The 503,404-nt window shown below is 51.4% G+C and overlaps 4 protein-coding genes and 4 long non-coding RNA genes across 48 annotated transcripts; 4 read left to right on the top strand and 4 right to left on the bottom strand.

The window, feature by feature from the left end:
• Positions 1 to 57,708: 57,708 nt before the first annotated feature.
• Positions 57,709 to 71,723, bottom strand: LOC123775442 (uncharacterized). Of its 2 annotated transcripts, none has more exons than XR_015726184.1 (4): positions 71,559 to 71,723; positions 68,335 to 71,443; positions 59,335 to 63,942; positions 57,709 to 58,331 (listed from the first exon to the last, which is right to left on the bottom strand). It is a non-coding gene; the product is annotated as an uncharacterized LOC123775442 (long non-coding RNA). The 2 variants fall into 2 exon arrangements; XR_015726185.1 differs by having other exon boundaries at positions 68,335 to 68,533; positions 71,014 to 71,722.
• DACT2 (dishevelled binding antagonist of beta catenin 2) lies at positions 70,226 to 79,611 on the top strand. Its single transcript, XM_045770607.2, has 4 exons — positions 70,226 to 70,489; positions 75,783 to 75,915; positions 76,274 to 76,516; positions 77,120 to 79,611. Exons 1-4 carry the CDS (start codon positions 70,226 to 70,228, stop codon positions 78,733 to 78,735), a joined length of 2,256 nt encoding a protein of 751 aa, XP_045626563.2. The 3' UTR covers positions 78,736 to 79,611.
• Positions 79,612 to 98,300: 18,689 nt separating this feature from the next.
• LOC148109305 (uncharacterized) lies at positions 98,301 to 105,771 on the top strand. Its single transcript, XR_015726183.1, has 3 exons — positions 98,301 to 104,124; positions 104,216 to 104,373; positions 104,991 to 105,771. It is a non-coding gene; the product is annotated as an uncharacterized LOC148109305 (long non-coding RNA).
• Positions 105,772 to 182,074: 76,303 nt separating this feature from the next.
• On the top strand, positions 182,075 to 217,593 carry FRMD1 (FERM domain containing 1). 6 transcript variants are annotated; one of them, XM_087865688.1, is made up of 13 exons: positions 182,075 to 182,367; positions 199,045 to 199,180; positions 203,825 to 203,915; positions 207,831 to 207,910; positions 208,178 to 208,254; positions 209,359 to 209,545; positions 209,679 to 209,834; positions 210,377 to 210,442; positions 210,657 to 210,725; positions 211,396 to 211,570; positions 212,143 to 212,514; positions 213,836 to 213,915; positions 215,180 to 217,593. In XM_087865688.1, exons 2-13 carry the CDS (start codon positions 199,112 to 199,114, stop codon positions 215,309 to 215,311), a joined length of 1,554 nt encoding a protein of 517 aa, XP_087721814.1. In that variant the 5' UTR covers positions 182,075 to 182,367; positions 199,045 to 199,111; the 3' UTR covers positions 215,312 to 217,593. The 6 variants fall into 6 exon arrangements, 4 of the variants coding, with proteins under 4 accessions (XP_087721814.1, XP_045626584.1, XP_087721815.1 ...); XM_045770628.2 differs by lacking the exon at positions 182,075 to 182,367 and adding an exon at positions 198,799 to 198,890; XR_006775078.2 differs by lacking the exons at positions 182,075 to 182,367; positions 199,045 to 199,180 and adding an exon at positions 203,301 to 203,372 and having other exon boundaries at positions 215,180 to 216,360; positions 216,885 to 217,593.
• LOC148109304 (uncharacterized) lies at positions 196,044 to 205,222 on the bottom strand. 2 transcript variants are annotated; one of them, XR_015726177.1, is made up of 7 exons: positions 205,000 to 205,222; positions 204,600 to 204,794; positions 204,126 to 204,311; positions 201,639 to 203,899; positions 200,460 to 201,276; positions 198,324 to 198,634; positions 196,044 to 198,118 (listed from the first exon to the last, which is right to left on the bottom strand). It is a non-coding gene; the product is annotated as an uncharacterized LOC148109304 (long non-coding RNA). The 2 variants fall into 2 exon arrangements; XR_015726176.1 differs by having other exon boundaries at positions 196,044 to 197,966.
• Positions 217,594 to 222,613: 5,020 nt separating the features above from the next.
• Positions 222,614 to 272,652, bottom strand: KIF25 (kinesin family member 25). Of its 3 annotated transcripts, XM_087865687.1 has the most exons (15): positions 269,747 to 272,652; positions 263,631 to 263,696; positions 259,346 to 259,473; positions 257,694 to 257,839; positions 256,841 to 256,944; positions 253,549 to 253,637; positions 251,668 to 251,704; positions 241,154 to 241,221; positions 234,778 to 234,852; positions 232,321 to 232,470; positions 227,628 to 227,804; positions 226,512 to 226,663; positions 225,152 to 225,295; positions 224,638 to 224,793; positions 222,614 to 223,681 (listed from the first exon to the last, which is right to left on the bottom strand). In XM_087865687.1, exons 1-15 carry the CDS (start codon positions 269,816 to 269,818, stop codon positions 223,527 to 223,529), a joined length of 1,719 nt encoding a protein of 572 aa, XP_087721813.1. In that variant the 5' UTR covers positions 269,819 to 272,652; the 3' UTR covers positions 222,614 to 223,526. The 3 variants fall into 3 exon arrangements, with proteins under 3 accessions (XP_087721813.1, XP_045626582.1, XP_087721812.1); XM_045770626.2 differs by lacking the exons at positions 259,346 to 259,473; positions 263,631 to 263,696; positions 269,747 to 272,652 and adding an exon at positions 257,996 to 258,369 and having other exon boundaries at positions 222,614 to 223,391; positions 223,531 to 223,681; positions 257,694 to 257,908; XM_087865686.1 differs by lacking the exons at positions 259,346 to 259,473; positions 263,631 to 263,696; positions 269,747 to 272,652 and adding an exon at positions 257,996 to 258,385 and having other exon boundaries at positions 223,600 to 224,793; positions 257,694 to 257,908.
• Positions 272,653 to 272,729: 77 nt separating this feature from the next.
• AFDN (afadin, adherens junction formation factor) lies at positions 272,730 to 417,296 on the bottom strand. 28 transcript variants are annotated; one of them, XM_087865657.1, is made up of 35 exons: positions 416,967 to 417,296; positions 377,919 to 378,114; positions 374,549 to 374,664; positions 372,484 to 372,644; positions 369,412 to 369,572; positions 365,156 to 365,313; positions 351,326 to 351,437; positions 350,023 to 350,190; positions 346,999 to 347,043; positions 342,336 to 342,430; positions 341,025 to 341,287; positions 335,566 to 335,635; positions 331,030 to 331,148; positions 327,200 to 327,261; positions 326,874 to 327,079; positions 324,937 to 324,957; positions 324,062 to 324,207; positions 323,680 to 323,774; positions 323,008 to 323,273; positions 321,624 to 321,767; positions 319,998 to 320,196; positions 315,844 to 315,947; positions 313,622 to 313,708; positions 299,061 to 299,126; positions 298,808 to 298,881; positions 298,247 to 298,365; positions 296,599 to 296,793; positions 295,690 to 295,781; positions 295,176 to 295,361; positions 290,855 to 291,853; positions 288,738 to 288,773; positions 282,152 to 282,286; positions 278,672 to 279,197; positions 275,524 to 275,608; positions 272,730 to 274,719 (listed from the first exon to the last, which is right to left on the bottom strand). In XM_087865657.1, the coding sequence occupies exons 1-35, from the start codon at positions 417,069 to 417,071 to the stop codon at positions 274,566 to 274,568; spliced, it is 5,766 nt and encodes a 1,921-aa protein (XP_087721783.1). In that variant the 5' UTR covers positions 417,072 to 417,296; the 3' UTR covers positions 272,730 to 274,565. The 28 variants fall into 28 exon arrangements, with proteins under 28 accessions (XP_087721783.1, XP_087721782.1, XP_087721781.1 ...); XM_087865656.1 differs by having other exon boundaries at positions 372,484 to 372,647; positions 374,549 to 374,661; XM_087865655.1 differs by having other exon boundaries at positions 372,484 to 372,647; positions 416,967 to 417,295.
• A 169-nt stretch (positions 417,297 to 417,465) lies between these two features.
• On the top strand, positions 417,466 to 443,290 carry LOC148109303 (uncharacterized). Of its 5 annotated transcripts, none has more exons than XR_015726182.1 (4): positions 417,466 to 421,507; positions 438,149 to 438,417; positions 438,619 to 438,848; positions 439,513 to 443,290. It is a non-coding gene; the product is annotated as an uncharacterized LOC148109303 (long non-coding RNA). The 5 variants fall into 5 exon arrangements; XR_015726180.1 differs by having other exon boundaries at positions 439,482 to 443,290; XR_015726181.1 differs by having other exon boundaries at positions 438,619 to 439,609; positions 441,845 to 443,290.
• Positions 443,291 to 503,404: the final 60,114 nt, after the last annotated feature.

Here is a 503,404-nt window from a genome sequence, read left to right as displayed (position 1 = left end):
ACTCATAGGGGATATATTGGTACTGAAACCTCAATAAGTCACACACCCCAGTCTGGCTTGACGTAAAATTTGGCCCCTGACACTGATGGGGACAAGCGGGTCATCACCATCAACACACTGTTATGAAGTAACTGGAGGGTCACAGGCCCATGCAGGGGCAGACGGAGGGGAGGGCACACTCAGGGCAGCACTGTGTCGGGTACAGAGGAAGTCGGGGAGGGGTTGGGGGGACCCCTCCAGGACAAGCACCTGCAGCAGCGGGTCTCAGGGGAAGCGATGCCCCTGCCCCGGGCTTCTAAGCAAATGGAAGTGAATCCAAGCACCTAAGCCGGAGAGCCGTGTACCCACACCCCATCCCTGCTTGGACCAAACACCCCGTTCCTAAGACACAGAAGACCAAGGAAAGAAATGCTCTCCAGACCATGAACACAGTGCCACCATTAACAAGCCCCCCAGCTGCTGGCACACTCCACAGACCGTCCTGCAGGCGGGCCTTCCCTGCAGCCGCTCGGCCCAAACCCCGGGGAGGGCTCATTGAAGACTTCCACTTTCCCCCGCACGCACAGCCGGCAGCTGCCAGGGCCCCTCACGACCCCGAGGGCCAGCAGGGCCTCCGCACAGCCTGATCTCAAGGCGAAACCTGCCCTTTCTGGGCTCTCCACTCATCCAGAGCCCATGCCTGGGTCCAGACACCCTGGACGGAGGGCATCCCCACCAAGACCCCCAATCATGGGCATCAAAATCAGTTCTCCTGGAGGCCACCTACCTAGCACAGAGAAAACTCCCGACAAAATATCTCCAGAACATTCCCAAACGGGGACAATATGTTTCGAGACTGAACGGGCCTCCAGTGCTCAGAAAAATGAAGGAAAATAGTGTAAACTCCAGCATGTCCTCAGGAGCCAGCAGGACAGGACAGCAAAGACAACCCTCCAAATAGCCCCGGGGAAAGGAGACGTTTATCCACAAGAACAGGAATCAGGGGGGTCTCAGCCTCCCCCTGCAGGAGAGATGGGGGATAGAATTCCACACGCACATACCTAGCGCACACACGCACACATATGAGTGCCCACACGTGCACATACACATCTATGTGTGTACACACGAGTATACATGTACACAGACACAGTCACACATGCGCACACATGTGTACACATGTGCACATACATGTGTGCGTGCACAGCACCACACGCACACATATGTGCGCATGTATGTACTTTGCACGCATGTGCACAAACACGCTTGTGCCCCTGCAGCACACATGTGTACACATATGTACGTGCATGTGTGCACATGCACACGTGTACACATGCAAACAAGCATGCATGTGCATTCACATACACCTGTGTGTGCATGCACCCATGAGTGCAAACACGTGTGCACACAAACACACGTGTGCATACACATACACACGTGTATACACATGCACATGTGCACGCAGACGCATGCACACATGCATGTAGACACATACACACCTGCACACATGCACATATGGATGCAAGCACATACATACCCTCCAAATTCCTTTCAACTCAATCATCTGAGAAAGTCCTGTGGCCAGTGTGCTGGGCTCCACCCCAGCGTGGCTGTCCCCCTGTGTCTGGCCAGGGACGGCCCCCACCCCGCAGCTCCCCTGTCATATACACCACCTGCACAGGACCCAGGAAAGCAAACATAAGAGGGGTCCATCTCTCTGGTCACAAGTTTCAGGAAAAAAACAAAGTTTTAAATAATTTTCCACAGAATTATGTGCACAGTGGAGAGCAGCCGGCTCAAAACAGAGAGGGGCCGACGTTTGGTGCAGAATGAAATCAGTCAGTCCTCTGCAGGGGAGAGGCGAGGAGAGGAACACAGGGGTCCCAGCGGGATTAACATGTGACATTGTGCTGCAGCTCCCTCACCCCCAGGCTCGCAGGGCACTCCCCTTCTTTCCCAGCACCAGTCTCCCTTCCTACAGCCCCAAGGCACTGCTCACGTCCTTGAAAGGTTGCTCGTGTTTGTGAATGGACTTCCTCTGCCCCCCTGAAGGGCCACGAGGAAGAGCAGGGTGCGGTCTGTCCTGTGAAGCCCCCAGCCCCTCTCTGGGGTGTCATCCTGGTCCTACACCAGGCACCCTGCTCGCCGGGGCTCGGTGCATAGGCCTCGGGAGGGCACCGCAGCCAGCAGGCAGGAGGGAGAGGCAGGGCGAGTGATCTGTCGCTGAGATAAGCCCTCAGTACAATCTCCCTGGCAGTTTGGCACACGTATAGAATTTAAACTTCCCTCCGGCGCTTGGGCTTCTGGCCCTCAAGTTCTTGTCTGCACCCAGCTCGAAAGGATGGGCCTTCTTGCTGATGTCCAGTATTCTCCCTGCTTGCTCACCTCCACTCCTCAGCCAACTCTGGCTCTGGGAAAAGGGTCCTTTGCCCCCCCAGGCCAAAGACCACACTGTTTGTTGTTGAGTTGTCTGGGCAGTCATCGAACTCGAGACCTGGCTGGGTTTCTCCAGAATTTGGCTCCCTGAACGTCTCTGACTAACACGTCTGCTATGCGCGTTCCTTAAGCTGGTCCCATGAATCTACTGGCACGGATGGAGCCCCCACCCGCGGGGGCAACACATCTTTTCACCTCCTCCCACCTGCTGCTGGGCCAGACCTTGTTATGACAAGTGTGACTCTGCCGCCCCGCTTGCTCCCGTCCCGGGGTCGCCGGTGCGGGGCGCGCGCCCTGGGACACGTGCTCTCGGGCAATGGCGACCAAACTAGAACTGGAGCGCTGGGAAGCGCTGGGAGTTCCTGGGGCTTGAGTCAGATGTAATCGCAGAGGACGTGGGGCTTCGACAGACTCTCAAAAGACAGGTTTTCAACAGGAAAAGGGAACTGGAGGCTCTCCCTCTGCAGGAAGACGGCTCCTGTGGGCACAACCGGAACATGGTGCCACGAGAAGAGGCGTGCGAGCAGAACAGACATGCTCGTGTGGAGGAGTGGCTGCTGGGTGTCAGCTCAGACCCCACTGTGGGGAGTCTGCTACCGCCAGGAAGATTCTGGTTTCACGGCAAGCAGTAGAGAGTGGCTGTATTAGTCAGGGTTCTCCAGAGAAGCAGACCCATCTATCTATCATCTGTCTCTCTATCTAGAGAGAGAGGTTGTGGGCGCCTGGGGGCTCAGTCAGTTAAGCGTCTGCCTTCAGCTCGAGTCAGGATCTCAGGGTCCTGGGATCAAGCCCCACATCGGGATCCCTGCTTCTCCCTCTACCTACCCACTCCCCCACCCCCTCATGCTCTGGCATACTCTCTCTCTTGCAAAAATAAATAAATAGTTTTAAAAAATTTTTTTTAAAGGGAGAGAGGTTGACTGTAGGGACTTGGCCCATCTGAAATCTACTGGGCAGGCCGGTGGCTGCAGCCCCAGGGAGAGAGACACTGCAGCTTGAGTAAGGCTGTCTGCAGGAGAACCTTCTTCCGCGGGGGACCTCAGGCCTTTCTCTTCAGGCCTTCAAGCAGTTGGACGAGGCCCACCACATTATGGAAGGTCACCTGCCTGACTCAGAGTCGACCGATTTAAATGCCAGGCTCATCTAGGACTAGCTTCACTGCAACATCTGCAGGGCTGTTTGGCTGAACACCCGGGCACGTGGTCTGGCCGAGTGGACCGGTGCGGTCAGCCAGCTCAGTCACTGTGTGTTCCTGAGGTGGCAGTGACATCCCCAGCATGTCAGAGCAGAGGCACAGCTGCAGTGGCTCTCAGTGGGCAGCGTCTGGTGCCACACGAGGTCCTTGCTGGGCCGGGGAGCCTGCCTTCGAGGGAAGAGAAGGCAGACAAGATACAGTCGGGACAAGCGGGAGAGGACAGCTCACTTGGAAAATCGTCCTTATGCTTTGCTTTGTCCTCTCCTGATATCTCCTGCCCCCCAGGAGCTTGGAGGACGGAGGACAGAGAGTAAAAGGGCTTCACGAAGACGGCAGCACGGCGGGTCCTCTCTGGACGTCCAGCGATGAGCCTGACCAGAACTTAAATGAGGTCATTATTGACTTTCGCACCTGCTCTCCAGCTTGCGTCCTTCGGTAACACATCGGTAAGTGTGGCCATAGCAGCAAAAAACAGAGAACCCAAGTACTAGCATACGTTGTTTCAAGTGCATGAAGATCCAGGCCATGAAGCTACACTGTGTCACGTGAGGACACATTTAGAGAAGAACAAGGCAGTGCTAACCATCGACGTCAGAGCCATGCCTGCTCCCAGGGACAGGGAAGGAGTGGGACGGGATGTGGCTCTCGGGGCCGGGACTCGGTGTTTCCTCCCCTGGACGCTGCTTGTGCACATGCTCGCTTCACTCCCAGCTGTGCGTCCGTGCTCATGCTGACCTGCTGCCTCACACTTAACCCCCCCGCCCCCCGGTTTTGGGCTCCTGGCCCCGTAAAACCCGGGCATCGTGCGAAAGCCTCCGTGTGCACAAGCTACAGCCAACGTGAGGCTTTTACACCAGAGCGTCACGGGTGGACCGTTTCAGAGAGCCACATTGTGCGGATGACATTCCCAAGGACGCTTAGTCACTCATTTCCATTTACCAACCGAAATTTTGTTGAGTATTTGAGGGTTTTCTTTTGAAACGTATAGTGAACAGGGTATTGCCCTGGTGACGAATCACCAGGGAGCATAATAAAATTACACCGACCCCCAAAATATCTAGAGATGGTGTATCTGACAAAGGAAAGGGCTTATAACCAGAATACACAAAGAACTTGCTAAACTTGACAGTTAAAAAAAAATCCAATTAAAAAAGGGCAAAATACATGCATAGATATTTCACCAAAGAAGATACACCCATGCAAATAAGCATATGACGAGGTGTCCAGCGTCACGAGCCACAGGAGAAATGCCACCTAACACCACAGGCAGCCATCAGGGCACCATCAGAAAGGATGAAAAGTCCACGGTGGCGGTGACAAGGGCTGGAGGAGCTGGACCTCTCGGTGCAGGCAGTCCCCAGACCAGTGTCACCATGGCAGCCACGACCTTCTCATCTCCCCACCGGAGCTCTGCAGGGCACAGGGACCGAACCTGAAATTCCTGTCTCCTGAGCATCTTGAATGATCCCTTCATCAGGTTCTACTCAGCACGACCTCGTAGTCCTCGATGGTCTGTGCTCCCACAGGTCGGCGCGTGGAAACCCAGCTCCCTCCCCGCACTCTGGTTTCCTCTGACTTGTCCTCTTTGGGCTCACTACTCGTATGTACCCCACTTGGCCGGGATCGTCTGCACCAGCGCCCACACTGTGCCCACTGCCTGGTGCTCCCTTCTCTGAGCCTGGCCACCTCTCCCCCACCGAGGCACCAGTCCAGTGCCTGCAGGCGCCACAGCCCTGGAGCGAGCCTGGCGGCGCCGCTTCACATGCTTCACACGCCGCGTCCGTCACACTACTGGAAAGAGCCTCGTTTCCAGTTTACCTACTGTGCCTCTTTCATACCGGGTACATCGTTTTCTATTTGAAAATAGAAATCAATGAATTTTACATCCAACTGCAATGCAAGAGTCAGAGATCTTCCTGTTCAAACGTTTCCTGAGGACTACAGACTTTTTGACTCAGCTTGCTTGGCTGGCAGGTTTCCTTGCCCTCTGATTGGCCCGCTTGCCCCCTGCTGCCCCCAGCCCTGCACGTTTAAGGCCCCAGCTGCCCAGGCAACAACCAAGACCCAGTCCTGTCCGTGGCTGTGTTTGGAAGGCCTCGGGTTCGCGTGGGGTCCTGTCACGTGGACACATGGCGTAGGCTGAGGGCTGCAGGAAGGTGACAGGGTTCCTAGACTGATGGTAGTTTTGTCGGAAATTATGAAATCAAGTACTTCCATTTCCCCAAAGGTCACATGAGAAAAGTGTGTGCTGCTTTTAATATCATACTGGCCGCTGTGAAGGACCCGTGTCCCCAGTATTCATCCTGAAATCCTGCGGGAGGTGATGAGGTCATGGGGTGGAGCCCCATGCATGGGATCCGCACCCATAGGAGACCCCAGAGAGCCCCAGGGCCCCTCCCCGATGAAGGCGCGGGAGCAGACGGTGTCTGTGGAGGGAGAAGCAGATTCTCACCAGACACGGACCTGCCGCGCCCTGGTCTTGGCCGCCGGCCTCAGAACCGTGAGAAGGAACGTCTGCTCCTCGAGCCGCCTGACGGGAGGTGTGTCTGTGTCAGCGGCCAGCCCCACTTCCTGCGCGCTAACTGTCCTGCCTGATGACCCAGCGAACCGTGGCCGCTTCCTGTCCTGTGTCTGGTGCTTCCAGGGGCTCATTTGCAACCCCGCGCCATCCCCAGGCCCCGGGAGTTTGTTGGGAAGGGGAGAATGCCGGCAAGTCCCCTTCTGTCCGTCTGCTCGCCGTCAGCCGCTCCTTAACCAAGTCCATCTCGCACCCGCGCAGAGCAAATACCGAGTTCCTCCCCCACGCCCTAGGTCCCTGTTGACGACCTCCCGCTGCGTCCTTGTCATCATCCTCTAGAGCAGCCCTGGGGTGCCTCGGATGCCGTAGGAGCTGCCCCACTTGAGGGGTGGAGGGTGACATTTTCAGGAATTTTCAGGGGCTCCTTGTCAAACACAAGGCAGGATATCTTCCTCCAGCCCCCGAGCCTCAAGGAAATGTCACCTCTAACACAGGCCACAGCAGAGCTCCCAGTAACTCAGGGAGCTGATGCCTGAACACGCAGGCCCCTTCCCTGCCAACTGGGCTTCTGGTGGAGACCTTGCATCTCCCAGGCCACCAGGCCTCCCGTGCTTTCCCTTCCCCCGCGGCTTGCTGCCCCGCTGGGCCTCCCCTGCCTGCGGTCGAGCTCTCAGGACACTCAAGTGCACTTCTTGGCTGGAGACGACAAAAGACTTCAGAAGATGTTTACTCCTTCCTAAAATATTAGCCATCTCATCAGAATCCGAGCACAGGCCCGTGGGGACCAGTGCCTTCAGCCCGGGCTCGGAGCACGTCCAGGGAAAGTGGAAACAAGGTCTGGGCAGCCAGAGTGAATAGCATTTCTGTTTGAGCCCAGCAGAGCCAAAGCGCTCCGAGGAAGGCCCGAGAAAACCATCTCCTCGCTGGCTCGGCCACACAGAGAACGCCAGGTGGGTAATTTTACCTTTCATCAACAAACAAAAATTCTTGGCTCCTTTTACACCAATTCTGTGTCTTCTTTGGCCCACCTGGGACGTGTACAGCTTTTGACATGTCTTAAAGAAAGTTTGCTTTGCAACACTGATGGGAATTCAGGAGGAGAAACACGGGATTCATGAGAGCTCGTTATGTGCCCGGAGCTCCCAGGTCTGTCCACACAGCTGAACTCAGAGGCTGGAACCACTCCAGGCCTGCTGTCTCCACTGTGGGGGCCTCTACGTGGGCACAAGGGTTCTAGAATGTTCCGACGTGAGCCTTTGATTCTGCACCATGTGAGGGCACAGCCATGGTGCCCCGGCAGCCGGAATCTCTAACGGAGGCCTCAAGGAATTTTGCTCAGCGCCTTTGGCAACACCTAGTCTCCCTGTTTTCATAGTGCTGTTCAGAAAGAAATGTTGAATTATCCCCCAGCATTGGGTAACATCTCCCTCTAAAGATAGGTAGATAAGCTGCGTGTGTGTGTGAGAGAGAGAGAGAGAAAGAGAAAGAAAGAGGCAAAATGGGAAAATCTACTTAAATGCTAGAACTGCATTTCAATGCATCTAATTCACGTCCACACTTGGCTGTTATTTTTGCTGAATTATTTGGCATGTGACACTGGATTGGGTCCTTGCTGCTAGAGAGGGTCCCACACACGCGTGGGGACACACGCTGAGCCCACGCTCTTGCAGCCAGGGGTGAGTCTGGATGCACCTGAGGCCGGCCCACGGACACCTGTGTCCATACCACAGCCCCCACAGGACCCCCGCGCCTGGGGGAAGCGAAGACGTGTCCGCCAGGGAGACCGTGCGTGGGTGTCAGCCGGTTGCCGGCCACAAGAGAAATCGGGGCAAGTCATCCCAACTGCCTCCAAAGTTCTTTCTTGCATCTGGCGGTGAGGAAACTTCGTGGGAAATCGTGTGTTGCTTCAAGCCAACTTTAAAATATCTGATAAATATCTAATGAAGAGTTCGTGTGCCAGAGAAACGTTTGTATTTTCATTATAAAGACGCATTTCTGCTTCAATAGGAGCTCGGAGCCTGGTTCCGAACCCGGGTTCTGACGCGTGCACCCTATAGGTGCCAGGTGGTCTGCCAGAAACGGCGCCGGGGCCAGAAACTGCCCCAAACGCAGGGAGGACGTCAGGGCCAGACGCTCAGTCAGTGCAGGGAGGAAGGCAAGGGGCAGAAGGGGCGAGGCGGCCCGTGGGGGCTCGCTGACGGGAAGGGCCTGCAGTGTGTGCGTGGAGCCACACGGCCACATGGCTGCCACTGCCGGCCTCCACCCCCCACCCCCGGGATGGACAAGGGGGAGAGCCCGCCTCAGCCTCAGAGGGTCGGGCTGGAGCGTGGATGAGTAGGGAGGTCCCCGTGAAGGGCGGGCAGCGCGGTGCGGAAGTTTGATGCAGGTTCGATGCTTGCTGTGAGCAAGCCGAGACTCGATTTCCCGCATAGAATTAGGATGCGCGCAGGTATCCGGAGGGTCCTGGTAGGATGACTCGAGATCCGGGAAGTCTCGGGCACGTGGTCGCCACTCAGTAAATCCTTGCTTCCCCAATGAGCGTGCATCTCCCCCCAGCACTGGGCCCTTGCCCTTTGGGGAGGTGGCGTCTGGCTCTGGCTCCCCACCCTCTTCTCTGCTGTCCCCTCGTAGCTGCGCTCTCACGGAAAAGCTGGGGAGCCACCACTCAGAGAACCCGACACGAGTCAGACCCACATGCAATGATGGGCCAAACCCTCGGGGAAAGGACAGAGAGCGTGGCCAAGGGCGGAAGCCTCACTGGACGTCCCGCTTGTGGGCATCGCTCACCGTAGGGCTTGTCCCATCCCGCGCACAGAAGCAGCATTCCCTGACCTTTGCTTGGCGACTCACATCCTTGTGCGTGGGACCCTTCTCAGGGCGTTACCCTCAGAGCCCTTGACCCAGCCCCGATGCTCCCTGTCCTCCCGGGAGGAGCAGACTGGGGTCCCTCACATGGTCCGCCTGGCTCACCGGAGGGACATCCTGAGGACGCAGTTTTCCCTCTTTGGTTGCAGACACTTTGCTGTCACCGGTGCTGGACTCTCTGCGGCCAGCAGCCACAGGGTGTCCCTCCTGAGCTCCTGCCAGGGGGGCTTGCTGCGAGATCGCAGACGCTCTGTGCCCGCAGAGTACCCTCACCCGCAGCTGGCCGAGTCTGTTAGAAAATCCAGCGGCCCACGTGCCTACCCAGCAGGGCAGCGACACCGGCACTGGGGAGAGGGACACAGAGACGCCACAGAGAAGTCTGCGTGGTGAGTGTTCTCATGACACTGTGTCGTCAGCTGCAAAACGCTGCAGTGAGAAACCGAACGTAGCCCCCCGACTGTGGGGGGCACGAAGGGGTGCGGGCGAGGGTTAACATGGGAAGGCTGGGGAAGGAGCTGCATTTCGAACGGGCCTTCAAGCGCAGACACCAGTCGGCAAAGCCAGGAGGAGCGTGCAGGACGGGCCAAGGTAAATATGACCCCTGCACAGTGGGTTCACAGTACCTCCAGCCTCCCCGCTTGTGCGACTCCCGCACACAGAGGAGACGACTGTGCTTTACCTCGTCTGCTCACAGACCCTCGTTATAACCCATATTCGGTGACTCATAACTCTCTGAAAACTTTTTGGCTGAGACTATGTAGTCCTGTTTTTTTTCTCCCAAAGAGGTGATTTTGTGTGAATGTTTAAGACGGAACAAAATTGTGTTTTATTTTTGAGTCATGAGAGAGAATGTTTAAAAAAAGTCTTCTTTGCTGTCCGACGTAATTTCTAAGCGGTGGGGCCAAATTGTGCAGATTCTGTGTGCTGCTGAGGGGTGTCTGGGCTGCTCTTGCTGCGGCCCAGTGTCCTCGTGGGCACGGCCTTCCCTGTGTCCACCCACGGGGCGCAGGCTCAGCACATCTTGCCCCCAGACACGGATGTTCCTCAGATGTCCCAGGCTTTGGAGTTCACGGCTGGACATGGACGTTCTCGTGTAGAAGTCCTTTCCCGAGGGGCCGCTGCCTGCCCGAGGGTGTCCTCGGACGTTTCTGCAGGCTGCAGTGGAATCTGACGTCCCTGGTCTCCCCAGCGAGCACGGGGAGGAGTGACCCTCATGAAGAGACAGCAGCGGTCGGGACCGAGTCCCTTGTGCGCCTGACAGTGGAACAGCCACGTTGGGGACCACGGAGGAGAGTGGAGGCGGGACCCCCATGAACCAAGAGACCACCAGAGAGGGGCCAGTTTGGGCCTGATGGGTGGCAGGACCCAGGCCTGGGCTCCTCTCTCCAGGACCAGGGTTTAGGGCTTGAGAAGACGGCTGCTGTAACCGCTGCTCTCCACAAGCGCCTGTGCTCGTTTGGAAAGGGGGTGCGTGGATTCACGACGAAATCGGAATCGCACACTTAAAGATGGTTGAGATGGTGAATTTCATGTTGCGGGTTTTTTGTTTTTTACCGTAATTAAAAAAAAAAAAAGGGAAAGGAAACAGAGCCCCTAGAAGACACCAGGACTCAGAAGAGCCATGGCTGTCCCCACGGTCAGGAAAGGGAAACGGGGACATGGCTTCGAATATGCGGTGGAGAATGGTTTCCCACCTGGAAGCCTGTACGGGACAGAATGAGTATCCACGGCAAAGGTACAAGAAGTTATTAGGTGTCTAAGATCCCCAAACACTACTTTCTTTGGGTGATTTCTCGGGTGACCCTCCATCCACCCAGACTAGGGAACCAGTCAAGAAGGAGGCGACAGGGCTCAGGTGTGGGCAGGGGAGGGGAGGGAGGAGGAAGGGAGGGCAGGGGGGAGGAGGGAAGGGGAGAGGGGAGTGGAGGGAATCAAGGAGGGGGAGAGGAAGGGAAGGGAACAAAGGGGAAGGGGAAAAGGAAGGAGAGGGGATGGGAGGGGAGGGGAGGGGGGAAAGGATGGAGAGGGGAGAGGAGGGGAGGGAGCCCAAGGATCAGGCCTCCTGGGGGACAGGGCCCCACCCACAGCATGTCATCCACACAGTCCACTGGGCAGGCTGGGCTGGATCACTTGCGACCCCATCTGGCAAAAATGAGGACATCATTTCAGCCTAATGCCCTTGTCATGGACCATATTGTATCCCCAAAATTTCCACACTGAAGCCCTGACCCCCAACGAGACTGGAGATGGGGCCTTGAAGGAGGCGGGAAGGTTAGGTGAGGTCGCGAGGTGGGCCCTGCTGGTGTCCCTTCTCTCCACGCGCACCACACTGAGGAACAGGGCATCTGCAGGCCAGGGGACAGCGGTCACCAGACAGCAGCCTCCAGGCCTGGGAGAGAATAAGTCATACTGTTGAAGCCACGGTCTGCGGTCTGGGGAGCATGGTGGGGGTGAGCTGACGTGCTGGAACCACAGACTAGCTCACCTCTCTCTGACCACGTTTCTGCCAGATTGTCTGCTACCTGACTCAGGGTCGAGCCTGAAGGTGCCCTGCATTTTCCAGATTCGTAAATGCCCTGACCTCAAATGCTCTGCAAGACCTCGCCGGCACTCTGGTGCCGGAAACTACAGCAGGACCGGGACCCGATCTAGGGCCTCTCGCCTGGGAGGCGCCAGGAGCACAGGACAGGCAGCCTGCCCCTTGCCCAGCAGGGCCCGGGCTGGCTCCTCCGTTCTCATGGGAATCAGCCCTCACACCCAGGCATTTCCAAATGAGGAGCGGTAAAATCATAAGATATGTGGTTATAAAGAAGAGAGATTGTTCAGGAATCACTTATCTGGGAAGATGCCCTCTTTCTGTCAAAATCCAGGGAAGTGGTAAAACCACATCTCACTACGTACAACGTATCAGAAAGCACTTTAAAACAGACCTTTCCCAAAGAGAAAGTACTCTCTATGTAACACGTACAAAGACAAAAATAACTGAAGATAGAGAAATGCCGTCTGTGATAGGACAGGCACCTCCCGGTCTGACCTGCGCCCAGCCCCAGCCACAGGATTCCCTGTGAGCACCTCCTCCGGTCTCATGGGAGGAAGGGCAGCACCGCGGGGCCCGGGGGTCTGGGGGCTTCCCACCCCGGGAGACACACAAGCATGTCAGCTGCTGCGCAGCCCCCGGGGCGAGAGGGACATTTCTCCGGGCACCCTCCTGGCCAACGAACAGAACCACACTCTAGCAACGAGCATACTTTTAGCTTTTCTCATAAATACTTGAATTAAACCTTTATTAAATTGCATATGATTCATTCCATAATTATGGTTCCGTACGTCTTTGTGAGTTGTTTAGTGTTTAATAGCTTCAGGATCTAGAAGAGAACTCTCAGGTGTCACCAGGAGCCATCCCTGAAATAGAGAGACCCAGTCCAGCCCTTGAAATCACTCTTCTCACCCCCGGCGGGACAGACCATTCACCTTGTCACCTTGCACAGTGCCTGGTGAGCGCCCCCCTCCCCGTGGCTGCCCACCTGCTCTTCTGCATTGCAAGCCCTGACCTCCCCCTGCTGTCCCCCCCAGGGCCACTGTTGTCCTTCTGCAGCTCACTGGGTGACACCTTTTACTACAAAAACCAAAAGGAAAAGTTAGGGGGATTACGGGTTTTCTTCCAGTTCCAGAGTTTGCTCCCCAGTGACCCCGTTTCAGACGAGCCGCTGCTACCAGTTCCTGGGCCGACTCGGAGCACACAGGCCTTGAGATGGACGCACACTTCAGGGAGAGCAGGCGTGGCCTCAGCGCCCCCCCCCCCCCCCCGTGCGAGGAAGACCCCTGAAGGGGTGGAAGGCGGTGCCCTGGCCACAGGCACGCCCACCCGGGCTCCGGGACCAGGAAGGTGCCCCCGTGGCCGCTGACCAACAGCCGTCTCACCGCGCCTATTCTGTGACCGGGCCTCTCTTTCCACCCCCGTGCGAGTGGAGGAATCAGTGGGCTCCCACTCGGTCCGACACCACGCCGGCCTTCTGAACCCCCGATGCCCGTCGCCGCGGACAGCAGACCTGAGCCCTTTGTATGCATCAAAATTCACTTCATTCTCGGAAACGAATCACTACAAATGAATCCCGTGCTTCTCGCGTTAGGGATGACAACACGCTTGCCCAGCTCACGGAGAGATTCGAACGCAGGCCCTCCAGCTGCACAGGTCACAGGCTCGGCCACCTCAGCGACGCTCCGCATGTCACCTGAGGAGCCGTGAGACCCACCTTGGCTGTGGGACCGCTTGGCGAAGGCAGTCTGGAGCGTCTGCAGGAAGGGAAGAAGCTGGGAGGGCCCAGGAGTGCTTTGTGCTGCCGAGTGCAGGAGGGGACATTCCGGTGAGGAGCCAGCGACCTGGCCGCGACCGCCCACGTCTGCCAAGGACTTTTCCCCTAGGCGTGGCAGGCTGTCCTCCGAGGGCCTGAAGAAACCCTGCCTTTCACAGAGCGTCCGCACTCCTGTCAGCCTCCATAAACACTGGCTCCCAAGGGCTTTGGAGCCCCACGTCCGAGGAAACGTGCAGGTGACCGTCTGTGGGGCGGGCAGGGCCACCCCCTTCCCGAGCATAAACACGGCCTCACTCTGGGGCGACGTGGGGCTGGGTCTGCTAAGCAGTCAGCCACAAGATCGTTTTCTTTGAAGGAAATAAACAATTTTTCTGTTGGGTACAACTGAAAATACACCACTTAATTCTAGTCTGATTCACTCTGTGAGCAAACCTACTCCCCACAGGGGCCTCGCCTCTTAGGGAGGGAAGTGAGGGCATGTCCTCCCCCGAAGGACCCAGGGAGGCTCGGAGAAGTCCCCGGCATCCATAACCCCGGGCCGTGCCCCTGAGGCCCACGTGCAGGGCGGGCCGCTTCCTGGGCCCCACAGAGGAGTCTCTGAACCCTGAGGCTGGTCCCCAGCCTGCTCAGCGCCCCCTGGCTGCTCTTGGTCTACGGTCCTCACGTCGCTTTCCTGAGTTCTCTCTGAAAGCACCACAGAGGCAGAGCTCTGCACACAGTAGGTCTTCAGTGAGGGATCTTGGGTCACGGGAATAGGTTACACGACCCAGAAGACCAGTGTTGTATTAGCCTTGTTCTTTTGAATCTCTGGTTTTGTGAATTAAGAAAGCACTTATAAAGGCAATAATGAGCTGAGCACACATCAAGACAGCTTCGGTGAGCCGGGAAGGCGCCAAAGGGAAGGAAGGCCGTGCCTCTCTCCCTCGGCTGCAGGCCCAGGGTCTTCGACCTCCTTCACTGCAAACAGCTCTCAGCGTCACGAATATGCATTTGCCAGTAACTTCTGCTTCATTCACTCACGGGTGGTATGTCAGCACATCTTAAAGGCCGGGTTATTTGTGCATACACTGTAAGCCTTTCCCTCCTACCGTGAACCCACCACCGGCCCCCACCCCCACAGGTAAGCATGCCTCGGGGTCCTTTGCGTGTCTTTCCAGAGTTTCTCTATGCACAAATAGACAAATGCACATGTGGATTCTTATTTCCAGCCTTTTTTTATATGAAAAATACTGTAGTGTATACACTGTTCATGACCTTGTCTTTTTACTGAACAATTGGCCTTACAAAATTCTCCATATCGGTCCCTGGAAGCAACCCTCCTGTTTTACAATTCCATAGCATGCCACTGCCTGGTTGTACTGGGATTTACCTGGCCAGCCCCGGCTACTGGAGTCCGGGTTCCTGCAGATGCTGTCTGCACGTCATAGCACGTGACATAGAGACGCGGGGTAAGTTCCACAAGGTGGGATTATCAGGTGGAGACCACGGACACGCGCCTGTGGCTTTGCTGGGTGGTGCTCTAAATGCATCTGCTTCCTGACGTATCCACTTGACCCAGCTGCCCGCGGACTTAGGAAAGTTAAGGAATTTAACACATTTACGTTGTACACCCATTTCCTCTTAGTCATCACTTAGCAGTTTTCAATAATTTCTATGCCTGATGCCGTGAACATAGACTCTGTTGATCGATTCCCCACCTTTGAATCAGGATCTGGACTCCCCACCTTTCCTCCCCTCCCACCTTCCAGCCCCTGTTGCTTCTACCCTTTCTGCTATATGATCAGGTTGTAATCATGACAGCCTTTTCTATGCCCGAATGATTATAAACATTGAAAAATAGAAGTCTTCTGTAGTTTATCATTTTATACAAGTTATTCACTATAGGATCCAGCAGCTTGACTCCAGTAACGAGACTGCTTACAGGTAAATGCTTCTGCCGTCAAGGCTAAACGGGCATCCCTCCCTTATGCTCTCATTACTGCACAAACCAGCTGAACAGCAGCTTGCTTTATGCACTCAACACGTATTCCATGAGCCTTTTCAATGAGCCAGAGCTGGGTGTGCTGGAAGAACAGATACAACACCCCCTTGGAGCTTGTACTTCAGTTGGGATACACAGACCACACGTAGCAGTCAGGTGGAGGGAAGTGTGGAGCTGCCCATGGACAATGGATCTGCCCAAGGATGAAAGATCTGTCCATGGACAATGGATCTGTCCATGGACGATGTACCTGTGCATGGACAACAGAGCTGCCCAAGGATGATGATCCTGCCCATGGATGGTAGATTTCCCCATGAATAATGGAGCTGAAAGGATGACGGAGCTGCTCATGGATGATGGAGCTGAAAGGATGATGGAGCTGCTCATGGATGATGGAGCTGAAAGGATGATGGAGCTGCTCATGGATGATGGAGATGAAAGGATGGTGGAGCTGCTCATGGATGATGGAGCTGAAAGGATGACGGAGCTGCTCATGGATGATGGAGCTAAAAGGATGATGGAGCTGCTCATGGATGATGGAGCTGAAAGGATGATGGAGCTGCTCATGGATGATGGAGATGAAAGGATGGTGGAGCTGCTCATGGATGATGGAGCTGCTCATGGATGATGGAGCTGAAAGGATGATGGAGCTGCTCATGGATGATGGAGCTGAAAGGATGATGGAGCTGCTCATGGATGATGGAGATGTCCACTGAAGGCGTAGGTTAGCCCATGGGAGGAGCAGCATGCAGGGTGAAGGGGGTCATGGGTTTGGCCTACTAGACATGTAAGAAGAAATGTTGAGCAATCAGTTGAATATAAGAATTTGTAATTCAGAACTGAGTGAGGCCTGGGCTAGAAATATAAATTTGGGAGTTTTCACATCCAGGGATATTTAAAGCCAAGAGGCTGGATGAAGTCACTGTAATGGTTAATTTTATGAGTCAACTTGGCGCGGTCACAGGGAGCCCAGATATTTGGTCAGACATTCTGAGTGTATCTGCGAGGATGTTTTAATGAGAGTAACGTCTGAATTGGTACACTGAATAACATAGACTGTCCTCCTGATGTGGGTGGGCCCCATCCAATCAGCTGAAGGCCTGAATAAAACAAAAAGCCGGACAGTCCCTCAAGTAAGACAGAAGCCCACCTACCGGACTGCTTTGACCTGGGATAGCAATCTTTCCTGCTTCAGACCCGAACTGAAACATCAGCTCTCCTGGGTCCCCAGCTGCCACCCCAGACCTTGGGACTTTTCTGCCTCTGCTGTCACATGAGCTGTCTCTGCCTCCCTCTCTCTCTCTCTCTCTGTCTCTCTCTCTTATCCCCCTTCCTCCCGCCTTGAGTTTTCTAATTATACTGACAGAAATCCAGGGAACACATGGGATGGGGAGGAAAGAACATAAAGTTGGATCCGGCCAAATTCATGGATGTGAGTTCACGGAGCAGAGATGACAATTAATGCTGCAGCTCGGAGAGCTGGAAAGGACTCTAACAGCTTGACTGCTCAGTTGGCTAAAACATAAAGAAAAGGTGGCCCAGAGTGAACGAATTAGAAAGCCACATGTTGGTTTAATCTAGAGAAAGGGATTCAAAGGCTGGAGGCGTGAGTGTCTTGCCTTCTCTCTGGAAATGCGCATTGCGGCGTTCCACAGAAAGCTTGTCAGTCTGCTCCTCGGTTAAAGTATAAAACTGAGTATTCGCTGTTATGAGCAGGCAAATCAGCATGTCCTCATTTCCTGCAACATCTTGAACGCATTGTGAAGAATGGATGGGTTCCCTCTGTTCCCCAGCTGACACTTCTGACCCCAATCAGTCACCTGGAAAATGCACTTTCCTGATCGTAAGAGACATAAGTTGGGGAAGTAAAGATGGATTAATTTATCTGTTTCTGCTGCTGGACAAACCCAGGAGGCTCACAGCAGTCGGAAGTCGAATCCGCGGCATAACTAGAGTTACTGGCGGGCAGAGTTACAATTCTTTCGGGCCAATACATATTCCATCGCCCAGGCTACCGACATCAGGCAAATGCCCTAAAAACGCCTCGCAGGGAGCGGTGCGTCGGGAGCTGTACGGACAGTGGCATCCACGGCGGCATGGCCGTGCTTGACCTCCCTCAGTCCGAAATTCCATCTCGTCAGAGATGCAGCCTTCAGAGAATTCGTTATCAGCTTCAAAAACGTCTTTTGTTTGCTCTGACTAAATCACTAGCACATCCCAGGGTTTTTATTTAACAGGAAATATGCAGTGCCTGACCTCAATGGGACGGGATAAAAAGTCACTTGGAAATTTTCCCACGCCGACGCGCTGCAAACTCTGCCTGCAGGACCTTTAAAGGTGCCATTTACAAAAGAATGTCTGTTTGCCTTCTCTGGCTCGTCACACACCTCTGTCGTTCAAAATACCCACCTCTGTGTCATGACGCACGTGTCCCCTCCAATCTATTTATCCTCACACAGAGTCCTAGCCCGTGATTAAATTTTTATGTCCATGACTGTACTGTCTGGGAATAATTACATTGTCAGGAGTTTTTTACGCAGAAATCCCCCGAGGAGGACACGGAGAGTCCAGTGTGTGGACATTAAATTAAAGGAGTTTCTCCGAGTTCATTTCTGCTCTCAGCGTGATCGGGCATCGGGGCCTTAGCATTGGGTCTTCGTGGTAGAAATTCAGGCTCGCGGCCTCCGCCGCTCTGCGCTGAGAAGCACACACCCGATCTGAGCGTGTCTCTGAGAAAACAGCTAATATTCCTGGTGTTCAGAACAGAATTAAGCACTTTATGGCCATTATCTAATTAAATGCTTATAACAATCGAATGAGTTAGAGACGGTCACTTAGACTTTCAGAGGAGGACGTGGAGAATTCGAGGTGTTGTGGGTTGAACTCTGACCCCCCATAAGATGCACTGGAGTCCTGACCCGCGTGTCTCCTCCCGAATGTGACCTTATTTGGAGACAGGGCCTTTAAAAAGGTGATCAGGTGACCACGAGGCCATTGGAGGCCCTGCCCCATACGACAGAATGCTCGTACAAACGTGGGGGGTACATCTTGTGGAGAGAGGAGGGGCTGGGCCACGAGCGGAGCTCAGGCCATGGACTGAGGCCCCGGACGTCCCTCCCTGAGCCTGCGGGGAGTGTGGCCCTGCCCACCTGGACCGCACACTTGCAGCCTCCGGAACAGTGAGGGGATGAATCTCCGGCCTTCATTCTATGGTGTTTCGTCACATTTGACCAAGCAGACGCGTCCAAGAGGTCACTTCCTACGGCCCTGCACTGTGGAGAGGCAGAGTGGGATCATGGCTCAAGCGTGCTCACTCTGCCTGGTCACCTTCCTGGGACGATGATGTGGGCTGCTGGCCGTCTCCTACGTCCTTCCACCCATGCCTCATGGGGAACGGTCGCCCACGCTGCTCTGGGGGAGGGCCCCCCACCCCGATGGCAAGAGCTGCTGGTCCCTGGGGGGCACACCGTCCAGGCCCATACGAGGCTTTCTGGCTGGTGGTCTAGACTTCCTGGGCCTCGCTCTGGCTCTGGAGTTCCCCACCCCACATGCGGACGTGTCTGCCTATTCTCCAAAGTGGGAGCAGAGTGGGCCGTTGAGCTGACGGAGAGGGGAGGCCCTCCAGGGCTGTGCCCAGGGGCTGGGGGGCTGCTCCCTGTGCCTGCCTCAGTTGCCCTAGGTTGAAGCTGTGCGAATGTTGCCCTCCCTCCTCACTGCAGGTCTTGAGAGCACGCAGGCTTCAGGGTACGAGGGAGCCCAAGACGGGAGGCAGGGCTGGGCCCCCACAAGTCACTTGCTCCAGACTTCCGAGACGAGTGCCTCACCAGCATTGGTGAACTGGTGGAGAGGACCACACCAGAACCGCTCCTGCCTGAATGCTCCCACTCCCACGCTTGCTTCTGGCACAGCTCAAAGGGAGACTCGTTTGAAGCCAGCAAGAAAGAGCTCAGAGAGAGAGGGAGAGCCCTGTGCCCCTTGCTTGGAAAGTTGGGGTTTTACCCTGGGCCTCCCAGCCAAGCTACCATGTCCCTGGTTTGCAGGGCAGCACTCAAACCACAGAGGGTGAGCGGAGCATGGAGCTTTGGAAATAGATGGCATGCCCCAATGTGACAGATGAGAAAGTAGGCCAGGAAGGGTTAAATTTTCTCAGAGCAAGATGCCAAAGAGTGGAGGAGATGGGAGAGAATCCTTCACACCAACCTCCTTCCCTGCGGCACCCTGTCTTTTCCCTCGCAGACCGCCTAAGCGTGCATTGGGAGGGTAGGAAATGCCTCCATGTCTGCAAATGTCGGCCTCTCTAAGCTAGTAAAACTTGAAATCTTAGTTTATTTTTTAAGTTAAGGTTTTATTTCTATGATGCCTCTAGATGAAATAAAACTGTATCAAAGAATCATTTAGGATTTTGTTTGGCTGCATAGAACAAGACGGCCTTACTCTCCTCCGAAGAAAAAGAGATAAGATACAAGTGTATTTCTCTCTCTCTCTCTCTCTCTCTCTCTCACACACACACACACACACACACATATTAAAGCAGGCAATCCATGCTGTCTCCTCCCTTAGGATTTTTGTCCATCCTCAAGGTGTCTCATGGTCCAGGATGGCTGCTGAAACTCCAACCATCACATCTGTGTTTCAGGTTTAAAGCAAGAAGAAATTGGCAAAGGGTAGAGTCCTGACAGTCCACACAACACCGTGCTCACATCTGATTCATTGGCGCTTAGTTGCATGACTGGACTGGCTGCGGGGGGATGCCAAGCAAGGCTGCAGGTCAAGTGGACATACTGCCCAAGGCTCTGTTCCTGCAGAAGACGAGGTGGGCAGATGAAGGGGGTGAGCCACCAACACTGTGGGTCAGAGCATCAGGGCCTTTCCAGGCTGGCTTCCTATGAGTGTAGGGTCTTGGACTTAAAAGGACCTCAAAACCTGCCTAGTGTTTGTGCTGCCCAAGGAGGCTTGCCCGCAGTGTCCTGCAACGGCGTGTCCTCCAGCAGCCCCCGGGTGTTTCCGGTAAAGGGGACGGTGGAGGGTTTGGACAAAGCCATAGCTGGGTGCTCCTGACATGGGTCCGACACTGCTGGCTTGTCTGCCCCTGGTCCCACAGACTGCCAGCCTGCCGCTGTCCTTTGGGTCTTCTGTTACAAAGCGTGACCTGTTCAGACCCCATTTTCCAAGGATATTGCTATTTGTCGGTACCCTAGTTAAAATGCTGCCTTCCTGGCGTGGTCACACCAGCCCCACCACTGCCTGACCCAAATCTGTCGCGTGAGCGAGGCCAGCGCCACGGCAGAGGGAGGACCTCCTCGGTTTATGTAGGGAGAGTGGAGAGCTTGGGCACCGGTGGGAAGCAAGGGATGAGGGGCATGTGGCCAAGGTGGGGGCAGAGCAGAGGCTCCAGACCAGACAGCGCTGCTGCCTACCCTCCCCCTCGCGCCTGCACAGAACCGCCTGCAGGATCCGGGGGTCCCGCCCCCAACCCTGTGGAGAGGCGGCTGCCTTCAGCTTAGATGGGGTTTGGCCCCACCCGCCATCCTGGTTGTGAAAGCATTTTAACAGCTTGACTTAGATGACAGGATTTGAGCAGGAGGTGAACCTGGCGGGATGAGGAGACCGTGAGGACAGGTGACTAGGCAGGCGAGGGGCGGGGGGCCTGGGGTGCGGGGCAGGTGAGGGGCGGGGGTCCGTTGGTCGCTGGACACTTGAGAACTGTTGTCGATTCTGCCCTTCATTCAGTCAAACAAACTGCATGGTGTGGACACCGTGTGGGCCCGGGTGTGGTGGGAAACCAAGGCGGGCACAGCGAGCCCCACCGTCGGGTAAGGCCATCTGCGGCACGAGGACAGCACCCGCAAACAGGACGGGTGTCACTCCCGTGGTTAGGTCTGATTGGGTGAATCAGACAAAAAAAAAAATGTCCTGGGTGGGCCTGACGTCCTCAGACTAGCTCAAGTCCTCAAGGGCTCGAAGACTTTTGGGAGCCCCACACGTCCTCGCCTCCTCGGGCCCAGAGCTGCCCCTAAAACAAGCACCCTTTAGGGCAGCAGCTCTTAAACTTGATTGGGTCTGTCTCCCAAGAAACCTGTTTCAGATGGTGTTTCTGGGACCCCCACCTCCAGGCTCTGAGAGCGGGCGGGGGGCTGGCAGGGCCCTCTGACGAAGCCCCCAGGTGGTGTGGGGCCCACTCTCTGAGCAGCCCGGACCAGGACTCCAAGATTGGGGACCCGTGACCCGGTAGTGGCTGCCTTACCGTCCGAGATCAGCCTTCTGCCTAAAATCTGTCATGTTTTTTAAAAAACTAACTTCTGAAGTCGTATTATGAACTAGGAACATTCAAAGAAAAAGTGTTCAATCTGGTCCCAAACTGAAAATCTCATTTCCCTGAGGAGAGGGCTGACGGCCTCGCGCGGGGACGACGATGTGGCAGAGGCCGGGCTGCGCGAGGCGGGAGGGCTGCTTGGGCTCCGCAGAGGTGGGCGGGTCGCAGCCCCAGAGCCACATACCGAATACACCGTGCGGCCCTGCAGAGAACAGGCATCAGTGAGAACGGCGACCGTGTCTCACCTGGATCAGGAATGGGGTAAATTCTGATTTTCCTCGGTGGACTCGATGCCCCCGCAGGCATCCTGCTGTATGCTCCGCCCTTAAACGTTGAAAATGGCAGATGTGATCGAAGCCTCGCATCTGATTCTGATTTATTTGCGTTTACCTCCTTGAAATATTAAAGATCTTTAAGGTCAACGAGGGTGCTTAACGGCCTTTTAATACTTCTGTCTTAAAAGCAGAAGCTTGTGATGTGCCTGGTATGAACAAACACAAAATATCAAAAAATCCACGTTTGGCTCTAAACCAAAAGTCTGCAATGATCGGGGGAGATTACAAATGCGGCAAGTGCGTTCCCGGTTCCAGTTTCCCACCCACGCCTGTGGGGTGCAGGACACACACAGTCCTGGCTGCTCACCTTGCTGAGAACCAGCCGGCCCTCCTGACGTGCAGAGCTCACCACAGACGCTCACGTGCTCACACATGCACACACTAGGGCGCACACTCACGTGCTCACACGCACACACATGGGCACACTCACATGTTCACACGAGCGCCTGCACATGCACACTCTCGTGCACACACCTAGGTCCACAAACATGCTCACACACACAGTCAACGCATGTACTCACATGCACGCATGCCCATGTTTACATGTGCACACACAGGCACACACTCACACATGCTCACACTCACAGGCACATAGAGACACATGCACACGGAAAAACACACTAAATTCGGTTTCAAAGCCAACGGGGTGGCTGCTCTGCTGTTTGCTCCCTGCCCGTCTGGAAGCTCAGCTCAGGGAAGCTGCCTCCTCTTGTCCCTCAGCTTGTCTTCGGCTTCCCATCGCCCTCCCAGGATTCACAAGACCCCTGCACCTGCTGGACAGGGGGGCGGCTGACAGAGGGACAGGACAGCAGGGGTGGGGAAGGTGTGTGGTTGGCACGTCCTCCCCAGAGCGGCAGGGAGATGCAGGGACGTGGCCGCCTCCTGAAGCTCACGGGACCACGCGCGTCTGCACTCCACCTCCCGGGCCACACCACGCAGCTGCCACACGGCAGGTGTGAACGAGCGCCTGAGGAAGTCGCCAGAGAATGCCCCGTGGCTCACTAGGAGGACCGCCACAGAAGCTCGGCACTCGCTCACCAGAGGAAATGGAGAAGCTGCCCCAACGTCGGGGATTCCTTAAAGAAACCCCCGGGCAAGTGGCACAGAGAACCTTCCAAAACACAGTGACAAGAAGAAGGGTGGTCTCCATGCGGTTTTGTGGGGTGAACACACCTGCATGTGAGCACAGACCCCCTGCAGCCCCCCCACTTTCCTTACACTTCTGATCTCAGGACGCACTGGGGTCTTACTATTAATTCCACCCCATCTTCAGAGCGAGCCACGGAGCCATAAAGTGCACTTCACTCCCAGCCTTCAGTTCAGCCTCTGTGACCGTGAGATGCGTGTGAGGTGCCTCTCTAGCCGCTCCTGCACTGGTGTGTGCGCGTGAGTGCGTGTGTGCACGTGTGGTAGCAAATGGTGTCAGAATTACCGAAGAGCCTCCCTGCCTCCCTCCTCCCTTCCTTCCTCCCTCCTCCCTGCCTTCCTCCTCCTTGCCTCCCTCCCTCTTCCCTCCTCCCTGCCTCCTTCCTCCCTCCTTCCTGCCTCCCTCCTCCCTCCTCCTTGCCTCCCTCCCTCTCCCTTCCTCTTCTATCCTCCCTTCCTGCCTCTCTCCTCCCTGCCTCCCTCCTCCCTGCGTTCCTCCTCCCTCCTCCTTGCCTCCCTCCCTCTCCCTCCCTCTTCTGTCCTCCCTTCCTGCCTCTCTCCTCCCTGCCTCCCTCCTCCCTGCCTTCCTCCTCCCTCCTCCTTGCCTCCCTCCCTCTCCCTCCCTCTTCTGTCCTCCCTTCCTGCCTCCCTCCTCCCTGCCTCCCTCCTCCCTGCCTCCCTCCTTACTTTCTTTTTTCTCTCTTTCCTTCCTTCCCTCCTTCCTGCCTGTGTTAACTTCTCCTTTTCTTACAGAAACACACATTGCTTTCGTCATCAGACACAAGGTCAGTTCTCAAAGGAAGGCTGACGATGGTCTTTAATTTCTGGCCCTGCAGGGAGGAAGCCTGGTTGGGCCAGGAGGGGAGTGGTCCCTGCCTGGCTCCTGCATCCAGGCGCATTAGCTCAGACCTTGTCGTAGAGAATTCCATGGGAATTCTCTCTGTGTCAGCACAGAGATTTGGGTTCTCTCGCCGACCCTGTGAGCATTGAGGTATCTGCCCCAGAAGCAAGGGATGAAGGCTGCCAGGAGCACGGCTCCCGTAGGTCAGGTGAGGGGGCTGCAGACACATCCTGAAATCCCGGAGCTGCTGACAGTGGCTGGCCTCTCATCCCACTGAGAAGCATCAGAGCACGAGCCCCAGGGGCCCGCTGCCCTCCACGGCTCAGCTGGACGCATCCCGTGACGACACACTGCTCTGGAACCCACTCTGAAGGGGGGCAGGCATCTTCAGCCCCGTGAGCAGGGCCTGGGGGCGGCCTCCGCAGCAGAGGCTGACTTTGTCCCCACGCTGGGCTCACCCGTGCACGCAACGGAAGGCTCCGTGTTCACTCGGCTTTCCAAGCCTACATGTCTTAGTTTAGTTTGCTAGAAGTAGACCCAGAAACAAGGGTTTGGGGACAAGCGGTTAACTTGGGAGTTGGTGCAGGGAAACACTCGCAGGGGTGCGGGGTGAACACACCCGCAAGGTGAGAAGGGGTGTGATGCTGGGGACTCTGGGTGCAGGATGAAAGGTGCCCCGAGAACTACCCCACGCAGGGCACGGACGGGGATTCACAGACCTCCGCCTGCCTCTTGGCCATTCCCAGGGCCTGTGTCCAGCTGGGGGAGCAGCCTCCCAGGCGGTGCCCCCCCGGGATGGTGCCCCCGCCCCCCGACACTGCTGCTGCAGGGCAGCCCGTAAGCAAGTGCACGCAGCAGCGAGGAGTCCCCACGAAGAAGGCTACCGTGTACTAGCCGCTGGCAATGACTTGCTTTTCAGATGTTCCCAGGGTAGGAGATCAAATACTTGGAAGAACAGAATAGTATTTGAATCTATCTTGTTTTGAGGGCAGGGACCAAACCTGTTTTTGGTTTGTGCTGCCACCAGAGCTTGAATGTGAGGGGTGTTCTTTAAAAAGTGGGTTAGTCGTATATGCCAGGACCTCGCTTATCCCTGGATGTGGTTCCGGCATGTTCTGTCTATCGCATCTCAGATTTACATTGGCCTTGCAACTTGGGTTTCCCAGCTCAGAAGGCACTTCCTGGGCAGCGTCCCCGAGGCCACACTGGGCCGTCCCACCGGCCCCGCTGCGTGACCACTAGCTCCCAGCAGGCCAGCAGCTGTCAGGGGACACAGCGGTCAGTTGACGTGTGTGCCGCTGAGACACAACAGGGCAAGCAGCGTCTATTTTAGCGCAGTAAGTACACGGCAGGCAGCCGAAGCTAAAGTAGGGGTTTCCAGACATTGCGTTAGCCTCAGATTCAGATCGCTTTCTTCAAAAGAAATCTCACCCAGAAATGTAAACACATGGAACAGAGCAAGTGGGACTGTCTCTCGCGGTAGTGCAGGAGGCCTGGCTCCCGGATGCTCTCCCCAAGGATGTCCAGGGCTCGGAGGGGCCGTGGGGGTGCAGACACAGGCTCGGAGAGCCTCTGCTGGGACAAACCGGCCCGGAAACCACCTCCTCCTGGGGCATCCTGTCCTCCGTGGCCACCCGCCCGCCAGCTGCCACTACTGCCCACTGCCTGTGAGCCACCGAGAACAGAAAAGGGAAGGTGCCTGATATTCGCATGCATTTCTGTCCCCTGTAGCTCTGGGAGGGCAGGGAGCTGTCCTTTCCGCTCTCCCATCAACAGCTGGCAGCAGGACACCGTCATGCCTCGGGTGCTTACCGACAACTTGAGGATTAAAGAAGGCATGCTCGGGACCGGCCCGCCTTTGTACCAGGCCACTGTTACGTGACGCGCGTTTAAAACCCATTGAAATTCATGCTGCAGAGCCTGGGAACCTTCCGGAATGTGCTGGTGGCGGAGCCAGGAGGGTCTGGCGGGGAGAGAGGGCATGGGTGGGAGACCCAGCAGAGGCCTCGGCCCGGCTCATGCCCAGCCCTGACTCCACCCGTGCGCAGAGTTAAGGTCAGTGGGAGGCGAGGACCCTCGTTTGCAAAGAACCTCTGACAAGTTAAAACTAGACAGGGAATGCCTGAGGCTGAGCTGCTCGGTGAGGCCTGCGGGGTCGGGCATCAAGCCCTCCGTTAGACACAACAGTGGAGCCGTTCTAAGAGGGCGGAGGGTGGCTTGGGGTCTGTCTCTGTGCCCCCTTTTCTCTTGGTTTGGCTCAATTATGTGTTTGTATCTGTGGAACCACTTTTGGATTCTGGGAATCAAAGAAATGCAGAAAGTTCACCTGGTTTTAAATCAAACCCGTCTTTTCTCCTGGCCTCACCCTCCCTAAAACACAGAGGGAAACCGTGGCCCCAGCGTGCTTCCCATCGCGGCCGTCAATCCGCCCAGGTGTGCTCCCAGGCCCGCCAGCCCTCGCGCGGGCTGCCAGGCGGAGGCGGAGGCTCCCTCACAGGCTTGCGCCTGGCGGACCAGCCTCCGAGGACGCCTGAGCGAGGGCTAGGAATCTGCCAGCAAACCGGGGCCAAACGTTAGCCGGCAGCCCCACGAGCAGCAGCCAAGTCTGGGGTCCTTTATAACCTGAAACGAAGAACTCCACTGGTTTCTGAGAGGACACGTGTGCCCTGCCTCCACTTTCACACACGTGTGCTGACACGGCGTCTCCCACAGAATCCCACTGCCCTCTGCTCGGGAGCGGGTGAGTCCCCGGTTCCGGAGCCGGGGGCCCTGCACCCCGTGGGTTTCCAGCAGGGCGGGAACACCAGCACGAGGGCGGGGCCGGACGCGCCGCACACCTGGCCTGGCACGCCGCCTCACCCTCACGCTCGCCTGGGGGGCCCATCCCCCCACCTCCCGGTCGAGCTACAGTTAGAGCTGTTTCCTGCTGCTGGAGGGTGGGTTTAAATGATCTTCCCATAAGAAGGGTTCTTATCTCTCCGAACCTGAATCCAGAGACTTGTCTGGCTTTCCCTGGGGTGGTGCCAGGGCTGCAAACAGTCGGGCCCGCAGTGGTCGCAGGAGATGCAGCCCAGGCCTGGTGTGGGCTTTGCTTGCAAGAACCACCTGGGGGTCGTGCCCCAGCCCTTCCCGCAGCGCCTGGGGCAGCACGGCCCCAGGGTTTCCCCACACTCTGCTGTGCGTCCAAGGACAAATTTGGTGCATGTGCTCCGAGGTGTCCATTCCTTGTGGGCAGCCTTTCCGCGGCCATTCTAGCGCTCTTCCACCTGCGGGGTGGGGTGCGTGGTGATCCCCAGGTCCCGGGATGAGCTCTGTCCGCCGCGAGCGCGCCAGTGATCTCTGGGGCTACAGAAGGGTTGTTCGGGGCCTCTCTGAAGAGGGAGAACAGGGAAAAACAACCGCTTTTGTTATGGGTATGTTTATTTCCGATTTAGAATTATCAACTTGTCTCTGCTGCTTCAGGGCGAGGCCCCAGGGCCGGGGCAGCTCAGGCCCGAGCCCGCCGCCTCCCGGAGCCCTGGGGCACCCAGGGGGATGCAGACCTTCCGCGGCTCCTCTGTGGCCTCTGCTCCTCAAGTATTTCGCATGTTTTTCACATAACTTCGGTTTGATTAAAACCCCAGATGTATTTGGCCAACCGCGTTTCCCTCTAATTTTTTAGCGTATATTTATTTTAAGGGAAATATAAGCCCTGCATTTCTGATTCACTCATTGTTCATCCGCGCGGGCTGCCGGTGGTTGGGGGTTTCTGCGGGTGCCCGGGGCTGGCCCTGGGTCCTTAAAGTGACACGGCTGCCCCACCCGGGGCACTGGGGGGACACTCGGGCAGCCGTCCTGCCCAGGGCCCACTGACCACGCAGAGAGGCCAGAGGACGTGCAGGGCAAACCCGTCTCCCAAATCTGAACAGGACTGAACTGTTGTTGTTGTAACTCAGAACCCATGATTTTCGAGTGGTTTCGCCTTGGAAAAGCATGTTTTCTCCACCCTGACGGACAGGAAGCTCAGATCTGACAGAAGCATGTGGGGAGGCATGTGCCCCCCCGCACCCCCTGCCCCCCCCCATGGAGGTGTCTCCTCGGGTAACACCTGCTCTCGGGCAAGAAGAAGGAGGCGGATGTTACTGAAAATGCTCAGGGTCGTGGGACGCCTCACCAGCCGCAGGGAGAGGGTTTTGTGCTGTGGGAGCGATGTGTCCTCTCCCTCGAGGCCGTGGCTGCGGCCGACGCAGGGCGTGCTGCCAGGGTCCCCAGTCCATTGCAGTTGGCTCCATCACCCCTTGTCCTTTGCAGTTGGCTCTCCTTCAAGGTGAAGTCAGGGCCAGCAAATCCCCAGACGGTGAAGGGGCTGAGTCAGCGTCCAGGCCTCCGGGGAGCCCGCGCTGAGAGCTCCTGACGAGGGGGTCACCCCGTTCCCCAAGAGGGGCCCCCACTTCCACACTCACAGCCGTCTCGTCCTGTGGCCTGGCCTTCCTACAGCCTTCCTCCCGGACGGCTGGAGTTACCGCCCAGGCTTCTGACCGGCATGTCCCCCGGTTCCCCGGAGAATCTGCTGCCCTTATCCGAACGCGGGCATGTTGCCGGCAGTGATTGCATTGTTGCGGCCGGCCACGGTCTGGGGTTTGTAGCGGTCTGTCCCGTTGTGCCCACGCAGACTTCACCTAGGTGTCCCACTGCTGCCAGGATTCCAGCGTCTGAACGCCACCTGCTGGGTCATTTCTTGTCCTGAGAGGCAAGTATTTGGTTCAATCCCAGAGGAACCCCCCGGGTGCCGTTCCTGGACAGCTCGGCTCCGGGGCTGGGGCCCTCTGTCCTCCAACACACTGACCTTCCCCTCAAGGGACGCGCCCCCACCTGGCTGCCAGGGGACGGCCATCAGCACAGGCTGGCGGCAGAGGGGCAGGGGGCAGGGAAGCTGTAAAGTGCAGCGGGGTAGGCTACTGTGGCATTTTCAGAGGGGCCAGGCCCGCTCAGATGGACATTGGCCCCGGCCACACACAGCGAGCTGAGGAAGAGGGAGGCTGGGGCTGGGGCAGACCTGGCCTTGAACCCCACCACAGGACTCTCAGGTTTGTGGCACCCAACACGTCCCTTATGTGCTATAAAGTGTCTCTCTTCATTTGTAAACCAGGGTCCGTGACACCTACTCACAACTCTTAATTATTAAATTCAGCAGCATAATGAATGCAGGGTAGACGACAGGGTCCCTGGTATCCAGTGGTGCCCACTCTATGTGGATTGTGGCCTCTGTCTCCTAAAGCCTCCCTCCCACCAGTGCTCGGTGCCCTGTTTCTGCATGCCTGCCTGACAGTCCCCACGGGGCACATCCGAGGAGACATCAGGCTTGTCCGGACCTGCCACCCCCACAGAGGGGCCTCCCGCAGCTGCAGGGCACATGGTCCGCGGGATGGAGGCAGTTCGCACACGGGTGAGTCCACGGACCTCGGGTGAACTCCTTCTAGAATTGTGTCCTCCATTTTACTATCACACACCCACTTGGCAGGCTTGCGGACTTCGACCTTTACTCACAGCTTTGGGGGTAAAGTAATCCTGAGACTGGTTTGCAGATTCATTCTTGGAGGCAGAGAAACGTGGGTGGGGAGCCATGGAAGCCCGTCTCCTGCCCCACATGTCCCCATTAGCCGAGAACTTAGGATAGAAAGTCGTGCCATTCCATTCTAGTATCAGATTTCTCTTCCTTCGTACTTAGTGTGTTAACAGAAGTTTTGCTCCAAAAGCTAATGGCAACCATACGCGTCTATGCACATACATGCCCATGTGCACACACACACGGAGAATGCAGGCTGAGCGTCAAACTTCACTGAGCCTCTGATCGAGGCACCTGCTTGCTCTTGCATCCGTTCCTCCCTGTCTGCTCCAGAAGCACCCACCCAACGTCTGCTGTGGCCAGGAATGCTCTGGGCCCGGGGTTATGGGAAAACTAAGACATGTTTCTCCTTCAGGGAGCTGCCAGTGGGGCTGAGATGCACAAGGAAATGTGCCCTGAAATGTGCTGTCCGACCAGTGGATGGGGAAACAAGTGAGGTGTTCTGAAATCTAGCAGGACGGAGCAGACACATCTGGGGGAGGACTACTGGACGAGGACAGGAGAAAAACGCCATAACCGAGATTCTGGGCGGGCGTCTCCTCTCACAGACCCATTTATTCAATCCACCTTCACCGAATGCTTCTTGGGAGCCAGGCGCCGGCTCTGGGGCTGCCAAGGGGAGAAGTCACTGCACTCTCAGAGGGCACCGTCTGTGGAGGCTCGTGATGAGTGGTATTTGCGGGACTCAGAGACATGCGCAGAGGGAGGTGAGACTTTCCCTGAGCCTGAGGCACCGTGAGACATCGTCCGGGTGAAGGGTGCCCAAGGCAGCACCTGGGAACCACTCCGAGGACCAGAGTGCTGGCAGACCACTGACAGCCCTGAGTCGGGCTGAAGGAGCCTTCCTGCTGATGGGGAGGGAGCAATCGAGAGTCTTTAAGAGCAGAAGCTCCTTGGAGGATGGACAGAACTGGTCACAATTCTGAGAGAAGAACAACACCATCAAAAATAACTGGGCAGCAAAGTCCCCATGGAAAGCTCGGAGGCCCGACATGGCCAGGTCCTGACACAGGCCCCCAGGCTGGAGTAAGATCTCCAAACAGTACTTTTAAGCATCTACAGTAATCCTTGGAGACATTACCTAACAAAGTGTTGGAAATTAGTAACATCATAAAGCAAGTGCATGCAGCCCAGGACGATGGGACCCAAACAGACAGAGGAGATTGGGGGCCACTTCTAATTCATCTGTTTCACAGGGGACTTCCACTCAACCTTGCATCAGACATCATTTTTGTCCAGCTCCAAATTTAAAATAAAAAAAAGGTTAGAGGCCCATCGTCATCCTGTGCAGGCACGATCTATCTATGTATCTGCAGGTCACGCGAACTCCCTCGGTAGTAATCAGGCTGCATGCCCATGAAGATTCCAGAAGGAAACAGTCGGGACACTTACTAGTGGTGTTATATATGAGCTCACTTCCTGCTCAACAGCCCACCTGTTTACAGAAGGATGTCTGGTGCCCATGTGACCACAGCAAGTGACTCATGGCTCCTTTATTTCTTTCATTTCCTTCCAGTGAATATCACTCACTGTCATGCTAAGTGCTCCCAGTCTAAACCTTGGAGGTGGGTAACTTTCTAAATAAGAATCCTCAATCTGGCTTATTTCCCTTAGCATGATACCCTCTAGATCATTGCATGTTGTCACAGATGGCAGGACCTCAACCTTTTTTGTGGCTGAATAATATTCCTGTGTATATATGTGTGTGGGTCTGCACCATATCTTCCTTATCCATCTGTGTGTCGTGGGCACTTGGGCTGCTTCCATATTTTGGTAGTTATAAATAATACTGCAATAAAGCGAATGGACAAACAGAAAGCAGAAGCAGACCCATAAATACAGAGAACAAACGGATGGTTTCTGGAGGGGACAGGGGTGGAGGGAGTGGTAGGCACAGCTTCCAGTTAACGAGTGAGTAGGTCACGGGGATGAAAGGCACAGCACGAGTAATATTGTGTCATGTGGAGACCGATGGGAGCCATACTCGTGGTGAGCTCAGCATAATGCAGACGTGTCCAATCACTACCGTACCCCTGCAACTAATCTAGCATTGCATGTTAACTATACTCAAAAAGTAAAATTAAAATCAAATACAGATGCTCAAGCTTGGCTGGAGGCACCAGAGCAGGAAGGCCAGGCTTTGGAAAGGTGACAATGGCTGGGAAGACCCTGCTGGAACCTCAGTGTGTGCGGATGTCAACGCGGAAGGTTTTTGACTGGATGTTTTCAGCTTTGCAGAACCTCAACATAAACACTGAGGCAGTAGCTTACCCCGGGGGGGCAGATGGAATCATGACCGCCCACGGTGTCCACGCCCTGATCCCAGAAACCTGTGAATATGTTACCCTACATGGCAGAAGGGACTTCAAAGCTGAGGCTGGGTTAAGGATCCTGGGGTGGGGACATTATCCTGGACTTCCCTGCAGGTCCTAACTGAGACATCGGGGTCCTCACGGGAGAGAAGCAGAGGGAGATGTGGTCACACCATGGAGGATGAAGGGATGCACTTTGCAGAGGGAGGAAGGGCCACACACTTCCAGAGGCAGGAAGGGTAGAGACGCTCCCCTGGAACTTCCTGAAGGAGCTGCCCCCATGCCTTCCTTGTAGCCCAGGAGGTGTTCACAAATGGCTGACCTCCAGGACTGTAAGGGAACACGTCTGTGCTGTTCTGTTCCAGCAGAAGCCGGAGAGTCATATGCCCTACATTGCAAGACGTGCAGGCAGGAGGGGCCTATGTGGCTCAGACAGCGCTTCCCTTGGTTTACCTGGATTTGCCCCATTCCCGAGTCTGTCAGGCCAGCGTGCCATTGCATGAAATTAGACAAAATTCAGGGGACAGAGGGAAAATCTCCCTGTATATTTTTTTCTGAGAGCAAAAAATCTCAGACACTCCCCAGCAAACTTTTGTCACATGTCATTGCCTGGCACGGGTCACGGGCACGTTCGGAAAGGTCTCGTCATGGTCGGCTTGGATGGGCCTCTCAGCTGGGGTCCATGCTGCCCCCAGGGGCACTGCAAAGCCTGGAGACTGGGGGAGGGGTGGTTCCGGCACTAAAGGGTAGACGGGCCAGGGGTGCCGCTGAGCAAGCTATGGACCACAGCCCACGCCCCACAAGGAGGACTTCCTGCTCGCAAGCTCATGTTGCCTCGGGCTAGTCTGGAGCTGGGTCAGCTTCCTCTGAGAGACACGCTTGTATTCCAGGGCTGTCTGAGCAAATCCCGCATCCTGTCAGGGCGGAGATATTGGGATGGGTGTGGAGCAGGCGGCCTGCAGGCCTGTCACAGAACATGGCTCCCCCCTTGGCGGTTGGCTCTGGTTCCCGTGCCGGTGTGCCAGGCGGGGGGAAGCGGACGTGCCTAAGAGGATGCATGGCGGTTCCCGTGGCCCTGGGGGGCCAGCGGGTGTCCTCGTCCTCACCCTCGGGAAAACAGAGGCACCTGGGGTCCATGGAGGGCCAAGGGTCACAGATGGAGCAGAATGTCCTCGAGGAGGTGGCCCAGCTGCCCGAGTCCCAGCAGGATTTGGCAACTCTGGCCAGCCGAGCATGGACAGGCGCATCTCAAGGACGAAAGAAAGTCTGGAGGACATGCTCGTTGGGCTGGACAGCTGGGCAGAGAATGCTCACCCCTCTGTCCACGGAATGCAAGCCCACAGCCTGGCCGACAAGGTACAGGCCCCACGTGCTTCAGGGGACCCTCTCCACCAATGGGACATTCCAGCCGCGTGGCCTGGGGGAGGCGTTCTCAGGGGTGAAAACCATGCAGACACAGGCTCTGCTAGCTGAACCCAGCCTGCAGATGAGGCTTTGCGGCGTTTGCCCAAGGTGGCCTGGAAGTGAGGAGTGTCAGAAAGACCATCTCAGCCGCACCAGCCCAGGGCAGGCACCGCAGGGTCTCAGTGGTGGAATTCCAGAGCATACAAAGGCATTGTTAAATGGATACACAAATGTCATATTTAAGAACTCACCGATTTCTTCCTCTTCAATTTGCAGCTGAAGTTTGGCAGAAAAAAACAGAAAATACTCAGGACAAACAGTGGAGTAATCCCACGTGTTCCGAGGAACCTTGACTTGTCTGCCTCCATCCCTCCTGGAACACGGGGCTTCCTGGCCATCAGGAGCCAGGAGCCGTGTTGCTGTGTCTTCCAGACATGGCACCAGGAGCTCACCACTGTCCCCACTCCCCAGGGAAGGGCAGAGAGCCGGGGCGGGGGGCGTCTTCATTCCTAATTCAGTCCACGCCAGTGCTGCTTTTTACGCGAGCCCTTTGAGAGCTTTCTTTGGGGCTTAAATGGGTACTTTACTAAATTCAACAGATTACTTAGCATCTTGTGGTATGAAAACATAAACCCAACAACAACAGAGAACCCTGAGAGACGCCATTATTTTGCAAAAATGCATTGAACCATCTGCACACACAGCAGAGCCACCTTGGTGACACCAGACTTTCCTGATAAATTGTAACCACAGGAAGATTATAAACATCAGATTTGATGAGGCTGCAGGAAAAAGATAGATTAGCTTAGATATCCTACATCATCAGAGCACAGACGCGATTACTTGATAAACAGAAGACGTTTACAAACAGACATGGAGAGTAGGATTTTTAAAAGGGAAAACCACTTGTTTCAATTGCTTCAATGACGCTGACCTGCTTATAGCACCAGAGACGGGCCAAGAGTTGGGATGTGGCAACAAACCTTCCACGTGGCCCCTGAACTCAGGGCGATAGACATTCACCTGCTCCGCTGTGTTGGGATGATGCCACGTAGCAGAGAGAACCAGTCACGCTTGCGGGCCGGGTGAGGCAGGCGAGTCCACAGCAGGTGAGACCCAGACGCCTGGGTCCCCTCTGGGTCACCCCACCCCAGGACAGCTCCTCCTGGACAATTTTAAAAGGCAGCTCACAATGAAATGTGGTTAGCCTGGCTTTGAAGATGCAAAACCGGACTCACGACTGACTCTTATCAGTAAATGTCCACAGGACATTTTCAACCGGAGTCCTTGCTCTTGCCCTGAGGATGGAGGCACAATGTCCGGCTGGAGGAGTCACCCTGGCTTCTCTATCACCTCTCCGCACACAAGCTCCTGTGTCGATGCAAGATGACGCCACGGCTGCCATGCTACCATGGACGCTTCCTGCCACGATGGCTTTTCCCTAGGCTCAGTGTTGAGTGGAGAGGCTGTGACTCCCGTCACCCCGACTCCCCCGTGCCTGCCAGCCTCGGCGCAAACACAGGTGGCCTGAGTCCAGGACGTAGGGGAGGGCAGCAGGAAGGGGGCAGGGGCTGCACGGTGGCCCCTCCAGGGCTGTGACTGCTCCGGGGCCCCCTTCAGGAGACTGAGCAGGGAAGCAGGCTCAAGGCTTCCTGAGCTGGGGCCCCAGGGGCCGCGGACAGCTGGCAGGTATAACCCTTATCACCCCCAGCACCTGCGAGGTGTTTAGGGAAACTCATTCTCTCTAATCTGCACAACTCTGTGAAGGACCCACTATTACGTGCAGTCCGCAGATAAGAAAACTGAACATCCACAGGTCAGGAGACTGTCGAAGTTCTCGAAACTGTAAAGCAACAGCACCATGATCCACCTGGTTTGAGCCCGCACCTGAGCGCCATCCCCTAGCCCAGTGACCCGTGCGGGACGGTGGCTTTGACCAATAGCTTGGGCTTGGGGAGGGTCTGAGGCCCTGTCTGCTCTCCCTGGGAAACTGGTGGGTTTGCCCTGCTGGCTGAAGGGCCGTCTGGGACTCCTTCCTGCCCCAGGGTTCTGCGGATGGGCGACAGGCTTTCCTATGATGCAAAAGCCCTTCAACCCATAGCTCACGGGCTCCCAGCACCAGAGCCTTTAGGTAAACATTATTCTTTGAAATCCCCAAAATAAAACAGGAAGGGGCAGAGAGATCTTGGGGTGCACAGGTCTGGTTGGGGGCATGGCCAGACCTCTTCCAAGGGCCCCACCCTGAGCCACTTTGGGAAATCCAGGAGTTCAGAGGGACGCAGCTTGAAAATTCCCGCCCTGGAGCTCGAACGGCCGTTGTGGCCTCTCTGCAGCTTCCGGGGGGGTGTGGATTTGGCGTGTGGTCCAGAGCAGGACAGAGGAGGGACATGCCCAGATTTCTGTGTTCACACCTGGCCTGAGGAGACACGTGCCCTACGTCCCGAGCAAGAGTGAAGGAGGAGCTTCTCCCGCAGGCAACTCCAGTCCCACCCCGAGCCTGGGGGAGCTGGGGACACGGGGGCCCTTCAGCAACTGCGGGCTCCAGAAGGACCCCTTTTCCACAAAATCCCTCTCTGCTTCAGCCTCTGGAAGAGGAGGGTGAAGACGTCCACTCCCTGTGGGCATTCCAGGGCCTGGAGTCCCCCTTGGAGGCTCTGTCCCCTGGCTCCGTGTGCCACACCCTGGTCATCACGTGTCTGCCCAGCTGTGCTGGACCTGAGCCCCGTCCCAGAGGCCACAGGAAGTGGGATGCAGGGCAGCTCATGCAGCTGGAAGGACAGGGCAGCCCGTGGGAAGGAGTCGAGTTTCTCTCGAATTCCACTTATCTGGAGCACACCCTGCTCTCAAGGCTTCAGGCGTGGGTTCAAGCCCGCGGCTCCTTCACCCCTTCTGTCTGGGCGGAGCGGCTTCTGGGGAAGAGGCGGTGAAAGTACATCGGCAAACACTGTGTGTCCCGGGGCTGGAACCACCGGAGGGAGTGATCGCGGGATGAGCCGAGAACCATCGCCCTCTGTGTCTCGTTCCCACATGGCCCATGTCCGGTGCCCGCTGATCCAGGCCTGGTGGTGACACAGGTCCAGACAGGTGGACCTCCGTGGCTCTGTCCCCGGCCCTCCCTTGCAGTCAACGCTGATGTCCCGTGACTCAGCCATGGGCGGCTCTGTCCCTTCCTCCCTGCAGACCACCCCGAATCACCACGGAAAGCCACATCCTCTCTGAACTCGAATGAGTGTGTGAGAAAGAACAACTTAAACCACTTCTATAAAAACATTCTCCTAATTTACTGTCAGAGATGGTTTAGAAGCATCGAGTTTCTGTTGTTTCCATTCTTAGCAGGGGTTAAATTTACTCAAAGAGTATATTAACAGAAATAAGAAGTGCTCAGTTGGCCAACTGGTCGTGTGTCCTCCTCACAGGCAGGAGAGGCCCAGGGCCGTGCGCAGACTTTGTGTCACGAGGGCAGACAGAGGCACCCACGGCGCAGGTGCGAGTCTCCATACGGACACGCACAGGAGACCCCAAGCTGCACCCCCACCCCTTCCTCCAGGGCTCTGAACCACGACAGCTGCACGAAGCCACAACCAAAGCCGTTTCCCTTGAAGGGCACCTTCTTCCACGTTCCTAAATTAAAAAGGAAAAAACAAGAGTTATCTTCTTTTGATGCTGTCAGTTTTCTGATGAAAGGGGAGCTGCAGATACCAGTCTTTCTGGAAGGATGCGCGCTCCGTGGGGAACAAGTCAACACAGGTGCACTGTGACTGTGGGAGGCAGGTGGGGCCGAGCCAGCCCTCCCTTCCCGCACAGCTCCCTCCAGCCGGCCCGAAGCCGCCTGGCCGCCCAGGAAGCGCCGGGCCCTCGCTGGTGTTAAGTCTCCTTATCAACAACCGCCCGCCCTGCCCGCCTTATCCGGCCCGGGCACCTGGAAAGCAATAAACTGTGGGAAGCGCCGCCATCCGCGCCCTCGGCCCTCGGCCCGCCAGACCGTTGCTCAAGATCAACAGCGTCCGCTCCGAGGAGCAAACATTCACATCAAAGTGGCTGCTTCCTCCAGGAAGCCGCGTGTCTGCCATAAAAGTGACATGAGGGGGTGAATGGGGCTTTGTTACCTGTCCGGCGGCCTGTGTCGGACGCGAACTTTCGGCGGCCGCTCTGAGAAAGGGGCTGACACACGCCAGCCGGTGGGGCCGGAGAGTTCCAGAACTGCCCGCCACAGACACAACTGCCAGGCCTCCTGCCACCTCCATGTCCCACGGCCCTGGGGCCGGTCCACACTGTGGTGTGCCCCAGACCAGGATGGTCCACACTGTAGTGTGCCCCAGACAGTCCACACTGTGGTGTGCCTCAGACCAGGACGGTCCACACTGTGGTGTGCCTCAGACCAGGACGGTCCACACTGTGGAGTGTCTCAGACCAGGACGGTCCACACTCTAGTGTGCCTCAGACCAGGACGGTCCACACTGTGGTGTGCCTCAGACCAGGACGGTCCACACTGTAGAGTGCCCCAGACAGTCCACACTGTGGTGTGCCTCAGACCAGGATGGTCCACACTGTGGTGTGCCTCAGACCAGGATGGTCCACACTGTGGTGTGCCTCAGACCAGGACGGTCCACACTGTGGTGTGCCTCAGACCAGGACGGTCCACACTGTAGAGTGCCTCAGACCAGGACGGTCCACACTGTAGTGTGCCTCAGACCAGGACGGTCCACACTGTAGAGTGCCTCAGACCAGGACGGTCCACACTGTAGAGTGCCTCAGACCAGGACGGTCCACATTATAGTGTGCCACAGACCATCCACACTGTGGTGTGCCTCAGACAGTCCACACTGTGGTCTGCCAAGAGCAAAGATGGTCCATACTGTAGTGTACCCCTGGTTGGGGTCCTCTCCCGAGGCACGCACCATGCACGTGTGTGTGTGTGCACACGTGTGTGCATGAGTGCAGTTGTCCATCTCTATGGCACCTGTGTGTCTCCGGACTCCAGGGCTTCTGTGTCTTCAGAGCCGGTCGTCTTCTGCAGCCTGGTCCCTGCCGCTCTGACCCGGGCTGCTCCTGGGGACCGGACGTCTCCTTGCACCCTTGCCGGCCCACTTGCTCAGTGAGCTGATGGCGGCACGACCCTTGGTCCCTTCTCCCAGCGCCCCAAAGCGTCGGGCGCAAGCGGGCACGGGGCCTGCACGGAGTCTCGGCGGTCACCCCTGGGCCCCTCCGAGCTGACGGGGGGGAGGTGGGCCTTTGGGCCACCAGCCAGCAGCTGGAAGCTGAGGTCGGCGGGAGGTGGGCAGTGCAGCTAGCTGGGGGCCCGTTTCCCCCAGAGGAGGGCAGGGCAGGCCCTGGTGCACACCTGCCACACAACCCCGGACAACAGTGCCATCTGGTGGCGACTCCCCTGTGGGGCTTCCCCAGGGTCTGACCCTAAAACCTAGCCTGAGCAGAGTGCCGCCCTGGGGTGGCGGAGGGACGCACACGTCAGCTTCCAGGGTCCACACAGCCCCTCGTCTTGTTACCAGAAGAACAGTGTCCCCAGAGAGAGGTGCCCAAGTCCCAGCACAGTGCCCTTTATTTGTAAATAACAATGTGACTTTATTTGTGCAGATGCTACCAAGTGAAGACGGGGCCGTCGTAGAGGAGGGTGGACCCTAATCCAGTGACCACTGTCCCTCCAGGAAAGGCGGAGACAGACACACCCGGGAGAGGCCCCATGAGAGACAAGGGATGCGGCCACAAGCCCAGGGACCCTGGGGCCACACAGGGCTGCAGGCAGCAGAAGGGACCCTCCCTGGAGCCCCCGCAGGAGCACAGCCCCGTCCCCCCAGATGCCGGCCTCCACCTCCAGAGCCTGGAGGCTGCACTTCTGCACTCAGGGGCTCTACGCTCTTGGGCAGGAAGCTTGTCCCGGGGAAGAGGAGGTACCCCAGTGGGGGCGTGTGTGCAGAGAAGGGAGGACGAGGCCCCAGGCTGTGCGGGGGAACTGGCCCCGGGAACCCCGCAGGTGAATGGTGGACAGCGGGGGGGGGGGGGGGCACCACCACTCACAGCGCAGTGGCCTGGGGCACCGTGCGAGTAAGGACCAAAGCAATGCCACTGACATGGTGCCCTGGGGACGTCACGCTGCCAGTGAGCGTGACCCATCCACAGCCCGGGAGCAGCCCCACCTCCAGCAGCAGAGCCTCCGGACATCGGGTTCTGCATCTCCCTGGGAGTGTTTCACCGCCCTGCAAGGTGGGTGCCTGGGAGGACGCCAGCTCTGCTTCCATCCATTGTTCCAAAGAAGGAACGGTTTTTGAACAAAAACAGCCCCACGCAGAGCCTGGACCAGGCCGAGGAGAGTGGGGCACAGTCCTCAGGATGGAGGACGCTTAAAACTGTGTCGCGAACAGTCGGAACTGACGCGGAAATCCCTGCTGAGCGAGACACCAAAAGTCAACCCAGGATCGGGATGACTGGTTTCTCTGTCTCGGGTGGCCCTGCGGCTCCAGCCCCACATCAATTTAGGAACAAATGGTGCCACTCTTCTTGGCACTCAGAAATGGCAAGCTGAATCAGTTGGGGGGGGGCGTCATGGCCCTTGTGGTCAGTGACCAAACCTGTCCGCTCGAGGCCACCACACTGCCCACAGAGGCCAGTCCCCGTGCCCTGCCAGCAGCGAGCGCACTCCTGGGCACCCCGGGGGCTGCGGCTGCACGGGGTCTGTGCAGGACTTCTTGGCCAACCAGGGGCCCAGCAGACACCCACCGGGAAATGTCCGTGGTCTGCCACCCCACAGTTCCTGTGTGGCTCCCGTGTCCAGGTCCATACTTCATGGAGCTCCGGGAAAGTGTGTATGTAGCATCTTTGGGCGTGGGAGTAACATCATCTCCTGTGACCCCTTTGTCCACTTCAGATCAAATTAGATCACAGTAGACTTTGGGGCAGACGGAACACGGACACTTACACGGTAGTTTGCTGAGGGCCAGCTTCCAGCTAGAGTCAGAGGACTCTGCAGGGAGGGTCAACCACAGTTCCTCACGCGGGTCTCAGCCCTCGGTCTGAGGCTGCCCCCTGGTGGCTGGCTGCGGCTCTGCATGACCCGGCTCATGAATTCTGCAGCTTTTAAAAACTTGGGCGTCGTTGACACAGGATGTGACATTAGTTTTGGGTGTAGACACAGGGACTCGAGACGTTTCTATGTGATTGCGTGCTCACCGCAGGTGTGTCTGCCACCTGTCCCCATACCCGCTGCTGCAGTACCCTCGTCTACACCCCCATGCTGTGCCTTGTTCTCTCCATAGACCAGAAGCCTGTTGCCCCCGCTCCCCTCCACCCATGTTCCCTCATCCCCCACCCCCTTCCCTCTGGCAACCATCCATTTGTTCTGTGTCTTTACAGGTCTGATTCCGGTTTTGGTTTATTCACTTGTTTTGTTTTATAGATTTCACATGTAAGTGGACTCACATGGTCTCTGTCTTTCTCGGTCTGAGGGATCTCATTTGGCCTCTAGTTCCATCCGTGCTGTTGTAAATGGCACAGTCTCATCCCTTGTGTGGCTACACGATGTTCCCTTGTGTACACCACACCTTACTTATCCAGTCTTCTGCGGATGGGCACTTGGGCTGTTTCCACACCTCGGCTACTGTGACAAATGCTGCAGTAAGCAGAGGGGTGCATGTATCTTTTCAAAACAACTCAACACCAAAACGAACAAACAATCCAATGAAAAAAATGGGCAGAGGACCTGAGTAGACATTTTTCCAAAGAAGGCATATAGACGGCCAACAGACACCTAAAAATATGCTCAGCGTCACTCATCACCAGGGAAATGCAATCAAAACCACAGTGAGATACCACCTCACACCTGTAGAAAGACACGCACAGTCTCTGGGCCTTTGCAAGGGCAAACGACAGCCCCACTAAACACTTCTCCTAGTGTAAATCCCCAAGGAGGCCAATATGAACTGAGCTAAAGGGGCAGATTCGTCTAAGGAAGAACCTGGGTGTCTCACGGGCTGGGCTGTTCCAGGCACAGGGGGACGGTGAGGGACAGACAGCCGGGCCTCTCCTCCTGCACAGTGTTGGGCGGGACTGGAGCCATGGGTAGCCTCCAGGGGGCAGGGCGGGGGTCTGGGCAGAGTGGGCAGGCGGCCACCCTGCTGGACGGCAGGAGAAGGCACCTCCATGGTGGCAGAGGGACCGGCGGGCCAGGAAGAGCCAGTGTTGCAAGTGGGGAGACGGTGCCCGGCACAGGCAGCAGCGAGGTGCTTCTGGAAGCGCAGGGTAGACCCGGCGTGGCTTCACTGCGTGGCCAGGGCAGAAGGCCCACAGAAGCCAGCTCTGGCCGCAGAGGAACGACCCTCCCTGGGTCCCCCCACCCCCACAGCATTGTAGGGAGAGCAATGGAGGCAGCCCAAAATGGGGGTGGTGGACAGAGGCTCTCCCAGGCAGCCTGCACAATACGATTTTCTTGGCTTCATGCTACTTGGTGCCCTGGGAATTAAAGATCTATGCAAGGTGGTCTCGGTCCAGAATTTCATCTGACAGGTGGCAGGTTCCTGTCTTCTGCTGCTCTTCCCTTTTTTATTTTTTTAAGATTTTATTTATTTATTTGACAGAGAGAGAGACAGGCAGCGAGAGAGGGAACACAGGCAGGGGGAGTGGGAGAGGAAGAAGCAGGCTCCCAGCGGAGGAGCCTGATGTGGGGCTCGATCCCAGAACGCCGGGATCACGCCCTGAGCCGAAGGCAGCCGCTTAACAACCGAGCCACTCAGGTGACCCTGCTGCTCTTACCTTTGCCGAGTTTGGGTTCTGACCCAGAAATCCAAGTGGATCCATAAAAAGGGAGCAGACCCTTCCCCCCAAAAGGGAGATGCTTCTAGTGTGTGTCTCCAAGCACCTTCCAGGGAGCCCCTCTGCTCCCTCCACTGCCCCCAACAAGAGCCCCTGAACGGACCCTGGGGAAGGCGTGCAGCCCCGCCAGCTTGAACAAAGAAACATGGGGCCTTTGCTTTCCTTCAACACTGACAGCTTCCGTGGCTCCTGGTGCCCAACAGCGGGGGCCAGAAGTGACCTCCGTCCTCCTGAAGCCCCTGCTGGAGAGACACCAGGCAGCCCAACCACACTTCTCCCGCCTGCAGCAACGCTAGGCCGCTCTGCGGGAAAGCAGCGCTTTGTGCACTGAGAATAAAAACGCTTGAAGGAGTCCTGTTTCCCCAACTGTCCTTTGAAGTTCAAAAGGAGATAGAAAAGACAAATGGGGGCACCTTGGTGGCGCAGCGGTTAAGCGTCTGCCTTGGGCTCAGGGCGTGATCCCGGCGTTGTGGGATCGAGCCCCACATCAGGCTCCTCTGCTATGAGCCTGCTTCTTCCTCTCCCACTCCCCCTGCTTGTGTTCCCTCTCTCGCTGGCTGTCTCTACTGTCAAATAAATAAATAAAATCTTAAAAAAAAAAAAAGACAAATGGATAACAAATTCTTCTTCCAAGATGGAAGGAGCGCTCAGGCTCAATCACCAGTAACCGACAGATACCCCCAGTTTTCTGCATCCAGGTCTCAGAGCCTCTCTTGCAAAACACTGGTCACTCCAACCCCACACTCCCTCCTCGTTTGCGTGGCAGTGGCCGGAAGCCTGCCCCCAAAAATAAATAAGTAAAGCAGAATATTGCGAAATACTTGGAGATTCACTGTGAGCCAGCGAGTCTGCAAATAATTTTCAAGATGAAAAATGAAAATAGTATTAGTTTGAGTCGGGATGGGGTGTGACTTCAGCACGATCTTGGTAAGGCCCACTTTGCTCAGAGGCTCAGACAAAGAGCAGAATTTTAATTTGCAGTGTTGGGTTCATCTTGAACCCTTAACCACATACACCTGGTAAACGGTGTTAATAACCTGAGCGAGTTCTTTCCAGTTTCGGAGGCCACGTTCATACCCGTCATCTTCACGGGGGCTCCCTGCACTCCTGGGTGGGAGGCATGGCGTTCAAAGGCACCAAGATCCATCGAACAGGCGGCTGAACGGAAGGAGTGAGACCGTCTGCCCCATGCTCAGGAGCCGTGCCAAACCGGAACATGAATCCTGCTCCCGTCTCCAGTCTCCCACTGAGCAGCCGCACTTCCCGGCCCACCTCCTGCACCGAGCATGGCTCCCTGAGACCCGGGCCAGGGGCTACATAAGCCCCAGCAGCCAGGCTTGGGGGGGAGTGGGGACCAAGCACCACAGCTCCCGCTGGCAGCCCACCAGCTTGTGAGCACGCAGAGACTCCCAGGTCCCAGAGCCCCCAGATGCTTCCTGGCGCGTGTGAGGTTGTCAGCCCCAGGCGTGCTCCTGCACGGGGCGCCTTCGGGGAGGCCTTCTGAGGCAGGTGGGAGGGTGTCCCCAAACAGGACTCGTACATCAGCCTCCCTCCTGCTTCCCACTCCCCTCAGATCGGGAGCGGGGCACTTTTCCTAAAACAATGTTCAGGGGAGCAGGGCTCTAATGTATCTTAAACGTTAAAGGAATTTTGTTTCTTGTCCATGTACAAAGTATGTGTGTGTGTTTTACAACAAATACAGTCCATAGAGAAAGTGTAAAGGAAAGGGGGAAACATCCCAAAGCCCCACAATGCGGCCAAGTCTATTACTACACACTTTTCCACCCAAATCAGATGATAATATACATGCTTTTCCTGGCAGCTTGACCCACCTGAGGACGCTCCCCACAGGCGAGTCCCATGCCCTTGAGTGGCTGCTTGCGGGCTGGGTGATGAGGTCTGTAACCAGTCCCTTGTGTCCTGGGTGAGTGTCTCCATCCTCAGAACACGGACAGAAGGGAGGAGGAAGGCCACCAGGTGTGGCCAGCAAGGTGCCACTGCTCTCTGTCCTTCCAAATCTCATCTGAGACACTGAGACTCACAGGCCGTTTGGGGTGCAGCAAACGCAGGTGGCGCGAGGCATGCCCTGTGTGGGCGGTGGTGGGCGTGGGGACTGTCAGAATGCACCAGATTTGGGGAGGACCCTCACCCTCTGAGTGCAGGACCACCCCCAGGACCACCCTCCAGGACCACCCCCCAAGATCACCCCCCAGGACCACCCCCCAGGACCACCCCCAGGACCACCCCCAGGACCACCCCCAGATAGTCATTTCTCAGGAGGGACCACATTTCAAGGGTCCTTTCTGTTTCCCGTGTATCTTCAGTCAGTTGTTTCCAATGAAGGATGGAGGTGGTCGTGCCGTTTCTGGCACTGGTCATGGTTAGCGCTGCGGTGGACGCCTTGTACAGTAGCCATTACTGCCTCCCGTTCCTCCCTGCGGAGTCCGCGAACGTGTCTTCTGATTCACCCCGACTCGTCGGTCATGTTGCAAAGACGACCGTGGTGGAAGGTGCTGGGACCCCTCTCCTTGCCCTATGGAGACCCCATGCCCCTCGAGACGGTCTTGCCCGGCCAGCTCCCCTGCCAGCCTGCGCGAAGCACCCCCTTCCCGCCTCTCTGTCCAGGCCAAGGCCGCTCTGCCCGCTATGGCCCAGTGCTTCGCCAGAAGCCAGACTGCTTTTCAACACCACTAACCTCGTTCAAGAAAGCTCGATTTCACATGCAGGATATGCCTGACAAACAAAAGATATTTCTATCATACAAATAAAGAGCGTGTTCAAGAAAGTGTCAGGCCTGCCATCACCAACGCCTGGATCCCATTTCCAATATTGGCTAAAATTTGAACCATCAACTTTGTAAATAAAAAAAGCTTTATTTTTTTTCACCTTGGGGAGTGGGGTGGTTCTTGATTGTCCTCAAAGAATGTCTTTTAATATTATGCACATTTAGAAACACACTTCGAAAGCGTGGGTCTTACGCAATACAGCCCTCTCTGAAAGCACATGAGGACGTGCTGAACTCTCGCGCACACGATGTGACGTGAGGCCACGCGGGCGCTGCGCCGTCCCACTGGGCTCACGTGAGGGACGTGAGGAGAAAGCTCTGAGATGGCTCACTGGCTCTTCTCACTGGCAACGTCTGTCATTTCTTAAAGGAGTCCAGGGACACATGGGCCACTCCGGGCAAACACCAGCTCTCCTGACACTCGTGGACAGGAACGTGCCCGAAGTGCGATGATGGATGTTTTCCTTTAGGGAAGGGAATTCGTTCTCCTCGCCTCCCATCCTCCCAGGCCGCCGGCACAGAGCCCCGACGGGGGAGCCTCAAAGCCCCGCAGTGGACACAGGGGCACACGGTGCAGACGGGGTCCCACTGAGGGAGACAGTACTGAAGGACCAGTCACTGGGGGCTGGGAGCCCCCCAGGAGCGGCCGCACGGGACACAAACGATCTCGGGTTGAAGGCCACCGAGTTGGCAAAGGGGTCTTGGAATCGGTGGAGGCCGAGCCCGGTTTCTGGGGGGTGTCTTCACACCCCTGGGTCTGGAGCCAACCCTGCTGTGTGACGGGTTCAGCCAGGGGAAGAACATCAGTCTCTGTGCTCCCAAAGCAGGCAGACAAGCTGAGCCTGGGGTCCCGGGGAGACGCCAACTTAACAGCACCTTATAAACCCTAGCCTGCTCCACCCGCCATAATGGGGACCAGCACCAGGACCAGAGGCGCAGGCTCCAGGAAGACGGCCCCGCCGACCACTGCCCTGCTCAGGACAGGGAGAGGGGGCACTGTGAGTCTGTGTGTGTGTGTGTGTGTGTGCACGCACATGCATGTGGACACACACTCACTATTCGTTCCAAAAAGAATCAATGGGGGAAAAAAGAACAGCAAAATTGGATATCATTTATTAGATATTAATAAAATCATTTAATAAATTTTAAAAAAGAATCAATGGGAAAATAAATGGAAACTTTATTTAAGAGAAAGAAAGTTCCCTTTAGGTTCAGGGAAGGAGCCTGGCAGAAGTGGGCCTTTTGAGTGTTCCCTGCTTATGGTTCCCGTATAGACGTTTGTATATATAACATGGAATCCAACACTAGCCGTTCTCAAAGCTGAGAAGGAAACTGACCGTAGTCCATGTTGGGAGCATAAATATTACCGCAGGGAACTTCATTTCACAGCTTTACTGAGGTACGACTGACATACTATAAGCGGCATATTTGAAGTGTACAATTCGGTGAGTTTGGATGCATGGACCCACGCGTGAAGCCATCGACGCGGTCAAGAGAGCCAACACGTGCCACCTGAGAGCTCCCGCTGTCCCTTGGGGCTCCCCCAGCAGGACGGCCCTGCCGTGTCTCACCCAAGAGCAGCTGGCGTTCTCTGGACTTCATCGCCACGGTCGTGCCGTCAGTGCTCTGACTGGGTCTGGCTCCTTTCGCTCAGCGTGGTTATTCTGAGGTCCGTCCCTGTTGGTTCTCGGACTGATGGTTTCATGGATTGCTGATAGTATCCCATTTTTCAACATTCCACAATTTGCTTTTTATCCACTCACCTCCTTATAAGGATGCGGGACGTTTCCCGTTGTTCGCCGTTACACATCAGGCTGCGGCACTCTCTGTGTCCTGTCTTGGCATAGATAACCTGCTCCTTTTCTCTCAGGTGAGTACTAAGGAACGGAATCGCTAAGTCGTGCGGCAGGTCTTTAACTTTGAGAAAAACCACGTTCTGTGGCTGCACCGTCCCGCACCCCACCAGCGTGTGCGAGTCCCAGCCCTTCCACATCCTCGGCGCTGGGTGTGGTCGTTCTTGCTGGTTTCAGCCTCTCTACTAGGCGTGTCGTGGTGTGTCCTTGTGGTTTCCATTCGCCTTCCCTAACCATCAGTGACGGGGAGCACCTTTTTACGTGCTTCCTTGCAGTCCATATATCTTCTTTGGAGGAGGGTCTGCTCACAATTTTTGCCCGGTTTTTCATCAGGTTGTTTGTTTTCTTCTGAGCATCGAGATTCCCTTAAATACTCTTGAGATTCAAGTCCATTACCAGGTACAAGATTTGCAAATATTTCCTTCTCCCAACAGCATCTTCCAAAGAGCAGAAGTTTCTTATTTTAAAGTAGTTCGGTTTATCAACCTGAGTGTGGTGTGTGTGTGTGTGTGTGTGTGTGTGTGTGTTTTATTTTGTTCTGTTTGAGATCACGCTCTCATGCCCTAAGAAACCTGTGCTTACCCGGACAGCACAGGGATCCTCTTCCATTTTCCTCCTGGAGTTTGTAGTATCAGTTTTTCCATTTCTCTCTCTGATCCCTTTGGAGTTAATTTTTGTATGAGGTGCAAGACATGGATCAAAGATTTCTTGTTTGTTTGTTTGTTTTTGGCATATGGGTATACAATTTTTCCAGCACTATTTTGAAAAGATTCTTATTCCACTGAATGGCCTTTAAACACTTTTCAAACATCCATTGTCCTTATATGCATGGATCTGCCACCACATTCTTGACTCTGTCCTGCTGACCCGTCTGTCCTGCTGACCCGTCCGCCCGCCTCTCCGGCCGTAGCATTGCGCCCTGCTCACTGTAACTTCGTAACAAGTCTTGAAATCAGGTAGCGTTTGTTCTCGGTTTTGTTTTTTTTTTTTTCAAATTTGTTTTGTTGTTCAAGATCCCTTGCATTTCCAAATGAATTTTAAGGTCAGCTTGTCTATTTCTACCAAAAAACGACCTGCAGAGGTTTTCACTGGAATTGCATTAAAGCCATAGGTAATTTGGAGAGTTGACATTTTAATAATACTGAGTCTTCTGACCCAGGAACAAGATCCAGCTCTCCGTTCATTCAGATTGTCTTTGATTTCCCTCAGCGATGTTTGATAGCTTTAATTGTGCAGGTTTTCACATGATCCATCATATTTATCCCTGAGTATTTTGTTTAAACTCACTCAGTAACCCTATGCTAGAAAATTATTGGTATTGTCATTTTGAAACAAATATAGGACTATCGTAAGATAAAATAAAATGTAATCCTGTTCATCTTATTAGAAACCAACATTTTTGCACAAGAAAAGAGATATACAAATATAAATAGCAAAGGAGAGAAGTAAAAATCCTAGGTCCTTTTTTTTTTTACTTCGTGAACATCTAAGTTACTAACTAGTTGCAAACAGGAACGGAGAAAGTTTCCAGAGAGAACCTGGCTGACAGCAGCGTCATCAAGTGATAAAAGGAAACCGCATCGGTGGTGAGACGGGAAATCGTGTGCCCCTGACAGGGCGCGGCAGGAACGGGCATCGCGCTCCTACCCTGAGGCCTGCGCCCAGCCTGGACTTAGGAGCACGGATGGTATGGTCCTCACAGGCGCCAAAGTCGGAAATCAAAGACAGAGCCATCCCAGACCGAAGGAGAGACTCGGGAAGCGACAAGCCAACCCGAGGCCGCTCAGGCCTGGATCCCTCTGCTGGAAAAGACATTCCAGAGGCAGCAGGCGGAGTTTCTCCCGGGTCCATGGCTCAGGGGGTGGCGATCGCTGGGTGCCGGCCTCTGCCTGGTGGTTACAGGAATCACGGCAACACGGGAGTGCGTCCCGGATGACGAGAAATGCCCGTGAACGTCTGGCTGGGGTCGGGCTAGCAACTCACTCCTTTTTGTTTTCAGGAACGAACAGTTCTTTCTAATGTATTTCCAACTTTCCTCTAAGTTTGTCATTATTTGAAAAACAAATGTGGTTTTTAAAAAACCAGTTTATTCTATTCTTCCAAAAGGCTGGGATTTCTGAGTGCAACTCCCTTCTGTTCTAGAAGACAGCCTGTCAGCAATCTTGTCCGGAAACAGAGGAAAGAAGGGCATCTCTGTGGGTTCTCGCGTATGCTGACCACCCCTCTCCAACGCTCCAGAGCCTCACGTGCTCAACCCCAGCGCACACCCTGGTTAAACTGTCGTCATTCCTCTTGTCTCAAGTCCTGATGTCCAGGAGCAGGTGAATAGTAATTCCTCTTTCCTATTATGGGCTGGCTCCTTCCAAAGTCCCCTGGGCAGGACGCCTGGGTGACTCTGTCGTTGAAGCGTCTGCCTTCAGCTCAGGTCACAATCCCAGGGTTATGGAATCGAGTCCCGCATCGGGCTCCCTGCTCCATGGGGAGTCTGCTTCCCCCTCTGCTGCTCCCCCTGCTTGTGCTCTCTCTGTCTCTCTGACAAATAAATAAATAAAATCTTTAAAAATAAATTAATAAAATCTAAAAAAAATACAATGAAGTCCTCCGGACACAAGGGATGCACTGAGAGCCCCCCTCTGACACGGAGGGCATTGTGGGACCATGGAGGGCGGGCATGAGTGCACGCGCCCAGACAGAAGTCCTTGCTCAGGGCAGCTGGGACATTACGTGGAAGTCACTGAAAGGCCCCCTGTGAGCATTAAAAAAAAACAGCTATTTTTAAAATGTAGTTATCTGCCCTAAGGCGCCATCAGCCACCCCAGACCTCATGGTGAGCGGTTTAACCGTAACCCCAGCCGCCCCGTGAATGCACAGAGGAGAAGGGTCCGTTCACCAGTCGCTCAGGCTGGAAACGCCCGCCGATGGGAATGCTGCTCCACGAATCAGATGCTCTCCCACCTGCGGCTCCCACCAGCTTTGCAATCAAAGGCGCCTCTTCAAATTGTGCACGAGAAATAATTTTGTAGAGTAGACAACTAGTATCATGAGGGAGAGATCTGTTTTCATTACTACTATGGTACTTGCTGTCTCGAATACATAAGCAACTCCGTAGCAATAACAACCATTTAAAAACTAGATTTGAAAAAGAGAGAGCACACGTATCTGTGGTGACCCGATTGTATAAGGAGGCGAACTGCAGTGGGCGATTCAGGCAGCACTGAACAGCATCACCACGCTCTCCCTCTGCGTAAACCGCTGGCATCGGCTTCGAGCACACTGGCCGTTGATACCGAGTTACTAGGCCGTTGCTGTTTTTATGCTGGAACAGACGCAGACGCCTAGAAAACGCCACATCATGCGAGCGCGGATGTGACACCTGTGATCTGCTTGGAGCTTTGCCATTTTCCACGTGCGTTCTCACGCGGCGCACACTTCACGCAGACGACGGGGAGCGTGTCAGACAGCCGCGTCCGGTGATCGAAGCGGCCGTTAGAAGCGCCTTGAAGAAGGCGCGGCTGCCGGGAGGGCATGAGCTGCGCGGGCGGTGGGGCCAGGCCCCTGTCCCACCAGCTTCCTAGACGTGCTTGGTGGTCAAGCATCCCCGGGGGTGAAGACTCTATCCAGATTTCAGTAGGATGTGGGCCAAAGGTAAAACTGAGATTTTTTGAAATACGACTGTGTGTTCAGAAAGGAACAACAAGCCACCGAGAGCTCCCCAGTCCCAGCTCCCGACCCCCAGCCTGTCTCTGCCGGTGACTTGCCTCACAGGTGAGGAGCAGGAAGCTAGAGGCTCTGAAGTAACCTGTCCAAAGTCGGGGGGAAGTTCTTGTTGGGCCTGAGCTTGAGTCCGGGTCCCAACCTACAGGGGGAAGGAGGGAGTGGAGGCAGACAGGGAAGGGAGGCCAGGGCCGGACAGGGCAGCAGGAGAGGACAGCAGGCAGGTGCGGTGGGCAGGTGGCTTCTCCAGGGGCGCCATCAGGAGCCCGCAGGGAAGGACTGCGTCTGGCTGCACAAGGAGGTGGTGTTCTTTAGAATTCTCCGGATCCCTCCTCCCTGTGGAGCAGGCGCCCTGCAGCCTCCTGCGTGCTCACCAGGGGGCGCCGTGCCCACGCTGAGAGGAGCTGGCCCGGCAGGGACAGTCATCTGAAGGAACGGCACTGGGTGTAATATGCGAGTAATACATCATGGAACTTAAAAAAATAATAATTAATTAATTAATTTTTTTAAAAAAGGGGGAAAAAATGAAGGAACGGCAGGAACCACAGCCTACCCAGAAGAGAATTTCTGCCTGATTCCAAAGCATGCACAGTTTCGGCATGCTCTGGTTTTCACAACGAGCCTGTCTGGGGGTCTGTCCCAAGTCTGAGATTAGAACCAGCAGCTGCTGCAGGATCCGGGGGCGAGCTCCCCCCAGGAAGGAGCAGAAGGCCCTTCCAGATGGGAAGAGATGGTCCCCGGCTTTGGGGGAGGGCGCAGCCCCAAGGGTCACCCTCGAGAGACATCCCTGGTCGGTCTCTGCTCTGACTCGGGCCTTTTATTAAAACCCAACATTGCAAATCAAGCAAGAAAGACAGAGGTTCATGCAGAACATCTCAGTCTCGCATTAGGAAAGTGCTGGGAAAACCCGCAGAATGCTCTATGGGCCGGGCCTCAGCCAAGCTGCCGTTCTCGGCCCTGACAGTCTGAGGTCAGCGCTTGCTCGGCTGGTTTCAGAAAGCGGCCTGGCCTGACGGGATGCCTGACCATCCTGTCTGAGGACCCCAAGCCAGGGAAAAGTCCTACCCGGAACAATCAGGACATTTGCATGGGTTTCTGCATCTGTAAAGTGGGGGCGAGAACTCTTCGCGGGGCTTCGCGGGGCTCTGTAAAGCTTTCAGTGAAATGATTCATGTTAACGCTCTCCTGTAAACAATCTACCAGAGAATTTCACAAGCAGTGGGTGTGAGGACATTTTCCCCTCCGGGGGACAAGTACTGACTCATTTATCCACCAGGCATTTCTTCGTCTCATCACACACACTGAGCATCAGGCAGCGAGCATGCACTGGGGACAGGATGCCGGATGCAGCCCGTTTCTCCCCCAAAGCCTTTTACACGGTCCAGGGGACTGCCCAGTTTTGATTCAGCCCTGCTACGTTTTTTAACCACGGTTTGCAACAACAACAACAAAAATTTAGAATAATTTACTTACAAAGACAATTTATTTATAAACAAGAATTACTGAAGGTGAAAGTTGATGGGGTGCAGACCCACAGCCATGGGCCGCGGGGGGCACAGAGCTCCGTGCAGGGGTCAGCAGCCTTCAGAGCCCGTGCGCCCAGCCCTGTGCACGTTCGCCCTGCAGACACTCCCCTGCACCTGCTAGTCGGGCCACGGTCAGCAGCCCACGGCCTGTGGGCCACGGCGAGAGCTCCGAACGGCTCTTAGCCCTCGTAGACAGAATGAAGAACAATCAAAGAGAAACGCTGTGTCATGACGTCCGAAACGATGCGAACTTCGAGCACCCCCACCCCTGTGGGAGTTCGCTGTCCCTCCAGCCGTCGGGGGACCTACAGGACACCCTCAGTTCTGTCTCCTGTCGTCCGCCCAGAGGACAGGACGTGTGCTCTGACTCGTCACCAATGAGTTTGCCCCCACCCGTCCGTGTAGGTGCGGAGCTGCCCCACACCCCGGGGCTGCTCCCTTCCCCCGGGGGGTCCTCCGGCAGGAAGACCACAGCCGCAGTGGTGGAGACAGGTTGGCTGTTCTCACTGTGGTCTGTCAGTGGCAGGAGCCAGTGCCCGCGATGCTGAGCCCCCGTGCCAGCCCTGCTCCCCCCCCGCCCCTCACCCCACGCTGTGAGGGAGCCGCTCCCTCGCTCTCTCGAGGGCCGTGCTGCTCTCAAGGAGCCCAGGAGCCACGGGGCGGGCAGGACACGGGCTGGACAGGCTGGGTGTGGGCGGCTGGCTGCAGAAAGCAAGCCGATGGACACGGAGTAAGCTGCTGTCCTCGTGTCACAGATGCATTTTCCTCCAACACTGGGCAGAAGCCAGTGATGATTTGGTGCCACTCTGGGGTCACATTCTTTCAAACAGAATGAGATACTGTGATAAAATCTAATAATGATGCTGTTTTGTTTTGTTGTTTCCAGTTGTCAGGAGAAGGAAGAATTGTCTCAACTTGAATTTTTTCTCCCACCGCTTTTTCCATCGATGCTGGGCATGCGCTGTCACCGTCCCCTTGGAGGCCCTCCTTCTAAAGTGGGGACCACAGCAGGGGGCTGGCAGGAAGCCCACCCCCGCGGGGGACCCTGACTGCTGCCACAGCCCAGATGAGCAGGCAGGCACGGAGCTGGCGCAGGAGGCAAGAAGGCCTCTGTCTGCCCTGGGGCCCCTGTGAGCGGGAGCACCCCGCGCTCTGAGAATGCATCCTTCCTGCGGGCCTGGCCTGAGGGCAGCTGGTGCCCTGGAGACACCCCAGCCCATGCCATCGCCTTGGTAGTTTCTTCCCTCACTTCCCTCCTGTCTTCAGCGTGCCCTCACCTGGCAGCTGGCTAACATCACAGGGAAAGGTGTGCCGTTCCACCCATGACCCCACACCCTCCGTGCCCAGATGTCACTTAACACTCGGCCGGAAACAGACACCACACCCGAGCTCCCTCCTCCCTTCAAGTGAGCTCCCGCCCACACCTCCCTGTTCACACCTGCCTGCCCGGCAGGTCGTCCTTCCAGACTGAGCACCTGCTGGGAAGAGTCAGGACCACCTCCTCCTCTCCGAGCTCCCGTGCGTGCAGATCCTGCAGCTGGGCGTTCGCGCCTGTGCGGTCTGGGCTCCCCACGCCCGCTGACGGCGCGTCTGCGGACTGGCGCGGAGCAAACCCTCGAATGACTGTGGCTGTTTCTCCCACCACCTGGAACTTAAACGTCGCACAGACAAGGCCATTCTCTCCTCTCCCAACCCTGCTAAAGACCAGGACCGGCGAATATCTGGCGGGTGCTTGCGACCTGCTATGCTTTGTTGTCAGGACGTCCTGTTTTAAGTCACCTCCTCTTCACACCCACTCCAGTGGGGGCCAGTTTGCAGACGCAAAAACTGTACCACTGAGGGCCTGACATCCCCCAACTCTAACGTGAGCTGAGACCTTAACCCAATTAGTGCTTCTGGCTGGTTTGTGACAACGGCTGTGCACTCAGTCCTCTGTGGATCTTAAACCAATGTCTTCATATTCTTGGAGACGGAGGAGTCAGCTTATCATGATTTATAATAACCCGAACGAACCTGAAGACTTCTCAGCCTGAAGGGCGGTCCCTGCGTGCAGCTTTATATGGCGGCCCAGGAATTCAAACTGTCCCATAAGTGGCAAGCAGGGTGCCAAGGCGGCAGGGCCAAGAGCGGTCAAACCCAGAACGCTCTGTCTCTGCTGTCTTCTGTTCGCAAAGGCAGGCCCGACATTCAGTCAGCAGCTTCACAACGAAGCCGAGCCCTGAGCCAGGATTACGGGAAACACCCTCTGAAGGGAACCTGCCCCAATCTGAACACGTTGTTGGATGAATAAGGTAACACTCCCTTTGCTAGAAAGCCTCTGCCGTGCGCACGACACTTTCAGAACAAAACAAAGACGTACGTTGGCAGTTTAAGGACCACTCGGTGTGCCGCCGAAGGAGCTAAACACGTCTCCAAGCACAAGTCCTCCACACCTGTCGGCGACATGCAGAGTCACCGTGAGCAGAAAAAGGTCACGAGGGCACCTTCATGGGCAAACACAGATCCTGTCCCACGGCCAGAGTCCGTGGCGCTCCCCAAGCCGGAGCCAGCCCACGGGTCAGGGGCGCAGGGCACCAAGGGCCGCCCGCATGCTGGGCTCCGCTCCTGAGGACAGTGCATCGGGGACTCGGCCACGGCTCCCCCTGCAGCCAGCTGCCCGCCACGCGGCAGGAATCCCGCTTTTCCACCTGTGTCAGCGACAGCTGAGCTTCCTCACAAGGTGCCCCCTTGTGCACCTGCCGCTCCCAGGGCGATGGAAAGCGCATCCTTCCCCTGCCGCTCCCACCTACGAGACTATCTCTTCTGTGGAAGGAGCAGGGTTTTGTGAGGCGTCAGCACCCGGAGAGGCGTGGGACCCCGGCGTCCTCGGAGGAAGTCACCAGCCTGTGAACCAAGCCCAGCGCTCCATCAGAAAGCGGCTGCCTTTCCCCCACTCTGTATAAAATGAAAGCGGTGGGAGCAGCCCCCAGAGAAACAGAAGGAGCCCTGGGTCCCTGCTGGGGCGGCTGGGGCGGCTGTGGCGCGTGACAAAGGCTTGGACCACAACCGTGGGCAGGCTCTCTGCTTGCTCACCTGCAGCACAGGACCACATCTGAAGGTGCGCGACGGGGGCAGGCTGCGGGGCCCAGGAAGGGGAGGCTTTGGGCTTTCCCTGGAGATGTCAGCGGGTGTGGCCCAGTGGACACCGTGTCCGGATCCCACCAGGCACCCGGGGCGGCCTGCAGACCACCTGCAAAGTGGGGAAAGCTTTCCCTCACCGCGAATCTCAGGGGGATCAGCCCAGGAGGTCCACGCAAATCCTACTCGCCGTTTCTTGGTGAAAAATGGAATTACCAGGTTTGGTCACCAGGGATTCTCAGCTGGGAGGTATGACCTCAAAGACCATTATCTCCTGCCTTGCGCTGGCCTCCGTCAGACACACGTGGGCTCTGAGTCCGTCTGGTTCCCACCTGCAGCACCTCCACAGTGTGACGAGGACTAGCGTGGGGGCAGCGCGTGCAGGGAGCGGTCAACAGGCTACCGCTTCTCCAACACAGTGCTTGGGCTCGAGCGGACGCGCCTTCGGAGAAAACCGTAGCCCCAAACTTAAGAGATTCTGCATAGACCTTGATTTCTTTTAATCCCTTGCTTTTCAGGATTATCGAATTAATGATTTAATATTTATATTTAGTTGACTTTATTAAGTTCTAATTTTTTTAATTAATGTAAATTTTGAAAGTAAGAATATTCAGTTTAGCAAGGTTGTGTGACAGCAGCCACGTCCCCATGCAGCCAGAGAAAGTCACAATGAGCAGACTTCCTGAGGGGCAGCTTTTCGCATGTTTATGGAAAGACGTGGGGGTGCAGATGGGCCAACAGGGAGCAGCAGGTGTCTGGCAGAAATCACACCCGGGGAGGGACAGAGGGTTGGATGGAAGGAACTGTTAGCTACGTATGAAGAGGAGAAGCTGTCCCCAGGCCCTGGGACGCGCTGAGGCAGCAGCTGCAGAAAGAAAGTGGCCCCGGAAGTGGGGGGATGAGCTCACAGGGGCCATGGGGGGCCCGGTGGGGCCAGGGGCTGCCGACGGAGCCGGGGCTGGCACCTGGCTGGGAAGAGGGTGTGCTGGGACGGGCGCCCACATGGGGTCCCCGCTCCTCTGGACCCAGGGTGCTGACGGGCTGCTGGGGAGATGCAGAGGGAGGCACAGAGCCAGAGAGCATCCCTCATCTGCCCCGATACCAGCCAGGGCCTCGCTGGAGAAGAGACCAGGGGCGCAGGTGGGCAAGACACAGATACAATCACTGGCAACCAGCACAAAGAGTGCTGGGTCGTAACTGAGTCCAAGTCAGGATTCGTAAATAAAATGCCTTGTCTACACAAAGAACACTGAACATGAGGGGCCCCTGCGGGGCTTGGTCGGTGAAGCATCTGCCTTCGGCTCAGGTCATGATCCCAGGGTCCTGGGATCGAGTCCTACATCGGGCTCCCTGCTAAGCGGGGAGTCTGCTTCTCCCTCTCCCCTTGCCCCTCCCCCTGCTTGTGCACGCTCTCTCTCTCTCAAATAAATACAATCTTAAAAAACAAATACTGAACACACATAAAACTAAATGGTGGTGAAAGGTCCAGAACACCAAGCAGACAGATGTGCTGTTTGCACCACCTGACTGCATTTTAACATAAAATATAAGCCCCCAGAAAAGATCATAGAAATCAGACCAAACATGGTCGTGGCAGTTACACTCTGGGAGTTGAGATTTGGGAATTTTTTCTCTTTTCTCCTTCTTTTGCTTGTCAGCATTTTCCAAATGTTTCATAATAAACATGTATTACTTTTATAATAACAAGAAAACAATAAAACATTTTAAAACTAAGTGACAAATGCATGGGAAACAAGCAGACCTCACTGTGGTTGCCGTTGGGATCCGGTGGCTCCAGGCCCCGGGGGGACCATGGCAGGACTGCCCACAGCCGGCTTACCCGTCCCAGGGGTCTCTGCAGCCGCACAACCCTGAGGCCCTGGGAACGCACAGAATGCTGGCGACAGTGAATCAGTAAGTGCATTCAGAAGGTGCTCACTACAGACACCCTTAACTATGATTTATCATCTTAATGAAGTGTCTGGATTTCCTTCTTCCTTTCGTTTCCTGGGAAAGGTCTGTGGTTCCTCCCCGCGTACGACCTAGTTAGTAATTCCTTGGTTTATTTAAGCCCCACCTTGCCGGACAGGACACTTCACAAGGCTCACGCTGACACGTGCGTACTGGATACGATACAGCAACAGGACATGGTCAAGAGCCAGCCTTCCTCCCTTGAAGGAAAACCAGCAACTCACAGGGTTCAACCCAGTAGACAGCGCGACTCGATCTTGGAACAAAGGTCTGAGAACTTACGTGATTTTAGTTTCACTCGGCTTACCCCCGGCTGGGGGTTCACGTGTACCATGCAGAATCTACATGACCTTGACGCTGACTTACATGAAGCACTTGGAGGTCACGGCTGCCTGCAACAGCTGAGTATTTCTGCTAAATTAGTGCTTTTCTTCCTGCCCCTCCCCAAACCTGTAGATGATTCTGAAATGCTTTCTTTCCACTCGAAAACACTCTACACTCATTCATTTATACTCTATTTACATGCTCCAGATAGGGTCATTCACCAAATGTATCAAAATGTTTCCTTAATCTTGTAAATATTTATCATACAAAATAACCATATATGTACACAATATAATAAAGAAGGGAAAAGACTCCTATTTCTTTTAAAAATTTTAATTTTTTTAAAAAATCTATTTCCAAAAACATTCTTGTGTGATTTTAATACCCTTTCCTTAAATAAAATGTGTTCAGATCATTTGCGTTACTATCTCATCGTGTACTGAACGGTTATCTTTGGATAGTCTTCTATGTCTCAGAGTTTTAAGTACTGGGTTCATAACTGCAAACCTTCTCATGTCTCTCTGCGCTTCTGGAATTCCTTCTGGAACATACTTGAATCTCCTCTCCCGTTCACCCTTGTGATCAGCAGACCGAACTTCTCATGTGAGTGATGACCACAGGGTGTGTCTTCAGCTCCACTCCGTGGGACGCATGCCAATAGCTCCACCGCTAGCATCACCTGTGCACCTGCTGGCTGCCCAACACCGTTCTGACTGCTCCATTGCTGGCTCTTTGCTTCCTTACGACTGGTTTGTAGTAACTACTGTTACAACCCTTATTGCACAAATAATGAAGCCGATGCTTGGAGAGACCAAGCTGAAGGTCACATGGAGTCTTGGAGTCTTTGAGCTTGTCAGGTCACATGGAGAAAAGGCAACGCCAATGTCAGAAATGTCCATGAGGATGCGAACTTCGGCATGAGCAGCTCCGGTGCAGGGAATCGTGGTGGCCGTTTGGACCCAGAGCTCCACACATGTCCCCCTAAAATAGAAAATGACAAGGACTTAGCCACTCACTTCGTGGTGTAACTACGGGTCCCTTCATCTTCACCATCTCCCATCCTCAGTCAGAGCTCAGGGCTTCCTGTGGGCTGAATGCACAAGCCAGGCTTGGCCTCCGGACGTCCGGGGAGGAGGGGCACGGCGAGCAGCCCCTCGGGGTCCACGAGAGCCACATGCAGCAGCCCGCTCACGGACAGCAGCCGGATGCACCTGGGAACAGGGTCTTGGGAGCCGAGACGCCCATGACTCTAAGCCAAACCTCCTTCTAAGTCACTTCATTTGCAGGTAGAAAGAATTGGCTCTCACTGCTTCCTGCAATTACTTGAACTAAAGCGCAGGAGAGTCATCAGCAAACCATGTCTCTGCCCACAATTAAACAATCACTTAATTTAATCTAATGCAAAATGGTTTCACAAACATGTCAGATACAGAAACTTACCCATAAGTTTCCTATTTCTCAAAGATTAAAGAGTGTCCTCACCTTTAAGTGTTTGATTGTGGATGATGTAGTAGTTTCTAGAAAATAGTAACTGTGGACGTGTGTGCGGCACTTTTTGGGACTCCCAAGCGGGGGGTGTGTGTCTGGAAAGGAGTGATAGATGCGAACACACAGCCGGGAGGCAGGTGTCATCCTGGCCAGAGCACTAACACCCGATTGTGTTTTCAATAATTTCAATAAGGTTCTTTCTAAAATACGTAATTACCACTTAAAGAAAACAGCTACTATAATGAATTGCCTCTCAATCAGTTAGGGTCCTATGCTGAACAATTTTTTATTGTTTTTATTGTGTTACCAATGTGTTCCACACATTACTGAGCTGTCGTCTACATTAAGTGGTCCCAGATTTCTCCCATTTTACAGTATTTTTGACAACATCTCCTCATATCTCTAATATAGAGCTCTAACACACCCATAATAAATATCCCAATTAAATTTTTGACAAAAGATTTGAACAAGGAAGACATACAAATATTTTACATACATCAGAAAAGATGTTTGAGGGGTGCCTGGGTGGCTCAGTCGGTGAAGCGTCTGCCTTCGGCTCAGGTCATGATCCCCGGGTCCTGGGATCGAGTCCCACATCAGTCTCCCTGCTCAGTGGGGAGCCTGTTTCTCCCTCTGCTCCTTCCACTGCTCATGCATGCTCTCTCTCTCAAATAAACAAATAAAATCTTGTTAAAAAATGACCATGACTCGACTATGAACACAGTGCAGCTTTTCGGTTTTTAGCAGGGGACACACACACACAAATACATGATACTTTGCCGTACACGTCTACACTACCATGTGCTGATGTAAGGACACAGACGTCCAGCGACTTTATCACAGATTATCTACCATCTCAACAATCCTGGGGCAGGAAACTAACCCAGCAGGAGGTCATCAGGAAAGGAATTCAGAAAAAAGTGTTACTGAAATGATACTCTAAATTCATGCACGCACAGACAGAAAACAATGAAGAAATAAAAGGCATTAAGATGTGACTTCATTTTTAATAACTAGGAACACTACTGGCCGTACGTCAGCCCGTTTACTCGGCTACCTGGTACCTACCTGCTTCCCAGGTTGAAGAAATTCCCTGTGACTTTGCAAATCAAGCCCAATCAAGTCAAAACGCCTGCGTCTGAAAGACTGCTGTCATTTTGTGAGGTTTATAGTGCCTTTAGGCAAAGTACAACAGGGAAATTGCAGTTGTGACAGCGCTTCCTTCCCTAGTCCAACCTACTCCAACACGCACAGCAGCACCTTCTCTGTGTTTGCCCCCAGGGGGCCCTCGCTAGGGGAAAAGCTTCTCCAAAGTTCTGTGGAGCTTCCTGCCTTTGCACTGCCCATCGAGACACAAGGACGGCCGGCATTGCTTCCAAATAACCCAGTTTACGTGCAAAAGCCAAACACAGAGATTTCTTAAGGCACCTCATGAATGTCAAGAAAACTGAAAACTTATTCGAATGTGAATTCAGACTTAGCAAATCATCTTTTCAGTTTCTCGAAACCACAGAAGCCTCATCACACAACAAACCCATTACCACGAACGTGAGCCTCGTCAGACAACTGCCATCCCCCGCGGCGCACTGGGACAGAAGCCCAATGTTGACCGCGTCCCTCCTGCACCCAGGGCCACGGGGCCGTCTCTGCATGTCTGCGTGGCCCGCTGACAGAACGCTGCCTCGTCGGGGTACCGCCATTCCCCTTCTTAAGCAGACAGGATGGTTCGAGTTGGGGTTACAGCCCTGCTGGCAACCTGCCCTGGCCCCGCAGGCGGGAGGCTCCCATCTCTGCACGCAACGGGGCTCCCTGCCCAGGAGCTGCAGGGATGTGGAAGCGGTCCCCGAGCCGCAGACACACGCGAGCCCCACCCGCAAGTCTGGTCGGGGCGACATCACCAGGTTCCAACCATTTCTTAGGAGATTATTTTATAGATAAAGAAAAATCTATCTGCTGACCGATGCACTTAAGCAGCACCCGACTGCATCATCCCCACTTGCCTTTGGCAAGAGTGTGATTATTAATTTAATACGGTTGGTTTGAATGCATAGAAGCCAGTGTGTATTTGCTACAACTTTATTAATGTGCCATTCCCTTCAATCAAAATAAAGCTGTTACAGTCTTTATTGAGCACTAGCTGAGGAATATCTGTAACTGCCTTCACTTTAAAAATTTCCTTTGACTACTGTACAAATGTGGTCCTATCACAGCTAGAGAGGCTTGAAGACAAAATTCAGCTGCTATCTTTCATTTTATAAGTCACAGAGAGCCCCTAAATTTTTAACATTTTTATTTAGTTACACAGGTAATGCTTGTAGAAAAATAAAAATGGGTGGTGTCTTACTCTTGATTTCAGCTCAGGTCATGATCTCAGGGTTGTGAGATCAAGCCCCGTGTCGGGCTCTGCACTCAGCGTGGAGTCTGCTTGAGATTCTCTCTCCCTCTACTTCTGTCTCTGCCCCTTCTCTTTCTCTAAAATAAATAAATAAATCTTAAAAAAAAAAGAAAGACTAAAGTTTGCCAAAATAGTGACTTCAAGTTGAAATAAGAAAGAATTTTTCAAGTAAGACAATAATCATAAAAGACATCATAAAAGGAAAAAAAAAGAAGAACATATTAAGTACTGATATGTTGAGAATACCATAAAGTTGGAGAAAAACAGTAGATTGGGTGGGGGGGAGGACGTGACCAACACCCACAACAAAGAACAGCCAGAACACACAGAAAGTTCCTACCAAACAGTAAGATGAAGACAAACAGTGAAGATATGAGCAAACAGGCCCAGTGGTAAGACGTAAAAGCTCTTAACAGATACCCGAAGGGGTGGTCGCACTCACTAGGAGTCGCAGTGTGTTCACCGGAGAAACGCGGACATACTACATTTTTACCACTCAAAGTTTTCAAGAGGAAGACATTCGGTATCGGCAATGACGTGGGTCTGGAGTTTGCACTAACATACTGCTGGCCATTGCTATGATCTCTCTGAAAGAAAATCTTGCAATGTTAAGATAAAAACACAGATGCTCTCAGACATCAGAAATTCCACTCCTGAGAACACAGACTACAGAAATAAAAGCAACAATAACAAGGCCACATGTATGAGAATGCTTTCTGCGGTACTGCTATGGCAGAAAGAAAGGGAGCAACCAAACGTGCATCAACGAAGTAAGATTCAGTGTGTCCACGTAGTGAAACAGGCTTTATCTGCTAAGAGATGGATGCTGATGGAGCTACAGAGTAATGTGTGTAGTGTAAGAACTGAAGGGATGCAGCAGGTGATGGAGGGCAGAGGGAGGGAGACGTGGACAGACAGTAGAGAGATCACAGACAGAAGATAAATGGGAGAAAGAAAGAAGAAAGAAAGAGAAAGAAAGAACAAGAAATGAAGGAAAAGGATGGATGGATGATGGATGGATGGATAAGTGGGTGGATGGGTGAGTGGGTGAGTGGGTGTGTGGATAGCTGGATGGATGGATGGATAGACTGGCAGACAGGTGACAGACAGAGATGAAGTCATCAAGGTGGGAAGCGTCAGGTGTGAGCATGTGCACGCCCGTCAGTAGGGTGCATGACACGAGCACAGCATCACTTCTGCAATCTTCCCACCTCAGATGCATAACCTGCACCAGGAGGAAACCTTAACAAAATGAAAGCAAGGAGCATCCTTCACAATAACTGGCCCATAATCTTCAAAAGTACAGTCATAAGTCAAGAACGGTTTGAGCCCCTGCTCCGGCCTGACTGAGACCAGCAGGATGGGACAGGTAAATGCACTGGTCTGGATGGAATTGCTCTGACCCGAAGGACTTTGATGGGATAATTGGTGAAATCTGAATTGAACATTAGGTGGTGATTATGAATCAACATCAATTTCCTGAATTTAATTACTAAAATCAATGATTAATTATTAATTACTTTAATTAATTGATTATTTTAATTATCGCCGACTTAGGATAATGCCCTTGTGTGTAGGAAATACACACTAAGCCGTTAAGGTATTCATGGTGATAGGGCAACAGGTCATCAACGCATTCTCAACGGGTCTGGGAAAAGGAGAAAGTTCTTTATACCGAACATATGACTTTTTCATAAGCTTGAGACTTGCAAAAACTGTTGAACGGCAAACATTTCTGGTGTATTGTCATATAAAATAGTGCATGGAGCACATGTGTTCCTACCAATACCAGATGAAAATGGTAGTAAACACACAAACAAAAGCAAAGTATCCCTCCACCTACAATCTGTGTAAATGAACACACCCCCGCGGGGGGCGCGGCGCCGGTTCCACAAACACGGCCCCTCACGTCTGACGCTGGGGTGTGCACAGCACCCAGCCGGCTCTGTACTCTCTCACTCTGCCACGAAACCAAACTCAAGTACCACGTACAGTTCCCTATTGCCTCACAGGTGAACGGCATCCAGGCACCCTCAGTCACAACAGGAAAGAGAGTCAAAGGGAAACAGAAAAGCTGACACCATACAGAACAGAGGTGATGAAAAACAAAACAGAAAGTTTGTATCCAGAGAGAGATTCAAGAAGCTACTGTATCCACAAAATAAAAATGATGTGACATAAAAATGATCTGGAATAGGGGCGCCTGGGTGGCTCAGTCGTTAAGCGTCTGCCTTCGGCTCAGGGCGTGATCCCGGCGTTCTGGGATCGAGTCCCACGTCAGGCTCCTCCGCTGTGAGCCTGCTTCTTCCTCTCCCACTCCCCCTGCTTGTGTTCCCTCTCTCGCTGGCTGTCTCTATCTCTGTCTAATAAATAAATAAATTCTTAAAAAAAAATGATCTGGAATAAGGTCCATTGACTTTCTTAATTGGACGGATACATAGCTTTACAGCGCGGTATGCAAACACTAATAGTTCAGACAATGTGGTTAGGAAGAGATGAGAAAAGGCTAAAACTCAAAAGTGCTCCTTCTTCTCAGACCTTCTGTGTCCTTATGTAACAAAATCCGGAGGCTGGTGATGATGTAGTGAACAGTACAGGTAACAGGAGATTTGCTGTTTGGGAATCAGAGGCATTGGCCCAGGAGGCCGGACTCCTGACTTGCACACCCAGGTTCTGGCCGGCTCTCCAGGGCCCAGGAAATGGCATTCTCTGTGGGTGTAAACAAAGAAAGATAAAGTGCCTCAGAAATGGACAAGAATTCCAAGTTCATGGAAAATAAAGGATAGGACCAATGAAGCAGGAATGAGACGAAGGGTGGGAAAGCTGGAGAAAATACTGCAAGGGAGCCTGGGGCCTTGGTACAAATCCACTTCCCTGCTGGGGGCCTGAAACTGTTCTCTGGCCTCAAACCCATTCTCGGGGCACTTGTGATAGGGGAAACCACTTTCATCTTGTGTGTGTGAGAGGGAGAGAGAGCAGAGTCCACTGCTGTCGTGATTTAACAATGAGCAATGGGGAGAGGGTTGCCTTAGACAAGAGAAAGCTTACTTTTCTGGACCCCCTTTCCGCCTCTGACACTAGGGACAGGAGACAACGGCAGAAGAAAGAAGTACAAGATATTGAAATTCCTTTTATTTCTCACATTCTAAGACAACCTGAGATTCCATGCCTGACTTTTCCTCCCTAACGCCGTTCCACGTGACAGCTGTCCTCACTGTCCTCTGCAGAAAAGCTCCAAATTCAGACGTAGGCCAAGCAGGCGAGGTGAACCCACAATCTGTTCTTAAGGTCAAGACTATGAACGCAATCTAAGATGGGGCAGGACCCAGCATTTTCCCAGTAACAAGTTCTTGTCCACTGCAAATGAGGTCTGAGCAATGCCAACTGGAGGAAGGAGAGGCCAATGAGTGAAGAATCCATTTCAAGAAATTAGAAAAGGTAATCTAGTAAATTATACCCAGAGTAAACAGACTGAAGCAAATACTGAGGAAAATAGACTGATGGATGAGAAAACAAACAAAAACGGGACCAGCAAAGTCAAAAGTTGGCGCTTTGAGAAAACTGATAAAATCGCTACACTATTGCTAAGGCTGATCAAGGGGGCCGGGCGGGGGAGGGGAGGAGGAGAGAAAGCGCAAGTAGCCAAATGATCGGAAAACAGCTGGGCAGGGAGTACACATATTTGATACATCTTTGTAGACAATATTATAGAACACTTATGTCAACGCAATTGAAAATATGGACACAATGACAAACGATCTGGAACAATACACCTGTAACAAACTGATGAGGAAGAAACAGAAAGTCTGAGTAATTACAGTTATTCAAGGACTTTGGGTCATAATTTAAAACTTTTACACCAAAAAAACCCAGGTGTAGATGGCTTCGTTAATGTTCTACCAAACATTTAGGAATAAAATTATCTTAATCCTACACAAACCCTCGCACTGAATATCAAGAAGGAGTATTTTCACTCGGTCTGTAAGGCCAGCATGGCGCTGATTCTGGAAACCTGAGAAAAAATACACAAGAGAAAAGGAGGGCCTGACCTCACTCATGAAAACGGATGGAGAACTCTAACACAAAATACTACCAAACTAAATCCAGCAATATATAAATGGGGAAAATACGTCATGACCAAATTGGTTTATCCAGAAATGCAAGGTTAGCTTTTTATTTGTAAATCAATTAACATAATTCATATTAATAAAAAAAGAAAAAGTAGTATAATCATTTCAATAGTAGAAAATACAGTTGGTAAAATTAAATATCCATTCTAAAAAAGAAGATAACTTCCTTAATCTGATAAACAGATTTACAAAACACATTCAGTAAACGTCATTTTTAATGGTGAAATGTACAAAACCTTCCCACTGCCCTTGGAAATGAACATGAATGCTTGGCATCATCACTGTTTTGACATTGTACTGAAGGTCCTAGCCATGGTAATAAAGCCAAATAAATAGATAGATGGTAGCGAGATAGATAGGTAGGTAGGTAGATAGATAGATAGATAGATAGATAGATAGATAGATAGATAGATGGTATAAGGATGAAAAGAAAAAATTAAAACTTCCATTAGTCACAGATGATATGAATGTATATGGAAAAAACCTTAAAAAACCTAAAGATAAATTATTCAAGGGAATAAATGAGTTTAGCAAAATTGTTAGAGACCTTCCTGGTATTTCTGTATATCATCAACAAAAATAAAATAAATTTTTAAAAGGTAACATCAACAATAGTATAAGGAAAAAAAAACACTCAGAAAGAAGGGATAAACCTTGTGAAAGATGTGCAAGATCTCTACACACAAAATTATAAAATATTATTTAGAGACATTGAAAAAATCTTTATAAATAGTGGGGTATTTCATGTCCATGGATTAAAAGAAGTATTATAAAGAGACCATTCCTTTCCAAATGTAACTACAGAGTTAACGTGATCCCCATCGAAATACCAACAGGCTTTTTGTAGAGATCTAGCTGCTGATTCTAAAGTTTACATAATATTGTCAAGTACCAAGAATACTGAAGGCACCCTTGAAGAAAAAGGGGGGTGAACATGCTTTACTGGGTATCACACATCATAAAAAGCCACAATAATTAGGACAAGTGCCAGGATAGGCAAACTAATCAAATAGAAAAGGGAAACCAGAACAGACCTAAATATATTTATGACAAAGGTGGCAGTGCACCACAGCTCAAAGAGGACTGGTTTTTTGGTTTTTTTTCACCAAATACTGCACTAGGATATGTGTTTGACAAAAATAGTGATTCCGCCTACCTCATACAATACATAACCACTGTAGGTGGATTGTAGCTCTAAATGGAAAAAGTGAAATAATACAGCTTCTAGAAGCAGCATTAAATAATATCTTGAAGTGCTTGGATGAGCAAAAATTTATTTAAAATGGCACAAAAGGGGTCAATAATAAATAAGAATACAGAAAAATGAAGAGTTTCTATTCTCCAAAAGACACCACAAAGAGAGTCCACAGATGGGAAGAAGACAGATAACAAGGGCTCATATCCAGTCTAACCCTCTCTCTGTCTCTCTTTGCAGAAGAAAATGTAAAGGAAGAATCATGAATTTATCTATAAAGAAAATCTAGCATCTGGGACCTTCTTCACTACACTCATTATAGAGCTGAGAAAACTGGAGGCAAGGGGTCTTGGAGCTGAGGTCTCATAAGTTCCAGCCTAATGCTCTTTCTCCACTACTACACAAGATAAGCACACAGAACCAAGAAAACAACAACAGCAAAAAATCATAGGATATCCTGGAAAACTCAACAATACAAATGCTCAAGAAACTACGAATCAAAGGGAATTTTCTCTTCCTGATAAAAAGGCATCTAAGAAAAACCTGCAGCTAACATCAGACTCAATGGTAAAAGACTGAACATCTTCTCAAAAATCAGCAACAAGACAAGGATACCTGTTCACAGCACTTCTGTATGACATTATTGGAAGTTCCAGACAGAGCAATAAGGCAAGAAAAAGAAATTAAAAGCATCCAAATATGAAAGGAAAAAAGTGAAACTATTTCTATTTCCAGACAACATGATCTTGTAAACTGAAAAAATGAAAGGAATCCACTAAATATCTACTAGAACTAATAAATAATTCAGCAAGTTTACTGGGATCTGTACACCAAATTCAACTGCTCATTTCTATAAACTAGCAATGAACATTCTGAAAATTAAATTAGAAAACATTTCCATTTACAATAGTATCAAGAAGAACTTTGTAAATATTTTTATTTAGAAATAAATTTAGCAAAGGAAATACAAGACTTGTACACTGAAAACTACAGAACACTGTTGAAAGAAATTAAAGACATAAATATATGGAAAGACATCACATGTTCATGGTTCAGAAGACTTAACCTTAAGGTAGCAATACTTCTTCAATCGATCAACAGATTCCATGCCATCTCCATCAAAATCCCAGCCAACTTCTTTGCAGAAATTGACCAGCCAATCCTAAAATCCATATGGAAATGCAAGGGACCCAGAATAGCCAAAAGAATCTTGAAAAAGAACAAAGTTGGATGACTTACACTTTCGGACTTTAAACCTTACTACAGAGCTGTGGTATTCAGAGCACTGTGGAATTGGCATAAGAAGGACACATACACCAGTGTAACAGAACAGAGAATCCAAAAATTGATTTTCTGGACCAACTGATTATCAACAAGAGTCTCAAGACAATTTAATGGGGAAAATGGTGGCAGGACAACTGCACATCCACATGCAAAAGAATGGACTTGGATGCCTACCTCATAACATGCATAAAAAACAACTCAAAATGGATTAAAGACTTAAATATAAGCACTAAAACCATAAAAATTCTTAGAAAAAAGCACAGATGTGATCTCTGACGTCTGGTTGGACAATGGTGTCTTAGGGCACCCAGAGCACAGGCAACAAAAGAAAAAATTAATAAATTGGACTGCATCAAAATTAAAAACAATTTTGCTGCAAAAAGTGTACTTTTTATACACTCTCAAGTGTATTACTCCACAAAAGGGAAAAGATCATTGTAAATCATACATCTGATAATGAAATTGTGTCTAGAATGCATAAAGAATACTTACATCTCAATAATTAAAACCCAATTTTAAAAATGGGTAAAGGGGGGCGCCTGGGTGGCGCAGTCATTAAGTGTCTGCCTTCGGCTCAGGGCGTGATCCCGGCGTTCTGGGATCAAGCCCCACATCAGGCTCCTCCGCTATGAGACTGCTTCTTCCTCTCCCACTCCCCTTGCTTGTGTTCCCTCTCTCGCTGGCTGTCTCTCTGTCAAATAAATAAATAAAATCTTAAAAAAAAATGGGCAAAGGATCTGAATATACATCTGTCCAAAGAAGATACACAAGTGGCCAATACATACATGAAAATATGCTCCTCGTCACTAGTCACATGGAGATAAAATCAGAATCACAGGGAGATACCACTTCACACTTACTGAGATGGTTATAAGCAGAAGGACGAATGCTGGCATGGGCGTGGGGATACTGGTCCTCCATTTGGTGCTGCTGAGAATATAAGAGCCTGTCCATAGTGTGGCTATTGTGGACATTGCGGCTATAAACATTGGGGTGTAGGTGCCCCTTCAGATCACTGTGTTTGTATCCTTTGGATAAATACCCAGTAGTACAATTGCTGGGTCACAGGATGGCTCTATTTTTAACTTTTTGGGAACCCTCCATACTGTTCTCCAGAGTGGCTGCACCAGTTTGCATTCCCGCCAACAGTGTAAGAAACGTCCATCGACAGATGAATGGATAAAGAAGATTAGGTACATTTATACAGTGGAATACTACTCAGCAATCAGAAAGAATGAAATCTTGCCATTTGCAAGGATATGGATGGATCTAGAGGGTATTATGCTAAGCAGAATAAGTCAGTTAGTGAAAGACAAATACCATATGAAACCAAACAGAGGAACACAGGGGAAGGGAAGGAAAAATAAAATAAGACGAAAACAGGGAGAGAGGCAAATCATAAGAGACTCAACTACAGGGAACAAACTGAGGGAGGCTGGAGGGCAGGTGGGGGGGGCTGGGGTAACTGGGTGATGGACGTTAAGGAGAGCACTTGATGTAATGAGCGCTGGGCGTTATATACAACTGATGAATCACTAAATTCTACCCCTGAAACTAATAAAAATAAACAAACAAACAAATAAATAAAAGCAGTCTGTTAGACCTTCAAAAGATCTACCACAGTAGTTCCCTACTCAGACGTCTACACCCAAGGGAAGTAAAAATATACAGCTAAAAGTTAGCACGTGACTTTCTACAGCAGGTTAGCCGTTGTAGCCAGAAAGTGGAACCTTGTGATGGCTGTGAATACAGGAGGAACCACTGAACTGGACACTTTAAATAGGTGAATTATAATGATACGTGCATTGCATCTCAGTAAAGCTATTATTACCAAAAAATAAATAAATAAATTGGGGGGATTCCAACTGCAGATACACATTAGGAAAAGTGGATAATATGTTTTTCAAATCTATAACAAGCTTAAAATGGTAACATGGTCCTTACAATGTGGTACTGTCCCAAGAATTTATCTTAAATTTAAAAAAAAAAAAAAAAGCTTAACCTTTCACCGCGTTTGTTCCCCTTTCGGCCCTTTCCGGCTTTCCTGCTGCGGTCCTCCTTCTCCTCTGGTCCCCTCTAGACTCACCGCAGGGCTTGGGTCCCAGGGCCCCCAAGGGCGCGGGGCTCCGACGACTGGGCGGGCCCGGGGGCGGCCGCTGTGACCTCGGGGCGTGTGCAAACACCGCCCTCCGCGGCCACCGATAGGTCCCACCCCACCTTGGAGACCTGCGGGGCGGGGGCGGGGAGAAGCGGCGCAGGAGGCCGCGCGCGCGGCCGGGAGGCTCCGAGGAGGCTCCGGGAGGCCGCAGAGGCCGGGCGGGCTCCGAGGAGGCCACGCAGGCTCGGGGGAGGCCAGGCAGGCTCGAGGGAGGCCAGGCGCGGGATGTGGGCGCCGAGCGGCCCGCCGGGGCCCGCGGGCTGGGACCGCCGCAGGGTGGGCGCCCGGCTACGCGCGGCGCTCGCGGGGCTGCACGAGCTGCAGGGGCTGCGCGTCACGCAGCAGGCGCGCGTGCGGGGTGCCCTGGCCATGCAGCCCTCGCCGGGACCCGCCGCCCCCCGCGGCCCCGAGCACCCCGAGCACCCCCGCGGCCCCCGCGCGCACGAACTGCGGCTGGAGGCGGCGCTGGCGGCGCTGCAGGAGCAGCTGGTAAGGAGCGCGGGGCCCCGGGGGTGCTGGGGCGCGCGGGGCGGCGGGGAGCCGTGCCACCTGGTGCGGGCAGCGCGGCGGCTGGGCCGTCCCACTGATTGAAGGGCACCCTTTGGGATTTCAGGGGACGCGATTCGGGTCCAATGAGAGGGTCGCGGAGGCCGGAGGCATAGGGATCAGGATCCTGATCCTGAAAGGCGCCCTGGGGCTGCACCCTGGCGCTGCTTCCCTCCCCGCGCAGAGGGGCTTTCCGCGTGCTTTCCTGTTCGACTTCCGGGGCTGTTCTGATAAGAGCGCCTGAAGTCCGTTCGTCCTGGTGGGCGCTGCTTGGGATCCTGGTGTCAGGGCCCGGATACAGGTGTCCCTGCTGCGCAGGCTCGGGAACAAAAGTGCCTGCGTGCAGGACGCAGCCCGAGTTGTCCCCGCAACGTGCTCAGGTTAAATGGGGTCCTGTCATTGCAACAAAATGTTGAGGAAAGCAGGTATCGCGTGAAAGCTTCTTCAACTTTAAACTGTAACCTGACCTGTAAAATGAGGCGTGTCCTCTGAATCCCACAGGCGGTGGAACCGGGAACCTCTTAACACTGCTTTACCTTCGTGTCTCCAAATGCCAGCTCCTCTTTATAGCATTGAAGACACTCAGATTGTCGCTCCTCCCGTGTTTAATCTGCTGTAGGCTCTCTCTCCTCACGAGCTTTTCCAGTACTGCAGTATGCTTTAAAGGAGAGATGAAAGGGCAGTATAGAACGATTCCTATCTGATGGCGTTAATCCTGGTACTCCTAAGTGGAATTTTTTAAATTCGGAATGTTTGAAAGATGCGGCTGTCTTCACAAAGCAGCCCGGATGGTTCTGCAGCCTTGTGATCAGCTCGGCTCCGAACGTTACCGGCTTATTAGGTGTTCCTGGATTCCGGAATCTGGAGGACGCCTCCCCGGACTCTGGTCGTCTTCCCCTGTTGCAAAGGACAGGCGGAAGGTGGAGGGAGTACAGCCTGGGCCCTGCCCGTGTAGCCTCCCCTCTGCCTGTGACTGAGCCGCTCTGGAGCAGGACCGTCTGCCTTGTTTTACCCGCCCTTAGTGGTCTGTCCGGGCTCCGCGCTGTCGGCACCCAGAGCTCCGAGGCCACAGCAGCTCACGGAGATGCATGGCTCCCGGGGACGAACGGGGAGCTGCCCAGATGCTGCCCTGATGCTGGCCGGTAGGGCAGGGGCACAGCTGATGATTAACTTGACTTAAGTAATACACAAATCAGACTTGTGAGTCGTCAGCCTCTAATTACAAGTAGCCTTTGGAAGAGATCAAACAGGTTTTTTTGTTTAATTTTTTTTTTTTTTATGTGGGAACCAGAAGGAACACGTAGACTTTTCTTCAAACTTTGTTCTTGGCATGGATTACATGATCAAAAGAGAAGAATAATTGAATTTGTGTGACATCAGCTAGGGCTTAACACTTTTACATTTTCTTGCAGGGAAAAAAATAGGAGTAATATTAGTTCTGTGATGAAGAGTATAGTCAAAGCCTTTCGTCCCCAGCACACGGTCGCAGACCTCACAGCCCCGCTCCTCACCCCCACACTGGCGTGGACCGGGCGTCACCGTTCAGGTGTGAAGACAGGAAGGACTCGCAGCCACCCCTCGGCAGCTTGTGCTGCAGGAGCTCCCCAGTGGGCATGAGTGTGAGCGTTTCGGGGATTTAAACTGCAATTAGGAACTTAGCACAGTTTGCACGTTAACAGTTACAGACGGGCCGCACCTGAAGGGCCGAAGGAGCATGCAGTAGGTGCTTAGCAAGTATTTGGTGAGCAAATAAGGGAGCGACTTCCGTTGCTCTCACAGAAGAGAACATTTACTGTCTCCCTGTGCTAGATTTCTGAGCTAGTGATGCTCCTGTGACCCCCGAGCAGGGCGCCTGCACCTCTCTGGCCAGTCCTGTGCTTATCCGTTGATCACTTCAGGGAGATCTGTCCTTCCCTCACAAGTGGCTCCCGTCCAGGTTTCATAGGAGTTAGGTGCCTGGCACACTGACGTCGCCTGGGATGCCCCGGAGGAGGCAGGAAGCCCCACCTTCCAGCAGAGGGCGCTGCCAGCGTCGGTGGGACAGGTGCAGATAGCTGCAAGTGAAGAAAGGTTCTGGGGACCCTGCAGTGAAATCTTATCCTGAAGAATTTCCCAGGAGTTGACTTTGCTGGTCGTGACTTGTCCTCAGAGTGGCAGCATGCAGTGCTTCCTTTCCACTGGCAGGTTGTGGCATTAAGTACTCAGGGGCGGGCTGCTCTGCAGCGTGAGCCTGAGGACCCGGACCGGCCATGCTCCCCTCGTGAGCTCACAGGGGCGTGAACTCGCTCGAGGTCACCGGTGAGGGCAGGGCATCCCCAGGACTGTGCCAGGCCTCTGTCCGGTACCTGCGAGGCTGATCTGTGCCCCTGGGGCCTTTGCTACTGATTGATGGGCCTCTTTTCCAGCCTGGCGGTCATGTTTACCCGCCAGCGAGGCCCAGGGGGCAGACACGGAATTCACGTTTCTGTTTGCTTTGCATACTCTCGGCTTTTGAGGAAAGAACAAAGGTGTTTCAGACGCCATGGGTGTACCCTGAACTTGAGGGCATTTGTTTTTTCCTTTTTGTGCTTTGACTCTGCCGTAGAGGTTCGAGGAGACCAGAATGCTGGGTCGTGGGTGGAAACCGAAGACAAGCAAGTGGAAATCAGACGGTTCTCTTATGGTCCCTAAAGTAAACATTTCAGAGAAAGGGATAAGCTGAATCTGTTTTTCATGGCGTTCCCCGGATTGCAGTTCTCAAGCTTCCTGGGATCGTAGGAAACCTTTGCGTTGCCTGGGAAGCTTGTCCAGATGCAGGTTCCTGGTGTGGCCAGGATCCTAGGAACCTGCGTTTACGCTCAGGTGATCCCACCTCCTGGGGAACTGCGGAGTGCGCTCCCTTCCCCCTCGGCCCCTTACACAGGTTGGGGGGTTCTGACACCATACGCTGCGCTGACAGCCGGAATGCTGGGGACAGAGGTGGGGAGGAGGTGGCCCCCAAGCTCACTGGCTGCTCTGACGGGGATCCACGTGACTGCCACGGTCCCGTTCCCCCAGCGCTGACATGTCTGCAGGCTTTTCTCTGCAGAAGAAATACATGGAGAGAGAGACTCTGTGGCTGGGTTGCCGTAGGTCATGCTGTCCTGGTCACAGACCGAACTCAGAACTATTAGCACGAAGTTAGATGCCGAGAAGGAGTTAATGAAAAGCAGACAAAGAAACCCCAGGTGAGGGATGGGGGAGGGTGAATGAGAAGGGCGTAAATCCTGGATGGCCAAGCCCCACGGACTAGCAGGGGTCCTGAGGATGGTCTGTCATCTGCGAATCCCCGAGAGCCTGTATGTCCGCGGCTTCTCGGCATTAATCAGAAACCACCCGCCGAAGGGCTGGCGGGCCAAACATTAATCACAGAGCAATTAATCTCAGCACAAGCACACAGAGGTGACTTTTTTGGGGGGAGGAAGAGGATCAGAGGGAGGAAGGACGTGAACTGGGACATCCAGAGGTGCCCTCCTCCTTCAGAAGGTCCAGACCATCATGATTTGGAAGCGAAGAGGCCGGATCGGTTTCTAAGTGTCGGGTCGTGTGTGACCTAACAGAGGAACCTACTATTCTGTTGGCGCTGTGGCCCGACTTCATGACAGGAAAAGAAAAGTCATTTACAATAAAAACACACACTGGCCCCTTTGCCTGAATTTCGTGTTCTTTATGGGGAGGGTAGTTGGCCGGAGCCCATCTTTGCATACCCCCTGGCTCTCTCCGCCACTGCTCTTCACCTGGGTAGCGTTTTCCTTTGTAAAAATATTCAGAGTAAGAAGCCAGGTGTTTAGGTTGGACGGGATGGTTCGGGGATTATGAAGTTTTTATTAAATTCAGGACTGGTTTTTGCTGTGAGCTGTTTACAGATAGTATTATGGCTGCGAGACTCCGTTGCTGTAACCCGTGGAGCTTGCTCTCAGAGCTCTGGATGGGGTCCTGGAGCAACGGGGAGTTGGGCACGGTGGCCCGGGCATGGTGGCCCAGGGAAGGTGGCCCACTTGTGGTGGCCTGGGCGTGGTGGTCTGGCGAGCAGTAGGCGCTGTGTCTGGCCCTGGGCTTCTCACCCAGCTCAGCTCACCTGGGCTGGTGTCCGAATGCTGTGCCCACGTGACTCTCTCATAAAAATCGGAAATTACTGCCGCCTGCTTCCCTCTTGGACCGCATCCTCATAGACCGAAATTACTGAAATAATTATGGGGCTCAGGGGAATTCCTCGCTTTCTGCATTAAATCTGAAACACAATTAATCATTTTCTTAAACAGGGTGAACCACATAATTACATTCATTCATTACTTGCCTTAAATTTAATTGTTGATGAAAATAAGAAATTTATGCAGCAGACCTTGAGGACGGTGTTGTCTTACAACCGAAAGAAGGAAGTCGGCGTTTGTGACGCTGTCCGTGCTCATTCTACATTGTTTACGTGTGGGAACGTGTGCAAATACGTGTGATGGGCGTTCACCGCATACACATATTATGTATGTTATATGATTACAGGCACACACGTTCGGCTGATGCTCGTAATAACCCATTTACGGCTGAGGGCTGCGGAGGACAGCGCCTCAGGGCAGAGCTAGGATGTGACCCTCCAAACCCAGAAGATTCTCGGGCAGATTTTGAGGCGCGCTGAGTCAGGCCCTGCCCCCTCCTGCCACACCCCCGCCCTGTCCCCGAGGGCTCGAGGGCTCCACAAGGCCTGAAGAGCCACCTGCAAAGGGGGGGTACACAGAAGGGGGCCTTTTTCTCTCCTGGGACTTTCCTAGGCCCTTGGAAAGTCTGGGGTCACCCAGGGCCGGCTGAGTGAGAGAACATGGCACGTGAGCGTGGGAAAGTAGGTTCTTACATAAGCTCCGGGAGCAGCCGCTGAACAGTCGTCTGCGCCTCGTGCGAGAAGAGGTGCTGCTTCCGATCCCGCGGTTACGCTCCGAGGCTCCATCAGCCTCCTCTTAAAGGAACACCTAGTTGGGAATTGCTGATTTGTTTAAAAGTCTGCACTTGCGGGTGGGAAACGGTTGGCGGGGGAGGGCCGGGGGCTGTTTTCCTCTGGTGACCAGAGGGCAGGGGAATTGTCCCGGGGAGTAGAGAGGAGCTGTCGGCTTAAGGAGCTGGAGCCGTGGAGTTTGGAGGTTACACTGTGTGCCGGGCGCCGAGGTACCGTGGGGCGCCGAGCTTGCTTTCTGCCTCCGACGGCTTTGTTTCTCACACTTGCCCTTCCTAGAACCGCTTACGACGCCAGGATGTCGGCCTGAAAACCCACTTGGAGCAGCTGGACCGGCAGATCAGTGAGCTGCAGCTGGACGTGCGGCGGCCCTGCAGCGAGGTGGCCGACAGTGACAGCAGGCCCAGCTCAGGTAGCCCACGTGCGGGGGCTGGTGCTGCAGGGGCCCTGCCTGGACTGGAGGCCCCAGTGTGCTGTCCCTCCTCTGACTACCAAAGGCACCAGGGAGGGAGGGAGAAGGATGCCGAGGCCTGGCCACGTAGGGAGAGGGAAGCCACTTGCCCAGGAAGGGGGCAAGGCGGGGGGGCACGGGCGAAGGGGGCTTCCACGGACCGTGTTCATGGGGCGACAGTGGACAGGAATGGGGGGTCCCCGGCCAACTTCCCCAGTGCCCGCCTTGCTGAGATCCTGAGACCCCTTAGCACAAGGGCCCTGTTCAGGCAGGAAAGGGGCTGTTGTGCCGAGGTGGCTGACCGCCGCTCACCCCCTAGGCTTCTATGAGCTGAGCGACGTCGGCTCCTGCTCCCTGTCCGCCTCCTGCACATCCGTGTGTAGTGACCGCATGTACTCCTCCTTGGGCACTTTGCTGCCGGCTGACCCCGCGGCCAGGGCCGACGCGGGGGACTGCCGGCCCCGGTCAGCCGACGAGACCACCGTGCACGGAGCGCCCCTGCCCGCCTGGAGACCCCCGGCCACGGAGGAGGGCATGTCCCGGCCCAGGCCAGTGTCCACAGGTAAAGGAGAGCCGGGAAGGGGGGGAGGTCCCATGCCAGGTGGTGGGGGCGGCCGAGCACAGAGCAGGGAAGCCCTGTGTACGTTTGGTGCTAATCCACGGTAATAGTCCAGATTTTCTATAGGCTTGTTTTGGTATTTGGATAGAGACAGGAATACTTCTGTTCGTTATAGCAAGTCTGTTATGATAAAAAGCATTTTTTTCTTTTGATTTAAGTGGACATCAGAATGTAATTTTAAAAACCCTTCCAGAACTCTTACACACTTGACTGGCACCTGTCTGTCATTGGAATGGACACAGCAGCCAGAGCGACGCAAACCTTGGGTGAATGAGGCGTGGATATGACAGTTTCCGAGTCCAGGCTTTACCTCGCCAGCTGTGGCGGGGAGGGAGACCAGAGTGGGTGCTGGGGGTGGCGTGCAAGCAAGCCCTTTCTGCAGGCTCATGTCCCGGCATCGGTGTGCACCGTGGGCTGCTGCTCCTGCCGGCCTCCCGCCCACACCTGCACAGGGCACCGCACGGTCATGGCGCTGCGCGGGAAGTGACACTAGGATTGTACTGGGGTCTCTCCTTTCACCTGTTTGCTCATTTTTCTCCTTCCCAGGTGATCTTGAAAGAGGCCTGCCATCCGAGATGGTGTTCCTGAAAGCCAGTGCAGACCCCAAGGCCACTTCCTTTCTCTGCCACGGGATGGACCTCCCAGCCCCCGTGCTGGACCCCAAGTACCAGCGTGACCTGGTGTCCAAGGGCGGCAGGGAGGTGTACCCGTACCCCAGTCCCCTGCACGCCGTGGCTCTGCAGAGCCCTCTCTTTGCTCTACACAAGGAGGCCCTGCAGAGTCATGGCCACTCGCCCCCTAGGGAGCCCCTTCCAAGCCCCACGGCCCTGGGCTCCATGCAGACTAGACCTGTCCTTGAGGCTGGCCCAGCTGCAGCCTATATAGACAGGCTGCTGAGTCTGCGGGGCCGAGGGACCCCCCCAAGGGGCAGTGTGGGTGAGCAGGGACCCCCAAGACACGAGGCGCCCCCGTGCCCACAGGTGCTTGGTGGCCAGAGAGCAAACAGTGACGGTAGCCTGGAGAAGCTGGTGTGCGCCCCAGGGAGAGCAGGAACAGGTGGCATGCCTCAGGGGGGGGACACCAGCAGGGAGAGCTTTGAGCAGCAGGGACCTGCACTCCTCCCAGCCACCCCACACCCCAGCAGCCTTCCAGAGGAGGGACCCAAACCCCCAAGGAGCTGTGTCCGTGGGGAGACCATGGTGGGCTCCCCTGAGTCGGGGCATGGGCGAGCCCCCTCTGCCCACCCCCAGGCCCAGCAGCCGGCTCTCAGTTTCCAGGAGAGCCCCGTCCTGTTGCCCAGCAGGAAGGGGGGCAGGGAGAGCCCCACTCTGGCCCCAGGGTGCTGTGTCCACCCCCCGTTTGCTGACAGTGGAGCTTCCCTCCTGGGGCTGAAAACAGGCCACCTCAAGACAAAGGCTGTGAAGATCAAGAGAGGGGCCAGTGACAAGGTGCTGCGGTTTGGGGGGCAGCCATCCCCCGGGGGCACCCTCGCAGTCCCCCAGTTGCCCCCCAAGTTGGGGGAGGGTCTCAGGAGGAGGCCCACCCTGGTGGGAGTGGCACCCAGCCGGTCCTGCTCTGAGCCCAGACTCTACCCCATGCCCGTCCTGGTGCCCCTGCTGGTGGCCCGACGGGAGGGTCGCCGGGCCCCTGCCCCGGCCTTGTTCCCCTTGGAAGCGGCTGCTCTGGGGGCCGGTGGGGAGGCGCAGAAGAAGCAGCGCAAGTGGCTGTCCTCCGTGGAGATCTCAGGCAGCCTGGGGCCCCACAGGCCAGCGGCCAGCAGAGCGGGGGGCCCGCGGCTGGTGTGTGCCCGGGCCAGGCCCAAGCTGCCCCGCCAGGATGCCCGGGTCAGGAGTGAGTCAGAGGGCTCTGAGCAGTCGGCCGAGGGCACCTCCCTGCTCCACTCCACTGTGGCCGAGACCAGTGAGGACGGGGCGAGCGACCATACCGCCAGCCACTTTGGGGACAGGGAGTCCAGCAGCAGTGACTCAGAGGCTGGGGCCTGGCCTCGGGCGTGTGCCCCGCAGCCCCCGAGGGCCCCAGGCGCCCGCAGGCCACCCCTGCCCCCAGTACCCAAACTGTGCCGCATCAAGGCCTCCAAGGCCCTGAAGAGAAAGATCCGAAGGTTCCAGCCGGCGGCACTCAGGGTCATGACGATGGTGTGAGGCCCACGGCAGTCGGCTGAGAGCCTCCCGGGCCGCACAAGGACCGGGGGTGCCAAGGGAAGCCGTCCTCCTGAGGACCCGCAGATGAGCATACGGCCAGCGCGGCAGGCCCTTTCCTGGCCAAGGACCAGGCTCTGGCTTTGTTGGCTGTTCAGGGTGTGGCTGCGGTTTGTGTCGTCTTTGCCGATATGGTTTCTCTCTGGAGTCACTCAGAAGAGGCTCGCCCCGTGGACCACGGTGGCTCTGGGGAGCGTTTCCCCGCCTCAGTGCAGACTGGTGAGACTGCCTCTGTGTCAGCGTCTTCCTGGGGTGGACATGCCCCCCGGTCCCTCGGCCCCCCAGCCCTGTTCTGCGTGGGCTGGGCGGCGTGGTCACCCCCAGTCCTTCTAACCCAGGACTCCCAAAAAAGCATTCTCCTAAAGGGCCGGTTGTAGGGCAGTACTCGAGAAATCAGGGTGTGACTCTCACCGGAAGCCCTCACCGTGAATAAACACGCTATTTCGCCAGCCCATCTCCTGGCGAGCTGCCTGCTGCTTCCTACTGGCACGCGGTCGAGCCTGACTCCCCACCGCGGGGGCGCCCTCACCTGCGGTGGGACAATGCATTTCCCATGCTTGCAGCCCAAGCTGTGCTTCCAACCCACAGAACTGAGCATGAAAGTGTTTTTGAAGGGGTGCCCAGCTGGCTCAGTCCATGGACCATGTGACTCTCGATCTCGGGGTTGAGTTCAAGCCCTGCAGTGGGTGTGGAGATTACTTAAAAATAAAATCTTTTAAAAAAAAGTGTTTTTGAAAAAATAACCTTTTTTGGTGTTTATTTTTCAAAGAAACTGCCCCTCAACTTTTCCAGGATTTTCAGGGAAGCTGCCTGCTGAGTATTGCAACATTTTTAATTCCTAAAGCAGCTGTATCTTGAATCCCTCCCAGCTGCCCCAAGTGCTTCCCTGGGCCTGGGGCCAAAAGAATGAGTTGGGGGACGTCTACACTGTGGAGCCTAGGGGTGGCTGGGGACCTCAGCCCCTCCCCCGGGGCTAAATGCACGGTTGGCCAGAACTTGGGAAGGAGAGACAGTAAGAAAACCAGCCAAAATATTTGTAGGTTTATGGACATTCATGTAACGAGCAGCTGGTTTCAGGATGCAGTTTGAAGAGCTAAACATTTCAAAAAGCAGGCGGTGTTTTAGAGCAAAGAGGCGGGCCCGTTGGGGTGATGACGCGGAGCAGGACGCAGGGGCTGCGTTGTGCGGACCCTGGAGGACCCAGCCGCTTCAGGAAGACCGAAACCAGGCGTTCCCCGAGTCTGGGTGGAATTCCCACTAGCGCTTCATGGGATCTGCCTACGAACAGGAGAGAGGGTCTTCCTAAGCTTTTTAAAAACTGCTTCTGCAGTTAAGTCAAACCCACCCCGATGGGATGTTATGCAAGACATTTCCTAAGAGCATCTAATTCTTGGCTGCGTGGCACACGAGGGGATGGGAGCACGGGGCTCTGGAGACAGGGTTCCCTCCATCCCCGCGGTGTGCCCGGGCATCTGCGCAGGCCGTTCTGGAGAGACGGCCGTGGGCTTCTGTCTGTGGGGCGCCCTCTGCTCCCCGACGTCATCCCTGGCGTGGCTGGAGCTTTGCACACCCGGGGGCCTTCCAATGCAGCCGTTGGCGACTGCAGACTTCTGTCCTCTGCGGTCCCAGCCGTCCCGGCACCATGGGACAGGACCACCAGGCCATGTGTCTCCCACCGGGACGCCTGGACTCCACACTGACGGGGACACCGTGGACCCCTGGGGCTGCCAACCCAAGACAGGAGGCGAAACTGAAGAGAACAAAGGCCTTTATTTGGGGTGTCACGTGGCAGCTCGGGGAGCACAGGTCCAGAGTGCCCAGAAACGCATCCCACTCACGTGGGGACAACAAGGGATTTTAATGAGAAAGCAGGAAGGGGTAATTCTGTGATTTCAGTGATGAAGAGAAAACCACTGATTTGGTGTCTCTCCCGCTGCTGGTGGCCATCTGGTCCTAACGGGCTCCAAACACCCTGTAGCCGTGGCCTCAGCGGCACAGCGGGTCCTCGTGGTCATAGTTCAGTCTCTCTCTGCTCCCTCTCTCCCTCTGTCTCTCCCTCTCTCTGTGTCTCCTTCTCTCACCTGTAGAGACGCAGACACACACTTCAGTCTGCCCAGGGCCACAAGCTACCTGCTTGCTGGCATGTTTACATTTACTCTCAGGCAGGTTTGGAGCAAAGAGACCTAATTCTAGATGCCTCGTCTTCCTGGGATCCAGACGCCTTGACTTCCCCGGGAACAAAGCCGATGGACACGGCCCTGCTGCTCCTTTAGCGGCTGCAGGCCTTAGCTGTCTTCATGACCTCCCTGGGTTTGCTTCCTCCTTAATCCTTGGGGTTCAGCTTGAGGAGTATATCAACATGTTGAAAAGGGGCCTGGCCAGTGAGCTCACCACGCCGGGGTGCTGTCTGCAGAGCTGCCCCACAGCTGGGCGGTCAGGAGGAGGCTTGGGGCCAGCAGAGCGCACAGCAGGTGCCTCCCTCCAGGGCAAGGAGCCTACCTGGTCTCCAGCCGCTTCCGCGAGCGTCACCCCGGCACCGCCCGCAGGACTGGGCTCTGCCGCGTGGCAGAACCAGGGGACACGGCGCGCTGGGGAAATACTTTAAAATACGGTTACCGTTCAGAAGGTCGGTGATAAGGAGCCAGTGTGAGCCGCTGCCACTGAGCCTACATTCTAAGCAGAGAATCTACAAGTTCAGAGAAGGGCGCTCAACGGAGGCAGATGGTCCAGGGCACTGTGCGCAGACCCGAGGACACCCTGGGATGTGCCGTAGCAGACCACCCGCCTGCCTGGCGGTGTGTGTTTCTAGCAGATGCGGTTCCAACTGCTCAGGGAGGGGACGTGAAGCAGGAGACCCCTGCAAAGAGCTGGCCTGCAGCACCCGGAGGTGTTACGGGGGGGCTGCAGCACCCGGGGGTGTTACGGGAGGGCTGCAGCACCTGGAGGTGTTACGGGGGGGGCTGCAGCATCTGGAGGTGTTACGGGGGGGCTGCAGCATCTGGGGGCATTTCAGGGGGGGCTGCAGCACCTTGAGGTGTTACGGGGGGCTGCAGCATCTGGGGGCGTTTTGGGGGGGGCTGTAGCACCCGGGGGTGTTACGGGGGAGCTGCAGCATCTGGGGGCGTTTCAGGGGGGTCATGGGCATTTGAAGACAGATGAGCTACTTCCCCTTCCCTAAAGCATTTCTTAAAAAGGACAATTTACAGTTTGACATTTGGGATCATTAGAAATCATTTGTAACTTCTCCCATGATTAAAATACAAATACTTTAGCCAAAAACAAAAAAGAACAAACTAAGTTCTAAGGACCAAAGCCAAGCTAAGGTAGAAATTGAATATGTAAGAGTCATTAATTTATAAAAATGTCCCCCTGTATTTTAGCATATTGTGTCATTTGAGGAAACAGAAGGTTTGCCTTTTATTACCGACTGGATGTCTGTCCCACGGTGTGCCCCAGCTTGGAGGGGGCCTCGGGGAGACACGGGCTGGGGGGAGGAGGTCAGGCGAGGGTGCCCCGAGGTAGCAGCACCTGCCACCTGGAGAAACCAGCCCACAGCCCCTGGAACAGGACCCACGGCCTCAGAGTCTGCGTGTCTGTGTGTCCGTGTGTCCTCAGAGCCGCCCCTCTGCTCGCTCGGGCAGAAAGCACAGGAGCCGAGAGAGCACTTAGCCCTCCCTGCAGGCAAGAAACACGTGCATATCCCAAATATTTCTCTTGTGGTCAGGAGGGTAGCAGGGACCAACCAGAGTCTGAGTCTTCAGTCAGCCAGCCAAGCGCATTTAAGGAGCACCTACTGTATAAAGGAACTTCGCTGGCTGCTGTGTGTGGGGAGGGGGAGGACCACTCTGGGAGCTGTGTCTCCTTGGGGAAAACAGGCACGACTTAAGGACTCCCAGGGACGGACAAGGGGATGGTGCACTCACAGGCTTCCCTGGGCTGGGCAATGGCCGCTGGGGCTGGGCAGCGTGGAGGGCACGGGAGGCAGAGCAGAGATTTACTCCGCAGAGAGATGGAGCTGGGGGGAAGGGAGGCTGGGCAGGCACCGGGGGGACCCTCAGGGTGGTCCAGCATGCAGAGAGGACCCTGAGGTGGGGAAATGAAGGAGGACCAGCCAGTGAGAGCAGGCAGAGGCCGCTCCCTGGCGCTGTAACAGAAAGGGGTCCTGGGGCAAAGACCGAGGGCAGGCAGGGCAGTGGGGGGCCCCCCAGTGCAGAAGGGGCTCAGCAGGGAGGCCACGGGCCTGGGGAAGCGAAGCTAGAAGGGGGCTCCCCTGTGATTGGGGTGGGGAGCACCTGTGGGTTTGTCTGGTTGGCTCTGATGGGACAGCAGGGACAGAAAGTAGGGCAGCTGCCATTGGGGTGGATTGTTACAGAAACCACTCCAGCCTCCCAAACAGTCACTGCAGACAGCAGTCCACTTCCCGCTGGTCTGACGAGGCAGCTGGCCTCGTGGGCTGGTTTCCTGGCCGGCCGCTGCAGGCCGCGGGGCAGAGCTCTGTCCGGAAGCAAGGCCGTGCCACCGTCCACGTATATGTCCAGTCGGTCGGGAGCAGCGGAGAACATAACTAGGCTTGCGTCCGGAAAGGCCCACTATCGGGCTGCACTGACCTGAGGCCAAGAAGGGGCCCACGAGGAGGCGGAGGGCCAGGGCCGGTGCCAAGGGAAGAGGTGTCTCAGAGGTGTGCGCGTGCGTGAGGATTCGCACAACAGGTGGCGGGTCTGTGGCTGGGAGCGCTGTCTCCCGCAGAAGCCGCCACACAACAGTGACACAGAAATAGACCAGGAACATGTCCAGTGTCACTCACTCGTCCCCAGGGGGAACTCGGAATTCTTGCTGAAGCCGGAACGTGTCTGTCCTTCCAGAAATAAGAACGTTCTAACTGGCATTTCTGTTTCCATTTTAAGATTTCTTTTATCCTTTTATTTCATTTTTTTATTCCATGTTGTTTTCATTTTTACGTTTCTTGCAGCCGTGAGCTCCTAACCGAGGATAAAACTCACCACAGACGAAACCGAGGATAAAACTCACCACTTACTTTAGGGAGCTTCAACCACACCTTCCTTGATGACTTTCCTCCATCTCCACCTCTTGTCCCATTTGGGGGTCACACAGTACGCTGCAGACTTCGGTCCCTGCACCACGCTCCCCCCTGGGGACAGGCAGTGGTGGCTGCATCCATTGCGGCCACGATCTTGGGGTCCCCGACCCCAGGTTCATCCCAGAGCGGGCCCGCGCGGATGGACACTCATGCTGAAGAGAAGGGGGACGGCGTCTGCCGTGGGATCTGGACCAGCAGCAGCGCGGAAGTGTGCGGGCAGTTGGCGGGTAGCCCACGGAGCCCCGGCGCTCTGCAGAAGGATCTTCTTTCTGCTGATCCTGATGAATCACGGAGAGTTCTGTAGGCTGTCCGTGAGCAGTCAAGCCATCTTTAATCCCTCCGTGATGCTTGGCTCTGCACGGCTGATCCCGCTTGTTAAGTGCGAGGCACTCAGGCTGATCCTTCGCGGCTGCGAGGATTTCCGCCCTCGCTTGAACAGGTCTGGCTCCGACTGGCCGTCCAGGAGAAGGAAGCAGACAGTCAGCAGTTCTCAGAAAGCCTGGCGCTCCCAGGGTGTGGGCTTTGGAAAACACACCTGACAGCCGCTCTGGGGTTTCCGGCTGGGGACAGCGGCCAGCCCTCTGGATCCTGCAACTGGAAGCATTTGCCCCCACCACGAATTACCCCAGAGCCATCCTAAAAGTCCTGGGAGCTGGCCCGTCCTGCACCGGTCTCCACTGCCAGTCTTTGAAGCGGGTTGGTGCCATGGGGACGTCCTTCAATGGCAGGCCTGTGTCTCTCGTAGAAACAAACTATTGTAAAACCTTCAAAACAGTCTTCAGGACGCGTATGACATCAGAGCCTATAGTCAGCGCCTGGCGGGGGCTGCCCTGCTGTGTCTGGGGGTTGCCCGTGTTTGGAGTCAACTCACTGGGGAAGCATCCAGAAACATCCACAGGCTGATTGATCGGTCTTAGTGGTTTGCTCAAGTCCGTAGCCAGAGAGGTCCTGCTTGGCGGGGACGCGTGCCCGGCTTTGGGGGAAGCACCTCACCTCACGCGACAGGAGCCGCGGTCGCCACGGGATGAAAACAGTAGTTCCTGTAGTTAAACTTCATTTAAATTTTATTTGTATTTGTTTATTTCCTGTCAAATATCTTTTTAATTTGCCGCAGTTCAAACTGTTCGAGCTGTGGACGTTTTAGGACCTGGAGTCAGGCAGATCCGCAGTGTGTCTGTCTTCACACCTGGGAGTAAGGCGCCCTTGTAGGTGCATCTCAGAAAGACCGTAGGTGTGAGTGGGAGTCCCGACGGCGACATGGAAAAGGAGCGCCCCTTCTTCGCACACACACGTCTGCAGGACAAATCACGCTGGGCCGCGGAAATCCACACCAGCCACCTGATGGGCTGAACAACCTGAGAAAATGTTAGAAACCCATTTAATATGAAGATTGTACTTTTACACGTAATTTCGGCAAAAAGATCATTTATCAAAGATTGTCAGAGGCCCACGGTGGAGAGGATGTCAACTCTTTGGGTTAAGAGAGGTATTAATTAACTTTGAGATTTACGGGGTAGTTGGCAATGGCTGACATTTATTATCTACTATTTATTTTTAACAAGAATCTATGATTAATGGTTAACGTTCACTTAGCACGTCTTACAAGTGCTCCCCCAGAAATCTGATGCTCGGGACAATTCCTCGACGTAGATAAGGACACAGTTGTCTGCAGTCTGTACTTGAGAGCTAAAGACACTGCAGGAAAATTAACAGGTGGATTGCTGGTGTAGGGACTCGCCTGAGCTGATGGGGGGTGGGGGGCTCGTGACGGCAAACCAGCCCTTGTTGTTGGCGGTCACAGCTCAGAGCCACCACGTGAACTCCGGGCCTCATTCACGTCAGCGGCCTCCACAGCGGCCCTGGAGCTCCGTGAGCAAGCGGAAGGCTCTCGTTTCTGGAGGAAGCTCGGTCCCGGGGCTCAATCAGCCTGCGGAGCGGAGCCACGAGGCATGAGGCTGGCCCCAGGCTCTGGCCTCCTGAATGGATTTCAGTCCCACCACAGCCCTTAGAGCTTTCCCTGGCTGTTAAAATAAACCCGGCGGCTGTCGGGATCAGACCTTTTGCTACCACCACACTCTGAACGACCGATGCCAGGAGCGTGCACTGTATCTCTCGGTTTCCGTTGGTTTGTTGCCTTTTTCTTATTTAAAAACATTTTCTATTTTGAAGTGTTTCAAACCTGCAAATAATGCAGAAGTCCTGTACCGGTCCCTCGTGCGCACACCGTCTGGATCCAACACAGGTTAAGCCGCCGCGGTGTCTCCTTCCCACTCCCTCACTGACGCTGAGACCAGAGACCATCACCACGGAGAGCTCCGTGCAAACCTCCAGGCACTTCTAGACACGCAGGGGGCACAGCCGCCCCCAGCAGCTGCGACCCCAAGCCAGTCTTGCCTGTGCTGCTGACCAGGCCCAAACTGCTTAGACCACCCCACCCCCCATAATGGTGGGCATTGGGTTGTGCCAATGGGCCACCCAGTGGGCAAGAGCCACATAAGCACGTTTCCATCTTCCTGTCCAAGTGAGCAAGCATTTCTCTCTACAGGTATCGCCGTGTCTCTCCCAGGGGGGCCACGAGCGTCTTCTCCTGGCTGCAGCAAGTCCACGCAGATTTATCATCTTACTGTTAGGAAGGTTGGAGTCCACAGTGGGTCTCACTGGGCTCAACGCAGGTGTCAGCAGGGCAGGCTCCTTCCGGTGGCCCCAGGGGAGGACTGTCCCCTTGCTTCCAGCTTCTCGAGGCTGCAGGCAGTCCCTGCTTCAGCCCTGTCCTCTGTGCGCGGAGCCAGCACAGGCTGAGTCTTTCTCTCTGCCTTTGTCTAGTTTTCTCTCTTGGGCCCCTTCTTCCACACGTGTACATCCCTGTGATGACCTTGCCCCCCCCCCCCCCCCCGTAATCCAGGATAATCTCCCCATCTCAGGTCAGCTGACTAGCAGCCCTAACTTCCTCTGCAAACAGTAACTCCCCCTTTGCCAGGTAAGGCGCACTTCCCATTTCCTGCTCAGAGCTCCTGAAACCCTTGGAATTTCCTAAATGCTGAGGGTGACAGACGCATCTTTTGTAGTGTTAACGAGGTGACTTTTGGAAAGCCCCTAAGGGTGGGGGCAGGTTGCCAGGGGAAACAGTCACATGATTAGAGGCTCTGAAGTTTCAGTCCCACCCCCTGACCTTGGGGGGATGGGAGGGGCTGGAGGTTGGGGTCAATCACCAATGGTCATGATTTCATCAATCAGGCCTGTGCAATGAAGCCTCCATGAAAACCCGCAAGTACGGGGTTTGGAGAGCTTCTGGTCTGTGAACATGTGGGGATTTGAGGAGAGTGGCACCCCTGGAGAGGGTGTGGACCCTCCTTCCCCATACCTGCCCTGCATGTGTCTCCGTGGGGCTGTTCCTGAGTCACGTTCTTTCATAAGGAACCAGGGGCTTCTCTGAGTTCTGTGAGCCACTCTAGCAAATTGAACCCAAGAAGGAGGTTGTGGGAACGTGCCATCTGTAGCTGATGGGGTCAGAGGCACAGGTGGCTTGAGATCGGCACCTCCAGTGGGGGACAGTCCAGTGGGACGGAGCCACTAGCTTGCGGAGCCTGACGGTCTCTCAGGGTAGTAATGTCAGAACTGAGTTGTAGTCAATCTTTAAAAGTTATTTTAGTAGCAAAATGAGTTTATTCAGGAATAGCAGAGGATTCAGGACAAGCAAACTATGGCGGACCACAGGCAAGTCCAAAGAGACAAAGGGAAGGTCGGCTTTCTTTAGGTTTTAGGAGGACATGGGGGAAGGTTGTTTTATAGAAAATTTCACCAGAGAAGAGCAAGAGTCTGAGGTTGTGGTGGTTCCTCGGGGGCCGCTGGTGGTAGTAAGTGCGTTGTTGCTCAGGAAGAGACCTTCTTCTGTTGTCTCAGAAGTGGAGATACATTCCTGGGTGAAAAGCAAACTCCCTCGCCAAGGTAAGATTACCTTCCGTCTGCCTGCGGTTTGGAGGCCCCTGCGACTGGCCCGGCGTGAGAGCCCCCCCCCCCCCCCGGAGCTTTAGGTAAAGTGTCCTTCACTCACTTTCGCACGTTGACTCCTCGACTCAGGATGCCCAGCTGGGATCTGGGGAATGGCTTGTCAGTGGCACGGGGCCCCCACACCAGAACCTAAGTAGTTAACATTTTCACAGCCTCTGGGAATCCCCAGGGGAGTCATGAGAGCCGCCAGGAGTGAGCGCTGGAGAGGAAGGCTGGCCTCTCGGGGGAGGGATGCCAGCACCCCCTTTCCTGGGCCGGAGACGGTTACCCTGAACTCCCACCTCCGCGGGCACCCAGATCCTGTGTGCCCTCCGTGCGAAGGGGGAGGCCAGGAGCAGAGTAGACACACGGGAGCCCCCTCTGTCCACACACGCTCCACGGCCCCGTGGACTGAGCACGAGGCCACGGACAGGACTGTGAAGCATCCCAGCACAACAGTGGAGCGCTGAGCCACCTGGACAGGCCATGTGCCTGTGAGGGGTGTCCTGGCTCTGGCCTCACCCGTTACCTCTGTGACAGCCTCCCCAAGCAGGGCTGGGCCTGGGGCCACAAAGGGGTATGAAGAAAGGAGCATTAGGTAACAGAGTTTTTGCTGTGTGGAAGGAAAGGTTTCTGGGGGGAATTGGAGAAAAAGTTGACGTAAAAGAGAAAAGGTGTCTCCCTAACATTTAAATACTGAGTACAAATCCTAATCTTGCATTTGGGGTGTGTTTTCCCAGCATCACTGCACTTTCTGGGAGCCCCAGGGCCATAAAAACAGCAACCAGACACAGAGCCAAGAGGTCAGGGAGCACTCGTGTTCCATTTCAAAGAAAGTCCTGACGACTCACAATTGTTGAGTAACTTTTGGTAGATATGCTATTTTTAAGTTAAAAAAATATTCTATTCTCACTTGCATATACACACATGCTACTGCAAAATGGTGTGAAATTTTAATATTTTTTGAGATCCTTGTTTTACTCTAATTTAATCTGTGAATATGACGAAATCACAACAATAACGTGTCGGCGGCTAAACCAAGCACACGTTCATGGAACGAACAGTATTGGTGATGAAGGTTTTTCAAGTTCACACTTTAAACCTTTTTACTGTGGAAAGTTTTAGGCATAAAACTTCTGAAATGCCCATCCCAGAGTTTCAAACCGTGTCAGTTCACGACCCTCCACTCCTCTGCCTGACCCTCATTCCCACCACCACCCAGAGCAGGGGTTTTTGCAAAGTACAGACATGAAATTGTTACGATTTCTTTAATGCATTGCTGGAATCAGGTTGCTAATATTCTATTTAGGGTTGTATCTTGTGTTCATAAAAGAGATCGGTCTGTAAAATTATCTCCTTAAACAGGCATATTTGGCTTTCTTACCGAAGCTCTGCCAGCTCATAGAAGGTGCTACGAAGGTTTCCGCCTTGTTAGATTCTGATACCCAAGTGTGAGCGTCAGGAATCACCTGTTCGTTCAAGGTTCGGTAGACCTACCGTGTAACTGTCTGGGAGGTTTTGTGGACTGTGCACATTTATTCCTTGCTTGTAAGTCTCATCGTATTCCCATAACTTATGAGCCATTTGCCAATCTGTACTCTGCTAGGACCTTTCCCTTTTCCCCTGAGTTTTAAAGCGTGGTCACAGAAATCTGCTCCTGGTTTCCCCGTACGCGTTGAGCTATCAGTGCCGTGCGCATGGCTGCATTGTTTCATTCGTGTTACGATTTCCTCCCGCTCTCCCCGGGTTCTATCCCTGGTCTGCTTGCTGGAAGTGTAGCTGCATTACTCATGTTACCAAATACAGTTTCTCTTTCTAACGTTGTTGTCTGGCCAATGTCCCCGGAGGTCCATTAATATGATCCAGCTTTCCAGCACTGTGCTCCCGATGTCCCTCTTACCCCACTTCACCCACGCCTACTCTCAGGTCTGCTCTCCCCTTCCTTGTGTCTCCTTCAGGGTCAAGCCGTGGCCGCGAGTGGTGTGCTGGGCGGACAGGCTCTCAGTCGCACGACCACACTAGTGAAGGCCTTCCGCCTGGATCTGCAGAGTTCCGCGGGCGCTAAGAGGTGAATGTTCGCTGTCTCCAGTGTTCTTTCTGCTCCGACTTGTCAGTGATTTTAGTCTGTCTGTAGAAACTTCCAAACAGAAGGGGGTCTTGTGAGTTGTCTCTTAGTTGTTCATTCCTGATTCACTGCGAGGTCGGAGGACCTAGACGACGTGTTGACAATTCTTTTGGTCTTGCCGTTCGTGCTTCCTGTTTGTTTAGATTCATCACGCCCTCCTGGGGTCAGTTTTTGGGTGCTTGTCGTTGCCGGCAGGGCTGCACCTGTGTCCGCGAAGAAGTGGGACCTCCGAATCCTCTGTGCCACATTATCGGCCTCGGTCTCCGACAGAGCCGTGTCGGGAGGTCTCGCGCAGGGCAGACGGGGTTTGCCGACCCGTCGTGTGGATCTTGCTGCCGTGTGCGGCTGAAGACCGACGTGTCAGGTCTACACGTCTGGGCGCTTTGCTTTCCTGGTGGGTGGTTCTCTGCGGCATCACTCGCGGGCCGCCTGCGTCCCCGGTGACACCTCTTTCTATACGATCTGTGGGGCCCATCGTGCGTCACAAGCCCAGTGTGCCTCGCGTTTTCCTCCCAGATCTGTTTATGTCCTTCGCTTTCCACCCGTCTCTGATAATGAATTTTAGGTGCTTTCTCGTCCTCACATTGCGATGGCAAGTTAGACTCATTTACAGTTATTGAGCTTGTTTGAATTTGTTTCCAATATCTTACTTTATGTTTGCTATTTACTATACTTTTTGTTTTAGCCCATAATAGTGCGATTTTACTTTTCAAAATTTCCTTTCATTCTGTGCACTAGTTGGAAGGCATAGATTTTAAAATACAATTTTTCTTATCTCGGTGGTCGTTCTTCATACTCTGCTGCAGAGAAGGACGTCTGAATCCACCAACTACTCCGTCCTGCCCTGTGATGCAGGACCACGGAACGCGCTCGCCCCGTGCACTGCGACCAGCTGGCAACGTGCTCCGTCCCCTGCGTAGCTCCAGCTTGTCGAGCCCCTCGGCCAGCGTCACGACGGCCGCGTGTCCTTCGCGGTCGTCTCTGGAACCGCATTTACAACTGGGACCAACGTCTCTCCTGCAACTCTCTCTTTTCTTTTAGTTTCATTTTTTTTTTCTTCCTAAAGAACAACTTTTAGAAGTTCTTCCGGGTGGGCTGATGGTCTTGTGCTGTGCCTGAAATTATCTTTATTTTGCGGTCACCCTGAAATGGTGCCTCGCCTGGGAAGAGCCTTGGGCAGACGACGGCATCCGTGAGACACTGGCCGCCATCTCCCGGGCTCCTGGTTTCCATGGCCCCAGCTCATTAGTCTTATGTTACAGGTGAACATGTCTTCCAATCAAAAGCATCTTATAATTGTGTAAAATAATAACACTCCTCAGCCTTAATGAAATGTGGCTTTCCTGACCGACACTCTGTCTGGCCTACCTTTCTGTCGTAGGGAATCTCTCCCTCCCTCTCTCACCCTCCGTCTCTCTCATCTTTGTAAAGATTTCTTTCCTTTTCCTTCCTTCCTTCCTTCCTTCCTTCCTTCCTTCCTTCCTTCCTTCCTTTCATTCTTCTCACAATTCATATTTTCCTAAGACCTCTGCTATATATTTAAGTCTATAAAATGTTTTCCTCCAGAAATCCTATGTGTTTTCAGCAGCTCATTCTGCCTTTGCAAGAGCGTTACCATGTTCAGCCAGCCACATGTCTCAGCTTTGGCACGGATGACATTTGGGGCTGCACGATTCTCTGCGGGCAGGACCGTCTTGTGCATTTCGGGATATCCCGCCGCATCCCTGGCTCCACTCCCAGATGCCACTGCCCTCCCACAGCTGGCCCTTCCCAGGGTGCGGACTCACCCGGAGGTCCACGGCACTAGACCATGGCCGCGTTTGTGCTTGTGGAGGCAGGGCACGTGTGCCGGGATGGAGTCCACGTCCTGTGTGGGGACTCCTGGGAGTACATTGCTGTCCCGTCACGGGTGCTTACTTAGTGCGCGTTCTCCGGCGCTGACGCGGGCCGTACTCATGTGCAAGAATCCATTTGTGGGAAGAGCATTTCCAGAGACCGAGCTTCCCTTGGCTTTTGGCATCCCTGCCTTCTGCTCGTGACCAGCGGTTTCCAGTTTCCAAAAACGGAGTGAGAAGTCAAAGTAAAATGCACTTTCAAATGTCTTCTTCCACCCTAATTCCTATGAGAAAATTCTCCCACTTGTAACAAGGACTTTGTGGGGCGACTGTCCTGGTTGTGCTGTTAGGTTTCCTCCTTCTTCGTCCACGTTTGAACCTCGGCCGCACCACCAACAGGGTCATACTCTGAGATGCAGGACCTCGGAGAGCCTCCGCCCAGCCGTCAGCCTCCACAGAAGAGGTGTGGAGGGCCAGATGCAGCCATGGCCACGGAGTGGAGCAGAAGCACCAGCCGGCCCTCCCAGCTCCCAGGCCAGGGCCGCCCCTGCCACACGCCGGCGTGAGCCAGGGCTCAGTGCAGGTGGACCGGCTTTCTGGAGGTCAGCCTCGCTGGTCTGCAGGCTGGCATTTTCAATCTGCAAACAGGGAAAGGCACTTACTTTCGGACGTACCAGATGCATCCAAATCAAGGATATGATATGCAGAAATTGGTTCAGGATGAAAAAACACGTTATAACCAAAATCCAGAAGGAAACAAACACAATGGAAATCAAGTCTGAAGGCAGTTATTATCTCTACCTGTGTCTCTCCATGAGTCTGTCTCTAACCACCTCAATCAGGAAGGCCAGAGTGTTGGGGCGCCTGGGTGGCTCAGTGGTTAAGCGTCTGCCTTCGGCTCAGGGCGTGATCCCGGCGTTCTGGGATCGAGCCCCGCATCAGGCTCTTCCACTGGGAGCCTGCTTCTTCCTCTCCCACTCCCCCTGCTTGTGTTCCCTCTCTCGCTGGCTGTCTCTCTATCGAATGAATAAATAAAATCTTAAAAAAAAAAAAAAAGGAAGGCCAGAATGTTGAGACTTCACTTGAGACCCTCCCTGAGGTCAGCCCGTGCCCCTCAGTTCAAAGGTCACCGTCAGCAAGGCTGGACTCCCTCACCACATGCGTTTCCAGGGAGGCTGTGTTTATGGCAAACAGAGGATGGGAACTGGGGATGATGGATGTGTTTACTCACCACCCCATCCTCTCCTGCCCTGCGGGTGGAGGTCACAGCTGCGAAGCGGATTTCATTACGGCCCCTCCCTGTGGTGACCATCCCGTCCCTACGCTCCCTTCCCACCCACCCAAGTCACGTCCTGGCACCATTTGTCCTGGGAGCCCTCCTGGGCGAGCCGTGTGGGAAGGCCAGGATTCGGACGCCTGTCTGTGATCCTCGGGCCTCAGGTTGGAAGACACAAAGGTGTCCTCCTCCCATCGGATGCTGACCTGGGGCCAGGCAGCAAGCAGCACTGAATTGACCCTCTTCAGGAAGAAATGTCCCTGCATCAGGTAGGGCGTAGGGGACAAGAGGAGGGGGAAGGACTGGGCACCAGGGTCGGGTGGCGGCTGGGCCACACGGCGGGGTCCGGGGTCATCTCTGGGCTGTTCTCAAACAGCCAGGAACGGCTCCAGTGGCCGACAGCTGTGTGCAAGTCTACGCCAGGGACCCACCCACGGCACTTACAAAAACAAGTTTGTTAAGCCAAATGCATGATGTTTTAAGAAAACCATCTCCTGGCGGCGATTATCTGCCCGGTAAGACTCCTGACAGGCGTACTGCGGTGCTGACGGCCCCCGTGCTCCCGCGCGTTCTTCCCCCCGCCTTCTCCCGCACCAGCCTCGCCCTGGGCAGCGGCTTTGCTTGTAACTTCCAAAGCAGGATTTGAAAATTTGGGGTGGGACAGAGGTTATCAGAGGTGGGCTGTGTCTCGGAGACAGAGCCTCAGGGAGGAGGGGGCCAGAACTCAGCTCGTGCGTGTGACCCCCGCCCGCGAGGGACGGGCAGGTGGACCCCACACAGGACGGGGTCGAAGAGAAGCGGGACCACCAGCGCGGACGGTGCCCTGGGAGCTGGGCGGTGCTGATAGAACCGTGAAAAGACAGCGGGTCTGCCGTCCAGGAATGATGAGCGTTATCCCGCACCCTGGCCACCCCCTCCCCCCGGGTCCACGCATACAAGCGTGTTGCCGGGTATTTATCATTTGTACAACGAAAACAACAACACGCTTGCAGGACAGTTTAGCCTCCACAACAAAGAAGGTTTCCAGTGTTGCGTCAAAGACGAGGTTTTAGAAGCCCGGCCTCGTCCTTCGGATCAATCAACAGGGAGGTGCCTGCTGTAAGCAGAGGCGCCCTTGCCTGTGCCTCACACTGAGGGCCCCAAGGGCCCTGCGGGGGCTGCCGCTGTCATGGTCCCTGCAGGGAGCTTTGAAGTGGCAGCCGCGTCTGAAAGGCCCACCTGTGTTCTGCCTGGTTGTTTTCAGAGCCGGCTGGGCAAGAGATCCGTCTAGATACAGCGCCAAGATCGGTAGGCATGCCTGCTTCACTTCCTAAGTAATTCAAAACAGTCGGGAGGCACGGTTTCGGCTGGGGGAGGCTCTGAAGGACACGAGACGCTAACACCAGCCAAGCAGCTTGCTTTCACTCTCCGTCCATAGCGCCTGCTCCTTGAGGACGGACGTCACCTGCCTCCACAAAACACAACATTTCTTACGTGTGAGGAGCCCACCCTTCGGGACGTTCTCTCATCCAGGGAGGACCCAGCAAACTGCATCCTATGCTTAGTTCACATTTCTGCACGTGGCCCAAGCGGTGTTGGAGCTCTGGAACTTTCTCCACAGACACTGAACGGTCCCATCCAGTCGGCGGAGACCTCAGTTCCTTGTCAGAAGAGCTCCTCCTGTCCGTTCTCAGGCCCCGGGCAGGGGGCTCTGCGATGGACATCTGTCCCTTTCCTGGTCATCCTGCATCTTCCCCACTGCGCACTCTGGGGACCCCACTGGGGTGGGGGTGTTAACGGGCGGTACCATCTCCTGTGACGAGGACAGAGGGGCTGGACACATGACCCGGGTGTGGCTGGTCACATGGGCCTCCCCAGGACATGGGCCCCCAGCAAGCAACCCCACACCAGGTGTGGCCGGGACAAGAGGCGTTCTGTTCTGTCATCTCTGATTCGTGGGCCTTATGAAGAAAAAGGAACTTAGCAAGATGAGAATCAGCACACATTTCAGCCAAAGTTATGCAACATTAGGAATGTCAATTAATAACATAGAGACCAGTGAAATGTGCCCCAGATGTCCGTGTAACCGACAAGTTAACAGGCTTGGCCTCAGTGTGGCATGGACACTCAGACAGATGATTCAGACACTACAAAGTTAATTCAGCTAGGACAGCAAAGGTGAGCCAAGCAAATACAAGAAATAACAGTAAAACAGAGAGTCACCTGCCAAAACCCAGCAGTAACTAGATAGAAGCTTCATTTCTTTACACAGCTCCTATTCATGGTTTCAAAAGCAAAGTCTAAAGTTATTTTGAAAGCGTCTGGAGGACATAACATGACACAGATCTTTGGAGATTGTGCTGACATTCAAGGGTGGAGAAAAGCCAGAGTGAACGGTCAGTTGAGGAGCTCGATTCACTGATGGGTTTACTTCATGGTAATCTGTCAAATGTGCCTTAACCCTGACTGCATGGCCTTTCAAATTAGGGGCTCATGATATCCTGATAAAAAAGCTTGGAAATGTTTCCAAATTTTCTGCCATTTGGACACGGGAAAGCCCCCACTAACCTTGACCCATGTCATCCCTTCATGTCACGTGCCCACTGACTTCACATCCCCTTGTTATCCCGGCCCTGGAGGCTCTCGGAATGGAAGGAAAACACCCAGCAGTTCTTCCTACAGTGACCCCTAGGGTCTAACCATAGTCACAGAGAGCAAGAAGGGGCCCCGGGGATTGTGTCATAGGGGCCCCAGGGACGGCGGGGCCCCCAGGACGGGAGCAGCTGTGAAAGCCCCTCATCCTTTGGAGTGTTTGCACTTAAAACCACACCGTAAGGAGAAGAAAGGTCACGCATGATGCCAGCCATCAGACTCAGCTTCGCAGCAAGTGGCTGTCTGCAGCATCGCCCGTCCTTGTGTCCCAGGCACGCTGCCCCTCCCCCACGCGCGGTGGCCTGCTCCCACAGTAGAGATGGTTCCGGGCACCTGTGGTGTAAATGCAGCTGGGCGGGTCTGAGGCAGAGTCGGCTGCTGTAGAAGTAACATGTGGGACGGGGGCTTCAGCTCGGGGTCCCCAGACCTAGTGTCCTGCCCCTGTTTGCAGGCCCTGCCTGATTTTGACTCTTGCAGAGATTAAGATTTCCAAAGGTAACAGTCGATTAAGCAGGATCGGGTTTACCCATTATATAGGTTAAAGATTAAACCAGACCCAGCAGGACAAACATTCTGTACAGGAGTCATTGGCCACACAGTGGGGGGGTCTTCACATGCTTCCAGCAGGGTGCCTGCACACTGCTGGCCATCCTGTCCACTCCCAGAAGACAGGGAAAGGAACAGGCCTGTCTTCTTCACCCTTGATGTCAGGGAGGGCAGTGGCACTCTCCCAGGAGAGCCGTGTTGGTGGGGCTTTTGATGTGAGAGTGTCCTTGTTCTCTGCTCTGCATGGAGCTCAGCCATCAGAGCCGGGAGGGCTGACCTGCCCTGTGCCCAGACCAGACTCCTTCACCCACCCGGGATGCTGGCTGGGAGACGGCAAGAGCTGAGAGAGCTCCTGGAGAGCCCACCCCCAAAGGGCCTCCCCCACTGCCCAGGACCAGGGTGCGGAGCCAAGACCGTCACGGAGGGGAGAGAGAGGAATCCAGTCCGGCGCTTCTTCTCCCTTTGGACTCACAGAGACGGTTGGAGGAAAACAAAATCCGAGAGAACGAGTTCCAAGCTGAAGGACACACAGAAAGGGGGAAGGGCAGCAGCAGGGGCCCCAGGGCCAGGCTCCCAGGGCTGTGACCCCCGCCGCATCCGATGCCCCACTCAACCGGGGCCGAGGCCTGGGGACACTGAGTGGGGACCCCTGCATGCCCACCCAGCAGCCCCTTGTCTGGTGCATCAAAGAAGAAAACTTTTACTCCTGTTTTTCATGGGAGAACAAAAAGCAATCCAAGTTACAGAATGCACACGGACTGAACCATTGGAGAAGCAGCAGTGGGACGTCCTTATTCCAGATCCAAGGTGGGGGGTCCCCCAGCCCCAGGCACAGGCCCGGGCATCCGCCCAGGGCAGCTCAGCAGGGCACAGCACCTTGAAAGCGGTTCCAGCCTCCCCTTTTATGGTTCCAAAATCCGTCCCCAGGGAGTATTCGTTCAGGCAAAAGACGGTGGATATTGGCTCAATAGTTTGGGGGAAAGATGAGAACAAATAGAGCCAATGTCCTGGGAATCGCACACCGCATTCAGCGGTTGCAGGCAGGCCCCCGGAGAAAGGAGTTGTAATTGCAAAAATGTCTGAACTGTTATTATATAAATAAGGGATTTCCAGGAACTATCTTCTTCCTCTTAAGAAGCTGCACAGACTTGCTAATTTGACAGAGAAGCCTCGTCTGGAGGCTTATTACACACTTCTTAAGGGGCTGCAGCTTTTCCAGAAATTCAACCTGAAATTTCTCATCACCCTACTCCAGTCGGCATGTAATAAATACCAAATTTCACCCGAGACACTAAGACGAGTGAAGTTAAGCTTTGTGCGCAGGGAGTTCTAATAACACGTGCACACAATCGATGGGACATTTTTGTGGCAGAAAGGGCTGAGGGCACTGGCCACACGCACTCTCGCCCTGACCTCGGGGCCCATCCCCGCCGCAGGTAGGTGCTGTCCCCGTGACAGAGGGTGTGCGTTTCAGCAGCAAGCACAGCGGTTCTTTGTAGCTGGGCCTCTTACCCAGGCAAGGACGCACCTTCTCTGGAATGGCGCATGTCCAGCAAGGAAGACCACTGGTGGCTTCCAAAGGAGAGCAGAGCATCTCAGAGCCGCGCCCCGGAGGGCGACTCACACGCACTCACCCCCGCGCGGCCCTAAGAAGGTTTTAGCACGAGAATCCTCACGTGGAGACGGCCACTGCGGCCAAGCACGGGGGCTGAAGAGCAGAAATGCAGGCATTTGGTCACTCACCCTCAACCGGCAGCCCCTGCAGGCGCTCCTGGTGTCACCCTCTGCCCCCGCCCCACGTGCGCCCACCGCCTGCCCACCGCCCGGACTCCCCAGCCATCCTCTTGCCTGTCCTTCCACAGGGTCTCGCATGCGTCTGCAGAGACACAGCAGTGTGGGGACAGGCCCCCTCACCCCAACTCCAGTCCACACCCCTTTCCGGCTCGAGCGCGGGGCCCCCAGGGCGCTCCCATCGGCTGTGCTCCAGATGGCGGGTGGGTCCACAGCTTGGCCAACGCTACCATGGGTCCTTCTACTGTCAGACACGCTGGTGGGTGTGAAGGGCCCTCTTGTTCGGTTTCAGTTTGCATCTCCTGAATGATCAATCAAGTCGGGTGCTTTTTCCTGTGTATTGGCTGTTGGGACGCTCTCCGATGGTAGCACCCAAGGCTTTCCTGAGGGCAGGCCGCGGCCAGCACTTTCTCAGGTCTGTACAGTCATCCACGAAGGAGCCAGCAGCTGCGGCCAACGCCCCTCCCACAACACAGGGACCCGAGACTCCCATGCCGCGCCACAGCCCCCGACCCGATGCGCTCCCGCCGTGGCTCCTGCGGCCGAAGGCGCTAGTGTGTCAGGACGTGAGGACCCTTCCAGAGTCCCAACTAATGAGCATTTGCTGCCCCCAACAAAAAGACGGAAAAGCAACAAAGCCCAGAACAGTTTTCCTTAAAGTGCAGGGAAGCCGTGGGTGTTTAACAGAGGAGATACTTGGGAAAGAATGTGGGCCCGATATTTGCCTTTCCTCCATTTGCTGTCACTCGAGGAGGGACACAGGGCTCACCACCGGGGCCTGGCCTGGCTCGGATAAGCCTGTGTCCAGGAGGCGCCCTGGGGGGAAGAACGCAGGCCTTCCTGATTCTTCCCATCCCATGGCATTTGGGGAAACCTAGCAGGCCTGGCAGCTAACAGATCTACCAGGGCCTGAGTAAGCTGGGAGGGCATAGTAACTGGGAAAATTAAGACAAAAAACCCAAACTGCCTCATCATGTTGGATTACTTTCCCATTCACTTGAGGTGGCAAGTTCTAGATGGTTTCCACAGACAAGTTCCTACAGGCCTCACCTTCTACGCGTTGGAATCGAGAGGCTTCCGACACTGGGGATGCTTAACGCAACCCATGGAGAGCCACGTCTGATCTCCCTGTGTGTCCCCGAAACCGTGGACGGGTGGAGATAATATCCAGAAGAGGAAAACATGCCAGTCCCAACGTTGTCCGACTCCTGCGTGGGCGCGGCTGGTGTGTGCTGTCCCGACAGTCTGTCCACTTCTGGTTCACTCCTCACCGCGCCCCCAGCGTTTTTAAACCCGCATCTTCCTTCCCTGTCATCCTGGGCGAGGGGCTCGCATTTGCATTCCCTCTGGGCTGTGGACGCAGAAGCTTCCAGTAACTCACAGCAGGAGACCCTCCTTCCCAGCCCCAGAGAGTGGAGGGAGCCTGAGTCCTCACGCCCGCGGGAGCTGTGGGAGAACCACAGAGCTGCTAATCCAAGAATCTGGATGATTAAGTTAAATCAAAAGGAATGTTGGGGAAGATGTTTTTATCTGAAGTTGCCTTGTTTTCTCACGTTGGCAGTTTCGGAGCCCCACGTCTTTCCTTTACAAAGTGGATTTAGCTTCTGTGTAATAAAACTTACCGACGGGATTGGATAAAGAATCCAGAAAAGTACAGTCACCCACTCAGTGGAATATTTCACGGGGTTATGATCGTTGCTCGAAGGGACTTAGAGGGTCACACGCACACCACCTGGACAATAGAAGTGTGCTCCCGTCCTCGGGGCGTGACTCAGAGGACCCGTCCCTTGTCCAAACGACAGGAGAATTCCCAGATCCCTCAGGGTCTGTCCGCAGAAGAGAGAAGGGCTGTTTCTAAAGTTGAGAACGGGGTCAGGGGGCCAGTGGGAAGTTCCAGTTTCTGAAGCTAAACAAACATTGGTTTTGGAACAAGAGATGCAAGTAGATGAGTTTATATATTAGGCTTTCTTCTTAATGTTGGCAGAGACGTACTCGGTTTTCCATTACAAGCCCTGGAGTGGCAGCAGCCTCGGAGAGCGGACACGTTGCTCCGGACATACCATACTCCCCCAGACGCAAGCATTTGGGTCCTGGTGCCCGTGAGCGAGCTTCGTCCTGGGGCGTTCGTGCCCTCCAACCAGGGGTTCCCTGTGCTGGAGGGGTCCCTGTGCTGGGGGTTTCCCTGTGCTCGGGGGTGGGGGCTGAAGGCCCCAGGGCTCTGCACACGGAGCTCGTGCCGGACCCAGAACTGCCCCTGCAGCCCCACCTGGCTCCCTGTCGTGTGCGACTCGAGATGGACCTTCACGGGGGCTGCGTGATGTCGGTCGGGCCCCAAAGCCTGAGCCGTAAGGACCAAAGACGGGAACACAGCGTCCGGACGATGCTGGCACAACTCGGCTTTAACAACAGGAACTTCCGTTGCCTGGGAAGCCAGGAGAGCTCAGCATCTGGGCTATTTCTCCCGTGTTTGTAGCCCAGGCCTGTGCGTTCCTGAAATGTTTCCAGTGCAAGGAAATGGCGGGCCCACATCACAGCACCGTAATTTGCTCAAGACATTTCTTAACAGATTTCTCTTTTTACCTTATACCTCACGGAACACACGTGCAACTTCAGGAGTTTACATAACCGCGGCATCCACGCACGAGCTGGCGTTAGGCACTGACAAGGCGCTGTGTTTACTCACCCCCAGAGGCCTCTTGGGAGGAACTAATAAGCCGGTACTCAGAAATATGAGGAAGTGCCGTGGGGGCTACAAGATGTTAGTATGTCTCAGGGACGGCAGAGAGCTTGCTGCCACCTGGTGACAGCAGACCTGTGACTCGCTAGCCCACGTGGCCCACAAAGCAGGGGGCTCGGCAGGGCATACCCTGCTGCACTGGGCCCAGGTTAATTTTTAAGACTTGTGTGAACTCTTACAGACTCCCGAGTAATAAATAAAATCTTGAGTTTTAATCATCCCCTGGGAGGGAGGTCACTGAAGGTCAAGAGGAATCAGGGAAAAGCCCTTCATGGGCCTGCAAATGTTTGTTCTAAATAAATATTTTAAAAGTCAAAGATCCTGAAAGCAGCAGTATGCCTCCATCTGGGGACCAATCAGCCTTTCCTTGTAAGGTTTATTAGGTGGGACGGGGACCGCTCCAGACTTCATCAAGGCGGGGAGACGGCAGCTAACGAGCCGGTCCCGGCGACAGACCACATGTGGTCGCACCGACTGCTTTCTCGAGAGTGAATTTCCTTGAAGAATATAGAAAAGGAGAATTTTCAGAAGGAAGCTTGACTTTTTAGGGGAGATGTTTTTGAGCTCGAGAAGGACTCCCAATTGTAGGGAAATTTATTTGAATTCGGCCTTGCGTCCTATGTTAGAGGACATTAACTTCGTGTTTGAACTGCCTTGTGCTGTGGGGGCAGTGGGGGTTTCTAAGTGCCCCCAGGCCTCCCGCCCCGCCTCCCGCGAGCCGTGAGATGATTCAGCCCTCGGCCTCGTCTGAGGACATCCTCGGCGTGGCGTCACGTGGCAGCAACTTCACCGTGGCCCGTGGCCCGTCCCGTCGTCTCCGCCTGTCCCACCACGGCAGCCGTGGTCCAGAAGCTCCAGGCAGGAAGGGAGCTCACCGTCGCCCATCGCCGGCTCCGATGGAGCGGCCGTCCTGACCTGCCCCGGCGCGAAGGCAGCCGTTCCCGGACCAGAGAGCCTGCTCCCCGGTGACCTGACGTTCCAGGTGCTGACCCGCAAAGCTCCGTGGTCCGAGCCATGTTCACGCTTCCTGCGGAGCTCCTCAGACCCAGGAGGAGAAACAGCAACTTTCTTCAAACACTTCCCCTGTTTTTGGAGTTTTACTACCGTAAATTAGAGCCGTCGGCCCTTCTAGCCGAGATCTCAATGTGTCTTTATAAACGTCCCCAAGAACATGAAGTTGTTGAGTATTTTTTAGTATAAGTGGAAACAGTGAAACGAAATTTCTAGTGAAGGTCAGTTTTGCATAACAAGAAGATGCAATCTGTATCTACGTGGGGACCAAGAGCAGACAAGGTGACGATGGTCACAGATGGGTCCGTGGACGGGGAAGCCCCCGCTGAGCTCACGGCCACTCGTAGCAACTTTCAGCAACGCGGTGCTCACGGCAATGAGAGCAGCAGCCCCGGGCGCAGAGAGCCCCCGGCCCCTCCGGGGTAACCGGCCACGCCAGGACCTGCTCCTGCTGGCACCCCGTCTCCTCCAGCCCCAGCACGCCCCCGGCACAGGCTCAGGTGACAGGCCTGGCCCCCCTCGCTGAGGGGTCTTCCAGGCTGGGGGGGATGCCCCAAGCCAGTGGCCGTCTAGCTGGAGTGGGAGAGACTCGAGGCAAGGGCTGGGCCCGAGAGCCAGGTCCTGATGTCTGTCTAACCCGTCAGAGCACAGGCCCATCCAGAGCGAAGGGGAAGGAGAGGGTCTGTCAGGACAGGCGACGGGCTCCCACTGGGGGAAAGACCCCCGGGAAGAAGCACCAGCCCCCCAGGCATGGGGGCAGGGAACAGAGGCTGCTCCCCCTGCTCAGCTGCACGGTCTCCCCTGCGATGACGGCGTCTCCCCTTCCTGCCCCCTCTGCCCCTTGCCCACGACAGCACCGGCAGCCACCTCTCAACACGACCTAACAAGTGTGCCATGCGCCCACTGGGAGCTTTCCTGTGCCGCCCGGGGCAGAACCTCCAGAGGGAAGCTGGCTGGCCCGGTCAGCGTCCAGCCCTGAGATGAGTGACAGGCAGGTGGGCAGTCTGGGTGGAAGGACCTCACTCCATCTCATCGAGTTAGTGGGCAAGAAGCGTCTCATGCTATTGGACATGGCTGTTTGGGGCAAGAAACTCTGGGGAAAGTATCACACAAATATTGAAATATCAGACAAAATAGAGGCATTGGTAGGATGTTATTAGTTATTAATCTTGTTTAGAATAGAGGAGTAACTTAAAATGTGTCAAATTCTTATAAGATAGAGTCCCAGCCTGGTGAGGCTAGGTGAGAAGTTAATGGTCTGAGCCAACCACCCGTGGTCCCCTGAGACAGCACCACAGCGGACGTGCCTCAGACCCGGGAGGGAGCCTCGTCCTCTGGATGGACAGCCCAGCGGGCTGCACTCCATGCCCACAGCCGGCCTGCAGGAACCAAAAGGCTTCCAACATTCCGGTGGGTTGTGCATTTGGGACTTCTTGGCTGAAAATCACATTTCAGTTTATCGTTCTTGAATCACCAACGTTGAAAGGTAAGAAAGTACCACTATGGAGTTGTGATGGGTGATGTTGGGTCAAATTGTCTGAGCCAGTGGATGCCCAGATGGCCAGTAAGGACTGGGAGGCTTTGTGAGGGTGTTTCCAGAAAAGATTAGCACTGGAATGGAAGATACATCCGTGTCTGTGGACCTCGTCCAATCCTTTGAGGGGCTGAATAGAACAAAAGACAGAGGAGGGGGGAAGTCTCTCCACTTGAGCTGAGACGTCCACTTCTCCTGACCACGGACATCAGTGCTCTGACCACCTGGCCTCCCGACAGACCAGGCCTGACACCGTGCTGCCCCCGTTCTCGGGCTCTGGGGCTCAGACTGGATCCCACCACGGGCAGAGGGCAGATCATGGTTCTTCTCAGCCTCCATAACCGTGAGCCAATTCCTATAACAAGTCTCCTCATGTGTCTGCTTACGTACATCTCTCTGGAAAATACAAGAAGAGCTCCATGTTGCCCATAAACCTACGAAGTGTAAACGTATAAATAACAATGTGTTAGTCCAAAGAACATTTTGGGAGCAGATATAATTAAATGGTTGTTCATGACTTTACAGTTGTCATCATCGCATGTTGCTTCTGTTCTTGTGTTTCTCTGGGTCTGTCACTAAATCCTCTCTTCTTCGCAGCAGAAAAGCAGTTCCAGAATGCGGGGAGGAGTCTCCAATCTTAGCACTGCTGGCGGTACGTGAGCGCGCTGCCTAATTGTGAGTGGGGTTCGCGCCATAACCGCCGCGAGGATTGACGTGTCGAGCAAAAGCGTCGAAACCCCGGCGTGTGCGGGCTGTGCTCGGTGCGTGGGGAACGCTCACTGCGCGATGGCTGCTGTTACTTTGTGTTTAGAAAGTGTGGCCTGAGGATGACAAGATTTCTCTGCTGTGTAGGATCCCCTTACCTTCCACCTACCGCCTGTGAGCATCCGATGACGTCGTGCGCGCACTTGCACCATGACCTCGGAGAATCAAAGAGCTCCCGCGCTGAGGCCTGGAACTCTTTAACCTGAATTCATCTGAATGGCCCTTGCCACGGAGGTGCCCCACCTGTAAGTATTTGTTGGTACTCCCGGTGCTCCGAGGGACTTGATCTGTGACGGCTCCAGGGGATCCTTCTCTCCATCACTCCTGCTGCCCCCTCCCACCACCCCGACATCACTCATGGCCTCCCAAAGTGCCCTCCTGCCTGGTGCGGGGCTTAGGTCACCATCCAGACACGGCCGGGAACTCTTTTCTAGAGAAGCGCTCAGGGTGGAATGCTGTCGCTGCCAGTGGGCCCGCCTGGAGAGGCGCAAAGGACAGCCTCGTGCCAGGGGGATTCCCGGCAGGCCTGCAGTGATGTTCTGCCTGGTGGACGATTTCCAGCCCGAGAGGCCACGTTCTTTGATTCAAACATACTCCAGAAAATTGGAGCTAGTAGGTGACAAAAAGACATGTGTTTGTGATGTATTTCAGAGCATTTTTGTTCATTTTCCAAATCCCTGACCCTGTCACATCAGGCAATGGGAAATAATCGAACCCAGGGTGATCGGTGGTGAGATACCCTCCTAGGAGGAGACTGGACAAAACGGAAAGCATAGAAATATGTTTTAGGTGAACCAGGAAGAGCTGGGGTTTGTCTGGTCTGTAGGGGCGGCTGTGATGTCTGATCTTCCTTTTCGATCAGGTCAGGACCCTCTAAACCTCGACTGACCAAACGAAGAGCCCTGGGCACCTGCATTCAACGGTACTTATCTGCAGCACTTTAAGTCCCTCACGATGGTTCAGAGCAACCAGGTAGCCCCGAAACCTAACAGAGGCAGACATTTCTTTCAACAAAGCGTCTTTCGCTGGGAGCAGGCACGGCCCCCGCGGTCTCCTGGGGGTGACTCTGTGGCCGCTCGGGTCAGGGATTCCTGAACAGAGCCCCGTGTCCTGGGCAAGCTGTGGGTCTGTGGTCAGAGGTCCGGGAGGGCGGGCGGTGCAGCCTGGTCCGGGCGCGAACACCCGGCTCACCTGGTGATGGAGAGCCCTGGGTTTGCACCCGGGACTGGGAGGGCGGCACGGGCACGTCCTCCCGCTGCTGCCGCGTTGATCTTCACCCGCGCAGTGCAGTTTATCCCCTCCTTGCTAGACCTGAAAACCCCCAACCATGTGTTGCCATGTTCTGGCCGTGAAACGGACTTGTTTCTAGACTCACACATCTTTTGCCTCTAAAACAGAGTCTGTGTTTCCATTCGCCGAAGCGCCCAAGGGACTTGTCCTGTGCGGCAGGGAATGAGCTCGTGCGGGGTCGGGGGACAGCTGCGGCAGGCAGGTCCCCCTCACCCTGCCCACGGCTGCTCACTGGTCGGCCTCCTTCCCCCCTGGGTTGCCCGAAGGGACAGGGGCACTTACTGAATGAAGCTATGACCCATTAAAGGCTTTAAAAGCACCAACCCCACTCTTGCCGATGGTTCTTTCCCTCAACCGCCAAGACTGTGAACCAGCCCAGACGTCTTCCTAATCTCTGTCCCAAAGTGTGCGTCTACCGTGAGCCTGACAACCTCCCCGAGCAGTACAGAGCATGTGGGTGGGGCAGGTTCTGGGAAGAAAATAAACCCTATTCCCTCAGTGTTGGGGGACGGCAGGCACCCCGCTGGCCCTGCCCCGGGGGCACATGTCCCTCTGGAGAGAGCCCCCGAGAGCTGGGGGCTGGGATAGCTTTGCTCTCCCCTCGCCCCATGTGGGTAAGCTTCACAAACAGAAGTGTTGGTCATGGTCACCGCTATTTCCACAGCAACACCCCATGATGTCTGCGACAGTCGACTTCCTAACCTCTACACTGGGTGACGTAAGACTCCTCGTTTCTGACTCCTGCTCAAAACTAAAAATGCAAAAGCAGGTACGTCTTTGCAGCTGTGTGTCATTTAATCCATTTGTTTATTCATTAAAGTCACTTACCCTGAAATGCATAATATGCTTCATTAGCCTAACCCAGCAGACCTGACCAAACCTCCTGTCAGCTTCCAGGTGCAGAATATGACGCAGGCAGCTGGGAACAGGGAGAGTGGAGTGACCAGGCCTCAGCATGGCAGAGGGCCCCACACCTGCAGACCTGACACATGGGACCTGCACCGTCCTGCAGCATCAGTGTCACCATGAGAATGCAGACTCTCTGTGGGCAGAGCCATATCCTCAACAGCACACCTGCCCCCCCAGCACACACCTGCCTCCCCAGCACACACCTACCCCCTAACACACACCTGCGCCTCAGCACACAGCTGCCCCCAGCACACACCTGCCCCCCAACACACCTGCCCCAAGCACACACCTGCCACCCCAGCACACACCTGCCCCATCTAACACACACCTGCCCCCCAACATACACCTGCGCCTTGGCACACACCTGCCCCCAGCACACACCTGCCCCCCCCAGCACACACCTGCCCCCAACACACCTGCCCCCAGCACACCTGCCCCCAACACACACCTGCCTCCCCAGCATACACCTGCCCCCAGCACACACCTGCCTCTTTAGCACACACCTGCCCCCAACACACCTGCCCCCAGCACACCTGCCCCCAACACACACCTGCCTCCCCAGCACACACCTGCCCCAGCACACACCTGCCTCTCTAGCACACACCTGCCCCCAACACACCTGCCTCCGTAGCACACGCCTGCCTCCCTAGCACACACCTGCCTCTCTAGCACACACCTGGCCTGTGGCAGACAACTGATGGGTACTTATGGAACACATGGATTAATAAGATAATGAGATTACGTACAAACATGTGTAGTAACTCAATAAACAACCAGGCAGGTTAGCGTCTGAGCGGTAACGAGCCAGCTCAGTCTGCACAGCGATATCTGTGCATTCTTTTCCTGACACAGACTTTGCCTAAGGAGAAAACAATGTTAAAACCCTTCTCCAGAAAGTCAATAACCAGCCCTCTGAAAATCACCACAGAGCCTCAGGCAAAGCTGCCTCTTATCGAAGAAGCTAGTTGGAAATCACTAAGCTCGGAAGGGCAGGGCAGGGCCAGGCACACGGTCCTCAGCGTGTGCTGATGAGACAAGGTCAGCAGGGCTGGAGGGCTACTGAGAACAGGGGACCGTCGTCCACAGACAGACACCGGGTGGCACGGTCGATGACCACAGGGCCATTGACAGTCTGCAAACGCCGGGCCGCTGCCCGACTCAAGTTCTCACTCGGCTCTGTGCTGGCCAGACTTCCAAGTAGGTTTGTTTGAGTTCTTTCAAAGAAAAAGCTAATGATCATTTCTACCCAAGCCCCAGACCCTGTGAGACCTGCTTCCAAGAATAACACATGAGGGTTCCAGCCCAGAAATCATTTAGAGATTCATGACCTATGCCCTACATGCGAATGTTTCTATTTGCTGCTTCATTATTTCCCAAATAGCGTTAACATTTTTCAAACTTTATATTTTTAACACAAAATATACTCAACACACTTTATTTGCCGTATTTACTGACATGACCATGAAATAGCAGGGGCATGCAGGCGTCAGAGGGGGCAGGGAGTTGCTTCTCAGGCCAGCACTTAGGGCTGCGGGCCTTACGTGTCTGTGGTCCTCGGACGGCACTGAGCCAGGATGCGGAAGCACGCGGACGGAGGGCTCTGAATCCCACCTGCCGCCCTAGGGGTCTCTGCGAGGCACGGTAGTGCCCACGCTTAACGGTGATCTCATCACCCGCCTTAACAACAACGGCTCCGCCAGGCCTGCGGCATTCTCGAATGCACTATAACTTGTTTTTGAAACGTGACAGCCGCGGGCGGGCAGTGACTCCGGCTCGGATGTGAACTGAATAAAGCCGCGGCCCCTGAGTTAACTTCCTGACCTTACCCAGAAGCGAGCCACGCACGAACTGCTTCACCTCCTGCCCCCGTCCCTCCATTTGCTGTGGGAGACCAGGACCTCTCCTTCCTCTGAGAGCCATTACGGTGGATCAGACTAATTGCAGAGCCCGTCATAAATCCAGCATGTAAGGTAAACAATACAGGAGACCCCCCATTAAACAAACGACCCAGAGAACTTTCACGGACCGGTGGGTAGGAAACGGAGACCAGTCTTTCCAGCGCCATGTCCTCGACCTCCGCACGAAGTTACAGCTCTGACCACGGTAACAGAAGTGATTGCTGTTTCAAGCATGTCTACTGTCTTGGTAAAAGAAGGAATCGAAAACTGACCCAGGTTGGTACCTGCCGGAGGTCTTTGCTTTTCAGACCAGCACCAACATTCCAGGGATCGATCATTTTCCCAGGGACACTTTCAGATTCACTAGAATATTTGGCCCCTTCGGTGACATTTTTTTCCCACGAATGAATGACAAAATGTCAGTGTCTATTAACAGACCTCATCGCCCGGAATGCCTTACTCTACTTACACTCACTCTGAAAGATGTCACAGTACCCGTCACACTCCACACACGCGGCCCCAGGCTCGAGGTACGGCTGCAGGGACGTTCGACATACACCTGTCCCCCCGTCATGCTGACGTGCAAGTTCCTACACATTAGCTTCTGTGGTCCTTGCACACGGAAGTGATGGCGTCGGAAAGACTGTCCAGTTGGCATGAGAACGGTCATCTCCCCCACAGTGGATTAGTTTCACTGGGAGATAACCCAGACTTCGCCAGCGTCCGGTCGTGGACTCGGGCCTGCGTCACCGGGACTCCCTGAATCTCGGCTTTCCCCTCTGTGAAGCCTGCACTGGGGACCGCACTTGACCAGCGCGTCGCAGGAGACAGGAAGCTGCTCCCCCCACAAGGGCGGCATCCTTGTTCTCAGGCTTGCGGATGGTGCCTAACTATGGCCTGCCCGCGGCTGGTGCTTGCTTCCCGCAACCGCCCTTGCCGCGTGAATGCACGCTCCACGGAGGGGCGCGCCCACGTCTGCGGGCACGCGGAGCTGACAGGCCGCACGCTGGGGTCCGCCGTCGGGTGCAGCTCTGCGGGCCGCAGGAGGCCCTCCCCACGCCTGCGAGTCTGCGACGGCGTTCAGCCCCGGGGCGCGGGATGCCATCTCCCTCGCGGCTGCGTGTCCCACCCCCCACTCACGGTGCGGTTACAGACAAGAGCAGCTTGTGGCACAGTGGACTCAATCCCTGGGACGAGTAGTAAAAGTTCCGTCCACTTCCAACCATGCGGTTTTTTAAAAAGTGCTCTGCCGGCCCCTTCAGGGTTACTTCAGTAACCCGCCAGCCTGAGCCCCGCCTTCCGCATCGCTGAGAAAGCACTGGCAGGCCTCATGCAGCTGAGTCCCGCCGCCAGCTGCCTTCCGGTTTGGGCTTTTTTGTGTGAACTGGGTTAGTGCTATCCTTTCATGAGTCCTGCGTTTCTGCTCGAAGCCTTGCAGCTTTGAAGGGCCCCGAGTTCCTCAGCCCCGGAGCCAGCATTGTTCAAGCTCGGATGCGTACAACAGGCACAATTTTGTTTTCAAGCTTGACTGGGTTTTTCAGGCAACGCAAACCACTCTCAGTGCCCGAGCTGCTGTTTCCGTGTCAGGAACCCCGCAGGCCTGGAGAGGCAGGACAGCCCCGCCTGCACCTGAGAAGCTCACGGAATTGCGGGCCTGGGCTCAGGATGAGGACCAGCTGAAGGATGGCAAGAATGGGCCTGTGCTCGTCCTCTGCGCCCTCCCCTCCGGGGCGAGGCTTTGAGGGACGTGAATGGGGTGACCACTTATTCATCAGGAAGCCACCCCAACACGCCAGCTCTGCTGAGTGTTACACGTGCGGGCTGTCACCGTTCCCATAGCTCTGTTAGTCTTGCAACGAGGCGAGAGGCGCTGGCACCGCGAGCCGCCCTGGGCCCCGGGGCAGTGGGGGTCTCTGAGCCAGGGTCGCCGTCCACAGGGTCTCTGCAAAGTTACACGAGGAAAAGCGGCTTTAAGCTGTGGCTGTATTTGCCTGCGTGTCAACCACCCCATATCAGAAGTACAACCTATTCCCTTAGAACACATGTTGCCTCCACAATCGGAAATAAGGCTGCAGGTGCCTCAGTGCAGACAGTGTCCTGCACTCACTTCTTTCCCGAAAATCCCTCCAAACTTGAAATTAACTAAGTCCTTCTCCCATTCTCACTCAGCCAAGCAATGTAAGCTTTTGCCCAAAATCGACCTCGGGGGACATAGTCACAATAACGGGGCTGTTTGTGTTGATGGGGGCATGATGGGGTAGAAACAGGACACGGTGGCAGTGCTGGGGGGGAGCAGGTGTCCCCCTCCTTGGGGGCGGGGACGAGGGCCCAGCCGGGGCCGCACCTGCTTTCAGGTGAGGGGGGACTTCGTTGGGGAGGTGAAGGGGTTAGACTCCCAGCTTCACCTTCCAGAGGCTGGGGAAGCTCCGATGGGGGTGACCACCCACTGCCTCGTGGGAAGACTCTCGCGTTTCCACGGTTTCTGCCCTTTTCATTAATGCCACTGGTCTTCGTGGTTTGCTTCTAGGCGTTAATGCGGACAGAGGGTAAGGCTGGGCCAAGGAAGGTGCAGGAAACTCCCTCCTGATGAAGCGTCTGCTCCGGGCAGGGAGTGAGAGGGGCCGTGGTTGGTGGCCATCCTTGGGGAAGTGAGGGCCTTTCCCATCTCCCTCCCATCCTCGTCCGCCCTGCTCTCACTCCTCTCCTGTTTCCGTTTTCCTTCGTGCCTGCCACTCAGTCCTCTGGGTGATTCCTTCGTGCTCCCGTGGCTGTTCCCACAGCCGTGGTTTGCATCTGGCAGCGGTGCTGAGGGCCCTCAGCTGGGACAGCACTCAGGCCCCGGCTCCCAGGCAGGAGAGGAACGTGACCTTGTGACCTGCGGGCGGAGGCAGGTCTAACAGCCAGTTCTGCGTGTGGCCAGGAAAGGCAGCCGTTCACCCAGCATTGTTCCCCTGATAGGGTTTCCAGGGCTCTCTGCAAGAGCTGGGGCACGACAACCTTGACCTTCTCGCTCCACAATCTGGGGCAGCATTTCACCCTGGACTGCTCCAGGATGCAGGGGTGGAGCTGGGGGCCCGGGGGAGGCCAGCCTGCATGGTAGGTGGAGGGAGAGGAAGGCCACTGGTGTAACGAGGGCTGCCTCACTCCACCAGACAGGGGGAGAATCAGGGCTCCACAGCAGGAGGGGTCTGGGGACCTTAAGCCAGCCCTGGCTGATGGCCCTGCCCCGGGCACTACACGGGGGACCATCCCAGACTTCCTCCAACTGCCTGCTCCCCACACGCAAGGGATGGACCACTGGGCCTCACATCCACCCTCTAGGCTGAACTCCCACACCCAGGAACTGGGAACTCCTGCAAAAATGGCCCCGGATGCCATGCTTGAGACAGCCTATCCAGCTGCTAAGGCCTCCCTGCTGTTCACCACCCCCTTCTGGTCACAGCCCCCTGCTGGTCACAGCCCCTCTGCTGGTCACAGACCCCCTGCTTGTCACAACCCCCTGCTGGTCACAGCCCCCTGCTGGTCACAGCCCCTCTGCTGGTCACAGCCCCCCCTGCTTGTCACAACCCCCTGCTGGTCACAGCCCCCTCTGCTGGTCACAGCCCCCCTGCTGGTCACCACCCCCTGCTGGTCACAGCCCCCCCGCCTGCTGGTCACAACCCTCCTTGCTGGTCACCACCCCCTGCTGGTCACAGCTTCCTGCTGGTCACCACCCTCTGTGCACGGCCCCTGCCAGCTCATGAGGATCCTGCCCCAAGCAGTTTACTTGGTGTTTCCTGGTCTTCTTCTCCCTGACGCTAGGGCCAAGGACAGGACCCCTGGTGGCCCCTGAGCCTACAGGCCCAGAGGAGCTGAGGAGGCCAGGAGGGATGCTGGGCTCCTCCAGGACTGCCCAGACCTCTCAGCCTCCTCAGTCCCACTGGGCCCGGCTGGAGCAGGGCTGTTGCGGCTTCAGCTGCCCTCAGCTAGCTCTGCTCCCCCTGCTGCCTTGGCTTCTGTCCCTTTCTTTGTCCAGTTTTTCCTAGGACTTGGGCGGGGGCATCTGTGGTCCAGCCCCTCTCCCCTCAGTGCAGGCACCTTCATGGAAAAACACTTTGTAACCTTGATCTTTTCAAAATCTCTATAAAATGTGACTCCTAGGAGCCACGTGGAAAAGTGGGACATGGTCCGTGTGTTTGTGCACGCCAGTCCCCCGGGCTCTGCGGCTCCTCGCCGGGGTCGGGAGGAAGCGTCCCTTCTGTCTGCTGTGCTGTGGGTGTGAGCTAGTGGGGCTCTGAGAAGTGGAGGGAAAGGGGCAGGAGCGGCCTCATCCCTGGGTCCCTGCACGTCCCCGTCTGCAACAGAGGGTCAGCACTGGGCCTGCGGCAGAGACGTGAGCCCCCCTCCCCCGCCCTGCCGGGGTCGGGAAGCAGGTGGAAGGTGCTTCACCCACCATTCCTTGCCCTGCCAGCCCCCCTGCCGCATGCCCTTGACGAGAGCCTCTTCCTGCACCCATGGCGAAGGGGGGTGCTGGTGAGTCCCTTAGGAAAGGGACCCGCCCCCTCCATGGTGTCTCTTCCTGATGTGCCTCCAGGGAAAGTCTAATAAAATGAGTCCCATCTACAATTCTAAGTCAGCGGTGCCCAGATCCCCTGAGACGCAGCCACCTGCCCGACGAACTGCCCAGTGCACTCCTGTCCGCTCTCAGTGAGGAAGGGGATTCTCCTGCCACAGGTCCTGGGTCCCTCATAGCTGGTGGTAGTTTACCCCTTGTAGGGGTAGATTACCAGCTTTCCAGAAGGCAGTGTGCAGAATGGCCGGTGGGCAGCAGGGCAGGGTGGGGGCACTGGACACAGCTTGGTCAGTAGAGCGCCACCCGCCACCCGCCACCCACCACCTGCTACTCGCCACCCGCCACAGATGGGGGCCATTTAACTGGTGTCTATTAATTTGGAAACAAGGGATCTGTATCCAGATTTCAAGAGCATTCTCTGGTTCACTTTTTTCCTATTGTCTTGTGTTTTGAGTGTCTAAGAAATTACTGATCCAACTAATATTACGTACATGTAAGATCTGTGCTGAAGGTCAAACGTTAATGGCTAAGATTAAAAACTCAGGCTGCAGATTTAGTGGCTTGTAGGACCAATGCAGTAGGCCATTGTGTATGGATCGGTCTCACGTGTTAAATAGAAAATAGTGTCAATAAGAAGGCTTCGGGAGTTGATACTTACTATTAGCTTTGGGGGGGAAATGCAATTACCTTTAAATGCCATTCGCATCCTGCCCAGACTTCTATTACAAGCACATCTTTGTTGTTTAGATTTTAAAGTCCAATTCCATCTAAAGGCTTTGGAATATTGTTTCTGTTGACTCAGTCCCTGAATAGGAGGTGACAGACACGGCATCGGTGAGAATGCCCTCCAAGTCCCACACAAAATTCACACCCGTTGGTGTGCCAGGTTCTTGGACATTAACCGGAAGCCCTGAATAGGTCAGGGTATTAGGGACCACAGGACTCAAAGCTGTGATTTGTCCTGGGAAACATAAGCCTCTCAGAGATTCTGCTTTTCCGGATGTGAGTGAAATCAACCTGCTTGTGAAATTGGTTTTTGTTTCAAGGACGACACGCTAGCCTGGTCCTCAGGTCGACAGGAGAAAAGCAGACTTAACTCCCTCTTGATAGATGCCAGTTTCTAGAATATTCACTCATATAAACCCATTTCTTAACTCTCTGGATACTTGAAACCAATACAGATGCGAGGGAAGAGTAATGAATTTGGAAAAATAAAACTACTCCGATGCTATGTGCGAAATCTTCCATGTCTGGGCTTGACGGCTTCTTCCTCCGTCATCACACTGAAGATACTCAAACACGGGCGTGCCGCTGGGGGCGGGGGAGGGGCTCCGCTGTGTGGGGGTGCCGTGCTGGTTCTCGCCAGACAGACACCCGGGAAGCAGCCCCCAGGGGCACCTCAGGGACACATCAGCCACCGAGAGAGGAGCCTGGAATGGCGTTGAGGGCGGAGCACTGCCGGGGGCGGGGGGGGGAACCTTCCCCGCTTCCATCTGTGACAGCAAATGCCTCCGTGTGAGGCCCGGAAGCTCCGGGCCCATGAACCCACGGCGGGACCCACGTTCAGCTGAACACAGCTGGGAGTGAATTCACCATCCTGTCAGCTGACGACACTCCACGTCTTACAAAGAACCTTACAGAGGCGGCTTTCCACACTGATGCGCGAGGAGAGTCACAGGGATCCTACGAGAGCATTTGTGTGTGGTTATGGTGACATGCTCCTGCCACGGACGAGTGCCATGGGAAGGCGGACATTCCAATGACCACAGGCACAGGCAGCCCGCGTCGGGAGAGGCGGCAAGGGGCCAGCCCCTTCTGTGGCTTCTGTGTCTGCCGTCTTCTCCCTGCCGGTCCAGCGCTGGTTCGTGGCCATCCCGCAAGCCTTCTCCGTTCCACCCTCTCAAGAACTCTTTTAAAACCAGGTGCTTAAATGGAGAATTGGAGAGGACCAGGTGTGAACGTGCCTTTCTTTCTGCTCTGAAGACCAAGCTCAACGTGCGGAATCGGGAGGGAGGCAGAGAGTTCGGGCAGTGTGGGACATAGGAGTCCGGGACTCGGCCTGGGCTTCCCAGAGCTCACCTTCCAGAAAGAAACACACCTGCAGGGCTCTCCCGCTGGGCTGTCTCCTGCAGGGTATTTCAGCTCATGACCAAAAATTAGCAACAGTCCCTAATCTCTACCCATTCTAAGGTTTTACTAGAATACCAGATAAGCCAAACGTCTCCTCCTTTAACCCAATACATTAACGGGTACCCATCTGCACTTTCTGGAATGAGGATGCTCTGTGAGGGCTCCCGTGTCATAAGTCACTGTTTAAATGGGGACGCTCAGGTGGTCAGAAGTTCCTCTCAGCTTCACTGAGTGCACGTGAGTCGGCCTTGCATGTGGCTTGCGTGGGCAGGGGGAGGAAACCAGGGCATGGAATCCTCCAGAAAGTGCTGGCTGGGCAGAGTTCTGCTAGTGCTAAAGGTTAACCCCAGAGCCGATCTGTCCGCCTCCCGATCACCTTGCAGAGCTCACCCTGCGCTTTCTGAGATGCCGTCCAAACAGACGAACTTCTGCTTTCTCCTTCCTCTGTCACACGTCTCGGGTGCCTCCTATGGGATTTTGGGCATGTTTTATTGAGGTGTAATTGATATAGAAAGCTATGTTAGCTCCAAGTGTGCACAGCAATGGTCGATACATGTACCTATTACAGAACTGTCCCCACTGAGAGGTTTAGCTACCGTCTCTCACCACACACAGCGATAAATACTCATTTCTTTTCTACACACACAAAAAATACAAACCAAAAATCGAAGAGAAGTATTTCCAGCCTAAAGCTGTGTGCGAACTGTTGGGACACTTTGCCACCCTGGGAGGTCAGGGTGGCAGGTTCAAGTCGTCACTCACCGGCTCCTCGGTCTGCTGGGTAGACTGTGGGGTCCCCGAGCCCCGCAGGGCATCCGTGGGGGCAGGACGTTTCCATCACGGCACTGTGACGTTTCCTGACCATGTGGACCATCACTGGTGAGCAGCACTGGGTAACACCACCAGCTCCTCGCCCAAGTCAGGGCAGGCAGCAGCGCCAGCCCCGTGCTGTCTGTCCCCACCTCTTGCAGGAAACATAAAAACCGACTCCACTTAAGAATGTCCTTCCTGATGGAGTGAAAATTAGGTTCATTCCATCCCTGGTGTGCACGTTGTTAACATCCCGCGTGATGAGAGGAAGTGTTGCCTCGGCTTTGGCCGCACGTCGCAGTGACCGACTTCAGGACGAGCTCCCACCTACCCTTGGAGTCAGGACCTGAACTGCCTCCTTTGGTTTGGTTTTAATGGACACAGTTTTAACCTGATGAACAACTGAGACCGATTATGCTGCTCAACCTGAGTATTGGCCGTCAGTCCAAGGAAAAGAACCCATAGTACGGCTGATGATCAGACTGGATTTTTTAGGTAAAAACTAGAATTTTGAAACACTTTTATCCACCACTGTGAACTTGACAGTTTCACAATATTTAGAAACTTTCTGGTGACACGGGTAGCGATAAACAAGTGTGGGTTTTTTTGGAGATCATAACATGAAAGTGGAAATTAATGCAGACCACCCAACTGAGAAGGACGGCAGAATTCATTCTGAGCTCGCGATAGCAAGGGGGTCAGCCGCCAGCACTCAGGCCGTGGTGGAGACGCAGAGGCAGGTGGAGGACAGGACGGCCCACGTGTGCTGCGGGGGAGACCTGGGCCTGGGAAAGCCGGTGGGGTTACTAGGAATGGGAGTCCCATGTGGTCGGGCAGGGGACACATTGGGCTTTCTCTGATCGCTCCTAAGTTGGAAAGGTGGGGGCAGAAACGAGGGCTGCTGTCGTCATTCACCAAGTCTGGCTATGTGGGGTCGACTGTTCCCAGGACCACATTTGACCTCCTGGATTGTCATTGGAGATGGGAGTCTGGCTTCCTACACGTCTGATCTGCAGCAGGACCGCTGCCCTGGCCACTCGCTGTCGGCTCTGCGTGGGCGTCCGGGTGGGCTGCCGGGGGCTGTGGCTCAGCCCGACGTCTGTACGAGGTCTGGCCACCGGCCATTTCTATACTTCCTCTCTCAAAAGTAGCAACATGGAGAAAACCCAATAAACCAATATTTTCCAAAGACTAATGCATGAGATTGTGAAATCGGACATGGATAGATGATGTGGTCAGAGGACAAGACGCACGAATGATGTTCAACGTGAGGAAGCCTGAAAAGTTCACTGATAAAGTTTCAGATTCGACACTTCCACTCATCTTTAAGAAACTACAACTTGTCAAGTTTTTGTGTGGATTAAAAGAAGAACACCTATAATAATCTGAAAGGTCATTAGCATGTCCCTCCCACCTCCCACTACACATGCGTGTGCGTGCACGTGTGCGTGCCTGACCTCTCCCCGCGTCCCGCAGACAGCCCGCCGGGACAGACAGGGTGCAGAAGCCACAGGAGACCCCGGCCGCGCTCTGTTAAGCCAGACAGAGCTTCACACGAATGTGCATTTGCTCCTCTTCTCACTGGTTTCTCTTCTCTTTTGGAAAACATGGTTAGCTTTAATAAAAATATTCTACTTACGGTAACACATACGCATTTATTATTTTTAAATGAATTAAATACATATTATAGATTTCTGTTTTAACGTGTGATATGGTAAACCCGGACATCAACTTCACAAACACTGAAGTTCCTCGGGCCGCTCGATAAGGTCGACGCTCCCCGGGTGATTTTCGGTGCACAGCCAGGGCAACGAACGCGGCCCTAGGGCACGTTAGTGCAAGTGGGCGGGGGCTGTGGTCCAGGCAGCAGAATCGAGGGGCGTCAGGCACATGTGGAGGTGTCCACCTCCCCAGGCATTCCTGAGTGCAAGCAGTTTGAGAAGCTCTTGGCCCTGGGTGACTCGTGGGCTCCGCGGCCCCAGCGGGTCAAACAAGCTCATGTCAAGACCCACAGGCTGGGCCCGCCGTGAGCTGCCGCCTCGTCCGCCCCGGGAAGGATCTGGCAGACCCTGGAGATGCTGGCTGGAGGCAGGAGTGTGGTCCTGGGTGAGATGAGAGCAGCGCTGAGGGAGGGCTCCCGACGTGGACCTGGGTGACTGGTCTGCACATCGCTCGGTGATTTGTGCCCGGCTACCACGTGGACCCGAGACACCGGCTCTGGGCCCCAGAGCCACAGCGCTGATGCTTCACACGGGTCCTGCATTCCGCCCCCCCACAGTTTGGCATGTTGTGTCACCTGAGGCGTTAGGGTCCGTTTCGACTTCTGTATGCTTCAAATGTTTCCGGGGATAAATTCATGAAAACACGGATACGCCGATTTGTTTGAATGTTTGTTTGGGAACACCCCCGTTGCTGGCCGTGGTTCCCAGTGCAGTGCGAAGAGCCACGTGTGGCTCTTTGAATTCAACTTTAAATTAAATGAAAGTAAATACAATAAAAAAAAATCCAGTGCCTCAATCACCCGTGCTCCGTCTCCAGGTCCCGCAGTGCCCGTGGCGCATGGATTCCTCGTGGAACAGTCCCGCACCGCGTGACTCTTGCAGATGGGCAGATGGGAGTCTAACAAATGAAATGCTTAAGATTAAGTGAAACGGGGACAACGACAGCAAACATCTATGAAGGCAGACTGCCGGGTCAGCCGATGCTCTCGAAAGCGGAATAATAATAACAAGAGATGGTGTGCAAGTCCTGGGCTGGTCGTCATTGCTGTCCTCGGGTGTGCACGCCCTCTGTCTCCCTTCCTGTACAAACCTCCTTGTTACAAGAGCACGAACACACCATGCACACACCCATGCGGGCACACGCGCGTGCACACACCCACACACACGCTGCTGCCTTGTCTCAACCTCACAGCACTAGACAAAATCTTGAACTTCCATCCAGCTCCAGCTCCGCGACTCTTACTGAAGACCCCACAGGGCGGAGCGTGGCGTGGGAAGCACTCCACTTGGGGTCACGCAGAGCTGTGCTCAAATCCTTGCCCTCTTTAGCCGGGACCGCGCCCCAGCGGCTTTGCGAGAGCAGGTCTCAGTGCGTCCGTAACGGCGGCCGCGGCAGATTTAAGCGGGATCGCGTGGCCGAAGCCGCACGAGAAACTCACCGGTGAACAGGGTTGAGCCAAGTTACTGAGGAAGACGAGACTCTGCTCTGGCGGCGAGGCCTGATTTCTGTCTGCTGGAGATCGCCTCTTCCAGGCAGCACGGGCTTGGCTGGTTTGCCGACGCCTCTTCCAGGCAGCATGGGCTTGGCTGGTTTGCCGACGCCTCTTCCAGGCAGCACGGGCTTGGCTGGTTTGCCGACGTCCACGTGCTTTCCTTGTAGCTGTGGTCACGGAGCCCGCGTTCCTCTTCTGGCTCCCACCAGAGCCGACAGCAGCTACAGCAGCTGGCCTGTGAAGTCCGTGAAACTGTTTGAACCCCAGAGATCTTGAGGATCTTGAGCAGCACGCCAGGGCCTTGCTGCGTAGACGCACAGGAGTGAGAGGTGAGGAAGAAGCAAATGGGCTTGGTGACCAAAACTGTTCAGGCTCCTGCAAGCTCGCCAGGCGGCCAGAACCCTCCTGAACCAATGCTTTGCCTCGGACAGGAAACCGTCAGGCGAACGTTTACTAGCCTTCTTGGTTCAGCTTCACTAATTGAGGAAAAGGACATCATGGGTCCCTCATGTGGGCTTGCCGGGGGCAGAGGCCCTGATGGCCTCCACTCTGGGCAACATCGCTGGGACCAGCAATGCCCAGCAGGACGCAGGGCAATACACTGAGGCTCCCTGTCTGCTCCCGGAGCGCCCCCCACCCCCAGCCGCAGGTGCCAAGTGCAGGGTTTGGGGCGCCACCCCCCCTTCCCAAGGCTGGACTCGGAACCCCAGCACCCTCTCACTTCTCACTCACCGCCTACCCCTGCCAGTGTTTGGTGGGACGGGGTGTGGGGAGGACAGGAGAAGAAGGCTTTGAAGTCCCGGCCCTGTAAGATCGGCAGCTGGAAAACTCATCTCCCCAAAGCAAGAGCCAGCAGGTTGAAATCACTTGACATGCTTGTGGTTCTCCTCGCCCAGGCTGGAGCGAGCTCAGGTGTGTGTGTACAGAGGACAGTTCACGATTTTATTTGTTTTACATGTAAGGACTTGGAAACTGCAGAATCTGGAATTCAAACTGATGCCAAAACATGATGGAAAGAAATCCACTGGGCCAAAAACTCCGTGGCAGCAGCGAGAGCAGACCGTGCCAGGGCCGCAGGGGAGGGTGGGGTCGGGGCGAGGGGGCGCGAGGTGGTGAGCAGGGCGACACCTGACCATGACAGCTCTCGTGTGTCGGGCACGGTCTGCGGGACAGGCGCTGGCGGCTGCTCATGGCCAGAGCCACCTGTGCGCCAGGGGCGCCGTGGGTGCCTGCAGCGAGGGGTGTCCCGGCACCGGCAGCCAGAGACGCTGGCCCGGGGCTGACGCTGCGCCGGGGTGCTGCTGTGTTTGCGTCTTGGCTCCAAGTTGCCATGGTAATAACAAACACTTCCCTGTTCCGCCTTTTTGTTTTAGGATGGGTTACAGAAATATTTGCCAAGATACCGTTTTGGCATGTTGTGAAGAGCAGTGGTTCTGTGATTATGACCCACCCCTCCGCTGGGTCACAGAGGCCTTCTGATGCTCGTGGACTGATAAAAATATTTTCTTTCACTTTATGGGCAAATATTAGTCTGTAAACTTCACTTTTTACAAGTAAGGGCTATGCACTAATAACTTTTAAATGATGATTAAGGTTTAATAAAACTGGTACAAGGAATAGTTTCATAAAATACAACCACATCCAGTGTTCAGGTGCTTATTTCATAAAGTAGAGAAGGAGGAGAGTTATATCCAGTACTGCTCTCCGTTTCATTGTTTCCCAGCGTTTCAAGCACAGGCACACTCACACATGCACTCATGAACACACGCCACACACGTCCTCACACGCATGTGCACACACACGCATGCACACCGCACATGTACACACACATGCACACACTTTCCAGAGGCAAATGCAGGCTCTCCCCGCTGTGGTGACACGTGAGGCTTCAGAACCATCGGGAAAACCAGAAGAGAGCTGGGCTCTCGGGCTGGCCAGCCGAAGGCAGAGTGCACTGCCCTGAGGATCCAGCTCGCAGCTCCCAGTCTTCAACCCATCCCTTTGCAGCCTGGCTTGGGTCGCACACCATGGGGGCTTCTGCAACCTGCAGTCCACCTTGTCCACTGCCCTGCTAGCTGTCACATCTTGGCCTGGGCCAGGAGTCACCCTGGCAGTGCACCCAAGCGGGCCGAGGGCCTTGCCCCTGAAAATCCCCATCGAATCCATCAACGGTCATTTCTTCCCCGGTTTCTCCTCGCCGTGTTCACTACCTCTGAGAAGATGCAGGCAATGAACAGTGTAGATAAAGCTGCTGCCGACTGACCCTGCACACGGCTACACCCGACATCTTTAACAGGTGTGTGTGTGCCTGAAACGTGGACGTGTCCGCCTGTGCGGTTCATACATCTGTGCGTGCACCACACGTAAACACTTCTCTCAGATTTTGTTCCTCTTTCTGTGACATAGACACCTGCCTGTGTTTGTGACGAGTATCAATTATCCACCCCTCCTGATATTACAGAACCCGGCTGGCTGGTTCCCCTTTATCTTTATAATTCATTGCTGCAAAGCCAGCTAAGCAATTGGGTTTTAATAATCATTCTAACACTATGTAGGCTGTATTATTATTTTCATCAGAAAAGCAACGAAAGCACCACTCAAGCAATGACCGCTTAGCAAGAACAAAGGTGTCCGCGACTGAGCTCCTGCCTCGTTCAGCAGCTCCCCAGCTCCTACCCCCGGGCAGGGGCCAGCTCTGCCTTCTGGCCAGGGCTGCTTCTTCTATGACATCAGGCTCAGACTGGGACCCCAGACGAGAACCCTCTTTGCGTTCTCAGGACCGTACCTCCCTTCTCAAATTGGGTCCTCTCTGGGAGGATGCTGCTCCCCCCCCATGGGTCCTTGGGCCCCCCACCTGCTCACTGTCTTTCCCTGGGGTTGGGTGTGTGCTCCTGGGCAAAGGGGAACCCAAAGAAGATGAGCAGGTGACCAGGGTTGTCGTGTTGGAGCACACACATAATGGGAACGGGGCTGGAATCCCAGGCGAAATGCTGGGGACAGGATAGGCATGGGGACGGCTGGCGCCCTATTGCGTGAGCTTCCCCTCCTCCCTCGCGGTGACAGGCAGCTGGTCCATCAGCCATTGGCCACACCCAGAAGACTGTTTTCCACTCCTTTGCATAGGGGTCACTCCTGGGCTCACACTGCCGGGAGCTCAGCCAGAACACACAGCGGACACCAGGGGAGGGTGCTCATGAGGGAAGCATTTGGGGTGCCCTTTGACCCCATCCCACACAGCAAAGACTCTCCCAGCTCAGCTCTCGAGTGCGGTCTAGGGGGTTCTGAGCCACCAGCAGCCTTGATGTTCACATGCGTATGCCCGACCCCCTCTCTCTCCCTCCAAGCCCCAGTGCCTGATATTCCAGCATGATGGCATTTTATTCATTAAATGAACAAACATCAGATTACTTCTTGTTTTAAGGATTTGTTGGGAATCCCAGGACGGTATTTACTGAGAGATGGTGTGGGTGCTGCCACATGAACTTTGGGCCATTCTCTGGCCATGAGGGTCTAGCGGTTACTAAGGAAGGGGGTGGACGCCAAAAGAGCCGCTCTTGTCACCTACGGCCATCTCATCGAGGACAGCAAGACTCTCCTTCGAGGTCAAGATCGGGAGGTCGTGTCCTTAGTCATCACTGATGAAATCAGAACACAGCACAAACGCTTGCTAGAGAGACACGAAAGCGCTCGCTCGGTTACTAGCAGGAGGCCTCCGTGTTCTGAGCACCAACCATGACGAACGATGTGGATGCATAACTCACATGGCGGAATCCGGCCACTCACTCCCCACGACTAGTCTGTGAAACCATAATTACTCATATGGTCTTCTTTTTACAAATAAGAAAACTGACTCCCTCGTTGTTTGTGGTGACGAGTAAATCGAGTCAATGTATTTAGCACAGGAGCGCACATTTCCAGGAAGAGCATCAAAATGTCCGGCTCGTTTGCAGACTTGCAGAGAAGATGCGAGCGGGAGCCCTCTGAGCCTTCGGCTTTATCACCACCAGCTCCCGGTGAATCGTGAAGCATCACAGACAGTGTGTCACCAACATCCCGGTCGTTCCCGCTAGCTGGACTGCCCTAATCTGGGCTGATTGGGTCTGGACGCCTGCAAAGACAGGTGCTTCCTTGTGAGCCCCCGAGAGCAGGGGACTGCTTTCTGTGCACCTCTCCATCCCCCCACAGTGTCCACTCAGGGCAGGCCGAGAATGCCACCGTGCAACCAGCCGCGCCCTCTGAATTTAGAGATCTAATATTACCTACAGAAATACCCAGCTGACACCAGAAAGTCTCGTTCGCCAATTTGAAGCATAGATTTCACCCTCCCCATGTTTCAAAGATTATAGATTGATCTTCATTTTAAGAAAAGGAATTGAACAATTGGCCAAGAATTTCTGTCATTTTATTAGTGAACTTCCAAAAGGTTTAGAACAGGACTTGAAGAATACAAATATGATTTCCACAATTTTATTTCAGGAATGTGTCTATTTGGGGAAGTAGAAGACACCTGGCTATAACTGAGGGCAAGAGGGAGAAGTATAATGGTCTCAACTGACTTGGTAGGTCAATATTTTAATCAATCCTCCAGATAGCTCTGGCTGTGATGAGATGGGACGGTGGACCAGCATCTGTCCTGGGAGGCGCCACTCAGTGGCGGTGGGCGGTAGCCACATTCCAGCGGAGATGTGGGGCTTGAAGAGGCACTGGGGCTGACCAGGCGCTCATGTAAGCCGGGACAGGATTCTGAGCAAAGGGCAAGCTGGAGCCCTGGGGTCATCCAGCCTGGGGAAGAGGAGCACGGGGCTGGGGGGGTTGGGGGGAGAACAGTGAGCATCCGTGAGGGTGGAGGACAGACCCTCGTCCCTGGAGGTCATCCCCAGTTCTGCTGTACCGTGCAAGCTGCTTTGCCCTTGTGCTTGGACAACACGAGAGTGGAGTTTGTTGTGAAACCCTTTTCACCTACAGGGCTCCCGGGGTGGGTCTCTGTTCTTGCAACAAAAAGAGTCCTGTGAAATAGGAGTGTTAGAGGTTTCCTGTAACGACAGCTTTCACACTGAATGCTCGCTCTTCACACAGGCTTTGGAAGGCAAGTGAGCGTGGGGCACAGGCATGGGCACGCTCAGGACTAAGAAAAGCAGGGTGCTGGGCGCTCTATGTTACAGCCCACAGGGGAGGGACCTTGAACCGGCGTGAGCATCTGTAACTCACTCTTCCCTGTTTGCAGATAAAACTGACACTTCCGACTCCACTTTGTTCTGCGAGGGTCGTAATGGAACGTGATCACAGTCTGTGATCTGAGCCCTGGAAACCAGCTGCCATCACAGAGCTATTGTTGGACCCGCGCATGTGGGAGCAGACAGATAGCCCTGCCAGCCATGCTGTCAAGGTGGGGATGCAAGGCAACCAGCGATAGCCGGACGTCCACACCGGGGTCACCGGGGGGCTGATGGCATGCCGTCTCTCATGATGGAAGCCAGCAGAGTCTCACCGAGCACAGTCATCTCCATCCGGGACCAGAGAGGTTTTCCCGAGAGGCACCTTTCCTTGCCTGATTCTCTTGCCTATGACCACCCCCTTCTTTCATTTCCTGTTTGGGGTTTGGAGCATGGGAGCCCAGAACTGAGAGCGTAATGTTTGTCTTTGCCAGGAGTCCTATAGTCCCGTGAATGGTGGTCATAGGATCCACTCGAAAGGAGGAAAAGAATGAAAGTGTATTTTAAGTTCGGTCTCCTAGGAAGCCCAGGCGGTGCTGCTGGCCAGCTGTGGGGACAGAGAGGGAAGTGAGGGCCCCTCCACGCCCGGGCTCAAGGGCAACTTGTACCCACATGGCAGCTGTTGATTCCCATTGATAAATGCTTCACGGGAAACAGCCTCGTCCCCCTGGAGCAACATTGCCGCGGCGTCAGGAACGTCTTCCCAGTGCTGACCGCTGGCGGATGTTTCTGTGATGGGTTCAGAAATTGTCACCGAAGCACTGTCACAGCTTGAGTGTAGAAGGTCTCGCTGATGACCCAAGACGTGTCTCCAACGTCCTGGTCACTGATGGACATGCTCACTGCTGAAGCCATTATGTTAAGATTGTCATGATCGGTCATACTTACCAGTCACATGGCTCTTATGTGTCAGGGCATATATATTTGTATAATCCTTGGGTATCTTCTTTTACCTAATATTTTGAAAGGCTATTCTGGGCCAGGTGCCCACGTGTCTTATTTCTGGCCCCGTTTTAGGAGTCATGCCGTTACATTTTGATTATCTTTCTTTTTTAAGGAAGAGACTTTTGAGTCTACATTTGGGACAACATCTCACACAGACCAACATGAGTTAGAAAACAAACGTTTTATATTTATCTGGAATGTTGACCGAAGTCCCCACTGCAAACTGAGAAAAACAGTGGTGTGTCTACAAGCAGGTGTTCCAGAGCCTGTGCCCGCCCTGAGCGTACCGCTGCACCTGCGAGCCCCCGGGCACAAGCCCCCCCACCCCCTGAGTGCACCCCTGCACCTGCAACCCCCGGGCACAAGCCCCCCCACCCCCTGAGTGCACCCCTGCACCTGCAAACTGAGTGCCGACACCCCGGCTCCCTCTGCACTGGTGATCTTTAGGCCGCGTCGGATTTACAGCTGCAGGAAAGATTCCCTGCAACGTGGACCATTGCAGATGTGCAGCCGTCCGTTCCACATACTTCTGGGGGGGCGGGGCGCTCCAGTTGTACTAAGTGTAAATAAAGGACAGGAAAAAGAAAAAGAAGGGAAGAAGGAAAGAAGGAAGGGAGGGAGGGAGGGAGGGAGGGAGGGAGGGAGGGAGGGAGGGAGGGAGATATGCTTTTATTTTTTTTATAGACATATCTGGTCCGTGGGAAGGGTTTAAATCCTGAATTAAGAAAAAAAAATGTCTGCCAGGTGAAGAAATGATTAGGGCTACTTTTGGCCTGAAACCTAATACGTGGGATTTTTGTTAAACCCTGTTAAATGGATTCTGGACCGAATTTCAACATGGGGGTGGGCCTCCCCTCACAGCAAGCAATTCGGCACCAGCGGGAGTGGCGGGTCGTACAACCCAGTTCTGACACCGTCGGCCTGGAGAGAGCACAGCCCCCACAGGCCCACAGATGGCCTCTCACTTCAGATGCCAAAACCAAGTCCAGCCTGTCACCTGTGCTTGGACCGGCTGGCTCTAACTCAGAGGTTTCCACGGCCCCCTCCTTGGGCTCGACGAGTTTGCAAGAGTGGCTCACAGATCTCAGGAAACCAGTTTAGTCACTAAATTACCGGTTTATTACAAAGAATATTAAAGGATAGGAATGAACAGCCAGATGAAGAGATACATGGGGCGAGGTCCTGAACAAAGGAGCTTCTGTCCCCGTGAAGTGTGGGGGCCACTTGGTGCCCGTGAACACTCCCTGGTTCTTCAGCCTGGACGTTCTCTGCACCCTGTCCGGTTGGGTCCCATGGAAGCTGCTTGCATTCGAAGGATTGGCTAAATCATTCACCACGGGCTGATTCAACCTCCAGCCCCTGTCCCCTCCCCTCCCCCAGGTCAGGCTCACTTCCCGTTCCCGGTAACCGGTAACCGGCGCCCTGCCCCATTAACACAAGCCCTGCTGTGGAGGAAAGGGCTGGATTCCAAGAACAAGACACTCACTCCACCTTCATGACGACATGGCCACTTCAGGAACTGAGGACAGGACACCACATGATAGGACAAAAACGCTCCCCTGTCCTATCGCCCAGACTATCCCAGGGTTCGGGAGCTGGGAGTCAGGAGCTGTTGGTGAACTAGACGGACATGGACCAAACAGATCGGAGGAGCAGACTTGGGCCACCTGAACGACAAAGGCATATTTCTTCTAAGTTACAAGATGCTACGTGTCCTAGCTGGGCGCGGTCACGGGCGAGTCGCTCTGACTTACAGCTGTGCCCTCAGAAGCACAGTCCGGTGGGAACGACACCATGGACGATTCTGACCTCGATCTATCAGGACAAACTTTCTGGATGAGCCCACGGAAGGGCACGAGGACCGAGATGCGCTCCCGGCCCCAAAGCCTCGCCCGGCACCCAGGACGGGGCCACAGCGCCCGACAGGTGCAGCGCCCTGGGGGCTCTGCTTTCCGAGTTCTCGCTGCAGGGACCCAGATGAGCCACTGTCCATCGCTCCAACTCCTGAAAGTGCTCACTCCTGCCGCGGCCGGTGCCCACGCGGCCTGCGGCCGTTTGTTGTGTGTTTAATAAGTAGCTTCACGGTGCGTGTGCTGGCCCGAGGGTCTCGTCCTACGTGGGCGGCAGTGGGGACGGCGATCCTGCCCAAGGGCCTTGATCGGGTCACAGGAAGCAGCTCTTGAGTTATTGGTGAAACCCCCAAAGGTGCTTGATTAATTGCCCTGGAAATTAAATTCCTTCCTTGCTCCCCTCCCCCAAAGAAGGCAAGTTCCCTGCTCCTGGTAATTTCCCCTTGACCTCCAAGCAGCAGTGGAACATTAATCACCTTCAGGCCTGGACCCCCGCCAAGGCACCAGGGAGGCTCGGCTGTGGGTCTGTCTGGTCAGAAGCTCTCTGAGGCCTTTCCCAAGGAGCTTGAAGCCGCACAGCCTCCTTCCAGGCGTCCGGAGATGCACTTTGGGGCAGCGTGACGGCAGGGAGCCCACCCGCAGCCTTGCTTTTCACGTGAATCTGCGAAAGCCTGTGGCTGCCACTCTCCATGCAGGGATTGCCCCATCGCCCTGCCACCCTCTCCCCATCACTCGGGCGGGACCCAGGGGCTCAGGCCCAGTCGGACACATAAACGTGGCTCGCGTGGGGCGTCAATGATGCATTGGGCACTAATTGGTGTCTGTTCGCATCTTCCTTCTCTGTCACTCTGATGGAGAAATGGGGGTGTCCTTCTTCTGCCCCTCCCAGGGCGTGTTCTCTCCTCCCCCAGTGGCTATGTCATCACTAAACTATTTTAAGTCTCAGCACTGGCAACAGCCTCGACAGCTTTGGACGCAGGACAGAGCCGGACAGGCGTCTGGACGATGAAGCACGGGTAAAACCCACCAAATCCATTCCACCGCGGCCGCTGCACGCCCAGCGCAGGCCTGCGGGCTGTGGGGAGTTCTCATCCCTCGTCAGGCACGTCAGTCCACAGACATTCACGGCAACCGCACCAGAAACCCTTCCTTTCACCCCAGTTTACAGCAGGAGCCAGACTCAGAAAGGTTATGCACCCGCCCCAGGCCACACAGCAGAGGGGGCGGAGCCGAGGTCCAACCAGGGCCCACCTGACTCCAGACCCTTGTTCTTGGGGCACACCCACCGTGGTGTGGTGAGTGTGTGCGTGTGTGCGCACACGCGTGTGGTGTGAAATTATATGCCAGGAGGAAAGGAAATCCACGATCCTGGCTTAATACTTCAAAGAGGAAAGGAGGCATATTTGAAGCCCTAATAAACCATATGTGTAAACAATAAATTTATTTTACCTTAAGGGTCTTCAGCATCACAAAAATAAAGGAAAATAGAGTTAGAAATACCTTAATGTAGTTGAATTCAATAGCGTGTAACCCTGAGATCATGAAAGGTGATGCATGGATACCTTGTTTCTAAGTCATTTTACATTTTGGCTCTTTGTGTTAAATATCTTTCCATCAAACTCTCCCAGCCTTGTAGTTGGAACAATTCTGAAGGCTCAACTACACTGCGGAGGGATCTTGGAAAGGCTGTGCCGTGTGTTCTGTGCTCGGCTGGACAGGACGACAGGGGGAACGGCCCGCTGTTCGCAGAGCCACGCGCCAAGTCCCAGACACCAGGGGCTGCACGGCTCACATTTGCCTCAGGTCACCGTCCTTCCATCCACACCCCAAGCGAAGCGGTGTTTTCTGAAATACAGGAATGCTGTGGCACATCAGCGTGTGTGTGCGTGTGTGTGTGCACGTGTGCACGTGCTGGGCTGTTTTCTTCATTCTCTGGCCGGCTGAGAGGAGGAGAGGATGACCCCTTGGGTCCCCGGAAAACACAGCTCTATCATCCAGAAGACGACTTCGGACGGGATTCTGACTTTCTGCTCGAGAATGAGCCCATCCAGGGGGGTCATTTCCTGCTGGCCGTCCTGCCTCTCGGGCTGTCCTCGCTCCTGCAGGGGCAACGGGCAGCACCTTGGTCACGGAGCCCAGCGAGGGCAGCCAGCCCTGTGTGAGCTCCGTTGCATTTCACGGGAACAGAAGAAAGTTGGTCTTGAGAGGTAAAGAGCTCGAAAGTGTTGGGCCTCCGGGCTGAGCTCTGGTCAATAACATTGAAGACAGAGGGAAATACAAGGAGAGGGGACCATTTATAGCACTCCGGGCCGTGAGGTCGGTCTCTGGGCGTGAGGAGTTTTACCTTTCTCAATATCATGTCCATTCACACAGGGATGGAACGACTGGACACAGTAAAATCCTGTGTTTATGATGATTATCTCTAAAAAGAGTTTAATTTTATTTTGTGACAAAGTCAGTGAATATTCCCCATAAAAGTTGTAAGACACTGAAAACCATGAGCAAAGTAATATTACCCGCGATGCCATCACGGGGACACATTTACAGAACGGTAACCTCTTGGTGTAAGTAGAGCGTGCACACATGTGTGTGAGTGATGGACAGGTGCACAGACTTTCACGGAAACGTGAGAATGGACCCATGCCGTGTGTGTGCGTGTGTGTGCGTGTGTGCGTGCAGCCTGGCGTCCTGAAGAACGCCCTCACACTGTGGCTTTAGCTGCTGTGTGTATTCCGCCACACCTGCCACAGATGGAATCGTAGGTGTGATTCCGGGCCTTAGGCTGGTCGGTATTACAGAGGACCCTGAAGCACTTCCTTATCATAGAGCATAAATTCCTTACAAGAATTACTGTGGTAACAGTTATATTTGTTAAGAGCCGAATTTCCTGCGTTCAGGAAATTTGTTGCAGGCTAGAAGAACCTGAAAACTGTGTCTGGCACAAAGGCCTCAACTCTGAGGTTTTCCAGTTACCGTCTCTCAGCGCTCCGAACTTCCTGGCGTCATGCTCAGTGCGCAGAGTTATTAAATCTGTTCACCACTTTCCTGTTACAGGGGTTAAGGGTGCTGACCCCCTGCCTCGTCAAAAATCCACATATTCCTTTAACTCCCCCCAAGTTCAACTACTAACACCCTAGTGTTGACCGAAAGACTCACCAATAACATAAACGGTAGACTCACACATATTTTGTAAGACATGTGTATTATACACTGTATTCTTACAATACAGTAAGCTAGAGAAAAGAACATGTTATTGAGGAAGCATCAGGAAAAGAAAATAATTTACAGTACTGTGCTGGATTTACCAAAAAAATATTCCACGTACAAGCGGACCCACGCAATTCAAGCCCGTGCTGTTCAAGGGTCAGCCGTGCACCGCCAGCCGCACGAGGTCAGGAACCACGGGCAGCTTCTTCTCTGCTCTATCTCAGCGTCTATGACAGAGAAACGGATGAACAAATGTTTAATTCACACATGTGCTGTCGCTGCTGATGTGGCACGTGCACAGAAGAGCTGCATCCCATCAAGCTGGGAGAGAGAACACACACGCACACACAGGTGTGTATCCGCATGTGCACACACATGCACCGTGTTGGTGCTACGACGAAAGACTAGCATAGCAAGGGGTGGGCGGCGGCAGGAGCTGCGGTGGAAAGACCTAGAGACCACGGTACATGGAAGGAGGCTCTGTGTTCGTCAGCTGGACACGCACTATTATAAAGATGACAATATTGTCCAAAATGAACTACAATCGACCAAATGATTCTATATTTGCAGAAATGGAGAAGTCAGACCTGAAATTCGTATGGGATTTGAAGAGACCCCCAAAGCGGAAATAGTCCTAAAAGTGAAAAACAAACTTGGAGGACTCATATTTCCCAAGTTCAAAACATAGTACAATGTTACAGTAACAAAGACAGCGTGGTATTGGAGAAAGACATATAAATCAGTATAAATGTAACTAATACAAATAATGGCATATAAATGAGTGGAAGAGAAGTGAGAGTGACCTCAATGGCCAACTGACTTTCATCAAGGTGCTACGACCGTTCAGTGGGAAACCAACAGCCCATAGGACACATGGTGCTGGGGCCGTGGACGCCCACGCTCGCAAGAGTGCCATTGTGTCCTTGTCCCCACCGTGTACAGCTCTCACTCAAGATGGGTCAGACCTGGGCCGCCTGGGGGGGCAGTTGGTTGAGCGTCTGCCTGTTGATCTCAGCTCAGGTCGTGATCTCAGGGTCCTGGGATTGAGCCTCACCTTGGGCTCCAAGCTCAGCGGGATGTGGGCTTGATGATTCTCTCTCTCCCTCCGCCCCTCCCTCCACCACCCCCACTCGTTCTCTCTCTCTCTCAAATTAACAAATAAATAAAATCTTTAACACAAATGGCAAAATTTTAAAGTGGGCAAAAGACATGAATGGACATTTCTACATTTCTCCAAAGACGACACAGAGATGGCCAACAGGCACATGAAAAGACACTCAGCACCGTTCACCCTTAGGGAAATGCCCATCAAACCACAGTGAGACACCGTGTTATACCCACTAGGATGGCCTCCATCAGGAAACGAGAAATAACAAGTGTTGGTGAGGGGGTGGAGCAACGGGAACCCCCGTCCATGACGGTGGAACCACTTTCAAAACTAGTTAGATGGCTCCTCAGGTTAAATATAGAATCACCATATGACCCAGCAAGTCATCTCCTAGGTGTCCACCCCAAAGACTGGAAAACAGGTCATTCGAACCCCTGCCTGTACATGAATGCCAACAACGCCACAACTCACAACAGGCAGGAGTAGTGGACAGCAGGTGTCCTTCCTCAATCATGCACGCCTGTGTTGTACCCATACAGCAGAATATCACTCGGCCACGAGAAGACGAAACCTGATACGTGCTACCTGGGTCAACCCTGAAAACATCGTGCCTCGCGAAAAACCAGACACACAAGTCACATATTGTGTGATTCCTTTCGTGTGGAACCGGCAGAATGGGGAATCCATAGGGTCAGAAGGCAGAGCAGAGGTGGCAAGGGGCTGGGTAGGGGGGAATGGACAGGGGCTGTTTGACGGATGGGCACGGAGGGGCGTTAGGGGACGTGAACGTGTCTGGGAATAAGAAAAAGGCGATGGTCACACAACATTTGAATGGGCTGAATGTCACTGAAGTGTTCACTCTACAATGGTTAATGGTTCATTTACACTACATGCACTCTCCAGTTTTTAAGGAAACATGGACGTGAGCTGCGTGGAAGTCTGCACGTGGCGGGGGACTGGCAGGGGGCTGGCGGGACATGAGTGCATTCCAGGAGGAAGGAGTGACATCTTCAAGTCCTCACCAGCTATGCTAGTGAATCATGTTAAAGGGATAGCAAGGGGTCTGAGCTAGAGCCCGGGGGCTGTGGGGCCCATGTCAGGAAGATTCTGGAAACTCAGGGAGGGGGCTGTGAAGAGCTTCCCACAGCATGCTATAAATTTTGCGCCACGGGCAAGGAGCCGCTGAAGGTGGTGGTGTTCCTGGAGGCCCTGTGTTAGGAGTGTGGCTCTGGGTGTGTGTGGAGGGAAGTCTGGGAGGAGGAGGACGGCGCAGAGGCCGGGGAGGAGGCAGGACCAGTCCAGCAGGACCGACCAAGGAGCCATGGGAGCAGCAAGGGCATGGATCCGAGCAATGGTCAGGAATCAGAGCCTGCTTCACGGGCCGTGGAGCGTGGGGGCTCGTGGCAGATTCCAGCGCAGCCGAGCGCCTGGGTTTCATCATCTGGAGCACGTGCCGGACCGCAGGCCCCTCCCGCCTGACACGCGCAGTCAGTGCTCGGTGGGCGCTGGCCATCGCTGAAGTAGACGGGCTCACACACGAGGGAGGACGGCGGAAGCCGCTCTGGTCGGCTTGTCCTCTGGAGGAACGGCAACACGGTGGGTGAAATCTCATTCTTCCTCACACTTCTGGAGGCTTCCGTTCCGGGAACACAGGTTTGGAGACGAAGTAAGTCGAATCTGTCACAGAGATGGTTTATAAGGAGAGAGGAGGATGGGGACAAGGGTCCACTTGACGGTGTGACTTGCTGGGACACTGCTGACCCCCACGTTGTCCCCAGAGCCGGTGGCACGCTCAGGAATGCACGCACATTACGTCCGCAGGCGCTGATACGTCCCTCGGTCCCTGCACTGAGCAGGTGGGCAGCAGCCTCTGGACCCTCCCTCCGCCTTCCCTGCTCCCAGCAGCCCTGCCCAGGGAGTGGCCTCTCGTGACAGATATCAGGGTGGGGTCTGGGTGGCACACAGGTCAGCCGCTCAGACCACGGGCAGGGATAGAGTAAACGTCACGCTTGTCCCCTGTGACTGTCCGTGTCTTTCTCCCGTGTCTCCACCCCCAGGGACGGTGCCGAGGAGCAGCTTCGGTGCAGTCCCTCCACGCAGGCCAGTAGAATCTGCTAGACCTGTTTCGGTAACACAGGGTCTTCAGGTAAACGCTCAGCCTTGCTGAGTACCATCCCTCTCTGGTCCTCCCCGCCACACACACCACAGCAGGCTCTGCACAGCTGGGGAAGGGGCTCGCGGAAGGAAGAGGGGCCACCATAGACCCGCACGCATCTTGTGTCCCTCTGATGCCTCTGGACTCCTGGCCCTGCTGCCTGCCATTGGGACACCAGAGCCCGCTCCCCCTCCAGCCCGGGCCCGCCGGACACCATCCCTCCTCGGCCCTCACTCCAGCCTCCGCCCCCTTACAGTTACTCTTTCTCCAGCGAACCTTCCCCAGCACGCATCACCCGGTCCCCATCTGCACTAAACCTCATGGGACAAACTCAGGATTGGCCCCCAGGATTGAGTTTCCAGGGTGGTTCTAGTCCTGACTTTTTTAAAAGCCTGTTCATTTTCAGTATTTGAATTTTACTAATTCTGAGTTCCTAAGCATCTGGTTGACAATTAGACCAGGCAGGGGGAGTCCCGCATTCAGAGGAGGGGTGGGTTGGTTATACCTGCTCAGTCATGGCCGTGGAACTAATCTGGAGAAGCAGACAGCTTTCCTCTCAGTGGGGAAGTTTTCCGGCAGCAAAGTTTGTGGCATATTGTTCTTTGTATTATAACACAATGGAAAGTCTAGTATTTTTTTTTTTACCAACTAAAAACTTGCATTGTGATATTGTAAGTTGATCTCTTGGCTCTGGTTCTGGCTTTTATCTGGGATGACTGCTGAGGAAGTTAACAGGCAAGCTTTGATTCTTTGTGCTGGGTAAACTCACGGTTATTTACATTGGCACCTTGCAACCTCACCTGTCCCAACTCCCAGGTAACCGAAAGCCCTCTGGGTCTTCTGGGCAGAATGAGCCATTGAGCTGAAACTCCACATGATAGCACGTCCTGTCTCTGCAGAAAGAAAACCTTTGGAGATCTGAATGCGCAGGCACGTGTTATGTAAGCCTGGTGTGATGGTTGTCTGCCCGAAACGACAGGGGCAGGTTGGGGCCGTTCAGGGGCAGCAGCACGGGAACCCACTGAAAAAATCATAGTGAAGAGTTTAAGGAAACAAGTAACATTTTTACACTAAAGAATTAGTAACAGGCTTTTATGAGAACGTTTCCATCGCATGACTGTATTTCTGTGTCTGTCAGCACCAGGTACTGTGGGGGCACAAGGAAGGCATGAGAACACTCAGAATACGTGGATTTCAGCCTCACCCTCATGGAGCATCTGGGCCTGGGGAGAGGGGTCATGACCTGGCTCAAAGTCCCCCACAGGCTCAGAATCTACAAGGAACTCGGTGAGTGCCTCCTTTTCGAGGTTTTCGAAAGTGGTGGCAACCAACAGTCAGCATGTGTGCTGGGCTCGTGGGAGCCTCCGAGCAGCAGCCCCCAACCTGGGGACCAGACTGAGAATCTGATGAAATCACCAGACTCTGTTTCCAGGAAAGAAAACAATGAAGCACACACACAAGGACGTACACACGCATGCACACACGCACACACACTCACATATACACAGACACACTTGCACACGCACACACTGGGACACACATATACACACGGATGCACACAATGCACACACAGACACACTCACATATGCACACCGACACATGTGCACAACTGCACACACATGCACACGGATACATGTGCACACACACAAACATATGCACACCGACACATGTGCACAACTGCACACACATGCACACGGATACATGTGCACACGCACAAACATATGCACACCGACACATGTGCACAACTGCACACACATGCACACGGATACATGTGCACACGCACACACATATGCACACAGACACGTGCACACATACATACTCACATGTGCACACACCCATGTGCACACACACGCACACTGACACATGTGCACATACACATATGCACACAGACACATTCACATATGCACGCACACATGTGCACGCAGGCACACAGACACATGTGCACACATACACACTCACATATGCACACAGACACATGTGCACACACATGCACACAGACACACTCACATATGCACAGACACATGTGCTCACATACACACTCACATGTGCACACACATGTGCACACAGACACACTCACATATGCACACAGACACATGTGCACATGCACACACATATGTACACAGACACGCATGCACACACATGTGCACACAGACACACTCACATATGCACACAGACCTACATGCAGATGCATGTGGATGCACCAAATCAAGTTTGGTCCTAAGAGAAGAAACTGGGGTGAGGCGTTGGTGTCTTCCCTGTAAGGAAAGAAGTCTGGGGATCACACAGCGCCCCCAGTGCAGGGAAAGGGATGTGGACAGGCTTCAGTGCTTAAAAACAGGTTTCCAGTTGGATGATCACCTGAGCCCACCCAACAAAAGGTTTGCTCCTAGAGGGATCTGGCGGGGAAGAGAAAACCGTCGCGACTCACCCACGCCGCGGCCAGGGGGCACGGGCAGTGGAGTTCCCGCTGCCGGATGCCTGACTGAAGCAGCATGGGGTGTGGAGCTGATGGAGGGGTGCTGGAGATCTAAACACGTTCAGGGTTTAAAAAGAGAAGGCGGGGAGTCACTCACGGCGGTGCCCAGAAGCCCTGGATCGCCCTGCTCTTTGGGGGCCGGTGCAGTTGGGTGGCCCACGTCAATACCTGTGTCAACACCCGTGGACACTGGATTCTGGGGGCCTGCGGCATGACCAGCCTCGGGGCTCCCTCTGCACCTTGGAGACCTGGCCTGCTCAGAATCTGCATTTAGATTTGAGGATGGTTCAGTGGAAAAGAGAGCAAGTGTGTATTTTATTCTAAAAAAAAAAAAGAACAAGAAAGAAAAAGCAGGGCCACACCCTTCTGAAAGGTTAGTGACAAGGACAGCTGGGAAACTTCAAAGGGCAGATTCCCACCACGGAGGGAAGGCTTTGGGGCGTGCGAGGTGTGAGCCCGGAACACACACCCTGCAGGCCCCGCCGCACGCGCCCCTGGCGGGACGGTGCAGCTCCACCCGCACGACAGGCAGGGCCTGGCCATTAGGTCCCCCACTTGGAGGAAGCCCTTCGGTAGGAAAATGCCTAATTCTAGCTCATCCTCACATCCTTTGCCGCCCCCCCCCCCACCCCAGCCTTGCTTCCTGCAGACTCCGAATGCTCTGGAGAATCAGGCCGCTCGCTCCGCGCGCACTCACTCCCTCCAGGGACCCAGAGCGGAAACTACAAAGCCGTTCAAGGGTCCCTGAGGAGCTGGTTTGTCGAGGTCGAGGTCGACAGGCTGGAGCGCTGGGCCCCTGTCCGCTGAGCAGTCAGCTCCCTGCCCCCCACCTGAGGGGTGGGTTCGGGCACAACACAGGACGTTTGCAGGACGTCAGCGGGTTTTAACACCAGCACCATAGACGAAACCATTTACACAGCGCTCGCCCTACTTGCGTTCTCCCCCCAACAGGCCCTCGGCTGCCCTGCTCCAGCAGCCAGCGGGACGGACAGGGGGCGTGGCTTGGGGATTCTGCCGGTGTGGCCCAAGTCAGGCCATTTGAAGCTGGGGCTTGGAGTGGTCGCTCATGTCTCTGAGCCTCCGTCTCTTCCTGTAGAGCAAGGGAGTTCTAATCACAACCCCCGTCTCACGCTGACCGCGGCATTCGGTGAGATAAGGCACAGAAAGCCCTGGAGAGCACCAAGCAAATACCAGCACTCAATAAATATTAGCAGTTCTATTCTTGGCATGTACTGAGCGCCTACTGCTGAGCAGATACCAAGACCCAGCTCAAACATCACCTCCAAATTGAAACCTTTTATAACATGACCTCCCAGACGCCCAGCAGCCTGGCCCTGTCTCCCTACCCCCATCCCTTCAGTTCCCCTTCCTGATGGACAGTTTTCTATTGCCAACCTGCCGTGATGCCTCCAAACCTGGAAACTCCGTGTCTACACCCGACCCATTTCCTGTGCCATTGAACTCATGCTTACTGAGCACCGACCACATGCTCATACCACACTGGGAGCTGAATGTCCAGAGACAAATGCAGCCCAGGCCCAGCCCTCAAGTAGGACATAGGAAGAACGGGCATCCAGCAAATATCAATCAGCGTAACACAGGAGAAACACAACAGCAGACACATCAGGGCTCGACTGTAGGATGCAAAGTCCTGAGATGGCTCGGGGGGAGGGGCAGGGTTGAGCAAGGGGACCCAGAGTCAGCAGGTGGCCGTGTAACCTGGAACTCAGGTGCCCCTGGAAGAGGATCTGGAAACAGTCTCGTTTGAGCCAGTGTGAGTGCTGGGTGGCCGCCAGCCTCCTGAACCACGGTGCTTCCCCGCAGTTCCCGTGCACGTCGGTAGGTCCGCAGGATGGGGGCCATCTGGGTTCATGGGCAGTGTTCCAACCCCATCCTGGGCCCCTAACCCAGAACATGGTCCCTGCCCCCACGTTCCCAGCAGCTGACCAGATCCGATGCAGACAGACAGCAAAGCCCCTCCTCCTGACATCATGGTTCTCTCTCCCTGAGACCCCTGTCTGTAGCATCACATCCTCTCCATGGCCACACTGCCCGGGGCAAGGTCAAGATCAAGGTCACTGTGTCCTTCACACATGTGACTTCCCCACTCCAGCCAACCAGGTTCTCACTTTCTTGCTTTTCTCCGGAGATCTGCTGCTATAGTCCACGCATCGCCCCCAGCACCACTCGGTTCACACTGCACTTCGATGTCCGTCTCCGCTCGGTTGTGAGAGGCCTGAGCAGACATCGGTCCCGACACCTGACACGGCCCCACCACCAGACACAAGGACATGCTCCATCAGTGTGTCCAGAGACCGACTGAGGGCACCCTGCAGCCAGCAGCCCCAGGGCTCCCCCGTGGAATTACCCTGTCGAGGGCAGGGGCCTCTGTCGAGGGCAGGGGCCTCTGTTGGGTGGTCATTTGGCTGGGGGTGATCAAAGCCAGACTTACTGAGTTCACCGTGAAGGAGCAGAAACCCGAGTCAGGTCTCCCCTCCACGTGGCTCCCTTTATCCGTGAGAGAGAAGTCTGGCGGATGGGGTCACAGATCACAGACAGTCAGAGGGAATGGTGGGCCCAGCAGGGGCGAGGGCTGGGGCAGGACACGGGTGTCAGGTCAAAGCCCCTGAGATTTTGGTTTACGAGCTGGTGCTAACAGCTGGGGACCTGAAAACCGTGTGGGCAGAGCTGTGCAACACACATAGACCAGACAAGTCTTTAATAGGCAGAATTTGACTAGCCCCACTGTGTAAATCTTGAACTTTTTGTATGTTCCCCAAATTACATCATTTAGTCCTTCAACTCATCAGGCCATCCTCCCACCAGGAAAGTGCCTGATATTTTCCTTGCTGGAATCAGTTCTGTTATGGAAGACCTGATCTCCTGAATTAACACATCACTGACCACAGCACAGCACCCTGGGAACGGTTACCCTGAGCTGTTTCCAGCCGCTTCTGGGCCTGTCACTGTTACTTTACAAAAAAGCTGGGTAACTCCCCCCAGCATGACCCCGTGAGCTGGCAGAGTCACGGGGGCCCCGCAGGGACAGTGCAGGATGAGCCCCCCAAGTCCGAAAGACTAAATCTGCTGCTGAATGTGTTATCTCGACTCTGGAGTATTTCCTGTGCCTCCTCGCACTTTATTGCTCTCCCCTCTTCTGTCGTGAGTCCATCCTCCCCTACCAAGCCCACCCAACCCACCAACGGCCATCCCTTCCTCAGGCCAGTCACATGCCTTTCCCACCCAGCCCCTTTTGCGGCTGGAATGCTCTGACCCCCGAGGGAGGCTGTGCTCCAGGCGGCACACCAGCTGGGAGAGGAGGGGGCCTTCGGCAGAGGTGGGCTCCGCGCCTCAGCGCCCAGGCACACACACCTGGCATGCAGCAGGTGCACAGTGAGAGTTGTGCATGAATTCAGTTTAAAATGTGTTAAGAGTGATGTAACATTCAATAAATCCTAAAAACAGATACTTCGAAATAAGCAATAATGTCGTCAGCTAATAATAGCTATTATCATTTTTGCAGGTTAATTTAGAACCTTAATATGTATAAATATGCATAACACACAAATACGTATTTTTTACATAGCTAACATCCCTTTGTACAGGAAAGCTAGCGATACATAGCTCTTTACAGGAAGTTGGACAAAAAACAAAAGAGATTTCCTCCAAAGATTTTCATTTGAGGAATAAAAACAATAAGATATGAAATAATAAGGAAATTATAAAAAGCCAAATAGCCAATTTCCTTGGCAAAAAAACAAGAAGCGTTGTTCCATGCAATCGTTTGTCCCCTATCTCCTTGCTGCTTCACAGACAGCAAAATGAACATGTCTCATCTCTTCCCCAGTCTCACTTGGAAATCCATGAGTACATTGGAAATGCAGGACTGACTTCTGGAAATGAAATGCATCCTAGGTAAAGGGGGCCCATCCCCCCAGGTGCATGGTGGTCACACAGGTCGGGGCCCTTGCTGCTGCAGGGGAGGGGCCGGCGGGATCGCCCGCTAATTGGCTCTGCGTGAACGGGCTGCCTGGACCAGAGGCGTGGTAGCGCGGCCAGTGAGGGAACCGCTCAGTTGAATAGAGCGCCCATATAAAAAGCAGACGCTGTCTGCCCCACGAAAGGGAGCTCTCCCTTGCGGGCTGGGAGGGCACCTGGGAGCAGCGCAGAGGGGAATTTGGTAATGCATACTGGAGCAATTAATATAAATGCCACTTCCTCATCCGCGTGTCTGTGCAGACTGCTCGGTGAACATCAGTCACCATGATTAAGAGGGCTGAAGCCAGAAAATCGTCCCACATGTTTTATGGTATGTTGAAGGGAACTGCCAACAAGATGTTTGCATGCAGGCCTCATGGGTTCCCTGGAGAATTCCCCTGGCCAGGGGCTGGTTCCCCGCAGAGACAGACGCACGTTAGCCTTGTGCTCGAGCTGGGGTGACAACCCCACCCCAGATGACCCATCGACCTCCTGAGAGACGACACTGAAGGCCGGCTGTGGCAGTGCTGCACCGAGCCCAGGCACCGTCAGAGCTGGCGGAAAGTTATGTGACTTAAATGTTTAGAAATAAGAAACAAGTCCCCATGGGGCACATGCATACACACCCTGATTCCAAAGTTCCCAGCTAGAGCAGTTCCTGGGACGGGGACCTCAAACCAGGCCGTGTGTATCCAGAGTGCCGGGGTCCCCAACACGCACCCTGTGAGCAGTGGCTGCCCCCCTCCCACCTGCCCTTTCCCACAGGGAGCAGCAGGGGTGCCGTCACTGGTGCCCCTAGCCACGCTCATTCCCAAGCTTCCCATTTTCTTTTTGTGCCTGGGACAGGAGGATGCACGGGGATTTGAACTGAGGACGGAGAACACGAACAGAATGATTCCCCACATAGGAGGCAGGGGACAGAATCCTGGATGCAGGCCCAGAGATTGTCCTGACGCACATGGACCCGGGGCGCCTCTTCCATTACCACAAGGTCAACGCATTGTAGGTGCAGGTGCATGGCAGGTGTGTGAGTCCAACATCTCGCTCAGGGATGGTGTCAGTTTCCCTTCCATTTAAAATGCCTTGGGACATTTGGAGGATTAATAAAACATTTGAAAGACAAAATTACTGTTGGGAAAGACATTAAACGGATACTTTATTGCTAATGAGAGGCTGGATCCACTCTCGGAGCAATCTGTCTCCCACGTGGAGCGCTGTCGCCCTGCCTCAGAGTGGGGGTGGACGGAGCTGGTTCCAAAGGCCCCGTTAGTGTCCTCTGAAGGGAAAACCACTCCTGTACAGACGTCTGTCACTTGTCACCACCTGATGCTGGTGTTAACAGATCACTTCCTGAGTCCAAGTGGCTGATTCCAGACTTGCTCTACTCGAGCCTCTGAACTCGTGAGGCTTGTGACAGAGACACCTCTGTGTTCAGAGATGTTGTCCCATTGCCAGGACATGGGGATTGGATTAATGGAGGAAACTCCAGGGCACTCTAAGTAGTTCAACAGGAGAACACAAAGATAAAGCTGTCGGCAGGGTGCGATCTGTCACATTTGGCCCTCCGCTCCTGGGGCATTGGGGCAAGGCAGAGGGGACAAGGAACCGGCTGAGACCAGATGGCAGGGGCTCCATGGGAGAAGCAGGTGCGTGGGGAAGGAGGGGACACACAGGAGAAGGGATTGGGAGTCCGCGCTCGAAGAGACAGAGCTGTAATCTTTCCTGCTAGGACACCTCCAGCCACGCCAAACATGGTATAGGAGGAAATAGGGCTTTGCAGTCAGAAAATCTCTATTTAAGACCTAGCTCCCACTGTCTGTGGGGTCACAGACCAGTTTCCCAGCCTCTCAGAGTCTCAGCTGCCTTGTCTGGAATAAAACTGCAGGCTGGTAGTTAGGATTTAGATGGATCCAATGAACCTAATAACATAATTCCTTAGCTTCAAAAAGGCCCTTTCTCCCAAGCCCGTGCCTTAACTCTGATGTGGGATCAGAGCTGAGGCTGAGGGCGTCTCCGCGTTTGGCCCCGGGGACGCTGCTCAGAGGAGGGAAGAGCCCACACCGTGTGCTGCAGGCGTCCCTGGGCAGCTCCCTCCTCACAGGGCGAGGCCTCCCGAGGGTCCTTCATCCCAGTGACCGGGAGGGGACACACGCTTGTCCACTGTCAGGAACAGTCTTGCCTCCTGGAAGCTGGTATCCCTTGCAAGGACCTGGCAGGGGGCAGGAGCCCACAGGAAACCCACGATGGCAGCGATGAGGGCCTGGCGGGGCTGCAGTGCGGAGGCAAGAGAAGGGCAGGACCAGGGACGCAGGCAGGGAGGACCTCGATGACTTGGGGACTCACCGGATGCGAAGGAGACGGTCCCACTAATATGGAAACTGAGCCTTTGGCCACATGGGAGAATTATGTCTGTTGTCAAGGTATCAACCATAGAGAGAGAAGCAGGGTTAGTGGGGGATGGGGACGTAGTAAGAGAGGACGGCAAAGAGTAGTCTCCAATTTCAGCGGGCAGGGTCCGACCGGCTCAGAGAACATCCAGGCGCAGAGGCACGGAGACAGCTGCTTGTAGTGGGCGTGGGGCTGGGCTGGGGAAACGCGGCGGTTCTGCGGACTGACAGACACTTCCCGTGTACGCGGCTGACGCGGGAGATGCCACAGTAGACGAGGGGACGTGCTTCCGGCTGGAGGGGGACTAGGCACAGCCAGGATACTGGGCAGGACGATTCGGCTATGGCATTCCGGGCACCATGCCCAGCGCATCGTCTCCAGTGACCCTCACAAGAGCCACCCGAGGTCGGACCCATTCTCCGGACAAGGAGACAGACTTTTGGGGTGAGCTGTCCAGACCACACAGTTTGTAAAGGGGGGAAAGAAAGGGGGCCTTGATCTCTAACCCCAGAGACTGGCCGAGAGCTGTGGTCAGGGCTGCTAACTGGGACAGCAGAGTCTGAGAGACATAGACTGCAGCCTCCTGACCTCAGCCGGAGGGGTCGGCAGTGGTGGGACCCGGGCCAGAGCAGGGCCAGGACACAGTGTGATGCCCAGAGGACCATGACAGTGCTGAGCTGGGGGTGGGGGGTGGGGGGGCCTGCTCCCCACACTCAGAGCTGCTCCTCGCACAGGCTCATCGGCTCCCCTGAGCAGGAACTCCCCTCTGCACCCCTGGCGTCTGTGGCCCATAGGAAGGGCTTGGTCTGCGTCTGGGTGGCTGTGTGTGAGCCTGACTCGGTGTGGTCAGCGCCCCTAGGGCCAGGCAGGAGACAATGAGGACACGAACAACACGACTCCGACCCTGACCACCAGATGGTCAAGCCCATGCTGGCGGCCAGGAGCGCAGCGCGACTGCTTTGCGACTCACCCTGGGCGTAATGGCGGTGTCCAGCCCGAGCGGCGTCCTCTGGGGCGATGAGACTGCCCCTGTGTCTCCTCCCAGGCTGCGTCTACATAGGAGAAGGAATAGAGCATGACGTGTGGGCTCAGGCTGTGGGCCGTCCATGACCCCTTACCCGAACAAGTTTCTCCTTCAACCGTTCCAAGGTCACGTCTCCATCGGGCTGGACAGACGCGTCCAGGTAGAGCCAGTCTGACAGAGCAGCAGGGGGGGAGAGGCTGCGGTAGGCTGCTCACACTCCCTCGCTGGCCGGGGTGCGCGGTCCCACGAAGGAGCACTGCATGACCCCCAAGATGCCAGGGTGGAGCTAGGCAGACAGAAAGCGCTAGAATGGCGGCTCCCTGCAGACACAGGGGCTACTCGGGACAGACACCACAGCCCAAGCGACTCGCACAAGGACATCTACTCTCTCTCAGTCTGGGGACTAGATGTCCAGCGTCCAGGTGTCCCCAGGGCTGCTTCTTCCTGAGACCCCTCTCCTTGGCTTGTAGATGGCCACCTCTCCTTTCCACGTCTCTGTCCAAACTTCCCTTTTAAACAGGGCACTAGTCATATTGGACAAGGGCCACCCTATTGACCTCACTTACCTTGATCACCCCTGCAAAGACCCAATCTTCAAATAAGATCATCATTCTAAGGTCCTGGGGTTAGGACTCCAACATGGGAATTTGAGGGGTCACAGTTCAACCCCTACAAGGTAGACACAACAGCAATATTAGGGACCAGTTGGAGGACCTGGATAGATGAAATAGATCATTAACCCTGTCTCAGTTTCCCCTTCTGTGCAATGGGTGTAATTCCATCTTTTCTACACGGTTGCAAAGACTGTCATAAACATTGCAAAAATGTTTTGCACTGTTTTTAACGCCCTCTGCAGCTCTATTATTCACATTATATTTACATTTTTCTGGTTCCTGGTCTGCCCCATCCCGGACTTGGAATGTAGCGGCACCCACGGGGAGCCTGAACCACACGCTCGGTCTGTACTCAGAGACGAAACTCCTGGCCCACGTCCCCCAGCCTGAGGGCACCCACGTTCAGAGTGGCCTCTGGAACCCAGAAGCCCTCCTTGCCCGTACCCCACCATGCCTCTCCATCCTTGATTCTTTGACCGAATTACACCAAAATGAAAGGAAACTTATTGCCCGTTTGGGGAGCAACCCATCAGACAATTTCCAGTAGACTGTTAGTTGTGGATTTACTTTTACCTAATTATTGCTATGGGGATAGATCAAAGGACACGGTTATCAGAAGCAGCCAGCACAAGAGTGAGACAAAACCCAGGCAAAATGATCAAAATTTAATAACAGAGACTGCCTTCTACTCGGACTTCTTATTTGATCTTTGCTGGCACCAAGTGAGCTCAAAAACTTATTATTAGTCACAAAGGACAGCATATCGTGATTCCATTTCAAGGAAATATCCAGAAAACGCAGACCCATAAACGCACGAGTGGACTGAGGCTGCCTAGCGTCGGAGGACAGGGCTGAGCGCGGCCCCACGGGGTTCAGGCTTTCTCTCGGGGTGTCAAAAATACTCTACAACTTGCCGTGGTGATGGCCGCACAACGCTGTGAACACACAAAATCCGCCGGCTTGTACACTTAATCTGGATGAGGGGTACGGCCCCTGAATTCCATCTCAGCGAAACTGATTCTTAGCGCAAACTTTTCCCGTAGCAGCCGCCTAAGACCTCGCCTCACACTTCCCGAGGGGCCTGTGTGCAGGCCTCCTACAGCAGGGACCTGCCATCCTGGGGACAGCCCCGCCCACAGGCATGAACCCCAACCGCATAAGGAGACTGAGGAATTCGGGGGTTTGCCCTGAGCCACAGAACCTGCGAGTGGGAGACTCAAACATTTGAGTGTTTCTGCTGTCTTCACTCATGCGCCAAGCCCCTCCCCCACCTCCCCTGCTGCCCCTCCCCCACCTCCCCTGCTCTCCCTCCCCCTCCCTGACTCTCCCCCACCGCCCCTGCTGCCTCTCCCAACCTGCACCGTGCCGCCTTCAGGGTGCCCCCCACCCAGGCAACGAGGAAAAACAAGAATTTCGGAAACATTTCCTCTTGATACTTTCTCAAAGTCAGCTTTATACGTAGTGGTGGGGGGAACTTTCTTGATTCTCTTTGGGGAGGTTTTCCATATTTGGCCTGTTTTCATATGTGGGCCTTGTTTTTCAAAAATTCTAGTTTTAAAAAGTAAAAGGCAGTCTGGGGAAAGTCTCTCTCTTCGGTAAAAACAGAGAACAGAAAATCCTCGGAAAAACGGGTTTCGTCTCCGTAAGCCCCTTTCCTGCGAAGGATCCACCTGCGAAAGCTGCGGGTACTCAGCCCGTGAGCTGGTGTGTTGGGCGGGCACAGCGCGCCGCCCGGAGGACAGTGTGTCCAGGACTTTCTGTCGCCTGGGGAAGGGGGCCCACCGCTGCGGCTCCTCGTCGTGTCCGACCTCTGCCTCCCCCGCTGTGTGTTCACTGGAGACCAGAAGGATAATTAGAGGCCCCACAGTGGCCTTGGTGCTGGCCAGCTGGGTCTGGCATCGTCCGGTCCACACCCACTCCAGGCGACCTCCCCAGGCCCTCAGCTCCCGGATCTGTAGCTCCCGGACCCCAAACTCCTGCCTCTGCCCGGTCAGAGGGCTCAGACACTGCCCACTGAGCACATCTCTGCAGCCTGACTGCAGTGCCCCACCGCCAAGGGCGAAGCCTCCGCCCGCTCCTACCTGCCCTCTCTCACCCCATCCAAGACATGGGCAGCTCTGGCTGGCCTGCCCCCAGTCCCACCTGCCCCCACCCCTTCACCTGGACAAGTCCCACGTCACGCGCAGGCTCATGTCCTGCCCCCTGCCAGCTGGTCCGCAGCCAAGTCTCCGCCCTCCCTCCTCCGCTCTCCTTTAGAGAAGGAGAGCATGGAGCCCTGGGTGTTACGCGCAAACAATGGCTCCTGGAACACGACATCAAGAGCTAATGATGTGCTGTATGGCAATTCCTTTCTTAAACCACAAACACTACGTGTCTGCGAGCGATCTAATGTGTTCCAAGCGTGTCCCCCTTCACCTGTCACCTTGCTGCCGACCGTGCGCAAACACACTGGCCACGTTCATTCTGCGGTAAGTGTCCATCAACGCTGGGGAGAGAGATCAGTGAAATAAAGATACAAACCAGTTCGGATCAAGAAGTGATCCAGTTTCAACCAACACCAAACTGAGGTAAGATGTGTGTCTATGAAGGCTGTCCCTTCTCCTCACGGTTCACGTGGTCCCCAGACACAGGCACAGCTGCCCTCAGAGATCTCAGGGGACACGGAGAAGCCTTTCCTCCTACTTTGCCCACGCACTGAAAGGGAATGGCAGCACCACCAGCCTCGTGGCCGCCCCTCGCCCGGAATACGCTCCATGAGTGCAAATCAGTGTTCACACGTCAGGTGCCCGGAAGTAGACCCTTGTATTTAAACTTTCCGAAAGAGATTTGCGAATGTTTTTCATTTATAGATGAGGGTGTTCCTAGCTCCAGACTCTGTTGGCAGCCGCGTCGTGTCTCCAGGAGAAAGGAGAGTGGAATCACCTCACTTTCAAGTCGAACCACAATGAAGAAGCGAAGTCTCACGTCCTAATTGACCGTCACTAAGAAGTGCTGGCGGGGCACCTGGCCGGCTCAGCCGGGGGTGACTCTCGATCTCGGGGCATGAGTTTGAGCCCCGCACTGGGCGTGGAGTTTACTTAAAAATATATAAATAAATAAAAATAAGGAAAGAAATGCTAGAGATTGAAGGAGGGGCCGGGGAGCCCTAAAGGGTGGGCGCACCTGTGACCTCACCGATCTCCCGGGGTTTCTCCTTAGAGCTCCCGACTTAGCAGGGCACTGATTCCTCACCCGTTTTGTTGAAAAACAGATGTGTCTCGAGCCAGTCGTGAGCATTGACGTGCAGCCCAGGAACGCTCTCAGCCCATCTTACGTAATCGTCAAGGGGTCACCAGCCCTTGGCTGCTCTGTCTACTGCCCTGCATCTTCACAGAGAGAATTAAACCAAGAGACCTCGTCGTTTCCTTGAGTGAGGCTTCTGTTGGTTTTACAACTGTGTTCTGGACCTTTTAGAAAGGCCACAGGAAAACAACCAAATTCTTTCTGTTCCACAGCCTCAGTGTGTCACGCGATCTTGCACAGCCCGGGGTCCTTGAGCTCGGGGCTGTTGCAGGGAACATTGCTGGGAGACGCCTGTCCTCGGTGAGACACATCCTTGTGAATGCAGGTCTGCTGACGATCTGGGATTATGAGAGCAGCGAAGGAATCAGTAGAGAAGTAGAACCTTCTGGTCCTGCTGCTGTCAGTGCTTCTTGGAGAGACACTTGACGGTGTTCTCGCGTGGAGCCACGTCGTGCAGTAGCTTGAAATCCACCCATTGCAACCTTCCCATCAACCGTCTTTTGTCAGATGAATGGGAACATCTGGAGGAAGGGTCGCCTTTTTAGTCACGTGAAGGCATCCTTCGGGCTAATGGTGGCGCTCGATATGAGGAGGAAGACAGGATTATAAAGTGTTCCCGCTGACGGCGACCAGAGACCGTGTCATCTTCCCCTCTGTCCCTCACGTGACAGGGGAGAAAGTAAGGCCCAGAGAGAGTAGATGCCAGAGCTGTTAGTTGGGAGCGGTGCACACAACTGCCCAGACTCTCCTTCCCACCCACGTTAGGGGAAGATGCAGATTGCTGTAGGCTGAGCTGCGAAAACAGAAGGAGAATAGTTGAGCCACATAATTACAGCCTCCCAGAATTAACTCATGCTAAACTAAGGCCAAATCACTTTTATTCAAGTACCTTAAATGTTTCCTAAATGCCTGTTTTCTTTTCTTTTCTTTTCTTTTTTCCTTCTGGAAACCACCACAGCACATCCAGAACATTCCAACACCCTAGAACAAAAAATGCTGACACAGCTCTCTACGCAAACAACAGCCCAAGAGGGCGCCTGCGTGTGTCCTCATATGACACTTCTACGTCCCCCAAGTGTTCAGAGCCATTCTCCAACTTCTCCTTCCAAATATGATGTGTGGTGGAGTGCACCCCACCCAGGGAGGAGGACAGCTTCAACCGTGAGGTCAGGTCTCAGGGCAGATGGCGTCAAGGCCAGGCCATTCCCACAGGCGCGGCAAGAGCGCGTGATGATGGAGATGGAACAAAGTGCACAAAGAGAAGGTGAAGTCAGGCAGTTCCGTGGCCCTCGCGGCTTCAGAGGCGTAAGCTCCTTCCATTCTTCAGCACGCGCTGGGAGTCCTATCCTACGCAGCCCACCATTTAACTGGGCGTTGCTACGCAGACGGCCTTGTTAGCAAGCATGACAGTAGGCTGAAGGTGGAAAAATAATTAGTAGAAAGTCGATGCTTCCAGCCGTGCACAGGTGCAACCGGAAAATAAAAATGCAATACCACTTCCATGTGCATCGGCCCCCAAAACAACTCAGGTGTGAGGTTAACAAAACATGCACAAGGTCTGTGTGAGGAGGACAAAACTCTGATGAGAGAAATCAAATATCACTAAATGGAGAGGCGTTCCTTGTTCGTGGAGGGCAAGACTCAGTGCTGTCAAGATACCCGTTCTTCCCAACTTGATCTATGGATTCAGTGCAGCCCCAATCAGACCCTGGCAGGTTACTTTACGGATATTGGCAAGCTGAGCCCGAAGCTTTACGCGGAGGCCAAAGTCCCAGAAAGTTGGTGTTTCCGCACTCACCAGATAAGAGCGCACGTAGACACAGAACCTTTCACACCAGTCACACGCAAGGTTGTGGAGCCCGTTGGCCTTGGGGAGAGAAAGACAGAGAACACAGGTACTCTCTGCTGGGTCTGAGAACGTAAGACCAAATCCTCAAAATGCCACGTCCTCTTTAGCACCCATAACAAAACTGCTCGATTGCTGCCTCAGCCATCAAAATGCACCCCGATTAATTTTCCCAGTTCCGTTGTTGTACGTGTCGCCCCAGACTCTGGAGAGCCTGCGTGTGAACGTTCCCTCCTTCAGGCAATCACTGAAATCACTGTGGTGCGCCAGGTACCACAGACACCGAGGGACAGACGCCGTTCCAGGCGCAGGACGTTCGAGTCGTGAGAATTTCTGCTATGTTAATGGAGCAGCTGGGTGTGCCCACTGCCCGGCTTCACCCTCGACGCAGCCGCTTCCCGGGTGCATTCTCTGTGCCTCAGTTTCTACATCTGTAAGCAGAGATAATAATAGTATCCCGTTGCGAGTACGTGAGTTCATACTTGGAACGATGCGCGATACTTGGTGAGTACTTGGAGCGTATTAACAGTGTTATAACCATCATTTCCATTTGTTTTCCATTGTTACCACCCCGGTCATCATATGCGAGGGAGTTAAAAAACATACAGAAAGAAAAGCTATACTAAGACGGCTGAACAGACAAATTTCAAGTACTTCCTTAAAGAAAAGCTACGTGCCTTTTTAAAAATTGGTCCACTTTTATTTATCCAATGATTTGTAATTTAATTTTGATGGCTCACTTTTCTTATGAATAAGATTAACAATACCTACTTTAGAAAGCAATTGTAAAATATTTGGTTAAAAGTTCAAATGTCACCAAATCGTCTAGGACGCACCCCCCCTCACCCCCCCCCCCGCCCCCAGTGGGATGAGCACACGTGCAGTTTCCATCCTCCACGCGGGACCAAGGAAAGCCCATCTCCGTCCCCAAGCCACATGTGAGCGGTAAGTGACCAGCCAAGTGAGGACATGTGATGGGTTTCCTGTCTCTGTGAACACAGACGGCGCTGCTCCCTGGACACATGAAGCAGTATCAGTGATAGGAGGCAAACACACCTAGAATTGAGGACCTTGGGGTTACTGGCCCTGGCGCGAAGGCGTTGGTTGAGCCCAACGCAGCCATTTGGGGCCCAGATCCACGGCCGCTCAGCGACTTGCGTGGATCATGGCCGGCAGCCCCCTTGCCGAGTGACACAAGGTGGCCCCACCGGTCCCTCGAGAGCCTAAAACTATTCCAAATTCCTTAGCAAAAAGAGGACAGGGTCTGGTCACATTCTCAAAGCTCGAGACTGGCGGTTTTAATCCCCTTTCTGATGTTTTTACAGGGTGAACAGGAAAGCAACTGGAGAACCCCCACACAGCTTACATGAAGCTGTTATGTTCTTGTCAGCGTGGCTCAGGGGCTGCTGTCCCCTCAGAACCTGTTTGTGCAGCCAGAGCGCCAGCCCAGACTGGGAACCCGGCCGCTGCAGGTCCGCTGGCCAGACCCTCCGACAGGCAATTCCAGAGAGCTGGCACTTTGGGGAAGTCGAAAGCCACTCCGCCATGACTTAGCCTGCCCCCGTCCCCACGTTGGCACATGGAGCCCTCTCCTTGCTCCGAACACCACCAGCGGCGTCGGCCCTCTGCATGTCGGGAACATCTGCCGGGTGAGCTAGGTTTTCACACCGACGCTGTCCTCCCACCGTGTGAGACCCTGAGCACAGGGCCCAGATTTTATTCATCGTTCTGCCCTCTTCTGTGTGGAACAGAAGACCTCAGGTCAGTAAGTGTTGGTTGATGCAATTTGTACTTAGAAAAAAAAAAAGGAGTCCACTGGGCCGACTCTTGCTTGACCCAAGGTCAGCCCACTTCATGCCTCTGTGGCTCCAACATGCCACTGGACGTCTCTGTGCTGCTCAGCTCCTCCAGAAAACAGAGACACAGAGAGAAACCCAACCTCAAAAATGACCAGATGTGTGTCTGAGCCGGCATTTCTGCAAAAGGAAGTCGGAAAACATCTAATACAACCAAGTTGAAGAAAAAATCACTCTTTTTCTTCCTGTGGGTGAAAACGCCAATCTCCCCCCTCGTTGGCAGTGCAGCCCTGGGCACGGGTCAGGCTGTAAACACATCAGAGCCCGGGTACTCACCCCACCTCGTTCCGTCTAGAAACTGGATTTGAAGCCTTGCACAACATTCTGGGAGGGCTCTATTCTTGCTTTTCTTATTAAACAAATATGAATGACAGCAGGCAAAAATCTTCTGTCATGACATAATAGATATTGCTTTAGGAAGAAATAAACGTTGTAGGGGGGCGTCATCACATCCAAATTTTTTAAATAAGATTTGGTAAAACTGTGAGAATGATCTAAGTGTCCCTCCACCCACTCGGGAGCTCGGGAGATGGTTCGTCTTCTGGAGCAGACAGGGCGCAGGTCCTCCACCCCATGGACAGACGGACGGACAGACGGACGGCACCACGATCTGTGGGGAGGCCACCAGGCTGACGGCTCCATGTGTACGGTGGAGACTGCTTCCTCTCAGGCACAGCTGTGGGGTGAGGCATGGATCATTTTGTGGGACCGTCCCACTCATTGCAGAAAGTTACTGTCCGAGCCCCTTCGGGCTGCTCTAACAAGCACCACAAACGAGGGGGTTTGCAAACATCTGTTTCTCATGGTTCCGGAGGCCGGGCGTCCGAGGTCAAGGCAGACTCAGTCCCTGGTGAGGACCCACTTCCCGGTTCACAGAAGGGCATCTTCTCTCTACAGCCCCAGGTGGCGGAAGGGGCAAGGGAGCTATCTGACGTACCGTTATAAGGACATGAATTCCACTTGTGAGGCCCACCTCCTAACGCATCACATTGGGGGTTAGGATTCCAACATATGAGTTTGGAGAGGACGCAGACATTCAGTCCATAGCATTTAGCATCCGTCATCCGTACCCACTAAACAACTGTGGTGACGTGCCAACCAGAAGTGACCCTACATCGCAAGCCAGCCCTGGATGTGGGCAGCGCCTCTCAGACTGGGAACCACTGATAATAGGACCTGGTCAGGTTAGCTCGTGACTCAGGACCTCAGATAGCACGTTGGGCTATCCAGACAGTCATGAACCCACATAAACCAGTGAATGCTCCTGACGTAACTTTGGAGCAGACGGGCCCCAGACCCCCATCTGCCCAAGGCTGAGACAGATCGACTCCAGGGAGAGGAGCCCCGCGGCGCGCACACAGCCCCCACTCGGAGCTGAGTGCGTGAGAGAGCCCTCAGAGACGGTCCCTGGAGATGCCCTCCTCTCCAGAGCGCGCCTGGGGACCGACGGGGGTCCAGTCCTGCCTGGCCTAACTCTTGCACAGTTAGGGGAATCTGATGGTAAAAATGTAGATACTAAGGTAAATTTGGGTTAGAATGAGAAAAGCAGTCATGCAAATTACTGGGAACTAGGGAACTGTGGTCCCTTTCTTCTGAGATCTTTTTAGGTAAGCTACCCAAAGTGTCTCCTGATTGCACCTGCCTCCCACCCACCTAGAATCCTAGACAACCCTAGACGATCCAGCATTCATGGGCCTGAGCCTTAAGCTTCCTTAGTTCATGGGCTGGGAGGCAGCGCCGGGTCAGAGCAGCACCGTCCACATCCCCTTCCTCCCATCCCCACGGGACAGTGGGCGCTGCGGTTCCTGGCAGGTAGACAACGGGTCCCTGTCACACGATGCTGTCAGGGACACTTCTGCCAAAGTGCCCAAGGGGACCTCAGCGCTGGGGGATCCTCCAGGGCCTGGGAACGAGCCAGGAAGGAAGCGGACGTGGGGACACTCCACCCCCCCACCCCTCCCCGTGGTTGGTGCCCAAGCCGGGGCAGCGGGCTATCCCATGAGGAGCTCAGGTGTGTGTGCCTCAGGGACCAATGCCTGGAAATGTTAGGCAGACTCTACTCTGACTTAGCAAAGGACCTCGGCAAAGAAGGTGGGGCCTGGGGTCCCCTCACTAGCTCTGTGACTCGAGCCAGGTACTTAGCCGTGTGGTGGCATCTGAGGGAACGGCCGCCTGCCTGTACCTGGCAGATGAGATACGCGTGTCCTGCCGACTCCCACGCTTCAACCATGTCGACCTGGGCACGTGCGAATTTTCAGCTCAGGCTGCCCGAGCTCTGCTGTAGCAGCTGCCCGCCAGTGCTGCCTGGGGGGTCGGTCACCTCCCCTGCGTCTGGGTGACCGAGGCAGACAAGACCAGTGTCCTGCTGTGTTCAGCCTGGTTACTCTCCTTGGTCCTCGTGTTTCCATGACCGAGTCAAGCTGACACCTTGGTTGATGGCGTGAACGTGTTAAGAAGTATCTGCTACAGGTTAAAATGCCCCAGAGATCATAACCCAATGACCGCTGCACCTGGAAAGGTTTCCTGCGTGTAACTGGTCAACGCGCAGTCCTCCCCGCACGGCAAGGGGGGCTCATCCGCAGGGAGGAAACACAGAAGCCATCATTGAGAGCGCCATGCGTGCATGTGGCGGAGGGATGCGGGGTTCACATGCTAATAACATGAGTGCAACGTCAGAAGTGACGTCACCAGGATGAGGAGGACATGTGAAGACGCGGTTCAGAGATCTTCGAAAATGAAATCACTCGTCACCATTATTCAAGTAACTGAAGCCCCCTTTACTTTCGTTGTCAGCGTTCCCAGCGGGGCTGTTATGCACACAAAAGGCAATCTAACTAGAAATACTGAAGCATCTTCCCTAAGATTAAGGTGTGGGCACAGTTGTCGGAGCAGAGCCAAGACAAGACAAGGGGGCATAGAGGTGCCCGGAAACAGGTCTTCTCCCCGTCACCACCAGGGCCCTTCAGGTCAGGTGGGTCATGGGACCGTGTCAGAGGGGGTGCGGGGAGGAGCCAGGAAGGGAGCAGGGACTGGGTCTCCCCTGCCTCGTCGCACGTGAACTTGGCGATGCACTGTCCCTTCCAGCGCACAGGGGGCTCGGCCTGCGGGGGAAGGGACCTCACCACAAAGCCCATGAGGGGAACTTCCCGCAGATCGGGGCGAAGACACAGACATGGGCTAAGTGCCAGTGACCCGAGGGGGGAGGCATGCTCAGGCCACTTCCGGAGGGCGTAACACTTGGCATTCAGAGCTCTGCGTCTGGAGCTCTGAGTAAGGCGAGCCGTATTATTCCCGTCACTCCATAACCAGACGGCTGCCATCCCTCGGGTTTCAGCCAGTAACCCTCAGAAGGTTCGGTTGAATACAAACATGAGGCCCGATTTTCGCTGAAAACAGGGCCCACCATCTGGTAAGATCAAGGACACGCCGTCAGCACTGGAAGAGTGGGTGTGCGGGCTGGAGAGGAGGCCTGTGGGACCCCAGCCCCCAGGACACAGAGATGACACCGTGAAGACACCACTCCTCATGACGGGGGACCAGCCATTGGCTTGCCAGGGCACCCCGATTTAGCACCAGAATCCCAACCACGCCAGGGGGGTGAGGGGCCAGTCACTGAGGACCAAGGACAGAAACGGGGCCTCGAAAAACCTACGTGTTTAATTTGCCCTTTCCTTGTTACGTATTCACAAGAGCGACCTGTGACACCATTTGCCTGAATCGGTCTGAAATAACATCAAAAATCTCTAAGTGGTAAGAAAGGTTTGATTCCGAGATGAAGCGGCATCACTTTTTTGGTAACAAACCAGAAACAATGGTGTCCCTCTTTCTTCTGGGGTTTCTTGGGTTCAGACGATAGTGTGATGGGCTCACTCCAGGGACCCAAGCAATTTAGGGCTTAGGGAATAGCGGACTCAGCCTTTTCAGATTTTCCAAATCCTACCACTTTCCCTAAATATCCTCTCAGAGAAGAGGTGCCCATTAAAATCACAAGGGTGGAAATGGAAGACAGGTGGAGAGTCTGAAGCAAACACACATCCCTTATCATAAGAACGCCCAGCACTGACAGAGCCGAGGGGGTGCCAGCGACCCCTGTGCTGTTCCAGACGAGGACGCGCACCCACAGGGGCGTCAGTCACATGGTCAGAGTGACAGAGTGGATGCGATGCCCTCACGTCCAGGGGCAGAGCCAGGGCCCTGGAAGCAGACCTCCACCCTCACAGCCCAGAAGCAGGTGCTCTCCCGCAGGTCCTGGGGGACCACAGAGCCCCTCTCCTCAGGCACCTCCCAATCGAGTGGCCAGCGCTCCGACCCACTCGCGGCAGGAGGGGAAGGAGAGAGGCAAGCACCTGCTCGCTGTTGGGCACCGAGAGCTTTGCCGACATCACGCTGAGCCTCACAACCACGGAAAGCAGGAGGCGACGCTTTGCTTTTGCCGTGAGCTCTGCATCTGAAAGACATTCTCATTTTCAAAGCGCAGAGTTGCCTTCCCCGACCACATTGCTCCGAGCAGGCCCCACGGGCAGGGGTTCCTACACAGCTCCGGTGGAAGAAGGAGCTCGCCACACCTGCGGCTCCCGAGCAGCGGGGCGTTCACCCTGGCGGCCGAGCAAAGGGAAAGGCTGACACTCCGTGCCGTTCACGGCATTTCATCTCTTGACGGTCGCGCTTCATGTGCACCCTTTCCAGCGACTCCCTTTGCCACGCGAGGCTCGGCTGGGACACAAGAGGATTAGCTGCCTTTGTCGGAGACGGTCTGGTTCATCAGGAGTAAAGACAAGTCCAGTACTGAATCATTTTGCATCTTGCTGGGCGGGAAAATCTGTCACACACCGATGCCAATTTATTTTCCCCAGAGGGCAAAAATGTCCCCTTCCAAAGGGCTGGGACTCAGCTTGGCCGTTGCTTTCCCCTCCCGTCCAACACTGGGCCCCACTCCTCCCAGCTCCGCGGGAAGGGTGCTGTTTTAGCTGCAGACGCTGTGGCTGCTTTAATCCGTCCCTAACATCCCCTGGCATGAGCGGCAGCACCCCTGCGGGTCCTGGGGACTCGGCTCCGTGACCAGCTCACTCCCTCTCCGGCTCACACTGCTTCTCGAGCAGGAGTGTTTCACAAGTTGGCAAGTTTCAGGTGTCTCGATGGCTTGCAGAAGACGGGGGGGGCGGGGAGGTAGCCCACTTATAGACATGACGTTACAGTGAGGGGCTTTATAAAATTTCAATTAAATTAAAAAATGCCCAGGGGAGGGCCCATTAATTTGGAAATCAGATCCTTTCTTTCCAGGTTCACCCAGACTCCTTCAGCCACAGACACATATTTTCGTAAATATACCCTGCCATCTGCCTTTAAGAAAGACCTCTTTCTGGAATTTTCTAGCAGCTTTGATTCTAGATAATTACAATGTGCGATACTGTTGGCAATCTTTAGTTTTCCTTGCTTATCTGTCCAAGAGGGAGAGGGAGATGGGAACGCAGCTTGATGGGAATGTGGGCAAATCTGTAAGCACAGAAAGGATGACAGGACAAATGCATCCCCGGGTCCCTGGGGAAGACCCGACGCTCTCCTGGGATGCTCCTGGGCTGCTGTGCCCTGCAGGTGAGGGCCAGGCACCAGAGGGCGGGAGGGGAACCGCCCTGCTCTGGGGGAAGTGACAGCAGCCCCACCCCACCAGTGATTTGTTAAATGCCAATCAGCACAAAGGCATAAAGGAGAGCTTAGACGTCTGACAGCGAAGCTGGAACTGAACTCTGGGATTCAGGAGGACGTGCTGAGAACGGTGAGTAATGCGGACAAGTCTGCTCCTCTGAGTCAGGAGGACTGACCTGAAGGGAACCAGAGTTCACACACGCAAGCGAAGGGATTAGCAAGCAACGGTGGGGATCGGCCCAGCACTCCCCGCCACACCACTGTGCCCAGAAACCAGTGCGCGAGGGACCTTGGCCTGCCAGCTTTCCTCCTGGCCTCCTACCAGAAAACATCACTAATTTAAACAATCCAGCCGGAACGCGGCCCGAGCAAGGGACGCAGGCAGAGCCCAGGGAAAATCAGGCTGGCGCGGCAAGCGTGCGATCAACCAGATCCTCCATGGTCTGCACTTCAGGTGGGCCGGCTTTACCAACACCAAGCTCGGCATCCTGTTTTCCCGTGAATTATGATTGAATTCCAATGACATAAATCACTATATAATCAACTTTTTATTTTGAAAATGATGTTTATCTTGAAAGGAAAGGAGCCAAGATCCCAAATAGAGAATATCACCAGGTAAGGAGGTGCTTGACCCTTCCTTTAAAACCGTGAAGAATACGTACGTGTCTAAACGCTGGAAGACGTTCACCCCACCTCATGACTATTCGAGAGCTTCTAATGCAATGTGACCAGTCTGCTACAGTTGAAATATCTTTTACAGATGGCAAAGCCAGCACCTTGATCTGTTTTATTCTTAATGGCACGGTTCATATGCTCAGTTCAAGTCAACGGAAAGCATGACGATGTTCTTACGTGACTAGATCACCTGCGTGAGTGTCTGTGTGGGGGCCTCCGACTTCCCTGCTCTGCAGTGGAGCTGGGCCGGCTTCCAGCCAGAGGCACTGGGGACACAGAACGGGGCTGTGAGGTAGGACGCCTGGGGGCGGGGAGGCCCCGGATCCCCTTGTCTCTGTCTCTGACACCTTCCTCTCTGCCTCTCTGCCTAGTTTCTCCGTCTTCTAGGTGGGGAAGGGTCACCTTGGGCTCATGAGAGTTCAGGAGGAAGTCCCCAGTGTTCTGGGGACCAGAGGATTCAGCTTCCTTACCTGCTGTCAGGAGGACGGACTGATGGACTTTTACAGCCAATCCGAGTTCGTGTCTGCCTCGTGCTGCTGTCTGGGGGGTGATTCCGCAGCTCCTGCTGCTCCGTGGAGATGGCAGGTTCAGTCCTCGGTCTCATTTAACCTCACTGGGCTTCAAGCTCTTTGTGTGGAGAACCAAGGAGCCGTTGACAAGGTTTGTGAGATCCCTTCCAGAGCAATCCTCTACAGACTTAAAATTCCATTCAAGAAAATGCAACTGAATGGACCAGAGGTAGGGATTGGTCAAGACCCGGAGCCCCGGGACCTGGGTGAAGCCTGCAGGTGTGTCCTGGCACAGAGCTGACCTTGTGAGCCCAGCTTCCAGCTGCAAGAAGAGATTTCAGGAAGGAGGACAGAGAGAAGCAAATTCTCCGTGTATCCGCCCCTGCTCTGGGGGCTTCTGCAGATTGGACAGAGGACATTGCTCCTGGCAGCATCTGGGATGCTCGCTGAGAGAACCCAAGAACCTCATCGAGTCATCAACTCTTGGCCAAGAAAACCACACATAAGAGAAAACAGCCCCCAGGACACCGGTGCAGCCCTAAGACCCTCCAGAAATACATTAGAAGTCTTGCAGCTTGTGGCCCCCACGTGCTGGGAACACACTGCCTTGTCATGCTTCCTACCTGAAGTCCTCAGGTCCCAGGATGAAAATCACCGCTCTTACCAATGGCTGAGCCGTGAGGGTGTGGAATTCAGCAGGGTGCAAACGTCTGCCCCTCCCCTAAACCTGGGGGGCAGGACAGATATGTATCATCGTTAGCACTTGGCCCACTCCAAGGGCTCGGGACGTATTAGGTCTCTTCCAGGCTGGCCCGCACGTGGCTTTGTGGGTTCCGGCCACGCTGGTAGCTGGAGCCCAGAGAGGGTCAGTGGCCGGGGCGTTCTAGTGAAAGGAAGCTGCCCACTGTTACCTTTCATGGTCCAGACCCCAAAGTACGGGTCCTGTTCACGACTCACCCCCATTGTGGTGTGTGCTGGAGCTCTCGCCAAAGAAACAGGGCAGGGGAGAGGCGACACCCTGCCTCCACTTCTCCCTCTGCAGAGAAGGAGGCAGCCCCCTGACTGACTTCCCCGGTCCGCAACCCTGAGAGTCCAGCCCTGAGAAGTGACCTTAGAAGTAGCTGCCATTTGTCATCGTTTTCCATCGGCCCAAACAGTGTGCCGATTATTCTGTGTGCGCTAGCCTGGCTGTTTCCGCAAAAGCAGCCTTATAGCCCCCATGGGACAGCTGGAGAAAGAGGGGTAGAAAACATTTGGGGTTCCCAGGGAGGCACCGCTAGGAAGGGGCGGAGCAGAGATCAAACCAGGGCGAACTGCAAAGACCAAAGAAACGAGCCCTCCGCGCTCTCGACCCCCCGCCTGTTCTCGGGGTGTCCCTGCTGTGGAGAGACTCAGAACGCGCTGCTTGCAAAGTGTAGAACAGAAGCAAATGGATGGTATCCTAACACCCAACAAAAACAAGAGAGTTTCCAGCTGACTTGAAGAGCCAGTGTGGACGGCAGAAGAGAAACAGAGGCCCGTTGGAATGGGGGTCCCTGCTGCAGGAGAGGTGCACCACGATTTCAGATGGGTCCCTCGTAACTACAGTTACAAGTTTCGTATGTCTCCTTCCAGATGGTGGATCTCCTTCTGCACATGTGAACATATAAAATCTACACGTATGCTCACAGGCAAGCACACGTGCACACGTATATGCATGTGTATCACTCACGTCCTGTGTGGCGACTTATCATTTAAATAAATCTGGGATTCTATACACATCTGCACAAATACAGCATTCCTATTATTTTTAATGGCATACGGAATGCTGAAATCCCCTATTTTACTTAGCCAATTTTATTCAATTCGGAACGTGTGGGTTTCTTAACACTTTGCTGTTATTTCGGACAAGTTCTGCAGTAAACAGGCTCACACTGAGGCTGAGTTTCTGGCCGACGAGCAGAAGCATTTATAATTTCAACAGATACTGCCACTCGACCTCCGAAAAGTAGGCCAGTCTACTGTCCACCAAGGTCGATGGGAACCCCTGTTTGCACGGCCACGGCTCCGGGTCTCGCGGATTGCTGAGTGAACACAGACACGGCCGCCCGTTGGGGAGCAGCCTTGGTCGCATGGGCCTCAGCGTGGGTCCTGCGGTTTACCGGCCATCGGTGCTTTCCCTTGGGAAAGACCTCTTCATATCTTTTGCATATTCTTCAGCGTTTTGTCCCCCACAGGTATGTGTGTGCATTAGAATCACAAGCCTTTTGTCACAGGAGCGGGAAATAGCCCCTGTGATGCTTGTGTTTGACTTTGTCCCAGTGCTTCTTCCTGCTCTGAAGTTTTTATTTTTACCAGCACCTGCTGTCCGTTTTTGTCCTTCGTGTCTTTTGGGACTTGGGCCGTGCCCCCTCTGCCCCAACATTATAAATACATTTTCCCTTTTCCCCTAGGATGCTATGGTTTCGGTGTTCGAGGTAGCCTGGGAGCTAGCTGGGCTTCTCGGCCGGTGCCAGGAGCGAGCGGTGTCTTCAAACCTACTGTGGGCGCTCCCTGCAGCATTAGACAGTCAGGAGAGACGCACGGTTTTAAACACCGAAGCTCCAGATTTTATACCGTCGTAGATTTTCCCTCATAACCAACTCGGAAAACCCAGTGAACAGTTCCACCCTTCTGCTGAAGGAGAATCCCACCTACAAACCGTCCCAGGAACCATACGCACATTAGAGGACCCGCCCGCCTCGGGGGCCTGGCTCCTCAAACCCTGGTCCCCACATACCCGGGAAGCTCAGCCCGCATCCCGCCGTAGCAACAGGCTCAGATTGCCACCTGCTGGATATACAGACAAAAAAAAAAAAAAAAAAGCAAAAAACCGGCTTCGCCAAGAGAAGGACCTTTTACTGTAGGCAGAAATAATAAGCACCTTTTGATTTTGGAAACCTACCATGTGTGGGAGCCATGGCAGAAACTCTCACAACAGCCGCGAGGTGGGTCAGACGGGGGATCCCGGCTCAGAGCTCAGATGCTTTTCAAAACCCTGTCATTTCACATAACACCGTGTCAAAGGACCCAGGGATCCCCCTGGAAAATCAAAATATTGATGAGAAAATTGATGTTCGAACAAACCTTGTCAGCTAGGGAGATGCCATCATATACGTACAGAATAATCTACAACCTTCCTGGCAAGCCTCCCCCTCTACCTGAGACTGCGTCCATGGAAGTGACAGAGAGGGTGACAATGACGGTGCTGGGGATGGTGGTGCCAACCAGCGGACACACGTTACCGCCTCTAACCGTCTCAAGACGCCGAGGAGGAGGTGGTCCTAGGCTTGTCCTCACTGTACGGACGAGGACGGTGGTGTAACGGACCTGAGACGCTTGCAGGGTCACAGGCTGACATGGGCTCTCCGCTCTTGTAAAATTTCACCCTGGGACCGTGCATACTTTCTACAGGCGCATGAACCACAGAATAATGGATGTTTCAAACTCGGCCCAACTAGCATATTTCGGAAGCTGCTTTGTCAAAGGGAGAAAAATTGCAAAATGTATCCCCAACCAAATACACAAGACGTCTACACTTCTGCAGCTCAGCACCAGAAACAGGTCGTTCTCCATCAGGGAAGTCACGCCTGGGCCCCACCTCCCCACCTCAAAGCACTGCCCGCGACTGCTCCCTCCCAGCGTGTGAGGTTTGCGGGTCCGTAGCCCACGCAGTAAGCCGCTGGGTCTGCTCGCTGTGAGCCGAAGCGTGCGCTGCTCTGTCCCCAGCCAGGGCAGACTCACACTCCAGACGGGCCAGAGCCCCGGCTCTGTGTGCGGCCCCCGCTCTCGCCAGCACAAGGTGCACCAGGCCACGACCGCGCCAGCCGCCCTCACCCGTCCTCTGCTTCAAGACGCAGCGGTCCTTGACTGGGAAAGAAACAGGGTGCTCTGGGCCGGGGCGAGAGGCGCCCGTCACGGGAGTCTGAGTTCAGCACTTCGGCCACTATCACATCACTAACAACGTATTTTGTCTCCGTTTCTCTCTCCTTCTGTGAGACATGAGACTCCTGAGGGTAGGACTGTGGTGAGCTCGTCCTTCTCTTCCTGGCCTGGCTCACGGGAGGCCTCCGCAAACACCGGTCCATCAGCAAACACTAGCGGAGGGTCTCGGCGCAGCGGGGCTGGAGGGACGGGCTCCAGGGACTCTGTGCGCTGCTCGGGAGTCTGCCCCCGTCTCTGTGAGCCTCTGGTAGACAATACGGAGAGGAGACAATTCGATGCAGCGCTTTCCTGCCTGCGGTCAGCAGAGCGTCCGTCCAGCCCACCAGACAGGCGGCCCGGTCCCCCGGGGCGAGCACCACGTGGGCTTCCAGAGAGCACGGGCATTTCTGCTGCCCCACGCGCCCTGTGGCCTGACCCCCTCGAGCTCCCAGAACCGTGCTCTGCTCTCCAGATTGCCGAGGAGTGATTAGTGAGGCCGCCTCCCAAAAGGCTCCCCAAAATATGCCAAACAGTTCTCTGTGCACTTGGTTTAGAGTGGGAGGAATTAGGTGAACCCCCTTTGATATTTTCACATAGTCTTCAAAGCTATCACAATATTATCAGATTATTTCCAAGACCACTCCGTGGCCCTTCTATTGAATCCAAGCAATCTAATTAATTGAAGGGTTTAGGCTAGTTTACGGACGGCCATAAGCTGAGCCATTCAATCAGCAAATGGAAGCTACTGGATACACCTCATGGGAGCCACACCCTGGGAAAGTTCCTGTCTTCTCATTTCCAAGGCAGGAACTGTAAGTCATGCTTGACATTTAAACTAGACAGCAGTCTGACCTTGAGTTGACATTTTTGCATTTCCCAACAAAATATTTGATACCCACTTGGCAGCCACATTGGGACCTTCGTACAGAATCCAGCCACTGAGATCCAGCTCGGTGTCCCCCACCGTCAGTCCTGAGCAACACGGCGAAACCGCCACGACAGCCCCACGGACAGCCCCGCCCGACGCCCCACCAGCCTTCTCCTGCAGCCACTGCAAACTTCCCGTCCATTCCCAGGTTATGGTGAGAGCTCTGGGTCTGAGAGGACACGGGGGCAGCGTGGGGACCCAAGCAATGTCCACAGGCTCAAGGTCGTGTGCTGCCTGGCTGCCCCAGGAGTCATGCCCTCACGCAGCACACACTCACAGGTGCGCGCCAGGTGCTGAACGCTCGCGGGCACATGGCGCCGCGGTCCTGCCCCGGGAGCGGTCGTGTCCGCAGGGACAGACAGAAAATAATAGATGTAATAAGTGGATAAATGAGAACTTACCGGAAAACAGACAAAGAGAAGTGATTTTCCTGCCTTTTGTGAACAATTTACACCTCAGAGTAACCCTGATTGTGAGCCTCTGACCCTAACTGATGATTACTTTTTAATTCCGGAAAACACTGTGAAGGGACGGCAGGAATAGAAAACGGGGACTCAGTCAAAGTCGCTTTCTCCGTGGATGTCGGCTGGATGAGGAGCCTGCCCTGGAGGGTCCGGGGCCATGCTTGAGCCCAGCGGCGGCAGCGCGGCCACGGAGGCCACGTCCGGGTGCAGAGGAGCCCAGCCCCACCCGGAACCGCGCTTGTCTGGCGTCTACAGACCTGCCGCCCAGAGACGGGGGCAGAGGAACAAGTCCAGTGACACCAAAAAGGGAGCAAACAGAATGGGAACGTGGGGCCTTCCCCAGGACGGACGGCTGCTCAGCCTTCCGCACGCGCCGGCCGCAGAGGGAGGAGAGGGGTGTGGGGCAGCGGCGCTGGACGAAGGGGGGCCGAGATTTCAGAGCAGAGCAACCCGTGGTCGGCCGCTGTCCTTCCCCGAAGGACCACCCGACACACCTCTGGCCGGACCAGCAGGGTTCACTACGTGCAAAGGCGAGGGCTAGGGGGTGCCCTCGGGTCAGGGGGTGCAAGTCAGCAGCCGCTGCAGCCTCCACACCCTTGCCCCCCACCGCCCCGGCAGCCCCTGGGTGCAGGCTCCATAACTCTCTCTGGGCACGGAGGGGACACATTCTGGCCAGCACGAGGACCCCGTGAGGCCTCCACCTACCGGGAATTTCACCGTTGGCCCCCCTTGGCCCTGACTGCCCCCCCCCCAGGCCCTCCCTGGCCACGCCGAGGCCTCATCCACAGAGGGCTGTTGGAAGCCTCGAGCCCCCAGTGCGGCCGCTGGGTGAGAACACGCTGCTCGGTGCCTACACCTGCCCAGGGGGCCGGAGCCGGGGTGAGGACAGCACCTCCACCCTGAAGAGCAGCCCCTCCGTTCCTGTGTCCAGGGGCCGCGTCTGGGTCTGAGAAGTGGCTCCCACTCCTGTTTCAAAGGCAGAGTCTCTGGAGGATCCCTCCCTCCAGCTTGTCAACGCGGCCAAGAGTGTGCAATGCTGGAGACACACTCTCTCTCTCAAGTTTTAGTAGGGTCCCCAAGGTCAGTATCGTGACCCCAGTGGGTCAGGCAGGAAACGAGGAGCACCCAGTGGAGGTGTGGGATGCTGGGGCCCTTGGGGCTGCCCCCTGAGGCTGTCTGCAGGCCTCGCTGTTCTCCCCCCTCCCCCTCCCCCCCCTCCTCTCCTGCTCCTTCCCGCCTCCTCCTCCTCCTCCCCTTCTCTTCCCCTCCCTCCCCCCTCCTCCCTTCCCTCTCCTCCTCCTTCCCTCCCTCCCCTTCCTTCAAAGAGAAACTCCACATGGAGCTCTCCATTTCATGACAGAGCCTGCCATCTGCTCACAAAATGAAATGCAGTCGTTCTGCAGGGGAGACCACGGGTGAGACCAGAACCGTCCACTGTTTCTTCGTCTTGCAGCTGGAAGCTTCAGTCCTAAGGGCTCCCCGCAGGCTAACGGGCAGGTTGTTGACGTGCGGGGGGCAAGCAGGATTGTTCCACACGTGAAAGGAGAGCCTGGAAATCATAGAGTCCTCCAGGAAGGACGGAGTGACAAGTGTGATCATGGAACGAATGGGAAGGGGCCCCCCAGAGCATCCCCAATGCCCCATCTCCAGAAACTCGACTCAACTACAGCAAGTACTGGGGTGGGCTCCCCAGAGCCCAAGGTCGCCTGGACGTGGCCCCTCCTGACCGGGCCCAGGAGGCCCCCGTGACCTTCACAGCCAGGTCACCGAGGATGAGGGACCCCTGACGACATCTGCACCCTGTGTGTCTCACCCTTAAACAAAACGCCCCAATCCTTGCTCTTCCTCACCTGCAGACCATCACTAGGAAACAGTCTTGGTTCTTTCCTGATGTGTTTGAAAATGAGCGTTCTGTGACACCCTCTCTGGGCCTCAGTGTTTCCATCTGTGAAAGGGGTGGAGCACCTGGTGTGCCCCCAAGTTCTTCCAAAACTATCCCACCATTACCCCCTCCTCCTTTTGCCCTGAGTGGTCCCTGAGTGCCCAGCAGCACCTCCGCCAGTGGCCAGGACGCGGGTGTGTTTCAGACAGAGGGTCACTGGGGCTGGCCCCCCGCCCCTGCATCCAGCAGAGGAGGGCCTGGACCCCCTGACTAAGGAAAGCTGGGCTCTCAGGGGCCCTGCCTGCCCTGAGTGACCACTGGACTTCAGAGGGCCATTTGCTGGCCAGGGGAGGGACTGGGTAAGAGTGTCCCTCAGGCCCCACGTACTGCTGTGCAAGAGGCAGCACTTAACACCCCACTTCAGTCTCACTCTTCTCAAGGGCTGAGGGATTCATCCTTAAAAATCAGTCACGGAATTGCAGCCACTCTAACACAGTACCGCAGACTGGGGGACGTGTAGACAAGACACTTATTTCTCACGGTTCTGGAGGCCGGAACACAAGACCACTGACTCTGACACCAGCAGAGTCAAAGTCTGCTGAGGACCCACTTTCTGGTCCATAAACACTGTCTTCTCTCCGTGTCCTCACATAAGGGAGAGGACAAGGGGGTTTTCTGGGGTCTCCCATGTAAGGGCACTCATCCCACTCCTGAGGGCTCCACCCATGACCGGATCCCCACCCAACGGCCCCACCTCCTAATACTCACATTGGGGGGTGTAGGTTTCAGTGTATGAATTTGGGGGGAGAGAAACCTTGAGACCACAGCAGTTGGGGTGAAAGGTGTATGGAGATGAGCTGGAGATAGCTTAAAAGGGGACAGACGAGGCAGGTGCCAGGCTGGGGGCTAGAGCCTTATCCAGAAAGCAGGCTCCCAAGAGCCCTACTGCCATCAGAGTCTCATCAGTTATTCTGAGACGAGTGGGGCTACTGTTTCCGTGGAGTGCATTTTGCATACTGATGGTGCATAAAATGGGTCTGTGGAGCAGGTGCTCAGTGCAGCCCTCGTTACTGGTCCACTACCATGGCTAACTCCCCGGGTGCTCTCTAGCCTTTGAGACTCAGAGCCCTGGAGTCTGATCCCTGCTGGCAAGACTCGGATTTCACCCAGGATGGGACCGTGCGTGGATCGTCTTCATTTCCCGGTGCACAGGCGTCCGGAACGGGACACAAGCTCCGCAGCCGTTTGGGGAGTGAGTGAAGGCAGACAGCGTGGATAGAGCCCCATGGGGGGCTCTCTGCCCAGGGCGAGGCCCACCGTGGAAAGTTCCCACCAGGGAACAGGGTGACCACAGCATGGCCAGAAGAGCCAGGGGGCCGTGGGGGTCCCACCAGAGCAAGCCCCTCACTGCCTCTCCCCCCAGCAACCCCTTGTGCAGACGTTTACCCAGGAATTAATGATTTCGGGTCCGTGAAGGTGTTGGAGTTGAAACATGGTGAGCATGTGGACTGACTGCTCTGGAGCAGAGTTTTCTAAGCCTGGTTGTAATCTCAGCTGCGATCATCCCCCGATGGCAGGATAAAGCACTCCAGGGCTCCTGGGAGGGGAAGCCAGCTCTGGGGCCAGAAGAGAAAGGGAAGCTGTGCCCATGCCAGCATCTGCTTGCCTTTGGCAGATGAGGGGGATACACATTTCCCTCCAGTTCAGGTCCATTGCATCAACGTCACTGGGGCACACCCAACCAAGATGGTGGCCATCTATGGCAACAGTCACTGGGAGTCAATGTAACAAATGGTTGCCAGTGGGTGGTCTTTCCATGGTTAGATCATTCTCCCCCTGCACTTAACAGAAACTAAGTTATTTACTGAATAAATACACACTATTTCATAGAGGGTTGAGCAAACACATCACTGTGGTCCACAAAGCAACATTTATTGGGTGCATATTAGGTGCCATGCAAAGCCTTTTATATACATCAGACTGTGTTATCCACACAAAACCTTCATTATCTCCAATTTATAGATGAAGAAACTGAGTCAGATAAAGTGAACGCATGAGCAAGAATGTACTTTCTGGAGTCACTGTCAGAGTTCAAATCCAAACTCCACCACTCATCACATTTTGACTTTAGAGAGAGTAGTTTGTGTGTCAGTGATGATGATGATAATGCACTGATGATGGTGTTGATGATGGTGATGATGGTGGTGGTGATAGTGATGATGGTGATGATATTATGGAGATGATGATGGTGATAATGATGATGGTGGAGATGGTGGAGATGGTGATGATGGTGAGATTGGAGATGGCAGGGATGGTAATGAAGATGGTGATGATGGTGGGGATGATGGTGATGATGGTTGTGGTGATGTTGATGATGGTGATGATGGTTGTGGCGATGATGGTGATGATGGTGAGGATGATGGTTGTGGTGATGATGGTGATGACGGTGATGATGATGATGGTGATGATATCATGTCAATGATGATGGTGATGGTGGTGATGGTGATGATGGTGGTGATGATGGTGTTGATGATGGTGATGATGGTGGTGATGATTGTGGTGATGATGGTGACGATGATGATGGTGGAGATGGTGATGATGGTGAGAGTGGGGATGGCAGGGATGGTAATGATGATGGTGATGATGGTTGTGATGATGGTGATGGTGGTGGCGATGGTTGTGGTGATGATGGTGATGATGATGATGATGGTGATGATATGATGTCAATAATGATGGTGATGATGGTGGTGACGGTGATGATGGTGTTGATGGTGATGATGATGGTGATGATGGTGGTGTTGATGGTGATGATGGTTGTGATGATAGTGATGATGGTAGTGATGATTGTGGTGATGATGGTGATGATGGTGATGATGATGGTGATGGTGATGATGGTAGTGATGATTGTGGTGATGATGGTGATGATGATGATGGTGGAGATGGTGGAGATGGTGATGATGGTGAGAGTGGGGATGGCAGGGATGGTAATGATGATGGTGATGACGGTGGTGACAATTTCGAAGTAGAAGCTGGTGGCTGCCGTAAGACACTCTGCACCAGTAGGTAAACTGTCTGTCCAGCAGCATGAGAACAATACTGAACTTTTCCACAAAAATGAAATATTAAGAGAGAAAATATCTGGACCAAGAAGCAGAGCTCTGTCCATCAGCTTGAATGTAAAGTTGCCTACACAGTGATAAGCTTGGTAAACAAAACAAAGAGCTCTTGTGGAATTTCTGAACACTTGGCATTGCCGGTGAGAAACAGCCCAGACAGACGCCTCCCACACAGCAGAATGTTTATCCTGCCATCTCAGGTACAGCCAGCGGGCTGGGTGCATCTGAAGGGCCACTCGAATTGGGTAGGACAATTTTCTTGACTTTGAACAGTGTAGATCAAGATAGCATGCACCTGGATCTTCTCAGGCAGGCTTTTGATGGGGATGGGAGCATTCCCAGGTAGACACCAAGCCTCACTGGCAAAGCCACAAGACTGTAGAATAGTGTGCGAATCACCAGGCCTGAGAATATTGGAGGTGACTGTTGACGCACACTCCCAGTAACTGGATGTAGAGATGTGGTTTCAGTCCTAAGCTAATGCACAGATACCTACTTAATATGCCAGGCAATTATAAGTGGAAACTGATGTCACAGCAGTGTTAGTATTGAAACGAGGGAAGAATATAGATAGCGAAATGGTCACTTATTTTGCAGGGTAGGAAAGGAATCGGGTGTGCTGAGATGAGCTCTAAGAGACGGGACAACGCGGAGGGACATGGGTGTCTGGAGGCTGCCGGGTCTCAGCACGTTGACTTGGTGTAGCTCATTGCTTTTCGAAGCAATTTTCCCTTCTCTTGGCTCAGGCATTCTGCTCGAGAGGATGTGGGGTACTCATAGCCAAAAGAATGTTACTGCCCAGCAGGAAACGGCCCAAGTATGAGCTGTGGAGAGGAGGAAGAGGGCTCTTAGCACAGGGCCTCCACTCAAGAGGGAAGTCGGAAACATACAACGGACAGCTCCATATGCTGCCACCAGATGGCGCCACAAACCTGCCCCGCGTGGTGGGTCTGGGGAACCTCGCAAAATTAAAGTATAATCATTTTGTGTGACTGGCTATTTACAACATAGTTGTTTCCAACTCGATAGAACACAAGTTTGTATTAAAATCCCATAATTCCACAAGGTAGAGCTGACTTTTTAAAAACACATTTATAACGTTAGATCAAAATACACTTGACCTTGTCAATCTAATTTTCAGCCAATTGCAATCAGTGTTTTATTTCCAGTCATTCTCTCTCAGACCCTCAACCTGTCTTCATTTCAAGTCAACAAAATACATTTTGGTTCCATGTTCTGCCCTTGGACATTCCTCTGTGTTGAGTGTTTTCTGTCGTACCGTAGCCTGTGGTCGTAAAAACCAGACAAGCGTCAGTGATGGGGGTAGGGGTGAGGCTGTCACCTTCCTCGCTTACTCATACAGGGGACCTCTGCCCTTTCGGAGGAGGGAATGGCTTCTGCACGTGGTTCGGACCGACCTCCACCCTCCCTTCACCAATCCCACGGGAAACAGGATGTGAAACCGGCCGCGCTCCCAGACAGGCTGGCAGAGCGGGAGGGCATGCCCTGAGGCCGCCGGCTGGCCGCCTTCCCAGGCTTGTCATCCCAGCCCGCGCACAGACCAGTCCTGCCAGGCACCTGGCTGCCACCCACACGCTAGCACGAGATGCTATAGGAGGAAGGGAAAGGCAGAGAAAGCCTCTCTCCATGTGCTGGCGGCTCGAGAGCAGAATGCAAAGTGTGACTCCCATGGGCCACGCGAGGCAGGCAGTGATGGGGACAAACGGTCCTCACTGATTTCACATTTGTGTGTGCTTTCCACGGCCACTCAGCTCTGGCTTACCAGCTGCCCATGGCCACCACCGCCATGCCTGACTTGCTCCAGGGGGCGTGTCACCGTTTCTGCAAGCACCTCGTGGAGAAGGCACGCTGCACCCCGAGGTCCCAGGTCTCAGACCTCCCGGTGGTGTGAGTTCAGGCCAGTGGTGTATCGTCCACGGTGAAAGCCCGAGAACCAGGAGCGAGAGCTAGTGTCAGGGTATGACCTGGATGTGTGCGTGGTAAGTTCCGAGCCACACCCTATGCTGATAAATGACCGGGCTTCGCGCCTGTGCGAGCTAGCTCTCACTTCCTAGCAAAACAGCCCAAAGAGGAGACGTAAGGGCTGTAGGGCAGCATTTCCGTCCACGTCCTGGGGAAGCCCTTCTCAGTCTCCTCTCAGGGCAGGCTCACGGGGCTCACGGGGCTGGAGGCCCAAGATAGCTTCATCCTCACCTGTTGGGGCCCGGTGCCCCTCCACAAGGCCTCCTTCTCAGCACAGAGCCTGGGCCTGGGGGTGGGCACGGATGCTGCTGGGAGGGACATGCAGCAGTGAGGCAAGCCCACCCAGCCCGGGGAGGCCTGGGGAGGCACCAGGGTGGGAGAACTGCTGGGGCACCCGACGGACCTGCCGTGTGGACACTGACTATGAAAGTCACAGTTTCCCCAGAGCTCATTCCTGACGGGTGCCCCCCACACCAGCCTCACTGCCCCTCGGGAGGCGGGCGTCCGGCCAGCACGGGGGTCCCGGTGCCATGTTTCACCTGCAGGCCTGAGGGCCTGAATGAGCTGGGGTCAAGGAAGTGTCGTGTGTCCTAGAATTTGTTTTCTGGGCATCGTGTCAGTGCTGAGGAGAGAACAGAAATCTCTTGAGACTGTTCTTAGGCCAAAATACAAACTCCGACCACACACACGCACGCACGCACGCGCCCACACGGGGCAGGTGTCAGGGTCAGCGCTGAGGTCAGCGTGGTGGTCAGCGCGGGCCCAGCCCAGTTTGCCGCGTGCATGGTCAACTGGAGGAGCCTGCAGACAACGGACCCACACACCTGCCAGTCCGGCCCAAAGCACGGGGGCCACCTTTGCTGTCCAGAGAGCCCAGCTAGACCCCCGGACACCCCGTGTGCCAGGGGCTTGCTCGGAGGGACTCGAAACGGGAAGAAGCTATGCTTTATGAAAACATCAGCTTCTGCAAAGTTTACAAAGTGTTGACAACACCGTAGGCTGGCATGCGCCCCCTTCCAGCGGGAGCTCCCTCTCTTCAGGAGGCATCTCCCCCCACAACCCCCCAAACTCGGTGAGTGAGCCGCCTCTGTGGGAAGGGCAACCCCTTGGGGGACCCCCGCCCGAGGGCTTCCCTGGGGGCCAAAACCGCCAGGCCCCTGTGCACCCAGGGCCCCTCCTCCCACCCGCTGCAAGCTCGCAGTGCAATGGGCAGCCGCTCCGGGAGCAGGGTGGATGGACACGCCCGGCCGCAGAGGCAAGAGTGCCCCCGACGTGTCCCGAAGCTCCACCTGCCAGTGACCAACAGTCACACTGAAGCGAGAACGTTCAGGCTTTTTAGGGAGTTCAGAGACTTGCACCTGTTGGCGGAGATCGTATAGAATTACACCTATCTGATATCGCCGAGGAGGTGAGAGACTGCAAGGCGGCAGGACGGGCCAGTCCAGAAATACGTGTGAAAACTCTGAAGACCCAGAAATGCAGCTTCCAGCCATACAGCCCGAGAAACGGGAGCTCAGGGTCTCGGTGGCCCGGACTTAAACGCAAGGATGTTCAAACCGTTGCTCAGGATGGAGGAAGATCAGACATCACCTCCGCATCCTATAGCGGAGAACCAGTTCACTAAATCGTAGGATACACCGAAAATGGGACACTTTGTGTCCACTCTAATGACGTCATTACTCTATATTTGCTAACGAGAAGGCGTTCGCAATTTATGCTAAGTGAGGAGGTAAGCTGTATATTACCCGATCCCGCCCGCTCTTGAAACAAAATCACATACATGTGCATACGTGTGCATTTGCATACGTGTGCATGTGACCGTGAAGAGAGCCAGAAGGTTCTACGAGCTCCAGCAGCAGGCAGTGCTGGGTGGGCTACAGACAAGGTTCTTTTCTTATTGTGCTTTTTTAATATGGTCAATGGGCAATTGTGCCTAAAGATATTGTCCAGATCTGAGGATCCAATGCACACGGCACACACACACGGCACACGCACACGGCACACACCCACAGCAAATGCACACAGGACACGCACACGCACACAATAAATACAAATTCCTGCGAAGTAAGCAATAACAATTTCAAAAGTTTGCATGAAAGGGCTAAGCTTTCTTGATTTTGGAGTTCTTTCTGTTTTGAGCACATTGTTGCAAATCTGAGAGTTTGAAGAAAAAAGACATCTTTGTGAAAATCCATATGGACCAACGTCATGTACAAGCTTCTCATCTGATTCTCCGCCCACCCTGTGTCCTCCTGGGGTGCAGCCCAGGTCTGGGAGTGTCCCCGACGCAAGGCGATGGGGGGGCAGCAGCCAGTCCCTCCAGGAAATCCCTGGAGGGAGCAAGAGAGATCCCTGAGGAGCACTGTTCCCTCAGCTTTTTCCTCTCCTTTAAAGAAATATTTTCACATATTAAAACTTTTTTAAACTAAAAAGAAATTTTGACAAAAAGTAAAGCTGCAACATTTTCAAAAATTATTATTCAGCTTTGGACACTTTAGATATTTTTTCTCCTCTACAAATTTCTCACATGATTCTAACAATAAAGAGGTAAGTGCAGAATTTGGACTTGCCCATTTCTCTGGCCGTCTCCTTATAAATAATTTTCATACGGTAACATGCCGTGACTGTCTAGCCTGCCTGTTTCCACGGTTATAAATCTAACCACTTCCCTCTGAGAAATGTACATCTGCCGAGCCTCTCTGTATAGGTCATGTTTTACGGCGTGTACCTGACGTGGAACATTGTGTAAATTCAAGGTGTGCAAGGGCTACGTGGATGACGTACTGTTCTGTGCTGAACTAGGACTGTCGGTGTGGCCATCCTTAGCGTCCCTGCTGGTGGCTTAGTCACCCTTTCTCTGCGGCGGCTGGGAGAACTACGTCTCAGACCGTGCGCGGCTCGATGGTTGTGGTACAACACAGCTGTCTGTACTCACTGTCCTGGGCGCTGGGTCTCTGTGGTGTCTGGACCCTTAGACGCCACCCGTCTCTTCCCCAGAACCCTCAGCCCTGGTAACCACCGTGCGACCCAGGCCGATATTTCAGGTTCGCGTGTGAGGTCACGCAGTGCTTGCCTGTCTCTCACTTAGCCTAGCATGCCCAAGGCCCACCCACGCTGTCACAAACGGCTGACCCTCGGGTAACATACTACAGCTTCTTTCCCACTGCATGCGTGGGTGGGCGTGTAGGTTGTCGCCACGTCTTGGGTCGTGTGAAACATGCTGTGATACCCTAAGGAAGGGGAGTGCGTCTGTCCTTTCTAGAAGTTTATTTCCTTGGGTAAGCAGCCCGGGGTTGGGTGGGCATGAGAAGTGTGGACATTCGGAGGCTCTTTGCAGCAGCCAAGTGGTCTCAGCCAGGACCGCGGTAGTCAGCTCCGGCCGCCATGACAAACCACGACCTGGCAGCTTGAACAGCAGACCTCTGTTCTCTCCCGGTCCTGGAGGCGAGGCGGGAGGTCGGCACCCACGTGTGGGCAGGCTGCTGTCTGCTGAGGCCCCGCTCCTGGGCAGCCATCTTCTCCCATGTCCCCATACGGTCCTCCTCTGTGCACATCTTGTCCCTCTCTCCTCTTCTTGTAAGGACACCAGGCATTGCGGATCAGAGCCTGCACCCCGGTCTCTCAGCTGGGTGGCTCCCTGAGCTGGAGATGCCCTCCCCCCCCCCCCCCCCCCCCGCAGCTGACAGGGCCCTGAGGGCAGAGGTCTACTGGGCTGGAGCCTCCAGGCGGAGGAAAAGAGCCTGCAGCGGGCTGGGTGGGCTGGTATGGAAATGACTCCGCAGGACCGCAGCCCCGCACCTGCCATGCCCTGCCCTCGAAAAGGCTGCCCTGCCTGCCCTAGGCTGCCCTGCCTGCCCTAGGCTGCCCCCAGGAGACCCCTCTGGTGCCTCCCTTCCCTCTGGCTTAGCCCTGGGGCTGCCAAGCTGGGGCCACTCAGCTTTTTCTTCCCCCAGTAGTTGTCCTGTTTCTTCAGGATCTTTCTGGGATTCCTGTAACCTGGCACTGAGAGGTTAGTGTAACTGGCATTTCCAGTTTAACCCCTGCTGTCCCTGACTTTTCTGTAGACTTTTCTTCCTTCTTTCCTGCAGACTCCTGGCGGTTCCCTCCGTCGGATGCCCCACGTCCTCGATCTATCCTGTACGTATCCGCCGGCGATGCTGTGACTTAAGATAAGAACCAGAGAGAGAGAGTCTCTGTCCCGACTCCCAGCACAAAGCACCTAAAACCCTTGGAATTTCCCAAGTGCTGAGTGAAAAACGGGTCTTTTGTTGTGTTAAGGAGGTGACTTTTGAAAAGCCCCCCGAGCGTGGGGGCAGGTTGCCAGGGGAACCGATCACAAGACTAGAGTCTGGCACTTTCAGTCCCACCCCCTGCCCTGGGGGAGGGCAGGGGCTGGAGGTTGGGCTCAATCACCAATGGTCAATGAGTTCATCAAACAGGCCTGTGTAATAAAGCCTCCATGAAAACCCCAGTGAAGGGTTTGGAGAGCTTCCGGGTTGGCGAACAGGTGGGAACTGGGGGAGGGTGGGGCCCTGGAGAGGTTGTAGAGGCCCGAACCCTTCCCGAGTCCCTGCCCTTCGTGTGTCTCTCACATCGGGCCATTCCTGTCCTGTTCCATCCAAAACAGTGGAGATTTGGGAGTTTCCTGAGTTTAACTGGTCGAAGCACTTTAACTGGTTGACCGAGTCCTGTGAGCCACTCTTAAATTAATCAAACCCAAAGAGGGGTTTCTGGAAACCTCCGATTTATAGTCTGTGGGTCAGGAGCACAGCTGACCATCTGGAGGGGACAGCGTGTGTAGATCTGATTCCCTAACCTGTGGGGTCTGACTCTGTCCAGGTAGATGGGGTCAGAACTGAACTGGATTGTAGGACCCTTAGCTGCTGTCCCGTGTTGCTGAGTGGGGGATAGCCTCGCCCTCCACACACACACCCCGGCACGCACACACACCCACCCACACGCGCACGCACACCCAGGGAGCACACACACACGCACCCACACGCACACAAGCACACACCACAATCTCTGTATCCACCATCCATCGCTGGACACTTGGGTTGTTTCCACGTCTTGGGTATTGTGAACAATGCCGCAGTGACTGTGGGGGTGCAGGTGTTTCTGGGTTCGCGTCCGTTTGCTCTCACGCTAGCTCAGGGGCCCCTGGGTGTCTTGGTTGGTTGAGTGTCTGACTCGTGATTTCAGCTCAGGGTTGTGATCTCAGGATCCTGGGACTGGCTCCCCGCTCAGTGAGGAATCTGCGTGGGGTTCTCTCTCCATCCCTTCGCTCCCCCCACCTCCGGCCTCGCTGCACAAGGACATACGCTTCTCACACTCTCTCTCAAATCCATAAACAAAATCTTTAAGGATGAAATAGTGTGCGAGTTCAGTCCTGAACAGATTCAGCGAACAGTGAGTTAAATCGTGTAGCTTTGTGGGGGTTGTGGCGTCTGCATGGTCACTAAGGTCTGTGAATGTCCAAAGGGGCGTGAGCTGCCTCTAGTTCAGTCCTGGGACGTCCGCAAGTGTCCTAACAAGGACATCCCGCAGCGAGCTCCGATGGCCGCCTCCCCTCCTCCTCCCATGCCCGCACTGCACCCTTAGTGGTGCGGGACTCTGGCCTCTGTGGGGAGGCTGCGTGGCCGCGGGGCTGCTGGAGGCCAGCTGGGAGAAAATGCCAGGCTCTGAGGTCCTCTGACAGAACAGCCCCCGGGACCCACGAATGGACTCAGTAAGGCTGGGAACTCATTCTCCGAAACAAATCCAAGCAGGTCTGTCCTGGATCCTACTGTTCTCACGCCGTAACGCTCTGTGAGGCGCTAGGTTCGCCATCTCCTGCCCACCTGCCCTGCTGGGTACTTGCCGGGTGCCCAGCCCGTCTGCCCAGCGCGTTGCCCCTTCCCCTGGGGCACTGGGGCCAACAGTGAGTGCTCAGGAGCTACTCTGGATCGGGTTAATCTGACGCGGGATCTGAGTGGAAGGCACTGAAAATCACCCTAACTTCCATCCTGTGTTCTCTCCTGTTGGCAGGAACAACACACACAACCTGCTTTACTAAATACAATGGTGTCTTTCTGCCAGAAAATCACTGATAAACTCAGCTGCCCAAACCACAACCAAGAACTGAGAGACCACGAAGTTCTCTGTGAGTGACTTCAAGAAAACCCCCAAGTCTAGGTACTGGGGCGCTCGCTGTGCTCACCTAAGAATATCTGGGCTATTTCCGCGGGGCCAACGCATGGGGATCCAGGGCCTGATTCTCACCCTCTTCAGCCAAATGGCCGCACGATCGCACATCAGAGAAGGGAAATGAAGGGGTGACAGGAGACAGACTGATTACACAAGAAGCAATAGGACGCATTATAACAGAGAGACAGAAAAGCTAGAACAGATAAAATGATTCGGGGAGGGGTGAGGAGGGACAAAGGGAGAGCGAGAGGTTCTCAAGCAGACTCCCCATTGAGCACGGAGCCTGAAGTGGGGTTTGATGTCACAACCCTGAGATCATGACCTGAGCTGAAACCAAGAGTTTGACCTCACTCACTGAGCCACCCGGACACCCAGTGCAAAAACAAAATCCAGAGTGATGTGTCCGCCCTGGGCCCCTGGAGCAGGTGCGGTCTGTGCCCCATGCCTTAGTCATCCCTGAAGACATCACGGTGCAGCATGGCAAATGCATGAAAAATTAGCCACATTAATAAAAAAAAGTTACCAGGTGGTGAGTCTGTGATTTAGGTAGGCAGGAAGGTCCTAGCCTGTGTTTCACTAGCATACCCAGCTATAACAAGTAGCGTTTTTAAAGTCCCGTGTTCAGTACTGAGTACGTGTGGGCATCTCTCCCTCGGGGACTCGTTTCCCAGGGACGCGGCGTGTGACCTAAGCTCTAGCTAGAAGGGTAGAGGCAGGATGCCGCTGGTCTGTTTTCTGAGTTCAGCAAAACCTCGGACTCTGGTCCCAACAGAACATCCCTCTTTGTTTCAAGACAAGACAATAGAATGGGTCCCTCCGTCCTTTCTGTCATCTCCACTCTGGACATGGCAAAGGCGTGGCTTCTTGTTCTGAATGTGGTTACTTGAATTTCACTTCGAAGTCCTTCCCCTGGGCCACTAACATGCACTGGTGTCTGATGGCATCGATAGTCTCGCTTCATCTCTGAGCCGCACCCAGGGCTCCTGGTGGGCCCGTGAGAGGCCAGATCCCTCACCACTAATGCAGTGGGTAGCCGGGGGACTCCTCCTGGGGACAAGAGTCCTCACTGGCAATGACATCTCCCTGCTCAGCTCCCGGGCCAGCTGGGTCAGAAGCCAGATCTCTTCCTACAAAATACCACCAATTCTTCTAGAAGAAACAACTGCACCTCGGTCCTGGTATTACTGTGGCCAACGTCCACTTTAAGCCTGAAAATAGAGACTAAGCCACATCTCTGGGGAAGCAGCTTTTATTGTGGTCCCCTGAACCCTGGTCCAGGTGAGAACAGCTCCTGGTCACGAGAGGCAGAATTAAAGGAGGGATGGGGGTTGCTTTGGTTGCATATGAGGGGTTAAATAGTGTCCCTTCTCTTGTTGATGTCCGAACCCTCAGGACCCCAGACTGGGCCGGGATTTGGAATAAGGTGGTTGCAGATTGTAATTAGTTACAATGAGCTCACCCTGGAGCAGGGTGGGCCCTGTCCCAACATGACTGGTGTCCTTATAGGAGGAGGACAAGAGAGAACATGGCCCTGTGGGGATGAAGAAGAGATCAGAGTGGGGCATCTACAAGCCAAGGGATGCCCAGCATTGGTGCAAGACCACAGCTGGGAGTGGCAGGGAGCACAGCACCTGGATCTTGTACCTCTCACCTCCGGGACTGTGCAGAATCAGCTCTTGTGGGTTTAAGCCACCCCGTTTCTTTTTTTTTTTAATGATTTTTTATTATATTATGTTAGTCACCATACAGTACATCCCTGGTTTCTGATGTAAAGTTCAATGATTCATTAGTTGCGTATAACACCCAGTGCACCATGCAATACGTGCCCTCCTTACTACCCATCACCAGCCTATCCCATTCCCCCCTCCCCCCTCCCCTCTGAGGCCCTCAGTTTGTTTCTCAGAGTCCATAGTCTCTCATGTTTCATTCCCCCTTTTGATTACCCCCCCTTTCTTTATCCCTTTCTTCCCCTACCGATCTTCCTAGTTCTTATGTTCCATAGATGAGAGAAATCATATGATAGTTGTCTTTCTCTGCTTGACTTATTTCACTTAGCATTATCTCCTTCAGTGCCGTCCATGTTGTAGCAAATGTTGAGAACTTGTTCTTTCTGATAGCTGAGTAATATTCCATTGTATATATGGACCACAACTTCTTAATCCAGTCATCTGTTGAAGGGCATCTCGGTTCCTTCCACGATTTAGCTATTGTGGACAATGCTGCTATGAACATTGGGGTGCATATGGCCCTTCTCTTCACTACGTCTGTATCTTTGGGGTAAACACCCAGTAGTGCAATGGCTGGATCATAGGGAAGCTCATTTTTTAACTTTTTAAGGGACCTTCACACTGTTTTCCAGAGTGGCTGTACCAACTTGCATTCCCACCAACAATGTAGGAGGGATCCCCTTTCTCCACATCCTCTCCAACAATTGTTTCTTGCCTTGTCTATTTTTGCCATTCTAACTGGTGTAAGGTGGTATCTCAGTGTGGTTTTGATTTGAATTTCCTTGATAGCTAATGATTTTGAACACTTTTTCATGTGTCTGTTAGCCATTTGTATGTCTTCATTGGAAAAGTGTCTGTTCATATCTTCTGCCCATTTTTTGATTTGTTTATTTGTTTCTCATGTATTGAGTTTGAGAAGTTCTTTGTAGATCTTGGATACCAGTTCTTTATCTGTAGTGTCATTTGCAAATATCTTCTCCCATTCCGTGGGCTGCCTCTTAGTTTTTCTGACTGTTTCCTTGGCTGTGCAGAAACTTTTAATCTTGATGAAGTCCCATAAATTCATTTTATCTTTTGTTTCTCTTGCCTTTGGGGATGTATCATGAAAAAGGTTTAAGCCACCCCGTTTCTGATGCTTTGTTCCAGCAGCCCTGGGAAACTCATGTCAAGTACACCCGGCTGCATCTTTCAAGGGAAAAGCACACGCTTCCAACACGGAAGGCCAAGCGTCTCCCTGCACAGCCATGTGAAGGATGGGAAGCTAGAAACAGGAACTACTTCCTTCTCACTTGAAACCACGCCCTAACCCCATCCTTCTTGTGCCCCGTCCTGGCACAAAAATTTCAGAAAATGGGATACATGGATTCCTGTTTGGCTCAGTTTGCAAATACCCCGGAGGCAGCTGAATCCAGCATTTCAGCGCTGATGCCGCGTCCACACGAACATGCCGCGGAGCCACCCAGACCTGGGCCGTGTTCAGCCAGAGCCCGGGCCACGGACCACGGCCACGGGCAACATCGTGTCTGTGTTAGCTTCCTGGGGCCGACGTCACACAGGAGCCCAGAGGAGGCTTCCAGCAGTAATATCTGTTGTCTCACAGTCCTGGTGACCAGAAGGCCAAGATCCGGCGTTGGCAGGGCTGTGCTCCCCCGAGGGCTCTGGGGGAGGGTCCTCTTGCTGCATCATTGCTCTTGTGGCATGCCTCTGTTCCCATCTCTGCCTCCATCGTCACATGAACGTCTCCTTCCTGTCTGTCTCTGTGTCTCCTCTCCTCTTTGTATAAGGACACCAGTCATATTGGGTCGGGGCTCCCTACCCCCACAGGACCTCCTTTTAACTTGATACGGCAGCAAAGACCCAATTTCCAAGTAAGGTCATATTCACAGGTTCTGTGGCAGCACCTCCACACATCTTTCTGGAGAACAGTGTAACCACCACTGCCGACTTCCAGCACTTGGCAGGGCACGGGGAGAACCGATTCCCTGCAGCCCCATCTGGACTGAGGACAGGACAAAGGAAGCAGCCAGAGGGGGGCCTCCTGGCCATCGGTGTGAACTGAAACAGGGCGGATTTAGGTGGCCGGCGGGGGATTCCAGGCAGGGACTATGGGCAAGTGGGAGTTGGCAATGCTATCCTCCAGGCTGAGGAACAACCCCAAGAACAAGAAACCCCCAGGACCGGATCACACACCCCCTCCGGGCATCATGACACCTGGACCACAGCCTTTCTTGAGGTCTGTGTCTTGCAAATGTCCCCAAGGAAGCTCTGAGCTGTCCGGCAGCTGGTCTGTGACAACCTGTCCCCAGCACCAAGGCCTTTGCAATCTATTTGTCCTTCTTGTGCCAGCTCACAGACGGCACGGGCCATCTTTGCTCCAATGAGTCGCTGCTCTGTCATCGCTGTTGCTAAAAGGGAGTAGAAGGGGAAAGTAAATCAAGACCCGCAGGAGCGTCCTGCTGTCCAGGGGAGCGCCTGGTGCTTTGCACCTGCTTCACCCTCTTCAGCTGCTCTGCCACGTACCGTTACGCTGTGTAGGGAAAAGTAGAAAGGCTACAGCGCTTACGGTGCCAAGCAGTTTCTGAATGTTCTATAGATACTGAATCGATCAATCCTCAGACACGCCTGTAAGTACTACTCTTAACCCCATTTGACAGATAGAGAAACAAAGGCAGAGAGAGGTTAAGATCCTAAGACCACGGAGCAAGAAGGTGACAGAGTCAGGCTTTGGACCTCACAAGTCAGGCTCCAGAACGCATGTGCTCAGCCACTGGCTAATACTTCCCCTGTCCGCTTTGCTGCTGACTGATCACGTGAGTTAGTGGAAAGGACTGTTTCAAGGGGTATAAAAGTTACATCATAAATGTAACAGTATACTTTATAATGGTTTGCTGATATATTCATTTCTTCAACAAGCTTCTGCCTGCTGACTAAGGAGTCTTGCTCACTAAGTGTTGAGGGCAACAGTGAACAGCAGGCGCGGACAGCAGTGTGTGACAGATGTCCTCCAGGCTCTGGAACTGGGAAGACTGTTTCCTGCTCGTTTAGCCACAGCTCCTTGCTGGGGTCCTCTCTGAGCCCCAGCGTTCTCCTCTGTAAAATGGGAAGGTCGGATACGGGGTCGCTGGCTGGCATTGTTACAACCGTGAGGCTCTCGGGGTTGAGTGGGGAAGACGCAAGCAACCACACTGCAGAGAAGTCTGTGGTAGAACGGAGGGCGGAGCTGAACTTGCGGAGTCCAGAGGAGAGCAACCCACAGGCACTGGAGGAGCTTGGCCTGTGGTGCCATGTCCTGTGCGGCCCTGAGAGATAAGCCCTCCTCTGCCTGTGTGGATGTCAGCAGTAAACAAAACAGACAAAAGGATGCGCGGTGGGGCTCACACCGGAACTGGGGAGTCCTGCATAAGGGGATGTACCGGAAGAGGACAAGTGTGAGGACAACGAAGCTGGGAATAGCCCTGCGTGGGGGCAGCCAGGGATGAGAAGCTGAGATTTGAAGGAGAGGCGGAAGCAGCCTCCCGGAGACTGGGCACTGGGACGCGGGCACCTGGAGCCCAGGGAGCACTGAAGCGGGCCCCTCCAGGGGTCTACCACTACTACTACTAGGAGAGGCCTCTGAGCCAATTCCCTGCCCCACTCCCACCCCCGCAGGCCTCAGGGGGGTGTACGTGCTACTCCAAGATTGGGCCCATCCGCTACTCCTAAAGGTTTCTGCTGGAATGTGTCTAGGTCAGAGAGCATGCCTGTCACCCCCAGGGAGTGATCTGATAAATCCCCTGGAGCCAGTGAAGTTTAACCTTCAGGACCGCTCACTCCCAGGCCCTCCCACAGTCCAGGATCTGCTTTTGTGTCTGCGGACAACCTCAGCCCTTCCTCGAGGACACATCCCTCCCTGGGGCTCCCGCGACTGCAATAGCTTCGTGCCCACGGCAACGGCCCTGTGCCCAGCACCCCACATAACACACCAGGAAGGCAGATGGCGGGGCCGGGCGGGGCAGGGAGGGAGGGGAGGGGAGAGGGCGGGGCCGGGGCCGGGAGGGGCGGGGTCTGGGGGAGGGGCCAAGCGTCGGCCAATCCGCAGCTCGGGCGCGCCCCCTCCGATCGCCCCAACCGCCGCCTTCCGCGGGGCTCCGACGAGATCTTGGAAAGCGGCGGCCGCGCTCACGCCGCTGCGCTCGGATCCCGACCTGGACCCCAACCTCGACCCAGACCCCGATCCCGACCCTGACCCCGACCCGGACCCTCACCCGGAGCCGGAGCCGGAGCCAGACCCCGACCCGGACCCAGACCCAGACCCAGACCCCGACCCAGACCCAGACCCCGACCCAGAGCCGGACCCTACCCCGGACCCCGGTCCAGACCCGGAGCCTGACCCCCGCCCATTCCCCGACCCCGACCCGGAACCGTGAGCCTGGCCCGCACCGGGACTGCGACCCCCGCAGGTGAGCGCGTCCGTCCCCTCGCCATGACCCCGCCCACGGACGGGCCCCTGGGGGCCAAGGCACTGGGCTGAAGGAGCTGTCACCTCGCCGCCACCGTTTCCCTTAGGAGTTTGCGCCCCGAAGTCCCTCCCCTGGACCCCCTGTTGCCCCCTCGGTGGCTTCTGACTTAGAGGCGGGGTCGGAGTCCCTGCTCCCGGGCCCCTTGGCCCACCACCCTGCCTCTCGCACCATCCCTCTCCCCCTCTGCCTCTTCCCCTCTGCACGCGTCCCCGTCCCCCCCTTTCCAACTGGACCCCGAGGCAGGTGCAGGGGCGCTCGGGATGCGCGGCCTCTTTATTCTCCCCGCCCCACCGTCGACCCGGGTGTGTCCCGAGATTTCGGTTTCCTGATCTTGTTCGGAGCCGCCTGGAGTCAAGAGTGCCTGAACAGACTTGGAGGAGGCTGGGGGGACTTGGGTCTTCGGGACCTGCAGCCTTGCCGTGGCCCCCCAACGTGGAAAGCATGGAGGGGAAACTCGGGGGAGGGGGGCACCTGCCTCCCCCTAGGGGTGAGGCAGGGAGGGGTACTGACCTCAGTGGTGCAGGACTCACTGCCAGGTGAGCAGGCTTAGGTGGTTTGGGTGGTTTGTGCAGGGGTGCGTGGAGAGGGGTAGAAAGGTGACAAAATGACATCTTTGTAGTGGAGGACGTTTCCTTTGTTCCAGGAGGCCCTCTAAAGCTCCTGAAAGTAAGGCTAGGGCAAAAGTGAGCAGGCAGTGGTTGGGGAGGTGGGCAGGTCTGTGAGTGTGGGGTCAGAGGTGACCAGCGAGGTCGGGGTCCGAGGAGTCAGTGCGTGAGTGCTGGCATGTTCCCACCTGAGTGGACCTTTCAAGCAAACTGTGGGAAGGTTGCTGCCAGCTGGGTGGCCCTGAAACAGGCCCATCCCCCTTTTCTGTGGGGCCCCAATGCCCCCAACAATTAAGTGTTAGCAGAAAGTGAACTGGGCCCCAAACAGACAGAAGGAAGCCAGGACGAAGGTCCACCCGGGGCCTACGCTGATGGTTTACCTTTGGGGGCGGGTGGGTGCCAACAAGAGGAGGTTGTGTAAGTGTCCCCACTTCACATGGGGGTTGTGTCCAAGTGATTCCTTTGGGGCTATCCACAGATGGTCTAGTGACTGGGGTCGTGGGCCCCCCGGGCACTGCAGGCCAGGCTTGCTTAAGCGCAGTGGAATCCCCTTGGGGCTCAGGTGTCGCACCAAAGCCCTGCAGTGACCAGGGGATGTGGAGTCCAACCTCAGGAAACCCTCAGCCCTCAGAAGACCAAGGAAGGCAGGAACCCTAGCACTCTAGTGTGCTTTTCAGCAGGCCTGTGGCGGGGGGTAGGGGGGGTCCTGCTGTCCAGGTGGGGGGATCAGTGCCTGCTTACCTGCCCCCTCCCTGGCCCCAGCATAGCCAGACTGCCCCGAGCTGTCTCTGTTTGGTCCCGTCTGCTCAGCCGTGCAGTCCGCCCTCCTGACCAGATCCTGGAGAAGGTCCGCATTCTGTTTCTTCCAGAAGTTGCTGTAACTTCTGAGGAGCTTTGATGGCCAGCTTTGGCTAACTGAGGCATTTTTGCACTTGCCATGGGTTAGACCGTCTACAGATAACGTACAGGATGTGAGTAAATCCGCAGCGTTTCCGGCACATTTCGTGTTCCTTTACCTAACCCCGGCAAGAGGTCTCCCTGGGGAGCATGGGGCTCAGAACCCGGGTGGGGGGTGCTGGTACCGTGCCATTGTCTGCCGTTGTGCAGATGCTCCGTTTAGTGAGTGACAGACTATTTCTTTACTTGTAGGAGGTGTCCACGTTTGTTTTGAAGTCTTAAGACGGTGGTTTCCAGAGAACTTTCCACCCAGAATCACTTGCTTAAACTTTTGTTCGAAGTACCATCCTGAGGCTCAGACTGTGCACTTTGTGCGTGACGGGAATCGGGCGTTCTGTTTCTGAAAGGACGGGGTGTTGCAGAGCAGCTCAGGTCTCCGCTGTCGGGGGCAGGACCCCTGGCCTGGGCACTGTCACACGACACCTGCTGTCAGCGTCGCTGTCACGATGGTGCTGGGGTCACCTGATCTTAGCTCTTCCATCCCGTTGAACACGTAACGTGACCCTGGGCACCCAGGGCAGGGGCAGCACGGTGGGCCTAGACGGCCAGTGACCCTCCCAGCCTCTCCCTTGCACACAGCCAGCTCGGCAGCCCGTCTCTGCCGTGCCTGCTTGTGTTGGAGTGGGCAAGCCCGGCCGGGACGGAGGCTGGCGTGAGTACGTAGCAGAAGAACCATCCCAGTTACAACGCAGACGTTCTGATGGTGATGAGCGCACGCTGCGTGCCAGCCCCGGCTCAGTGCTGTAGGGGTATCGGCCCTTTGCTTCTGGTCTGTGCTTCTCCAGCTGCCCGCGTGACCCTGGACTCTCACTTCCTGCTCATGGCCCCTGGCCAGGACCCTGACGCCCCCCTCCCCTGGGAGCTCTCAGAGGGATGGTGGGTGGCGGCACTGGGTGAGGGCTGGTTCCTGGGACATGACCCGCTCTCGTGGCGCCGCTGCGACGTTGAGAAGTAGCACAGTGACCCCAAGGGGGTCGTGACTCGGGTTACTTCCACCGACAATTTAATGGAGGAGGAAGGAGTGGATGTTTATGGAGTGTCCGTGGACACCCAGGACACCAAATCCTGCTCTTGGGACAGGGCAAGCGTGACCCCAACAGTCACTGTGGGACCCCAGGAAGGAGGTCGAGAGTCTGCTTAGACGAGCCGCTGTGCCCCAAGGCCTGGCCTGCCCTGCCCTGCCCTGCGGCTGCCGCGTGGGCTCGGGGCCACCTTGGGACAGGCCTTGCTCTTGTAGGTTCCCGTTGCCTGCTGGCCTGCTGGGACTGACATGTGGCCCCCAGGAAGAGGCTTAATGGGGGGTGAGGGAGGCACTGTTGACACTGAAATCTGTTGTTTCTTTGAACTAGTGTTCGTGGGGCACCTGCTGTGTGCCGTGGGTCAGGCTGGTGGCAGGACACACAGGCGTGTGGGTCTTTTCCCCTCCAGGAAGCCCAAGGCAGAAACCCTCAGTATGTCACAGGGAAAGGTGACGCCGCAGCGGGACGGGTTCTCTGGGTAGAGCACCTCAGCATCGCTGGTCTCGCGCATCTGCAGGGCTCTGGGGACCTGCCCCGAGAAGCGTGGGTCACCGCGTGGGGAGACCCACAGATACGGTGGCAGAACTGTCTGTGTCGTGATCAGCCCGGGGCGTCTCAGGGTCGGGGCGGGTGGCGGGAAGGAGCCAGGTCTGAGCTAACGCATTGCAGGCAGAGACCCTGGGAGGGCAGGTCCGGGTAGGGGGCTTGGGGAATTCCAGACCAGGAGAGGGCAGAGGGAGGACAGGAGGCAGGGTGAGGGTGGCCCACCACGGCCAGGGTTAGAGGGGCCGAGGGACAGTGGGGCCTTCATGTTGTCTCATCGTATTGTACGGATCCCAGGCCCTGTGTGGAGAGGCGAAGGGAGGGTGGAGGCCGCCAGGGTGAGCAGGCCGCCTCAGGGGCCCCAGCAAGGAACCCTAGAGTGGACAGAGGAACGGAGGAAAGCGACCGAGTGACAGGAGGGCGTGGCCTTCCAGCAGTAGGTGCATGGCCAGTGGGGAGAGAAGGGAAGGAAAAGGCAGTTCATGGCATCAGAGTGGACGGGGCAGCTAGGCCCTCTGTTCAGGATGAGCGTAGGAGGCCGTGGGTGCCGTCGCGGTCCAGGACCGTGTGCTTAGATGAGGAGAGTGGGTGTGGGATCTGGGGAGTATCAGCGTTCTCCAGAGAGATGGAACCGACAGGATATACGTGCAGGGGAGACTGGGGGAGGGGAGGTTTGCAGCATTTGGCTCACGCGGTTGTGGGGCTGGCACGTCTGAAATCTGCAGGACAGACCTGCAGGCTGGAGACCCAGGCAGAGCTGATGCTGCCGCTTGCAGCCCACGGCCGTCAGCAGGAGAACCCTCCTCAGGGCGTCAGACTTCTGACGCCTTCAACTGATTGGATGTGGCCCACACACGTGATGGGGGCATCTCAGAGTCCACTGACATGGAGGTTAATCTCACCTACAAACACCTTCACGTGGCATTCAGATGATGTTTGACCACACCCCTGGGCACTGTGGCCCGGCCCAGTGGACACACAAACTGACAGGGCCCGGGGCTCTGCAGGGCAGGGCTATACCTGGTTCTCACCGCTGGGCACAGCCCTGTCAGCCCCCTTCAGGTCCCCGGGGAGGCCGGCCAACATCTGTGGCTATGAGCCCCACTAAATAAAGGTTCCCACGGCGCTCTGCTCACCCTCCGAAAACAGGAGTGACATTCACAGATTCACGGTCTCTTGATTCATGCTTTGCCATTTGTTGGTTTGAAACCCCAGGAGCTTCCCAGGTGAAATTCAAAATGGGGCCCCATACGTAGAGAGCCAGGAGCAACTGAAGAAAGAGGCGGGCCCCTCCAGATTGGGAGGTGGCTGCTTTAACAAGCAGGGGAACTACGGACAAGGCTTGTCCTGGGCAACCCCAAGACTCCAAGCCCCCCCGCCCCCGCCTGCCTGCCAGGACCTTAAGAGTTTAGATAGAACCGTTCACGGGGTGCAGTCATGTCTACTGTCCAGATGGGCTTAGCAGCACCTCACCCTCCCCAGGCTGAGTTCTTGGAACATCTCCCAGCAGGCAGGGCGTGCATTCCAAGGTCAGGGGAGCGGGATGGGGCCTCCAAATGCCGTGTCCAGCTTGTGGGAGAGGCCCTCCGGAGTGCCCCCCCCCCCACCATGGCAGGTCCCAACGCTTAGTGGCCCAGGGGCGGCTGATGAGGGCGCGGGAGAAGGTGAGGGGAAGCTGGTGGCCTCCCCTGTCCTGCAGGGTCTACACACAGGTGGATGCGCTCCGGTCACATGTAAACTCTTCCACTAAGGGCTGCCCTGGAGGCCGTCGGAACAGCCGCTGGAGCCGGCCAGGCACTCCGGGGCTCAGCCGCCGGGCGCGACTCGGTGGGACTCTGGGCAGCTTGCCCAGCCCCCTACACCCCGCCCTAGCCTCCCACAGACTTGCAGGGTTATAGTAGAATCAGAAACCAGTAGTCTGGTCCACACAATAGGTGCAAAACAAATGTTGCCTGAGACCATCTGGGGGTCCCCTGTGTGAGGAGCCTGCACGCTCTGGGGGCGTTTCCCACCCCACCCCACCTTGGGCATGGGAGGGTCACAGCTTGCATGGACTAGTGCTGAATTGTTCTCTGCCCCTGGGGCCCCAGGGCGGCAGTCGAGTGAGTCAAAGATCAGAGGTCTTGGTGCCCGCCCTCCGCAGAGGGTGTGGCTGGGCAGAAACGCCCCCTCAGCAGAAGCTGGGTCCTTGACCAGAGCGGCACCCCACCCCACGGCTCCTCTGTCCCCTGGGGAAGGGGATAAGCAAACTCTAGGAGCCTTGATGGCAACAGCCTCTCACCCACCCTGCCTGGCCCCAGCCCAGGGCCCACAGCCCTTCCCCTCCCCAGGCTGCAGGGACAGCAGAACCCTGCAGCCCAGCCCCACGGTCAGGCCAGCCTGCGGCGCCCCAGTCCCAGCATTTGCCCCTCTTCCCGAGTCTGCTGTACTCCCAGGGGTCTTGCCAGGTGGCCAGCTAGTGAACTGGAGAAACCAGTCCATCACAGGAGGTGCTTCAGTGCCCCCCCAGGCTCCACTGGCTGCCCTGGGGCTCCCTCTCTCCCCTCCTCCCTTCCTCCTCAGGCCTGGGTTGATCCTCGGGCCACCTGCCACCCAGAGGCCAGCGTCCCTTCACCCACATGCACCTTAATAGGCTGACCTCTGTCAGCTCTGGGCGTTTGCTGATGCTGTTCTCCTGGAGTTCCTTGAGAAAGGGAGGATGTGTGTGGTGCAGCTCTGGGCGTTTGCTGATGCTGTTCTCCTGGAGTTCCTTGAGAAAGGGAGGATGTATGTGGTGCTGGACCTGAGTCCGGGCTCCCAGGTGAGCACTGGTGCATTGCCAGGACGTGGAGGGTCCGCGGAAAGCGCCCAGTATTGGCAGAAACCAGCTCTGGCAAACAGGATCAGAGTGACTTCAGGGAATGTCACCAGGCCATCCAGACCACACCAAGACTGGCTTTGTGGCTGAAACTAGCAGAATTTCACGAATGGTGCTATGGGTGCTATCGGTGTTAAAAAGTTAGCTTGGTATCGTTGCTTGGACGCTCGTGTGTATTTTAAACTGTTCTTCGCCGTCAGCAACAATTTGGACCAACAGTCTCTCTGAAGATGCTGGGAATGCAGAGGGCTCGCGTCAGGGCTGTTTTTCTTGTCTGCGGGGGAGCCGGGCATGGAGCATAGCTGTGTGTGTGTCACGCGGGTCGGAACAGACACACGGCTGGGCCTGGGCTGCTTCCACGGAGGCGGGGGGCTCTGCCAGACACGACAGTCCAGGCTCACTGAGCCGCACGTGCTTTCTCCGCAGAGCAAGGGGGCTCAGGGCATCCTGGCGTCAGAGCTCGGAGACGTGCCGGGTGGGTACCCTCCTTACTGCCAGCCTGCCTGTGCTGTGACTCGCTCTGTCCACGCTCACTGGGAAGGACGGAGACGTGGCTTTGACCTTAGGCCAGGCTGACCTCTGGTTCAACATTCCCTCCATACCAGGCTATCCAAGTTGTGGGCCCCTGACTTCTGGAAAGCCCAGTTCACGAATTTATTTCCGTGACTCAGTCCCAGTGCCCAGTAGGGAGCTAGCTTTTCAAAAGGTGGGCATCAAGCAGAGGACGGTGCTGTGCCCACGGGAGACGTGTCTTCTGGGAATCTGCGGGCGCCGGGGAGGGACTGACCTGGGCAGCACTCGCCCTCGCCTGGCGTCCTGCTGGGCCTGTTAGCACTTCGTCTCGTGGGGGTTGAAGGGACACATTTGCTGTTGCTCAGCCCCCCTGTCTGTGTTTTTGACTCTGGTTTGTAAATCCAGCACACCCAGGCACTGTCCCCTTGCGTCGGACTCCTCTGCTCGCTGCCTGTGGGATCACGGGAGTGATCTTGGCGGCTGCAGGCGAAAGGTCTGCACCCAGGGCTGCTCTGGTCCGGAGGCCCCCTGGGAATGCATCAGGCCTGGGAGGACTGCGGGCGGTAGACGTAGCACCGGCTCCTGGTTTGCCTCTAGCCTCGTTGGTCCGTTCTGTTCTCGAGCAATTCTATCCCCGTTGGACCTTGATTTCCTTCAGCTCTACAGTGGAGGCAATACTGACCTTTTCGTCTCACGCGACTGTGGAGATGAAGGCACTTGGGAAAATTTAAGCATAAATATAACATATATTTAAATGAAATACGGAGTACAGGTGTCAGGTTGTAGCCAGGTGTTAGCCCGGCTCCCCGGCAGCGAAACCGCAGCTGAGAAGGGGGCAGGGGGTTCCCAGCCACCAGCCTGGGAAAGCTACTCTCCAAGGCCACCTGCTAGAGAGAGGCTGGCGGGGACCCGGGTCGCCCGTACAGCACAGGCGTCTCTTAAGAGGGACACGGCTGGGCAGCAGGCGCTGAGGGTCACTGTTGAACATGACGACGCGGCACAGGCTGCCCGACGAGGGGAACAGGAAACACAGTGAAGCCACACACTGCTTCGTTTTACCCTCGAACAAAAGGGGCTTGTTTGCCTCTAGTTCCGGTTTACCTGCACCCGAGCTCAGCTTCCTAAGTGAAGGAGCGGAAGGTTCTGGATCATTATGAGGAGCAGCTCTCGCGGTGGCTGTTCAGAGTCTAATCGTGAGGTCCAGATTACATTTATTTTACTCCAAACAAATGCACAGAGTCTCTAAGGAGTCCCGAAGACATGGCCTCTAAATCCCGTGTTTGCTGCAAAGATCTGCGAACCTCCTTGGAGGTTCTGTAGAAAGACTGTGAATTTGTCTTGGTTGACATTTCTGGGATACCGCTACCACCTTGAGCAAGGGAAGACCCTGGAGTTGGTCCAGGAACCATGAGCCACCTTGTAAGAGTTAACATATAAGTTTGGAAAGAACCTCGTTCTAGTCTACAGTGACATTCTCATGTGGGGCTGGACATCATTGTTCCTTCATTGCAGTTGACAGGATAGAAGGGGGAGTGCATGAGTGATGACCTTGACCTTGAGCTCTGAGGTGGGGGAGCACGTGTGATGACCGTGACCTGAGTTCTGAGGCGGGAGAGCACGTGTGATACCCTGACCATGAGTTGTGAGGTGGGGGAGCACGTGTGATGACCGTGACCATGAGTTGTGAGGCGGGAGAGCACGTGTGATGACCGTGACCATGAGTTCTGAGGCGGGAGAGCACGTGTGATGACCGTGACCATGAGTTGTGAGGCAGGAGAGCACGTGTGATGACCGTGACCATGAGTTGTGAGGTGGGGGAGCACGTGTGATGACCATGACCTGAGTTGTGAGGTGGGAGCTCCAGTAAAGACTTGCGATATTGAGTTCTAACAACTTTGGGTTCTAAGGACCAGCCTCCTAGACTGGACGTTGTGTGCTCCATACAAGTCAGGGCTGCCTTTGTGCTTCTCTTCTTTGGCCAGGTCTGCTTCATGGGACAGCCGCCGTGGGGGTCACCCTGGTGGTGCCTTCTACCTGGGCCAGGTGTCCATCCATTGAGTGGGTCGTGATTGAGAACAGACATTTGTCAGGGTCGTGAGGACACAGCGGCCAGGACACACACACTGTGCTGGGCAGGAGCTTCCGTCAGTGAGCAGGGCGGGTAATCGGCAGGACACTAGGAGAGCCGTCGCAGTCACGTTGCATGTTGGGAGTTAACGGAAACACGGGGATGGGCCGGCGAGTGGCGGGAGGGAGAGCCGGGGGCTGGGTGGCCTCTCCACAGACGTGGCACTTGAGGGGAGATGAGAGTGAGAGGTCGGCCTCGCTGAGCTGCTGAGAGCAGCCCGGTGGAGGGAGCCCGGTGCTCCGCTCTTCCAAAGGTTGAGAGGGTGCCAGCCGCAGGCCGGGGTGGAACCTGGGATTTCAGCTGCTCAGACTTGGCGTTCCAGACACCACTTCTTCCTGACAACACGCCTGCTCCAGAGTGAGGGGGACGAGGCGTGTGGGGGCAGGATGAGACCGTCAGTCCCATACCCTGGGGTGTCAACCTTCACGTGGCAGTGAGTAGACACGGGGTCCCTCCTCCAGGTGGGGGCCGTGATCCCACGCGGCAAGGGTGCTTGCTGGGGTCGTGTGCAGCTCCACGGTCCTGGTTCTCAGGCACGGTCCTAGGAACCTGCTCAAAATGCAGATTCTCGGGCCCTCCCAGCGTGCTCGGCCTGCTGCAGGGTTCCCGGGTTACAGATGCGTGCTGGCATAGGAAAGCTGCTCCTTGGGGTGAGAGCCCATCGAGGAGGAAAGACTGGGGCCCACAGGTGCTGGGAAGTCTGCAGAGAGCCCAGCGGGGAGGAGTCTGGAGGGGAAGCTGAGTTTAAGCAGCAGTCTCCGAGCACTGACCGGAGGAAGAGGGTGGAGCGCACATTCGTGGTGGAGAGAAAGGCCCGAGCCAGGCTCGTGGGAGAGGATCCGGGGCCCTGGCCCCGTAGGAGTCTGGAGATGGGCTGCTCCCCCCAGGGTCTCTGCAGCCCTGCAGCTCTGATGTCAGGCATGTGGCTTTGCAATAACGTGTTAGTTACTGAGAAGTTGTCGTAATAACCAGGGAAGATTTGGGATGTCCATAGTCTTCTTCCATCAAGTCCTTGGAAAGCTGGCAGCACACACTGGTGATGACAGCACCTTGTAGTTCACAGGGCACCTTTGTCCTACTGAGCCCAAGGCAGTGAAGAAATGGACCCAGGGAGCCCACATGCGCCGGGGAGAGGGGCCTGCAGGGAGAGTTGGCAGACCAGGCAGGTAAGGGCCTCTCGACGACCCCAGGTTCCAGCAAACAGGCCAGAAATGAAATTGGTAGGAAAGCCATGGGCGGAAGCCTGAGGCCCGGATTCCGGAGACAGTCCGTGAGCCTCAGTCTGCAAGTCTGCACAGTGACGTCAATAACCCGCCGAACAGGATCGCTGATCAAACTGGCAAATATTCTAGGCACGTACGGTTTTTTTTTTTTTTAGCTCAACACATATTTGTTGAGTACACACAGTGGGGCTGCAGCAGTGAGTAAGAGTTTATGGAGCTTCCTTCCAGCAGGGAGACAGAGACAGTAAACAAGAGTGTCCAGTTATGCTCAGTGCTGTGAAGGACAGGACGGGCTCCCCAGCAAAGACACATGTGAGCTGATTTCTGAAAGCAGCGAGGCAACAAGCCAGACAGATGTGCAGGACAGAACTTTCCATGCAGAAGAACAGCACATGCAAAGGTCCCGGGGCAGGAAGGCAGGGAGGCCAGAGAACAAACAGGGCCAGCCATTGGAGGGGCTCGAAGGCCACAGTTAACTTTCAGTCTCTGGCTTCTCCTTTGAGGGAGGTGGGAGCCATTTTTGGACTTGGGGCAGAAGTGTGACGATCTGTCCCCTGATAAGCGAGATTCTGGAGGCTGAGGTGCTGGGTGTGGTGGGCGAGTCTGGAAGGGGAGACTTTGGGACCCCATTGCCATAGTCCAGAGAGGAGTGGACCAGGTGGGGGAGGGGGTGTGTGGGCAGGTAGATGCAGGGGTGTTTTGAAGGTAAAACCGTTGGGATTTGCTACTGTCTGGATTTGGGGTAGGGGAGAGAAAGAAAGGAGGTGGCCTCAAGTTTTGTGCCCCGAGCAGCAGGAGGGATGGAATGCCATTGCTGAAGGGGCTGTCGTCTTTGCTTCTCAGTGATGACAGCAGCCCCTCTGGCAGCTCGTCAGTGGGCTCAGCACACGTTCCCTGAATAAATGAAGAAGGGACCCTGCCGAGTGCTGTGGCTCGGGCCGGTGCTGCCCGGCCCAGGCTCCAGACCGCGCTCTTCCAGCTGGGTGAGGTCTTCTCTTCCTCTCGCGGCAGACTCCTGCTCTCGCGTTGAACCCCCGCAGCTCCTCTGTCTAAAGCAGAGTTGCCCGCCCTGCCTGCGAGGTGCCCTCTGGGACGTCTGGGGCCCCAGGGGCGGTGGAGGGTCTGGCCTGGTGCAGGCGTAAGAATGGAGAAACAACAATTAAGGGCACTAAAAGCCAGTCTGCCTTTTACGGTCACCACGCGCAGTGACTTGGCCGTGTGGATGACAAGACAGCCCGCCCCTCGGCTGCAGCCCCCACGTCCCTGTGAGTCACGGAGAGTGGGACAGCCCAGGTTCCCAGGGACAGCATCTGCGGCCCGTGCCCCAGAGAAGGAGGCTGGCAGGCAGGTGGGAATGAGCCACCCGGCAGACAGACAGTCAGGCGGGGAAATCACACGCGCTTCTGTCCCAGTAACTCACGGGGATTGAAGGGTGAGGGGTGGGAGGGAGCTCAGAGCTCCGAGACTCAGCCTGTCTGTGTGTCTGTCTGTCCACACAGCTCCCCCAGACCTCCCCCACTGGTCCGCATAACAGCGAACCTTTAAGTCCTGAGTTAGTAGCTGTTGTGGTGAGTGGGTTCAGCTGGTTAGTGTTTGTGCGCAGGGGGGAGGCGTGCAGGGACAGAATGCCGAGAATCTGCCGTCAGGGTTGCCGGCCCCGCTCCTGCTCGTCCAGCTCTCTGCTGCAGCCTGCCTTTCCTGCCCTTCCTGTGGCCCAGGGCGCGAGTGTCTGGGCTCAGCTGGGGTGGCCCGAGGGCACCGGTGCGGTCCCACCCCGTGCCCCACACGGACAGCGGTGGCGGCCTTCAGGCTGGAACCCAGCTTGTGAGCCTCGTCCTCTCATCTCTGCCTTAGTGGCGGCAATGACGTCCTTGCCCTAATTCGCCACCTGTCCAGGGTGTGGGGCCCTCGGTGGGACTCCTGCCAGCTTCCCACGGGGACCCCACAGCGTGGGAGCCCTGTCATCCTGTGGGGGGCGGTTCCGGGTGCACACCAAACACTGTCCATCCCCGCCACCCTCTGGCTGACCGCGGTGACCCCCAGTTCTGGGGTTCTGTGTGGGAGGGCTCAGGAGGGTGACAAGGGCCCCTGTCCACAGGGACTCCCCCCAGAATGGAGGGGCGGGGCAGGATGGAATGAGGTAGATGTCTTGTTTCTCCGCCGTTAAATGCCATGCCCAAGAGGGAACTGATGTAGCGTTGTCTGAGTGGACGTCCTGGAGGCTGGCGCTGTCCTGGGGCAGGCTGTGTGCGCGGGAGGAGGGGGAGCCTGAGGCGGGACCCCTTCTCGGCAGGCAAACCCCACTCGCCAACAAGCCGATCTCACTGGCCACCACTCGTCTTTGCCCCCAAAGAGGCCCCCAGGCTGCCGGCCACCGCCTCACCTGGTGCTCTGTGGGGCGTGCGCGGGGCACCCCCTCCCTTGGGCTCTCCGGGAGCCTTCAGGGCCTTGCAGGGGAGACCCCGGTGCAGGGAGGCTGGAAATACAGCATCACGTTGTGACAAATGCATCAATTGGTACTGCCGGTGGGGGGCCTCCTCCCATCTCCCAGGTACGTGGGGGGCATGCTGTGGCCCCCAGCCCGGGAACAAGAACACATCCCTCTCCTTGTCTGCCAGACCCAGGTCTGGGGGCTCCTGGGGGACCCGTGTTGGCACCTGGGGCCCCTCGCGGCAGACGGTTCCCGTGCTGCCCGCTCCTGGCGCTCAGATGCTCTTCTGTTAAGGAGCCCCTCGCTCAACGGGACGCTGATCTTTCTGAGAACACGTGTCTGCTGTGATTCGTCTCTCGGAAGGGAGCCCTTCCATGAGCATTGACACAAAAGCCACCCGCCATTGAGATACAACGAATTCAACGGTTTTGTGCCCCCGTTTCTGAAAGATTCATGGCCGTTAAGAGACGGTGTTCCATGAAGGGGCAGGTGGTCGATGACCTCTGTCCCAGCTAGCCACCCGCCCCTGGCCTGGTGACCCTCCTGCCTGGGGGCCGGGCAGGGCCTGTCTCAGGGGCCACGGGCTGCGGGGGGTTCTGACCTATGTTGTCTCGTGGGAAGAGACGCTCGCACAGTGTGGGCCTGGCAGGCAGTGGTCCCTGTGCACCCAGGGTGGTCCCTCCCCTGGGGCCTGAAGGCCTCATGCTCCTGCAGGCGCAACATTCATAGCCCTGGTCCTGCCGCATCCATGGGACACGGGTCCCCCACCAGCCTCTGGCTCCAGAGGTCCTCGGCCCCCTTGCTCCCCTGGTGTGTCACTGTCATGTCGCTGTCCTGTCCCTGTTCCCAGATGCACCCTATGGCTGTGTGCCGTGGGGGCTTGTGGGTGGATGAGTGTGAGCCCCGGGGGTCCGCGTCCAGGATGGCGGGGACAGTGCTTGTCGTTCGACCTCGAGGAGCCTGTGAAGTCATGCGCGGCAGCGTCTGTCCGACAAAGCAGGTGGCCCTGCCGCGACTCCTGCCGCAGCCCACACAACGGTCGGTGAAGAGAAGAGGCAGCGGGCGCGGCCATGGGGCCCGACGGTGGCTCTGGCTGCGTGGCCCTCCCACACGCCCCGCCTGCCGTGGGGCTGTGGTTTAATTGCGGTCAAGAATTCCGCCTGGGCGGCAAGCAAAACACAGTCCTGTGCGGTCAGCACAGAGCCTCCCGCTGCCCTTCCCCTCCCTCGGCAAGCTCTTCCTGCTCCTTCGGGGACAGGGAGCCCCCCCGCCCTGCCCCAGTGCTGCAGATGGACCCCGCTCCCCCAAATGCTGAGCTCTCCTTCCAGCATCGCTAATAAGAGTGTGTGCTCCCTGTGGGGTTCCAGAAGGCTCTCAGCGGGTTTGCTTTCTGCACCTCTGTTTCCCTGCTAATAAAGTGAGCGAACTAGGTTGCCCCTGGGCACCCCTCCATTCGGGGAACAGTGAGAACGAGGGAAGCACTTTTGGGGGGTGCTGTGAGGACCCTCGGGGTCCGCAGGCCGGGTGCCACAGGAAGACGCACAGCGTATGCACGCTGGGGCGCAGGCGAGGGAAGGCCACAGCCAGACCCTGTCACAGCCCCCACCTAAGCAGCATAACCTCTGAATGCAGAGTCCTAACCCCTATGATTGTGACCACAAGCAGACCAACGCAGGAAAAGGGCAGGCCGCGTCACCAGCTGCGCGGGAGTGGGCTTGGAGGAGAGGCCGGCGCCCCAGTGTCCTCCATGATCAAGGCTGTGTGCTCCGCACGCACCCACACGTGTGCTCACGACGCGCCTGCCGGGCAGGGTCCCAGCTCTGGCATCTGGTGAAGGACTTCTGTGTTTTTCTATGGCACTATAATGTGTTCAGTATTTCAGTAGCTTCATTGGGGTATGATTGAAATACTGTAAAATACATTCCTTTTCAGCAAACGGTTTAACGCAGTTTGGTGGAACTGTGAGCCGTGCAACCACCGCCATCTCGCTGTGGGACGTTCCCGCCACCCTGAAACCAGCTGCGGCCTGTACGCATCCCTCCAGCCCAGGCGCCACAAACCCGCTTTCTGCCTCTGTGGCTGTTGCCTTTTCTGGACGTTTTAGGGACTCACACAAAACGCGTGCTGTGGGCTGGCGCGTCCCGGGCAGCACGGTACTTTGGGTATCGGTTCTCGTCCCGGCCCCTTCGTGCCCCGGCGTTGCTGAACGGTGTTCCCGCACTGCTTTGTGGACCCAGTGTTTTGTGGACTTCCATTTCCGAAGCTTTATTTTCAGAACATTCTTAGCAGAGGATGAAGAGCAAGTCTCCAGCACATGGCGAACCTCCGGGTGCCACGGTGAGGGGCGGGCAGGGTGGCTGGGATGGTCCAGGGTGCAGGGGAGCCGCCTCCTTCCCTGGCGGCTCTCCCCGCCCCTCCCCACAGTGATGGAGACAAGCTCGTTCAGAAGACAGGCGTTCAGAAGGGGCGTGTCTTTTGGGGTCTCGCCACGTTTCTGTTTCCCCAAAGGAGGAAAGCTCTTATCTTCTTGATAAGCCTGAGAACAGTGGTTGTCTACAGGTGGACAGGTGCGGAGGGCGGGGAGCCAGCCCCAGGCTGGCGGAGCAGGCTTCCCGGGAGACGACCTCCCGAGCTCAGCTCGGGGTGGCGTGGCCACGCCATGGCCCTGGGACTTGCAGCCTCCTGAGCGGCTTTGTGAGGCAGGTGGGCGGGGGTGGGGGTCGGGGGCTTGCCGTCTTTATGACCATCCCTTAATCCCACTTGTTGGTAGGAATGCAGGGGTTTCTCTTCCTTTTTTATCACTAGAGGTGTTTGCAGCTCATTAGCCAAAAGTCCTGTGAAACCCAGCCAGCACCCACACAAGCAGTGGGGTCCCACCCACGGTGAGGGGAGAACACTGAGGCCAGACGCACCATGGCCGGATGTTGGCACTGGTTCTCAGCACTCCTTCCGTGAGAGGACCACCGCTTGCCAATGGTTCCTCCATGGTCTGTGCGTGCGCGTGCACATGTGCACACGTGTGTGCTCTGCAGGGTCGCCTGCTGCTCCACGGCCTCTCCGTGTGCTCAGATGCTCTGGGAAAGGAGCAGTTCCCGCCATCCTGTATGGTGACCGTTAGTCACTGGGTCACAGGCCATCGGAAGCCAGTGGATATCACGAGAACCGGCATGTGTTCTCAGGTGCTATTTGCCTTTTTAAAAATGGTTAACTTGCCAGCGGAAAGGATACACATGTGTCCGATGATGGACAGCTTTGCATCTGCTCTGGAGAGAAAAAGACAGGGCAGTGGCCTCTCAGATTCTCAGGTGACCGGCTCGGCCTACAGGGTCCCGAGTCTGGGTGGAAGGGGCGATGGGCGGAGGGGCAGGGCTGGGAGAGCTCCCTCTCCTCGTCTGCGTCCCCGACCTCCTCACACCTGCAGGGCGAGAGCAGACAGGGCAGCGGGACCTGATTTCCCAGGACCTGCCCAGCCCCCCTCCCGGGACCCCTGGATGCCCCAGGAGCAGGAACATGCCAAGCCGAAGCCCCCTCATTCCGGTCTGGGGCCACCCTTCTTCCCAGAGGTCAGAGTTCACGGGGGGGCAGCTCCCCCGGCCTTCCCCTGTGGCAGTATTACTCACTGTGGGGCAGGTAGGAGGTGACACTCGGCCAGGGACCGCGGCATGGGTCTCTGCCGCTAAAGGGAGTCGGAGCCTACAGGACGTTCGTTTCGGGAACAGTGTTGCTGATCCATTCATTCCTGATTCGTTCCCCTCCACAGGAGGGGGTGCTAGGGACCTGGCTGGGGGCCCCGATACTCCAGGTGCCCTTCTGGGATCTGCGGGCCCTGCCCTCGCTCTCCCTCCAGCTTCTCCGGGAGCCTCAGGAATGATCCTGGTTCCGGCACTTGCGTGGTCCGCGTGGGCTTCTACGTGACCCTTTGTCCTGGTCCCTGGAAAGGAGGGGGCAGTGCTGGCTGAGGCGCAGGGGGGCTGTGAGGTGGGCCCTGGGGGAGGTGGGGTCAGCCGGTGGCAGGGGAGGGTGGGGCCAGCCCGGCACTGTTTATTTGCATTCCAATCAACGTGCACGTGTCCCAGCTATTTATAAGCCTGGACCTTGTCCCGGCCCAGCCACGGGCTGGATTTCTGGCCCCGCTCGTCTTCCACTTACTTCCCCAGCCAGGAGCTCAAGAGGCGCCTGGTCCCCTGGTGAGTCTGGGGTGTTATGTTCCCCACCTGTGGCCGGGTGGCCGGGGAGGGCCTAACCAGTGGTGACACATGGCCCGTGTCCGTCTGGGTGGCACACAGCTGTGGGCAGCTCAGCCCCTCCCTAGCCGTGCCCTTGACCAGTTCTTCCCTGCAGGAGGCCATGGAAGGGGCCCCATCCTGAGAGCCTGCATGCCGCCACGAGAGCGACGTGACATAGCGAGATGACCACGGAGCCCAGGGACGTCCTGGTTCTGCTGCCCACGCGGGAGCAGCTGCGGCTGGTTGTAGGGGTGAGTGCGGGGGAGAGCTGAGGGTGGGGTGACCATGGGGGGAACCGTGGGGGTTATGGTGGTTGTGACTGTGGGGGAGATGGTGGGGGTGACTGTGGGGAGGGACTGTGGGGGGTGATTGTGGGGGGACCTACGGGAGACCATGGGGGGTGACTATGGGGGGTGACTGTAGGGGTAACTGTGGGGGGACTATGGAGGGAGACCATGGGCGACTGTGGGGGTTCCATGGGAAGACCATGGGGAGACCATGGGGGTGACCGTGGGAGTGACCACAGGGGGACTGTGAGGAGACCATGGGAATGACCTTGGGGGGGACGGTGGGGGGTGACTGTGGGGTGATTGTGGGGGTTCCATGGGGATGACCATGGGGAGACCGTGGGGAGACCATGGGGGTGACCGTGGGAGTGACCACAGGGGGACTGTGAGGAGACCATGGGAATGACCTTGGGGGGGACGGTGGGGGGTGACTGTGGGGTGATTGTGGGGGTTCCATGGGGATGACCATGGGGAGACCGTGGGGAGACCATGGGGGTGACCGTGGGAGTGACCACAGGGGGACTGTGAGGAGACCATGGGAATGACCTTGGGGGGGACGGTGGGGGGTGACTGTGGGGTGATTGTGGGGGTTCCATGGGGATGACCATGGGGAGACCGTGGGGAGACCATGGGGGTGACCGTGGGAGTGACCATGGGGGGACTGTGAGGAGACCATGGGGGGGACCGTGGGGAGTCACTGTGGGGTGATTGTGGGGGGCCATGGGGGGTGGGCAGAGACTACTGTCATAGGTCCCCTCTTCCAACAAGGTGATACTGTTAGGAAGTAAGTGGCATTCTGTGGCACGATTCATCTCAAACACCAAAGCTTTGTGGCGTTCAGACACGTACGCGGTTGGCGAGGCCCTGGGCTCAGTTTGGCCGTTCTTCCCCTTTATTCTCCATCGGCTGCATTTGGGTTCTGTAGTGAGCCCACTTTGCCGGAGGTCTCTGATAGCCCACCTGCCCTGCGTCTTCAGGGAGGCGGCATCTTGGCCCTTCCCGAGCACCTTCCCCCTGCCCCGGGGACACCCACCAGTGAGGGCCCGGCTGGCCCCGGCCTCTGCCTCCCCCAGGCAAGTGCAGGGACCCGTGCCCCCCGCCAGCGGAGGCCCCCCTGGGGCTGCCTGCCCTCCCTCTGAGCGCCAGCGCCGGGGCTGCGGAAAGACAGCGGGCCATGGCTTCGCTTGGACAGGCTCCTCGAGAGGCGCCTCTCCCATTACTCAGGTCCCCTCTCGTGACATACCGATCGTGTAACCCAGTAATTCAGCCGTTTGCCTGCCAGCCCACGGAAGCCTCATCTCAAGAGCAGGTCAAGATTCACTGGAGCATTTCTCCGGAGGCCTGAAACGCCTGAACTCGTGACCAAGCCGCGTGGCTTTTCCACAAATCTCCATCAGACCGTGCAGTTGTTTAAAAATCCAAGATGGGCAACAAGAAGTGGCTTGTCTACCTGACCGCGGACAAACTTCCCGGAGTCACCAGGCTCTGGATAGCCCGCTTCCGGGGGACCCACACACCTTGGAGATGTGGCAAGTCCTGTGTGCGGTCATGACCTCGGCACCAAGCTGCCCTTTCCCATGCCGCCGGTCACCCCGGGGACGGAGTGGTCCCCAGGTGATCATTTCCAGGGTGGCCCATGGTCACGGGAAGTGTCAGCCAGCATCCCGTCCCCCTGGAGACTGTCCAGCTCTGTCCCCTCTCCCTAGACAGGCAACACCCTAAGTAGGAGAAGCAGGAGATCAGGGGTGTTTGGAGAGAGTAGGGGTGGGGCGGGTACTGTTAGAGACCTCCCCAGAGGTGCGTGGTGGGCCTGGGGCGCAGATCCCCTTCGCCGTGTATCGCTGTCGGGGTGCATGGGGACTGGTCGTGGAGCAAACGTCAGTGGGGACACACTGGACTTACAGAGGGTGTACCCACCGTGGTGCCACGCCAGCGACTTCGAGCCCCCCCGGCTAGCACCTGTTGCAGCTCTGATGTACGCTGTGCTCTGGACCCTTCCTGGTGGGCCGTGGGCAGGACAGGTCAGGTTCAGGTTGGGGAAATGGTGGTTCTTCCCAGTTCTTATCAATTGTTTGAGTGAAAAGTGAAGGGGCGTTAAGTTCCCCTGATCCAGGCAGTCTCTGGTATCCAGATGACCATTGCCCCACTACCGCCAGCATCATACCCCCCCCCCCGTACTAGAAGCCCCGTGCTGAGCACTCGCGGGGGGGTTATGCACACTGGCCCACTTAACCCTCTGCGTGCGCTCTAGCTCGTTCTCTCAGTCTGATTTTACAAAGGGGGACACGGAGGCCCAAACTGGGGTGAGCGCTGAGTCGGTGCGTGCCCTCACATCGGGGTGAAGAGTGGACCCTGCGGGGGCATACCCTCTGGGGCAGCAGGCTCTGGGTCTGCGAGGTGCCAGGAAGGACCGCCCTCTCACCTGGCCTTGAACGGAAGGTCCCTGGTGCACACTGCTGGCGGAGGAGGAAGTTCACGTCCCAGCACCTCCTTCCAGGGGACAGCGAGGGACGTGGCTGGCTGCTGCTTGGGCTGCCGGCCCGTCAGGGGAAGGAATCTCTGTCCCCTTTCTGCTCTCCCTTGATGTGTTTCCGTTGAGTTGAGAGGGACAGGAAAACCCCTAGAAAGTTAGCTGGGCCCAGAGATGTTGTTTAAATCCCCAGGGCAAGAGCGGTTCATGCTAATGTGGCCCTAACATGAGCAAGGCTTGGCGGAGAGGGAGGGCTCTGCACCGTGTCCCGCGTCCCACGTCCCGTGTCCTGCACTGACGCTTCCCGCTGCCTCTGGCGGGTGGACCGCACCCGGCTCGCTGGTGATGGTGAAGTGAAGTCTCCCGGAAATTACGTGCTCAGGAACACACTCACTTCTGGATTTAGCGACAGTCTCTCCAAGCTTCAGTTTACCCATCTGGTGATGAGGAGCTGGAGCTGATCGGAGGGTGTCCAGGGGTTCCCTGCGTCCCTCGAGGTGGCTCTGGCCTGGGGAGGAGGCAGGAGGAGGACTTGTGTGGGGAGAGGAGGGCGGGGTGGGACAGCGGCCTTCACCTGTCTCCTCCCTGAGCGTCGCTGGCGGGTTTTAACCGGAGGACCCAGCAACATGTGAAACCCTCTGGGTGAGGTGGCGAGTCCCCGCCAGTGACGGGGCATACCGAGGCAGGCTACAGGCCCTACAGCGGGGCACCGACACCCCGCCAGCCAACTCTCAGGGTGTGCCACAGCGTGAGCCATGACGGGCCCCCATGCTTGCCCGCACATGTCTGTACATCCGGGTTTTAGGAAGTAATGTCCGAGAAGACCCTTGCTGGGAGTACGCATCACCGCGTGGCAGGCTTGACCCCATGTCTGCTGCCAAATGTAATGGATGACGATGAAGCCGATATTACGGCGATTCATCCCTGAAAATAGAGCCGCGTCATTTGACTTGAGACGGTGGAGAGACGCTTCTGGAATCCCAGGGGCTGCGCCGTGCCTGGGTGCACTCCTTTCCTAGCGGGGCGAGAGCCCGCGGGCGTTGTGCGTGGCGCAGACCTGTCCTCCCACTGCTCTGGTTTGTGTGGAGGGCACTCCTTCTTGCTGCGGGGGCCGGAGCCTGGGTGGCCCCCAGCAGGCGAGGAGTTTGCCACGGACAACGTGGGTGGGGCCTCCCTTGTGCGCCGGAGACGCGCCCTGGCCACGAGGGACCGTGACGCCAGACGCACCAGCCCGCAGCTCTGGGAGATGCAGAGGACAGAGGCGCACACCAGACGCACAGCGGAGAGGCACCGGCAGGTGCAGACGTGGCCGTGCCAGGGGACCCGGGACAGAGGAGCGGCCAGAGCGAGGGCGGACTGTCTCTGGTCCAGCACCGCCCAAAGTGTAGAGAAGTTGGCCTTCGTGAGACAGCTGCAACTGGGAACACCTGCTGGAATCGGGTGCAGGCTTGAGGTGGACTGGTGTTGGGGTAACGGGAAATGGACGGGACAGCGGATGTCGGAGGAGAGCACCTGACCTGCGTGCACAGACGACACACACCTGGGGAGCCGTCCCATGCACGGGGTGTGGGCGGCTCCTGACCCTGCGAGTGGGAGCTGCGGGCTTCGCGGGTGATGGGGGGCTGGCGTTCCCTGAGGCAGGGGACTGACCCCCGGCAGGAGGTGCCTGTAGGGAGGCTGACGTGGGTAGGTCCACAAAGGCGCAAGACTCAGACCCCACAGCCGCCCGTCCAGCCCGAGGGGGTGGTTGGTGGGGCCAGGGACCCTCGGAGCACCCTCAGCCCCTTCTGGGTGTCCAGCAACAGGGACCCATTTCTGGGGTGCCCACACCCCAGCCCTGCCTTCAGGAGTGGCCTGGGTGAGGTGGGTGTACATTGAGGAGAAAGGCCTGTGGGGATGCCCTGCGGGGCATGGAGAACACTGCCCACCCCCGTCCCTGGGCGTCCCCGCACGGGCCAGGACAGAGACAGCAGGCTCCCCACACCCGCGGTCTCTCACCGCCCGGCTGGGTGGGCGGGCCTCCAGTGTCCAGCTTGGGCAGGCACCAGGGAGCCTGGGTGGGAAGCAGCGGTGGCCCTCCTGCCCCCCTCAGACTGCGCACCCCGTCTCCAGGCCCTGAGCCCCCCCATGTCTTACAGGTGCAGGCCACTGGTCGTGAGCTCTTTCAGCAGGTGTGTGACATGGCCAGCATCAGAGACGCCCACTTCTTTGGCCTGAGTGTGGTCAGAAGTAAGTCAGCATTACCCCCAATGACCCCGCCCAGGGGACCCCTGCCCAGGGGCACCCGCCTCTTCGGGGAAGGGCCAAGGGGTGCCTGCCTGTGCCGCCCATAGCCGACGTGCTCTAGTGTGCACCCAGGTTGTCTGGGCAATGCCACGCTGCGCTGAGCACACTCGCGCTCACATGCACACACAGACGTTCCCGTGCTTGCACACTTACACATGCTCACGTGTGTGCACCCTCGGCCGTTCTCAGGGAAGAGCAGAGTAGACTCCCGATCTACTCTGGTTCTTTCTGGAAAAAACAGTGAACGGGGACCCCTGGGCTAGGCCTGCTCGTCCGATTCTGCTGTCCAGGAGCCATTTGTGTCCCGGGTTCTGGAAACATCGGTCCAACAGCAGAGCCCTGGGTCCAAAAGAAACCTTTCCTGGGACTCTACCGGATGAAACCCAGGGGTGGGGTGTGCTGGCGGAAGGAGGCAGGGAGCCACCCAGCCTTGTCTCCCATCCTGCGGGGTTCCCTCTACGACCCCCAGGTCCAGGGCTCTGCAGAACCCCGGGCTCGGTGGAGGGGTCCCAGGGGGAGGAGGGAAGCAGGAGACCTCAAGGGGCTGCCTGTGCGTGGGAGACAGGGCCGCCCCAGGGGGCTCTGAGGGTGGCCCCAGGGGGAGGGCGCCTGAGCACCTGTTTGTACCTGTTTGTGCTATGACTGGGACGGCTGTCATCGTTCACTGGGGCTTTGGGGCTATCAGTATACAGCACTCTTTCCCCAATACGCCGAGATGAAGCACCAGAGAAAGAGGGTCTGTTCCGTCCGTCAGCCCTCTGCCTGAACTCTCCAGGCCTCCGTCCCCAGCCGCAGGTGGGTGGGTGGGCGGGCGTCCCCAGGCTGTGTCCAGGTCAGGGATGGGGGGGCAGTGAGTGAGAAGGGGGAGACCCCGTGGGAAAGCAGGGCCCCGAGGGCCCCAGCCCCTCCTGCGGGGGCACTTGGCGGTGATTTCACCCCACAGATTCTAAAGTGTCTCTGAAGGACACGATCCCGCCACAGCCCCGACGTGGTGTCCAGGGCCTTTGTCCCGTGTCATCGTCCTCACCTCCCGGCTGGTAGAGAAATTCCTGTTCGGGGCTGCCTGACCCTTCAGTGCCCCCTGGTGTGGCCTTAGGGCACCCTGTGTCAGCCGCCCAGGCTTGGGGGGGATGGCAGGGCCCCCGGCCGACCGCCCGCTCTGCTGTCTGTCAGGCAGCACTTCCTGTTCCCGTCCCTGAAGCACAGACAGGGCTGCGAGCAGGCAGACAGCAGAGCCCGCAGCGGCAGAATGTGGCTTTGCTGTTAAAGTTTAATATTGGTGGACTTTCCCCATTCTGCACAGAAAGCTAAGTTAATGGGTAGCTTTGCTCCCACAACCCCCGTTTTAACCATTGGATGGCTGCCGCTCTGTGTCTGGGTCCTCGTGGGTGAGACATCAAAGGAAATGAACATTTGCATAAAAGCCCATTTATTTTGGGGAGGTGCCAGGGTTTGGGTTTTTATGCTTCATGAATGGAATTATTCCTGGTTCATGGGACGGAGCTCATCATGGCTGCAGAAGGCCCCGACTTCCTGGGGGGCCCCAGTGGGGGCCGAGCTGTGGGGTATCTGTTGGGGGAGGGCTGGGGACCCACGGCCCCGGACGCACACCTCATCTTCCAGGACCTGCGTGGCCAAGTGCTGGAGCTCGCCTTGCAAAGAGGGGCTCGGGGATGCACGATGAATTCATGAAGGCCCAGGGTGGGTGCGGCCTTGGGGGCCTGGATCTCTGGGCAGCAGTCGGGGCCGTGGTGCTGTCCCCTCCCTGAGCCGCACCACTTAAAGCCCGTGTCCATGTGGGAGTTTGCCTTCACGGGCCTCCATGGTCCTGCATGGCCTCCAGCCCCTCAGGCCGCCTGCCTGGGCAGGGGTTGAGCCACCACGGCCCCGCTAGGGTTCTGGGCTGGGCCACGCGTGGCTGGGCATGCGGGGAATGTTCTGCCCTCGGGTGCAGGGGGTAGACTTCTGACGAAGGAATGAAGGAACAGCTGAAGGCCCGCAGGGGCTAAACACTTTGTTCGGATGCTTGCCAGACTCTGCAGGGTCCAGGGCTTGTCCCCCAGAGACGTGGCGCTCCCCGGGGACGTTGGGCGGGTGTAGGGCAGGCAGCTGCACGTGCTCTTCCTCCTACCTGTTCCCCAGATGAGCAAAGGTTGCCTGGGCTTTCTGCTTTTAAATCGGCATGAGGCGCGCCCCTGGGCTGGTGGGAGCTGGTTTCTGCCCTTGGGTTCTGCAGTTGCTGTCACTGTCTGCAGGAAGTGGGGGAGGAAGTGTTCCCTCTGCTCTTGGCAGCGTCTGGTATTTGAGGGTTTAGAGTAGCTTTAGGGGCACATTGGAACCCGAAGAGAGGGTCACGTAAGTGGTAAAGGACATGAGCCAGGTGTTGGAAACAGTCATCTCAGGATGGAGGGAGGCTGGTTTCTGCTCCATTCTGTTTTCTGCGTGTGCTAGCTTTTCTGCACTGAGACCACCTTGCTCTCATTAGTGGGGGGAAGCACCAAAGGGCCCCCTTTCCCATGGACCTGATGGGCTAGGGCAGCCCTGAGATTCCTTCCCACATGTGCCAGCCAAGCCAATGGGCCCTTGGGAGTCCCTGTGGCCAAGAAGGCCTCGTGAAAATGAGATGGAGCAGCGGGTCGGGGGGCAGTTCCCCAGACACGGGCCGGGGTCCTCACAAGAAGGGATCAAGCCCTCAGCAGCTGGAGGTGAACCCACACGTCGCAGCAGAGGCCCCAGGAGGCCCAGGAGCTTGGGGAGCAGCAGTGGCTGGTGGCTCAGCGTCCCCCGTCTTCAGGCTGATGGTACTGGAACTCAAATGCTTGAACGATGATGCTGGGGAATTGGAACCCAGGCGGGGAACCACATCGGCTCTCTGAACTGTGACCTGCGTGAGTGTGTGCACGTGCGTGTGCGTGTCCACGTATGCTGCACCCAGTGAAGACGGCATACAAGCTGACCAGCCGGGCTGTGGGGGGCAGGCAGGAGTTGGGGGCCCCCGCAGAACCAGTCCAGGATGGAGGGGCTGGCAGGGGCTGGGGGCTGGTCAAGAAGAGCCCCCGGGGTTGCTGCACGGGGCCGGGGCGGGGGGGGGGCTGCCAGTGGTCTTCCTGGGGGAGGTGCACTTACTCAGCAGGGAGCTCCCAGGGGAGGGTCTGGCTCCCGCCAAGTGGCCCTTTCTGGCCAGCTCCTTTGAGTCCGGACATCCGTGATGGCCTCGCTGAGAACAAGCTGGTAGGCAGGTTCCAGGGAGGAATTGGGGTCACCCCATGCCCGAGACTCCTTCTCTGCAAGGGAGGCAGGCCCGAGCTGCCCCACCTGCGGCAAGCACCCCGTGCACACCCAGCGTGGCCTGTCCTTTCAGCTGAGCTGACTTGGTCTCGGGGCTGGAGCCCTTCCTTCGGGATCTGGACCTTCTGGGTGGGAAGGTCGTGGAAGGTCATGTTCCAGTGACCCCATGGCTGTGAGGAGGGCACATGTTTGGGACTGAGGTCTATAGTCAAAATCAAGGCAGGAGACCTCTGCATGCAGCTCAGGGACTGGGATAGACAGACAGGAACAGACAGACAGGGGCAGAGAGACAGGGACAGAGGTGTGCGGGCTCCAGGTTGGTGAGTGTTTCCCGACACACAGGTGTTTCTGGCTGTGAAGGACCCAGTCGGTGGCTGGAGAGGAGCCCTGGGCTGAGGGCTCCTGCAGACGAGGCACTCACGCCCGCCACCTGGGAGAGCCGGCACACATAGTGACGTGCTCCGTCAGCTCGCCGACCCACGACGCGCCGCGGGCGTCCGTCAGATACGAGTGACCGCAGGGCAGCGCCAGGCACTGGGCTGGCTGACAAGACCCCGCTTCTCTCCTCAGACAACGAGTACATGTTTATGGATTTGGAGCAGAAGCTCAGCAAGTACTTCTCCAAGGACTGGAAGCGGGAAGGGCACAAAGTAAGTTAGACAGCGGGCGGCAGCCTGTCCCCGGACCCTGCGAGCCGGCGTCCGCGTGTCCCTGGGGCCGGCCCGCCCCGGAGCTGCCCGCGGGGCCTCGGTCGCTGGCCCGCGGTGCCCCTGCGTGTGCAGACGACATGCCAGGGGGGTGTCCTTCCAAGACGTAAGACAGCATCACGAAAGTCATGAAACGGCCCACGCGGGGAGCCGGGTGTGACATCGCGCCAGGGCCCATCCCGCCGTCAGCTCGCGGTGCTTCTCCCACAGGACAGTGGGCGGCCCCGCGCGCCCTTCGTGACCTTCCTCAGGGTGCAGTTCTACGTGGAGAACGGAAGGCTCCTGAGGTAACTTGCTGGGGTCAAAGGACATTCTCTGGGACGGAGAAAACAGCCGGGAACCAGGTCGTGGGAAGCATGATGGCGCTGCTGCTGGGCGGCCACAGGAATTCTTTTTAACTGAAATCCGCTGTGGCCGTGTGTCCTTCCCACGCCCGCAGCTTCCCTCCCCGGGGCGGGTTTGCACCTGCGGGCGTGCGGGGTCTGAAGAGCTGTGCTTGCAACGGGCGCCGTCCGGCCTCGGCTTCCAGGCTCTCAGCGGCCCCCTGCGGGCGTCTGTGCCTGGGTGGAGGGGTCAGCGGGCAGGCGCCCCGGCAGGCTCCCTCCTGGCTTGTGGGAGCTGCTCTCTGGCGAGATCCACCCCCGAGCTTACAGGGTATCGCAGAGCTCCCCAGGACCCTCCAGGGACCTGAGTGGCTCCCGGAACAGGGACAGGAGAGGAGGGCCAGTGTCCCCAGGAATTCCCTGAGCTCCTGCAGGTGGGCCAATGGCAGACAGGTGGGGAGGAAGGGTGGGGGTGGGGGTATGTGTTGTGTGGAAGGTTCTGGAGAGTGGGGCCGTGTGGTTGTGTGGAAGGGTCTGGAGAGTGGGGCTGTGTGGTTGTGTGGAAGGGTCTGGAGAAGTCATCGATGGGAGAACTGGAAAGTGGAGGGTGGTGGAGGGCAGTGGCCCTACACTATGTGGCCAACCATATCAATGGTGTTAGAAGATCGGAGCCTGCTCTTGCCTCTTGTTGGAAAATCGGCAGAAGGAAGAGCTTCTGTTGGTTAGGTCTGCTCCTCGTTCCAGTGGATTCCAGCTAGCCCCTGCGCATGTGCTCTTCTCTGGAGCTCTACCCACCACGCCGGAGAGCGTCCTAACTGGAGAAGGAGTCTGACCTTGGCACTCCCGGTTGGAGCATTGAGTCGCCCAAGCCTCTCAGCCACAGAGGTCACGGGCCAAGTTGGTCTGTGCCACCATGGAAAGTGGCCTGTGGTGTGACAAGGACGGGAACTCCTGGAACTCGGAGGAGCCCTGAGGGCTCAGGGCCCGAGGCAGCCAGAGGGCCACCGGGTGTGCCTGGATAACCCGGCCAGAGCCGGCCCCTCACCCAGACGCCCTGCTGCCTTCCAGGGACAGGACGGCCAGACACCTGTACTACTGTCACCTGAAGGAGCGGGTGCTGAGGTCCCAGTGTGCCCACCGGGAGGAGGCCTACTTCCTGCTGGCGGCCTACGGGCTGCAGGCTGACCTGGGCAACCACCGGGAGCCAGTGCACGTGGGGAGGTACTTCGAGCCGCACGCCTACTTTCCACCGTGGGTAAGACCCCCGTCGCCTGCCACTCGCCAGCCCAGGGGAGGACCTGTGGCCCCGGCCCTGGGGCCGGCTGAGGGGCGGGTGGGGGGGGAGGAGGGAGCAGGCCGGGCCTGACGGGCCTGTGCCTCTTCTCCAGATCGTCGCCAGGAGGGGCAGTGCCTACATCCTCAGGCACGCGCCCGCCATGCACCGTGAGCAGCGGGGCCTGAACCCCACGGAGGCCGTGCTGCGTTTCATCAGGGAAGCCTGCCGGCTCGAGGACGTGCCTGTCCACTTCTTCAGGCTCTACAAGGTCAGGGCGTGGACGAACCGGGACTTGAGGCCACCTCAGAGCTGCCTCTGCCCCAGATGAGCAGAGCCTGGGGGCAGCCGGGACACAGCCCCGGGACAGGGCAGACAGCGTCCCCACTACTGTAGTAAAAGGGTGGCTTTGTCAGGGTGGGGCGCCATTCCAGCTCCAGAGTGTGGAGTCAGTTCAACCTGGGTGGGGTGGTGGCCCGACCCCACTGGGCTTCCCTGTGATGAGAGCTGCCCGGCCTCTAGCTGGCGGGAAGGAGACAGTCTGCTGAATGGGGCTGATGCTGGTGTTTTCCTGCCGGGGTCTGCATGCAACGCGGGTTGTTTTGGGAGGAAGTTAGGGCTGATGGCTCATGACTGGGGCTTCAGGAGCTCACCTACGTGGGGACAGGAGAGTTAGGGCTGGTGAAGGAGGCAGGGAGGTGGGTAATAGGCCTCTAGCATCAGAGAGAAATGGGATCCTGCTGTCCGTGGTGGGACCCACCCACCACCCCAGGCACAGGGCTCTTGGCCTCTCTGAAGTTGGTGTTCTTTTAGGATAAGAAGGATGACAGACCTACAGTCATCCTGGGACTGACCCTCAACGGAATGCAAATCTATCAGGTGCTGGGGAAGAGCCGGTGGAGCGCCCTCCCTCCCTCCCACTCCCCTCCAATCCCTACTCTACCCCTCTCCCCTTTTCCTCCACTCTCAACCCCCACCTCCTTCCCCTCTTCCTTCCCCCTCTCAGTCACTCCCCTCTCCCCATTCTCCTTCCCCTTGAAGGGCCACACTCGTCCTCTAGTGGACCCTCCTGAGCGGCTCTCTGGTTCTGCAGGAGACGAGCCATGCCCCGGAGCTGCTCTATGACTTCCCCTGGTCCCACGTTGGGAAGGTGGTGTTTTTGGTACGTGTCTGAGGGGGGCAAAGTGGGAGGGGTTTCAGCCTCCAGGAGAGCCCAGCACACACTTGTACTTCAGGGCATCTCCTGGGCACTTAGTCCTCCGTGGGGGTGCGGGCGCAGGCCGAGCCCCTGCACCCGGGGCGTCCAGGGCATAGATGGCCCTGCCCTTGGGAAGCACTTTGCAGCCCCTGTCCTGGCCCCTGGCGTTCCGATCCCAGGAGACCTTCCATCTCCCGTGGGGAGAACACGAAGGGAAATGAGGAGTCCATCATAGAAACACACCGCTGGGGCCGCCAGCCTCCAGCTGCCGCTGTGCCTGTTGTCCTGGCCTCACCGCGCCTCCCTGGGCCTGGCCTGGCTCTCGGGGCTGGAGCTTGCAGACGGGGGCGCCGGACAGAGGCTTGCGGCAGACCCTTCCTCTGGGCGCGTAACCGAGGCCTGGCGCCCCGTCCTGGGACTCGGGCACCCCCATGGCGTTGGCCAAGGCTGAGGGGACGCGTTAGCCACCTTCTTACAACTGAGCGCAGGGTGCTGTGTGCCCCGAGCCGCCACTGCGCACGGAACTGGGACTAACGGGGTGGCTTCCCAGTTCGGGGTTACGGCTGCTGTTTATGGCGCTTGCGCTGTCCCATGGTCTCCCCATGAAGTTGCATGTCGTCTCCTCTTGGTTCAGGGGAAGAAGTTTGAGGTGTGGCCGGACGGGCTGCCGTCGGCGCGGAAGCTGGTGTTCTACACGGGCTGCGCCTGGCGCTCCCGCCACCTGCTGAGGCTGCTCGGCGCCAGCCACCAGCTGCGGCTCGTCCTGCAGCCCGCTCTGCGCAGGCTACAGCAGCGGGAGGAGGCCGAAGGTGCGCGCCAGCCCGCTGCCTGCTCCCCACCGGGCTCCAGCACCAAGAGGGGGGCCTGCGCTGGCCCCTGGGCTCCTGCGTCCCCCTCGAAACGGGAGGAGGCGACGCTGCGCCTCCCGGAGCCCAGTGCCGGAGATGGGGCCCGGGGACCTTTTGGATTCTGGGAAAGCGTTCTCAGGGGGCGGGGTGGCATCGGGTGACGTGTGTCGCGTGATTGTGACCGTGCTGCTCATGTGCAGGCCGCCGCGTGGGGGTCCCTCAAGCCGAGAACCACGTGCAAGCTGCAGGGAACTATTACTCGGGCGTGTATCGGGAGCAAACTGGCTGCGGTGACAGAGGCCCCCTGGGTGGGCTGGGCTGTAACTGTGGGTACCCAGGGCCGTGATCCCTGGACGGCACACTCCTTCCCTCGCACTGCACCTCCTGGGCCTCGGCACCCGTGGAAGGTGAGGGTGCCTGGCAGGTCCCCACAGCCACTGGTGGCCACCGGCAGCTCCAGGAAGGTAAGACAGCGCCTTTGTCCCCCTCCCGTGCCCACTCTTACACTGGCCGTCCCTCCTGTCCCTGCGCAGAGAAGAAGCATTATCGCGAGTCCTACATCAGCGACACGCTGGACCTGGACCTGGACCTGGACCCGGGCGGCAGGGGCTCCCCGGGCTCCCCTCACAGCGGGGGCAGCAGGGACAGTGGGGGCAGCAGCCAGCACCTCCACCACCGCCTGTCCGTCCGGTCGGCCGACAGCCACAGCAGCTCCCACACATCAGGCATCGAGGCTGACGTTCGGCCCTTGGAGCCCGGGGAGATGTCGGTGGATGTGCCCTTGGGTGCGGAGGCTCCCCGTGCAGAGGCCCCACCCTGCAGCTCCAGCACCAGCCAGAGCAGCCACTGCACGGACGGTGGCAGCGGGGACAGGCCCGAGGGGGACACGAAGGGCTGGGCAGATGGTGAGTGTGCGTCCCGGCCAGCCCCTGGCTGGGCCGCGGTGGTGGGCACCAAGGTGACACGCATGGACCGCACCCCCGGAGAGGTTGGGGTGCACGTGACTGTGATTTCTATGTGACCCCTTCACTATTCCCCAGCATGACCAGGCCCCCCCGCCATGAGGTGGCCTTGGGCCTGTGGTCAGAGAAAAGCGGGTCCTCGGTGTGGGTGTGGTGTGGTGGGGTCCTTCGGCCTTCTCTGCAGCTGGTCACAAGAGGCTCCTCGGACTTTCGGGAGCCCGACCTGGCCAGTGCCCCTCCCTCATCATCCAGACATCAGGGAGTGTTTCAGCCAGAGCCTTCTCTAGCCCCACGGGGCCCGTGAGGTCACATCCAGCCATACGGGGCTGGTGAGGCCACGAGACGAGAGGTTTCCAGGAGTTGTAAGACCCAGTGTCTGTTCGGCTTAGCCCTCAGGGCTGTTTCTGCAGTGGCTGGGTGTGTGAGGGCCCTGGAATGCTTTCTCTGTCACCCCAGGAAGGTCCCATTGACTCTGCTGTTCCTGACCATCCACAGCACCCTCAGCTGTGCACGCGACGGGCATTTGTGGGGACCAGCTGCAGGTCCCAGCCACCCAGGACCACTCAGAGTCACCTAGAGTCACCACGGGTCACCAGGGCCAACTGGGGTCTCCCAGAGTCACCTCTGGTCACTAGGGCCAGCCGGGGTCAGGTGGTCTGGTTTGCTGGTAAAGGACCACGTGGCTTCTATCTGCGTTTCTGTCCAAGCCTGCAGTCTGCAGTCCACTGTGAACAATAACAATAATAATACGGGGTTTGCCCAGTTAAGAGCCTGTTTTGACTGGACATCGGAGCCTTTGGCCAACCAAAGCACTCGGGCTACCAGAGAGGAAGGAGGGGGCAGTGAGAGCTTGGGGCGGGGGGGCGGTGAGGGCTAGGACCCTTGCCTGGTTTACGGCGGAGGGCCCCTGCAGGGCTGGTCCCGCGGGGGCCCCACGGGAAGGCGTCCTGTGCCGGGGCTGTCGCTTCCACGGGCAAGGACCACCTGAGCGAGGAGGAACCCGGGGGGCCCTGACTGTGGCCCATGGAAAGCCTCGCACATTCAAGGGGGCTCAGACACCTCCGTGGGGAGCACGCAGGACCTGGTGTATGATTGCAGACCACCTTCTCTCACCACCCCTGCAGGCCAAGGCCCCTGGAGGAGGGGTGCATGGAGGCTCCCAGTCCCTTCCCGGTCCCAAGTCAGAGTCCCCAGGGGAGGAGGGAAAAGGGTGGGCTGCAGAGCTCGTCCCTGGCTCTGCTCACACCTTACCCCCTCCTCACAGCCTCTGGCCCAGGGCCCACGGCAGTCGTGCAGGTCCCGCTGACCGGGGTGAGGGGCAGGAGTGCCAAGGCCCTACACCAGGTATGTTGCCCCATGCCGGGCAGCCCCAGGCCGGCTCCTGCACCTGCTTTCCTGGCCTGCCCAGGCTCACTGGAGGCCCCCGGGGAGAGATCCCCGGACCTGCAGTCAGGCAGTGGGGGAGCGGAAGGCTTCCGGGGGAGCAAAGCAGGGCAGGGCTGGCTCCCCTGGGCCTCCGCCTCCCTGGTTGGGTGATCGCCGGGGGGGCAGGGTCCACCATCCCTGGGTGGCAAGCCCTCGAGGGGCTGCTCCAGGCTCCCCAGGGCGGGAGGAGGGACCGACGCCAGTGGTTATGGGCTGGAGGTACCCGCCTTGCTCAGAGCGGACCTGGGGATGGCTCCCTGGACAGAGAGAACATTAGGCTGTGATGGGACTCACAGAGAGGGACGGAGCTAGACCCAGGGAGGGGGAGAAAAGCCACAGTGCCCTGGGCAGGGTCAGCTCCCAACGCAGCTGGGGGCTCACGGCCCAGGGATGGCAGACAGGACATGGCCGCCAAAGAGCGATGAGTTGGCCTGTATCCCCCAGCCCTGCACGGCCTCTCTGCGGCATGAGCCGCCCTGCGGGATGGGAAGTGCCTGCTGCAGTTCAGTGTGGTGGGCGCTCGCTGGGCCCCCACCTGCACGGGCCCCGGGGCGCCCATCTGTGAGCCCCAGCACTGGACGGGCTTCCTCACACAGGAAATGGGGGTGGGAAGCTGTTCTCGACTTCCGAGGAGGCCTCCGGATCTTATCCCAGAATCGATCAAATAGTAACCACGTCCGAGTTCAAAGGAAGAAAAAAGCCTAGGGCTACAAGCCCCCCACCCAGCAGCCCCGAGGCCCCTTGGGACAGGGGTGGGCTCTGCATCAGGGCCCCAGCGGGGACCCAGGCACCTCCTGTAGGGGTCACCTCCAGGATAGGAGAGGGGAGAGAGGAGCCCACGGCGAAGGAGCCGCTCCCTCCCCGAGCTGTCCTGGCTGAGAACAGAGGGGCCATGGCCTGTGCCCCACTCCTGCCCACAGAGCTTGCGGCCACGGGTGGCACGAGGTGGGAGGACAGAAGAAGAGGGCTGTGTAGACAGTGGGCCCTGCAGGCTGCAGTGAGGACAGGGCGGGGCTGGAGCCTCCAGATGAGGGACTCTGGGGGCCGGGGGCAAAAGGCCGTCGTGCGGGCCTCCCCAGCCAGGGGTGCTGGTGTGTGCTCTCAGGGAGGACAGAACTGGGGGGGTGGCAAGAGATGGAGAGGCAGGCGGGAAGTCAGAATGCACCCTCACTCTCCCCTGCAGATGCCAGAGGCAGACCCACAGCACCGCAGCCCGGACCACGCACTGCCGGGAACCCATGCGGTGAGGTCCACGAACAGCCTCCTCCTGGTCCTGTGCAAGGACGACCAGCTCCCACAGGAGTTCGTGGTGTAGATGCCTGCAGATGTGGCTCCGCCCACTTGGGGCTCATCCACGCTGCCCAGCTTGTCCAGCCGGCACTGTTGCATCCACGAGACATGGCTCATCCACCCTGGGCTCTGTCTTTATAGCACGGCTGCGTCTACACAGCATGGCTCATCCATGTGGCAAGTCCTGTCCCCCTGGGGCTCTGTCTACACAGCACGGCTACACCCACGCAGAGGGCTTGATCCACACCTCACCCACAGCTTGGCAGCCTCCCACAGCAGGACTGTCTCCGGCCCTCACCCCTTCCTGCTCTGGAGGCTCCCGCCACCGCCTGGCTGACAGAGGCCCGCTGCCTGCACTCCTTCCTCCTGCACGTTCACCTGTCAGTGTGAGGAGCAGGCTTTGGTGTCGGACCTGGAGGGGAGGGTCCCACTCTCGTGCCAACCATGACGGCCCCAGCTCCATCCATCTGGGTCACCAGGAGGCAGAAGTCAAGTCTTCTTGACCACGCAGTCTCCCGGCGAGTGGGGGGTGGGCCGTGCTGGCCCTTCAGGTTGCCCTCCCCCTGTCTGTTCTGGGAAGGAAGAGGTGTTCGCTGTGCCCCTGTAGGTTCTCTCTGCACTGACCCGTGATGGGTGGTTAGACTAAGTGCACAGCCTTCTGGGAGCCTTTGAACCATGGTCGTGGTCGCTGGTCCCAGCTCTGGCCACAGGCTTCTGCTAGACCACTCTGTTTGCAATCCCTGTCTGTGAGGTGTGGTTCTGGCTGTCACCCCAGACCTGGCTGGTGGATGACCCCTGTCCACCACCCCCAGGATACGGACATCCCCAGAGGCACCATGGCTGGAGCCGCAGGATCCTCTGGACTCTGGGCCCCTGCAGAGCTTGTAAAGCCAGAGAGGCAGCTAGGCCCACCAGAGGCAGCTAGCCACGATCTACACACTGCATATTCCTCCCTCTGCACCCTAAGACAGAGCCCAAGTGTCCCGGTCCTTTCCCACCACAGGTCACACGGGAGCAGCCAGGGCTCCCGGCCTGGGACAGTGCTGGTTACCCTTAGGGGTCAGAAGACTGCAGGTGAGATGGGGTGGAGCAGGGACCAGCCTCAGCCCCACCCTCCGCACCTGACCCGTCCTCCATGTCTGGGGTTGGCGAGGTTCTTCCCAGCTTCACCTGACTCCCGTTGGAGGCTTCACACCCGAACAGCTGGGCGGTTTTACCGTTCATGCGGTAGCAGGTTCTGGAAAAGTGTGCTTTTGAGGGACAGCTGACCTTCACTCAGGGCTGAACCATCCATGCGTTCAGAGGCCAGTGCATAGGCAGCCTGTGACAGCAGGTGCACAGCCCAGCCCCAGCGGCTAGCTTGCGGTTGGACCGTGTGTCTCAGGAGCAGGCTGGGAGGATTCGCTGTAATTAAGGGCTGTGCTTTCCTTTCCAAGGCAGGGTGGCTCCCTGGGGTGGAGGCATGCTCCCCTCCCCCCCAGACCCTGCTTGCAGGTGGCCTTCCTGGAGCCCCCCGCCACCTGGATGGTGCAGAGTCGCTGGGCTGAGCCCGCTGGTGGACGGAGTGCATGTTAGCAGACTAGCACTTGTGTCCCCAGGTGGAAAAGCGGGGTCTGGCTGCATCGCACCTGCCTCCTAACCCCAGCTGGGCCCCTGCATCCCGTCAGAGACCCCGAGAGCAGCTGCTCTGGAGCCGGTGGGCTGTGAGACGGTCGTAACAAGCCCCGAGCCTGAGGTTCCTAGTGGGCATCGGTGTGGTACGGCTCATTTTACCTGGGTCCCTCTGGCCTCTCCCCTGCACAGGATCCCCACCCGTACACCTGCTGTCCCCTTGGTCTAGATGGACTGACTCGTGCCTGCCTGGTGGTCCCGAATACTCAGCGGTGTTGGGGAGCCCACTGCCACACAGCCCTATGCCCGGGACATCTCCCAGTGTCTCTTGTGCTCGTGCTGGGAAGGCCACGTGGGCATGGGACCTCAGCTCAGGCTCATTTTGGTGATAGAGGGCAGAGTTTGCGAGCCATTGTGTGTGTGTGTGTACACGTGTGTGTGTATGCATGTGTGAGTATGTACGTGTGCACATGTGTGCACGTGCGTGCACACGTGTGTATGCATACGTGCATGTACGTGTGCGTGTGCATGTGTGTTCGTGCGTGCACACGTGTGTATGCATGTGTGTGTGCGCCCACACACATGCACACATACAGCAAGGTTGACGCCGCCTCTGGCTGGGCTTCCTGACCCTTTCTGTGAAAGGAAATCTTGTGTGCGTACACACTGGGCACGTGTAATAAAGAACTAAATCCACGCCTCCCACGTACACTTGGACCAGCCTGCGCTGGGCAGGCCAGGAGGCGGGGCTGCACGGTCACACTGGTAGCTGGTCCACTGGGGGCTTCTCCTGTGAACACACGCTGTGTCCCAGCACTTCCCGGACAGGGGCACGTGGAGGGCCACTCATGCCCCCTGGGGCTCATGGTTACCTGATGTGTTCCTTAGAGAGAAGCCAGGCTGCTCCACCCACCTTCTGTGGCCTGAAGTTGCTGAAGGGGTAGTGCTGCTGTGGGGGCTGGAGGGGCGGGGAGAGCCAGGGGTCACCATGCGCACCCAGGCCCCCTCACTAGACAGACGTCACAGGCCAGGCCTGGGCAGGGGCTGGCCAGGGTCAGGGGTGGTGGGGCAGGCTCTCTGGGCTGCCCGTTTGGTCCCTGTGCAGGAAGTACCCGGCCCTGGGCTACCAAGGGCACCAAGTCTAGTGGCCACAAGAGAAAAAGCTGAGGGGGGGCCCCCCCGAGCAAGGCAGCAGGCGGGGCCTGAAGGGTGGGAGAAGGGCATCCAGAACCGTCTGGGGCTGCTGCTTCCCATGAGTTTCCAAAATCACAAGACCTGTCCCCATAGTAACAAATGGGGTTGCGCCTGCTCTGGTCTAAGGTCCGTGGATATTCCTTTCCTTCAAAGAAAACGTGGGCACGAGAGCTCAGCCCAGCAGACTGATTTGCTGCTGCACAGAGAAGGTGTCGGCTGGGGCAGAAACGAGCTGGCGGGCCGGCCCCGCACACAGGCCCACGTGTGCACACGGGAGGGTGAGCAGACGTGGTGAGTGGATAGGGGTTGGCAGACCGCCCACGGGGATGCCACGTCTGTCCCAGCTGCCACAAGAGGGTGCTGGAGGTACGCTGTGGGCCTCAGCCCCGCGCTGCTACAGGCCTGGGTGTCTGGGAGGGGCTGGACCAGCCCCGCGTGCTCAGGGCCATGTGGTTTCTGACCGGCTACTCTTGGTGCAAGTTGGGGCTCCCATGCAGGCTCCATCTCCCATCGCCCCGGATGCCACCCATCTGTGAATGGCTGGGGCCAAAGGAGGAGGGAGGCCAGGCCCAGTGCCCTGTGTCCTTGGCAGAAGGGGCAGCAGGGACCGTTGGCTGACCCCGAGAAACCACCAGAACCCAGGCGGGGCTCCTATTTCTGTCCTTCCTCCAGGCCCCATGGACAGACAAGGAAAATTATGCCAAGTGTCTGTTAACCACTGGGTAATGTCGGGTTGCTGGGCTGAGCGAGGAGCACAATTAGAGGCCAAGAGGGGGCCGGGTTGGTGGTCTCCAGCTCTCCCCACTCCTGCCCACCCGGGAAAAGTGAAAGCCAGACACAGAGCGGAGGCAAGAGTGGCTGGAAAGTCAGAAATACCAGTTTCTCCTTTGTGTAGATTAGGACTTTGTCTTTCAGGCAAAACAGATGTTTTCCTGGAAAATGGGTCTTAACTAGTAGGGATGGATGGTTTGTGAGAAGAGGCAGGTCGGGGCTCGCTTGGGGCTGCTAAGTGGGCTGATTCCCCTACACCCCGAGACCACGGGTGACCACCGGTGACGAGGGTCGTGTGGCCCCGCAGGGCTGTGGCAGGTCAGGGCACGGGCAAAGCCCACACGTCTCCCTGCACTACAGCCTATGGGGCCGGAAAGGAAGCCCACCCAGGTTCTCTCTGGACCCCAGGAGTGGGCAGACGGCTCAGGAAAGTGTAGGCCAGCGCTGACCACTATCCTCTCCAGCCTGGCCTGGGCCAGGTTTTGATGGAGGCCAGAGGCTGGGTTACCAGGTCTAGATTCACAGAACCCCTGAGGGCTGGTGTGATGCAGATCCCTGGCCAACTGCCTGCTCTTGCTGTGACCCTACCTACCCTGGGGTGAGGCCAGGGGAGTCGGGCGTGCACTGGGGAGCACTGGCTGCCACCCTGCTAGGATGCAGGACAGGGCAAATGGACCTGGGGGCAGTTCTGCTTGGGCCGGCTGCCCGTGCAAGGCGCCTGTGGCTCTCGGGGGACCCATAGACCATTGAAGTCATGGACCCAGGAGTCCAGAGGGCATGTCTAACCTTCACTTAGGCTTGGTGAACTCTGCCCTGTGGCCCCTGGGTCACCTAGGCCAACCTCCTTGGGAGACAGAATCCCGAGCACAGGACGTCCTTTCTCAGGAAAGGCTAGCCACTCCGTGGCGGGCTGCCCCAGAGCCGCTGCGTGGGCTTTGAAGCTCGGCAGAGGAGAAGAGCAGACTGGGGACCAGGGCGTCTGTCCAGGAGACCTGGGGATTTTAGAGAGGAGCTGGCCACAGGCACAGTGGCCGGGGGCTCCGAGGAGGGAAGCAGGGGGGTCACGAGGCCCATCAGAGTTCGGCCTTGGCCCATCAGCACATGGCTACGTGGTTCTCTAAAATTTGCAGATTGAAGGCGTTTTTAACCATAGGTGGCTAAGACTACTGACCCCCCGCAAGGGTTGGTTCCACTGCCCCTCGTGGAAGGGCAGCAGGACGGGGACCCAGCCAAGGGGTGCAGGTCGGGTCTGGGGGGTAAGGGTGTGGAGTTCACAGGTGACTGACCCCCAGGCGGGGACAGAGTGGCTTCCAGGAGGTGGGGGAGGCAGAGGAAGGCCTGTGGCCCCCCTGCTTGCCCCGCTGCCCCCAAGCATTCGAGCACCGGGAGGCGGAGCACCGGGGGGCCTCAGCCCGAATTCAGCCTGGAGTTCAGAACAGGGGGTGTGGCAGGGCCCCGGGGTCTCGGGGTTGTTCGTACTCTTGACTTTTTAAGAGTTCTCATTGGATGCTTCTCTATTCTATCCAAGTACTTAGCTCAGCACCTTTGGAATCCGTCACCTCACTGTTTCCCGCGGGAAACCCCCAGCTGTCCCCGTTCTGGCCCTCAAGCCCCCACCGCCCTGGCCCCGGGCCTCACCCTGCAGCTGCCCCCCCCACAGCCGGGGGCGGGGTTTCCCAGACAGTGTGCCGGGGACCCCTCCCGCTGACGCCCACGCGGCCGCGCTCCCTGCAGCCCTGGCCTTCCTACGTTGTCGCCAGCAGACACCACGGCTCCAGCTATGGCACGGCACGCAGGGAAAATGCGCATGGAGGGGGACGTGACCAGCGCTGGTGGTTCAGCATCCCCGAAATACACTTGGGGGTGGGGGCACCAAGCAAGGGAGAGAAAGCCGTCCTCGTGAGCCAGTCCCAAGAATGCGGTAGAGAAGCCCTGAGGGGCGCGGGGGCTCCCTGTGCGCAGCGTGCCCTCGGTACAGCGGCTTGAACAGTGTCTGAGGAAGGTCAGGGCGCTCTGTCCCCGGGGCAGGGGCAGTCAGGGGAAGGGAGCGGGGAGGGGGGCAGGACTAATTCCGATCCTGGTTCTGCAGTCTCCGGGGGGCTCTGCCGCGTTCACTGTCGTGTCCCCAGCGGCTGGGTCTCCAGCGGGCGGCTGTCAGGTAGGGAGTGGAGGGCCCTGGGTGCCCGGAGAAGACGGTGCCCTGCGTGCGTCAGGGCATGTGGGACACGGGCTCCCCGTGGGTGCCCCCCATGTTCTCCCTCCTGTGCACGCGAGCCCTCACCTCCGGGAGACACAGGCCCCGCAGGCGGCAGAGACAGATGCAGGCTGTGTACAAGGAGCAGGGGAAGGTCCGGGGATTCGTGCGGCCCTAAAGCCCTAGGACCCACTCTGGCATCCGGACAGTGACACCCACCCCAAGGCCAAGGCTCAACGTCCCCTCCTCCACCGACGAAGTGTTCTCTGTCTTTGCCAAACACACCCAGTCAGAGGCGAGGTTTGCGCGATTACCAGGACAACACGGAACAGCAGCCCCGAGGCCGGGCACTCCGCCACCCTGAGGCCTGGGGGCTCCCACGGCCACGGCCATGGCCACGTGCTGACAAAGGCCCTGAGTGTGCATTCACACGGTGAGCCTGTGCGCACGCACTCCCCCTGCCCCAAATGCTCCCGTCCCTGCTCTGTCGGGAGTGGGCACCACGATGCTCCCACAGTGAGGCCTGTCACTGCCTCAGCTTCCAGAGGCCAGTGACCGTCTCGCAGGACAGTCCTGAGGGGGCGTCGGGGTGGCAGGCACGGGACGCTGGGCTGCAGAGGGGACGGACGGTGCGGAGGTGGCCACTCACAGTGCGTGCGAGGAAGAAAGTTCTTGCTGGGCGGTGGGCCGCGCCCTGAAGAGTGGCCAAAGACCCACTTCATCACTCTCCAGCCCGCCCGGCGCGGTCCCCTACCTGCCTTGGGACGCAAGCAACGTGTCCCGCACAGGCTGCATTGGAGAGGCTCCCGGGACGCACACCCGCTCTAGGGCTGCCCTCACGGACATTTGGATCTTTCTGAGCCGTGGGGGCGTCTTGGAGCCTTGGGGGGTGTGAGGTTGCCACGGGGATCCTGCAGTGACAGGACAACCCTCCCCACCTGCTAACACCCATCTGACACTCGCAGGCGAAGACTGCCCTGCACTGCTTCCCATGAAGCCTGGGGCGACTGTTCTGTCACCGTCACCATCACCCCCTCCGCGTCAGGGCCTCTAAAACGGATTTGTCTGTGACCTTGCTGGGTTTTCACCTCTTTGGAAAATCGTATCACCAGCAGCTGTGCTGCTGACGTCTGAGTCACGGCTTGCATGCTGTGTCCACGTGCTGCTGTCGCTGTCACGCTCACAGCGTACACTCATCGCGGTCTGTCCTCCAGCGGCCAATCTATCACCTTCCCAATCGTCTACATAACCCGCCCCCGCCGTCTGCGGAGTCCCCCTCCCACAGGGGACTCCCAGCCCCGTTACCTTCAGCGCGGGGCACGTTTGCCGCCTGCCTGAGTGTGCCCAGCCTCGCACCACGTGGGCCGAAAGCCGGGCAGGAACCGGGCTCCCGGGAGGTGCGGGGAGGAACAGGAAGGCGGTGAGTAGCTGCGGCCCTGGACGCGCTGCCCGCCCCCCCCCCCCCCGCCCCGGCGACACTGAGGCAGGCGTGGGTCCTCGTGCCTCCCTCCGCACGGCCACGCACCCCGTCCCTGGAGCCACACGCAGGGAGCAGGCTTGCGGGCTTTGTGCTAATCACCAGAAAATCATTCTGCTCGCTCTCACATAAGACAGGCTGCGGTCTGACCGTATTTTCCGCACACCTAAGCCGCTTGTGCTACGGACGCATCAGCGGGGAACGGCGTCTGGGCCTCACTTCCAGGGCCACATGCGCAGCGAGCACACAGCCACGTGTCCTGTTGGTCTTGACGCCCACACGCCCGTGGGCACGGCTCAGCGCGGCTTCCACGGAAGCAACCCCCATGGCTACGCTGAAACTGCGACACACACACACTTCATCAGCACGCGGCCCACAATGGGGGGGTGTTCGCTCTGCATCTGAGTTCCCAGGGCCCCTGGATCCCACCCACGGGCCCCACGCTCAGAGCCTGTGCTCCGCCATGTGTCAGGCATCATGGCCAGCTCTGGGACGTCGGCTTGGGACGACGCGTCATCACGAGGAGGAATGATGACATAAAACATCTGCTCTTCATGGGGTGTTTGTGCGGACCTGGCATCTTGCAGACGAGGGGACGGGCTTGATGGGCTAAGGAATTAGTCCAGGTCAGGCGGCCAGCAGGAGAGCCCAGGGCTGGGGTTCTGGAACTTGCGCTCTGATCCCGGGGCCTCGTCTGGTCTTCACCCCTTCCCTGCCGGCCGGCAGCAGCACAGCTCCTTCTGCTCAGCCTTGAGACGCCTGCCCCCAAGTCCCATCCCCTGGGGCTCCTGGGACACGTCTGCTTCTTGCTGGGCGTCTCCGGCTCCTGGATGATGGGTCAGCCTGTGTCACTGGTTCCTTGGAAAACAACAGGCTTATGAAGTCCAAAGTAAACGAGCTTATTCTGGGGCACGTACATGGTCAAGTAATGATGGGAAACTCATCGTAAGGGTGGAGAGCCCATCAACATGCAACACGACCCCTGCTCCTGCTTCACCTGGGTCTTCGGGAGGCCGGACTGCCCCCTCCAGCTTGGCCTCGCTGGACTTGCCTCACCCGGGCCCCAAGCCCCAGGCACCGCAGTGTCTCTGCCACGTGCTTCCGGGAGGGGGACACGCAGAGAATCACCAGGAGTTTTGCGTCACCTCCTTTAAAATAAGAAGCAACAGTAGGTGAAAAGAATCCCAAGAAAAACCCGGCATCATGAGCTACTGCAGAGCCCGCGTGGAGTCGGGACGCCGGCTGCGGGGGCGCGGGCCTAGGCGCAAGCCGCAGTGGGGCTGGGCCACTCCTGGCGAGGGCGCGAGCTGGCGGGGCCCCCCAGTCCCCAGCCCGTTGCTTCTGCTTGTTGGACAACAGGGCTGCTGAGCAGCATGGAAGGAAAAGCTGAGGAAGGACAGAAGGACGGGGAAGGCAAATAGCGCAGACACTGGGAGGCCATGGCAAGGGCTGCACGTGACCCCTGTGGGCCCTGCCCCCTTGCTCTCAGCCACTCGCCCTGGGGCCCTCTTAGAGGCTGTAACAGCCTGGCCTCTTCCTGTGGAGAAAGCCCATCTGCAGTGAGAGAGGAGATGCCTGGAAAGCCTAGAACATTCTACCCCCAGCTATCCTCAGGGTAAGCTGCAGCTCGGAAAGGAGCAGACGATCCCCACCTGTCCCCTCCCCGTGTGGAACTCAGCCTGGGTTTCTGGCACCTGCAACCAATGTGTGGCACAAACAAGGGGACACAGCACGGGGCCCAGCTCACCGCCGTGCGCCCACACGGGCTCAGAGCGTCCCCACAGCTGTGAAGCCCACCACACGCCCGACGGGACGGGACACAGGACACGGAGGCTGCCCTGTGAGGAGCCAAGGACCTACTTGGAGGGCTCGGCAGGCACGTGCAAACCAAGCAGCCCAGTGCACAGCGACACTGAAGATAGTGCTGGAAATACTGCGGGGGGACAACAGTGACCTGGGGGGCTGGGAAGTCCCCCAAGGAGGTATGGCCAGGAGCAGCGAGCCCCCCACGGGAGTGGGCGTGCCGGGGCAGGGGACAGGGTGGCATGGCACCCCCTGGGGGTCCTGTGGTCTGGGGCCTCTTGTGGGGGGGCCTTATCGTTACCGAGAACGTCCTGGAGAAAGTGGGTGAGCTGGCTGTTGCGGTACGGGATGTGGCCTCTGCGCTCGGACAGGGCCCCTAGGACATCTGCGAGGGCCGCCAGGCTTCGGTTTATGAATGAAGTCTCCCTTAGGGCCAATCCTGTCACTCCAGACACACCTGGGAAAGTGCAAAGACCCAGTCACGTGGTTAGCAGGGGCAACAAATTCTCTGGCAACTTCAGGAAATGAACCAGGAAAAGCAAAACTGTTGCTTCTCAGGAGAGGAGCACTGAGTGGGGAGACCCTCAGTCCCATCGACGTCCTCCCGCAACACCCTGCATGGCCTCGACTGGGAACGGGCTGGCCGCTGCAGAGCCGTGGAGGAGGGCATCGCTTTGGGATGAGTGCGTCTGGCAGCTGTGGAAAGACAGCGGCCCACTGGGAGGAGCCGGTGTGAGGTCACTGCAGACGGGAACCACACTCAGGACTCCCCACAACCCTGCTCGCCCCAACAGAGGCCCCTGCTCTGGGCTCACCCGCACACTCGCTGCCCGCCAGGTCCACGAGCTGCAGCTTGGCGTGCACCTGCTCCGCGGGTCCCTGGGCCCCCGGGGACCCGGGTGAGGCTCTGCCGCAGGAGGGCCGCCCCTCGAGTGGTGGTCCATGTGACTGCCGGTCAGCTGCAAGGGGGTGACATGTACCCAGGAGTGACGTCCACGAAGCCTCCCTCAACTTCCCGAAGGACCACACTCCAGAGGGGACTTCCTCTGACTGACAACTGAGGGGGGAGCCTGGCCACAGGGAGGGGCCTCTCTGGGTAACACAGGGAAGGGCGGAGGGAAGTGCACCACCCTTGAGGGGAGGCCAGGGCCCACGTAGTGCCATGAGCACTGAATGATGTTCCCGGAAATATTTGGTTATGACACGAATTAATACCCGCTGGGCCCTGACGGAGGTAAATTCCACAGTTTGTCTCCCCCAAAGAAATCCTGAGAAAACCGTTCTTCATCTCGAAGTATATGTCCGTTTCATCGAGCATTATTCCTAAACAGACTTCTTAAAGAGATTTTTTAAAAGCCTAAATAGTATATACTCACTGTGGAAAGCATAAAAAAATACACATAATTACAAAAAAAATAGAAAAACACAAGAAGAACATAAAAACCACTCTGGTCTCCACGACCTTCTCATGTGTGGCTAGTGACTATGGGCTCCCTGGACAGCACCTGCCCACGCATGGCCCCGTCCTCCCTGCAGGTGCACCTGGTCCTGGGACTCGTCGGGACGAGTTCAGGGGGTGCAGGGTGGTCAGGAATCTCTGCACTCCCCCCCATCCTCCCTTGCCTGGGCCACCTTGGTGGCCACGGGGTCAGGGGCATGCCGCCCACTGGGACCGGGGGTCTGTGTGACCGCGTGTGAAGCAGGGCCCTGGACCAGCCGTCCCCCGCCAGTGGGCTCTGGCATGGGGAGCCTGCAGAAATTCGGGTCCTCAGCCCGTCCATCCCAGCCTGGGGGCCTTGTGCTTTGTGAGTCCCGCAGGCGACCCTGTGTGCTGGCCCTGTCCTCACCGACCAGGATGTGCAGACTCTTGCAACATGTGCCTTACTTTTCTTACGTAACTGGCACCATTGTATATACTGGTTTGTGATCTTCTAAACCCAAATCTCACTCACAGTCTCACTCACGACGCGGTCATCATATTCCCAGATACAAATACGCCCGTTCTCCCCGTGTCATAACCTATCTAAAAAAGCCTTTCCTCCCGCCCCCCCACCCCGATCCCCTCTCTTCTCAGCCAGGGTTCCCAATCCCCCTAAGCTCTGTTTGCAATTCCCATCCTGGGGATCCATGCAGTTTCTATTCCATGCCCCTGCCCAGGCGCGCACGGCCGCTTACCGGGGCTGCTGCAGGTGGGGGCTGTGGTTAGAGTGGCCGTTATTATCAGGTGGGATCTGGAAGATCGGGCGTGCACTTGGGTGGCGAGCTGTGCCCTGAGCCGCAGGCTTCCGGCGGCGAGCGCGATGAAGTCCTCCGCACTGTGCACGGGCCTGGCAGAGTGCAGGAGTGATGGGGCGTGCCCGTGGTGGCGGCCAGGGACGCCCCCACCCTGTCACACAGACCAAGTGGACCTACTGCAAGAAAGTGGACTCAGGCGCATCTTAGGCAAAATAAGACACAGCAAATCAAACGCCTTCCACTTTTGGAGCCTGACGGACCGACGTGTCGTGAACGATGGATGATCGACTGTTTCAGGACTGTTCACATCACGCATTCGTTTATTTAGTACAGCCCCGGGGACTCCAATAAAAGCCCCTCTCTGAGTTAGTGAGAGATGACCGCTAATTAGAACTTCCCATCAGCAGGACCTATGTTGTTCCGAGTCTTACTGGTCAAAAGCTGGGAGTTCTGGTTACGTTGTGCAAACTTACAGTTAAATGTATTATCCTGTAGGGTTTTTCAGATGCTAGAAAGAGCTGCAGACCCTCCCTTACTGACTCTGAGATCCCAGGACGGGCTCACTGCCCTCATCAACAAGGGGCGGTAGCCTTCCCCATCCCCGCGAGCAAACCGGACACCCAGACGTGGATTCAGGGAACACGCATCTTTAATCGGTAGGAGGAGATGTCCTTTGCTACAAGATGAATAATTACTATATTCTATCAAATACTGATACGTACAAGTGGAGATGAAGACGTCTATAGTGAACCTTGGGACCGCAGGCAAGTCTGCTTCTCCAAGCTCGCTCCCTCATCTGGAGTATGGGGATAGGACCTGTCCCATGCATTTTTCATCAAGATATTTTAAAAGGTTAATTAACTTGTCTGTTTTAATTGATTTTAAAAAGATAATTTCTAAAGTAAATTGAAAAATGCACGACATGTCCTAAGTGCACCAACACAGCGAACCCTTTCAGTGGTACGCGTGCAGATCCGGCCAACACGTGGGTTGTACTCAGGGTCCTGGTGAAGCTGCCGGCCGCTCAGAGAAGCCGGGCTGCGGCCGAATACTCACCGTCGGGTGGGCGGAGAGACCTCCCGCTTTGCGGCCTTGGTGGTCGGCGCCTCACGCTTGGGCCCAGACACCACTGTGCGACGCTCTTTGGCCAGAAGGTCAAAAATGTCGTTATTATACACTTCGACTATGGACACATCGACCTTCAGGCTCCTTGACGGGTTTTCTGAAATAAGCCTGGGAGGGGTTGGGGGACACAAGGGACTCAGCCCACATGGGGACTTGGGCGGCCCCGTGAACAAAGCTGTAGGGGAACAGCCTCATAGGAGAGGGTCCCGGACACGCAGTGAGACTCCCAGCCCGTGAGTACCGGGCGCCGTCTTACCACCGGTCAAACTGCAGGGTAAGCAGCTGCCCAGGGAACAGCTGCTTTATCTGAATGAATGATTTCAGCCGTCGGCAGGTACCCTTAGGATCCCAAGCCCAGGAGGGGATGGGCCTCCATGCGGAAAGCCCCTGGCCCGAGTCTCATCACTACGCAGAAGCCCAAAGCCAGCTGCAAGGACAGGAGGACTCTTAGCACCTTTCCGGGGCTGGGGTTTGCTCTGTCCCAGGGAGGACCGAGAGCGGACTCCTCCAGCCAAGTCCTGCCCGTGACCTCCTGACTACCTACCCAGCCTCTTACAAGGCTGCACATCGTCTTCTGTTTCAAATTGTAAAGTGCTATGTGCTGACCATGGAAAGGTTTAAAAATATAGATACGACCCGCTTAGAGAAAACCCCATAACCCCAGTTAGAGGAAGAGTGACCACCGTCCCAGCTCCTCCCGCCCACGTCTCTGCTGGCGCCTTTCCACTAACCTCCCCACACAGCCCACGGAGGCCGCCCCTATCTCCTGGGGATCAGTGCCTGTCTGACATGTGCACAGTGAGACCATCTGAGTCTGACTAAGGTGCTTTCCTGTCCATAAAGAAATTCTGGATCCGGCGCTGGAAGGCCAGCGTGGGAGGAGGGTGTCTTTGCCGAGGAAGCACGCAGCCTGGTGTGTCTTACGCAAGCACGGCGACACTGAGTTTACTCAGGAGCTACGGAGAGGCCAGAGTAAAATGAGCCATTAATGTCTTCTGATGATCCAGTCAAGAAAACGAGAAAGACTGAGACAAAAGAAAAAGTAAATTCTCCACTAAAAATACTTTTTGGCACAGAGTTCAGATTCGGACCGTCCCCCACACTGGGGTCTGAGGAGAAGAGTCTAGGAAGAGTAGCCGTGGGAAGAGCGAAGAGCGAGGTCAGCCGAGCTGGGGGCTGGGCGTCCCCCTCCGCTCTCGAGGACACGCACGCGTAAACCTGACCTCTGCATGTGGCTCCATCCCCTCGTGTCCATGGCCGTGGCTTCAGGCTCACAAAACCAAATTCGAAATTTCTTATCTACATAATACCAGGGAGTTGATTTGAAGATTTTCTTCCATGAAATTAACATTTTCTTGATCTGCTGCATGCATGGTTCGTTGGCCCCTCTGGTACGCAGTAGTTCGCTAGGGTCTGCAAACAGTGCTGAAAAGTGGTCTCAGTCTCTGCCTTGAAGAGCCGAGCGCTCAGTCGGCAGGAGGCTCACGTAAACCATCCCAGTGCGGTGTGGTAAAAACACGTGAGGCTCCCGTGAGGTCAGAAAGGGGTTACAAGGCCCCGAGCAGGGCAGGGGGCGGCCGCCCTCATCCTGCGCATTCTCTTGGGTCCTGTCTGTGTTCGTTCTGGGCTGTTTGAGGGCTGGAAATTACCACGTGCGTTCTCTGTACTCCTTGTGCCTTCGGCCTGGCAGGTAGAAAAGCCCCCTAACATTGGCTGATAAGCTGAGATCTGCCACAAAGACGCGGTGCCAGCACCCGGCTTGGAAGGAGCCAGAGAGAATCCCCAGGTGGGATTCATTGTGTTTAAAATGCACGTGTGGTGACGAGTACTGGGTGTCAGACGCAACTAATGAGTCGTGGACACTACACCGAAAACTAATGATGTACTGCTGGCTAATGGAATTTAAATCATAAATAAATAAAAATACAATGGCAGGGGAGTGCCTTCCTCTGGTAACCGCAGGAGTCCCAGAGCAAGACTTCTTAGGGTAAAGGGTTCACAAGAACATCCCCTGGTATCCAGGCCTGAGGTCATTACGGCCTTGTGTTTGGGGCAGACAGACGGACGACTTGCATTCTGAGTCAGGCACCCAAACCCACCTGCGTGCGGGTGGGGCTGAGCACGCTCCTCTCCAGATCGAGTCTGCTTGGGCGTAGGAAACAAGGCAGCAGGAATGTTCTGTGTTTGGACAACTATTCTTGCTTTTTGCAAATGGTGAACTCGAGGCTAGGGAGGCAAGCCTTGCCTGTGGCCCTGCAACTGGAAAATCAGAGATTCTAACTTCCTTCTGAAGGACCGGCATGCCCTGGGCCACTGCGCTACGGGCCTGGAGCACGTTCAGTCCACGCCCCGACTCAAGACACAGAGCCCACTGCAGAAACGAGGTGACGTGAGCACTCGTCCGTGACGCGACCTCACTACTCAGTGAGGCTGGGGACATCACCTCTACCATTCCCTCCTGACCTACACGGACGCTTTCCAGGCCTTTGCTGTCTGTTTGCTGTCCTTATGGGTAAGACAGGTGTGTCTGTAAACCAAGCTTTCCGCAAGCACACGGCTCACACCGGGAATACGATGAACCAAGACTCAGGAAAGCTGTCAAGTCCCATCTGCGGGGCCATCAAGGCTGTGCTTGACTCCTGGGGGGCCCGTGGGGGCCCTGTTGCAAGACGAGAGGCCAGGAGTCCCATAAATTTCAGCTCCCGCTGTTCTCCCGCCCGTGACTTCAGGCCTCAATGCTTTATTGCCTCAGCGCTGTTTCCGGGCCTTGAGAGTCTGCTTAGCAGGAAGGAATACCCGTGGCTGGTGACTTCACAATTCGTACCGTCCATGCGGCTGACTTCTCTCCACCCACGTGGACAGCTGGCGCTCTCGGAATGGATGTCACACCGAGCAGGCACCTTCACGATGCCAAGGGAGCGAATGAGCACAGGGCGCTGGAAGGGCGGTCCGCAGGCTCCAGCGAGGGCCCCAGAGCCTGGAAGGGCGGCGGCCCCCAGCCCCTCTCCTCCGTGGCAGACACCAAGATCTTCTCCCCAACGCCAGGGTCCCTCCGCGACCCCTCTTTCCACGTGACACCCAGGAAAGCCTAGAGCTGCTGCAGCTCTGCCGTGGTCTCACGTGGCCGCTGCTTAGCTTCCAACCAACGTGGCTGCTGGCTGGTGAGGTCTCTCAGGAGGACAGCACCGGCCTGGCTCTGCTGAGCATGTCTGGGACTCACTAAACCAAACACTTGATGGAGTACAGTGTCCCCAGAGGGAGGTCTTTGTGACCAGAGATCCCCAGCCCCGCCCTGGGGGACTCTGAGGCGGCCAAGTGCCTTCTTGGGCTGATGCAACAAGGGCGGGGTTGAAGCGCTCCTCCCAGAAGTCCGCGGGGCTGGTCCCACACCCCAGACCTCCCTCCCCACCTCTGACACCCCACAGGTACACACTCGGGAGGGGCGGCCTCGCCACGTGGCCACTGAGATTTCTGGAATGGTTGTTACATGGCACAGCCTCACCTGTCCTGACAGGTGCTTCTCAGAAGTAGTTAGCACAAGTAAACCTAATAGATGCATTGCCTGTGTGCACTAATACTTAAGGAATATCAGTCTGAAGAGGCTCCAAGATGTTAGGCTGTGTAGAAGTGTCTGATTTTAAGACACAAAAGGGCTCGGCAAGGAGACAGAGACAGGAACCGAATCTCAGGGTATGGGCAGCACAGAACGCCCCTGGCTCCCTGGGACACCTGCTGCTGGAAGACGGCTTCTCTCGAGGTGCTGGCCGTCTCCCTGGGAACTACCACACATGGTCGCGGAGTGTGCCCACAGCACTTACAAAGCAGGGTGAGCAAAGCGAGAATGGGTACCTTGCACAGCAGCCCCTGGAGGCAGGGACAGTCAGCGTCCAGCCCTAGAGGATGGAATGTCACAGCTTTATTCCCGCATTCCCTGGTAACTTGGGCTGCAAGGACAACTTGTTACTAACGTTTTCTGGGAGTGACTGTATTGGTAAAATCATGAAAATGCGGTGGGTTTCTTCCGGAAATGTTTCCCCAGAACAGAAGCATCTTCAACATGCCCAGTTCACTGTAACTCCGAAGAAGAAAACCAGATGTGTCTACTCTTTCCAGGGCCAAGAGGTAAGGAAAAGACAGTGGGGGTCTCCCTCTGTCCCCCTCCCTTCTAGGACAGAAAACCTCCATGCTCCACCCTCTTCTGGTCAGGGAAACTGTCTAGCTAGGGATCTCTTTCAAGAAGTTCTGATTTGGGGGTGCTGGGGTGGCTCAGTCGGTTAAGTGTCCAATCTTGATTTCAGCTCAGGTCACGATCTCAGGGTCGTGAGATCGTGCCTTGAGTCGGGCCCCAAGCTCAGCTGGGAGTTTGCTTGAGATTCTCTCTCCCTCTGCCCCACCCCCTTAAAATAAGTAAATAAAATCTTAAAAAGTTTTATCTTGACGACAGAATTTCAACATGAACGTGCCATAAGAATTTCTAGTGTTTGTGGTACCGAGGCTCTGAGTATTTAAACACCGGACCATAGTGTGTTCCGGTAGGAGCGTCAGGTGCGGTCTCTGTGAATGGGGGCGCTCGGCCGTGTCCCTTCGCGGTGCTGCCGCCTCCCGCGCTCCCTGCCCCAGGTACCTGAAGAGCTCCCCGGCAGCCCTGGGCAGGATCCCGAGGTCGCTGTGCGGGCCCCGCGCTGGGACACGCTCCTCCTCAGAATGTGGACCCAGCATGGTGTAGCTCTTCCCACATCCCGTCTGTCCGTACGCCAGAATGCAGACGTTGTACCTGAAACCCAGCACAGACTCAGAGCTGCGGCGAGCACGGTGCTCTCCGGCCACAACTGGCTTCTAAGAGAAACGCTGCCTCGGATGCGAAATTCGGTCCATGTCGCTCTGTATCCCTCTGTTCCCCCATCCCTTACAAATCAGGCTTTCGTAGGGCGTAGCTGTTTTCTGCGTAGTCCCCGCTGCTGTCTGGTTACGCAGTATCGGGCTAGAACACACTCACGGCTACACACACTCACATGCACCTCATCGGCACCTGCTTCTCCTCGGTGATTCGACACTTCCTCTGGGCGCCCGCCGCTGGCGCCCTGCGCTCAAGGTCCTCGCGGGGGTCCCACCCTGAGCAAGACCCCTCCTCTGCCCCATCTTCTCTGTCAGTGCAGTGCCGGGCCACCCGACGCAAGCTCGTCTCGGTGAACTCGTGCTGCTTCTAATGCACGCGGAACACCACTTCCCACTGGTTTTCTACACACACGTCCCATCACATACACGACGGCGAGCGCTGCTATTCTCAGACGTCGTTATTCCAAGAGACCCGGTGATGCCGCATCGGCAGTCAGCCAGAATGCGCCAACGCGGTCCCTGCGACAGGCGCGCTGCCCCCCACGCCCCACAGCTGGGGGTCACCCCACAGAGGACAGGGACGGTTGCGGGCTCCCTGCATTTCCTTCCAGATGTTTCTTTAGCCAAAAATGTCAAGATGGGAACATCAAAAGAATATTTGAAATAGATATAAATTTATATGAGAGGATATACATTTATGATGTAAATATATAAATGATATAAATGTATACTCTTGGCCATGAAGGTGCGGGTGACCCAGACCTCCAGGGCCAAGTGCTAAGCCCTGACCCCACTTCAGAGACGTCCCCACGCAGGCCCCACCTCGAGACTCTGATTTCATGGCTCGACTTTCAATCAGATTGACTGACTGGCCCGAGGTGCTCCCAGCGAGTCAGTCCAGCAGAGGCCGTGTTGGGTCCCAGGACTTCGAGGAGCGCTCGGGCTGGCCAGCACCTTCAATGGGGACCGGGGGGCCTCCCTCCAGGACCGATTGTTCCAGTCCCGCAGGAAGCATGTTAGGGCGAAGACCGACAAGGACCTCGAAGCTACCGCCCTACATTGTGTGTCTTCCGGGATTGGGACGTCTCCAGGTCTTTATAGCAAAAACCTCAGTGCATTCGGATCTCACACCTTCCCCGAGGAGACGCGGTGCACTTCCCCGGCGGGAATACCCTGGTCTCAGCAGATCGCGAGCTCTTCTTACAGGGAACTTTCAGGCCCTTTAGGAATGCAGAGAGGAAGGCAGCCCCTTGACGAAAGCAGCTCAGGACTTACAATAATGCCATCTGTTTCACATTTAAAATGGAAAGGCAACTCTGGCAAAGAGCATTTAACCACTGTGCCTTTTTTATTTCTGGAATCCGCTTACTTAAAAGAGGCCTACTTCAAAAAAGAAAAAAAGAAAAAGGAGCCCTCCTATCATATTCCACGGAAGAACTTTCTCTTTGGATGGATCTCAGAGCCCCAGCATTCCAGAAGAAGAGCATAAGGAGAAGCCATGTCATCGCGGGAGGCTCGGCCCTACCAGTGGGCGCAGCGGGAGGCCCAGGGTTCCCGTGGGGACCTGAGCCATCACACCCTGTGCCCTTTGGGCGCCCGCAATGTGCGTTAGGTGCCGGGGCACTGCGGGCGGAAATGGGGCTATAATGACAGTTTCCAGTCTGTGGACATTGGCTGTGTGGCAGCCTTTGCTGGGCAAACGCAAATACGCCTTCCTCAGGACGCTGTGTGCAGACACCCCCACCACACCGGGGTTCTTCCCAGCATCCCGAAGTAGGAAGTCTGGGAGTGTTGTGTCTCAGCCACACACACCTGGTTCCATCTGTTGCTAAAGACGCAATCTTTACTCAGAAGGTGTGACCCGCGGCCTTGGGAATCGGCTCCATCCCAAAGGGATGATGAGTTTCCCAGTGCAGTGTTGACACGCTCCACAGACTTTCTGAAAATTCTAAAATGCAGAAAGAGTCCCAGGGAGCACAAGGGCAATAGCTCAGTCTTCACGTGTCACTAGAACCGGAGGGTAGTGCCCACTGACAGCCGTTCCTCAAGTCCTGGGTGGGCCCCTTCCCGGCAGGCAGACCCACTCCCCCTGATGGTCGCTAAGCGACATGGGGCTACAGGTTTGCTCTGCCGTCGTGTTACACGCTCAGACTCTAACGTCACACGTGCATTCTGTAGCATGACTGAGATCTGCTTACGGTTACTCATAACTGTGATCACTGACCTTGAAGATATTTTAACTCACCCATCTAAGAGAGACGTAAGCAGCGGGCACACATCCCCAAATACCGCGTGCTGAGATTCTGCTGGACCATAAACTCTGGGAGGCAAAGAGAAAATGACACGTTATCGGAAGAACAAGAAGTTTACATTAGTGACCAAATATGAAAACCTGCTAAAAACCAGAGCCTTATCCACTTCCTATCCAAGCCCCCAACCAAGAACCATCTTTGTAACAGTAAGAGATGGGTCCCATTACCTTTCAGGCTAACAGAGGCTAAGGAGCCCGAAGAAATGTCTCCTCTGTTATAAAAACACAATTATGAATGCTTGCAAAGCAGAAAGCAGCAGCAAGCCAGCAAGAAAAAAAGAAAGGATACCATGTAATTATCCTGGGACTAAATTAGCTCCACTTAAGTGGGTCTGACAAGAATAATGTAAAAATCATACTCTGGGCAACACTGGATATGTAATATTTAATTTTTACATTCAAGCTCTTCAAAGTATTGTTTTCCTAGGCCCCAGGTTAGTTCAGCAGAATGTCCCTACGTGTCATGGGACTGGAATGTCCGCCATGGAAAGGGGAATCCGATGTGGTTCTGTGTTTATAAGCACAAATACAGCTAAGGGGGAAGGAACTCCTAAAAACTGCAGCTCACTGCACAGTTCGAAACAAGACTGGAATGCAGCTGAAACACAGAATTTGGGCTAGGCTACCAAATTTACAAAATAAGCCCTCGTGGTCAGTTGTACTGAATCCAATGTGCTCTGCATTTAAGCTGAGATGTCTGAAATACAGGCTTTTATTTAGCTGGTACCAAATGTCTCTCTCCTTTCATTTTCAAAATGTGTCATAATGTCCAATTGATCCTTGGTATCTCCAAAGCTGGAGTAATTTTAAATGTATAAAATGTTGCTTATTAGGCATGATCATTTGGGGCAAGTGTGTGCTGCTGAGCTCCTGAATCTTTTTTTTTTAAATAGATTTATTTATTTATTTGTTTATTTATTTATTTATGATTTGAGAGCGAGAGAGTGGGGTAGGGGCGGGGAGGAGCAGAGGGAGAAGGGGAGATAGAGACTCTCAGGCAGGCTCTGCTCTCAGAAGAATGTCCATTGAACGTGGGGCTCGATCCCATGGCCCTGAGATCATGACCTGAGCCAAAACCAAGAATCAGATGCTTAACTGACGGGGCCACCCAGGAGCCCCTTGAATCTTTTTTTTTAACTTATCACCGAATTCCCCATGGCCCGCTACTTGGTGCAAGCCCGCAGCCCTCCAGTCGGACCCTATAGAAGCTGAAGACGCTTCCAAAAAACATCATGACGTTACCATTAATACATTTTTAAAGATTAATGGTAATTCCTTAACATCATCCCCCAAAGTCAGTCCGTGTTCTCCGACATTTCTCCAGTTCTCTGGTAAGCTTACTTTTCCTGTCGGTTTTTAAAACTCATGATTCAAACAAGGCATTCCCGTGGCTGCTGGCTGAATGTCTTCTCAATCTCTAATCTACAGCAGGGGTTGGCAAACTTTTCCTACATAGTAAATAGTTTAAGCTTGGTGAGCATTTTACTGAAACACTCAGGTCTTTCCCACCAACATGAAGCCAAGGTCAAAGTCCTGCCACCTGCACTTGGTAATATTGTACCGAGTCGTAACTCAGGAGCTCAGCAGCTGGACACAATGAAGCAGCTGGTTACATAAGATGGGGGGAGGGCTGTGAAGCCTGCACCTGCCAGCTCCTGTGGGCGCGGGAGCCAGCAGTCGAGGGCGCCCGAGACAAATGCAGAACTAGACCCAACTGCGCCTGGCAGCTGTGGGTAAAGGAGACGTCTCAGATTAGCGGGGACAAGATTGTTTCACTAAGTGCTGTCACGGTAACTGGGGAGGCACACGGAGAAAGGTGAAACTGGATCCGTTCCTTGGACATTAATTATTCTAGGATACATCCCAAAGGGAGCACAATGTTTAATGTAAAAAATAAACCGCGTGATTACTAGAACATGTGGGTATATTTTTCTCCAATCTGAGTTAAAGGGGAAAAAGCTTTTGTGTGGCTAAGAGATTTCAGAAAAAAAATACAAATAACAAACCTGGAAAAAGAGTTGAAATTTAAGTCACAGATAAAAGATCAATATCCCTAACATATAAAATGTTCCTAAAAACAGAGAAGAAAAAGGCCAATCCTCTTTGTGTTAAACTTAAACATCTCCTTCTATTGTAGGCATATGCTCCTTACATCTCTCCTCATATTAGAAGTCCTTTCTTTGTCTTTGGAGAAGAGCGTCTAGAGACTTGAGCGTTCACAGAGAAGAACCGCGCACGGCTCTCGGCCGCCTGAAAAGACGTCCAGCCCCCGCGAGAGAAGCTAGCCAGGCGTAGGTGACATTGCAACCAGGGCAGGCATGGCCCCAGGTCCCAGCGGGAAGCTGCAGGCGCCTGGGGAAGGCCAGCCACGTGGGGGGGTGTTCATTCTGCACAGACAGCACCCCCACTGGCTCCAATCTACGCCCAGCCCCACTGGAGGCATCCGGGAGTCTTTGACCCTCTTCTGCTTTCTTCACTGTGCCTTTTGACCTTGGTCTCCCCACCTGGAGTGTCCTTTCTCTTCTCTACCTGGTTAACTCCTGGTTAACTGAGCTGTCAGGACCTGGTTTGCAGGCCCTCGGCTCACCTACAGCCCTCCGCTGGCTGTAGCGGGAGCTGGGGAAGCCTCGAACTTGTGACCACAGGGGAGTCCACACGAACACGCCGGGGGTCCACGATGGCGTAAAGGCACCGAAGGAGAGAATGCAGCCGCCTTCAGCCGCCTGATTCAGACTTGAGACAATCAAAGGACTCAGTATTCTTCTGACGGCAGTTTGGGCCAACGGCTGTTACTTTAGTTTGCCATTTTAACAAATAAGAAGATGTTTTTATTCCTCTTGGGAAGCAGCAACTCTCCTCTGACTCGGGCCCGTTCATACTTTCCCTGAAGAGTAAGGAGTGTATTTTTCTTTGACACACATTTATTTTTAAAAAGGGGTTAAGTACTGAAACTGTTGAGATTTTCTTTCGGAACGGAAATAAAATATTTTGACATTTATTAGTTCCATAAAAAGCTGTTGTTAAACAGGCAGCGGCCTGGTTCCATGAGCCCCGCACACTCTGCCGTTCACCAGGGGCACGGTGCTGAGTACCAAAACACGACTCCCCTCCATAAATTCCTGCGGAGATTTCAATTCTTGCTTCTGAACCCAGATACACAGTGATGTGCACATATTCCTTTAATTCTTTTTTTGTTCAAACACCACAGTCGAGATCTTCTTTGGTCCGATCCCCAGTGTGTGTGACCACTGCCACAGACCAACCCAAGAATCCCGGTGTCTGAGTGAGGTGCAGGCACCCCTCCTCCCTACTCCCCAAAACAAGGTCCCGGTGACGGACAGCCGATGCGTCCCTGCCCCGGCGCCCTTGCCATCCCTTCTCGGTTCCTGCAGGCAGTGCGGGCATCATTGGCAGACTCAGACTTTACTCCAGAAAGGGCATGGGACCAGCTGAGCCTTAGTGTCCTCACCTGTGGCACCTGCCCAGGTGTTCCTGACAAGGTCGAGTGACTTGATTTGCAGAAACGTGCTTGGAACAATCTGAGGGACCACATGGACGTGAAGTGGATTAAAGACCTGCCCCGTGGCAGGGTGGGTTCGGGAGGTGTGGCCACCTGCCCCCTTCCACACGCACCTAACACTGATGACACGTAAGCAGAAACGCCGAACAGGACACACACAGCCTGGAAGGACGAAGGGGGGAACGTTCCAGCTGCAGGAGGAGAGGCCGCCGGACTGCGGAGAAGATGGGGCTGCCCTGCGGGGTGGCACAGTGAGCCAGGCTGGTCCTCTGGAGGGGGACACACAGGGATGGGGGACCCAGGCCCTCTGCAGCGGCAAGGCCTGAAGGGCGGGTCCTGATAAATGGTAGAGAGTGTGCTGTGTGCCTCGGGCTCCAGATGGGGGTGGGGGGTCCCCCAGGAGGAACCACAACCACAAACCTGCAGACCGCGTGAATATGGATAGCGGCCCCAAGGTGGGGGCAATGTCACACTGAAGCAATTCCATGAAGACCGGGCCAGGGTTTGGGGGCTCCTTCACAGCCGTCCCCCCCGAGACTGGCTGGCCTCAGGGTGAGGCCTGTGTTCCCCGAGGCAGCCTCCCACTCCGCTCCTGTAAACCGAAGCCCTTCTCCTGACCCCGGTGAGCTGGCAGCCCTCAGAGGCCCTCCATGCGGCAGCAACGGCCCTGTGCAGGGAATCCTTCCCTGGCCGAACTAGCCCTGCGGGTAAAGTCTCTTCCTACTAGGTCTGGGCATGTTCATCCGACAAAGTGACCGCCAAGCTCCCGGCCAGCCGTGGTGGAAGCCGGGGGACGGCGGGGAAGAGCGTCCATGTGCGGAGGGAAGCACCATGCCGACCCTCTCGCCCTGGATGTGATCATTCAAGGCAAAGGCTCAAGACCGTCACCCCAGGACCATGTGCTTCAGTGACACAGACAAGACCCCGGGGCAGAGACCCTGACGCACAGGCGGCAGTGTGTTTGACCGAGACTGTCGTGCCCTCGTGCCACCACAGCAGTGACCAGAAGGTCTCAAGGGTGGGTGAGCTGCGGGTCTGACTGCACTCCTGGGCCAGAACCCTGCATGGGTTCTCTGGGGTTCCTCTGGGGCCAAGAAGCCTTGGACCCCACATCTGGCACAGCAGGGTGGCGGGATGGCTGGTAGCCAGAGCCCTCCTGTGTCCTCGCCAGCACCAGGTCCACAGGGGGTGACCCTTCCACCATGGAGGTTGGGCTCCCTGAGAGCGTGTGTCCCTAGAGAGGACACAGAGGCTGTGGCAGCCAGCGGTGAAGGGCACCCTCCTGCTGTGCAGGGTCACCAGCTGTCACAGAGCCCGCCCCAGGGACGACATTTCCCCTCCATGTCCCCCTCTTCCACATCCAGTCCTCACGGAGGTGGTCAGCACGTCTTGGGGAGTGACAGAGCTTCGGGACCCTTAGCCCAGGGGGAGCCCACGGCCTGGGGGTCTCTGTGTCTAACCCGGTGACTGCAAGGTGCGAGCCTGAGCGTTCCAAGGTCCTCCCATCATTTCAGAGGAAGACAGAGAGGCTGGTTAACTTCTACTTTGCTGGATCAAATACGCTCGAGGGGCCTCTGCTTACCGACCTCTGTATTCTTGCTCTGTCGTCTCCGAGAGGAGGCGGGGTCTCTGACCAAACTGAGGGGTTTGCTTCTCTCTCCCTGGGCCCCATCGGTTTTGCTGTCACTGACTCTGCGTTGCTGGCATCACACGCAGGACGGGCACGTCCTGGCATCGACTGATCCCACGACGACGACGACGACCCGGCCCTGCTTCTCCCCGGCAGCGGACTGGATCGGAAACCCACACGGCCACACCAGCTTTCTTTGTAAAAACAGAGTCGGAGTTTCTTGATTGAATCAGGATCCACACATCACAACTGGTTCATTTGTCTCTTAAAGTCTCTTTGAAAAATTGGTTGTATTTTTAAAATTTACACAGAGAACGGTTCACTTTTGAAGCAACAGGTCCGGGTTATCGACAAAAGCACAGCAACGCCACCACCGCGAAGAACAGCTCTCCCCAGAGCGTCCCCGTGCGGGCTCCTGTGTGACAATCTCTTCCCAACCTCCTGGCGCAGGGGGCCTCTCACCTGCTCTCCTCCCCCCTGCCTGTGTCTCTCCCGGGGCGTCTGGGTCGTTGACTCGGTTTGTGTTTCACGTCAGGCCACCAGCACTTGGCCCGGTCGGTGTGAGCGGGTTTCGCGTCCTGACGTGCGGGGGTGGGGCTCACCGGGCTCGCAGCTGACTCTCCCGGGAAACTCAGGACGGCGGCATCTCCCTCTGCGGGCACGTCTGTCCGCACACTTTGCCCACTTGCTGAGGGGGCTGCTTTGTTCTGTTGGCTGGGTACACGTGCTTGGGGAGCTCTGATTTCCAGGGATTTTCTCCGGCGTGGGTTCCCGGTGCGTTCCCCTACCCAGCTCGCACACCGAGCGAACGGTTTCACTGTGGTCAAGTCCGGTCGGTAGATGTTTTTCTCGTACTGGTCACGCTTTTAGTGGCATTTCTCAAGGTCACAAAGACCTTCTGCGTTTTGTGGTTTTATGCTTCATATCCAGATCTAGATTCCATTTCACTTACTTTCTGCAAAAGGTGTGGTCACGTCCTGGCCGAAGGGGACGCCCCATGCTCCCGTGCCACTTGCAGGAAAGACACGCTTGCTCCGCTAAACTGCCCCTGCTGCTCGGCGCTCAGCGCAAACGACAGGCTGTGCGGCGAACCCCGGGAAGCAAACGTCAACGCCAGACTCGTCCTTGTCTGTCGCTGCTTTATGCGTCAAAGCACTTACCTCTCAAAATTATACGTCTTATTTATCAAAGCGTGAGCAGGCCGGTCACATTTCACCAGGACGGTTTCCTAATAAAAAAAAAAGAGCACACAAGGCGGTAAGACTCAGCCAGGGCTGCAATGACCATCCTGAGCGGAGGCTGGCAAACCACCGCCCTTGGGCCAGTCCGGCCTGTCGCTTGTTTTTGCAAACAGAGTTTTAGTGGAATTCGGCCACACCCTGGGCTACAGACTGTCTACGGATGCATTTTACTCAACCGCACGATTGGGTAACAAGACAGAGACCATATGGTCCCCAAAGACTGTAACACTTACTTCCCCTCTAGGGGAATGGCGGGCCAGGCGCTGATGGGAGAAGACGCATCTGCGGAGGCTTGCCCAGCGGGCTCCTTCTCTACAGCAGACAGACACGCCACGGCCCAGGACACGGACTCTCGGGGCACCTGACAGCTCAAGTCAGGTGTAAGACTTGCCCAGGACTCAAGAAGTCCCATCTCAGACTTGCTATAATTTAACGATAACTGCTGGTGCTTAAAGTTTTCTTTTTTTAAAACCCATCAACTTTTGATCTTGCGAAACTATCTCCAAAGCCATCGTGTGTGCAGAGAAGCAAAGGCTGTCTTGAGCAAGAAATGCAGCTGTAGATCCCCTGTCCTTAGGCAAAGAAAAAATAAAATTTTGAATTTGTTCCAATTCTAAAACGAAGTGTAAATTCATGAAAAGACTGGCGTACAGAAAGAAGTAAAAAACAACAACAACAATTGCAGTGGTGAATAACCCATAGACATTTGATTTTTCCACGACGGCTGTTGGAGATGTGTCTTCCCGTCTTCTTACCGGTGCTTTGAGAGAGAGAGAGACAGACAGAGAGATCGGCCGCTCTGCAGACACAGAAGTGGGCTGTGGTGTGCAGACTCTGTAGGGCCCCTGGCTTACATACCGATCTCGCCAGAGAGCCGAGCCTTTTTGTCTTCATAACCGAAGGCGAAATGCTATGGGGACCACAGGTGGGCACCGGGGAAGTCAGCTTGTGAGACAATCAGTAAGTAGTAGCCCTGCCAACACGTTCAGTCAAGCGCCTTGAGTCCCTCTCCCCTTCCTGACACCTGCTGCCGCCCCGGCTAACAAGATGACCCGGGCCCTCCCCCGAGCTGGTGCCCTTCCAGGTCACTCTCTATGTCACTGCCTTAGACGTCATCCTGACATGTAAATGGAACAGGAAGGGGATGAGGTCAGTGTAACACAGAGAAGTGGGTGGCGCACAGCACGGGGCGGGGGCGGGGGTCACTCAGGTCCTCACTGCCAGCTGTCACTTGCACCTGGCAGAGCAGGAGGCCCCTTGCTACCATAACGAAGAGCTCAGCAGAGCCGATGGGGCTGGAACCTGGTCCACGGTGACTTGGGCCAGCAAGGAGAGGGGCCTGACTGCAGCCTCCTTTGTGGCACAACTCCCGAGACGCCTAATCTGGTACATACACGGAGACTGTGTGCGGCTGTGTCCCAACCCGGCTTTCAAGAAACAGGTGCTATTCGCCAGGGAGTCGCTGATGGGGAGCACATTTCTCCGCTGAGTATCCATGGAGCACCGTGTGCCAGAGTGGCATCAGGAGAGTCTATCCCCATATGGTAACCGCGATGTTAGGTAACAATGGTAATACCGTCTACGGCAGAAGGAGCTCCTAAATCTCTTCCACTCCCAAAGTCTGAAAGCAGATGCAAGAAAGAGCTCTCAGACACCCCCCAGGACTAAGGCATGGACATGGTTTTCAGAGCAGAGCCCAGATTCCTGGCTCCCAGACCCAGAATCTGACCACCATCCTCAGTCCCTCCCTCCCTCCCTCCCAGAGACATATTTTCGTTTTTCTGTTGCCTGATCGTGGTGGTATTCCTTTAATATTATGCCAACTCATAACCCTAGTGCCTCACGATGAATTACACAGGAACACACACCCCAAAGTGTTTTACTGCTGTTTTCAAACGGTGGAGTTTTAACCATAAAGAAAAACAAATGAAAAATGCTAAGGTTCACAATGTCTCACCCAAAAGCTCAAGGGACACCATATAAGGAACATAAAAAGCCATAAAAACAAGCCTGAGTCCAAAGCTCCCCATGGCTATTTAGAATGTCATCCTACAGTGGGATCACTACATCTTAAACATCTGAAATCATTCCAAGAGCAAAGTTTCGTTTTCCCAAACACAGCTTAAATGTTCTTTCCTGCCTATCCAAACAAATACCTCCTCATTCATATTGCTAAACATCCCTTCTCCTCACAAGTAAGATTCATTCCGTCGGCCTTTTAAGATAATTTCCTTTTATCTAAAATTTCAAGCTCTTGCCCTACGACACCCTTTCTTTCCGGAGGGGAACGGCCGGACGTGCGGCAGGGTGGGTGGAGACCCTCGGGGCTCCCCTGCAGCGTGGGCGCACCTGCTCGTGGGACCCTGAGGCTCATCGGGGGCGCCATGTGGCAGGTGCCCCGCTCAGAGCCGGTAATGAACAAAGCCATTCTCCCGACACCGAGCTGCTTCCGTATCTGTATGCCGTCCCCTCGGACGGCTTTCAGAAACATCGAGGGCACACAACTGTTTGCCACCGACTCAGCCGTCACATTTTGAAGCTAAGTCAATTTTAATCCAACTGCCACACGCTGAGACCAGAAGCAGCTAAGCGAAGGCTTCCATTCAGGATGGAAGGCCCTGCCCTTGGGTGCTCCTTCCCGGTTCTTGGCCTTCGTTGCGCCGACCACAGGGAGGCTGCTCACCTCCGCTGGGGACAGTGGAGGTGGGCAGTGGACGTGCTGTGACTCCAGCACCAGTATCCGAGCTCCCTCTTCCCCCTGGCAGACACTCAACACTATCTTCGGGGAGTACCAGCTCCTTATTCCGCAAAACCTGCTGGACGGGCTGTGAGTCTTGCAAGTATAAGGCAACAATCTTCTCCCAGGAGGAGATGTTTGGGTTCCACGGCCCAAAAGAGCTAAAACAGTAAAAGATGGTCATCACTGTGGTCGGTAGGTTTTCACTGGTTCCTCTGAGTCGCTACCTGCATCGAGACAGATAAATCTCAGCAAATTTGTGTTGAGTCTGGGGCGCCTGGGTGGCTCCGTTGGTGAAGCATCTGCCTTCAGCTCAGGTCATGATCCCAGAGTCCCAGCATCGAGTTCCGCATCTGGCTCCCTGCTCAGTGGGGAGTCTGCGACTTCCTCTCCCTCTGTCTGCCGCTGCCCCTGCTTGTGGTCTCTCTCTTTCTTTCTCTCTCTAATAAATAAAGAAAATCTTAAGAAAAAAAAAAAAAACATAGACCCTGTCTATGAAAAAAAAAAACCAAACATGTTGAGTTGAAAACCTCAGTCCCCCCAAATACTAAAACTAGCCAATGACTTCTTAGGACCAAACACAGATAGGAAATTTATATACATATAACCCTCTATAGTGTATACAGTTTTATTTGTAAGTATAATCTATGTAAGTTTTTATACCTAATGTGTAAGTATTTTAAGTATTTATAAATATTGTATAATTTATAGGTTTTATTAACATCTATATTTATAGTATCTGTTCAATGGAAGACACCTCGAAATAAGATTTGAAGTGGAGATGGCCTCAGACGGGGTGGCGAGGGGGGGTCATCGCCATGTTCCCGCCCCTGCACTGTGTGACGGGTTCATGGAGGTTTGGATGTCCCTGCGCTAAACAAGCAGGTATAGACTCTGAACCACCCCAAGTCCTGCATAAAAACAGCACAACCAGACAACAAAACAAACCTCAGGGACAGTCCCTACAAAATAAAGTGGTGGGTTTCCCTCTGAACTGCACAGCATGGGGGAGTGAGGACGCTAGACAGAGCTGAGGTCAGGAGGCCCCGGGGTCTCCCTGACTCTGGAGCCCGGCCTCTGAGCTGGAGAGAGCCCAGCAGGGGAGTCCACCCATTATCACGACACTTAACAGACCTCCACTGGTCACCTGTGCAGGAAGCCAGGGAACCCCTCGTTATTGCAAAGCTCATAGATAGAGGGGAAAGAACAGAGCATCCCCGCGGACTGTCCCTCTGGGTGACAGCAAGGACATGGGGGAAGCATCTCTTTAAAAGTTCCCAGGAGTAAGGGAAGAAGGAAGGACAGAGCTGGATTAACCCTGTTTCGTAACCTGGTGACACAGATGAGCTTTACCTTTGCTCCCATCACAGAGAAGCACCACCCAGTAAAGAACTCACCCCCTTCCTGCCTCAGGGACGGAGCCTGGGTCTGGCCAAGCCTCTGGGTCCACCTGCCTCTGCACAGGACATGTAGAGGACAGGGGAACACGAGGAGCTGCACCAAGAACGAACATGCAGTCAGGAGGATGCCATGGTGGGAAACTCCCCAGGCCCTCGGGCACCATCAGCCCAACAGCTAAGGGAAGGTGCTCTTGGGCCATAAACTATAAAAAAATGAAACTAGGTGATTCCAGCCAGGTCCACAGACAAGGAAAGGAGGCCGGGAAACTTGGTGGCCGGTGTAAGGTCCCACACATCTTGCTGGTAAGAGCAGGAAGCCCGGATGGGGGCACGTTTGTCTCCTCTGTCATCCTGTTCCCATGTGGTCATCCGGGGAGCGCCTGACTGCAGAGAGGTTCACACTACGGGGAGACCCGAGCCGCATTCCAAGTGCCCGCAGGTCTGCGGGCCTCCCTCTGAGTGGGAGCAGGGCAGCTGCAGGGGCTGACATTGGGACCAGGACCTGTGAGCATGGCAGAGGGGGCAGGGCTGGAAAGAGGCGAACAGACAGGAGGGCCCAGCCAGTGTTCTCCGACCGGCTGCTCACAGTCTCGGCCCTATTCCGAATGGATTGTTTGTCTCGGTTTGCAGGCGTTTTTGACACATCTCATGAAAGGCTTCAAGGGAACACATTCTCTTGTCTGTGCTCTATATTCCCGTGGGCAACGGACTGAACTCAAATCTGAACTCACATCCTGCTGTTTCTTCGTGCACGCTGAGCTCAGAGAGACTGCCAGTCTGCACGTGGGTGCCCCGCCTTTCTGCCTCTGACAAGTTCAAAGATGCTCCTTATGTTTTTGCAAATTCACCCCTAAAGCATCCCTATTTCCTTCCCTGTTTCTTGTCACCGGAAACACAGCCACTGTCGATCCCTCAGGGCCGGACCCCGACACCTGGTCGGCGGGGTGCCACCCAGCCCCCCTTCCACGCATGGCTGCTTCCGCCCCTCTCGTCCCGGGAACGGGACACCTGTTCCCTGTCCACCCAAAGCTACCCTCTGCTCACTGGTGTTTCGCTCCAGGAGTCAGACAAAGACCACAGGTCGTGTACCCTACACCAAGTGCAAACGATGTGTCGTACATTCTTTAGGATGACTTAAGGATAGAGACGCTTGGCGCAGCGTGCCAGTAACCGAGAAGGGGAGTCCCAAGACCCCACACGCTGTGCCACAGACCGTAAGCAGCCAACTTCTGTCTAAGCGACCGTAGCCTACACAGCAGTATTAGTTATGCTGTTCTACTGCTGCCCTGACGAGGACACAAAGGACGGTGTTCATGTCCTGCTGGAATTATTTTTCAAAAACAGCTGGACGAATATATGCATTATTATGTTTGCGTGTTGCTAATAAATATTATTAAGTAGCTCCTGGTTCCTTCCACATTCACAGCGTGCTGGTGACCGACAGGGCGGGGCCTACACTTGAAGGCATTCTCGCCACCACTTCCCCTCTGAGATCAGGAACACAGTCAGGGAGGGCGGCCCCTCTCACAGGCACACGTGTGTGTGTGTGTGCGTGCATCGACGCGAGATGCTGGCAAGTTTCCACATGCCGGACAGGGGACAGGACGTCACGGCGTGAGCGTCTGACGGTGGCGTCCAGCTCCGCCTGGCCCGTCGGCGGACCCTGCCCGGGCCTGTGGGACGCCGATGCTCACAGGCTCTGCGGTTCTCCGGGGTCTTCGGTGAGAAGCAGCCACAGCTGTCAGTACAATGAAAACAGAACCGACTTGCTGATTCTGACTCTGCTACTAGTCGTGGTCACTGCTACTGTGTGGTCACTCTTCCTTTCAAAGTCTCATTTCCTGCCGCCTGTGAAATGTGCTCGCAGTGGAGTCTGGCCCCAGCGGCAAGTCCGTAGTTCCACAATTTGGATTAAATTCGTCATTCATGGAAGAAAGAAATACCGGGAATTCTCCCCGTAGTAGATACTGGGGAGGGGGGTCATTTTCGGACACCGGCTGCTCTATGGACGTCCCCACGTGGCAGCCCCTCGCCCGTGGCAAATGCGTCTTCCCATGAGGAATACGTCCTGTCCTGGGACACCGTGCATGCTGGAGACAGGATGGGGGACAAACTCTTTGTGAATCTGGATTACAATATGAAATAACGGACTAGAAAGAGAAGAACATGAGTCTGAAGTAAACTGACAAAAGAAAAAGAGAATTGATTCCTGAAATCCTGTAACTCCTTAAAAATCCAAACGTCTTCCTCTGACCACAAGTCTGTAAAAGTCACACTTGCCGTTATGACAAATTTCAATTCTTCAAAATTGGTTCATGTTTGAGGGACTCAATCTTGATTCTAGAAAACCCCCGTGAGACACACAATTTTACTGCAGGAAAGAGTAGGTGTTCCCAGGCCTCGAGCAGCTGGGCGACGGCCGAGGCCGCACCCTCCACCTGTGACTTGGGCCTTCCGATGTCCGCCGTCGCTGGTTGGTCCTGTTATGGATAAGGAGGCCCCCCGTGCCCTGGAATGAACTAGAAGTGTGTGTTTCACTCCCTCGTGTGCATGGAGAGAGGCTGTGTCCAGTCCCGAACTGAGTCTTGTGGTGAACACGGGTGCGAAGCCGGCGTGGGTGAAGCAGAAGAGCTGAAGACAAATTCCTCCAAGAACCCTGAAGACGTGAACAGCTGCAGGGAGGCGGCATAGACGTGCATTTCAGACTGGGACCCCCAGGAGGGCCTTCACCGGCCGTGATGCCTATACTGAGTACGCAGGGTGAGGAGGGTGGGCCAGGCCCAGAGCCCGGAGGGCGTTCTGGCCCGAGGAGAAGTGCAGTGTCCTGCAGGCAGCATTTGGTCCCGGTCAAGGCCAGCGTGGCAAGAACCGTGCATCAACGGTCTGGTGGCACGGATGGACCAGAAAACAGAGGTCGGAATCAAGAGTTTTCGACCTTGTCCTTAGCTTCTTGGGCCTTCATGGAGGGGTTCTGAGCCAGGAGGCCATGTATCTGATCTTCAGAGTGGCTCAGACACAGGCAGGTGACAGAGGACCAGGTCAGCTAGCTCTGGGGAGGGGAGCGCGGCCCTGAGCGCAAAGGCGAGACCCAGGGAAGAGTTTCCTGCAGAACCGAGCGCTGATAAGCCGAGAGTCCACGGTGACTCCCTTTCTGGCGTTAGAAACCGAGTGGATGGAGTTACCACTTGCACAGACAGAGAGACAGGAAGACGAGTCCGTCCAAAGGGGAAACCAAGAGTTCAGTTCGGAATGTTGCGGTCGGAGGGCACGCGAGCCGTCCCAAGTACAGTGCTGAGACTCAGGGCTGTCCAGAGCAGGGACACAAACGGGGCACCTTCACTGTGTTTTCACCTCATCCCAGCAGGGCTGGGGCCGTCCTGGGGGGCAGACCCCGGGGCTCCCGCCCCATGCCCGCGCCTCTGCTTTCTCCGGAAGCCACAGCTGCTTGCAGAGGGTGCTGGCCACCCCGCTTACTGCGAGGACCAGGTGAACCCCAGGTAAAGGACAAGGAATCCGTTAAGGACCGTACAGAGCTTTCATCATTGCAAACTTGGTCTTGGGCATCACAAATCCGTCAGTCTTTGTAAGCACTTCTCAGAAATAGTTTTGACCCCAAGGACAGGTATTTGCATGAGAATCGCTTGACTAGGCTTTGTTAGCTGCATTCAGAAACTCCAGTCTGGGAGGGTCAGACTGAATGGTTCAGGAAGAGTGAAAAGTAAGGGAGAACCACAGAAAGTGACGAGCCGGCCATCTGGTCTTGCCTAGCTGAGTGTCACACAAGCCACGGAGAACCAGGAGAGGGGCCAGGCTGCGGCTCCGTCTGAGATGGATTCTATTTACAGGTTGAATCCAAGACGATTCAATGTCGAATTCGGCGGCAGCCTGAAAGGAAATCCAACACGAACTCAGCCCCTTCCAACTTTGGAAATAAGAGCCCGCCGTGGGGTCACCGCACCGACCATGCGCCCCTGTCGGCAGAGTCAGTGATACCAAGCGCCCAAACAAGCAGCTCTGTTACATTAAAAAACAACTTGGAGTCCACTGATTTCTTTAAACAAAACCCAAATCACCCAACCAAAAGCTATGCTGTCTTATCTAGATGGGCAAAGTTCAGAACAGCACAAAACCCTCCAACTTCTGAGCCTGAAACTTCAGTGGGACTCGGACGGGACTGGAGAGGACGGCAACAAGGATGAATGTAGGAACAGCAAAGAACAGCAATAACACGGGACAGGAGCCCAGCAGGCTCTCAGCACGTGAGGGCCAGACCCCAGGCTCAGGAGACATGTTCCTAAAGAAAAGTAACTCCTGAAGGTCGACCAGGGCACCCACAGACCATGCAAAGTGCAGAAAAGGCCAGAACTTCAACACCATTACTCAGCATCTTCTCCTATAAAAAGAGATTAAGAGGATGATCCTGACGGCTTCTTTTAACTCAAATTCCCAAGAATGAGCATTTAATTTGTCTCTTGGTGTTTAAGGCAACATACAATGCATCCAATGATCCGTGAAAAAATACCTAAAACTAAGGACTTTGTGAAGTGCTTACTTCCGTAGTCTGTCGGAGGGGCGTCTAACACAGCTCAACGGTTCCCTGGGCCTCTCGATCCGCGGACTGAAGGGTCCTTGCAGGTTATGACAGGTGACCACCGCAGGATGGCCTCCAACGGCCCACCTCGTGGCGGCGGGGGGGCGGGGCGGGGGCGGGCGAGCAGCTACACGTGGCTTCCGCACGTGGCTTCCACACGGCTCGTGGTCTAGAAGCCGTCACTGCAGCTGAGAGTTCACATTCCATGTGCCTCCTACGCTCACGCTGCGAGGGTCATAACCCGCACTGAAGCAGAAGCCCGTGTTCCTAAGCTTTATTGATGGAGACACTCAAACGTGCACAAAACTGGGGGCAATGGGATAAGGGGCCATCACCCAGCCTTCCTGACACTCGTCCATCTGGTTTTACGCACGTGCGCAACCCACCTGCCAGTTCTCTGGCATATTTTAAATTAAATATCAGACAACATCATGCTTGGATTTAACCGATGAGGACTCTTTATTCCGCACACCCACCATGCTGTTACTAATCTCACTTCATAAAGTTACTATGGCCCCATACGTACTCCAACTTCTCTGGCTTTCCCCAAAATGTGTGGTCACAGCTGGCTTGTTCAGGTGTGCGTGAGCCTGGTGCGTCTCTCCTTCCGGGTCCTGTCTCCTTTCTTGGTGTTACGGATTTCTCAGAGAAATCGGGCCACTTGTCCTGTGAAGTGTCTCACATTCTGACTGGGCTGATTTTTCTCCTCCCGTTCAGAACGACAGACCCTGAGCCTCCGTTAGATGCAGGCTCGGCTTTGAGCCCCAGTTTCTCCATTGTGGGGCTGCGTCCACCACCACATCCCATCACCACTTCCTAATGTCCGAGCATCTTGCTGTCAGGAAACTTCGAGGGCTCGGGGTTCCAAGGGATTCCAGAACCTTCCATGGTAAAGATCCTGCTGACCCCTAACGGTCTAGCACCCACTGAAGACTGTCCCCCAGCGCCATTAGGGCCTTCAACTGCCGACTTCTAATTTTATCACTCTCTCTGTATTAGCTAGAATCCTCTACAAAGGAAAACTCTCCCTAGTCAACTATCCGTTTACCCTGAAATGCATTTCATACAGGAAAGGCATCATAAATGTTTACCTCTTTGTAGCTTTTTAGAGTAACAGACTGATGACGTTCTAGCACTCTGCACCCACAGTCACCGAGGAGCCCCACGTCCCCGCACGTGGAAGCCAGGCTGGGAGCTGGGTTCCCACCGTTACTTCCAGGCCCTCTGGGTAGATAAAGCTAAGAAACACGCAGGTTCTGAAGTGAACACAAGACCCTGAGCTGGCAGTAAATATGGCCACTGCATAAATTTAAAACCACACAGGTCAAGCTCAGCTGCATTGGTTCTAGACTTGTGTTTCCTCCTTTAGCTCTCACCCTCACGTCCCGTTCATGCACGTGCTGATTTGGGAGCCGGAAAACCAGGGTAAGACGAAGGTGAAGCGACTTTCCTCACACACTCCCACGGTTAGGAGCCTTGTGGCTTCAGACGAGGGAAGTGCACCCAGAGCCTCATTAATTCCTCGCTCCCGTGGAAATCAAGCAATAGAACCCATCTCATTATCCAGGAGGCATGGAGTAAAGGAGGAAATTACTCTGTGTTCACCCATCTCTGAATTACTCTCAGGGGTTGAAATATCTGGGGACTATGTGAACCATCACACAGAAAGCTTCTCCAAAGACAGTGTGTTGGGGATGTCACTCACGTCATCGACGGCGTGGACCACTCCCGCAGGCATGGAGCTGGGGGTAGAAGGACAGTGAAAATACACATCACTGTGGAGTTTCCATCTGTTTCCCCAACATACAAACTCTTCCACACTCTTCACCTCCTTCCTTCCTTCCCTCCCTCCCTCCCTTCCTTAAAAAGAGAGTGAGAGAGAGAGCATGTGGGGAAAGGGGCAGAGGGGGAGGAACAGAGAATCTCAAGTGGACTCTTTGCTGAATGCAGAGCCCAATGTGGGGCTCAATCCCAGGACCCTGAGATCGTGACCTGAGCCGAAATCAGGAGTCGGCCGCTTAACCAACCGAGACACCCAGGTGCCCCGAAACTCTTCCACACTCTTGTTTCTGCTGAGCCCTCCTTTTGTTTTCTCTTTCTGGTCCTCCCTACTGGTCCTCTCCTTGCCGCTGGCTTTGTCTCTCCGCCCCTCTCTTCTGCCTCACGCCTCCCTCTTGCATCGTCTCTGATTTTCTCCCCTTTCCTCAGTGTCCCCTCTCCTCCTTCCTTTTCACGTTCTCTGGAAATGATTTCTCTCACACCTCTGCTCTTATTCCATACTCCTGTGTGTCGTAGGAGTGAAATAACATCTCTGCCCCGAGTCTCGGGGGTGGCTGATGGACAGCAAACCTTACAGCATAGTCTCTGTCTTCAGGAACTCGGGTGTTGGAGGGCAGTCGTGAACCTGGAAAAATGCAACGTGCTTCAGAGCAAACGTCAAACGAACGTAAGCGAGCTAGGAGCACGAACAAAGCTCACGAGGCCTCCGGTGAAGTGCTGAGAAGCTCAACAGCGGGGCTTCCTGCGATGATGGAAACAGCCCAACGCCAGCAGCTGGAATGCTGCTATGGCAACGGGAAACCACCTGCTGGTGGAGACGCGGCACCAGGGGACCGCCGGCTGGTTACACCACAGTTCCCGACACACCTGACTTTCAGGCCCGACAAACGGCGGCTAACCACCAGCCACCACGGCTCAGGAAGGACTGAGCTAACTAGATTCAGTTGCTGTCAAAAAGGTACCAACTGTGTTTCGTGCTGTAGGGCTGGCCCAGGCCATCCGAAGACCTTCCAAAGTCACGGGCTAGGCTGTAGGGTATACACATCCGTGAGACCTGAGGGAGGCCCTTCCGGAAGAGCAAGATTTGGGCGGGCGAGGGGAGGACCCCGACATGAGCCAACTCACAGGGCAGAGGGAGGGCCTGTTGGCTACAGAGCCACCTAGGAGGCTGACCTAAGGGAAGCAGGGGGCTAGTGTGTGGCATCGCGTGGGTTGGAGGGCCCCGAATGTGGAATCCATTCTGCAGGCAGCGGGGCGGACCTTTCCATGCGGGTTTGTTTCATCCAGGGAAGAAGGGAAAGCCCTATTGAGTATGGTTTTCAAGTAAACAGCCAACTAAAACAATTTCAGATAACTCTGTGTTACTCATTAATACCATCAAAACTCTCTCCGAGTCACAGATAGCAGCTGCGTCAACACTCATGACCTTCTCGCACCCCTGAGGGGTCTCCGGAGTAAGGAAAGAAGGACGCCCCTCCCCTCTCACGGACTAACACACAGAGAAAGGGCCAGCCAGAGCTCGGCCCAGCCAGTCGCTGAAACAGGCCTGAGCCATCGCGCAGCAGAACCCCTACGACGCACACGGAGCCCGCGCAGAGATCCTGGCCACGTTCAAGCCACATTCCGGCGGCCTCTAGCTGCTCCGGTCCTTCCAGAAAACAACCCTCACCCAGAGCATGAGAAACTCTGCCCTGGGGCCCGCCGTAGGAACACTGGAGGCACGGGAAACTGCTGCCCTCTTTCCTTAAACTAGACATACACACACGCTTGCACACGCACACGCACGCCCAGTGCAAATGCAGATTACCTGTCCTGTGAAGCTGCATCATCCAATTCCTTATCGAAGGGCAACAGGGGGCGGATCCGGCAGTGAACTCGGATATTTCCTTTCAGCTCCTACGACAGAGAGTTGGCACCTGTGAGCTGAGGCGCACAGCTGCGTGGACCATCTGCTTCCTCAGAGAACGCATCCCGGGTACCGCCTCACAGGACGCGAGCCTTGGCCTGCCCACCCACACCCCGGTTTTGAACACCACCCCGGGCGGTCAGTGCTCTTTTAAAGCTTTTTGAAAATCCCCACGTAAATTTGTTCACTTGGCAAATGATGATCATGTGATAAGTATCAGGAAAACACCTCTCAAAGGCCACCTGCATCCCACTTGTGAGGCATTTTAGGGGACGTTTCTGAAATCTGGTACTTCTGCTACTTTTCCAGGCCCTGCAAAGCCTTCGTCTAGACCGTGGCCGGACGGGATATCGCGGAGACAACCACAGAGGGAGAACCGACGGCTGTGGAGTGTGGCAGCAGCGCCACACATGCCCGCGGTCCGAGACACGTGCCGCTTTACGCGAGCACGGCAGTGTGCACGTCTGCGCTCGGCCCACGAGTGACGGGGAGTGGCCAGCTCCTGCGGGACCCTGGCTCTGCCGCACCCCTCCCTCTGGCCCCACGCTGGCCTCGTTCACCCACTGGTCCTTTGACGACGCTGGAGCCATGATGAGGACGTCTCTTCCTCCTCCACAGGACAGCGTGTCAGAAACACAAAGTCTGCCACTGTGTCCCCCGGACCGCCCTTCCGCGCTCACTCCCACCAGCACCCCCCCACCCCGCGCATGTTGTGTGCCGCACTCCCCAAATGGCTAAGGCAGCCTCGTCTGGTTTTATCCCTCCCGAAGCACCGTGCCCGGAATGAGCAGCACATCTCCAGGCGCACGTTTCTGGTGTTCTGATATTCTCCCGCCCTTGCAGCCGAGCAACCCCCAGCTTACTTGGCAGCCCCTGACACCGACGACCTATTCCGTGCTTGGGATCATCACCTAAAACCAGGAATTCTGCATTCACCCGAACGGAGCCTCTGCTCCTCCCCAGCCCCCCAGACGATAGACACACCGTGGGAAAACAGGGGAACTGTCAGCATGGCTGCAGCTTTGCCAGAATCCAGCATTCTGTGGAACAAGACGTGGCCTTGGGAACCGAGCCCACACTGTGTCACCAGACGGGAAAGACCGTGCAGAAGGAGGGGGAGGGCCGGGCGGGAGAAACTGGGAGAAGGCAGGTGAAGGGCGGTGTCAGGTGACCTGGGTGGTGGCTGCACCAGTGAGTGAAGAAGTGTCACCCAGTGAAAGGGACGGCCACCTCCACTCCACGGCACCCGGGCATCCATCGGCACAGTGGGATGTGGTCTGAGAAGCCTGGGCGTGAGGGACCAGGTCCCCAGACTGAGCCTGCAGTGCGGACTCCTGTGGCAGGGCAGCAGGAGGGACTCCTGCTAACACCCACAACGACCATGACGGTGATGAGAGTTCCAACACGTTTTCTACTTAAAAAGTGATCTTAGCTCACAAGGCACGGCAGTCGCCGGCGGTCACCTGTCCTCGTGCAGCTTTCCCGAGCTCCTCCTCTCGTCCCATGTCCTCAGTCTGCACCTGGGTACTGGGCATTTTGTAGCCTACTTGCTCTGCTTGAGCCTAGCGCTCTAGCCTGTGGAAATATTTTGGGATACTCTTTGCCATTCAATGTGTTTGCTATAAATCCCTTTCAAATTCATATCCTCAAATACAATAATATGCTTTTCCATCTCCATCAAGTCAGTAAGAATTAGGATCCAGAGAGTCTGGACAGAGCCCAGAGGACGTCCCTACACGGCCCCTTTCCTGGCTGTCATCCGGGCGGGAGTCCCTGGCTCGGCAGGCCTGTCTCTCCCTCACCACTTCCACAGAGTCCAAAAACTGGGGGGGGGGGGGGGGCTGGCCTGTGAGGGATGGCTCACAGCTCTCATACTGACGTTCTGTTCGTTAATATTTCATGTCACACTTTTGCAAATGCCTGGCTGAAGACCAGATACCCCACATCTCTCCCCTTTCTTGATGTAATACCTGGAAAGGACACGAGAACACTGTCGTTCCCATACACTTCCGCTGGTTCCAGGGAGCGACGTGTTCTCCAAGTGCTCAGAAAGCATCCTTCAGCGATCCCTGATTCTTACCCGGGACTCACAGCCAGTTGAGTCAATCAGTCATGAGGCAGAGCTGCTTTTACTTGGTAAACACTGGGTAAGTGAAGCACCCAACTGATTTACAGACTGTAGGGCTGTCGTGTCCCTGGGCCTCCCTGATGCCGGGACCTGTGGTCAGCTGGCATGTCTTCCGGAGCACAGAACGCAGCCGGAGCGCCAAGCCTTGTCCCACCTGGACCTGATTCTTGCCCGAGGGCCCGCCTGGCCCTTTCAGGCGCCCGGGGAGAGTGCTGGCACGGCGGCTCCTCGCTCACCTCTCACCTGGTCTTTGCAGCAGGGCGACACGGCTGTCAAGACCAAGTAGGAACATGCACCAAGGTGCTTACAGAGTACCTGGTCGGCAGGAAGCGCGCCGTGGATGTGCTCTGCTGTCCTGGCCTAGAGCCCGAGCCACACGGGGTGACAGCCTCGCGGACAGTGAGAGCCACTCCTACTAACCCATGGGGGAGCCCTGGCCCGGGAGTTCCCAGGAGCATAGGCTCAGTGGGACTGAACTGCCGGGGCTCCTGCACGCCAGCAAACCTCACCGAAGCCAAGTTCATCCAACAAACCATCAACCCCGGCCTCGTCCTGTACAGGAATGGAACCCGGGGTCTTCACACCTCCTGGGCCTCAGACTCCACACTGCTTAAGAGAGGAAAGCGAGCCATCCTAGGCATCCTGCTGATGGCGGCGGAAGAAAGCTGGGGTCAGGGCTGGCCAGGAAGGCTGAGCTCTAAGGATCCCCGCTCACCATTCAGGGCGTGCGCGCCCTCCGCAGACCCCTGCGCAAACGTGTGCCCCTCCCTGGCCCCCCGCCCTCGAGCTCAGCTGAGTGTCTGACCGCCCACCTGGAGGCCCCAGGGGCTGGTCCGGTCCCATCCGGATCCCATCCCACCCCTTGACCCATCAGCCCAGCCCCCTCCGTGCCTGCGGGCCACGCCTCCCACATGGGCCACACCTCCCCACTGGCCACACCTCCCTGAGGGCCACACCTCCCTCTGCCGTCCACCGCCCCACCCCCACCCCTACCTTTCATTGAAGTCCCTCTTCCAGGTCCCCTTTCCTGCCACCCTTCTCTGGGAACCGTGAATGACTGCTCACCACCAAACGATTGTGAAGCACCTTCCTCTTCTGCTTCTCCAGCTCATACCGCGTGTTTACTTCCTGCAAGGACCGCTCAAGGTGACCCGCCTTTGACTGCCAAGCTGCGGGGACAATTTTACCCCAAGTGCCAGTGAGGTTTTCAGGAGAGGATCTTCAAACCTCTCCCCGTGACCTGCTCCACTTGCAGGAGACTTTGGCGTCCTGAGGGAAAGCCGGGCTCTTCTCCCCTTCCCCCGGTTTTCTGTAAATCACCCCCCTTTTTCAGGGCCGAGGCACATCATTGCCCATTAGGTAACAGTACTGTCCCCGTTCCTGGAGCACGTGACATGGAGGACGGCACGTGAGCACACACGTGCGTGCCTGTCCCTGGCCTGAGACCCAGCAGGAGGGCCCCACCCAACCAGTTCGCCTTCATTCCTATGGTGCTACCAGGGAGAGGACTTACAGCCCTGGGGCCAAAGCATCTTGCTCCCTGGGCTGTAGGTCTGGTAGGTGACAAGAACATCCCCGTCTCCACCCAGTAGTGACCAAGCCCAAGAAAGAGCTGAATGGACAGAATGCGATGTCACACCGCATTTCAGGAACATCTGACACAGGAGGCTCAGCGGGGACACAGCCCCCATGCAGGGAAGGCAGCAACGTCAAGAGAGCCTCTTGCCGTCCCAAGAGGAGAGGGGACTCCCTGAGGGGCGTGGCCACCAGGACTGTGGCCCCAGCCCTGCCTCGGGGTCTGCCCGTGTCCACGCCCAGGAGCAGCACAAAGTCACAGCAGATGCCAACTCCCCTCCCTGGGGGTCCTCTGTTTCCGCCCAATAGGCTGAGCTGCCACTGGGTTAGGGCCACGGCTTACCCAGCAGAGCCTGGTGGCAGAGCTGTGCCCTCTGGACAGCCGCCACCACTTCGGAAAGACCGTCCTGCAGGTGCTCCCGGCAAGCTCTGAAAACCTCCAGGGCAGAGGCCCGCAGTGCCTCTATATCTTGCTGCAGTGTCTGGACCATAAGAACACACACAACCGAGAGGATGCTATTGACCACATTGCACCGTAGGGAGCCATCACCTAAGTGTCTATAAGATAAGAACACAGCCACACGATAACACAACCATGCACACAATTTCCCACGAACTAAATCTATTTAGAGCTGAAGTTCTTACACGTTAGATGGAGGACAGCTTTCTGTCCGCTGTGGACTTCCTCGCGAGGCTGACCCAGCCCCAGCCCCCATGCCACCCTCTGCACACAGGAACACAGCTCTGGTCTCTTGTCGTGACCACCCTTGGGGCCACACTGTCCTGAGCACATAACGAGAGCCATGCTGGCCCCTGTGCGCGTGTGACCCGTGTCCAGGTACACCTGCGAGAGCATTTAGAGAACTCTGGGGACAATGGAGCTGATAAGCGGTATCCCCCACGTCAGGGGCTCTTCCCTTCTGAGGCCGTGCGACAGACACTGTTTGGCACCAGGACAAAAGGCCCAGAAGGAAGGAGCTGACGTCCTGCAGTTTGGCATCTAGCAAGCAAATCACGAAATCCCAGCCAATCTAAGATACGTGTCCTTGGTTTCTTAAGTCTTTCTCTTCTGTAAAATGGAGACTGTTTCCAGATGTTTGGGAAACATTCCGATAAAATGTCCATATGGAATTAAATTATAGTATCTTTAGTACACGGAATGCAGATAAAGTTACCCACTTTTGTCAGAGATGGAGCCCCTTCCACTGAGCTGCAAGACGACAAAGGATTCATCCTACATAAATCTATTCTGCAAGCTTTCCCGCAGTTCAGTTCGTGGGGAGGAAAAACAAGCCTCTCTGGGCAGACTAATCATGTTTACAGATGGCGTTTTTGTTGTTGTGATAACGATCTTTTTTTCCCTTCTAGCTTCTACCCTGGTCACATTGTTTGTAACGAAAGGTGAACAATGCTCCTAATCACAGGATGGTATAAAAATACTGCAGCACCGTGTCACCCTGGAGAGCTGCCAGGTGCGTTAGGGCCATGGCCACGTTTCCGACTGTTCTTCCCAGCCGCCCTAGCAGTTCCACCAGGAGCGGCTCCCCTGGGACCGCGGTGGCGTGTGTCCTGGTTAACCTGACCTGCATTAAGCCGTTTTCTACCATTTGACACTGGAGTCAGGAAGAGGAGCATAGCGGGAGCAGGGCGGTGCCACACAGCCCGGCCCACGGCCACACAGAGCTTCTCCTTCCCACGTGGACTCAGGACCCAGGCCTCCTATTCAGCAGGTAGCCGCAAGGAAGGCAGAGCATCACAGGCACAGGAATGCTGCCCCCGTCTAGTAAAGAAGGCCACGTGGGTAAACCGTGCTGGAAAATCCACGACTGGTAACCGAGGAGCGCGGCTTCCTTACGTCAAGCTCCTTTTAATCTCTCAAGAGTACATCTCTCCTGACGGGCATAACATCCACGGTTTCACCAGAAAGCAAGCGCTGTGAGTTACGGGACACGAATCCGCTGCGTAAACAGAGCGTCCAGCTTATGGGGAACCGCTCCTACCTGAACTCCGCGGCGGAGCTGGGGTGCGGCCGGGGCTGCGCTTCTCCATAGGGGGTCCCGCTCGTGGCACCGGGAGCAGAGTCCTGCGGCCGTGCTGCCCCCCGTTCCGGTCATTCCTCGGTACTGTTGTGCACAAGAGAATAAAGGACGATTCAAAGTCTGAACACCTTGGGGCAGGTGCACTTTCTCTGAGGGGAGAATATTCACCCCTTGTCCACTGAGCCCCACTTGCGTGCAGGAAACCGCTGCCCGGCCCACACCACTCGCGCTGCACAGGGCCCGTGCAGGTGGGGCGGCCCTGGGACGGGGGTGCAGGTGGGGCGGCACGGGGAGGGGTGCGGAGGTAGGGCCGTGTGGACGCGGGGTGCAGGGCGGCTGAGCCTGAAGACATCCGCGTGCAACAGGGGTTTAAGGGTCCAGGTTGTCTGGTCGACGCAACAATGGAGAGAACAGTGAGGGGAACGGGGGTGAGGGGGAGGCCGCAGGCCTCGTCAATAATAGGGTCAGTGCCTGGGTGTTTTCTTCAGGGCAATGCCAAGACGGCGGGGATTTTCACGACACATACTTGTTTAGGAAGATGGGTCTGGGAGCTCGGCGGAGTAGGGTGGAGTGAAGGGGGCTGTCACGGGGGACAGAGTACATGAGTCAGGACACATTCAGGGACAACCTGGGAACGTCTGGGAGGGGACATGCTGGGACAAGACAAGGGCCACTGCAGCTCCCGGTCCCTGGGCCGCGTGGCCAGCTGGGGAGGGGCCATAACTCAGGTCCCGAGGAAAAGGTGATGCATTTGGGGTTTTGCTCTTTGTTTTGGTTTGTTCTCCACAGTGAGTGTCGAAGCTTCCCCACGGTGTCCTTGCAGCTCGTAAGTACTGCAGAAGGTCTCCCCTCAGACACGCAGCTGTGCCGTCCCACACGGTGAGAACAATGACATCGTTGCCTCTGCGACGCGGTAAGATCGATTTACCATGTGTTCTAGCAGGAAGTGCACAGCCCCAGAGCCGCGGGGCGTGTGTGCCCACTTCCCTAGTGGAACTGGCTTTGCTTTGGGGAGAGCACAGAGGAGGGTGCAGGCCTCCCAGGGCAGTGGGGTCTGCGTGGGACACACGGTCACCGACGCAGGCCCCTGCCGTGAGGACGAGGCCCAATGGATGCGGGGCTCCCCCCTGAGCGTCTGCACCTGACTGGGGATGGCAGAGAGTGGAACAGGAGCTGCTGCGGGAGGCCGGTGTGGGGACAGCCCAGGGCGTGGGATGAAGCCCCCTGAGGACCTGCGCCGCCCGCTCCAGAAACGGAGGCCAGCCGCTGAGCATCGGGCGTCGGGGCCCCACCTAGCTGGGGATCTTTCTCTGATGCCAAATATGATTTTCTGGGTGTTTGAACGTCCCTCACTACGATTCTTTCTGCAGCAGGTAACAGGCAAGGCTGCCGTGAGCTGGGCAGAGGCTGGCCCCCTTTGCGTCGGGCGGGAAGCCTGCCCGTAGATCCACGGCTCTGCACGCTGCGGCCCACCACACTCCCTCCGTGCCGACGGCTGCGGACAGTCCACATCTCACGGGGATGAGCTCGCAAGGAGCACGACCCGGGGACTCAAGGCTCTGCTCTTGGCTGACCGTCACACAGGCCTGGGCGCTCCTCTGGTGACAGAAAGGAAATAAAGTACTCCAGACGGCAGTTTCACCTGATCAGGCTCATCGGCGTCAGGAGGTGCATCAGGAGCTTTGACTGAATCCCACTCAATACCGTAAAAGCAGGAAAGCACCATGGTGGTCAGTAAATGAATTCTGGGGGCAGATGGGACAGAGTGTTCTGTTAACTCGAGTAGCATTGCACTCCCTTGCATTTATGCTCCAGAGTGGGAGACGTCCGGCAGGTGCCAGAAAGAGGTGTGCTCGTGCCTCTCTGGACGGACCCGTCTGACGGTCAGGGGTCCGCGCCGGCCCAACGCAGCTGAGTCCGCATCCTCCACCCCCGAGGCCGAGGCTTCCTGCCAGTTCACATGTGATTGAAACCAACGTTTTCCCTAGACTCCAAACCCTGAGGACGGCTGTTTTCTTTCAGTCAAAGCTTTTGGCTGTAATGCTCCTGAAACCACATCAAGCAAATTCTTCCTGCGCCAGGAGCAGGGTGGACGTCTGAGCTCCACGTGCAACAGTGAATGGGACACGGAGGTGGCAGCTGGCTAGGGCCACTGATGAGGCTGGAGAATCTGTTACGCCACAGGGAAGCCCAGGAGAACCGCCCATCCGTGGGATTATGACGACCACAGACCACCTCTCGAGCGGCCCGCACAGCACGTGCCGGGAGCCGTGTGGGCACAGACTCGTACAGACCAGCACTCGGGGCACCATAGGGCTCACTGCCTCCACCCCTCGGGTGACCGAAGACAAAACTGAAGCAAAATGAAGGCCCTAAAATCACAAGGCTCAGATTCTCTCCAGAAACAAAATAATGTACATGTAAATATGCAGAGCTGTATCCTAAAGTCCCCGGTATCGCCTGTAGGTCCAGCAGGAATTCAGAGGGGAGCGACCGAGTCCTGTGCACTGGACGTGGGGCTGCCTGGCCTCCAGGGCTGGGCTGGTCTCGGAGAAACGGGCAGAAAGCTGCAGGCGTCCAGGGGGAGTGGGCAGCCACAGAGGCTCTGGGAAGGCGGTCGGACTCATTTTGGGGGAGACACTGAAAAAAGGAACAGTGTCCACGGGTGGGAGGAGCTGTCCCAGAGCCGGGACCAGCCACTTTCTGCACAGAGAGGACGGAGTCCAGCAGACAGCGGCCCTGGCAGAGCCCCGCGTGCCCGGCTCACGACCCAGATGCACCCCACCCGTCTCCACCCAGGCACACGGGCGGAGCAGGGGGCGTGGGCCACAAGAATGAAGATGTTCTCTTTTATAATCATCAAAAATGACTAAGAGGGCCTTACCATACAAATGCCAAAAATTTACAGGCTTTGTAGAACTGACGCGGTACACCTAACAATCTTAAATGTGAAAAATATGTTCTTAATTTCATGTCATTGATGTCTGGAAACACCGCAGGTGCTCTGTGGCAACCCTCACCAGCAGAAGGTCGCAGACTCCGCAATTCCACCTGCTCTGCGCCTCTGACCCTGCGGCAGGGGGAAGGGCCCCAGCGCCCGGGCTGGAAGTCTGCTGTGGGCTTCCTGCAGCCAAGAAGGTCAGCAGCGCGGCTCCCAGGCACCTGCCGCATCCGCCGCCGGCCGGCCGCTTCTTCCCCGTCCATGCTCTTCCGAAGCTCAGGTGCAACACAGGGGATGTGCTTTCCAGGGCTTGGGCCGGAAGCGCCACCAAAACAAACAAATTGATACTTAATTTAGGAAGCAGTACGAATCGTGCTAACTTCATCTACGATTTAGTGCAACGAATTTGGTTCAGCGAAACTTGGCAGGGTTATTCGAGGAGCGTCAAGAGTTTGAAGACGTGGTTCTGCCGTGAGGAGGTATCTGCAGGGGTCGTAACTTAAAGATGAGGAACTCAGATGCGCTCTTTCCAAACTTGCCTTCATAACAAACCACCACCACCTGGGAGACTTAGGACAACACAAGTGCATCCGCTCGCGGTCCTGGAGGCCAGCGTCCGGAATCCAGGTGCGGCCGGCCATGCGGGCAGAGGCTCCGTGGCTCTCTCCGGCTCCCGTGGCCACCGAGGCGTCCTGGCCGTGGCCGCGTCAGTGCACCTGTGGATGCCCCCTGCTCCATCTTCACGTGGCCTTCTCCTCCCACATGGACTGCTGCGGCACACAGGGCCCACCTGCATCTTCAGGTGGCAGCAGCGGCTGGCCGTGTGAGACCGGAATGGACAGGCTCCCACCTGGCGCTCTCCGCCGTGCTCCCACCCTTCCAGCGTGGAGCTCAGACCCTTGAGGTAGACAGATCTGGTTCGAATCATGCAAGCATCTGTGCCAAGATGTCAGAATTGGTCTGGGAGCAGGGGATGAACTCCAGCAGCACGAGGGTCTTCGGGGTGCAGGTGAAGGGGGTGTCATGATGGCTGCACAACCACGAGTGCACTGAACACCCACTTGTACGTTTCAGCTGGGGGGAGTCATGTCCATTAAGTTCGACCTCAGTGAAGCGCAGGGACCTCACTAATTCATTACTCCCTAGATACTCGTGAGCACGGGGATTAAAGCTCGTGCAGCACAGGAGTCCAACGCAGTGGATGGGAGAGAGGGAAGAAGACCTGGGACGGGCAGGGGGAAGAAGTCCTCCCAGGCAGGACTCGGTCCAGCTTCACCTGCTGGATGCGTGGGGGCACTACCTGGGCCAGTCTCAGGTGAAGGACAGCATTTTCGGTTTCCAGTTCAACTATCCGCTCTTCTTTGACCTACAACCAAGACCAAAAAGGGAAATTATCACCATAACTGATCTTCATCAGTAAGCACGCCACCCTCAGAAGGAAGCCAGCACCCACGTCCATGAAGAGCTGCGGGAGGAGACCAGCTGGAGTGGGAACTGCTTCTGATGCAGACAGGTGCCCCCGTGCTCCACGTCTACGACCCCTACTCCAAGGGTGGGCCCCCAACTGCAGCATCTGGGGGCTTGCTGGACAAGCAGAGTCCTGCATTATGGTATATAAGTTATGCCCCAATCAAGCTGCTCAAAAAGCCCCAAATCTGCCATAGTCTGCATTTTAGCGAGAGCTCCAGGTGACCTATATGCAAATTAAAATCTGGAACACCAGATCAGCACTTCTTTCCCTGCATAACTCACATTCAAATGCTGTCTGTTAGAAATCTGTCATGTGCCAGGCACTTGTCTGGGGGTTGTGGACACAGACGTGAACCAATCAGGTGCAGGTTCCCATACTCATGGGGAGACGTGGAAAAGCCAGTGTATGGGATAAGTGAGCTGGGGGAACAGCGGGGGCACCACAGTTAAAACAGTGATGTGGGTTCAGAGACAGGGCCGCTGTGCGAGGGGGAGGAGCGCTGGCAGGGCCAGCGAGAAAACCAGAGCAAAGGGAAAAGCACGTGCAAAGGCCCTGAGGCAGGAATGAGTTTGCTGAATTGAGGAGCACAGAGAAGGTGAGACTCTGGGGAGGAGGCTGAGGTCTGGGAGGAGGAACGACAGGGAAAAAGGCAATGTTGTCTGCAGGATTTTAAGCAGAGGAGTTTAAATATGAGCTATTTACAGTAAATGCTGAGCAAGCCAGCCGCTGGGGGCCTTGGTGGACAGGAAAGCATGCGTTTCTGGGAAGGTGGCTCAGGGGCCGTCCTTTCTACAGGGAATCCCTCCCAAGCCCACTGATGATGCACAGCTCTTGGAGAACTGTGATCATTTCGGGACAATCTCTTTGTGACTGGTTATAAAACCAGAAACCTGGCTGTCATGTGGACTTTGTTACCATGTTCAGTCCATTTCACCTCTTAAAAAAAAACCTTGACTATTTCCACAGAAGCCCACTTTTGGCATCCACCAAGACGCCGCCCCTGACTGCAGCGTTATGGGGCTGTATTTCACGTCCATGCAACTCAGCCCCCGCGTACACAATCGGCGGCTTGGGTGTACTCACAGCTTTGCCACCGTCACCAAAATCAGTCTGAGAATATTTTCGTTACCCCAAAAGGAAGCCCCTTAGCCATCACCCCGACCACCCCCAACCCAGCCCTAGGAGACCACTAACGTACTGTCTCTAAAGATTTGCCACTTCCGGACAGTTTGCATCAGTGGAATCATAGGACACGTAGCCCCCTGCGAGCGGCTTCCTTCACTGGCCACCTCGTTCTCAGGGCTGAACCGTGCCGTGGCATCCTACCCAATTATATTCGACTGTACCACTGCACCACATGTATTTACCCATTCATCAGCTGAAGGACACTCGGGCAGTTTCCAGTTTTTAGTTATTCTGGGAAGTATGGCTGGGACATTCCTGAACGAGTTTTGGTGGGACACACGTTTCCCTTTCGCCTGCATGTGTTCCTAGGATGGGAGCCACGTGTGCTACCTCTGGTTAGCGTCTGAGGAGCCGCACACTCCCACCTGCAGTGCGTGACAATTCCAAGCTGTCCGCACCCTTGCCAAAACTTACCCTCCGTCTCTCTACGCACCGCTGTCGAGTGGGTAGCAAGGGTTGTGTCGCTGCGATTTGAGCCCTGACGGCTAATGCTGACCGTCATTTCCAATGTGCAGGTCTGCGATCTGCGCTTAAATTTCTTCCAAAGCATTTAATGATCTTTGATGATATTCTAAGTGGAATTGTTGTTTTTAATTTCATTTTTGTGTTTTTCATTGTTATGAAGTAGAAATACAATAGATTTTGGACCTGTATCTTATATTCTTCAACCTTGCTGAAAGCACTTACTAGGGCCAATCGTGTTTTTTGGTGGACTCCTTGGGATTTTCCACATATGAGATCATGTCATCTGCAAACGAAAATTGTCTCCTTTCTGATAGGTCCTTTTTCCTTCTGTCTTCTTGCCTACAACGCAGACAAGCACGTCCGGGAAGGTAGTGAATGGACGTGGTGAGAGTGGATCTGTTCATCTCGTTCCTTTCACCGTAAGTGTGTCAGCTGGGGGGTTTCATGGACGTCCCTTTATCAGCTTGAGGAGTCGCCATCTGTTCCTAGTTGGTCGAGTGTTTTCATCATGAAGGGGAGTTAAATTTTGTCAAAAGCATTTTTCTGGATCTATCAAAACGATCATGGGATTTGTCCTTTCTTCTATTGATGCAGTCTATCACATTAACTGACTTTGGAATGCTAGACCGTTGGGGGTCTAGCTCCCACTTGGGCATGGTTATAATCCTTTTTATATACCACTGGATTCAGTTTGCCAGTGTTTTTTGAAGATTTTTACATCTATATTCATAAGAGATACTGCTCTGGAGTTTTCTTGTGAGGTTTTCATGTGGTTTTGGCATCAGGGCAATACTGGTCTCATGGAATGGGAAGTGTTCCCTCCTTTCTATTTTTCGGAAGAGTTTGTGAAGGATGGGTATTAATTCCTTTCTAAATGTTCGGTAGAATTCACCAGGGAAGCTGTCTGGGCTTGGGCTCTCCTTTGTGAGATTTCTGATTCCTCATGTAACCTCAGTGCATTACAGTTGTGTTCACATCTCCTACCTCTTCCTGAGTCGGTTTTGCTGATCTGTGTCTCTGCAGGAATCTGAGCATCTCATCCAGGTTGACTTGTCAGCGGTGCTGTTCACAGCACGTCCGAGGCTCCCTTTTTATTTCTGTGAAGCTGGTAGTAATGCTCTCTCTTCTCTTCTTGATTTTATTAATTTTATTGAGTCAAACGAAGCGTCTGCCAGTTTGGTTCATCTTTTCACAGAGCCCTCTTCTGCTTCATTTTCTGTAGAGTTTTTCCAGGCTCTGTTGCACTTGTTTCTGCTCTAGTCTCTGTCGTGCTTTTGTTCTGCTGCCTTTCAGTCTGGCTTCACTGCTTCCTCCAGTGCCTTGAGGTGGAAGTTCAGGCTGTTGTTGTGGGAGCTGCCTTCTTGTTTAGAGTAGGTGTTACGTCTACGAATGCTCCTTCAGGGGCTGCTCTAGCTGCATCCCATGGACTTGGCTATGTGGCGTCTTCACTTTCACTCCTGTCAAAATAGTCCCTGACCTCCTTTGTGATTTCTTCTTTCATCCACTGGGTATTTAAGACTGTCTTATTTAATTTTCACCTATTTGTGAATTTCCCAAATTCATTTTTGTTATTAATTTCTAACTCCCCTCTATTGTTACTGGAGAATATACTTGATATGCTCTTTATCCTTTTCCATGTGTTCAGGCTTCTCTGTGGCTGGCAGGTTGTCTAACCCGGAGAGCCCGCCGTGCGCACGTGAGAAGACTGCATCCTCCTGCTGTGTGGGCAGGCTGGTCTGTGCATATCCACCTGGTCAGGTTGGTTCATTAGTGTCGTTCAAGTTGTCCATTTCCCTGCTGGTCCTCTGTCCAGTCTGTCTGTCCATTACTGAGAAGGGAGGGTGGATGTCTGCAGCTATTATTTTTGAGTTGTCTTTTTCTCTCTTGGATGCTGCCAATTTTGGGCCATGTTGTTAGGTGCACAGATAATTTTCCTATCTTCCTGATGTAATGATACTTTTATCATGAACAAACGTCCCTCTTTATCTGTAGTTAACATTGTTTTCATCTGAAAGTCTATTTTGTCTGATATTAGTACAGTCACTCAGTCTGCTTGTAGCTGATGGTGGCACGATGTGTCTTTCCCCACCCTTTTGCTTACAACCTATTTGTATCTCTGAATCTAAAACATGTCCCATGTAGACAGACAGTGTGTAGTTAGATGTGACTTCTTACCCAGTCTGACAGTACCTGCCTTTTGATTGACAGTTTGTCCATTCACATTGAATGTCACTGACGTGGCTTTATGCCCAACATTTCACTTTTGTATTCTATGTGCCTCCTGTCTTGTTGGTTCCTCATTTACTACCTTCTTTTGCATTAAGTATTTTCTGGGGTGAAATCTTAATTTCTTTGATGAACTATTCTACTAGTTTCTGAATAATTTTCTCAGTGGTTGCTTGAGGGCTCACCTGTACTTTGAACCTGGAATAGTCTACTTCACATTTACAGTCAGATTCCAGTGAGATACAGAAATGCTCCTGTTGTAGCTGTATTCTCCTTTTCCATCTGTTGTGTTAGTACTGTTACACACCACGTCGATGTATGTTACAGATGCAACAGTCCAGTGTGATCATGGCTACTTTACAAAATTTCATGTTCATTAAAGAAGCTGAGGGAGAAGGGACAGCACATATATATTTATTGTTTGCTCTGCTGGCCTTCACCATTCTGACCTCTCTTTCACTTGGTCCTGTGCATTCAAGCTACCATCTGGTGTCACTGCCTTACTCCAACAAAACTTTGCCTCCATCCACCTCCTTTGTGCCACTTTTGTCAAATATATTACAATCTATATGTTATAGTTACAACCACACAATTATACATATATTGTTTTACACAATTGCTTTGTAAGTCAGTGAAGGAAACAAAGAAGAAAAATACACCTTTCCTCTGTGTTTTATAATTACATGACTGTCTTTACCGGCATTCTTTGTGGATGTGTGTTTCCGTGGGTGGCACCTGCTTCCAGCCTGAGGGACTTCCTTTAGCCTCTCTTATAAGGCAGCCCTGCTAGCAGCAAATTTTCTCCGATTTTGTTTATTTGGGAATGCTTTTATTTTGCCTTCATTTTTATAAGACAGTTTTGCTGGATGTAAGATTTTTGGTTGACAGCATTTTCGGCACTTTGAACGTGTCACCCACTGCCCTGACTGCCACTGACGCTGATGAGGGTGTGCTGACAGTCCCCGTGCACTGACATGACAAGTCATTCTTCTCTCCCTGCTTTTCTCTTTAGTTTTTGAAGATGCAGGTGAATGTGGATCTCTTTGTATTTATCCTAATTGGAGTTCATTAAACTTATGTGTACCAAATTTCAACAAATTTGGGATGTTTGAGCAATTATTTCTTTGAATATTTTTCCTGCTTTCTTACTCTTCTCTCCTGGTGTTCCCATGATGTAAATGCTGGTGTGCTTACAGGTTTTACACCTTTTCCAGAGGTTCTATTCATTTTTCTTCTATTTTCTCTCTGTTTTTAGGATTGCATAATTTCTACCAATCTAATAGTTTGCTGATCCCTTTTTTGTTTATTCAAATCTATTCTTGAGTCCTCTAGAGAATGTCCTCATTTCAGTTACTTTCAACTCTAAGATTTTAATTAAAAAATAATTTTTTATTGATATTTTCTATCTGATGAGAAATTATCATATTTTCCTTCACTTCCATAATGCAGTTTCCTTTAGTTCTTTGAACATATTGCATGCTCATGTTCTTCTTGTCTGTTTCCCTGCTGTGGATACGTCTCACTTTCCTGTTTCTTTCACGTCTTGTAATTTTTTGTTGAAAACTGGACATTTTAGGAAATGTAGAAACTTTAGTGATGCCTTCCCCCACCCGCAGTTTTGTTGTTGTCACATTCATGGTTTACATTTATTTTGACTATTTATTCCTTTATTCAAGGGTATACTCCAAGAGAGCAGGGAACAGAACAATTAGCTGTGTGGTTGCTTAACCACTGTATTCCCAAATTTAGCACAGAAAACAGTAAACATCCAATAAGTAACAGGAGGGCCCTAGGCGGATGACACAGGTGCCTCAGGTGAGGGGCAGTGAGGCCTCAGGTGTGGGTGGGGGTGGGGTGAGGTTGAGGGGGACTATAGACAAGGACCTCACACCCTACAAGCTGAAGGTGGAAGATGACGGGGGCCTCTGCCCTACGCGTCGTCGGATGCCATCACCCCAACTCTCCCACACTGGCCACGCCCCCAAAGCTCAGAGGTGGGAGGGGGCGGTCAGCCCAGGCCGGTGGGGCTGCAGGTGTGGCCGCAGCTGCGCTCACGTGCACTTGCTCACCTGTACCTGGCGCTGCAGCTGCCTGACCCGCTGCTCCGAGAAGCATCTCCAGCGCCCGCCCTGCGCGGGCATTGCCAGGCCCAGCTCTCAGCCGACAGAATCTGCGTGGGCGGGCGTTTGCGCCCCCGTGGTTTCCACGGCGACGGGGTCAGGGGATGGACCCGGGAGGAGGGAGGCCTGGGGAGGGGAAGGTGGGGTGGAGGAGGGGAAGGGCTCCATTTGAAGACTATTTCCTAAATATTGTGGGTGTTCCGAATCCCATATAAATGACAAGCCTCTTTGGGTGGTACAAAGTACTAACTCCTGTCCTGTCCTTTTCACGTCTGCCAAGTGACCATTGCTTCCTTCCCCATAGAACGTTGATCTGTGGAGAGAGGGTCATCTGTGTAGTCCACAAACAAACAAGGTTTGGCGCGCAGGAACTCAGTTCACCATCTGCTGACTCACTGAACGGATCCGCAGGAACAGGCAGGGCAAAGGCGCCGCGTCGCTGCGAAGAAGCCGCGTCCTGCTCCCACGGCGCGCCCCGCAGAAGACACTGCCTGAAACAGAACACACACAGACAGGCCGCGGAGTTGGGGTTGGCGGGGCGGCCGCCCAGGCGCGAGCCCTCCTTCTGCACTGCTGAGGGCTGGCAAGGCGGGGGGTGCGCCTGCTGGCCCTGCCCGGGGAGCTCCTGCACACATGTGATGTGCACACACGATGCACCACGTGTGACGAGTGCGCGCTGTGCACACATGACACAGCGCTCCCACTCTGGGGCCTCGGCACTGGAGACGGGCAGGCCGTACTGGCTGGAGTGGCAGGGTGCTGTGGCCCGCTCTCCCACTGTGCCCCTCCCACCACTGCACCTGCCCCAGGCGCTTCGCTTCTCGAGACAGACGCTGGTGCCACTTGCACTCGCCTTCATCTGAACCGGCGCCTTCGACACGGTGGGTCGGGGCTGCGGGCAGCAGCCTAGCCTCCCCGAAGCTGGTCCCAACTATGTGCGGTGTGGAAAATACACGCTGGGTTTTAAAGGCTTCCCAAGAGAAAGAATGCAGAGTACCTCATGCGCAGGTTTTCGTGCTGACTCCGTATTGACCAGGGTTTTCGGACATCCGGGCTAAGAAGAATACGCTGAAATTTACTTCTCCTGTTTGCCTTTTCTCCTCCCACGCAGCTACTACAGAACAGAATGTCCTAAGTGATTAGGGAGAATGTGGACAGCAGTGCCAAGGGATGAAGCAGTGGCTGGTCAGCAGCTGACCTAGGTGCTGCCTCTCGATCCGTGAGGCCCTTGCGCCTACCACCCCTTCCCGTGCTGTCTCCCCAGGTGACCAGACCCCCTGCAGGCAGCTGCGTGAAGGCTGTGAGTTTCCTTGAGTGGAAGGCCCTCCTCCCTGGAGCCCTGGGCTGCCGCTGCCCGTGCCGAGGGCTCCTGCCCTGGCCCTGGGCTCCTGACGTCTGCAGGCGGCAGCCTCTCTGCCCAGGGGTCTCCTCTGCCTGCGACAGCCCTTCCTCTCAGCAGGGAAGCCATTTCCGCGAAGGGCCGACATCCAGGAGTTAGATGGAGTCCTCCTGGGAAGCCCTGAGTGTCCTGTGCACCTGCTGTGTAGGGTGATGAACTGTGCTTACGTCAACAGTGGAATTCTGCCTTCCTGCACCTGCTGTGGGACACTTGGAACCAGCGTCCCTGGGGACTGACACGGCGCAGACACAAGTTCTACCTGTGAAATAAACTGTGAGAGGAATGGACTTTCAGGTCCCACTGTGGACCCGCATGAGCATCTTTTGGGGCGCCATGACTTTGAATAAACTGGATGAATAGTCGGGCACTGAAACCTGTCACTCGGCATCTCCTTTGCCGTGAGAGTCAGTCCCTGCTGCAGGTGACATGGACACAGAGACCATGCTGTGGCTGTTTCCCTGAAGGTATGACTGAAGTCTTCAACATCAGCTTCCCACGCGGGGTGCAGGTGTGGCACAGGCGGTAAAGGGTGGCCTCTTGATTTCCGCTGGGGTCCTGATCTCCTGTCAGGCCCCCCGTGCTGGGGGTGGAGCTAAGATTCTCTCTCTGGCCCCCTGCCCCCAAAAGAAATCAGTTTCCCAGGGAACAAAGCAGCAGAAATCATTTTCCAACAGCACATGCTAGAACACCCTGCAGTGGCTGTTTTTATGACGTACACGACAGAAAGCCTCGGTAGCTTAGACTCATTACTTCCATGAGGAGCAACAGAACTATGGTCCTTGAGACAACCTGAGTCAGTCTCTAAGTTTCTGTCCTCCCAAACTTTAAAGCATCTTTTTGGGCATTAAAATACACTACCAGAGAATATTCTCATTCCAGTATGTAAACAGCTGGTCCTACCCAAACACCTCCCTGAGCTTCTGCAGCCCTAAGACATTCCCTCCTGCAGGAAAGCTGTCCTTGAAATCCTTCAGCCAGCACAGCTGCTCCAGGACCACAAAGGAAGGTGGACGAGGCTCAGGGAGCACAGAAGGCAGCACCCGGGAGAGGCAGGGCCGAGGCCCCTCCTGGTGTAACCAGAGCGCCTGGCCCCGACACACTGCCCCGCTCCCTTCTTGCGCCACCTGGGTACTGTCGGGACTCCACCGCCTCCCACGAGCCGCCTCGGGCAGATCCTCACCACTGAGGCATTGCCAAGATATCTGGCCCACACAATTTACTATGTGCAGGGTGTGCTTAAGAATCCAAGAGGCAATGAAGGGACCGTGTAAGTCTGTGTAACCACCGGGTCTGCTGATGTGCCCAGGTCGTGGAAGCAGGGGTGGGGAGCTGAGCACAGGACACCACGGTCAGAGTGGCCCGTGGCCTCTGTCAAATAGTCTGCATGATCAGGACAAACCAGAAAGAGCGCCTGACACAGATGCGACCCTCAGGGGACCTTTCGTGAATGACCACACAGATAGAAGGGGACGGGAGGCAAAGGTGCAGCTCACAGATGTAATTTTGTCCGCACGACAATAATAGGAAACACACTTAAATACATACAAAGTTTATTAAAAATAGATTGCAAATGAAGTACAGTAGAGATGGGAAAATACAGCAGTTGTGATGCCCCCACAGTGACGCAGTTACGAAAAGCACGTGTTCACATTTGACCCCATCACCCACGGGTGGCCCAGCCCACCTACTTACAGGCCTGACAACCACACATACAAATACCCCTGTACGTCAATATTTACATGTATTTGCATGTACTTACGTGTATTTGCTGTTTTTTTTCTATATATTAACAGAATAGTAATTCATCTGCATCTTTTTCATGAAAGAAAGTGTGGATTTAGTCCCTGTAAGGCGGCCAGTGTTCTCGAGCTATCTGGGAGGGGCCTGCTTTTCCTGGAACCTCCAGAGCAAACACCCACATCCTTCATAAACACTTAGAACCATGTGACTCTCTCAAACAAGGGGAATGGTGAGAGCACACTTCCAAATAAGAACCCTGATAGACGTAAAAATATTTACACTCGCATTTCAACGATTTATCATACAGCTCTCATTAAAGTGATTTCTAAGGCTAAAAAGCCTCTCCCTCTTCTATTGAAAGTGTGCATATTTTTCTAACATATATATTTGTAAGAGAACAATCCGGTACAGAAGAATCATCGAGATCCCACAGCAGGGCTCTGTCAAATAGAAAGTTTGTTCATAATCACAAAGTAATTTAGCACTTTCACAGCACACAGTATAAAAGGAAGTGAGATCCGTCTCCCCGTATCAGCCACACGTTCACAGCTGAAGAAACAACAGTGATCAACAATGACTCAAAAATGAAAATTAAATAACTCTATTCAATGTAAAAAGAAATGGCTTGAACTGCCGTACGAGTCTTTCTTGCATTTTAAGTCACAGACACCACAGGTCACTGAGCCTTCCCTCCCAGACAGCACGCGGCTGTAACTCGTCCCTCCTCCAATGTAGAATCTGACAACAGCTGCGCCCAAGCGTCAGTACCAACCTCCACCCCCCCCGGACACTTCTGTTTCTCCCCACATCAGCATGGCCCAGCTAAGCATACCCTCTTTTGTAGATTCCCTTGAATAGTTGAAATATTTAGTGAACTCCCTAGCTTTTAATTGCCATCTTCAAAATCACCAATGATTTATTAGTCTAACAATAATCTGACATTTATAAAAATAAAATATCCTAAGCTCAAATTCTCAAAATTTTCTTCTTGGAGAATTTTTTTTTTTAAATCGCCTATTTAGAATGTACCAGGAGGGCTGTCCCTGGATGGAAGGAAGGAGAGGAGGCAGGGTCCCGATGGGCACCACCTCCCTTTTGGGCTGCATGGGTCTGAGCTGCCTCGGGACCGCCGCATGCGGGCGCCCTCGGGTGTTCTCTCTCCTGGAAGGGGACACCTCACCCTCAGGGGACGCGGTCTGCAGCTGCTACTCAGTAGTGCAAACAAGGTCTGGGCAGTTCGAGCCATTCCCCGCACGGTCGCTACAGCGCCATCTGCGACACAGAACGCACACGGCGTCTCTGCAACACGCGGGGAGAGGGGAAGACGTGTCCCCGCTGTGCTCTCCTGCCCTGCATTCTCCCCTCCCACTCAGACTCTAAAAAAAGAAACAAAAAACTTATCTTTGTGTGTCAGATAATTAAGAAATTAGACAGTGTTTACATCGTATAAATGATCATCTCTTGCTGAAAGAAAAGAGCTTCTTGGAGCGGGACCATCCCTGGATCCCCGCCGTCTCAGAAACGGCGCTTCTGTGACTCGGACATGCCGCATGTGGCCTCTTCCCCGAGCCCGTCCTCCAGAGCCGCGCCAACAGGACCCTGGGGTGCACACGGCACCTCGTCCTCATCTCATTTTGTGTTCAGTTCGTTTTCCAGTTCTGTTAATTTACGAGAGGCTTTTACTTTGTTGGACACATCTTGACCTTGTGAAAACAGGCGCTGGCGCTCTCTGAACGTCAAGTTCTCAGGGGCTCCCGGACTCCCAGGTAAATCTGCATCGTGGCTGCAGCAGAGGAAACGCAAGACGTCACTGGTCACCGTGGAAATAACCTGTCTCAGTTATTTCCAATCACAGTGAGGTGACTTTACATAATGGGCAATTAAGTACAATTTTCCATGAGGGAGACTCACTCCTTGTTAGGTTTGCCATAATCCTTCCCATAAATACAATCACTGGGGCTGTTGTTAGACACATAAGAAAAAGGGCAGAATGTTCTCCTGACTAAACTATTAACTTTCTGCAGCCACGTCTAAGTCTCAAAACTCCGGTCACTTCAATTTTAGCAGGCTGGGGATTCTTAATAGGTGTGTTTAACTAAAGAGGTACAGCTTAAAAACATGTAATTTTAATGAGCCCGCACGTACGTGAGAGGCATCTATCAGTATACCTACCTTAACAAGTTAGTGTAAAATACTCAAGATTTTCTCGTGAGCTCAACATCAGTGTTCCCAGAACTATCTGGACTACAGTCTAGGTGAGGGTGCTCGGTGCAGACACGAGGCCCATTTACTGTTCGTGCATCATCAGGGTTGGCCTTAGGCCGTCTAGCAGGATGTCTGGATGCTGCTCTAGAATCTTCCATCCTTGCCGGCGGAAGCAGACATCAGCATGCCCAGCTCCTTCTGGAGTTCTGACCAGTAAGCCTGACACCTACATCACTGTCTGAAATGCAACTCTATTAGCAACGCAAGATAAAAGAGCCTCTAGGCTCACACACTTGTGTACGATGAGAAACGTCTGAGATGATAATGAAGTCTCTAAAATTTCACTCCAGCCTCCTTACAGAACCAGCACAGCCGTAAATACCTTTTAGACAGTCTCTCTCTCGGATCCCGATAAGCATCATGGGCACCAACAGCTGTCCCAGCCGATCCCATGTAAGAGTTTGGTCCTTTTCCATAAAAGAAAAAGTCAAAGTTAAAGTGCCTGCACAATGTCTAAAACTTGAGTCACGATCAAGATGCAGTGCCCACGGAGGAGTACTGAAAATCTATGAGGAGACCCGTGGATCTGAAGCTCATGTCTCTCAGTGGCCTGAGTAACCCAATCAGCAGGCCGCGTTCCGAGCCAGCTGTGCCGTCAGGACAGGGGCGGGTGCAGCCCAGGCCTTAGGGAGCGGCAGCCAAAGGTTCAAGTCAGTTAAGATGCATAATTACCATGAATTCACAAGAAAAATCCACAAAAGACTGACTTAAATGGGGAGACTGTCAGATACTCCTGACATGGAAGGTTGGTTTCCTTACAAAATAAGTGAGAGCAAATGTAACGCAAACAGTAAGCACTGATCACATGCCTCAAGTTTCTCTTTTCAGGACAGCTACTGAATTTTTCTGCTATGTAAATGGCTATAATTACTAAAAACTTTTTAAACTAATGGAGTTACAGAAAAACCCCTACTGTTTGATATAAATGCTGTAAATACAAACTCACTCGAAACCAGACCCAACGCACATAGAGGAGGAGTGCATGACCTGGGGGATACCCAGCCTGAGTCCCGGCTCGGCTCCCGGGGTGACCGACAGCACCCAGCCTGGGAACAGCACCGCCCTCTCTATCCACTCCAAAGGGGTGTTAAACATCAAAAGAGATGACGCAGATAAAAAATTTAAAATGTATCCAAATATAACATAATATTACCACTAATGATATGTTATTAAAGTCATAGTGCATTACGTCAATACTAATGTATTCTGTTAATTATAACATCAGCAAGAAAAAAAATTTCATGCTTGAAGAACCTTTTGCTTATGACGATACAAGCTGGAGCGATAAATGCTCAAAATAGTCAGCGAACGCTGACTGGGTGTTGGGTTAGACAGGCCACAAAATTACTACAATATTTCAACAGTAAATTTTCCTTTTTAGACAGCAGCACGAAAATGAATTCTTGCTTCTTTCCCGTAGGCAGGGACGTGCTGTGCAATGTAGCTGGTGGGCTGAGACGGAGCACAAGGCTAGCTGGGGCTCCTCGGGGCACTGCATCTTTCCCATTCCTTAGTGAGGGTCCCTGTGATCGCCACGTGGGAAGTCATCCTCCACAAAGACTCAAAAGATGGAACAGACCCGTATCTCCAATGTGGGGTAACCCAGAGTGGCCTCCACCTCAATTATCGGCAGAGTGGATTTTTTTTCAATTTTAATTCTAAATTTTCATTGTTTTAGAAAATGCTGTATCTTTTGAGCTTTGTTGTAAGAATGATACTTGCTTCTTCCACTGGGAAAAATCAATTCCTCAAAATTTTCAAAGCTAATTCAGAATATTGAGCACTTTCCATGGGCTACATATGAATTAATACTGCACATTTCAAGTAATTTTCAAAGAGCTCCAGTTAAAGAAATTTTTTTTAAATATGCTGCTGTGCTAGAATGAGACACTGTTTATCCCAGTTTGTACCCCGATCCCCTTCCCCAGGCACCCCAGTGGAAGAAACCAGTCCACCTGCTAAAGCATGTGGAGCGCTCACAACAGAAAAACAAGCTGAACCCAGGGGTGAGGCCATGTGAGTGGGATGGCGAGGAGAAGGTCAGAAACGCTCTGCATTTGGCGCAGACAGCTTTGTACTTTACGAAGGAAGTCTTCAAAGAGGCACGAGCCATCAAATGCAGGCTATAACCTGCTCCTACGTGGTCTTTTTGGTGTGAAATAAAATCAGGGTTAGTAGTATGAGTGAAAGCTGAGGTGGTCAGAAATGAAAACCTAGCCCAACATCGCGCTAGCAAACCTCATCTGTGTCCTGGCACAACACCTCAAGTTTTCAGCTTGTAACGTGATGCAAGGAGACTAAAGGCATCTCGCTTCAAAAATTACTACTGTTCCAGAAAAATCTTTCTAGATATGGACAACAGAAATTTTATGAAAAGATTTAATTTTGGCTTCTGACTCAGTCTCAATATTATATGCTGAGCCTTCAGAGTGGGTCAAAGCTCTGACGCCGGTGGGAAGAGACCCTGATGAACGCATTTCTTCTGGAAGAGCCAAGGTCACGCATGTTTTCGATCATTCAGCTTCTTTTAGAATTGTGAGTCCCGGGCATTGCGCCAGGAGCATTTTAGAAGACCCTTGTGCTCACGAAGACCACTAAATCTGACAGTGTTTATTGGCAGCATTCTAATTTTAAGAAAGTAAGAGGAACTTGGAATTTGGATATTTTAACATCCCTTCCAGTGCCATCTTCGACACTGGTCAGGGTGGATGCGCCTGTGGGCAGGACCACCGTCATGCTGGGCTGTCACATCAGAGACCACATTAACTCAAGGCAAACGCGTGCCTGTCAAGGTCTGGGTACTAGGACTGCAACATGCGGGGAATGTCAAGTAACGGGAAGGAATGAAACCAGTGAGAGGGAAAAGGAGTAATTTCACAACGACTGGGTTCTATGTCCCTGGCGTGAGGCAGCTCACATTAAAGCAGGACCACCAACAGCACAGCACCAACCACTCCACCCAAACTACCACGGAAAGTATGGGTCATCTGGTAAACCACTGCCACGTAAGCCAGAACGGAAAGTTCTACTCATGTTAAAGAACAAAACTTAGCATGTGACCCTAACAACGCTAGGAAGACTATCTTACTCTTATCTTTAGACACCAAGATGTGTGAAAAATGCACTTGTTCAACCAAATGTAAGAGTTATTTGAAGAGGCAGAGAATGGAGGCCAAGACCAACAGTACTTCAAGTGGCTGGGGAGTAACGGAGGGCTTGCCGCTGCCAGTGGGTCCAAGGGACAGAACCCTACGGGTGGAAAGCAACTGGGGAGCTGGGGTAGTTGCCAAAAGGACTCTTAGCACAGAAAGGACAATTGGAGGTAGGGGGAGATCGCGCTGAGACTAGTGATCAGGCGAAATCAATTCCCGAGCGAGTGCTGATCGAGGGGCCCACACAGCAGCGGGGTGCAGAGCCCTGATTCCAACCAGGAAGATAAAGAGGGCTTGGTTTGCGGTCCCACGTTTTACCTCTACCTTTCGAGTGGCTGGGCTGGCAGAAGCCTGGTTCTTTTGGAGGGGGCAGGGGCTGGCCTGCTTTGTGAGCAGTACTGTTGGCACGGGCCGAGGGGGGCTGGAATGCGTTGGAGAGAAAGATGCCATCGGAGGCTGGGCGCGGCGGGCAGGGGGGCTGCTGCGGCTTAAGGGCGGCGGGAAGAAGAAGGTGCCCGAGGGACTTCCTCGTGCAAGAGTGCTTATCCTGACCTGCCAGGCCGCAGTGCTCCTCCGCCTCCTCCTCCTCGTGGTACGCAACGAGCCTGGCGGTGTACACGGAGTCTGGGGAGAGGGCCTGCGCCTGGAGGGAGGAGGCGGTCCGCTGAGGCGGGGGAGGAGGAGCGGCAGCCGGAGGGGACGGGGACGGGAGCTCGTAGCCCCGCGGAAGCGGAGGTCTGCACAGACCCGGCTCCTCCGGCTCCAGCAACCTGCGCTCGGCCTCCGCGTGCTGTCTGCGCCTCTCAGCTTCCAGGCGGCTGTAATACCCTTCTTCTTGTCGCCTCTGCAGGCGGAACAGACAAAAGTGCAAAGGTCAGAGTCAGGAGGGGGCCTTCGGGGGGCATGAAAGGGCACATTTACCCTCCGTCCCCCGACTCCACACACTCATCATGAATCCAGGGGGACGGCAAAGTTTCAACATCTACGACAGACACGGGCAGATCCACCTGGAAACAGTCCGGAGGCTCCCGGACACGTTCACCCCACCGTGGGATTATCTGCCTTAAAACTGCTCCAAAGCATGAACGAGCGGACTCTAGGGACTTCCAGGCTCCAGCTTCTGGTTACTACACCACTGTCCCTGTTCAATTATTCCTCCAGACCCTTCATCCTCTGCTGCTTCTCTGTCTCTCTCTCCTTCTGTTCTTGTAGGGTATGAACTTACCTGTGACTGCTCAGTTTACAGACAAAACGAAACCCCACATAGGCTCTAACTGGCTTTCTACAGGGTACTTGCAAGAACGGCAAGCTCACACGCGTGCTCTGTCATCGAACCCCAGCAGTTCAGAGAACAGCCCCTCCTCAACCAGAAGGACGATTAAGTCACCTGGTTTATTTCCAGTTATCCAGACGGAAGTTAACAGAAACCATCAACTGTAAAGAAACATGACTCATTTTCCCAAAGCAACAATCTAACAAATGTGGTGTCCACAGTTCTTAATTGATGGTTCAAATCTTGTTCAAATCTTAACAAACTCCCTGACAGACAGAAAATTAGAGAGCCAAGCATTAAGAGCAACAGCAACACGATATTCGAATATATTTTGACACATACTGTACATTTTCTTCTGACATACATCTGCACAGACTACAGTTGACAGAGTTGAAATTATTTTCACATTAAAAAAGGTAACAGCACGGTTCTGTTAAAGATTGACAAAAGTTCTAGAACACATGGAAAAAGTGAGTGTAAGAAAGGGGATACAAGAGCAGACAGAAGGACGGGCCTCAGCCTGGGTGCATGTGGTGCTGCTGAACCGAGTGAATTCTCAACCCGTTTGACCAAAAGAAAACTCATTTTGGGGCCCTTGCTGGCGTGAGGATCCAAGTTTTGAGTCCCCCTTTCACCACGTATGCTCGTTTCCTCCCTGCTCCTTCTGGAGCACACACGCACTGGACGACAGGGCTCAGTGCTTCCCCTTCTGAGGGAGGAAACCGCAAGGACCGATGCCAGCCCCAGTCATGGCCCTACACCCAACTTCTCACTCGATCTTGTCACTCTGTGTTGAGACATCCTGAAGGAAAGACATTTTGTACCTTATTTTCTACACAAAATAAGTGTTTGCTTGGGGTGGTGAATCCAATCCAGAATGACCTCTGTGGCCTTTACATCAAGTTGTCAGGAACCTTAGTGTGACATGGAGAACATTTTAGGAGGAAACCAGAATACCCTTTAGTTACACGGAGAGCAGATACACTTACATAACCCAGTCGGTATTCTACCACAAATGAATGACACATTTCCTGTAACAAAGCAAGCCCATCAATTGTGGACATTCTGTATAAAAAATAGGTTATTCAGCTTCTTTGTACAGTGAGCACTCAATTCTAGAAGCAGTTCCTAAGACACAAGCATATCTGACATCATCGTGAGTTGTGAGCACACACACTGGAAAAACCAGTAGCCCCAGAGCGTCCCCACAGGAGGCGCGCTGCTCCCGCGCACGGCGGCGGGTCTGTGCAGGCCGGGCCGCCTGGGGAAGGCGGAGGCTGCACACAGCCAAGGAACAGCAAGACAACACACAACCCAACGGAGAACCCGAGTGGCTCGCCCGTTTCAGAAACTGATTTTGATTCTGACTTATCACGATACAAGGTAAAGAGTCGAGGGAGACCTAACCCTGGAAGCTCAGACTCCTTGAGAAAACTGCAAATCTACTGGGACACGGCTTTTGAAGATAATAATATGATGACAGGCTCTAAGGGAGACTGAAGGTCTAGAAGACACAGAAGTCGCTATGTCCACAGAGGTACGTGTGCTAGCATTATTTACTAAAAGAGTCACATCGCTTCTGTCAATCTTGCTTTTCACTCGTTAGAGATCCGCATAGATTCTATCGCTACAAAAAGCTTCCTTAAAGTTCTGTTTTTGGGGCAGGAGGAGGGTGCTCTATGAATACAGTTCACTGGACTATCAAAGAAGGGGTGATGAATAAAAACTCAACTTCTCGCCATCGGCAGCTGGGGCGCTCCCGGCCTCTGCCTTCACAGACGGGAAGCAGCAGAGGGGATGCGCTTCTCCCGGCCCACGTCCAGGACAGGCGAGCCCTGCGGGAGGGCCCAGGCCGGCACTCACAGCAGGAGGCTGCAGGGCACAGGCCCCATTTCTCAGAATAAGTCAAATCAGTTGTCATTTTAAAATACAACTCAAAAGATCATTTTCGTTAAAAAAAAATCCGCACATGGAAACCAAGCAGTGACTCAGGATACTTATCAGATTACATCCTAGTTGAGTTCTCCGTGAACCGTGTTTTCCATAAGCCATCTGCTCTCTTCCCATCAACCAGCAGTGAGTGATGTCAGTGAGCAATCTCAAGTGTGGAGTGTGCACCGCCTGTGTTACTAGGCTCCTGTCGCCTCCCACAGCTCGCGCTCCCTCTGACCGACTAGCGCGCGAGCATCACCTCCCAGTAACCAGCTGGACCACGTCCAGGAAAGGGAAGAACCCAGGTAAGCGGGCGGGCTGTGAAGAGGCTCACTCATCATAACCAGGCCTACGAGTTCAGAAGCGGGAGAGAGACAAGACTCAGAGGGTAAGAGAGTCTGGACACAGTTCGGAAGAGAGGTAGGTGGGCCAGGTCGGGCTCAAGTGTTGGGTCCGAGAACACAGGTGGGGGTCCAGGCCCTGTTCTGTCTTGCGCATGTTAGGATACGTGTAAGGTCTAGCCCCTCTCCCCAGCCCATCGACGGGTTCAGGCTAATCTGGCACACTTCTAGCTGCCCCTAGAGGACCATAACCTTTTCTTCAGCATCTCGCTTTGTTCTCTCCTCCTCCTGGCGGCGCCGCTCCTCCTCCTGCCTGGCGCGATCTTCGGCCTCCCGCTTGCGCATCTCTTCCAGCTGCTGCTGGCGCCTCCGCTCCTCATCCTGTAACTAACAGCAGAGTGACTTTAACCTCCGCTCTGTGCACCCAGCAGCACGAGGCGCACCGAGCACACACGGACACAGGACACACACACAGTCACACACAAGATACCAGGTGAGAATCACTGCTGGCAGACAGTAACGCATACACATCTTAGCGCTCTACAATTTCAAAATAAGTTCCTTAAAAGCGTGGTCCCAAAGGTCCATAATTTTCTCATTAACTGTGGCTCAAAAAAAGAAGGACTCTGTCTCATGCATGCACACGTGAAACAAGTATGATTCTTATATTAGAATAAATGGCAGTTTAGCCAGCTCCTGTAAATCAGCAGACTCGAACAACAAACAAAACCCTCAATTGATGGAACTCTGGAACCCACTCAACTCCCTGCTGCCCTCTTCCCCTGCGCTTCCTGGCCTGCGCTCCTGTGTGGTATGGCACGCAGACTCTGGCCTCCCCGGGGTGGGGCGGAGGCCGTAGCACATGACTGCAGCGGGACGTGGGTCTGCAGAGAGCGCCGCTGACAGCAGCCCGCCTCTGCCTGGGCACCAGACTTCTAGCACGCTGGACCGTGGCCATCCACTTTCTCTGGACCCCATCCTGGACTTCGAGAATTCCTTCTCAGCCCAGGGATACCCCCAAACTCTGAGTCAGAGAATCTGAACCTGGAGTTTGGAAGGAACCTTACGCTACCTCCTTCTGCTACATGTCTGCCAAGTACTTATCCGCTCTGTCTGCATTACGTCTGCCGTCTGGGAACCTACTGTCTACCTCCCCGAGACAGGGCACTCTATCTTCAGGTAATGACTAGTCAAAAAGTTCTGTGTGTCTAAAATTCATCACCTGACGGTTTGCCTTCTATTTCTTGTCATTCAGGTTCTGCTTTTGAAACAACACAAAACAAATTTAGTATCTTTCCTTCACACATGTAAATGCTTCAAGATATCTTCAAAAATCTACGATGTAGCTGTTTTGGTTTCTGGCTCCTTGATCCTTCCGATCAGATTTCTCTAAGCACCACAGCTTCAGGGTACCTTTGACGAGAACAGAACCAAGCAGGATGCCCCTCTGTTGTTACAAGCCGGGATAAAGGCAACTTTGGAAGCTTGCTTCTGTTTCTGTCGTCTGCGACAGAGCCAGCCTGTAGCAGCGCCCACAGCCCTGCACCACCCTTGACATCAAGAGGAGTGGATGCAAAATTTAAAAAATGAAAATGTAACTCAACGCCACCTAGTTTAATTGCTAAAACCACTGCAGGAATCCCTTACATAAAATCGCTCATGGTGTGTTTCAGTATTTACAGAATTACTAGTTACTGCATAAACTGTTCATAGCAAAAAATAGAAACTGGACTTGAATTGCATTTATCTTTATTTTTTTAAACAAAAACCTAACAACTTCACTCTTGCCTGATTTCTGTGGAATAAACACTGCATCTGGTGGGAAAGTAACAAACTGTGTCACTAGACTTTTTCATGTCAGCAATTTTAAAACTTAGGAAAAAAATGAAAACTGCCTTGTCAAGAAGAAAAATGTACTTAACTTTCTCTTTGAGTACAATCTGGAAATACCCCGAGGAGGGAGGGCAGGGTGGCTTCTGGAGCAGGGGCAGGCGCTGCCGCCTGAGAAGCGCAGCACAGAGGAAGAACTGTCGCCGGCGTCCTGCCCTGGGGAGAGCCCCCCACAGGAGGAGAGCCCCCCATAGGAGGGCTCACGGCCAGCGGCGTGAAGACTGATCAAGCATGGTATAGTCATCAGTCCAAATTATGAGAAACAGTACCCAAATAAAAATAACAAAATAAAACAGCAACTGAGAATATTAAATATTCTACAGAAGAGTAATTTATAGAAGAATGTAAAACTGCATTAACGAAAGAAGTTTTTCTGTTACCCAATAAAACACGAACTAATTCATCACGTTATACTTACTAGACCTAATTAAAAACAAGTCTGAGCAAGAAAACCAGAATCCACTGAAACAGCCCACTCGTTCTTTTAAATTAAAGAGGAGTATAATTTTAAGAAATGAGAACAGCTACAATTCTCGTAATTACAGATACAGAATGCTGTCTTACGAATCTGTAAACAGCCTCCTCTTAAAAGCCTTCATTCTTCTAAATCTGGATGGGGAAAGCAAGGAAACAAACGTCTCCTGGGTTAGGTTCATTAGTGCCTACTCTTAAAGTCGGTAAATGAGCCAGTGCCATCAGGACCAGGGCAGCCTCTCTCCACAATGGGGTACACTGCTTCATGTCCTCTCATCTTCAAAAGACTGTTCTGCTCTGCATATGCATGCCGCTTTACTCTACCCTCCTCCCCCAAAACCATTAAGGACAGAACAGAGAATCCAATCTCCTAATTTACTCCAAATAATAGCTCAGAATGGTACGCGGAGCTGACATTCAGTAGCAGTTAAAGGGCAGTTCAACTTCCTACAGATTTCATGGCTGAGATCCGAGGACAAACTATGTTCACACTGGAGTTAAATGAACAGGAGATGAGCTCACTGTTTTACAGGAAAGGAATGCAAAGTGACAAGTATGAAAGCCGTCTGGTAGGAAGTTATATTCAGGGGAGCAGATCTGAATGGCTGGAAGGAGAATTCTTACAGAATGAACACAAGACAGCCCAGACTGAAGCTATTCTAAACCAAGAACTAAGCTGGGATTTCTAAAGCCAGTCCTCAAAGCCTGAACAAGTTTAGCTACACTGGAGGTCCTCATTTCTAAAAAAGGCATTTTCAGGTTAAAAAAAAATTATGTTGAAATCTGTGTTTATGACTTTATACCACAAAACATTAACTAGTATTTTGAATTTATAGTATAAGCCCCATTAAGGGAGACAATCACATTGAGATAACGGAAAACAAAATAGGGCCAAGGTGTCCGTTACTTTTTGACATTTTCACTGAAAATACCACTAAAAGTCTGTTGAGCAGGTTGTCCTTAAGAACCTGGGCAAGGCTTTTCTGCCTATGTTCCCACCCATTAGGAACACCCTAAAATTTTTAATTACCCCCCCCAAGAGCAACCCCTATGATCAGGCCTCTTACTACCACTGGGCTTTGGCCCCTGACTCAGGTCCAGAGCAAGTCCTCAGCCACCAGCCCCACGCCGAGAGTGCTGAGGAAAGCCATGCCCACGATGCTGGGCGCTCCGTCAGTGAGCTCCCCTCCCTTGGCACAGGCCATGCCTCTGCCTCTTCAGTGTGAGGACAGGGACAACTTGCTCAGGAGCTGTAAGATCTATAGCTTAGCTGCGTTAGAGCAGTCTAACAGTCTAGTGGCAGAGACGGGAAGTCAGTCCCAAGTACGCTGTGCAGCTCAAAGAGCCCACAACCTGCACCCACAGTTCTCTTCACGCAACTGTAGTATCTGACACAAGCATGTGAATTTTGTGTTCTACTCCAAAACACAGGCAAGTTGGTTTTACTAGGAACATACTCTCCTCTTACTTTCTGGAGTAAGACGACCCACACTTCGCATCCACTGCTCACTCCTGCGGCAAGGTACTTCTGTGTGAAGAGGCAGAGAGCAGCCCACCTCTCCTATAGGTAGCTCTCTCCGGAAGTGCACCTTCCAACGGGGTTTCTGACTAACTCTTGCTTTTAGTCCAACCCCTTCTATGCTCAGGTCGCTCAGGTCTGCCCAATTCCCACCGTCCCACATGCAGACCAGACAGAAGGGCAGCTGACAAGGGCAGATCTAGCCTGGGCCTTCATGGGAGGAAAACAGGAGAGCTACTGAGATCTCTGAAAACATCCCTTTGCTGGCACTACCCCACGGTGGAAGGATGTCCCCCCTGAGCTGTCAGGTCATCTGAGTCAGCAGATGACCCGTTACAATGGCACCAAGACACAGCCTGAGACCAGCCAACTGAAAGACCGTCAGGTCACGTCCATTTCTAGTTGAAAGTCGGTCCCTAGCAAGAGTTTCATGAGCAGGAGACATTTTTGTGTAGCAGAATTTGAAATAAATATAACCTCAGAAAACTCTGGTTAGAATCCCGACCGCCTATATGATGTCAGGTGAATCTCTTCAACACTGGTCTTGTCCCTCTGTTCTACCCACATCACAGGGCTGTCATGAGGAAACAAGAGAGTAATGTATGTAATTATCTGGCAACCTAGGGCAACACAGGCATGAGCTGCACATCCTGTCACTGGGTAGAAGGACTAGCTGCCCTTAGACCTCAGTCAGGGAAAGCTACAGGGATGGCTGATACCACCCACCCCAGAGCGCGGGTGTGAAGGGGAGGGTAGGCCGGGTCATGGGAAGGCATGGATGGAACAACAGCACTTCATGGCCACAGGAAGACTTAGGACGTTTCTCTAAGGCACAGGAGAGCTGCTGCTGGGTTCTGAGGGCTCCTGAGATCTAACGTCTTTTAACTAGGACCCCTGTAGCTGCTGTGTTGAGAACAGCCCGTACGGGAACAAAGGCAGAAAAGGGACTCAGCAAGAAGTCCTTTGCGGTGAGGAAATGGCAGTGGCTCAGGCCAGTGTGGGTGTCTGGGGGTCAGATTCTGAGAAAGTAAAGCCAGTTGAATTTCTCGATGGAGAGGACTGGGGGTTCTGGTTACTAAGGTCCACAGACGGGGCAACTGGAAGAGTCTACTGAGACTGGAGGGCCGAAGGCAGAGGAGATGAGCAGCACGGCCGGCGGGGCCGGGGACAGCAGGCATTTCAGGGAGAACACAATGGGGTTTGCCAAGTCTTGTCTGACCCCCTGTGGAGGTGTTACACGGGCAGATGCGGACGGGTCTTTCATCTGAGAGGGCTTGGGCTACAAATGGAAATGGGGGTCCCAGATCGGGAGGCGGCCCACTGAAAGACCCGAGGGCGAGCAGAGCCAAGCCTGCCGAGACGCGGCTGCTCCGGGGCAGAGGACCCGCTCCACTGAGCCCAGTCATCACTGCGAACGTCCCGTGACGTCCTGTCTGAATAGCACGCTGTAAAAGCCGCACAGGGTATGCTTCCTACATGCCCGGTCACACCCGCCACCCTCATCTGAGAGAGAGGACTGACGCCTAGCAGAGGTCGCCCCAGACAAACTGCCAACTCTGACGGAAGGATTCTATAGATGATGACACTACTGGTAATAATATTAATATTCACTGGGAAATTAGGCTAAGAAATGCTCAGAAATGTGGTGGTTAAAGTCAATATTAATACTCAAAATAACTACCTTTTAAAGAAAGAAAAACTCTGCACTGTGTCTTTAAAATACAAATCTTTGTGTAATCCTTGCTCCTTAGGTACTCTTCGTCTGTCACGTCATCTGCACAGAGGACTCTCGCCGGGCCCACAGAGCTGGGGAATCTGTTAGAGCCAGTGCGTCAGGTCAGCACCCGGCGCGTAACGGACACCCCGTGAGCGTGTGCTGAATGAGCCTCTGACACAAAGAAACCACGCTAACGCACGTCTTCCAACCACCTGCCGTACGTACACCTTACCCCACAGAAGCATGGCAAGAACACACATATTGTGTCTCCTGTGGGAAAAGAAGTAAAGCTAAAACAATATGCCCTTCGGCCATCAAAGAGGGGAGCTGTCTCCACGAGTGACTTCTCTTTGGAGTAACAGTGCTACCACACTCTTTAAATTAAAAAAAAAAAAAAAAAAAAGGAAGAAAAAGGGCGGGCTGTTATTTGGTGAAAAGGCTAGCAAAGTCAGACCTGGACTCAGGGACTGTTTATAGTTCTGTCTGATGCTGCCCGTATTCATTTAGAAGACAACCAGCAAAAAATGACCTCAAGGTAATGTAACAGACGTCAGCCAGTACATCATTCTCTGGCCGATGACACAGGTAACAGGTGCCTGAGCATTGTAGAGACTGAATGAACAACACAGTTTCCCCAATACTGACATCAAACACAGTGAATTCACAATAGAAAAGGACTCCAGCATTTTTCGGCAAACAGTAAACTGGTACGGCTGATGAACTAAACTGAAGTCCGTGCGAAATTATTAAAGGAAACACAGAATAAATGTTTACTGAAAAGCTCTCTTATTCTACCAACAGACAGTAATATCCTAGACAGTTACATCTTAATTGGCAAAATATTGTGAATACCACTTCAATTGAGTTTCTAATAGTTGATTATTCAAAATCTATTACCAAGGTACTAAGAATGAAATAGTTCATTCATCGCAAAATTTCTTTCATTTGCTCATGTAATTATGATTATGTAAGAATACACAGAATCAATTTTATGACTAAAACTGAGAAAAGGTCAAAAACCATAAACAAACAGTAACACTTAAAATTAACGGAGAGAAGCAAAGAGTAACTAGATCTAAACACATTGAAAGGCATGCTTCCCGAGGCACGAACTACACATCCTGCTCCAGGACGCCCCTGGGATGGGTCTACTGGGAACACAGAACCACCACCACTGAAAGAAAAAAAGAAAATCAAGACAGGAAAAAAGTACCAAAGGGAAAGAAATGAGAACATACCAAATCTAGAACAGAGATTGCTGGCAGAGCAGTCTGCTGCAGGTAACAGAGAAGGAAAAAAAAAAAAGAAAGATGAGGTGTGAAAAAAGTCCAGTTTAGACCTGTCTTCCACCACCACCGGCATGCTTGCTGCTCCCGCGCTCCATCTGCGTCTGAAGGACAACCTGATGGGAACAGTACACGCTACAGACCAGCTTCCCAGACTCAGAAATAGGAAATGTCCACAAATGTATTAAACACTTGAGTTCGTTATTAAGGTACATGGAAGAAACTTTAAAAAGTACAATTTCCCTGACCTCTCTTACTTGGGAGACTAAGATATCCATCTTAAATATGATTAATGATAAATACACAGACATTTTAAACTAAATTATCGTAGAAACCTCCCAAATCTCTAATTCATACTAAGAGGCTTTGAAACAGTCACTGTTTGAACCATTTGGAAAACCTGACAGACTTTCAGTAAAAGTTCACTGCGGAGAACAGCTGCAGAAATGCCACGATGTGGTGCTAACTTCTCACCACCGGGCACAGTTACCACAGTAAAGGTTAACGATGTCTACTTCTCTCCCAGAGACATGGGCTTCACTCTCAGTGTGGCCTCAGCATGCAGCATGCTCTCCTGTTCTGGGGGGTGAGAGATCTGAGGCCAGGAGCACACTCAGCTCCTCGGATGACCCGCCACTAGCGGCACCGGCCAAAGCAGGGGACCCTGCACCGAGCACTCAGACGCCGTGTACACGGGCGAGGCCGGAGTCCTGACGCCAGAGTGGAAACCGCACAAACAATTCTAACACCGTCACTGATCCGTTACTGCAGCTGTTCTTTCAAGTAGAACAATACTGATGGTAAGCAGAGCTGTTTTTAAGGATGTTTATTACTGGTGACTGGGATAATACTAACAGAGTCACGTCACAATTAACATTAGGACTTTTGTTTAAGACACCTCAGTGTTCCAGCTGAATTTTGGGCCAAGTTCCATATACTGCTTGCTGAGAATATGTGCATAATAAGAAGTGTGTGACATGTTTCAGGAAAATAATTCACAGGACAAACTTGAAAAGGGATCAGACTGCTGGCTTTATGTACTAATGATTATCTAAGATTAGCTGCATCACGATGTGGGAAGACTGAAACGTCTGACTTAACAATTATTTGTTTAGATCTCTGGTACTGACAGTATCAAATCAAAGTTGCAATTAGAAACAAAATCCAAAAGTCATGCTCCAGGCTGTCCTTCCCCAGAACCCTGCACTGTAGACAAACTCACTAACATGACAGGTTGATAGCAATTTGCAGATTTTTACTGTTAAATGCCTCTCTGTCAACCGTTCTCTTGATAAAGTAACAAAGAATCTTAAATTTGGCACTTTAATGATCTACTGTGTTCAACGAACACAAATTTCACTTCTTTTATTTGAAAGAAAAGAGCAAGTTACTTTTATCAAACGGAGAAATAGGAATAAACTAAATTCTCAGTATCTTTATACTACCACTGAGACAGTCGTTCAGTGAGCGTCTGAGCCCTCTGCAGAGTTCCTTTCTGGGAAGGACAGGAAGACCGTCACTCCGAGGTTCTCAGCACTCTTCACTGTTAGCCCCCACCCAGTGCTGATAATCGAGACCAGGGGTCAGCAGAGGTCCCGCCACCCGTCTGGGAAGGACATTTCCGGGGCACACAGCACTCTCGCTGCTCAGGTCCCGCCTGGCTCTTGTTGTTCGACCGCAGAGCTGCACCGTTAAGACAGCCCACGGCCCACGCAGCCTCAGATACTCACTTTCTGGCTGTTTAAGAAAAAGTTTTGCCAACCCCTGATGAGGATTATTACTGGTTACTAACAAATTAGTGGTTATTAACTTGTTTTCTCAACTGAAGTGTTAATGAGAAGGACAACTACGAGTTTGCTCATTAAAACAGCAAAGTCCCATGTGGATGGTATTTACTTTTCAACGTCTGTGCCTCTAACCCTGGCTCACTCTGCAGGACACCAGCTAGCAGCAGCAGGTACCCCACGCGAGAGAACAGGGCCCTTGCCAACCCTCCGGGAGCCTGGGCGTGGCCATCCCCACGAGCGACACGCACAGGTACTCATGCCCACAGCACTTCTCCCCTTTACCCTTGCTCTCCGCTCAGCCTCAAGGCGCTGCATGATCAGCATGGTATCCACGTCATCGTCCTCCTCTTCCTCATCATCCTCGTCCTTCTGTTTGGACTCCTGGAGTCTCTTCTGGAACTGCCACTCCAGCATGAGCTTCCGCAGGCGGTCGTTCTCCTCCGCACTGCGCTCGGGCTTGTTCTGGAGCTCGTGGATCTCCCTGCTCAGCATATCCACGATGTGCATCTGCTGCTGCTTCTCCAGCTTCTCCCTGGCATCCCGCTTCCACGGGTCTGGGGACAGACTGTCTCCCGACGACAGCTCCTCTTTGCTGACCGTAATGTACTGTAAGTCTCTGCGCTCAATCGTGCGGGGCTGCTGCTGGGGCTGCAGCTCCCGAATGACCGTCTCCTGGGGCCTCTGCAGTGTGGACGGTTTTTCTGGCTTCACGTGTGGGACGGTCACAGGAGAGAACGGGGCCGGGTTCAGGGACTGGGAGCGCATCTGGCCCAGCTTCCGCTCCTGCTCCCTGCGCTTCCTGTCCCGCTCCTCTTCTAGACGGGCCTTCTCCTTCTCATACCACCGCTGGTGCTCTTCCCGCTTCCGCCGCTCTGTGGCCGCCACCTGAGCAGACGCAGGTCCTGTCTGGCCGGCAGGAGGCGGAGGGAGAGGCAAGTCCATGGGGATTCCGTCAAAGTCTCCGGCATAGTGGGTGGGAGGTGGCGGCGGCGGCGGGGGCAGGTCTGTTTGGACAGGCTGGGAGACGGCCGCGGGCATGGGCTGCACAGCGGCTGGCGTCTTCCAGCGCCCAGGGCCACTCTTGGTCAGAGTGGATGCGGGAGTGCCTGACTTGGAGGAGTGGTCCAGGTGCTCTTGGCTGGAGGTGCTGGAGCCCACCGAGGAGCTCTGATGGATCCACATATCACTATCAGACTTGCGATCCAAGACTGCCTCGATTCGATGCCTCTCTAGCTGGTATGCTTTATCCTCCCGAAGTTCCTCTTGGGAACGGGTAACACGCTGGAAAAATAAAAAAGGAAAACTGTTCTATTTCAGCCGCTTAGAAAAAAATGACTAAAAATACATATATCTTATCTTCAGGGAGAACACAGTTTAGGGAAATCGTTAAGGGAATGCTGAACAGAGGCGGAAACCGTCCAGCTCTGTGGCATGCATGACGTGCGGCACCATGTCGGGGTAGGGGGGTCAGTGCCCTTCTAGGGAATCTCTTTATCTGCTACAAACCAGGGGGAGCTGTACTTCCTGTATGCATCACTGGCAAACACACACCCACGGCACAGACACGCAGGTACTTCATGGACAAGCATGGCCTCCCCACTCTTCGGTGGGCCCTCACACGCATCTGCACTGTGGTTCCTCCCACAACTGACGGATCAATGTGTTTAGTGTAACTACATGAAAAGCAACAAGATTTACTTCCCTGTAGTAAAATTCTGAGTAAGAGTCATGATCAAATCTTAACCACGCCAGCCATGGTTCCACCAGCTGATGACTGGCTTTGGGAAAACTCCGGCAGAGCTGGGCACATGCCAGGACAAGCCAGGCACCTGGCTGTCTCTGTTCCTGTCTTAGAAAGGTACAAAACACAGTGTGTATATGTGGAAAAGATGGAAACGAACACACTCTCCCAAAGGGCTAGTCTCTGCACAACGGCATGTCTAAAAGTAGTTTAAATTGATAGAAATGGGGGCGCCTGGGTGGCACAGTGGTTAAGCGTCTGCCTTCGGCTCAGGGCGTGATCCTGGAGTTCTGGGATTGAGCCCCACATCAGGCTCCTCCGCTATGAGCCTGCTTCTTCCTCTCCCACTCCCCCTGCTTGTGTTCCCTCTCTCGCTGGCTGTCTCTATCTCTGTCGAATGAATAAATAAAATGTTAAAAAAAAAAATATTGAGGGGCGCCTGGGTAGCGCAGTCGTTAAAGCGTCTGCCTTCGGCTCAGGGCGTGATCCTGGCTATCCGGGATCGAGTCCCACATCAGGCTCTTCCGCTATGAGCCTGCTTCTTCCTCTCCCACTCCCCCTGCTGTGTTCCCTCTCTCGCTGGCTGTCTCTCTGTCACATAAATAAATAAAATCTTTAAAAAAAAAAAAAAAATATTGATAGAAATGATTCACTATGATGTCAAACACTTTTTCTTGTCCTATTGATGTGCAGAAATTAAAAGATGAAAATCTGGAAAATAAGCGCTTTCCTTTCCTTAAAAAATAAGCCAACAACAAAAAAATGAAGTATCACTTAAAAAAACAGTAGCCTGATAGAAAAATGCAACATTTATTGCCCACATTTTGCTATAGCTGCACTATGCCCACAGAAACCGTTTCTTGCTTGTTGGGCAGTGTCCAGACCCTCGAACAAGGGTTAGGGGCACTGAACGCTGGGTGGTCAAAAATCCACATACAACTTCTGACACCCCCCCCCCTCAAACTTTACTAACAGCCTACTGTTGACTGGAAGCCTTACAGAAACATCAACAGTCAATCACCACGTATTTGGTATGTCTTATTATATACTGTATTCTTACAACACAGTCAACTACAGAAAAGAAGATGTCATTAAGAAAACCATCAGGATGAGAACATACATTTACAACAAGCACTGTACTGAAAAATACGGGCATAAAAGTGGACACGAGCAGTTCGACTGATGCTCAAGTCTACAGTATCGTTAAATTTCTTGCTATTTGTAGAACAGATACTCTTAAAGTACGAGATTTCAGACGTCCAGCCCTAGACTCCCCATGGGCTCTTCTCTGCTGCAGCACTGAGCCTCCTGGATCACTGCTCTGCTCTCCCTGCAGACTTCACGTGAGCCCCTGGTGCCCTCGTCCCATCTCTCCATGTATCCCCTGCTAAGTCATGGGCCCCTGAGGCCCAGTCATGTCAGGATCCACATAAGTGACGTGTCAATGCGCTGACCTCTCAGCTCCCTGACTTCCTCTTCTATTCTCATTTATCCCCGAGGTGAGGCAGAAGGAAACGGCAGACATACACTAGGAACCAGGGGGCTTAATAATGGTATTCCCATAAAATAGCAGAAAACGTGTATATGATCTTGACATAAGGGAAGGAGATCTTCTAAGGGTTAACAAATCACGCGAGAGGAAGCAAGGCACACAAGTACTTCATTGTGAAAGAGAAATCTGGAGGAAGACCTCTTCTCTGCTAACTCCAGCTCGCTGGCAGAGCCGGCGGGGGGGGAGGGGGGCAGAGGAGGGCATCCAACGGTCCCAGACAGACTGGACCTGGGGTACTCAGGCCTCCCTAGGAAACAGGCAGGATGGCGCCATGGACAAGATGACAACATCTGTGACCTCAGGATCACTTCTTGCCCTCAGAGAATGTAGCTCTTCTTCCCTGCTACTCGTCCTGACCTGCCCGTGACTGTGAGTCCTCCTCTGTTCGCCTGGCCTTGGCTCAGCTCAGCTGCACCTCCTCCCTGGGTTCCTCCAACCACCCCAACTAAAGCACCACAACCAGAATTCACTATCCAGGACCCGTATTTGTTACATATCCTAGACTGTGCCTATATCTATGCATATATTTGATTTCTTCTCCCAGTCTTTCACAATGCAACGTTACCTTTCTTAAACAGAAAATCCCATCTGATAACGTTCCTCACCTCAATGACTCAGACCGACACTCCCTTCTCTACTAACTTGGATAAAACCCAATTTCTTCAGCTTATCACGTCAAGCCCTTGCTGTGTGTTTCCAGGCTGCAAAGGCCTGCCACTGCCCCTGCCCCGAGCCTGGTTCCTGCTCAGCGGCACATCTCTGCGCCTTCTCCTTTGGTCTGAAAAGCTCTTCTATTCAGAGAGTTGTAATGCGGGAGCCCAGGTGCTAGTCACACCTAGAATGAAAGGTAGCTCTGCGACTCAGTGAGGACCCAAATCGCTAGCAGGGCTTCCTACACTGTATGGACTTTATCCGTCTCCTTTCCCAACCACATAAATAGTTTTATGGGCAGGGACCATGGTTATGTCTGCATCCCAGTGCTTGGACTGATACAAACAAAGAAAAACACACACCACTCATTTTTCACTCCTTGAATCAGGAATCCTGCCTCACAAACTGTAACGAAGGTGCACTATCACTAGCCCTTCACTAATCAAACAGCAAGGGAATAAAGCATTCTTTTTCATATTTAGTATTCCTTCCTATCCCCTCTTCCTCAGTTAACCACAAAACCAGGAAAGAAAAAAGGTATCAGTCTCAGTGCTGTCCTCCAGAGAGTATCAACGTATCTCTGAAACCATTCAGATTTTACCCTGTCAACCGGCTTATCTTTGCAGGCCGCGAATGTTCATGGACTCCTTCTCTCTAACCTGAATTGCAATACTGGAATGATTACTGTCTGGGTGCATGTGTGGCTTCTCCTCATAATTTGGCCACTGGTTCTGAGGAGGAGCCATCCGGTCCTGGGATTTGGAAGCTGGGAAGGTGAAATACTCTCTGGTGTACGTCTGAGTGGGGATGGGGTAGGCCTCAGGTCTAGGTGGAGGGGTCTGTTCCTGTAAAATGGGAAGAAGAAAGAAAAGTAAGCTTTTGGCAATTTGTACATAAATTAATTTAATTTCCAATGATCTGTTTTTTTAAAATACAGTAGATATATTTAAAAATGTGTTAAAAATTAAGTGTCTGATCCTATACTAATAATGAAAAACATTTTATTTTGCCCTGACTTCTTAATTTAAAGCTAATTTCCTTATTATATTAAAAATGAAGAAGCCCTCAGGAATTCTCAGCACTGCTGACTTTCAGAGTGAACATGTGAGGAGACAGTTTAGGGATTCTGCCTAAGTATTTGCTGTAGTGAGGATGTTCGCCTCGTCCTCCCACCTCAGTGCAGAGGTTCCCAGTGGAGACAGACGTTATCTTAGCTGTTGTTCCGGGGGCGTACGCGCTCTTCCCTCCAGGGCTAGGAGGCTGATCTGTTGGAAGGAGTCAGGGAAAAGAAAGTTTAACATGAGATCAACAAACTCGATGTCACACTCCTTCCTCCTCCTTCCTCCATCTTCCAACTGCCAGTGAGGAGTCAGCAGAGACAAACAGCACCCACGTGACAGAATAGGGCTCAGCGCACCCACTCCTCTCTCCTGAAGAATCAGAGCCCAGAGCTACCAAGTTTCATCTATAGACCAGGGACTGGCAAACATTGCTGGCAATGGGACAGACAGTAAATATTTTAGGCTTTGCAGACCTTACATGTGTTGCATATCCTTCTATCGATTCTTCTTCTCGTTAACAACCCTTCAAAAGTATAAAAGCCATTGAAGCTCCTGCTGGCAGCCTGCCAAGTCCTTAGAGACAGTATCAATGACTCGTCTCGAGCATCAACTGAATCAAACATGTTCTAACCCAGCTTTTACTTTCTATTGGAAGAACATCACTTTTTTTTTTTTTTGTTTAAAGATTTTATTTATTTATGTGACAGAGAGACAGCCAGCGAGAGAGGGAACACAGCAGGGGAGTGGGAGAGGAAGAAGCAGGCTCACAGCGGAGGAGCCTGATGTGGGACTCAATCCCGGAATGCCCTGAGCCGAAGGCAGACGCTTAACAACTGTGCTACCAGGCACCCCTGGAAGAACATTACTTTTGATCTCTCTCACAAAAAGCACATGTCCGTTGGCCAGTTATATGCAGGTAATCCTATGGTTCTGATCACTAAGCAAGCACGGGGTGCCCCAACACTGACAGTGACCGTGCATGTCCAGGCCAGGGCAGGCCAGGCAAAGTGACCCCTCTTACTTGCCACGTTGGGGCTAGAGCGGTGATCAGCCCGGTTCTTCATCAGCCTGTCGTCGCCCGGCAATTTCTTCGGTTCACTGTATTCTGCCCAGGGCAGCTGAGGGCTCTCAGGTGACCCGTTTGGAGCTGAATTATTATAGAGCTCGAAACCTTCACTCTTTGGTCGGGGTTTACCTGAGCCACGACGGTCTGAAACTGAAATCAAAGTGCATTCAGGCTCCCCTCATTTGTTCAAGAATTTATTTTAAACAACCAATTTATTAGTCTTCGAAGAAAGACTTTGTATATGTAGATTCATCTACAAATATTTAAAATTTCATAAGACCTTATTTTTAGCAGAATAAATAAGGTAACTTTTTTTTTTAATCTAACAGTACAATCTTTCCAGAGAATCTTTATTAAAAGCAACATTTAACTGGCACTGATGGGAAAAGGTGCTCTTTCCAACCTATTTTCTCATAAACCCCACCTGTTAAGTCACAAGACTATTTTGAAAGTAACCTTTTTAAAAAGTGAAAGATAAATACACTTCCCTCACTTTCTAAAGCACACTAATTCTTTTAGTAGCTAGCAGGGCCAACAGCTGGTGTGACTGTCTATGCTCTCCTTCTGGCTTCTGGATCTCCCTGTGGGGCAGCCTGGGTGTGTTCTCTGTTCTAACAGCTTCCCTCTGACTTCTAACTCACAGTCTGGTTTGCTTCTTGGAACGACTGGAAGCTGCACCAATATAGTACGGTCGTGCGAATAAGTAAGAAATACGCTCAGTCGAGGTCTACACTACAACACATGGTTGTGTTAAGATACACTCTCTGTTTATTCCAGGAAACAGTAGGCCCAGGTTCTCAGAAGCTTTGGTTGCTGTCGTTGTGTTACCATGAGGTCGACTTCAGGTCTTGGACTTGGCCAAAGCCCCCAGATCACTGACCGATGGAGAAGGGAGGTCCATCAAGGCCAGACCTAGTGGCTGTGCACAAAGTTAGCAAAGTAAATGCAAAGTATATAATGATTTAAAAGATAATGTGAGTCCTAATGGTTTTTTCCCTGTGATTTCTGAACTAATCCTTTTTAAAAAGCCCTAAATCTACTGGTTTTACTCTGAGATTTTTGATATTGGTACAAAATCATGGTTCCCACCACAGATTACCTTATCCAAATAACTGAGCTTTTAATTTAAAGTGAACTACATATAACAGGATAATCATGTCTTGCGCACACAGGACTGAAGTAACTATTCATACGCACAACACAGATGTCATTTCAGTAGAGAATCCCACTTGTGCTCTGAAGACGTTATATCCCACATCACACTGGCTACAACTAAGGGCCTAGTGCGGGGCGGACGGAAATCCTCCTGCAGCCGGCCAGTCCCACGGGGGCTCCTGGGGGGCATGGACCTAGTGAATCATCGCGTGGCTAGATCCTGAACACAGTTCTTGGCTACTTGTCCTGGGCACCTTGCTGAAGTGCTTGCAGCCCCAGCTGGGATCGTGAAAGCAAAAGACCCTAACCCACAGAGTTTATGTGGCTACAAAGAGAAGATCAGGACGGTAAAACGCCTGGCACGCGGTGAGTGGGCGCTACAAGCCAGCTACTGCTGGCAATAGTCAAAGGAAGAGACGGCATGCAATTCTCCACAAGGAGCTCTTACTTCTTTGCATCATCGGGGACGGCTGATTGAGCAGGGTGGCGAGGCCGTGATAAATTGCTCCCTGCTTTGCTACTTCTAGTGTTACCACAGAACTTGTTCTTGTCATGAGTTCTGCCGCCCTAGGAAGAAGAGAGTGGCACAAACGTAAAGAAAACGAAATGCAGTGCCCGCTCTTCACAATGACAGCCTGTGACCAGAGTGACCGACCGCTATGCTGAATAACAGTTCCGACCTCCAGACAGATGACCTGCTGCCCATTCCTTGCTTTAAAGATTAACTAAGCACACATCTCCTGTTAGCACAGTAAAAATGGTAAGATGATACTCAAATTCCCAGGACGTGCCAAGAGTATGTTTTTTTAAGCTTCAAAGAAACTGCTCCAAACCAAAATACGTATTTATAATCTGCTAACAAATGAGGCGTCATATACACTGTTTTACATTTAAAAAGGTGAGGAGTAAGGGCACAGCTTTTTGGCATTATTTTTTGTCTTCTAATTCCAAATGTGAAATATCCCTAAACATGTTAATATTCAGCTTTAAACAAATACATAAACAATACCTTTCTTGAGAGAGTCCTACCAGACTTCGTCCATCCACACTGAGGAGCTGGTCACCTGCAGCCAGGCGTCCATCCTGTGTCACCCAAAAGGCACGTGTTTTGGACAGTGGGGACAGCCAGGGCAAGAGGAGGAAGAGGAAAGTCAATCAGCAAACAGTCGACATGGTGTTTTATAACTACAAGTATCAGTGGGGCATCGCAGGTCATTTGCTGAGTAGGACACACCGAAAACTTACTTAAAAATGATACTAACCACATCCGCAGCACCTCCTTTTACAACAGACTTGACATAGATTCCAAGTTTATCTTGACCAGCACCCTAAGCAAAAACAAAGCAGGAAACACTGCTTGAAAATACAGAGTTAAAAATACAATACTCAGTAAAACAAAACAAAAATAAAAAAAATAAAACTAGTACATAGATAATTGTAACAAAAGTCCTGGTTCCTGTTTTTACATGAGAATTAGAACTAATAAAATTAACACACTATTAGGTAAATACAAAGAAACGAACAGGAAATGTATCTACTTTAGGTTTCTAAATCAAGGAAAAGTACTCTTGAAAAACTGATTATTCATAAACCAGCTGATGAGACGACTAAGACCTGGCACCCTCATGGAAATTCCAAACAGCTCTGACGGTCCTAGGTTTAAGTGAGAGCTAAAGCTACCCTCATGACATAGGCTACTAATCATTTTTATACAAAAGCAATTTATTATAGTATTTTTATATTCCAATATTTGCCTATATCCCCTTATTATTTCCAAAGCTGTATTTTAAAATTTAAAACAAGAAAAAACTTCCTGTGGCATCTAGGAAGAGGGACTTAGGTAGTAAGGCAGGGCTCTGTGGAAAATCCTGTGCACTGGTTCAACTGAAGGATCATGTACTATAACTTGCGATGAAGGCGGAGCTAGCGCCCCGACCCACAGGCCCGTCTGGACCAGCAGATTCTGTGCAACAGCTTTAAGGAATATATACAAGTCTTGTACAGAATCAGCAACATTCCACTTGCACATTCCAACTAGAACCTAAAGATCCAATACGGACAATCTGTGGAACAACCGCAGGAAGCACTCGCATGCGTGAAATCTCACTTGGATAGTACTGCCAGTGTTCCACGACCGAGGATCCAGTTCTCAGCTCAGGGTAATTGCAATAGTTATGAAGTACTGTGTCATAAAAGCAAAAATATAAAAGGTATCCCAGGGAGTTGTAAGGACAGTGATTTCAATAAATGATTTAATTGAAACAAATTTTCCACAACACTCTGGAAGTACATAATTTCCACTTTCTCCGTTTTGCTAACAGAGCTGGTTTGGAGAGGACAGTCTGACTGGGGAGCTCTGCTGAAGCCTGTCCCCGCTCTCCCCTCAGGAAAATCCAGCATGTAGGATGCCACTGTTTTGTGACCCTAAAACCATCTATTATGTTTCTCATTATGAAAATGGCATAGAGTGTATCAATTTAACAAAACAACTCAATTTTGGGAAACAGTATGTTTCAAATTTCATGTGGTCACCTTACCTACGAGCGGAGTTTATACAAATTCTACACAAGGTAAAAATCAAACCCCTCTTTTCCAGCTCCCCACCCTCTGGCCTAGGTTTTCTCATCTGTTCCTCGGTGTCTGTCTGTCCCTCGACAACTACCATACCCCGTTGCTGCACATCTGCCCAGCCCCAGACACCCGACTGCCTACAGACAGACGGGTGCCCCTTAAAAATCATCCAGCATTTCCAACACAACAGGATAACCAAGTGCAACCTGAGACCTCTGCCTGGTCCTTCTGACACACACACACACACACACACACACACACACACACACACACGAAGCACTGAGATAGTTGGCTAAGCTTATACTTTTTTATAAATACATGGTAGGCACTCAATAAATGGCAACTTTCTGAATTTTAGCATGTCACTCACTTAGCAAGACAGCAACAGAGCAATAGATATACCTTTTACCTGACTTCACGCAGGCCAATCCTGGGTTTCCCTGAACCCAGAGACCTAGCACGCACTAGGGGAAATTACTTGTAAGCCAGCCCCTACCTCCAGCCCATCGGTTATATGACACACAGTATCCCCTTGCATGTAATCTAATTAGATGATTTTTTCCCCAATACAGTTCATACTTTTATGTAATCTGCAATTGACTGCTTAATTCAACAACTCAGCTGTTTAAATGACAACTTCACTCCTTCAACAAATACTCACTGAATGCTCCCTTATGCTGTCCTAAGCTCTTCACACACATCCGTGGACAGAGCAGACAAACGCCCCGGACCTCACGAAGCTTGTATTCCAGAGCGGCCTTCTCTGTAGCGTCTAATAATTCCGACCGGGGCACTGAAAATCCCCCTCCTCTTTTCTGCAAATGCTGCAGGGTGTTTCCTTACAGCTAATACCTGAGGCCAGACCATTTCTTCAAAGGTTCTAAGAGCATAATGACCTGCTTCCTGTGTTCTCCGTCTGACTGAGAGCAAAGCAGTGCTCACAGCGTTTCAGGATGCAGTTAGTGTGAATGGGTGGGCACTGACATCTTCATGATGTAGTACAGATCATAAAACTGTCCTTTTACGAAGATACTCAATTACCACCGTCTTTGAAAAGAAAAATGTTTACCAGTAATACTAATATTTTTAGTAACAGTGATATAAACAAAATAGTAAATATATACATTTTTAAAATTTTTAATTTTTTAATAAGATTTTATTTATTTATTTATTTATTTGACAGAGACAAAGAACACAAGTAAGGAAGCAGCAGCAGAGGCAGAGGGAGAATCAGGTTCCCCACTGAGCAGGGAGCCCCACCATGTGGAGCACGATCCCAGGACCCTGGGATCATGACCTGAGCTGAAGGCAGACACTTAATGACTGAGTGACCCAGGTGCCCCTATAAGAGATTATTATTAATAATGAAACAAATAACATTTATTTAGACAAACTGTAAGAGAACTCTGTCTTTCTAAAATCACAAAACAGAACGATAAAAGAACAAGAGAAAAAACATGTTGCTTCTCCCTATGTCAAGGCCCTGCTCACATACTCTCTGCTGGCCGACAGTTAGCTCCGTTGTCACAATGCCCACTCTGGGAAGGGGCCTCTGTTCCACACTCAGAATGAATGGTAGCTTCACTGTGATACCCCCTTCTGCTTTCAGCCTCCTCGTTCAGACCAGGAATCACACCCCTGAGGGGAGCTACCAGGCCCCGTATTCCATTCTAGACAACTAATACAATTTCCATCCAGGAGACTCCACACGATGTGCAAATACTATGAAAGTGACCGCAAACCCTGCAGCACCTTTCGGGAGGATGCTACACGCGGTGTGAGGTTTACAAAGCCTGTGTTCAAATACTCAAGTAAAACTGATCACGTAATATAGGCACTGGACAGCATCGTGACCGTTACATCTTTAAATATGGGCAGAAGTTTCCAGCATAAACCTCCCAACAGTCCTGGCAAGCCCTCTGTGTGACTGTCCCGCTGGTCCCCTCTGTGCAACCTGCCGCAGGAGCCCCTTCCTGAAGCATGCCACACGGGGCTCCTGACCCAAGACTGGAGCAGCTGCTGCCCCCTGAACCCGAGTTCAGGCTCTCGCCCCTCTCACAACACACTATGCCTGATCCAGATCCTCCTTCTTGTGCCCTCATTCCATCCTGTTTCCGTGTTCCTGCCTTTGTTTATGTTGTACTTTCCACACAAAACGTCTGATGCAATGTGTCTGCCAAAACGCTTTCGTCATTTGACTCCTGGGCTCACCTGCCACTGCTGGCCAAGCCACACAAGCTCTCTCTCACCTACATTCCTGGAACAGTTCCTCTGTCCTGTATTCTAGCTACTGACCATACAGACAGCTCTCCTTGTCTCCCTTCCCTGGTCGCTGCCGTCTGTCCTCCTACCACGTGGTCACTGCCATCCTCTCAAACCCTACCATGAGGCAGTCCAGAATCTTACTGAATGAATACATTAGTGTTAGTATTCGTGGGTCAGGAAGCAGTTGATGCAGCTATCACAGACTGACTTGGTAACACTGGAACGTTCCTGGTTTAACAAGTTAGGAACCCTAAGCATTTCAGACTATGGTACCACATGTACTGTTTCTGGAAGAAGCTATCTTCCATTACAGTTGGGTAATGGACGATGGGAAGGGCACAGCATTGAAGAAATGCTATTATTTTCTTACGTGATGGGAATTTCCTAAGTTCTAAGCTACAATCACGTCTTTAATTCCAAGTTCAATTTATCAGTGTATCAGCTACTCGGAAAAGGAGATCTTCATCTGAGGAATTATGAGACAATGATTATTAGAGACCTCAATGGCAAAGACCCAGTAGGCTTCTAAAAGGTCCTTTTAAGGTTGGTCATAAAAACGGACTTTAATTAAGTCACTGATGGTGAATGATTAAATACATTAAAAAAAATACTCTTGGGAGAGGGTGATACACAAGTGAAGAATGTGGATCTAGAATATTCTTAAAGAGGCACCCAAGCTTTGGTTAGCATTTGAATCTTACTAATGTGGTCTCAACCTTACACTGCTTACCTAGAAATAGTCCTTATTTAACAGACCCACTGCTTACATTTCCATAAACACATTGCCATTCCGCTAACCTTTAACTTTCCTGTAGACACGGTCCCTTTAGCAGACCTACTCCATTGGAATTCCCTTCCCTCCTTTCATTCTGGTCCCCTCCCACCTCTGCTTATTGGACTCCTATCCATACTTCATGTGCAGCTCACAGTTACAAACTGGACATAAAAAACTACAAATACAACTGCTGTACAGAGAAATGACCAGTTCCACTGGTAATTATTTTAGAAAAACAAAGTTACAGATGGATACTCAGAAATCAAAGAAGTCTAAGGAATTTATTTATTTTCTTAAATATTTTATTTATTTGACAGAGAGAGAGAGAGAGAGAGAGAGAACACACACAAGCAGGGGGAGCGGCAAAGGATTCTCTGATGCGGGACTTGATCCCAGGACCCCGAGATCATGACTTGAGCCGAAGGCAGACGCTTAATCAACTGAGCCCACACAGGCGCCCCCAAAGTCTAAGGAATTTCTAACCATACACACACACATACACACATGTGTGTATATACATAAAATCAACATGGGTAGTTACTTTCAACCCAAGACACCACCATCTCTGGCCAACTCTAAGGGGACCCAGTGTCTCCATCTGGCCACAGCAGCCCTGGTCTGAAACGTCCACCTTGGCAGGCTGGACAGAGGGGCATATAGTGCTGCTTCATCCCTGCTAATGGCACGTGGACTGGGAATAGGTCAGCTCTAGGGAGCACCGAGGCAAACTTACCATCCGTCAGGCTGCAATAACTCCTTAACATTACAAAGCTCTCACTACCTGCCCCACTTCATCTGAATAAAAATAAGATTATACACTATGATGATAATTGTATAAAACAAAATTACTTCAGAAGCATTAAACCACTATGTCTTCTTTCTGAAGAGTAATGCACACACTAACCCAGCCTAGGAAGACTGAACTTTGTAAGGCAAGTCCACTCCTTTTCCTTTTTAAAGATTTTATTTACTTATTTGAGAGAGAGAGTACACGAGGGGCGGGGAGGGGCAGAAGGAGAGGGAGAAACAGACTCCGTTCCAACCAGGGAGCCCGATGCAGGGCTCGATCCCAGGACCCTGGGATCATGACCTGAGCTGAAGGCAGATGCTTAACTGACTGAGCCACCCAGGTGCCCCAAGTTCATTCCTTTTCTAATTAAGAAAGGAAAATGGGGTTCAGAAAGTTTTTGCTGCTACATACCAACGTAACACATCTGTCAGTAAAAGAATGTATATATGAGCTATATAAACAGTAACCAAATGTTGGTGGAATGGTATTAGACACTATTAAGACTGCTGTCCGGTATGGTGGCCACAGACCACATGTGGCTTTACTGAGCACTCACAATGTGGAAATGTGGCTAGTCCAAACTCAAATGTGTATTGAGTATACAATATACTCAGCTATCAAAGCTTTGTAGGGAAAAAAGAACCTAATTATCTCATTAATGACTTACATTCACTACATGTTGGAATCATAACATTTTGGATACTGTATAAAATAAAACACATTATTAAAATTAATTTCAGGGTTTTTTAAATGTAGCTAATACAACATTTAAAATTACTTTTGTGGCTCACACATTCTACTGGACACCACCATTCTGACACTATAGATTTTTTCACACTATATGTTATTAGTAGCCACGGGTACTAGCAATAAATTTATAATTATGCAGATAACTGAGTAAAAACAAGATTTTAGCACAAGATAATATACATTATATATAACATTATACATCCTGATTTCCAACCATGGGAAGAGTAACCATAATCACTAAAATGGAAAGGCTAAATAATTTTAAGGATTACTTGTTTAAAGCTACCTAAGTTTGTATTTGAAGGTATTTCTGTATTTTTAGTCTTGTATTTGTAAAATTAAAAGATTAATCAGAATCATCCAGAATTATCCATTCCCACTTAACAAATCAAATTCCTTTTTATTTTTCTTATTTTTAAAAAAGATTTTATTGATTTATTTCAGAGAGAGAAAGAGAGTGTGCACAAGCAGGGGGAACAGCAGAGGGAGAGGGAGAAGCAAGCAACCCAGGTACCCCTCAAATTCCTTTTAAAAAGGGTCTCCTGAAAAGCAGTTGTATATTTTACAGGCACCAGGAATTATGAATGACACTAAGTACAATTTTGGACTTTAATTAAACTAATGAGGAGTAAATTTTTAAGCATCAAAGCCACATTTTCCCTTCCGAAGACACTCTGAGTGACATGGCGGTCTAGTGCCTGAGCTGCTCTGTTTGGCGTCTGTGCTCTCCAATATCATTCCAAACTCCTAGAGAGCAGAGAGTGTTGACCAAATATGCCCCAGCCAGGCCACGCAAAAGAAATGCAAAAGCTAGATCCTTAGTCCTTAGAAAAGCAATTAAAATGGAGTAACAGAGATCCCAGGTGTGATTTTAGGATTTAATCTTAAGTGCGCCTTGAATCTGCTTCTCTTTCCTTTCAAAGGGAAAGGAGGGGTTGGAGAGGGAGGTGGGATTACTGAAGAAGAGGAGGGCAGGGCACCGGGAAGAGAGGTGTAGCAGAAGTGTACTGGGGTTTCCTTGTGGAAAACAGCAGAAGAAGAATGGCAGTAAGTTAACAGAAAAGGTTCCCAAACAGAACGATTGAGGCAGAAATAAGAACTCAGCTGCTACACACCGTACATTCCCCAGAACTCGAGGAAATGCACCCGTGGCTTGGCTGCTTACGTGTCAGATGAGGACCGGCTGCCCCCAAACAGCTAGTCTCTGCTCCCACTGGCGCATCTTTGAGAAGACGGAGGGTGAGGTCCTCTCACCTCGGGCACAGATACTCAGTCAGGAGGAGCCTACGCCTCAAACGCTCAGTGGCCAACTAAGTGTGTGGGGGAGTATGATATGACTAACAGCATAAAAACATCATTAACACACAAGCCAAAAAAAAAAGGCAGCAGCAGGAGGAAGGAAGATATGCCGGCAAAGAGTCAAGCCTATTGTTCCCAGGGCTGGAGACCTAGTGTGGGCTCTTTACTGAAGGTTCCAGAACAATAGTGGGCCGGGAGGACCTGTGAGCCCAGCAGTATTTAAAACTCATCAGGATGTTCAGTACAACTCTCTGCCCACGTGCTCCCTTCTCAGGGTCTGAAAGTAGATTTACTTCCCATCAGACAAGGAGTTCTGATTCGTAAAGTATTAAAATTCAGACAAGGGTTTTAAAAACATTGAAAAGCTCTTCTTGGTGGGAATTACCTTAATTCTGAAACAATCAGTTTTAAAACTTGTTCTTGATACACATTCCACCCTCAACAACCCTGGAAGTACGTGCCAGGTGCTCCCGGACAGGTGTGGTGTCATAAACAAGCCTACGCTTGGTTTCCATGAGCCAGGCTCCAGGTCCAGTTCTGTTCACTGCTTACCCTTGGCACAGAATACAGAACACATCCCATCTTTCCTTTCCCTCTTTATGAAATGAAGGAAATGAACTACACAGGGGAGTCAAGTTGGGTCCCTAGATGGGCTGCAGGAGGTCTGCGGTGTGTGTGCACTGCACGAGCACAAGGGTGCAGGGCTTTCCCAAGACCTCAGGGTGGTGTGGAAATGAAAGGAGCGAGACCACAGCAGGCGAGCTCCTGGCTTCTGTCCACTGCTCATGCAGGTATGCCCCGTGCAGGGAGGAGACCTGACTCCCAGGCCTCGGCTGAGAGCAAGTGGGCGAGGCTGATGCAGTCTGAACCTTCCCCAGACTGGGGTACTCCACAACCACAGCCGATCCCCTGCATCCAGTGAGCCATATAAAGATCCTTTCTTACCATGCGTCCTATCATGTGAAATGATTCTGCTTCAGAGCTTTAACGTTTCTATTATGTGACTACTATAATGAAATTCAATAATTCCATCAATCCAAGAAATTAGCACTTAGACCATTATTATAAAATAGGTAAAAAATTATTCTTTGATATAACTTAATTTACTGTTTTGCTTTTAGAACAAAAACATGAAACATTATTTCCAAATTCATGAACAATAGTCATGGAGAGCACTAGTCATTTCATACAACAGAAGAAATTCTGCAGTCACACTGGGTACTTTGAAACTGATTTTAAAAAGGAACCAAATTTCCTGACTTCATCTTTTTGACTAGGTCTTTCCCTCATGGTCACAATAAGACATTAAAGAATGTGAGAATGAAGGTCTCAAATTCTTCAAAGGACTTAATCGTAGTTCATGTCAGGAATTTACTCTTCAAACAGTGAGAAGGTGCTATATTAATAAAGACTGTTTTCATCTTCTTTTTAAGACAAAGGAATCTTTTTTATGTTCTAAACTAATTAAGATTTAAAAACTTACGATCAGTATATAGTCTAAAAGCACAAACTAAAATACTTTTAAGACACTATTCAACTGTTCGTTTCAAAATAAAATAGTAAAATATCCTAAGTACCTTAAAAATGGTCATTTTTAGTTCACTTTTAGCAAAAGTGGGTTTCAGAGACAGTCAAAGCCACCTAATGCGCCCACTGGTGCAGAGGCTCTGTACCCCAGCAAGCCCCACACGGGCTCTCAGCATTATTTCCAGCGATCTTCACCATATTATGACCAGCGGGAGTACATGGGTGTTTTTCTTGTGCAAAAAGGGTAGAGGAACTTTTACTTTATGAACCTTCCGAAGGTGCAATATTAAAATACAGAGCAACCAACCCCTGGGTGTGTAATTACGAGCCACGGTACGCGGGGCTCCAGGAGCCAGTGAACGGCTGGCGGGTTTCAACAAGTTCTCCTGGAGGCAGCCGCGCTCTTGGAAGGGTCACAGTTCAGAGCTTGCCCGAGAACAGCCACGTCCTCAACAGCACCCTGAGGAAACTCACCAGCGATCCTGCTCTTCCGACAACAGAGAACCACATTCTGATCCCAGCACCGCAGCGGCTTCTCCAACTGAGGAAAAAAACAGCTGTCTGCCCCCCTCCGTTTTCCACAGCAACCAACCGAGCTGGTCTTTGAGGACCCGGATCCGCACAGCTCTGAGCTGGACATGAGGACACCGAGCGGCATTTAGCCGCGCGGGCTGCAGCGAGTGCCGCGCTCAGGCTCTTACGTAACCAGGCAGCTCTGACTTGCCTTCACTTGGTACTTTATTAAACTTTAAAAAGAGCTAGAAAAATAAAGAGGGAATTGTTTGTATTTTAAAAATCCAAATTAAACAGGAAGCACCGTGTTGTCCCACAGACGAGTAAGAAGCAGCATACTAAACTTCCCCAAAAGCAATGTTTTAAAAAAGTAAACTGCACACACATACTGTTCCAAATCATCTGGATTTCATAAAACTGAACCGCAATGTGGAAGGGGCGTCAGGGAGCTTAACATCAAAACATCGTCCAGCCTCACAGCAGCTAGCCACACACTAATTAGGAAAAACATGAAAAAAAGACTGGGCCAAATACAAAGACCACAACATCTTAAGGAAAACACAAACTACACAGACACCAGGAAGAGTTACTGGGGCCTCCAGGCCCTTCTGTGCCAGACACGCAGCAGCACCGAGGGAGCGAGATGACACACGGCACCGTGTGGCCAGCGAGAGCCGGGTCAGAGCCTTCCCACGGCCCCTCTCACTCGTCCAGCCGTGGTCTGCTCGGGGCTCCGCGAGGTGCACACGTAGATCTCGCGGCACCGGACCAGCACAGGAGGCGAGTTGCGCCCCAGCAAAAAGGAAGCAACAGTTCCCAGTCGTGCTGAAACACCCCCCACCCCGTGCGCTGGCCTGCCGGGCACTTAAAACACATTCCTGAAACCCTGAAAACAAACATCCTCTATGGTTATAGCTGATGCAGACCTATGCCATGTATCAGCCTCACCGGGCTGTTCTAGCAACGCGTGTCCATTAAATGACTTCTGATTTTTATGGCAGAGTGTTCCTTTCCTAGTACCAAAGACATTACAAATAAGTCTGAGAAAAACAGGTTACGTGGAGCAGTGGGGAACGGCAAAATTCACGCTCATTTCGAGAGCAGGCATTAATGCCCTGTTTATGTCTTCAAGGGGCACAGCGTCCACTTAACGGACCGTATTCTCTGAGTTACTTTCTCCAGAGCATCTCTCTGCGTGCTGTCTGGCTCTCAGTTTTTGAGTTCCATACCCATATATCCAACTGTCTGCGACACAATACCCTCACTCATCTAGCCAGACCGCCGTCCCAGATCTCAAAGGTCGCTTGTGCAAAACTGAACACTTGACTCTCCCACTGCCGAAACCTCCCCCCTGGCCCAGCCCTGCTTTCAGTACGTGCCGCTTCCACAGGCTCCGTGGCTGAGGGCAGGGGCACGGAGCACCCCGCTCTTCCTCTCTTTCACCCACCACAGCTGATTCATCCGCCACAGGGAAAGCTGTTATTCAACAAACAGGCATTAGCATCCACAGCGCACCAGCAACAAGACAACCGGCCCAACCTCAATGACAGTGCTCTACCCCCTGTGGCCGGGCCGACCACCTGCCTCTGTGGCCGCTTCCCAGGGCTGAGCCTCTGTCACCTTCCACCAGGAAACTGGTGATAGCTTACTTACCACTGCTGCTCTGATTACACTTCTGAGCCCCTCAAACCCGTGCTCTCTGAAGGACCAACAATAAACTTTTGAAACCTCACTCTGATCTCATCATGCCTTTATCTGACCCCCTTCAACAGCTACTTCTCTAAGCGATACTAAAATGCACAACCACGTCAAGACCTCAGGGACTCTAAGTCCCTCGGGGACACAGCCACACTCCCGCACTGGCTGCCAACCTACAGCTGCAGCAGAGGCCGCAAGGCCCACAAGGCAGAGATACTTGCCATCCAGGCCCTCGCAGGAAAAGCACGCGGACTCTGCTGCAGGGGACGCAGTCCCGCCCCCTCTCTCCCAGATGCACCTCGGAAGGCTTGCTCCCACTACAGTGCTCCAGCCACACAGCTGCGCCTTTGCCCGCGGCCCCTCTTCTGCGATTCTCTGCCCACCATCCTCTACCCGGCTAGTACGCGCGCATCCTTGAAGTTCCAGCTGAAAAGGCATTTCTTCAAGAAGGCCTTCACTGATCTCCACTCTCCACTGGCATTTAGACATTCAATAAATAACCCTGGATAATAACGACCTCTGGTGTCATTCACTCGTTCCTGTTTATTTTTGCCTCACCTCTCAAGTAATCAAGGGTTTATGTACTGATAAAGATATTCTTGTGGGAGAAACAATCACGAGAGCCAGGTGTATACTTAGTTTTATTAAATCTACTGTTTAATAAGCTAATGAATTAACCACCTTAGCATTAAATCTAGAATCTCTTTGCAAAAAACTTTTATTATTACTTTTCTTCTAGTTCTAAATTTATAGTTTCACTGTGGAAAGTATTTAAAAAGACCAGAAACAAGAACAGTGCGGAAATCACTGAAATGTGGGAGGGGATGTCACCTTCCCAGTTTAGGAAAGGAAGGAGCAGACCCTCGAGGCCTCCCTCCCATGGGGCCTTCTATGAAGAGAGGTGAGACAGGGGTGAAGACACTGAGCATGTGCTCCCTATCCTAGGTGCTCCGGCAGGCGCTGCAGCAGGAGCCATGTGGGAAGGCGGCGGGAAGGAGAGCACGCTACTTTCAGAAATTAGGTACCAGCCAGTCTGCTGTAGATGCGACACAGGACCCATGCTCTCCATTCCAGCTTTGGGCAGTAAAAAGGGGATCTTCTGATTTCTTTCTAACTTCCTTTGTTGTTCCTATTCCCCACGAAGCCCCAATTCTATAATCCTATATCCCAATTAGAAATGCTAACAGTGGTATTTTCCAGTTTTTTCTACAAATCTTTTTTTTTTTTTTAATGTGTCAGTAGAGAAAACCACCAACAGAAACCTAGAGACTTAAAGGTTAAAAAGTGAAAATTATACTCTATTTTTACATAACAGGCACTTGGTATTCTCTCTTGGAATAAACAGTACCCTAACAATTAGCTACTACTTTCACACTGAGTTTATTATTCTAGTATTAGTGAAAGGAACAAAAGACTCCTCTTAAGACTACTATATAACCTGAAGCTAAATCCTGTGTGTTCCCAACTTATGCGAGGCTAACAGAAATCAGTCACCGTGCTACCATGATTTCTTACCACAAGTTACAAATACTTCTGTAACTGCAAGGATTCCAGAGTCATTTCTATTTTTATGACAAAAGTACTTCCTACTGACTACAGAGAGAACACCGTTTCCCCCATGCTTCCTTGCATGAAAGCAAATGCAAACCAGGATGGACAGGAGCTCAGAGGGAGTGGCAGTCAGCAGAGGTAGGGGTGGAAGAGGCGAGCAAGTGCAGAGAACCACCACCAGGACAGAAGCACAGCTGCGTGGCCAGCAGCCACAGTGTGGGCGAAGGCCAGGTGGACCAGCTGTCGTCGCTGGTCCTGGCCTGAGCACTCCAGTAGAGACCTCAGGGGTCCTGCCCTCCAGGCTCACTCACTCCTTTCTCACTCCTTCCCCTGCTCCGGTCTATAGAAAGGTGGAGGGACCCCTCCTGGCAGTTAGAGGACTCTCCCCACTGCCTGCCATCTAACCCTTAGCAGGAACCATTCCTGGGGGAGAATGGAGGGCTGGGACCGTGCCCTCCCTTCTCCCTCTCACCCACAGGCACAGGTAAGTGAATCAAGGCGTGACTGTGACTTCAGCCCATCTCCTTGTCCTAACCGCCCACTGACACCCAGCTGTCTGGCAAGAACAGAGACCAGAGGGGAGGGCAGGGGCGGGGAGGGCAGGGGCGGGGGGGGGGGGGCGGCACCCACATGGGGCCTCACTGTGTATGCGACGCCTTTACATGTTACCGGGTGCCAGGGAAAGGATCAAAGAGGCTTATGTAAATCAGACTTGCTTCTTTAGAAAACAGGCTGTTCTGTACTGAGAGAGAGCATAACTTTCTGAGCTGGAAAAGATGGAGCTGCCAATAAACAGTGGCCCTGCCGCCCCACAGGCAGTAGTACTTCAGATCCCAAGTAAGACGAGCACTAGAAGGGAGGTCCACATATATAAACACCTAACAGGAAATAACGCAGGTTAAAGTTTTCCTGTGTATTTGAGTGTGGCAAGATAATTTTTCATCTTGTTTTTTTCCCTAAAAATGAGAATTTGATTCAGTTGGTAAGCAAAGAAAATAGTCCATGTCTAATACCTTCCCATTCACAACTCCAAAAAGTTCTGAGTTGTGGGTCCATTAAATCAGAATAGTCTGGAAATATAGCCCCCAAGCATGACCCTTATCAGGAGTAAGGGACTCTGGAGTATGAGAGGGGCTAACAGGTCCCAGACCTACGCTCTGGCCCATTTTGGGTGACCCCACGTAACCTGGCGGTTCAGAACCAGACCACTGTGCCCTACGTCCTCCTGTCCACATCCGACAAAGGCTCGCCTTGGCCAGCAGATTCCCAAATGGGATCCTAGCTGTAGTCTATTCATCCTACACACCACGCCCTTCCCAGACACAGCTTCCTGAAACGTCAGTTCCATCGTGACCCTTTTGTTTCTCTGTGAGATCTACAAGATACGGTGCAAACCCCTCACCGTCAATGAGGAGTTTCCAGAATCACCTGAGCACCACTTCCCTCACTCCACTCTCCCTTAGCCATACAGGTTTCACATTACGCACACACAGCCCGCAGCCCGGCTTCGCGCCATCCCTGCTTGTCCCCAACCACTCCCTCTTAAGGCTAGCTGGGATGCGCTTCACTCCCAGTGCCCCACAAGTAGGGCTGCGACCTCCTAGGCCCCGCTGCACACCCGCTGGAAGAGAGCGCCTGGACAGGGGAAGCAGAGGTCCACCTTGGTATCGAGCGAGTGGGGACGCGTCCATGCCCTAGCGCTTGAGAAGGCGTCCGATGCCCCGCTCTGACCATGTGCGAGACCTTGCTCCTGTTTCAGACTAAGGAATCCCTTTTCTCCCGTGCCTGCTGTGGCCCAACAAGTTTTGACTCTGCCTGCCTCCCAGGAGCAGCACTGGCTCAACGTCAAGGTCACACTCTCCACAGCTCCTGTTTTCAGAGCAGGACGCCGTCCCTCCATTGCCTGAGCCTGCGTACCGTGGACACGTTCGTGAAACACCACTACCCACCCCCGAGAGAGAGACGTGCACGCACGCTTTGTCCATGGGCAGCGAAGGGCTCCCACACGCTCGGCTCTGCCGACTGCTGACCGACTCAAGGTCCGGGAAGGAAGTGTGACAACTCACGTCCCAACTGTGTCCTACCTTTGCTGCAACAATGCTGAGGCCCATCCCATTTTGCTTTTTAAGAGTCACAGTGATTATTTCAGGTTCTTTCCTCAGAGGCTGAGCCTGAAGAACAAAAAGAAAGGTTAATTTTATGTCTGAAATGAAGTGTTTCTAGGTTAGACAACTCATGAGCTATTCGGCCGATCCTACTCACTGTGGTGAATGGCACAGACAACGAGCAAGGATTACAGATACTGCTCGTGGAGTAGCCTGGTAAAGGATCAATACTCCCAACTCAAGAGCCGCGAAGATGAAACTAGTCAAAAATGCTATTTAAATGTTAAAGAACTTAATTTATAAAACAAAACTACACTTCCATTACTATCAGATCAGAAAAACCCAATCATAAAAATTAAATTAAGATGTTACTTTACTACCTTTCAAAATTAATTACTAGGTGTTTTTTAAAGAAGAAATGTAAACCTATTTTACACCATCTATGGGGAGGTCAGAAAAGACCGCTGTAACAAAGATGACCCAACATCTGTCTCTTGGGAGAACGCAAGAGTCATCTAAGGTTAGACCACCCCAGATGCGGGCAGCACTGCTCTACATACTTTGGGTAATAAAGTCATGGCTCAGGAACGGAGGCCAGTTCTTGAACTGATCCCTAAGCAAATGAGGAACTGTCCACTGAAGTTACATGGTATATACACAGTACACCTCACCCAAAGAGCAAACAAAATTACAGAAGAAAATCACCAGTGCATACTGGTGCACACTAAGGGGTAATTTAATCAAACACGTAAGTACGAAGGCACACTGCCAACAAGTGGTAATTATACATGTGGGTTGTTAATTTAGAACCAAGGTCAGTGAGACAACACTTTAAGGAAAGTAAGTAAGATTAGGATTAAGATGACACACTTTTCTTTTAGAGGAAGACGTGAAAGCCCTCGAGGGGTCTCTGAGCACGCTGGCAGGATGAAGGCCCATGACCCCACCTACGGAGGAGCTTGCTGTCCTGTAAAGTCTGGGGGCTGGAAGCTGCGGTCACGTGGGATGTGGCCAACAGCTCGTGAGGCTGAAGCACGTGTGGGGGCACAGTCACTGCGTCAGTGGTACACGTGGTCAGCGCTCCGATGTGACAGGGCTACTATCACTAAACCAGCGGCTGGACACGGGGGACATATGCTCCAGTCTGAAGCATGCTACTCAGTCATGACAGATAATTACCTGGAATTTGACATACAAAACACACATGACATGCTTCACTTGACGTTAAGTATTGCCACCTTATACAATCTGTTTTCTTAGAAATCAGATACGTGGCAGGCACCAGTTTTTAGGGTGGCACAAGGAAGTCTCTGAGCTTCACAACATTTCCGGCTGTTCTCACACACACACCAGAATCTCTACATCTTGGCCCAGGCACACTGGACGATTCCATGCCTCCTGGGACTCGGTGGACAGGTGAATAAACGGCCACATGCAACCACATGTAACACACTGACCCCGACCAACAGGAACCTGGACAAAAATACGGTCACATCTGTTTGCGCCTTCTAACCCGTAAGTGGCTTAAAAAGATGAAAATGGCAATTACAGAAGGATATTTAAAGTGAAAGATTTAAATGAAACTCAACAACAAAGTTCGAAAAGGAAAAATTTCATTTGTTTCTATTAATCAGAGACAGGGCAGCCTATGTAGTATAGGACAACTGTGTCTGCTGTCACGTTCTAGGGCATGAGGAAACATTCTTTGTTGTAGGAGGGAAAGCAGAATTTTCCATAAAATGTATAAAGCTAGCAAATACGAGGATTGACTACTCTTTCAAAAGATACGAAATATCAGCAAGTGATTTGATACATATTTAAAACAAGGTAGAACCAACCATAAGGAGAAAATAATTCTACTAACGAAAAGCATTTTCTAATAAAATTTGTAAGGCTATTGTATTAATATTTTTTAAAAATATGTATTAACATTAAGCCTGGTATAGCTATGGGTGGAAATATTCTTTATTTTTAAAAATACCATGTTTATGGACAAAAGCATACAGACATGGCCTAGAAAAAAAAATATGTAAATCATGGTTTCAGATTTTTTAAAATAAAATGGGTATTTAAAGGTGATTTTAAAATAGTCCTATCACAACAAGGCTCACTATAATCAAGGAACGAGTCTGTGTGACATTTTCAAACCGTGAGGAATACAGGCCAGTCTGTACTCCACCTAGGGCCCTCCCGATACTTGCCAGCTCCGTGCTCTCACGCAGAAGGTGGCTCTCATAATCTGCACCTTCAAAATATATCGTCCAAGTACCTGGTGAGCGTGCATGAGGGACTAGCCTGCAAAATCCTGAGAAGAGAACAAGCAAATTATAAAACTGAAGAGCACAGCACATCAGCCACGTCATCTTTAAGGAGGGAAGCAGCATCACATACCAACTGCTTCATATCTAAAGACGACATTTATTTTTCCTACTCTACATACATTTGTTCCCTCTGAAAACAGAACTATCAGACATTTAAACTCGTTAGTTGTTTTGGTCCAGTGGAACTCAACACCATGCTGAAAAGTGAAACTGGTCTTCCCTTCTCTTTTGTTTCAGAGAACTTTTCTCCTTACTTCTGTAAGAAATCCCTGAAGGGCACTATAACTCCTTCCTTGCTGGCCAAGCACTCCTCAACAATACCCAGAATACCTTTCACAACAGAGACCAGAAATGACACTAGTGCACATGTCTGCCCACGATGTCACACCCTGGGCTCTACAGTTTTCACGCAGTACAAGATCCGACCTGTAGGAGGGACCCCTTCTTGTGACTCTGTCCAAATTTCCTTACAAGTCACTTAAATTTCTTACAAATAAATTTTAGAATCATTTTATAATGTTTTAAAGAGTATCTCTGATATTCCCATAATGAAAAAATGACATCTTTACAAAACTAAGCTTTTCAATTCAAAATACTTCATTTTTTCATTTAGTCAATTCTTATTCTGTGTTTCTCGGGAATTTCCTGACAGAGTCGTATTATCACATAGGCCTTGCACAATTCTTAAATTTTCTCCAAAGTGGTCTGGTCTTACTACTATTGGCAGCTAAACAATTACGAGGAGCACAGCACATGCCTGACATCACAGTGACGGCTCTTGCCAGCACGCACAGCCTCACCTAGTCCCGCGGACCTGGGGCTGCGGAGGGCCCTAGCTGGCGCCAGCCGGCACTGGCACTCTCCCACTCTTGGATTCCAGCGGTGAGGAAGGCCCGCCCGTTATTTTTGGGCACTTATGAGTTTTTTTGCAGTAAAGGGAAAAGGAGATGTCCACAGAATGCAGTTAAAAGTATATAAACTTAGATTCTTGTTTTAAAAAAAATCACTGTTTCAATCCATTTTCATTAAAATATGACCTACAACTTCTCCTTCCGCCACTTGAGGGGACTGTGATTATCATGATTTTGAAATGAACAATTTTTCTTATTTTCTTATTTTTTCAAATGGCAAGGCTGGATCACACAACAAGCAGACATGTTCTGCTCTCCTGGCTGAAGGAACGCAGCTCGGATCAGGTATGAGTCCGTGCTGGTTTTATAGGTTTCTCTCACACAACTGTGTCATAGGACAAAACAAAAGGAATATAAATTGAGAGCACATAGTAGTTCTTTATTTGGCTTACAAAGAATTGAGCATGAAGAATTAAAAACAGTGATGTCATAAAAGAAACACCTAGTTCTTTGTAAGTCTTGTAAAGGCACCTCTGTAGTAGGCCGTGTTATCATCTGACACGTACGGAACAACACGGGGACGCCAAGACCATGATGAAATATCACACAGGTTCTGAAATCAATCACTCAGGGGAGCCTCAGGGGAAGTCAGAGTAAACTTTGGCACCGAGACAGGAGCTCACTCTTCCCACCTTGGCAGTATTTCCTTTATGGCACACATTACAAACCGGCAGCTGTGCACACACCACAAATTACACATACGCATCTCAAAAATGCTAGTGAATGAGTCTTCCCGTGTGCTCGTTCACAAGAACTTAGTGAAGAGCAGCAGTTGCTGAGCACTTGACACCCAGCAGCCCCATGCCAGGTACGTGGGAGAGTACGGGGAGCCCGCCCCACAGGACTCCAGCTCAACCCCAGAGACGGACAGATGCGCTTCAAGTGCTGTCACAAAAATATCCCAAAAGAACAGACTCACTTGTGGGGAAAGTGGCTTAAGTGTCAAGAGGAGGCTGAGGTTTTCTACACAAAGGGCTACCTGACTGGGACTTAAGAAAATAAATACATGGGGCGCCTGGGTGGCACAGCGGTTAAGCGTCTGCCTTCGGCTCAGGGCGTGATCCTGGCGTTGTGGGATCGAGCCCCAGATCAGGCTCCTCTGCTATGAGCCTGCTTCTTCCTCTCCCACTCCCCCTGCTTGTGTTCCCTCTCTCGCTGGCTGTCTCTATCCTGTCGAATAAATAAATAAAATCTTTTTAAAAAAAAAAAAAAGAAAAAGAAAAAGAAAAAGAAAAAAAATACAAGCGTGCAAGTGAAGCAGCGGGAACAGGGGGTAAGGGGATAAGGCACAAAGGCACCCGCGTGGCCGCGCAATCGCAGTCAGTACTAAGGACGGGGCTGGGAGCGGAGCCCATGCGGAGGGGACCTGCTCAGCCGCCAGTGTGCTCTGATCCTGGGGGTGAAGGGGCAGAGCTGGGGCAGGAGAGCCAGCAGCAATGCGCAGAGAAGCACCTGATGGCTGCGGGGGATGGGGGGCCAGGAGCTGCTGCTATAACCCACACGTGGGTGCCCCAGGTGGTGAAGACAGCCAGCTGATGGGCGTGGCCCCACAGGTGTGACAAGTGGTGACCGCACAGCAACACAGCAACGGATGCCCCTGGGCTCGGCACTGAGGCCACACGCTGGTGCCAGGGACCAGTTCAGGCCCACTCTGCTGGGACGCCCATGCCTGGCTGAAGCTTTCCCAGATGTCACTGCAGCCTGGACCTCTGTCCTCCCTGCTTGCCCCAGACAGGAGCCCGGGTTCCTGTCCCAGCCCCTTTCTCCTTTACACAAGGCTCCTTGAAGACGCACGCACCTCAGCTCTGGTGCTCTGAGGATGGTACTGAGAGAAGACAAGAGTCAGCCTTCCTGGGATGGCTACAGCCACATCTGCTAGTGGAGGAACTAACACACTACCCTTTCGTTACGAGAAGCAGCCTTTGTAAAATGGAAATTTTAAACTATCAAAACGTTTAAAGACATAAAAATCTATTTATTGTAGCATGTGAAATAGTCATTGAAATTAAAAATCACACTCACCAAATTCACAAAGATGAACATAAAACCTTAATTTTGATATTATTATTTTTGTTTAAACTAACTCTTGAATTTTGAATCTATTTTTCTATTCATCTGAGCTCCACGCTACAAAATGTAGCAGACTGGGACTGAACTGTGGTCTAATTTAAAAGTTCGTGCTTCAGGTGTAAGCATGGTATTTTGGGGGGAAGGAGCAGAAGGAGAGGGAGAGAGAATCTCATGCAGACTCCTTGGTAAGCAGGGAGCCTGACTCGGGGCTCAGTCCTAGGACCCTGAGATCATGACCTGAGCTGAAACCAAGAGTCGGCTGCTTTAACTGACTGAGCCACCCAGGCGCCCTGTAAGTGTGGTATTTTTATCACCACATTCCAACAAGAGTATGTAAACAGGTATAGGATCAAACAAGGGAGCTCACTGCCCTTAGACAAGACCAGCTGGAGTATGGCTCACGAGCCCACGGCAGGTGCTGAGCCCACAGCAGGTGCCGCACGCACTGGCGACAGTGGAGACAGCGCCAACGCTACGTGGGAGATGTGCTCTGTGCCCCAGGTCTAAGCGCTCCACAGGCAGCTGACCCGGTCCTCAGCGTGATCCCCTGAGCGCCTGCTATCCACGTGCCCACCTTAAAGACTGGAAGTCACAGCTGACAGAGCTGGGGTACGAGCTGAGATGGTCTGATTGCAGCACTCGTGCTGCTCCTGACAACTCTGCTGGTAGCAACACACACGGACAATTCAGTTCTAGAGGATGAGCCAAGCTCCCAGGCTACAAAAAACGATGGGAGGAGCAACATGAAGTTCTCCTTCCTACCAGCCCAGACAGAAGTGTGGCTACGACAGCCAGCCAGCACAGCCAGTGCCCCTGGGAGGGTCGCAACACACCCACAGGAACTCTGTGGCAGGACATTTCTGACCCCATCACCATGAAACGCTTACTTCCACGTCCTGGAACACGGCTTTCTCCAGAAGCACATGGTGTGTGCTCCACACCCGTGGTCTCACACACACACACACACACACACACACACACACACACACACCCCGGTACAATGCTCACTCGAACCCGGGTCATAGTTCAGACTCCAGGTATAGTGAGACTCACCTCTCTGGCACAAAGGGTCCAAAAATTCTTGTAAACCATTTGGAATGTTCCTGACAACATCACAAGAATAGCCATCTTCTGGCAAAAGAAAAGGCAGCTGCAGATCGGGGTCCTCTTCGAGCTGCACCTCCCTCCCGTCACTGCGCGCCAGCTCGTCAGCCGTGTTTTCAGCCACAGCCACCACGTTTTCTATCAGGTCCTGATCAGAACACAGACGCACAGTGAGAATGACATGCTAACGGACTGGTACCCAGATTTTCTCGTGCGAGTGCGGCCACACACGCACAGGCAGGGCTGCGGAGGGAGAACGAATCTCTCAGCATGTTAACACCAGTCTTCAGATCACTAGCAAAGGACCGACTTCAAACACATGAACCAAGACAGTCGTAATTAATCTCAAGTAACCTGCAGCCTTAAAAAGAAATGAGTCAATCACAAGAAAATGGTTTTCCCTTTTCAAAAGTAGTCATTTTTTTCCTTGCCATTTTTTAACATCCAGGTGCTAATAATCCTATTTTTGTAGAATTCTTAAGGACAGAAAAAGCTCACACAATGGTAAATGTAAACCATCAGGACAGAAATACCTGTTCCCAGCTAACAGAGAGGACAGCTCACACACCTTCACCGTACAGCCCGATGAAGTGAACACAGCACCTCAACCTCCCTCAGCTCAAGAACGGAGACCTCATGGAGACGCAGCCCCTCGCCACCCTGTTTCCCTCCCCGGGTCAGCTTCCTGGGGCTCTTCCGCCACAGATCCCGCCTGCCTGCTCCTGAAACCCGTACAGACGGAAGCGTCTGACTCGGCATCTGCCTTCTGTGCACACGGCACAGTGCATTTCATCTGCTGTGCAAACTCACGCCTCAGGGCCGTGCTGCACTCCTTCCACGGTGACAGCACCGTCTATATGCTGTTCTGTCAGTGGGCGTTTGCGGATTTCCGATCCCACTACTCTGTACACGTCTTTTGTTGGCATAAAGTCAATACCAGAGGTCAACCCATCCACCTCATGCACTTCCCTCGTCGGGACTCCTGCTTTGAGCGATTGTATTCGTGGTGACAAGCCTTGCAGCCTTCCTCACCCTAGGCACAGGAATTGTAGCACACACCGTGGACCAGGCCATTCACCCTCCACTCCTCCTCTTGAGAAGCACGGATGTCAAAACTCGATTCATCTGCACAGGTCGGGGAGGCCCCCTTGCCACGCCGCTTGCTGTCGGCGGCACATGAGGACGTGCAGGGGATGTGAGGGGGCACTCCGCGCCCCTCACGGTACACGGATGCCTGTGGCCATGGCTCTTGGGCCTCTGAGCCACAGGTCCCAGTGATGAGCCTGGGAACCAGGGCAACTTATTCTCTTCCTCTCCTCCAGTCCTTCTGGTGACTCCAAGAACCTAATTCCCTGAATTAAATCCCTTTTTCTTAAAATGCTGGTGTATTTTCTACTTCTTGTACTGAACCCCAACTCAAATATCAACAAGAAAAATGATCTTACGAGATGATTAAGTAGCTTATTTATTAAAGAAATAAAAGTAATTATAAATGCACCCACCCCATTTTTTTGAATCGCAAACTCCCCTGTGCAAACGTGTCTCACGCTGCGTGGCTGACCTGGTGCCACTCACCGTGGGGATAAAAGGCTCATCGGGTGCACAGTGGTAATTCTGTAACAAGGCTTGCAGTTGCAGTGAGTTTAACTTAAAGCAGGTACTGTTTATATTCGGAATGTCATCAGGTGCGTATTTATCCATTGTAAGCAAAGTGGTTGCCTGTTTAAAAGAATAAGTTAACAGGAGATATGATTCAAAAGTATTTCATAAATATTCCCCTTTATGTAACATTTAAAACTGCAATAACTTGCTAATTTGACTTTGAAATGCAGGATGTTTTTTAGGGAAACACTTCCATTAACATTGAATTGAACTAAAAAAGCACTGTTTAATTAGGTTTTTAGATGATTTCTTAATTTTACTAAAATATATACATTTATATTTTACTAAAATATAAAAATGGAAATGAGATTCAATTATTTATGTTCATAAATAATTTTTAAAAATTCTCTTAGAAACTGTAAACATTTACATCACAACCATTCCGGCTACCAATTACTGGCATCTGAGTAAGTTTCATTGTAATGACTTTTTTTAATAGCCAGCTGATGCAATCCTAGGAGGAGGATAGTAGCCTCTTCCTATACTAAATTACTTTAAAAGAGATTAAGAAATTGAGAAAAAATGCAAAACTGTACACTGTAATAATAATAAAAGAAACCCATCCTCGGTTCTGAGGCTGCAGACCCTCATCTCCTCGACTGCAAAGCCCCGTGTGCTGTGGGGGCTACGTCGGGACGCCCTGAGAACCGGCCGAGCTGCGGCACACGGCCGTCCAGCGCTCCTCTGCCCCCTTCTCCGTCTCCGTCTGTCGTCCTTCAGGATGTGAGGACTGCCGAGTGCTATGCTCAGACCCTTCACCTTCTCTTCTGTGCCTCCGCTATGGCTTTGTGGGCACCTGGCTCCACATGCGAAAGAGCTTCCCCAAATACACCTACTGCTATCAGCGCAAAGAACCCTTTCAGGACACTTACTCTACTGCTCACCACCCACTACGGGCTGAACTGTGTCCCCTACAATTCATATACGAAGTCTTAAGCTCGTGTACCTCAGAACACGACCTGCCTTGGAGAAAGGGTCTTGATGGAAGTGAGGACAGCAGGTCACACGTGTGCGTATAAAGAATGGACGTGTGGAGATACGCATGCCCACAGGGAGAACACCGCTGGACACGAAGGCAGAGAACCACCCTGCCCACACCTGACCCTGGACTTCCGGCCTCCTGAACTGTGAGACGTGTGTCGCTGAAGCACCGAGCAAACCAACGCACCACTGCGGCTTTACCTGTGCCCATCAAACACCCGTTTTGCCGAATCCAAGTTCTGACCCCTGCCAGAGGAGAGGCACTGACAACATTAAGTCCCCCAACTGCAGGGAGGTGAGAACCAGGACAGCCCACCTGCACTATCCGGCTGAGGTGACAGTCGGCGGCCAGCTCCAAGCCCTGCTTTTCTGCCCAGGCTTCCACGTGTCCCAGCTGCTGGCGGATGATCGCCCCCCAGTAGTGAGAGCACAGTCCTGACTCGGGGTCGGTCACCAGCCTGTTGAAGAGCCACATGTTGACGAAGTGGAAGAGCTGGGAGAAGAGCTGGATGGTCAGGGCGGCGTTGACTCTGCAGCGCCGCAGCAAAGACATGGCTCCCGTGAGCGTGTGCAAAACATCATCTGTGCGGGGACATGGACGAAAGCAAGAGTCCTGAGCAAACGGTGAACTCGGAAAATGGTAGTTACGATAAGAATGCCTCCTCAGTCACTTCTGAGACACTAGTCTCTTCAGACAGGGGACGGCAGTGAGGTCTGAAACCACACGCGGGTGCTAACTACGCGCACTGCAGTGCACCCCAAGACTTCCCGAAAAAGCACGCACACCAAGAGTTGTTCTTAAAACAGATGGTAGTTACGATTTACTGAGGAATACCAAATCCAACAGGTTATCTCATTTACTTTGAAAATACCTCCTTCTTATGCATTATCAAAATGAAGTTAAACAGGAAGGAGGGAAGAAGGAAAGCCGACAGAGAGAGAGAGAGAGAAGGAGAGGGAGGGAGGAAAAGAAAAAGAGCATCCTAACCTATTTTTGGTCTTTGTAGACTGTTCTCTTCAGGGTCATCCAGAAAGGCTGGCATGTAATTATTCAGTTCTGATTGAAGACAATGAACCAGATATCTGAAAATACGTGGGTAATTTTAATAACCCCAGCAGGAGGCACTGCTACTGTCAGACATGACATCAGACGCGGACAGTTTATACTGTTTAGAAATATTTTCCATTTCCAATACAACAGTTTTACTCTCAGGATTCTTGAAACACAGCACAATAAATTCAATTTCTTAAATCAACACATTTGGCATATAGTTATTCATGCTTCTCGCTATTCGTCTTCAATTAGGGTAAGTAAAAACCTTTAAAAAAACTCTACAGAATAGTGTAATCTCCAAAAACGTGCTCCTTACTTAAATGCCATTTGAACCAAGTGTGCTAAAACATCTTGGGCATCCAATGTGATTCGACTAAGATCTCGGTCCTGTTTAATGAAGTTGAGGAGCTCAGATGCATTGGCCATCCAGAAGGCAAGTGCCCCTGCAATATTCTTCTGTTTCTGTAGGCAGAACACAACCCCATAAGCAACCCCAAGACAAACAAAAAGAATGAAAAAAAAAAGGAATGCTCCTGAAAAGCTGCTGGAGATAGACCAGTACTTCCCACTGTCACCAAAGTATTTACCACAGATACCAGATACTTGCAAAGGAATTTGGATACGTTCACAGCAATGGAACTGAAACGTCTTCTTAGGGTTCATGGGCACACACATGGATCCAGTTAGCTATCATGTGTGGAAGCAGGGCCGGAAACAGAGATCAAACCCTACAACACCCAATTGGAGATGGTGCGTTATCTGGTAATCTGCGCAGTACACGCGCGTCTATCCATGGTTACCCACAGCCACCCTGATACGCGCAGTCACCAGCTCGGACGCTGAGCAACTGGGTATCGAGTACTGATCTATCACATCATCTCCCGACCACATGTGCAGGCCAGGCAGCTTCAGATGAGATCCAAAGAATAGGAACCAAGGATAAACAAGAAAGAGGAGAAACAGAACTTCTGTCATTTCATATCCACACTCAAGTGCATTAAGCAGAAATTATGAAATGCTGATAAAGGTTGCACAGTCAAAAAAGGATTTAGTACTGCATGTTTCAGTTGCTGAATGAGTGTTATGAACCGTCCAGTCCGGTTGCTGGAGTATTGTGTTTGACATGGAAGCAGCGCGAGAAACTCAGCTAAGCCGACAGAGCCAGGACCAGTTCCCAGCAGCACGTCCTACCTGATCAACCTGGTCTACTTCCTGGAGAAAAACAGACGAAGGGAAATCAAGCAGAACGAGAGAAAGAAACTTGTAAACAATCATGATAGTTTAAAAAAATCAAAACACTAACATGAAGGTACGACATGAAGGTACGACATTTAGTTATGTTATTCCCAAATTACACATTCACTCCTGGCTCTGAAGCAGCTTTGGAAGTACAGGACATAAAGGATTAGTTCTATGTTCTTAACACTGGTGCAGTAAGGGAGGGAATTCCCAGAATTTATATACAGAAATGGACAATTAACACAGGAATACACTCATCTCTTTAAAAGATTTGTAAATGAAGGACTTCTTGACGTCTTTTAACGATATCGTGTGTCTGACTACTTAGGGGTATGTAAGATGAGTGTCCATCCCCTGGTTTAATAGGATGAAAGAGACAGAAAAGACCAACAGAAACAATAAAAATAAAATTAAAAAAATTTAAAATATATAAAAAACATAACTATACTAAAACAGAGTAAATTGGTTTTTGAAAGCAGGTTTTTACAAATTAAAGCATTTATTCATTTCTATAGTTCTTTCCTGAAACTTCAGGATTCCTCCAATCACCTACTAACCCTAAATCTGTAGTTTTAAAGACCTGTTCTGATAATGATGATCTCACTGAGTAGTTCAAATTCAATCAGAAAGTCTATCGACAGTAGTCTGATGACAGGAGTTTCACAATTTGAAACAACATGAGGGAAGACAGACAATGGCTCTGAGCTGAAAGGAAATCTAGGTTTCTTTATACATTAGTAAAAGAGGAACACAGAATGGGATCCAAATAAAACGACAACCCTTTTTAGCTGTTTCCTCACTTGGGTCAAAGAACCGTAAGCCCATTAGAGTCATAGGCTAACCCCTCAAACATAAAAGAAACAGTTCTTGAAAAATTTGGCCTTTTAGAACAATTCTGAAGGAATCAATAGATTAGTCTGCTTAAACTATCCTCAGAGGAGGAAAACCACCAAACCATCTAATCATGTTGCTTCACGATACATAACTAGAGTTTTATATTTCGTGGCTGAATAACACCACTGATAAGTGGTTTAGAAAAACTTAAAAAAAAATCTTTACATTTACTTTTAAGGACTTAAGATTAAATCTTCAAATTATCCGTGAGTTTGGAAAAGTGCTATGCCATTTTTAACTAGAGATGAAGAATACTTGAAACAAACCATACTACAAAGAGAATACCCTTACTTCCTTAAGCTTTCAACACAGTTTTATGAAAGATTTTGAATATTTCATCATCGAGAAATGTCGTGATGTCCATCGCACCTAGATGAGTGCTATCAAAAAACCCACATAATTACTACCAACATCATACACTCACTAGGAAAGAGCAAACCCTTCACAACCATGAGAAGATTCTAAGAAGGCAGTTGCCAGGGACTGGTGGAGGGGTTTGAGGACAAACTGCTTCATGGGCACAGGGCTTTACTTTGGAGTGGTGGGAATGTTCTGGAACCACAAAAGTGGTTGCTGCACAACACTGTGAATGTATGAAATGCTACTGAATGAGCCACTTTAAAATGGTTACTTTTACATTAATGTGAAATTCACCTCAACAAATTATTTTTTTTAATTCTAAAAAAATCCACAAGTCTCAATACGTTCTCACAACTACTGCATTGTAAGGGTCTTTACCGTGATCCTTATGTTCCCACATACAGATTACCTTCCCTTATTCTAACATTTGTAGGAAGAAACAGAAAACAAGTTTACATTTCTTTTCAACTTTTAAAGCTACGCAATTGTCCACACTATTTACAGAACTTGCATTCAGAAAAGACTCTGGAGGTAAAGTCACACATGTGACGGGTCGGGAACATGAAAGCCAGTGGCTTCGCTGGTGTAAAACAAGAGGCACACTTACTGAACTGGCTCTGCGGGCTGAGGCTTACCTGAATCACCCCCTCCATCATGCTCACCATCTTGTTGACTAGTGCAATCACTTTGTGAGTACGCTCTGTAGGACTGACATCAGGTCTGTACTGGCTGGACAATACATACCGACATGCCATATATAATACATATGTAGGTGACAACTTAAAATGGACGGTAGAGCTATTAGTATAATTTATAATGGCAGATAAAAATGAATCTTCAGCTGTGAAAAGATTTCAAAAAGAAAAAGAAAAAAAAGAACAAAAAAAAAACCCATGAAAATCAGATGGAGGAAAATGGAACAAGAAATAATTCACTAACAATGGAATCTGAAATTACTCACAACTTTCCCTGAATTCAATGCTTGCAGGCAGTATCAGTTCAGGCCCAGAGGCATCCTGAGTTCTGAAAGAAGAAAGTGCCCATCTCTTAAAATCAGGTCATGTGGCTCATAACATCACTAACAACCTATGCCTATTTCAGCAACTATTATTACAGTCTTCATACAGTTCTTACAAATAATACACAGCCCAATGACTCGTGTTCACATGGAAACCATTCAAATATTCAGATGAGCACACTGGGAGTGATCATATCCCTACTCCTCACGGAGGTCAGTTCCTTGAAGTATCTGCTTCCATCATGAGAACTGATCTGACCACAATTCTCTATTATTCATGAAGATTTCGTGCGGAGTAGGGCGACCAGGCTGTCACGCACCTGCTACGGCAATGGCTCGAGTCACAATGAAAAGCCACTGCCAGGAGACATGAGAAAAACGAAACCACTGTGAGCCCGCACCTGAGCTTCTGCACATGAAAAACAAGTCCCCAAGAGCCAGACAACTGCCTCGGCTTCTGATAAAGCTCAGAGATGACCCCGCAGACCCCTTCAGTCACTCCATATTAGCATTTCTCGACGCTCACAGGGAAGCACGCCTTCAAAAGACGACAGCCTACTCACAGCTTTTTCCTGAAGCCAACATCAACTCCAAACACCTTTCATCACTTAGCCAGGCACTACAAACCCGGGCACGCCAAGCAATGTAAACCAGGAGCAGCCAGGATTTGGAACACTTCGAAGAATTAGCACTGTACTCATGTTTATGTATTTCCAGGTATTCTGGATCAAAGAACTTCAAAGGCTAGGTACATTTCTATTTCTATAAAGGAGTTCTCCAAATAGCGGACCACCCCGCCCCCACTGGGAGGATGGAAGGTTCACTGTTCTGTGAAATTCTTCCTTCGGTTATTAATGTACACACACATAGGTATGTCTCCACCGGGGCACAACGTACAACAGCATTCTGTGTTGTGCACTGTGGTCAAAAAAACATCTGAAAGCCATTAGTAAGCACAGAATTTCTAAAATGTGTAAAATAATTACAAATCCAATTTAGATCTCCTTACCTTAGGTTTATACCGCTCTCGATGGATGGTGTTCAGTTTAACTGCTCTTTCATGCAGACATGTGATTAGAATCTCAAGCAACGTAATCATTACTCTAAGCTAGTAGGCAACTAGCTATGTTTTCTGTATAGCATTTGTAAGTAGCCCCCCCACCCCTAACAAACTAGCAAGTGATTAGATTCCTGAAGACTTTAAATCTTTACCACTTTAGTTCAGCTTTAACAGATGACCAAGAAAAATTTTCCAAAAATCTGTCTTCGAATAGATTAAGAAAATTAAAATTGACAGCAAAGGCAAAGGAACATGTATTGTACCTTCGCACAAACGTAAGTGGAAGTGAAGAGTGGGGCTACAATGAGCTACCCGGGGATGAAAGCAACGACTGACGCAGATATCGGCTCAGACAAAACTGAGGCCAGTACTCAAAACAGAGCTTCCCATCCGGTGGGAGGGAGAGTCAACTGCAATACTGGTGCTTATAAATTTGCTGGTGACTTAAAGGACAGTTGTTTTCCGCAGCAACACCGAAGTCTAGCAACACTGGACACACGGTGACGCACCTGCCCGACTTCAGCGTCTGCAGTCACTGCTACTGACTGTTCATTCAATATACTGGCTCCTGTGACAACTTTGAGAAAGGAGATGAGGGAGAGGAGCCTGTGAGGGCCACAGACTGAAGCCCCTCGTCCCCAGCAGCGGATGCGCCCGTCCCGCCCCCGCCCACCTCCCCCGGGGGCTTAAGGAGCTGCAACGAGAAACACAGCAAGTTAACCTCAAACTGTTATAATCACTAGAAGAAAAAGAAAAGTCTTTCCATCAAATTATATGTTTTGAAGTTTCTTATCCTGTCTGTGATTGAATAACTTGGATTTAACTCAACAATTCGGGTATAAAAAAGCTCTTATAAACAACAGAATTTAAATGTCCAATTTATGTTAACATGTCTCTCTTTAACTGCTATATTTATAGACATCTACAACTGCAGATAAGCAGTTATTTTCAATTTACTATCTATACAACAAACTGGATGAACCTTACCAATTGTTTCATCAATTTGACAAATCTAGTAAAAAGAAGGAATTTAAAATCTCACCAAAAAAATTTTAAAAAGTGTCAATGATAACTTAAGGCACTTCACTATTCAAAAAGATTTTTCCTTGACTGAAATCAGCATTTTAAACATACCTATTAAAACAACTTAGATTTTATGACTAAACCGATTAAATGAAGCATCGCTTATACCCACACTGTGTATGCGAAAAACAAAGACCAAAAACAGAAGAACCATCTTTTTCCATCACTGCTGTAATATCAACAAAGTAGTACACACCTGTAATTCCAATAAAAGCTTTGGTAAAATCTTTGCTCACAGGATAAAATCAGTTCTAACGTACAGTGAACCATCAGATGTCTATCTCACACTGTGCTAATCTACTATATTTACTTACACACACACACACTTAATTCTGCACACCCTAAAAGAGTTATCCTAATCACTCTTTCCTCTCACACATTTGATTTATTCACTCATTCAAATATTTATGGGCTAAGAACTATGATACACTCCTCTCGATCACCTTATAGATAAACAGAGGCACTCTTTACGATACTAGTTCACCATCTGGAGTATCTTAATCTAGAATATACCACCAAAATCAAGGACAGACACAGAAAGTAGACTTATTATTACCTCTAAAAAAATTCACATAGCCGACAAAAATCTTGATAATAACCAAAATGCAGGATAAAAACAAGGGAAAAACCCGAGATTCCCATATCAATCTACAAACTGAATTACTGTGATAAATGATATTAAAAACTTGTAACACACAGCGCCCTCTACTGGAAGATGGAAAATTAAAAACTACATCAGCTGCCTGTCACCAGTCACCCGCCTCAGTTACCAGATCTGAGGGAGAACAGTTAGGATGGCTTCATCAGAAACCTGAATAGCACCAAAAGATGGACACTCCCAGTTCCACTGCTGCTCACGGAGAGTACGTGATCCGGCACTCACGAGCTCCCTCCCGACTGCCGTCTGTGTGTGCTTAGAACCCTGCGGGACAAGCCCTCCAGCCACATCACGCTGCAGCGGAAGCTCATCAGCACTTGGGACTCACCACCCGTTGTTTCAGTGTGTGAGGCACTGACATCACTTTTCAACATTTAAACAATGTTAAAAGTCACAAGGAAGTAGGATTCTAATTAAGGTAAGATATACTTAAAAATCGTTAAGAAAAGGAAATAACAAAATGTAGAAGTTCTCTGTTCAAAAACACTAGGCAAGAACAATGGCAGGAGAAACAGTCACCCCTAGGCATCTCAGCAGAACATAAGATGCACTAACACGGCACACAATAAATCCTAAAAACTCCACCTGAAGTCATGTTTGGCTTTGTGTGTTTACACATGTAAGGGTTTTGTATATGGATGGGTGAAATGATTAGACTGTCTAAATATAAAAATTATCAAATATTAACATCCTAGAAAAGCTTCCTTTCTCCATGTTTTACAGAATAGCACATTTAAAACAGAAACATTTTTAACTCAAAGTGCCTCCCTTTTCACCCAGACAGACGACACCATGGCCCAGGGGTAAGGGGTACCACTGCTCACGAAGCTTTCTCTTCAGTTCAGTAACATGAAAAGAAAATAACATTCTAAAAATGTGAGCCAAACCTCAGTAGATTCAATAATCTTTACCCCAAGCCCTTTCTAGGAATACTTCCACTTTTTTCATATTAAGAAAAGAACTACTTCCTACCTGTTTTCTTGCCTGCGGTAATCCTGCTGCTGTTCTACTCTGATCATTGGCTTCACCATCCCTCGCTCCGCCGTGCTGGAGGCAGACAACACCTTGTCGCTGTCCAGCCTCGTGGTGCTCTAAACCAGGGGAAGACACAGAGCATTTAAAAACGCCATGCAAACCAATCAGGCTTACACTTACTGTTGCAGGGGGAGATGGGATGCAAGGCTGCCAGGGAGGGGGAGGCAGGAGAGGGATGCAGGGGACGCAGCAATGCTGAGGATGCCAAGTCCACATAGGCATGCCCCAAAACACACTGTCACTGAAAGAGCAATAAAACACACAGCCACTTTCCTTTTCAAAGAGCTAGACGTGGGCTTCAAAACACAGTCAGGCAAAAGTGGTTCTTCACACAGTACAGTAACAATAGCAACTACCCCAGTAAGTTCTCTTAGTTCGGGAGAGCTGAGAGAATATGCACAACATGGAAAGTCAGGGTCTTTGTTTTACTTATGAAGAAAGGATTTAAAAATCTGCTCATCACAGCTCAATACCCAATGAAGAACTGAGTACAGAAACTGGTTTATTCTCTGCCCTTAAATAACAGAAAAAAACACATTTATAGCAACCTAGTACAGTACATTTAAGCTCTTCCAAGCAGGGCACATCCCTAACCAACCCATGGCAGACAAAACAGATAAGCAACCTATATTAGTAAGAAAATAATCAGAGCAGAATCAATAAAATTATACAAGATGGGGCGCCTGGGTGGCACAGCGGTTAAGCGTCTGCCCTCGGCTTAGGGCATGATCCTGGCATTCCGGGATCGAGCCCTACATCAGGCTCCTCCGCTATGAGCCTGCTTCTTCCTCTCCCACTCCCCCTGCTTGTGTTCCCTCTCTCGCTGGCTGTCTCTATCTCTGTCAAATAAATAAATAAATAAAATCTTAAAAAAAAAAATAAATAAAATTATACAAGAAATTCATTGTAGCAAAAATTTTATGTCAATTTTCTCATTATATTGGTTTACTGTAGAAATTGAGCTTGATAATAGAAATCATTCTCATCTTACCAACCAGAGTGTTAACTTCGGGCTGTATTTATCTTTACGGCTTTTCTTATTTTCCATAAAATAATGTAAAAAATATATTTGTAAAAAATACTTTGTAAAGCATTTGTAAAAATACTCCTTATAAAAAATACCTTTTCGTATGTTGTAAACATCTTACAATATTCTTATGTTATAGAACTGTAATGGCTGTGTAACATTTTGTTGTCTATTCACCAAAGTTCATTGAACTAATCCTTGATTACACTGTTTAAAATGTTCACCAGGACAGGGTGTCCTGACAACCAGGCTTATAAATATATACATTCACACACAGTAATTACGTCCATAAAATATATTTTATAGAAATAAAAATGCTTGGCCAATGGATGGCGAGAGACTACAAAAAACTGTTGTAAATAAATAATAAAGCCATAATACATAAATTAAGGTATGTTTATAAGCTAACATATTACAAAATAATTTTAGTCTGTTTTCAAATGAAATGCTTACAAAATGATAGCCAAAGGCCATAGGACAGAAAGGGGTGTGTGTGTGTGTGTGTGTGTGTGTGTGTCTGCACACGTGCATGGGTATTTAATTATTTGAAAGTGTATAAATGAACACATCTGCAACATAAAGAGCTCAGAAAAGGATCCATCAAAATGTTTCTAATAGCCAACTATAAATTGCAGATGAAAGGTTTTCATTTCTGCACATTTTTTCCTTAATTTATCAACGTTTCTGTTTTAACTACACACTTTTGTAAGAAACTAAACTTTTTAAAAAAGATCTAATTTATTTATTGTAGAGAGAGAGCACGAGAGAAAGCACAAGCACGTGTGGAGGGGATGGGCAGAGGGAGGTGGAGAGAGAGAACCCTCAAAACAACACCCTGCTGAGCTCAGAGCCCGACGTGGGGCTCAATCCCATGACCCTGAGATCATGACCTGAGCTGAGATCAGAGTCGGACACCCAACTGACCGAGCCACCCAGGCGCCCCTAAGAAACTCAACTTTTTATGAAGATAGTTACATTTGGTTCCAAGAGTATTTGCTCACAGTCGCTCAACAGCTCTTTACTGCAGCTCTTCAATGCCCCGAGTGCTTTCTGAGCACAAGTAGCACAGCAATGAACACGTCAAGTGAGATCCCTACTTGCACAGAGCTCACATTCCACAGACGACACACGAGACAAGGATCAGATGGCAGTATAGGCTCGTACAAAGAATTTAAAGTAAGGTGTAATTATGCCAGGATGCTCAAGGAAGATTTCTTCAAGGAGGTGATGTGTAAACTGAGTTCTCATTAGGAAGGGGTTAGCTGCAAGAGAACCAGTGGGAAGAACATTCTAGGAAGAGCAAATATGCCGAGCGTTCAGATGGGAAAGAGGTGTGGCTGGCACAGACTAAGCCGAGAGGAAAGGCAGGCCAGGTCAGAAGGAGCTGTGAGAGAGAGAGGGAAGAGTGTGGGATATTTGGGATGAGAGGCTGTGAAAAGCAGGGCAGTAACAGAATCGAATTCATATTTTCAGAACACCGGCCTGGCCACTGGGAGAAGAGTGACAAGCCCAGGGCAGTAGAGGAAAGGCAGCCATCTCAGAAGCCATGCCGATTTCCTGCCGTGTGACACCTGGAGCCTCTGCCCGACCACTCACGGCAGCGATGGAGAAAGATGGGCACTTTTGGACTATTTCAGACAAAGAGCAGACGGAACTTGCCAACAACTGAATGTAGAGGTCGAGGGAAGGGCAGGAACCCAGCATAACCAGTGATGGAGTTCTGTGGGGACAATGCTACAGATGAGGATATCATTTACTGAAACGGGGAAGGATCAGGGAAAGAAAGGAGGATATCTGAGAAAGAAAATCTAGTTCTGTTTTAGCTATGTTAAACTTGAAATACGTCTTAGACGTCACCACAGCTGTATCACGCAAGCCTTTGGAGTCTGCAGAGGTCAGGGCCAAAGATACAGTCAAGAATAATTACTGTGTAGATGTACTGTAACTCCCCTACTGCATAAGGTCACCTGGGAACACGTACACACAGGAGAGAAGGGGCCCTACAGGTCTGAAACGAAGGTGAGCGGTCAAGTGGAGGAAGACGTGGAGGAGGTACCACCAACAGATGAGACCCAGGAGGACAAGCATGGAGGTGGGAGAAATCGGGAGGGCGACACCCTGAGGCTGAAGTAAGGAAGCGCCCCGCATAAGTGGTGCTGACCCGTCATAGGCCGACAGAGGGAAACGAGTACTGGACTGGGCAAGCCGGACGTCAGCAGAGCCCATGACACAGTCCCCATGAAGGGGCAGGAGCCAAATGGGAGCGACAGGAAGAAGATGAAGTGACAGGAAGTGGAGCAGAGATTATTTCCTCCTCAAGAAATCATGCAACGAAGAGAAGCAGAAAACTGGGGCAACAGCTGGAGGGCTCAGGACGGGTGTTTAAGAACAGGAGGCGCTACAGCATGTTGGGGCTGCTGCTGCACCCTGGCCCCGGCCAGCTGCATCTGGAACAGCCCCCCCCACCCCACTGCCCCTACCTAGAGCAGCCCCCGCACCCTGGCCCCGGGCAGCCGCACCTGGAACAGCCCCCCCACCCCCCCCAACCTAGAGCAGCCCCCGCACCATGGCCCCAGCCAGCTGTACCAGGAGCAGCTCCCCCCACCCCCCCCCCACACCTAGAGCAGCCCCGCACCACGGCCCCGGCCAGCTGCACCAGGAGCAGCTCCCCCCCCCCCCCCCAAGAGCAGCCCCTTCCCTGAATCTGTGCTAAGCCTGTGTTTGGCTTTAACCAATGGAAGGTGAGGGAATCAAAGCTGGGCACCAGCCCTGGCCCAAGCCTAAGAAAGCCTGTTAATTCCATGATTCTGTGAGACACCAAAACATCTGGTTGCCCTCAGGGAGAGATAAGCAAGAGGTCCCAGGGAGAGAACCTGAGATGACAGGGAGGTCTTGTCAGGCCCCCAACCAACCCACCAGAAGCTGAATGCTGCAACACGAGTCACCACCAGCAAGACGAGCAAACAAACAGCCCTGGCGAGTCCAAACCACACTGTACAACTGTCAGTAAATAAAATGGGTACTATTTTATTTTAGTCCAACTTGTGGGGTGGTTTAGTTACTGAGCGATAGATAACCAAAATGAGGCCACAAATTCCCTGATCATGCAAGATATGGGATAACTGTGGAAGCAAAGTGCCAGAGAAGGTAAGCTAGCAGATGGATGACAGTAAAGCCCGTTATCTTAGGAGGTCACCTGGCCAAGAAGGGCTGCTTAGACAGAGGATGAGCCTAGGATGCACTGCTTGGAGGAAAAAGCACAATTCCCCGGCCCCAGGCCTGTTACATATCACTGCAGAGACAGCACGACAGATTAGGACAACCCTCAGAGACCACCGTGAAGTCTGTCTTTGCAATAGTCCTACCAGTACACTACCAATAACTCGTCCATGGCGCCCTATGATGCCGCACAAACACAGTCCTATCAGGTCATATAAACCACCTACCTTGCTTGTTGGCAGTGCTGTTCCACTATGAACATCTCCTCCTAAATCAAAAGTTGTCTCTTGAACGATTCTTTCAGGATAAAAAAAAAGAAATACATAGAATTAATAACTCTCAAATGATAAGACATTGTTTTTCTCAATAATACAAAAGAAATGGCTAAATATCCCAATTCAAAGAGCCTCAAGAAATTGCTTTATTTTCAGCATATAAAGTTACAGAATAAAAAAGCTGTTAAAACTTTATAAACTTTTCGGGGTGCCTGGATGGCTCAGCTGTTAAGCGTCTGCCTTCGGCTCGGGTCCTGATCCACGGTCCTGGGATCGAGTCCCATGTCAGGCTCCCTAATCAGCAGGCAGCCTGCTTTCCCCTCTCCCTCTGTTCTACCCTCTCTCTAACTAATAAATAAAATCTTTAAAAAACAACTTTATGAACTTTTCTTACTGCGATATACTAATACTCTCAGGATCATATCTTTTAAGACATTTCCTAACACAGAGAAGGCAACCATGCTCAAGGAGGGTAAGGCACAGGAGCAAAGCTGCCATCTTCCAAAAGTCAATATGATGATTTTTTAAAAGCTCATGGATACCACCACTTAGGCTATAATAAAGAAACGGCGAACTTTTGTATAATGTTAGTAATCAGATCAAGAGTTACTCTACTTTAAATAATTTTTCAGAATATCTAAAAATACCAAACTTTTAAAACCATCATTATGAAAAATTCAGAATAAACAAAATCTCATTTTGAACAGTCAATAACCTGAAGCAAGCTATGGTTCTTTGGCACAAATAAGGGTAAATACAATCCATTAATCCCAGCCCAAGAGAGAGGCCCCAGGAAAGGGAAAAAAAGAACCCTAAAAACACCTGGAAACCAACAGGATGGGTTAGTGCTGAAATTCCCTGGGCTTCTGCCCAAGGTAATCAGAAAGAATGACAATGTCTGCTGTTATCTGAAAGCCAACAGTCTGGCTTCGCAGCACTGTGCTAACTTTAAGCTTGTATTTAAGCCTCATCTACAGGACGAAACCACAGTTACGCACAAGTTCAAAACAATGTTTCAAATTCAATCAGGCACCAATTCTTCCTCTACCTCATCACCATGAAAACAAAATCATCTTGGAAAACAAAACAGTATCACACTTTAAAACAGTAAACTAAGAAAGTAAAAGCTTGTACTAAAAGCTAAATACTTTGTCACCTACCCTCTGTCACCAAGATATTCACAAGACACAGAAACTGTTCTCCTGGTTTCTAATGGTTTGAATGGGAAATGCAGTCATTTTGAGTCTGATAATGACAACACAAGTACAACAGTTCACCTCCCTCTGTCGTCCATCAAAGCTACACATACACCGTACCTATTCTGAACTCTGCGTTATCGATGCACAGAAATACAGCCAAAGCCGCCTTGACTCCACTTGTAATTACCATCCTAAAATAACAAATTTACTCAACACCATGCAAAGCTCTTTATTTTTTCCCCCAAAGCTAACAAGACTTTAAGGTTTAACATGGACCTGTTTGTACTGCATTCTGAATATGCAAATGATTGCAAAGTGATTTTATTCATTACTTTAATGACATTATCTAAGTATGACCACTGAGGGTAAGAACCATGTCTGGGCCACCTCAGCCCAGAGCACAGTGACATGTGACACAGGTGTTCCACAAATGCAGGCTGGATGAATACATACGTGAAGAGGTGAACAAATGCGTCAAATGCATCAACAGAAGTCCCACCCTGACCATCAACATCAAATTGTGCTATCTTGCTAGGCCACCATTCACTAAGGCTTTGAAGACACAAACTCTGAAATCTGCAATTAAGAACACATGCATCATGTATCCCTCAAGGAACTAGAAAAAGAAGAACAAACAAAGCCCAAAGTTACTAGAGGGAAGGAAATAAATAAAATTAAATCAGAAATTAAAAGAGAAGACTTTACAACTGGTACCCAGAAACAAAATAACATTAACAGTCTATTAGAAACAACTATATGCCAACAAACTGGACAACCTAGAAAAAATGGATGAATTCCTAGAAACATACAAACTACCAAGACTGAATCATGATGAGACAGAGAATCTGAACAGACGGTTACTAGCAAGGAGATCGAATCATTAATCAAAACCACCCAACAAACAAAAGTCCAGGCCAGATGGCTTTATTGGTGAATTCCACCAAATGTTCAAAGAATGAATACCAATCCTTCTCAAACTCTCCAAACACTAGAAGAGGAGGGACCTCTTCCAAACTAATTTTATGAGACCAGCATTGCCCTGATGCCAAAACCAGACAAGGGAACAAGAAAAGAGAATTATAGGCTAATATTCCTGATGAACAGACGCAAAAATCTTCAACAAAATATTAGCAAACTGAATTCAACATTACATTGAGGGGATCACACACCAAGATCAAGAGGGATTTAGTCCAGGGATGCAAGGATGGTTCAACAGCCACACATTGGTCAATGTGTTCCACCATATTAACAAAATAAAGGATGAAGGTCATGTGATCAACTTAACAGATGCAAAAAAAGCATTTGACAAAATTTAGTATCTGTTTACGATAAGAACTCTTAACAAAGCAGATATAAAGGGAATGTACCTCAATATAATAAAGGCCATACATGACATGGCCACAGCCAGATCATACTCAATGATGAAGACCTGAAGGCTTTTCCTCTAAGATCAAGAGCAAGACAAGGATGCCCACTCTCACCACTTTTATTCCACACAGTATTAGAAGTCCTAGCCAGAGCAATTAGGCAAGAAAAAGAAATATGAGGCATCCAAATCGGAAAGGCAGAAATAAATTTGTCACTATTTGCAGATTACATGTTATTACCTATAGGAAACCCTAAGGACTCCATCAAAAATATATTAGTTATATATTTATATATGTTTACCTATATTTACATACATATAAATAACATATAAATATATTTGTCTATATATATAACTAATCTGTATTAGGTATATACATATATAAAATGGAATGTTATTCAGCCATAAGAAAGAAGGGAAGTTTGCCATTGGCACAACATGGATGGACCTGGAGAGCACTGTGCTCGGGGAAATAAGCCAAACAGAGAAAGACAGATACTGTATTACCTCACTTACACGTGGAATCTAAAAAAACAAAACAAATAAAATTGAAGCTCACAGACACAGAGAACAGATCGGTAGTTGCCAAAGGCAGGGGGTGGCAGGTGGGTAAGGTGGGTCAAAAACTTCCAGTTACAAATATAAGCCATGGAGATGTGATATATGACATGGAAACTAGTTACTAATACTGTACTGCATATCTGAAAGTTGCCAAGAGAGTTAATCTTGTAAGTTCTCATCACAAGAAACAAAAAAAGTACCCATGTATGGCGATGGATGGTAACTAGACTTACTGTGGTGATCACTTAGCAATATATACAAATAATGAATCATTATGCTTTGCACCTGAAACTAACACGTCAATTATACCTCAATAAAAAAAAAATACATACACATCTGTGAAAAAAAAAAGGGTTATCTACCATTTGTATAACAGTTTGACGATAGAACAAAATTACTGTTTATTAAAAAAAAGAAAGTTCTTTCTAATTAATGGATGTACATGTAAGTACTGGTATATTCGACCACTGAGCAGTCTTCACGAGGTTTGTAGAAAAAGATGTAATAATAAACATAAAATTTCATAGCACATTCCCGTCAAAGTAAGCCATGTTCTTAGTATGATTCTGCTCTTGGCCAAAAAGAAGATGAGAACAGACACCCGCAGGCCTCCAAAGCAGAAGCCATTAACGGCAAAACAACTGGGGAGGGACCTCATATACAGAAAGCCAGAAAACCTTGCCGAGCAAAACTTGAGGGCTGTGGTAAAGGGACAAGGACAGTCTTATCACTAAAACAGCAACTCATAACATCAAAATAAGTATGATCTAAAACTCAGGAATGAAGCATGATTGGGAAAAACCGCAGGTACCACTGAAAAACAATGTGCAACAGGCCAGAAGAAACCATTCCCCATGATGACTTCTTTGGCCAAACATCCTACAGGTCAGCGGCAAGTAAGACTGAGCCTGTCATCCCGTTTGGTGCTGAAAGAAAGATGCGGGCCTGAAGAAGAGCGGAGGGTTAGAATGGAAACCATGTGAACAGGACTGTCGGCTGAAGCAAAGGGGCCAAAGAGAGGTCACAACGAGGGGCAGGAAATGCGGACGTGACTCATAAGTAAATACAACCTTAAAAAAGGAATATAAAACCACCGGTCCTCCCAGACACAAAACGGAAGGATGAGTTTAGATATACAACCCATTTAAAGGTGGAAGACTCGTCAGACAGAAATGGGCTTTCTTGAGAGTCAGGGCCCACGCTGGTTTTCCTTGGGAACCGAGGGACAGGTCCTTGGCCAAAATGTGGAGCTGGAGGTGAGCGGCTGGGAACAGAAGGTCTCAATCAGCCCATGACATTTCCCACGTCCCAGGTGCCTAGGGGAACATGTGTGATGATCCACGAAGTGTCATCTTGGAGAAAGACATTAAGTCTTACTTGTGCTAGCTGCCTTTTATCCTTTTTCTGGACCAGGATTCAAAATGGACACCAAATGAACTGATAACCCGCCAGGAATGATCTCAGAGTTTACAATGCCGAGAAACTGGCAAACAACCAACACGAAGAAACTAACAATTCGCACCTGCCCCAGAGTACCAGCTCTGGAAGGCTAACCGAAGGCAGGTCACAGAACAAAACTATGGGACAGGCAGCAGCGAGAAGACCACCCACACGCAGTGTACGCACGCAGTGCTCTTGGGGCAGAGAGCTGCCGCGTATTCAGTGGACTTTCTGGCTGCCTTCAACAGCCTGTGGGAAGGGCCATGGCAGCAACTGTCCCAAGACGCATGCCCTAGCAGCCTGCAAGATGGATGACAAAGGACTTAAACAGCGTAGTCTTTTAAAAAATTACCATTACCAAAAAGGAAGTCTTACTCCCTCCCCCAGTCAAAAGTTTAATTAGATGATCAGTAAGGATTTTTTTTTTTGGTAATAGGGCCACATCGCAAGTCCTCAGAAAGGCACTAGGTGGAGCTAAAATATTTTTAATTCCTTAAAGAGCTTGTTACGTAGTGTGTTTCATCATTACTAACAGAAAAAAACACCCCAACAAAAATTTTAGTTACGTGGGATCATTACATAAAACACCACAGTTCTTCATAAAAGAATAAACTACTGGCTAAAAAAACAAAATTTAAAACTAATCTAAAACCAGCCACAACTTCCAATTTTACAAGTCAAGACCCCTTTCTTCTTTCCTCTGCAACCAACCCAAATCGGCAAGAACAACAAACCACACTTCGAATTTTTAAAAATAAAACAACCTGTGATGTATGCCTAATTCAGATTCCTTTACACATAAATCAAACCGCTCTAAACTCTTAAAGCTAATGGACAGGAATTACCCAGGCTTATGTCTGGGACCCTTGGCTGTCAGGCCTCCATCCACAGATCTCTTTGCCAGAGCGTGGTCCTGGCTGGGGTCCACAAACTTGAACACGTGTGATGCCCCGAACTGCACTTTCATTCCACTTTGCAGCATGGTTGTCTCTGAGATGCGCTGTCCTTCCACATAAGTCTCAGCATCCATGCTTCTTGGCGTGACGGTGACAACCCCATCCATGTTTGTGAGGTCACAGTGATGGGGCTGAATTCCTGATCCAAACAGCTACAATGAAATCAAAGAAACTTTCATCATAAAGGACATGGTATTTAAAAACAGAATTTTGGGGGCATCTGGGTGGCTCAGTTGGTTAAGTGGCTGACTCTTGATCTCAGCTCCCGTCTTGATCTCAAAGTCATGAGTTCAAGCCCCCGCACTGGGCTCCACGCCCAGTGTGGAGCCTACTTGAAAACAAAAACAAAAAACCCAGCATTTTAAAACCGTGAGTTCCTCTTTTATGATAAATATAATAAAACAAACTAGATTTTTGGTGTTTTTTAAGTGGATCCCCCCTCACAGTATAAAAATAAACAAACAGTGTCAAAATAGGGTCAAAATAATTGAACACATTACGTTTAGCATCGAGTAACTTAAGACACACTGTAAATCTGAATTGAAAAGCACATGGTCGTCTTAAACATTTATTAGATAATTAAGAATAAATCTGTAGGACTACAAATTCTATTTATGTTTCACTGTTGTGCCGAAGGAAGGGATGTCAGAACTGAAAATGACACTAAATAACCTGACCCCTCATTTGCAACAGGGAAATGACAGCACAGGGGAAGGGCAGTCTGCCAGAGGTCAGCTGAGTTCCATCAGGTAAGAACTCTGGCCTTCCTCACTTAAAGAACACGCTCTGCTGTTTTCATTAAGCACCTGAGAACCACATTCGGTTAGCATCATAACTACCGTTCAGGGAATGCCCACACCTCCAGGCATCAGACCCAACAGCGGGCTACCTCCCCCAATCCTGAAAAAGACCCATGCAGTCATCACCACCTTCTGGAGAAAAGCCAAGAGTCTCAGAGGAACTCCACGACCAGGTCAGACTCCAGAGGTGAAGAGTGGACATAATTTCACAGCCTGCTCTGTTTGTGCTGAGGCAAAGGAAAGTGACCCAGAGGACGCAGCTACTTATGTTAAAAGTAAAGTCCTTCCTGTCTGGTCCATTCCTGCCTGGCTACCGGGAAGCAGGTGCTGAACCATGTGCCCCTTCCCACCCAAACGTAAGAGCCACAGAAGGCGCGAGAGCCGCGGCACGTCTGCGCACCTGGATGGAGTTCTCATCGAACTTTTCTGTCCCAACCTCAGTGACGCTCAACTGAAGGCGGTAAAGCTTGGGCTTATCTCTGGAGTCAGAGCCGTCTGCGGAAAGAAGAACAAAGCTTCATCTGCCAAGTCTGATGTTCTTGTGTTATTTGAAACAAGCCAACAAAGCAAGCAAACAAAAGGTTATCTTAGAAATGACATAACAGTTCTCAATTCTCAGGGTTTCATTTCAAAGAACTCTCCAAATTTAAATCATGCAATTTAACTAACTGGATATAGACATTTTAAATTAAGACACAGACACATCAGCTTCTATTTAATCTAATTTAAGGTGCTAACATCATCATCCATAACCTACGTTTCCTTATCACATAAAAAGAAATTTCTCCACCACGCAGCCCTGGACTTTTGTGAATGATTCTGAAGAGCAATTCTATGAGGCGGACGCACGGACCTTCCCTTCAGAGCAGACTGTTCCCCCAGCAACTCGCCGCCTGCGCAGCACACGGCACCACACAGACTGACGGGGCGCGGCGGAGTCACTGATGGAGGTTTCAGTGCACAACCTCACAGCTCATGCAGACCTTTGGACCCAAATTTCTGCGGATGAGGCCAACACAAGCCTTCTGAATAATCTCCCAAGTGATTCCAGTGCCCATTCCTGACCGTAAGTTCCAGTAAGAACTACCATTAAAAGTGCTTAGCTTTGTGGAGTGGCAAGTGTCGGGGTGGGGGCGGAAAGGTACACAGGAATTTTTTGTTTTTGAGTCATTTTATACCTCTGTGAACGGCTGAAATCTTTAACTTCCCTGTGCATGAACTTCTAAGATGGGGACGGCGTGGGGAGGAGAAGGAAGAACAACGAGCGCCAGGACATCCGTTCATTTATACCCAAATGTTGATTCACTTCTCACCTACTATATTCAACCTAACACAGGGTGTCAGTCAGAGATCTGTTCTCATTTCAGAGCTGTTAACATACAAGGAAACATGCCTCACAGAATTAATGTATCCTGACACCATCTCCAGCCGTGAGAGCCAACCTAGTGTGGGTATGCAAAGTCCCAAAAGGGCCACGCAGAGACTCCCTGACCTACTTCATTGCATTAATAACTGATTCAACTTATTAAGTTGCCAGTTAAAATCTCTGGTCACTGGGACCAGGAATTAGGCTGTGAGAGCTTCAGAAGTTAAACACTGGGACTGTGCGTGGATTTTAGACCACTAAAATCTCTTAGCTGTGGTGTGGTCTGAACTCTCACAGACAAAACACATTGTGAATATAAAAACTGTTAGAATTGTTAACTGTAGACTACACAAAATAACATTCTAATCACATTTCCCACTTCTGAAATATTTCCGAAACCTGTCAATCAGGATGCAAGCAACCTGTGTTTGAGAGCCACAATGTCTAATACGCATGAAAAAACCGGCTCATCATCTAAATGCTTCACAGCTACAGTATCCTCATTGTCTGGGGTGGCAACAGAAGCATTCGTGCTTTTTAAAGTGCTTTTTAACTCCAACTCCATGTCCTGATCCAAAATGAGGCATCAGAACCCTTAGGGATGTTGCCTATTTTGCTTGCTTTAACCATAAGTGGTCCTAATAAATAATCCCAGTTAGGAAGCACTGAGTTCTTCCCATCTTGCACAGCACCACGGACTACATTATCTTCATACCACTAACCCTAGCCCATGATTATTTCCATTTACTTGCCCACCCCACGCCATCTCTGAGCTCCTTGGCTAGGGCTAGATTAAAAAAAAAAAAAAAATCTCTTGAGCCTGGTGCTCAGTACAGTATCTGGTTCACAGTACACATTCAACGAAGATTTAATTTATTAACGGTGAGTAATTAGTAGCTAAAAATGAAGAAAAGAAAGCAGTACCGTTACACAGAAAATTACACACATGAATTACAAAGAAAGCAAAAGAAGCAAATAAATGATGAACAATTATTTCAAAACAAAGTTAAAAATACAAGAATATGAAAAATATGTGTTTAGGGGTGAAAGAAAAAATTCACATTAATACTCGTCTGCATTTTGAGTGCTTCTGAAAGGTATCTTGTGACTAATAAATGGGTATTATGTACTTTTCTGTATCAACAGATTCACAAGTATAAAGAAAAAGGGGGAAAGTACAAACTTCCCCTGCAGTCCTTCTTTCTCCCCACGTCACTACACTGGAAACCTCCCCACACACGGGCGAGAAGCAAGTTGCTTACCAGTCCCTCTTTTCTTACACTTCACAGCAACAGAAAATACAGATAAAGCCTTTATGGACAGGTTCTGAATAACCCTAATGGTGGCCACAGAATTTACTAGATACGATGGTGTTTGGTTTGAGTCGGGAGTAAGGGGAGACACAGGCTGGTAATCTTCAAATAACTAACATCTTTCTTTTTGGAATATCTCACTCCCTTCTCCCAGGCATTAATGAACAAAGAAAAGTGTTGCCTAAAACAATACCTTGTGTTTTCTGCCCTTCCTCAACTGAACAAGAGCACCTGAGCACCCTTCCTCCCCACAGATGAAAACTCTGGAGCACCTTTAAAAGCAGACACAGATCTAAGCAGCCCTCCCACATACAATAGTGCTTCTACCAGAGGGTTTTTGGGTTTTTTCTTTATGTCATAATGTACAACTAAAACTGTATAACCCTTCCTGTGGTTTGACATTTACGAGGCACAGGAGGGTGCAATGGGAGCACCCCTTCTTTGCTGCCTTGATCTCCCACCTAGAGGCCAACCTTTAAAATTTGTTTTATGCACATATAGTTCAGCAACTCAATACACGTGTTTCTTTTTTTTGCACCAACATTAGAATACTCCTTAGGGTTGACACATGAAATACATGGCATCTAGCCAAATGGGCAATCGTTGGGGCCCACTTACACAAAAAACTGGTTTTCTATCTAAAATTGCTAATGTCTCTGGGTGTCGTGAATTTTACTTTCCAACTCTGGTACCCCTAAGTTACTATTCACATTGTTCTGTATCTTGTTTTTCTGCTTTTTTTTAAAATTTGAGCTATAACTGGAAACTTTCTTTAGTATTCTAAATATTAAGGGGAAATAGACCATTATGAACATAGCATAAGGACATTTTTTAAAGAACACTTTTTTTTTTTTTTTTTTTTTTTTACAATTCTATGCCTCCAACTCTGCTTCTGCCTTTGCTTGCTCCCCTCGTGAACCCCGGATGGAGTTAGTGTGTGGTGCTAAGTGTCGTTTCACCATGCCACTTAGGGGAGGAACTCGTTCATTTAAAGAGCGCTGAGCGTTTCCCATGTCCCAGGCATGGTGAGAAATTGAACACACATTCACATCCCCCACAGAGTTCATATTTTGGTGAATCAAATAACAGTTAAGAAACTATCAAATTTCTGAAGCTTACTGAAGCACAGGGCTTAGAGCATATTTTTACTAACTCTATTCAGAAAAACAAACTAGCTCTCGTCAAATACAACTGGAGAACTAAAAGCACTTTGGTCAAAGTTTTGATGAGTTTATTCTATGCATTTTTTATACACACCAGGTAAAAAAGGAAACGCCATTTTCTCTCTAGTTTCCATTACTTCGCAGTATGAAATTAACAAACACATGAAAACATTAAAGAATCCTTTTGAGGAATAAAAAAACAATAAAAACAGGTCTTAGACTCCATGCATATATGAGTACCAAAATAGGTGATAAATATCACTTGTTTATAAATTTGTTTAAAAAGAACAAAAACCAAAACTCCAAGTTCAGTTAATATCCAATGAAAATCTGTACCATCAGTTTGGAGATAATTCAACAAACAAATACAAGATGCTAAAAGGTGGGTAAACTTTATACAGTATGGGAAAGCATCTGTTACATTCAACAGGTAAAAAAATAACACTGACGACATAAAAACACACAAAGTATTTCCATAAAACTAAAAACTAGCTGTACTACTAAAGATGACAGAGATACACAAGTTTGAGAAACATGTTCTGAGTAAAAATTACATCTTTGCTAACAATAAGAAACAAATTTCAACCAGGAAAACAAGGAGAATCCTAAGCAACACCCTAAAACCTGGTCATAATGTAATACACTAGTTCCCTACAAAAAGGATGGTAAATATGAGTGAACGCCAAGTATATGGTTGAGTCTTCCTCTCACCCTCCAAATACTGTCAGACACACGCCACTGATTAGGATACCTCTTCCCCACCAGCACTTACAGCCCGAATGTGTAACCGAGGAGTGCCTCCCACCCGCCTCTGGGTCCTGGGATCCTGGGTGCATTCTTACCCACCACCCTCACTCTTTCCCCCACCCCACCCCTTCCTCCCCCAGCTTCTCCCCTCTTCTTAAACTGTTTTTGGAGGGAGAATGGGAAGGATAGGAACACAGCTCCTGTCCTTCTTCAGTCCAATTTCTCACTCTAGACTTAGCCTGAATAAAGGAACTGGACATTTTTGTAAAATCCACTTCTGTGAAATGAAGCAAATGCTGTATATGAAATGCTTACTAGACAAGTACAAAGTGACAGTACATTGAATTTCTTAGAATAAAGTTGTTTGTATCAATTAAAAAACTAATACATAAAATGTCTGGCCAGTTAACAGTATTTTGCCCAAGAAGTTCTGTTAGTGCTCTAGTTAACAAGTAGTATGAAGCATAGCATTACCTTCGTAAGCGTGATAGTTGTAGTAGGCAAAGTGATTCCTTCTCCCTGGGATTAGAAACACATGCACGGGACCCAGGTGAAGGCAGCATCGGCAGGACAGAGGCCATGCAGAACACGCGGAAGAGGGAAGGAGGAGAGAGACAGGAGAGGGTGAGCTGCAGTGGGACACCTTTCAAAGGATGAAAAGCACGTTTCACCCATAGCTTTCGGAGCTGTGAGGACAAGACAACAGCACTCCAGGCAGTGTGTGTGTTAGAAACCAATGCACACTGTTAAGGAAAACACCAAGACAACAGGTGAGTCACCAAGCAGCAGGAGAGCAACAGTTAGTTAATCATATCGAAGACTACCACCCAACTCGGCTGATTCCTTCTGTTAAAAGAACACATTCAAATCTAAACCGAAGAATAAAATGACTTTTTACTCCCCACCTCTCCAAAAGACAGTAAAGACAGTATAAGCATATACCCACATCTCAAAAACCTCCCATCTACAACTCCTGCACCTCAGCCCAACCTTGAGGATACTTGCTAGGTTGGTAATATGTCCAGTGGAAGGACAGCACTTATCTGTTCGTGACAAGTCAACATTTACCAGTATTACTTTCTTATAAATGAAGAAATCAATTTCATTCAGCATGCTGACTGTGCTCAACAAATAATAATGAAAACTGAAAAAGGCAGCATGACCTAGTAAACAGAACACGGCCTTAGTGTGAGAAAGACCCCGGCCCAGCCTCCAGGCCCACCACCAACTGCTCACCCCGGAGCCAGGGGGAGCCGAGGTGAAGGACAGACACCTGCGGAACCACAAGCAGGCCTATCGGCAGGCAGCCCAAAGTGCTCGGGAGGGACGCCAGGTGCAGGCAGTCCCTGGGACTCGGCACACACTGTGCTGCACAGGAGTCACGTGAAGGCAGGAACGGCCCTCTTCAGTTGTGTCCTCACTGCTTTCCCTGAAGCGGCTGCACAGCGAGTGCTGAGTAAGGGCAGCAGACTGCCACGAAGGGAGGAGATGTGTTAGGAGCATTAACCCGGTATTTGGTGAAAAGTACTGGAGAATTAACTTTTATCTACGGCCTATTATCTTCCTGCGCCTACAAAAACGTCTAGATATTTTTTTAGCTGGGAAACTAAAAATATGAAATAAGCAGTCAAAACAGCAATTCTCATTAGAATGGAAGTTGCCAGGGTCAGCGGGTTTAATCTGTTTTGTCGATGGTCCATCTCCAAGGCCCAGGACGGGGAGGGTGTGACACATAATAAGTATCGATAAATACTTGTCAGATAGATGAAGGAATGAATTCTCATCCTGTCTCTGTGCCCATCCAAACACCTTTCCATTATTCATTTGAAAATTATTCTATGTCAGCTGCTATTTATCAATTCTCTCTAGACTAATTTCCCAAATCCTCAAAAATTTAGCTTTAGAGAAATCATTAGTTTCTACATGTAATGCAAAATTTTAAAAAGCAGACCCAATGCCCAAAGATCCTAGAAACAGGTAAGTTCCAACACGAACGGTTGGCCCTCAGTTGCTGTTACTGCCACAGATGACCGGCGCACAGCAATACTGGGACATGTCTCCAAACCACAGTGAGGAAGTTTAAATGAATTTTTTTCAGCCGGAGAACCGAGGGACAAAGCAACACTAACATACTCCTCACAAACAGCTAATCAATTTAAAAAACTCCTCAAACATAATTAAGTATAAAAACTACTACAGCATATGGTCACTGATGATAAATTACAGAACACCAGTCAAACCAATACCATTCTTCCTGTATAAACGGATCCTACGTGGGCCGTAAGACTGCAGGACCACACGTACCCCATCTACTCAATAGCTATAATCTTGTAAACAAAAATAAATGCTCATGAATCAAAGAAGAAAAAGACATAATTCCTGTCCAAGCAACCCCAGGTGATCTATCTACAAAGCTATTTTGGCTTCCAGCTTTTTCTGTACTTACTAATTGAGCTTTATCTAAAAGCAGTTCTGGGGGCGCCTGGGTGGCTCAGTCAGTTGGCCATCTCACTCATGATTGCGGCTCAGGTCACGATCTCAGGGTCCCGGGATCGAGCCCCATACCAGGCTCCATGCTCAGCGGGAGTCTGCTTGGGATTCTCTCCCTCCACCCCTCCCCCCCCACTCTCTCTTTCTCTCATCAACGCCCAAAATAAATAAATCTTTAAAAAATAAAAAATAGAAGCAGTTCTGGGTGGGAGAGCTCAATTCTCTGTTCTTCACAGCATTTCATAACACAGGTTACACACTACTATTTGAACCAAATGAACAAAGATGATGTCGCTTAGCTGAACGATAAAATGTCACATCCATATATACACGTCACATCCATACGCTACACTGGGACATGTGCAGAAACACTTCTGGAGGAATGTCAACGTGTTTCTCTACCTCATGGCTATCTTCGAACAACAGCTTTATCTTAATTAAGAGAGCTCTAAAAAGAAATATTTAGAGGCCAAACATGAAAATAAACTTGGTCAATTATTATTTTAAAACCAAACAGATCCCTTTCTCTTACAGATGGATTTCTTAGATGTACTGCTAAATTTAAAGATACTGTTTTCAAACAGTGTTCGTACATTAAACAATAGTTTGGTAAATATACACACACTTCCTTCTACTAAATTTGCCCTAAGAGTACATTTCAGTTTGTCATTTTTAGGTTAAGTATTTCATAAGGTTATTTTAGAAAAAAAAATTTTAAAAGTAGATCATTTAAAAACTTCTCCTTAAACTCTCACCATATTCACTACTTTAAATTTTGTTTTTCAATATTCATTTTTGTCCATGTGGACTCTTTTTTTATGCATAAATATACATATCCTGTGACCTTAAGGTTCTGGGTTTTTTTTAATGTCATCTTATAAGAATAACTTTTAAAAAAATAAATGGTCTAAAAAAGGTTGTCAGCCAACAGAAAAGATACTTAAATAAAATTCATTGAAAGTATAAACATTTGAAGCTAAAATAATGTAAACTGAAAGGATTTCTCACCTGGGCTCAACTCTACTAGATAGGGCAGCTTTTCGGGCGGAAGTGCGGAGCCATAGCCCGACCCCTCTGCTCTCTCCTTGCCCTTCACCAGCTTCCCATCGACGTGTTTCTTAGTTTTCTTTGGGACATAGTCTGGTGGTCTCCTCTTCAACTGAAAGACTAAAACCCCTACAACAGTACACGTTGTCAATCATCAAGCAGACTCAAACCACAGCATATGTGGCCAAATGACTCACTGTCAACTCTTCTCAGATTTACCAAGAAAATATAATTAAACATCTCCCAAGGAGTGACTGAGCGAAGGCTTACCCAATTTATACTTTTACTCAGCAGAGGAAATAATAATCACTTGTGTTTTGAAAAATTCTACTAGCAATTTCCAAAGATTATTTTAAATTAATAACTACCCAAGCACATTACATGCTTGAAAACAACATACATCAGTTTAAGAACAAATGAATGTTCATATTGGTAAATAACACCATGATCAATAAACACATTCACACACACACACCACATGCATACACAAATACATATATACAAACATATTTTTAGTTGATCTGATTTTTATTTAATTCAATTGAATTAACTCAGAATTCAAAGCAATTTGACTTTATAATTATGATTCAACTTTTAAACTGTCTAGAAAGAGGTAGACTAAGCAAGTGTACTTTAACTTAAACTATCAGTCTACATTACTGATAGGACGAACGGGCAATTTGTATGTCTTCATTACGCTAAGGCCTCTGCTCCAGGACAGCCGGCTTACAGTGTGAAGCTGAAAGCAAGAAAACTGGATTTCCTCAAAAACATAGCTTTCAACCTTCACTGCTCTGAAATAATGAGGGGAAACTGTCTGAATAGTGAACAGTCTGGATTTCTCATTTGAAATGACTAAACTCCTGGACAATCTCTAAGGCTGCAGGTCACTGTCCCCGTCATAAGCGCCCCACGTGGAGAGGACCCCACTGCTGACAGAGAACGGTGCTCTTGCACTGGCCAACACAGTGCTGGACTCCCGCCCCATTCCCTCCAGACAAGGTTCTCCTACACCGGGACAGCCTATTCCAAGTCTACACCCCAAACTCACACAAGTTGAGTGTGGCCCTCAGGACAAGGGTACCATACAGGAAGCCTCCGGTGAGTCTAGGAAGAAGCTACAAAACTATACAGCGAACAGCCACCAAAAAAAAAAAAAAAAAAAAATACTGCCACACACGCTCCCCTGCATCCTCACAGTTAAACAAATTGGGCAGAAATTTAATGTATAAGTAATTCTTAAACAAATACAACTACCCTTTACCTTTGTCACTTGGCCATTCCCTGAAGATTTGTAAAGGACACTCATCATCATCAAGGATAATTTCTTTAGCACCTTTTTCGTCAGAATGCTGGGCTCCAGGAGGAAGCATAACCTGAAAGGGAAAAATAGTTGACTGTGTTATCCCTAAAAAGTAAATTACCACGATTTACAAACCAGAATTTACTATAAATAAAAGTCACGGGGGGGGGAGGAGTTAAGATGGCGGAGGAGTAGGGGACCCCTTTTTCAGCCGGTCCTCCGAGTCGAGCTGGATAGGTACCAGACCAGCCTAAACAACCACGGAACCAGCCTGAGACGCAGGATGATGCATCTGGATCTCTACAAATGAACATCTCCAGCGCTGAGTATTGAGGTACGAAGCGGGGAGCCATGAAACTGTGCACAGATATCGGAAGATAAACGGAAGGGGGAGGGAGCCGCCGTGTTCGGGCGCCGGGAAGCGGTAGCCACTTGCACGGGAGAGTGGGCGGGGCTCGCGGACGGCACCCGCAAAACAGCAGACTGAGACTGTGAGCCGGGTACGCGCGCCACCAGGCATCTCGCGGAACACCGGAATCCCAGTGTGCTCACTGGATCCAGACTGAGACCGGGAGATCCGGGAGCGCGCGCGGGGCGGCTGGTGGCTGGCGGCATTAGAAACACAAAGGACAGAGACGCGCCAGCCCTGGAAGTGAGGGCTGGGACGCCGGGTGTGGGGCAGACATCCCGGACGCTGCTGGGTTGAGCAGCACCAACAGAAACAGAGTTAAAGTGGCCAGAACATTAGTAGAGAACGGGCCGCAATCCCTCTGTTCTGTGACAGAGGCTGAAATTTGGCCGCTGCTGCTCTGACTCTCAGAAGAGGCACAGCAAACCGCCAGGGAAAGCCGCCAGAGAACAAAAGCCTGGAAATACCGGCTCAGGGAGTGCCCATCCCCATCCCCCCTCGCAGGGGACGCCGAGACTCTACCCAAACATGGCTGCCTGAATATCGGCGCGGCAGGCCCCTCCCCCAGAACACAGAAGGCAGGCTGAAAAATCAAGAAGCCCACAACCCAGGTGCCTGGGTGGCGCAGTCACTGAGCGCCTGCCTTCGGCTTAGGGCGTGATCCCGGCTTTCCGGAAAGGAGTCCCTCATCGGGCTCCTCCGCTGGGAGCCTGCTTCTTCCTCTCCCACTCCCCTGCTTCTGTTCCCTCTCTCGCTGGTTGGCTGCCACATAAATAAATAAATAAAATCTTTAAAGAAGAAGCCCACATCCCTAAGATCCCTATAAAACAAGGGGCACGGCCTGGGACCCAGTCAATAATTTGGGCTCTGGACAACCCCGCAACCTCTCTTCATCAGAATGACAAGAAGGAGAAGCCCCCCCCAGCAAAGAAAAGACAGTGATTCTGTGGCCTCTGCCACAGAAATAATGGATATGGATGTAACCAAATTATCAGAAATGGAATTCAGAGTAACGATGGTCAAAATGATGAGTAGAATTGAAAAAACTATTAACGAAAAGGTTACTGAGAATATAGAATCCCTAAGGACAGAAATGAGAGCGAATCTGACAGAAATTAAAAATTCTATGAGCCAAATGCAGGCAAAACTAGAGGCTCTGACGGCCAGGGTCGCAGAAGCAGAGGAACAGGTTAGTGAATTGGAGGATGGGTTAATAGAGGAAAAAATGAAAATAGAAGATGGTCTTAAAAAAATCCACGCCCACGAATGTAGGTTACGGGAGATTACTGACTCAATGAAACGATCAAATGTTAGAATCATCGGCATCCCCGAGGGGGTGGAGAAAAACAGAGGTCTAGAAGAGATATTTGAACAAATTGTAGCTGAAAACTTCCCTAATCTAGCAAGGGAAACAAACATTCGTGTCCAAGAGGCAGAGAGGACCCCTCCCAAGCTCAACCATGACAAACCTACGCCACGTCACGTCATAGTGCATTTCGCAAATATTAGAAGCAAGGATACAGTATTGAAAGCGGCCAGGGCAAAGAAATTTCTCACGTACCAAGGCAAAAGCATCAGAATTACGTCAGACCTGTCTACACTGACCTGGAATGAGAGAAAGGGTTGGGGGAGCATATTTAAAGCTCTTTCAGAGAAAAACATGCAGCCAAGGATCCTTTATCCAGCAAGGCTGTCATTCAGAATTGATGGAGAAATAAAGACATTTCAGAATCGCCAGTCACTAACCAATTTTGTAACCACGAAACCAGCCCTACAGGAGATATTACGGGGGGTTCTATAAAAGTAAAAAGGCCCCAAGAGTGATACAGAACAGAAAGTCACAGCCAATACAAAGACTTTACTGGCAACATGGCAACATTAAAATCATATCTCTCAGTAATCAGTCTTAATGTAAATGGTTTGAACCATCCCATAAAACGCCACAGGGTTGCAGATTGGATAAAAAGAAATGACCCATCCATTTGCTGTCTACAAGAGACTCATTTCAAACCCAAAGATGCATTCAGACTGAGAGTAAGGGGATGGAGTACCATCTTTCACGCAAATGGACCTCAAAAGAAAGCTGGGGTAGCAATTCTCATATCAGATAAATTGGATTTTAAACTACAGACTATAGTTAGAGATGCAGAAGGGCACTATATTATTCTTAAGGGAAGTATTCAACAAGTGGATATGACAATTATAAATATATATGCCCCCAACAGGGGAGCAGCAAGATACACAAGCCAACTCTTAACCAGAATAAAGAGACATATAAATAAAAATACATTAATAGTAGGGGACCTCAACACTCCACTATCAGAAATAGACAGAACACCCTGGCAAAAACTAAGCAAAGAATCAAAGGCTTTGAATGCCATACTCGACGAGTTGGACCTCATAGATATATATAGAACACTACACCCCAGAACCAAAGAATACTCATTCTATTCTAATGCCCATGGAACATTCTCAAGAATAGACCATGTTCTGGGACACAAAACAGGTCTCAACCGATACCAAAAGATTGAAATTATCCCCTGCATATTCTCAGACCACAACGCTCTGAAATTGGAACTCAACCACAAGGAAAAATTTGGAAGAAACTCAAACACTTGGAGACTAAGAACCATCCTGCTCAGGAATGACTCGATAAACCAGGAAATCAAAAATCAAATTAAACAATTTATGGAGACCAATGAGAATGAAAATACAACAGTCCAAAACCTATGGGATACTGCAAAGGCAGTCCTAAGGGGGAAATACATAGCCATCCAAGCCTCACTCAAAAGAATAGAAAAATCTAAAATGCAGTTTTTATATTCTCACCTCAAGAAGCTGGAACAGCAACAGAGGGACAGGCCTAATCCACGCACGAGGAAGCAGTTGACCAAAATTAGAGCTGAAATCAATCAAGCAGAAACCAGAAGTACAGTAGAGCAGATCAACAGGACTAGAAGCTGGTTCTTTGAGAGAATCAATAAAATTGACAGACCACTGGCAAGACTTATCCAAAAGAAAAGAGAAAGGACCCAGATTATTAAAATTATGAATGAAAAAGGAGAGGTCACGACGAGCACCATTGAAATTGGAAGGATTATTAGAAATTTTTATCAACAGCTATATGCCAATAAACTAAGCAATCTGGAAGAGATGGAATCCTTCCTGGAAACCTATAAACTACCAAGATTGAAACCGGAAGAAATTGATTCCTTAAACAGGCCAATTAATTATGAAGAAATTGAGTTAGTGATAAACAACCTTCCAAATAACAAAACTCCAGGCCCGGATGGTTTTCCTGGGGAATTCTACCAAACATTCAAAGAAGAAATAATACCTATTCTCCTAAAGCTATTTCAAAAAATAGAAACAGAAGGAAAGCTACCAAACTCATTCTATGAGGCCAATATTACCTTGATCCCCAAACCAGGCAAAGACCCCCTCAAAAAGGAGAATTACAGACCGATTTCCCTAATGAATATGGACGCCAAAATCCTCAACAAGATACTTGCTAATAGAATCCAACAGTACATTAAAAGGATTATCCATCACGATCAAGTGGGATTCATACCTGGGATGCAAGCGTGGTTCAATATTCGCAAATCAATCAGCGTGATACATCATATCAACAAGAAAAGACTCAGGAACCATATGATCCTCTCAATCGATGCCGAAAAAGCATTTGACAAAATACAGCATCCTTTCCTGATTAAAACCCTTCAGAGTGTAGGAATAGAAGGTACATTTCTCAATCTCATAAAAGCCATCTATGAAAAGCCTACTGCAAATATTATTCTCAATGGGGAAAAGCTGGAAGCCTTTCCCTTAAGATCAGGAACTCGACAAGGATGCCCACTCTCGCCACTATTATTCAACATAGTACTAGAAGTCCTTGCAACAGCAATCAGACGACAAAAAGGGATCAAAGGTATTCAAATTGGCAAAGAAGAAGTCAAAATGTCTCTCTTTGCAGATGACATGATACTCTATATGGAAAACCCAAAAGAAGCCACTCCCAAACTATTAGAAGTTATAGAGCAATTCAGTAACGTGGCAGGATACAAAATAAATGCTCAGAAATCAGTTGCATTTCTGTACACGAATAACGAGACCGAAGAAAGAGAAATTAGGGAATCCATCCCATTTACAATAGCACCAAAAACCATACGTTACCTTGGAATTAACTTAACCAGAGACGTAAAGGACCTATATTCTAGAAACCATAAATCACTCTTAAAAGACATTGAGGAAGACATAAAAAGATGGAAAGATATTCCATGCTCATGGATCGGAAGAATTAACATAGTTAAAATGTCCATGCTACCCAGAGCAATCTACACTTTCAATGCTATCCCGATCAAAATACCAAGGACATTTTTTAAAGAACTGGAACAAACAGTCCATAAATTTGTATGGAAACAGAAAAGGCCCCGAATCTCCAAGGAACTGTTGAAAAGGAAAAACAAAGCTGGGGGCATCACAATGCCGGATTTCGAGCTGTACTACAAAGCTGTGATCACAAAGACAGCATGGTACTGGCACAAAAACAGACACATAGACCAATGGAACAGAATAGAGAGCCCAGAAATGGACCCTCGGCTCTTTGGGCAACTAATATTTGATAAAGCAGGAAAAAACATCCGGTGGGAAAAAGACAGTCTCTTCAATAAATGGTGCTGGGAAAATTGGACAGCTACATGCAAGAGAATGAAACTTGACTACTATCTCACACCATACACAAAAATAAACTCCAAATGGATGAAAGACCTCGATGTGAGACAGGAATCCATCAAAATTCTAGAGGAGAACATAGGCAACAACCTCTACGACATCGGCCAAAGCAACCTTTTTCATGACACATCCCCAAAGGCAAGAGAAACAAAAGATAAAATGAATTTATGGGACTTCATCAAGATTAAAAGTTTCTGCACAGCCAAGGAAACAGTCAGAAAAACTAAGAGGCAGCCCACGGAATGGGAGAAGATATTTGCAAATGACACTACAGATAAAGGACTGGTATCCAAGATCTACAAAGAACTTCTCAAACTCAATACACGAGAAACAAATAAACAAATCAAAAAATGGGCAGAAGATATGAACAGACACTTTTCCAATGAAGACATACAAATGGCTAACAGACACATGAAAAAATGTTCAAAATCATTAGCCATCAAGGAAATTCAAATCAAAACCACACCGAGATACCACCTTACGCCAGTTAGAATGGCAAAAATAGACAAGGCAAGAAACAACAATTGTTGGAGAGGATGTGGAGAAAGGGGATCCCTCCTACATTGTTGGTGGGAATGCAAGTTGGTACAGCCACTCTGGAAAACAGTGTGGAGGTCCCTTAAAAAGTTAAAAATTGAGCTACCCTATGATCCAGCCATTGCACTACTGGGTATTTACCCCAAAGATACAGACGTAGTGAAGAGAAGGGCCATATGCACCCCAATGTTCATAGCAGCAATGTCCACAATAGCTAAATTGTGGAAGGAGCCGAGATGCCCTTCAACAGATGACTGGATTAAGAAGTTGTGGTCCATATATACAATGGAATATTACTCAGCTATCAGAAAGAATGAGTTCTCAACATTTGCTACAACATGGACAGCACTGGAGGAGATAATGCTAAGTGAAATAAGTCAAGCAGAGAAAGACAACTATCATATGATTTCTCTCATCTATGGAACATAAGAACTAGGATGATCGGTAGGGGAAGAAAGGGATAAAGAAAGGGGGGATAATCAGAAGGGGGAATGAAACATGAGAGACTATGGACTATGAGAAACAAACTGAGGACTTCAGAGGGGAGGGGGGTGGGGGAATGGGATAGACCGGTGATGGGTAGTAAGGAGGGCACGTATTGCATGGTGCACTGGGTGTTATACACAACTAATGAATCATCGAGCCTTACATCGGAAACCGGGGATGTACTGTATGGTGACTAACATAATATAATAAAAAATCATTTAAAAAAATAAATAAATAAAAAAATAAATAAAAGTCACGGTAGAATTAAACTGATCAAACACTACAAACAATTCTCCAACTATCAATGAAAGTGAAGGACAACAGCTTCCAATGACAAGCTTAGCCAGGTGATTGGGCTGTTTTTATCTACCTGCCTCTCTGGTCCCCAAAAAGAACTAGTGGAGTAATTTTTTTTTGTTTTTTATCAAACTCTTATAGGGAAGGATGGTATGTAATGGTCAAATTTAAGTAATTTCTTAAGGAAAGATCACTCCACTACTGCTCAGTCTCTGGTCCCTAACCCACCTTCACATCAACAAATAATTGTTTTTATAACTAACATAATAAAAAAATCATTATAATAAAAAATAAAAAATAAAGTAGTTTCATCTAATGTGAGATCTCTCAGGAGAACCTAACAAAACAGCACAGCATTCTTCTTCTTGGAGATAATCTGTCTTTATGATTAAATTTTAATCAGATCATTTAGCTATACCACAGGACTATTCATTCAACAAATGTTTTTAAGCATCTGTTTTAAAAGACTGCATTCATGACACTCTTAAAAATCAAAATGCTGTATTAATTTTTATGTTTTTATGGTAGCCAAACAGTTTTCTTAATCATTTGAGAAAGACCTCAGTAATACAGATGAAAAGTCTAGGTGACAGTAGCCCAATAATCTCATGCATCTGCTGGATTTTTGCCCCTCCTTCATTCTAATTTAGTATTTTGTTTTGTTTCGTTTTATTTATTTTTTTTTTTGGTGTAATGTTCCATGATTCATTACTTGCGTATAACACCCAGTGCACCATGCAATACGTGCCCTCCTTAATACCCATCACCGGCCTATCCCATTCCCCATCCCCCTCCCCTCTGAAGCCCTCAGTTTGTTTCCCAGAGTCCATAGTCTCTCATGGTTCATTCCCCCTTCTGTTTACCCCCCCTTTCTTCTTCCCTTTCTTCTCCTACTAATCTTCCTACTTCTTATGTTCCATAAATGAGTGAAACCATATGATAATTGTCTTTCTCTGCTTGACTTATTTCGCTTAGCATTATCTCCTCCAGTGCTGTCCATGTTGCAGCAAATGTTGAGAAATCGTACCCCAAAGATACAGACGTAGTGAAGAGAAGGGCCATATGCACCCCAATGTTCATAGCAGCATTGTCCACAATAGCTAAATCGTGGAAGGAGCTGAGATGCCCTTCAACAGATGACTGGATTAAGAAGATGTGGTCCATATATACAATGGAATATTACTCAACCATCATTCTAATTTAGTATTAACGCAAACCAACACACAACTATAGAAAACAGGTGAAGCAGCCAAGCCACTGGCATCTGAACATTATTTTCAACCTATGGTACCGCAATAACGTTATCTCAATAAACCTTACCGTCCAAATACATCATCATATTCATATACCAAATGGATTAGAGTCTTCTACAGAACCCTGTAACTTCTCTCTACAGAACCCTGTAACTTCTGTCTATACTGCTTCAAATTACCTGAAAAAGACAAATGTATTACAACACACTGTCTTGCTAAAGTAATTAATCTTTCCTTATACCGTTTTGTATTAAATTCAGTATCTTGGGCTTAGAACACACACGGGGCGCCTGGGTGGCACAGCGGTTAAGCGTCTGCCTTCGGCTCAGGGCGTGATCCCGGCGTTGTGGGATCGAGCCCCACATCAGGCTCTTCTGCTGTGAGCCTGCTTCTTCCTCTCCCACTCCCCCTGCTTGTGTTCCCTCTCTCGCTGGCTGTCTCTATCTCTGTCGAATAAATAAATAAATAAACACATCTTTTAAAAAAAAAAGAAAGAACACACATAGTTCAGAACCTGACTTCACTCCTCTCTTATGTCCCAATCTTTGTCACGCACCCTGGTAGATCCCAGCCACACCCAACTACTCAGAGCTCTCAGATTAGGCCAGGAGTTCCACGTGTCACGATCTCTTGAGCCTAAAAGGCTCAATTCCCAGAGTCCATGTCTAACTCAACCACAGCTCCTCCAGGAAGCCTTCCCTGACCACCACTCTCATTCCAGTGCTCCTTGTTTCTTATTTCTCACTCCTGGCTTCTCTGTCTCCATTTAGTGTAAGTTCTTTTAGAAACAGCTCTTGCTTGTTGTATCCCAACAGAGTATCTAACAAGTAAGAGGAACTTAAATATTTACTGAATAATTAAATAGCTAAAATAACAAATGAACGAATATGGAAGTGCTACCTATCACATAAGTGGTAAGACGGCAAACCAAGAGAACAAAGAATACCTAACTCAAGACTAAAACAATAATGAAGTCCTGCTCCTGATCTGCACTCCTGGAAGCCTGCGAAGTGGAATCTGTAAGGACGTAACAGAACAGAACAAACCCAAAGCAGGAGACCTCAAAAGAAAACATCAAATGACCTCAAAAAGGCCTGCCACTACATGCCCAAAGTAGGTTTCTGTAACTTCATGACCCCGATTAAGGTACCCTTTCATGTTGGAATTTCATCAGTAAAAGTACAGCAGAAATTTATGAAAGGGAAAAAAATGATAGTTCATTACCACATAATGTATCAAATGCAACTTTACGTGGAATTAAGTATTATTTAATAGATTTACATGCACTTACACAAAAACATTCCCTTGGCAAACACCTCAGCAGTCCCAAGTCTCAGGCGCAAGGCTAGGCGCTGGTAACGAAGTTCCTGCCCTGGGTGCTCACAGACCAGCAGGGGCGCAGCTGGAAGAGGGCCAGGTCTCTGTTCAGCACGGCAGACCCTAGGCACACTACTGATTGACTGATTTTATTCTGACCAGGCACACTTTCTACAGCCATTACTAACCAAAAGCATAAGGAACATGTATCCAAATCCATCCTTCTCCATGGGCCCAATTACTCCGGAGGCATTAGCATACTTCCCGGATATACAGTAATGCTCGCTATGTATTCCTCCTGAACAGAAAAGCAACAATCTCACCAAACCCAGCATTACTACAACAGGGTTTTCCTCTACCTCATACTTAACCACCAGGAGGAAAATGCACCAGAATGTCCCGTATCTGAAGTATTTCCCCTTCAGAGGGAATGCATGATTACCTACTCTCCCTTCCTCACCCCACAAATCCCCTCCCCTCCCCAAAGTAGGGTAGAATTTCAGTTCAGGACACTGTTTCTTTATCTATGAACCCTATTCTCCAGAAATCCAGTATAAAATGTATCCTTTATTTCTGGAAGCATCACTGTCCCTTCTAATTTATCAATACCATTTCTTACTCTCTCCTAGTGAGACCAAAGGAAATGAAAGAGCATATCGAAAAACAACACTCATGATCACCTTTCCCTACCTCACAAAGAAATGAGCTTTGGGTTTTGTTTTGGTTCTTTTTGGGTTTTTTTTGGTTCCAAATAATACAGGTTCACTGTAAAAAACTGCAATATAGAAAAGCATAAGTAAGAAAAAAAACCCACTGTGAGATAACTGTTTTTACAATCGCTCCTTCAGTAATGATATTTATGCATCGATCCATCTCGTTTAAAAGGGCTCTCATCTGAATCACACGTATATTTCCGTCTTCTTTTCCTCCTCCCTCCCTTCATGCAGGTAACTGGTAAGCTGCTGTGTAGTTTTCCTAGGTGTCTTTCTCCACGGTCATGGATGCACACACGCAGAGTTGTGTTGTTCCATTTTATAAAATGTATGTATCCCCAAGTCAACTCGTGTAGATTTAATTCATGATGTTTCATAGCGACAGGTCTCCAGTGGCACAAGCATTCCTTTAGCGACGGGTGTTTCGTTTGTTGCTTCTTTATTGCTGTAACACGCAGAACTGAAGAGAGACCCTCACAGAAGCACACTCCGGAATTTACCGGCCATCTGTTTTAGACAGTAGAACTACCATTTATCAGCTCACTAGAAACACTATTTTCAATCTCAAACACCCTCTCCACTGGGCAGCGGGTGCTATGTAGGGTGACTGCACAGAGAGACACCTTCCAGACTCTCTCTCCTTCTTCATCACCCTTGCGATGACCTCCTGTGCTAGATCCTGTTCGGGGAGCCTGTACTGTTCCACTTCTTGGCCCACTCCATCATTTTGCTGGAGGACGTCCTCCCTGAGAAAGGCTGAGTGGGTGGTAAACTTTGCCCTGAATGTTTTGAAATGTCTTTGTTCCATTCATCTAGCACTCGACAGTTTGGATTGGAAATCATTTCACTCTGAATCAGAAAGCACTGTGTCATGTCATGTAGTCCAGACTCCACGGTTATGCTGAAATGACTGGCACCAATCTTGCCCCCCGGCCCTTTACATGGGACCGGAATCTTTTTCTTTGGAATCATTATACTCTTTTCTCTAGTCTTCTATAATTTCAAAATAATACACCTTGGTTTGGCTCTTTTTTGAAGTAACTGTACCATTATTCAGTGGGCCCTTTTCGAGCTAGAAACTCAAACCCTTCAGTTCTGGGAGACATCCTGGCACATGTCCTTGGTAACCTCTCTCCCCACGTCCTCTTGCTCTCCCTCGCTGGCCCTCCTTCAGCTAAGTGCTACGTATTCTACAAGATGACCTCACTTTCTGATCTCTTCTCTTTCTGTTCTACCTTGGGCACATATCCTGAACTTTATCTTCCAGTCCTTCTATTAGCATTTTTCTCCTATCCCTTATTTACTTATATTTTAAATTTCCAAGGTCTCCTTCTCTGAGTGTCCTCACGACAGCATTGCAGTCTTATTCCACAGACGCACAGTCTTCCTTATCCCTGAGTCTCTCAGTTTTTGAACATTTCCATCTGCTTTCTGCCTTGTCTCATCCATGAAATAAGACCAGGTTCTTTTACCTGTTTGTGTTGGTCTGTCCTTCATTTTAAAAGTGTTTTAAATGTCTGTTGGAGCTTGGCCATCCGTTCACATTCAATAGTGAGGCTCAACCAAGTTCAAGGTGAGGGCTGAGCGTATTACTGAGGGCAAGGATTACTGTCGGGAGCCCGCTGAGTGAGGTTATTGGACTGAACTTCCACAGGTCAGTTTCCATACAGATCCCTCTCACTTGGCTGGAGACTGCCTTCTGGGAGAACTCATTAAATCTTCTGGCTGTCAGTACCCTGGGCAGAGCTTCCACTCCACCCTCCCATCTTCGTAAATACCCCTGCCATACCCTGCTATGCCTGTTACCCCCAAATGCAAGGCCTCCTCCCCAGTCACCTCTACCACAGCCTTCAGATGGAGAGAGGACACAGCAGCGGGGATGGGGAAGGGAATCTGGTGGGGTCTACAGCTTCCTATGAAAACTTTCAACCCAATTTCATTTTAGCCCAACTTCAATGCTAATTCAGCAAGTGCTAAAAAGCCCCTCATTCCCAAGTCTGCTGGGGGTTGTGATGCGGACACTTGGCCAGTTTCTTTCTGCTAGGTTCTCTCTGCAGGTTTCCTTGGGCCCAACAAGTGGGATACCAGTCATTTACTTCTACAGAATTTCATTCATAACTCTGCTCTTTTGTCATCTCTTCTTTCATTCTCTTTGTTCTTGTGCATTTATACAGATTATTTTCTTTATTGTGATTTTAATGAGAAAAAAATTGGTTTTCTTATTTTCAGCTAAAAACTGAGCTATATTCATAAAATTACCCAACTGCCAAACAGTTTTTCCAATCGAATACAACTTCTTAGCTTTTCAACAACAACAACAAAAAAGCCATAAAACTCAACAAGCCCTTTTATTTAATTCCATCTGCAACTAACAAAAGAGGTCTAAGACCTCTACACTGAACACTACAAAATACTGCTAGGGCTTAAAGACCACATCAACAAAGAGGCTCCCTGTATTCACAGCCTGGCAGACTGGACACTGCAGGGGTGGACATCTCTCTGACTCATCTACAGAACCCATGCACACCCAGTCACAATTCCAGCACCTTCTGCGTACAAACAGACAAGCTGATTGTGAAGTTTATTCAGAAACACAAATGACCTAGAATAACTGAAGCAATTTTTAAAAGCAAAAACAAAATCAGGACTTACTTTACCCAGTAAAATTCTAAGACTCATTATAAATCTACAGTGATCAATACAGCCTGATGCTCACAGAAAGACACAAGACATCCAGATTAACAAAAGAGACCCCAGAGGTTGAACCACATACAGATGTGGCCAAGTGATTTTCAACACAGGTGTCAAACCACTCAGCAGGAGAAAAGAAAGCCTTCTTAATGAATGGTGCTGGACCAACTGGATACCTGCATGGAAAAAAATGAACATCTACCCGAATTTCACACCGTACAACAAATGTTAACTTGAAAGGGAACATACAGACCTAAGTGTCAAAACTAAAACGATAAAACTTCTGTAAGACACAGCAGGAGGGGCACCTGGGTGGCTCAGTTAAGCATCCGACTTCTGCTCAGATCATGATCCTGGGGTCCTGGGATCGAGCCCTGCATCAGGCTCCCTGCTCAGCGGAAAGTCTGCTTCTCCCTCTCCCTCTGCCCCTCCACACTGCTCATGCTTTCTCTCTCTCTCTCAAATAAATAAATAAAATCTTTAAAAAAAAAACCAACATTTTTAATTTCCCTGTTGAGATATACAGCTTAAGTCCTATGTATTAAGTCACATATATTGCGAATGTTTTTTCCCAGTCTGTGACTTGGTTTGACTTTTCATTTTTTAATGATGCCCTTTAGAGAATAAATCTTTTTTTATTTTTGTGGAAGTCAGGGATGAATTACACAGAGGCACACAGAGACTTCTGCAGTGCCAAGGTGTTCCTCGTGGGGGCGCACCAGTCCCAGAGGTGCTGCAGAGGGTAAGCATGTGCATTTTACCACACTGTAACCACTCCTCCATAATCCTGTGTGTGTGGGGGGAACCGAAATGAGGAACCCCACTATTTTATGATTTAGTAATCATCTGCTAAGATGAGGAAAGGAAGACATCTCTGGTGAAATCCAGTGCCAGTGTGATCTGACAGGGAAATCCTGGTCATGAAGAAGTCACCACACACTTGTCACTGACTTTAGGGTTAAGAGTTGTCCAAGTAGTCTGTCTCAGAAGAGAAAACCTGCTGGATTTTACTTAATGTGACCCACTCAGTTCTGAGGAATAAGAGCTCCCAAACCTTGTGAGAACTGGACGAAAGATACTCAGTCTGTACCTGTAAGAAATGACAGACGATGACTGAGCGCAGACACCAAGTGCTAGTTAGAACAGCAAACTGGAGTTTTTATTGAGAAGCTGACTCTTCATCATGTATCTTAGTAAAACCATTAGAAAAACACTTTACAAATATTAAGTTACCTACATATGCAAAACAAGAAGAAAATTAGCCTACATTTAACTTCATTTAAAGACTATCTTTCCACTTAAATGTGAAGTTGTAGCATGTGTAATACTGCTAAGTTCTGATTTGATAGTTACTTACCCGGGCAATGCAGTAATCCTTGGGATTTTCCTTCTCCAGGCCATATTTCTCTAAAGCTTCAGCCACAGCGAAGTCTGCAGGATCTGTGGTAGACAGCAGGATTGTCTTGTACGGAATATTTGGTTTTAAACTATCTGCATAAATTCTCAATGTTCCACCTGAAAAAAACATTTTGACATCTTTGAGCACTACTTTATTTTATTCCAATAACAATAATAGCTAACATTTATGATCACTTCAAAACAAAGGGCACCTAAGTTCCAGCAGGAAGGAGTACAAAGATGGAATCTGTGTAATAATTCCATATTCATGTCCTCCTGGAAAACACACATTTACAGTCACTTGTTGGTTTAACAACACTTGGCTATAGTGAGTAATTCTGTATGACAAAGACTGTTTCTGTCCCCTCTTCAAGCCCTAACAGTTTTTATAATGATGAAATGATTTTCACTATGGGTAAAGGATGAGAAAAGAAACTCCAGAGTGTTCTGATAGTGCTGCCTGTCAACATGTTTAAGCACATATAAACTCACACGTACTGGGGGCCCCCCGTGTTCCAATGCTGAGGACACAGCAATGAACAGGTCGGTGTCCTCGCCCGCCAACAGCTTACAGTGTAGTTGTGGGGCGCAGGAGGAGACGACCAACAAGAAAACAGGATAGTGGTACATGTTGTGACAAACACAAGTAGAGCTGTGAGAAAGAAAATGGCCAAGAGCTTCCTGGGACTGTAAAGGCTTCTATGAAGATGAGCACCTGCCACGAACCCTGAGGGACACACAGCAGCCTCATGGCCACCTCAAGAGCTTCTTGGGCAGAGGGACTTGGAGGTGCTAAGGCCTACAGCTGGCATGGGTCTGGCTGGGCTCACCAGCCCGAGATGAACCCCAGGTGAAAAGAGGGAAATGCAGTGAGACTGGCCGAGGCCAGCTCACATAGGACTTCCTCACCCACGACCACGCTGGCCAAGGCCAGACCATGATCTGAGAGTCTGGACTTGACTCTAGTTGAAGCGGTAGCCACTGGGAGGCTTTGGCTCTGTGTGTGTGCACGCACGGAAGAGTGAGCCTGTGCCTGTGTATGTAGGAGTGTGCAGAATGCCACTCGTGCTTCCCCACGAGGCCCCAGCTTCTGGGTAAAGAACAGCTGCAGGTGGCGATGACAGCACAGCAGGGAGGCCAGTACTGGACACACATTCCACTGCACCAAAACGCAGTCCCTTCTGATTTAATCACACTCTACTTCCACGTGCATATTTGAATTTATAAGAAAAACATGTACAAGAGAATGAGTAAAAATTTTGTAGACTAAGGTAACAACTCTGTGTGCTTTAGTGAGACAACCAAAGAGCAAACCAGACCACACCTGTTTTGAAAGCTGAAGAGATGGACTTGTATCCTCACCTACATGACTACCAAAAAATGCAAATGATCAGAAATTTAATTTTTCTAAAAAATTCTGCATCTGCTAAAAGCCAAGACAAGTTCTTTGCAATCCCAAAGTTAGAGATCATAGAGGATGAAAGACTATTTGGTGTGAAAAAATTTAAGGTCAGGGTTTACCAGAAAATCATTTAAAAAGTCAGTATGGTTCCTATGGATAACATAATTTTAAGCAGCACTTCTTCTAAAGGATACATCATGATGAGGTAGCTATAAAATTCATATTCACTAGCCAAATGAACTTAGCTATTGGATGGAATGACTTTCAGCACCCATCCGAATGTTTTAGAGTATCTAAAACTCGACTTGGTTTTAGTATAATGAGCGTGGAGTCTAATTCAAAAGGTTTTCACAGTTGATAAGCCTAACACCATGGTACCCTCATCGTAGAGATGCACACCACCGAATCCGCTACGGAAGAAGAGGGGAGCAGTGCACCATTTAAAGTCCCTACTATGGACTGAAACTGCCTTGTGTAAATGTATGTTTCAGCTCTAAGACTAAGTAGGACTGCTACACCCAGCTCTGAAGAGGAGCACACCAAGGCCTGCGGTTCTCCAGGACCCCAACTACGGGACCCCTGTCACAGTGCCCTGCCGCTCCCAAAACAGCTCGTGAGAAAGCTGAGGCAGGAGGACAGACTCCTAGAAAAGCCTCATGATGCTGCCAACGACGTCCCAGCAAGAAATCCACGGCCATAACTGTGCCACGAATCAACAAACTGAGATATACAGGGCATTTCGGGGCCAACTACACTTTGAGGATACCACAGAGTGAATATACCAGAGCATTAAAAGGCTTTACAAAGTCCAGGGTCTAAGCTTCTTACAAGCTAGGAGTCTGATCAGCTGTGTAGTGAGTCAGGTCTTGAGAACTCAGGGAACCAATCCTCAGGCTAACCACACAGGAAAATAACAGACTGAACTGTCCGTCCCAGAAGCCTTACCCACATGTGACCACGACCCCCACATTTTCTACCAACAAAACAGTTAAGCTAGTAACTATTAACAGGTTATGAAAATATATTTTCTAAGTCATTTATTCAAGACAAACAAAATAGCTGAACTTAATATATTTGATGTCCTTAGTATTAACCATTAACAGCTATTTTGCTAACAATATTTAGTTTTTTAGGGTTTCCTGGAAGTCTATATAGAAAAATGTCCCTTCTTCTCCCAACTATCCCTTTAACCTCTACTTCTTGGATCTTCTGCTAGTTTTCCTCCTGATTCTTTGGGGTTTTTTTTTGTTTTGTTTTGTTTTTTCCCCTCTTGTCTTTGCCTACTCCTCTCAACAGTGGCCTTCCCTTAAATTCTTCCATTACCTGTATATTTTCTACCAAAAAGGATCTCACTCATGCCCAGTGATGCTGGCTGGCAACCACAGATTACTCCCAATCTCTCTTTCCATCTGACACTGCTAACCAGAACCTGGTCTCAAGCCACTGAACTACCAGGTCAGAACATCCCCCAGATCACAGGAGCAGCTCCATGAAACCTGGCTTCCACTCCCAGACATTCTCTCACTGCCATCCATCAATACCCACCTGACTGGAAACGGGTGTTACAGTCCGTACCAGCCAACTGCGCTCAGAGATCCATCCCTCACGCAGGCAGCATGTGCTCACTTCCAAATTCAATTCCGTCAGATCCATCCTCTACTCTGCTCCCATGGAAACCACTCCAGACCTGAAGCTTAGGCTACATTAAAACCTTTCTGAACTCCCACCTTAAAACTGTTCAGCAGCTTATTAACATATCATATCCAATTTTTCCACCAAATTTTCCCAATAAATATGGGTCTCTGTGGGCACAGCCTGAAGTGACATGCAAAGAGTTTCCTGTAACAATACATATAAGTGTTACACTCTAATCCACATTAAAAGCGTATTTCTTCTAAAAATATTTTATTAAGTTACTTACAAAAATGGATCCTCTCAGCTAGCCTATGTTTACCATGACTCACACGTCCCTGAGCATACTTGAATATTCCTTAAGGAATCACTGAGGAAATGATCATTTCGATCATGTCAAACTCCTTCCTATGAGAATCCCTCCAGGTCTGTCCAGCGGTAGGTCAGCATATGTTAGGCATCTCTGAGCATTCCTCTTGTTCTTTCAAAAATTTTACTACCTTTCTTCTTCGTTTTTGTATTTTCATTCCCTCCTCTTCCTTTTTTTTTCTTTAGTGCATATATTTCTAAGTTATTTCAAATCTTTCATCAAACAAGACAGGATATATATAAACAGATTATCAGCTGGATCTCAAAGTAATCTGTAACATTATTTATGGAACTAATGCGTAATCTCACTCTCCTCACTGTTTCTGAATCAGTGACACTACAGTTCCCACAAAACATGTAACTAAGACTCAGTTAGAAGGGTGCTGAGGATCACAGTGAACACGGGATGGAGCCAGCTTCCATCAGGCTGGCAGCCGTGGGGAACGCTACACTGAAACAGTGCCCTGTCTAAGTTCCAAAGACATGGGAATACTGAGTAATTTGGGATTTGCTTCAAACTAGTCCAGTTTGGGAACAGGAGTAACAGAGGCAGGAGCAGAGATGAGACACGAGTTATTAATTATGGAAGCTGCATAATAAGTACACGGGAATCTTTCTGTCTTCTTTCATATATATTTTCCAGAATTCAAAAATAAAAACAAAAAAGAGCCGCACTGGGGAAAAATACGTAACTAAACATATCTCCTAGTGAACGGAACTCCTGTACTTAAGGCAAAGCTGGTCCTGTAGCAGACCCACAGGGCACACGGCGCCGCTTGCGGCACAGCATGGGGATCGCGGGCCACGGGTACCTGAGTCGGGCCGCCCATCCGAGCTCCGGAACTCCTGCATCCTCCTCTCTAGTTTCTGCTGCCGGCGACGCTTCATGACCACCTCCGGATTCGAAATTGTTCGGGTAAAGCTAGTTTCAGGCATGTCTTTGTAAACCTCTGCAGCCAGTCGGGAATTCTCACTGTAAAAAAAGAAAGGCACCGACAGTATTTTCTAAGTGTTGTATTAGAAGGAGTTGCACTATAATCAGACAAACATCCCCATGGCGGATGTCCGTGGGCTCGTGCTGTCCCGAGCACCGGCGTGCTGTGGACCAGTGACCACGTGCTGACGAGTGCTGCGGATACAAAACGAAGGTCCTCTCGGTACAAGCAACACACTAAATTAAATAGAAATTTATCATTGAAATCTCATGGTGAGTTTATGTAACTTAATTATTGTGGGTTCACTAATCAGGCTAAAAGAAAAATGTATAAATTATACATGTCAGGAATTTCCACCAGTGTTTTCCTAACATAGACGAAATGAGTGATAAAACATTCCAACCATAAGAAGTAGAGGATCGAATATACTTTTATTTAGTAAAAATCTCTCTTAAAATTATAGTAAATCTTGAACTCAAATGGCATAATTTTTAAAGAACTAAATGATTTACCAACATTCACTTTCTTGAAGCTAAATTTTCAAAAGAAAATGCTCCAGCAGTTCCTCTGACAAGGAGTCAACTATAGAGAATGAGGAGTTGAAGACTGCATATTAAAGAAAGACTGATGACTAAATTTTGATAAATATACTTTAAAGACTTCATTCTTAACCATAAAAATAATTTAACTAAAAACCGATCAAGCACTGGGGCCCCTGGGTGGTTCAGTGGGCTGAGCGTTAGACTCTTGGTTTTGGCTCAGGTCTTAATCTCAGGGTCCCGAGATCGAGCCCCATGTGAGGCCCAGTACTCAGGAGGGAGTCTGCTTGAGAGTCTCTCTCTGCCCTTCCCCCACGCCCCTGCTCACTCTTTCTAACACAAAATCAAGCTTTGAATCAACCAAATTCAACAACTGAACTTGTTTTAAGTAACTAATTTTCTAAAAACAGACCACATATCACCCTATAAACCTGATAAATAGGACAAACCATAGCCTAAGTTTCAAATGCTCCTTTTCTTAGGTTTTTTCATGTATAAGCAATATATTTATACAAATTCTGTCTCCTGTTTATGCTAAGTAGAGCCTTACTATGTAATACTTTACTCAAGAGTTTATGCTCATTACACAGACATCACTACCTGACGGATTAATACCTAAACCCACTTTGATGCAATCTGAAATGGGCTCGATTCCACTCCACAGTGGAACATCATTAACTAAGGAACGGTTAATTGTCCTCAATAGATACAGGACACTGTACCAAACAATAAAGAAAGACTTGAAGAAGTCACTACAACAGAACAGAAATGGTCAGTGAATGTGTAAAAAGACATCTACCTTGTTAATGGGAAGATAAATTCGAGTTATTGGAGGTATTACACACTGTGGAGGAGAGAGTGTATGACAGTTCTCAGAGTAGGAGGAAGTGAGAAGGTTTGTGGGCTCCAGAAGACATATCCAGGGGCAGTCTGGCAATGTACGCGTCCTCGGGCTGCCCCTGAGCTGTCCTTCCAGAGTGCTCCCAGAGTTGGAGAGCAAGGATGGTCACAGGAGTATTACTTATAGGACCAAAAAACCTGTGAAGTACCTACAGGCACACAAAAAGGGGCCAGTGAAATAAGATCTGAAAAAACTATATGAGAGACTCCTACATAATTATTTAGACGACTTCATACTTTTGTGAAAATATACACTTGTGAATATATATATGTGTATGTGTGTATGTGTATATATATACATATATATATATATATGCATTTATATGATATATTCTAATGGGAAAAGGTCATGTGGAAAGCTCTAGTTTTAAAAGCTTATGATTGTATTTGTTTAAAAACTCTACATAAACATATGAAGTACATATTTTTGTATCAAAAACAAACTATAGTGATGCCTGGGTGGCTCAATCAGTTAAGCGTCTGCCTTCAGCACAGGTCATGATCCCAGGGTCCTGGGATTGAGTCCCGCATCGGGCTCCCTGCTCAGTGGGGAGTCTGATTCTCCCTCTGCCTCTGCTTGGGGCTCCCCCTGCTTGGGAGCTTGCTCGCTCTCTCTGCCAAATAAGTAAGTAAAATCTTAAAAAAAACAAAAACAAACCAACCTACGGCTCTCTCTGGGCTCCTGTGATGACAGCTGACTCCTCCTCTCTTTCTGATAAATCTGTATGCTCTGACTTCCTAACACGAATGCCTGCTACTTCAGCAACAGAAGAACAGTGCAGACACCATGCTGCGGTCACCAGCAAGGCGAGGAGGGGCCTAGGAGGGAGTGCACAACATGCTGCTGGCCTGATGAACGGAATGACTCATGGGAAAACAGGCGGGACTATGCCAAGATCTCCCACCTAAGGGGAAAGGTCAGTTTCTTCTGATGTCTTTTCTGTTACAATCGAAATGCACTGATCTCCCTTATTCCATCAGCTCTGAGGTCAGAAGTCAAAAGCCTTTCTAGAGGTAAGTACAACTATCATGGGGCTGGGATGACGCAGTAAGGAATGGGAGCAGGTGGGCTGGAGTCAACGAGATGGTGCATCTGAACCTTAGCGGCTCTTCTCGCTGTTCCTGCCAACCTCTGATGAGCATTCAGTGTAGTTAAGGTCTGTAAGAAAGCACTATTGCCTTAAGGACCAAAAACACCAGAAACGAAAGGCCAGACAAAGGTGAAGAAACCACTGACATTAATGGTCTACTCAGATAAAACAATCCTGTTCACCAGCCTGCTTCTTTGGGATTAGCAAACCCATGAGACCGGTATGGTCGGCCATAAACCTTGCTTAGCTGAGACCCTCCACCTTCCCCACACACAAGAGCCAGAGGGTACCGAAATTCACTTCCTAACGGATGTTCATCCTCTTCACAGTTAACCTGGCAAGGTAACGAGATCCACTACATTAAAAACATTCAGCTTATCAGAGCAAAAGGAAATAGAGATACGTCCAGAATTACTTACATGTCATCCCCTTGGAAAGGCCTATCATCCTTATCAGACGCCTGCCTTACTGCCTCTTTTTCTCTCTTCTTTTTCTCCTTCTTTTCTTTCTTTGAGAGGGTTCTCTTGAAGTTCTGGATAACACCTTCTTTCTCCTGCTTCTCAGGTCCATTGCTTTGAGCCTTCTGATAAAAGTAGCATCGTCACTATGGTGGCTGTTACACAGAATCACAGCAAGCTCTCTACGGCTGAGCTAACTTCATCTCACGTTACGGCCAACACCCAGCTACTGCAACAGGGGAAGGTCCGGGGGATGGAAATGTTCTTTGCCCTGACCGGCTAACGGTTACCGGTGTGTATTTAGAAAAACTTAATGAATTATACATCCAAGATCTGGGCATTTCATCGTGTGTGTATTTTACCTTGATTCAAAATTCATACGCAAGCAAGCAAGCAAACAGAAAACCAAACCCAGCAAGAAAACTATGAAATCTGATTTTCCATAAATAAAAATCCAAATAATTTACATAAAGTTACTTTTAAAAAAGGCTAATCAAAATATGGAAATAACTGGGGCGCTTGGGTGCCTTGGTTGGTTGAGCATGGAACTCGTGATTTCAGCTCGCGTCATGGTTTTGGGGTTGTGGGACTGAGCCCCCTATCAGGCTCCATGCTTAGTACAGAGTCTGTTTGTCCTTCTCCCTCCCCCTGCTCTCTCTCTCTTTAATAAATAAAATCTAAAAAGAAAAAAAAAAGGAAATAACTGTTTAAATCATTATCTACTTTATATATGTTTTCTCTAACATCAAAGAAATGTTAAGCATACTGTAAGAAATGGTTTTTTGGAAGCAAAATTATAAGTCCTGTTTCTGCAAAAACTCCTATTTCTTTTCCAGATCTTGTTTATCTGCTTATTTATTCTTAATTTACAACATGGCCTACACAGACTTTTTGGGGCGGGGGTATAATTAATAGGTTGACTGGTAAAGAACCAAGAAAAACACGAAAGAATGGTTACTGTATTGGGAAATAAACTACCTTCTGTTTTATCTAAGTTAGTATTTCTATTTTCATTGCTAGCCACGTCAGCACTGTCCTGACCCTAGTAAGAGGTCTAATCCACACGAACGAGGATCTCTAGCCCACAGCTAGGCACATCAGCTAAATTCACGATGCAGAAATGAAATAAAATATGGGCCCAAAAAAAAGAGAGAGAGAGAGAGCTGTCCCTTCTTACTTTATATGGATTTGCTACAATGCCACTAGAAGCACAAGTAATGAGTAAGGCCAAGAACACATTTTGTGTATCTAAAACTCTTCAACATGGAACAACAACATCACACAAATTAAGTGAAAATTTTCTGTTTCCAGAAGTGAACAATGACACTCTTTTCCCAAAATAATTAAATAGAAGATTTTTCTCAAAATATTCTTGACCTCTGCATTTGCTATCACCTGTCAGTACTAAATTCTAGTGTAAGATGCCATTTGATTTAACACAGAAATTACAGTTAGTTTCAAATCTTATCTGTATTTCATAGTGGTCCACATAAGAATAGCAGCACAGGAATTCCAGACACCCTACCACCTGAGAAAGTTTTAGTATCACTGCACTGCATTACATCAGCCCAGGAAGTTTGCTTCTGTCTAATCTTACACACAGAGTATGGAAAAGGTTTTAAATGTGCCTTATTAGGTTGTACTGAAAATACACACAAAATAGGTTATTAAAGTTCTATTTTCCCTTGTGATTCTTATTAAAATATATTTTGACTTTCTAATTTGGTAAAAAACCTGGAGCTGATTATACTTGAACATTAAATCTCTTAATAACAAAAGCTTCCATAACTTCTTTGCAAAAGTAAAGAGCAATATTAGGGATTATTTAGTGAAACAGAGGATGAAACAGAGAGAAGTAGAACTCCTTTTAATTTTTTTTCAGGGAGGAGGGTAAAAAAGTCATTTAGGAAATGCAGCAAACAGGAAAGTTCGGTGGAGGCCCATCGCACTAACGCCAGTCTCATGTCCGTCTTGGGCCGACCCGGGCCCGGGACAACGTCAGCATGAGATGTGGAGGGGGTCCTACCTTAGGAGGGAGGGCATCGTTCTCATTCTTAAGAACAAATCTGCCCTCTCGATCGTCTTTATTCCAATTCAACTGAACAACTAGGGGCTTCTCATCTATATCCAATCTTCTTTCTTCTTCAAATCATGAAACGAAAAAAGTTAAGTCATGGTTATTTAATGGCACTAGCTAAATACAACATTCTCATATAAGTTTAATTTTATAGACATAAAATACCTTATTACCACAAGTACTAACAGGCTGAAATGTAATTCAAAATGTTATGTGAGAGTTTTAATTATTTACTATTTTGTTGCCACTATAATATATACTACCATGTAGCCAGTGCCAAACACTGACCAGGGATGACGTCCTTACCACATTTAGAATCCAACTGGGAAAATAAGAGAAATACAAACTAGGAAAAAATATAGATAGGGCTTTGCTATCAGCCTAGTTCTGTAAATCAAATTATCTCATATATGCAACTGGAAAACAAGGAAACAACGTTAACGTAACACAGGAGTTCGGCTGACCTATGAGATTTCCTTCTCACACAAGTGTTGTGACAGCTGTACCCTGCTTTCTATCTCTTGACTCCCAAACTCACTAGGCCCAGCCCTCACAGCACCTCCCACCATGGAACCACCATCCTGTCTCTTCGTTAGGATAAAGTGCTAGGTTTAGAGTATTCCTTCCTTGCTTGCTGGACATCTAACATGCCTCAGGAACGTGGCAGCCCACAGAGCAGGCTCCCCTGAGGGCCCGGCACACCTCAGCCACTTATTAGAAGCCTACAGTCAGCAAAAAATCATTCACATAACTGTCTATAGGATGTCTACAATGAGGGCAGCAAACACAGGACACAGAGCCCAGCTGGAGAACCACCGGGATAAAGGAAGTAGGGATCAACGGGACAAATTTAAAGGGTAAAAAAGTCTTACACAGGCTTTTAGTAAATACTGTATGTAAACAGCAATGTTAATTATAAGAATACAGGAGTAACAAACTCTAATTTATTATTTTATGAACTGAAAATATGAGAAATGAAAATTAGAGCAACAAATTAGGGACTGGGTGAAGTCTGAAATTCCTGCTACAAACCAAAATTACCAAATTCTTCTTGTTGCAAAATTTGTACTAGATCAAAATCCTTCATTGTATATTTCTAGAGAACTAATTTTAAGAACTAAGTCAAAACTGTAAAAGTAAAATAAAAACAAGGGTGAGGTATTCTAAAGCATGTGAGCCTAACTATTAAATATAAATACGGTCAGGGTCCTACCACAACGTTGTAACTTTAAGGTCTAGTTCTGCCTTAGTGGTTCTCATACTGCTGTTGCTGTTGAACAGCAGAATCCTTTTTATTTTCCCAGCTGATTTCACATAAGGAATCCTAATACGTGGAGAGGCTAAGATGGAGTCTCCGTGGGGCTGAAGGGCGGGTTGGGGCCTAGGATTCAGCGCCCTGGACCTACGGTGCACAAGAATGAGGTGAGGTGCCCTGAGCACTCGCTGCGGGCCGTGCTCAATCCCCAGGGAAACAAGGTGCATCCCGCAGACACTGCACGAACTGCTAGCTGCAGGCAGCCCCCAGTCCACACCGGCCCGCGGCATCCCTTCTGCTCGAGGCACACCGGTGTCAAGCTGGGATTTCCGGGGTACTGTACAGAACCACCAGCACTGCCCCAAACCAACACGGCTAAGAAATGAGGGCTCCCCCTCTAATCGACGAGCTGGGCAGGGCCCAAGAGGCACACAACCTATCAGGGTGAAAATTTTAGTTTTCCTTTCATTTTATGTGCACTCTTTTTTCAAACATCTATCCGGTTGTTGGAGCATAAATGCTTATCAACTTGTCTGAATCAAACTACTCAATAAAACGAAATGTTAGGTATTTCCCTTGGCCCAGGGGTGCCACTGAAAAATCACTGACATGCTCGGGGCTCCGTGACCCGAAAATCAAGCACACGCACGCGAGGGCTCTCCCCGCATCTGAGCACAGGCAGCTCACTGCGATGAGCGCGGACACGAGCACGGACAGAGCCGGACTGTCCTAGCCGCTCAGCTCAGGGTGTGGGCAAGACTCTCCCCTTCTTCTCCAGACACCGTTACTGTGTTTTCAGCCCCTACAGCTAAGATAGTTTACTTTTTAATTAAAGGACATGTAAAAGAAAAGGTTTCTTTTAAAATAATCAAAATCACTCCATTTTTAGATCTCAAATTCCAATCTTACATATTATCCTAAAGACTTCACTTGGTGGTTTTCAAATGACCAAAAAGTGAAAACACAAAAAGGTCTGGAGGTGAGAGGTATCTTCTTCTCGATAACCTGGTTATAATGATTCCGAGGTAAAGGAAAAACTCAACCTCAGAAAAACCATCCATCCAAAGTGAAGTATCTTCTGTTGTCAAATCTAGCTTTGGTATTATCTGTGTAGTGGGATACCCTCATAATGGTGACAGAGTAATGAACGAATACGGCCTATCTGATAATTCTACTGGGGAAAAAGGGTGTGGTCAAACCCAAATTCCAAACAGTACAAAACTGTTCACCCAATTTCAAATGTACACAGAGAGCTGTAATTTTGAAGTTAAAACTAATAACTTATGTTCAAAAAGGACTTCAGGATGGAATTTAACAGGTATTAAGTTTTGGTTTGGGCCGTATGTAATCTTTTACTTGCTGCATTGATTAAGATTTGTATTTTTTATAGGTGACTCAGTATTTCCAAAGCACTCATAAAAAACTTAAGAAATTTCTACATTTCTAATTAAACCTAAAATTGTTATTTGATATAGGTACATAGGATATTTTCAGAAATTTTAAACATTAAAAACAAGGAGAAATTACTAATTACATAAGACAATTTCCTCAAGATACCCTAATTACTCCCAAAGAATAATGAAAATATACTGTCTCACATTACAAAACACTCATTTTTGTAAGACTGATGGCTCAGACTCACAAAGTGTTTAACTGGGTTAAATTTAATGGTCGTATTAGAATGTACACAAAAGAGCTCCAAGAACTACTGCTCCAAAAGCAAGCACCACACCGCATCATCAATGTGTGCGACACTGAGGTCTGCTGGCTAATTTTAACGAAGAAATGTCATGCTACTTATCTCTGAAGAAATAAGCATGTATTAAATTAACACATTCATTCTAACTTCCCACAGATGTGTGTACCAGGATCTCGTAAGAACATTTCACAGACACGAGAACATTCTGCCCGCTTCTCAGATGTTCCCCAACCCCTCTAGAAGAGAAGGACCCTAGGGAAAGCAGGGCTGGACTGACTGAACGGCCCTCTGGACAAACGAGTGTTTCAGGAACTCTCTATCCAAGATGGGGCTACCCCGCCAGCACCCTGTGTGTGCGCACAGACCTCCGCTGACATGCACTTCATAGAGGGAGTACTTGGGGGATGACAGCATCCGCATGTCAGGCCGGAATTTCTCTGCCAGTGTCTCGATCACATCTTGAGTGGTGGCAGTACTAGATACCCGAATACATTTTGTTGCAAAATTTCCAGCAGCTTTATCTTGAAAATAAAATCTCATCACTCCATGGAACTCCAAATCCTAAAAGAAAACAAAAAGATACATTTTTGGAAAAATAACATTCTAAAAAGATTCACTTTTTATAACAATAATAAACAAAAAAAGGCTATTTGCCACTTTTAAAAGATGTTTCATTACCATAAACATCTGAGACAGAAACTGAGAGACATGGCATTTTAGTCCTCAAATTTAATTATGTGACTTGGGACAAGTTATTTACAACTTCTGCCTTACTCGTGTCACATCTAAGACAATGGCTGTAGCGTAGGTGATGTTAGTAACAGCTAATATTAATGGGTCTTCAGCAAGTACCAGGCACACCTTGACATGCATTATTTTACTATGGCTTTATAACGGCCCCGTTAAGTAGATTTATTACTAAACTCTATTTTCAAGGTTTGGTCATTAAAACACAAAATTTAAATAGCTTACTCAAGTAGTTATACAGCAAATCCAGAGTTAAAACCCAGATCCCCTGGTCCCCAAAGTACATGCCTATCGGTCCCTGAGGTCCTGCCCAGCCTTGAGATTATGAAGTCTCAATGAAGAGACCACTCTCAAACCACAGGGAGACGTTAGCCCCAACTCTACCATGAATGTGAGTAAACGGAGACTCTTTAGCTTTTCCAGAATATAACTGCAACTAATTTTAATATGAACTACTTGCCCAAAATCAATGAACACAATTAAAGTATTTCTCAAAACCTTACTTCTAGAGAAAAATACAATGGTCTTACAAGCGAAGGAATACTACTGTAAGACAGACCGTAGCCCATGCAGCTATGGGACACTCTTTCCTGTTATTTCCTTGTTTCCCTCTTTAGTTAACTAAATGCAGTTCAGTTAGTTGAAACTCACGTGAGCTTCCAGGCCTTCCGCTACAACCGTAAGACTCAGTGGTTCATATCCCACAGCTGAACCACTGCATCAGAGAGAACCTGGTTCTTGTTTGGTGGGTTGCACTTTCCCTGGGGATACTGGGGGGGGTTAGGTCCAGAGCACCTGTGTACCCCATTATTTCCCTGAACACAGAAAAAGCACAGGTCCCAACGAAATTCCAAGGAGCGTTTCTAACTCCGTGGCTGCCCTCACTGCCCTCCCCCCCACCAAAGGTCCACTGGCTCATCGGTTCTCCCCTCTTCTCGCCCTCCACATGAGCACGTGAAGTCATTCCACCTTCAACAGACACCTAGAATCCATCCCAAGTTTTGTTAAAAGTAAGTCAGATGATGTCACTCCTTAGCTTTACTCCTGGCAATGGCCTTTCTATGGGCTCAAAGCCCATCACAAGTAAGCTTTTCTCTACGTCCTCCCAATCTATTTGCTTATTCTTCACTAATAATTATAATAGTTATGGGATATTAGAATGTGGCTAACTACAAAAACTATATGAAAATTAAAACAGAAAATGAGACATTAACACATATTTCTAGCCCTAAAGTTTTACCGTGCTTGCTCAGACACTGTCCGAGCACTTGGCAGTCAGTCCATCCTACCCATTTCCCACTGCCCCAAGGAAAATACAGGGTAAGTGAGCATGTGTGTAAAAAAAAACAAAACAAAAACACTGAACCACAGATCTTGGGTTATGGGGGTGAGACTGAAAAAAGCTTTATGAGTTAGCAAAATGGAAGCGATATTAATAGTCTTGCTCTGGTCTCTCAAAATTATATAATCTGCCTCTTTGTTCAGCCTGGGTCAAGCAGCAAAGAAAGTCAAGCAACATCGTTTTTGAAGGTTTATCTTTTAGTCTGGCAACCCCGAAACCTCCATAAAGTAACAGTGCTGGTGAAAGGTGCTCCTACACTGTAAATGCATGTGTCGGTACAGGACAGCACTACTACTACTACTATTACTACTACTACTATTACTACTACTACTACAGGTGCAGCATTACTGATACTCCATAAAGTAACAGTGCCAGTGAAAGGTGCTCCTACGCTGTAAATGCATGTGTCGGTACAGGACGGCACTACTACTACTACTACTATTACTACTACTACTACTACTACAGGTGCAGCATTACTGATACTCCATAAAGTAACAGTGCTGGTGAAAGGTGCTCCTACACTGTAAATGCATGTGTCGGTACAGGACGGCACTACTACTACTACTACTATTACTACTACTACTACTACAGGTGCAGCATTACTGATACTCCATAAAGTAACAGTGCCGGTGAAAGGTGCTCCTACACTGTAAATGCATGTGTCGGTACAGGATAGCACTATTCCTACTACTACTACTACAGGTGCAGCATTACTGATACTCCATAAAGTAACAGTGCCGGTGAAAGGTGCTCCTACACTGTAAATGCATGTGTCGGTACAGGATAGCACTATTCCTACTACTACTACTATTACTACTATTCCTACTACTACTACTACTACTACTACTATTCCTCCTCCTCCTCCTCCTCCTACTACTACAGGTGCAGCATTACTGATACTCCATAAAGTAACAGTGCCGGTGAAAGGTGCTCCTACACTGTAAATGCATGTGTCGGTACAGGACAGCACTATTCCTACTACTACTACTACTACTACTACTACTACTACTACTACTATAGGTGCAGCATTACTGATACTCCATAAAGTAACAGTGCCGGTGAAAGGTGCTCCTATACTGTAAATGCATGTGTCGGTACAGGACAGCACTATTCCTACTACTACTACTACAGGTGCAGCATTACTGATACTAACAAAAGCTCCTGTGCACCAAGTACTTCCTCTCAATACTTCCCCTGCAGGGCTAACCCAGCTCTCCTCTTCTCGCTGGTCTTCTCCCCTCACCCCTCCCCTGGCCCATCCCTCTCATCATTCAAAAGCTTCCACTTCAGGTTCAGCTCTCCCTATCCACCACCCTGGCAGGCTAGCCTAAGACAGCACCGTAGGAAACAAGAACTACTCTACACAGTTGTATAAATTCAAGTGTTTATAATGGGAGTCCTACTTTTATCCCAGGATTCTGACACTATCATCACCACTACCACTCTGAAATCATCTCTATATTACAATAACAGTCTCAAATAGTAATTGGCAAAACTACCCTGGCTCCTCCCATGGCTCATGGTTTACAGATGAAGTTAAACCAAAAAGGTTACAAAGTAAGCTCCCACTCCATCAATTTGCTAACAGAGTAATTGTACATCATTTGTGACAGGAATGAAACAGGTGTACCTCTGGATCCCGAAGACAGGAAAGCACCACTTTCTCTGATAACTGTCAACAGGTAACTCCAAAACTACCAGACATCAAAGATCTGGGAGGAAATGCCCAACTTGGCAAGAACACAAAAGAAAGGCTCAAAAGTGAGTTTGGTAAGGCAAGCATGGAAAGGAGGCGATCCCTCATGAAATCACCCTCATAAAAATCCCTATGTGTAGATTACTACTGCTTTTAAGAGGAAACTACAAATACAAAATTTCCATTATTAACGTGGTTCTGCTACTGATCTCACATAAAATGTTGAGATAAAAGGAAAAAATAGGAGTAAACCCAAGGGCAGAGATCCAGCAAGCAGCAGCACCCATGTCTACAGAGAAATATTTCTGTTGGCGTTTTTAAAGAAACAAATCTCCACGTTCTACACCAAGCCTAAACAAAGCAGCCTATTAAAAGTAACTTTGATTTCATTTGCACTAGATAAATGTTAATAAATATTAACTTAGTTTGCTTGGTTATCTCAATATCACACAGAATATCTGAGTATAGCTATTACTAGAATAACAACTTAATAAATTAATACATTAGCACTGTGTTTAATTATTCAGCCAAATACAAGTTTGGCCTGTGTGACTAAGTCCACAAAATTTTATCAGACCTGAGAAAATTGATAAAATCAAGTTCTTCAACCTAAAAGTGCAGTGTGTAATGACCAAACTAACAAACAATAATAACTAACGTATTAAGGGCTACTATGTGTCAGATACCAGGAGTTCAGTATCTGATTCCTCAAACATGAATTGGGTGCTATTATCATCCCTACTTTACAGGGGGTACAAAAGAAGGTCCACGGAGGTGTTAAGCATGCTCTATCTATAATCAGACAGCTCACCAAGGAGCAGGGCTGCGATGCAGCCAGCATTACTGTCCCTGGAAACCTCACCTTGTACAGCACCATGCTCTGCACCCCTTGTTCAAGACACTTCATCATCTAGAGGAAGAGGAGTGTGAATTTCTTCCTTTTCTTTACAACAGGTACAAGAGGAGTTCCGAACAAACAATGAAGAAAAAGAACTCCAACACTCAGAGCAGTCGATCCCCACCTAGACAGAACTGGCATTCAGATACAAGTATTCTTAAAGCTCACTTTGGGACTGGAGGCCAGGCTCACACCGTGCACAGTGCCTGATTAACTCCTCTATGAGCCTACCAGCCTGCCCACTGCATGGTGCAAGGGACACCTGGGAGTTTGCAGCAGGGTAGGAATAAGTTGGCATTTCAACTTAATAGCTGTATCTTTGAGTGAGCTCTCTGATATGCATGTGAGCTCCAATTTCCTTAATTATAAAATGAAAATAAGCTTGTTTTGAGGAGTAGACTATATAAAGAACTAGCAATCAGTGCTCCCACTAGACGGTAGTTTTCCTGAGGGAGCCCCTGATTCATTGTTCTAGGCCCTCCCTCAGTCTCTAATACATTGCTTCGCACATAAAAATAACAACAAATTTGAGTCAAAACTGCCAATAACAATATCCAATTCTTCCAGCTGTGATCTGTCTGTTCTGAACTGATAAGGACTCTGGAACAAAACTTTAAATCTGTAATTAGCAGCCATGAAGTTTCAGTAACAGGGCTAATAATCTGATAACGTTGCAGCCAATACGGTTATAATTTTACAAAGACAAATATCTCCTTAACGAAGTCCTTACACAAATTACCCAAGAGATGATAATATTTAAAATTCAAAAACACTGTTGTAGGTCATCCGATACCTATGTGAAGTGCCTACTTGCTAGCAGCATATTTTCAGGAAGAGACTTGTGTTTGGAGCAGGCAGGCCGGTGACTGGGGTTAGCACTATAATCACCACAGTCCGGGCACCATATGTCAAGGGCAATGTTCGAAGTGAGAAGCAGAAGACGCAATGCATCACCTGTTTCCTTTCCTTCAGGGTTCTTCTTCCTGACCACAAACCAAGTGTCTCTCTTTCCTGAAAGTGTATATTTACCTTTGTATAAACTTCTCCCTGAGAAATACTATCACAAAGATTATTATTATTTTTTAAAGATTTTATTTATTTATTCGACAGGATAGAGACAGCCAGCGAGAGAGGGAACACAAGCAGGGGGAGTGGGAGAGGAAGAAGCAGGCTCATAGCGGAGGAGTCTGATGTGGGGCTCGATCCCAAAACGCCGGGATCACGCCCTGAGCCGAAGGCAGACGCTTAACCACTGTGCCACCCAGGCACCCCTATCACAAAGATTATTACAACAGAAATGGAACACTACTTGGGGTGGATTTAATGACAACGTAGAACAAAATTATTTTAATATTTATTAGAAAGAACAGACCAAAAACAAAAACAAAACAAAAACCCAACCACAGAAGGCAATACTATAAACTACTAGAGAGCCAATGCAAAAAACAAAGGATTAAAGGTGGAGATTTGCTTTTAAATATTTTATCAATCTTATTAACTAATGAAACTGATAATCAATTGGCCTTCTCCAAACCAGCAAAACTCACCAGGGCGACCTCAAACCTCCTTTTGCTCGAGCTACTCAGAACCATTTGTTTTAAAGCTAAATTGGTCCACCATGCTAATCCATTTTCTCACGGTGTCCAGCATTTCTGTGAAGCCATTTCCTCGCCTGCAGCAAAGCAATGCTAACTGTAACAGGTAATCATCCAACTCTCCATGGAAAACAGGGCAGTGGACAGAACACACCACTTTATTACACACACATAATTCATTTTTAATGCTGGGGCCTCCAAAAATAGGTGCAAAATTTTAAGAAAAAATACAGCTGTGCCCCAAAACACACACACACACACACACACACACACACACACACACACTATTATTAGTACATAAATCAATCAACTGGACAACAGCCATTTGTGTGTTAATAATTTAGGTGGAAGATGGACGAAATACTTGAATATGGGTTTTTGGGATCTTACTTGTATAAACACTGTTTATTAAACACTAGTACTTCAAGCATACTCTTTAAAATTATATGCATTTCAGGAAAGCTTAAAATAAGTAATAACTGTAAGATGTCCTCACCAGGCTCATGCTTACCCCTCCCATGGCATTCATTCCCAACGGGGCCTTTTCCCTACCCTTCTCACCTACTCCCCATTCCTATGGGTAGGGAGCTCCTAAGAAACCCTGTTTTCTTTTTAAAAACATTATTTATGTATTTATTATCAAGTATAATTAACATACAGTGCTATATCAGTTTGAGGTGTATAACAATTCAACGGTTCTATAGATTCTCAGTGCTCATTACCACAAGTGTCCTCTTAATCCCCTTCACCTAGTTCACCCACCCAACCCCTCCCCCTGCAACCACCAGTTTGTTCTCTGTTATTAACAGTCTGTTTGTCTCTCTTTTTTTTCTTTTTTGCTTATTTGTTTGTTTTCAAAGATTTTAAGTAATCTCTACACCCAATGTGGGGCTCTAATTTACAACCCTGAGATCATGCTGTACCCACTGAGCCAGCTAGGTGCCCTGTTTTGTTTCTAATAGCACTAATTATAGTACCTTGTAAACGGTACTTCAAGAGGTTTCTGTAAAAACTAAGTAAATAGGTTTGTTTTATATTGAACTACCTTTCAGATAACTACGGAGTACAGATTAAGAGTTTCCTCTTGGGGCGCCTGGGTGGTTCAGTCGGTTAAGTGTCTGCCTTTGGTTCAGGTCATGATCTCAGGGTCCTGGGACTGAGCCCTGCCTTGGGCTACCGGCTCCGTGGGGCATCTGCTTCTCGCTCTCTCTCAAGCAAATAAATAAAATCTTAAAAAAAAAAAAAAAAGAAAAGAGGGCTTCCTCTCTTCACTTCCAATCCCAGCTCTATAATGAGGTAGCTCAACATTCCAGAATCTGTTTCCTCTTCCGTGAGAAAGGGCTTCCACAGGGCATGGTTACTCTGTGGGTAGGAATGGAACCGGGCATACAATCACGTGAGAGCAACTCCCCTCTGACCCAGCAACCAGCATCCAGGAAAGGACTTTCTACCTACATATATATGTATTTGGTTTTTATAATAAAATGATTCAATCCAACATTTTTTTGTCTGAAAATAAAGGTGTAATTTCTAACACATCACAGTGTACGCCTGTTCCATGTGAGCCAACTACTTTACTTCTAACGTCCTGATGCTAGTTCACCAAAGTTGAGAAAGACCAAGTTTACTGAAATAGGGGAAAAGTCATCTTCCAGGTGAAAAGCAAGTTTTCTGAACTGAAACACACCCCCCCCAAAGAGAACACAAACACATCTCCCGTTTTACAAACTCTTAACAAAAACCCATCCAGTCCACAAACACCTTTAAACATTACACATAAAACAGTTACCTGCCCGAAAACACAGCCTGCTGTGAAAACCAATAAGCGGACATATTTTTTTGAAATGCCTCAGTGATACTGCCGACAGTGACTACTTAACAACTGTCTGCTCACGATGGCTAAACATTTGTGAGCCCGGACTCTCAACTTTCACGGCAAGTTAAATCTGTTCTGCTGCTAGACTCTAATGGAATCAGAAATCTACCCAATTCCTAAGTCAGCATGGGGGGGGGGAGAAGGGGGGGATCAAAAAGTGAAAGTCTTCCCCGTGGTACTCTGAGAATTTTTAAATCCCTATTTGAATAGCTGCCACACATACGTATATTGGGGACTGATAGATGATTAATTAAAGAATACATTAAACCCACATGACAAAAGAGCAATTACCACATTCATGATCAAAGATTATGTCTATATTTCCAGTGTAATCTTTAAATACATTTGCATAACAGATATACAAAAACAACCCTAAAAGACACATATCTAGTGCCCAGGTTATAATCAATTTTGCCACAGATCCTTTGGAAGTCTAGCAAAGCCCAACAATCTGTTCTCAGAATAAAAATTTTAAATGCATTAAATAAAATACAAAAGATTACAAAGGAAACAATTACAGTAAAACACAGTTATTAAAATAATTTTTTGGGCGCTAGGTGGTTCAGTCAGTTAAGCGTCTGCCTTCGGATCAGGTCATGATCTCAGGGTCCCAGGAGCAGGGAGCCTGTTTCTCCCTCTCCCTCTGCCTGCTGCTCCCCTGCTTGTACACTCTCTGTCAAATAAATAAATAAAATCTATTTTAAAAACCACAATATAGTAAATATAAGTGCATCTTTATTAACATACTGAGGAAGCCTTAGGGTTGATTCATACAACTCTGATTCTGAAGTCAGTATAAGTATAATCTTATAAGTGAAGAAAATGATAAATCTCAGAGGTTAATAAAATTTATTTACTAAAAATAAAGATGTAATTACCTTCTCATCCATGTTCAAAGACCCTGTGATGTCTGTTCACAGACCTCAAGTTAATAACCCCTGTCACAACTCCAGGGATGGCAAACTCGCTGGCCACGCAGGACGTTCTCTCTTTGTACAGCTCGACAGCAAGAACGTATGGTTTTATACAAAAGCAAATGCATCTCCTAGAGCTTTACTAGTTGGGCTTAATTTTACCCTTTGGTATTATTTAGGCCTATATTCAAACTGTGGTTTATGAATGATCATTTTTCCCCATTTATTAATGAAATGGTATACAGTAGAATAGATTTCTACTGGATACAATGCACTCTGGGTTAAGGAAACGGGGCAAGTACTGGCTCATGAAATTTTAATTCCAGTTATCCCTGTGCATGCCCTGGGCCTACAAAGTGAAATGCAATTCTTTTTCTTACCACGGGTGACAGTTAAACCAGTTTAGTGTGAGAAAGGGTTTTTTGAACTCAGCACCGTGACATTTGGGACTGGATAAGTCTCATTGTGGGAGGTGTGCTATGCACTGTGGGATGCCAAGAACACCCCTGGCCTCTATAACCTGGATGCCAGTAGCACCCAGCCAGTTGTGGAAACCAAAAATGTCTCCAGATATTTGCATAGATCCTCCAGGGGACAAAGCCGTCCCTGTGGAGAACTGCGGATCTAGAACAAGTCTAGTTCCTCTCCAGAACAGCATTCCACTTCTAGTTCCTTCAACTGTTCCCTTTCCAGTGACAAAATTCCAAATCCACTTACTATTTTGTTCACTTCTCTCTTGAACACATTTGTGTTCTATCCACCCAGCCTGATACCACTTCCAGAACCGATCACAGAACTCCAAATGTGTAGTTCTGATCAACTCTAATACATTGCTATTTGTAACACGATACCTGTAATTAATGCAATTTAAGATTACATCAGCTTTTTGGTTACCACCTAATACTGCTGATTCTCAAGAGGTTCCAGTAAAATTTAAACTGAGTCATTTGCATGCTAGTTGCCAACTAATAGCACTTCTCCAGCTTGGCGCTATCTGTTAAACAGCCTTAGAATACAACTGGATCCTCATTCATCTAACTGTACTTAGACCCAGGTAGGTCATCAACACAAGAATATGATGGAAGACATTGCCAAATTCCTTGATAAAGTCCAGATACATTAGGGCTGATGCATCTCCTTATCTACAAACCTGGTAACCCTTCGGTCTCTCACACATGTGCACACACCAAATGCCATCGTTCCCTCTCCTGAGCCATAATGGTTCCTAGGAATGGGATTACACAGCTTCCCTAACCCCAAGACAGTTTCCCTCGCAGTCTGGCCACAGACATTTCTATGAACAGTTAAGTTCACCTTCCTACAGTGTCCACATGTTCAGGTCACACACTGGTTTTAAAGTTTTTATTGTGCAACAGACATCTTCATAGAAATCTATATTTTAAAAATTATATACTAAAATATAAATACATAACATATAGCAATAGCAACTAAAGAAACGTTAACAAATTTTCATTTGGAGGGAAAAAAAAGCACACAATAGGTAATGTCTCAAGACAGTGACACGCTAGGGAAAAAACATTTCCAACTAACATGGCAGAAAAATATAATCTTCTAATACAGAAGGAGTTCCTGTGGGGGCTACCGGAACCATGGGGCCTCTGACCGCTCTGAAGGTGAATCAGAAAGAGTGGGAGCTGCGAGTGTTCATGCTCAGCCCGGACAATGCTGGCAAAACAACTATCCCCTCATGAAGTTCCATGGGGACGACATCAGCACCACCTCCCCGATGCTGGGCTTCAACACTGAGAGCCTGGAGCACAGAGGATTGAGGCTGAACCCCGGGACGTGGGCGCCCAGCAGTCCCTGCGGTCCTACTGGCGGAACTGGCCCAAGAGCACGGACGGCCTCCTCTGGGTGGTGGACAGCACCGATCGCCAGCGCAGCCAGACCGCCGGCAGGAGCTCCAGAGCCCGTGGTGAAGGAGCGCCTGGCTGGAGCACCCTGCCTCATTCTGCCAACAAGCAGGACCCGCCGGGAGCGCTGTTCTCTAAGGCCATCCACCAGGCCTGGAGCTGGGCTCCATCCACAGACACCACAGGTGCACCGGGGAGATCCTCCTACCTGTCACTGAATGGCTCCTCGATGACGTTTCCGGCCATATCTTCACAGCCCGCTGAGCCACTCCAGATGCCCCTTACCTCACATTCAAGCCCCCACCCCAGCCCTCATTAAGCACCACCCACAGGGGAACGGGAGTCGGTCAGCCTAACACTCCCGGCTCCACGCCGTCACGTGGGCGGCCGCTAATGCTGCCACTGCTGCTCTGTGGCCGGAGAGGCTGTCTCTGCTGCCACCACGGCTGTGGGCCTCGTCCTTTGCTTGGCTGGGAGGATAAACCGTTCCTTGCCTCCCCCCCACCAATAAATATATAAAAAATAGAGTTCCTAAAATTTGAGAAGAAACATACCAATAACACACTTGAAAAAATGAGCCAAAAAAATTCAGAAACTCAACAGACAGCTCAGAAAAGAGGCAAATATGACTCAAACATAAAAAAAGGATGAACAATCTCACCCATGATAAAATGACTTCAAATAAAGGTAATGGTAAAATGCCATTTCTCAACAATCAAACCGGTAAAAACCTGAAATTCTGACAACATACTCTATTTTGGGCAGTGGCAAAAAAAAGGGTACATATTCAGGGAGCAAAATTTGGCAATATTTGGCAACACTAGATATACATGCACATTCTGACCGGGCAATCCACCTCCGTGGCTCTACCCCTAGATGCGCTAGTACAGATGTGAAGCACTCCGTGCAAAGCACCTCACTACGGGCCGGGCTGTAACGGGCACAAGTGTGGAAACGACCCAGCAAAGGGCACAGGCAGAGTGAACTCTGGGACTTTCAGATAACGAGTAAAACGCTGCCACTGGCAAGAATGAGGAGAAGCTCTTTCTGCTGTGACGCAGCTCGGTGCACGCGATACACAGTCAGCTGCAAAAAGCAAAGAGCAGGACAGTATGCACAGCAGGCATCTTTTACACGAAAGGGTAGGAAACACACACACACAAATGTACTTCATCACATCTGCAAGAAGAAGCCTTCCTCCAGTGGATCAACCAAAACGTAATGAAGATGGACAAAGTCTTTTTAACTGCAACTGGTTACACAGTTTCAACTTTGGAACCATATGATTATTTTAAATAATAAAAATTAAATTTTAACACAAAATAATCACTAAAAATTTAAAACAAACTGAAATTAATGTCTAACAAGGTATCGGGTTGGTTACATTACCATACAGAAAAACATATTTATTTCAAGTGATATTAGAAAATAGTATTTTGACTTTACATCCCTGGTAAGACTCTACTCTTCTAAGGACAAATATCTTGCAAAGAAATATTAATCTTCATTCAGAAGTCCTATTGTTAGTAGTAATATTGGCATTATTATGTATAATACAGGAACTATATGATAGAATAAAGCAAACATGTAATTGTGTTAATTTAGTTATAAAACAAGATTTTCAATTTAAGAGAAAGGAGATTAAAATTTTTAAAAAAGCAAAGAAATTAAATAAAAACCCTATAAGGCCAAATCTGAATTGGTAACATCAGAAGAAGTTCTTGGATTTTTTTTCCCCACAAAAAATAAATATCTCCTAGTTCTTTCCATGCAAAGGCCTTGAAGCGAATGACAAATTCCAAAAAAATAAGCATGTGTAGCACCCAGACTATGATCCCTATCACTCACCACTAGAAGGAGTCAGGGCTCCTTGGAGAAATGGCTGAATCCATGTGTAAGTCAGAAAATGGACAAGATGAGTTTGGTACATTTTGTTATGCGAGAAAAAAAGGAAGTTCTCAAAACTAGCCAACCAAAAGGTGCACCTGGCCAAAATGTGGGGAAAACTGAAAGCCAGAAAGAATAATGACTACAACTGACTGAAACACAGAACACATAAAAGTTCTCACACGCACCCCGACGTATATAGCAGCATTATCAACAGTAGCCGAACTGTGGAAACAGCCCAGATGTCCATACTGATGAATGGATGAAGACGAGGTGGTGTATGCAGGCACAATGGACTATCACTCAGCCATATAAAAGAATGAATTCTTGCCATTTGCAACGACGTGGATGGATCTAGAGAGTATAATGCTAAGTGAAATAAGTCAGAGAAAGACAAGTACCATATGCTTTCACTCGTATGTAGAATTTAAGAAACAAAACAAACAAGCAAAGGGAGAGGGCAGGAGAGAGAGAGAAACCAAAAATCAGACTCTAACTCTAGAGAACAAACTGATGATTACCAGAGGGGAGGTGGGTGAGGGCATGGGGGGAGAAGGTGAAGGGGATTAAAGAGGACACTTATGAAGGGGTGCCCGGCTGGCTCAGTCGGGGGAACACATGCCTCTTCGTCTCCAGGTTGTTGAGTTTGAGCCCCACACTGGATGTAGAGATTACTTAAAAAAATAATAAAATCTTTAAAAATACATATACTTACCATGATAAACACTGTGTAATGTATAGAACTGCTGAATCACTATATTGTATACCTGCAGCTAATGTAACGATGTATGTTAACTATACTGGAATTTAACTAAAAAGCTTATTTTTAAAAAATGAAAAAAAAATCCTCACATTCATAATGATAGTAAAGAAAACCAAGCAAGCCAAAAACAAAATCATAATCACCGTCACCACTACAGGTAACTAGGGCACCAACTCCTTGATCTGAAAATAAGCAATTAAAGTAAAAGAACTCAGAAACTCTGCTTTTCTTAACGTAGATGCAGAAAATTTGTTTCTATTTTTTAAAGAAAAATTCTAGCCACTTGATGTGACAGAAATGACAGAATTAGAAAACCACAATTCTGTAAGCCCTACTCGATCAGGCCCAGGTCTATAATACTAAAATCTGCCCTGGAGGTTCCGGGTACACAGGCCCCCTCCTGCTGTGCAGCCAGTGAGGCCACAGACGGCAGGCAAACAACACGACTTGACCACACATTCTTATCAAATAGTTGAATCTGAAGCCAACGCAGGCTTTAAAGCTATGGAAACAAGTCAAACACCACCATCCCTGGAAACAAAAAAGGTAAGTCCAGAATGGGGATATTCTACAGGAAAATTTAGCCAGTTCTTTCCAACATGCCAATGACATGAAATAAAAGTCCGGTTGGAGAGGGGTGAGAATGCTCTAGATTAAAAAGAGACATAAGGTAACTAAATAGAATGTGTGGACCTTGTTTGGATCCTGATTCAGATAAATTAACCATAAAAATCGTTTTTCAGAGAGACGAGGAAATCTGAAAGTGGGTTAGATATTAGAGAACAGTAAGGAAATAGGGTTAACTTTTTGGGCAGGATTACTACATTATGCTTATATTTTTTTGAGATACACACTGAAGTAGAAGAAAGTAGAAAAAGAACATGTCAGCTTTCAAGATTTGCTTTAAAATACTCAGCTAAAACAAAAACTAATGAATTAAGAACAATGAAATTTTGAGGGAGTGTGGGTGGCTCAGTCAGTTAAGCATCTGCCTTTAGCTCAGGTCATGATCCCAGGGTCCTAGGATTGAGCCCTGCATCAGGCTCCCTGCTTGGCGGGGAGTCTGCTTCTCCCTCTGCTGCTCCCCCCCGACTGTGCTTTCTCTGTCTCTCTCTCTCTCTCTCAAATAAATAAATAAAATTTAAAAAACAACAACAATGAAATTGTGAAAATTTTTAAGTCGTGGGGAGGATATAAGTGAGTTTCATCTATAATCTTTACTTATTAAAAGTGTTTAATATAAAAATAAATTATAATTATGAAGTAATTATTAAATATGAAATAAACCTATTTTCATAAAAATACAGATGCCTTAGAAAAAATTCAAGGAATTGGATTCTGTAAATAGATACTGAACTAACATCAGAGGCCAAGCATCTATGGCTTGCACTGAGCAAGCAACAGGTGTGTGGAGGAAAGAGAGAAAGTGAGGCAGGGCCTTGGAAATGGCCAGACATTAGCTCCAACTCCGGTATTTTCACTGAATGCTCATGTGGCTCTGGGCGAGATGCTTGAGTTCTCTTGTTCCCTGTCTATAAAATGGAAAGGCTACTCTATTTCACAGGATTTTATGGTTGCTACATCATTTATATATAAAAGCACCTGCTATGAATAAGGCACTCGATGATAAATGTCACTTTCTGCGCGCACATTCTCAAGGGTTCATACTTACATGAGAACCAGTATGAAAGGTACATAATCCCATCTCTAGCAAAACAAAATACAAAAGCAAAACCAACTGAGCCTATATTAAAAGTATCTGAAAAATGCAAAATAGTAAGCTTTATAGAAAAAATAAAATGACACTTAACAACATTTATAATTGCTTTTGAAATTCAATATCCAAAAGTTCAGATCATTTCCAACGATCTGACTGTAACCAAATCAACATACACAAAATTCCTGAACTCTGCCTCAATATCATAATACCAAAAAAGAAAAGCCAAGAACATAAAATTAGAAAACGTATTTTTATAACCTGCTTCTTAAATCTGTACTAAGATTCTTTTTAAAGTATGTGAAATATTAAAAAGGAGTTTCAGGGCGCCTGGGTCGCTCAGTCAGGTAGGCGTCTGACTCCTGGTTTTGGCTCAGGTCATGATCTCAGGGTCATGGGGGATGGAGCCCCACATCTGGCTCCCCACTCAGCAGGAATCTGCTTGGAGATTCTCTCTCCCTCTTACATGCCCTCACTTACATGCTCTCTCTCTCTCTCTCTCAAAAAATCAAAACAAAAAAAATAAATAAAAAGGTCCTTCTAAATTTGAACAAGGGTAATGCACCATACAAACTATATACACAAATAAGTACACTATCAATTACTGTTATTTACAGTAACTTCCACATCAAAGTAAATACTCTGGTGACTGAGTCAAAGAAGCTTCCTTTAATCAAAATGTTTCCATCTATATCTTTTTATTATAGTAGTATTGTAGACTAAAAATTGAATTCATATTATTCAACCTATTTCGATTAAAAAAAAAACTTCACGCAACTTACCTGAATTAAAAATATCCTCAAATCTCTACGATGGGACTGCATTGGTACTACCATAAAACACAGGTGCAATACAATTTTAAAACACAGACTATTGTTTGAGTTCTCTATGCCTTACACAAGATACTGGAGAGGGGCCTGGGACAGAGGTAAAAAGAACAAATTACAAACAAAGTTTTGGACAGAGGAGACCTATGACTGTCTTATAGTTGGGATTTGACAAACTAAACAAACGCTCTGTTCGGTGCAAGTATTGTTCCGGTGCACATATCTGACATTCTCTCCCTTGGTATCAGGAATGATCTCAAGCTGCGTATTTGGTGCCAAGCAGTACCTCCTGACTTTACTTCCTGTCTCACTCCGCATTATCAAATGACCCCAGCAGACTGGAATGTCACTTAGTACCAGGCAAGAGAAAAACAAAAGGTAAGGTGCATAAATCAACACAAGGACTTTGAAAAGGAGGCCTGTTTTTAAGGAGGATTTTTAACAGACTAATTTAGAAAAGGAACATAGAATCTCTATGTAGGGACAAAGAAACATTGGTAACAGCTCACAGTTCAATTGAAAAGTCTTTTTAATAGATAACTGCAAAAGAAAATTATCATAAAGAAAAGCAATTACTGAATAGATTCTCACTTAATGTTACTAAATATTCTTACTAGAATACTTGCACCTCCTAGTCCAAAGTCGTCCAAACTGTTAAACATAGGACGCTAATGCACACACACATATCTAGACTAAAAAAGTACATTCTGGAATAAATTCTTTAGGTAATTAATGGAATGTCATAGACATGAACTCAAAAACAAAAGATACAGAAATATGGTAAGTGTTAGGTTCTGTGAAATGAAAACCTGGATATCACTGATTGTGTTTTTACATATAAAATTACACTGCTCACAAAATCTCACTGAAGGAGACTTTTGAAGACAATACTACTGCGTCTGGATATGCATGCACACACAATAACAAACAGCGACAAATAACTTTTTTTTCAATTTAAGATATGGAATGCAGAGTCAGCCTAAAACGCACACTATCAAACCTCAGCACGTTGTTGGAAACCTCCTCTCTCCCAGAAATAACATCAACTGTGTGAAGACAAGCAGACAGATCTAAATTTCTGTCCTGAGATGAACAAGGAAGATGTTCTGCTACAGCAAACAAAACAAGAAAGGGAAAGAAAAAACAAAACACAAATAATGATGATGATAATACAATACAAATATAAGAACATCTAACACATCTAGGCATCCATCCTAAAAAATTTCATTAGTACTGAAGGAGCCACCGTGGCTCTTCTTGCATTCTCTCCTTCAGTGCTAACAGCAACCCTATGAGGCGGGTACTATTACTTTCTGGTCTTGCAAAGGAGAAACCAGGTCTTCGAAAGACCATGATGGCACAGCTAACACCAGGTGGGCCAGAATTTCTACTGACGCAATTTTGAAACAGGAGGCCATACATTTTACACTGCCTCTTACTTACCCTGCTGTATAAAATAAGACTGTAAAACTCCCAGTTCTAGCAAGATGGTAGACTAAACATTCAGGAACCGTTACATTATATGATAGATAATGCAAAATAAACTTTCTCTTAAGTACACTGCTCAGTTTATAAAAAGAAAACTCCAAGAAGGAAGGCAAGAAAAACAGGTGTACAGAATGGGCTCCAGAATGCCCAGCACTGCTGTACCCACTACACGGGGGGAAGGCGGAGGTGGGCAACCATATCGTAGAGATTCCATAGGGACTACATATATAATCGTAAAAACCCAAACCGTAAAACTTTCAGAATAAAACATGGAATACATGCATCAAACAAGAAAAAGAAAAAGTATAAAACTTAAAAAAAAAAAAAAAACCCAACTCCATTTCAAAAGTTTTAAAATCTGTGACAGAAGACACTGTAAAACATGAGAAACCATAACCATCAACATATTTCTAAAATATGTAACATGAAAAATCAGGATTCAGATTTTACAAAGAATATCTATGAGTCAATGTGAAAAAGACAAATAGCTCATGGGAAAAAATATATACAAAATACATAAACAGGCAATTCAAAGAGAAAATCAGAATGACCATAAGAAAACATGTCCATTCACTGAAATCAGGGTAATATATAAGCAATAAGTATTTCAGCTTGTTAAAAAAAAAAATCTGAATACACTGAAAAGGTAGGAAATTCTGAAATGTAGGATGCAAACTGATATAAACATCTCAAAGATCAATTTGCCAGTCCTGGTAAACCAGAATCTCAGCATGGCCTATGACCAAGAAACTACTAGGTATCCATCCTAAAAACTGTCATTAGCACAGAAGGAAACACCGACAGGGGTGCTCATTAAATCCACATCTGTAACAATAGAAAAATATAAACCACCTGATCATTTCCAGGTAGGGGTTGAGATACATTAACCGTGGCTATTCTGGACAATGGACTACTACACAACAGTTAAAATAAGTGAACTATCATTCATAACTTCCAGTTAGTAGTTATCTCTGGAAAAGCAGAAAGAAAGCGAGCAGGAAAGGCTAGGTCTGTAACTATTTGTTCCTTAAAATTTCTGGGCCTCAGTTAAACTGAAAGAGAAACAGTCAGACATCCCTGGTTGCTCTGGGAACGAATGAAGTGACAGACTGGTTGCAGCCCCTACATCACAGCTCGGTGCGTAAGACGCCATCAAGTCCCGGGGGCACTGAGACACCTCGCTGCCCAGGAAGAAGCTCAGGTCTCCCAAGGAGCTGTCCCCACAATAAAAGAAGTGGCCAAGGAGGCGGGCTGCCATACAACCACGGGTCTACTTGGAACAGGTCAGAGCCGTTAGGACAAGGGTTCTTGGGTTGTTTTCCTAGCAGTAATTCTCAAGAAATGGAAGGCAGAAGGGAAGGGGAGAGAATGGTCCACAAGGGAGGAAAAAACAAAAACCAACACCAGAGTTCAGAACTTCCAAAGCTGGAATGCAAAGTATTTCAAAGATAAACCTCACTTCACAGTAATGCTTTCGAATTGTATTAAAAATGTAAAAATTACACATTCAATAAATAAATAATGTAAACATTCAGTAATATGGGAATAATAACTTAAGAGTGAATGTGTTTTTTTAAAAGATTTTTTTTATTTATTTGAGAGAGACAAAGAGAACGCACGCGTGCCCACTGAGCAGGGAGGACCCTGAGATCACGACCTGAGCTGAAGGCAGACACTAAACCAACCAAGTCACCCAGGCGCCCCTACAGTAAATGTTTGAAAAAGAAATAAAAACTTTAATTTAGTCAAGGAAGACTTAGAGAAGAAACTAAGCCTAGGAGATGGAACACTTTTATTTCCAATTAAATCCTCCTCCTCCTCCTCCTAATTCTATGCAATGAGGAAATAGCGATGAACAAAGTAAAACAGCCCCTATTTCTGGGAAGGTATAACCCAGCAGGAGGAGATACACAGTACGGACAGACTGGCACACAAGAAGAATTACACAGAGCAGAGGGACCAAAAGTCACTGGGGGTATAAGTGGGAGAGAACACTTGAACAAAGCCCTAACTCTACGCAAAGAGCATTCTAAGCAGAGGAAACAAATACAAATGACCCCCCCAAGACAGCAGCCTAGGTGGCATGTCTGACAAACAACAATACTACTATGGCTAGGGCAGAATGAGAAGGGGGGGAAATGGCATCATACTGGGCTTTGTAGGCCACGGTACATTCTGAGTCACATAAAAGCCATTCAAGAGTTTGAGCAGAAAAATGACATGATTTAACTTAAGGTTTAGAAGTATTATCTCTGTGTAGAAGACAGATAAGAGAGCAAAGGTAGATGACAGGGGGAAAAAGAATGAAAAAGATCAGGCAAGAGGTCAGTGCAAGAGTCTGGATGAGATGAGGACAGCGTGGGCTGGGCCAAGCATCAACGAGTAGTTAGATGATGAAAATATTCTGAAGGTAGAGCTGCCAGAATCTGCTGAAGAGATTCAGTATAAAGGCTGAGAGAAAGAAAAGAATCAAGGATGACTGCAAGGTTGTGGGCATACGCAACAAATAAAAGTGACTTGCCCGATGCTTACAAAGATGGGGAAGACTGTTAGGAGCGGATGTGAGTGGGACAGTGGGAAATGAGAGTTCCATTCTGGACACGTTCACCTCGGGGCAATGACTAACCCTAGGAATATAAACACGGGCAATTCAGCACTTAAAATCATGAGAAGGGAAAATTTCACCCAGCAAGTAAGTGTGGAGAAGAGAGGAAGTACTTGGGTCAAATTCTGGGGTCTCCTTCACTCAGCAAAGGAAAGCAGACCAGTCCTGGAGGCCACGTGGAGGAAGAGTTTCATGGAGGATGCATCAGGATCAAGGGGTTATGAAATGGTGACTGGGCTTGGCAGTGTGAAGGTCACTGGTGCCTTGGACAGGAGAGGTTTTGGTGAAGTCAAGAGTTCAGCCTCTTAGGGTAAAAAGCAATGAAAAAGTTCTAAAATTTAACTTCTATGTTTAAAGTTAAACAATTGAAATTGACAGCACAGTATATACCCATGCCTCACTGTTTTTAAAGAGCTGAAGTTTAGTCTAAGAGCCCAAGTGTTTGACAACGTGCTTTGGTATCAACGACTTACTCCTCAATCTTGGAAATAAAACAGCTCTCTTATACTTACAACCTAATTCCTAGAGTAAATTCATCATGCCCTCAGCTTTATGCAGATACCCCCCCCCCAACAACAACAACTCTACCTTCCCAAATACTAGGGAAGAGAGGTCAGGAATTGCTAAAACAACATTTTGGCAATTGGAGCCCTGGAGGTACAGGAGTTTGGGGAAAATTATTTGGACATTTGAGCACAGAATGGACTGGAAGCAAAAAGATCATCAAAAGTTTACACTGAAGAGGACTGATATTTTCATATAGACTTACCTGAGAGATAATATTGGAGTTCTAAGATAAATCTTGACTCTAAACTGCTACCCAAGTGCACTGATTGCTGCTGGATTCCCCAGATTTACGTTTATTTTCCTTCCACTCCTACGCTACTACTCATCATCTACTCCATTTCCTCAGCTCCTTTCCTCTAAGATTGGCCACCGAAATCAAACACAGTTTTTGCTTTGTTTTTTTAGGCCTTTATTTATGGATAATGGGAGAGGACTAAATGTCCACATGTGACAGCATTACGAGAGAGCGCTGAAGACGATCAAAGAGGAGGACTGAAAACCAGCCCCAGTTGGCACTTCCTGAGGAAAAGTCACCAACTGAACGCCAGCCTAAACTCAAAAGCAATACTGGATTTTGGCAAAGGCAAGCCATCACCTCGATTGCCTGGTCTAGGAAATACAGACTCCAGATGTTACAACAACAGCCATAACATTCACAATCCAGTCCTGGGGAAGAAGAGGAAGGAAGAAGATGACACAGGAAGAAGCGGCTACCAGGAGATCAGGGCGTCTGCTAATGCCCTCTCGCACAGGATCCCGTGACTCGGGAATATCAGCAACATTCCGTACTATGGAGCGTGCATAGTTGGAAGTCAATAAATGTAAAATAAGTGTATCATGTCAGCTACAGTCAGTAACTGTTTGCCCCCATGGTCTCAGAATGGTCCCATACTTAAGTACAGGCCTTCTTTAATTGAAAAAAGAAGTAGAGCATAGGCTCTGGTATTAAAACACTGACGCTGCCAAGACAGAGAAGAGTAAATGGAGTCAACCAAGGGGAAAGGGAAGAAAGGAACAGACTAATACCATCAGAAGAAAAAGAAAAAAGCCTCTTTGTGGTCCTACAATGGACAAGTGATTTTGGCAATGAGAAGATCAAGGCTACCTAGAGAAGAGCAGTTTTGTAGGGCAGTAGGGCTGCCAGGCAAGAACAGCAGTGATGAGCCGAGCTAGCAGGTGTTAGAGGTCATAGAGGAGAAGGCTCAGCAGGGGAGGCTCCCTCTGTCAACCGTCCCCCTGATCCGGACAGCAAGACGACTTCTCTTCCGCATCAACCTTCTAGAGCCACTCTGTCCTGCGCTCACCACTCCCCCCTCCTCCTCTGGCTCCAGACTGCGGGGCATTCTCAAGCCTGCTGTCCTGGGGCTCTTTCTCGCTCACACAACTCTTTTCTAGCAGTCTCATCTCTGCCTTGGCTCCCTCCCCCCCCCAAACCGCCATCACCCTTCTTTCCCTGCTGCTGCTCCTCTTTAGCTGTCTGCATGGCAACCTTCTACCTGGAAATTCCCAAGCACCTCAAATTCAAACTATCTCAAACACAACCTCCTGTTTTCCCACCCAAATCTGATCTACCATGTGTACATTTTTTTTAAATTCTGGTTCAGGGTCCTACTGTCTGTCTAGGTGGCTGAGTACAGACCTGGGACTCTCCTGGACTTTCTCTCCCCTCATCACTCTCCGCGCCCCTGTGGTACTTCCTGAGCTTAAACTCTCTCCTTCCCTGTGAACTGAGCGGCCTTAGTTCAGGCCTTTATCTCACAGAAACAACGGCCAAATACCCCGTAAGTCTCTGGCCTCCAAGCTCTCTCTCCCTACACTCCATACACTCTGCTACCAGGAAGGCCTGCTGAGCAGCAAATCTCATCATATTATTTCATCTGGAACATTCCTCACTTGGCTAACAAGGCCCATACGAAACTGGCCCTGGTTAACACGTCCAGTTTCATAAGTCACTGACTGCACTCCAGATACACAAGGATGACACATAAACACACACTACACTTCGGTCACCAGGTTATGCTGCGAAAACAAAAGAACACACCATCTCAGTGCCTTACAACAACAAAGATTTCTTTCTCATGACAGCACATCAGTGTGTGGGTAGCTGGGACTGTTCCAGTAGTCTTCTTTCTGGTACCAAAGCTGAAAGAATTAGCACCACCCCCCCACCCTGGGACAGACTAATTCATGGAGAAGCAAGGATAGCAGTGTGGCATGGGACTTAAACCTTGGGCTCAGAGGGGCATGTGTCACTGGTGAGAGCAAGCCAAACAGTCACGCCTGACACTGGGAACACAAGAAGGACTCACAACCCTCACTCAGGAAGGAAGAGTGAACACCGAGGAAAAGCACACTCTGCAGCTCACCAGGCACACACATGGACTCAGCCAGACTGGGCACTTTACAAGTTCTCGATCCTTCCTCCATCTATGTCCTACAAATTCTTCAGGATTCAGAAGAAACACTTCCTTTCTATAGCTCGGTTAAACTTGCCGACCTGCAAGTAGGAAAGGTTTGCTGCCCAGGTCACTGGGGTCTTCCTTCCTCACAGCACTTACTGCAAACATTATATCTGCTTAGCTGTGCACGTCTGCCGCCAAAGGCATTCCTGACAAGTACGCCTCTTGCTCATCTCTTCACAATAGGTACCAGATGATTCATGTTTGCTGAATCAATAACGCTCTCTGCCGGGAATGCCCTCCCCCTTACCCAGACAGAAAATTCCAGAAAACTCTTTGCCATCTAAAGACTCATCTCAAAGTCTATGAAAATGTCCCTGGTCGCCACCATCCAAATAGAGCACTTACCATATTACTGCCGTGTTTTTTTCAATCCACCTTCCATACTAGAATGGGAGCTATCTGAGAAAAGAACCCTGTGTCCATGAAGTTCTGCATGCTCAGCACTTAAAGTGACTGGCCCATAAAAGGTAACTAGTAAATGAGTGACCGTGGAAACGGAGACAGAGAGGGACACATTTACTGAGTGGGACAGCCAGGATTCAACCTCAGGCCCGAAATGCAGTCAGAGTTGTTGGCTGCACTTAGGTTCTGCTCTGACGGCACAATGGAGCCATGATGGTCAGTCTGTGTCCCTTCCTCCTTGGACAGCAGACCATTTCATCCTTTCACCTCTGCAGGGCCAGTCTCTGACCAAGCCTAAAACACAGCAAGCCTCAATAAATACTGCCCAGAATGAACGCTGTGTTAGCTTAAGAAAAACCCAAGAGGAATGTCTAGATGTCCATAGTTGTACCAGGGCAGAGCCACTAAAAACACACACACCACAGAAGCAATTTCTCCTATCACCTGGCCTGTGATGTAGGCACATAACTATTTCCAAAATTTCTGTTCACAGAAGTTCATAGAAGCAAACAATTTTCATAGTATTTAATGTAAAATCTGCAATGGTTCTGAACAATCAAGCTGGTGATACCAATTACATGCATCTGTAATTACATACTAAAGATAAAATGTCTAAAAATGTCACTATGTTAATAAAATTTAAACATTCCAGGAGGACTGGAAACTTGTTCAGAAGCTGTGCAGATCAGAAACAAGTGGCACTTCTTGGTTTAGTTGCCACTTGGTTAAAAAAATAATAACTTCTTACAGTTAAGTTCTATTTATGCTAGAATACAAGAGAGGGAAAACCTGGCGTGGCATGTGTCTAATCACCCCAGAGCACTGGTTTAGAGACAACACTTAGTTTGCTGCTGGTACAAAATTATATCCTAACACGTAAATTATATATGTGTGTAATGTATACATGTAAATTATATAACTTACAATCAATTATTCAAAGTCCTTGATCCATAAAAGTATATTTAATTTCCCATCTAGAAACTTCCTCCATGTAAGAAAACACAAGCTCATAACCAGAGAAGTTAATTTGTATGATCTGAGAAGGTCCACTACACTGCCCCCAAACTTGCCATTTTATCTGAAATTCCCCCTTCTAGTTTGAGAATGCCAAATATTTGCTCAATAGATGTTAGTCAGAATTGTTAGCAACAATCAAGGAATTATCTCTAGAAAACCACTGAAATTCAAACATTACCTAGGGAAAAATCGCTAGTTAATATGTCAACAAAACCTTACGGGAAAGTAAATTAACTAAGCCCCAACAGTGATGAGAACAAACAAGTTTCATTTGTTGTTTACTTTGAAGCGTGGACCAGAAATGGGATGAGGTGACACAAAGCTAACCCGAGGAGGATGGCACTAAGCGGAAGCACATCAAGAGAGGAAGGGACAGGTACAAACTCAAATCACACCCATGCTGTCACATAGGGGTCTAAATACAGCAGTGCCAGAACCTTGGGGAAGCCTGGTCTTTATTTCTCTCAGGCACAGGAAAGCTATCAGTGAAGCTATCAAAATTCCCTCATACTCTCATCTGTGGTTGCTCCAAGTCTGCTCAGTTAGAACTAAAGTATGGCATGCACCATGCTGGCTACAAAGCATACAATCCACTGTTTCTAAGAAAAAAGACAAAATAAAGCTTTAGAAAATCAATACATTCATGTCTACTGTATATAAAGATATACATATATACGCACATAACATACAACATAAATAACACAGAAAGGGGTCCCTTATACCATGCTTGTGATTCTTTCTGAAAACCAAGCTCTAAATTATCCTTTATTTTTTGTTTTTTTTTTAAGATGTTATTTTTAAGTAATCGTCACACCCAACATGGGTTTGAACTCAACCTGGAGATCGAGAGTCACATGCTCTTCTAACTGAGCGAGCCAGGTGCCCCTAAATTATCCTATTTATAAATTATTTTCCTACAAAATTTCCAAACACTGCTTTCATTGCAGTGATCTTAAATTTCTGAATTCTACAAACACAGTGGCTAGGGGTTTGAGTCAGAATACCCAGGTTCAAATCACGGCTCCTCAGCTCATTATACCTGCACACCCTTGAGCAAGTTATTTCATCTCCTGCGCCCTGGTCTCTTCACCCAAAAATGTGAAGAGCAAAAGCACCCACCTCGCAGAACTGCTACATAAACTAAAGATAACACACATAAAGCATTTATTAGTACACAGATTGTTTTAATTTAGCTGGGTAATAAAATAGAGATAAGAAATCTTATTTGATGAATAAAGGAATTTGTGATTCCTTTGTAGATCAACAAAGCTTCTGCTTATTCAAGAGAAAAGGCAAAAGCACCTACTGCAAAAGACCGCTGTAAGAACTAAAAAAGAGAACACACGCAAAGCATTTTATGCTAATATCAGGTATGTAGATAGCATGCATTCACAAAACATTAAGTACTGCAGCTATCCGAATAACCTAGGTAACTTTCAGAAACTGGATTCCTGACAGACATATGGCTGGTTAAGAAACAGGATTCAGTAATGACTAAAAATGCAAATAATTAATAAACACATATAACCAAACATACACGCACGCTTCAAGCATTTCCCAAATATTCTAAAACATGCATATTACTTTCATAATATAAAACAAATATTTTTAAACATATCATCTCTCCTACAGTAAATGCATAAACTCCTTCTATGTCTAACTACATTTTCAAGAATATACTTTAAAAATAAACTATAAAATAATATCATAAATGATCCTAATGCTCTTCCAGATTTGGGGGTCTTAATTTGACTGTCCTTGATATTCCCTAAGTAACAATTTCCTGAAGGTAATAAAAAAATAATTTTTAAAAACTGGAATCAGCAAATTTGGTATAAAAACACGTTAACTATACCAAGAACTCAACAAGGCCACCTTTGCCAAAACTGAATTAAAAACACATTTTTAAATATTTGAGGCCCTAAAACATTACATGTGAAAACACTGTCCATGGTACTCTTGGCAAGCTCCTCCTCTTGAGTAAGCAGAAGCTTAGTTGATCTACAAAGGAATCCTTTACAAACTAGCTTATTCAGCAAGTAAGATTTCTTATCTGTATTTTATTACCCTGGTAAGTTAAAAAATATGTTTACTAATACATTTCATTCAGTGGTTAAAAGCAGTGTATCATCAAAATAATTTGTAATGCTATCTATAAAAAGGAAATGGTCACCAAAAAAATTGAAATGAATTTACACCTCACCATAAATAAACAACACAATATATTTGTTGCAAAACAAGCTGCCACTGAGTAAATAAATTCATCTTAAACGTAAATCCAGTATTCTAATATTTTGTTTTTACCACATGCATTTTTAGAAGTACTATATTTACATACTACTCTGAAGTACTAAAATTCCATATTGTGTATGGGAGGTTTTAAAGAAAATAAGTATTATCTGTCTGTACTCGCGTGTTAGCTCATGAAATACACTAAAGCTGAGGAAAAATACAACCAAAAACAGTAGTGAAAAGACATCCTCGCACAGTCAACGGCTGGCCTAATTCAAAGTTCACACGTGGGAAGGAGAGCATGAAAGGACAGACAAGTGCCAGAAGACGGGAGCCCGCATCAAACACCACAACCACCCACCGTAAACCTTGGACTACATCAGACAGCACTGTTCTCTGAACCCGGAACTGACCCACGAGGAGGAGTGGCCTCACTCTTATCCTGGGTGAATTACAGTAATAAAATTCATAGGTCACCACTTTAGTGAGGTTGTGGGACAGTCTTCTTCAATAACAAACGTGTAAATGTTTGCATCTTATTACTGATAAGTAAAAATTAAAATAGGTGCTTATATAGAAAATAATCAAATATATAATAATAAGTAAAAAATTAATACATGTTGAAATCTACCCTTCTATCATAGTCACCACTTTAGTGAGGTTGTGGGACAGTCTTCTTCAATAACAAACGTGTAAATGTTTGCATCTTATTACTGATAAGTAAAAATTAAAATAGGTGCTTATATAGAAAATAATCAAATATATAATAATAAGTAAAAAATTAATACATGTTGAAATCTACCCTTCTATCATATTGAGCCCTACATTCACATTTTAAATGATATGCATGTTAATTTTATAGCCATAGTTGGAAAATACCATGAATATAGGCTTTAGTACCCACCTTCAAATATAAACCAAAATTCAAACACAAACCAAAATTCTTAAAACCCCCCTGAGTATTCTGGGGCAGTAGCTCACAAACTACCATCCACAAATCCCTGGGGTTCCCCTCAGGTCTTTCAAAGACAACCGTGAAGTGAAAACTTTTTCACGCTGGTACTTACACAGTATTAGCCTCTCATTGTGTTGGCGTTCATAACGTTCAAAAGTAAGGATGGGCCGAACCGATGGCACATGAGCACAAATCAGGCAGCAACATCACACTGTACTCAGAATCAATGAATTTTTCACTGCTATGAATCCACACTTAAAAAACAGGGGTGCACCCAATGTTCATAGCAGCAATGTCCACAACAGCTAAATCGTGGAAGGAGCCGAGATGCCCTTCAACAGATGACTGGATTAAGAAGTTGTGGTCCATATATACAATGGAATATTACTCAGCTATCAGAAAGAACGAGTTCTCAACATTTGCCGCAACATGGACGACACTGGAGGAGATAATGCTAAGTGAAGTAAGTCAAGCAGAGAAAAACAATTATCATATGGTTTCTCTCATCTATGGAACACAAGAACTAGGAAGATCGGTAGGGGAAGAAAGGGATAAAGAAAGGGGGGGTAATCAGAAGGGGGAATGAAGCATGAGAGACTATGGACTCTGAGAAACAAACCGAGGGCTTCAGAGGGGAGGGGGTGGGGGAATGGGATAGACCGGTGATGGGTAGTAAGGAGGGCACGTATTGCATGGTGCACTGGGTGTTATACGCAACTAATGAATCATCGAGCCTTACATCGGAAACCGGGGATGTACTGTATGGTGACTAACATAATATAATAAAAAATCATTAAAAAAAGAAAAAAGAAGGGAAAAAATAACCCAAAAAACAGGGGTGCAGTTTCACTTAAGACTGTCTTTGATAAAACAGAAAAAATGATAATTTTATTAAAGTCTGAGTCTTGAGTACACATTTGTTCAACAATCTATGTACCACACTGGGAAAAATTTCTATACGGGCTGCATACCAGTTTGATGGCTCTCTCAAGAAAGCGCACTTGTGAACTGCTGACGTTAGCGGACGGAGACGATTCTTCATGGAATACCACTTCTACCTGGAAGAATGACTGACAAGCTATACTGTTTCAGGCTTGAGTATCTGGCAGGCATTTCCTCAAACAGGAAGGAAGCAAGCCAATCCCTTCAAGTGCTGCCTATGGCAGTGCTGCCAGTAATAAAACAGGAGCTTTGATAGGAAGTCAGATGTTTTGAAAACTTAAGATTTTTCTGATCAACGGTAATATTAATAAACGTAGTACTTCAATATTGTTTAAAGAAATGTTCCAACATTTGGAAAATCCACATAACTCAGTGACCCAGTATTTTCTATATGGCCAATACACGATGGCAAAAACCATGCATGGGTAAAAAATTGATTCAAGGAACAAGACAGACAAACTCTAATGTGACAACATAAAAAACATTTAAAAGGATCTTGCAAAGAAGAATTAGTAGAAAAATTAGAATACTTAGGCTCAAACCAAAAGCCTTCATATAACAGGTTCTTTTATTAACCAATGTCTCTTAAAAATAATCACCCCCAAAAGCACCCCAAGTTTTGCCAAAACAAAAATTCATTAATGTGAAATGTAATGTAACTTAGAAACTCCTTAGAAAGCTCATGTAAAATCATGGTATATTTTACAAGCATTGGTCTAGAGGTCTGGTGCACTCAGAAATTTACTCAGATAATAATACCAATATCCACCAAAAAATAACATATTTGAAAGACATTTTCCCAATGCATAGGCTTTATCCTAAACATGTATATAGAAGTTATCCATTTTAAGAATACGATGGTTTTTAAATATATGACTGTGTCCAACAGTGCATTTTTTTTTAAAGATTTAATTTATTTGAGAGTGAGAGTGTGGGGAGAGACAGACGGACAGGGACAAGCAGACTCCATGCCCAGTGCCGAGCCCAATGCAGGGCTCAATCCCACCACCCTGAGATTACGACCTGAGCCCAAATCAAGAGTCGAATGCTTAACTGACTGAAACACCCAGGTACCCCAACACTGTGTGTATTTTTGCTCCTACTTCATTTCGCACCTAAATATGGAACTGGGTTCAAAGCTACGGGAAAAACTGACAATCTGAAGTCTCAGCACCAAAACACTGTGACTGATAACGGCGGCACAAAAAGAAATTCTAAGAGAAATTTTGTTGGTTCTCTTGTAAAAAATCAGGAAATGAAAAGAATAATAAGTAGATCACCATGGAAAGTACCACTCTTAGCAAACAAGGGTAAAGAGAAAGTACATTCTTACAAAGAACAACAATTTAAATTTGCAAAAGGCTAAAGTCTAATTTTCCTTTAGCAAAACATATATGAAATCAAGCAACAGAGAACGATTAGCTATAATTCTGAATATAACAAGCTCACTGGACTGCTCTTAACCAATAAACACCCAAACAAGACTCATGAATGAGCATTTTTTCACAGGTCTTAATTTTAGGAGTCAAACTCTCTTCTACTACAAAAAAAACAGCCAAACTCTCAGAGAAAGAGTTCTTTATTTGAAACAACCTGTCGCACCGTTTGTACTATGGACGGTGGCAGAGCTAGACTCAACAGTGGTATGGTCCTCTTGCAGCGTGCTTCCGTGCTACCCAAATGGAAGACGGTTTTAAAAATGCAAAGAAAATATCTGATATTCTGTGAAAATGGTCTCGTCCATTCTACCTAGGTCAACTGAGCACTGGCAGCAAGAGTAAACTGAAGGAAGTCTGACACTTCAGAAACTGAAACAAACCACTTACACAAGTTCATCTTGTTTGTACCTGGAGTTAATGGAGACAATTCCAGTTTATTCCTCTTGTGCTGGTATAATTATTACTCACATTTTCCATCTGGTTCACCCCAACTATAATGCAGTGACAACATTTAAAAAGCAACTCTCAACAAAGTGGGTATAGAGGAATCATACCTCAAAATAATAAAGGCCACAACTAACACCATACTTAACTGTGAAAAGCCAAAAGTTTCTCCTCTAAGATCAGGAATAAGACAAGGATGCTCACTCTCACCACGTTTTTAAAAAAGATTTTATTTTTTATTTGAGAAATAAAGGGGAAAAAAGGGTGAGCATGAGCAGGCGGGGCTTGAGCCCTGGACCCTGAGATCATGACCTGAGGCGATGGCAGACGCTTCACCAAATGAGCCACCCAGGCACCCCTCATTCTTCCCATTTTTATTCAACATACTACTGGAACCCTACTGGAATTAAAAAAAAAAAATCAGTAAAGTTGCAGGATACAAAATTAACACACAAAAATCTGTTGTATTTCTATGCACTAATAACGAACTTCAGAAACAGAGATTAAGAAAGCAAGCCAATTCACAATTGCATTGACAAGAATAAAATACCTAGGTATAAATTTAACCAAGAAGGTGAAAGACCTGTACACTGGAAAGTATAGACACTGATGAAAAGAAATGGAAGATGACACAAACAAATGAAAAGATATACCATGCTCATCGATTGGGAGAATATTCTCCCAACCCACGGAAAGAATGTTGTTAAAACATCCATACTACCCAAAGTAATCTGCAGATTCAACGCAATCCTTATCAAAACACAAATGGCATTTTTCACAGAACTGGAACAAATAATTCTTAAATTTGTATGGAACCACAAAGGACTCCAAATAGTCAAAGCAAACTTGAGAAGGAAACCGGAGGTATGGTATGATGCTCCCTGATTTCAAACTACACCTACAAAGCTGCAGTAACCAAAACAGTAGGAGCTGCCACAAAAACAGACACACTGATCAATGGAACAAAACAGAGAATCCAGAAATAAACCCACATTTATATGCTCAATTAATCTTCAACAAAGGAAGCAAGAATATACAATGCAGAAAAGACCATCTACTCAATAACCGTTGTTGGGGAAACTCGACAACTATGTAGAATAAATGAAACTGGACCTTAATAAATGAAACTTTCTTATACCATATACAAAAACAAACTCAAATGGATTAATAAAGACTTATATGTAAATGGGAGACCATAAAACTCCTAGAAGAAAACTCAGGCAGTAAGCTCTTGGATATCAGTCTGAGCAACATCTTTTTGGACCTGTGTCCTCAGGCAAGGACAACAAAAGCAAAAATAAATGAATAAAATTACATCAAATTAAAAAGCTTCTGCAGAGCAAAGAAAACCATGAAAAATACGAAAAGGTAATGTACAGAATGAGAGAAAATATTTGCAAACCACACATCACATCTATCCAAACGAAGAATTCACACAACACAATAGAAAAAAAGAAAAAGTGAGACTGTGAATTGACATTTTTCCAAAGACATCCAGATGGCCAATAAGCACATGAAAAGATGCTCAACATTACTAATCATCAGGGAAATGCAAATCAAAATCACAAGACGATATCACCTCACACCTGAGTAGCTACTATCAAAAAGACAAGAAATAACAAGTGTTGGTGAGGATGCAGAGATAAGGGAACCCTCAGGCACTATTGCTAGGAATGCAAAATTGTACAGCTACTATGAAAAACAGTATGGCGGTTCCTCAAGAAATTAAAAATAGAACTACCCTATGATCCAGCACTTGTACTTCTGGCTGTTTACCCAAAGAAAATGAAAACATTTGGAAAGGTACAGGCACCCCCCCCCCATTCATTGTATCATTATTTATAATAGCCAAGATATGGAAACAACTTAAGTGGTCATCAACAGGTGAATGAATAAAGATACGGCATACATACACAATGGAGTATTACTCAGCCATTAAAAAAAAGTGAAATCATGATGTTTACAACAACATGGATGGACCTACAGAGTATTTTGTTAAGTGAAGTAAATCAGAGAAAAGCAAATACCATATGATTTCACTTAAGCATAACAAACACCACCAATAACAACAAAACTAGAAACAGACTCATAGCTACATAAAATAATCTGGTAGTTGTCAGAGGGGAGAGAGGGTAGGAAGATGGGCAGCAAAATGGGGGAGGGGGTGTAAAGGCTACAAACTTCCAGTTATAAAATGAGACATGGAGATACAATGTACAACAGAGACAATTTAGTTAATACATCTAACAACTTGGGATGATGACAGATGCTAGCTAGCTTTATTGTGGAGACCACTTCCTAATGTATGTAAACACATATTACTGTTTTATTACTCTGTTGTACACCTGAAACTAGGAATACTGTATGGCAACTACACTTCAATCACACACACATACACACACAGCGCAAAGCATGCTATGTGTAATCAACCTAAAAACATGACAATACAAACAAGGGCAACAAAAGTTCACATCATTTTCTGTTAAGCCACACAACTTAATCTCCTTTAACACCAAAATTTTTTTGAGTAAAAATACAGAAATTCTGGCTATTTTCCAGTCATAGTACGATATTCAATTTCAGTCCTTCTAAGTAAATTCATTCATGACACACACTTGTACACCTGCAAGTATGAAACTTCAAATTATCCTTATCTTTTACAATCAACTTACACCAGGAAAATACTTCCCAGTTTACGTACAAACTACTACTGCATGTGCTTACTTTCACCTTATAAAATACATCCACTTTCTAAGGTAATTATAACACAATGTTGGTCAATCACATATACCAAAATGGTGAGTGAAATTTTACATTTCTATTGTTACTAGAGCCCAACCTCAACCTGATGACCTGAGATAGGCAAACAAAATCCCCCTCACCAGCTCTCTGCCTGCTCTATTTGGTCCTAATATGTGACTGGCAATGTTAAGCTTCTGCTCATTCATAACTCATGCATAAAGATGGCCCAGCTTTGACAATATGCCCACATCTGCCATCAGCTCATGCATATGGGGACACTAACTAGAAGCCCACCAATGGATTTGCAGGCCCTGCCAGCCTGTCAGTGTCAGCTAACAGACTGAGACACACCCAAAACTGGTGAAAGGGTCCGTGAGATTTGGCAAATTGTTTAGTATCTAACTCCCAAGTGTAAATGTAGGTCAAACAAATTTTCATCTCTCTCCAAGGCATATTCAAGGTGACTGAGTACATGCTAAATACAATCAGCCAGGAAAATAATGGAAACAGCAAGCTTCTGAACAAAATTCAACAACTCACCTAACCTGAAAATAATTTTCAATTAAGAGATCAGTTTAGTTTTATGTTCTATTAACAGTACTCACAACCATTTCATTTATAATAAAGGAAAACAGGTTTCAATCAAAATAATTGCTATTATTATCTATTAGCATTTTCTGACATGACACCCAAGTTCAAGTCTGGTAAAACTGTTTATAAACAAATTAACCTATGCCACCAGAATAAGCAACACCTGGTAATAATGCCTTACACACCACAATTGCTCAGCTCCATCCTTAATGGAATAACCCTAAACCTTCTTTTCAGAAGCTCCCCACAAATTTAGTACCTACCTTGATCTTCTGTGACTCATTTTTTCAAGAATATAAAAGAGTCACTTCTACTACCATGCTCTGAACCACAATCCAAATTTTACAGATCTAGAAAAGCCGAGTTACAACAGTTACATTCCATTAAGTCTATAAATTACAGAAATTAAAGTAAGGTTTCACTGGCAGAAGGAGAGCAGACTGAAGCTAGTCTAGATGCAGTCTCAACTTAAGATGTTCAACAGTGTTGGACAAGGGTTTACCTCAGACCAACAGGCTCACACCCATACAAACAAATCTTAACCAGTTCTTACAGGAAATAAAGGTTAAAAAAAAAAGTTACAACCATCATTGAGTTTCAAATAAAAAAAAAAAAGGACAGAGATGCCTATAAATACTAAAAACACATCACTGGCAACTGCCTATATCATTATATATTAGTCACCAAAAAAAGAGATCTTCTGAAGTATCGATGCTCGATAACACAACTGCTGTTTTCAGAAGTTTCAAATATAGTTAAGTCTTCTGAAGAAGCATCGTTACAACCTAAGCACTAGTATGGAATACAGATTTAGCTACAAATTATGCAACTTATTACTACTTCACACGAAGATTTCCTACTCCACCTCTGGGGACAAACCGGAAGTTGTTTTTTATACACACCTCTGAGTAATATGAATCACATTACTTCTGAAGATTAATCAGAATATTAAAACATAACATATTCACCTTTAATAAAGCAAATGTGGATGTACGTACAAATTCTAGGTTATATTTTCCCATCAACACAAAAAGAAGGTAATGAACTCAATAAATTATTCCTAAAAAACTGACTTTAAGGGGCGTCTGGGTGGCTCAGTCATTAAGCATCTGCCTTCAGCCTAGGCCGTGATCCCAGAGTCCTGGGATCGAGTCCCACATCAGGCTCCTCCGCTGGGAGCCTGCTTCTTCCTCTCCCACTCCCCCTGCTTGTGTTCCCTCTCTCACTGGCTGCCTCTCTATCAAATAAACAAAACAAAACAAAACAAAACAAAACAAAAAACAAAACTGACTTTAAGAACCATCTCATGAAGCAAAATGGTCAACTACTTAGAACAGTTTTTGCATTAAGGTATAACCTTTATGCAAAAGAGTAACACATGAAAACATAAATGTTTAATAGCCTAACAGATAATCTCACCAAGTTTTCAATATGTACATACCCTATGTTTCGTCAAGAATAAAGGCATACAGGGATGCCTGGGTGGCTCAGTCGGTTAAGCGTCTGCCTTTGGCTCAGGCAGGTCCTGATCCCTGGGTGCTGGGATGAGCCTGCTTCAGGCTCCCTGCTCCCAGGGGAATTTGCCCCTCCTCCGCCCCTCTCCCTGCTCACACTCCCTCTCTGACAAATAAATAAAATCTAAAAAAAAAAAAAAAAGAAGAAGAAGAAAAAAAGGTATACAGAAAGGAAGCCATATTCAACACTTTTTCCGCAAAATATTTATTGAGCACCTACCATGGTGAAAGATATAACAATGTTTAATAAAATAAAATTCTATGCTCTTGCTTTCATGTAATTGGAGGGAAACAGAAACCAATGGCTATAATAACAACACTGCGATAAGTTAAGCAACAGGACTCCAAAACCAAGAGGGAGACCTTTGGGTAACCAGAGAAGCCCTCTTCTGAGGAAGTAATGGGAAGTCAAGATTAGCAACAAGCATTCTGCCATAATAAATAATTAGAAATCTCTAAAAGAAATAAAGCCTTAACATTAAGAAAATAACAGGACTAAAAAGCTTTACGAAGCATTTATTAGGAGCTATGTTTTCCACAGTAATCAAGATCTTAATTCAACTTAATATCAGTCTCCTAGTGATCAAATATTAAGTTTAAATCAACTCTCATTTTACAACTCCAAAAGAATCTAGGACCTAAGTGAGGAAGGGGTTGAAAAATACGCGATGACAAAATATAACTAGTTTTTTTCTTTGGAAGCCCTCCTTTTACACATAAATGTGAATATGAAGGAAAAAGTACACTTAACAAGGTTGATTTCAGAACATATTCTAATTTTCTTAAAAAATAAATATAATCCAAAAAGTCAAGTTTATCATCTTACTGAACATAGAAACCACAGAATTATCAGTGGTCATCAAGACTGCCTGAAACCACCAAACACAAATGATTAATGTAGTTATAAAACTTGATAACAGATACTGATTACTGTACCCTCCCCCCCAAAAGCAAACAAAAGAAAATAAACCACAACTATACTCTCATATAGATATATAAAAAGATTATCCAAATATTTAAATATAAGGCTTAAATCACATTCCTACAAATCAAATTCTGTACTAAATTTGCTTAACATTTATTGAATATTAATAATGGCCTTATCAAACTTACATTCTTACAGAAAGCTAAATGATTTGTGATGGCCAAATAAAGTAAATAAAGTAAAACTTCCTATCAGATGGTACACACTTTTAGACACAAGCTTAGATAAAGCAAAGTAAAAACCATGAACCTTGAAATATTGGTTTAGAGAATTACTAACATGAAAGTTTACCTCCATCATAATGAAAAATACAACCTGTTAAATGTGAAGCTCAACCTGCAAGACCAGAATAAATGTAATAGTATGCAAAGGTTCTCCAGAACACAGAGTACTCAAGTGTGAACTAGGTTCTAGAGAGTGAAAAAACATATAAATAACATCAGACATTTAAAAAAACCAGTTTATTTCATTATGCAAAGCTTTCCCATTTAATTCTGGAGAATCATTTCTAAACAGATCAAATGTTAAATGGGGAGGAGAAACTACTTAATGGAATTCATCATCCTTTTTAAAACTAGCCCTTCAAATCTGCTTTGCTTCAAGACACATACACAGCAATTTCTCACCTGCAGAATAACTACATAAAAAGTAGCTTTCCAAATGACAGGCCAGTTTTAATACCTACTAGTACCTCTAAGAATACAGAGAAAAAGTTCCAATTGAGTGCTTAAAAATAGAATTTTTTTGAGACCAATTAACTATAATCTGTTTCTGATTTAGATTTTTTTTAAATGCCAACTCAATTCAAAATCCCAAAGAGTAAACTGAATTATCTATTACTAAATCAAAAAAATATTCCTTTTCTCAACCAGACTTGGAAAATCTCTCAAAAAACAATTATAAAAAGATTCATTCAAACAGAAAAGCAAACCAACCATGTACCATGATAATATTTTACATCCCAATTTTTTAAACCAAAGAAAAATGAATCCATTATTCTGAAAAACATCATGCTAAAAGTTAAATTACTGCATGTCACCTTTTCAGAAGACGTGCTAATGAGTCCATGAAGGAGCACAACTACATACTATTAATTTGCTTACTAGGACCTAACTGAAAATCATTTGAGAAGATGAGCTGTGAATCAGGAGTAACTCATCAGTGTCGGAAATGGCAACCTAACCCTAATGTGCATTAGCACTCAACTAAGGATCGAAATGAAGGGCTCTACCCACCCAGACAGAAGAAATTCTTCCAACCACAGACAAGCCCAAGAAGTTGAAATAGTGAATGTCAGCCTCACTCAAAAATACAGACTGGGAGCTAATGATAACCAGGATGAAATTTCGTGAGAATGTTCAAACTTGGCAAACATGATTGGTGCATAAATGCTGGGACTTCAGCAAATACTACTGACTTTACATTAGCTATTAGAACAAATCAAAACTAGGTGCTATTACAGTCATTTCCCCCAGAGTGCTGGAATCCTGTGTAAGGTGCGCGGCATGTTGTCCAAGTTTGCGCAACTACAACTCAGGGATGAGATACAACTCTCAGCTTTTACTGTTATGAAACCACCTCCAGGTCTCTGCCAGACCTCTCCTCTCCTCTTTCCCACGTCACCGCTCCTAGCCCACAGACCCGGACTCAAACCTGTTTTCTAAAAAACCCTTCAGAATTCTTTGAGCAGCTTCGCTATAAACAACTGCCATTGTCCTAGGCCAAGAGCAAGTGTGATTTCCTCCTTTACTCGGGAGCACGCCCAGGGCTGGTCGCCCTGAGGCGAGGCCGCGCCGGCGGGCCCCGGAGCTGCGGAGCTGGGCGGGCGCAGCCCCCGGCCCCCAGCACGGCCCCCGGCCCTCTGCACGACCCGCGACCCCCGCACGCCCCGGCCCCCTGCACGGCCCCCGGCCCCCTGCACGACCCCCAACCCCCTGCTCGGTCACCGGCCCTCCGCTCGGCCACCGACCCTCTGCACTACCCCCCGAGCCCCTACACGGCCCCGGCCCTCCCCGCGGGCCCCAGGCTCCCACCCCGGCCCCGCCCCCAAGCCCCAGCCCGCCGGCCCCGGGCCCCTCCCCGGCCCCGGCCCCCAGCCCCCCGCCCGCGCCCTCCCCCGCGGGCCCCCGCCCCCGGCCGGGTCACCGCGGACGCCCAGCCGGCCCCGCGGGGGGAGGGGCGCCCCGGCTTCAACCTGGGCGGCCGGGAACGAATGGGAGAAAGCCTTTCTCTCCACTGGAGTTCAATTCCGGGCTGCGTTATCAGCAAATGCGCACAATTAGAACTTTCCCGATATTTACTCTGCACTCGCGGCTGGCAACCCCCAAGTTTTCAAACCCACTGAAGCAAAACACCGCCGGTCACATGCTCGCCCGAGTGACAAAGGTCCGCGCTACCCACAGTCCGGAGCGGCCGCCGACCCCGCGCCGCAGTCAGGGGACAACTCCATCGAGTCACGCCCGCCTCCCACCGCACGGCCTCCCCGCGCAGACCCCGGCCCAGCCCCCGGCCTCACGCGCGGCCCGCGACCCCGCCCCTACGACCCGCGCCCAGCCGCCGCTCGACTCCCGGCCGGAGACCTCTCTCCCCGCCCGCGACCCCGCGACCCCCGGCCCGGCCCCCGGCCCGCAGCCCCGCCCCCGGCCCGCGACCCCCGCGTTCGGCCCGCGACCCCGCCCCCGGCTTCCGACCGGGCCCGCGACCTAGTCCCGCACAGGTGACCGCGCCGCGTCCGCTCCCCGCCCCGCGGACCCCGGGGTCCTGGGGCGCGGAGCTCTGCCCCGGGGGCGGGGTCGCTGGGGGGTCCCCGCGGGGGCGCCGCCGGCAGGGAGGGGCTGCCCGAGGGGCTCCGCGGAGGGGGAGGGGTGGCGCGGGGAGGGGCAGCGCGCTCACCTCGGTGGGCTGGCTGATCTCAAACAGGTCCAGCCGGTTGGCGTTCCAGTGGTGGATGATGTCGGCCAGCTTCCGCCGCTCCTCGTCGCGGCCGCCCGCCGACATCCTCCCGGCCGCGCTCCTCGGCCCGCGCCGCCGCGGGGGTCGGGGCCGGGCCGGGTGGGACCGCGCGCGCCCACAGGTCCGCGGGCCCGGCTCTCCCCGCGCTCGGCCGCCCCGCGCTGTGCCGGGGCTCCGCGGGTTCAGCCGCCGCCTCGGGCTCCCGGGCTCCCGGCCGCCTCGGCCGCCTCAGCCGGCCTGCCCCGCGTCAGACCCGCCGGCCGGTGTGCGCCCGAGCGCCCGCACACGCCGCCCGCGCGCCCCGCCCCGCCCCGCCCGCCGTGCGCGCCCCCGCGCCCGCGTGCCCGCCCCCGCGCGCCCGCGCCGCCGCACCTCGGGCGGCCTCCGCTAGGTGCTGCTGCGCCGGCCGCCGGCAGGCCGCCGCGCGCCGGGCCGCCTCACCTCCCGCGCGCCGAGGCCGGGGGCGGGGTCCAGGGCCGGGCGGGGCGGGGTTCCGCCGGGAGGCGGGGTTCGGACGCCGCTGGTTCGGACCAGCGGGTCTGGGTTCCGAAGGTGCTGGTTTGCAGGGTGCTGGGTTCCGACGGTGCTGAGTGTGCAGGGTACTAGGTTCGGACGGTCTGGGCTGGGTCCAAATGTGCTGGTTTGCAGGGTGCTGGGTTCTGATAGTGCTGGGTCTAAAGGGTGCTGGGTTCCGAAGGTGTTGGGTCTGCAAGATGTTGGGTTCGGACGGGTGGGGCTGAGTTCCGACGGTGCTGGGTTTGCAGGGTGCTGGGTTCCGACGGTGCTGGGTTCGACCGGGTGGGGCTGGGTTCCGACCGTGCTGGCTTAGCAGGGTGCTGAGTTCCGACGGTGCTGGGTGTGTGGGGTGCTGGGTTCGACCGCGTGGGGCTGGGTTCCGAAGGTGTTGGGTCTGCAGGGTGCTGGGTTCGGACCCGCGGGGCAGGGTTCCGAGCGTGCTGGGTGAGCAGGATGCTGGGTTCGACAGCGTGGGGCTGGGTTCCGAGCGTGCTGGGTGAGCGGGGTGCTGGGTTCGGCCGGGTGGGGCTGGGTTCCGAAGGTGTTGGGTCTGCAGGGTGCTGGGTTCGGCCGGGCGGGGCCGGGTTCCGACGCGCGGGGCCGGGCTCCGAGGGCTGGTGCTGGGTTTGGGCGCGCGGGGCTGGGCTGGCTGGGCAGGGTGGGTGTGGGCAATCAAGGGTGGAGGGCCAGCAGAGCGCCGGCAGAAAGCCCCGTGGGCGCGTTGGCAAGCACGGGGTGCTGCGGGTACTGACCTCTGCAGCAGGGCCTGTGTGTGCTCTGCTCCCTTCTCACCACGCCCGGGTTCCGCGGGGGTCTGTAGATCGCTAATGTGCCCCTTCCTGGGTGATTCCCTTTTTGTTGGGGTCCAATCAGAGCAAACCTTGTGGAGCTGCTGTCCTCGGGGGAGGATGCATTAGTATGCTCCGCGTGTGTTCCAAAGACAAGGTCTGTGAACTGCTCCCGGTGTCTGCGCTCCTGCGTCTTTGAGTCTTTGCTGTTGTCCCGGTGTGTCCCGCAGGGCGGTGTGGAGCTGGAGTGCCCAGCTCCCTTTGTGTGCGTCTACTCGGAGAATACCTCTTCTCCCAGACCAGTTGTGCCTGCAGACATGGCTCAGGCTCTGCAGAGCTACGAGAACAAGCGAGGGGCGAGGCAATGGCACCTCACCCCATGTTAAAGCCCTGAGTGCCCCAGTAGGTGTGCAGTCCTCAGATTAATTGCACTAGCAAGTTTTCCAAATTTTAGGGAGGTTTGTTGCATTAGGTGCTTTCTTTAATTGCCCCCGACGTCCCCCCCAAAAATTATTTTTGGCCCCAGAACACATTCCAACAGACTCTTTCCTCCATGCAGTGCTCACTCAGGTGAAGTTGGTTTCTTATAATATCTGTGACGTGCTGTAACCATAAGCCCTCATCTTTGAAACGCCAGAGCTAAGGAATGAAAATAGTGAGTTAAATTTGACAAAGCCTCTTTATTTTTGTCATTACTCTGTCTTCCAGTGTGGAGATAATTTCTCTCTCCACCAATCGGATCTTTTCTTTTGTAGGAAAGAAGAGACCCCATCAGCCTTGCTGGGCTTTGTCTGCCGCTTCTTTTCCAGGGCACTCCTACAGTGCAGCTGCGGAAGGAGGCTTTTCAGCCCAGGAGCCGGAGGCACCAAGCCAGGGCCTGGGGGGGGGGGGGGGGCAGGGATCCTTCAGGAGTTCTGTGGTCTGCTTTCTCAAAATTAAAAGGTGGTGACTTGCAGAAAAGCAAATATGTATAAACGCTATCTTCATGTTCTGACATTCTCTTCCTTTATACCTTTAGTTTCTAAGCTTCTTTATAGACCCAAGCTGGTTTTTCTTTTTGTTTTGTGTTTGCAGTGCACGTCGTGGTGTCAACTGTCTCGCTAGATTCCACGCACCATGCGAGTCATCAGCCACCGTGCCAGCGGAGTTCTCACCATAAGAGCTTGATTCCTGATGATGCTGTCACCAGGAACCACTTCGCTCCTGAACAGTGACGCGGTCTGCAAAGCTGGTGAGTAGATTGCTGGTATCCAACGTGAGTACTTGTAGTATTGCTAGAGAAAATTCAGCATTGCTAGAAAATAAGCAGGAGCTCCCTGCAGTGTTGTTTTTATAACAAAAAATGTCTGGCATGCACGGAAAGCCTGCAGTGTGATGCAGGACACATAGAAGGCTCTTCATCTATGTTAATTATTGTAGTTTTTGTGAGTCTCGTTAAAAATCCCCATTTGTATTATGTGTGAGTGGTATATTAATATCCAAACTACAACTCATAGTAGGTCACAACCAGCATGAGTTTATTGACAAAGTTGTAAAAGCAACCCGAAATCCGTAGAATACCTAGGATTCCTAAATCATGAAGAACCAGTGTATGTATGTTCAGGCCATGAAAATGTTCAGGCTGACATCCTTCCATTGTTCAAGACCTCAAGGTAATACACTGATCCCTGTGTTAATTTTGATACCACATTATAAAAATAATTAGACACGATCTTCTATTTTCAGTTACTACTGAGTTCTGATACATTTAAGAAATCAGATTTATCTATTTCATTTATCTATTTCATCTATAAATCTGTTTTAAGATTTATTTTCCACTTCATATTTAACTTTTAGGGTTTTTTTAAAGTATTCTTTTTAGTTACACTTGAGAGAGTGAGAGCTCCTGCTTAAATCTGCCCTGATCTACAAATATTTTTAAGTATCTGTCTTAAACTTTAATCTACTTAAAACCTTAAAGTATAATGTAATGGGAACAAATAAGTAATGATATTTTAAAATTCTGGTTAAACTCTAAACTTAAAAAAATTTTTTTAATATTATGAAAACCCCGTTCTAAGACCAACCAAATGTGATAAAACTATTCCTGCCCCAATTTTCCCAAGCTTTGGAAAGTAGAAAATGCCAAGAGAAAGATTAGGAGCTTAATCCCTCTCAGAAGAACAAATGGTACAAACATATCAACCATGTTTAGGGATCTAGAGGTCATTTAGTTTTCTAGCCACCAATAAATTTCATACTTCAGTAAATTAATTTTGAAATATTTTAATCCTAAGATTGTACAGATCATTTTAAGAGTCCTTTTGCTAGATCTCTCAATTCAGAAGATGGTCTTTAAGTAAAATTTCAAGTAAAGGGATAAATAAAGTTACAAAGAGCAAACGTTCTCGGGTAGACAACCTTCCAGGTAGTCTCCACAAGTGGAAGTTAATCTAGTTAGTTACAGAAAGTTAGATAACCAGACTCTTCCTCTTCTGCCTAACCCATGGCTAGGAAGGTCAGTGTTGTAAATTTAAGTTTTAAAAAGAGAGAAATTCCAAAGGATTAAGTCTCCAGAAGTAAGGAGGGTATGTGCTACTTTACTGATAAATGGAGGAATGTACCTTTAAGTTCTTCCTGCATTATATTGCCATGTTCTTGATAGTTAAATTTTAGGTTACCTGTTAGAATTTTCAGGAAACAAGAGAAAGCAGAGATACAAAAAGCCCTTAAAATAGGAATTTAATCTTACCAACTCAGACATCAGTGGTTAAACACGTTTATTAGCATTTTATAAATTAAGATAATACTTCAGAAAACATGCCAAATCTTAAATAGATAAAGAAGGTATTTACACTGAATGCAAAGGAAATAGACTGTGTGTGTGTGTGTGTGTGTGTGTGTGTGTGTGTGTGTGTGTAAGGGGTTAGAGGGGAATTACAGCTTGCGACACTGGTCACTTACCCTTAATGTGTTGGAGAATTGCTTCATGTTACCTTAGTTTACCCAAGGCCCCTTGGTGCCCGGGACCTGTCTTTCTGACTCTGCTTCTGTCCCTGCTCCCCGCACTGAGCACAGCACCATGTGTTGCATGTAATGGATGTCGGATGAATATTCGTTGACTGGCGTGGAGGCCACCGTGGGGCACGGCACACACTCCAACGCCACCAGCCCCCTTGTGGAAGGGCCGTCTCTCAAGTGAGTAATCTTTACAAGGCTGGACACCACAGCACGGAGGCCACAGATGGTTTCCACGCAGCCTTTCACCTTTTCTCTAGGTAACAAAAGGTATAGTTCCAGACAGCGGGGCTGGAAGAGGGCGTATTCGCCTCATCCCTACAACAGAGGTCTTGGTCTCTGGAGTGGCGTGCACATGACTCTTGCCACTGGTGCCCTTGATTCAACAGAAACAAAGAGAATGCAGGAGACAATGTGAAAGCCAGATTCTAAGGTGTAATAAACCTGACTCCTGCCCCAATTTTCATAGGTTCTGGAAAATAGAAAGTGTCAGGAAAAAGATCAGGAATTTAATAGACCTAGGAAGAAACAAATGCACAGATATATCAACCTTTACTCCCTATGTCTCATGCCCCTTTCTGCCAGACAGTGGGTATGATATATATGTTTACAAACATATATATTTTATAATATAATTATATATTATAATAATAAAATATAAATAAAATGTGTCATATAATTATTTACATAAATAATATAAAGTATATATAATGTATGCTGGTGTATAGAATATATATAATTTTGCTAGAAAACATATTTTTAAATGCAACCTCCCATTTTATTTGAATAAATGAAAACACAGACCAAATGCAGGCAACGTGGACTGTTAAATGCTTTGCAAGCAGTAAGAACTAGAGAAACCAAGAGAAGTAAATGTTGAGAAATGTGTTGTTCGTGGGAAACCTGAAAGTGGAAAATCTCTGGACTTTCCCCCAGGCATCTGCTTTATCCACTAGCATCTCTGGAAATCAAAAATACCAAATTATAGGTGTTTGCTTTTGGAAACGCAGTACAATTAAACATTTTTAAAAGTGCTGATGTTTGCACAATCTCATGAGAAGTGAAAATCTTGGCTTGAGGCTTTGGTTAAGATGGTGTCTGTGCTCGAGTTCCTGGTGCCACACACATGGCCCTGCTCTAAATATACTCTAATGATAGATGAAAGACGGAGAAAATGTAAAAATTAGAGGGTGCTTGAAACAACCAGACATCCCTGAGGATCTGCACTGGACACAAGTGCACAGGGGTGAGAAGGAGCTGGAGAAGCCATCCTGCTGGACTGAGGACCGAGAGCAGGCAGATCCCACAAGGAGGTGGGGTCCTGTTGGGAGGTGGGGACTACAGTGCCCACAGGGAGGGGAGGAAACACGGATCCAGCCTTCTGACCAGGAACTGAGCTAAGCCACACTTTGGTATATGTGGATGCCTCCGCCAGAGCGACACTCCTTGCTCCAGGATGAGGGTCCCACTTGGACCAGGTCAAGGCCTTTGTTAGCCAGAAGAAGGTGTGAGCAAAGAGGCACCAAAGGAGGGGGAGAGAAAGAGAGATTGAAAGAATTGCCACCTAGGATGAGTTGACAAACCCAAAATTCCATAACACATGCACAAACCAAATGTTAACAGACCATCAAAAGCAGCAATTGAAAGATAAATTGACTCCAGGCTAAAATTAACAACTCAGGAAACGACAGACATTGGCGAGGATGCGAAGAAAGGGAAACTCTTACACTGTTGGCGGAAATGCAAGCTGGTACAGCCACTCTGGAAAATGGTATGGATGTTCCTCAAAAAATTAAAAATAGAACGACCTTACAACCCAGCAGTTGAACTACTAGGTACTTATGCAAAGGATTCAAAAATAGTGATCCAAAGGGCACCTGCACCACAACGTTTACAGCAGCAACGTCCACAGCAGCCAAACTATGGACAAAGCCCAGATGAGGTCCATCGACAGATGAATGGATAAAGAAGATGTGGTGCATATGTACACAATGGAATAGTACTCAGCCATCGAAAAGAATGAAATGTTGCCATTTGCAACGACGTGGATGGAACTAGAGGGTATTATCCTGAGTGAAATGAATCAATCAGAGAAAGACAATTGTATGATCTCACTAATATGTGGAATTTAAGACACAAAAGAGGTGAACATAGGGGAAGGGAAGGAAAAATAAAATAAGATGAAACCAGAGAGGAAGCCAAACCACAGGAGACTCTTAATCATAGGAAACAAACTGAGGGTTGCTGGAGGGGAGGCAGGTGAGAGGGAGTAACTGGGTGATGGGCATTAAGGAGGGCACGTGATGTAATGAGCACTGGGTGTTATATGCAACTGATGAGTCACTAAACTCTACCTCTGAAGCTAATAATACACTCACTATATGTTAACTAAATTGAATTTAAATAAAAATTTTTTTAAAAAGATGAATTCACTCTGGACAAAAATAATGAAGCATTCTGAAAAGAGTTTTAAATAAATACCTAGGAAACTTAAAGAAATATATGATAATACTCATAAAAAGACATAAGAAATTGTGAAATAAAGAACTGGCAGAAATAAAACAAGTGTATATTTAAAAAGAACCAACTAGAAATCCTAGAGATGATAAATGTAGGGATTGACAAAAATGCAATAGAAGAAACGTGCTCAGAAGCGCATCTGGAAAGTAGAATGGAAAGAGATTTTTAAAGACAGGAGTCCTTTGAGGGACAAGGACAATAGGCTAAGGATTCACTCTAATCTAATTAGAATTCCGGAGGAATGAAGGAAATGACAAACAAGCATAATTAAAGCGATAAAAGGTGGGAATGTTCCAGAATGTCAGAAACACATGAGTCTTTAGGGGCGCCTGGGTGGCACAGCGGTTAAGCGTCTGCCTTTGGCTCAGGGCGTGATCCCGGCGATCTGGGATCGAGCCCCACATCAGGCTCTTCTGCTATGAGCCTGCTTCTTCCTCTCCCACTCCCCCTGCTTGTGTTCCCTCTCTCGCTGGCTGTCTCTCTCTCTGTCAAATAAATAAATAAAATCTTAAAAAAAAAAAAAAAAAGAAAAAAGAAAGAAACACATGAGTCTTTAAATTAAAAGTGCTTCCAAATCATCCAAGCAGGATGAAGGAAAGTAAACCGACCCCTGATACAGAGTTGGGAGCCTGCAGGGTAAAGGTCAACGTGGAAACGTTAGTAGTTACCTGCGAAGGGACTGGAAATGAAGGAAGAGGAATGGAATCCAAGAGAGGGCCTAGAAAACATGCCCTTGTTTTTGAGGGACAGACCGCAGGTGAGAGAGCGCAGGCGCACACGGGGGCACGCACGTCCAGCCACTCCTGCTCAGCCTACTTCACACACCCCTGACCCTTGAACAACATGGGTTTGAACTGGGATGGTCCGCTTACATAGCGGTTTTTTACAGTGCGGTACGATAAAGGTATTTCCCTTAAGATTTTCTCAATACCATTTACTTTAGCGTACTTGATTATAAGAATACCTAATGTAACGCATACAACGTACAATATGTGTTAACTGTTTATGTTATCGAAGGCTTCTGGTCATCAGTAGACCATTAGTAGTTAAGTTCTGGGGGAGTCAAAAGTTACACACATATTTTTGACTATGAGGGGTTGGCGCCCCTAACCCTTGCATTGATCAAGGGTCAACTGTGTTCTAAACACCCTATTTCAGTAAAACCACTTCCTGATTGCTGCCGCTGGCCAGGAGGGCAAGTGGGTGAGTTCTCTCCAGCAATATCACTATAACACGGCTGAGTGCAAACGGCCCAGCGGACAGGAACCTCTGTAATTGTAGTGATGTGGCTGGATTAGAGCTGAGATTCCAAAAGTTGATGGACATCAGAGTTTCCTAGGGAGGTTTTGACTGTGTTGTAACTTTGTTAGGATAGAAAACTTTCAGCCCTATCCATGGGCATAATAGTATAGAGAGCTCCCCTGCCTCTCCACCGCTCCCACAGTCATCACAAGCCTGCTTTACGTACCCTCTACCCTCTTTCCTCCTCCCTGGATTATTTTTAAATGGAAGTCAGACATTATTTAATTTCATTCCTAAGTGTTTCCAATGTATACTTAGAAGACAAGGACTGTTGGGGGCCCTGGGTGGCTCAGTCGGTTGAGCGTCCGACTCTCGGTTTTAGCTCAGGTCATGATCTCAGATTTGTGAGATTGACCCCCGTGATGGGCTCCACGCTCAGCCCGGAGTCTGCTTGAGATTCTCTCTCTCCCTCTGCCCCTTCCCCTGCTCACACGTGCCTCTGCGTGTGCACTCTCGCTCTCAAATAAATCTTTAAAAAACCAAAGAAAAAAGACAAGCCCTGTCAAAAATGCATATTTTTCTAATAGCACTATCATAACTTGAAGACAAACAAATCCTCCTCAACTCCACGTTCACATTTCAGAGGACTTTTTAAGCCTACACGTTCCCTCAACCCAATCCTAGACACGGAGTCAGGATCGAGAATCTCCCTGAGTGATTCTGATAGGTCTGATAACCGCGGGCTTAGATGGTCCTGTAGATCCTTTCTGACCTTCAGACTGTGACTTTTCCAAGGTCACACAACTGAAGTCACACCTAGGTGAGACTGTCTCCATTATGTCACAGAACCAGCATGGGAATCGGGAGTCTCTTAACACTAATTATAGGACAGTGAGTGGACCCTTGCAGCTCTCTGGGACTCGGTTTCCTCTGGTGAAAAGTAAACATCATGGTGGTGACTACCTGACTGTCCAACGTACAGAGCTGTTACACAGTTCAAATTCAAGTAAGGCGCATGAACGTGCTCGCCAAGACTCTGTGGCTGTGGAGATGTCATTCTAATCTGAACGTTGGCATCGTAGGGTTAAAAACGTACATGACAAAAACAGGGGTGCAAGCAAGGTTTTTCTAATAGACTTGAAAGTGAGTGAGACAGCACAGAAGTATTCGTGCTTATGGATGTGGAAAAAAGAAAAATTGTAAAATTGTAACTTTTTATGCATATTTTTAATTATTAAAATGCACTACGTTAGAAATTCCATTTGTTCAGAACATTGCAGTGAGCCTCTAAAGCCTTGGGAGGGTTTTGAGCATTAGAACGCTCTAATGAATATCTGACCGGGTGCTTGTGTTTTGCTATGTATTATTACAATTGTTTTCATCACAACGCAATGTCTGTAACGAATTTGGTACATTATGTACCGTGAATTTTTAAACTATAATTCTGTATGTGGGAGAAAACAAGTGCTCAGCTATCCTTCCCAAATTACTAAGCCACCTTTCCAGTTGTTTCCATCTCCAAGACTCAAGTGTGTCTTACTGCCAATCCCCTCCTTTCCCCTCTTTCTCTAGCCTGCCATCCCCCACCCCTACCCCATCACATGCCTTCTCCAAACGCTGGACCAGGGGGCTCCTCGCTCTGATTTCAGGATTGTCCTCACTCCCTCCTTTCTCATTTTGCATGTCCTATGCGTTCCTAACCCTGGCACTTCTCTTTACCCTCAGTACCCTCCTGTGATTTTGCTGCACCGTCCCTCCTATCTCAAACCCATGCGATCCTCCTAACACACTATAAATCATATCATAGCTGCGATCACCCTAATTACACCCTCGCATGCAGTCAGTTCAGCCCGGCTCACTTTGTTAGCATAGTTCCCTACTATTTCACAGGTGAATGCCAAACAAATCTTTCGCCTCTCCATCTCACAAACTTGCTTCCGCTTCCCACATCTTCCCTCCACTGGGAATATCCCCTCTTCTAGCCAACAGTTGAAATCCTAACCATCTCCCTAGACATCCGTGCTGTTTGCTGGTTTTGGTTTTCCTGTGGTAAGCACAGAGAATTTCACCTTCCACCCCTGTGATGTTAGGCATGGCTGTGTGACTTGTTTTGATTAATGAAATGGTGCAGAAGCAGTGTGTCACTTAAGAGCCAGTGAGTGACCAGCCAGCCCTGTTTTCCCTTGCCACAGTGCCTGGAAAAGTCCCAGTCTCAGAAGCAGCCCAGTCTCAGCCACAACCAACCCTGCAGGGTCACTGGGTCCCACAGTGGGTGTGAAGCACTAGAAAGTGGGGGCTGCTTACTACCACGGGACAACTTGCCCCACCACGGAAGTGCTCCCCCGCTAACCACAACTGGGGGGGGCACTCCAGGACCCCCATGTCACCCCATCCCTCTGTTTGCAGTCACACCCCAGCATGATGGAAGAGCGTGGACTGAGGGTCACATAGACCCAAGTTTGAAAGCCACACTATCATTGGCCATTAGTGGTCAAGTATCTTTGTAAACCCCAATTGTCTTATCTAAGGAATTGGCAGGCTGCTGAGGATCCTGAAAGGTTAAGCGAGCTGCAGTCCTATGAGCTCCGCCCTTAATGAGATCTCTCTCTGTCCCTAGTACTGCAAATGCACAAACCTTAAAGTAATTTCAGAGAATAAGATTTATTTTTCCTACTATTTGTAGGGCACTTACAAGACTACACAGACAAATTTCTCTGTCCAATATTTTCACCAAAGTATCATCTCTCTTTTTTTAACCTTTTTAAAGATTTTTAAGTAATCTCTACACCCAACATGGGGCTCGAACTCACAACCCAGAGATCAAGAGTAGCATGGTCTACTGACTGAGCCAGCTGGGTGCCCCCAATCTCTTTTAAAGTAAAGCACAGATACATATGTCTTTTTCAGGTAGTTAATAAGGCAAAACATAACTGTGTAATTAATTTGGTTAAATTATTATGTAGTAATATTCTTGTCTTTCTAGAACAAATTTTAGGTGGAATTTTCACAAGAGAAGTCTATTTAAAAACAATTCTCAGAAAAGTAAAAAAAATAAAATAAAAAATTTTTGTTATTCAAATGTCTTCAATTACCCTAGACCTAAGTATCTATTTTGAAATATATGACTATTTTTGATTTCAGGGGTTTTTGTTTGTTTAATACAGATTTGCTTAAGTATTAAGGACAAAATGAATAAATATACCATCATTATAGAGTAACTTACATTGTAGACTAGATGAAAGCAGTTTGTTGTTTAGATACTAAATTCTTTAAAATAATTGCATATTAATACGTACTGAGACCGTGATGCTTTCACTAGAGTAGCATAAAGCCTTAATGTGGTTAGAAATACACTATTAGCAGAACAGTATTAGGTACTATATAATTTCAATAAGTCATGGTTGCAATTTCCATGAGAAACTTAAGACATCATTAGCATCTTTTAAAACATTAATCTCAGCAGCAAGTTTTGAGAGAATTTTCTATGATTTTATCCTTTCATTTGGATTGGGATGCCAGAAATTGACCCCTTTGGTTCAATAATAAGATTTTTTTTCAAGGAGGAATTTTTAACTCTTATTTTCCCCACAGTTATTAAATAAAGAAGACAAGATTACCATTTGAATTTCAATTTATGAATATAATGAAGTGGCAATAGAGTAAAAAATTAAATGTTTAAAGAGGCTGTAGCCAAGAGTATACATAACAAAGTATCCAACAGGTGTATGCCCAGTTATGGGTGAGGTAATCCTGTCCTAGCTAAAAACAGTTTCTTTAAATATAGAAATTCACAAAGAGATGTCCATTCAAAGACTAATGACAAATGGTATTTTTTTTTTTTAGTTTAATAATGTGGTTATTTGTTGCAAGGCAATTATAGGGAGTGGCAAAACAGGGTGAGTTCCATCTTTAAAAAAGCACATTCTAAATACTTCTAGTCTTGTATGATTTTCTACACCATAAATCCACATTTTCACAAGTGACCTTTATTTCCAAGGTCATGTGGTCTATGGATTAATATGAACACAGGTTAATAATTTAAGCCAGGGATCAGCAAACTACAGCCTGTGGGCCAGATCCAGCCTGCCTTCTGTCAATCAAAATGAGAGGTGACACATGGCAAAAAGCTCATTTTAAAGCCCTGATATAGACAGTATTCACTAGCAAACAGGGACAAAGTTACAGAAGTAAAAGAAGAGGAGGTGTCCACTTCTCATCAGTTAAGACTTGACTTCACTCTACTTGCCTTATTGAAAACAGGAAGTTGTGAGATTTCACAGCTTTTCTGGGAGGGCAACGATAATTAGTCCGGAAGAAAGTGTTCTAGTCCAAAATGAGAACTCAGTATTTGGAGATATTTGTAATCAGAGCACCTTCCGACAGATCCAGTAACGTGACTCTACATGAAATCACCTGACATATTTGGGGCATTTTATAAACAAGGCGTTGGAGTCCAGAATCAACCCCAGACTAGGTCCCTGAGGAGACAGCTGTAGGGACAAAAGCGGAATTATTGTTTTAGTTTGCAACTGCATTTACTTAGCTGTGTATCGGTTCCATGTGTTTTTGGGGAAAGCACAATGATGAATTAATGAGCGTCCTCAGCTGGTCCTGGGAGAAGGGCACAGAGCACAGACCAGGAATTTCGCCACATAAAAGCGAAAGCCCGGACCACCCTTTCCTGGGCATTCTGCCTTCAGGTAAGAAATTCAGGTGAGAAGTACAACAGTATTAGGAATCCTGGTTGGTACCCTCTGTTTCCCTGCCCCTTCCTTGCCGGGAACCCAGCTGACTACTGTGCTTGGTAATACTCTCTCCTCTGAATGCACATATCCTTGTCATTGATGTTTCTCTTCGTATGGGACCCTTCTAATCTTTGTAACTGTTATGTTTAAGTCACCTAAGTGTACCAGCTCAGTTAATGCAACACAAACACACCAGTTTATAGAATAAAACAAAACAATGGAATATTCCTAACACCCCAGTGGCCCCACTTAGGTCTCTTCTCAATGAGTCCCCTTCATTCCTTGTCAAAGTTAAACACTATTTCCTCATATCCCAGGTTAATTTGTCTTGTTTTTGAACCGTATAAATCAAAGTCCGGGCGGGGGGGCGGTCAGGATCCTTCAGCTTAGATGTGTGTGGTGGCTTTTTCATCGCAATTGCTGGGCACCATCCCATCCTATGATCGTGAGGTAATTTCTGCGGATAGGAAGCCTTTGGATGATTGCCGACTTCTGACTGTGGGGAACAGCGCTGCCCTGGATAGTTTTGTGGGCGTCTTTACGCGCACCGTGAGTAAGCATGCTGGTGGGGTGTGTGCCTTGGAGCGGCTTGCTGGGTTGTTGGGACACGAGCGGACGTGTTCAGCGCCACCAGCCCGGGGTCAGGACTGCCCTTGGTTCTGTCTGGAGCCATTCTGGTGCCCAAGTAGTGATGTTTTATTATTTTAATTCTTGTTTTTGTGAGAATGACCGTCTCGTCACATATTTACGGACTGTGTGGATGTCCTATTTTGCGAAGTGCCTCTTGAAGTCTTTTGCTTATTTTTCTGCTCGGTCATCTGTCTTTTCTTGATCGGTTTGTGGCAACTAGTGACACGTCTGGGGTGTAAACTTCCTATCTGGTGCGTGACCGCTCTGCGACTCACCTCTGCGCTCTCTCAACAGCATCCTGTATTCTTCACTTTCGAGTAGTTTCCAACTTGAATGTAGTCTGCTGTATGCCCCTTCCTTCCAGGGTGAGCGCTCTTTTATGTCTCATCCGGGAAATTGTCTCTATCCTGTTGCCGCAGAGGTTTCCTCTTCTATCATCTTCTCTCAATGTTTTACCCTTCGCATTAGATAAATGGTAGGCTCGGCATTAATTGTCATGTACTGTTCAGGGTAGGAGTTATGTTTTATATTTTTCCATGCTGATTATCCAGTTTTTCTGAGCGTCACTATTAAAAAGTTCCTGCCACTGCTCCGAAGCGGAGCCAGCTTTGCCATAAACCTTGTGTCCACATGTGTGTGAGTCTGTCTCTAAACTAATTATTCTGTTTCTTTGGTCTGCTTGTCTATTGCTGCACAAGAAAATGCCCTAATTACCAAAATGTTGTAATAAATGTTGCTATCTGGTAGACTAAGCCCTTGTACTGTGTTCTTTTTATTTAAAGGTCATCTTGGCTTTTCTTGATCCTTTCGGTTTCCATGTAAATTTTACAATCAGATTGTCTGTTACCACAAAAAATTGTAGGGATTTTTATTGGCATGGCATTGGATTTATAGATCAATTTGGAGAGAATTGATATATTTATAATAAAAGCATTTCTAATCCATGCACGTGGTATATCCCCCCCCACCATCTTTAACTTTTCTTAATAATGTCATATAGTTTTCTCTATGTAGCCCTTGTGAATCTTCTTTTTAGATTTAATCTTAAATATTTGATTTTTTATGCTATTATAAATAGTATATGTTTTACTATTTCATTTTCCAGCTGTTTATTGCTAGTGCATAAATACAGATTTTAAAATAGTGACTTGTGTTTATTATTTTATTTTTATTTTTATTTTTTAAAAGATTTTATTTATTTATTTGACAGAGTGAGACAGCCAGCGAGAGAGGGAACACAAGCAGGGGGAGTGGGAGAGGAAGAAGCAGACACCCCACTGAGCAGGGAGCCCGATGCGGGGCTCGATCCCAGAATGCTGGGATCACGCCCTGAGCTGAAGGCAGACGCTTAATGACTGAGCCACCCAGGCCCCCAGTGACTTGTGTTTAACAACATTGCTAAACTCACTTATTCATGCTAATAACTTTTGTTTTCTACATACACAGTCATATCAACTGCATATAATGGCAGGTTTATTTCCTTTTTTCTGACCCTTATATCTTTATTGAATTGGCTGTGATGAATAAAGGTGGTGATATCAAAACCTTGTTTACTTCCTTATCTGGGACCGAAAGGTTTCAACATTTCACTAGTAAATGTTTTTTTTAATACCTTTGTCAAAATAGTGATGTTCGACTCTATTCCTACTTTTTAAAAAAATACCCTTCACCATAACAAAGGAGTACCACTCCATTCCTGGTTGCTGAGAGCTTTTTTTTTTTAAATCATAAATGGGTTTAAGTTCTTTCAAATGCTTTTTCTTCATTAATTCTATGATCATATAATTTTCTTCTTTTTAAAAATATTATTACTATTCTACCCCCAGGAATGAGCCCCAAATTTTGAGATGTGCTACCCTTTTTATACATTCCTATATTTGATTTGATAATATTTTATGTGTAAATCTTGCATCCATATGCATGAGGAAGATTGGCCTATCATTTTTGTCTCTTATACTGTCTTGTTAGATTCTGAGGTCAAAGCTATGCCAGTCTCATAAAAATTATTGGGGAGTGTTTCCCTTTTTCTATTCTCTGATTTTCCCAACCCCCCCCCCCAAAAATCTGATAGAATTTCTAGGGCCTAGAGTTTCATTTTGGGTGTGAGTGGTAAGAGTGGGGGAGTTTTAAGTGTAGAAGTTCTCTAAGTGTTATAGAGCATTCAAATTTTCCATTTCTTCTTGTGTCAGCATTGGCAAGCTTCCTTTTTCTGAAATTACATTCAGTTCATCTAAATTTTCAAATTTATTTGCATGATGTGCTCATGAAGTGAGAGATATGTATGGGACCTGTAGTGATGTCTCTCACTTCATGATTGACATTGATTATTTGTGCCTTGAGGTCTTTCAGTTTCATTAATCTTTTCAAAGGACCAAGTCTTGATTTTACTGATCTGGGTGGACCATGTGAAAGCCATGGAATTATGGGAAAGGCAGGTGTCTCGTTGAGCACTGTGAGAATGGAAAGTGGGCTCTTCTATACTACTGCAGGAAGTCCAACAGCTTTTTCTAGTAACAGCTTTGTTGAGATATAATTCATATACCATAAAATTCATCCTTCAAGGTGTGCAGCCAGTGGATTTTAGTATATTCCGAGTTGGGTAACCATCACCCTATCAATTTCAGGACATCTTCTTCACCCCGAGGACGAACTCTATACCCATTAGGTGTCACTCTCCATTTTGTCCCAAACTCTGCAACCCTAGTTAACCAGTCATCTTTCTGTTTCTACTTTTATGCCCGTTCTGTACATTTTATATAAAAAGAATCATACCATATGTGGTCTTTTGTGACAGCTTCTTGCACTTTGTATAATATTTTCAAGGTTTATCTACATTGTGGAACAGCTTTTTTTCTAAATGATAAAAATTAGCACACAAGTTCTATATGATCAAAATATAACTATTACTATTGCACAATATAGACTTATTTATCACTACCTTATATGCTTAATAGAGTGCAAATTAACATGAATTTTATAGATTAAAACATTCTCATCTTAGTTCATTTGGCTGACAGAAAAAAAATCAAGGATAATGTTGTACAATTAATATTTCAAAATATACTCTTAGCCAATGAAAAAGTTATTCCTAAATTATTAAATATAATTTTTAAAATCGGATAACATTTTTGTTGGACATAATTATTAAATTGAAAATTTTAGTTAGAAGTAGAATGTAACATATCTTGCTTTTCCTTGTTTTCATATCTTGCTTTTCTATACAAATTAAAAATGTAAAACTTCACAGCTAATTTAAGAAGCTTTGATTTGGAAACATTTATGTTTGAGTTTTATCGAGATGCCAGGATTCTATTCAAGTCTGGAAGGAAACATTTACAAAACATACATCTGGGAGGGGAGAAAAAAGGATTAAATGGATATGTGTGGTTCATTGTATGTTAATTATACCTCAATAAAGTTAGAGAAAAAGATTCTACTTATCTGCAGCCCAAATCATGTTATATATATAGCAAATGTCGTATGCTTGGTCAGAGTGGTTTCCTGTTGTGGTTTTCACTTCTTGAGGTGGTTGAATTCAGGAAAAATCTGGCTACTTTTTTCTTTCTGATCCTTTTTAAGACATTTTGGCAATTTTGCTTCTTTTTTTAAAAAAGGGGGGGGCACCTGGGTGGCACAGCGGTTAAGCGCCTGCCTTCGGCTCAGGGCGTGATCCCGGCGTTGCGGGATCGAGCCCCACATCAGGCTCCTCCGCTATGAGCCTGCTTCTTCCTCTCCCGCTACCCCTGCTTGTGTTTCCTCTCTCGCTGGCTGTCTCTATCTCTGTCAAATAAATAAATAAAATCTTAAAAAAAAAAAAAAAGAAAAGCTTTAGTCTACAAATTCAGGAGTCCCTCTTTAAAAAAAAAAAGGGCATGTACAGCATAAACATTTTAGAAGTAAATCAGAATAATCAACACTGGGAATAAAACCATGCATTTCAATTGTGTAAAATCTTTCTTCGTGTCTAAAAATAAACTATAATTCTTTTAAGCTTAAATACAACTTTAAAAAAAGTATTTCCTGGTTAAAAAAAAAATCCCTCAGGAATGCACATATAACAATGACTTATAAAATTTTTTCAGACCCAGATTAATTTTTTATGTTAGATTACCAAATTATCAAAATGTATGAATATAATATTATTGGCTTTACAAGAAAGAAAACTACAGTGTGCCCAAATTCAAGTGCCACCACTGGAGTGTTAAATGTCACATGATCTGAAGAGGCGATGGATCAAGGGGACAGAGGTGGTTCCTGCTTTGCCTTGCATTCCAGAGCTGGGACTGAATACTCGAAGGATGTCTCTTAAACACACCACAATTCTGATTCTACTGCTGGTTTACTTCTGTGTTTTGTGTGCTTCATCTGAAAAATGCAGGATGATAATGCTAGACATGGTTAAAAGGATCGATGATAATAGGTCTGTCAATGTTAAACATCCCAGGTATAGGCATGATAAATTCAGGAATTTGCGGTAATAGCGCCTTTTATCTATGGATTAACTATGCTCTTATGTGGGAGACTGCTATCCAGCTGTATGGTAGGGAGATTAGCTTAGAGTCAGACCCACCCAGATGTGAATCCTGATTCTTCAACTGGATAAGCTTTATGACCTTGATCAAGTTGGTTGCCATTTAAGTGTTGCATTTATGAATTTGTGATAAGTGGAATATTATCCACTGTTCAGAGACAATCCTTCATGGCTCTCTGGCTTTCTGCATGTTTTGTGGGCAGTGGCACTGACAGCTTTTGTTAGGACCACCTTTCCCAGGATGGTGATAGAGGAAACAGCCTTGGGAGACAGGAGTGTCCTCCTCTATCTTATCTGTAAGGGGCGGATTTTTTTCACTGGCCTGTGCAATAAAGATAATATCTCCTGGGGGGCAAAGAGTAGGTTATAAAAGATTGAGAGTTCCTAGGCTTGGAGCTGGTCAGCTGTGGCACAGACCTACTGCATGTGCAGCATCTCCCAAGATCCCACAGCACCCCGGGGGCCTGGGAGAACAGGGGGTGGAGGTGGACGTGAAAGTCACGTCCTGCTTTGCTGGGAGCAACAAGCCCTCTGTCTCTGAGCCAAGAGGCTTGTGTCTTCTGCCGGCATCTTTGGGCACTGTGCCACGCTAACCTGTTACTTGCAAGAAGGGTGAGCCCTCACATGCTTCCGGTTGCCCACCTGCTGTCGGTGTTATTATCATGAGGACTAGAAGAGGTGCTAGATCGCCTTGGCAAATGCTAGTCCCTCAAAAGTATGCGTCCTTCCTGACATCTAAAAATCGTAAGTATTTGTCAACCAATCATTACTTTTTTTTTGGTCAGTTGGTACTTGTAATTATATCTAAATAACACATTCTGAAGCTGTCTACAGGACAAACAGCCAGATGAAAAGTAAATGCAGTTTTTTGCATTTTTCTCTTTTCAAGTCAACTATTTAGATACTTCCAAATGATAGACTAAAACTTACACGTCTGTGTAGGTCGCCCCAGTGTCTGGCATCGGTTTGTATTTAAAATCTTATCCATCAAAAGCACACTTTGTACAGGATAGCAAATGTTTTTAAGAAAAAAGATGATACCAAAGAATGTCCATTGCTCATAATTCTGTTTTACTGTGTTTTTTTTTTTAAGATTTATTTATTTGAGAGAGACAGAGCGTGTTCGCATGAGTAGGGGGAGGGGCAGACGGAGAGGGAGAGAAAATCTCAAGCAGACTGTACACTGAGCGTGGAGCCTGACACGGGGCTCAGTCTCATGACCCTGAGATCAGGACCTGAGCTGAACACCAAGAGTAAGATGCTTAACCGACGGAGCCACCCAGGTGCCCCTTATGGTGTTTTCATACTGTAGTTTGCAGGAAATAGAACACCCAACTATGACCGGATTATGAAAAGAAAACGAGAGATAGAAACGGGCTTCTCAGGCTCACCGAGTTACGGAGCTATGACACAGTAGTAGTGATGATGCATTATTTTTCAATAACAAATTCTGCCGAGACACACTAATACTGTTGTTTTCTCTTGTGTTTCCAGTTCCTATTTGAAAAAAGGGCAGAATCCCCTTAACTCCCTCCCTTACTGGATGTCTGCCAATATCGCATACTGATGATGTGTGGTAACGTTACTACCCCTACGAGAGTTTACAGTGTTTAAACATTTTTACCAGAGCTTTTTATAAAAATTTCACAGGGAAATTATGAAATATTAAACCACGTGGAATAGCACTTCTTCTTTGTCAAAACATCTTCTAGTAACTTCTGTTTAAGGAAAGCCTCCAAACCACCAAGTTCTCCTTACTGTTTAGTTTCACTGAAAAATGGTTCTATGGTGTGTTTCTGGAGATTTTCTTGCAAGCCCTGCTCCCAGAAGATGTGTCCTCAGATGTGATTTTCAGTTTGTTGGCGAAGACTTGAGTTCAGTTCAGTTTGTGACAAATTGCCCCCAACGAAACTCGCTGCCCCGTCCCTGTTTATGCTTAACGATGGTTATGGTTTCTTGCTGGGGAATAAACAACAGGAACACAAAATGTAAGGCATATTTGTTGGCTAGGAAGAGTGGATGCCGATGCTGTCTGGCCATAACAGATGAGAAGTGCCTGATGGAGGCAGGCAGCGATGACTTCCACACCTGCCCTGAGTTGAGATCCTGTATGAACGTTGCTTACTTTGCAAATAAGTCAGGACAGGTCGTCCTGCTGTTGCCACTTCCCATGGCTTGATGTGGGCTGGTCACCTGGTCGTTTTCTCCACACCTCGGACAGTGTCCTCACCTGTAACGGGGCTGTTAACCCTGCTCCCTATGATAGCGTGAGAACCAAGCAGACGGACAGCATTGGTGGCCGCCAAATCTTTGTTTTCTGCCCCTCTTCTGAGCCCTGCGCCTTCCTAGCCTCACAAGAACGTCTGGGCACAGTGGGTGCCGTGCCAAAGCAGGAGGAGGCCACGTTTAAGGAGCTCTGCTTACGTTCCTCCCCTCCCTTGACCGACTGTGCTTTTGTCACTGAGCGGGAACTTAGCTGAGCCAGCATCCAGAGGGGTGGAGGCCTGGGGTCCCCTTCCAGGGCCAGCGTCTGAGCACGTCATGTTTTGGGGCTGATGTATTTGGGACTGCGAGAGTGGCTCTGTGGGAGTGGGCGCCACCAGAAGCCACGGCCTTCCGTGTCACCGCTCCCCCGCAGGCCTGCAGGAAGGAGCAGCCACAGCACGTCCCAGGACCCCATCCTCACTCTGCTGGGGATGAGCTGCTGATCATCGAGGCCAAGGAGGGACTGGATCGACGCCGTGGGGGCGGCCGAGATCCGGGAGGGAAGTAGGAGTGAAGGACACGCAGCTGTGTGTGTCCACCTCAGTCAGGGCCCGTCCCTGCCCCCACCCTGTGTCTGTGGCGATGGCCTCCTGCCAGCACTTGGTTCCTAGATGTCTGGATGCTTCCCCCACCCACCCCGCACCCACCCCGCACCACCCCGCACCCACCCCGCACCCTACTAAAACACACACGAGAGCTTTGTTGAGACATAATTCGCACACCATACAAAGTGCACTACCCGAGGCTTGGTCCGTTCGGGCAGCTGGCAGCACAGGCCACGCGAGCACTGTCTCCAGCCTGGAATGGCACCTGCACCTTAGCAGCCCTCGCACCGTGCCGGGTCCCTCGAGCCCTAGACAGCCACAGATCCGCTTTCTGTCTCCACAGAGAAATCTCGCGGAAACAAGATCCTGCAACGTCCCACCCGCTTCTGTGTTCTCGAACCCTTCCCACACCCGTGGAAACGGTCCCTCCGTAGGACTCCTAGGTTCAGCTCCTGCGCCTGCCTCCTTTTCCAGCGGGAACCACAGTGGTTTGGAGCAGGAAGAAGTCTCCCGCTCTGGCTCTGAAGACGGGGAAATGCCATTCACACAGACAGCAAAGCGGAGGCAGGCCTGGCCGACATGAGCAGGCCACGCTCCCATCAGCGATACCAGGCAAGCAGAGAATGATACCATGGTGCAGGAACGTGGGTGACCCTGTGGCTCAGTCCCAGGCCCGAGGAGAAACTCCAGGAGCCGCATTTCTTTCCTTGCCCTTCTTGAGTGATGTGAGACCCCCAACACCCCCCAGAGCCTCTGCGAGCCCCTCCCCGCCTGCCTCCCTCACTTCCCCCATGCTTTTCCCTCCCTCTGCAGGCTCTTCCAATGCCCTTCCCAGCCCTGTAGCCTTGGGCATTCATCACTGCCGAGGCCGGCTCTGGTCTCATAAGCTCCAGAATCGGGTTTGCAGAGAGAGAAGTCAAGGTGCACAAGAGGTGGATAAAGGCATGACCCTCCGCAGGCCAGGGCCACCCTGCATTACAGCGTTCCCCGTGGGTGCGGAGGTGAGAGGAGAGTGCGTGATCCCTGGGGCCCGCATCTAAGAGGTAGGTGGGAGAAGAGAAGCCCACAGAGGAGGGTGACAGTGGCAGAGAGGGAGAACACGGTCCAGACAGCACAGCTTCCAGGGATGAGAGGGAGGAGGCTGGGGCGGGTGGGGTCTCTCAGGGAGGCCAGGCTGTGCTATTGGCCGCACTCGTCAGTCAGGAAGCAAGGGTCTACTGGGGGGACCGGGAGGCCCATGTTAGCTGTCCGAAGTCTGAATGAAAGGGAGGAAATAGAAACAGGAAGTGTCACGTCTCTGGAGGTTTGCTGGTGAAGGCGGCGGAGCGGGGAACTCGGGGTGCAGGGATGGATGAATCACACTGGTGTTGGGGACGGAGACCGGGCAGGGGAGAGGAGGGCCAGGGTGAGGAGGCCGGATGTACCAGGGTGCTGCTCTGCTTCCCCTCTTCGCCGTGGCCGCCTGGAGCCCCGTGCGGAGCCTGAAGCCTCAGTGTGGAGCCTGGGGGTGGGGGTGCGGAGCAGGTGGGTGTGGGGTACAGAGCTGGTAGGGGGGCAGTGGATGGGACAGCACAGGGGCCACAGCCTGATGTTCCCAGTCTGCCCTTCCCTGGACTCTCTCCTGGTCCTGAAGTTGTTTTCACTTTCTGTCATTACTTACCCGGCATGTTTCATAGTCCACAAGATAAGATTTGAAATCTATTAAAGGAAAATACGGCAAGAAGTGTGAGGAGGAAGAAGCAGAGACTCCAGAAAGCCGAAACCACAAAGGACTTCAGCCACGGGAGCCTGGAGCCCCTCTCAGGTCAGTGGCTCGAGGTGATACGATGTACCCCAAACTTCCTTTCTTCACAAAGGCGCTGAATCACACACATCAGAGGAAGGTTAAACTGTCATCTGTTCAAGAATGCAAAAAAAGAAAGTTTCACATATTACAAACCATCCCAAGTGGTTTTACAAATGTCAGCCTTTAGAAAAATGAATTGTATGAAACAGTTCACTCTCCAATACTGTCAACCAGTACAGTGCCAGGACGGCGTGAAAGGAATGACATCTTTGCAGAGGTCTGGGCTCAACGCTTGCGGGAGGCAGCAGAGGTGGGAGCCTGGGTGCTGAGGGGCACAGGGCCCGCACCCAGAAGCCGCCCTCTGCCTGCGCCCCTGGCCGGGGTTCCCTGGGCTACCCAACCGCCTTTTTTTAAAACTGTTTCTGTTTTGGAATGGACTAGAATATTCACTGTTTTCAGCTAGGAAGCCAGGTTGATACGACGACGGCCAACTTGAAGAACTTCCCGCTTGGTTCCGTTCGTGACTATGGATAACGCAGGCCACTGTGCTAACGGCAAACGTAGATGATCTTGGTAGTTCTGCCTCCGGGAGCCAGGAGGTCCGAGCGTGGAACTAGACACCAGGGGCTTCCAGCAGGGACGGAAGCCCTGCCTTCCCCAGGGGTTGATGTCTGGCTGTCCCCTCGCTGTCCCCTCTGCTCTGATGTTTCTGGCTGCCATTTCTGGCAGGCGTATTTTCTGGTCGGTAAGTTCCATGTTTCAAGGCCCGCACCCACACCTCCTTTGCTCAGTCCTCGCGGCCCCTCGCGCAGTGCTAAGCACACCTCGGCTGTCTGATTAATACCCGCGGGACTGAGTTGATCGAGCTGTGCGGGGCTGGGCTGGCCTAGTTTGGGCTACCACATGCTTCCTGGCCTGGAGCACACTGCCTGTCCTCCCTGTTTCACTGCTCCCCGGAGGGCTGAGAACCCTTCCACGAGCCGAGGAAGACACCTGGCCACTCAGCAAGGCTCTGAGCATGAACATGGGCGACCCTTTCCTGGTCGGAGGCCACTGGCCAGCGGCCGGCTGTAGAAACCACACGTGGTCGGCTTCTCTGGGCCGCTGGCAGGTGTCAGGAAGTGTGGGCCCACGCCCATGGAGACTCCGCCATCCTCGCGGTTCCCTTCTGAACGGGTAGGACACTCTCAGGCCCACCGTACAAGGAAGTTTCTTAAGAGCAAAGGTCACCATTAGGGCCCGGGGCAGGATTTCAGGTGGCACACTCCCAAGATGGAGAAAGCCTAGTCACCAAGCAAACCCATGTGCTGACTGGTTCGGTCGCATGAAGGGTAAAGATGAAACAATTGTGCACCAGCAGCTGCTCGCTCAGAACGACTTAAACTCGTTCCTAGCGGAGCCACGAACTCGAGGTTTGAGTTCTACTTCACTTGGTTGTTAAAAATCCCTTAACCTTGGACATTTCGTTGAATCTCAGAAAGTTTCCCCTTTTTACCAATTCATACGATCATTTTGCTTGTTAGTCAATCCCACGTTCTTCTATAACTTTCTACGGAGAGGGGAAGGACCCAGCATTCAGCACTTGGCACTTTACAGAGCGCCTTTCTGTTTCTCATGACCTTCGATGCCAGGCTGAGGCTCTGTCGCTGTGTCCACGTTACTCAGAGACGCTGGCGCAGCTGGCCGGGGCCTGCGAGGCTCTCAGCCGGCCCCGGGACCTGGTCCCGCATGCTCTGCGCCTAAAACCGAGGCCACGCGTGAGCAGCGTGCGAACGCCGTGACCGTGAGGCAGGGTTGTTTCTAGTTGATAGGACTGCAAGCACGTTATGGCTTGTCATTGAGGAATATTCCAGAATCTCTTCACCAAGTTCAGAGCAGCACAGTTTAGAAGACCTCGGAGACCATGTCTGCCCCCCACCCCCATTCCGCTGCCGAAGTAGCAACGATGGTTGGGGTAATTCCTCTGAAAAAGCACCAGCAGCTCACTTCGCTACAGCTTCTTTGGACAAGCCAAGTGTCCCGAGCCGCTGTGAGTGGTGCAGGCTGATCTGTGTGGGTCCGAATCGTTCCTGTGCACTCAAGCCAACCCTGAACACCGTCCCATGGGCTTGTCCCCAACATATCGCAGTCTCTGGAGACCGAAGAGCTGCCTCTGGAGCTTCAGTCAGCCGGGGTCTGCGTTCCTCAGGAGTTCCTGGAATCTTCCAGAATGGACGAATTAACCATCTTCCCCTTTGTCACTGTCTTCCTCAGGCAGCGGAACAGCAGGGCTGCTACAGAATGCGTCTTCTGTTCCCGCTATAACCGGACACGCGCTGACCTGCAACATGCGTGCTCGCTGTAGGACTGTTCTCTCTGGATTCCCGAACCTGGGGCCCCGCCTGCTGACTGTGGACCTGCGTCCGCCGACCTCACCGCGGACCATTCGCCGGCTCCTGCCAGAAGCCTCCCTGATGGTGACCAGCGGGCTCTCTTCAGCAGCCCTATCCTTGGCTTTGGGGGGTGGGGGAGGCAGCAGGAATGACGCGGAGGGGGTGAGAAGTCAGGGGACGGAAGGGCCTCAGAGAACAAGAGCCGTCCCAGCTGCTGGCACCTGCTGCTGCCCCGCTGAGGCTGCTCCCGGCCACGTGTCTCTCCTGCCTTCTGTGGGGGCTCATTCCTGCCCCAGCCTGGAATGCTGAAGTATTGTATGCCCACGTGGGATGGCGCTCCCGGCCACCAGGCCTCAGTGCCTGGAAGTGCCCGCATCCTTCTATTGTGCTGCCGACCGGAGCCAGCTGACCTCCATCTGCCAGTCGCCCGCACGGGGCTAGGCTGCATGCAGACCTGGACCAGCTCCGGCTTGCCAGGCGGGCGCACGCCCACAGAGCAGCCAGCCAGGAGTGCCAGATGGGGCTCTGACCCCCGGGCTTGGTTCTGAATGCCCTGCTACATCGGGCCTCAGGAGCTGGGCCAGGCTGGCTTTGCTGCTGCCTTTGCCCTGGGAAGACCACAGGCGGCACCCCTTGCTCAGATGGGCGCCTGGTGTGCAGAGACCCATTCCCCCCCCCTGCCTCCAGGCTCAGCTCCCGCAGGCTGCGTGGCTGACCTCTGGCTGGAGTAGCTGTGCGGTTTCTGAGCACTAGCTGCAGACTTGGGCAGTCTTTGTCCTGAGTACTCCTTTTTGACCTCAAACGGGCGCATGATGCCCTCAGGGAGGGAGTTCAGGCCTCCAACAAGCAGCACTATTGGGATCATCAAATATGGTAGATAAGGAAGTGTGGGCCTGGTGGTTCTGAGGACGACGGCTAAGTGGGGTCTTGTCCCGGTCCTTCTGAAAGGTCAATTGGAGCAGTGACCCGGGGAGCGGGAGTGGGGAACAGGGCAGGGGAAAGAGGACCAAGGATGGCAACCAAGCCTAACTGAGGTCACTGCTGCAGGCCCTGGGTGCCTGGGGCAGAGCCCAGCTGCTCCCTCCCCACGCCCCGTCATTCTGGGTTGTCTCTGCGCTTGTGCAGTGAGCTCCCCCAGCGTCTGAGCAGCCCGGGCACAGAAAAATGGAGAGATGCAGGCAGCCCTGTGGTGAGATGTGTGCAGGGCCACAGCTGGAGACCGGAAATGGCCCGGAAAAGGGACTCGAAGCCGGGGAGGGCAGCGCGGGAGCGGTCTGTCTCCCAGTCGACCATTCCCGGGTCTGGGCCTGCCCGTTTCACTCTGGGCCTGGGGAAAGCGGGGGGGGGGGGGGGGGGGGCAAGTGTCCGCTGCAGCTCTCCGCGTGACTGCCTGTTTGAGAGAAGGACGGGTGAGCCTCTGCTCTCCTCCCTCCTCTCCCTTCCTCTCTCCTCCGCAAGAACATACAGACGCATGAACGTGCGCACACCACCAAACGCTCTCCCCGCGCTCAAGTCTCCGACTTGTCTCCATGATGATGATACATGTCTCTCAGAGCCAGGCACCGCCTCTCAATCTGTGTCTCTCGTCTGTCTGTCATCTATCCATCTGCCCTTCATCTGTCTGCCTGACTCTGAGAATCCTTACACTGGCATCCAATCCTGAGCAATTGTCTGCCTGTTCAGGGTTATGGTTACAGTGAACACAGTGACTGCGTGAGTGAACACGGGCATAAACACCGTTTGCCGAGTGTGTCAGGAAACACTACGGCTGCAAGGGGCTTGCCCCGAAGGACCTCAGGCATGTGAACCTGTGGGGTCTCGGCCCCTTCCCTGTCACAGGGCTGCTCCGTGACAGCTATTCCCACGGGCCGCCTCCCCATGTGGCCAGGGATGAGGGCAAGCCCCCCACATGCATGACAGCATCCTCCAGGTTACGGGGCAGGGGTGGGGCGGGCTCTGCACCTGCAGGCCTGGTAGGAGCCCTGAGTGTGGACTCCTGCAGAGGTTGTGCTGGCCGAGGGCTCAGCAGGGTGGTTTTGCTCCAGGTCCTGGGCTGCAGAAGGGTGCAGACGGGTTTTGCTTTCCCTGCACGAATTTGTAACTAAGCTCACTCACCAGCAGGTGTTGGCGAGCGGCACCTGCATCGGGCAGTGCACGTGATTTTTCCCGATGGGGAAACCCAATTCCTGCCTCCTGGCATGTCCGTGTTGATGAGGGAGATGAAGGTCCCAGATAAATGTGAGATGGCATGTCCTACTACGTGCAGTGGGGAAGGTGAAAGGGTGCCGTGATGGAGAAGGACAGGGAGCGCCTCCTTGAGAGCGCCGTCAAGGATCCTGGACAGGTGTGTACATCCGGGAGTTGTCGGAGGTGGACGGAGGTGAAGGAGTGAATCTGGGGGGAGGGTCTATTCTGCTGCGTGTTCCCAGGGAAGCCCCCAGAACCGTGCTGGTGACAGCAGCACCAAACCCTACTTTCAGAGTTTGAACCAAACCTCAACAGCACTGACCTTTTGAAATCCCAAGACGTTGAAAGTGAGGTGGACTTTGGATTTTAAGCTCTTATCAGGAACTACTGTAGGTACTTGTCATAAAAGGAACGGCAGTAAAACACGGACATCAGGGTGGAGATGTGCGGCTGGCTCGCTACGGGGCGGGGGGGCTTCACGCACCTGCTGCCCCATCTGCTTCATTTGCGGCTCCAGAATCTTCGTGCAGCAGCCCTGTGTGTCCCTGCGAGTGTGCGTTCCCAGGGGCTGGTTAGCGACACCCGTGCCGGAGGCCCCGTGACAGAGGATGGATGAAAGGGAATGACCCCAACAGGCCACAGGCCCTGACGCTGTTCTGGAAGGAACGACAGGCGTGCATAGACCGGCCGCAGCTTAGAAGATCAGCCCCAAAGCACGGCAGAAACAGACCCTGCAGCCCACACTTAGATATTGTGAACACGGCATTCAGCTTGAACGTGTTGTAAGTGGGGAGACTCAGAGCACTGATTCACTGATCGGCTTTCTCATCGGCCTGCTCTGGTGCTACGCTTTAAAACACCCCATCCGAGCGGAAACGTGGCAGTGTTAGCCTCCCGTAAGACCACCCGGGTGCTCGCGGGTTTGCTTCCTCTGCGGTACTGGCACCTGCTCCGCGCAGCATGGTCCCTGGGTGTCACGCCGTCCCATGCGTTTAGTGCCGCCACACCTAGCCCGCCCGCTCAGCACCTCCCAAGCCCATCACAGAGTCCTGGTCGCTAAGACGGCCTTTTGTTGAAAACACTGCCGGTGTTGCCGGGCTTCAGAGTTAAAGGAACATGAACCTGAAAAATGCAGCCGCTGCCTGGAAAGGACATTGTTCCAGCACCATGCGTTGCTGGGAGCTTTGCACGTGCCCTCCTGCCTGACGCACTTGTTGTCAGAGCACTCCAAGAAACCACGTCAAAGGGACAGCTTGCCCACTGTCCGTGCCCCGAGCGCTGCTGCCCCAAGAAGGTGGCAGGGCGGCCACAGCGCCCACGACCGTGCGGGGGTCTGGGTTTTATGCAACGGAGGCTTTCTGACAAGGGCAGGGGACCCACAGCCGGGCAACGTCCCCACCCTGCGTGCCCCCGGAAGCACCTGGAGGCCGAGACACACCACACGCTGACACCTGCACACCTTCCTGCCTTGTAACCCAGCCCTGCTTCCCGTTAATATCTTGTTCAACTTTCGCTCTTTGTGGAATGTAATGTACATACAGGAAAGTGCCCTGAACGGGTCAGCTTGGTGGATTTCCACCAACTGAGCACAGCTTTGTCATCAGAGTCCGGATCAAAACCGGAACATGGGGGATTCCAGAAGCCTCTCCGCCCCCCCCCCCCCCGCCACGGTGCTGCCTTCGGAAGGCTGTTTTGTTTTGCTATTTTTGGACTTTATGCAAATGGATTTTGTGTGACATTTTCATTGCATTTCTCCCTATACTAAGTTACTATAAAATGCACTGGAGATAATGCATTATGTTTGTTTGGAAGTGGAGATGAAGACACGATGTATTGTCAGGTGAGTACATGTCATTACGGGAAGTGCCAGAGGAATCATATTGTAACGGTTCAGCCTTAAAACCTGAGACCCCAAGACAGACAGGAAGGACCCAATTGAAGTGATGTCTCCGTGGTAACCAAGAAACAGCTAAAGGGGGGGTGAGGACAGGATGGCGGGAGGGGGGCAAGGGCAGGATAGCAGAGGTGGGGGGGCTGGGGGCGGGGGGTGGGTGAGGGGACGAGGGCGAGATAGTGGCTGTTCCCCTTTTAATGTCAGCAGGTCAGAGTCAACCTCTGTGAGAACAGGTGTCTCTTGGCTCCCAGGGCTGCTGCTATCAGAGCGTGTGCCCCTTGGGCTGTGCTGTGGAGGGAAACTTCTCCCAGAAGCTCCATGAGGACAAAGACCACTGTTCGTCTGTGTTCCAGGCACCCGCACGGCTCCTGAAGGGGCTCGGTGTGAGCCAAGGACGGAGTGACATTGGCCATGAGAGATGCTCCTGGGCGTCAGGACAGGCGGGATAGGGTGTCCACACAAGTGTCTCCTTCCTGCACGTGACCTCTGCGTCCCAGCTCGGACTGCTCATTGCACACATCCCAGAGGGAACGCATTGCCAGACGCAGCAGAAGAACTAGAGCGAGCCCAGGTCAGTCTGAGCGTCAGATAAACCACCGACAACATTTACTGTAATCTAGTAAGTCATGGCACAGTAGTGGGTAGTGCAGAGAAGAATCCACATCTAGTGTCATTTAAGAAACTTCCTGCGGTTTCTCTGAACTCCAAAGCGACCTAGGCATCTGTGTGGCGTGCCGGGCAGACCGCACGGGATCCTGTTACTGAAATGAGAGGGGATGAAAGCAAAGCCCACAGGGCCCGTGCGGACAGCACAGAGGGCAGAACTCACAGGGACAGGCAGTCACGGGCCATGAGGCTGGGGTGTGCGATGCAAGCTCCTACAGCCTGCCAGGTAGAAACACGGTATTCATTCCCAGACTCTGTGATGGGACACTGTCAAATCAACTTCACTGTAGGCGTCGAGTTCTCGGGCTCCAGTGGAGATCCTTCCTCCCCGGAATCCCTGCTGTACCTGAGCCCAACAGGGGTCAACGAGTACCTGACAGCACTGTGGGGTGTGCGCGGTGTGATTCCGGACTATGACTCGGATAAGCTGTTCCCAGCATTTGGATTTGAGGCCCAGGTACCCCTGATTGGCAGGTGTCCCATGAATTTGCCTTGATCTTCAACCCCAGTAACCCCTGCTGCACAGGCATCCAGGGCATTGTGGATGCTTACCGCCAAGCCCTGCCCCAAGTTCGCCTCTACGCCCCCACCAACTCTGCACGCATCATCAACCACGTAGCCATGTTGGCACCCCAGGCTGCACATCAGGGGAGTGGCTCGCAACACCTCGTGCTGTTGCTGCCGACTGATGGTGCTGTGACAGGCGTGGAGGCCGCACGTGAGGCCGTGGTGTGCGCCTCCCACCTGCGCAAGTCCGTGATCCTGGCAGGTGTGGGTGGAGCCGACTTGGAGGCCGTGGAGCAGCTGGGTGCTGACAGCGGAGCGTGGGTGCACACTCCATGTCGTAGGGCAGTTTGTGCCCCACGGCCACTTCCAGAAGGGCCCTCGGGAGACGCCGGCACAGAAGTGCCCACACAGCTGGTGTCCTACTTCAAGGCCCATTCCCACCGCTTCTACCCCCAGCCAAGAGCCCGGCAGAGGCTCCTCCAGCCTAGATTCCCCTAGAGGGTGGGCTGCGGCACGTCCCCAGGCTTGCGTCCCTGAGGCCCCTGTGGGCACGGCTCAACCCTGCACACATTCCTCCATGCTGCACTTCACGTTTTATACTTTGTATTTGGTCCTGCTGTTGCTCTCGATTGCTCCTGCTTGCCCCTGGAGTCCCTCATTTAATAGAGGTCCATGGAGACCCATGGAGCTGCAGCACACACGCAGCTGGGGGGGGGGGGGACTCCGCACGGGCGAGTTCTGACTTGGAGCCGCTGCCGAGGCCGTGTCCCTCTGGCACAGCCCAACATCGGCTCCGGGGGTGGGGGAGGTGAGCGCAGGAGCGCCTCTGGAGCTCTGGGGCTTGTAGGACTCGTCATGTGTTGAGTGCAAGCTACCGTCCGGGATTTGAGCTGCATGACCTCTGGGCACCAGCTGTGAGACGGGACGTCTCAGGGACTACGGCTTGGCCCCTGGGAGCTCGAGCTTTACCAGGAGCTCAATCAGGAGCAAGACAGCTGGTGCGGGAATCGATGCCGCCGAGACGTGCGCACGGCCAGAATGCAGAGCTCGCATTACCGCGGCCGGACTCAGGGCAGGGTCAGTCTTCATGTTTCCCGTGATGGGCTGGATTTTGACAGAAAGACAAGGGCACGAATCATTTAAAAGTAGTTGTAGCTTGACTGATTATAAGCTCTTGGAAGCTCTTTGTAAATGTGTTGTTTGTGCTGTTAACCAGGCCTGTCCCTACTCTGGGCAGCGAGCTCTGTGCACGTTTTCCAAGTGTAACGTGGTCTATGGCACAACTCACTGATTTACTCTCTTGGAGTAGAAATAGGAAGAGAAGAAATTAGGAATTAGTTAATGGCCTTCTGCTTAAGATTTTTTTCAACAAAAACATATTTCTTAAGTTAAAAAATAAGTCTGTGTTTATTTTCTCGAAGATATGTTACATTAGCAAGAAAAATACTAGAAATTGAATTTAACTTTCAATTTTCACTTGGAAGATTTTTATCAATTTAAAAAATGATGAAAATCATCAATAAACATATAAACATTGTATGGTCTTGATGCGTTACCAAAATGGCTCTGTGCTTGGGCATTAGATAAATTACCTAAAGAAAATCTGATTTAAGAAAGGAGATCTAAAATAAACTCCCCCCCTCAAAGCAGCAGTCCATCTCATCCCAGATTAAAGACTGTATTTTACATTTAAAAATAGCTCCCTTTTCAAATTATAAATGTAATAAATACACATTATGGAGATTTTAGAAAAACAATGTCTTGAGCCAAAATAAAATTGCCTGTCGATGCCACCATTTAGGGCGAGAGAAACCACAGTACTCTGTGAATTTTGTTTCGATCTTTTTTCTGTGCACCAGAATGGGAATACTACAGCATATTGGCGACCCTGAGTGGAGGGCGTACCTTAGAACGAACGCACAGGTAGAGCTTGTCACCAATGCAGAGATGTGGGTCATGGGCGCACACCGCCGGTGAGTCACACGTGTCCAGCTTGCTGCTTTCTCTTAATATTGACTTAAATATTTCCCAAGGTCAGTAAATATTCTTCAGATCATTTTGTCTAAATGGCTGTGTAGTTTTCCATCACAGGAAAAAACTCCACAATAATTTCTCTCTTCTCTTTTTCTTGAACATTTGGGACCTACTATTTCATGGTTATTAATAATACTACAACAAATATCTTTATATCCGCAACTCTGCTCATTCCTGATTTTCCCATAGGCTCACAGTACCGGAATAGATGGGTCATAACATTTGAAATTGTTAAGCCTCCTGGTAAGTATTGCCAAAACTCCGTCCAGAAAAGTTGCCTAAATTTATCTTCTTCCGCTGGTGTTGGAGAGTGTCCCGTTTAACAGATCCTGTCCAAAGAAGATGCTTATCAAAACATAATAAAAAAGAAATAAATATAACCTTTTCATTGATAAAATTTATTTCTCATTTTTTGACGTCAACTTTGAATTCTAGAGAAGTGAAACATTATTTGACGTTTGTTTTGTACTTTTAAAGAATTGCCAGTTCATGCCCTTGCCCATTTTTCTCACGGGGTTTATCTGTTACTGATTTTCGAAATAATCAAAATCATTAGATGAATTAATGCTTTGTTTTTCATGTATAATGTGAATGTTTTCTTCTAATTTTTTCATTTACTTTTAACTTCATTGATTAAAATTTTGACATCTAGACATTTTATCATTTCAGGTATAAAATCTGTAACTGTTTTGCTTGTGGGTTATTTCTTTGCTTTTGTCTGTTAAAAAGATAGGCTTTTTCCATCAAAAGACCACACAAATATCCACTGACATTTTGTTTTTTATATCTGACTTCTTTATTACATATAAATATATTTGATATAATAATATTTATACATTACGATTATTATATATAACATTATCGTGTAGTATATAGTGATTATATAATACGTTTATATATAATCTTTTCACAGTTATTAATGAAATGATGTTCTTTCTTAGATGGTCTTTGAGTAACTGATTTGAGTAGTGAAACTGAGGCAAACAGGGTTTTGGAGGAATATCGTCCAGGACTGGCATTAACTCTTAATGTTAATAATGTACCTAGCACAGGCATACTGAAAGTTAAGCGCCTGCAAATATTTTGCAAAAATAATTCTTCTTTTAAAAGTTTCCATTTTAGCCACTTGACTGTATCTCTTCAAGGTGGGAAGTAATTAGATGATCTCTGCACTCATAAATTGACATTCCACAGAAGATCTGACTGGCTGTGGTCTGGAGGAAGGTCGTCTGCCGGGCAGTATTGTCAGCTCACAGTGGCCGAAGCTGTGGCCGAGGCGACCCTGAGCTCCATGGCACGGGGCCATCAGGCGGTTATCGGAAAAATTCACCCCAAATCACCCTTTGTTTTTAAGGAAGAGAAGGGTTTTTTTTCTTTCCTCTTTGTTGTGCAAGCCCAGAGTTTTGACTTATTTGCCCTTTAGGTCCGAGGATAGCCAAGGGGCTTTGCTGGGGACACTGTGTGGGGTCGACTCTATTAACTATTAACCACGGTTACGTGCTGGGAGTTGGGAAGTCAGGGGGTGCTGTCTGATCACATGAACACATGACCTATTCTGAAATTAAATGAAAATTAATATTTTTAAACATTCAGCAATGAAATATTAAAAACACTGATTAGAATAATTTCAAAAGCTCTCAGATCAGTGGCTGGTGGAAAATCTAAGAGGTCAGAGTTCATGCTGAAGCTCTGTTCTGTCCTGGGGGCTGGAAATTAGGAGGAAGGTAAACCAGGCGTGCTGCAAAACACACCCTGGTTTCATAAGATGCTGCTCAGAACTGGAAAGCAGGAACAGATTCATTTAAAAATGACTGTGATGTCATATAGAAATATCAAGAGAGTAATATGGTAGACTGCCCAGCTCAGGACTGATTTGAAAATATTCTCCATTTGCATAATCTTTGAGTAGATTTTCATTATTAGATTCTATGTAAACCTCCAGACTTGGTGGATTTAACTCTTATTTTCCATCAACTATTTTATTTTTTTAAAAGATTTTATTTATCTATTTGAGAGAGAGAGAGAGAGAGACCACATGAGCAGGGGAAGGCCGTGGGAGAGGGAGAAGCAGACGGCCCTCTGAGCAGGGAGCCTGCTGATGAACGATGCCGACGCTGGGCTCCGACCAAGGATCCAGACAGCATGACCCGAGCCGAAGGCAGACGCTTTACCGACTGAGCCCCAGGCGCGGTAACTTTAATTTTCAAAATCAGAAAGCTCCCCTTTCTGACCCAGCACTAACATTAAAAAATACTGACTATCTAAACTGTTCTCTTCATTATGCTTTCAAAGGAAATGTTCATTAGATATTTAAATGAATTATTTCTTTTAAAGGGCAAAAATTCCCTGATATATAAAAGGAAAACAGAAGTGAAATTGCTATTTGGTACACCAGCTTTAATTTGATTTGAATCAGAGCATTCTGGGGCATCCTTCCGAATTTACAAAGTGTGTCCAAAGAGGAGCTTTTTGAAAGACCGACTCTTTCCACCCCTCAGGCAGAGATGGCTCTTGGCCTTGGAGAGAGAATAGTGTAGTGGATTAATTCACGTTTCATTCTCTTCCACCGCAGAGCGTGTTTTGGTTCTTTCCCCGCTGAGAGCAGGGGTCTTGAAGCTAGAACCTCCCGTATCACTGGCTCTTGGAGTTCACAGCAGTCTGAAGACCCTCCCCTCTTTCCCTCCTTCCTTCCTCCGTCCTCCCTTCCTCCAGCTGGTGCTGCTGAGCACCGACCAGGCACTGGGGAAACTCTGAGGACCCAAGACTCAGTTTCTGCCTTCAAGGAACTTACTGTTCGTGGGGGAGACTCAGATGAATGAAGCAGAGAGTACGGCTCACGTGACGGTCTAGGCTACACCACGATCCATTCCACAGGTGGGAAAACCCTCTCCATCCGCTCATTCCTGTGGCATGCTTGTGTTCATTCAGTGAGGATTTCAGAGCCTGTGACGGATGCCATTTTGCAAAGGCCGCCACACCTGTCTATTTTGCTCCCATCACATACTCTTGCTAGAACTTACCATGAATGGCGTTACTACCCCAGGGGGTGGGGTCAGTGTTTCCTCCCTTTGAACACCTGTGGGATCTTGTTACTTGGTAACCCATGAATTTTGGTGGAAGTGAGGCTCTGTAACTTCGGAGGCTCAGTCGCCAAAGGAGAACGCTCTTGCCTGGCTCTCTCTCTCTGTCAGGACTCTCTCCCTGGGGCCCTGGCTGCCATGTCCTGAGGAAGCCCAGGCCGCGTGAAGAGGCCACATGTGGGTGTACAGGCTGATGGACCAGCTGGGCTCCCAGCTGACACCAGCGTCCACTGGCAGACATGGGGGTGACTGTAGCCCCAGACATCACGGAGCAGGGACAGACATCCTGCCATGCCCCCTCGGTATTCCAGACCCACAGCAACAAGAGAGACGGCAGCCGTCACTGTGGCTTTTAAGCCACTGCATTGTGGGCTGATCTGTTATGCAGGAATATGTCACCAAGGCAAAGGAGCTATATGATCTTTTAAATAGTCTGTCTTTTGGAAGCTTCGACTTTAGCTGTAGGTAGAAGGTACACTTGTGAAATAAGGAGTAAGTAGAGGACTCACTTAAAAACGAATAATTCAGAAAACACTGCCGTAGACTAAGGAGAGCACGTGTGATGATGAGCACTGGGGATGTCCATGCCTGGAGGACGGTACAAGCTTTCTTCAGCCAGGTACCCGCCTCCCTGTCCAGAACTGCTTCCTGCACGTCAGGGGTCTGGACAGCTGGCCTGGGAAGATGGGGGGTGCGTGTGGCGAGGACTCGCAGGCTGAGGAATCTGAGCCTCCAGCTAGGGGGCCGGCCCGGGAGCCCTGCTCTGGCCCTGCTCAGCCAGGGGGTCCCACCGTTCTGAGGTCTGTCCCGATCTGCAGAACGGGGCCACCAGCTCTCCCCTGGCTGGCGGTGTGGGGAGTGTGACGGGGTGAGGGGAAGGCAGCACGGCGCTGCAGACACAGCATGTGTCACAGAGAATGGCAGACTTTGCCTGGAGAGGCGGCGCGATGGAGGCTGAGGAAGTGGCTGGAGCCGCGGCTGGAGGAGGGGACGGGAGGCGCCAGGAGCCAAGCGTCATCTGAGTGCTTGCACCAGCTGGGAGGAAAGTGTCCGGAACCAGACAAGCCAGTCTGTGGCCTGGTGTGGCGTGATTTGGAGCTTCTGCCATTCCTGAGCGCTGGAGGCCTGAGCAGGGGCGTCTGGGGAGGAACGCGGCGAGGGGGAGACCCTGGTGCCGGCTGGCAGGGCGGGGAGGTAGTGCTGTGAACCCGCCCGGACGGAGGGGCAGCGAGAGCAGGGAGAGGAGAAGGCTGCGGGAGCCCGGCTGTGGCTGGAGACCTGGTTGGGGTAGGCAGCCGGCTGCAGCCGCGGTGCCTGGGGTGGTGACAGATAGTGCGGACTGCACTGTTTCCAGCGCTGAGCTCGGCCTCGGGGGCCAGGGGAGGACAGTCTCACCGGGCTGGCACTGACGTTGGAAGAGTCTTATCTGTCGGCCATCCGTGGGTGGCGACACGGCACGCAGCCCTCTAAACATAACCCCCACTTGCCCGGTGCTGAGGGGGCCCGAGACGAAAGGCCCCATGCAGGGGACATGACCGTAGTGGTGAGCAGTACAAGCGGTAGGAGCACCCCCCCCCTCCGAAGCAGCGGACCACGAGGCCCCGGAATCTGGTTGACCTTGCTTTGAACAGAATCGGAGGCAGTCCCGTTACTCCCACGTGGCCATGTGGATGCACGTGAGCTTCTCACCTGCCCCTAGTGTCACCTCATCCCCAGCTCGAGCTTCGTTTGTGCCGTAGATGATGGTGAAGCTTAGTTTAGACAAACGAGCGGGTACTTCTCGGTTTGCTTGTTTTGGGTCTGCAAATTCAGGCTTTATGGATCGGCGCACAAAGTGAGGTTGCAGGGAGAAGCTCAAAGCCAGAGGATTCGGGGAGGCCCTGATGTGGGGAGGCAGACCAGCCACAGAGAAGGCCGCCGGTGAGACTCAGGTTTATCTGACCGAGATGGTTCAGCTAACGCTTCCGACTGGGCCAGGTTCCTCCCAGCCCAGAACCTCAGCAGACACGTACAGGCGGCGGGCGGGAGGTTAGTCTCACAGCTCACGACAGCGTTCATGTGAGCATATTTGGGGTAGATGCTTTTCAAGTGTTGACCTGAAGCTAAAGTTTGCCTGTTTCCGTTTCCCCAGCCATGACTTCCCTTGCCCTGGGCTCCCAGCGTTGGTGCCCAGCTGCCCTCTCTCCCTCCTCCGTGAGCACACGGCAGAGGCTGAGGGGCTGGCCCCTTGCAGGAGGGAGGATGGTGCTCCCAGACCGCTGTCCACGTGATCTGCAGAAACAGGTCTCCCGCTGATAAAACCCTTGCTCCCCACTTGCTGCCACGAACCTCACTGGTTATAGCAACTCTCCCACTTCTCTAAAGAATCGCTCCCAGCTTGGAAATCCTAATTCACTGTATTTCTCAAAAAAGACTCCCACTCTACCGTAAACAAAACTATTTCATTCTCTATTCATGGGCCAAGCTGGGAGCTGAGTACTTGGGGAGAGACATAGTATGGCTTAGATACCATGTGTCTAAATATTTAGACAGTTGAGAGAGGCTGCAAGAAATTTCAAATCTGTGTAGGAATTGCAGTGTTCATCAATCCTATGGCAGGATTAGTCAGCAAATTATAAACTTAATTGGTCACAGCTTTACTGTTTATTCTTCTGTATGGTTGTTGGGAAATCCTCCACATGAAAGCAGCAAAACAAAGAAGAGAAACAGAACATTGATTGAAAAATACCTAAATGGGCTGATCAGACCCCCAGTTAGTAGAAAATGATGGAATCCAGGCCTTGAAAGAACAAATCAAAGGGGTGACATGAGCACGTTTGCAGCTAACCCTAAAGCGTGCACACAGGAAGTGCCTGGGCAGGGGCAGGATCTCGTGTCTGCACCGATGACAACAGCAGCTGGGGGAAAGCCCAGATAATATCCAGAGTTCAAGCACAATATGGTTCAAGCACAGTATGGTGAGAGCAGCTGACGTTTACCTGGTGCTTAAGATGAATCAGGCCCTCTGTGCACATTTCTCATTTATCTCACAACATTGAGAGAAGGAAACTGGGTAAAGCAATGAGGATTTTTGTCAGTCCCGTACAGAAACATGTTGGCCTAAGATGCCAGGGTGACGAACACAGCTCCGAGCTCCGTGGGAGAGGCCAGCAGATCCTGACATAAAACAATATAAGCAGTCTGGTCCCAGCCTGGAGACTCACAGCAGAGCAAGGTCCATCAAAGCACATCGATGCCAATGCCCCCTGGCCCCAGAACACTGGGGGCGAGCCTGGCTTGTGCTGGCATCGGGAGAGGTGGTGCGGGCAATAAATGGGGATAGCCAACTCTTTGCTCCTTTAGTTAGATGCAAGAGCCATCCACGTGTTGAAAGGATAGCCCTTGGTGATGGTAATATAATTCTGTTCAGTTCAGCTCTGCATGCAGCAAGTGAGGCAGAGACCCAGTGGCCCATCCAGAAGCCACCAGGCAACAACATGCTGTCAGGAAGAACCGTGCACAAAGATACTGCAGTGTCTCCACAGGGGCTGGAAAGTAGCAAAATAAAAGCCAGGAGAGGGGCACGATTTCATAATGATAGGAATTCTAACATAGGTCATGCTAATTGTGATAGACCACCATGACAACTACAGATACACGGGCCTCCTGTCTTACTGTTTCCTGAGAAACTTATAGTTTTACTTTTGTGCTGTGCTGTGTTTCTTATGTAAGTAGTAACTGCAGGATTTATAATAAAATACTATAAGCAAACACCACTCTGGATAAGTGGGTTAATGGTCCCTTTAAATCTCATGGTCACTCATCTTCCAAATCTTGGGGAACAAGGAAGAAGAAATAACATCTGCGGCTGGGAGTGTCTTCTGATACCGTGTAAATACCAGACCAGCTTGGAACAGGATTTGATGTTATGCAAGAATGAATCAGAAAAGCTGCATTCCTGAATTAAAAACAATTTGAGTATTTCAACAAAACACGAGTGGCTTATTGGTGTTGGTATAAAGGCAGATGCAGATGTTGCCAACATTTGTAATGGTAAAAATTGAAAATGTTAATCATCTATGTATTTCAGCACAAAGATAATCGTGTTCTACTAGAGGCTTCTGGTTTCCATAAAGAACACTTGCAGTAATTAATGAGGAAAAATTTAAAAGAATGTCATAATTCAGTTTCATATAGCAAACATTTAAAATAATAAAAACAGGGAATTTTTTATGAGGAGATATTGATAAAGCAAATGAAAACCATTTAGACAGTACTATCATCATCTTTAATATCACCTCTGTGCCTAAACGTAATCAGGCATTTCAGACATGAAACACTTACCAGAACTTTAACAAAAGGAATAACACTGACGTAGATCATTGTGATCTAGACGTCGCGGGAGGATATGCAGGTATTGAAACGTGAAAACGACTTTTGGGAAAGCTTACAAACTCAGGCAGCAAAATTTCAGCTATGACTGGTCCTAGTTCATTTCCTTCACTTAAGAATATTGTAATAATGTATTTGAAGGGCAAAACGCAGGGACTTGGGAGACAGTTGGATGGTTTCATGATTTCCTGTGTCCAGAAGGGGTACATGTGGCTACACGTCGATTGTTACTATTGGTGCTTGAGCCATGTCAGTGGGAAACCCTCCCAAATAAAACACATCAGGTATGTATAAACAGTGCCCACGTCATGATAATGACACTGAAATTGTAACTTAATTGTAATTCATTATAGAGAGAAAGTATATCGTCACTACTAAATTTTCATTAAAATTTTGGGATGTTTTCATTCGGTTTGTCTACAATGACCACATTTGATTATATCTGGATGGTATAATTAAATGTGTAAGTTGATCACCTTATATCTTTTCCCAAAAACGCTTCATATTTTTTTCATATATCAAGAAAACAGCAGTGAGAACTAAATACTATGCATAATGTAAATTGAAAGAATTTGTGGACCTTGGTGGGTAGGCGGCACAGCTGTGTCCAGGTTCGTGCAGTCTCTAAGAACAACCGTGTAATGGGGTGGTTAGACATGAGAAGATGGGCTTTCAGATACACGACGCTCCGCCAGAGGAGTCAGTACTTCCCTAGCATTAGAGGAAAGACTCGATTCAGGCATTACAGCGAGGACGAAGAAGGCTCTCCCATCTGTACTCTCGCAGGCGACACCTGCCCGGATTCCCCGTCCCGGCTCGAGGTGCTTTCCCACAGCACTCACCTCCTTGACATGCACAGCACTTTCTTCCTTGCTCTGTTTAGTATTTATTTTCTTTCCCCTACACTGTCAGCACCCCCAGGGCAGAGAGCTCTGCGATTCTTGCTGCCGATGGTGGCTGGTGTGTCCCGCACACCTAGAACGGTACCTCACACCGGGTGGATGCTGTATGTTGTGAGTCAGTGAAAATGTAAAATCAACAGGGGTGCCTGGGTGGCTCAGTCGTTAAGCATCTGCCTTCGGCTCAGGGCGTGATCCCGGGGTCCTGGGATCGAGTCCCACATCGGGCTCCTCTGCTGGGGGCCTGCTTCTTCCTCTCCCACTCCCCCTGCCTGTGTTCCCTCTCTCGCTGTCTCTCTCTGTCAAGGAAATAAATAAAGTCTTTTAAAAAAAAAAATCAACAAAGGGACTGTGAAGGGACAGTGGAAGCTGATACTCAGAGGAAGAAATCAGATATGAAATTTGAAAAGAAGCATGAATACCTCATCCAAGAGCAGACACAACCAGCTTGTCTAATATATTATGTAAAAACATACTTGTGGTCTAATGTGGAAAACGAACAAGATAAAATGAGGTGTTAAGGTTTTCATATTTTTGGCATTCTGAAACTAGGTCAAAGGACACGTGAGGCTCTGTAGACAGAGAAAAAGCAGCCAGCTAATTGAACATGACAATCCAACAGTCAGTGTTCATGATTCAGTTTAATGGTGGAGACACCGGACGTGCAAAGTGTCAGACAGTGTTACTGGGCTGGAATTTTTGCCTGGAACATTGTTGCTAGCATAGCAAACGCTGACAGAGGTTTCTGTGCCACGAGCAATGTCAGTGACGGCAAAGGAACTCCACAGAGGCCGAGGTCGCCTGACGACTCTGTAATTAGCAAGGGTGTTGGTGCAAACACTGTGGAGTCCCCATGTCGTGCCGTGGCTCAGGCTGGGGCATCTTCCGGGAACACCCATGTCAACAGGAAGTCATGCCAATGTGTTCCGAGGTCTGTCGATGATTTGGAAATTATTAGAATGATTGGATAAGCAATTTGTGCTGGAATTTGTCTCTCTGGGTAAATGATTATGTATGAACACATGTTGATGGAATAATTTCATAGTTTAGAGAACAAGGGGGATATATTTTATCATTTATACATATATTTATATGTTAATTTGTTTGTGCAGTTGTTAACTATTTTGTCTTCCCCACTGCATCGAGTGCCTACATCGACAGGGACAAGCAGAATGGTTTACAACGATTTATAGGGCAGGTCGTCCTCTTTCCTGAAGACGCTCATGTCCTCATGTATATGGTTCACGCCCGTGAGGGCTGCCGAGTGAATACATAGCCCAGAAACGGCACCAGGAGTATGAGGAGGGAGGAGGGACTTGGGTCTGAGATGCTCAAAGCCTTGAGGCCTAGTGCAGTGTGAGCTGGCGTGACGTCAGGTTCATGGGGACCAGCAAGAAGAGCAGAGGCTTGTACTGATCATCTGGGTGCTGCTGGGGAAACTGGGGCCGCATGTGCAACGGCATGGAGGAGGCGCCCACATACAGGGCTCACAGGATGGTGGGGGCGCCGTCCGAGGCATGATGGGCTCTACAAGGTTGGGTTGGCAAAGAAGGATGAGTTCTTGGAAGGCTTTGCATCCTAAGCTGGGGGCTTGGATTTGGTCTCACGGGCAGTTTGGGGAGACGAGTAAAAAAGGACGGTGGGTGGGCAGGGGCGGAGAGCTCAGCAGGAAACTCGGAGTTTGGGCCATCCTGGATGGGTGGGAACAGGGTCGCGTGGAGGGGGAAAGGTCTTCGAAGCCACAGAGAGTGGTGGAGTCAAGAAGGAAGCAGTGGGCTGTGTCACAAAGCTGGCAGAGTGCGTGGGACTCAGGTCCATGTTCACTACCTGCGGCGTGCCTGCTGGGGGCACAGTGTGTTGGCAGGTGCGTCCTGCGGGCAGTTGGCAGATGTCGGGGATTAGGACAGGTGCATGATTCAATGCCTGGAGGTGAGAGGTGACACTGAGGAAAAGAAAATGCAGAGAAGCTTCTACGAGAAACGGCCATAAGAAAACACGACAAAATTCTGGTGCCCAAGTCTAGAAAATCTTGAAGGTACCGCTGCAGTGGGAAGGACGGGCGCCCCTCAGCCCTCACCTGCCGGTGCAAGGACAGGCTGGGACAGACACGTGGCCGCAGGCCTTCCTTGTTGTCCCCCCACGAAGCTCCATTCCAACCAAGACTGGTGCTGATGTCCCCTTCTGTCACCCCGTGTCTTTACTGGGCGGTGATCCTTATGTTTCAGAAAAGGTGCCAGGAGTCAGGTGTTCTTGTTAACGGGATGGAAAGGCCCCCAGCTCCGGAGACCTCCTCTGGAGAATTCCACTTCCCACTGGAAACACTGCCCCGGGCGGGAGGACTTCCAGGCCCTTTGCTGGTTTCCTGTTAGATTTCCGTGGAGGGTGGACGGGGGGCGAGGAAGGGAGGGGAGACTCCAGCCTCCCCAGCTCCTTCCTTTGAAGCAGGGCTGCCTCGTGAGGTTTGTGAGGACCTGCTTCTCTATTCCTGGCTGTTTGCACCTGAGTCCCATTCCCGGCCAGCCTCCTTGCCTCTGTTCTCACCGAGCCTGGTCTTTCCTTCTCCTTCTTTGTCCCACAGGCACTTCCCGTGAGGCTTGGGGAGGCTGTCTGTGGGGGTCTTTGGTGACATCACCGGGAGAAAAACATTGAGCTGGCTGTTTTAGGGTAAAATGTTTCATTGAAATGGAGGACAATAAGTCACAAGTATGTTTAGGAATAATGCTGTGCAGGGAGCCACACCAGACTTCTCTCTTACTTACAACCCAGTTGTTAAAAAAGAGCTTGATTCTGTGGGATGCCTGGGGGGCACAGTCGGCTGAGCGCCTGACTCTTGATTTCGGCTCAGGTCATGATCTCGGGGTCATGGGCAGGCTCTGTGCTCAGCGGGGAGTCTGTTGGAGAGTCTCTCCCTCTGCCCCTCCCACAGTAAATAAATAAATAAATACATCTTTAAAAACATGAGCCCGATTCTGTATTTGTCTAGGCTGCCTTTGGTCACTCGTTCTGTTTATTCAGCTATAACTTGGTCCCTGTACAAAACTAAATAAAACCTTGGCATGTTATTTTTCATTTCATAGAGGGTGTGGAGTACAGAGAGATGTTATCTCTTGAGAAGCAGGACTATTTTACAGAAAAGGAGAGCGACGGAATCTCCCTAGGATCATTTCAAATACGCCCAAGTACTCACCATTGAGTCATAACTTAACCTGAGGAGGAGAAGAAAGGAATCGGGAAAAACAGTGGGTGCCTTTTCGGCCGTTTTAACCCACTAGGTCGGCGGGAGCAGGCGCTGCAGGAGCAGGTCAGGACCCGGTCACGAGGTGGGACTCCGGGTACAGGAACGGAATGAAGCCACATCCATCAGGTGCGGGCTGTGTGCGTGGGGCAGGGCAAAGCACCCCCAGGACGGTTCCATCCAGCCCTCCCCCAGCCCCGCATGCTCTGTTGAATGTTGAAGAGGGTTAGAGTGGCCCGGGGAGGTGTCTGTCTTGGGTGACATGCTGGGAACTGAGCTGGCTGGTGACAAAATGACCCAATCGGATCTGGTCTGGGAACACAGAGCACTAGCCCCCAGAGGGAATGGACCCCTCTCCTGCAGGCTAGTCCCGCGTGTGCTGGTCTCTCCATGGCCCAGGGCGCACCCCAGCCCTGGCAGGGAGACCAACAGGCAGGACAGGCTTCCTGAGCTGCCTCCCGTTCCCACCGACCATCACGATAACCTCTGGGTACCAACAATCGGGGCCCATCGCACGGCTGCAGCCTTACAGATCCTCTGAAATACATGTGGGAGAAATATTGGTCCATCAGTCAGAAAAATCCAAGTAGTAGTAATAAACACAATGCCTACGGGTAGCACATGCCACTTCACATGGAAACATGGTCACAACACTGTACAGAGGGGGCTGCTGTTTCCAGTTCACAGTTCGAGGGTGAAGGCTTGAGGTCCCGGGGGCTCACGCCCCTGCTGCAGGCTGGTCCTCTGACTTCAAAGAACACGCTGCCCAGCTCTCAGGGCGTGGGCCCAATGACCTTGACACGGGCCTCGCGGGAAAGCGAGCGGTGTGTTCAGGTCTAAACCCATGCATCGCGGCGGGTGGAGGTCAGCGGCGGCGGCGCAGGGAGACCTCCCGCAGAGGGATTGACGGATCCTGGTCTGTGGGCTGTCAGGTGGGTCCGCTGCTGGAGAAACGGGCCCAGGTCTCCAGGAACGACTCGGTTACATCGGTGAAAAGTCGACTCCCACCAGCCCATTCCGCCGTGGGTGGCGCCTGCATGTGCCTGGGAGCTCGTGCCCTGGAGCCGGGCCCAGGCCCAGGGAGGAGTGAGTGACACGATTTGGGTCAGATTCGGGGGGATTTCAGGCTGCTTTGTGGAGTAGCTTGTCTGGTTTCTGACCGGCTCTGCCTTTGGGTGACGGGACACGGGAGCCCGTTCTGAGCTGCGCCCCCGGCCACCGCGGTTGGGGGAGGGCTGAGGGGCAACAGAACCCCTCACTGTGCGTCTTCGGGTTCTTGCTGCTCCCGACGCTCCCCTTCTGCTTTGGTGAGAAATGAACCCGCTCTCACTGGCCCGTCCGAAGCGATGGAGCCCCGGGCTGAGTTCTGGAAGGCTCGAAGCTCTGACCCGAGCAGCTCGTTACTCTCGGAACCCTATTTGTCCCCAAGCCCTGTCCGGTGCGGACCCTGCTGCCCCCGTGAAAAGGCCAGCAGGAGCTCCGGTCCCGTTTGGCTCGGTTTCCTTGCATGAGCTGTTCTTAATTGAGGCCAAGGCGTATTTTTAGATCTTGTTTTCAGTCCCAGGTGCTCCTACAGTGGTTTGGAGCCTGGAGGGAGAGCCCGGGACACGAGACTTTCTCCGAGAGACTGAGTTTATGATTAATTCAGATATCGGGGGCCGGTGAATTTCTTTGAAGATGACTACATTTGAGGTAACTAATACAGAATTTGAAGTCCATTGGGATGCAGCAAAAAACCAACCAGGCCTTCTGCCAGATGGAAAGTATCGTACTAGAAATCCGTGTGTCAGTAGCACACTCCCGGCCGCTCTGCCCGAAGCTGAGTGAGAAAAACAGGAGACGTTAAGCGGGCAAGTCTTTTCTAGTGATGTGACACAGAAGGCTGCTTGTATTTGCTTCCTTTGCACACGGAGAGGTGATGTGGGCTACCTACGGACCAGTCTTCAGAATTCCGTCACGCGGGGTGGGAGAGTGAAGTGGGAACACAGCCCTGCTCGGGGTGATTCGAAGGCTCGGGCTCCATTTACACCTTCAGCTTCTAGCCTTCCCAAGGCCGTGCAAGTGTTTCTTCAAACCAGACTGAGAAAAGAAATCCAGTCCCTGAATTCAGGAAACACAGGTGCTCTGGGGAGCTGGGTTTGGAGCACGCCCCCCACTTTTCTTCCTTTGTGTTTCCCCCCGTGGAACCCTTGGACTTCCAGAAGCACAGCCGGAACCCCTGGTTCGTAGCAAGCTGGCGGCTGTGGGTGGGGAGGGCGGAGACGCGCTCTGTGCACAGCACCTTCTGAACCTGGTGCATGGGGACGACGCCGCTGTAAGCCCACAATGGCGAGGAGTGACCTGCCGACCGTCTCTGCCTACTCCGCACACACGTGGTTTACCACCCCTACCGGCAAACCTGCCTGGTCTGTAGCCTTTCTTCAAGTGCCACATCCCTGCGTGACCAAGAAGCAGGGGAGGTCATCTTGCTGCTGTTCTCCACAACTGTGAATACAAAACTGAATATTTCTGGCCATAAACCATAACCTGATCTCCATAAAATGACTTAGTCAATAAAAGCATCGCGGCGTAGGGCATCCTAAACTTTGGTTCCATTTGGTGTTACTCTCCTTGTGCGCCCGTTTCTACGTCTGTCGCCCAGGAGGAAGGGAGACCAACCTCGAAGTATTGCTCTGGGTGCAGCGTGGGTTGCTTCAGCTGAAGGTTTTGAACCCTGTCCAGCACATCGAAGACACTTCTGTTAGGGTGCTGTCTGCGTGTCCACTGGGCATCGACAGCAGGTCCTCTGGATTGGTCTCCTCTGAATCCAGGACTGGCAAATCCCGGAGCCAAGGGAAAGTGATGAGGCCTGGCGGCACCCACACGGGCCACTCGATGCCCCGTACAGACTGTACACACACCCACGGCCCCGATCCTGCCCCGTGGCCGCCACCACCACCTTGAGGGGTCAGGAAGGCCAGTCTCCCAGGTGCTAGAAGGCGACGAGAAGACCGCGGATGTCCGCGAGCAGCACGCATCGCCATCACACACTTCGTAAACATCGGCTGCCAGTCTTCCGCGGGACACGCGGCGGAGCCGGCGCTCACCCAGAACAGGAAGGAAAATGATGAGGTGTGAAACGTCACACAGATGCCGTCAGTGGCGTCGTTATTTAAAAATCTGGATGGAAACCAAGATTACTCTTTATTCCCTTCATTCTATTTTTGGTCTGCAACCCTGTCCCATGGTAATAACCTTACAGAAGCCTGAAGTAGCTGGAGTCCAGTAAGAAGAAAGCAGCGGTGAGTGTAGCTCTACAGAACTCCATTTAAAGGTTGTGTTTATGTATTTGAAAACCCCAACAACCGTGCACATTACCTATCGATCAAAGCCGTTTTCCTTTCTTCGCTCCAGATGGAAACACAAAGACTCCATTGCGGACTGGCGCTCACACTATCTCCCGGCGGTAGTTTGCGTGCTGACATTTGAACTTACGCCGGTGTAACACAAGCGAGCAAGAGCTCCTAGCTCATCCTGTATTCACACTAGAGCCAGGGGTGTGTCACTGGCCACAGGGTCGGCTGCCACGCGGTGGAAGACTGGACGTGCTGGGTTATCATTTCACGAATCAATACAATCCTCTCCTTACGTCACTCTGGTTTGGGTAATTCATCACAGAAAATCCAGTTAGTTTCCTTCCGTAGTGAAGTTGGTGCCTTGGCGAAATGCAGCATTGTTGGAATCAGGTGAAGTTGGGGGAAGAGAAGAAAGGCTTTCCTGGGGGAATGAAAGGGTGGTGTGCGGCATGGGGATGGCCGGTAGGGTGAGGACCAGGATGGCCAGAGGAGGGGTCGATAGTGAGCTCAACCTGACACACGGACAGGAGAGGGATGTCAGCCCGACATGAGGCTGGCTGACACGCGTACGTGCGTCACACGCGCAGTAATGCGGGTCTTCTATCTCTTGCCCCTTGTTTGGGCTGCTAAGTTTGTCGGTGACAGATCTACAGTCAGGTGGAAGGACAGATGGCGGGAGGGATGGGCAGACGGATGGACGGACGGCTAGACAGGAGCCGGTGGCTGCGACCTCGCGCCCTAGGCTGGGAGAGGCGGTGTAGCGTGCTGGCCGCGAGCTGTCTGTGCGGTCACGCTCCCCGGGGCTGCAGCCCAGGCCTCGATTCACCCATGGCCTTGGGGGCTCGGTAACTGCCCGGTCTTCTCAACTGTAAAATGTGGCTGAAAACAAGGCCGTTGGGAGGATCGACCGGTTAGCACATGGAAAGTGCTTGGAACAGTGTCTGCTGCTTGTTTATTTATGATATCAGGATTGCCGTGATTAACCAAGGGGCAGAGTTTCCCAGCTCCTTGGCTCCCTTGCCCTGTCTGGGCTGGAGGCAGCTGCCGCAAGCCCTGTTCAGGGTACAAATCACACGGATCTGGACAGAGGCTTGAGAAACCAGGGACAGGGCCAAAACCTCCCATAGTTTCAAAATCATCCTCACCTTTGACCTCGGCCCTTCCAGGCCAACGGGAAGCCTGCAGCGCCGTGCTCTTGGCGGAGCCCAAGTAAGTCTCGGAGAGACGCTCCAGCGGCCCTATCCACAGCGGACACCCGTGGCTCCCACCCACCAGGGCCTGAGGTTTCAGGTCAGCACAGTCCGAGTCTGCTCACTTGGTTCCTGCTCAGTTCCTCCCTTTGTCCACCCAGGCCACTCCCAGATGTTTGTTAAGTGCCTACTGTGTGCAAGTGTGCAGTTCGGGGTCTCTCGCCTTCACCTGCCCTCCAGCCCCCCAAGCATCAGGACTTTTTCCATAAAGTCCTCCTCTTCCTGCTCTGCACTGTGTGGTTTTGATGCTGCCAGGGGCTCAGGGTTGGGTTGGCAGGTGTGAGTCTGAGAGCCTCTCCTGCCAGAAGCGGGTGGGAGGTGGGTCTCTTTCCCTCCTTCTCCTTTCTTCCTCAAACGGAGTCTCGGTTTCTTCCCCTGCACCGGGGGCCCCTTAAACCCAGATCTGGGTGAACTTTCCTCTGCAGGATGTAAGGAGGAATATGGGACAGATAAGGTTCCAGAAGGGAGACTTGACGTCCCACTGAGGCCCCAGTGAACAGGGGAGTCAGGGAGGGGGCTCTCCTGCTCTTTTAGTTGTCAGTGGGCCGTGGGACACAGGAGTGAGCGGCGTGGGCTTGTTTGCGCCACTCAGCGTCTCTGCTGGAGCTCTTGCTACAGGCGTGACCCTGCATGGGTCTTGAGCAGAGCGGCAGGCTCTCTCCACGGGGAGGGCCTTCTTGACCTGGAGAGCTTTGTTTCTCGGTGGTGCCTGATGTGATTTCTGTCCCCAGAGCAGATGAGAGCAGTAAAGGTGGAGAGGAGTCCACGGGGGCAACAGTGAAATATTCCCACAGGCTTGGGCATAGGAAAGATAAATTGCACATTAAAATGGAAAATAATCTCTAAAATTGTACTTAATGAACAGAGCAGAGCCCTGTGTGTAATGAGTGGTGACGACAGCTTCTACGCGGTCTCAGTGCCCAGCGGCCCCGCGTCTGCTCCTTCGCTACCTGAGCCTGGAACAGCATCTCCGCACACACTGTCCTCCGAGTGCCCTCAAGGCCCAGCTACCTCCTGGCCGCCCCACAGTCCCGACTGTCGGTGTCTTGCTGCAGGGCAGGGCCGGGCCGGGAGGGGATGGCTTTGAGCATCTCTGGAGAGCACATGCTTACCCTGTGGGAACGCTGCTTTCCTTCACCCCTGCAGCAAACTTGACCAGCTGCCTCTCTCTGGTCCTCCTTAGACTTAGACCTGACTGCTCGGTCTGCCTGCACTCCTGCTGCTGCCTCGGTCTCTCTTCAAACCGCAGGCCCTCGGCCCAGCTCCTTGCCCTTCCTCCAGAGCCCTCTCCTGCTTCCCTGCCGCCTCCCTGGGCTTCTCCCTCTGGCCTCCCCTTCTGGCTCCTTCCCTGACCTCTTACCGTCGGAGGGCTGAGCTCAGTCTCTGCTCCTCATCCCTGCACTGACCTCTCCCAGCACCATCAGCTTGGTGCCCAGCTCCGTGCAGCCCCCTCTGCCAAACCCCAGACTCTCACCTGCCTCCCAGGCCTCTCCACTTAGACCTGGGCTGAGAACCACTCCCCTGAACCTGCCTCTTGGGGGGTGAGGGGCGCTCGGCCTGCACACTCTGCTCCCACCCCAAGTCCACCCGAATGCTCAGCTCACTTCACAGCCCATCCGAAGGCCAGTCTCTGTAGTGATGATTGCATTTAATCTTTGCAAGATCCTGGGGATATTTCCTCAATTTTACAGATGAAGTAAGAGGCTGGGGAGGCCTAACTGGGCCAAGGTCAGGGGCCAGTAAGTGGCAGCCCGTGCTTGAGGCACGTTGTGTCCAGCCTCCTGATGGCTCAGACAGGGAGATGGGGAAGAAGGGCTGTTTCACGGTGATGCATCCCAAGCCCAGCGTCTGTGTGAGTGGCGGTGCAGAGACTGTGGTAGGGACCCCCATCGCAGGTGGAATCGCTCCCCTGGTCGGCTGCTTGGTTCCAGAGCGGGGCAGCAGCTCGGAGGGAGACTAGCTTGCCCACTCATTCAAGCCAAATGTTACTTTTCCGGGGAGGATTTTGTCCCAGGCTAGGAGGAATGTTCTGGAGCGGCAGGAAGGGGAAATGGGAGAGAGGCGGCCAGTGAGGCCAGGGACTCCTGGGATCCTGCTGTGGGCTCCCTCACCGGGTGTGTAATTAAGTAATCAGTCTCTGCGGAGCCCTGCCATGTGCTGTGCCCTCGGGGTGTCCCCCTGGGCAGGTGGGCGCTGGGGCCCGGGGCAGGCTGTGGCCTTGGCCTGGGGACTCAGCCATGACCTCAGCTCCTCACCGGACTCACTTGGCCATGTCAGAGGCAGCAGACAGTCACCGGCCAACCGCCAAGGCCAGTGCAGGAGTTCCGTGGCGGGCCTGGTATGTGGCCCGCCACCAGACCATGCTTTACCTGAGGTCAAGTCCCCACCGCCACGTTCCATTGCACTATTTTGATTCAATTAAAAATAATGGTGGACTTCCAACCCAGCCACGGGCTCCTGCATCAGAGACAGCCTCTGGATCTTCCTTCCCTCGCCATGGGTAAGACCTCAGGAGGCCTGAGGCCTGAGCCTCTGTCTGCAGTGGAGGCATCCTGAGCACAGAGGGCTGAGGCTTCGGGGTCCATACATGGGGCGAGAGGGGTCCTTCCCTCACAGGCACTGGCAGCCGCACACGACTGGCGGCCCAGACGCCCACGAGGACCCCGGCCTCAGAGGAGAGAGATCCCGAGGCCCTGCTGTGCCACGACGGGCTCCCACCCCTTCCTCACACTGTCCTCTGTGTTTTGCTTTTTTGCTTCTAGAAACAGCACTTAGCACAAACCACCCCTGGGATTAAGCCTTCCGTTCCCAGCAGGCCTCGGCGGACAGTCTTCGCTAGCGGCTGACTGTAGCTCACGGTAGCATCGGCAAGGCCCTCCTGCTTCTCTGTGCTAAATGTCAACTGCGCCGTAGACTGAGCCCCGCCGCCTCAGAGCGGCGCTTCTCACGCTCGCCAGTTTCATTTGTATCGGAGAGGAAATGAGCTAGTGCCGCAGGATGGGATGTGTGACGCTGGTCTCCCTTCTGACTTTCTAACGTTGATACTGGATATTTAGATGCATGTGGACAGAAAGACCGAATGATCTTTCTACTAAGAACAAGCCCTGAAATGGCTATTCGTCATTTCCGATACCAGGAATGCTGAAGGGAGACTCCCTTTCTCTCTGCGTGGGCCAGCCGGGAGCCGAAGCCTGGAGAGCACACTTCGCCGCAGGGCTGTGGAGGCAGGTTCCGTCCCGCGGCACGTGCCGCCCGTGGCCACACACAACGTCGTGACACCTGCGGATGGGAATCCGTACTGTCTGCCAAAGTTACAGACGCCCGGAGCTTGGCCAGGAGCCAGCTCCATCAATCTGATCAGCGCCAGCACACCTGCGACGTGACTCACGCACAGTGTCACTCATCGCGGCGGTTCGAGAGAGCAGAAGGTTGGACAGGACCCGGAGGTCCAGCCCGCGGGCGGGAGAGGACGAGGAAGGTCTCCAGGTACCGGGACAGAAGGATCTTCAGAACACGCTGCCGTGCAGAACCGGGTCTGCAGAGGGGATCAGAACACACGTGAGCGTTTGCTTCCATTCACAGACACGCAGACAGAGCACACACCGGGTGCAAACGTGTCGTGAGGGGCCAGGGGCCGGATCGAGGGGGCGTCGGCGGCCGACTCACAGCGCACACCTGTCTCACGTTAGTGTTTGAGTGACGTCAGCGGTCGTCCGCCTGAACAGAAACTGGGAGACTGAGCGCCACTCCCAATCTGGGTCACGCTCCTGTGGCCGTCAGTGCCCACGGTGCCCTTTGAGCCGCTGGCACGCCCCCCCAGCCCAGACGCCACCACTCAGGTTAGATCGCTGCGCCCGGCATCTCCAGAGCGCGCCATCCACATGGTTGTTAAAGCGCTCGTTTTACTCGGCCTTGCGTCAGTTAGTAATTAACGTGCCTGTCTCCCCGGAATGATGTCTCTCCGGAGGGAGGGAGCCGTGTGTTACTCATCACAGCACGTCGCACAGAGTTAGCTGATGACAGGGTGCTTCAGGGGATCCCCAGGAAGGCTCACGCCTCCGTCGGGTGGTTCTGAGACGTGGTTGGTGGCGAGGGTCTCCCTCGGAGGGACTGGGGTGTGGGAGCAAACGCCAGCCTCCAGGTTGACCACGGAAGGCCATGGAAAGCCCCAGGCCTCCCCCAGCCACGTGCTGTGCAAGCTCGGGGGGCCGTGGACGGGCCCGGCTCCCTGCATCAGCCGCGTCCGCCGTCAGGGGAAGGCAGTTCTGTTGTCCAGCTCGAAGGCAAAGCCCCTTCCTGTGCTCGTTTTGTCAGCCCGCACGGGTGTGTCTGCACGACGCCAAACAACAGGACAGCCTCACCAATGAAAGAAAAAGTAATGTTCCACCAGTGAAAATAAGCAGTGATAATAATAATTAATGAGATACTTGACTCGATCGAAACTGGATGAACTTGATGAATATCTCCTGCGCCCGGGAGCACTGAGGCCTTCCTACGACAGACGCTGAGGGGCCAAGGGGCAGGCCCTTCCGCAGAGGAGCCCAGGCCTGCTGGGAATGGAAGGGTTAATCCCAGGGGTGGCTTGTGCTAAGTGCTATTTCTAGAAGATGCCGTGACCTTGCAGGAGTGTTACTCAGCCTTCCGACTCTACTTTTCATCCTGAGATCCCAAGCTTGAGGTCACCTTCCTGTCTCCTAGGCCCCATAAGTGGGGAGGTGTGGTCCCATAAAACCAGTCCGTTGTAGGTGAGATTGAAGGCAGCTTTGGTGGTAACACCTTTGCCCCCGGTGAGTCATGAAATTCTGATCTTCCGAAGCAGGAAGGGGTCTTCTAGGTCCTAGCATGGTGCCCTTCATGAGTGGGGGCCGAGGTTGGGGGCCCACAGAGCTGAGAAGTCACAGCGGCTTGAGCGGAGGAGCGTTTTCTAACACTTAGGTGTCGTGTAAGCTCCGTTTCTCCTTGTCTGCCACGCATCTTGAACTCACCAGCATTCCAGTTAAGGGAACAACCCAGTTTCCGACCTCACAAGTCTATAATCCGTCCTGAGGATTTCAACACGTTTGTATAAATCTCCCCACCCAGGCGCCAATGAAGGAGGAAATAATAACAGGAATATTATCAACTGATGTTTGATGAGAGCTTTCTGGGCGTTACACACACTAAGTGTGTGACAGTGTGTATGACTCACCGAGTCCTTCCAGAAGGCCCCACTGCCACCTGCAGCTCGCAGGTGAGCACATGACACACAGAAAGGGTGCTACTTGGCCCAAGGCCACCCAGCGCCTATGTGGACAGACCACAAGTCTCTTCCACTAGTGGGCTGACCCCAACGAAATGTTTTATTTATCCGAAGCCTTTTGTTAACATTTTTCAAAGGGAGAAAAACCACTTCTGATTACACACCTGAGTTTTGCTTTAAAGTTGTAAAATAATAATAATAGTAAATAAAAACCCTAAAGTCATTTTTAAAAACTCAACACTTTCGACCACCACGAGTCCGAGAGTTTGCAGGGCTGACGCCCGGCCGGGGTGGAAGCTCTCTGCGACAACTCAAGCCGCCTGCAGCGTGTCCTGGGCCTCCGGAAGGCACAGCCCTCTGAGTTCCCACACCTTCTCATCCCAGGGCGGGAACCGCCAGCCCACACTCGGGCCACACTGTTCCCAAGCGTGTTGCTGTTCTCAGGAGCTCGGCACCGGGGCAGCTGGTTGGGGACGCGTAGTCTCAGGCCCCACCCGCGGACTCAGACTCGGCGACCTCGCGGTCCCCTGGGCCCGGCACACTGCTGTTGAGAGGTCCTGCTCTGAGATAGGGTCTCAATTTCTGAGGTCTCTTCCCAGGCCTTGAAGTTGTATGATTCATGCTCTCTTTGAGGTTCTGGGGCCGGCGAAGCCAGGCTGGGCGGTTTATCTGGCATAATTGCTGGCGGGGTGCTTCTCCTTGGACGGTGGCCGACACCCAGCCCGAGCTCCAGCCCTGGCCCCTCGGTATTCTCCTTTTGTTAATGAGTTCTTGAGATGGGTTTGGATCTTATTTGTACTTTCCCTCAATCACGATTTAGAGGGAAGTCTATTGTTTATTCAGCAGCACAGCTTTGGGGGAAGTGGAAATAAACCCAGACACTTGGGCCGGCCGGGCCGAGGGTGGGCTGTGCCCGAGGAGCGTGCTACCGTGGGCCTGGGGCTTGGCATTTGACAAAGCTCCCTGGGATTGGATGCAGGGTCTGCTGTGGGGCTGTGGGTCAGCCCGAGCTTCAGTGAGGCCAGCAGTCTGGTGACTAGGACCCAGGCAGGGTGGTCGCACGCCGAGAGCAAGGCCGAGGAACTGGCTGAGGTGCGAGGAGTAGAACCACACCCCTGGCCCGTCTGACTCCTGAGCTTCAGGGCGCTCTCCCGGGGCTGGGGGTGGGGACGGGCAGCATCTCGGGGTCGAGAGTGTGTGTCACAGTCTCCGTGGGGCACCGGACCTTTGCATTCATGGAAGGCACGATCAGGTGTTTGAATCCAGGCTGGTTTTTTAATCTTTCGCTTCAGAAACAACGGATGCTTTCAAACCTTGCTTTTTGATGATTGTGTTCATTGAGTTTACCTACTGCTGTCTTAACGTGACCTGAAAAGTTTGGAAAGTTTTGTAATAACTGTCTGGAATGTGCAACTCTCTGTTTACTCTACATCGGAGGAGAGCTCACTGGGTTGAGGAGGGGGAGGGGAAGGTCATGCCTACAGTCCTCACATCCATAAGCCTGGGCCTGGCGGGGTCCCAACCTTGCCCCCCCTGCAGGGCCTCTCACACGCAGCTGGAGACGGCTGGGACCTTCCCCTGTTTAAGGATGAGGCACAGGTCCCGGAAAGGGGCAGGCCCGAGGTCACCACCTGGCTGATGACAGAGAGATGCCGGCCCCACGAGGCGCTCACACCTTCCCGTGCCTGCCCCGTCCGCAGGGGGCCACACACCTCGTGGGGTTCGTGAGCCCGAGGAGGGGCTGGGCCTGAGCATCTGTGGCTCCTCTCCCTGAGGAGTACCCATCCAGCTTTTATCAGAACCGCAGAGGAGAACTCTGGGAAGCAGGAACGCGCAGAAACCATGGAAACACATGATTCTGAGCATCCTGTCTGATTTCAGACTCTGAACGGACTCTCCAAGCTTCCTTCCCAGGAGAAGGAGCTGTCCTCAGCACAGCAGTGCTCCAGGAGCACGGCACAGCAGCTCAGATCTGAAACTGGAGGGTCCGCCAGGGACACTGGATGTGCCCTATTGAGCTCATTTCCATCACCCACGCTCGAGCCGGCTGTGAGGCTCTTCATGGAGATGCCCTGGAGGGGAGAGGGCAGACTGGGCAGCAGTGGTGTTCAGGATGGGACACTCGAGGAGGGGACGAGCGTGTGGAGGGGGCTCTGGCCACCGAGGATGCAGATGACATGCCGCGGGTTCTGCCCTGTGGGGAGCACCTCGCTCATGCAGCGGGCGTCTGCGCACTTTGCAGCGAATCTTTGTGTCTTCCCTTCCCGTGAAGGATTCACAGATCCTCCCCGAAGTTGGGGGGCTAAGGTCCCAGAATGCATCTGGGGTGCTGGAGGGACTGCACAGCTCCGACCAGCCTCGGGCTTATGTAACTTCCTCCTGAAATAACACACGTCCCTGCCTCCCCACAGCACACCCCGGAGGCGGACACACAGGTTAGGCAGCATTTCCACGGGATTCGGTGAACTCAACACTCAATGAAGGAGGTGTGACCTTTCTGTCCAAGCACTTCCAGGCTTGGGCACCGTGCTGGGTGACAGGACCGGCTCCCTGCCCTGAGCGTCTCCCCAGCCGAGAAACCAAGAGCAAGAGGCCACAGGGGACTGGTCCTTCATACGGGGCTACTCAAACATGGGAGTTTGCAACTCCCGCAGGCGCCAGACGGAAATGTGAGGCTGGCTGGCGGTTTGCGGACTCAGAGCCTGGAGAGCAGCTGCAGACAACCAGAACCACGAAGAAAACCTGGCAGTCCTGGGCCCTGTGTTACGCACCTGCACTGACCTCACCAAATCTAGTCTCAAAACCATGCCTGGGGCAGATAGCACCCCCCACTCTCAGCACGCGTGCAGGGAGACACACCTGTGAGGTGAAGCCGTGGGTCCCCAGGTGGTGTGATGTGTGTATCTGGATCATGTGGCATCCCTAATAGAAACGGCACTAAGATAGACTTTGCAGGTCATCCAAATGGCATTTCACTTAAATGTCACAAAATGTACAAATTATCTACAAGGGAGCTGATTTGTGGGAGTCTGGAAACTGGGGAGGTGCTGTGATTTGTAAGACGGACGGGATCACGGTTCTAAATAGAAACTTTTAATGAATTTGGTATCCCAAGGTGGTAAAAATTAAACCACTTGGTCATCGATACCACTGATTCTTTTTTTTTTCCTTTAAAAACAATTAAAATGTGAGCTTTTCCCTTCAAATCTTAGAAGATGGGACCAATTTTTAAAAATAACCCTCTGCTTCCCAGATGCTCTCTGCTGGGCTCACTCTTGCTCTGGACACGTGTTAGAAGGGCCCATGGAAGTGATTTTAGGATGAAGAGCAGAAATCTTGTACATTTCTAAAATGGTCCCCGTTGCATAAAATGTAAGAAAATATCCCATAACTGTGGGATAGCAAAGCCCTTTGAAAATATGAAAAGCCACAGATCCTTTCCCCAGAAACACACACACACAAACACAAAAACACATAATTTTGCATAAAATTTCAGGAGGTGAATAGTAAACTTTGGAAGCCATCCAAGACCCCTTCTCTTAACATGTGTCTGCGTCCCATTTATCAAACCTTCTACAGGGCCTGACCTTCCTGGGGCTGGAGCCCAGCCTCCCCCAGTGCTTCCTTCTCCAGGGCCCTATAAGTGGCTCTCTCTCCGGGTGCAGGAAGGACTGTCCTGGGGGGCGATCAGCCACAGTTGGCTGCAGCACTCACACCCTGGGGGCCTGGTGGAGGCCCACCTCTGTCCCCCCAGTGCCAAAGCTCCAGTGGTGCCCTTGCTCTGCACCCGCGTTTTCTGGGTGGCTGATGCTCTGAAATGAGGACGGAGAGAGGGCCTTTGCCCCAGGACATGGGAATCGACTGCAGTTGGGCACAGTCAGTGGTGACGCAGTGGCTTAGGGCACCATTCTGTGTCCAGAACGTGGGGATCTGAATGCATCCTCATGCCGGGGCAATCTGCCAGGTCCGAGGCCTCTGAATGCAGGGGGACTTTGGGTCAGAAATGCCAGGGCACCCTTCTCATTGCCATCCCAGCCTCCAGCCCAGCCTGGGGACTCCACGGGGACCCCCGAGCTAATGTGGTTTGAAGTGCACTGCTGTCTTCCCCACTGCCCGGCCCTCTATCCTGGAGCAGGAGACCTCCTGTCTGGCGTCCTGTATCCCCAGAGCCCAGCGCCCTGCTGCCTACATAGTCGATGGTCAGTGAGCCGAATCAAATCAAATGACATCAGCAAGTCTGGAAAATGATTCTGAGACCTTGCGAAATGTGTGCTGTGAGTCCAGCTTCATTGGTGGGGCTCTGGATGCAGAGGACGAAGTCAGGCAGAGAAGATCGACGCTCCTGGCGTCGGGGTCTTTCCCAAGCAGGCATGGGCGCAGGGTTGCCGTGGATGGGTGCCTTCCGGGGGACGGGATCACGCGCCCCCTCTTTCATGCCCATGTCCCGTTCCTCCCAACGCTTGCACACGCACACACACATCCCCACCAAGTCAGATGTGGGCATGAAGTGCAGGAGGTCCCGTCTCCTCCCTTCCCACCCCTTCCTCCAGAGCTAGGACACAGGTCACCAGACACAGCGAGAGAGGGCTTTAAAAGTCAAAATGCTGTTGTCTCTTTAGAATGCTAATTTCTAAAAAAAAGTACTTTCACATTGTTCTGGTACCTTTAAACCATCCAACTGGTAAACAGTCATAATACGACACTGTTCTAAATACATTATTTATTTTGTTTAAAAATTTAGAACATGCCATCAATAACGCATGCAGCTGGGGAACATTATTTCACTTTACGCCAGGCACCAAAACCCACTTACACTCACCTTCCTCTACCCTACGCTGGGCAATCAGGATGCTCCCAGAACCCACCCTGAGACATGAGGGCAGGTCAGTCGCTGCGTGGAACCCACACAGCACTCCCCGCGACCCCCCCACAACGGCCGTGGCTCCCCGAGGGTTCCCCGTGTCCCACAGGCCCCATCCGCGGTAAACACTGCACATCAAAGACTCAGCTCTTGAAGGTTTCAAGCTAGCAGAGCCATCTCAAAAGGGATTACGATCTTTTCTGGATGAATATATTATCGTGTGCTCTCAGGGAATTCTACCGGAGGAGAAAGCACACCAGCCCAACTGGGTGGCAAGCGGATGGAAGAGTCATGCGCTCCCAGAGCTCGCTCTTTTCTTTCCATATGGAGGTTTCGAACGTTCAGCTTCAAATTGTCGTTCTTCAATAAAAAAGCCCCAGAGCACGAGTCCTGGAAAATGCAATCGTGAACATATTCTAAACAACCAAGAGTCCCTTCGCAGTGTCGGGTTCAAACAGCTGTGTCATCTTTCCGACCCCAGCCGTCGGGGCCCGTGGGGGACGGCGGCCCGGAGCCCAGAGCGTGCTCAGCAGAGCCACCGCCCCAGCAGGCCACCGCGTCCGGGACGCCGGGCGGCCTCGTGCAGCAGACATCAGGGCTCCGGGCGCACCCCGAAGCCCCACGAGGAGATATCGGGATGGGGGTGTCTGGCAGCGAAAGGCCTGGAGGCGTGCCGAGCTCGTCCGTGATAGCCCTCCTGGCCGGGCCGTGTGAGAAATTCCTGGTTTCGTTCCCATGGTGTTAGTGGGACCGCCAGACGTTCTGATGGTTGAATTCCTTGAGGAACAGATAGCACACATATTTTCTCTGAAAGTGGACTTTCTCCTTTGGGCTGGATCTGAACAGCTCTGCTTCCCCAAAGCCAAGGGCACATTTTCTTCAGCAGAGGGTCAACGTTGCGTGGGGCCCATGCAGTCTGGTTGGGAATCAAGAGTCGCCAGACGGCAGCTCTGGCCGCAGTCAGGGGCACCGCCTGGGCATGTGTCCAGGCCTGTGCTGCCTGCAGGAGCCCCCAGGGAGGGTACAAATGTGGGGCCCGGGAGGGTGTTGGGGGCTGGGCCCCACAGCCCATGGAGCAGGAAGGAAGCACTTATGTGCCAAAGCACCTTCTTCGTTTTTTTTTTTAAGAGAAGTCAGATATTTAAGTTTTACAATGAAATATCCTATTTTTAAGGTACTGTGGAGCCAGTAGGCCTGTGGGATAGAATTCCTAGCTTGCACCTGGAGCCCAGCGCTCATCTCACAGATGCCAGCCCCAGGCCACAGGCAGTGGAATGACCTGCTCAAGGTCCCGCAGGCTGTTAGTGATGGGGGGCTGGGGTCTGAATGCCGATGTCCCCGTGATTAGCCCGGGATTCTCTCTGCCTGTGGAGACACAAGATCCTGGGAGGGGAGTTGCTAACTGACCAGCCCACGGCACTGCCAGAGCCCCGTCCCCAATGCCCATTGCCTTAAAGCTTAAATATAAAGGGTATTTAAGTATGGGTTTTTATATATGTGACAAAATATATATTCACACGCACACACAAATATTATACTGCCTTACACCTGGCTGTGTGAGGGGACAGGAGTACCCCAGAGGCTCTGGTCCCTCCCACCCTCTCCTTGAAGATGTCACCAGATGCTCATGGGATTCCTCCAAACGGTTTAAAGCAGGGGTGATGGAAGACTTCTCTCACTGATACTTCTCAAAGAGATAAGGTAAACTCACACACCCTCTGATAAGGAGGTCAGTGGAATCCCGCAGAATGCCTGGAATTCGCTGTCCACTGAGCCTGTGCCATCCGAAGGCTCAGACCTGCCCGGTGGGGAGGCAGCCTAGGTAGGGGGCGCACTAGCCTGGGGGCTGTCGTTCTGCGTGGCTGTCCGTGGCCAAGGCAGCTCTGGCCCTCAGCTTTTCTTATTTCTAAAATAGGAAGGCTGGGCTGTTCTCTCTCTAGTCTTTTCCAATCCCAGACCCACAGCCTGCCGTGTGACCTTGTGAACATTCTGCGACTTTTCTGGGCTTTGATTTTCTTGTCTGTGAGCCACGTCGCTTACGATTCATTGAGATGACGTGGCCATGCTTCCCATGGACTCCCCACGCCCCCCAAAGGTATTTTGTTGAACACAGTGCTTGCCCCAAGTAAGAACCCGCTTGCGGAGTCAGTCTATGATCTAACACAGGAATCAGGGTGCATAGGATTGGGGATGTTGCAATGCCCACGAAGCTCTGAGCCTGCCTGGAAGCTTCGGTGTCCTAAAGTGGCAACCATGTTCTCGTGTGGAGCGCTCACAGTCTGACGGAGAGGTCGTGTGAATCATGTTTCCTCTAAAAACAAACAACAACAATGGTTCTGAACTTTTTTTTTCCTCTGAGGGCGGGAGCACCTTGAAAGACTGGTTTGAGGAGTTGGTAGAAGCTGTCTAACCTGTCCCCAGAAAAAGGCACATATGCATTTACATACTAAATTCTGCATTCAAACCCGGAGGTTTCGTGGACTTGGGGAAACCCGCCCGGGTATGGGTGGCTTTGGAATGTCTTCCTAAGTAGGAGGCGTCAGAAGCAGTGAGCCGCTGGGAGGCTGCCTGGGGAGCAGGGCGGAGGGGGAGGTTACTGAGAGGTTGTGTGTGCTCAGCAAACCTCTTCTCCTGGAGATGTGGGTGTAATTATGGCCAATTGACAGGCCGGCTGGAGATCTTCCTGCCACTGTCCTTGGACTGGCATACATTCTGAAATTCTGGTCTGCGGGGGACCCCCGTTTACAGAAGTACAGAAGAACAGCAATGACAGTGACCGTGACAACCACCATTAACGGTGTCCTCAGTCCTCAGACCCACCTGATGCCAAAGCTGTTGACCACACACTACTCAAAAACAGATGTATGTACAATTATTATAAAATCATTCTGCAACGGGAGAACCTCACTGCCCCTTCTGCTCTAGGGTCCCAGGTATTTCTCGGATGTGCGATGGAGCTGGAGTCGCCCTCTCTTCTCTGTCCCGGTTCTCAGCTTTCTGGTCAGTGTGTGTTTCGCCACACTTCTGGTTCTGAGATCTGTGTCAGTCAGGGTGCAGAGAAACAGGTCAGTGGGAAACATGGAAGATTCAGTGCAAAGGAGATGGCCTGTGTGGTTGCGGGAGGAGGAAAGTCTGAATCTGGGGCAGGCCATCGGTGGTGGGGGAGAGGGACCCTCGGCACAGCCGAGGCCTTGTCTACAGGGGGTTTACTCCTCGTCTGGGAGGCCTTAGCTCTTCTCTTCCGGATTTTCAACAGGTTGGGTCAGGCCCCCCCAGATTACCTAGGACGATCTTCCTGACTCGAAGTTACATTCCTTATGCAGAGTCACACAAGCTTGGGGACCTTGATCACATTTACATTCGCAGCGATACCTAGATGGATGTTTGAGTCACTGACGACTGTAGCTTAGCCTGCTTGACAATGAAACTGACCATCCCAGTCCATCCTTCATGAGCTTGGACCCATCTAGTCTCCTTAGCCTGTAGTTAATCTCCAAATGCCTAACATGACACAGCTCTCCTGTGTACTCACCCTCTCTCCAGAAGCGGAGGGAAAGTCCTAGTGTGATGTTTACTCTTCTGTTGATACCCTGTATTTATACTGTGACAGAAAGTTATGATCAGTTCATCTGTGTCAGATGGTAAAAGAGGAAGTAAGCAAGAACACAAAAATATCTGGTCAATATGTATACAAACATATTCATAACAAAATACGGAACAAATACAACAATTAGAGTCCTCTTCTGCAGCCAGTCGCCAAGTCGTAGCTGGTGCTTGCAACTGCCTTCTTCCTCTACCCATAAGCACTCCCTTCACTCCTGGCAAGCATCTCAGCTGGTGGTGGTTCTTACCTGGTTCATTCCTGAAGGGTCTTGGCCGTTCCTAGTCCTCCTTGAATTGAGTTGTTGTGGTTTGCCACCCATCTGAAGGTATGATTTTCAGGACATGGTAGTCCCAAGAGACACCTTTAGGTATCTCTTGCATTCTAGACACATCCCTTCTCACCCCCATTTGAAGTGGTGGCTCAGTATCCCCTTAGTGGTCAGGATCACTTACCCCAGCAACACAGGACCCCCCTCTATGCCTGTGGAGTCAAGGCAGGAGGGGCTTAAAGTGGCCGGATGGCGGCTTAAACTTCCAGTTCAATGAAACCATTGTTGTGTCTCCTGGTGGAAGCATTCCTCCCTCTGGAACTAAGACCTCTAGACTAGTAGACCCTAAAAGTGTGGGGATGGAAAGCAAACATTTGGCAGTGGGTAGCTAGGGTGTGAAATAGGGCAATTTCCTCTTTTTCTTGCTGTTGATGAAGATAAACACATTTGAACTTTTCTTTTGAAGGCAAGAAACAGACGGAATTTACCAAAAATAGTAAATACGTGGGCATTCCGAAACCAAAAAAAGTAACCTGAGTCCTTTGGATGTCTGCTTTCTTCCTTCTGTATTGAACAGTGAGAGCGGCTCCATCCTATTTCCAGCCACATGTACATGTGGCACTCAAATCTATTCAGTGAAGTGTCTGTATCCCAACTGGGTAATTTACATTTCACTCACTTAATATTTCATTCACTTATTCATTTACTCATTCACCCATACATTCATTCATTTACTCATTCATTTATTCAATAAACATTTATTGAATAAAACAATGTGCCAAGCTTGGTTCTAGGTGCAGGGCATGCCCCTGTGAAGACAATATGAATATTTTTGCCCTCAGAGAGTTTGCAATCAAGTGCATTTTAAGGAAGTAACTCCTAAGCTCCTGACCCCCAGAGCTTACAGTGAAAGGATTAGAAACTTTGATCTCCACCTGCACTTAGCCATACCTCAAGTTGCTTCCATTTGGAAGACAATGCAGTCACCAGTGGAGGGTAAGTCAGAGCATGATGATGATAATATTTCACTGGAGGCGTGTGTTAGCCTTTCTCCTTAAGGAACATGACAGGAACTTTAGATTTGAGAAGTTTCCCAAAACTTATCTTGGCTCCTTGAGAACCAGAATGATACATTTCTCCTTGGAATAAAGAAAATACATTAACAAAGAAAAGAGAGAAACCATATGATCTCATAGATGTGGAAAAGCACTCGACAAACTTCATGATAAAAATGTTTGGTCATCTTGGAATAGTAGAGAATGTCCTCAAGTTGATAAAGAGAATAAATGAAAAATCTATAACAAACATCCTGTTTCTTGTAAAATAATAATTATTCTCTCTTGAGATAGGGAACAAAGATGTCCTTATCACTTCTATTCAACATTTTGTTAGAGGTTTCAGATAGCTCAATAAGGCAATAAACAGCAAATGACATAAAGCCAAAAGTGAAATAAAACTTGTTATTCACAAATGACACTGATGGCACATATAGAAAACCCTACCGAATATACAAAACGCATTTCGAGACTAGATGAATTCAGAAAGTCACAAGATATAAGGTGAATAATGAGAATCGGTTGCATTTCCTTAAACTAGCAATGAACAATTGGAAAATTAACAAAAAAAACCCAATCCTACTATTGAAAATAGCATCAAAAACATGAAATGCCTAGGGATAAATCTAGTGGAATATATGTAAGTCCTTCCCACTGAAGAATAGAATACATTGCTGACAGACATCAAAAAAGGTCTAAATAAAGGAGAGATGTACCACGTTCATGGATTGGGATACTCGGTATCATTAAAATGTTAATGAGATTCAACACAATCTCTATCAATGTTCCAGTACGGTGTTCTTTTTTTTTTTTATGTAGTAATTAGCAGCATGATTCTATATGTTATTTGAAGATTCCAAGGACCCAGAATAGCCAAAATAATTTTGAAAAAGAACACATTTGGAAGATTTACACTGCCTGAATCATGACTTACTACAGAGCTACAGTTATCAAGACAGTTTGGTATTGGCAAAAAGATGGACATGCAGATCATGCAACAAAATAAAGTGCAGAAATAAATCCATACATTATAAGGTGCATTGATTTTCAACTAGTGCCAAATTAATCAAATGGAGAAAGCAAAATCCCTTTAAACAAATGTTGTTGGAACAACTCCACATCTGTATGGAAATGAAAAAGAAACTTGACCTCTTTCTTTCTGTATACACATAAATTAATTTAAATGGAGCACAGACCTAAATATAAGTTTCAGAACCATAAGGCTTCTAGAAGAAAATACAGGAGAAAATCCACATGGTTCTGAGGAAAGCAAAGATTTCTTACACAAGAGGCTAAAAGCACTAACTAGAAAGAAAAACATGACAGATTGAACTTCAGGAAAATTAAAATTTTCTGTTCATCAAAAAATACCTTTAAGAAAAAGGATGGGCAAGTCATAAACTGGGAGAAAACATTTGTGGCACATGTAGCTGGTAGCTTGTATGCAGAATATATAAAGTTCTCCAATGAATCAATAGTAAAAGATGAATAAACCAATGTAAAAGGAACACAAGACTTGAACTGGGCACATCGGTAGTGAGCATGGAAATGTCCACATCATGAATCCTCACAGAGAGCCCAATCAAACGCGGTGGAATGCGCTTCACACCCACTGGCACAGATGGTGTATCGCGGCCCTGTGAGCTGGGACAGCCGTGTTGAAAACCCTTCACAGTTTCCATGTGAGTTAAACACATCTTTCCTATGATCTGGGCATTTACCCAAGTGAATGAGGATATGTGTCTATCAAAAGACTTTGTTGGGTGAGCAAAACAGCTCAAACCAGAACCCAAGTTCCTGTAGCTGAGAAACAGAGACGCGCGCACCCACCGGGACGCTGCTCAGAGCGACGACTCCCGCCACAGCACCACGGCGTCTCGAGCACAGCGGTTAAGGAGCCAAATATGGAGGACTGCGGCCTGTTGATCCCCGGGCGCCAGGTCCGAACGAGCAACGCTGGTCTGCAGGGATAGAATCGGGCATTTGGTCGGAAAGGCGCAGAAGGGAACTCTCCAGGGGGATGGAGGTCGTGCTCCAGGTCATGCTTTGCATGCATGCGGGGGCATGACCGTGTGAACACACACCGAGCATAGAAGGCCAGTGTTTCATTTATGCGCACAAAGAGAGAGAAAACGCATTTGTGCTTTAGCTCCTGCCCCTCCTTGCACTGACCCTCCCTCCCCCTTGAGTGGCTCACCTGTCCCGTCCGGGAGGGACCCTGGGCCCAGCCTCTGGAACCTGCTAGCTCTGCTCCCTGTGACTTTGGGCAAGGATTTTGGAACCAGACTTTCCTCCGTTGTTAATTGGTTTGAGACCCCCCTCCGTTCGTATTTCGCGGACACATTTGGAAGCTGTCCTGGGGCAGCATATGTTGGGCCCACGGACCCCAGGGTGTGAAGATGTGGCCCACATTCCAAAGCACATCCTGAAAGATGGCCAGACAGTGAAGTCTCCCTCTCGTTTCATAGACATTCTCCAGTCTTTGAAGGGCACACAATCATCGTTGAAGGAAACTCACAGACCAAAGAGAGCACCTGGAGGGGTCCCTGAGCCCTGAGACAGCCCAGCTGCCACTGTAGGAGTTTCTAGACCCTTTACAAAGCACAGAGCTTCCCCTAAAAATTCTGATTACATCGTGCACACCGTGTCGGCACACTTCCATTTAACATAGAGCAGAAAGAAATTCCCCGTGCGACCGATTAAGGTCTTGCAAGACAGATTTTAACTACGGCTTGGTGTCCTTCCCAGAAAGGCAGGTGGGAGGGAGTCCGGGTGCCCCCGCAGGGGCGGTTTTCAGCCCTCACCGGCTGGTGTGGCTCACTGAGGACTGCGGGACACAGGAGGGAGCAGCGGGGCTGCTGAGACATGAGGGTGCTGGGCGGACTCCGTGTCCACCGGGAGCACTGCCGGGGCCCAAGGAAGCAGAGGCCAACTCCCCTTCTGTCCCGCTCTGAGGTTGTGCACGCTTTCCTTAGGGAGCGTTCAGTGAGGGCACAGGCGCAGGGCAGGTGGCCGGCCAGCCACAGGCTGCAGGGAGGACAGGAGGTCCCCACAGAGGCCCTCCAGCTGCGGGTGGAGACAGCTCTGACTGTGTTTCCGCACTGCCAGTCTTGCTGCTCGGCATCCTGTCCTGCGGGAGGCCTGGGGGGCCTCTCCCTGTTTCCATTGTGTGTGGAGCGCGGTGCCCCCGCCCAGGACGGAAGCGCCACTTTCTGCATAGACTTCATGGGACAGCACTGGGCAGACAGCCGTGGTGGCGGTGGGTGGGATCATGGGTGGGATTGTGGGGGCCGGGCTGGGCAGGGCTGCAGGGTCCGGCCAGGGCTGCAGGCGGGATCAGTAGCGGGGCTGCTGGGAGAGGCTCCTGACCCTCTGAGCCTCCCTCTCTCCGGACAGTCCTCTGTCTGTTCCAGGGAGTGTGCATGTGGAGTCAGGGAGGACAGCAGTCCTGCGCCAGCCCCCGCCTGGGGAACGCCTGCCCGGGGAACAGTCTCTTCGCGGCTGACACACTGCGCACTAGCTCCTCTCCATGGGAGCGTGTTCCTCACACTCACGGCGGGTCCTCGAGAATCGCAGGGAAGGTCTGAGCGGGGGCGAGGCACAGGCTCCTGTCAGAGCCCGGCATCTGGGAACCTGTGGCTTGTGCCAGGACCTTGCGCTCTGGTCGGGCAGAGAGCTCAGCCCTCTGCGGCTCAGCTGCTTTCCCTCAGCACAGAGAAGTAATTGCATCCCTCAACCGCTGCGAAGAGGCACAGGGACCGTCGTGAGCATCTGGAACGTGGTGGGCCCTTCTGTGTTTCCTGCCTCACGGACGGGGCAGTGCTCAGCGAGGCCGTGGTGTCCAGGAGCTCACTCAATGCTGGGGTCACCTGTGTTGGAAGAGAAGACGGTATCCACAGTGTGGCTTTTTCTTTTATTTTTGCACTGTGAAAGTTGAAAGGTCGTTTTGCTAGGAAGGGATATCTTGGCGAGAGTTTTCTAATCACCGGCAAGCTCTTCTGGAAACATCTGTCCTTTTGCTGAGGTGGGGATTCAGGTCTTTCCGTGAAGCACGTGGAGCAGCACCGTAAACAGAAATGGCTCTTACAACTGCAGAGCTCGGCTTTCTGAAGAGCGTCAGGAGGCCGAGGCGGGAGGGACGAACGCTGGCTCAGCCTCGAGCCTGGCTGACCCCCCTGGTATAGGAACAATTGTTAGCACCGCAAGAGTGCGGCCTTGTCATGCAGGCTTCGGAGCCCGCAAAGCCACGTCAGGATCCGGGTCACTGCGGCCTGTCCGTCCGTCCCCACGGCAGGGTCACAGGGTGCCTCCATCGTGGGCAAAACTTTCAGGGTCAAGAGGTGTCCTGAGTATCGTAGCGAACAGACATGGATTCCAGGACTGTGCGTGACCACAGAGGGGAAAGGGCATGAAATGCACCCCCAGGCAGGCCGGTTAACTCGAGGTTCAGGGAAGACGGTGGGGGTGGGGTGCCCCTTGGGACAAGCAGAGCAGCCATCCCAGAGCTGGGCCTGTGGGGCTTCCCGCTATTTCCCACTATCCCTTGGGGACCCCAGACGGCGGGGGAGGTGGTGGGCTGGGGTGGGGGCAAGCTCCCTGTGGCAGGACTCTGAGCACCCCCTGGGGTCCCTCTCACTTGTCATGATCCTAGGAATCATGGAAACTCTCCAGGCTTCGCGTCCTCATCTGTAAAATGGGGACATGTAATGTTGCCAGCTTCTCAAGGACATGTGCCCAGTGGAGAAGGCCGGAGGTGTCCGGTGAACAGAGGGTGTCTGCCCTGGGGACAGAGCCCTCCTGTGCCCTGGGGCCCGCATGTCACCCCCTGCACTGACCTGAAACTCACTCTTAGCTCCAGCTAAATAAACTCCCTCAGGGAGAACTTTCTCTTACCCCTCGGTGTCTGGCACTTACCACAGTGACTGGTATACAGTAGGCACTTATGAAAGGCTCAGTCAGGCATAAATGACCTGACCACACAAGGACCAACTTCGGAACTGTTTGCATGCACACAGAGCCGCTGCTGGTGGGAGGGTCTGGTCCTGCCCCTCTCCCTGGGATCCAGGTCAGGGGCTGCTTCACGGGAGACCCCCAGCCTCCCTCTGACGGTGGGTGGGTGGGAACCCCTGTGCTGGGGCCCCTCCCAGCCCAGCAGCCAGGGCGTGTGCAGGGCTCACTGTAGCTCAGGCCCCAGGAGGACCGCCTTCATCCTATCCCAGCTGCACACGGAGCCCCGGTCCCCCAGACTGCTGTGAGGGCTCCCGGGCGCACCCTTGGTACCCACTTTGTTCATGTTCCCCGGGATCCGAAGCGCAGTTGTGTTGGGGGTGGGGGTGGGGGGAGAAGCCTTTGCAGTCAGAGGCTGGCTGGGAAGCAGTGTTTGAAAAGGCTGTCATTAAACCCAAATGGCCCAGGGGCGTGGGGAGTTCAGGCGCGGGGCACCGAGAGGTCAGGTTTGCTGTGGCTTACGGTTCTGCCTGGCCTGGAACCTCTCCCTCCGGGGCATGGCACGTTCCTGCAGGAAGTGGCACAGTGCCCAACCCGGATCCCAGGGCACGGCGGAGTTCAGAAAGGCAGAAAATCGTCTCCCAGGAATGAATTTAGGCCATTGTTTAAATCAACTGTTTGGTCAGAAGCCCCACACTTGTCCAAACACTGGGAGAGGGGCGGGGGTCCACAGAGGGAATCAGCAAGAGGGGGGTCAGAAGCTCCAGGCTGGCGAACACTTCCTTAATCAGCATCAGCCCCTCTGAGGTCCGAGGGGGCTGCACTGGGGTCGGAGGCCCAGGGGATCTCTTGAGCGCACACTGCCCTCCGGCCCAGCCATCTGGTCTGTGCACCTGCAGCTCGTGCCCAGGAGAGTGTCCCGCGAGTTGCCAACCCGTGGAGGGACTGTGCGCACCCGGGTTTCCCGCTGGGGACCACATCCGGGAGGCTGGCCTTGCAGGTGACAGACGGCCCAGGTGGCACAAGGAAGATGGTGGATTGTCTCCGGGCAGGTGGCTGTGGGAGGAAGGGGAGGGAGTGAGCCAGGATTGTATTAGGATATAGAATGACGGAATCGAGGCTGCTGGGGTCGGAGAGAGGGGAGAGTGAGTCCCAGGTTTCTGGTTCCAGCTGTGTGCATGGGAGGAGATCACGGTGGGGTCAGGGAGGTGACGCGCGACCCTGCCCTGTGCGATCTGAGATGACTGGGGGCGGGTGAGGACAGTCCAGCTAGGAAGTGTGTCTGTGGGGTGATGCCCATGAAGAGACCGGGCTAGTGACCCACCTGAGATCTCTGATGGTCCCAAGGGCTGCATGAAGGGTAAGGATGGGCAGTGAGCCCGGGGGAAGCAGAGTGTCCATGAGGGGTCCTGCGGGAGGGCGCGGGGTCTGAGGATAGGGCACCTGCCCCGCTGCCGTCTTGGCGATCGTCAGCTCCCTCCCACACTGGAGGCGCTGTGTCTCCAGGGCCACAGCAGCGTCCACAGCGACTGGAGCTCGTGGCTGTTTATTACGCACGTGAACTTTACAAGCAACATCTTTGAATGTTTTCTGCGTCACTGCGTCTTTGAAACAGGACAGTGAGGAAGAGATAGGAAGGGGAGGGGTCCTTTCTGCGTCCGTGTCGGCCTCTCTGGGCCGCCCCACATCCTGCCGCCAGGGTCGGAATGCGGCCTGCAGGAACTTCCGAATGTCATCCCCGCATGGCCGCCGACTCGGGCTCAGTGCTGATTGATAGTCGGGCCCCATTTAAACACGCGTTCTGGGCGTCAGTATTGATATTTGAAGGCTCTAAACACCACAGACTTACAGAAGATCCGAGGGTAGTTTTCAGTCCCGCCACCCTAACTAGGCCCCGCCCCAGGCCAAGCTCTGTTAGCCTCGAACAGCATCTGGGTGTTTGACATCATCAGGCTGGAAAGTTGTCCTGTAAAATCACCTTTCCTCAGCCCGGGGTGACTTTTTTTTTGAACTCATGGTGAATTCTAGCCAAACAAGCAGCTGTGAAATCTGGAATCTCCCATTTCTGCTCTTAGATGAGGGTCTGTCTTCGCAAGGCTGGGTTCACGAAAGGGGCCCAGCCTGCCTCGGGCTTTTCACTAATATATTTGCAAATGAGAAGAGAATTGCCAAGCAGGGCTCCAATTTGCTCCGCCAATCATCCTGGATTTTCTCTTTGCATTTCCTATCGAGACAGACAGATTTTCACGGTGGAGCAACTTTTGGCTCAATCCCCAGCGCAGTGAACAGATAGGCCCTGGCGGCCGGGGAAGCCGCGCACACAGCATGTCTGCTACGTGGGGCTCTGGGAGAAGGCCGCCGGGGGCTCGCCTCGCTCTGTTCACAGCCCTGGACAGTCCCTCACGGAGCCGTGCAGATGACAACGAGGGCTTGGGCCCTCGAGTCTGCTCTAGGCCACCCCCACCCAGAGAACAGCCGAACCCTCAGTAAACTATGGTTCTCAGATAAAGGGCCGCAGAGGCAGAGCTCAGCTGCATGGCCCAGCCCGGGCCGATGGCGGGGGGGCTGGAGTGGCCTGAGCGCGGCCGACTGGCGGCCCCCAGCCCCTAGTTCTTGTTTTCCTCTCCCAGCGGACGGTCTTGCTTCTATGTCCGTGGGCCATCTGGGCAGCCTCTCTGTATGTCTTGCCCCTTGTAGACGGGGACTGTAATGACGCCCGGCCTGTGAACAGTCAGCAAGGTCGTGGACGCTAAAACCCTTCCCAGGAACTGCTCTACGTCAACTGTAGGGAAGTCATCATGGTGGGAAGCTGCTGTATTGTGTTATTGCGGAATACCAGTTTAAGATCACCAAAACCGGAGACGAACAAGGTTCCCCGACATGGCAAGAATTCCCAAGAAAAGAAACTAAGTGGGAAACCTGAGCCCATGAGACATCCAAACGCAGTAGGAGGTTATGTGAATCGGGAGTCACAACACATTGTAATGACGCAGATGGAGACCCCAGCTCCAGATCTGTTAGTGAGGGACATTGTAGATTACTTAATAAATGGTATTGGGACAATCATTTATTTTGGGGGGGAAGATCCCAATTTGCATTATTTGCAAAAGTAATTTTCAGGTGAGAAATTGAGTGTTGTGAGAACAATTCTAAAACTGATGAATGAAAATAAATGACTGGGGTTTTGGTTGTCAGGGGTGGAAAGGCCTCCCTCATTCTCTCCCTCTCCCTCTCTCTCTTTCTCGGTGTACAATTATCTGTATTTTAATGATGGAGAAACCAAGGCTTGAGGAGATTGAATGATTTTTAGTTTACTTATTTTATTTTATTTTGTGTTATGTTATTTTATTCCAGTACAGTTAACATGGTATTATATTACTAGAAAGTCCTTCTTAACCTCAAAAGACAAAGAAATCAAAGATTGGTAAATAACCACAACAAATTTTGTTGCAGGGCGCGTGGGTGGCTCAGTCGGTGAAGCGTCTGCCTTGGGCTCAGGTCATGATCTCGGGGTCCGGGGATCCAGTCCCGCATCAGGCTCCTTGCTCAGCGGGGAGCCTGCTTCTCCCTCTGCCCCTTCCCTCCTCATGCGCTCTCTTGCCCCAGTCTGCATTCCCACCAACAGTCCAGGAGGGTTCCCCTTTCTCCACATCCTCGCCAACATCCGTTGTTTCCTGTGTTGTTGCTTTTCGCCATTCTGACAGGTGTGAGGTGGTACCTCGTTGTGGTTCTGATTTGCATTTCCTGATGATGGGTGATGTGGAGCATCTTTTCACGTACCTGTTGGCCATCTGTATCTTCTTTGGAGAAATGTCTATTGGGGTCCTTTGCCCATTTTGTAATCAGATTGGGTATAATAATAATAATTATTATTATTATTTTTGCTATTGAGTTATATGCACTCTTTATTTTTTGGATATTAGTCCCTTTTCAGATATGTGGCTTGCAAATATTTTTTCCCCTTCCATAGGTTGTCTTTTTCCTTACTCGATGGTTCCTTCAGCCGTGCGGAAGATTTTGTTTGGTATAGTCCTGCTTATTCATTTTTGATTTTGTTGCTTGTGCTGTAGACGTCACATCCAGACATCACTTCCAAAACTCACGTCGAGGAGATTTATTCCTATTATCCTCTAGAAGTTTTGGGGTTTCCAGTCCTGAATCCACTTGGAGTTCATGGTTTTGTGAGTGGGGTAAGATAGGGGTCCATTTCATTCTCGTGCATGTGAATATCCAATCATCCCAGCACCATTTATTGACCAGACTGTCCTCTCTCCATTAAGTATTCTAGGCTCCCTTGTCAAGCATTAGTTTACAGTAAAGAACAGCCAACTTTTTATCAGAGCATTTCACTGTATCACTTAGATTAGATTCAGATGCCTATGTAGCAGAAAACCCACGTCAGAAAGACAGAGTTTATTTCTCTTTCACATAAAATATCTAAAATGAAACACATTACTTACATAAGATAAACCTGGAGGTAGGCTGTCTAGGGTTGGTTTGTTACACCTCCCTTTCCCCGTTATTAAGGACCCAGGTCTTTTCTGTCTGCAAAGTTCCTCATGGTTGCAAGATAGCAGCTGCAGCTGGGGCCATCACATCTCCATTCCATCCAGCTGAATCAGCCCTCTTTAGTCAGCTTTCCTGGAAGCCCTGCCGGCAGCTTCCTACAGCTCAGATCCTTACTGCAGGGGCTGGGAAGTACGGTTTCACACAAGGCAACTTCCTGCCTCCTGGGACCCCAAGGAAGACAAGAATGGCTATTCAACTCATGTTAGAGGGCACAGGAGTGAGCTCCTGACTCGTGTGAGGTAAGAAGCATCTCCCCTTTCTCTGCACCTCACCCCGTTTCCCCTGTCCTTCTGGACTCCTCTTGGACTGCCCCTGCAGGAGAAGCTGGCCTCCATGGGTGTGTGGAGTCCTTGCACACTATGGCCTGTTTGTCTGCACCGTCTGGCTGCCTGTCCGGCCTCACTGGCTCGTCTGTGCCGGTGTACCCAGCGCCGTAGCAGAGCCTGCCTGAGCCGGGGGTCCGCAGGCCTCTGCGGGCGTGTGCACTGTACCCACGGGGGCACCACAGCTCTAAGCAGTGCCCTCCCACGCTCGCACCGTGGGGAGGCCTGCCTTCGCCTGTTACCTGGGTGAAGGCAGAGGGGAGGACGGGGCCCAGGATGCTCCTGGGACAGGCTGCTGGGGGCAAATCAGGGAGACTTTACCAGAGTCCTTTTTTGGGTTTGTTTGTTTGTTTGTTCTAAACACTATGATTTAGCCAGTCTACCTCTCTACTGATCACTATCCCGCTGGGGTAATGACCATCTTTTTCTTAACAGAAGGATATTTTTGACTACGAGGTATCTTCTGAGATGATTTTAATTGGCCGGAAATGACAAGGCTGTGTGTTTAAAAACAGGTGGAGCAGGGACCATGGCCCTCGCCTGCCAACACGGCGATGAGAAGAATGGTACCAGCAGGGGAAGCCCGGGGAAGCTAGGCGGCCAGGCCAGGGCCGTGGCATTACCATACCCTGGCCGCCTCTTTCCAGAGTAACTATGGCGTTTTTGAGGGTGCTGTTAAGTATGACAAAGCAAAAATTCATTTCCAATCTCGTCGCCTTGTACTGACCACTGCTCATGTTGGGTCAACGTTTCAGAGATTTCTCAAGGCAGCTGTTTCTGTCGGAGAGTAGATGGAAATCATTTTACAGAAATAAGATCAGTGATTTTTAAAATATGCCACTTAATAGATTCCATATTACTTGTAATTAATAAAAAAATTAAAAGAAAGGAAATATATGTTGATACATATTTTTTAAATAAGTGATATTAGTTCTTAAAAACCTAGAGGATCAAAGAAAGAAGCTAAGAAATTGGGGTTAAGGTCAAGTTTCTTTTTTAAAATTAAAACCTTGAGCATTGTAACTTTAAGAAGTCCTACTGATGCCCCTGTATCCATGTGCACCGCCCCCCCCCCCCCCCGCTGCCCCCAGCTTGCGTGGGTGACGCCTCGTTTGCAGGCTTGCGTGTTCTGCACCCGCCGTGGCCCCTGCACGCAGTTCTGGTCCTTTCTACATTCGAGAGGTTCAGCGACTTTTTATTCCAGCTTTTTCACTCTTAAGTTTTAAAATACTTTTGATTCAGTTGGCGGATGGCTGAATTTTCGACGTCAAGTATTTTTTTTGAGAAGGCTTGGGTTGCTCTGCCAGCCGAATTCATCTGGGGTTGAGAGGCTGTGTGATTCTTGGGTAGCCTGACCCAAGTGGGCTATTCCAGAACCTTCTGGCACCCAGTGCTGCTGGGAGAGCCTGAGGCCGGCCCTTTTTCCCCGGGGTAGCCGACGCAGACAGCCGCCCTCCTGTCTGGACACTCAGACGAGGCACCGTTCGTCCTTGAAATCCGTTACGTCACTGTGATGGGTCTCAGTGACCAATGCTTGTGACCGAGTTTTCCTGGAACAAGAGAAAGTGTCCTTTTTATCTGCAGATGTGGTTTTTCCTTCACTTCAGGAAAATCATTTCAATTCCATGAACGTCTTTCTTGTCTATTCATTCGTGTTTCTGACACACCGATCACCCTTCTGTCTGGCTTCTCTCCGTGTCTAAGTTGAACCACATGAAATTGCCATTTTTGACCGTTTTTAAACTTGCAAATACGGCGTTTTCTCGTGTTCAACGGAACATTCTTTCTCGGTGTTGCTCTTGTGTTCATTCTCACTGTGTGAGTATCTGAGCACGGCCGGGAGCCTTCTCTCTTAGTGGCCAGGGCTTCCCTGTGGCCCGGGCATGGGCATCCCTTCCCTAATGATGACTTACTGGCTCCCATCTGTTTCCACATCTCTGGACTTTCATTTTGTTCTGTTGTCTTCTTTCATCCTTCAATTCTCTGTGATTTCTTACTCTATTTTTAGCTAAATTTCAAATAACTGGTTATTAAAACTTCTTTTCCTATTTCTTGGAATATGTTTTAAGAGTAGGCTTGACCTCTGTATTTCTCATGCGATTTCCCTTTCCCGCTTCTCTTTTTTCTTTAAAGCTGGGATGTGTTGAACAGTGCCCATGCCTCCCTTCTCCTTCGGTCAGGCTGACCCTCCTCCCCCCTCCCTCCCTCCCTCCCTCCCTCACTGCTTCCTCCCTCCCCTCCCCCTCCCTCCTCTCTCCCCATTCCCTCCCCCTCCCTCCTCTCTCCCCATTCCCTCCCCCTCCCTCCTCTCTCCCCATTCCCTCCCCCTCCCTCCTCTCTCCCCATTCCTTCCCCCTCCCTCCTCTCTCCCCATTCCCTCCCTCCCTCCAAGCGGGCAGCTCTCTCACAGTCCTCTCTTTGCCTAAACAGAACAGGAAGCTTCCCCTGGAGGGCTGGGTTCTGCATCCTACCTGCTCGGGGCTGCTTGAAGGCGTCCCTGGGAGCGAAGGGGGTGTGTGGAGCTGAAACGTGTTCTTGTGTTGGTGCAGTTGTGTCAAGAGCTGAGGGTCATTATTCCAGCAGGCTCCCAGCACAGCCTCTTCTTCAAGCGGGTTCCCTCTGGTTCTGTCAGGATGGGGCTCCCCCCAGGCAGAGCCTCACCTCCTGTCCTGAGCTCTGCTCCTGCAGGTCGCCGTGTTCCCACTCCTGTCTCTCCCCCCGCGTCCCCGTCAGCTCTGTCTCAGGCTGCTCTCTGTACGGTGGCTGGGCGGTGGTGGGATGTGACGTTTGAGCCCGGGATGCGTGTCATACATTTTCCGTAAACTGCCCATTGGGTGTTTCTTTTCAAATTGAGATTTATTAGTGAAGCTGTTCAGAAATTTGTCCACTTACTCTCTTCTCTGAGATTTTGTTTCTTGGGGTCGGAGCTGTTTGTCAACGTTTACACTTTCTGTCCCACCACGTACTTCACTTTAAAAGATCATGGCCTGAGGGGCGAGAGGGGGCGGTCGTCCATTGACTCTGGTTTTGGCTCAGGCCATGATCTCAGGGTCTTGGGATAGAGCCCCGAGTCTTGTTCTGTGCTCAGTGTGGAGTCTGCTTGGGATTCTCTCTCCTTCTCCCCCTGCCCATCCTGGTTGTGTCCCCCTACCTGTAAAATACATAAATACATCTTTTTTAAAAAAAAGATAAGGGCGTGAAATTATAGTCTTCTCTTCTGTCAATGTTACTATTGTGCATTGGACTGGTTTTTCCTTATTGCTTCTTGCTGAAGTTTTGCAGGCTGGTGGTTCTGTGGCCTGGGGTTATTTGGGGGGGGCTTAATGTGTTTAAATAACTTAAAATTTAAGGTAATTTCTGTAGTGGTCAACTCCTAGGCCTCCTCTTTGGGGCATCTGGCACTCTGGATGATTCCCTCCCTGAGCCTCTCCCCACATGCCCCCCCCAACACTCCTCCCTCCGTGGTGGGGCTTCAGCCCCTCTAGACGCCGATGCCCCTCCGTTCTATCCTGGGGGGGCTTCCCACTGCTCTCTGTCTCTCCTGGGATGGCTCACAGGTGTCTGTAAGGATTTCTGGTTCATTCCAGCCCGTGGATTCCACTCCCCAATGACTCCTAAGATTGCAGGCCTCCTGAGCCCCCCACACCCCAGCTTTACCGACTGTCACGTCTGCGCCTGAGGCCTTGTGCTATGTCACAGTCTGTGTCTGTTTCTCTCGCAGGTGTAGACCCCGTTGAGAGGGGGATTGTTCTATTTTGTTCACTGATGTGCCTGGCACATAGTAGACAGTAAGTAGGCACTGAATGAACACACACTTACAAACACATGCGGTAAGTCATGATGGAAATAAGCTCCAGAAAAAAGTCTGGATTCCAACCCAAAGTCTCCTGTTCATGTGACAGCTCTGTGACTCGAGCCCTGACCTCTCGCCGCCATTACCCGGGCATGATACTCTGTGGCTGAGGTCACATGTGCTCTCGGAGCCCCTGCCTGCTAGTAAGGGGCCACCCAGGCTGGAAAAACAAGCAGAAGTAGGGAGATCCATGCATGGTGAGTTACAGGAGAAGTGTCTGCACCCTCAACCCCCCCAGGGAGGGGAGACCACCCGCCCACACCTGTCAGATGGGACTCCCAACAGCAGGGAGCCTGTGGGTGCTGAGTCCTTGGTGGCCCCAAGCCAGTGGCCTGCCCTCTCCACGAACACCCGTCTGTCCTGTGCCGTGGCCACCCTCATGTGTGAAGAGTGACCATGACCTACTCAGCTGATTGTCTCATGGTGTCAGCTACTCCTCGCTTCTAGCCTCTTTCTGAACTTGTGTACCTAGACTGCACTGGGCAGCCCAGGGGTGCCGCTCTTGTAACAGTCTCCGCTGAAAAGATTGAATTTCGGAAGGTGTTAATTAGATTTAATATTCCATCTTCGTTGGGAATTTCAATGATCATGGCTCAGTGCACAGCATGCAGTTTGCATGTTGAAAACTGACTTTTCCGACTAATTTCAGTTGTGTCACGTGGGGTTTTTCCAGGATAGAATCATGCCGTCATACTGATGATTATGGTAGTTGAGAACAACACCCGCATCCCCCGAAACCCGTCATCATACTTAAATTTACAACCAGCTCTCTAGAATTCGGCCTTTCTTCCCTGGTTTGCAAGTTCCAAATGGTGAGCACTCAGCATGCGCCGTTTACAGCTTTTGCTCGATATGTGGAGAAAGAGACCCTCGTCTTCCATGCCAGCGGGCTGTGTGCCTCAAGGGGGGTGCAAAGAGGTGACAAAGTCTGTGAGGACAGCCCCAGCTTAGTGGCACTGGGTTGCTGAGGCCCTGGGGCAGCGTCCCTGCAGGGGGCATGTGGAGGGGGCTAGTGAATTCCTTAGGAGCGCGGTCCCTTTCAGTGGTTCTAGCTTGTGGGTTTGTGAAAAGCTTGTGTTGGGAGGCCTCTCCAGTGAACGTTTCCGTCGCTCCAGCTGGACGGAGAATGGGGCTGGGGCTGCGAGGGGACAAGTGCTCTCCAGCATAAGCCTCTCCAGCGGGAAGCCGAGAGGGATGCCTCACCCCTCACCTGATGCTACCGAACACCAGGGGGGGGAGGCAGGTTTGCTGGGGGCCACTTGCTCCCTGCGAGGGAGGGGCCTTCTCACCCACCTGCTCCCTCAGGAATGGCCTGCCTGCCTACATGTTCCCTGGGAATGGTCTTTCCACCTACCTGTTCCCCCAGGAATGACCTTTGCACTCACCTTTTCCCTGGGAATGGCCTCCTGACCTCCATGTTTCCCTGGGAATGGCCTTCCCATATGCTGGGGAAGTGACCTCCCAGCCAAGTTGTGGTATAACCCATGGGCTGGTTCAAGGTTCCTCTCCCCTTTAATTCAAAGGACATACTCTTTTTGAAAATAAAACTTGTGATGGGGTGCCTGGGTGGTTCAGTCAGCTAAGTGTCCAGCTCTTGATTTCGGCTCAGGTCATGATCGCAGGGTCATGGGATCAAGCCCCGCATTGGGCTCCACGCTCAGCCTGGAGTCTGCTTGAGATTCTCTCTTCCTCTCCCTCTGTTCCACCCCCCAACTTGCTCTCTCTAAATAAATAAATAAATTCTTTAAAAAAAAAAAAAAAGAAAGCTTGTTACATGTAAAAACTAGTCATTAACAGTTCTGAGTTAGCCTATTGGGGTATTTCAAGACTTTGTCCCAAGAGCACGCCCTCAGAACAAAGGGACAAAGGGGTGGTCCTGCTGCACAGACCCGGTGGGTTTTAAGTCTGCTGTCTATGTCCCTGCATTTCCTGGTCCCAGGACTGCCACGTTGTGTCTCCCCCCACACAGTTAATATGTTTCCCTAAGAAACACAGAAGGCGGTTTCCCCCCGAGGCCCTATTAGCCACCTGGAATATGGGGCAGAATGGGACACAGTTCTCTCTTCTGGTCCCTCCCTCCCAGAACCTACGAGCCCTGGTGCCCGGCCTCCCCACCACCCTCCGCTCTACTCCTACCGGTTCTAGATCCCCTCCCCATGCCCTGGGGCCCTCCCCCTCACACCTCATTGCTGTGGATGAAGGCCAGTCCTTGGGTGTGTGTGCCTTTGAAAGAGGTTTCATATGAACAAACTCTCACATCAGGAAGAGGGCGCTCGGTGAGGCCCTGTGCCCCATTTTGTAATGAGCCAATATTGTTACCACATCTGTGCCACCTGGTTGGGCTCCTGCCATCTGTTTCCCTTTTACGTTACTGGAGTTTTAATAGCTGCCTGAACTCCTAAAGCTTTTAAAACCGGGGGCTGCCGGATCTCACGTACCCGAGCACACCCCCTTCGGCGCCGAGCGCAGAGCGATGCTCTCTGAGCGTGCGGGAGTGAGTTCTGGCGGCCACCCTATGGTATTTGCACAATTTCCTCCAGGTCAGAGTCTGGAAAATCAGAATTACTGATGCGAATCACTCCAACCTCTCACTTCTTTCTCTGACTGATGTGAAGAGCTCAGGCTTTGGGGCCAGAATGACCTGGTTTAAGTCCCAGCTCCCATACTTTGGGCCAAATTTCTCAACTTCTCTGAGACCTGCTTTCCTCCCCAAGTCTTCACACGAAAGTCAAGACTGACCGAGGGCGGTTTGGACATCAGGCGAAGGCCCTGCCCTCCACATCCTGGCCGTGTGGGGCAGTAAGAGAAGTAGGCGCTGTTCGCAGCCACTGGGACAATGCCGCGTGCTCGCTCGCGTGGTCTGTTCCTAGAGCTGAGCAGGTGCGGACGTTGTTATCCTGGAAGGAAAGAAACATCACAGTGAAGCCCAGCAGGTGCTCTCCATGCCGTAAGCCAGGAAGGGTGCTCCCTGGACAAAAGGCTGGGGCTCCACATCGGCGGGTGTGTGCTGTGCTCCCTGGAGTGACAGCCAGCAGCTGGGGGCTGGGATGCAGTGGGGCAGAGGCCCTGGGTCAGCTCTGGGGTATTACCATAGCCATTCAGGTACCATCTCTGGAAGGTGGGCATCTTTCCAGGGGATTCCCGGAGCCTGCATTCCCCAAATGCATCACTGGTGAGTGTCCGGATGTTTTAAGGTTTTGGTCATTTTTGAGCGGGGACGTTCTGATACTGAGCCCTGCTGTGCCCCTGTCGGTGTGCCGAGGGGCTCACGGGGGTGTCCAGGGGGCCTGGTGCCAGCCCAATGCCAACCCTCTGCACACCGGTCGAGAGGGATCTCCTTCCTCTTGGATCTGAGGTGCCCTTGTACTTGCCGTGGCACGTGGGGTGCCTAGGCCTGAACGGACTTGCACTGGCACGGGGGCTCAGCTGCTGGAGCCCGAGCCCCCACGGAGCTGAGCCACACCTGCCACTAGTTCCAGCTGAGGGGGCGGCACTCAGCGAGGCCACCCGGCCGATCCGGCTGACCCCGAAACATGAATGTCTCCCCAGTCCCCCTCCCAGAACTGCCCACACAACGCCCAGATTTGTGAGTGAAGCAAGTGCTTGTCTTGGTCTGGTCACTGAGGTTTTGTGGTTGTCTCTTGTGGTTGTCACTGTGACAGTAGATAACCGACCCGAAAATAATACTGTTGGGTGGACACGCTCGTGGGTAGAGCATTTGGAAAGCACAAAATGCACAAAGTGGGGAAAACTCACCCTAAAGCCCACTGTGCAGAGAAAACAGTCATGAACACCTCTCCGCTCTGCACAGTTTTTGTAAGTGTATTTAGAGCAAAGCGGAAAGCACACATCTTCCAGCTGACAGCTGTTCTCCTGAGCAATGTTGGGACCCCTTTTGCTTTGGCAGCTAGGAAGCTCCCGAGGATGTTTCTGGCCCAGCTTCAGAAACAGGGTGGAGTTGCTCAGATTGCTTGCGTCTGCGAGTCTTCATTCTCATGTTATCTTATCAGGACGTTTGTTTCCTTCCCTTTCCTTTGATTTCTTTACTCATGTTTTTATTTCATTTTATAACACGCGGTATATGTAAAGTTCATCCACTAACATAAGGACACAGTGCGTGAGCTACAGAGCGGTGTTGCAACAATGCCGCGCCGGCCTTGATCTCACAGCCGAACTGCGTTGTCCCCTCCCCGCTGGCATCTTTACATCACGAGTACGCATTGCACTTCGCCCAGGCTGGGTCTAGGGCGAGCCCCGCCCGGTGGGGGTGCGGCCGGCCAGTGGGGCTGAGAGCTCCAGCCTCCCCAGAGTGATGGGCGTGGGCGGCTGTGTGGAGGGCGGGCTGCAGTGGCGGCAGGGGGGCCCCCCAGAGTCATCCTGCAACACGGTGATGGAGAGGGTTCAGAGAAGGCCCTGAGGAGGGGACATTTGATCCACAAAGTGGGAGGAACTCTCTCGCTCTTGGAGGAGCTTCTGGAAGTCTCCTGATGTCTGTCTTCAGGAGCAGAAGAGCGAGGCTGTCTCAGGGGGAGTGGCAGTGGCCCTACCAGGAATCGTGACCGTGGGGGGTGGGGGTAGTGTGTCCCACCCAGCGGGCCTGCCTGGCTGGGAGGCTCTGCTCTGTCCCAGAGTCTCCTGGGCCACCAAGTCACTGTGGAGCACAGGCTGCCCCAGGTGCTCTCGGCAGCTCCGGGCCTTGTCCTGGTGCCCAGCAGCGACCAGGAAAGGCCAGCAGACTGCCTTCCTATGCTTGCAGACGCCGGGGGACAATCCCTGCACAACACAACCCCACAAACAGCGCCTCGAGTTCCTATGGCTGCAATAGGCCCGGAGCCCTGGGCTTGTGCCGGGGAGGGGCTGGGCAGGCCTCTCTGTGGGGCTGCACTCACCCTGAGCACTTGTGTGCACGGGAGCCTGGGGCACCCGGCAGAGTCACCTGAGGATGCGGGCATCCTGGCGGGGTGGGAGGCACCAACATGCCACACGCACAGCGCCTGAGGCCGCGGAGGCCCCGGCAGAGGCTGAGGGGAGGTTAGCGCTCCTGTCCGCGCACAGCACCCAGCCACGGGCCTCTGGTCCCTTGGCTGCCCCGCGCGGCCCTGGCCCCCACACTGCACTCACACCAAGTCATGTTCACACACACACACTCACGTGCCCATAGTCATGCACACTCACACGCACTGTGCTCACACCAAGACATGGTCACTCACACACTTACACACTCACAGTCACGCACACTCATACACACACACACACACTCACATGCTCACAGTCAGGCACGTTCACACACACACACGTCATCTCTCCCTCCGACCGTGCACGGAGGCTGTACCCTTTCCGCACAGCGGGTGGGTTCTCACGGGTTGCAGTCCCCACAGGCTGTCTCCAGACGTGCCACAAGGGGCCATGTGGTACGTGTCAGCCTCTGTACGGCAAGCACATCTCAGCCAGGCTCTGCCCCCTGGGCTCAGACCTGGGGTCCCCTCTGTCCTGCTGTCCTGTCCTGGTGGGTGACCACCGTCCTCACTCACTGACTGGGGACATGCTGTGGGCTGTCCCAGGACCACATGCAGATTTGACGTCATTCCTGTTGCTTTTAACTAAATTCTTTTATCTATTTGTTTATCTATTTTTAAGATTTTATTTGCTTATTTGACAGAAGCAGGGGAGAAAGCATGCATACAAGCAGGGGGAGCTGCAGAGGGAGAGGGAGAAGCAGACTCTCCATTGAGCAGGGAGCCTGATGCGGGGCTCGATCCCAGGACTCTGGGATCATGACCTGAGCCAAAGGCAGATGCTTAACGACTGAACTACCCACCCAGGCGTCCCCAACTAAATTTTTTTTTAAAAGAGAATTCTACGTAGAAGAATATAATTTTTGAAAAGAATTTAAAGGACGAGACTATACAATTTAAATACACAAGGCTGCCCTTACACAGGAATCAAAATCCCACCGGCTTTGAGGTTTGAGGACCAGTTTTGCTCCTTAAACTGAAACTGTTTATAGACGGCTTCGTTGTATACAGTGCCGTAGAGACCAAGATGGACTTCGTCCGCCATTTTTCCTCCCTGTCGGTACTTACTGCTGTCTGAGTGTTACCCCACCCACTGGGGGTTCGCTAAGGTGAGGCGGGCTGCGTCTGTGCTGCTGTCTCCACACCCATGGAGACGGAACTCACAGACAGGATATCCTAACAGGCCTAAGAAATAACATTTTGATGGGCTGATAGCTCTTAAGAAAGCCCTTTTCAACAGAGGCACGAAGGCTCAAGCAGATGTCCACGGGTTTTCTGTCCACGGGTGACGCAGAGCGGGAGAGGCGCCCTGGTCTGGGTTCTCCCTGCAGTGAAGGTCAGGGCGAGGTCGGGTGGTTCATCCCCAAAGCCGGGTCTGGATGTTGTGTACTTGATTTTATGGTTCCAGGACGACGGGTAGATGGATTTTAGCCATGAAAGGAAATAGGTGGTACTTTCAGCTACAAGAAACAGAAACTCTGACTCAAACGGCTTTAAAAGAAAGAAGGAAATGTATTAGCTCACACACCAGGAAACGGGAAGTGTGGGTCGGGTGTGGACGTGGGTGTCATGAATCAGTCGTGTAACTGGGTTCCGCTCTTTCTCCCGGGCCGGTCTGCCCTGTTGTCAGACACCCAGGCCACCTGATCCTCCTCTGAGACGTGCCAGGCTGTCCCCGGAGGAGGCGCCTGTGAGCGCCCAGGGCTCCGAGGAGGTCCTGAATGCCAAGCCCAGAGGAGGCCCCGAGGCCCAGTCCACCAAAGCCCCCGACTGTGCGTGACGCACACCAGCGCAGAGACCCGCCCCCCCCCCCCCAGGCTGCCCGACCTACCTCCGCCCACCTCCTGCCCTGGGGAAGGAAGCCCCAGCAGGGCGAGGTTCTGATGGCAGGGAGGGACAGAACGGGAACAGAACCTCAGTTGTGTCAGCAGGGCAGAGGCAGGCATGATGGAGAGGGGGGCGGATGGCTCACTGGACCCTCTGTTCTCCAGAGAGCCGATGCCTCATGGCCAAGGACAGGCTCTCCCACCCAAAGCAGGCTCTGGACTCCAGACAGCATGGGGCAGGGGTCTCTTGCAGTCCCTCCGTGCCCCGCCAGCCTCAGGGCTGCTTGTGAAAGCCTACGTCCTGCAAAGCAGGGTCCTGTGGGTCTATCTGCACATCGCGCAGGCCGCGTCCCCTGGCGCAGCCCCTCAGCACACCGGGGTAGGGGCGGCGGGCGGGGAGCAGAAGGGAGGAGTGCAGACAGCGTGGGCTTGTGAGCTCGAGGGGGACGTGCCCTGGCAGCAAAGACGGGCCAGGTGGCTGTGTGCTCAGCAACCAGGGGTTCTCGCACCTGCTGCGGCCTTGTCCTGCATCAGGGCTGCTGCTGGCAGTGGAGACAGGAAGGGGACGTCTGCTCCACACCGCTGGACCCTGCTGCGTGGCATTTCCTGAGGACGGCCCCAGTACGTCTCTGGGGTCCGGCATCCTTCGTCACCGTACCCCAGCTTCCCGCTCTGCCTCAGCAGCTGTCTTGGACTCGTTCCCTTTCTCGAAGCCGCGGCTCCTGCCAATCACGTCCTTCGTGGTTGCCGCCTGGCACGTCCTGGCGCATCTGACCCCAGACTCCACGGGGATCTGGCCAGGCAGTTAGAGACTGTCCTGCAGGAGGACTAGTTAGAGACTAGTCCCCTCCAGACTGCTCACGACTCAGAACCCTGTCCTGCACACAGCCAGTCTCCAGAATCAGCCTCCGTTCCCACCTCAGCCCAGCACAGACTGGCCCTGGGCCCTCGGGAAGCTCGCAGTCTCAGTTTTGTAACGTGGAAAAGAAGGGGAAACAGTCACCATTTCAAGGTTGCAAAGTAGGCGCTGATTTCTATCATGACTGCGATGTGCCGAGACCTTCCATGCCCCACATACAGAAAATTCACCCTTCGTCCTCCAGACGGAGAGCCCGTGTTGGGAATCCTGCAGAGAGGGCCGTGGGCATCGGGGGCTCCTTGGTGCCCATTGTAGGGGCCTTCGGGAGATGAATGGCTATTAACCCTAAATCCTAAAAAAAGAAAGAGAGAAAAGAAGACAGAGCACGCCTACAGTGAGAAAAAGGCCGTTCACACTCGGGACAATGGCCCAGAGCAGAGGCTGGTCCATCAGCCAGATGGCATCGCAGAAAGACAGACGGTGGTCTGGGACTGCAGGACAGCCGTCCATGGACACAAACCCTTGTACTGATGGCTGATGACCACGTGGGTGTCCCCTGTTGTCCACTCGATACACACACATCCCCAGGGGCCTCGGTGTCTCATCGGACTGTGACGGGCACAGAGAAATTAAGTGATCTCCTCTGTTTTCCCTATCATGGTAAAAAACAACTTGTATATAAATACTATGAAAAATCTAATCCGTTTTGGATTTCTGAATGCTATTATATGAATAAAAATATGCTGTAGTGTATATTCAAAACTAATTCTTTCCCAACACAAAGAGAAATCTTTGCCAAGTGTGTCTTTCACAGCCTACACTCCCTCTTCCCCCTAAGAAAGACCCAAAAAAATCAAATAAAAAAGGAAGCCAGAGCTGGCGCTGTTCCGCTGTGTCAGAGTGGAGGTAATCCTGAAGGTTCTGGGTGGATAAACACACCAGCCAACCCCCGAGGTGTCCGGGTAAATCCTCTCTTATTAAAAAGAACAAGAGCAATTTTAAAACGTGCATGAATAAAACTTTACGTTACAAAAACACCCTCACTGTTTTGCATTTTCTCTCTGTACAATACACACAGGCTAGTTAAAAAAGTGAAACAATAGTGGGAAAAGATGGGAAAATACAAATGTCCATAATATCCACGGCCCTGCCCACGTCCGTTCCAAGAACCACGGTGAGCGCCTGGTGGACAACCTTCTTGTTTTGCTTCTCCTTCTCCGTGCCCAACTGGAAACAAAGCCCATGAGTGAATTCTCATGAAAATTGGATCGTGTGAGGGACGTCTGGGTGGCTCAGTCATTAAGCATCTGCCTTCGACTTAGGTCATGATCTCGGAGCCCTGGAATCAAGCCCCGTGTCAGGCTCCCTGCTCAGCAGGGAGCCTTCTTCTCCCTCTTCCTCAGCACCTCCCCCTGCTTGTGATCTGTCTCTCTCTCTCTGACAAATAAATAAAATCTTAAAAAAAAAAAAAAAAGAAAACCAGATCCTGTTATACATGTGACTCTGTTACCCCTTTTTTACTTAGTAATGCATCTTAGACACTTTGCACGTGGCCGTGTGCTCC

This window comes from Ursus americanus, chromosome 11 (assembly GCF_024610735.1).
Source record: "Ursus americanus isolate L20-20 chromosome 11, mUrsAme1.1.p, whole genome shotgun sequence".
Taxonomy (NCBI): domain Eukaryota; kingdom Metazoa; phylum Chordata; class Mammalia; order Carnivora; family Ursidae; genus Ursus; species Ursus americanus.
Note: the sequence above shows the minus strand (reverse complement) of the source record. Positions and strands in the feature narration are given on the sequence as shown.

Excerpts from the sequence above, each read along its gene's own strand:
- DACT2 (XM_045770607.2), top strand. The coding sequence starts at position 70,226 with ATGTGGGCGCCGAGCGGCCCGCCGGGGCCCGCGGGCTGGGACCGCCGC. Across the intron at positions 75,916-76,273 it reads TGACAGCAGGCCCAGCTCAG|GCTTCTATGAGCTGAGCGAC; the intron begins GTAGCCCACGTG and ends CTCACCCCCTAG. Across the intron at positions 76,517-77,119 it reads GCCCAGGCCAGTGTCCACAG|GTGATCTTGAAAGAGGCCTG; the intron begins GTAAAGGAGAGC and ends TCTCCTTCCCAG.
- AFDN (XM_087865655.1), bottom strand. The coding sequence starts at position 417,071 with ATGTCGGCGGGCGGCCGCGACGAGGAGCGGCGGAAGCTGGCCGACATC. Across the intron at positions 341,288-342,335 it reads TCGATGAGAACTCCATCCAG|CTGTTTGGATCAGGAATTCA; the intron begins GTGCGCAGACGT and ends ATTTCATTGTAG. Across the intron at positions 335,636-341,024 it reads GGTCCCAGACATAAGCCTGG|AATCGTTCAAGAGACAACTT; the intron begins GTAATTCCTGTC and ends TTATCCTGAAAG.
- FRMD1 (XM_045770627.2), top strand. The coding sequence starts at position 203,301 with ATGGGGGGCTGGCGTTCCCTGAGGCAGGGGACTGACCCCCGGCAGGAG. Across the intron at positions 203,916-207,830 it reads TGGCCTGAGTGTGGTCAGAA|ACAACGAGTACATGTTTATG; the intron begins GTAAGTCAGCAT and ends TTCTCTCCTCAG. Across the intron at positions 208,255-209,358 it reads GAGAACGGAAGGCTCCTGAG|GGACAGGACGGCCAGACACC; the intron begins GTAACTTGCTGG and ends GCTGCCTTCCAG.
- KIF25 (XM_087865687.1), bottom strand. The coding sequence starts at position 269,818 with ATGCCCGCGCAGGGCGGGCGCTGGAGATGCTTCTCGGAGCAGCGGGTC. Across the intron at positions 257,840-259,345 it reads CGCCGCGGAGTTCAGGTAGG|GGTCCAGACACTGCAGCAAG; the intron begins AGCGGTTCCCCA and ends GTGTGTTCTTAT. Across the intron at positions 256,945-257,693 it reads CTGCCACCAGGCTCTGCTGG|CTTGGCAGTCAAAGGCGGGT; the intron begins GTAAGCCGTGGC and ends TTGTCCCCGCAG.